General features: G+C 35.8%; 5 protein-coding genes, 1 long non-coding RNA gene and 1 other non-coding gene across 8 annotated transcripts; 3 read left to right on the forward strand and 4 right to left on the reverse strand.

Annotated features, from left to right (window-relative positions):
- Positions 1 to 19722: 19722 nt before the first annotated feature.
- TRNAL-UAA (transfer RNA leucine (anticodon UAA)) lies at positions 19723 to 19809 on the reverse strand. Its single transcript has one exon. It is a non-coding gene; the product is annotated as a tRNA-Leu (tRNA).
- A 7401-nt stretch (positions 19810 to 27210) lies between these two features.
- LOC138705155 (uncharacterized) lies at positions 27211 to 28544 on the reverse strand. Its single transcript, XR_011333645.1, has 2 exons — positions 27914 to 28544; positions 27211 to 27815 (listed from the first exon to the last, which is right to left on the reverse strand). It is a non-coding gene; the product is annotated as an uncharacterized lncRNA (long non-coding RNA).
- Positions 28545 to 87902: 59358 nt separating this feature from the next.
- Positions 87903 to 143400, forward strand: LOC138705156 (tetratricopeptide repeat protein 27). The gene is made up of 16 exons (XM_069833820.1): positions 87903 to 88109; positions 89734 to 89917; positions 93243 to 93525; positions 97781 to 98039; positions 100622 to 100746; positions 104307 to 104419; positions 113750 to 113816; positions 117776 to 117889; positions 121217 to 121435; positions 123114 to 123287; positions 127172 to 127324; positions 129420 to 129581; positions 131077 to 131229; positions 132832 to 133030; positions 142909 to 143009; positions 143196 to 143400. The coding sequence occupies exons 1-16, from the start codon at positions 88043 to 88045 to the stop codon at positions 143322 to 143324; spliced, it is 2502 nt and encodes an 833-aa protein (XP_069689921.1). The 5' UTR covers positions 87903 to 88042; the 3' UTR covers positions 143325 to 143400.
- A 10763-nt stretch (positions 143401 to 154163) lies between these two features.
- Positions 154164 to 224805, reverse strand: LOC138705157 (uncharacterized). 2 transcript variants are annotated; one of them, XM_069833821.1, is made up of 7 exons: positions 224751 to 224805; positions 186045 to 186116; positions 167403 to 169047; positions 164299 to 164385; positions 159816 to 159899; positions 157637 to 157708; positions 154164 to 154762 (listed from the first exon to the last, which is right to left on the reverse strand). In XM_069833821.1, exons 2-7 carry the CDS (start codon positions 186109 to 186111, stop codon positions 154714 to 154716), a joined length of 2004 nt encoding a protein of 667 aa, XP_069689922.1. In that variant the 5' UTR covers positions 186112 to 186116; positions 224751 to 224805; the 3' UTR covers positions 154164 to 154713. The 2 variants fall into 2 exon arrangements, with proteins under 2 accessions (XP_069689922.1, XP_069689923.1); XM_069833822.1 differs by lacking the exons at positions 154164 to 154762; positions 157637 to 157708; positions 159816 to 159899 and adding an exon at positions 159918 to 163459.
- Positions 224806 to 249999: 25194 nt separating this feature from the next.
- mad2 (mitotic arrest deficient 2) lies at positions 250000 to 257855 on the reverse strand. Its single transcript, XM_069833825.1, has 4 exons — positions 257573 to 257855; positions 256924 to 257070; positions 256602 to 256835; positions 250000 to 250271 (listed from the first exon to the last, which is right to left on the reverse strand). The coding sequence occupies exons 1-4, from the start codon at positions 257646 to 257648 to the stop codon at positions 250108 to 250110; spliced, it is 621 nt and encodes a 206-aa protein (XP_069689926.1). The 5' UTR covers positions 257649 to 257855; the 3' UTR covers positions 250000 to 250107.
- A 170-nt stretch (positions 257856 to 258025) lies between these two features.
- LOC138705158 (telomerase reverse transcriptase-like) lies at positions 258026 to 333807 on the forward strand. The gene is made up of 10 exons (XM_069833824.1): positions 258026 to 258185; positions 274098 to 274271; positions 282202 to 283868; positions 289522 to 289802; positions 301574 to 301824; positions 302975 to 303114; positions 305555 to 305808; positions 310190 to 310411; positions 320752 to 321011; positions 324574 to 333807. The coding sequence occupies exons 3-10, from the start codon at positions 282207 to 282209 to the stop codon at positions 324783 to 324785; spliced, it is 3282 nt and encodes a 1093-aa protein (XP_069689925.1). The 5' UTR covers positions 258026 to 258185; positions 274098 to 274271; positions 282202 to 282206; the 3' UTR covers positions 324786 to 333807.
- A 75855-nt stretch (positions 333808 to 409662) lies between these two features.
- Tsf1 (Transferrin 1) lies at positions 409663 to 510668 on the forward strand. Its single transcript, XM_069833826.1, has 14 exons — positions 409663 to 409729; positions 421276 to 421536; positions 432211 to 432444; positions 437041 to 437174; positions 444523 to 444667; positions 463151 to 463308; positions 467265 to 467574; positions 472531 to 472774; positions 480495 to 480649; positions 483495 to 483665; positions 484899 to 485027; positions 489769 to 489899; positions 495640 to 495783; positions 510274 to 510668. Exons 2-14 carry the CDS (start codon positions 421329 to 421331, stop codon positions 510385 to 510387), a joined length of 2277 nt encoding a protein of 758 aa, XP_069689927.1. The 5' UTR covers positions 409663 to 409729; positions 421276 to 421328; the 3' UTR covers positions 510388 to 510668.
- The last annotated feature ends 66048 nt before the right edge of the window (positions 510669 to 576716 follow it).

Consider the following 576716-nt stretch of genomic DNA (forward strand, 5'->3'; position numbering starts at 1 on the left):
TATTTTTACTAACATTTTTAATATTAACCTGGCTATACCTTTGGATTAATTATTGAGACCCGGAAACGCCGTTTGCTACCCCTTCCACGACTGGAGTTCGATGATACTGGCGTAAAATACAAACAGATCACTTTACTAGGTACAGGAGGGAAGAAAAGTAGTTCATCCATTTACGTAAAGTAGGAAATATCGCGATTTTGAGTGTGATAATTTTCATTAGGTTTTGTTTAACAAAATACAGTACAGTATTACCAGGAAGTGTTTTTACTCACGAACTGAGTTATCCATGCGAACGTATTCATTATGCAGTGTATATTATACTGTCTACATCACATTAGCGTACGATATAGAGAACGAAGTTAAAATTAAAAATAATCATAATATGGATATTTAAACACATTTTTTAAAATGGTGGCCGTTCATTTCGATACTGGTCTTTTGTGCCTATTATCGCACTATAAACTATTGCATCTAATTCCAATTACCAGTTTCGTCCTTCATACTTAGTAACTCATGTTGAAATAATTCCGTACCTATTCTGTAAAAGAGTACCTTACGTACTGTAAATTCAGTCTTCACTTCTGCCGAGCCGCACAGATAAAATTACTCAGACATGCTATCTTCTGTCGTCCAAGTGGTTATGTCGTAGGATCGTAGAAAGGGGGGGGGGAATCACGTGATAGTTAATTACTTAACGAGGCCCTTTTATTTAAGTTATTTTAAACAGTTGCATAATATTACGTAGACGTCCAATTAATTCCTAGCAGAAATTAATGTTTTCAGAAAAGAGCTAAGAAAGCCCAGCCACTAGTCTTTACAGTGAAGCGAGCAGAAGCAGGTGGGGGAAATCGGGATGCGACGTAGGCAAACGGACGACAGTACCTGTGCGAAAATATGATTCAATATTGGAAATTTTCGTCACTGGAAAACGCGAACATATTTCTGAAACGTACTATAATCACGAACTCAGTACTGCGGCCTTAGTTCTGTGTGAACAGTTGGAACTTGGTTAGTAGAAGGTGTGGGAGTGAAGTACATTAAAAACTCAGGTACAATAAAAGTTGAAGTAAAAATAAAATGATGTCCCTGTATAAGCGAGAATGTCCGAAAACATTTACAACGGAGACAATTGTGGCAATTTATGGCAGTATTTTTCCTCTGATGGTCGGAATATTGTTTGTAAGTTGTGTAGAACGAAAATAAGAGGTGGCTACAATAAATATATAGAACAACATCGCGACTAAGAAGCATAAAAACATGTTGAATTAAATAAACAGAGAGAGAGAGAGGGGGGGGGGGGGAAATATGCCTTCAACGTTTAACTTTAGTTCAGACAGACACAATAGCTTTTATCGTGATCTGTGCAACATGTTGGTGTACGCAAACATCCCGTTCTGGAAAATGGAAAATCACTATTTAAAACAGTTTCTAAAAAAATACACTGGTAAAATATTGCCATCCGAAACAACATTACATAAGGAATACTTGAAGCTGTGCTACTAACACGTACTACAGGATATTAGAAAAACCGTGCCAAACAGTAAAGTATGGGTTTCCTTAGACGAAACGACGGATTGTGGCGGGAGGAGTGTACCGCATGTAATTGTTGGTACACTGAGTGAAAACTAACCGGGGGAAAAGATTTTTATTAACATAAGAATTACTAGAAAGAGTAAACTATTTAACCATCTTAAACTTGTTTGAACGACTGAAAGCGAGTCAACCCCTTTCCTCTTGTTTACAATATACAGGTGGCGTATAACCCCGTCACCACTAACCTGTTGTAATGTTTTTGTGGCTAAACCCCCGGGACTTACTGATAACATGGTAAGATCTCGATACAACGAACAACGTCAACTATCCGATTATGAACTAAAACCCACTGAAGTAATTTGAGGCCTATAAAAAGAAATATACAAATTTCTTTCAATTAACAGGAATTCAAACTCAGACACTAAATTTGTGCGTTTTACCACTCATACACAATAGATCTATTGCCTATCGTGTTTGAACGAAATACACGGTTTTTCCCGTCGACCACGACTGCATGCCCTGTAGTTGCAGTGGAAGGTTTAAGGAACTATTACTAATATTTTATTAATATAATAATATTTCCTTCATATTAAATTTATATTTTTATCTAGATTTATTACGTGATGATGCAGATTATCTTTTCTTTTCCTTCCTTTGTTTATTAGAAGATTGCAGTTTCACCTCATCTCACTACATCTCGCCAAAAAATTGTAAAAAAAAAAAAAATAAAAAGAAAATTGTGATTGTAATCTTGCAAAATTTTGACTTGTTCCACATCTTAAAGCTTCATTGCTAATGTAATCCATGGAATACAATAAATGAAATGAGAAATGAAATCAGTTCTGTAACTAGAGTTCTTGGTGTAAAATTATTCATTGTACCTAACATAATTTCCTAATTATGAAACCACAGTTCATTAAAATCAGTAATAACTATTTGGAATACATTTTTTACATCAGCCGTTTTGAGAGTAAAATTACACTGAAATTAAAGAAACTCTCGCGAGTGAACACAGCCTACACGATGATCCCGAGCTGTTCCGAGGTGGAATTTGATCTCTGAATAGCGACCAGTATTTCCGCGTCAAAGAGTGTACAGTGATTCACAAAGTGACAGTTGTGCCACTACTTCAGTGGCGGTTATTCAAGTGAAGTACATGAAGGCCACCTTCACTCCTTTTTTCGTGCTTTAATAAAATATATTTTATCAATAAATTAAACTGAAATGAATTCTTCACTAAACCATATTTTGCTCTACTTCTTAATATCTTGTTCGGCTTAATCCGCTCAGTTAACGTTCACTGCAGTACTTCACATGAACCCCTCACCAGTCAGGCCACGTGGCTAGCGGACCAGCTGAAGGTCCGAATGAGACTTTCCTTTTCGCCTTCAGTACACACAACCGGTTGCCATGGCAACGAGTTGCTTACTATGAATTACCGGCCCTTTTTGCGAGGCTATTAGGAAGGTCTGGGGAGCAGGCATTCATCTCCTTTCTCTGTTCTTGAAAGACAAATTCTCTCTCTCGTCCAAACATTGGACCAAGGTGGCAAACTGTAATATTTTGCAACTAAATAAGAAAACATAAAATATTCTGTAAAGAAGTTAAATATTGTTTAAATTTAGTATATAACATATATATTTTGGTATTTTTATAACGTTAGCACCTCTTGAATATTATATTTTGTATAGATTTTGAAATAATTTGAGTACCCTGTAATAAAGAAAGTTGGCATAACATTTTAAACTACGTTGTACATTTGACCCGCGCTGACCAACAATTTCGCTTTTAGTCTATAGGCCTACGTATTCTTTGTTGTTTGTTCTGACAAGTGTAGCGAAGTGTGAAGGTGTTACTAATGTGATGAAAACATGAATCCGTTAAACGATTTAGTGTGTAATCTTTTGGAGGCACCGTTCTCTCGTTGGTGTGCAGAAGATAAGCAAGATATTTTAAAATACCGCAGAACAACACCTCACATTAATATAACTATGAAAAAAGTGAAAAGTGGTGGTCGGTCATACACTATTCAGTTTCAAGATTCGTGGTATGCCGATTACAACTGGTTATGTGGGAGTCACTATAACGAGAAGTTATATTGTTGGCCTTGTCTTCTTCTGGGGAACAAGAAACTCGCTTGGAATTCAACTGGATTTTGCGATTTCAAAAATGTCCATCGCGGTCTTCACAGCCATGCAGATTCAGCTGAACACGTTAAATGTATTTTGCAATTAAAGGCACTGCAGAAGAACATGAACACTATTGCGGATGCCCTAAAGGAAAGTTCCAGGTTATACGTAAGTCAATTGAATGAAAACGTACCTTTAAATAGACGTAATCCACACCGTAATCGATAGGTATTGTTTCTAAGCAAGCAGGAGTTGGCTTTTCGCTGTCATGATGAGAGTATTTCGTCACAGAACAGGGGGCATTTCAAAGAATTATTGGCTCTCATTTCATTGGCCCTCTGAAAATTAGAAATGACTATGAAAAAATTAGGCCGGTTTTTTCTGGGAAATCTAAAACGATTCAAAATGAAATAATTGATTGTATTTCTGAATGCATCAATGAACTTGTAAGAGATGAAATTACTAATGCCCCTTTCTTTTCCGTTCAAGTGTAAGTTTTCTGTTCAACAGAATACTGCTTTGATTTAATAGTAGCTACTTGATTTTACTGGATAGGCAAGCTTATATTGGAAGTTACATGTTCCGAAGTTGATTTAAAATATGAATACAGTTTACGATTATGATTGTGATTTTGAATTTTGTTATGGGTAATATTTCTTCTGTACTCTTTTAATTTGATGTGTTGTATAAAATGTGTTAGATTTTGTCTTTTTTTATGTCATTTGGACTTGTGGTTGTTTTATTATGTTGTGGTATGTATTGTGTGGAAGTTTTGTTGGGACAGTGAATTCTTTGGGGTTAAGGGGACGTAGCTTCCGAAAATGTTGAAAATTTGTTTATTTTATATGCTGTGCTTTTCATAAAACTTAAGAAAATGGTGAATATATTACATTAATTCAATATGGCCATCGTATAGGTTACAAAAGCATTCGCGACGTCATCAGCGACGTCACGGCTATATAACGATTCCAGGAAATTACCTAGAATTCTATTGACCTTCACATAATTTATCCGGCACGAGCCGCCACTGCACTACTTTCCAGTCGGAAATGCCGGAGAAGACAGTAGATGAGTAGAGGAAGCAGAAGAACATTTCAATATATACATATAATGTAATTAGAGTATGATCAATTCTAAAAAGGGGTATGCACAATACTGTATAATTTTATTGTTATAATCTCACCTTAATTTTGGTTTATAAATGTATCTTCTGTTATATGTATATTTAATAACTTGATAATTGTCGTTGTTGTTATCAGAAATGTGTGTCTCAAGTATGCTTACATAGGTGTGTGTGTGTGTGCTTTGTTTAGAGTAGCCTATATATTTCATCATGCACCATTACATAGGTTGTAACATTACATGTTTTCACATTTCTAGATAATTACAGTTTTAAAATTGCAAATTTACCAATTGCGTTATCAATAAATATCTGTGTGATAAGATATACAAGGAGAACAACATCATAGTTAAATACCATTCCAAATTATAAATCCCTACAACTTCCTAATTACAAATTTACCAATTGCATTAGCAATATTAATTCCAGATTATAAAATCCTACGTTTCCCTAGTTACAATTTCAATTACATTAGGAATAAATATATATAAATGATTTTATATCGATAGATCAAAAAGACAATAAGTGTGTGCGTTTGCGCACGTCCAAGGGCAGGTCTTTCACTGCAATCCCAGCAATTATATTTTCTGCCTTCCTCTTTGTATCCGCATATGACCATATACTGTATCTTAATGTCGTCTATCATTTGATATCATTTTTTGCCCCAAACTCTTTCCCGTTCACCATTCCTTCCAGTGCATCCTTCAGTAGGCAGTTTCTTCTCAGCCAGTGATCCAATCAATTCCTTGTTCTTTTCCTGATCAGTTCCAGCATCATTCTTTCTTCACCCACTCTTTCCAACACAGCTTTATTTCTTGTTCTGTCTGTTTATTTCACACGCTCCATTCTTCTCCATATCCACATTTCAAATGCTTCTAGTCACTTCTCTTCACTTAGTCGTAATGTCCATGTTTCTGCCTCATATAAAGCCACATTCCACATCAAGTACTTTACTAGTCTCTTCCTTAGTTCTTCTCCAGATGTCCGCAGAAGATGCTCCTTTTTATATTAGAAAGTTTCCTTGTCATTGCTATCCTCATTTTGATTTGCTGGCAGCAGCTCCTGTTACTGCTTATATAATTAAGCATGAAGACCATACTTTTTTATATTTGAAGCTTGTATTATTAATACCTTCAGAGGCGGTCGGTGATACGAAAGTTCAGTGACAGGCGATATTAGGCTGCAGTAGCGCCTGAATACGGCGACTTGACCTAACAACAATCTGGCCACCCAGTTTTTGCCAGTTAATTAATTAATTTTACTTCGATTGTTGTCATAACACGAGAGGCATTTGAAAAGATACAATGAAAATTAATCTATTCTTAATAGTAAGGTGAATATTTATAAACCGTGCAATAAAATATAATCATAAAAAACGAAATTAACCAGTATAATAAATTAAACTCTTTCCTAATAGTATACCAACCCTGAAATTCGTGGCCTGCTAGCAAGCATGGTTGTACAGAGCAGTAGCGGCCCGCGGTTATAAAGGTTGGCAGTTCTGCATGAAAAATAGTGTATTTAGCAAACGCATGCTGTTTATTGCATTTAAATCGGATAACGCGTGTAATTACAGTCCCTTCTCGAAGTTGTACTCCAACAATCCGTGCGCCCTGCCCACCCCGTGCGCTACACCTCTCCCACCTGGCACAACTAGTCACCTAGTGGAGATATGCCCCTCATGTTGATACCTGAATGAACAACCATCAGGAACTTTTTATCGTTCGAACGCTTTTAACTCCTACCGAATTTCTTTACGTCAACTTTTCTAGCGTACACCCGTACCGGCAGACGGAATTATAAAACAGAGAGCTGGGAGTTCCTACAGATTTGCAATAAAGTATCGTAACTTGACCAGTTTATGAACATGTTTGTTGCATTATTAAATTTAATTCCTTGGCAATAAATATGTTGTGGAACACAATACAAATTCTCCGTGTTTCCCACTCATTACGTTAGCCCCGCCATTAACCAGCACAATTAATTCATGTGATTCAATTATGACTGAATTTCCGTTAAGCCTAAATTCCGTTAAGATAGTTTGCACCAAACTTTCAGCGTCATGTCTTGGTGGCAGTGAAGAGAAATTTCCAATAATTTTATTGCTATCCAGCAATTAATTTTGAATTGTTTTCGTAGTTCCTTTCAATTGTGACGAGCCCTATAAATGATCTTTGGAAGTTTAATCTAAATGTGGAGTAAAATCAGTCAAACCCCGAAATATACCGCGGTTTGTTGAATCTCCTGATTCAGCAAGTCCTCGAATCGCTAATTCAAATGCGGCACAGAATTTCACACAGTTAATTTATTTTAGATAGACCATAGTTCTTTTTAGAAACATTTCCTTCTTGTTTCTGAATGTTAATCCAATACGCAGAATCAAGCTGTATTAGAATATTTTAATATCGTTAACAGTGACAAATCTGTTTGACTTGAAATGAGTTTTCGAATTTTCATGCTCTTATAGTTTTTTAAGTCAAATTAACTAAATCCTTCACTCCGGTCTTTGTCCATGTATTTTCTCCTCTAAACAGAATACACGGGTGGGGGAGAAAGCGTTTTCATGATCGCAGCAAAAAACCAATCGTTTCCATTACACATTTCGGTATTAAAATGACTAGTAGGCTACATGATTTCTTGGAATTTTTCCAGAAATTTCCAAATTTAAATTTGGTGTAGGATGTCCTAATTTCTTAAGTTAACGTGCAATTTCTCTTTTAATTTCGAAAAGGCTTGGTCGATTAGATTTGTCATTTAATTCATTTTTAATATAAAATATTTTCTTAGACACACTGACTAATCATCACACCACCCACAGTACTATAACACACTGGAACCGTAATGACATACAGTAGAGACTTCTTTCTTGGACGTGAAAGGAGCAAGACGTGTCCTGAGAACTTCTGATTGGCGCACCGGCGAAAGCAGCTACAGCGGACAACCAACCAGATTCCTCAGTTCTACAGCAGCAAGCGAGCGCAGCAGCCAAGCAGCTCTCGGCCAGGGAGGCTCGAGGCGCCGAGCATCGTACTTCTGTCGGCCAGGCGGCGGACACCTACGTAATCGGCACTTCTTAAAGAGCAGCCTATTGGTTCCATTGCCGCACCGGCGCTCAGCGCGAAGAAAGCCGCGCAGCCTACGGAGGGCTGTGCGCACTAACTTCCCTAGGCCAGGCGGATCCCGGTCGGGGATTGGGTCCTCTCTCGAGGAGACCCCTAGCCGTCCTCGGCCCCTAGGCAGGCTTCCTGCTAGGGAGAGACTCTGTGCCTTCGTGCCGGAGTGACTGCCCAAAGGCAGGGCCTTCGGGCTAATTTGCTTTCCGCCCTCCACTCTTCTACTATTGCCCGGCCCTTCTGAGGGCTACGCAAATTTTCGTCCGGCCCTTATCAGGGCCAACGAAATTAGCGAACCAAACCGACGGTCCCCGGCGGGCTCCGCAACGCTTGTTGCGATCGGCTAACCGGGCTAGGCTTCGGCGACCGGTCGGGCGTAACTGCTGGGCTTCCACCCTTAGTGGGAAAGGGGCCTAGCAGGTTCTTGCACTGCGGACAGAGTGCCGCTTAGGTCTCCCCCCCTGACAGGATCGAATCTGTAATTCGAATGGCTCCAGTTAAGAGCAACAAGGCCACGAGCCATCCTAATGCAGGTGGCGTACAGCGGTTGCTAGTTTGCACTAGCCAGACAGGGCCCACCACCTCCTACTTGCGCGTGTCGCGTCCCGCGCAGATTACTCCTCCGCCCAGGCGTCGGAACCTGAGATCGGCTGGTCCTGTACGGACGCCGCCTGTCCCGGTCCCCGTTGCGGAGATCCTTGAGCTTCGTCCCCCTACCACCATCCCAGTCCCTTCAGGACTCCCGAGAAAGCCCACCCCTCCCAAGATAGCTCCCAAGGTCACTGAGGTGACACGTATTGACTTGCCCGGTCTTAGCGGACTGAATAGCCGTGGTGTTACGGTCTTGGCTGATGAAGTGCCGCCGATTCCATCTGGGTCCGGCGCACTTCAGGTCATTAAGGCCAAAAAGAAGAAGAAGAAGGGCTCAGCTAAGACTCAGCAGGGCGGCATTCCTTCCGCTAGTGAGCTCACCAAGGAAGAGAGATCGGCTCTCTCTACCTTGGAGCAATTGGAGGCGGCGACTCTTCAAGTCGTGACCGAGGAGGCAGAACCCCCCGCCGAACCTGAGGCCCCACAGGAGACGGCTGCTGCCCCTGAGGTAGATGAGGCAGTTCCCCGCCCCCCTTCCCCAGCTCGTACTCACGTGTCGGAGAGTGAGGACGAGGAAGATGATGTTGAGACTGCCCTCACTAGGCGACGTGGTGATATCCCACCCGTTATTATTACGCCAGCCTTCACTGGCTCGCTGGGCCGACTGAACTTAGAGTTCAAGGCCGAATACGAACCGTTGGGCTTATGCTCGTACAGGGCGCGCGGCGGGACGGCCGTGAAAACTGTTTGCGAAAGGGACTACGCAAATCTTTGCAGGTTCCTGACCGAACGGGGAGTAGCGTACAACTTGCTGCGCCCCAAGAACGACAAGCCTCTGCGATTCGTTCTAAGAGGAATAGATATTCACACAGATGAGGAGGACATCCAGGGCGACCTGGAATTCCAAAGCATAATCGTCCGGCGAGTGACGAGGATGCACTCATCAAGGACAAAGGCCAAACTCCCAATGGTCATTGTCGATGTGGAGAATTCCCCCGAAACCCGGGATAGAATGAGAGCCTTGCGTCAGTGCTGCCTGATGAGGGTAACAGTTGAGGACTACGTCCCCAGCAAGCGCCCGCCTCTGTGCAGCAACTGCCAGTGGTACTACCACACGCAGGCTAGCTGCAAAGCGCAGCCTATGTGTCGAGCTTGTGCACGCCCCCATAAGACTAAAGATTGTCGCAAGCTGCACGATGTCCCCGCTACATGCGCTCTCTGTACTGGCGCTCACACCGCCAATTACGGAGGGTGTCCCGTGGCACTACAGGTTAGAGATGCCACGGAAGGAACGAGCAGGGCTGCCCGACGGAGGAGGGCAGAGCTCGAGGAACAGCGGACGCTCCAATACGAGTGGCTCCGGCAGCAGCGTGTGGAGCGAGCTGCGAGGCAGCAGCAGCTGTTCCGAGAACAGCAGCCGCAGCCACAGGCTCGCGCCCCTGTGCAGGGGCCCCGTGCGGAGCGACGCACGGAACTCGGGCCGGTCCGCCAACAGCAGCAGCAAACGCAGCAGCAGCAGGCGACCATCCCTTCGCTTTTGGAAGTGCCCGTTGCCGCGCCTCTGTGGTCCACCGTGGCAGCGACAGCCCCCCAAACTGCTGCCAATAATGTAGGACTCCTTTCTCAGCGCCCTAAGCGCAACAGGGGCAGCAGAAAAGCCACCAAGGCTACCACGGTAGAGTCCATCTCCGCCCCTGTCCCACCGGCCCAGCAGGAAGCTATTGCAAGCACCTCGAAAGGCCCGACCGGTCAAGGCGCGACCTTGGACCAAGTTCAGCACTTTACCGAGGCGTTGCAATTAGCAAACCCTAACCTCCCGCTCGCCCCAATCCTAGAAGGATTAACCAAAGTGATAGTTCTCCTTATGGAGAATCCTATGTCTGCCCTCCCGGAGATATTTAAGCTCCTAACCTCCCTCGTTTCTCTCAATGGCCAGACGAAGTGACGTAGTTGCTAGGATGTGTATATGGAACGCCAGGGGCCTTAGACATGATAGACATGAGTTCAGGGCTTTCCTAGACGCTAATAATATAGACGTTGCATTTATAACAGAAACGTTCCTGACACCCCAAGTAAATTTAAGATGCGCGGGGTTTAAAGTCTATAGACAAGATAGAGCGGGTAGAAGAGGCGGAGGTGTAGCGGTGTTCGTTCGTTCTACGATCGCGCACTGTGAGTATCTCCTTCCCCAGCTAGCGGCATTAGAGGCAGTGGCTATTAGAGCCTACATAGGCAGACTCCCCTTTCTGCTTATGGCTGCCTACTGTCCTCCGGGCATACTAGATGAACGCGATTTAGATATAGTGACAAGTCTATCCGATAGATTCGTAGTCGCCGGCGACCTCAATGCGAAGCACGCTAGCTGGAACTGTCAACGCCCCAATCGGCAGGGCGATAGGCTTTTTCTTAATTCTACAGGAAACGGATACGTCGTGATGGCCCCTAGGGAACCCACACACGTACCGGATGCTGCAAATCAACTGCCTGACATATTAGACATCGCTCTGGTGAAAGGTCTCACAACTAGAGCGAGACTAACAACCCTGGATGATCTTCCGTCCGACCACCTACCGGTGATAATGGAGATCATGCACCCAGTCGAACTCTCCCCAACCGCTGAGAAATTCAACTACAAGGCGGCAGACTGGGTGTTCTTTCAAGACCAGGTAGCCGCTACGCTTCCACCATTCCCCCCTGAAGTCACTCCGGCAGGGATAGATAGGTCAGTTAGCGACCTGACGGAGTGCATAAAGAAGGCAATGGTAGCTGCTATACCGAAACGGTCTTCACAACCGGGACGGATGCAGCTCCCAGCCTATATTAGAGACCTAAAGATCGCCCGCAATAGAGCAAGAACATTGTGGAAGCGTACTAGGTTAGATCAACATAGAATAGAAATGAACCGCTTACGCAGGCGGATCAGTGAGGCGGTCCACGAGACGGTCGTGGATGCTTGGAAATCCAAGGTTGAGACGATGGACAGCAGAAACATGTCAGATGTCTGGCGTGTATCTCGAGCTCTGTCCAATCCATCTCAATCTATTCACCCATTAGTAGTCGGTCCAGATGTCACGGCCTTTAGTCCTGAGGAGAAGGCTACCGCACTGGCAGACGTTCTAGAGACCACTTTTCAACCCGTGGAACAAAATTTAAACTTGCCCCATATCAGAGCTGTTGAGGAATCGGTTCGAGACCTCCTTAGCAGGAAGCCGGAAAATGGGATACGACCTACGAACACCCACGAGGTCGCCCATTTCATTCGTCGCCTCGGCCCTCATAAGGCTGCAGGAGCCGACGGTATCCAAGGAATTATATTGCAGCATCTCCCAAGGTCAGCTATGAAGCGCATAGCAGAGATAATTAATAACATCTTGGCTTCCGGTCACTATCCCATTCACTGGAAAGAAGCTCACGTAGTTCTCTTTCCAAAGCCCGGAAAGGATAAGACGAATCCAAGCAACTATAGGCCTATTAGTCTCCTCAGTTGTCTCAGCAAACTGGCGGAGCGGGTCATACATAGACGCCTCACTGAAGTAGTATTGCCCCAAATCAGGAACGAGCAATTCGGTTTTCACCCTGGTCGTTCCACTACACTCCAGGCACTCCGCATGACGGAGGACATTACCTGGGCTATGAGCACGAAGCGTGTAGTAGCTGCAGCTTACCTGGACATCGAGCGAGCATTCGACAAGGTTTGGCATGAGGGACTCCTCGTTAAGTTACTGGGCATGGGAGTCCCAGATGGAATGATACGCCTCATTTCTAACTACCTCCGAGGCCGTACATTCAAAACCCGTGTAGGCACTAGTTTCTCCACCCCCCGTGAAATTCACGCAGGAGTCCCACAGGGTTCCATTATCGGGCCCATACTTTTCAATATATTCATTAATGACCTCCCGTTTCGCTATATCCACGGCAGAAGTAGTCATCTGTATATGTATGCAGACGACACTGCCCTCTTGGCGATGGGCAAAACCTATAGATTAGCGTCCCGTAGATTACAGTCGATCTTAGATCACCTCCAGCCGTGGTTCCACGACTGGAGAATCAAGGTCAATGTAGAGAAATGTCAGGCCATACTCTTTTCACTAAGAGCGAGGCTCGAAGACATACCACCACCACCCACACTTTTCGGACGAGAAATGCCGTGGATGAACCAAATTAAATATTTAGGGATCATTATGGACTCTCATCTCAACTTCCGAGATCACATCCAATCCCTTCTTCGTAAGGCCAACGGGCTGATAGTTAGACACTATCCCATTCTGGTGGCCTTAACTCCTGACAACCTGAGGGTAGGACTTACCATGTATAAGGCCCTCATTCGCTCTGTCATTACCTATGCCGCACCCGCATGGGGGTTTGCGGCAGTGTCCCATCTCCGTAAACTCCAAGTTGTCCAAAACCAGGTGATTCGACTCATTACCCATCTCCCCCGAGTCGCCTCGAGAAGAAAGTTCCATGATGAACTAGAGTTGCCAACCATAGACGAGTTCATTGCTCGACTGGCAAGGAACCTGTATGCGGAAGCTCGTGCTATCCCCAACCCGCTCATATCTGGCTTCGGCCAGTATGTTCCTAGGTTACGGCGTAGACACCAGACAGGTCCATTAGCTATACTATTGAGACAGGAGGACAGGGAGGCTGGCGTTACTCCCAGGTTTTGGTAGCCACGACTCAACTCCATGAGACTCCTTGGATAGTGCAACCGCTGTAAAATGACCTTGTCTTAACTGGGCTAAACCAAATCTCTCCATAACATTATCTACTTTTGTTGATCGATGGAAATCTAATAGAGCCAATTGGCTAGTATATATCCATCGATTCATAGAGTCATTCAACCTAAGAGCCAACTGGCTAGTCTCTGATATTGAGACAACTCATCCTGCCTAAGGTTTTTCCGTGGTTTTCCTAAGGCGCTAAGACAAATGTCGGGATGAGCCCTAAAAGAAATGGGCCACGGACCTGCACTCATATCCCCATGAATCTCCCTAATTAACAATTACATCTCTCCCCACTCTTCGCAATTGAGCCATCATATAGCCAAATGGCTGGTCTCGAAATTGAGACAAATCAACAAGGCTCATGACCTCCTACATAATAGCCAAATTGGCTAGTCTCTTATATGAGACAACTCATCCTGCCTAAGGTATTCCGTGGTTTTCCTCAGGCGTAAGACAAATGTCGGGATGAGCCCTATAAGAAATGGGCCACGGACCTATATGCCCTTCCCCATATATATTCCACCTTTCTTATAAATTATGTATGCCCTAGTTCAGATAATATTAATAGTCTATTAAACATACGAGGTCACTCAATAAGTCGCAAATTGAAAGGACAGGGACCTCTCAAATTGCAGCTTAGATTTCACGGCGCTTCTTCCGACGGCCTTCACCTGCTTTGTCATCGAACAACAGATGACGGCGTCTTGCCATCCTAACGGCACACACCAGCCAACTCCTCCTCGCCCCGTTCCGTGATCAATTGATCAGTCTCAGCCCCCCTGGCGTATGTGGTACCTAAGAGGTTACGTCCAATTTCGGCTTCCCCTTCAAAATTTTCTAGAGCTCCTTCAGGGGAGCAGCGTAACCCGGAGTGAGACTAGTGGCCAACAGGCTTGGAGCTCACATATTTAGTTTTGTACAGCCCCCAACCCCTTGCAAGGACGCGTTTTGCGTACCTTTTAAATTTTCCTCCCAATTCTCCTTCGAGTTTTCGATTTTTTCGATTCGACATACAGTAGTCCAGAAGCCTATGTGTTCTAACGCAGGTCATAAAGAGATGAGGGTGTTGGCGGTTCTTTTGTATATTCGGAGAGAGCTGCTTCAGTTGCAGCTCTAATGCAGTCTTATGGGACGGTGAAGAAAACCAGTTTTCTGCTGCCGACTACCCTACGTTGAGCTTCAGGAACTGCCGAGCACAGATCCGAAAAGTACACTACAGATAAAATTCTCCAGCAGTTCAAGGTTCCTACAGACAGTAAAATCTCGAATCGAAGGAGAATGAATTGGAAAAATAAATGAAACAGTGAACTAGATTACATAAAAGCACATTTTCCATTTTTAATTTTACAGGTCCATTTAAATGGCGGTTCTGCAGCTCTGCAGTTCTTATTGTAGAGCCGCCACTGGACTACAGAGCTATCTGAAAGTTTGCGATGAATTGTCAGATTGTCGATCTGTGTCTTGTTTGTATACATAAGGACTCTCAGGCATTAATTTGATCTTATTTTAGATTAATTGCATTATTTTTGCGTTAGTCGTGAAAATATCGGCAAGCCGATCTCCTCATGAAGGTCAGGGTCTGTATATTGAGGGAGAATGTTGTCGTATGAATCGTGCTCTATCTTCAAGAGTCGGGCCAGTTTTTTTCGAGGACTTTAAAAATTATGGTTCATTTAAGGACACTCTCAACTGCAGAGGTTATATTAGCGTCGCCGGTGTGCCGGAATTTTTTCCCGCAGGAGTAGTGCTGCTTATGATTAGGTTTTCTCCGGAGCGGTTGTTTGCGCGCTTTCAATCGGAGACCTCCGGTTACCTCCGATTGATGCCGCGCAGGTTGTACATGTGCTGTGGCGCAGACATACACTTTCCGCTGAGCATTCCTTTAATCGGATCAGGTAGTGATTCGAGTCCGCTGACGTCCGCGTATCTTTTAAAATAAGTTGTAATTTCTTGTTTATGCTCTCTTTTATGCTAATCTCTCTCTCTTTCTTCGGCTCTTTTTTTTTCTTGTGTTGCTTAAAGTGCTACGTTAGCTGACAGATTTTTTTTTTCTAGTTTTAAAATTCATAGTATATGTGAAAAGACATTAGTTTTATGTCATTGATCAAATTAATAACATTCAATCTAACTGCAAAACTAACGCAGAAGTAAAGCTTTTCAGTAGCTAATGTAAACATTTATACTTTAATTCTCCTAGAAACTCTCGTTTAATCGCAAACAGGGTTTGTCAATTATTATTCTAATCGGTTTAGTTTTACATAAAATATATTAAGGCAGCTTCAGAATGGAACAAAAGAAACGTGGGCTATCAATGGGATAAAGTTTACTGTCCAACATAATTTATTCAGATTCTTCACCGGACAGGATTGTGATCATTGTGTTAAAGGATGTCAGCATTTGAACTGCCTCTTCTAAAACGCGCCACTCTTGCTCTGTAATAAAAATATAAGTGGATATCAACTTAAAGATAATTGTAATTATATTGTTACCACATGTTTCTTTAGTTTCATTCAGAAATATTTTAATCCAAACAGCGAAATATAACTCAAGTCGTCTTGTAAATATTTCATATGTTTTTATTGCCTCGAAAGTTACGTTTTAGAGAAATTTCAAGACTTTTTCCTAGACTGTGAGCCTTTGGGAACAATAGCACTAAAACAATTTAAAAAGAAATCGTATCAAATGTTTTGCGAAATTGTTTTCATCAAGTTCGCGATTGTGCGATCGCTTCACATGGTCTAACAAATTCGAAGTTCCACCACGCTTAGAGTAAATTCACCCACAAAGTTTACAGTGTGCGACTTTATTATTATCTTCAACAAAATTAAAGAATTTCCATGCGACGGATATCCGATTTGGTGCCATTTTATTCCACTCAACTACCGCCAGTCCGTATGCGCCGGTCGTCCTTGAGCTAACGTCGCTTCGCTCCGAACCACCGCATCCCTCCGTATGTCCCCTATTCCACCTACGATAGTACTGGAGATCACCAGTGGAGAGCTTTATTCGTAATCTCCGATTCCTCCGCGGTAGTAGTCACTCCGATGAGCAGCACTGCGCAGGAGTTTTCTACTTCCCTCTAAATCTACTGACATGACCTTGTCGCATTTAAGCATCCTTAAACGCCATCGACCTAGGCCGGGATCGAACCCGCAACCTCGAGCACAGAAGGCCAGCGCTATACCGACTACGCTACCGAGGCCGACTCGGGGACTGTTCATACTTACTAATTTATTATTTAGTAAACCTAGTTTGTATTGCCAGTATATCAATAACTTTGTTCTAAATCTTCTGACATCACGGGTAATTGAAGAAAATATGTATTGTTAGGATCTATGCAACTTCCGCAGCGTTGATAATGATAAGATATTTCTGCTTAACTAATCAATAATTATGATCAAATAGTTAATCAAACTGATTCAAAATTCATATCCATCTCTCGAACGATGAGATTTACATTTTCGCTAAATTTTATCATAATACAATAACAACACAAAATAGATGACAGGAGAATTTAGAAGTCAAACTGTCATGATCAGGCCTACTTAATCATGAAAATTTTATCATTGACCATCATCCGGTAACATACATCAAATTGGCTGCTATCAACTTGTCACCTTATAATTTTAGGTTCATTAGATTGGTCCATCTTCAGGTTTAAGAGAATATTTACTTCAGTAGTTGTTGAAATGTAAACCTTCAGTTCTACGTAAATATATGTTGACATTTAATTCTGAAATAACAATATGTTAATATCTCTGTGTATATTAGAAGGCAGTTTGTCGTGTATAATTTATTAAGTCATTGGTTGCCTCATGAGTGATGCCTTTTTGGTGTCATTTGTAGGGTTCACACCTGTCGGACAGTTTACTAAACAACAATGGGAACAATAACAATTCACATTATTTTCCAATTTAAGATATAATTTCCTTCTTGTCAAAATTATAAGATCATACTTATTTACTTATTTACAAATGGCTTTTAGGAACCCGGAGGTTCATTGCCGCCCTCACATAAGCCTGCCATCGGTCCCTATCCAGTGCAAGATTAATCCAGTCTCTATCATCATATCCCACCTCCCTCAAATCCATTTTAATATTATCCTCCCATGTACGTCTCGGCCTCCTCAAAGGTCTTTTTTCCTCCGGCCTCTCAACTAACACACTATATGCATTTCTGGATTCGCCCATACGTGCTACATGCCTTGCCCATCTCAAATGTCTGGATTTAATGTTCTTAATTACGTCAGGTGAGGAATACAATGCGTGCAGTTCTGCGTTGTGTAACTTTCTCCGTTCCCCTGTAACTTCATCCTTCTTATCCCCAAATATTTTCCTAATAATCTTATTCTCAAACACCCTTAATCTCTGTTCCTCTCTCAAAGTGAGAGTCCAATAAAGAATAACCGGTAATATAACTGTTTAATAAATTCGAACTTTCAGATTTTTTGATAGCAGACAGATGACAAAAGCTTCTCAATCGAATAATAACAGGCATTTCTCATATTTATTCTGCGTTTAATTTCCTCCCGAGTGTCATTTATATTCGTTACTGTTGCTCCAAAGTATAAGATCTAATGCTAAAATTTATTTGCATGATTCTGCAACCAGTAAGGTAAAGTACCCAAATAAGAGACAGGGCCCTAATAAGAGATACCTTGTTAACTTCTCTGGTATAATTTGCCATCTCTCGACAACTATGGTAAATCAATGTTTGTGCTTCTAAGACATCGTGTTCTTTGTCTAACCTCAGTTGAGAGTAAGCAACGAAGCTGAGAGCAAGCAAAGTAATTTTTCATACTTTGAACTTTTTGATGGTTTTTGTTGAGGAAGAAAACAGCAGGTAATTTAAGCTACAACAAATTTATTATGGAAAAATGTTGCATATAATAAGGTAGATTGCTAATAAGGAAGATAATAATTTATGACCTTGGGTAGCTATTTCATTTTTACTTACTCTGTTCCCTAATAAGAGATACCCAGGGGTCCTATTAAGAAATAGTGTCTCTTATTTAGAACCCTTATTTGGTATTATTATGATGCTCACCTTTGAAAGTTTACGAAAAGCCTTAATGCTTCCAGTCGTGTCAGTTTATCTGCCAGTAACTCCATAAGAACCAATGAAAGATTAATTATAAATTAGATCAATCATTAATTATCCATTGTCCTCAATTATTTATTACAAAAATTACTAATTGAAATGATTAAGTTATTATTATTAATGACTAACATTAATTATTCATTGAGATGACAATAATATCAATAGCTAGAGTCAATTAAAATTGGCCATTACGACAATATTTACCTTACATAAAGATCAACACATAAGTGCTTAATTCGTAAAATATTCTCTATACATTTCTAATAAAAATCTTGTGTAATTATCAAAACTATTACATTTAATTGTGATTACTGGTTTCAAAAATTTCGTTGGGCCTGTGTAAATGTCGCCACTACAACCAGTGCCAGCGTTTGTGGCGCGTGTACTTGAGTAAAAAGCCAGTCAGTGAGCACTTGTTGCCAGTGTAGCTGAGAACGGTAACACCCAACACGTCACGTAAGCAATTTGCCAATCACAGTTGTCATCTTTAATGCTCATAGGCTGTTGCAAAGATAAGTTATTCGCTCTCAACGTTCCCATTACTTTTTCACGCGCCAGAAATGGTGACTTTGGTTATACCATAGTTATAGCCTATGAAGGAGTAGTGCATATGTATATATTGAAATATATAGTGGAAAATATGTTATAATCGAGAAGGAGATTGATTGAAAAGCATGGAGTATTATAACGAGCATTATTTCAGCTTAGGTAATAACGTGAGTGCGATACGTTACAATATTTTTTTTTCTTTTGAAAAAAAAATATTCCATTCATTTCATTATTACTATTATACATTATTCCCATAAAGAATTAGGATGGGTTAGGATTCCCTCCAGTATCCCCAGGAAATATCACTTGTGATCCCGTTTAAGGTTAATTTGAAGGAAAAATAATTGTGTTTATATTACAAATAATAAATCAATGACAATGTACCACAAATAAAAAAATTTTTATTGTTTTGCATGTTATTACATTACTTTTTTCTCTGACGTTTCGACATTACTTAATTTTCTTTCTTTGGCTCTTCCTCCTTTACCTGAAAACATACAGAAAATTATCATATCATTAGTATTTAATAAGCAAGAAATCATAAGGAAAGATTTTTGTATATAGCACTCGAACCTATACATAATTTTTTCCCTTAACTAATTGTAATGTTATCTTCCTGCCTTTTTTTCCAAATAATTCTAACTATTTTTTTTAATATTTACCACATGCAGGATTCGAACCTGCGCCTCTTCATTACAGAGACCTGATCTTGAAACAGGCGCCTCAGACCGCTCGGCCAATGTGGCTCACTTCTAGAATTCCACTTCTTATGGGAAAAATTATGAACAATTTCACTCACTATTTCCTTTACAATTTCCATATATAAATAACTGTAACAATTAAAAAAAAAAATAAAAAATATTTACCACATGCAGGATTCGAACCTGCGCCTTTTCATTACAGAGACCTGATCTTAAGACAGGCGCCTTAGACCGCTCGGCCAATGTGGTTACCTTCAAAATTGTCACTTCTTATGCAAAAATTATAAACAATTTTACTCACCATCTCCTTCACCATTTTTTCATACACCTTGCAGTTCTCAGTGCATTCTCTGGACCACATTCCCATTTCTGCAATGGCCAGGTTTTCGCAATTTGTCGAGTGCTCGATGCCATCACAATATTCATGATGGTACAGGTCCTCATGGTCCCTCACTTTGTAATTTTCAGCTGTAAAATTTCCCTTCTTAGTAATGTAACACACCGTGGATTTGTTAAAACTTTCCTCTTGTTCAGGAGTTTTGGTTTTCTACTACCGTACAGTATTCTATCTATTCTTTTTACATCTTGCAACAAGGCCTGAATGAAATGAGCCGCAGCATTTTCATCAGTGGCGGTTCCTCGGGGGAGGGAAGGGAGAAACGTCCTCCTCACATTTTCTTCTTTTGAAAGTAAATACCAAATAAAATATGTGCCTTGAAATTCGAGGAAGATTCGATAATTTTTAAGTTCACAGCTATAAGAAAAACTCGGTTGATCGAGTTTTAAACGACGCGCGCTCATGTGCTGTAGAAAACTGTGAGAAAGATGCGAGCTTTTCTGTGTAGAGGAAAGGCACTCCATTCCTCCTCTACTGCAGTTAACACACATAAATAACAGCGCACTAGCGGCCAGAGAAAGAAGCAGAGTTTTAAAGCAAATAAATGAACGGAGAGGGAGGATATTCTCCTCTGAATCAGCGCACGGGCGGGAAATAGAAACCGACTGGTCTTGCAGCAAGCTCGCTACCGCTGCCAACTAACGATGTTGCATTCAACCGGACTATAGCACATCTAGGAGGAGACACAACAAAAACAGTTTTAACGCAACGCTATGAAAGACACCATGTAAACTTTTTTTAATTATAAGTCAAAAATATTATTCATTGCACTTTATATAGCCTACTATTCATGGTTTGAAACTTTCGTGGATATTTGAAAGTTAAAGTCGGGTTTATGTAAAACAAAGAGGAAGTAGTTCTACGTAGTTGGCCCCTGAAATTCACTTCTATTCATTGTTTACTAGACAGGGCAACAGCCAAGTTGTCAGTTTTGTACAAATATATTTGAAATTGAAAGTAGGTACTCCAAACTACATCATTTTTAACATAAAATATTAATCGGCCACCGGCAGCTTTGAACAATAATGATAGTATGACTTTACAAGAACTGACATTCTTCAGAAGCATGTGATACTGAACTTGTAAAATGTACATGTGGCAACACAGACCACGTGGGTGGGTGCAGTGTTCTCGCTTTCCTCAGATTATTTCCCATTCTCATTTTCATTTCCGTAAAACGGTTCCGGTTACAAGTTAGTAGCTAGTCTCTTCCAACACGTGTGATGCTGTAGTGTGCTCGAAAAATGCTGCGAGGTTGTGAATTTCCTTGTAATTGTTAATTTGCGCAATTATTCAACAATGAATAGAAGTGAAAACATAATATATTTTGGACAATTTAGCAGTGGCGAAGCCAGTATTTAAAGAGTGGGTAGGCAGAAAGTCTTACCTTAAATTTTTTTTGTACAGTAGTTCCAAACGGCGAGTTTTCTTGGTGGCAAAATTGTCAATGACACGATCCTTGAACATCTGGTCACTCATCAGTTCTTTCACTAGCTTTTTCTCAATGGCAATGGTACTACTCTTGGTTTCACAAGTAAAGAACCTTCGTTGCAGGGTTGGGTTCAGGAAGCCATAAATCTGACTGACACGCTCCCCCAATTAGTGAAATTGTGAACAAAGATACCGCCAGGAGACCGCCGAGAATGCTGTGTTGTGAATTTTCCATTTTTGAAAGAATCCAACCAGTTGCAAAAGAAAATACATTTAAAGAGTCCAGCCAAGAGCAAACGTGGCAACAGCTTCCCCTGACTGGCCTGTCAATCACTGTCATCTGTGCAGAAGTGGTGTGAGGCCAGGGTTCTTTACTTGTGGAGCCGAGAGTAAGCTGAATCTTTCATTGATCAAAATTACGTAAGTATGTTTTTATTCTTTTCAAAGTACTCATTCCTTTCAGAAGAAACTGTGGTCACAGGAAACATTAAAAACAAACGAACTAATTTGAACACTTCCACATACACACTTTCTAGGCCATATAGGACAACATAATCTAAAAGTCTTTGAGGGGACAAATACACCTAATTCTCACAAAATAATACAAAAATGATATTCACTCACTCATTATTTCGGGCACAATCTAGTAAACTCACACTTAATTCTAACAACAAAAATTATCTTGAGTAACTTTTGCGCTGACTAAATCAAAAGGAGCATTTCCCACTAAAGCAGTGTTGCCAACAGTGTTTGTGATAAAGTCCTTGAACAGCAGTAAAAATTCACTATAAATATGTTATCAATGGAGAAAATTTTTATTCCTGTCGCTAAGAGGGCTTTAAAATCTCGCTAAATTAACAAAAAAATAATACAATACAAAACTTTCATCAATATTGCTGCTGGAAATTAGTTAAAAATAGCTAGATGTAGCTACCATAAATTGGTAACACCAACTGCAAGCAAGAGAAAGTTGGAATCAGGGAAAGGATTTATATGTAAATACATATTTACTTATAAAGCTAATATAATTTATATTTTGCATTATCTTTATGTTTCACAATGTGTAGGGTTGAAAAATCCTACTTTTATTTTCCATATTTTTCCATATTTTAGAGTTTAGTACATATTTTCGTTAATTTCCATATATTTTCCATATTTCATATAAAACAGTCCATATTATATTAGGTTTAACAATAAAACAAAACAAAATTCCATTAACTTTTAAAAATACATTTCAACAATAGAGATTTAAACACATGTTCAGTAATCCCTTTAACATCAGAGTTATTTGAAAATTAGCAGTCCTATCAACAATGGGAAAGTAAGTTACAAAACTGTATTAATTTAATTTAAAATTTTTAACAGACTTCAGTTGTGCAGCTCAACAGTTAAATGCCAGTCAGAGTACACATAGGTTCAGTTTTGTAAATCATACTATAAAGACGGTAAATATGCCAAAAGTACGTCATTCAGTCAATTTAAAATCAAAACTAACAAGTTACATTTCAGAATTTAAAGAAGATGGTTTATCAACTGACAATAAAATATTATTTTGTAATTTGTGTCAGTGTGCAGTATCATCTACACAAAAGTTCCTGGTGCAACAACACATTACAACTAGTAAACATCAGGCCAACAAACAACTAAATTCCAAGCAGAGACAATTGTTTTTAACACAACCAACAACATCGAATGTAAGATCTGAGTTTAACATCGACCTGTGCCGTTCTCTCATCTCTGCTGATATTCCTCTCTACAAACTAAAGAATAAGGTCTTCAGGGAATTCCTTGAAAAATATACTCAACATACAATCCCGGATGAGTCAACACTTAGGAAGACGTATGCTCCATCCATCTACGATGAGACAATACAGAAGATAAGAGATGAAATTAAAGATAGTTCAATTTGGGTTTCCATTGATGAGACTCGCGACAAAGAAGGTAGACTTGTTGGTAATGTAGTTATCGGTTTGTTAAGTGAACAATATTCTGAACGAATTCTTTTACATTGTGATGTTCTAGAAAAGTGCAATAACAAAACTATAGTTAAACTGTTCAACGAAGCTATGGGTATCCTGTGGCCAAAGGGTATTATGTACGATAATGTGTTATTCTTTATTAACGATGCTGCCCCTTATATGGTCAAAGCTGGATAAGCATTATCTGTTGTATATCCTAAATTGACTCATTTTACTTGTGTGGCGCATGCATTTCATCGTGTGGCAGAAGTGGTCAGAGACAATTTCCCTAAAGTAGATTTGTTGATTTCATCAGTGAAAAAAGTATTTCTCAAAGCTCCCAGTAGAGTTAACGTGTTGAAAGAAATGTACCCTGAAATTCCATTGCCACCAAAGCCAATTTTAACTAGATGGGGTACATGGCTAGAAGCAGTTGAATATTATGCCGAACATATAGACTCTATTAACAATGTTCTCCTTGCATTGGACTCTGAAGATGCAGTCTCAATTGATACTGCGAAAACAGTTACCTGTGACATAAGTGTGAAGAATGACTTAGCTCACATTCAGCATACATTTTCATGCATCATAAAAACGCTCAAAAGTCTCCAAAATAGGCACCTTTCACTATCTGAAAGTTTTGAAATTATAAATAGTACTGTGGAACAACTGAATCGTGGTAGAGGTAAAGTTGCAGATGCAGTAAGAGCTAAGGTGGACACTGTACTTTCAAAAAACCCTGGATATGAAGAACTACAAAAGGTTGTTGCTGTGATGAGTGGTGAATCAACAGTGAAGATTAACTTGGACTTATCCCCAGCAGACATTGTGAAATTGAATTATGTACCAGTTACTTCTTGTGACGTCGAACGCTCTTTTAGTCAGTATAAATCTATCCTCAGAGACAATAGAAGAAGATTCACTTTTCAGCACTTGAAAGAAATGTTTGTAACCTATTGTTATGGTAACAGACAATAAAAATTGTGTTTTGTTGAAACTACATTGGAAGATAAGGTACGTCCATTATATTTTTTGTTTAGTTTGATTAAAATGTACCAATATTTAACGTACATAGTCATTTTTTTATAATTTTAAGTCCATATTTAATTCCATATTTTGGTAAAAATCCATATTTAATTCCATATTTTGGTAAAAATAACTACATATATATTTACATATTTCATATATTTTTAGTCCATATAAATCCGTTCCCTGGTTGGAATATTCTTTGTTGGTCACTGTGGTTGGTCGTGAGACATGCCTCCTTGAGACGTGGAGGGGGTTGCTAGAAATTCAAACAACCTCACGCTATTTTCCGTCCCCTTCAATCCCTATCTTAAAGCCAAAGCCTGTTGAAGTGGCAGAAGAGGCAAGAGAGAAATTGTCTCACCCGCAAATGCCCATCACCCTGGCCGAGCACAACAGACAGATTTTGTCATTGACATGTGCCACTATCTAGCGGCCGATGAGCGAAGAATCCTGTATAAACTGCTGATTTTCTCAATCACAATTATTAAGGTCGACAAATTTATGTTAGTAGGCTTATTTATAATTCTTCGCTATACTGGAGAATTAGCACGGTCACTTTGAACAGTGCCGTTACGTTTAGCACCAAATTTAAGTAAATACACAATGTCACCAACATAAGAACGTGACGTTGGTGTGTGGCGTAGTTGGCGGGAGAAATTGTTTCTCTCTCTGTCTACCTCCTTCGTTCTGAACATTATTGAGAGATAGCACCACTGTTAGCGACAATGTGTATTTGCGTAAATATTGCGAGTAAATTATGACGAGTGCCTTAGATGAGAGGCTCGGGACAGAAACAGTTTTGCTGTAGCGCATGCGCGGACCTCTCATGCAGTGGGAGCGTGATCCTTACTTGAATTTATTTTTGCGTGTACTTGCAGATTAAATGATTGAGATCCCTTCTTGCTCCGGTTACAGGCCTTGCATTTACGAAGGTTATGTTATGTTAGGTTAGCTTAGCTTAGCTTAGGTTAGGTTAGCTTAGGTTAGGTTAAATTAGCTTTGGTTAGGTTAGATTAGTTTTGGTTAGGTTAGCTTAGCTTTGGTTAGGTTAGGTTAGCTTTGGTTAGGTTAGGTTAGGTTAGGTTAGCTTAGGTTAGGTTAAATTAGCTTTGGTTAGGTTAGATTAGTTTTGGTTAGGTTAGCTTAGCTTTGGTTAGGTTAGGTTAGGTTAGCTTTGGTTAGGTTAGGTTAGCTTTGGTTAGGTTAGGTTAGCTTTGGTTAGGTTAGGTTAGGTTAGCTTGATTTGGTTCGTCCATGTAGTAGTTAAAATTATATAATATGACAGTTTTTGATTCGTAATATTGTTAAAAAATAATGGGCCTATAATGAAAGCGGTGAATAATTTCATGGTCCTTAAATTTTTTTTTTTCGTAAAAGTCTAGGTATTTTTCTATATGCCAGAAATAAAACAGCAACGCCGTCATAATTACGTACTTTACGCTTTGGCGAACATTAACCGGAAATTTATTTTCCATCATTTTAATTGTATTCCGTGAAACACATCTTTTTTCCTGTTAATTTCCTTGTGATAACCTAGTTTATTATCTTATTACATCTTCATTTTCATTTAATGCATTCAAAAAACCGCCGTTGTACTACATAAAACCTTGAACTTGACTAATGGAGTGAATTATTTAAGAATATAGTCGCGAATTTGACTACCACCATTTCGATTATATTTTGTTTGATACGGCTCGGTACGGCCCGGTGACTAGTGGCCAGCGAGTAGAGTCGACTATCGATATTGGTCTGCCGTGCGTATTATCCAGTTGTTCCTAATTCTTTATCTTGAGATTTTTTCTGGGTAGGCATTGCCTCAATTGCCTCCACGTAGCTTCGCCACTGCAATTTAGGAAACTAAGTTTACAAGAACAGATTATTGCTATACAGAAGGAAAGTCCAACCCCAACACTACCTGGTCTTACATGTATGCATGTAGGCTAATTTGTAGCATGTTTCATTCAACAAGGTGTCATTTCGTGCTGTTAACTTCTTTCCTCCTCTTAAGAAATATGCAGGCGCCGCCACTGATTTTCACCTCTAAATATCTTCAATTTGCTATACTCTTCTTGCGCGTCTTTCAGAAGGTAGCAGTAACTGAAGGGAACATGTTTCTGGTATCGAGCCGTCCAGCTGGAATTATTATCATTTTCACATCCGGAGATTGGTTCCAAATTCCATTCAAAATACGCATAGATAACGAATCGTAGTTTTTGACTGTGATGAAAATGATGAAATTTTATCATAGTTTCTTTTGGTATCTCGCACCTGATGGGTTTAAAATGCATGCATAACTCCTTATGCTCCCTTAATCTATCATCAGCTGACACATTGTTAAGACTAGAAAAGTAGGCAAAACAACGTTTACATACTCTAATTTGTCTGTGGCTAGCTGTCATCTGAGCACGGATAAACGCATCAAAATTTGATATGCACCAAAAATAAGTATCAGCATCATTATTTGTAACATACAACAAATCACGATGATCTTCTAATTCTACATCACAAACTTTTAAGGGTATAATTTCCTGTTTTTCATCTATTCCGAAAACGTTTATGGATATATTATTCCTACGTTCGAAATGTGATATATCTTTCAACTTTACAGGGAATTCTATACAACTCCAATCATATTTGCGATCTAAATCTGGTCTGTTTTGATATTTCGTCCAGCAGTCTTGATCAGAATCGATAAATTTTGACAGGATACAATACTTGAAGCAAAAATCATCATAATTTAGAATATTTACAATGGATTTCGAATACTTAAATTTTGAAGGCAATTGAAAATATCTTGAACCATGAAGCGGATTATTCTTATTTATTCTCAGCTCCAATCTATGAACGTTCAAATAAGACCAACCAGAACCTTTCAACGTGCTTTCTTCAAACTCATTTACGATCTTACGAACATGATCTTTTGCTGCTGTCATTACATCTGAGTCCCTGTAAAGAGCTTGATTTTTACTTTTAAAATGAAAAAAAATTGCTGTTTCAGCTTTCATGTTTATGAATTTACATTCTACAAATAAATTGAATTTCAACGATGTGAAATCGCATAGCCCCTGTTGCAATTTGGAAACTATTTCTTTCGTTATATTATTCAAACAAGTTTGTAAATCACCTCCCGCTAGATCATATGCTGCGAAAGTCCTAACTCGAGTCTTAAATGCACTTTCAATAGGAATGAGAACACCACTATATTCCTATTCCCTACTACCTTGAGGCAATGCATTATCCTCTGCACTCCGCGAAGTTCCAGCTGGTAAATCCAAAGGGACGGCGGAGGACGTGGACGCCAAAGGGACATCGTCTATCCTCCACGACGGTCCGGCGGAGGACGTGGACGGGATACTGATTCTTCTCTCCGGCAGTCCTCCGTGTGTTCACATCGAACTCTCGTCACCTGGATCATTTACAGGGACCACAGCATTTTCCATCTGGAAAAGAAATATTCAATATCATGAATATATATACTCATAAAACATCATTAACTTAACATTATCATTAAATATATTTTTTCATTTATATCGCTTACCTCATGACACGACTTCTCGTGACCCTTCAGGTACTGCATACTGTTGAAAGACGCATTGCACATCTTGCAATTATAATTTTCTCTATTATGAACTTCACGTCTGTGTCGACTTAAACTTGTCATACTTGTAAAAGACTTCTTACAAATTGTACACGTAAGTCTATCACCATTATCACTATGCCTGTCACGTATATTCTCCTCAAATATTTATTGAGGCTGTAGGAAGCGCCGCACACTTCGCACAAGAACTTTCTACCTTCCATTTCATTACGCTGCTCAAGATCAATTGCTTTCTTATTACTTCGGCGTCCTCTTAATATTGGTTTCAACAAGACAACATTTCAATTATATTAAATAGTGATATTAAATATATAACCGCTCCACACATGTTTAATAAAAAAATATTGCACGCGGTCACAAATGCGACTCAACTAGACAAGTATCCAAATTTCAAGTTATAACAAGCAGGCCCCTGTCGACAAGCTGCTATCAACGGAAGTAGCCATCTCCGGTTTTCCCCTGTTGACAAGTCGCTATCAGCGGAAGTAGCCATCTGTTGTTTCTGTCGAAATATTACAAATGGCCTCATTATGTCCTATATTAATTCTAGCGGTCACAATTTGAAGTAGCCGTCTGCTACTTGGTAACCTATATTAATTCTTGCGGTCACAAATTATGATTATGATAGATTATGTATGTCAGTTGACGTCATGTATTTCAAAAAATGGTGAGTAAATTGGCGGTACGACTCCGCCATCTTGTTTAACGCTTACATATTGTTCAACCCAACGAGCACAGAATACAATAGAGTAGACACTTAATACCATTGGACGGAGTGAAGCCGGTTTGATGGACCTGACGCCATCTTGTTGCTACCAAAACATTGCAAAATAGCTATTACGTTATAGAAGATCTTATGATAATAAGAATTCCATATGTCCCTAATTTCTTGTAGGACTCACACGTTCTTGTTTGTTTCGTAATACAGAATCGCTATGCACGTATTTTTAGCAAAAATTATGAAACTGTCATCGATAAATCACATATATACAGGTTATTTAAATTGGCAGCTCTTCAAATTGCAGTATGGTATTTAATAGATAATCTGGAAGGTTAAACAAACAATAATGATAAAAAAGGAAAATAACAGTTTGACCTTATTTTGCTACTAGTCCAATAAAAATGCTACCCTATAATAATTACTTTTATAGGTTGATCCATTTGCTTCGATTTAATAATGAAACTTGCTTCTTAACGCAAATTATCATTCTCTTCCTTTTGCCAGTATTTCGTATAGATGTCCCGATTTTGTTTAGAGAAAAAATGGAATGCTCTTAACCATATAATATTTGATAGGCTCTTCGTTTATAGTATATAATTACAAAGACGTTATAATAGTATACTAGACTCACACAGAGCGCTGGTGTGCTGTCCAAAATTGAAACCAGTCTGCGCATGTTTAAGCCGCCATGCTACTGGTAGAAATAGAGCGGTAAACACGATTGTCATACTTGTCCTTTGTTTTGTCTCGGGTGTTTTTAGTGAATAGTGTGAAAGTAATGGCAATATAATTTTGAAAGATGATATATTATCGCCGCGGACTCATGGTTAACATGTCGGCATCATACAATAACGTGCGGTGTGGTTTAAAAAAATAATTTTGCCGACCGATTGTTGCTCTGTAGATTTCACTCTAAGCGTCACGTTGTCACGTCTACTTTCTCGATAAGAATAAGCACTAGTTTGTTATATTGTTAAATGGCTATTATTATTATTATTATTATCATTATTATTATTATTATTATTATTATTATTATTATTATTATTATTATTATTATTATTTCATATACGAGTACGTTGGCTTTCTTAACTCTTAATAATAACTCTTTAATAATAATTTTTAATCACATACCTTAATGTTCGTCCTCAGCACAAGACATTGCAACCTCGGGTTTAGTCTACGTGGATTAGACAAGTAAGTGTCATTTAATAATAATTGAAGCAGCTTATTGGTTGCATTATTGAAATTGAGGCGAGTGATTGGAGCGGCGACACAAGAAATTGAAAACAATAATACAATTAAATTTCAAAGACCTGCCGAACGCATGAGGCCGCTCAAAGACCTGCCGAATGTTAACCATGAGAGCGCGGCGATAATACCATCCCTGTTTAATTTTCCAAGCTATTTGCAAAAGGTACGATATAATATTATCTCTGTTGTTACAATATCAATATCATTAAAAATCAATCAGTAGTTTACGACAATAAAGAATACTTAATTGTTAGTACAGGTATATCAGACTGTAGAGAAATCCCACTGAGTGAATTATTTAAACTTACACATCAGATGTTAAAACATTAGTGGAAAGATAACTTTTTGTTTTTATTATGTAAATGAATTTATCTGCAAGATAATAAACTTTCATTCAAGATCCATATATGGATAAATAAATATACAGATAATAAATAAATAAATAGCTATAAAAGCTAAGCCTCCTTTGTGAATTTATGATTCAGAGTTCACCTATAAATAACTCTTTTACGTTTTGCCGGATATATTTTATTAACAAAAGCAAGGAATGGCATCTTACTGATATTGCATATGTGCATAAAAATTATGTACCATCACTCCGCAAGCAATGATAATATATCTATTTTATTTATTTAAAATAAAAATACAATATGTAAAAAATCCACACATAAAAAGTATGTGTTTTTTTTTATCTTGCATAAAGTGATTGTTTAGTTTTTAGGTCTTCACGTTACCTATTGTTTGCAGTGTATTAGGTACCGATACTTTTTATAATTGATAGCATTCCCTTTATTAATTGAAGAATGAATTCAATGTAATTTGGCTACCTTCGCATATTATATTTTGCCAGATTACCTATGTCCTGTGGTCTAAAAGTACCGGTAATATAATTTATTTTTGATTCTCTAAAACTTAACAACAAGTCTATACTGATTATCGCATATTTATTTCACTTAGGAATTTGATTATAACAAGAACTTGTGTAATCAAGGTGCATATATTTATGTCTTGTGATCTAAGAGTTAATATGTTAATATAATTTTAGATTCTCTGAAACCTAACAATTTGCTGATTATCGTAAAATTATACAATCTATAATGTGTATTGTGTAGGCCTATTTATGGATGTAACAGTATGTTTTCTATAATTGCTGCATACGTATTTTCTTTTCTTTAATGTTCTAACACATATCAATGAAACTTTGAATATGTTTATTTCGTCCTAATTTTACGTTAAACGTCGAAAATGACCATAATATGTCAATTTTAGATCATCATAGCGTTTAATTGCGTGATTTACGCACTGCTATTATTTGTCTGCTCTCCAACAATATGGCGGCAAGCGCAGCGTTCAATTTGCCCCGGTTTCCTCGTTTCGCGCAGCCGAGACTGTAGGGGCTTGTATAATTAGATTATAACGGCGAACAAAAGTGAAGTTTTATTACCAAGTGGGTCAAGTCAGTTCACGACCGAGTTAATGAAGCTACTAAGTCTGTAAAGCATAAGTCTGATTTCGTGATTATAAAAATTAATTACAATAATATTAATACACTATTTCTTTTTCTTCATCAAACGAATACGTGCATTCGGTTTAAGAGAAACCTCGGTACACCAGTTTTCTATAGCACTCGACACAAACTTCCAACATGGGTTGTTAGGTTAGCTTCGCTCGTAAATGCTAAGTCTGCAAAGCATGTCTGATTTCGTGATTATAAAAATTAATTACAATAATATCAATACACTAATCCTTTCTCTTAATCAAACAAATACGTGAACAATACGAATCTAACCGACTAACTTAGGCTAAATCATTCATTACCGTATCTAGCCTACTGGTAATAAGTACATTTCACACATGCATATTTACCCGTGAAAAGTTATTCCAGGAATTTTTTTTGGAAACCTGTTTGTGCAGCCATACGCAGAACATGTAGGCATATTGAAATTAGTTAATTTATTAATTAAAACAACGATACAACATCACAATCAATTGCCCATGTGCTAACCGGGAGCGCAATGTTTTGGTAGCATTATAATGGCGACTGTCCACAAAAGCGGCTTCACCTCCAAGCTGTTTATATCTACTCTATGCATTCTGTGCTCGTTGGTTCAACCGACCTCTGCAAAAGTCATCGGTGCTGGCATCTAGTGGTACTTAAATTACCTACGGAGGAATCACCCGGCTTCACCGGATGTAATGACGTCACAAGACACGACCCCCCCAAGGCTTCTATACTCTCAATAGGTTATCTCGTTTTTCAATAGCCAATCAAATAGGAAGATGGCTGATGACGGGTGAAGAGTCCATGCTGATTGGTCCTTTATTTTCAATGATAAGCGTGCATTATAAACATAATCGCCTCAAATAAAAACATTACAAGGAATATGAACCAAGTGTGTACATGTCATGGAATGAAATAAATACGTTGAAAGTGTTTATACCGTGTATATAAAAGCTGTACTTACATTTGTCACTGCATTATTTTTCTGTATTTCTTAACAATTCGTCTGCTCTCAGTGTCTGACTTCCGTTTTCGTCTGCTAGTTTCCAGTCTTGTGTTCACAAACTAGAGTCGTATAAAGAACCTAATTTTGACCGTACAAGCAACAATAAAATTTCACGTGGAACGTTATGTACGAACATTGCCACATATTTTTTGCTTCTTTTTATAATATTCCACCAAGATGGTAGGGTTTTTGTTTAAATGTATGTTTATAAAAATTCTAACACTGATTGATTTTAATATCTCATTCTGAAGTTTGGAAAAAGGGGCATGTACCGGTAATGAAATGTCAACAACACGTTCATTTACAATCATTATAATTCAACAATGAATTGTCACTGAAGGCTATTATGATTAACGCACTGATTATGCCATAATGACAAAATGTCGTAAATCGTTAATATAAAATCAACATAATGAGATATATAGTGAAAAAAACATCACTAGTATCAGTCGTTAACCCTCCACCCCTTTGATTTGCGATTGTTAGTATAAGCAGGACGAATAGAAGAAATAGTGTACGCACTTCTATGCTTTCCCATTGTCGGTGGCGGACCTGATAACTAGTGGCGCTTCGATCGCTAGGAGCCATCTGTTGTCTGAAGTCAGATACCTCGAAAATACAGAGTGTTCCGCTTATAAGTATAACAAAAGAAATAGCTATAACTTCTGAATTAATACAAGTATATAGTTGAAACCAACTGCTACAAAGAATGAAAACTGGGAATTTTTGTTACCTTATGTTCCATAAACCTCAACATGGCTTCCATTGGTGGCACGGGAAATATCCAACCGGTATTCAACCTCGACCCAAGTGTTATGAAGCATCTGTGGTGTAACATTGTTGACAGCAGCATAAATTCTTTCTTGTAAGTCTGCCAAATCACGTACTGGCGTTCTGTAGACAACAAACCCCCACAGGAAAAAATCAGGTGGTGTTAGATCTGGTGATCTGGCAGGCCATGTGATGTACGGTGATCCTCTTCCGATCCATCTTCCAGGGAATTGTTCGTCTAAGAATGTGCGAACCATGTTGGCAAAGTGTGTCAGACACTTTACGCTTGGAATGTTTACCTGCATTAGACAACAAACTTCCTGTTTCTCTGAGCTGCCTATCCCATTTCATTATTGAGACGTACGTCGGTACAGCTTCCCTCGGTCTAAGATTGTACTGACGGCGAAACAAGCGCTGTACACGAATTATGGATCTATGTTCTGCTAATGACAGCACACAAAAGGCTTTCTGCTGTGGCGTCCACATGCTGACTGACTAAAGATACGATACGAATTCTCTTATTTAATGATCTGCGCATGCGTGAGTCTTCTAAAAATAAGTAACAACAATGGATTAAAACTTCCCAATTTCCTCTTTACAATGGTACCAATCTTAACCCATTTGCATGCATTGTTATGAAATTATAACTATTTCTTTTATTATACTTATAAGCGGAACACGGTGTATTTCTCGCGCGTTTAATGATGAAAGTTGCTAGGAGTTGTTAATGTGATTTGTTGTTGAGGGTTATGTAGATGTCTTCAATTTGTTGTGCTTTGAATTAACCAGTGTCAAAAGAATATTGCGTGGTAGTTTACAAAATAATTACAAAAATGCCGTACTGCTTTGTTCCGGGTTGTAGATCGGAATACAGTAGAAATAGTGTAACAAGACATATCTTTTCATCTCCCAAAGAAAAAGACGAGTTTGGAAAGTGGGCCAGAGCGATTCCGCGGAAAGATAGGCAGCTTTCGGTAAATAACCAATCAGACTGTTTTAATATAGAACGTCATAAGACAGATATACCGCGAGTGCGTTGAAAATTACAACCAAGAGTTGTTCCTCACATTTTCCCTAATTTACCTATGATGATGAAATATATGAAAATAAATTTTGCGGAGTGGTAATATTCGATGAGGTCAAATTCAGAGAAGAAATTCAATTTAATAATTATTCCCTTAAAGTGGAGTATTTGTTGATTTCGAAGATCTCACGTCTGATGTTCAAAAGAAACAATTAGCAAATCATGCATTAGTATTTATGCAAGATTGGATTCAACCAATTGCTATTTACGCTAGTAGAAACGCTACTCCAGGTGATATTCTCGCTAAAATTCTTATACAAGTTATATTACAATTAGAAGCAGTTGGGACGAGAGTAGTCGGTTTCACTTGTGATGGCAGTCAAACAAATAGAAAGGCCTGGAAGTCTTAGAAAACAATGGGAAACATTTCCAGCATAATACTATATTCATAATCCGTTCGACGACAAAAAGAAAGATAGGGGAATTCTCAGATTTTGTGCACATACTGAAATGCATAAGAAATTATTTCCATGATAAAATCGAACTCTCTTGCAAGGAGAAAAATATCAATTTTAGTTTTTATAGGAAAGTTTTTAAGGAAGACTTATCTGGATGCGCGAATGTGTAGGGTTTGTCCCAAGTTTGACAACAGCTCATTTATATCTCTCGTCCTTTAAGAGAATGGATGCCACCAGACACGCGTTCCAACTCCTTAGCAACAGGTCGCCAAAGGCCTCAAATTTTATCGAGAATTAGGGTCATCGAGTTCGAAGGCAGTGAGGGCACTGAAGAATTTACAAGGCATTTAAACTGTATTGCCGCCGCATTAAATTCACACGTTTCTGCTAAGGCTCTTTATGAAGACTCTTCTGATCACTAATTCCTTACTGATTTTCTTCAGTGTCTCACAACTACAATCAACACATTTGCGTCTGCTACAACAATGTTTAGTAGTAACCTTGCAGAGTACCTTAGAAATGAGCGAATGGCTCCGGAGCAAAGGATACAAAAATATCCTAACAGAGAAACTCGCCCAAGACCCCTTGGAACATCACTTCGGAATATTGTCTTCACTCAGTTCAGATGACCATCCTTCGACGATAGATTTCCTCCATATGCATTTACTACGAAGCAGATCCTTCTTAACATTGCTGGAAACTCTGAAACGAAAAGTGATGATGATCTACTCACATCGTTTGTGAACCAAATGCGAACATTAGCGGGAAATGTGGAATTACTCAACAAAACAGTTAGGAAGTCTGTAGAAACCTGTATAAAAGAAAAAAAGGTTATCCTTGAAAAAATACATGGTCAATACTGGGAAAGTGTTGTGCCCGAGTTGGTGAATACCACTCCTGCTGCGTTGATTGACATGTTTAGTGTATTATGTGACCGGTTATGTAGTAAATCATTCCTCTAAGTTTATTGCGTGTACACTCTGTGCCCTTCGAGAGGAATGTAATAGGTCTCATTGTGCAGCTCTCACCCAAATCAAAGACTACCGATCAGGTAGGAACGTCAGTTTTTTAAACCATCCCTCCCAAGCTGTATATGACGTACTTATTCAAACAGAATTGAAAATTAAAGAAAAGATTAGCTCAGCAAGTGCAATGTGGGGTGAGATCTATCTTGACGCTCTTTCGATCCAGTCTTCGGGAGCAGGTTGTTGCAGAAAACACATCATCAATATTATTCCGAAATTAGTCTACCACTATTTAAAGTGCCGATTCTTCTTCGGGACAAAGTAAATCCGAATATTTTTACAAGCTCGTAAATCCGTCAAGTCATCTCGCAAACTGTCAAAGGTAGCAGGCAACTAATCATGGTGAGTAATTTAATTCATTTATAGGCACGTAAAATATCATTCAACTCTTTATTTACTAGCATTTCGTAGGTTTTTCTGTCCCTGAATTCGCAACTTGTTACGAAAAGATTATTTAAATACTGAACGTATAATTGCTTTCACAACGTTTCAGATCCCATTGTATTTTCTGTTACGAACGTTCATAATAGTAATACCTGATAGAAGACTATTAATTATTAATAAGAGACTATAAAGGTATTTCTTCAGTTACGAATAGCCGGGTTAAATGGAATAAATTTGCTTTTAAAAAGAACTACATTCAGCGTAACATGTACTGTGAATTCCTTCCGAGTCCGCGCTTAGCTGGCGCTTAGCAGTAACAGCGCCGCGTTGCGCGGATCCGTGTAAACTCACAGAGTGCGTACACTATTTCTTCTATTCGTCCTGGTATAAGTAGCATGATCATTTTATTAATTGTAAGTTATGTAGGCTACGACCCAGCAGAGATTACAAAAGAGAGAAAATAATTTATAGATTAACATACATGAACCTAATCTAATCATACAAAGATGGTATTAACATAGGCTACTTATACAGGCCTATATGATTTATTTAAACTTACCTGTAGGCTTTAACATTCTCGGTCGTTTCGACTTTATTTTCATTAATGCTGCTCGAAAATCAGGAACAATATCGTCGTCTTTAAAATGATCAGAGCATACTCTGCTTGTATCAAGATTGAATTTATCCTGTCTTTTGCACGCAATTACCCATTTTTTTCTAATTCCTAAATCTTTAGGAATTGTATTTTTATCGTTAGAATTGTTGCATACTGCAACAGCACATCTTTGATCTAGCACAATGCATTCAAAACAACATAAAAAAGAAAAAACACGAGATACTGCTTTGAAGCATTTGAGCTTTGGCGCGCTTAGCTACCTTGTGACGTCAGAATCCCTCTCCTTTCCCCGTCAATCCCTCGCCAACAAGCTCGATAATAATGCAACCTGTGAGAAGTTTAGAAGCCTTGACGACCACCATCTTGTTTACCGCCTCCATTTTGCTAAACCTGTAGGGCTCTGAGTTCTGCAGTCACAACTGGCCTACGTCTATGTTCATGATACAACGGAGTGGGCTATGGAAATTCAGCTCTCCTTGGCAACGGTTTTGTTGTGAATTGTTTTTGTATCTTTCTGACGAGAAATAAAAACTGTTCTTGAGTTTCACTTAATCAGTATATTGTATTTTAGCTACAATATTGGTGACCCCGACGTGATATGAACACGCACGAAGAGCAAGAGTAGCATTGTCCCGTGGGAGAACTAAGAGAGTTGCTTTTGCTAATTGTTGTTTGCATAGCTCAAATGCTTCTTCAGCAGTATTGCCTGACAATGATTGATAGATTCACAAGATGGCCTGAAGCGGTCCCGATATCTGAAGTTTCTGCAGAGACTATTGTAGACGCATTCTTCAGGACTTGGATCGCAAGATTCGGCGCACCTGCCACTATTACAACAGACAGAGGCTCGCAATTTGAATCTGCTATTTTTCGAGCGTTTTGTAATCTCATTGGTTCTACAAAAATACGCACGACAGCCTTTCATCCCGCCTCAAACGGCATGATAGAGCGTTGGCATAGGTCACTGAAAGCCGCTATCATGTGTCACACGGGATCTAAATGTTGGATCGATATCTTACCGGCTGTCCTACTTGGATTGCGCTCCAGCATCAAAGAAGATTGTGACGCTTCGCCCGCAGAAATGGTTTACGGAGCGACACTAAGACTTCCAGGAGAGTTTTTCGTCGACGATCAAACCGAACTGTCGCAGCGAGCCTTCGCTGAAAAACACAGACAGTTAATGCGCACTGTCAGATCGACTCCCGCTGCTCACCACTGCAACAGAAGAGCTTTTCAGCATAAGACATTATATACGTGTACGCATGTCTTTGTTCGTATGGCAACTAAAGGATCCCTTGTACCACCGTATGAAGGACCGTATAGAATTCTTCGTAGGATATCTGACTACGTGTTCGAAGTCGATATTCACGGGAGCCCTAAAACCATTTCCACAGAAAGACTTAAGCCAGCTTTCTACGAAGTCTTCTCTGAAGATGATGGGAACAAGACCTCCGATCATCAACGACCAAGTTCTTCACATCCCCCACCATTCAGAACTTATCCTGGTGCAAGAAAAGTTTCGTGACTCAGCGTCACTGGGAGGGGAGTACATGTAGGGCTCTGAGTTCTGCAGTCACAACTGGCCTACGTCTATGTTCATGATACAACGGAGTGGGCTATGGAAATTCAGCTCTCCTTGGCAACGGTTTTGTTGTGAATTGTTTTTGTATCTTTCTGACGAGAAATAAAAACTGTTCTTGAGTTTCACTTAATCAGTATATTGTATTTTAGCTACAAACCGCTCATCGATGCTGCCATCTATTGCATTCTGAGTAAAATACATTGCTGCGAAAGTCATCGGTGCTGGCTTCTAGTGTTACCTAAATTACCTACGGCGGAATCACTCGGCTTCACCGGGTGTAATGACGTCACAAGACTCGGCGGAATCACCCTGCTTTACCGGATGTAATGACGTCTTAGCAGGATATTACTACGTCACAGCAAATGACACGATTCAAACGGCCCGCCAACAAGTCGCTGCATTAAGGTATGGGAATGACGTCACAGGAATCGCCGGAATCACCCGGAAGTGATGACGTCACCGGAAATGCCCCTCCCCCTTCAGCGTCAGACTGGAAGTTGTGTCGTCATCGGTACTGCGTCGTGATTGGCTGACCGGTACTTGTGTCATAGTCACGTGGCCGAATATGACGTCATCATTTGACGTCAGTCACTTCCGGCAAGCTGTCATCTATTACCTCACTTCCGGTCACGTGACCTTGACGTCACTTCCGGTCAGTTGATAATGCCGTCACGCCGGATGTGACGTCACTTCCGGGAGGGGCATTTCCGGTGACGTCATCACTTCCGGGTGATTCCTTGTGACGTCATTCCCATACTTTCTCTACTACACCCTCCTGGTCTTTTTTTTGCAGAACTCCTCAGTGACTCTGTCAAAGAAAGCAGAGTTGAATTTCATGTCTAAAATTAGATCTTTTTCAATTTACATCATTGCCAATAGAGCCAGACGTTCTCGCCCTTGAGAATTTCTCTGGAAGGTTTTTATACATTTCAAAGCCGAAAACGAACGCTCTACTGATTATGTCGTTGAAGGAATAGTCCTAAATAATTCACACAATTTATTAAGTTCCTGTAGACCGTTGTGAAGGCCGTTTGAAATTAAACACTGATGAATATCTCCCAAACCCTTTCCCTTGAAATGCTCAGAGTTATAAAGGCCTCTGAGTTCAGCTTTCAATCGCATGAAATCAAAAAAATTGCCGCACACTTTCTCTAACTGGGAAAATTGTTGCTCCGGGAAATTTTGTGAAAATTGTGAACAATCCATGAGCTCCAGAAAATATAATTCTGGCAGTGAAGCAAAACGTGATTGAAGCTGCAATGTTACCGTGTCATATATTTCACAATAAAGTCTCTTATATTCTTCTTGCACTGTTAACACACTGTCTGGCTTTCGTCTTTTCTTCGGTGGCTCACATGACTGCTGCGTTTCTTGTCAAATATTTTCAAAGCCGTTGTTACGTTTTGAAAGTAAAGTTTCCTTCAAGTTATGAATTTCCTTCGAACAATAGGTAATATCTAAACACTTCGATTGTAAAATATTGTATAGCACATCTGTAAATGAGTACATGTCTTTAAATAAGTTCAGAAAAAAATTAAATTTAAAATCACGTAACTTGGTTAGATATCCTTTTGCTTCCTTTAAAACAGCATTATCCCATTTTCCAGGGGCTTCTAGAATGGCCACAAATAATTCTTCTAGTTGATGACGATATTGGGAAAGAGTTTGTATTAATCGACTAGAATAGTTCCACCTCGTAGGAAAAAGTCGAGGGAATCGTTTTTGGAGGAATTCGTCCAACAAATTAGTTCTCTTTGTTGAAGAGCTAAAAAATGACGCAAAGCCGCTAATTGTAGCAAAAAAATATACGGCAAGCACTAATACAGGAAACAGACTGAGGCAACACTAAATACAACTTGAAGCGGTAGATCTTCGTTGGGCGCCAAAATATGAAGCGGTTGGACTTGGTTGGGGCGCCGGAATCTGCGACGGTCGGCGGTCGTCGTCGTTGTTGCCCACGACGCCTTTCCTTGCCCTCGGCTGCCAGCTCAGTCGTATATGGAAAGTATCTCGAGGAGGCACGTCGATGTCAATAATTAAAGATGTACACTAATTAATTTGGGCGCCAGCCTCCTCGAGATTACTCCGGTAGAGGTATGAGATTCCCAGGTCAGCTGCAAAAACGGTCGGGACATGGGGTTTGGGAGACGTGCTCGTAGGTTGAAATGATGTAGGCGCACACCAGAAGTTGTTGGTAAGAACTATGAAAACGTTTATTATTATTAAGTGTTCGTTTCAGATTATCAGAAATGCGCGTCCAAGTGTATAATATCTCGCTCTCACTTCCCGCAAGTTGGTAGACTAATTTCTGAGTTCACGTAATTATATATTTTGTACTATAAAACACCAGTAATATAACGGAGAGTTGATAACTTGATGGCAATTTATTCCGAATGTAATAATAATGACGAGAAAAGAATTCAGACTTATAATAATGATACAACACACGACTTCTTACTAAACCCACTAAAAAATTCTAAGTCCGTAAATTGTTATCCTTCAGAGTTAGGTTCGCCGAGATTATGTGGAGTGCAACCTCTCCGTACGCGTTCTATATGCCTTCTGTGTATCTGCCCAATCTATCCTCTACTTTCAACCACCAAACATACGATTTCGCCCTCCTATCTATATATCACGTGTCTCTATTAAGAATCCTGATTGGCCATGATTACACTTACGTCACTTAAGACGCGTTCTTCAAAAATTGTTCGTTAACTAGAACATCCCCTTACTTCCGGCGTCCTGACAATTCTCTGACATATACCAGATCATCTCTTTTGGAACCCGGTTTGGCGTCATCTTACTGACCACCCGCAGGCAAAGTCCATACATTCCCTCATCAGTCAACTCCACGCCTGGACACATGTTTCCTGTCCGCCTAGCTTGGCTTCGGCCTTCCTGTCCACCTGTTACTTCCGCCTCACATTCTGGAACTTCTTACACGTCCCACACTTACTGTCCATATAAGAATATTAACACGAAATACTAATCTAATGAATATCTCCTCATCCTATACGAGGAACCGTCTCAAACTTGTGTGCGTAACAGTGTATAAAAATTGCCTCAGGAATGATTTCCTTAACCCTAGCCTGTACTCCATTTAGTAGACCTGTCATAACCGCAGCTCCGTCATAAGTCTGGGCAATCAGTTTATCTCTACATTCAAATCTATCTGTAACTTCCATAACCAGAGTCGCTAGTTTTACTGCACTTCGATCAGAACTGACTTCACTGAACCCTAGAAACCTTTCCACAAGAACGTCGCCATGTATGTAACGCAACACTGTAGATAACTGAGATAAACTGGTAATATCTGAAGTCTCATCTACCATAATTGAAACGAATTTTGTTGTCTTAATTTGTGACTTGATTTCCTGAATCATAACTGCGCCAATGCTTTGAATTAAGTCATTTTGAATTGAAGGTGATGTTCCCGTGAAAACTGTTGAGGTTGCAAAATGATGTTTTAATTTACCGTCAAATTCGGCAAGTAAAATGTAAGAGTTCAACATAGCTGCCGCGATTGTTAGAGTCCTCGCTCTCATTGTCCGCGGAAAGCCAGTTCCTGTTTTCCTAAAAATGAAACTTTCTACACACATAAAACTTTTACTGTACCACTTGGAATTCTCACACCAACTGAGCTGGGGTTGCTTCTGCTGTTATTTGTCTATGGCTGGGGATTAGTCAGTTTTATTGCTTTAACGGTATTTCAACAATGGGTGAGGGTGGAAAAAAAGAATTATGTTCCCGTTCATCTAAACCTAAAGCAGATAGTTGTAGGTAGTTCACGATTAGCCCAATATGTGGCAGTTATTTTTGACAAACACAGTGACAAGTGCCTCTGTCTTCAGGACCATTACGAAATTACTACCTGCTGTCCCCGAATGCAGTTTTGGAATCGCATGCAGCAAACCTTTTCCCGCCCACATTTTACCAGTAGCTTCACAGAAACCAGTGTTTAGATGACGTCACTGAATGTAGCCACATAAGCCACACGTCTAAGTCTTGTTGAACTACAATTATCTCATGATTTGGGTGGGAATTAAAACTATGTTTATGTGTTATTTTACAATTTTCCTGTTAAAATATAAAATCAATCATCCCAACTGAAATCTAAGAGCATGCATTGCATGCCTTGCATTCATGGAGAAAACGGCACTGTCTTATGGGATTTCAGGCTTTTCATATTTCATATCATAATCATATATATTATTATTTTATTATTATTATTATTATTATTATTATTAACTGTAATTTATTTTAATTGTCATTATTGAGTGTAATTAGTTACCACTGCTACCGGGTATTTACTCATTTGCAGTGTGAATAAATACATACACATATAATTTATAAGTGTTATTTTGGCTTTCTAGAAATAAATATTAAATGTAATGTAGAACTGATCTATGTTCACAAATGAAAATATTAATCATCAGTTAGAAATCGTCCGTTCATTATCCAATTATCGTAACTACAAGATTCAATCGCATAACTATATTCAGATAATTTCAGAGGAGGTCTGTATAATTCAGGGAACAACAAGACGTACATTTCTGTCGAAATCTGGTAATGTTCGTTATTACTTTATTGAGCTGTACAGGAATTAGAAAATACAGTATGAACTGCAGTACTGGTTACTGATGTCCACGTGGGAGTAAAGGTAGAAACACATTATTGCCACGGCACGGCACGAAATGTGATTTCCTGTGGTATCACGTTCTGCATTCAATGTGTGGTATTCGTTTTCTCCATTTATTTACGTTGCTTAGAATCACACTGTTCCCACGCCACGGACGCCACGTCCTCTCCTGTGCAGCACTCGTGCCATCACGTTTAGATTTTCTGTCGCACCGGACATTGTCGGACGGTGGAGAGCACGTGCAGGTTCATTATGGAGGAATATATCATTGAAAAAGTAAGGCAATATGAATTTATGTATAATTTTAAGTCATCCAATTACAGCGACTTAAACATGAGAAAAGAAGCTTGGGAGGAAATAGGAAGAGAGATGAATATAAGCGGTGAGTACTGTATGTTAACTTATTTCCAAGAGCTATTCCATCTCAAATCGACCGAAATATAGAGAAAATTGACCTTAAAATTTCTAAATACAATGAAACTTTTTTGTACGTAGAGAACAGTGATACAATGAGTATAAAAAATGCGAAGTTTTTTACTGATCGATTTCATATGGAATAGCCCATAAGTAAATCATCAATTCAACTTAACCTCATTATTACTACTATTTTTATTATTATTATTATTATTATTATTATTATTATTATTATTATTATTATTATTATTATTATTATTATTATTTTAGGAGGTACATCAGTGTAGATGCGACCATACACATAAAAGTGCATTTTAACAATGACTACAACAGCTGTACTGTAGACATTAATCTTAATTTTGCGATCTACCTCGACGAACAACATTTAATTGCCAAGGCACTGAGCCTAGAGAATTAAAATATTCCTTCAAGGTTTCTCGCACTTGAAAAGACTCGCGTGTACTGTTTCTTCTCAAGTGGTCTAGGTTTCTTAGGGCACAGGTTGGTAGTGAAAGTGCTTGCACATCAGGCTCAAACATATTGTCTTTACATAGCATATTATGCAGGCAGCATGACGCAAGTACAATTCTATCGACCATGTTCGGTTGTACCTCCATATATCTTCGAAAAATTCTCCAACGAGCAGTCAAAATTCCGAATGCATTCTCGACCACATTTCTCGCTCGGGAAAGTCTATAGTTGAAAATCGTTTTTGTTTCGTCTCATCTAAATGGTGCCTGCCATATGGACGCAGAAGATATTTTTTAGTGGAAATGCTTCATCCCCAACAATTATGTGTGGTTGTGGCTCCCCATTTTCAACTAATTGAGCATTTTGTGGCACATTTAAAGTATTAGATTCCAGTTTTTTTTCCCAAAGCGTGAATTAGCAAAAACACACCCATCACTGTTTCTGCCGTAAGAGCCTACATCAATTGTAATAAATTTATAATCCGCACCAACCAGAGCATTTTCGATGTCTTCTTCAAACTCTGAAGAACTACTGGAACTACTAACCCATTCACCTTCCATCTCTGCTACAGAAAGCTACTGAATAAAATAGAGATTGAACAGATTGTAAGTTTAGTGTGAAGTGGCATGGCGTGGCGATAATGTGCACACGACGCGACACAGCACGTGCCTTCCAACTTATATGATCTCACAGGAGAACACATGCCGTGGCAATAATGTGTTTCCGGCTTAAGAGTGAGCCAACACAGGTCGTGGCCAGGGTTGCCATATGTACGACTGTAGTCCTACGCATACGACTATTTTGACTAATCGTACGAGGTACGAACGAACTCTATGTCGTTCGCAATTTTTTACGACTATTTTACTGAATAGACAAAATTATTTTCGAACTTATAATGTTGGTCTATAATTAATTAAAATTAAATTAACGGTTAATAAATTCGTCCTTTTTCTATACAACTTTCCTTCGTTCAGTATGTCATTGTCCAATATGAAAGAAACGTGCTTTAAAGGATAAAAGATGCTTAGAAAATCAATATGGTGACTATACTTGTCATGCAAGTCATAATTCGTTATCTTGAGCTCCAGATTTCATGTACAGTGCGGTTATATCAAAGTAATGTTGGTTCAGAAATGTGCTAACTTCATTGTATGTTCAACAATGGAAGTATTTTGTCAATGAAATAATACAGCAGTAGAATTAAGAAGTCTAAACGCGCCGAAATTTTAGCGATGTCGGGTTTGAGTCGACTGCAGGTGGATTACTTTGATGTAATCATCAGCTGGCACTTTGAATGATATAAAATATCTGCCGACACGCCGACCAAAGATAAAGTTTCTGCTGACTTCCAATATAATAATATCGTTTCCGACCAAGCGTCATCGCGCATGCTTTACGGAGATGACAGTATCGATGAAGAAACGGTAAATTGACTGCAAAATGTAATTGTGGATATCAACTATAATTAGTAATATTCTTGATTGGATGAAGAAATGGACGCTGATTTGTTTGAATGTTGAAAGTCATTGTGGATGTGAACTATACTGTATTTAGTAATATTCCTAATTGGAACTAAAATTTTGTGGTAGAATGTTTTATTATATGCCTATGAGGCACTTTTTTGGGGTATTATGTGAAACATATTTGCGCGCACTATCTATAAAAGTAGTCACATGATTAATGTACGACAATTTTTTTGCTAAAATACGACATTTTTATAAGTTGGTACGACAGTTGCGTTTCTTTTATCTGGCAACCCTGATCGTGGCAGAGTCATTTGTTCAATCCAGTAGTGTTCACCCATGCTCGGCCGTGGGTAGTATTAAGGCTGGTTCACAATAAACCTGGAACAAAAACGAGAACGAGAACGGAAATATTGTTAAAATAAATTCATTTAAATGTGAGTATTCACAATTAACTATTGTGAATGCTCACATGTAAATACATTCATTTTAACATTATTTCCGTTCTCGTTTTTGTTATCGTTTCTGTTTCCGGTTTATTGTGAACCAGCCTTTAATGTTTACCGTGCCCACGCGGGCCGGAAATATAACACGGATATTTCATTCAGCAGACAGGTGGAATTAATTACTTGAGGTTTTAAAAATCACAGTTACAGTTCCGTAATAGTGACAATTTTTGCACTGACATAGTAAATGAATAAATGTTGGTGAACGGTAGGCAGGGCTATTAAAATTCAAAATTAAATACCTACTACTTCTTGTGTAAAATAACTCTTAAAAAATTAAGTGGTTATTCAAAATATTTACGAACCAACAAAGCAAAGACACGAATTTAGAAGTCTTATGTACAAAAGTAACAAAAGAATGGACCTATATGTACACAGATGGCTCTTCGCAAAGTACAGATATTGGTCAGGAAGCAGGCATCAACGTGTTACTTGCTGTATTTCCACACAAGTGCCGACAAATGTAGACACCACGTGTTACAAAGTTCCATTCAAGCCCCTACAGTCTCGGCTGCGCGAAACGAGGAAACCGGGGCAAATTGAACGCTGCGCTTGCCGCCATATTGTTGGAGAGCAGACAAATAATAGCAGTGCGTAAATCACGCAATTTAACGCTGTGATAATCTAAAATTGACATATTATGGCCATTTTCGACGTTTAACGTAAAATTAGGACGAAATAAACATATTCAAAGTTTCATTGATATGTGTTAGATTACAGTGATGTCAAAGAAATAGCGCATAACGGACGTTCGATTCCTTCCCGTGCTTAAGTGCTGGAGTGGGATGCCGTAAACACAGATAAGAGCAATACACAGGGGCGGACAAAGTGAATTATTTTCACACGCCTAGACTTGAACGGAGCAGTATATACCGCACGCACTGGAGATAAGCGAGCGTTGGGCGTCACTTTATTCCTGTGTTTATGAAAACTTGTGATAAAGCTAGCCCAGCTATGCGCTATTAGACGAAACATCGCATGTTTTGTCTCCTGGCCTTGCTTGTCTCTGCTAGGTCCCGTCTCACAGTCAGCTGGTTAGTTCACGCGCGTACTATTTATTTTCTTTATTTGATATTTTCAATACTTTCTTTTCAACGGTGCACCAGTAAAAAATATGTTTATTTGTACTTTCAATGCGGAATCTAACCATATAATTTAAAAATATTTTTTCGTGGGCAAAGGCGTCTTAATGAAGAAAAATCTAAATTCCTCTATTTCCATAAAAAGTAAGAAAAACTGTTTACATGTCAATATAAACTTTAATTTCTCAGCATCAAAATAAACCATGATTTTGATCATTGGGTGAAAGGGTTTCGGAGCCACAACAGTTTAAAGTTACTTATTTTGTGAATATACGATAAATTAAAATATTTTTAATTTAAACACTATTAAGTTCTGATGCCTCAAACTTTGCACAAAGCATTGTATCACAGTTGTCAACGGACAGAAAAAGTTTCATTGTATTTAAAAAATGCAAGGTCAATTTTCTCTATATTTCTGTCGATTTGAGATGGAATAGCCCATACATTAAATTTGAACACTATTTATTTAGGCCTACACGACTGTCTTCAATTGAATACCTCTTTAATAACTGTACTTTATTTTTTTTATGTAGCCCTATACATCTGTCAATTCAGTTTACGTATTTGGAAATTAGAAGTTTATCACATTAGTATATACACTGAACTTTTGTAAACTTTGTGTTTACAGCACATGTTTATGAATCATTTGTTTTTAATTTGTTGTTTGTATTTCTTTATGTTGGTGTGCTTGTAATTGGGGATAACTCCCTGTAAGGACCCTCAATAAAGAAATAATAAATTAATTGATACATAGTAAATAATCTAGATATTTGCACTTACGGTAGTCTGTAATGTATGTAATAATTTTAATCGTTCTTCCCCCTCGAAATCTCTGTATGTTTGTTCATGGTATGTTGAATAATGTCGCTGTATGCTGCTTGTCTTATTAATCGTATGTTTACCACATATTAAACACTGTATATCTCCTTCCTGTTCCTTGCATAGGAACTGCAGTGCCCATTCGACCTGGAACTTGTTATACGATCTCTTCGCTGGTGCATGATTAATGCCAACTGTACATTGTACAACCCTCACTGCAGCTCGTATTCGTAGCTGGCGCGCTCTGCGTGCTCCAGTAGCGCAAGCGTTCTCGTAGCGCATATACGCTCTGATTGACATCACTGTTAGAACATTAAAGAAAAGAAAATACGTACGCAGCAATTTATAGAAAACATACTGATACATCCATAAATAGGCCTACACAATACACATTATAGATTGTATAATTTTACGATAATCAGCAAATTGTTAGGTTTCAGAGAATCTAAAATTATATTAACATATTAACTCTTAGATCACAAGACATAAATATATGCACCTTTATTACACAAGTTCTTGTTATAATCAAATTCCTAAGTGAAATAAATATGCGATAATCAGTACAGACTTGTTAAGTTTTAGAGAATCAAAAATTATATTACCGGTACTTTTAGACCACAGGACATAGGTAATCTGGCAAAATATAATGTGCGAAGGTAGCCGAATTACATTGAATTCATTCTTCAATTAATAAAGGGAATGCTATCAATTATAAAAAGTATCGGTACCGGTACCTAATAAATTGCAAACAATAGGTAACGTGAAGATCTAAAAACTAAACAGTCACTTCATGCAAGATAAAAAAAACCACATACTTTTTATGTGTGGATTTTTTACATATTGTATTGTTATTTTAAATAAATAAAATAGATATATTATCATTGCTTGCGGAGTGATGGTACATAATTTTTATGCACATATGCAATATCAATAAGATGCCATTCCTTGCTTTTGTTAATAAAATATATCCGACAAAATGTAAAAGAGTTATTTATAGGTGAACTCTGAATCATAAATTCACAAAGGAGGCTTAGCTATTATAGCTATTTATTTATTTATTATCTGTATATTTATTTATCCATATATGGATCTTGAATGAAAGTTTATTATCTTGCAGATAAATTCATTTACATAATAAAAACAAAAATTTATCTTTCCACTAATGCTTTAACATCTGATGTGTAAGTCTAAATAATTTACTCAGTGGGATTTCTCTACAGTCTGATATACCTGTACTAACAATTAAGTATTCTTTATTGTCGTAAACTACTGATTGATTTTTAATGATATTGATATTGTAACAACAGAGATAATATTATATCGTACCTTTTGCAAATAGCTTGGAAAATTAAACAGGGATGGTATTATCGCCGCGCTCTCATGGTTAACATTCGGCAGGTCTTTGAGCGGCCTCATGCGTTCGGCAGGTCTTTGAAATTTAATTGTATTATTGTTTTCAATTTCTTGTGTCGCCGCTCCAATCACTCGCCTCAATTTCAATAATGCAACCAATAAGCTGCTTCAATTATTATTAAATGACACTTACTTGTCTAATCCACGTAGATTAAACCCGAGGTTGCAATGTCTTGTGCTGAGGACGAACATTAAGGTATGTGATTAAAAATTATTATTAAAGAGTTATTATTAAGAGTTAAGAAAGCCAACGTACTCGTATATGAAATAATAATAATAATAATAATAATAATAATAATAATAATAATAATAAAAGGTAAAGGTATCCCCGTAACATGCCATGAAGGCACTTGGGGGGCATGGAGGTAGAGCCCCATGCTTTCCATGACCTCGGCACTAGAATGAGGTGGTGTGGTCGGCACCACGCTCTGACCGCCTTTTACCCCCGGGAAAGACCCGGTACTCAATTTTATAGGAGGCTGAGTGAACCTCGGGGCCGTTCTGAAAGTTTGGCAACGAGAAAAAAAATAATAATAATAATAGCCATTTAACAATATAACAAACTAGTGCTTATTCTTATCGAGAAAGTAGACGTGACAACGTGACGCTTAGAGTGAAACCTACAGAGCAACAATCGGTCGGCAAAATTATTTTTTTAAACCACACCGCACGTTATTGTATGATGCCGACATGTTAAGCATGAGTCCGTGGCGATAATATATCATCTTTCAAAATTATATTGCCATTACTTTCACACTATTCACTAAAAACACCCGAGACAAAACAAAGGACAAGTATGACAATCGTGTTTACCGCTCTATTTCTACCAGTAGCATGGCGGCGTAAACATGCGCAGACTGGTTTCAATTTTGGACAGCACACCAGCGCTCTGTGTGAGTCTAGTATACTATTATAACGTCTTTGGTTCCATTGTGCGTCCAAGACTATAGCCGTATCCCACGATTGTCGCTACTGTCGGTATGTTATGATATTATCAGTTTGTGGTTATAATAGCCTTGCCAACATTCCTTGCTTAATACGGAGTCATCTGCAATTATTCCACGCGTTTTTCCGCTATGACACGATAATCTCCAAGATTCTTAAGTTATTACATAAAAACGTTTTTAATGTTATGTTTCCGTACCATTGCCATTATTATTGTTATTGTTATTATTATTATTATTATTATTATTATTTGTTGTTTAGTCAATTGTTCAAAGACAGGTCTGAACCTCACAAGTGATACCAACAAAACATCACTTATGAGGCAACTAGGCCAGGCGATAATGGAATAGGTTGGCCAGTTCCTTTCCCCCACTATTCCATACATCGCCGACTAGCTACATATCATACTAATCAAACTTTAGATTTATACAAACAATTGTTCTTCCTATGACACATAGCATATCGTCAAGAGAGATATACTGCCTGATAATAAGATAGGGTAAATTAGGGTCTGTTGGGCAGTCGGGCATGTTGGACACGTTGTACTTTAACGTGTTACCTCGCCGCTTGTGGGGACCACATTCTGCTAGAAGTCAATGACGTAAGTAGCCACGTGTGGGTCTACTTCCGTCATTGACTTCCAGCAGAATATGGTGCCCACAAATGGCGAGGTAACACGTTAAAGCACAAAGTGTCCAACATGCCCGACTGTCCAACAGACCCTAATTTACCCTATACTGCCTGATAATAAAGTGCATAAGATTTGCTGATGATATGGTGTTGTTAGCAGAAGAGGAGACAATATACTAAGGGATATACTACTGGATAGGGTTACCTTGAGAAGAAATTCTATAGGAGGACATGGAATCTAAAATAAGAAAACATTGCCGAAAAAAAGAGGACTTTTAAAAAAATTGGTATGAACAAAATTAAAGATAAAAACAATGGCTCACTTTAGTCAGTTTTCTCATTGGTTGCTGGATCAATATTATATCTGTACCCTACTTATCGGTGGAGCACACTTTGTGCACAAGAACCTGAAGGGACCAACTTATATCTTGTAATAAATAACTATGGAACTCTTCAAAGGACATGTCCTTGAAATTATGTTTCACCATGATGATACCTCTGACTGTCTCCGTTAGCATGCGATTTCGTTCTTTTGTCCATTTAGCAGATATTAGGGAATCTGTTGTATTCTGCGTAGATTGAGTAGTTGTACGACAGAAACTCCAAGCATAACTATAGCAACAGAGACACGGACATGAAAATACTACACAATCAACCAAAAATCCATAAACTCAATACTCTAGAACAACAGGAAATATACAGACACACTAAAACACACCGACAACACATTTTCAACACTCAACTGCATATCATAACACACCCCACCACAACAAGACATCAGAAGATAACACTGGAACTCACTAGGATTCAGAGGATGCTGCAAACAACATCGAAACTAGTTAATCAGCTAACATAACACCAAAATTGTAAAATGTTAACACAGTGAAGTCGTTACTTATTTACTGAAATAACTTAACAGTATATTATTATTATTATTATTATTATTATTATTATTATTATTATTTTGGAGATTCGTAACAAGCTGATGGGTTGTTAGTCCTTCGCCCAACCCCCAAGCTGGATACATAACATTAAAAACGTTTATGTAATAACTTAAAAATCTTGGAGATTATCGTGTCATAGCGGAAAAACGCGTGGAATAATTGCAGATGACTCCGTATTAAGCAAGGAATGTTGGCAAGGCTGGATGACCACCCCTCATCGGCTCTCCGAGACTGCTTGTTCAACATAGTCGCCGCTACCCTCCTTATCCATACCTATTTTGTATATAAAGGTTAATATCGGAAAGGTCTAAAATGGTGATGAGGTTGAGAATAATAATGGTTGGAAATCAACTGACTAAACAACAACAAATAATAATAATAATAATAATAATAATAATAATAATAATAATAATAATGGCAATGGTACGGCTATTATAACCACAAACTGATAATATCATAACATACTGACAGTAGCGACCTTCGTGGGATACGGCTATTGTCTTGGACGCACAATGGAACTTTGTAACACGTGGTGTCTACATTTGTCGGCACTTGTGTGGAAATACAGCAAGTAACACATTGATGCCTGCTTCCGGACCAATATCTGTACTTTGCGAAGAGCCATCTGTGTACATATAGGTCCATTCTTTTGTTACTTTTGTACATAAGACTTCTAAATTCGTGTCTTTGCTTTGTTGGTTCATAAATATTTTGAATAACCACTTAATTTTTTAAGAGTTATTTTACACAAGAATTAGTAGGTATTTAATTTTGAATTTTAATGCCCTGCGTACCGTTCACCAACATTTATTCATTTACTATGTCAGTGCAAAAATTGTCACTATTACGGAACTGTAACTGTGATTTTTAAAACCTCAAGTAATTAATTCCGCCTGTCTGCTGAATGAAATATCCGTGTTATATTTCCGGCCCGCGTGGGCACGGTAAACATTAAAGGCTGGTTCACAATAAACCGGAAACGGAAACGATAACAAAAACGAGAACGGAAATAATGTTAAAATGAATGTATTTATATGTGAGCATTCACAATAGTTAAATGTGATAGCAACCTGAGGACGCGCTATGCGTGGTGACAGGGACCCAGAATATTTACACGACGCAGAACTGCAGGCATTGTATTCTTCACCTGACATAATTAGGAACATTAAATCCAGACGTTTGAGATAGACAGGGCATGTAGCACGTATTGGCCAATCCAGAAATGCGTATAAAGTGTTAGTTGGGAGACAGGAGGGAAAAAGACCTTTGGAGAGGCCGAGGCGTAGATGGGAGGATAATATTAAAATTGATTTGAGGGAGGTGGGATATGATTGTAGAGATTGATTTAATCTTGCTCAGGATAGGGACCGATGACTGGCTTATGTTAGGGCAGCAATGAACCTCCGGGGCTCCTTAAAAGCCATAAGTAATTATTATTATTATTATTATTATTATTATTATTATTATTATTATTATCATCATCATCATCATCATCGTTAAGGTTTAAGCCTCTAAAGGCTTGTTTCGCTATGTGTCAGAGGAAGAACAATTGTATAAATCTAAAGTCTGATTAGTATGTTATGTAGCTAGTCAGCGATGTATGGAATAGTGGGGGAAAGGAACTGGCCAACCTATTCCATTATCGCCTGGCCTAGTTGCCTCATAAGTGATGTTTTGTTGGTATCACTTGTGAGGTTCAGACCTGTCTTTGAACAATTACTTACATTGTCACAAATGTGGTAAAACTTAAGTCTGAAAAGATGTTTTCTTTTATTTTTAGATATTTGCATTACAGTTTTAGAATGCCGAAAACGTATATGGCGTACAATTTTGTTTTCCCTATATTCAACTGTTACATTAATTTATTTATCACATCTATTCCGTAAATTACCTTACTTTTCTAGCATGTTGTTTGCCTGGTTTCGGTTCCTGCTGCAGTAAACAACATTCATTTTCAAAGTTTCAAATGAAAATGACCACCGAGTGTCGAATAGTATAACCTTATGTTCGGAAAAACTGCGTTCAACATCGACTGAAACCAAGGACGCACATGTAAAATATTGCACATGTAAAATATTTCACATAATCCATTTCTACATCAATTTGATAAAAATCGCACTTGTCATATGACAAAACTCTTGCAATTTTGTATAATACATTGAAATCATCGGTTTTGTATTACTGTGTTCATTTTCGCACACACCTTTTTGCTTATATTACCTTGCAGACGATACACTGTTGAGGTGAGATTATTTACTATTGACGGAAACGATGCAGCTTCCATATTTGGCTTAAAGGGGATTTTTGCTCTTGTCAGTAAATTATTTATTTTTTGGGGGGAAGGAGTATTAGGATTTATATATTTTTATTGTTGGTTTAAGTGCATTTGTTTAAGTAAAGTTAATAGAAGATTTTAACTTCTCTCTTATGCTTTCAAAACATTGCCCAAACTCTTCCTGGTGACTCAAATATTAAAAAACAGTGTCAATATATTTCACCTAATTTTGGATTTATCCCCTCTAGGATCGAATGTCTCGAAAAGACTATTGTAAAATTAGTGGAGCAAATTTAGATAGTAAATGATTGAAATTGAATGTTGTGTATTGCAGCAAAAACCGAAACCAGGCGAACAACATGCAAGAAAATTAAGGTACGGATTAGATGTGATAAATAATTTAGTGTAACAGTTAAATATAGGGAAAGCCATATACGTTCTCGGCATTCAGAAACTATAATGCAAAACTCTAAATATTAAGGAAAACATCTTTTGAGACTTAAATTGTGAAACATAACTATGATTTCCAACAATTATTCCCAACCTCACCAGCATTTTAGACCTTTCCGATATTAAGGCCGGTGAGGCATTCTGGTGGTGGTGCCAAAAATGAAAAAAGGTTCTATGCAAATTACCCTAGTGAAAATGATAATCGCAGCTCACGTTTACATTATGTTAAATAAAAACACTTTAATTAAACCAGCTATTTTACCAGGTGTATAGTTAATAATGCATCTAGTAACAGTTACAATAACATTTCCGAAACTAATAACGAAATTTACAGATACAGATAATGCAAAACTTTCACAGTATTGTTAGTCAAATACAAATACATTTTATAACTAATAAAATTACTGGCAAAAACACACGAGTTAAACAGTGATATATATAATCAACGAACACGTTTGCATTTTATTTAACAGGCCGATGAATCCAAGGCAGCGGCCTGAATAACACATGTTCATGTCCTGCATAGATCTCATGTATCGTTAACAAAAGCATCAATACATAATATGAAAAAAATATATTTATCTTTCTAAAAAGAACCATGACTATCTCTGCATTCAATATAGTTAAACGGATAATACTTTACACATACAAATCCAAGTTATGTGCATTAGTTTTGAATTGGCAACATTACATTAACATTTGGCGCGGAACTTTAACTTGTGTTTTCGTGCAAGTCTGCGGTTGATGGTTCCCTTCCTAAAGTCTCCAACAACCCTGCCATCTAGCGAAATTTTGTATTACTGAGCTCTAGCGGGCGGAATATTAGCTACTGAGTCAAACTGAATTCGGCTCAAAATCTGCCATAAGAAACGTATATAAACTAGAATCAGTAGCTTTTGTACAGTGTTATATGGATGTAGGCAGTGCCACACAGAAGTGGCTCCAAAGTTCGGAAAAACGTTGCAAGAGTGCGTCCCGATCTGTGCGCGCGCTCGTTCAGATGAAATACGAATAAAATGTGTAGAAATAAACTATTACAACTGCTTTTTAGGATATTATTTTTTGTTTATTTCATTGGCGGTGCCATGGCACACTGGCACTACCTCAAAAGCCGCTTATATGCAATGATTGTATTGATTTGATTTAATAATACACAATAATCGTATACAAAACACGGAACGTGCTTGCTTAGGTGTGTGTCAAATTCGCTACCGCTGTCTGTACTTAAAACACGTCGACTACATTCTATCCGGCATCGTGTGTTCACCTTCAATCGACCCTCAAACTAATACACGGTCCTAGTTATAAGTTCTTGAAGACTTCATTATGAAGCTGTTTCTTGTGATCTCCGATGAATATTCCTTCTGCAAAAATAACTTCTAGTTAATTATGTACGGCACAAATTATAATCAATGACACATTTATAATTATTTAAAATCTAAAGAAGTAAATTTTTAATTTATAACTTACCGGTACCTTTATGAGTCTCCAATGGACAAAGTTCAAAATGTATGTATGTACCACATGTTGCAGTTATCCTGTTTGGCCAAAGAAGGACGCATTTACTTTTCCATTTTACAGTAGTTATTGTGTGATTAGTAGGAATTAGTAAAGTTTCACTAAGAAATTTTATGAAAGCGACAATTCAGAAATTTTCTGCGAACATGAACTAATTTAAATACCAAGGAAAATTACAAAAATAAGTTCAGCGATTAATAAAACTGCCATCCATGCATCATTCTTTGTTTCACCCGCTCGCCACGATGAGGCACAGGATATGAGCGGGGCCTGAAACAAAAGAAACAAAACAAAACCAAAAAATGGCATTAATGAATACACAGAATTTGCTTGATTTCTATTAATTCCAATTGAGTGCTATCTCCAATTTTCCTTCACTTACATTTACTCTTCCTCCAAAAATCAGAATCCTCGGTCTGGTGGCTTCTGAATTCTGCATATAAAGTAGTAAGAATTATATTACACGGGGAGGAAACCAAAAATAGTAACGCGTCCAATATCTCTAAATTAATAAAACAATATTAATTCGAAGTGAAAATGGGATAATTCAATAAATGAACAAAATATTATATTTCATTCGCAAATTATTAACACTATATGTAATGCTGCCACGATGGTCCAGTGGCTAAAGCGCTGGACACAGTTCTGTGGACCCAGGTTCGTTCTCCGGCGTACCACCAGCGTAAGCCTGCGGTCCAGGTAAGAGAGGGTTTCCTCCGAAAGCTCCGGTTCCTCTGTGGCATACCAAAAAATCTCTTACCATCTCATCTCAAAGCGGGTGAAGTGAAGACCAGTCTCCTATGGCGCCCCGTGGAGCGACTATACCCAACTTACTGAAACACTACTGATGGAAGCTCAACAATTTGATAGAATTCATTCACAAAGACCACTATTTACGGTAAGCTATATTAAGAAATTTTGAACTAATTTATGTTTCAAAGAAAGAAGTAAGTAAATACAGAAGAAGTCTTAACGAAAGAAACTTATTTTAAATATTCACAAGGTGTTAAAACATAAACCACTTTATCATCCAACATTCTCTTTGTTCAAAGTTTGTTGCTTAAACTAAGCAATTTTTACTCTGAAAGCCGTTTCAAGAATGTCACTTAAGTTCACTTCGTCTTGACGTTTTCAAGTCAAACGTTAGATCATACAAAGTAAAGTGTCGGATCCACAATCACAGACAATACTTACCCTGCCACAGATGAAATCATAAGTAGAAAGTGAATTTGGTGTTCCACGTCATCACAATGACGTAGTAGCAGCATACAGCGTCTCTATGTGAAAAGTTCGGAAATAATTAATTCACTTCTGGCTACGTTGCGTTTTCAAAAACATCCATTGAAATGGAACGAACAATAGACTAAAGTGCAAGCATACATCAAATAACTTGTTTATAAATAAAGACGCGGTGGAAAATAAGAAATCATGGTCGTTTATATCCCGCCAATAAAGAAGAAATTGCACGAAATTGAGAGCACAAATTGTAAGCAATACGAATAGATCTAATATTAATTACATGAACATTTAATTTACAATCTTAGCTTTATATTGACTGAAATATCTATAGGCCTATATAATTCGAATTGGTAATGAAAATTATGGAAAAACGGCTGAACGGATTTTAATAAATGACCCCTCATTTTGAAGCTTGGAACTCAAAATTCTTCAGAAAAATAGTAGTTTTCAGTGAAATGTCAATTTTCCTACATTATTTTCCTATTTTCCAAAATCCATCTTTCGTCAGTTTTAATTGCATTTCAGAATAAAACAAAACACACACTACAATAAACAATAGACTATTACACGAAGGCCATGACCTATAGGATTGCTGACATACTACTAAGATTCATTTCAAATCATCCGTCCTCAAGTGAGGTTGACCACTGGGATCCGGAATTAACAAACGTAAAAGATAAGGGGAAATGAAACGAGCAAGATAATGATTCGATTTGTACATTAAAACAAAAATTTACATGTTAACATATAGATGATCGTGTAGAATTTGAAGAGAGACCTTCAGAATTTCCATTACAATCTTCTGAACCTCATGAAAGGGAATTTGAAAGGATTTAAGAATATTACATGTAAATTTTGGTAAACAACCCCTCGCTCCAGATAGTAAGCCTGTAACATCCCAGTTGTAAAGCGAAATGCCATATTTTTCACTGATATTTAGCTCGCTTGTCATCATATTTATCTGCAGTGCTTGATTCGCGTCTCCTTCAAAGCAAATCGTAGGGCCTAAGACCATCGCTTTCTGGGTTCTTCTATTGATGGCAATTATATCGACTCTTCTATGAGAATCATCTTCAGACACTCAATGAATCTCCTCATGTACTTCCCATCCTCTGTTTCTTAGCATGTTAGCAATTGATTTACGGGTACGATGGTGTCTGCTGTTACGCAGTAGTTCTCCCTTCTTACAGAACCCCAGTACGTGGCCAGATGGCTCAGATTCTTTCACATCATAATTCCAATATGTCGATCTTCATTTGTATAATTTTTTGATAACGTATAAAAAATAATTTACAGGTCTGATTCTCTGGTCTGTAGTTTTCCAAGTACAGCTGTGTATTAGGTATTAAGAACTACAAAACTAAGAATGTTTGATGACATTATTACCATTAAATTGAAATATTATTATAGTTAATGCAAGAAAGAATATTTATATTAGATCTGCATTTTTATAATTTACTGTGTAACGGCTAAATATATGCTACTGAAAACTATAAAACTTACGTAAGGTAACAGTATTGTTATTGAAAATGAAATACTTTTATAGTTATTAGTCAAGTAGTGTGGGTCTTTTCCATATATTTAATGGCAGTGTGATGCAAATATTTATATGTCTGATTCTCTCATTTTCCTTGGTAGTAATTGAGTCATGTTTCCTATTTTAGCTGCGTCTTTAAACTACATCAAAATTAATTTCATATTTCTTTGGTTTAATCGATTAGATTTGAGATCGCTGCCAAGCATATTATGTTGTAGGGAAAATAGCATGCCATTTCACTTCTTGCAACAATGATGAGTAAGTTTATTTCCCGCAACCAGCAAAGAATGAAACCTGAAACTGCTAACGATTTATGTTGGACAATTTTATTCAGGGCGCATATAAGACATATCATTCGCCTCCTTTTCCGCATCTTAGCAATAGATTCCTCACAACAGCCTATATTACAGAAAATATACGGGGTAACATTCATTGTCACACAAATTAATTCAGCAGTATTTGGTAGATCAGTATTGTCTGGAGGAAGAGCAAAAATTACAATTCCTAAGAAAAGACCAAATGGTATTACTTACTGATAAAATAAGAGGCCTACAAGATTCTGTAGTCTCTTGATAATCTCAGTAAGATCTCTTAGTGGGAAAAAGTGATTCTGTACTCTACATTTCAGGTTAGTTCACGAAACATGCAGCAGCTATACCAAGATGCTAAGTCTTTTGTTCAAAGCATGACAAAACTCACATTTTCTTAACTTTCACCTACAATCCGCAATGACCTGAAACAGATACTGCGTGCGTCCACACGTGTGGCTAACAGTGAGCGCGTCTGGCCGCGAAACCAGGTGGCCCAGGTTCAATTCCCGGTGTGGGCAAGTTACCTGGTTGAGGTTTTTTCCGGGGTTTTCCCTCAACCCAATATGAGCAAATGCTGGGTAACTTTCGGTGCTGGACCCCGGACTCATTTCACCGGCATTATCACCTTCATCTCATTCAGACGCTAAATAACCGAAGATGTTGATAAAGCGTCGTAAAATAACCTACTAAAAAAACAACGCAGAACTGCACGCATTGTATTCTTCACCTGGCATAATTAGGAACATTAAATCCAGACGTTTGAGATGGGCAGGGCATGTAGCACGTATGGGCGAATCCAGAAATGCATATAGAGTGTTAGTTGGGCGACCGGAGGAAAAAAGACCTTTGGGGAGGCAGAGACGTAGATGGCAGAATAATATTAAAATGGATTTGAGTGAGGTGAGATATGATGATAGAGACTGGATTAATCTTGCACAGGATAGGGACCGATGGCGGGCTTATGTGAGGGCGGCAATGAACCTTAAAAGCCATTTGTAAGTAGGCCTAAGTAAGTAAAATAAACAGCTACTGCGTTACTCCCACATGAGAAAGTCGCTGACAGTCCTGACAATGTTACTTGCGATTGCGCATTGAAACTCAAGAAATGAAGACGGATAGGTTCAAGGAAAAGTATTTGGCATAAAAAAAACATTCAGAGGGAGTATGTTTCACTATTATGGAAGCACATAACTTTTAAAATGTCTGGTATTCTTCATTGAAAATAAATCTGAACAATTTTTATTTGAAATTCTTGAGGACTTAGTTTGGAGTATTTGCTGCACAAGCCACTAGTATTTATATAGAATTAAAAGCAAATTTTGTTCTAAGATGAAAATAATCGTACACTATTGTAGTTAATTATTTTGAAACTCAATAACGATATATAAACATTTAGGCTACAAGTCAACAAATGTTACAAAATATAATCCCACTTCGCCATTTATTTCAGGTGATCATGCATTGAATTTCAGATAATCACCATGATCATGATCATGATCATGATGAAGACAATAAAAGAAGTAGTAGAGCCCAGTAATACTAGGAAAAAAATTATTAATTAATAAACATATAAAAACGACCAATAAAATAAATTAAATTGAAATCAAAACCAAGAACACAAAAAGTGAAAACCGAATTTCTCCATACAACTTACCAACTCGATCTCATTTAATATATATGAGATGCGTAAGAATACAGTTACTTAGCAGTAGCATAGTATTAGTAGTACTAGTAGTAGTAGTGTAGTAGTAGTAGTAGTAGTAGTAGTAGTACTAGAAATAGTAGTGGCTGTGACGGTGGCTTTGTCCCTACGGTGGCCGTGGTAATAGTAGTAGTAGTAGTAGTAGTAGTAGTAGTAGTAGTAGTAGTAGTAGTAATAGTGGCGGTGGCGGGGGCGGAAGCAATGGTAGTAGTAGTAGTTGTAGTAGTAAGTAGTAGTAGTGGCGGTGGCGCGATGGCCTTGTGAATATTAGTAGTAGTAGTGGTGGGAGTAGTAGTGGCGTTGGCGGTGGCCTTGTTAATATTAGTAGTAGTAGTAGTAGTAGTAGTAGTGGCGGTGGCGTTGGCCTTGTTAATATTAGTAGTAGTAGTGGTAGTAGTGGTAGTAGTAGTAGTAATAGTAATAGTGGCGGAGGCGTTGGACGTGGCAGTAGTAGCCTAGTAGTAGTAATAGTAGTGGCAGTGACTGGCGGTGGCCGTGGTAGTAGTAGTAATAGTATCAGTGGCGGAGGCGTTGGCCGTGGTAGTAGTAGTAATAGTAGTAGCAGTGACTGGCGGTGTCCGTGGTAGTAGTAGTAATAGTAGCAGTGGCGGAGGCGTTGGCCGTGGTAGTAGTAGCCTAGTAGTAGTAATAGTAGTAGCAGTGACTGGCGGTGTCCGTGGCGGTGGCCGTGGTAGTAGTAGTAATAGTAGCAGTGGCGGAGGCGTTGGCCGTGGTAGTAGTAGCCTAGTAATAGTAATAGTAGTAGCAGTGACTGGCGGTGTCCGTGGCGGTGGCCGTGGTAGTAGTAGTAATAGTAACATTGGCGGAGGCGTTGGCCGTGGTAGTAGTAGTAGTAGTAGTAACTAGTACTGGTAGTGGTGTTGACGTTGGCCATTATAGTAGTAGTAGTAGTAGTAGTAGTAGTAGTAGTAGTAGAAGTGGGAGTTCAGTGGCGGTGGCCGTGGTAGTAGTAGAAAATTGTAGTAGTAGTATTAGTTGAAGTGGCGGTGGCCTTAGGGGTGGCCGTAGTAGTAGTAGTGGTAGTAGTAGTAGTAGTAGTAGTGGCGGTGGCGGTGGCCTTGTTAATATTAGTAGTAGTGGTAGTAGTAGTAGTGACGGTGGCAGTGGCCTTGTTAATATTAGTAGTAGTAGTAGTGGCGGTGGCGCGGTGGCCTTGTGAATATTAGTAGTAGTAGTGGTAGGAGTAGTAGTGGCGTTGGCGGTGGCCTTGTTAATATTAGTAGTAGTAGTAGTAGTAGTAGTGGCGGTGGCGTTGGCCTTGTTAATATTAGTAGTAGTAGTGGTAGTAGTGGTAGTAGTAGTAGTAATAGTAATAGTGGCGGAGGCGTTGGACGTGGCAGTAGTAGTAATAGTAGTAGCAGTGACTGGCGGTGTCCGTGGCGGTGTCCGTGGTAGTAGTAGTAATAGTAGCAGTGGCGGAGGCGTTGGCCGTGGTAGTAGTAGCCTAGTAGTAGTAATAGTAGTAGCAGTGACTGGCGGTGTCCGTGGCGGTGTCCGTGGTAGTAGTAGTAATAGTAGCAGTGGCGGAGGCGTTGGCCGTGGTAGTAGTAGCCTAGTAGTAGTAATAGTAGTAGCAGTGACTGGCGGTGTCCGTGGCGGTGGCCGTGGTAGTAGTAGTAATAGTAATATTGGCGGAGGCGTTGGCCGTGGTAGTAGTAGTAGTAGTAGTAACTAGTACTGGTAGTGGTGTTGACGTTGGCCATTATATTAGTAGTAGTAGTAGTAGTAGAAGTGGGAGTTCAGTGGCGGTGGCCGTGGTAGTAGTAGAAAATTGTAGTAGTAGTATTAGTTGAAGTGGCGGTGGCCTTAGGGGTGGCCGTAGTAGTAGTAGTAGTAGTAGTAGTAGTGGCGTTGGCTGTAGCCGTGGTAGAAGCAGTATTAGTAGTGTTAGTAGTAGTAGTAATAATAGTAATAGTGGCGTTGGCGGTGGCTGTGGCGATGTCAGTAGTGGTGGTATTAGTGGTAATAGTAGCGGTGGCGATGGCGTTGGTAGTAGTAGTAGTAGTAGTAGTAGAAATAGTAGTGGCGGTGGCGGTGATATTAGTAGCAATAGTAGTTATTAGTCAGATTATGGTGGGAATGAAGTCACGCGCAAATAATATGCATAAAATAAAATCTTATAAATTAATGTGAATTAAACTTCTAATCTTATATATATATATATATATATATATATATATATATATATATATATATATATATATATATAAAAGACAGAACTTGCTTTTCTGATAAAGGATGTTGACGATCACTATATGTTTGTTTGTACATCTATGATTTATGACATATCTTTCTTGAAGTAACTCCTGGCTTGATTCCAATTCTCTCCCTGTAACAAAAATTTCTACATTATTTTCCCTCACTGTACTGGAAATCAAAGTATTTTGAATAATTACACTGACTATTTCGTTTATATGACGTCATTCCACTTTCGGCCAATGAAGTGTAATGAAATTTTGAATTCCAACCAATCACAGTCAGACTTTGCGATAATTTCTGCAGCTAGATTTATCGCTATCAATTTATCGCATGGTCCTTCTTTTGTTTAGTCGTTGTCGCCAACTGTTTCCCCGTAAATTGATGCATCTTTACGGTTAAACTTTTCTTTCAACTTTAAAGCAATGAATGCAAGATTGATATTTAATATTAATTAATATATTTACGCAGTGAAGACCACGTTCAAAACGGCGCAGCATGTAGACACAAAATCTTTATGCATCTTAATTGAATGTACATTTTAAATTTGATTCTTTCAATATACTTCCCAGATTGCACGCATACGCGATTGGAATATTGAACTGTGCAGATGCAGCTTTAGTTCCGTTACACACTATAGCGAGAATGAGTTTGTCGAGCTATAAAAAATGCTTTCCTGTAGCACTCATTGTAAGTAACGGTCGAAACAAGGCACAGCTGACATTGGTCCTGCTTCCACAGGTAGGCCTAACGTAACCTATAAAATTGTAGCCTATAACATTTGTATTGAAATTAAACAATTAATAGACGTTCAAATTTATGTAACATCACCGCATGTCAAAATCAAAGACCCTGCATAGTAATAATGTCTTTGATCAAACTGCCTTTCGTATGGCATAATAAAATTCGTGTTTTAATTAGGCCTATCTTTACAGAGATGACTTCACTGTGTAGCAACATGTCTCGCTGTGAATACATAAGCATTGGTATATAGCTGTCCCCACTGTTACTGTTAAATTAAATTATGATTTCAGCAGATAATGAAAATGTATTTGTTATAATAATAAGAGAAAAGTGCAGTACATGTAATTAACATTGTTAAACCTGTATTTCGCTTTTCGCAATTGGCATTACTTAATAATAACATCGAATTTCTTTATTGCAATAATCGATATTCATCTACGAATATTTCAACTTCAAATGTCTGAATAGGTTAAGTATTCGTTAATATACATTTATTAATATTTTGTGATCAAATTTTAGGGATATATTATTAAAATTTTTATTTTATTCACGAAATAGTCCTAATAAATGTCACTCGAGGTCTGAGTTTCCCAGAAAATCCACTCGCTTCGCTCGTGGATTTATCGGGACATCTCAGACCTCTCGTGACATTACTACAGAAAATAATTATGTACTAAATAGCTCAATTCTTTGGAATTTAAGTGTCGCACAGTTTCTGTAAAAATTGCTCGTTATTAATCATGTAATGTAGGAAACAAAAGCACACGACAATAAAATAAATTGTAATAATGTAATACGAATTATTAAACTTACAATCTTAGTTATTGAAAATAAACACGGTATAGCTGCCCTTTGTGATTGTACTTTTCGAGGATCACTATACTTTAGGCAGCCGATTTAGGATTCATGCCATGTACTTCTTGAAGTAACGTGAGGCTACTTTGCAAATCACTTTGTAGGAAAACTTTCTTTACAAATCACATCGTAGAAACAATTTCTACATTGTAGTCCCTTACTTTTCTGAAAATCGAATTATATTGAAATATATACACTGAAAATAAATTTGTGCTAAATACGCCTTCCGCATTTAAGAATCGCACAAGTTCCCTAAGAATTGCGACATTATTATTCACATTAGGCTGGAAACAAAAATGTACGCACAAATATTATAATGAAAACTTATAGTTTAATGTGACACAAATTTCTAATATCAGTTACCCCTATGAAGTACAAAAGACAGAACTGGCATTTCTGATAAACCACTTCGATGATTGCAGACTGAGGATTCATGCTTGGCTTATTACAAATCACACTGTAGGAATATTTTCAACGTTGTTATCCCTTACTGTACTAAAAATCGATGTATTTGAAATATTTACACTAAAAATAATAAAATTAAGTACTAAATACTTCTTCGTAATATAAGTATCGCATAAGTTCTGTATCAATTGTCTCTTATTTAACCGCATTATTCTGAAAATATAACTGCACGCAAATAATATTCATAGATGCTAATGGAACTTATAATATTTTAAGATATTTGAAACGCAAAAGATTGACCCTGTCTTCTTATGAAGGATTTCTATGGTCATTACGAAATCGCATTGCAGGAAATGTTTCTACACTCGTGTAATTTCCTGTACGGAATATCAAAGTATTTTGAAATAAATACACTGAAAATGATTATTATGTAGGTCTAATAAATAAGCCTTCTGGATTTAAATATTGCAGAATTTGTATAAAAACAGCCACGTTATTTATAATTATAACGCTGGAAACAAAAGTACAGTACATGCAAATAATATGCATAGAATAAAACCTTATAAAATAATGGGAATTATATTTATAATATTAAATACGTGAAATAAGAAAGATAAACCTGGTCGTTCTGATGAAACGTTTAGATGATCACTATATGATAGGCTGCAGATCGAGGATTCATGCCATGTTTCTCTTGAAGTAACCGGAGGCTTCACTGCAAATCACATTGTACCAACAGTTTCTATGTCACTGTATTTTCACAATCTATAATGAAAATCAAAGTATTTTCAAATATTTACATTGAAAATAAATTTGTACCATATAATTCTTCAAATTCAAATAACGCACAAATTCTATAAGAATTGCCACGAAATTAATCATGTTATGCCGGAAACAAAAGTAGGTTACAAAAACTAATGCAAATTGAACTTCTAATCTTAGATATATAAAATTAAAAGATACAATTGGCCATTCTGAAGAAACGTTTGGATGACCACTTTATGTTAGGCTGCAGATTAAGGATTCATGTCACATCGTTTTTAAATAACGCGAGGCTTCTTTAAAAATCCATTGTAGGAAGAATGTCTACGTTACTCTACTGAAATCAAAGTATATTAAATTATTTACACTGAAAATACATTTCTACTAAATGCTCCTTTCGAAATTAAATATCGCATAATTTGTATAAGAATTGCCATGTTATTAATGATATTTTGCTGAAAATAAAAGTACACTCAAATAATACGCATAGAATAAAACCTTATAAATTAATGTGTATTGTATTTCTAATATTAATAATTGAAATAAGAAAGGTAAAACTGGCCTTTCTGATGACATATTTCGCTGATCACTGTATGCCAAGCTGTAGAGTGAGGATTTACGCCAGGCTTCATTACAAATCACATCAAATAGTTTGAAATATTTACATTTAAAATAGAAATTATACTAAATACTCCTTCCGAAATTAAACAGAGCATACGCGTAAGTTCTACAGGAATTACCACGTTATCTATGATATTGTGCTGGAAATAAAAGTACACGCTAATCATGTGCATAGAATAAAACCTTATAAAATAATGCGAATTATGTTTCTAATATTAAATACGTTAAATTAGAAAGATAAACCTGACCTTTCTGATGAAACGTTTGGATAATCACTATATGATAGGCTGTAGATCTAGGATTCTTGAAGTAACCGAACGCTTCACACATTGTAGTGAGAGTTTCTACGTTATTTTGTCTTATTTTAATATAATTACACTGAAAATAAATGTTCTATATCCCCCTTCCCTGCTGCCAGGAAGTCAAAAGGAGGACAGCAATGGCCAAGGAAGCTTTTGATAGAAAAAGGAGCATCTTCGATGGACCTCTGGAAAACGAACCAAGGAAGAGGCTAGTGAAGTGCTTTGTATGGAGTGTGGAATTGTATGGGGCAGAAACATGGACATTACGACGAAGTGAAGAGAAGCGAATAGAAGCATTTAAAATGTGGGTATGGAGAAGAATAGAACGTGTGAAGTAGACAAACAGAATAAGAAATGAAGCTGTGTTGGAAAGAGTAGGTGAAGAAAGACTGATGCTGACACTCATCAGGAAGGCGAAAAGGAATTGGTTGGGTTACTGGCTGAGAAGAAACTGCCTACTGAAGGCTGCACTGGAAGGAATGGTGAAAGGGAGAAGAGTTCGTGGTAGAAGAAGATATTAGATGGTAGACGACATTAAGATATATGGGTCATATGAGCAGGTAAAGAGGAAGACAGAAAATAGGAGAGATTGGAGAAAGCTGGATTTGCAGTGAAAGACCTGCTCTTGGGTAGAACACTAAATTTATTAAATTTCCCTTCCTAATTAAGTGCCCCACAAGTTCTATTAGAATTTCCATGTTATAAATCATATTGTGTTGTAAATAAAGTACACGGAAATCATATGCATAGGATAATAACCTCAAATAATAATGCGAAATAAACTTCTAACATTACATATATAAAATAAAAGAGATATTACTGATCTTTCTGATGAAACGTTTCGATGATCACTACATATATATACCTAATGGGCTGCATATTGATGATTCATGCCATGTCTTCCTTTAAGAAACAGAAGGATTCATTACAAATCGCATTGTAGAAAGTTTCTATGTTATTTTCCCTTATTGTACTGAAAATCGACTTATTTTGAAATACAATCAAAATAAATTTCTCTCTCCGCGTGTAAGTGTCGCAAAGTTCTATAAGAATTCACGTTAATATTCATAATATGCTGGAAACAAAGCACACGAAAATAATATGTATAGAATAGAAACTTATAATTTAATGCGAAATAAACACGAAAATAATATGTATAGAATAGAAACTTATAATTTAATGCGAAATAAACACGAAAAGAATATGTATAGAATAGAAACGTATAATTTAATGCGAAATAAACACGAAAATAATATGTATAGAATAGAAACTTATAATTTAATGCGAAATAAACTTCAATATTGGATATGTAAAATTAAAGAAGATAATCCGGCCTTTCTGATGAAACGTTTCGATGTTCACCGTCAGTCAAGTTGTAGAGTAAGGTTTCATATTAGGCTAATTATTTATTGATGTAATAAGAGGCTTCATTACAAATCACATTGTAGGAAGAGTTTCTATGTTACTGTCTCGTACTGTGCTCAAAAGTAAACTATTTTGAAATAGCTACTTACTCTGAAAATATATTTTAGCACTAAATACTCCTTCCGAGATTGTGTCGCATAAGTTCTATAAGAATTACTACGTTATTAATCACATTACGCTGTAAACAAAAATACACGAAAATAGTATGCATAGAATAAAGCTTTGTACGTTAATGCCATTGAATTTCTAATCATAAATACCGGTACATAAAATGAAAAAGATGGAACTGACCTTTCTGATGATCACTGTAATAGATTGCAGACTGAGTGTTCATGTCTTTCTTGTAGTAAAAATGGCTTCATTATAAGTTACATTTTCAAACAGTTTTATGTTATTGATCCTTATTGTATTGGAAATTAAAATAGACTGAAAATAGATTAGTAGGCCTACTAAATATTCCTTCCGAATGTAAGTATCGCACTAGTTCGATAAGAGTTGCCACTGGAAATAAAAGTACACGCAAATAATATACACAGAATAAAAAGCCTTATAATTCAATGTGAATTAAACTTCTAAACTTAGATATATAAAATAAAAAATATAAAACTGGTTTTTCTGATGAAAAGTTTCGATGATCATTATTATGTTATGCTGCAGACTGTGAATGCAAGCGATGTCTTGGAGTGATGGTAGGCTTCATTACAAATCACACTACGTCATAGCCTTGAAGTTAGCTCCATTAAAATTAGAAACTTGAGAACACAAACATCATCGTAAAATTAAGAAATCAGACCACCATTCACGATGGGAACATAAACATAACCGTGAAGATACTTGGTAACCATGGAAACAAAGCAACAACGTCAGTTCATCATTCTCTGTTGTCTACTTCAGCGTGTATTATGTTATAATCACGTAAACCAGTCTTCGAATGAAGTCTTAGAACATCCTGAATATCTATTCATCGAAGTCGGTGCAAGCAACAAAAAGTGCCTCCTTGGAGTTGTATACAAACCCCCTAAATCAGGATTTTTAAGTGACCTTGAAACACCTTTGCTTAATCTTGTGCCTCACTATGACCATACTGTTATTTTAGGCGATTTCAATACAAACTTATTAAATTCAAGTAATTACGCTACAGTTCAACTTAAGAACATGTTTGAGTCTTACAATATATCCATCCTTCCTTCCGCAGCTACCCACCACACCCAGGAATCGGAGACACTTCTTGACATTATTGCCACGACTAATCCTCAGCTAGTATTAACGAATGGACAACTACCAGCGCCGGGTATCTCAGCACACGACATAATCTTTTTAGAATATTCCTTGTATTGTCCAAAATATAAACCTCGCATCACATCATACCGGGACTTAAAGCATATTGAGCATGATGAATTAATCAATGACGCACTTAGCCTGCCTTGGACTGAAGTGTGGAACTTACCAGACATTGACGACAAAATCGAACAATTTAACGACCTAGTAATTCAGTTATACGATAAACACGCACCCTTGAAAACCAGACGAGTTGGTAGACACCCTGCGCCTTGGATGTGCGATGCCATAAAATTACTCATGACAGACAGAGACACTGCTTATCGTAAATACAGACGGAGCAAGGACGAATTAGATTTTAATACTTACAAAGTTTTAAGAAATAAATGTAGGCCTAATCAAGCAGTAAGAAATGCTAAATTACGCCATGCACATTCCCTTATTCTACCTTCGGTCAGTGCGAAAGAATTGTGGCGTAACCTTAATAAGCTGGGTCTAACAAAAGCAAAGCCTCGGGTAGATAACATCAACTTGTCACTCAATAGTCTAAATGAACATTTTGTCACTGCTGCACCTGAACCATTACATAAGCAAGAGACTCATGAATTTCTCAGATCTTACCCCCAACCTGTGTGGGATAAATTCTTCTTTAAATACATTAACCCGACTGACGTAATGAAGACGCTGCGACGTATGAAATCTAAAGCCCAAGGTATAGACAATATAAATATCACTCTCCTGTATAAAATAATAGATGTGATCCTGCCGACCGTCACCCATATATTCAATGCATCTATTATGACTGGGTCCTACCCCTCTCTCTGGAAAATGGCATTAGTGAAACCTTTACCTAAATCTAACACACCTTCTACAGTAAACCAATACAGACCGATATCAATTCTTCCCACTCTTTCAAAAGCATTAGAACATATTGTACATGGACAACTTATGAACTATCTCGACGAACACAAACTCCTTGATGACTATCAATCGGGTTTTAGACATGGACACAGCACTTCTACAGCTCTACTTAAAGTGACTGAGGACATCCGTGAAGCTATGGATAGGGGTGAAGTAACGGCACTAACTCTTCTCGATTTCAGCAATGCCTTTGGTTCTGTTGATATCGACTTGCTTCTTGCAAAGATGAAGGCTTTGCACCTGTCAGACAATACCTTGAGCTGGATGGACTCCTACCTACGTGACCGCCAACAGTGTGTTTCACTTGATAATCAATTCTCCCAATGGAGATGCACAAAGGCGGGAGTGCCGCAGGGCTCCGTATTAGGACCACTACTTTTCTCTATCTACATTAATGACGTATCAAAGAACTTACAGTATTGCCGATATCACCTCTATGCCTACGACCTACAACTTTACATACATTCCAGACCCAATACGATCAATGAATCGATTGACAAGTTAAATTGTGACCTAGCCACTGTCTCCACTTGGGCGGCCAATTTCGGACTCGCACTTAATCCAAGTAAGACTCAAGCCATTATTATTGGACATAAGCGTTTAGTTAACTCCCTTAATAACAGTAATCTTTCAGTTGTTACCCTTAACAACACGCTAATCCCTTATTCATCTGTCGTAAAAAATCTTGGCTTCTTTTTTGATAATAATCTAAGTTGGAATTTTCAAGTTAAAGAAACGATAAAAAAAATCTGTTCCTCCATTCACTGTTTGAGTCGCTTGAGAAACTTCTTGCCCCAGCAACTAAAACTTACCCTAGTGCAAACCCTAGTAACGCCGCACTTCGATTATTGTGACGTTTTGTTAAGTGACCTAAGTTCTGAATTGTCAGTCAAGTTACAGCGAGCTCAGAATATGTGCGTCAGATACGTATGCAACATCCGACGGTATGATCACATATCACCGTCCTTCGCAAGTCTCTCGTGGCTCCGACTTAAAGAACGTAGAACTTTACACTCTTTGGCTTTACTCTTTCGAATTCTGCACACTTCAACACCAAATTACCTTTCGTCTCGTTTCTCTTATCTATACTCTAACCACGACGTAAATACCAGATCACTTATCTGTGGCACGCTAAGTATACCTCTTCATAGAACATCTTGTTATTCATCATCTTTTACAATATCCACCTCGCGTCAATGGAATTCCTTGTCACAAAGTATTAGGGGCTGCAAGACAATAAACACCTTTAAGAACAGCTTAAAAGATAACCTTATTAACATTTCACTCCAATCATACTGATTTAAACTATCACTGACTACATTGTTACTTTTTTCTTTAGACATCATCCTGATTGTGCTGTATTTTAATTGTCTCGTAATAATCTCTTTCTTTTATCTAATATTATTTGAAATATATTAACATTCTATGTATTTTAGTTTAATTCTGCTACACAGTTTATTTCAGTGTTTAATTAATAGTTCATAGTATTTTGTTGTTTAATTTGTAAATAACTTTTGTATACATGTAACTCTCATCTAAATCAAATTGTTGGATTCTTTGTAAGTTCATGCATATGTATATACACTTTTTGCTGGTTGAGTGGAAGAGAAGGCCTTACGGCCTTAACTCTGCCAGCTAAAATAAATCATTATTATTATTATTATTATTATTATTATTATTATTATTATTATTATTATTATTATTATTATTATTATTATTATAAACGCACCGCCTTGTCGAACGCAACCGATGGCATAGTACAGTTATAATACAACCAAGCGAACTGGCGAATCGACTGAGGGCGCTTCGAGAAATTTTTTTGGCCTAGATAATCACAACATTGCGATACAATCTGGCTCACGTGACAACTGAAGCACCCAGAACGTCAGAACATTTTCCGTCTGCAAAAATATATCATGCGTCAGTAACATTTACGTATTGAATCCTATACCGTTTGTCTTACTATACGCAGTGATGTCAAAGCAAGCGCATTTTTCTGACCTTGCGCGGGCAGCAAGCGCTAAGTTGGAAAGAGGAAGGGTTGTGTATATGAATAAGCAACCTGTTGTATTAAGAAAACAGTGGTGCACAAACTTCAAACGGAACGTGAAATTTTATATCGTTATTTTTATATGGCTTCTTTCTGCTTAATATTATCTATATTGTCTGTAAAACAAAAGTGCTAACACTGATTTCTTTTTTTTTTTAGTAGGCTATTTTACGACGCTTTATCAACATCTTAGGTTATTTAGCGTCTGAATGAGATGATGGTGATAATGCCGGTGAAATGAGTCCGGGGTCCAACACCGAAAGTTACCCACCATTTGCTCATATTGGGTTGAGGGAAAACCCCGGAAAAAACCTCAACCAGGTAACTTGCCCCGACCGGGAATCGAACCCGGGCCACCTGGTTTCGCGGCTAGACGCGCTAGTCGTTACTCCACAGGTGTGGACCTGATTTTTTAATATTGCACTTGTGTTTTAAACCTTAATAACATAATAGAGAGTTAAGAAGGAATATTTACTTAAATTCCATAGTAGTATAATATGTATTATACTGTATTAAGTGGATGAAACACATCATTCATAAAGAAAGTGATATTCCAAAGAAAGAGATTGAGTATGACATGATAAGTTGGAATTTATGTTGATGGTATCTTTATCCTTACAAAAGTAATCAAGAAACTAATCAAAACAATATTACAGTACAAAGCAAAGTTACCTAGGTACTATATCTGTTTTAAGTGTAACTAATATTACATAACAAAACTCTTATCGCATTACGATTTTAAGGTGATATTTGTGAGCAACTTCCTATCATCAGAATATTAAATTATTTTCTCGAAATCTGCTGAAGCTATAGAGCTGACATTTTTACAACACATGGGCACGTATCTTTTGCTTATGATGCAACAGTAGTTGCTTTGTTAATTCATTTCCTTACAAACAATATCCATGCGAATATTTTCAATACACTATCTTCAGTAATACGGTATATTAGATTTACGAAAACATTCTGTAAGGCTACTAAATAAATAGGCCTATGCCTGAAAATTTCACTTTTCTATACGAAAAGTTGATAAAATATTTCTTTTGAATAAAAAAATCAAACTTGTGAAAAATGAGCATTAAAATTAAAACTTACATTCTTATAATGCACTTATACGTCTCAGGCAAATTTAAAAATTAACATGGATACAGTTTTAATAAGTTGTCTTCTCTTTATCTATTGAATCAGTGATGGCCATCCCTGAATATAGCTCGACCAAGCGTACCACCTCTTTCGTCTGTCTCCTTCCTTTCCGCTGTAAAGCGCTCAGGCTCTCCTGGGCTCTAAAGCGCGCGCTTGCTCCTGTGGGCATCAATTGACATGCCTGCTATACGTATTTATAGTGATACAACAACACCTTCTTCGTTCGCGCTGTCAGGTCAGCTGCCTGTTTCGCCCGCTGTTTCTGTTTCGCTATCGTTTCCAACATTAGCAGTAGCCTATCTGTTTCACTATCGCCGCCATCTTCAGCACTATGTATTTCACTGTCGTCACTATCACTATTATCTACAAAGTGTAATGGGTGTAAGTGCCATTATTTTAACTGATGTTTGTTCATGTCATGAGGAAGAAAAAATGTCCTTACAATAATTTTCTAATTGGAATATTTAATTAATTATTAAAGTTTACAATATTAGGCATTTGACACCGTTGCTGAATGAGGAGGAAAGAGTTTACAAGTACACGGTACAACTCAAGCGGATACAGACATGCCGGTACAAAACAGATGCTCTGTTCTAATGCAAAGGCGGACAGTTGTTTACATAAAACGAACAGCAAATACAAACTTTGAATCTCATTAATAGAAATTTATGGTAAATTTCCATTTTATTTAGCAATATTGGGAATATTGCTCCATTTTTTATTGTACGTCTAAAAAATAAACAATAGTGGTTTACTGCACAAAATCACACGAACTTTTTTTAAAATGAAACTTTTTAATCTCTCCCGCTTCCATAAAGCAGTACCATTTTTAAAGAAATTTCTGTTTATGCGATTTTCGAAACGATGTAAGAGACTCCTAGTTTCTAATAATCATTGAGAAACTGCTACAAAAGTTCGGCGATTAGGTAACCTTCATTGCGGAAAACATTGAAGGTACATCTTCTTGCCTCTCTTTAATTACAACGACTCTCTCCATAAATTAATAACATATTATATTCCTAAACTGTGAATGACATTGTAAATTATTTATCGAATACCTGGTATCGAAGTATCATCCGCTCGGCAGTAGGCCTACGGACAGGGAGCTTGAACTCAGCTGACATGTACGTACGTCTGTGCAGAGTACTGCCTGCTGAACACGTTGCCACGTCTCTCACGACAGAATGTTAAATGTTATGTTTTATTTAACGACGCTCGCAGAGGTTATATCAGCGTCGCCGGATGTGCCGGAATTTTGTCCCGCAGGAGTTCTTTTACATGCCAGTAAATCTACTGACATGAGCCTGTCGCATTTAAGCACACTTAAATGACATCGACCTGGCCCGGGATCGAACCCGCAACATTGGGCATAGAAGGCCAGTGCTATACCAACTCGCCAACCAGATCGACTCTCACGACAGAATATTAACAAATTTGAGAATTCAATTTTATTTAATTTCACGAAACATAATAGAACACACAAATATGTATTTAAACTAATATTAACTCTTTGCGAGAATTTAAGCTATATAATCACGAATAAAATCTACAAATCCCAAATATCAAATTCGAGGTTACCCACGTATTTCTGTCCAAAGATTCATGTTCGCGTCAAGAAATATATGTGCTTGTTAGTGTATCGTAAAAAGTGGAAAAATCGTCGTTTCTCGAGCTAAAAATGCGTTTTATCGTATATAGATCAATAAAACCTCCAAATTCCAACCGATTGTGCTAATTCTTCCAGACTGTGTTCAATATTAACAGTGAAGCAGTAATTTAAGACTCCTTTCGATTTTACACTCATAGGAAATATTTCTAAAAATTTAGTTTTTGCGAGATTTTAAGCTATGTAATAATGAATAAAATCTAAAGATCCCATCGGATTTCTCTAGTTTCTTAAAAAATATATCAAATTCGTGTGTACGCACGTATTTCTATCCAAAGATTCATGTTCGCGTCCTCAAATATATGTGTTTGTTTGTGTATCGTAAAAAGTGGAAAAATCGTCGTTTCTCGAGCTAAAAATGCATTTTATCGTATATACATCAATAAAACCTACAAATTCCAACCGATTGTGCCAATTATTTCAGAATGTGTTTAATATTAATAATGAAGCAGTATTTTATCACTCGTTTCGTTTTTCCACTCATACAAAATTTTCCAAAAATTTTGTTTTTGCCAGATTTTATGCTATATATTCATGAATAAAATCTACAAATCACATCGGATTTCTCTAGTTTCTTACAAAAATATCAGATTCATGTCTACGCCCGTATTTCTATGAAAAAGTTTCATATTCCCGTGCAGAAATATATGTGTTTGCTAGTGTATCGTAAAAAGTGGAAAAATAGTCGTTTTTTCGAGCAAAAATTCCGTTTTATCGTATGTACATTTATAAAACCTACAAATTCCATCCGATTGTGCTAATTCTTTCACAATGTGTTTAATAATAAAAATGAAACAGTATTTTATCACTCGTTTCGATTTGCGCTCATAAAAAATTTTTCTAAAATATTAGTGGTTGCGAGATTTTAAGTTATGTTATAATGAATAAAATCTACAAATCCCATCGGACTTCTCCAGTTTCTTAAAAAATATCAAACTTGTGTGTACGTACATATTTCTATCCAAAGATTCATGTTCGCGTCCAGAATTATGTGTTTGTTTCTGTATCGTAAAAAGTGGAAAAATCGTCGTTTCTCGAGCTAAAAAAGCGTTTTGTCGTATATACATTAATAAAACATACAAATTAAAATCTATTCTGCTATTTCTTTCAGAATATGTTTAATATTAATAGTGAAGGAGTAATTTATCACTTGTTTCGATTTTCCACTCTTAATAATTTTTTTAAAATTCTAGTTTTGCGAGATTTTAAGCTATGTAATAATGAATATAATATACAAATCCCATCGGATTTCTCTAGTTTCTTAAACAAATATCAAATTCGTGTGTACGTACGTATTTCTATCCAAAGTTTCATGTTCGCGTCCAGAAATATATGTGTTCGTTAGTGTATCGTAAAAAGTGCAAAAATGTCATCTCACGAGCTAAAAATGCGTTTTATCGTATATACATCAATAAAACCTCAAATTCCAACGGATTTTGCTAATTCTTTCAGAATGTGTTTAATATTAATAATGAAGCAGTACTTTATCATTCGTTTCGATTTGCCACTCATACAAAATTTTTCTAAAAATTTAGCTTTTTTTTTTCTCCAATTTAAGCTATATAACCGTGAATAAAATCTACAAATCCCATCGGATTCCTCTAGTTTCTTAAAAAAATATCAAATTCGAGGTTACCCACGTATTTCTGTCCAAATTTTCATGTTCGCGTCAACAAATATATGTGTTTGTTAGTGTATCGTAAAAAGTGGAAAAATCGTCTTTTCTCGAGTTAAATGCGTTTTATCGTATATACATTAATAAAACCTACAAATTCCAACCGATTGTCCTAATTCTTCCAGAATATGTTTAATATTAAAAATGAAACAGTATTTTATCACTCGTTTCGATTTGCACTCATAAAAAATGTTTCTAAAAATTTAGTTGTTCTGAGATTTTAAGTTATTATAATGAATTAAATCTACAAATCTCATTGGATTCCTCTAGTTTCTTAAAAAAAAATATCAAATTCGTCTGTACCCACGTATTTCTATCCAAAGATTCATGTTCGCGTCCAGAAATATGTGTTTGTTAGTGTATCGTAAAAAGTGGAAAAATCGTTGTTACTCGAGCTAAAAATTCGTTTTATCGTATATACTTTAATAAAACCTACAAATTCCAACCGATTGTGCTAATTGTTGCAGAATGTGTTTAATATTAATAATGAAGCAGTATTTTATCACTCCTTTTGATTTTTCACTCATACAAAATTTTTCTAAAAATTTAGATTTTTGCGAGATTTTAAGCTATATAATAATGAAGAAAATCTACAAAACCCATCGGATTTCTGTAGTTTCTTAAAAAAATATCAAATTCGTGTGTACGCACGTACTTTTATCGAAAGATTCATGTTCGCGTCCAGAATTATATGTGTTTCTTAGTGTATCGTAAAAAGTGGAAAAATCGTTAGTCGAGATAAAATTGCGTTTTATCGTATATACAATAATATAACCTGCAAATACCAACAGATTGTGCTAATTCTTTCAGAATGATTCCAACCGATTGTGCTAATTCTTTCAGAATGCGTTTAATATTAATAATGAAGCAGTATTTTATCACTCGTTTCGATTTTCCACTCATACAAAAGTTTTTTTAAAAATTTAGTTTTTGCGAGATTTTATGCTATATAATCATGAATAAAATCTACAAATCGCATCGAATTTTTCTAGTTTCTTACAAAAATATCAGAATTTCACATTTTTTAAGAAACCAGAGAGATCCCATGGGATTTGTAGATTTTATTCATGATTATATAGCTTAAAATGTCGCAAAAACCAAATTTTTAGATAAATTATATATGAGTGGAAAATCGAAACGAGTGATAAAATGCTGTTTCATTGTGAATATTAAACCCATTCAGAAAGAATTAGCACAATCGGTTTCAATTTGTAGGTTTTATTAATGTATATACGAAAAAACGCATTTCTAGCCTGAGAAAGGACGATTTTTCCACTTTTTACAATACACTAGCAAACGCATATATTTCTGGACGCGAACATCAATCTTAGAACAGAAATACGTGTGTACACACAAATTTGAAATTTTTTTTTTTTTAAGAAACTAGAGAAATCCGATGGGATTTGTGGATTTTATTAATGACTATATATCTTAAAATCTCGCAAAAACCAAATATTTAGAGAAATTTTGTATGAGTGGAAAATCGAAACGAGCGATAAAATGCGGTTTTATTGTGAATGTTAAACCCATTCAGAAAGAATTAGCACAATCGGTTTCAATTTATAAGTTTTATCAATGAATATACGAAAAAACGCATTTCTAGCCCGATAAACGACGATTTTTCCACTTTTTACAATAGCCTAGCAAACGCATACATTTCTGGACGCGAACATGAATCTTTGGAGAGAAATACGTTCGTACACACGAATTTGATATTTTTTTAAGAAACTAGAGCAATCGGATATGATTTGTATACATTATTCATGATTATATAGCTTAAAATCTCGCAAAAGCCAAATTTTTATAGAAATTTTGTAGGAGTGGAAAATCGAAACAAGTGATATAGTGAGGTTTCATTGTGAATGTTAAAGCCATTCAGCAAGAATTAGCACAATCGGTTGGAAATTGTATGTTTTATTTATGTACATACAAAAAAACGCATTTCTAACCCGAGAAACGACGATTTTTCCATTTTTCTGATACACTAGCAAACATATAGATATGTGGGCGCGACAAGAATTTTTGGACATAAATAAGTGTGTACACACGAATTTGACCCCTTTTTAAGAAACCAGAGAGATCCGATGGGATTTGTAGATTTTATTCATGACTATATAGCTTAAAATCTCGCAAAATCCAAGTTTTTAGAGAAATTTTATATGAGTGGAAAATCGAAACGAGTTATAAAATGCGGTTTCATTGTGAACGTTAAACCCATTCAGAAAGAATTAGCACAATCGGTTTCAATTTGTAGGTTTTATCAATGTACATAAGAAAAAACGCATTTCTTCCCCGAGAAACGACGATTTTTCTACTTTTTCAGATACACTAGCAAACATATAGATATCTGGACACGAACAAGAATCTTTGGATTGAAATACGTGTGTACACACGAATTTGCCATTTTTTAAGGAACTAGAGCAATCCGATGGCATGTGTAGATTCTATTCATATTTATATAGCTTAAAATCGAGGAAAAACCAAATTTTTAGAGAAATTTTGTATGAGTGGAAAATCGAAACGAGTGATAAAATGCGGTTTCATTGTGAATGTTAAAGCCATTCAGAAAGAATTAGCTCAATCGTTTGGAATTTGTAGGTTTTATTAATGTACATACAAAAAAAAACGCATTTCTAACCCGAGAAACGATGATTTTTCCACTTTTTCAGATACAATAGCAAACATATATATATCTTTACTCGAACATGAATCTTTGGATAGAAATATGTGTGTACACACGAATTTCACATTCATTTAATAAACTAGAGAAATCCGATGGGATTTGTAGATTTTATTTATGATTATATAGCTTAAAATCTCGCAAAAACCAAATTTTTAGAGAAATTTTATATGAGTGGAAAGTCGAAACGAGTGATAAAATGCTGTTTCATTGTGAATATTAAACCCATTCAGAAATAATTAGCACAATCTATTTCAATTTGTACGTTTTATTAAGTTATATAGGAAAAAACGCATTTCTAGCCTGAGAAACGACGATTTTTCCACTTTTTACAATACACTAGCAAACGCATATATTTCTGGACGCGAACATCAATCTTAGAATAGAAATACGTGTGTACACACAAATTTGACATTTTTTTAAAGAAACTAGATAAATGCGATAGGATTTGCAGATTTTATTCACGATTATATAGCTTAAAATGTCGCAAAAACCAAATTTTTTGAGAAATTTTGTATGAGTGGAAAATCGAAACGAGTGATAAAATGCGGTTTCATTGTGAATGTTAATGCCATTGAGAAAGAATTAGCACATTCGGTTTCAATTTGTAGGTTTTATTAATGTATATACAGAAAAAAACGCATTTCTAGCCCGAGAAACGACGATTTTTCCACTTTTTCAGATACACTAGCAAACATATAGATATCTGGACGCGAACAAGAATCTTTGGATTGAAATACGTGTGTGCACACGAATTTGCCATTTTTTTTTAGGAACTAGAGCAATCCGATGGCAGTTGTAGATTCTATTCATGTTTATATAGCTTAAAATCTAGCAAAAACCAAATTTTTAGAGAAATTTTGTTTGAGTGGAAAATCAAAGCTAGTGATAAAATGCGGTTTCATTGTGAATGTTAAAGCCATTCAGAAATAATTAGCACAATCTTTTGGAATTTGTAGGTTTTATGAATGTATATACAAAAAAACGCATTTCTAACCCGTGAAACGACGATTTTTCCACTTTTTACGATACATTAGCAAACGCATAGATATCTCGTCGCGAACAAGAATCTTTGGTTAGAAATGCGTGTATACACACGAATTTGACTTTTTTTTAAGAAACCAGAGAGATCCGATGGGATTTGTATATTTTATTCATGATTAGGGGAAACTAGCCTATATTGACATACTCGGATAAATTGACATACTGAGTGTTTCTAAGAAACGTCTCAAGTCTCGCTGCATTTCCGGGTTGTATTGTGTTGCTACATTGGGAATACGTAACCTTTATTGATGGTAGCATTCAAGACGCACTGTGTGTTACGTAGGAAGTTCATTTCCAAAATACAGATTGTTCAAACTTTTGAGGTAAGATTTGTTTCTTGTTTCTTATGTCATATCGCTTGTTTTAAATAGAGTTTGTATTGAATACTCTGTATACCAAATATTAAGGAATGCAGCAGTACTTTGGTTGACGTGATTGTGGAATTATAATGGCGGAATTTTTAAGTTATGTACAACAGATGGTGTCAGGCTAAAGTGACATACTACGAATCAGGGTAAAGTGACATAGTTATGTCACTTTGCCCGGGCAAATTAAAAGTTGCAGATATAATGGAATATCTGTATTTATAATGTGTTATGTTATAAATTAGCCTAATTATAAATACTGAAATAACCTCAAAAGTAGCTTTATTAATTTATAAATACAATTTTGAATGTTTTCAAAAATTGAAAATATTAAATTTGAGCCAAAAGATTATATATTAACTTCTTTACAGATTGTTGGGCAATACAAAAGGAAAACAAACTTTCAAAGTTGGGGTAAAGATTGCATGCAAAGAGCTAGACAGGCTGTTGAAAACAAAGAAATGGGATGGCTTAAAGCTGCAAAGCAATATGGTATGCCACAAGCAACTCTCAGAAGAAGAGTGTCAAATGGGAAAAACAAAACTTTACGTGGCACTGAGAAAGGTCTAGGTCGTTATAAATGCACTTTTGATAAAATCTAGAGAGGAAGCTCGTTGATCACATCATGCTGTTAGAATCTCGAATGTTTGGATTGACGGCTATTGAAGTAAGAATACTTGCATATCAGCTGGTCGAAATGACATAGAACACCGTTTCAATAAAGTCACTGGTATGGCAGGCTAGGACTGTCTAATTGGCTTTCGTGAACGTAATCCTGATATTTCTCTGAGAAAACCTGAACCTACAAGTGCTGCTCGTGATATCGGTTTCAATAAGCCAAGAGCTTTAAATTATTTTTAAACATATGAGAGAGTTATAACTGATAACAATATCAGTATGACGCGAATTTATAATGTTGATGAAAGTGCCTTATCAACGGTTCAAAAACCAAGCAAGATATTTGCTGCCAAGGGGAAAAAATAGTAGGATGCTTGAAAAGTGCTGAGAGAGGACAGCATGTTACAGTGGTGTGTTGCATGGGAACTACAGGACATTTTGTACCTCCTGCCCTAATCTTCCCACACGAATTGTTAGATGGCGCGACAGTAGGAACATTAGGACTTGTTCAGGAGAAAGTTTGGATGACGGGAGAGGTTTTCTTGCAGTGGTTGGAGCACTTTTGCCAGCATGTGAAGGCGAGCTTGGAAGATAAGGTTCTCTTGGTTTTGGACGGGCATTCTAGCCACAAAAATCTAGACGTGTTAGAATATGCTAAAACAAATGGAGTAATTATGATTTGTTTGCCTCCCCACTGTACCCATCGTATGCAACCTCTTGATGTTGCATTCTTTGGCCCCTTTAAGATTTTCTATGACCAGGAGATTACCAGATTGTTGAAGGCACATCCTGGTGGAGTCGTTACACAATACCAAATAAGTTCAATTCTTTCAGTTGTATTTGGTAAAGCTGCTAGTGTAAAAACAGCTCAAAGTGGCTTTGAGAAGACAGGGCTCTGCCCAGTGAATGCTGACATATTTGAGGATCATCAATTTGCACCAAGTGAGACAACATATCGTCCCAAGGAGCCAGCTAATGCAGAAGAATTTCCTTCTTCATCTACATCTTTGACTTATGCTGCCAAGGAATCCTCATCACCATCACCTGCTGCAGACACTAATTGTTCTTCAAATGAAAAACATTGAGATATGGCTGTAGCTTTGAAAGTTCCTATTTTAGAAATTTCACCTTTGCCTACGTCAGATAAAGTTACAGCGAAACGTAGAGCAACCCAAGGGCCAACTGAACTGACCAGTATCCCAAATATTAAAATGACAAAGCAAAAGGCAGAAGAAAAGAAATCCAGAGTTCAACGACAATCGAAAAGGATAGTGAAAAAAGAATTGGAATTCTCACAAGAAGAAGCTGATGATTCGTTTGATGATGATGATGATGATGATGATGATGATGATGATGATGATGATGAAGCTTGTTTGTGCTGTAACAACGTTTACAGTCAACCTAAGCCAAAAGAAACATGGTTTCAATGTATGAAATGTAAAATATAGGCTCATGCTGAATGCGCAGGTATTTCTTCACGAGCAAAGAAAATATGCGAAATATGCAAATAAGACTCTTAATTACGTGTTTTCTATTAACGTGTTTTCTTTAATGATAGGGGAGAAATTTATTGTGTAATTTTGTGTTTTTTTTTTTTTTTTTTTTTTTTGATAATGCACTTAGTTAAAGTAAAAATTGTATCACTATGTCATTTTAGGCACATATAAGCCTAAAGTGACATATTCCATGATTTTCATAATATGTTTTTTGAATATTTTTCATTCACGTGTATCATTTATTTCTTTATGTAGGATGAAGAATTACAATAATAGCTTATATTAAAAAAGTAATTCATATCAAAAATTTTAATTACTTTGATAATATTGAAGGAAAACAAAATGGTATGTCAATTTAGGCTGATCTCCCCTATATAGCTTCAAATCTCGCAAAAACCAAATTTTTAGAGAAATTTTATTTGAGTGGAAAATCGAAACGAGTGATAAAATGCTGTTTCTTTGTGAATGTTAAACCCATTCAGAAAGAATTAGCACAATCGGTTTCAATTTGTAGGTTTTGTTAATGTATATAGGAAAAAACGCATTTCTAGCCCGAGAAACGACTATTTTTCCACTTTTTACAATACACTAGCAAACGCATACATTTCTGGACGCGAACATGAATCTTTGGAGAGAAATGCGAGTGTACACACGAATTTGACATTTTTTTTAAGAAACCCGAGGGATCCTATGGGATTTGTAGATTTTATTCAGGATTATATAGCTTAAAATCTCGCAAAACCAAATTTTTAGAGAAATTTTATATGAGTGGAGTATCGAACGAGTGATAAAATGCTGTTTAATTGTGAATATTAAACCCATTCAGAAAGAATTAGCACAATCGGTTTGAATTTGTAGGTTTTATTAATGTATATACGAAAAAACGCATTTCTAGCCCGAGAAACGACGATTTTTCCACTTTTTACAATACACTAGCAAACGCATATATTTCTGGACGCGAACATGAATCTTGGGACAGACATACGTGTGTACACACAAATTTGACATTTTTTTAAGAAAATAGAGTAATCCGATGGGATTTGTAGATTTTATTCATGATTATATATCTTAAAATCTCGCAAAAACCAAATTTTTAGAGAAATTTTTTATGAGTGGAAAATCGAAACGACTGATAAAATGCGGTTTCATTGTGAATGTTAAACCCATTCAGAAATAATTAGCAGAATCGGTTGGAATTTCTAGGTTTTATTAATGTATATACAAAAAAACGCATTTCTAGACCGAGAAACGACCATTTTTCAACTTTTTACGATACACTAGCAAACGTATAAATATCTCACGCGAACAAGAATTTTTGGATAGAAATACGTGTGTACACACGAATTTGACATTTTATAAGAAACTAGAGAAATCCGATGGGATTTGTAGATTTTATTCACGATTATCATGCTTAAAATCTCGCAAAAACCAAATTTTTAGAAACATTTTATATGTGTGGAAAATCGAAACGAGTGATAAAATGCTGTTTCATCGTGAATGTTAAACCCATTCAGATAGAATTAGCACAATCGGTTTCAATTTGTAGGTTTTATTAATGTACATACGGATAAACGCATTTCTAGCCCGAGAAACGACGATTTTTCCACTTTTTACAATACACTAGCAAACGCATATATTTCTGGACGCGAACATGAATCTTTAAATAGAAATACGTGTGTACACACGAATTTGACATTTTTTTTAAAAACTAGAGAAATCCGATGGGATTTGTAGTTTTTATTCATGTTTATATAGCTTAAAATCTCGCAAAAACCAAATTTTTAGAGATATTTTGTTTGAGTGGAAAATCGAAACGAGTGATAAAATGCGGTTTCATTGTGAATGTTAATGCCATTCAGAAAGAATTAGCACAATCGGTTTCAATTTGTAGGTTTTATTAATGTATATACAAAAAAAAACGCATTTCTAGCCCGAGAAACAACGATTTTTCCACTTTTTCAGATACAATAGCAAACATATATATATGTGGACTCGAACATGAATCTTCAGATAGAAATACATGTGTACACACGAATTTGACATTTTTTTAAGTAACTAGAGATATCCGATGGGATATATAGATTTTATTCATGATTATATAGCTTAAAATCTCGCAGAAGCCAAATTTTTAGAGAAATTTTGTATGAGTGGAAAATCGAAACGAGTGATAAAATGCGTTTTCATTGTGAATGTTAAAGCCTTTCAGAAAGAATTAACACAATCGTTTGGAATTTGTAGGTTTTATTAATGTATATACGAAAAAACGCATTTCTAGCCCGAGAAACGACGATTTTTCCACTTATATCCATACACTAGCAAACGCACATATTTCTGGACGCGAACATGAATCTTTGGATAGAAATACGTGTCTACGCACGAATTTGATATTTTTTTAAATAAACTAGAGAAATCCGGTGGGATTTGTAGATTTTATCCATGATTATGTAGCTTAAAATCTCGCAAAAACCAAATTTTTAGAGAAATTTTTTATGAGTGGAAAATCGAAACGCGCGATAAAATGCGGTTTCATTGTGAATGTTAAAGCCATTCAGATAGAATTAGCACAATCGGTTGGAATTTGTAGGTTTTATTAATGTATATACGAAAAAACGCATTTCTAGCCCGAGAAAATGGTCGTGAATGTTGGCAAAAAAAAAGTGTTGAAATTGCGCGACTGTATAAATTAGGCTGTGGTTATATCACAGTCTAGTATACAGAGTGTTTAAAAATACAGGGCATAATTTCAGGTATGTATTTCCCACAAGTAGACAATCAAAATAGTTCATTACAACAAGTGTCCGGAAATGCTTCATTTCCGAGTTATGGCCTTCACAACATTGAAATTCACCGGAACGTTTTTCTTTCCGCAAGTCGTTGTCATCACAGAAGATGTTCAAAATGTCCACCTCCTGCTCGAATACAGACCTCACATCGATGTCTCATTGACCTGCGAACACGATCCCAAACTCCAGGAGTATTGCGTATGTCCTCAGAACATGCCACAATTCGATTCCGAAGGGATTCCAAATCAGGCACCGGAGACGAATAAACCAATGATTTTAAATGACCCCACAAGGAGAAATCGAGAGGGTTCAGATCAGGTGAGCGTGGAGGCCAAGCAATTGGGCCACCTCTACCTATCCATCGATCAGGAAACCTTCGATCCAAGTACCGGCGAGCCGTACGACTGAAGTGTGCAGAAGCGCCATCATGCAAGAAGTGAATGTGTTGACGATTGATCAGTGGAGTGTCTTCTAAAACATGAGGTATGGTGTTTTCCCGAAAGTTTGTGTACGCCTGCCCCGTAAGTCTGTTTACAAGTACATGGGGTCCAACTAATCGATCACCAATGGTACCGGCCCACATGTTGAGGGAGAACCGCACCTAGTGATGAGATGGACCTGTTGCACGTGGGTTTTCATACTCCCATACATGCTGATTGTGGAAATTTGTTATGCCATCTCGTGTGAACTGTACTTCATCTGTAAATAATACTAAGGCAAGAAAGTTTGGATTTACACCACACTGCTGCAAGAACCACTGACAGAACCTAACTCGTGCAGGGTAATCTGCTGGTGACAGGGCCTGTACACGTTGCAAATGATAAGGATACAATTGATACTCTTTCAACAGTCTGCAGACAGTCGTATGAGAAACATTGACTTGCAACGCTATCCTTCGTGTGCTGATAGAAGGAGTCATGTTCACAGCCTCCAGAATCTCCTCCTGTACTTCTGGAGTTGTAGATCTTGGTCGTCCCCTTCCCAAACCAGGAGAGTTAAATTTTCCATACTCGCACAGACGGTAATGGAGACGTACAAATGTCTTCCGATCTGGATATTGTCACTGTGGGTACCTCTCCTGGTACAAACGACGAGCCAGCGCAGCATTGCCGTCTCTGCCAGCTCTTGATTTGAATACATGTCGCACAGTCTAACGCCTACACAACACTGAATGTAACCTTCGCCTCGGAATGAACTGTCAGAGTGCCCTCTTAATATCTCCCTTGACGGCAACGACCTGCGGAAAGAAAAACGTTCCGTTGAATTTCAATGTTGTGAAGGCCATAACTCGGAAATAAAGCATTTCCGGACACATGTTGTAATGAACTATTTTGATTGTCTACATGTGGGAAATACATACCAGAAATTATGCTCTGTATTTTTGAAACACTCTGTATAGGCACGAACTCACTCTGTCTAATAGTGTTGCCAACGCGATTCTTAAAAACTCGCTATGAAACAGTGCAGAAACCGCTAAATTTTCATACAGTCAATGTAAAATGAAATTATTTTGCCGCTGTGAGTGCTAAAAATACCCGCTAAATCCCTACATTAAATATACAATTATCATAAATTTCACCCGCTAAACTAAGAAAAAAAATCCCCAGATCTAGCGGTAATACCGCTGTATTGGCGACACTGCTGTCCAAGACGTCGTCCCTTCCGGTGACAAAATATACCCATCGTAACACATTATCTTCACAGTCTACTATATACAGTTACGAAGCTTGAGTTTTGAGGGTGCTAGAAACAATAGACTTTGACGGTACTATTTTGAATTGCCTGTAATGAGGCGATATTAGCGATCCTGGTGGTGAGCAGCTACCTATTGTTTGCATATTTACTACGTATTGAGCTTTGCGACTGTATATACTAGACTGTGGTATCACAGTTATGTCTTTGACTGTGGTGGTATCTTCTTCTTCACCCAGCACTGGGCGGACCAAGCGACACTTTTCCTTCAACGGAACTCCTCTTTTGAATGATATATGCTGTAGGTGTGTTTTTCCATACTAAATAATTTTATTAATCGTTTAAACAAAACGTTACATGAGCGTGGCTGTCTGGTTTTTGACATTTCATGGATTTGAACTGTTACTTATTTGAATAGCCCGCTTATGTAGTTTTTTACAACTTTTGCGTTATGGCTAACCTGGTAGCAAGTTTGCTTGTAGATGTCTCTGCTGTGTAATTTTCCATAATCTTGAGTAACAGATTGAGAAATGAGAAGTTGTGGTTATACACGTGAGTGAATTGTATAAGGACTACAACTATAAATATTGTATATTGCAGTTTTACGGTATACCTACATATAAAGTGACAATGGAAGAAATTGAGAAATATGAGGACATTCTGCTGTCACTTTTGGATTACGAACTACGTAACTCAGGTTTGTTTCGTAAACCTAACCTCATTTATCTTTAATATATATGTAATATTTGCATTATGTACTCGTATTATAATGTACTGTACTGTAATGTAATTTAATATACAAAAGAACTTCAGAAGTCTTTTTTATGGTAAGAACAATAGAATTACCTTAATTTAATCATCTTCTGTCTTAGATAGTTTGTATTATGTACCAGTAGGCTTAATATAAATTCGAGAAAATCTGAAAAACTGGTACAGCTAAGCTCTTTACGAGGTGTCGAGTGGACGACGGAAACTGACCACTACACCGTCTTTCAGATTATGGGATAAAGAAACATAGGCCTATGTAGCTAGGTTTGCTGATCTTAAGAAAGTTTTTGATACATTCAACCATAGTAAAATGTCAATGCTGGACAGAGTAGGATATTTTAAGCAGTTTACAAAAAATTGGAGATTGTAAACTTGTCCTTGTTAAACACTGTAATAAGAATACTAGCGATAGCACATATAATTAGGTCTAAAGCTCTATAAGGATGACAAAGAAAAGGATAGGCCTAGGTAAAATTAAACTGTAGTAGAGCAATAGTCTAATCCGCAAAGTACTATTATTATATCAATTACCACAAATTCTTATTATAATTAGGGTCCTAGGAAAATTATTCTGAGTAAGGTTTAAACTTAAAGTAGTCCTCAACCTTCAACTACATATGGCATAAATACATGTACGTCTATTCACAATTGTCTAAGAATGTTTCCTTTCTTCCAAGGCATACCAAAAGTGTAACCTAAGCTAATCTAACCTGTCACTGATTCGGCCTTACAAAACTCGCTTTTTGTCTGTGATCATTGATCAGTAAAGAAACTCAAGGAAATTAGATGTATGTACTGCCTCTCTCTGCCATCTACCCTTCCACTTAGCTCGAATGATCCCGCCTGCCCGCACCTCTTTGCCAGCCACCACTTTCACAGCAACTTTTCAGCCTTAAGGTTCAACTTTTTTTTTTCAACTTTACGCATTCAAGCAATGTATGCAAGATTGATACCTATCTAATATTAATTAATATATATGTGTAGTGAAGACGATGTTCAAAATGACGCATCATGTAGACACAAAATCTTCATGCATCTTAATGGAATGCGTGTTTTAAACTTGATTCTTTCAATACTCTTCCCAGATTGCATGTATAGCACATGGAAAATTGAACCATGTATGTAGATGCATAGTACATACAGTCACGAAGCTCAATTCGTAGGGAATATGCATCCAATGACAGTTGAACTTTAGTTGCTAGCCACTAGGATCGCTACTATCGCACAGTCTATTGTTCCTAGTATTCTCAGTTGCTAACCACTTGGAGCATTGTATCGCGAGAAATGCAAAAAATCACCTCAAGCTTCATGACTGTATGTACTAACGAGACTGTGGTGCTAATTGATCCACACCTTATAGTATGCTTATTCGACACCTCGTGAAGAGCTTAGGTGCACCAGTCTTTCAGATTTTCCCGTATATTAATTAAATTCTGTTATCTTTTCTTAATATTTAGACTGTTGAAAATCAAAATTTAAGCAAATGGTGATAGCTGGTGTTTTTTTTATCACATACAGTTTTATCTGACTAAATAATTATTGTTTTGTTGTAGATGGTGAACTTCCATATGTGAATGACATACAGAGCGGAAGTTTTCTGAAGTTATTAAGGACTTCAAAATGCGAAGAGATATACAGTCGATATGCAAATATCTCATCCACTGATGATCCTTTGGATGCTGTGTTCGAGAACTCTGTAAAATCATATGTGGATCTTAATTGCTCAAATCCTAAAGAGTAAGTAATGTCTGAAATAGTTTACCGTTAAGAAACCAGTAAATATAGAAACATTCTTCATTTGAGAAAATTGACACCCATATTTGAATATTATCTTTTACTGCCCTCCCCCCTCCAGGAACTGTAAATTCTTGTTCCACGCTAAACTGAAAAATTATTACAGCTTTTCATGTTTTCAGTCTAACATTGCGCTATATATAAACTCTTTTGATACTTAACCAATTCAGAAGTAATGCAATGTTGTTAACCCACTGTCTGCCACTGCACTAAGAGTGAATTAAGATGCCACCCCAGAAGTCAACTGACAAATTTTCAGGCCAGTTTTATATATAAACAGAAACGCGCACAAGTTGTGCATATAACTAGCAAAAGTTGCTATTTCACTACTCAGTTACAATTTCACTACACTCTCAGTTTCACAGTTTAAGATCCGTGCAGGTCTCAATGATTTGGATAGTTTTTTGCATGGTGTGACATGGTAGCGGTCACAGTCGGGTTCACAAAGATCACACACGCATGTCTCATTCGGATCGTGGTAGGCCTTCACTTTACATACTTTGTGGTGGTAGCCGTGTGTTGACATAGAGTTCACAAAGTGGTGCAGGTCTTGATTAGTTTCCATCCATGTTCTATTTACCATTGCCTCGGTTGTATAAAATTCGGGCCAAATCTCTGTTCCTTTCTGTCTTTTTATTTCCATTTGCTTTTTCCAGTTCTCTGTAGGTGGCAGGCTGTACTTGATCCTGAGGTCTTCCATTAGAAAGGTTTCTCTGGCAAGAACATAGACGAGTCGTGAGCAGGTGTGTTTTGATACCTCAAGGACGGTCTTCAGAAATCATGCCTTCACAGCCTCCATGGTTGGTAGATCTTTTATTCCTAACTTTTCCCACATTATTTCTATTCCATACGTTAGGATGGGTATGATCTTAGTGTCGAAGAGTTTCAAGGCTGTTTGTAGAGATAGTCTAGATAAAGATGTTATGTCGAAGATTGCCTTTGTGGCTGCCACCGCTCTTGCTTTAATGTGGATGCTGAAAGATTTTACGGTTGTCTGGAGTGTCACGCCCAGGTATTTGAAGGAATTGACCATTTGGAGGGGTTCGCTCTTGTATCACAGGCCAGTTTTATCACGCCTATAATTTCTAAACTACATGACATTAAGTAAACAGCGATCGACAGACGAAGGATCAATATATCCAGCATGACCGTGAGTTTGGAGTGGGTAACTTCTTCTAGCAATACATAGAAGAGGGAAAGTTGAGGCACGAATTGGCAGATCGAAAATGTGATGCGATAGAACGTTTGCAGTGGTTACAGTCATTACAGTTCAGTCTTGTTTCGTATTTAGTGTTTGCTGGAGATAAGTTTTACTAAAGTGAACCTTGTTAATATAGTTGTTGTTGTTTTCTAATGCCAAGCGTTTGACAATAAAGTCATTTAACCTCTTGCACTCCAATATTTTTCAAAGATATTATCATGGTCCGCCACTGAGGCACAGATTTTGAGGTGTTCCAAATCCATTTCTTGGTTTGAGATGCACAGTGGACTGATATATTCCAATTCTATGCAGGTGTTTGGCCAAACAGTCATGACCTGTTGCCAATCTAAATGCAGCTACAGACGATTTTCGTGGTAAATCGGGAATTAACTGTGGATTTTGATGCAGAGACTTCCATTTTTTCCCTTGGGATTGAGTTATCAAATTTTGTTTGTTGAAGTCTAAGTATGTAGATTTAATAAATCTCTTCACAGAGTAATACGTAGATTTAGTAACAGGTCTGTAAGTAGCAGTGCTGCCCTTCTTTGCTAAAGCATCCACATTCTCGTTTTCCAGGATTCCACAATGGGATGGTATCCATTGGAATACAATTCTTTTATTGAGTGATAATAATTGAGAGAGCATTTCAGTTATTTCTGCTGTTTGAGATGAAGGTGTGTGTTTAGAGACGATTGATAGAATAGCTGCTTTGGAGTCTGACAATATAACTGCATTCCTAAATTTATTGATGTGGCATAGAAGATTCCTGAGACATTCACTTATTGCAATGATTTCACCATCAAAACTTGTTGTTCCATATCCAAGAGATCTATAAAGTGAGAAGAGACAGCACATAACACCTTGTTCTCTGGAGATCAAGGATCTGTTGGTGTATAAATGAAGCCAGTTTTGTGGAGGGTATCTAATATTAATTGTCTCTAAAGACAATTGTTTCAGCATTTCAGTGTTTACTTCTGATTTCAGTATTTCTTCTGTTAAATTTAGATTATATTCTATATTTAATAGAGTTAAAGGGTTTGGTTTAATTTGTAAGTTTTCTTTTAAATTCGGGATATTGATTTTCTGTTTGAATTTTTGAACCATGAATATGAAACTTTTTTGAGTTTTCAATCTACAGAGAGGACTGTATGAATGCCAATTGTTTCCTGATAGTCTGGTAAGTTTTCCGTATTGAATCAGTGCTTTTTCTTCTATTTTCATTTTGATGCTGTTAATATTAGTAAGGAATCTCATAGAATCTGTTGGAGTTGTTTTGACTCCACCAGTAATGAGCCTGAGAGCTTGGTTTTGATCATGTTCTATGTCGTTTATGAAATGTGAAGTAATTAAAATTTCTCCATAGTATGTCAGCACTGGCTGTATAAACATTTTGTATGTAGTGTTCAAAGTATTTCTAAAGCATCCCCATTTATTTCCTGCTAGTCTTTCAGAAGGGAGAATCTTTTACGAGCTTTTTCAGAAATGTATTTCAAATGGCTGCTCCATGTTAACTTACTGTCGAAAATAACTCCAAAATATATGGATCCATAAGTCCTAGGAAGGTATTGGCCATTGTATAGGATATTGAATTCTCTTTCTTTTTACCAAGTCAAACTATTTGGTAGTTAGGCCTACTTGTTAAAAGAATAAATCATTCACAAGTGAGGGAATTACTAATCGAGGGAAAGAATGTTTTCTTTTCATGACTAGATAAGGCATAGGCGAAAGCAGTAAATAAATTGTGTAGATATTCATACATTGGAAACAAAGGTCTTGCTTATATTATAATTCTTTCATAACAAGGAATATTGACGAGCACATAAGTGCGATACACACACTAAAGCATGGTCTGTAGGCTACTATTTTTATTGCCTATATTTTCGGAAAAGGAGAAACGAAAATAAATGAAAATATTTAGAAAACTAAAACATAAAAATGGCAGATTTTTTTTTCTTTTCTTTTTTTCAGGTGTATGCATTGTTATAGCACATCAAGCAGTGTTGACTCATCACTGCTTGACAGCTGTTAGAAGTTCGTACTTTTTACTTATCATTCGCATTCTTTCAGGCAGATGGAAGTAATGTGTATGGGTATTGCCAGTCTTCACGCATTTGTTCAGAGCAACTGGACAGGACCACCTCTTGAAACTTCTGATGGAAGCTCTGTATTGCCATGGTTCCAATCATGGTATGACAGACACAACCTCCGTCAAAGAGAGTTGGAAGAGGAGATTACAACATGCTTGTTGCTTGATGGGGAAAGTTGTTGTTCTGTTATGAAACACTCAGAACTTCTGCTGTTGGCTCGTGTGTGTCTGAGGGTCTGCCGTGATACAATGTCAACACTACCAGTTAGTAGAAAAAATTGGTCTTAGGAGCATACACGTTCCATTCTTAATTTTAAAATATATCAGTTGAACCTTTTTGACAAGTAGAATAATTTCTTAATAAAAATCTTATTATCTGTATTATTATAGAAAGTAAACCTCTTATTTTTGTTATCTTCAGCCTAGCTTCCACTTAAAACTGAATTATCATTTAAAGGGGTGAGAATGATGTAGTTCTAAGCCACACAGACAAAAAAATGTTACAGGATAGTGGATTAAAAGTTTAGAGTCCAATGCTATTAGGTGCAGTGTCATACTTTCTTTGGCGTATACTTACGTCATTAATTGTTGAGTAATTTTTTTACAATATTTTACTAGTAGCTTCCCCAAATGTGTAAGAAATGAATTCGCACAAAAAACCATTTTTGTTAAAAGTGTGGCTTTGGATTGTCTCATTCTCACTCCTTCATTTATCTAAAATTAAAAATTGAGTGATACAACAATACACTTGCTAGGTATAGGGCAGGGCTGGGCACATTACGTGATTCTGAGAAATGAGCACTGTTTACTTTGAAGAGCAATTCTCCCGAGCGGTGTGACGCTTGCATACTGTACGTCACTCGCTGTCATTGCAGTGGTTGACTCTGCAGTAGGATTGCGAACTTTGAAGGTGCACCCGCCTGAGAAGCTGTATCTCAGATGAAAACCTAAATTATATTTTGAGATTGAACATGGCTAATTTATATGTTCCAAACATTCAACGACTTCTGCAAATGAAACAACCTCATAAGTCTCAGAAAACAAACACATAGTTATTTTGGTTATTGAGTTTCAAAGAGTTTTGTTTCAATAGAAAATATTTATTGATTTCAGATTAATAGAAGTACGATTTTGTTACAATAGTTTATTCATGTAAAAAAAAAGTGTAAAAGAATGTTTATTATTAACCTTCTTCTTGTGTTTCTGATTGAAATCCTTTATTACATATTATTTTTATATTATTAATACCATTATGTAATTGTAAAGCACTGTTGCATATAGGTTGTGTAAATAAGCCTAATGATTTGTGTGTGTGTGTGTGTGTGTGTGTGTGTGTGTGTGTGTGTGTGTGTGTGTGCGCGTGTTTTTGTGTGTATGTGTAGAGCGAAGTTTATTTCATTAAATTAATAAGAGTGTTATAATGTCTGTACTGTACAATGGATTGATATAATATCCTTATAAACTATTATGTACTGACGGACTGAATGAATAGAACAACCTTGTTATATTAATGTTATATTAATGCAGGGAAGGTAGCTGTAATGTGAGTCTACCACTGCGTGAACGTTCTGCTCCGGCTTGGAATTGAAATGCCTTGCGGAGCGAGAGCAGCTCTGGCCGGCTATACAGAGCTGCTCTCATGCCCAGTGCTGGTATAGGGTGACCAGACGTCCTCTTTTATCCAGACATGTTCTCCTTTTTAGACCTTTGTCCGGAGTCTGGCCAGATTAAAAAAAAAAATCAAGAAATGTCCTCCTTTTCGTAACATGTATACCTGATATTTTGAAACTATCTGATTTGACACCTTTTTCAAGCAATTTGCCAGTAGGTGCCAGCAGCATCGACAGAATATACTCTTTGCCAACGTTCATAACTCTCTTTGCTCCTCTTTTTGATAATAATTATAGTTCCCTTGGCTTTCATATGTAGCTAACTGTAAAATAATTTTATATTATTTAGTTTTATCATAAGTATGTATAATAAAATAGATATTGACATAATTTTAAATATAATGTAGGCCTAAGCCTAAATATAAATATATATTTTCTGTCCTCTTTAATAATTATAGTTCCCTTGACTTTCATATGTAGCTAACTGTAAAATCATTATTAAGTTTTATCATATTGTAATAAAATAAATATTAACATACTTTTAAGTATGTTATAAGCCTAAATCTGTACTGTATATTGACGTAATTTAAAGTATTAATATAAGGCCTAAGCCTAAATCAAAGTACATATTTTCTGTCCTCTTTTTTTCGAACAATGTCCTCCTTTTTGAAACTTTGTGTTCTCTTTTTTATCGATGTAAATCTGGTCACCCTATAAAAATGCCATAATAATAATAATAATAATAATAATAATAATATCATCATCATCATCATCTTGGAGCCTACTGATATACCAAAGATCCTAAACACGCGATGTGACCACATATGTTAAAGCATGTATAAATAAACTTAACAAAATCAAGTAATAATAATATCATCATCAAGTCTTAGGTGTTTCAGCCTGTAGCATCTACATCTGGTCCACCCAGTGTCTTTTAAATCATTCTATAGTCCACACCCTGTGGAGTAATGGTTAGCACGTCTGGCCGCGAAACCAGGTGGCCCGGGTTCGAATCCCGGTCAGGGCAAGTTACCTGGTTGAGATTTTCTCTGAGGTTTGCTCTCAACCCAATACAAGCAAATGCTGGGTAACTTTCGGTGCTGGACCCCGGACTCATTTCACCGACATCACCTTCATTTCATTCAGACGCTAAATAACCTAGATGTTGATATAGCGTTGTAAAATAACCCAATAAAATAAAAAAAATAAAAAATCATCCTATACTTCTTAATTAAAAAAAAATTATGTGGAATTCTGTTAGATTTCATTCTACTTGTATGAGATATCCAGTTGTTTCTATAACAAGTCACTTTTTCATTTAACTTAAACATACTACTAGTTTTTTTTTCTGATTTATTCGTTGTTGTTGTTTAGTCAACTGTCCAAAAACAGGTTGGAATCTCATAAGTGACACCAATAAGGCATCACTGATGAGGCAACTAAGCCAGGAGATAATGGGCCAGTTCCGTTCCCCCCTCCATTTCGTACATTGCTGACTAGTAACATAGTTCGCTAATCAGACTTAAGTTGTATACAAACAATTAAATTGTTCTTCCCCTGACACATATCATTAAGTGAGATGTACTGCCGATAATTTTATGTAACCTGCTACACTCTAAATTAATTTCATTCCATTTTCTTTGTATAATCTTGTCTCTCTCCCTCATAGTCCATGTTTCACTTGCATCTAGAGTAAACTTGTTATCGGCATTACTTTATAAAACTTCAAAATTGTGTCCTTTCTTAATTTATTTTTTAAAGATTTTCTAGTGGCACCATTCAGTAATTAAACTTTCAGTTTCTTGATCAAGACTTTTAGTATATCGTAAGAAAAAGTACATTCCTAATCACTTGTTTCAAGATATTTTTCTTTATTATTACTTTTGATCTTATATTGTCTTTGCTATGTAATGCAGGTGTGCACCTCAAAAAGTGGCCAGGGGAATATCTTATTATTGACATTCTACATCAGAATTGCCAGACAGAAATTAATATGAAGGATTGATGCCGTAATATTTCAACGAAATTCATACTTCATTTTTCATCACTAGTCATGCAGTTTGTCCCATGCAGTAGCTTCGCGATTTGAAGCAGCATGCGAGATTAACAATACAGAATGAGTGCGAGTTTGAGTCATTATGAGGGAAAAAATGTTGTTATGAAATTTCAGCAAAGTGTGTGGAATCAGTGCATACCAGCATTGTGATCAGTGACTATTCAAATCCATTTTTGTAAGGTAGCCTGGGGAGGCGATTGTACTAACTACACGTGCCCCGTACTGGTTGGATGATCGTTCACCTCTCCGAGACATGTGAACACAGGGCCAGTAGTCGGCTGGTTAGCTTTGGTCCTCCATGGATGTCGCACCATGGATGAACTGACTGATATAGTTTTGTTTCGAATTAGGCCTACATTTTTTGCTCCATAACAACTGTTTTGTACTTAACTGTTAGTACATCAACTCACAGACACTGTGAGTTATGGCAGGGGAGGGTGATTGTCACATGAATTCTGGGAACTGCTAGTTGTTAGGGCAGTTGGAAGATGAGTTTACAGTTCATTGCAAAAATATATTGTTTATGTGTGGCACCATTCTCACAATGAGCATTGAGTTGAGTTATATAGGGTAGTATGTTTTGAATACTTGTAGTAGGTTGCAGAATGAATGTTTTGAACCAAACATAGCTCTTTCCTTGTCACACTTTGTCTGTCACCACATTTCAAGTAAGGATGGAAAGCTTCTATGCAAATAAGGCAACCTACTAATTATTATTAAGTGTACAAAAAATATAATAATAATAATAATAATAACATCATCATCCACTTCCTTTTCTATCCACCTATTGCTGCCTTACATTTGTGGGTTTGCCATGTTTCACAACAGAATTTTTTTTTTTTTTATTTCTCAGAGTAGTCAGTGGTGGCTCCTACGATGCCTGTTCATACATCAGCAAGTGTTGGATGAATTCTCGCCTACACTTCATGCAGTTATAACAACACTGTTACAAGATTTGGCAACATGTGAGCCCCTTATGAGCAGGGAACACAATCAGATCTGTTTCCATTTGGAGGCTGCTCAAATACATCTCTACTACAGACACGTCACCAAGTCTAATGAACATTGGAAAATGGCATTAAAGGCAGCAAACATGGATATTGAGCTTACAGGTAAATGTAATATCTTTGAGGCATACCAGAATATATTATGTGCACCTGTATGTATTTGTTACATTATTGTGTGAGGGAAAGCTTGATATTTGGAAAACAACATACAGGTTCGTAACTCAGGCTTTGAAATTATGTATTAATTCCGAAATTACATTCTACACACTAGCTGCAATTGTATTTGAGAAAATAATTATGTTAAGGTAGTAGGTACTGTTTTCTTTCGAAAGCAGTGTATTATACGTGAAATGAATTGCTTCTTGCAATTTATTTCCATTTTCAAGGATGGAACAATTTTATTATGTCTCCTGTACATTAATTCTGTTATTGTCTACAGTATTGGTTAAAATGATGGTGAAATTAGTTTCGTCAGTGAGGTTGAACCACTTCTTGAGTTTGTTTCTGAGGAAATTGTTTATTAAGCATTCTTATGGTACAGTAGAACCCCTATTTAATGTTTTTCTGTGGACACAAAATAATTAAGCTTAAATGGGAGTTGTCATTAAATAGGGGTTTGCTGTTTTTCTTTAAAACAATTTAATACGTTTGCTAAGGTTCAATTTATTTGCAAAAAATGCTGCGATAAGTAAATTATAGATAAAACTGTATAAAAAAAGACAATAAGGGGAAGCTGGGTGCCATTAAGTAAGTGATGGATAATACCGTAACAAAAAAGGAGAACAATAAGAGGAAGCTGGGTGCCAATCAAGTCCTCATCTTACCATCCAAATGTCAAGATCTCTCTTCGCATTTTAATTTGTTTTCAATTTCGTGAATTAAATTAACCTTTTCTGCAAGAGAAGGTGTTTTCATTTTCGTGGGAATTGTTTTCTTGTGAAACAATTCCGTCCCTTCATTGCTGCCAGGTAGTCAAAAGAAAGATAACAATTGCCAAGGAAGCTTTTAATAGAGAAAGGAACATCTTCTGTGGACGTCTGGAAAAAAAATTAAGGCAGAAGCTAGTGAAGTACTTCGCTTGGAGTGTGTCATTGTTTAAGGCAGAAACTTGGACATTACGACGAAGTGAAGAGAAAGAACTAGATGCATTTTAAGTGTGGATATGGAGAAGAATGGAGCGTGTGAAATGGAAGGACGGAGTAAGCAATGAAGCTGCGTTGGAAAGAGTGGTTGAAGAAAGAATGATGCTGAAACTGATCAGGAAGAGGGATAGGAATTTTTTAGTAGGTTATTTTACGACGCTTTATCAACAGCTTTGGTTATTTAGCGTCTGAATGAGATGAAGGTGATAATGCCAGTGAAATGAGTCCGGGGTCCAACTGTGTACGTTACCCAGCATTTGCTCATATTGGGTTGAGGGAAAACCCCGGAAAAAAACCTCAACCAGGTAACTTGTCCTAACCGGAAATCGAACCCGGGCCACCTGGTTTTGCAGTTAGACGTGCTAACCGTTACTCCACAGGCGTGGATGGAATAGGAATTGGTTGGATCACTGACTGAGAAGAAACTGCCTGCTGAAGGATGCACTGGAAGGAATGGTGAACGAGAGAAGAGTATGGGGCAGAAGAAAATATCGGATGATAGACGACATTAAGATATATGGATCATATGAGGAGACAAAGGAAAAGGCAGAAAATAGGAAAGATTGGAGAAAGCTGGGTTTTCAGTGAAAGACTTGCCCTTGAGCAGAACATTGAATGAAAGAATGACTGACTGTCTGTCTGTCTGTCGCACTGACACCATGCACCTCATCGAGAGCACAACAAAGACAAGAAGAGACTGATGCTGTCAGTTGTGAATTGTGATGGATGACGATCATTGAATGTGACTGGTTCTTGCAAAGGATGGGAATTAACAGGCAGTTTGTGTCCTGTTCTCCTGTGTCTTATTCTGCTCATGACTGGTTCTTGCTAAGAGCGGGAATTAGCAGATGAACAGGCACACAGCCTTGTTTTGACTTAGGGAAGAAGTGGGGATCATGTGACTCATTCCATTTTCATGTAACATGAGGCAACAGACTCTTTAAAAAATAGTAAAATGTGATTAATGTTAAATCGAATATTTTTTTAATCCATACGACCTCGAATATAATCATATGTAATAATTACTGGGATCGTACAAATTTAACATAAAATGCGGGAAAACGTTAAATAATAAAGGTCGCCTTTGTGTGTTTGAGGATTTAAGTTTCAATTTGATAAACTTCGCAAAATTGACCACCTGTTATGTGAAATCCGTGAAACAGGATTCTGTCCCATACTTGCTCTTTCTCTATATGTTTTAATTTAGTGCTTTTCTTCTCTATAAATGCAAATATTTTTATCATTATTGTATAATGTCCCTCTAGAAGCTGAATTTTGTCATTACTGTATCCATATCTTAAGAAAAAAAAATATATATATATATATATATTTTTTTTTTTTTTTAATTGAAGCTAGGTGTTTGAAATTTCTTTATAATAGGTACCAATTTCTTCTTTGGCTATTCCATAGGCAGTCTCATTACTAGCTATATTAAATTAACTTACTATCCACAGTTATTGTAATGTCAGTGTTTTTGTTAAAAGTAATATTTATACATTTATGTGTATTATGTCGTGGAACTATACATTGCTTTCAATCTTGCAGGTGCACTTGGAAAGAGAACAAAATTTCAAGTAAAAGAATTAGCACAACTTACAGTTAAGGTCTCTGTAGCTGAGAATGGCAGGATCACCAACTTTCCTACTGTGCAGTCAGAACATTTCCCCAAGGTAACATAAACGTCAGTCACTATCATGTTCAATGTGGAAAATTATTGTACTATGCATAATTTTCGCCTTCACATAATTTACGTGCTCCAATTTTTTATTATTTTTCTTCAATTTTTTTTGTTTTGCAATGTTCAGCTCTTGGTCAGTTATAATGGTAAAATACAATGACATCACAGCTCGCCGCATGCCTCAGCACCTCTCATGGCTCCCTTGAGTTACTTGACAAAGAGTTGCTTTTGCAGCCAATGTAATCACACACATAAAAATCATCCCTTCTATCCTGGCCGATCGCACTTCAAGCTTTGTGATAAATCCAACCTCTAGAGTAACAGTCAGGGCTGGGCAAAATACTGACATCCAACTATTTCAAATACAAATACAAAATACTTCAAAGAATAGTATTTGAATTACAAATACAAAGTACTTTTAAAAAATTAACAAAAATACATTTGTATTTCAAATACTCGATACAATATATAAATAAGTAAAAATATTACTGAAAATCTAAAATATAATAATAATAATAATAATAATAATAATAATAATAATGGCTTTATTTAACCTTGCAGAGTTAAGGCCGTAAGGCCTTCTCTTATACTCAACCAGGATTATATTAACATTAAAAGTATTTTTATCTCCAAGTTTTATATAAACACTGTAACTGAACATTTTTCCTTTTCCCAGTCAGCAATGAAATTATGCTACATATGAATAATTACTACTCGCTTAAAAAAAAAAAAAAAGTTTCTCAAAACGTTTATCAAATAAGGATCCCCTTGAATAAATCCTGCAAAATTGAACAGTCTTTCTACAGGCTCAGAGCAACACAAACTTGTATTATACTTTATAAAAGCTTGTTTTACTGTTGGGTAATCCTCCAGAGTGCACAGGGTTGTCCCTTTGCCATTGAAGAATTGTATGACCTCATACATCGCAGTAGACAAGTTCTTTTCTTTTTGCTTTTCAAAGTCTGTGTACTTGATTTGAAAACATAAAAATTGTTTTCAGTGTCTTCATTGTCTGATCTAACCAATGGTGTAGCGAGAACTGCTCAGCTGATTTCACACACATATTCTGTATCCTCTGATTATCATTTGGTGAGGCAGTGTCAGGTAGCCATCTCATCTTAAATGATGGGTGGAGCAAGCTGCCAAAATAGCTCAATTTGCTTCTGGGATCAGATCAAACATCGTTTTAAATCTTGATGAAAGCGAACTTATTAGGATCTAAGTTACTTGGAATAGATGGCGTAGATTACTAGATAACAGAATATGTAATCTGTTTTTGAGGGAAATTAATGTGGACAAAAGTTGGCCGTAATAGCACTTCTTCTCATTTTGCATAAAATCAAGGGCTACAACAGTGGGTTTCAGAACTGCACAATATTCTTCAACGTTCTGAAACTCGACCTCTTTGAAGGTTGCAATCCCAGTTTTTCATATATACTGTTTATATCATGTTTTAATTGCAGTATTTGAGAGATTGAGTCATAAAGTGAATTCCATCGAGTTGGGCAAGGAAACTTTAATGATTATTTCAAGATATCTGATATAATTTCTGAGGATTTGAATCTCCTAGACGCATTCCATAATGCTTAACATTTAGCAAGTGTTGGGTGATGGATCCTTGATGCTGTTGGAGATTTCTTTATGGCATTAAGGTAAACAGTTGTGGCAAGAAAACTAGGTGTATGGCTAGCACATCTGAAATGGGTAGGCAAATAAGACAAAAATTCATTCTTAAAATCCAAATCCAAAACTTGAAGGAGAAGAAGAGGAAGAAAGTATTTTGATTATTTGAAATACAAAATACATCAATTTTATGTATTTAAATACAAAATACTTTCCAAAATCCTTACAAATTACAAAATACAAAATACAAATGTATTTCCCTGGTAATAGTGCTTGTCCACTTCATAAAGTTTCATGTAGTTACATTACGATAATGAGAGATCAGATTTTATGTACATATTTATCATTTTTATAAGTATATATTACAAGTAATTATGATGATAGAGAGTGGATTAATCTTGCACAGGATAGGGACTGATGGCGAGCTTATGTGAGGGTGGTAATGAACCTTCGGGTTCCTTAAAAACCATTTGTAAGTAAGTAAGTATATATCGTTGTTGTTCCTGCAATAACTCCTATGTGACATATTTATCGATTTTCAGATTTTTGCGCTATTAAATAACTTAAATAGTGATAAAGTAAATAATAAAATCTCCTATATGTTATTATACTTCTTTGTTTCGAAAATGTAAGAATTCATAGTCTCCTATGTACGGCTGCCATAGGATGAATAAATGTGTTTTTCCTTCCTCCTGAAAGATTCTATATTTTGCACATAGGAGTTATTGCAGGAACAACGACGATATGTTATAGTAATATTAATTACTTTAGTGCAGAATATTATATTTGGGACTAAGAGGGATGAAGTTACAGGAGAATGGAGAAAGTTACACAACGCAGAATTGCACGCATTGTATTCTTCACCTGACATAATTAGGAACATTAAATCTAGACATTTGAGATGGGCAGAGCATGTAGTACATATGGGCGATTCCAGAAATGCATATAGAGTGTTAGTTGGGAGACCGGAGAGAAAAAGACCTTTGGGGAGGCCGAGACGTAAATTGGGGAATAATATTAAAATAGATTTGAGGGAGGTGGGATATGATGATACTGGATTAATCTTGCACAGGATAGGGACCAACGGGGGCTTATGTGAGGGCGGCAATGAACCTGCGGATTCCTTAAAAGCCACTTGTAAGTAAGTAAGTAAGTTAGTGCAGGATATTAATATGTGTATTTTTAATTTCTCACATAATTTACGCACCCCCATTTGAAGACGATTTTTTTATCCAAAAAAGTGCGAAAAATACGCGAGCAAATATGGTAAGCAGTCTTAAAATTGTCCCGTCTGATGTCAGAGCCTCCACATAAAATTGTTAGCAAGACATTATTGCTTATGTAAAATAGGAGTTTTCGGATCGCCAAAATGCACTCTTTGTAATTGTCACAACTCCATTATTAATAAGAAAGACCCCCAAATTTACAGACTAGAATAGCATTGTAACACTCGTTGATTTATGCTATGAATGAAGAAGGTGAATTGAAGCTCTTTGGAAGCCTATGCATTAGATACAACATATTTATACCAATAGTAGTTTACAATTCTTATAATATCTTATACTGATTTTTCTTCTGTTCTCAGTAGTATTTAGGGAATACAAAAATACCATTAAGGAATGAGTAATATATATATATATATATTTATAGCGTCGTTAAATAAAACATATCATTATTATATATATTTACAAAATCATGATTTTATATTGATGTCTAATTTTATCACAGACCTAGAAAAATGAACCGTTTTTCTTTTTCTAATAGTCAAATAATGGTTTTTGTTGTAAGGCTCATATACGTAATCCACAATTAAGTACTGAAGTCTAGGGTTTTCTATCTTTACACCCAGTGATATACATGGTATATATATATATATATATATATATATATCACTAACACAATATATAATTTTATACTTCATTGTTGCAGGACCTGAGGTTGGATGATGAAGTAAGGTTAAATAAGATAAAATTCTCAAATGATGCAGATGGCGAATTCCCAATCTTGCAGCCTCTGGAGCAAGCTGTGGTACTATCCACATTGTAAGTATGCAGTGAGATCAGTTTTTTGCACTTGTGGAAAAGTTAGAGATTGAACATCATATTTATGTGACTATTTCATTCATTGTCTACATAAAATCCTTTGTTTGTGTTTATATTAAGATCATGTGGCCTCTTGAAAAAATGAACTATTATTTAATCATAACTTGCTTCATTTCCACCTATATGCAATTTATTATCTCTCATTAACGTTAGGTCAGGGTTGCCAATTATTTTTGAAAAAAAAAATACGAGAGACTAAGTGGTTTATAATATTTCACATGGAAAATTGACAAATTATTCAATTCAGTTAGTGATACTAAAAACAACTTTATTCTACATTTTGGCAGTTAGGTTTAAATTAAGAATATTTTGAGATATTGTGGTTCATGTAACAGTTCCAAACAAATTGTAAAAATTCCCTACATGAGCAGTTGAAGTGGACTGTGATCTGCAGTTCTGATTTGATTAGATGTGTCGCACTTCTGTTTTGAAAATCTGTTCACTTACTGTTCATAAGAGAAAACACTATCTGCATGAGCTTTGCTTACAACACATCTCACTAGCTTTTTTTTTTTTTTTTAATTTGTAACTCTAACATTGTTTGATTTTAAACTAGTGAGCCCTGAAACTATTTCTGGCAAGTATTACCTTCTACACAGACTGCACATTTCAGAGAATCTCTGGAACAACAGAATACATAATATAAATCACTTTCAACCATGTAAAAATTAAATGTTTCAAATAAATTTTTACATAATATAAAATTAAGGGAGGAAAAGGTTCGAAGAGAAGGGAAATGCGATAGTCGGGAGACTGTTAAAAATTAGAGCTAAATACAGGAGATCCTGGAAAATACAGGAAGGTTGGCAATCCTACCTGTGACAATAACAATACCCAGGTGGTAATAATAATAATAATAATAATAATGATAATAATACAATAATTAATGTGTTCCTTCGGTTTTTTTTGTGCTTTTTCTGTTTTTTCATTAAGATGCACAAGATTTGTGACATCGTCCTTTGACCATGAAGTCTTCTTGGAAAAGTGCACGTTATTAAAAACAGAAAAACGCAAGTTTTCTCGTGACAGCCATATAATCATTTGTTCTCCTTACACACTTCTGGTTTAAATATTGACACTTTGTTGTTTATACACAATATTTAATTCTGACATGGGCCTGCCTAATTGTTTGACTTTCACTGTGTCCTCACAAGGTCATGTTAAAAATGGAGTCTTGAGGAGAGCTGAGTTCCAGCTCCAAATGAATTTTAGGTTAAAGATAGTTGGACAGTTCATTTTTAAAGGGCCTTACTTGGCATTTACAACCTCTATGTTTGTATCACTTGTAATGATTCACAGTGGACCAGAATCTCAATCTAGTTGGAAAAAAATTACATTTTTTTAGTCACTGAAGTTAGTGCTTCTACTCTATTAACACAAACCAGATGTCTGCACTTCAGAAATTCGCAAAGCAGAAAGGAATTCTGAAAGATTAACAATAGTAAATACTTAGCGAAAATTGACGATTGATAAACATCTGGGATGTCTGCACCCAGTTGTGCATTAGAGCGATGCAAGAGAATATCATTCTATGTTGTGCTTAAGCAAAATATCTTCCATCATTTCTTAAAATCATCCATAAGATAACAAATAGATTTCTTAATCCCCTTAAAAACGCTCTGTGAACACATTCCTATTTATAATTCAGTCAAAACATACTCATATGAAGATTCTAACGACGAGTTTTCCTTCTCGAGCATTAATTCAAATAGTTTATGAACCACCGAAGGCTGGTTTTACTAGCCATCACGTAAAATAAAAGAATTTATTTTGAAAAAAAGGTGCGCATTTGCCGTTAAACTCTAATATGAGATTTAAAGCCTGAATGTTGTTTTGTATTTTGGTCTAAAAAATTTCTTGTGAGTAAGTGCCCATTTCTTTAAACATCAGTATAAAAATGAACCTCATGACCGAGAATTCTATTTTCAATTCAGTAATTTCGAACATTATTATTACAGTATTAATATGGAATAAATTAATGAAACTTTATATAAACCAAAAGTACATACCTTTGGGCAGACTTTCTATGTGAAATTTAAAAAATATTTTGCTTAAGCACAACACACAACGACATTTCCTTGCATCACTCCAATACACAACTGGGTGCAGACGGGCCAGATGTTTATCAATCATCAACTTCCACTATGTATTTACTGTTGTTAATCTTTCGAATACCTTTCTGCATTGCAGATTTCTGAACTGCAGACATTTGGTTATTGTTTACAGTGTAGAAACACCAACTTAAGTGATTTTGAAAAATATAATTTTTTCCATCTAGATTTAGATTCTGGGCCACTGTGCTGTGTCCTATATTTGTTCATCACTTTATCTTGTAATCTAACTGCCCATTGTGCAACTCAAACCAAGAAATGGATTCGGAACACCTCAAAATCTGTGCTTCAGTGGCTGACCATGATAATATCTTTGAAAAATATTGGAGTGCAAGAGGTCAAATAACTTTATTGTCAAACGCCTGGCATTAGAAGACAACAGCATAATTTTACTAAAGATTAAAAATATTCAATTCTTTGGAATGCACTGGGCTTATAAGTCATGGGGCCCAAGTTCAAATCCCGCTCTGAATTTATAACTTGTATTGAGTAAGCCTGTAGTCCTGGCAACACAGGGGGTTTTCTCCACATGCTTTGGTTCCCTTGTGACACTCCAACAATTCTCCATCATCATCATTCATTACAAGTGTAATGTGGACCCACCATCTATGGTGTACTCTGGATAGTCCCTGATGAACTAAGTGGTCTACACTTACTGACGTGACGTCTATGAACCACTCACAGAGTCAGGGCAAATAACGACAAGTTAAGGGCCCTGCCATTAGACAAAAAATATATATAATCTAGTGTTGTGGGATTTAATCAATTAATCGATCAATTTGTGTTGTAAGATTAATCGATCAAAATATTTAATCAAACAATCGAGTCAATTAAAATTAATTGGTTGTAGTTGATATTAGTTATTATTTTGTTAATACAAACTCATACTAAAAATTCCAACAATATTCACCTCTCGGAAATTGCTTACTTAAAAGCACAATAGTACTGTTATTTTCTCAAAGCAGGTAGCATAGGGAAAATCTTTGCACAAACACTTCAGAAAGAGATGTTGATATGAGGAAGGTGACCTAGTCTACCTCTATTGGAAGTTGAAACACAATGCGAAACCCTTATTAAGTTTTATGGTTTTCCAAGAAACTTCCACCTTGATGTCAGCTCATCTTTCTAGCATATGAAATACATACTTTTCTGGGATTCGTCCTCCTCATCCCTTATAAAATAGCCATGTTTACACTGTGTGCAAGTGACAGCGTAACTACCTTCTTCTTTTTCTAAAATCTGGTAATTCGATTACAATAGGGGCCACTCTTCTGTTTTGACTGCAGTTGCAGTTTCTGTACTGCATTTGTATATGAAGGTTGTGTGTTTAGTTTGATAAAGAAAAAAATCAGTTTTCTGTGGTTTGTGAAAAGTGTAAACTCCATTATGTCATATGAGAATTTGAGAGGTAATCTCGGTGAAACGTTTGGATTTAAATTAAATGATCATGAAGAAGTGCTTGACAGAAAAAAAAGTTTTTTCGTGTTTAGTGATGCGGGAAACATTGTTACTAGACATAGAGCGGCACTTAATTTGGAGCATGTGAATGCACTCATATGTTTAAAATCAGTATTAACTAGGTGAGTCTTCATACTTTTTGTTATTTATGTTTGTCTAAAAAATTCCCGGAGAAATTGACACAATAAATTATAAGGCTCATAATAAATATGTTAGTAACTAATTAAAATAGTTGTTTTGTAATATAACGATACAATATGTACAGATATACATTTTATACTTATGCTTATCACCGAACACAAGTTAAATTTAACAGTAATTGTGTATTACAGTATATTAAAACATTTTTTCAACTCAATCAAAACTCGATTAATCTAAATTCAAACAGTTAATATAATATTTTGATCGGTCAACAGCACTAATATAATTATATATTCTATTCTTCACGAATTTCTATATTACTTTGTCAGTCATTCTGTATCCTAGTAGTGACAATCCTTTCTGCCATACCTTCAGTCAGTGTCCAGTATTCTGATCTATATAGAAAAGTGCAAAAGCTGAAACCTTACAATTTTATAAAGTTTCATGCTATTACTCTTCATTCTCTCCAATGCTGTCTTAATTGTGCCATACATACAGTGTAGAAGTGAAATAGCCTGGCAGATTTTCTGAGCAAATAGCTTGTGTTGTATGTAACAAAAAACTATAATATCATATTTGAGGCACTCAGAAGCAAAGTGATACAAGTGACATTTAAAAAAAAAAATTGAGATAAGTGTATATTCTAAATCTTTAACGCCACTTCTGTTCAGAGAAAAAGTAATATAAGTGCAGTTCCAGTCAGTGCTGCTCCATATTGGCCTTACTCTTGTATTAAAATGCATACAGAGTTTTGACTGAGAGGCAAACTAATACAAGTGCGTTGTTTACATATTGTTGTTGCGTTTCTTCTGTTTATGACTAATTCATTTGGCACAATGGAGAGAGGTAACATATTACATATTCGAAACATCTTCGTGGAAGGCCTCCACACATTGAGCTGGACCAACTATACAATAAGGATAACTTTTGCTAAGTGGAGCAACTTGCAATAGCTAAAGAAATTCATCCCACCCATACACTACTCTTTATTTGATTACCTGAAGCATGAAGGATGGGCCTATAATAAGGACTGCAGGACATGGAAGAGTGCGTGGAAGAGAAAGTTCAAGGAATACTCGCTGTAGGAGTCCTACAGATGCACTTCATGACAGAAACATAGATGTTGCAGCAGAGAGAGATGCGAGTTCTTCAGATGAGGCTAGTGACGTAATGAACAGCGACTAAGGCTGAATTACATTTAAAATTAAACATTTTCTTAACCCTCTTCCTTCGGAGAACTAAAAACGACATCAACTGTTGCCCTAGAAATTGAATGTAATATTCAACCTATCAGATACTATGTATTAAAAAAGGATCTAAAAATACATTTAAAATTGCAAGCCTCATCCAGATCTCAGATGTTATTCAAACTGTCAGATAATATCCTGTGTATTTTCTACAAAATAAACAAAGAAGAAATACCAGTCTATATCACAGACACACTCATTGTTAAAACTTCAGTTGTGAAATTCCTCCATGGAAATGGGTAATTCCAGAACATAGCATACAAATTCCAGGAAATCATTCCAAAAATTATCCTCTGTACATTCTTAAGTTAGATGCCATGGAACTACTCTGCAGCACATAAAGGATAATCTTCAAATTTATACAGATGGATCTCTAAACCCTGATGATGGGACATCAGGAGCAGGGTATTATATTCCAAAATATCTAGAAAGTTACTTCATACCATGTTCATCATCCTCCGTCTTGACACTGAATTGCTAGCTATTGATGCTTCTCTTCAGTGTGTTACTCAAATTTCTGAAAAGTTTATATGCAAACTTACCGACTACAAGGAAGCTATATTTAATATAGTTAAATATTTACCAAACCTATACACTCATAGAATTATTCGAATTCAGAAACAACTAATTAAACTGAAAAAAATTCCAAAAGGAAATAACATTTCAATGGCTACCTAGTCATTGTGGTACACCTGGAAACGAGAAAGTCAATAACGTTGCGAAATAGGCAACATATTTGCTACCAAGACCTCTTCGAGTGATATCTCTATCCATCGCCTTTGCTTCAGTAAAGTCTCATTTTATAAACTTATGGATCAACAATTGGTTCTCTTCTGAAAAAGGAAAAATTTTACAGTCTGTTCAAAAGAAACTAAATGACCTGGAAATGTACAAAAAAATTGCCCAGACATGTTCAAACATTTTTAACAAGATCCACAACAGGTCACATTGTCACACAATTGTACCTACACCGATTTCACCTTCCTGATACTCCTACTTGTCTGTGGTGTAATAATCATGATGAAGATCTGGAACACATTCTTCTATACTGTCCATTCATAAACCACAAAAGAAGTAAATTAAAATCATCAATACCAATTGCAGAAGACACAGCTCTGCAGTATATATTGACTACTCTGGCTACTAGCAACAGGCATCTATAATGAACACTGTTCAAAATACCTCTCACTTCACATGAAAAACAAAAAATGAATAGACTATAGTGGACTTTATATTGTCAGCAAACAGCTGGATGCATTAAGAAAATTGACTGAGGGATTCTTTCGGTTACACAGACACATTTTGTGTTATAATATGATAATCAAAAAGCTCAAATGCTGTTAAGACAGGAATGTTTGAATGTTGTAAGCAATGTTCTTGTTCTTGTTTTAAATAATATAGAAATACTGAAAACTGTTGCACTTATATTACTTCTCCACAAAAATATTTTCTTGGCAAAATAATACAAGTGTCTTTAGGACCCTATTTTACCTAAAATGTTTTAGAATAGATAATTTCTATTTAGAAGTTAAAAAAATATAGGTACCAACTACACAACTGTAAATTTACAGCAACATTGTTCTGTAACAGATTTTTTAATTTCCTTTTCAAGTTCAAAGTCATTTATCTCAAAACTTACTAAATGTCACTTGTATCACTTTGCTTCTGAGTGCCTCATTTGTCGAAAGTTAATAGTTTTTTCAGAAAAAAAAATGTTTTTTCTCAAATCTTTAACAACCTCTTATTCTGTAACTATTGCTAGTAGGATCGTGATTTTTGTCCATATTGATATTGATTAACTAATAAAAGTTGACTTGATTTATTTACTTATGGCATGTGTGTTGTAAGGTTAACTTACAAGTCCTACCAACAACATCGGTAAGGTTGTTAAAAAACACGATCGGCCAAAAACATAATTTAAACCACCGAATTATTGCTTAAGTAAGACTAAGAGAAATCATTATTACGTGATTTCAGAAATTTTAAAGCCCAAAATGTATAACAGTTGAATAAACAATTAGTATCTTATGCTAGTAATATTAAATTATCGGATACTTTTCCTCGACTGTGCAGATAAATTGGTGCCATGAGTCCTAACGCTTGCTGTAAATATCAATGAACAAAAGACAATCCTTCTCTCACACCGAGAGTGGAGAGAGGTGGAGTGGGACGTTATGATTTATCTTGAACTATTTATTGTTAAGTATTTATTAGAGGATGTGTGCTTAAAGAGTCCCGCACCGTGGCGTTGCGGTCTAAGGCATCCTGCCTAGGACTCACGTTACGGAATGCGCACTGCTTCGAGTCCTCATGGGGGAAGAAATTTTCTCATTAACTTTCTGCCAGTGTATAGGACTGGTGCCCACACATCATCGTGATGCACTTGGGGAGCTACGATAAGTAGCGAAATCCGGTTGCGAATGCCAGCTATAACGGCTGGGGAGGATCATCGTACTAACCACACAATACCTCCATTCTGGTTGGATGATCGTCCACCTCTGCTTCGACATGTGGGCATGAGGCCAGTAGCCGGCTGGTCGGTCTAGGCCCTTCACGGGCTGTAGCGCCACGGAATTTAATTTTTTTTTAATTTGTGTGCTTAAAGAAAAAAGAAACTACACATTTTTCATGATCAGTGAAAGCCACAGTGGGCACAGTAAAGAATGAGAACATATTGTATGAAAAAAAAATATATATTTTCTCTTAACCGGAGTTTCGGTTAACCAGGGTTCTACTGTGAGTGATATAGTAGCAGCAGCGGCAGTGGTGGTGGTGGTGGTGGTGGCGGCAGTGGCAGTGGTTCTGGTTTACCAAGATTCTACTGTGACAGCAAGAGTGATATAGTAGCAGCGGCGGCAGTAGTGGTGGTGGTGATGGTGGTGGTCTTTTTAGTAGGTTATTTTATGACGCATTATCGACATCTTAGGTTATTTAGCGTCTGAAAGAGATGAAAGTGATAATGCCAGTGAAATGAGTCCAGGGTCCAACACTGAAAGTTACCCAGCACTTGCTCATATTGGGTTGAGGGAAAACCCTGGAATCGAACCCGGGTTTCGCGGCCAGACGTGCAAACTGGTGGTGGTGGTGGTGGTGGTGGTGGTGGTGGTGGTGGCGGTGGCGGAGGCGGCGGGGGGGGAGCGGTGGCGGTGGTGGTTCATCAGAAGAATCCATACCTATTCGCGACTGCATCCCACTTTGGTATGTAGACAACAACGAATTTCGCAACGGTCGCAGAATTATAAGTTTCGCTGTCACTCCCACATACCGTGTTGGTCTGAGCAGACCTTAATAATAAACACTCATTTGACTCAAATTGAAACAAAAGAATATTAAACTTCCTAGCCAACATGTGTCAAGTTCTGCAATTTTTTGTAAATATTCTGAAAAGTAAGTTATATCGAATAATAATAATATTAATAATAATGATGATGATGATGATGATAATAATAATAATAATTTTTTTGTGCTAATGGTGGGTACTTGACTTTCCATCATTCACCCATATGAAGCCAGTTATGCAGACCAGTATATGGACAGAGTCATTGCCTAAAAGGTGCCCTTGGAGGCTGGTCTATGACACACACACAATGAAATGAGATGATGGAGGGTTGTTGGAATGCTACAGAGGAACCAGAGCTCCCAGAGAAAATCCCTATGTTACTTGGACCGACACAAGTTATAAATCAGGGTTCAAACCCGAATCCACGGTATAAGTCCAGTGCTGTACCATTATTATTATTATTATTATTATTATTATTATTATTATTATTATTATTATTATTATTACTATTACTATTACTACTACTATTATTATTATTATTATTATTATTATTATTATTATTATTATTATACAGGGTACAAATTGGTAATGCAAGTAACGAAAGTAACCAAAAAATAACTGATTTAAGCAGTTGATAACGTAAGTAATGGAATGTAACAAATTTAAAAGACTCGAATGGCCATAGGTAACAAAATTACGCATATTGGTCTGCTTCACTTATTTATCTTGGGGCACCACTGCCTGAGCTATGGTGTCGGTAGTCAGTGATTACATATGTGAGTCTGATGCAGTTTAGAGGACTGGGGAGAAGTTGTTGCGTGTCCATTGAAATGAAGATCAGAGAACTTAAGAAACAAGTCTGATGACAGATCATAAGATGACTGAAATGTAATTAGTGCTTTTTCATTGTGTTTATGAGTAATTATTAAGTTGTGGTAACTAAAAAGTAACTAATTTTCGGTAGACACCCTGTAATATTTATTGAAATGAATAATCACTAGCAGAATATGAACTAGCCATTTAACTCTTGCAGTGTACAGACGCAGAAATCTCAACCCAAAGACAAACTGGCAGATGAGGAGTTGATGCCATACTTAACAGTAAGTAAATCTGAGAATATTACGATTTTATAATTGACACTTCACCATAAAATCTTTTCACTTTGGGTGAAGCATAAACAAATATACTGCAAGTGTGATTAAAAATTTTTATACAGTTATATTTATGTAATGACTAGACGTACAATTCGTAATTATATATGCAGGTGTAAATATAAGGAAAATGTAGCCTTTTTTGCTCAACATCTTCTTGGTATATTTTTCTCATCAGAAGTGATTGCTAAATTACTATAAATTGGTTTTACTTGCTTTCAGTCATCTGACAACGTTCCCCACCGTATTTCTTTAATTTTACTTTGTTGGTATAGGTTGCAGATGACAAGAGGAAATACTGTGCTTCTGCTAAAGATTTATTTAGACATTTTCACACATACACGTGTTTCAGTACATTGTGTTGTGTGAAACTAGTGCGCTTCCCAATGCCCATGTTGTTGTTTGTTGTTTTCTAATGCCAGGCGTTTGACAGTAAAGTCATTTGACCTCTTGCACTCCAATATTTTTCAAAGATATTATCATGGCCAGCCACTGAAGCACAGATTTTGAGGTGTTCCGAATCCATTTCTTGGTTTGAGTTGCACAATGGGCAGTTAGGGGACTGATATATTCCAATTCTATGCAGGTGTTTGGCCAAACAATCATGGCCTGTTGCCAATCTAAATGCAGCTACAGACGATTTTCGTGGTAAATCGGGAATTAACTGTGGATTTTGATGCAGAGAGTTCCATTTTTTCCCTTGAGATTGTGTTATCAAATTTTGTTTGTTGAAGTCTGAGTATGTAGATTTAATAAATCTTTTCACAGAGTAATACGTAGATTTAGTAACAGGTCTGTAAGTAGCAGTGCTGCCCTTCTTTGCTAAAGCATCCGTATTCTCGTTTCCCAGGATTCCACAATGGGATGGTATCCATTGGAATATAATTCTTTTATTGAGTGATATTAATTGAGAGAGCATTTTAGTTATTTCTGCTGTTTGAGATGAAGGTGTGTGTTTAGAGACTATTAATAGAATAGCTGCTTTGGAGTCTGACAATATAACTGCATTTTTAAATTTACTGATGTGGCATAGAAGATTCCTGAGACTTTCACTTATTGCAATGATTTCTCCATCAAAACTTGTTGTTCCATACCCAAGAGATCTATAAAGTGAGAAGAGACAGCACATAACACCTGCACCGGCACCTTGTTCTCTGGAGATCAGGGATCCGTCAGTGTATAAATGAAGCCAGTTTTGTGGAGGGTACCTAATATTAATTGTGTCTAAAGACAATTGTTTTAGTATTTCAATGTTTACTTCTGATTTTAGTATTTCTTCTGTTAAATTTAGATTATATTCTATATTTAATAGAGTTAAAGGGTTTGGTTTAATTTGTAGGTTTTCTTTTAAATTCGGGATATTGATTTTCTGTTTTAATTCTTGAACAATGGATATGAAACCCAATGCCCATGTGCCATCTGAATGAGTACATCAATGCAATGTGGTTCAGCACAGCCCTAGTAGCATGCAACAAATTTCTACATGTCTCAATGATTATGAACACTGCATAATGGAAGACTCTACGTGTATGATGAACATTGCATAATGGAAGACTGTACATGTATGATGAACATTGCATAATGGAAGACTGTACCCATTTCACGTACATTGTGTTCAAAACCAGACATTGCCTACCATTCACGATTTTGTCGCTGGTTACATACCACTTATTGCCAATTGATTCCAGTAATACTGTTTGATACTATGTTCATCCGAAACAGAATTACTTAACATATCATTTACGGTCCACCAAATGCCAAAATCCACATGGTATTGTGGACACAAATTTTCAGCTTCATTTCTCGATCAGTGTGTGGTGTGGTATGATGGATGGCATGCTGATAGATCCCGTTATTTTAGACAGTTATATGGATGGGCCAAAGTACCAGCTTTTTTTTAGTCAGGACTATTGCAAGACGTTTCTTTTGATACATAGCGTCTTTCAGAATGACAGAGTTCTTCTCATTATTGCCATTGCATGAGGGCACATGTCAATACAGAAGTTATTTGGTGGATTGGTTGTGGTAGTACCATTTCCTATCCACCAAGATTACAGATCTCAACTCCTTGGGTTTTTATCATAGGCAGAGAGAGAAACGTTTCCTTGGGGAAGCAAAGCAAAACCATAGAATCCCAATATAACGGGGTTATGGGTGACATCATTTACCTCCACCCCCCTTATAGCTTGATTGTGGTATAGTATATCGGAATATAATCATTTAATAAAGGTATTTTCGGGAACATGTTACTTACAGTGTTACATCCATATCTGCAATGTTTCGGACCGAGTTGTATAGAGCTTGAACTGTAGGTCTACTACAAATTATAATAGGGCGTAACTTAAAACAATCTCTCTCTTTTTCTCTCTCGTACAGAAACACATGCATATATCAATAACACTACGTAAGAGTGCTAGCAGAAATTCTTTTATATGGAGTTTACCTTCCTGAAGATATCATATGAAATGTAAATTCTAATTAATTAATTTTATTTAATCTTGTCTTTAAGTTTATGCATTATACGGGGATCACTTTCCTTTTTCTGCATGTTTGTGCGGTATGTTATTCATATTTCTCCAAGTGGCGGCTTGAACACCTGCAGACTTCTAACACATGAGTACAGGCTTTTAGAAAAGAAACATTACAGTGCTTCCATTACTCAAATGAGGTATAGAAATTCTTATACATTCAGAAATTTAAAGTAAATATTATAGTCCAGACACATGATCTGAAGACATTAATTCATCAATTTAAGCATAGAAACTTAATCATAAACAAAAGCAAAAAAGATTTTTTGAATTCAATATTTTCTAACGTTAATAGAAAAAAAAAAGAGTTGAGACAAGTTTGGGGGGGGGGTGCAGTGCCCCCCATGTTCCCCAATAACTCCGCCTATGGTTTTTATTTATAGGTTGAATGAAAGGTGAAGTGTACAGAAGGAAAGTTAATATACAAGACGAACTGCTCACTCATAAATTATTGCCAGCATCAAGAAACCTCATGATTTTCAAGGAGCAACACGTCATCTTTTGCATGAGTTGAAAAATGTATCGAAGTGGATGGTAGAATTTTTATGAATATATTGCAAAACGTTTGACAAGACATAAATTAAATAATATAAAAAAAAACAAACAAAAAGGCTTTTTAAGCTTTTATATTCAAACAGTTCTGTCTCTATAACTGTTTGGTAGAGATCACAAACTCATATGAACTTTTCTGTCCAAAATGACTGATACTACAATCTTCCAGAATATTGACCTTTCCTCCTGGGACTCTATATAACAACATTGCAAAGAAAGCATCTAAAGTCAGTACTAACACTAAACAAAATTGTTCTCATGAGTCTATTAAAAGGATTATCGATAGAAAAATACGCCTCAACTGTTAGCACAAACTAACAAATAGAGATCGAAATTCAAACTGGAAACACTTATCAAACAGCTGCAGTTTAATCCTTGATCTACCCAGAAGTCAGCTGTGGCTATGTTTAGACTTGTTTCTGGTCACAGTTGTTTGGGTAAACATCTTCATAGGCTTCACCTGATAATCTCTCCTAATTGTCCACTATATGTCAAAGAGGAGCAAGTGAATACGAAACATCTGGTATCATGCGAATTCCTGAAGATTCATGAAGTCCTTACTTCTCAATATTGGAAAATACACAGGATAATAACTTCAATGTTGACTCCTAACCATTAGATATATACAGATATTCAGATTATCAGCTCATGAGAACTGAATAATCAAAGCTTCTTGTGCAGAAAGAAAAGTAACAGAAGCATAATCCTAATTTTTCGCTTTATCTTTTCAAAGTTAAAAGAACAGAGCTTCATACATTTTGTATATTGGAGTATAGAATCTCCTAATAAAACTTTACTAATTCGTCCATATTATTTTGTATTTTTCAGTGCCTGCTCTCCAACCCTCTAGTATGGAGTCTGCAGTTGTCAGCACTGCTACAGCGTTGTCGACTTGAGGGTCATCATTCTCGCACTGTGGAAAGAGCTATGATGCAGACAGAGGTACCTACTTAATGTTTAAATAGTTAAACTATGTTCAAAATTTCAGCATTGAGAAATATAAAATAATTGATTGATTTTATTCCCTCTAAAATAGATCCTTGTAGTGAAAAAATAACAATGTCATAATTATGTTATTAAAGACATAAGAAACATTGGGTAAAAATACAAATAAAATGCGATTAAAATTGTAAAATGTCACGTGACTCTAAAATACAATGTCATTGGTGTAACATCAAACATGATTTTAAAGTATATTCACTATCCTATAGTCTATATAAAACTAGAAAGGTATTGACAGTTCTCTCTCGCGACGTTGTGAAGTTGTGCAGTAGTACAGTGCAGCTCTTTGCACCGCCTGTCTGCCGTGTCGGAACTAAGCAGCTGACACGAAATCGTAAACTCATAAATTTGTATCATAAGGCGGTTTTTGGTCAGACTAATATAATAATAATAATAATAATAATAATAATAATAATAATAATAATAATATGAGGTGCATCCATAAAGTAACTTTCCCATTCGTCCCACAGCTAGTAAACCATAGGTTGCGTGAAGCGACTGCGAGTATGTGATAGAGTAATGTCCTAGCATGGTGCATGTGCTATCGGAACTTTTCGAGTGCTCTCAGTAGCTTTGTTGCATTGGTTGAAGATGGATGTTCCTATTCCAGCTCCCGCTGCATGAAGTGCGGTCAGTGAAAGTTTTTGAGCCGATTGAAATTTGATCATCAACTGTGCCAGGTCTGTGGGCCTAATGTCATGAGCAAGCAGATGGTGCATTGCTCCATAAAGTCATCTGTGATTATGGTTGGCCTCTCACTGTGCTCCTCGTCTTGCACATTTTGGTGTCCTGCTGAAAATTGTCTACAGCAGAAACGCACCATCTGCTTGCCCATAGACCTGGCACAGCTGACGATCAATTTCAATCGTCACTATGTCCTTTGCATTCAAAAACTTTCACACAGCGGAAGCTGGAATAGAAACGTCCATCTTCAACCAATGCAACGAAGCTACTGAGAGCATGTGGGAAGTTCCGCTAGCGCATGTGCCATGTCAAGACATTACTCTATCACGTACACGCAGTCACTTCACGCAAACTATGGTTTGCTAGCTGTGGGACGAGTGGGAAAGTTACTTTGTGGACGCGCCTCGTAATATGAATTCGAATATGGTACATAGTATATAAGTGATAAGTTCTCTCCATTAATACCTTACGACCATTGATTTTTTTGTACTTAAAACCTAAATTCTATAAGACAGTGTGCAGAGAAGAAACACTGCCATGGAAAAGATCTGCATCTCGAAGCAAAGTTTGCAGCTTTTTTAACATAGGATGCTCCTTCCATCGGTAATATAAATATACATGCTAGCGGATTGCATCCTCCTGAAAGGCATCTAAATTTGTCACTTGCTTTTTAACTTTCCTTTTCTTTCCCGGGGTTTCAAGTCAGGAAAGTCCATCCTCTTGTTCATTCAATTTAAATTTCTCCTTTCCTATTTTAATTATGGTTTTCTTTCCTATTTTGAGAGTCTCTGCAGTACTATTTACCACCTGTTGTACAGGAATAAGAGGCCCACCATTGTCTTTTCTTTCTCGAAACAGTCCCGCACATTACAAACCATTTCTCTCACCTGACTTGTTAGAGGAGCACCTTTACCATTACTTCTAGACCTCTTGCTGTCCCTTGTAGCACTCCTTTCTCCCTCTGAGCCTGTGGTTCATTTTGTGTCACAGGAGTGATGCCTTGCGACATTGTATAAGTGAAACACACAGGCACTATAAATCGCATTTCAAATGCACTCACAACTAAATTAAATTTAAACTCAAACTAATTCTGCCATCATCAACAACAAAATATCTACGAAAACAATAGCCATGACAGAACACCAGTACTTGCTGTAACACAATAACGAAGATTCAGCACTTCCGAACAAAGCAACTGGCTACTACGTGCTCGCTGCAAAATAGTCAGCAACATCAGCTTGTTGTCATGGTCTCTGATTAGCTAGTTTGAGCGGTTGCCATGGTGATGCTTTGAAACAGCTGAACTGTCAATACCTTTCTAGTTTTGTATAGACTGTAGTATACAGTTTGGAGGCTCCTTCGATCGCCCAGTTAACAGATTTACTACTTCCTACACAAACATCTCTGATCATCCCATCCCATCCCATTCTCCCATTTTCAAGCTCACAGTTGCCACATTCAGTGATATTCTCGTGCCAACTGACGGGATTCTTGGAATTCGGAAAAGATATGACAACTCTCCCTCCACACGGATAGGAAGGTAGCCTGTCAATTTTTCTAAATGCAGATTCTGATTGGCAGTAACAGGTGAAGACAAGATTTCCGTCACAGTAAGGAAGACATTTATTTATGACAACCAATTAGTCGGGGTCCCATAGAAGATCTGTCAGCAAAGTCCTTTCTTTAAAACTGAACTCCATGATATAAAATGAACTTTACAACAGCTGTTTTTGAGTCAACTGCAGTAGATCTTACTCTGTTCTTCCCCCTGCTATTTGCTCGTTCGTAATCCACTGTCGAAATGTACTATGACATGTATTCCTGCTCATAAGGTACACATGAAATCTTTGTGGTGTATTGTACCTTCTACAGAAACAAATTGGTTGTGGATGACAAAGTATTGCCAGTGATCATCAGTTATTAAAGTATTAGCATTGTGTGAGTCAATTTTTCAAGTGGTAGGGCTGTATTTTTCTAGTATTTATTTGCGTATTTATCCTGAATCAACATGAATTCAGTGGAATTAAGCCTAACTCATAAAGAAGGATCAGTGGAGCGGAGAAAAATTCTCTCCGGCACCGGGATTCTAACCCGGGTTTTCAGCTAAATTTTTCTCCACTCCACGAATCCATCATATTATAACGCAGAATTCATGCATGGAAATATCGTATTATATACTTCGGTACATCACTAACTCATGAAGCCAAAGGAGGACATAAAGTTGGATACAGTAGCTAGTTTATTGGCTGGGTCCCCACTGTAGTTTTTAGTCTTCATCATTTTAAAATTTTTATATTTCTACAAGGATTTATTAACAAATACACGTATAAAATAATAATAAAAAACACTTTTTTTTAATTCGATATTTTTCATGCTGGAATATATGAGAATCTTGAACATAAGCACTTGAAAGTTATTGGTGGTATCCATCAATGTACTTTAATCGTTTATTTCCCAAATTAGAGTATTAAAAATATACATTAAAATATATTCTTTAAATTATAAAATACGAATTCTACAAGTACATACATTATATAAGAACATGAATGCCTTTTAAATTCAATATTTTCTTGTCTATTACAGGAACTTGTACATTGCATTGACAAAGAGAAGCCTAATGCGAGAACAAGGCATCACTATATTTTCTGTTCACACCTGCCACCTCGATGGAAAGTTGAAACTGAACTTGCAAACCTTTTGATTTCCATTGGAGTGGTGAAAAGTGCATTGGACATCTTCCTACGACTGGAACTCTGGGAACAGGTCATTTCGTGCTATAACCTTCTACAACTTCGGCACAAGGTTAGATTGTGTTGCTATTTTAATTAAAGATTTTATTATACTCCTTCATGCAAATATGTCTGTATACGAATATATGAATTTTTAGTAATGTGGAAAATGTAGTTTTATAATATACTAGCTGTACCCGTGCGCTCCGCTGCACCTGTTAGAAATAAATATAAAGTAATTACATAATTAAAATAGGACATTTGATCCAGGGAACATTCGTGTTTGATAGAAGGATAAATCGTTTAATATGTTACTTAATTTAAATTGTATTTGGTCCAGAGACCACTTATTTGGTGCAGTGACAATTCCTTTAACATGTTTCTTAATTTTTATTACATGCAACCGTAGTTTAATGAAGATTGACATCATTTTGATTTAATGTATATACTTTATATTACTTGCTATATGTTTCCATTGAATTATGGTAATAACTTAATTTTACCCCTTGTTTTCTACGTCTTCAGTAAATGGCGCTTGGCCCACTATGGTTCTGAAACCTTCAAATAACTTAAATAGTGATAACAGCATATATAGTGATATGTAATTATATTTCTTTCTTTCGAAAATGTAAGAATTCACTATCTCCTATGCACCATTGCCATGGAATGAATAAATGTGTTTTTTCTTCCTACTCAAAAATTTTATATTTTCCACATAGGAGTTATTGCAGGAACAACAACGCTATAATCTGAGGCGACGGTGAAAATGTATTATATTGTTATTTTAAAAGTCTTGTATGCTATCCTTAAATATCAGTCCTATCAAAATTTTGCATAGATTAAAACTTTCGTTATGTAACATTTTTCACAAAAAGCAATAATAAGCGAGACATTTCGATTTATTTAATTATATTATATTATATTATATTATATTGTATTGTATTATATTATATTGTATTGTATTGTATTGTATTGTATTGTATTGTATATTATATTATATTATATTATATTATATTATATTATATTATATTATATTATATTATATTATATTATATTATATTATATTATATTATATTATATTATATTATATTATATTATATTATATTATATTATATTATATTATATTATATTATATTATATTATATTATATTATATTATATTATATTATATTATATTATATTATATTATATTATATTATATTATATTATATTATATTACATTATATTATATTATATTATATTATATTATATTATGCCTTTTAAGTGTAACACAGGAACTGAAACTTTCTCTTCTTTAGATAAACATAATAGTTATTTATGCAACAAGTGGATAATCTTGATAATTATGGCATGAGTGAAATTTTCACGAGTGTCATAATAAGATTATCCACGAGTTGTATACAACACTTTATGGCATCTTAGCATTAAAAATTGTATGAAATAAATTATGAAATAATTCGGCATGCATACCAGACAAAGTCTTCATATGTTCGTATTGATTAGTTGCACCTGGTATTGGTATTGAATAATGAGAAATGGATGGCCTTGCAGGTCCAAGTGTTCCAGTATTATGTCATAGCGAATACGTCATTGCTATTATTGGCACACATGCTATAATACGCCAATTACGCACGATATTGCATGTAATAACAACCTGTTTATGATGGTAGAATGGCATAAATTAATTTTATTTTTGTACGTTTTATGTATGCACATTTTGCTTCCTCTGTAATGAATAAATATATATTTCAGGCTGCTGAAGTGATTCAACAGGAGCTGAATAAGAAGGAGAGTGTGAAATTGTGGTGTCTGCTGGGAGATGCGACAGATGACCCCTCGTGCTATGAGAAGGCCTGGGAGTTGTCTGGTCACAAAAGTGGACGTGCACAGCGGCACTGGGCACATTACTACTTCAATAAGAAACAGGTGAGGCATATATTGACTTATTACATTGTGTTTCATCCCATGACTATGTATTCAACAGCTTTGGTGGATTATCTTGTATGTTTATTGTTGTTAAACTTAGTTAAAACAGACACTTTCCATCATTAGAACATTTTCAGTAATAGTAATGCTATTACTACAAATATGAAAAAAGGGGAGAAAATATTATCTTTTTTTTCTTTAATTTATTTATTGTCGCTTTAACTTATAACAAGTCATATTGTGACACAAACTTATTTTAACAATAACATAACATATAACAAGCTAATTCATTACTGTGAAGATTACATAATTTTATCAAATAATCAAGTTAATTTGAAAAACTTTATCACACTTGCAGTAAGAAGGTTCACCAAGAGTCTTGCTATATCGATAGGGATTTTTAGTTGTTGTCATAATGATTATATTGAGGACAGTCCTGGATGATGTGCTTTGCAGAAAGAGTTTCACTGCAAGTGTTACAAACTGGAGGAGGTTTCTTCTTTAGTAAATAACCATGTGTGAGCTTGGTATGTCCAATATGTAGTCGGTTGATGAGAACTTGATTCCTGCGTGATAGATGTTTAGTTGGATAGGATAAACTGGAAGCAGTTCTTATTTCCCTGAGTTTGCTAGTAGATGTTTGAAGGCAATTGGGGTACCATAGATCATTTAACTTTTTTTAAAGTGAGTGGCTATATCATTATTCGAAGTGTCAATGTCCATATCCTGTATAGGAAGACGAGTTGCTTCTTTTGCTGCCATATCGGCCTGTTCATATCCATGCAGACCTTGATGGGAAGGAATCCAGATTACGAGAATTTGCTTTGATTGATTGTAGATCTCAGTGTAATAATGTTGAATTTCGTTGATCAGTGGAGATTTAGAGAATGAGTTATGTAGGGCTTTTATAACAGATTGAGAATTGGTAAAGAGCAGATACCGATCGCCATCAGGATGTTTCACTACATTTTCAAAGGCCTTTTTAATTGCATAGAGTTCAGAATAGTAAACTGTATGAAATGTTGATAAGGTGTGCAGCATAATGTGAGTAGGATAAGCTGTTGCACATGCAGTTCCGTCCTCAGTTTTGAACCATCCGTATAAATATGAAAATAATTTGGATATTTTCCACAGATTTCATTGAACAGTAGTTGATAAATGTTTCTATTCGTTTCTTCTTTTGGATATTTGCATAATTCTGTATTTACATATGGTACTTTGATCCTTCAAGGTGATATATTTGTTTGTATTTCTCTAGAAGATATCCGAGGGATTTTTATATTTATTTCACTGAGATATTTCTTTAATCGTGCAGAAAATGGTATTGAATGTGTTACTTGTGGAAGAGCTTGATGATTAAAGGTGGTGGAGCTGGTTCTAAATGCTCCCAAAGCTATATGTAGAGCTGAAGTCTGTATTGTATCAAGCATTTTCAAAATAGGTTTTGCTGAATTATACACTATACCACCATAATCCAATTCGGTTCGAATAATGGACTTATACGTACACATTAATACATGGCTGTTTGCTCCCCAATTATTTGCAGACAGTATTTTGAGAATATTAATTCTCCAAAAGCAATCATCTTTGAGGGCCTTGAGTTGAGGTAACCATGTTAGTTTTTTATCAAATATAATTCCTAAGAATTGTAATGTTGTTACATTTGGAATTATTATGTCGCTCAAATGTAGATTAAGGGGAGGATAGTCAGCTTTTTTACTTGAAAATAGTGTACTTTTGCTTTTACTTGCAGATAATTTAAAACCAGTTTCTATTGACTATCTTAGGATTTTGTTAAGGCATGTTTGTAGAATTTCTTTTGTTGTAGATACATTTTTATCTCTGCAGAAGATGATAAGGTCGTCTGCGAAGAGGGAAGCTTTAAAAGTATTATCATTTACTGTGTTGGCTTTTGGCAAGAAAGAAAGACTTACTTAGTATTATGTGCTACAATTATGACAAATTTAAAGAACAGTAGGGGAAATCGGAACATGATTGAAATGACAAGACAGACCTTTAGAATTGAATTGATTGATTTATTGATTGGTTGAGTTGGGTCAGGTTGGATCTAGTCAGGTCAGGTCAGGTCAGGTCAGATCAGTTCGTCATTCACTACATGTTGAATTTTTCACATACAGTGTTGACTGAATTTTCACTTATGAGCTATTCGTAAATACTGCAATTTAAATTGATAAACTGAAACTCATTTTGCATTGCTGGTAGTATCTGTGCATGTAAATTCATATTCTTTCATATCTTGCTCTTAGTACACAGCATTAAAAAAATTGCTCTTTACTTTTACCTTGATTACTATGTGCCTTTCTTAATTGATTAATAAAAATTGTGTTAAAATGAAGTATACATGGAATAATTTAAGATTTATTACCTTATTTTCCAGAATATAGGATGCACTTTTCTTCTTTGGAAATAGGTCTGAAAAACAGGGTGCATCTTATATGCTAATACTGAGTTCGTGAATGGGTCAGAGCTTCATGGGATGCTGTGAAAACTGACACAGTGGTTAAATCTTTTAAGAAGTGTGGCATTAGTAATGCACTGGATGGTACAGAGGAGAATTTGTTGTATGAGGACTCAGATTCTGATTTAGAAGAGGTTCCAAGTGACTTTTCGTTTAGCTTTGGAGATGAATTTCTGGGTTTTGACGAAAAAGATTAGTATTCTTTCCTAGTTTAGGTATTTGATGGAAGTTGTTGTTTTGTTGTTGTTGTTTGCTAATGCTGAATTTCTGACGATGAAATCATTAATTCTCTCGCTCTCCAGTATTTTTCACTCAAGGACGCCAAGTTGATAGTGGCTGGGCAGTGTTGAAGATGATTTCGATCCATTTCCTCTTGAAGACCACACAAAGGGCAGAGTGGTGAAGATATTCCAATCCTGTGGAAATGCTTGGCCAAGCAGTCGTGGCCCATAAACAGTCTAAAAATTTAAATTGCATTCTTCCTTGTGTATCCAGGGACATTTTGAGTTGAGACAGATTTCCACCTTTTATTTTTCGAAATTTTGATATAGTGATTTGTTATAATTTTGTGGTATTGTGAAGTAATTATTCTTTTTGTTGCGTAGTAGGAAAATTGTGTAGCAGGTTTTTGAATAGTACCAGAGCCCTTTTTGGCAAGATAATCAGCAGTGTCGTTGCCAGTCAATCTCCAATGTGCTGGTATCCATTGAAAAATTATTTTTTTCATTAAGTTGTTAAGGTGAAATAGACATTTCCAGCACTGAAGAATTTGTTGACTTTTTGGTATTAAAGTGGATGTTATAGCTAAAATGGCTGCTTTTGAGTCAGAATGAATTACTGCTTGCTGGAATTGAGCTCTTCTGTATAGAAGATTTTGAAGTGTCGTACATATGGCCTCGACTTCTCCGTCAAAATTTGTAGTACTAAATCCAAGGGGTTTGTAAAAGGAGAACAGACGGCGTGTAGCTCCAGGACCTCCTCCAATTTGATTTGTTAGCAAAGAGTAGATAGAAGTAGACCTACGTATTACTTTTGTACTTGAAATACTGTAAATTCATTATAATATTCAGTGATAAAGTTTTTTTTTTCCTCAAAAAATATAAACAAGGAAGGGGTTGCGTCATAAACACAGGCAAATACGGTAATTTAAATTATAGTTTTTATTAATATAGCTCATAAATGAGATTCCATACTGTTATGTCAATTTTGTGAAGACACTGTTGTTTATGTAATTGTCTATGATTTTGATGGAAAAATAAAACTAATGTGATGAGTTATCTTGTATATTTGTTAGCCTTAATTACAAATGTACAAATGTAATAAATTTAATTTATTTAATTTCAGTCATTCTTCATGTACACAAAACATTAATGAAAATATTTTACTATTTTATCGCTTATTTCAGTATGCAGAAAGTATTCCTCACCTCCGAGAGTCTCTTGCCATCAATAGTCTTCAGGTCTCCCTGTGGTTCCGCCTAGGATATGCTGCATTAGATCAAGAAGACTGGGCCTTGTGTGCCACTGCTTATCAGCGATACTGTTCTCTAGATCCTGAGGTAACTAACTATCAGCAATTAGGAAGAATGCAAAGTAGGCGGAGTTTGAGGCAGATGCGGAAGGTGAAGATGGAGGTGGAGTTACGAATTCAGAGTGGATCGAGATTTCAACCCTAGCCCTCTGGCTTACATACCTAACACTCTAGCACTGAGTCACCATGGCAAACAATATGACATCATTTTTATAGTCTCAATAATACATTTTTAAGTACTACAGTTAAATTTACAATTTTCATATGCAAGCACACAATAATATTTCTACAAGCTTAATTTCAATATACTGTATTTATGGGTGCATAATATCAATCGCAATGTACTGATGTGACCATATCGTATACAGAAATCGACCACTGATGTTTGTAATAATTTCGAAATGTCGTTAAAACGGATTTATATTCTCTAAACTATTCAGATGCATTCCTTAGGAGCGGGATTTTCCTTAAATTGTGATTCCCTAAAAGCAGGAATGAATTTTACTGTGTTATGGTAATTCTTCCTGGATTATTGAAACCATTCCTTAAGAATGGAAATTTCTTAAATTCAGGAACTTTAAAACGAGATTTAACTGTAATTTTGTATGTCATCTTCTCATCGCCGGCCATCTGTCCCAGAAGTATCACAACTGGCTGAATATACTCCCCTCTACCAAGAGGAAAGAGCATTAGAGACAACTGCTGAAAAGTGTAAACGCATAATAGGAACAAATTCTAGTATCACTTTATTTGTATAATCATTAAAGTACAACAGACTAAAGTAATAAAACACAACTGATCGTGAACATTTAATAGTTTGAGTGTGTCCCATCCTTAACAGCTAGTGCTGAAGCAAACTGTGAGTGAGCATAATGACATTAAGTCCAAGCAATTCTCTTTGTAATTGCCATAAAATGTCAAGTTTGTATTCTAATAATGGTAATGTTTTAATAGTGAAAGAAGTTTATTGAAGTACATGGTTCGAATCCGAATGGTACATCAAAATTTGGTATATAGTAGAACCCCGATTTTAGTCGACCTACATTTAACGTTTTTCCGCATTTAACGTTGAAATTTCATGGTCCCAATAATTATTACATATGATTAATGTATTTTTATATTCGAATTATTTTTTATTTATTTTTTTTTTTTTTTGCAAAACCTGCATTTTACGTTAAAAATTGTTTTTAAATTATTTTTTTAATCTGGATTAAGACAAAAATAAATACATTTTCATTCAACATATAAAATACAATTTTTTTGAAGAATCAATGAATTGTTAATGCTGCTGCCTCATCGCCACATGATTCCTCCTCCCTCACCAAGTCTATATGAAGCAGCATTCCTGTTTGTCTGTTAATTCCTGCCCTTTGCAAGAACCAATCACAAACAGAAGAACACAGAACAGGACACAGTCTGCTAATTCCCGCTCTTTGAGAGAACCAATCACATTCAGTGATGGATGTAGCAGCCATCCATGACAATCGCTTCTTGTCTTTGTTGTGCTCGGTTAAGTGTGTGGTGTCAGTGCTAATACAGTGAAGATATGGAATTTTTCACTGTTACTGTATATATCACTACAAAACAGTGGCCATGAAAAGGAAAACACTTTCTCTCGCGGAAAAAGTTAATTTAAGTCGCAAAATGGAAAAAGAATCCAAATGCTAAGATATGCGAGATGGTAAAAAGACCTAGCTTTCCCTTATGTTTTCCATTTTTTGTACAGAATAGTCCATTATTTACTTTTTTTTGCAAATAAGTAGCATTTTTGCGAAAGTATTCAAACATTTTAAAATAAAAATAGCAAACTCCTATTTAGCGTCAACCCCCATTTAGGGTTAATTACTCCGTGTCCCCAGAAAAACATTGAATAGATGTTCTACTGTATTTTCGTGTGTTTATGTATTTATTTCTTTTTTCCGTTGTGTATTACTTGATGGTAGTTTATCCATGCCATAAAACCTTCTTGACTAGTGTTATTGATGTTATTACTTTTTTCCTTAAGATGAAAATTGTTGTGACAAAATAATAATTACTCACAATGAACATTTTTCATCAAAATGATCCCAAGAATATAGTCATGATTTGAGATCTTTTAATTTACTTGTTGAAAAATATTTCAGAGTTTCGAGGCCTGGAACAACTTGTCGAAAGCATATGTGAAGTTGAACCAGAAATTTCGAGCCTGGATGACACTTCAGGAATCTCTGAAGTGGAACTATGAGAACTGGCGAGTCTGGGATAATTACATGGTCGTGAGCACAGATGTTGGAAAATTCAATGAGGTACATACATTTTTAGGATAAATGCTAGAATAGCAATCCTTGCAGTGTAAGAATTATAACATATATTGTAAATATCGTCACTCAGGTAGTTAATACATTGCAGCTTTCTATGTTTACTACTCAGATTCAAATTCCAATGAGACCATTTGAAAATTTATGATGAACAAAAACCATTTTGTGTTTTGTTCGCAAAATCCAAACAAAATTTTTTTTATGTAATATTGTCACATTTTCAGTTTTCTTTTTTCTCTTCTTCGTGTATTAAAATCTATTTAAAATGTAAAAACTGAATATTGATGCTGAAAATGCTGCATAAAGCACCCTTATCGTGTTTAATATATTAAGCCAGACTTATAAAACTTGCATATACGTCTATATTTTTAAAATAACACTGCCAAATTGGCAATAACACCAAAATCTTGAAATTTTAAAACGAATTCTCCTAAAAAATAAAACCTCATGTCCACACCTGTGGAGTAACGGTTAGCACGCCTGGCCGCGAAACCAGGTGCCCCGGGTTCGATTCCCGGAAAGGGCAAGTTACCTGGTTGAGGTTTTTTCCGGGGTTTTTCCTCAACCCAATATGAGCAAATGATGGGTAACTTTTGGTGCTGGACCCCGGACTCATTTCACCGGCATTATCACCTTCATATCATTCAGATGCTAAATAACCTAAGATGTTGATAAAGCATCGTAAAATAACATACTAAAATAAAAATAAATAAATCCTCTTTCATGGGACTCTACATATGGTATGCCAAAAGCTACTTTTCGGTATGAGGGATGCTGAAAAGTGTATCTCCGTGAAAACATGGAAATAAATATTTTGTAGCATCACAAAACTTTCTCATGCTTCATATAATAAGAGAATAAAATATATCATCGGCTTAGAGTGTAAACCTGCTAACCGCCAAAAAGAAAATTTTACAAGGGAAGGAAAAAACTGAGTTCAAATTAACTCTGAAACTTTAGGATCAAATCCAAAGTACAGGTACAAATGCCACCTGTACTTTGGATTTGGTCCAAAAGTTTCAGAGTTAATTTAAACTCAGTTTTTTCCTTCCCTTGTAAAATTTTCTTTTTGGCGGTTAGCAAGTTTACACTCTAAGCCGACGATATTGAGCCTGAAATGTTTTACTGGATATTGTTCCCTATGAAAGATACATAACAATGAGTACATGCAGTCTTACTTCAATAAATTTATTATTGTTGGTTTATTTTATGACGCTTCATCAATTGTGATAGTTATCTAGCACCTAAGTGAAGTGAGGTGGGTTCAGGGTCCCATCTAGCATTTGCTCTTAATGGGTTGAGGGAAACCCCAGAAAAACCTCAACCAAGTAACTTGTCCCAACCAGGACTTGAACCCAGACCCACTCTTTTTATGGTCAGACATGCTAACGGTTACTCCACAGCAGTAGACTTACTTTAATGAAACATAACATTATTGCAGAGTATGAAAATGAACTGTGCTCCTTTGTGATTGCTATTTCAGGTAATACAGGCTTACAATAGAATTCTGGATTTGAAAGAAAAGCATGTGGATACAGAAGTGCTCAAGATACTGGTGGATTCCATCTGTATGTCTGAATCACCTGGAGACATCAAGAAGAAGGCAGAGCAGCTTTTCACCAGGCTTACTCAGCAGGTAGTTGAGCTAGTATCTCGTTTTCCTTTTTGTTTGTAATAAATTATATTTTAAATTGGACACTGTGTCTGTCTGCATTCTCGATAGATGTTCATGTAAATTCAGTCTTTATTCTACACTTACATGCCTATATGATTTTTAAATCTAACCTATTGTCTTGTAATGATTTGGGGAGAAAATGAAGGAGAGGTTAACAGAAGCTACATGGTGGGATACAATCACATTATTAATTATTTCAGTTGCAATTTTGCTCTGGATAGGGATCAATGATGGGCTTATATGAGGGCAGCAATGAACCTCTGGGTTCTCTAAAGCCATTTCTAAGTAGGTAGCCACAGTTTGAAAGGATTATTAATTATTAGAGCATGATTTATCAAAGAATTATAAAAAAAATGTATGAAACGTACTTTAGGCCTATCTTAAGACATGGAGCAGAAACGTGAATATTAAATAAAAAAATAAAATCAAAGTGGATTGCAGACAATGGACATGAAATTTTCCGAAACATACTAAATAAAACAACAAGAAACCAAATCAGGAACATAAGTATACGAGAAGAACTAGGAATATAGGATTTATTAAATGACATAAAAATGAAAAGAATAAAATGATTTGGTCACAGGAAAAGAATTAAAAATTGTAGAACTACAAGATTAGCTCTGGAACTAAAATTAAATGGAAAGAGACCAAGAGGAAGACCAAGATCAAGATGGACAGATCATATAAAACTGAAGACTGAAAGAAGGGAAGCAATAATGGAGGATCAAATCTGGAACAATAGGGAGAGATTGAAGTTCTCATACATCGACCTGAAGAACACTGAAATGATGCTAGATGATGATAATGACGACAACATCGACAATGATGATATCTTCATTTCTTTATAGGATCGTCCAATTGTCGAAGTAATTTTATTTCTGAGCCCTAGATCACCACCAGAACAGCCAATACCTTATAAAATTATGTTGTATCTCTTTTTTTAAGTGGTTGTGTTCCTATAATAAGTTGTATACATACTAATTTTCTGTATTTATTATCAATATCATGCATCTCCAACTTACATAATTAAAACTGGAAATTGCTCTATTGTTCTGTAAGGTGAGGTTTCTTAAATTCAAATGTAGAAATATTCTCAACTTTTAAATTTTAACCTAGATTTAAAAATTTCAAGAAACATATGGAACAATAAAATTATCAAATAAAGCAACAAAAAAGATAAAAAATTCTATAAACCAGTGGCAATACCAGTATTACTCTGCAGTTCTGAATCCTGAATACAGAAAGAAACAAGATGTAAGTATGATAACAGCAGCAAAAATGAAATTTTTACTTTCTGTTAAAGGCTGTACAAGAGATGACAGAATTGAAAACATAGAAATTAGGCAATACCTTGAAATATTTGCAATAATAAACAAAATAGAAACATCAACAAAACTATAAAGATCACGTAGACAGACTGAATGAAGAAAGATATCCTAAACAAATACTGTAATACAATACAAGCAAGAGAAAGATGAGATGTAGGCAGATGTAGGAACCTATGAACGAAAGTGATGATACATTTAAACTGCGCATTTATGTTAAAATAATCCTTTATTCCAGGTTAGAAGCAACACTGCACTGTGGCAGATGTTTGTGAAACTGATGTTGTCACATACAGACAGTGAAACATTGGAAACAATGGAGAAGACCATCTCCTATCTGCAGAAAGCCTTTTGGAGTGCAATACAGGATTCTCACTTTGAACGAGATACGAAAGAATGTTTAGACACCATGAAGATCACATCTCAACTAATGGATGGTGAGTACCTATGCTTATACACAGAATTTAAATTACAGAAGCATCAAATTTATATACATCTTCATCACCGTCACCATCACCGACAACAATATGTATTAATCATGGATCTGGTCTTTTCTGTATTGTACAGTAGAACCCCTTTTAACGAATCTCTGATGGATTGTTTTTTTTTTTTTTAAAAAGGTGGTTTACATAAAATGGGAAGGAAAGGCTAGAACTCTCATTGGCAAAAGTCAATGTAGGTGACGTCATATGAAATGCAGCCTAACTTGCAAGACGAGGGGTGGTAGAAAGCAGTAGGCTGGGGGGAGGAGAGGATTGAACCTTGTTCATATAGTCTGGAAATAACCAAATTACTGTATATGATTTCTTCACATCCTTCTGATGGATTTGAAATTACTCTTCAGCCTATCCCGATGTTTTAATTAGTGAAGTGAAATCTGGTTCTCCATCATAAGTTGCAATTTGTAATTACTCAAATAAATGTTGGTCCATCAATCGGGAGCACAATTTACATTTAACATGTTTCTTTTTTTTTTTTTCAAAAAAAAAAAAAAAAGCTCACATATTTATGTCGAGCCGAATATTGAAATAAACCTAGCACAAAATGACCTAAGGAGTGGATATTTTGAATTATAGTGAATTTTAGGGAGATTTTTAAATCTGAAAATATTTTCCCTTATTTAGGCTTCTTTGCAAAGTTTCAAAATTTTATAATATCAAAAAGTGATATTCAGCAATGCTTTTTTCTTAATCAGTATTTATATTATGGCAAAGTATACATGACAATGGATTTTTGTATAAGGGTGGATCGGAAAGTAATGCACAATAATTTTTTTATGTGTTGCTATTACAGCTGAGTTGTTGACATTTCATCGAGATATAGTTTTAAGTATTCACTACAGACACAATTTGTTTTGCATGTGCAGCTCTAGCAAGAGCTAGCAGCTTATGTCAGTAGTTCAACATTTCATATGGTGCGGTGTACGATATTGTGCATGACACATTGAAATTTCTTAAAGTTAGTGTCCACTGGGTGCCTAAGAACCTAACAGACGACCACGAGGACCAGCGAATGATGACATGCTTGGACCACTTAATGTGTTACACTGCAGAAGGTAGTACCACAATGGGAGAAATGCATTGAGAAACTTGGCGTCTATGTAGAAAGTAGCTAAAAGATGTAAGTTCATTTGTGTATTTTTTATTTTTGTTTACCTATTGAACTTTTTTTTTTATTATTATTATTATTATTATTATTATTATTATTATTATTATTATTATTATTGTGCGTTTCTTTCCAATTCACCCTCGTATAATGCCTCTTTATGGTGGTAATATGAAACCCTTTAAGTAGTTTCGAACATTACATTTTCTTCTTAGGTGCAACAGAATTTCTCTTCCCATTCTTCTACAATTATTCGTTTTGCTGCAATCTGTACGTTTAATATTTTTGAAACAGACGAGTGAGTGCAGGTGGGAGGATGGAGTAGTGAACCTTCCACTGAACTGTCCCTACATAAGTATGACATAAGGTGCCGCTTGCCGCATGAAATGCCGACCGCTGGGCTAAAATAACTAGTACTAGCATGTGTTATATACCAAATATAATTATTTAATTAGGCCTACAATTATTATTTGCAATACATTTCATTATAGTAATTTCTAACTCTTCATATGGTGAGACATGAATGTTTTTCTGTTTGGTTACCCGAACCACACTGAAATTCGACACTGAAAATTTCTTCTTTCTTCTTCATTATTCACCATAATGAAGTAGTTGGCAAACATACCTTTTTGCCATATGCGATAGTGTTATTAGAGAATTAACCTCTGGCCAATAATTAATTTCTTCCATTTAGTAGTCATTATAACCATGCAATAACAGCATAAACTAACAAAAAGAAACTTGGAAACAGGATCCACACAACACACGAGAACAAATCAAGTAAAGCAACCACTCTGTGAAAGCAACGTAAAGCAAGACCATAAAGAACTCTAAAAAAATAATGCTGCATTACTATCATTTGAGATGCACTGTCGAATTTGCTGCTAGTAGGCCTATTGATTATTGAAAGTCGATTGGACATTTTGGGCTTCATTATCACAAAATTGTTTAAAAAGTATTCCTTAAAAGCAGGATTTTCCTTAAACTAGTTTCCTTAAAAGTGGGAATTAATTACATTATTCTTATGGTAATTTGGCTGGGATTTAACAGATTATTGCTTAAAAACAGTAACATTAAAATGGGTTTTACTGTAGTTGATCATTCCACTTCTTTCATCCCTTGGTCTTTAGTTCTGGAGATTCTTCAGAATTCTACATACAGGCCATTCTTTTTTGTATTTATTTCTTTATTATTTCTACAATTACATTTGATATTCCTTTAGTTTGTTATAAGTAGGGGGCGGATGTTGATGAAGAATCATCTTCTTATTTTTTACATTACGACGATGCCTCTTAATATAGAAATCCTTTCTATGTTAATATCAATGTAAAAAAGTAATTACTTATATTGCATTTTTTGACGTTTTTGAACTAATACGTCATTTTTATATTTTTTTCGGCTTTTTTGGTCATTTTTTAATACTTTGAAGAACTTTTAGATCATCTGGAATGCATTTTACTTTCATCTTTACCGGTAGGTCTGTTAAATCATTTTCTAACCAAATAGGTCAGTAGTTAATTACCTACCGAATAAGTGAATAACAGTGAATTTTGAGTTTTATAGTTTGGAACAGACTCTAAAGTCCATCCCTCATGTCACTGAAGGCTTCACTTCACACAACAGAAGTACCTTAATATAAAATGCTTGACAGCAGCTTAGTTTAAGTGAAGACTTTGATCACTACTGTTCTTTTGTCGGTACGAGGGTGTCTTTAGAATTTATGTTTGGAAGGGGGGAAACTTTCACCATGTCCTGGACAGGATGTTGTGTCCTCAACATGGTTCAGAAGGGATGTCTACTATAGCAGACAGTATTTTTAACACAAAGATTGCAAGAATGCACACTGCACCCACAATTTGTTTTGTAATTCACAATGTCACATCTGGAAGATCTGGTAACAAAAGTGAAGTGCAGAAGGAGGAGGAGATGGAGAATTAAGGCACTGACATGGACCACGCCTGATTGAAACACATTGTAAACCCTCATTAAAATCTATAGTTTTCCCTCAAAACATTTTGTTGCATGTTCTTTTCCTTTATCTTAGCCAAATTCCAGGAAGTTGCCTCCTCTCTCCGAAATTTGTGGGGCAGTCTTTGAAACAAAGTGACTAATTTTTAAGAAGTTGTGTTGCGAGTACAGTGAATAATATTTAAATGTCATTTTCTTTTAATTTCATATCATTTTTCCATTAGTTTAAGGGCATTTTAATGATCATTTTAAGTAGACTTTTAGGTCATCAACATCTGCCCCCTAGTTATAAGCATTCTCCTTCTTTCTTACAAATGGCGCCTTCAAGAGTCAAAATCAGGTACTTCTACTTAGAAACCAGAAATGATTTCCAAAAAATGGACATGGAGAATTGAAAGTTTTCCTTAACCATGAAAGATAGCTTTCATATTAACGAACAACAGAACAAATCTTGAAGCTCTGAGGTCGCATTCTTACCACGAGACTGACAACATTAGGCTCATTGACCATCCTAATGACATCATAAAAAATGCATCATAAACATCAGAGATTATATTATGACGTATATATTATAATTACATGAGTGTACCATGTATTTATCATATTGACCCAAATCTATTAATAAAAGCTGCCTTGTGAAACCTTATATTTGTATTTTAATCGCACCTTAGCCCTTTTCAGTCGTAAAATAAATATACTTTATAGGAAGTGCAGACTGTGCCAGCTGATTATACTCTCAGTTTATTAATAAAAACCTTAAGCCAGTCTGCCACCAACTCCTCAGTCATCCAGTTCTCCTGCTCTGCTCGAAATATAAAATCACTGGATGCTTGCTTTTTATGAAAAGTTTAATACAGAATATAATGACTGGTTGTTTAATGGAGACTATGCTCTGACCCCAACAGACAAATTGAAAAAAACAAGTGTGTAGTTTTTGGCCCAGTGAATAATTACAACATGGAATAGAATGAACAGTGGGTCAATAATTGTGAAGGGTTTTAAAAAGTAGCTGTGTTTCTAAAAACATGGATGGCATTTTGTGAGACGATTGCTAGTCTGAAGAAGAATCCAGTTAGTTACAAGATGAAGTTTTTTTAATTCTATAGCATTTCCAAAATGTAGGGTTTTTTATTGAAATATTTTAATTTTTCTACATAGAACATTTGAAAACTTGGGGTCATATTATTATATTTGAGGTTGTACCACAGTCTACTATATACAGTCACGAAGCTTGGGATGATTTTTTGCATTTCTTACGATAGTTGCTAGCTGCTTGGAGCGCTGTGAGTACTAGGAACAATAGACTGTGTCACTGCCATCGTGATCTAATACAGGCCGTAAGGCAGACCATGTGACTCGCTTAACCCAATCATGAAGGATGGCGTTTCAACCATATAAATTAATTGGAATGCGTAAAGAGTAACATACATTTCTCTAAAATGTAGTGTAATTGCATTAATGAAATTTAAAACAATGATTAGGAGACACTTCAGACATGATTCCTTGCGAGTTAAGGTATAATATTATTTTTGGTGTGAAAATTACATTGTTCGTATGTGTAATGCCTGCCATTATTTCGATTAAATATTGCGAAATTCTTGTACATTCATTTATGCACTATTCAATAATTTTCAGTTGCACCGCACGAATATTTAGATATGTTGAAATTATTGGTTAAATGTTTATTGTACCAGTTGCCCCTTTCTCTCTAATTTTAGTGGTCTCCAATGCCCTGCCACTACATATGTATGTTATGTCATATGGAAATTATAGGTTATATTTTACTATATTTAATTTATATTCCTAAATTCGCAATCATACATTATAATTAAGCATAATGTCATGTATGATACCCCGGACATTCAATTTGTCTATATATTAATACTAAAATTGAATACTGAATTATTGTATTTATCTACTACTTAAGAGATGAAGTAACACAATTGTATGTGCAGTAATTTCATAGGAGTGGTATGGTAAACGTTTTGTCTAAAATTAAGGAAGGTAGATGTGCTAAATTGAAATCACAATATAAATTCTTTTTTATTAAACCTCAAAATAGCTTCCATTCTAAACTTGAAATGTTGACACGAACAGATTATGTTAACATGTAAAATTCTCTTCACATTAAAATAACACAGTTTTGTAATTATTTCTGCAACATATTATGCAACAAGAAGTAAACGGAACTTATAACACATTACACTAAATAAAGCTTAGCAATGATAAGCAATAAAGTTATAATATTTCACTGAACTCCATACAGTGAAATAGAAAACCCGAACAAACATTACGGCCTGGTCTAGATCGAAGAGGCATTGACTGTGCCGTATTTCACATTTTTGTGGAAAGCTATGTAAACTGTGAATTGTTCGTTATCAGTTGTAATAACTGTAAATAGCTAAAATACAATCATTTAAATAATAATATGGGACAAGAAGACATTTGTAGTACTACAAATTGTAAGAAAAATAGGTTAGAGTTATCCTTCTTCCGAAAGATCCAGGAAGGTGAGTTTATAGAATATAATACATATTTTATGAAAATAATATGTAAACCTTATGTATTTCATATTTCAATAGTGGAAGGAAGGTAGGTGTTACTTTTTTCAAAAGAACACGATATCGAAAGTACAATACATTTTATCGTCTGCTAGGGAAAGAGTCTGTGATGAGGTGATAGTAGCGATCCTGGTGGTGAGCAACTATCAATGTTTGCATATTTAGTAAGTATTGAGCTTCGTGACTGTATATACTAGACTGTGGTTGTACTAGATTCGGGTCAATACAATATAGCATATAATCTTGTAAAGTCAGAGCAATCAGTTAATACCCAGCTGGTGTCAGAGACGATGCTTTCCTTTGAAGAGATAAGATAAGAGTTTGTTTATTGATTACGCTTTTTCAAATACCACCCCAATCACAAAGTATCATATCTCGAGTTGATTGACGATGACAAAAAAGGTTAGTAATTTTAATTTCAGTTTTAATTGAAAGTCATCTTATTCTCCTGAGTTATGAGGCATTTGGTGTTTTATTTTTAAAGTTCAGTATAATTCTACACTTCAAGAAAAAAAGTCACTGACATGAGGAGAAATGCTGAAAAAATTCTGCAGGTTACAGTTAGGGCACAAATGCAGGTATATTATATTGCACATACCTACTTTTTAGATCTTAATCATGTATGAAGTATGGTTTAGTATACTATACTCTCAGGACTCTAAGCTTAAAATTTATTCACTGTGGAGAAAAAATGGGAGTATAAGGGTATAGTGGATCAGTTATTTATAGGTTTCACAAAGGCATATGACTCGGTTAAGAGAGAAGTTTTATATGATATTCTTATTGAATTTGGTATTCCCAAGAAACTAGTTCGATTAATTAAAATGTGTCTCAGTGAAACGTACAGCAGAGTCTGTATAGGTCAAATTTCTGTCAGATGCATTTCCAATTCACTGTGGGCTAAAGCAAGGAGATGCACTATCACCTTTACTTTTTAACTTTGCTCTAGAGTATGCCATTAGGAAAGTCCAGGATAACAGAGAGGGTTTGGAATTGAATGGGTTACATCAGCTGCTTGTCTATGCAAATGACGTGAATATATTAGGAGAAAATCCACAAACGATTAGGGAAAACAGGGGAATTTTACTTGAAGCAAGTAAAGCGATACATTTGGAAGTAAATCCCAAAAAGACAAAGTATATGATTTATGTCTCATGACGAGAATATTGTACGAAATGGAAATATAAAAATTGGAAATTTATCTTTTGAAGCTGTGGAAAAATTCAAATACCTGGGAGCAACAGTAAAAAATATAAATGATACTCAGGAGGAAATTAAACACAGAATAAATATGGGAAATGCCTGTTATTATTCGGTTGAGAAGCTTTTATCATTCAGTCTGCTGTCAAAAAATCTGAAAGTTAGAACTTATAAAACAGTTATATTACCGGTTCTTTATGGTTGTGAAACTTGGACTCTCACTTTGAGAGAGGAACATAGATTAAGGGTGTTTGAGAATAAGGTGCTTAGGAAAATATTTGGTTCTAAGAGGGATGAAGTTACAGGAGAATGGAGAAAGTTACACAACACAGAAGTGCACGCATTGTATTCTTCACCTGACATAATTAGAAACATTAAATCCAGACGTTTGAGATGGGCAGGGCATGTAGCACATATGGGCGAATCCAGAAATGCATATAGAGTGTTAGTTGGGGGGGCTGGAGGGAAAAAGACCTTTGGGGAGGCCGAGACGTAGATGGGAAGATAATATTAAAATGGATTTGAGGGAGGTGGGATATGATGATAAGACTGGATTAATCTTGCTCTGGATAGGAACCAATGGCGGGCTTATGTGAGGGCGGCAATGAATCTCCGGATTCCTTAAAAGCGAGTAAGTAAGTAAGTAAGTAAGTAAGAGAGTGTTCGTAGTAATCAGTGTATTGATGTTGGTATGAAAATAATTGTAACTAGAAATAATCTTTACAGCGAAATGTGACAACACTGCTTCACATTACAAGTTTACAAGTATTGATGCGTGCAGAAAGATATATACAATGCAAAGCCTGCTGCTAGGATATTAATTCAACAATTTTATTATACTTGGGTTAAGAGACAAGCACAGAAAGTAATAAACCATCAAAGACGACATATGGCAAGAGCTTAACATCTCAAAAAATATTTAAGTTACAGATACAGTAAGTTAATGCCTGTAACCCAGACTTTATATAGCCTATCAAACCTAGAAATTGCATATAAAGGCTATAGGTGATAGGCCATGTTTGAAATAAAATAATCTTCCTTTTGTATTTCACAATTTTTCTAGAAAATCTATATAATAGACATTTTATCAGTGACAGTTTCTGGCATAGCTACAGGTTTGCTCGACAACCAGTTTTACAACCATCTTTATTATTCCTTTTAATTGAATTGAGATTGAATTGTTACTTCTTTCAATAGCATTTTAATTAATTTCTTCTGAGCAGTGATTTGTTTGAAGCTCTGTACAACAGCAACACGCTCATTTCCATGTAGACCAGTGAGGTGTGGTAATAGCTCTACCACCCAACAGACATTCGAGATTCTCACTTGTTTCTTGTGTACGCACATCTAGCATATATATTCCACAAGTGGAGGTGTTAAACTGTGTATTGTAAGTGCTAGTTGCAGCTGGCTTGCAAACCTTTGTGGCTGTAAGGTGTAGATACGGTTGTTGCTATTAGTGGTGTGTATTTAAACTCGGCAGTGACTTAACTAATGTATTTTAAATATGAATTCAGTGTCCAATTTGCTTTTAAAACTCTTTAGTCTTCAATTTGTGGAAGAGAAATTGGAAATTAAAATTTTAGGACAACCCACTCTGACTCTAAACATAGATTAGACTATACAAAATACCTTGGGACAAGAGAGGCTTTCGGAATAGTAATGCTTTCAGTGCAGAAAAAAATATTGTTATGAACATTTCAAATCTCAAGCAGAAAATTATTGATAAGTTCGCTCATAACAAAGAACATAGAATAGACTGCATTTTCAAGTAGGACTCAGCGTTTTTAAGGAAGATATTTATTTAATCTTTTAATTAATTGGTTATTTTACGACGCTTTATCAACTGCTATGGTTATCTAGCGTCTGAATGAGATGAAGGTGATAATGCCGGCAAAATGAATCCAGGGTCCAGTGCTGAAAGTTACCCAATATTTGTTCCTAATGGGTTGAGGGAAAACCCCGGGAAAAACTTCAGTCAGGTAACTTGTCCCAGCCAGGATTTGAACCTGGGCCAGCTCATTTCATGGTTAGTCATGCTAACAGTTACTCCACAGCAGTGGAGGCGAAATTGTTTAATATATGTACAGACTTATTTGGTATTTTGTTCATATGACTTCAATAATGCTTAGTTATGTTTTATTCATAATTTAATTTAATTTTGAAAAGAAACCTCTTCCTCATATTTAGTTACTTATTTCTTCCTGTTGGGGTTAAATATATGTTCCATGGTTTGAAAGCCATTTCCAAAATGTAAAATTTATAGATATGTCAACCACAACCGCCACTGGATTTTATGCTAATTTACAGGTAATGTATGTAATCGTGATCATAGTTCAAATGTCAAATCAGTATTAGTGGAAGAACTCTGTAACTGTTCTCAGATTATAAATGAATCTCTCTATATTTGTTGAAATGAAATTCATTTATTCATTCATTCATAGTTTCCTGCCCAAAGGGAGGTCTTTCACTGCAAATCCAACATTCTCCAGTCTTTCCTATTTTCCCACCTTCCTCTTGTATGAAATTGAACATCCAAATTATTTTAACTTATTTCACTTTTTCTACTGTATGTACATTTATTACTATTATTATTATTATTATTATTATTATTATTTCGTCACTATCATTATCGTCTTTGTAATTATCATCATCTCATCATTTTCATCTTTATTGTTGAACTTTAGTGGAATTTTCTCTTTAAAATTCATAACTTGTTTTTGTGCACGAATGTTTCAAATTCATATTTATTCGTTACAGAATTTAAGGAAGAAAAAGTTCTTTGTAAAGTCTTTGCAGTAGCCAAAATAAAGACTTGATAACACTTTTAAAGTTTATAAATTTTCTGACTGTCTGTGAAGGTCAGTTCTCGTTATTAAGGCTCCAATAATAAGTACTAGCGATTAATTATAATTAAACCATTTATGTCACAATAATTGTAATATTCTTATCATTTTACGTCATATTGTTTGCTTCTGCAGCTACTCTGTTATGTTGTGAGAAATGTACAAGGCCTGAGAAGGCAGTGCAGATGTTGGCCTCTGCAAAACTGTGTCTGCAGACTCTTATTGCAAGAATCAAGGTAATTATCAGTTGTTATTTCTACCATCTTTCTGTGAAATATAGACTTTCATGCACTTTTAATTTCAATAAACTAGTTTCCAAATTGGTCATATGCATATTTATCAAATGACAGTCTTAGTCACAAAACAGTGTATTAAATTCTTGTAAGTATTAATTTATTTCTCATCTTTAATTTTTCTTTCAGAAATTCTATCCTAATATCTTGTCAGCTGAGGAATCACAAAACACAGAAATGTCTTCTCAACTTCAAGATCTCAATACCAAGTTACAAGAAATTGTTTCAGTATTGCAGCAGAAGAAGGGTAGTTTATGAGTGTCTGCATTCATTCCATAATGTCATTTGTTTCAGTTATGTGCAACATGTCTGTAAATATAATTGTATCAAATTATTGTTTGGTTACTTATTCTTTATACATCTCTCAATGAGGGCACCATAGGAAAGGAAGTAGGACAAGCTGTAAAGATACCACAACCAACCTTACATTTTATTACACATCCATAAGAAATGTTGTACCGAGCAGGATGACTTGGTGGTTGAAATCTCAGTTACAGCCAGTCTGATCAGGTTTTTTAGTGGTTTTCTCGATCATAAAAAAACTAGGAATCTAGTAATTTGAAAGGTAAATGCCGTGTTGTTTAATCAACTGTCCGAAGGCAGATCTGAACCTCACAAGTGATACCAAGAAGGGACCACTTATGAGGCAACCAGGCCAGGAGTTAATGGGGTAGAGTGGTCAGTTCCTTTCCCCCTCCATTGCATACATCACCAACTAGCTACATATGAGGCGTTCCGTAAGAGAAGGGTGAACCCACCAAATGTAAATTTAGAGATAATCGAGTTCAAAGTATTTTACCTGTAAATGAGGTAAGGGCGAAGCCGCCAAGAATACGTCTGTAAATAATGATAATTACTTTGTACACTGAAAAACGAATTGCTTTATTGAAAATTGCAATTAAATGTACAATTTAATATTCCAACTTAATAGTGATCATAGATGACATTATGAATTCATCAATATTATGGGAATAATTTGAAAACAGTGTATTAGAAAAAGCAAAGGGTGTAGAATGAACTTAATAGTGGCAGACATTAATAATAATAATAATAATAATAATAATAATAATAATAATAATAATAGTAGTAGTAAATAAAAACACTTAATCGCACTGTGATGTGATGTTTACAAAGTGTCTGAAATTAATAATAAACAAAAGTAAGTAAATGCATGTCATGTTATTATCCTTGCTATCAAAAGTGGTCTCACTTGTTCTGGGAACAGAGGTGCTAATAATCCATTACATCATCTTCATGAAGATGTTCCTCTGAGTCGGTCACTGCTAGTTGCACATTTTCTTTGCTGATCACGTCATCCAGAAACGTTCTGTGGCACATAGATAAGGAGAGATTTCAGATCCTTTACTTTATCAGAAGTGAGCTTTATTGGTGTGACATACCTCTTTGGCAAAACCAGCTGAGAGAGGTCGGCCTGTTCTTAATGCAACATCTGTTCACATCAACACTGGTTACGAGCTTAGAAATATAGGCATTCTAGAGGTCATAATCACCCATCTCCCAGAAATTACGAAATACAGATTGTATTTTCTCCATACCTAATGCGTTGAAGCACCCACAAGTACATGGCAGGCCTATACCGCGAGCTTGCACATGTTGAGATGTTTTCGTACTAATGTACGATTCACTTTTGTTTCTTTTAGTCTTTACTTGTACATTTATCCATTTTTCGACATGCCTCTGACGTGCTCTACAATAATCAGATATCCCTGGTTGATTATCACTGTCACTATTGGAGAGAGAAGAATCCAAAAAGGATAGCTGCCCTTGAAAAAGGGGTACCGAGCAGTAACAGCACCTAAATTAATTGTAGATCAACAATATTCTATTTTAAATATTAAGCTATTAGAATGTCCATAAATACATGTAATTCCTCACTACAGTTGTAGTCTGTGTGGCTACAACAACACTGAGACAATGAATGGCACTGCCTTCAGGCAGAGTGGTGTATTCGCCCTTCTCGTACGGAGTAATATGAATATTATGAACCTGTCACAGACTACGCAGTTTCTCCAACCTTACAAACAATGATAATTTCGATGTACAGACGTGGACAAATTATTAACAAAATTGACGATTTTTATGATAATTCTGTTTACAAAATTTGATTTTTCAATTTAGACTACAGTTGACAATTTTGCATATTTCTATCATTACAATAGACAGAAATATGCAAAAATGTCAACTGTAGTTTAAATTGAAGAATTAAATTTTGTAAAAATATATAATAAAAATCTTCAATTTTGTTAATAATTTGTAAATTAGCAAAAATGTCAACTACAGTCTAAATTGAAGAGTCAAATTTCGTAAAACTGTAAAATAAAAATCTTCAGTTTTGCTAATAAATTGGAAATATCCAAAATGTCAACTGTATTCCAAATTGAAGAATCGAATTTTGTAAAAATATATAATAAAAACCTTCAGTTTTGCTAATAATTTGTAAATATGCAAAAATATCAAATGTAGTCCAAATTGAAGAGTTAACTTTTCTAAAAATATACAATACAAATCTTCAATTTTGCTAATAATTTGGAAATACGCAAAATTGTCAACTGTAGTCTAAATTGAAGAATCATATTTTGTAAAAAATATATATATATATATAATAAAAATCTTCAATTTTGCTAATAATTTGTCCACGTCTGTAGTAAGGGAAAGCCCGCCAACATCTGCCAGGCTTAAGTTGCAAATATATGTCTTAAATATTCGGAGGAGTAAAAAAAAGATTGCTAATTCAACTGAGCGCCACTTTTTAGTAGTAATGGTGTATTAATAATTATTGATGCTAAATAATTATTAGATATTGTGTATAATTCTTCAATTATTGATTTTCTAATATTCTTAATGATGTTCCTACTATACCTGATCAAGTGATCAGGTACCAAAGGTGAAATATAAAGTTCCAATATCCTTATGATTAGGGAGCGGATTTTTATGTGCTAAAAAGTGTAAATGTATTTATTTTTTATGTGCTAAAAAGTACGAAAATATTTGCTAAAAATAAAAAAATATTTTTTTTTTTTTAATATGACAAAAATACCTTACTTAGTTTGGAAAAAAAAATTACTAGGTACTCACCAACCACACTTGAGTGCTAGTAGTTGGCCGAGAATTGCAGTGAACAACAAAGGTTATCTCCAAATTCTCCATCACAAATGCATGCCAATTATCTCTGAACAACGACTTATACTGTGAAAACAATCTTTCCACATCACAGGACGTCAGACGTGCATATTTAAAGAGAGGAATGTCACAAACACATACACTGTCAATTTCACCTACAGGCACACCCTCCAATACTTGAGAAAATTTACACATTTTTTTATATCCACTGTTTTTCCCAAACACATTCTGGAATTTGTCCCTTAGTACTTGTACTTCTGAACCTGATAGCGAGTCTAGTTTAATTTTCATGGCACGCACCTCTCTGTTTCAGACAACAGGTTTTTGGATGTTTCGAGTTTTTTTATGGTGTCACACAAAAAGCTTAGGTTTGCTAATAGGAAAGCCAAATCGTTTTTTAAACAACCATCTTTCAGTATATCTTGAAGGATATCGATTGACGAAGCCGATAACAGGGAATCACAACAAGACGTATTGCCTTACTTGATGGACATGAGCGAGAGGCGAGAGATTTCTTTAAATTAAATAATGTTCATACCCGAGCTCTTATCTGTTGTGTTTCACAAACAAAGCGTTGAATGAAATCATCTTCAGCAACAATAAACATTCCTAACTATGTGTTGCAAGATCTCTCCTCCTTGTCCATGTTAATTTATTCTCTAATAATAACACTGATATGTTGCCTAGCAGTTCTCAGAACTTGAGGTGATACTATTACGAAAATGGATCACAGATGCACTATCCGTGAAACACGAAGCAACCAAGAATTCTTAAAAAGATAATGTACTTCTGACTTACATAATTGATTTAGTTTTAAAATGTTTAAAAGTTCTTGTAAAAAATTATTTAAGTAAAAAAAACTCCAAAATTTATGTGTTTATAATAGATTTCCTGAAAATATGTATTTACATAATTTTTTTGTGAAAATATGTTTTTATGTGAAATAAAATTCGGGTTTTAAACTTGAAACTTCATGTTCGGAATTTTTAACTTCGTTAATTGTGTTTTATCATACACAAGAAAAATATTTAATTACATAGGAATCCGCTCCTTACTTATGATTTGTTGAAAATATTCATCGTTGCAAAGTTAGTAGAATGGCTGAGATTAAATAAACCTACAGATAGTGTTCCACAGGATATTAATCCCTGCTGATTGATTGTAGATGATGGATATGTCTGCAGATATATCTACCAGATGGCATAATAGCTCACAGACGTGTTGATAGATGGTAGAGTCACGTAATGACTTGGCAATTGTGACTATAAATAAAGAAATAATAATACTGTCTCCATAGGATGTATGATTCTATGAAGACATCTGGATCAGAAGAGTGAAGAAAGCGAGAGAGAGAGAGGGGGGGGGGAGGGGGGGGAGGTTGAGTGAGTGAGTGAGTGAGTGAGGAGATGAAACATGGTATGTGAGCTGCACAATAAGAGAAGTAATGGGCAGTTGTAAGGAGGGTTTGGTATGTATGGGAAATTGGTTGTTCCAATATCATTTTTTTCTTAAATAAATTGACTACATTCTGAAGTACAAATCATACATTGTTTCTTTGACTACACTCATAAATTTTCTTCTCTTGTTTGATGTGTTATTTATATAACGCATATTTTACTATGTCGTAATATACATTACAAAAATACAGCATTGCAACTAATTTAGGAGTGTAAAAACTAAATAGTCGAATCACTTTACTTTTGCCATTCAAAGTCACAGGTTTGCTCATCACTGCCAATCTCTTTTTCGTCGATGTCTTCACTGTCTGCGTCGTCATTTAAGTTTGCTGTGAACTACTCGTCATATTTCTGATAACTGATCCTGTTGCTATTACTCCTATTCAAATTTCTTGCAGTATTCACATTGAGAAAGGCAGTCTTTCTTGGTTTTCAATCCACAAGTTTCTTCCATAAACTGCATGACCATATCAATTGTGAATATTTGATACAGTAGATAGACAAAAACTGTGGAATATACAGAGTGTCCCAAAAGTAACGATTCATTTGAATTAAAAGCATGTTTAATATAGACGTGTGCAAATTATTAGACTCAGCACCACATTTTTTACATTTTCATAATTATCATGAATTACTGGCCACAAAATAATTCTATAGGATTCTATGCAACAGGACAGTACAAAAAAAGTTCTAGAAACCCGAATTTTTCCACAAATGAGAGACTGGTTCCCTGATGGTGAATGTGTCTTCATACAGGATGGAGCACCCTGTCAGAAAGCCAGATCAGTAATTAATTTTTTATGGCTGAAAATAATGTAGAAGTCCTTCCCTGGCCAGGTAACAGCCCAGATGCAAATCCAATTGAAAATCTTTGGTCTATCGTAAAGAGAGAAAAAAAAAACCCAACGATTACCACTAAAGTGGACCTCATAGAAGTGCTTACCCAAATATGGCACAGGGATGAAGACTTCAAGAAACAATGTGAAAATCTCTTGAACAGCATGCCAAACCGCATAAAATTGATGATAAAGAACAAAGGGTTTCATACTAAATATTAATTGTTGCAAACAGTGTGTAATAAATGAGTTTTGTAGAATAAATGTTACTTAAATCATATATATATATATATATATATATATATATATATTATCGTTTGAGTCTAATAATTTGCACACGTTTGTATAGTAAACGTATATATACATAGCAAGGGCATATGGCATTAGATATCAATCATGTTCAACATGGCTATCCTGCATGTCAACACACAGACCACCATTCCTCCAAAGCTGTGAACACTCTATGCAGTTGATCAGATGTGATGCTGTTGACTGCCTCCACAATCCTTTCACGCAGCTGATGCAGGCTTGTGATTTTAACCCTACACACAAGGGACTTGATGAAGAAATCTAAGAGGGTAAGGTCAGGTGACCTCGGAATCCAGATAAGCTGTGAACCTCTACCAATCCACTGTCCTGGGAACATGTGGTTGGATAAAAGTTGGGAGGAGCCCCTTCCTGCTGGAACACAACAGTATTCAGAATTCCATCAGACTCCAATTGTGTTTCCAGGGAAATGTGAAACATATCAAGTAATTTGTACCCATTACCGTTTACTCCGCAAACATGAATGGTCCATAAATCTTAGTCTTGGTCATCCCTGCCTACGTTCACCTTTGGGTTGTTTTTCTCCCAATCTAGCACCTGACGAGGATTGTTCTTGGCCCATATGGGCTGGATGATCTTCCTTCTCCAGGTGATGCATTACCTAGATGTGTTACGCCTTCTTCAGAGTAAAATGAAGAGTATGCCAAACATTGGTTCGTGGAATGTTCAACTCATGTCTCAGCCAACTAATGGAAGCACGTGGGCTCCTTTCAGTGGCCTCATGAATGTTCTGGACTATGTCGTCAGATATTGATAGTCATCCAAAATGTTTCTCATTAAACACACTACCTGTTCATCTAAGAAGCCTGACATTGGTTCTTATTGGTGGCTCATTTTCATATCTTCGACGGTACAGCTCATGCACCTCCTCGAATGTTTTAACATAAAGTTTCCAGAAAACATTGGCTATTCTTTCTTGTACAGAGAGCATCTCTTCAAACATGTGTGAAAGAAAACAAACATTACTGTTTTCATGAAAGTGAATTGTTACTTTTGGGACATCCGGTATTGCATGAGAAAGATATATTTCAACATCGGATAGATAACCTACAAAGCCTGTATTTTGGTACTAAATAAACTATGATTTTAGATTAGTAACAAGAGAAGTACGACAAGGATGCCTACTTTCACCTATTTCTATATTGACAAAGTCATTTCTGACTGATATATAAAATGGAAATGTTTTTGCAATGCGATCTTCCTACCCATAGTATTTTACTTGTTGACAACATGACAATTATAATATGGCAATATTGCTCACAAAAACAAAAGTAGTGAGATTTAGAAGTGATGTACATTTAACGACAAAAATAATAATACAAGATAAATTATTGGAACAAATTTCTGAATTTTGCTATGTAGGTTCTACAAAATTATGGCTCTTCCTATACTACCTCATAGAAGTGAACTGAGGACAAGAACGAAAAAACATTAAAGTAAAACACAGACTTCGGATATGATGTTTTTAAGAGGAGTTTAAAAATGTACAAAACTAAATTACATAAAAAACGAAGATATAAGAGAAGAATTAAATATTTTTAATATGAATTAGAAATTAAAAGGTTAAATGATGATGAGGACGACGACGACGCAGTGACAATGGCTATATATTTTTGTACAGTAGCCTTCATTAACCCTCATAAGAATTCAATGAGGCTTAAATCAGGATACTGCAGGGGTAAGCGTAATACTGATTGCCCTGTCTTGGCTAAAATACCGTCAGTCTTCAACATTTTATACTGTGTTCTATCGGCAATTTTTTCATGACTGCTTTTTGGGATGACAAAGTAAAAAAGAGTCAATCCATACATTGTGGCACAGCTACTAATACAGAATTTGAGGGAAGCTTTGGATACAGTCTTTGGTTAACTCATTTCTCGTAGTTGTGTAGTTTATGTCATCGTGGTAATGGCCCCTCTGTGTAAACATTAACAAAGCATTCGCAACAAATTCATTTTCAGTCCTGGTTTGAAATATAACGAGTCTTTTTCTTTTGAACCATGAATTTCTGTACTATTGTTCCTTCTTTCATGCATACATGTTCCAGAGTTCTGAGATATTTCAGCCTCAACTTTCGAATTTCACCTCTCTCTATCAGAAACTTTCGAATATTGACAGGTTTCCTGCATAGGAAGCCAAAACTTCATATGATTAAACAGAGAGTCCATGTTCTATCATTAAAATCAATTTTGTTCTGTAGATTGATAAGCAAAGAATTTACTGCTGACTGCTTCTTTTGTGTTAAATGAATATTTTTCGCAGTTTGCTTAACTATACACTTATTAAAGTTGTCTAAATTAGATCTGATTTTATGCGGCAATGAACCTCCGGGTTCCTTAGAAGCTATAAGGAAGGAAGGAAGGAAGTAATATTGTTTAGCACAGAGAAAAAAAATTCAATCGTAGGATCTCAAAAATAAGTGGCTATATGATCCATAGTGTTACCCATGATATAGTTAGTAGCCTGTGCCACCATACAAGGCTTATGGCATGTAATGCTAGCATGCTGTAGTGATGGTGAGAAAGAAGAGTAAAGTCAAATTACGATTGAGCAAAGTGTATATAAAGTAATAAAGTGTATGAAGTTGTTACTCGTAAATAATTGTAATACATATCACATTTTCTTTCTCCAAGTTTTAAGAACATAAAATTGGTTTCCGTGTTTTGTTAAATATGAACCCACTGTCGTTTTGGGACTTGTATTAATTTCTGTGGTATGTCTTAATTACACTTTCGCAATGGCTTGACTTTCCAGCTAGGATGCTGGTCTTATCAAATAAAATCTTGTATTCACAATTGATGCAGTACTCATCTATATCTGTTTTTTTAAGATGGGACATGACATAAGCGCTGCGACGGAAAAACAACTGAATGTCACATAGTGTGGTAGGCCTGTTGCCATGGTAATAATGGTTGAGTTGCCAAAGTTACGGTTCCCATGTGGTAGTGTTCAATAGCTCTCTTGACACCATTTATTGTGCACACAATATTAGCATTGATACGTTTTGTCTTTCATTCTTTGTCGATTTTTGTATTGTTTTTTTAATCTTGCGTAAATTGTCAATGAATGTTTTAATGTCAGCCATCTAACGTTAATCCCATCAGCTGACAGCGTGGTAGTCCATATTGGCAACATAGGATGTAGTTCCAAGCTCAGCTGCTTAACTGTCATGTCCCATCTTAAAAAAAAAAAACAGGTATAATGCAGACTTGTCTGATTGATATAACCTAATTTATCAAGCATGTTCTACTTTTCGTGTTTCAATACAACGAGCTGTTTGACATAAATAAACTTCCCCACATTTGCACAGAATTTGTTAAATTCCCGGAATTTTGCGTCCTATGCTGTCTTCACAGGTTTTAGGAAATTACTTAATTTCTTAGGTGGATTACAAATAGTTTTTTTTTTTTTTTTTTTTTTTTTTCGGCTAACCTTCTACTAATCCAATTTGTGGGATTTGATGTACAGAACTGTTACACACCGCAAGTTGACTCTACAAACTGCATGCTAGGAGAAGTCATCTTAAGACTGTCCCCTGTATCATTGCAGAGTTATTTCCATGCTTAGCATTGATGATACAATTAATCTAAAAAGTGCAATATCTTCCTAAAAATGTAGAGCATTGTTATGAATTTTTCTTTTTCATATTTTTAAAGTGACTGCAAGTTTACAATTTTAAGTTATTTCAAATATCAACCCCTTAAAATGGAATGATTTTTTAAAGACTGCTAATTACAGGAAACACCATATTAGGGGAGATATGGATTAATATTATTTCGTTTTCCACATTTAAAAAAATTATAGAGTTATATACTTATTTTAAACGTTCTAATTCACCCTAACTTAATATGCTTATAATGTGGAAACTGTCAGTGATAAATTACTTCTTTTTTTGCACGAAGCTTACTCTCACCATTCTCTCTAGCCTTCTACATCCAGCATCACCGAAGGTCATCTGTCACAGCGTTACCACAGTTTTTGATGATGTGAAATTATACAAATAAAATGAGAGGAAAGTATATGGAGAATGTTGATGTGATGTTTAAGACAATGGGAGAATATTGGGAAAACACCCATCCTCTGATCTAGTTCACTATAATTATCATTCCAGTCAATGGATCAAACCAAAGTTTGCAGATTAATAAGCCCATGCTCCCAGAGGGACTGTGACACCATTCTGTTGATGAATGAATCTCATTTGAGTAACAGCAGGAAGGGAACGTAGTTATGGTAATAATGAAAGCTACAGATGTATTTTTTGTAAATAAATGAAAAGAAATGACTAGAATCATTTGAAATGTGGATGTGGAGAAGAAATGGACATACAGAATAAGAAAGGAAAATGTGCTAGAAAGAGTGGGTGAAGAAAAAATAATGCTGAAACTGATCAGAAAGAGAAAAAGGAATTGGCTGGCCCACTGACTAAGAAGAAATTGCCTATTGAAGGATGCACTGGAAGGAATGATGAATGGAAGGAAAGTTCGAGACAGATAAAAATATCAGAATAGGCAACATTAAGACACATGGATCATATGCAGAAACTAACAAGCAAACATTCTGATGGGGGGCAGATAAAAAAAGTTACATTTTTTCCTTCCACCATGTTAATAATGTCAAAAGAAGTGCTTATAGAAATTTTGGCCACTCGACCGCAATTAAGAGGGCCGTAAAAAAATAAGTTCGCTAGGGAACGTTAACAGAAAGAAAACACAATTTCATTGGAAAAATTTATTCGGACAGACACAGCAATTGTTGAGCTATTTTTCAACATATTCCCAACCGGAATTGAGACATTTTTGTCATATCATGGGATCAACAGAAAGGTGCAGACGGCTGTAAACGCTGGTTCCGATCCTAGATGGCTGACTACGACACAAGGATACAAAAATTGATTCCATTGTATGATAAATTACTCAATTCCAGTGGGGGATATGTTGACAAATAGCCCAACAATTGCTCTATGAGTTTCAGTAAGTCTTTCCATGCAATTGTGCTTTTTTTTCTGTAAACTGCCCCAGGGAAAATCACTTTCTGGACGACCTCGTAGTTGCGGTTGAGTGGCCAAAATTTGTATAAGCACTTCTTTTGACATTATTAACATGGTGGAAGAAAAAAAATTAAGTTTTTTATCTGCCCCCCTCAGAATGTTTGCTTGTAAGAGGAAGGCGGAAAATAGGAGAATGCTGGGTTTCAGTGAAAAACTTACCCTTTGGCAGACATTTCATCTACACGGAGCTGGAGAACTGCTAAAAGAGTGGGAAGACGGTACAGAATGAAGAACATTTAGGGCACAGTAGACGGAGAGGTTGGACAGCATACTCAAGAAATCTCACCTCTCCAGTCGAGTTCTTGCTGTTGAGAGTTTACCCTCTGCATAATGCTCATCTATTACATCTTTCTTTTTTAGTTTCTTAGGCTAACACAAAACAGAAAGAATATTTTGATATGGGAAATTAAAATGAAAAACTTATTAAATACAAAAAATGAAACATTGAGAACTTTTGAACTGTATTGTGCTCGGAACTCTGCTCTACTCTGCTGGGGTGATTGCTCACAAGACTGACCCTGGCAGCTCTTGAGGTGATGTATTCTCCTGACGAACTGATCCAGTATCATGGTGCATTATATGGCAAGTATTAGGTCTAAAAAAGTCTGTATCACTGGCAGTGGCAGTGGCAGTGGTGATGACAAGTGGTCGTAATAATGACAGCAGCAGTGGTAATAATATTGGCTGTAGTGATGTGAGCGATGAATAAGATGATGACAGCAGTGATGAGGATGATGTTGAAGATGAAGGTATTGGTGTTCTGCTCTCTTCAATTAGTAAGACAATTATTAGGTAACGAAAAATTTTTATTTTACATTTTTCAACTGTCTTGCATATTGTTATTTCTCTTCTTCCATAGTGTAGTAATCAGACATACGGGAATATAAACTGTAACAAAGAGAGAGTATATTATTACCATCATTATCCCAGCTTCAATACAAAAGGGCTAAAAAAATTATTTAGTCCCACATCACACGTAAAACTCTTTTCAAGTGTGTTACGGGCCTAAAGAATATAGTATTTGAAAGAAGAAGAAGAGAAGATGATGACGGTGATGATGATGATGATGATGATGATGATGATGATGATGATGATGATGATGATGATGATATGGACGACAGCTGTTGTTATTATTTATAATTTACAATTCAATTTGAATTCTGTTGCGTTACAGTTTTCCTTGAATGTTTGTTGAGAGGAAATTGTACATTAAACATACTAATATTTTTGAAGGAGAGAGCCAAGCAATCCTATTTGCACTTAAACAACTACTACACGGACAGAATTTATTTGAAAAGGCAATTATTCCAGTGGATTCAAATGGGTGACCAGATCCCACCTCTCATTTTCAGTTGTTGTCCCCAGAGAATAAATGTTCCCGTTTTTGTCTCTTAAAAAACAATGTTGTCCCTTTATAACATTTACTTTTGCTGCATTAATATTTTATTTCTAGATAAGTATGTTGGCAGAACTGTTGCATTAATCCTGATTTCTGGACAGTGTTCCCTAATGGACCAGAAAAAATCAGTTCACCCTACATGTACTTTTTTTTAGTTGGTTAATATAAGGACACTGTATCAACTACTAGGTTATTTATCATTGATGTAATTGGTGATAACGAGATGCTATTTGGCAACATGAGAGCGAGGATTCGTCATAGATTACCTGATATTTGCCTTATGGTTGAGGAAAACCTCGGAGAAAACCCAACCAGATAATCAGACCAAGCAGGAATGAAACCCATGGCCGAGTGCAGCTTCGGATCAGAAGCGTCACTGTCGACTGAGCTACGCCAGTGGCCTCATACATGTTTATTGTTTATTGTTAGAAAAATAACATGTACAAAACTACAGTCTTAATTCTTCCTTGAAGGAGTAAAAACTTTTATGTCACATATCCTTTTCTGCTCAGATTTCTAATGCGTTGAACTGATTTGGTTCTAATGTTGTGTATTAGCCCATTTATATCTTAGTAGCTATGCTTTTTTTTTTCAGATAGTGTGTGTCTTAGAATATACTGTCTACAAACAATAGAAAGACTTGAAGGCACCACATTTGCACTAATCAAAACATTACAGAGAAAAAGTTATTGTATTGTAGGTAATATTTTGAGAGTTAATTCTCATGACTTCATGAATAGGATCTCTTTCCATTCTACAGGGCATCTGACGCAGGTCTGGGCCAATAAAGTGCATGCCTGTGTGGCGAGTGGCATAGTCCTGTGGTTCCGTCCTGTTGCAGGACCACAGCTTGTTGCAGTTGTGGCACCAGTCATTCACTAAGCATGTCCTGGTAGGCTGGCCCATTAACGGAACCTTGGAAGAAGAAAGGGCCGAAAATGTGTGTTGCATTCAGTCCAGCCCACACCATGACATGGGGTGCATTTCTTTCCACTTCTTTATAAACAAATGGATTTTCTTAACCCCAAAATGCATGCTCTGGTAGATAGCACATTTATCTGTGAAGAGAACATTATCATGGGAACATTGCATACAGAACATTTTAAGAAATGCTCCACATACCGTTCTACGTGCATTGATATCAGCATCGCTTAATTCATTGAGCTTTAAATCAACTTTCATGTGTTTCATCATAGTCAAATGAGGAATGCCAAGCTCTGCAGATCTTTTCCGAGTAGATTTCAGGGGAGACCTCAATTGCATGTCATGTTTCCCTCCTTGTCAGCCTTCCACTTCTGGAATGGTCTTTCACACTACCCATTGCGAATGCACGTTTTTCACACCCCAACATTGTTGCAGTTCCACACCAAAGCGGTTACGAAATTTCATCTTCACTGTTTCCACAGTGTCGCCAGTATGTCATCTTTCATGAAGCCAAACCGCTGTCACTAATCTTTGTTCAATAGTAAACACACTCTGGTCAGCCATATTTGTTTATAACTGCACGGTTATTATGGTAGCATGGTGCCAACGTAAACATGGGGGTACCAATATTCACATTCAGCATTCACAAAGTAAGTGAAATAAGAGGTAGGCCCACTTTGTGACCACTGTGTTTTTATGCAGCATTTTTAGATATTAATGAATTCTATAGCATTTAAATAATAACGAAAATGCAAAGTGAGAAACTTCGTGAAAATTTTGTTGTGAACAATATTAATTCAAATTATTATTTGTTGCTAAAACGCAACAGCTGAAGTGTCTTACTTTGGAAAGAAAGAATAAAAATCAAACCAAGAGAGAAAAAAATTAAGTCTTCTTCTTCTTCCTAACAAGTATTAGGCCGAGTGGCCTGTTACAGTCTCAAACTAGAATTTTCAGTCCATCTCTTCATCGGACGACCTAGAGATCTTTTGCCATGCGGATGGTAATGAAACAGTGCTTTTGGAATTCTGCATCGATCCATTCCTTCGAGATGACCCTTCCACTGAAGTTGATATGTGCTGATAAATTGCATAATGGGTTCTATTTGTAGTTCTTGCATTACGTCCTCATTTTTTTTATGATCCCAGCGAGTATATCCAGCTGTTGCTCTCATGAACCTCATCTCACTTGCTGTTATTCTACTGACATCTTTATTCTTCACAGTTCACGCTTCACTACCATAGCTTAATACTGGCTGTACTAAGGTTTTATACAAGCCTATTCTTGTGTGTCTTTGTACTAGTGAAGGTTTCATGATTTTATTAATGATCCCCATAAAAAACCAAAGTATTGAAACAAAATAAAACAGTAGAATAAGAAATGGCTATAATAATAACATACACAGTTGTCAGATCTTATCACCAAAATAGTGAACTTACCTATCATCATCCGACATGGTCTCCTTGTCTTTAATGGAACAATAGTATTTTACCTCTTCTTCAGATCTGCAACTGTTAAACATACTTCTGTGCATGAGGCTCTTCAGAAATATCAGTAAAATCTAATTGTTTATAATTAAGACTGATTGTAGCATTAAACAACGATAATCGAATTCTTCTTGATATGTCCCCACAGTGGAACTGAACTAATAAGTCAAAAAGACAATAAAATAAAATGTAATGGTCAGTTAAAATAGTGATAATTACAGAGAAATGTGCGTACTTAACTTCGGTTATAAACTGCTCACTAGTATAACAATAAATTGTGCAGTTCCTGTTAAAAATAAGATAAAGTACCTACAAAATGCTTTTTGAAGGTGTCACTATGCCTGTGATAGTTATGCAACAATAAAAATATTAATAGAGTAGCATAGACACTGACGTAGTAAGAGCTCGTGAACTCTGTTAAAATAGTTATAAAGGTATTAGCAAATGAATGAATATCAAACCATGTTAATACACATATTTAGAGTTTGTATATCATACTCAAATTGCTGTCAGAATAGGATATGAGTTATTTAAATGAGCTTTTATCAAGAAAAGAGTAAGGTAAGACTGTGTTCTTTTTCCACTTGCCATAATATATTACATGAAGAGAATAATACAGTTTAGAAACAAGGATGTCATGCAAGTTTTGATAAGTAGGGACTCTACGTTAGATGTTTTATGCTTCATTAATGAGAAGCTATCACAGTTAAATGAGAAGATGATCTTAAAATAACTGTCCACAAATTATAAATTACAGCTCACTTATGGAGTGAAACTATCTGGACAAAAATCTGAAGTACCAGTACATATTGTATTTTTTTTTTTAAATATCTGGTATGTACTAAAATATATACCGAAAAGTCAAGTATTTGGGATTTAATCTGTCACATAATGAAGAAGAAGAAGAAAATACAGCAATAAAAATATTTAAATTATATTGGCAGATGCTATGAAATAAAACGTTCAGAGCACATGGAAATGAAGTCTGGAATGTGAGAAAAGTAGATGGGACTTTACAGATGAAAGTTATGAAAGAAACGACTAGATTTACATTTTTAGACCACCATAGACATGGAAATAAGTACAACTGATTGCAGGGTATATCCAGAGGTACCTGTATACATGAAATAGGAGCGGTATCTACAAAGAATGGAATCAGAAACTTAGTCAGAAGAGACTATTTAGTATATTCCAAGAGTAGGAAATTCAGAACGCCTAATAGAAGATGGTGTGGTAATGTAACAGGACAATAAAGAATATAATGCTAAGAAGAAGAAGAAGAAGAAGAAGAAGAAGAAGAAGTGGATGACAGCTGTCATTATTTATAATTTGCAATTCAATTTGAATTTTGTTACGTTACAGTTTTCTTTGAATGTTTGTTAGGAGGAAATTGTACATAAAACATACTGATGTTTTTGAAAAAGAGAGCCAGGCAAACCTATTTGCACTTACACAACTACTACACGGACAGAATTTATTTGAAAAGGCAGTTATTCTAGTGGATTCAAAATCAGTAATACAAGGAATCTCTTTCAAGCAAAAACCAGAAACAAGTACAACACAAGAAATAAAAAAACTCTTTACTCAAATTTGTAAACTTAAACATATAGCAATACAGCGGATTCCAGCTCATGTAGGAATCCGGGAAAATGAAATTGCTGATACGCTAGCAATAAAAGGTACAACTCTTTCCAAAACCAACAAAATTCCGGATGCCCAAGAAATAGTCACTTCTTAGGAGAAAGGCTCTGCAAAATTACAACCCAGAATGACACCAAAGATAAACAGTCGGCTAAACTACAAGAAGACTGGACAGTCAATAAACAAAAACCACAGAAAGAAGCAGTAGCAACATTTAGGCTGAAGAAAGATCATGATTATCTAACAGCACATCTCTGCAAAATAAAGATCTTCACTTCTGAGGAGTTTATTGTCTGTCAACAGCCAAGGACAACAATGAATCCCGACCACCTTCTTACCTGCAGAAAACTTGTTGCTAAACAACAGTAGACAGCCGACTTAGCCAAATTGTACTGGACAGCAAGATTTCAAATGAACAAGAAGAAGAAGAAGAAGAAGATTTTTCTATCTGGATCAATCTATGTTTACCAAAAGTTACTATTGTTATTACCTGTCATAACCTGATGTCACAGAATTAGTAATAGTTTTACTGTCCTCCTCAGACACTAGTTGCAGGACCGGATCTTCATTCAAGCTGCATAGAAAATAAAATTACCAACTATTTATTAGCATCTCGAAAGTAATTTACGGTAGTAAAACCGTAATAATTGTTTTCGCTTATTCTATGCTTATATTAGAATTTTTATGCTGTAGTTTAGAAACTTCTGTCTAAAGTGTAAACCACAAAAATATACATGACTCGTCTCGTGTTCAGTCTGGGCTGCTGTTAGTAAGCCAGCATTTCTGCCCTAAATTTGAATTCTTGGGATTTCTTTCTGTTGGACACATTGGTGGTATATAGTTGAATGTCAGAATTTCATCTATTGTCTGTTCAACAGCTCTAGAGCCTTGCTTGGAACATGATTTACAGTCTTAAATGCAACAGAAAAAGTTATGTTTGGTTGAAAATAGTTATTCTATTATATACTACAACCTATTCAAAAGGAATTATTTTCTGTAACCTTCAGTAACTGTAAACTCATCCCCTACCACAACTAATGACATGCAGTTCTTAGAATTCATGTCAACCATCCCTCTATTTCCCTGTCATTCAGGGTTGCTGAGCTGCTACACAGAGTAGATGGTTATGTTGTTGTTTAATCAACTGTCCGAAAACAGGTTTGAACCTCGTAAGAGACACCAATAAGACATCACTCTTGAAGCAACTAAGCTAGGAGATAATGGCGTAGGGTAGTCAGTTTCTTCCCTCCCCCTAATTGCATGCATCGCTGATTAGTAACATATCACACCAATTAGACTTCAGATGTATACAAATAATTAGATGGTTATAACGGCTTGTATATTGGTTTGTGGATTGTAAAGTTACAGATTATTTTGAGGCGTTGCATCTTTGGTTAATATGTGCAAAAATATAGTAATATTAGAGATTGTATTTTGCTATACATATTTAAGGCCAGCACAGAGCAGATGCTATACTGTGCATCTATACTATAAAGATATACAGAGCATTCATTAAAAATTTTCCAGTTTTCCTGGATTGTTATTGTTGATTAGAACTGAAGAGAATAAAGCTACAAAGACTATTGAGCGTTTCATGTAATAGTTGTGTTTGTGTATTAAATTGTTTTACAATGGTGTATACCCTTCAAGAGAGAACAGAAATCATCCTTATTGATTAAATTTTGGAAATTACACAAAATAAACTGTGTTTTCATCCTACAATCAACTGACAATAACAACAATACAGGTTGCCAGGCAATTATAGAAAACAAAAGATGCGAAAACAAATGAACGAGATGTATAAACAATTGAATACTCTTTCAAATTTAAGTATCACAAGATAGGGGTGCCATTTGAAATTTCAAAGTGGAGGTGGCTGAAGGTGAGGGGGTGAAACTTAATAATCGATTAAGACTGGTTTTAAACTTCCCCTTCAATTTCTAAATTGACGTGTTTTTCGTTTAATTAAATTCAATACACTGGGAAGTTTTGAATGAACACTCTGTATAGCTAACATTAGTGCAGCATATAATTATATGTTAACCCAAACACTTTATAGTGCGTATGTGGCTCCTGGCTGTTTTTATAAAACATAACGAAGATTGGAGCATGCGCAAAATGCGAATGTGTCCACAAAATGTTCAGAATAGAGGTCTAGGAAACATTGTATGAGGCGTGTTCTTAAAGTAAGTTCCAAAAGGATGTAGTAAGTAAACGGGAAGATATTTACAAACCATTTTTGTTGTATTGTATTCCCTACACTTCAATTACTTCTCAACATAATCTCCACCATTATTGAGGCATTTATCGAGTCGTGGCACAAGTCTTTCTTCGAATATTAATGTTTGTTTTTTATTAACTACTCTGATTAATGTAGTTTAATTCAACATTTATTAACATATTTCTGCAGTACATTCATTTAACTACTTTTTAGAACTAATTTTTCAACTGCAGTAGCCTATATTTTTTTCTTGAAAAAACAATGGAAATTATGTAAAAATCCGACTGTTATGACCACACCTGACAGTATCTGTACTTATATTTCAGAATAGAACAATACTGTTTTCTTTTTTCTCGGGTATTTGCCGCATATTCCTCAGTTTGACCACGCCTACCTCTTTTATCTTCTGGCAGAGAACTTTGTTATTACCCATTGTAGTACAATACTTTCCAGACAAATGGCTAGTCTCTCATTGAAGATGGCTGATGATATGTCGAAGTGTGGTGATAAGGGGTTATAGGATGGAGTACATTTGGCTAGAGCAGTGCTGCCACCCAACTCGTGCTCTTTATGCAAGAGCACTTTTCATTGCACACGAGCTGTATGTGAAAGAATGCAATGCCAACATTGCTTGTTTTTGCTTGTCAGTGCGCATGTGTGCACACACTGCTTCGTTAGAGCAGCTGAGTTGGTCCTCATTGGTCTAGAGATACTTGGTTAAGGTCAGTATAGCCAGTCCTTGGAATTGCATGTGAATGTTAATGTTATGTTTTATTTAATGATGCTCGCAACTGCAGAGGTTATATCAGCGTCGCCGGATGTGCCGGAATTTTGTCCCGCAGGAGTTCTTTTACATGCCAGTAAATCTACTGACATGAGCCTGTCGCATTTAAGCACACTTAAATGCCATCGACCTGGCCCGGGATCGAACCCGCAACCTTGGGCATAGAAGGCCAGCGCTATACCAACTCGCCAACCAGGTCGACTGCACGTGAATCTCCCAAATACAAGGAGATATGCTAACCATGACATGATCGAGCTCAGTGGGTAATATTACATGATACTAATAAATTCTGTAATAACACTGACATTTTTCACATGTCCTGTCAATCTTCACGTGCATCCAAGATTGAAGGGCATAGCACCAAAATGAATGCTTAATCAGTTTTTCATTACTTAATGAATAGTACTTGTATTGGTGTCCTACTATTTTATAATATTTGGTCTGACAAATTGTATACAGTAAACAGATCAGACATCGATTGTGGTCAGATTCTGTGACTTGTTAGGAATAAGGTTGCAGGGCGTATTTCTCTTATTTTCTCTGTCATTCCCATTGTACCATTGATCTATTATCATTGTATTATTCCATCATTAGACATCAGATTTATATGTTTTGTTTGCTCTCATGAGCAAAGGTTGACCAAAATATGTTTCACATTCTTCTAAATCCGTATATGAAATTTTATCTTCATATTTCGACTGTTGTAGCTTAAACATGCATATTTTTAAGATAAATATGAATATATCATGTATATTTTAACACATTGTCTTTCTGTGACATTCAGTTTGTGAGATGTTAAAAAAATATAGAATGGATATTGCATTACCACTCTACCATGTATTGTTTGGATCAGCTTAGAAGCAAGCTATAAGCATGGGTGTAGACCTAAGCAAGATGAAGACTACTAATTCCAGTTGAAAATTGCCAGCTCAGGAATATATCCTGTATTAATTTAAATTTATATTAAATAAGCAACTGGCACACCATTTGAACAGGATGAAAATATTCCACATAGATACCTGTGTTGGCCCATTATTTGAACAGGATGAAAACATTCCACACGGACACTTGTATGTTATGCAACACAGATGTTGTAATGAATGCAGAACACTTACTTCATTGCAGCGCCCTAAGTAAAGACCAAGTGCACAAGATACAATCAGCCTCTATTGGAAAGCAAGAAGGAAAATTATGTAACTATCAAGATCTGGGTCACTGGAAATCATCTCTTATTTCTGTCTATAGGGTGGTTACAAAGTCCCATTACCCCCTACCAGTATCTATGTTATACATGTTTTTGTAGTCTTATGATGTTATGGTATGTCTAATGTGTGTTTCAGATAATACCAAACATGGCCGATACAAGTGATTACACCATCAAAGAGCGCATTATAGCAAGCAGTTGGGTTCACCCATATCATGGTATGGGGAGGATTCTGCTCCACCTTTTCATAAAAGTATGGATTGTTTTTACACCAAAACACCTAATTCTGGTATATGGCGCACTCATCACTAAATATCACCTTACTGCACTTTGGGATGGTGTCAAATGTTGTCAGAAGAGCTGTGCTAAGTCAGTATCTGATAATTCGTTCACACACATTGGTTGGTATGTGTGAATTTTAGGTCTGTTTTCATGTGCTTGAGCCTGACGTCTGAATGTCTGTTGGAAGTCTCACGCACCTCTTCTATCGTCTTTCCAATTCATGGCCTGTTGTGAACCCAACTGCTTGCCATAATGCGCTCTTTGATGGTGTAATCACTTGTATTGGCCTTGTTCGGTATTAATTATCTGAAACACACATTAGACATACCAATAAACATCTTAAGACTACAAAAACATGTATAAAATAGATACTGGTATGGATAATGGGACTTTGTAATCATTCTGTATCGTATTATCTCCTTCTACCGTGTTATGTAAAAAATAAAAGAAGACAGATCAAATTATCTGGTTGTTCATCTTACCTGTCCAGTTGTGGAGGAGTGTTTATTTTTGCTTCTTTAATACCATTAACTTTTGGAGTTACGACTATTGTTATATCCTCTTCTTTTCTGCAAAGATAACATAACTTTTCTTACTTTCTAGACACTTCTTATTTCATTGTTATACAGTAGGCCTAATGTATAGGATTTCCAATCTGGAGCAGTCTCAATTGTCATAATGAAACGCACTTTCACTATGAAATATGAAGAGATTTCTCATCAATCTTATGATTAAGGATGTAGGTAAATGCTATTGCAGTGTTTAATCTTTCTTTAAATTACAAAAAAAAAAAAAAAAAATGTTTTAAATGATGTCCATATATTTGTATGCAAGCTTTTCGTCGCTTCAATAAATTCCTGAACACTAGGACTAGTTCTTCTTATATATAATGTTGTGAAGAACATTACGAATGTCCAAGTAATCAGTAAGGTGTTTCAATAACGAATGTTTTGGGAACTTACATATCCCAATGAATATAGTCATGCTTTGTCAGTATAAAATATCAGTTCTGAATTCACGGTCGCATTATGTATAGACTGCAGTAAACAATTACAAACTGAATTCTTCCTTCGTTTTCGGGATTAGTTAGTGTTTGAATCACTGAAATCTTACACTGTATGTTTACAATTTCAGTAATTTTGTTGCTGTATATGTGACTCGACGTGAAACTGCACACTGTGCTGCTAGACAATTAAGAGATTTCATTATACTTCTTTCTAATGCTGTTCCAATTTCATTCAACATCTCTTCTATCAAAATAGTCCTTCTTCTGTTTGCTTTCTGAACCAGTACCAGCAGTGCAAAATAATCTTATATAAAACATTTGGAACATTTACGCTATGACATTTTTTTTTTTCAAATTTGAATCTATACTCACAATGTGATCTATAATTAGCCAAAGTACTTACTAATAATACGCACTGCTCCACAATGTACTTCATGTTTTAAAGTCTACCTGTATCAAATTGACTGGACTGCAATAAGAATAACTGATCGCCTGAGCACCAGGAATCTTGGATGAACTTCTCCATGTGGAGTTTCTGCGAGAGTGGGGGTGCTGGAGATTGGAAGTCAGTTACAGACAAATGTTTTCTCTGCATCATAATAATAATTATTGTACTACTTTTTTTTATTTAAAATTATTTTAAAACTATATTTTATACAACTGTTTCTTCCAAAAAAAAAGTTTTACTCTGCGGTTTCTCTTTTAACCTGCATGATTAACTTCTTATTTTCATAGGAACAGTACAAGTCAACTTGCATGTGTGTTCGCCAAGAAAGAAAAATAATATTAATAATAAAATTTCTCACGTCTTATTTATACTAATTTTTGCTTTCTCTTTGTACGAAATTTAGAGAACATCTTTTGCTGCTTAAAAAATATTTCGAGATTTCAAGCAAATACCATCTGTATGCACTTTCAGCATTGCTAATTCCGATTATTTTTCTTTTGTAGGGGACAGGATGAAATAGGTTTGTTCCAGCACGGTTCAGACTCGATTCTGAACTGCCTGCTCATGCACAGTATCTCAATGTGCGTTCCAACAAGACTTGAACTGATTCTGAACCGATTCTGAACTTCCAGTTCCCTGTTCCAACGTGCTTTGGAACTCGTTCGGAATGAGTAGTAGTAGTAGTAATAATAATAATAATAATAATAATAATAATAATAATAATAATAATAATGCTTTATTGCCAGAACAAAGATACATATTGCTTTTTTATATAAAAATACTCTAGCACCCCCAGAAAGAGTAAGTTACATATTTGTGGTGGTGGTATATCCATTAAGACTGAGTTGTCTAGAAAAGAAATTGGCCAGTACATAGAAGTTTCTATTTTAATATGTTTCATAGCAAGCTTGTTTATTTTAAGAGCTCTGGCTATGGAACAGCAGGATATTTAATGTGTTTTTCTTAGAAACAGTTCCACATTCTTTTATGCTACAGTACATATAGCCTATCATATATAATTTTTCTCTGTGTAGCCATTCCATAATTATAGGTAGGAAATTCTTACTCAGTTTTTTAACTTCAAATTGCTACATTACTTTAAATAATGCAGTGTAACCTTTCATGTTTGAATTCTTCAAATGAAGCATATTATCCTACATAATGCATGTTGTTTAAATTTTTTAAATTTTATTAATGTATTTGAAATAATAGCTTAATTTTAGAATTTGTTGTGTGTGGGACAAAAATTGAAAAAACATTTTTGTGTTAAATGTAAAATCAAATATTTTCTGTTCTTTTGTTATTGTCAGAATTTTAATATCGATATTAATGAAGAATTGGAGGTTTAAAAAATTGTAAATCATTTTTCCAAGACCCTTAATATATATATTCACCTAGCAAAATAACTAAATAAAGGTTGCTGGCAGTGTTACAGGTGAGAAAAAAAAGAGTAAAGTTTCATTTTGAATTTATTTTCCTCTTTTCATTTCAATAAAACTTACTTACAACACTTTAAATAGTGAATGACCTCTGTTATTATTAACAACTTTAGGTGCTGACAATATGGAGGTAACTGATCTCTATGCAACACGTAGTACACAACAATGTTGAAACCATGTGATATGTCATTGACACAAACTATTTAAATTTATACATCAAACAAAATTTCAAAATGCTGAAACCTCAGAACAATAATAATATGTTAATATATTAATTATATAGTAATGATATTATTATTATGATTATTATTATTATTATTATTATTATTATTATTATTATTATTAAAGTTACGAGTTTCAATTTGATTACTCATATATAAGGTTTTCCTTATCTTTAGGTAAAAATTCCCTTATTTTATGGAATGGCTGTGTGATAGTGTACAGAGTTTAATTGAAGAGACGAGGTGCAGCCCTGTTAAGATCTTTGCATGATTTGCAATGGGAAAACTAAAAACTAAGTAAGGGGGAGTTTTTCTGTCATACAAGTACATATAAAGAACTCTGAATAACCTCTTTGGTCTGGATGTTATTAAACACAAACAGACTAAATGTAAATAGATCAACATCTCATACAACATTATATTCCTCTTTCTGATCACTACAGCTTAATAAGTATTACTAGAGATTACATACCTGTCAACCTGTGCATTGCGCCTCTTCCTTTTCCACCGTATCGTGTACGTAATGATTGCTACTATTATAAAAAGTGCCAAAATAGCTACTGCTATTACAATGTACATAGTTTCAGAACTAAAAAGCTCAGACGAATCAGTTATTGTCGTACCGGTAGTTGGATTATTAGATGTAGTTGTAGGTAAGTCAGTGGTAGTGTTTTCTGTTGTAGACTCTGAAGTGTCTGTGGTATCATTTGTTGAATTATCAACCGTTGTGTCATTACCGGGCGAATCTGTTATAGGCAACGTTGTAGTAGAGTTGTTTGGATATGTCGTGTGTGGTGTTGTTATAGTAGAAGTAGTGGAATTTTCTGTAGTTGTGTTGGGACTGGAATTTGTCATGGGTGTTGTAGTTGAAGTGGAATCAAGCCATGTAGTAGTAGTACCAGTAGTAGTAGTATTGGCAGTAATAGTAGTAGTAGTATCAGTAGTAGTAGTAGCAGTAGTAGTATCAGCAGTAGTAGTAGCAGTAGTAGTAGTAGCAGTAGTAAAATCAGCAGTAGTAGTATCAGTACTAGTAGTAGCAGTAGTAGTATGAGCAGTAGTAGTAGCAGTAGTAGTATCAGTACTAGTAGTAGCAGTAGTAGTATCAGCAGTAGTAGTAGCAGTAGTAGTATCAGCAGTAGTAATAGCAGTAGTAGTATCAGTAGTAGTAGCAGTAGTAGTGTCAGCAGAAGTAGTAGCAGTAGTAGAATCAGCAGTAGTAGTATCAGTACTAGTAGTAGCAGTAGTAGTACCAGTAGTAGTAGTAGTAGTAGTAGTCTCAGTAGTAATAGTAGAATCATCAGTAGTAGTATCAGCAGTAGTAGGAGTATCAGCTACTATAGGAGTGGGATCTGTTAAGATATCTCTTATGTACTCTGTAGTAATAGTAGTTTTGTAGAGATTGGCATCTGCCTTGTGTGGTGTTACAGTGGCATATGCTGTGGACCATGTAGCAGTAGTTTCGCCTGGAATGGCATTTTCTGTGGGTTGTATTGAGACTGGGATTAGTCTTATGTTGTCTCTGAGTGGAATGAATTCTGTTGTTACAGACAATGTAGGAGTTGAATCTGTAGTAGAGTTGTTTGGAGGGGGATATACCGAGCATGGTGTTATGGTTGTAGTGGAAGAAGAGAATTTTGATGCATCTCTGTCGATATTGGATGCAGTGAATGATGTTTCAATCTCCTGTATATCACTGTCAACAGTGGATGGAATGATAAGTGATGATGCAGTGTCTGACATAATAGTGTCAGGTTGAGAAGATTCTGTTTTCTGTGATGTCGCAGCATAGTAGTGGTGGTTATATTTCTCAGTATCACTTGAAGTGTCATATATTATATTATTCTCTATACTTTCATTAATTAAAAACTTCCAGTTTAAATTGATATTTCCATTGTAATTTGGTGTAGTCCTTTCTGTTCCAGTTTTTATAGCATTCCACTGTCCACGTATTGAATTTTTTAATAAATTATAATTTATTGTTTGATACAGGTGTTCTTTATTGTCTGTGTTATTTTCATTTAATGTAGATTTGTGGTATTCTATAGCATTCTTCTGCTGGGGCTGAGTCTTAATCTGGAAACTGACTCTTCTTTGATCTTTTGATTCATTCCGTGAGCCTGGAAAAGAATGAACAAGATGAGATTGTTTCAAGTAAGATGTTATTCAAGCTACATAATTTGAATTTGAACAAATATTAAAATAAAGATCCCTTTGTAAAATATAATCTTACAGTATGATATTTATGTAAATTGCACTTAAGTTCTTAATCTAACTTAAAAAACAAATAGAGTTTGTATGGAAAATTATGAAATTAGATAATGTAAAGTTATCAAAATTTGTTATTAATTTTTTTCAACAAAGTAGGTAAATATAAATTATATTGAACAAACTGCCTCCGATTGGAGGTAGCCTCATAGGATTCGGTTCACTCACGTATTTTTTTAATTTACATACATAACAAATATTCAAATAAATTAGAAGTAATACAACATACTGTAAAGTGGGGCTATTCCGAAAGGTTTTTTTTATTTATCTTTTTGTTGTTGCTGTAAAACTATTTTCGTTCTGAGTATTTTGTTTTCAGTAATTTGAAATAGGATGGCCTTAAGATGCTGTTCATCAAAATATTTAGTTTTTTAAACTTTATAGTACAGTAGAACCCCGATTTTCCGTCACTTTATTAACCGATTGGAGGATTATCTGACTGTCTTTCTCTCTTGCTTTCTTTTTTTTCTGCAGAAAAAATATGAAATACTGTGCATTATATTAGTGCAAGTTTTTTTCTACAGAGTGTATTTTTACAAACCTTTACCCTTACAGAGTATGATCTACTCTTCGAGTGGCCGTACTATCTAACTTCTATGTAAAATGTCTTCCACAGTTGTCGAAAGAAAACGTGTTGTGCTACGAAAAAAAAAAAGTGCAAGTAGGCCTAATTGGGTGGTTTGGGAAAAGAGAAACTGTGGTTCATCTCACATCAGAATATGAGGTAGAATTATAACTGTGCGGAGTTTAATGAAAAACAAATATAAAATGTATACAGTACCGGTATATAAATCTACTACATGAGACCTGTACTATTCCTATCTTTCCAGCCAGCTGTCATAAGGAGTTTTCTTGGCCATTAAAAACCGATTGTTGAAAAGTTGAAAACCTGACTTAAATTAGTGAACTTCTGATTCACTATCTAGCATATTAAAAAAAAAAAAAAGATTACGGAAGAAATTACGAAACTGTATTATGCGCTCAATTTATGAAAACCTTTTATGATACAGATTATCCGATTTTCTCGATTAACCGTTTACTCCACCCCCTTCATTACCACGGATGATAGAGGTTCTACTGTATTTGAAAAAATAAATCAAAGGCATTTTCAGAAAAGGCCCGTGGTTGGGGCTATTCTGAAACTACATTGTTTTTAAAAACAGAATTTGTAGATGCAACCAGGGTCTATTCTGAAACTGTTTTCTCATAAATTATTTTATTCTGATTAATTTAATGTAGCCCACTACAGTTCAGCACTTTAGAAACCTGCATATACCCAACACTGCTGTATGGATGTCAGACATGGAGCTTGACAGAAGCACAAAAGCAGCTACAAATCTGTCAAAGGAAGATGGAGAGGAAATTTCTGGGAATAACACTCAAAGACAGAGTCCCAAACGCACAGATAAGAGAGATGGCGAAAACAGCGTGTGTATCACAATGGACAACTACCATGAAGTGGAAATGGGGAGGCTACGTAACAAGATTACAGCAAGGAAGATGAACACATGTCGCAATCTTGTGGGACCCCCGGAGGGGAAGAAGAAGAAGAGGGGGAAGACCTAGGACCATATGGACCGACCTCTTCAAGAACGTCATAGAAGTACACTGGACCACAACAGCGAGGGACCGGCAGACTTGGAGAGCACTACAAGAGCAGACGCTAACTGATTAGTCACACATCTCCACCCACATCAAACAACACAAGTGAAAGAAAAATACGAATAAGTTTGTATCCGGTGGGCCAGTGGTAGTAGACAGTGATCAAAATGGAGTGCCAAAGTATATGACTAGAATTATAGTGAAATGAAGTGAACAAAGTCTAGTGACAAAGTGTATGACTAGAATTATAGTGAAGACGAAATGAACAAAGCACGACTCGAGCACAACTATTAAAAGAGACAAAAGTCATATGGAATAGCTCCCCATATGAGTTCTAGGAATAGAAGCTACTCCATTCGGAAGCCATAGCCCTTAATGGGACACGTTTGGCTCCATTCATTCATTCATTCATTCATTCATTCATTCATTCATTAAATTTAATGTACAACAAGTCAGTGTTTTCCGTTTGCAGTAGGCCTAATAATGAAATTAAAAAAAGGTCATTTTTACAAAAGGTTTTCTTACAAACGTTTGTTTGCAAATATTAAGACAAAACTTGGAGTTGAACAGATGTACTATTACATAAAACAAAATTATAGATAAACATAATAGCTCTTAACTTCGCTTGAACTAATCATACTTGTTTATGTCACTGCAAATTAGGCACTTCAATGTCAAAAACAAATTTAATTTGTCATCTCCGCAATGCAAACTCTGGATTAGATAATATTTTGATGATGTCATCCCTATAAACTGTGTCAATATCATCACCTTGAGGGAACCAACTCATATCTTGAACAAAGGCCTAGTCACATTTAAGCGTGTAGTTGAAAAGGAACTAACTGTCAATAGGTTAAAATAGGTTGCATTAAAATGTTTTAAGTCTTGCTACACTTTATGCAAATCTGGCTTTCAGATAGTAGCTCCCTGTAAAGCAGGTTTGAATAATTTCAAGGAAAAATTGCTCCAGGGCTGGGTATCAATCCTGGGACCCTTCGCTTAGTGCACAAATGCTCTCCCAACTGAGCTACCCCAGGAACTATACATGACACAGTAGCTCAGTCGGGAGAGCATTCTTGCTACACTTTGTTTGGGTTATGTTATTTGTCGAAGTAGCCAAATCTTCCATTTCAGAATAGATCCATACCATATTTCAGGAAAGTTTCCACAAAACAATATTTCTGATCCATGGATTACAATAAAGCTAAAATTATATTACTTACATTATTTTTCACACAGAAGTATGTATTTACTCATTAACTTTCCAAAAAACAAAAATATCTGTATATTTATAACACACTTGAAAGTTTTTATAATGAGAATTTCAGCCGTCAACTTCTAAGTTAATTGGTGGGTGCATTCACTTGAAATTTCAACATCAACTGTCTTCTTATCCAGCATGTAAGAAATATGCTCCATAGAGGTTACATTCCATATAGATCGAAGGGAACGAAAAATTGGACCTGTTTTCAGAATAACCCCACTCTACAGTATATAAAAAATGACTAGCATTTCATTAAATGTCCAGTCAACAAGTAAAATGCCTAATATAAAGTAAGTTGTTTGTAGAACATCACATGCGATTTTTCAGAATTATTATATGAAATGTCTAATAATGTATAGCCAATATATCAATGGTGTTCGGATAAAGGGGTGAAGTCATTATTTGTGCAAAAGGAGTTTTGTTCTCCAGGGGAATACACAAGTTAAATTCTACAAGTGGAGTGCAAAAAACAAAAGAATACTAGCATTTGATGTGTTTTGTTTGTGTAGAAAATTATTTGCAATAAGGGTCTGATGTTTAATTATCATTTAACTCAAAACTCATTTTTATGATCATTTAACTCAAAACTCATTTTTATGACATATCTCCCTTTACCCAAACAGCATCGATATTTAATAACTTAGTCCCTTGCAATATATAAGAGTATATCACTTATATAGTCAGAGAAATATTATCGAGCATGGAAATTTTTTTCTAGACTCAACAATATACATAACTTTTTTTTTTTGTTGTGATATAACCACGACTTTTCTTGCCAAGCACTAGGCAATTTGTAATGTGAGGTAACTTAAGTTGCTATGACAAGTAGATTAACATTCGAATTGTATCGGTACCTGAAAGTGCTTTAAATGCTCAGATATACTGTTCACTGCCCTTTATTTCTCAAGAAACTCTCTTTATAAGGATAACGTCTGATACTATGGGTAATATTGAGTAGGGATCTACTTGAAACACGTCGATATATTTCAATATTCTTTAAAAAGCTTTATATAATCTTTGATAATTATATTGGTTTCATGCGACTTAGTTCATGGAGGGCATAGCTTTTTAGCTGTCCACAACAACACGAGCCATTTGCACTTGAAGCAACATTGCCTAGTTGTGTTGTTAAGACTCAGTCACTGTTAGTGGTGGTAATTGAAATGTTACATGCACCCAGACAAAATAATATAGCCACGAAGAAAGTGAGATTCATGAACTAAGTTGCTTGAAAAGCATTATAATGTTATACTAATTAATAAATGTATCATATTCCTAGGCAGACATATTTATTCCCCGATATTCTGTATTCATTTTAGTATACGAAATTAATTTGCTTTGATATCTTCACAATTTTCTCTCTCTTTTTTCCTCTCTCTCTTCCCCTCTCCCTCTCTCCCTTCCTCCCCTCGTTTTCCCTTTCCCCTATTATTCTCTTCTTTTCTTAGAGAATATCAGTGTTAGGAGTTTTATAAAATGACTTCTGCCCATCTCCTATCATGAATTAGGAATTGTGCCCTTTCTGTTCTCAAAGGAATCATCTGATTGTCTATTTCTAGGATAATATTTTGAAACTTCTTTTGGAATGATTGTCTTATTCACGCGTGTTAGATATTCCACTCAATTTTGTTTCGATCTCCATTTTTAACATGAGTGGGAAAGAATATCATGTGTAAATACAATAGATTATTGCATTTACACACTCAGTAACAGTTTCATTTCTGTTCTTTGAATTCTGTTTTTGTCTCTTAGGTTTATAGTCCATGTTTCTGAACTTTAAATTAATAGGCCTACTGTTCTCTTGAGATACATTACCCCCTATGTCTTTCATGTGATATGTTACAAACCAGACATCGAAAATGAGATACTTTCTTGATATTTGTAATAATCATCTTTTCACGGTATAGGATGTTTATCCTGTTCCGGCTCAATAGACCGTCATCATCTAGACCTTCCAGGTTCTCGTCTTCTATTGGTTTGCATTCATAGAGGACTTTTGGCATTCGTTTGTTCTCCATGCATTGAACATGGTCATCCAATTTCTTCTTGTATACTATTATTTTATCTAGGATAGGGGTAATTTAGTAGATGGCAAGGCAAAGAAAAATTCAAAACGATTTATAATAATAATAATAATAATAATAATAATAATAATAATAATAATAATAATAATAATAATAGTGTAGTATTAGAGTATTAGTAGTGGTGATGGTGGTGATGGTGGTAGTAGTAGTAGTAGTAGTAGTAGTAGAAATCATCATTATCATCATTCATATTTTTCTTTAAATTTTGTTGTTTTGATTTTCTTCAACACTATATTCATACTGCTGCCTTTACTTAAAAATAAAGTAATTGACGCAGTGACGCAATAACGTTTGAAGATTTGAGAAATATGAATAAGAACTTAATTCCAGATCAGGTGACCTGGCTGGCCAGACATTGTTACTGTTAATTCTTTTCTCAAAGACCTTTTCCATTTCTTATAAAGGCCTACCCACTGTATGAGCAGGTGCTAAGTCGTGTTGAAGTCAAGCAGACTGTTTTTTTTTCCTCTGTCAATCGCGGAATGAATCCAAATACCAATAACAAAATTGCATTTATATAGACATTACTGGTAACAGTTTGGTGAAAGAACATGGGCCCGATAATTGTATTCACATTTGTGACACACCAGGCACTCATTTTTTTGTGTATAAAATGTAGCCTACTGGTAGTAGTAAATAAATAAGGTAAGTCTGTTTTCTTTTCTTGCCATGGTTACGGGATTAAATTCAAATGGGGAGAGCGCTTTCTTGTGCTGAGGCAATGTACTTTTGTGAGTTGCTGCACAATGGGCCGTGTATGCCGGGTCAGTCAGTGACATCTTTTCCATCTGGCATTCCTGTTATATCCTTACATCACTCACACACTCACTTAGAAGTTTGGTACCAGGGGAGACACACATACTTGCAAGTTCGGTACCAGGGAAGACACACACTCAGAAGTTTGATATCAGGGGAGACACACACTTGGAAGTTTGATAGCGTGGGAGATAAATAGGTGCAACTTCGCTATCATGGAAGATATATATTCAAAACTTTGCTAGTATGCGAGATACACATTTAGGAACGAGTATTATTGACTTGCTTTCTTAGAATGTACCAGATTAGGAATAGAGATACAGGCCACTGTAGTTTGAGATTCGTCTGACGGTAATGTATAGACAGTTTGTACTTATTAAATTGATAGGAATACTCCTCTCGTTTATCTACTTGTTAGTTGAAGTGTTGTAATACAGTGCAGGCATATGTGTATGTTTTCTTTATTACGAGCCGAGTTGATATTGTATTCGCATAGGACACACTTGAATGCAATTTTAGGAAAGTGCTGTGTGTATCAGCCATTACACTGTTATTGTTATTCCAATTCATATTCTTCATATTGTTTCATTAATTACTACTGTTGTCTTATCTCATTTAATTATATTTGTACTTATTTGTAGTTCTCATTTAATTATATTTTATTATATAGCCTAGTGTTTAATATCCAGCCTTACTTTATTTCTACTTGCTTCCACTGTGCTCTGTTGTTCAAATCCATGTCACCTTCTACATCTGACTCAGTAGACGTAACCAATATTTTGTACGATGGTTTTTAGGGAATGGTTTTATTGATGCGAGCTGTGAACGTTTAAATGACCTTAGAGACTCTTTGCATAAGTATGAAGCGTATTTTTACACATTGACTAAAGCTATTATAGACTGCTGACAAGTGACACATCATGCCATAGAATGAATTGTGAATGTTAACGAAAGATTAGGGGAGCCAGATACAAGCAAGAGAAACTAACTTAATAAGAGGAATTAAAGACCGTTTCTTCATAGACAAATTAAGGAATTAATACAGTTAAAGTTAGAGTCTGTTTAACAAATAATAACTAAAAAATCGAAACAGTGAATCCAAACTGTCACCCGAAATTAACCCTTCGCTTTCAATTCCGTATAAAACTACGCTTGGAAAGTTCAAGCAATAGTTGATGGAGTTTGACTTGTAATAGGCCAAATACATTATTCCTGTCAGGAAGAAAGCTAAAACTGCTGTGCACTTTACCTAATATATCGAATCTATAAAATGTAGAGTGTCGTTTCAAATTGTATTAAATACATCCTCAGTCGAAATTTAGTTTGAAGCGGTTTCGCATAGCTGAGACGGTATTCTTTAAGACCCTGATCTCATATTGGAGCAATTCGTATTCTTTCCCGCCTTTTTTCTATGATGAAAATTATGTGTTGGATCAAATTGTATTATGTACAACTCCCATGATGTGTCGGATCAAATCGTATTATGTACAACTTCCATTAGTTAAAATCTTAAATGGACAGCGTTGGCCAGCTTGCTGTATCTTCCCGCCATTATTTTCCCGCTGTTTTATAACATTGTGATTACTGATTATCAAGGTATGTACAATAGCAAAATCTATTAAGAGTAGTAAGGGAATCAGAGAGAGGAGAGGTGGTGCCCGAAAGAGAGCACTATATGTAGCTAAGAAGAGGGAAATAGTGTAATTTATCTCTAAATTAAGAGCAAGTGGTCCACACTTGTGGAGTAACGGTGAGCACGTCTGGCTGCGAAACCAGGTGGCCCGGGTTTGATTCCCGTTCGGGACAAGTTACTTAGTTGAGGTTTTTTCCGGGGTTTTACCTCAACCCTACATGAGCAAATGCTGGATAACTATCGGTGCTGGACCCCGGACTCATTTCACCGGCATTATCACCTTTACTTCATTCAGACGCTAAATAACCTCAGATGTTGATAGAGCGTCGTAAAATAACCTACTATAAGAAAGAGCAAGGGAATCACATTACAATAGAAGTAGAAGTCAGAGACTTTATTTGGCTTCCGAATTAAATATTACAGAGCTCTTCAAAATGTACAATTAAAGTGTTAATACCCGACTTAAGAGTAAAAAGGTTTTTTTTTTCCAAATATTTCTCGGGACAGAATTCAATAGGCTATAGGATTTTGTACACCGACCAATGATGAATGCAGTTATTGCGCACCCATGCTGTTCCCAATAAGAAACTGCGATGATACACTGAAAAAGAGTAGGCTCTTAGTCGATTTAGACGCACATAAGCTTCGTGCCAATACGTTCCATAAAATTATGAGAACAGAACCTAATGAGACACAGTCATTTTGTTTCGACTTACAGCAACTGCAACCGCTCTCGAAACTCAGCATAAGTGAAGTTTATTATTCAAGACAATTAGCTTTCTATACCCTCTGTGTAACTGATAAAGCTTCACAGAGGCCAAATTTCTTTACATGAAATGAAGCACAGGCTGGGCGGGCGCTATTGAAGTGGAATCTTGTGTCACTACATTTAACAGTGAATTTAATTTCGACAGTTCACCAAATGTATTAGGCTGTTCGCCGATGAATGTGGTGGACAAAATAGCATGCATGTTGTACATGCTCTTGGTCTTTGGCTCCAAAGAAAACCACGTCCTCAGGTTTCTGAAAATCTGTTAGTTTTTTCCGGTAAGAGGCCATTCTTTTCTATCAGCTGACAGAGCTTTTGGGCTACTAGAAAAGGTTTTGCGTAAGAAGAATGAAATTCATACTCCTGAGGAGTATAAGGCGATATATGACACAGTGGGGACAGTAAAATATTTAGGCACAGATTGGCATGTCGGGGATTTCAAACTCTTGTCTAATGAATTTAACAACTTCAGTGGCATAAAAGAAATGAAAAGAATAATGCTAAAGAAATGCGAGAGGAATGGGAAAGTGAATGTCACTTTCAAAATGGAACCTACATACCGATGTGACGATCCATCTAAATCATGTGCTTGTCTGATGAAACGTGGTATGTTCATGGATCATGTCAAAGTACCTCCGAAAGTCACCAGCTTGAGATCAATCAGTAATGCCAAAAAATCTGATTTGCGAAACCTACTCAATAGTACATTTGGAGAAAATTGGAAAGAGGTTGATTCAGTGAAATTGTATGATATTTTTATTAATACAAATCAGATTAGTGAAAGTTAAAACAATGAGAATGAATCTGATTGTTTGCATGAAGAATCATGTGAAGGTAGAATTTAAAATGTTAATGAAATAGTGTGTGCAATCTAAAGCAATTAATTAATACAATTTCCAGTGTTCACGCCACATTTCATAAATTTGTTACAAAGCTTACTTACTTAAATATTGTAATACTGTATTTTAATACAAATCTTTACAACATATTTTTTATAATTTTATTATAAATCTTACAAAAATATGTAATATTGTAATTTTGTTATTAAAGCTTACTTAGATATTGCAGTAATTAATACAAGTGTTCACACCATATTTCATAATTTTGTCATAGAGCTTAATAAAATACTGATATACCGGTATAAGGATTGAAGAATAAAGTATACAGGGTGGGCAAAAAGTCCCATTACTCCATATTATTTTGTGTCATGAGAATAATGGGGAACATACTGACTCTTTAGATACTTAGGTATACACAGTTAGTGTACAGTGGTTATTTTGTTTGCATGTTTGAATTATGACCAGAATTACATCAATAGTGTGCATATTTGAGGTATTTCAGATATTTAAGGGGGTAACGGAACTTTGTGCTCATCCTGTAGATGCCATAATTATTTAAAATTTTTATTCAATGTGAGTTAGAGATCGACCCAGGTGTCCGCATGATCCAAAGTATGTCTCTTTAGGCAGCTCCGTTCGAAAGGTTGCAGGTAAGAAACTCGCCGTTCCTTATCATTATTTTCCAGCAGAAAGCAATAAAGCTATTGGTATATTGGCCTACGTAGTATGCTGCTGTAAGAACCACAGAAAAAACTGACAAATGACAGGGCACAATTTAGCGTGGTTTATAGATGCAAATCGTATTATGTGTCAAAATCGCTTCAAAACATATTAAATACACTGTGTCGGTGCAAAACATATTAAGTGCAAACTTCAATTGGCAATTTCATGCTTTAGATTAAACAATCAGTGTCAGTGTTTATTACATTTGGTGTCATTTCACAATGTCTAAAATATGACATTAAGATATTTAAAATTTTCCCATTATCTTAGCCGTGAAACGTTTTTTACGTTTCCTGTAAAATTTGTTTTTCTGCATTTAATACGATTTGAAATGACACTCCACAAATGCTTTATTATATAAATTGGCTTTTGACATACCGTAAGTTGGGGTAATTCCGATATAGTATTATAATACCGACCATTTTGCTTTTTCATTAAAAGATTGTAGCTCTTGTTGTATTATATCGTGAGGTATGTCGGACAATACGTTATTTACGAAGCTAATAATGTGGCTGATATGAACCAGCTGCGTGAAGGTTCGCAGCTGTATTAATTAAGTTTCATTTTCCATTGTTGATGCCAAGTCGTTTTCTGCTTGCTATAATATCCTTGTGTAACTTCAGTTCTACTGCTTCACTGGAAGGGTTTTGTGACGTAGGTGAGAGTTAAAATGTGTTGTATAATTAGTTACTTATATTGTTCGTAAGTTGGATAATTATTAGATCATACCTACTTGAAATTAAAACATTTAATATGGGAAATGGAAAAGTTCCAGGGTAACACCGATCATGGGTGGACCTATACAGAAAAAATCGGGACCATCATGGAGATGTGGTAGATACAATCCAATTCACTTGGATAATGCTGTTCGGGCAGTAAGGAATGGAAAATTGTCCATTCGGAGATTTCCCTTGAAGGAAGTGGGTGTAAGAGATGTTGTTCAGGACTACTTCAGCTGGAAATGAAAAGAGGAGAAAAGATTTACGAATAATCGTCCTGGAAATGAATGGTTTCTTGGATTCCTAACTAGGAATAAGGAGCTCTCAAGCAGAATGAGTGAAAAGAGAAGCGATCCAGAGCATTCATAACGAGAGACACAATGAATCAATTCTTTCCTAATTTAGAAGAGGCCTTGAATGAAGTTCAGCCTTCAAATTTGATAAACTACGAACAAACTAATTTTTGCGATGACCTTGGGCAGAGTAAGATCATAGTTAAACGAGGTTCGAAACATCCAGTAAAAATTTTGGACAGGTCTAAAACAAGTATTAGTGTTATGGTGGCGGCAGCTGCAGGTGGCCCTGTACCTCACTGTGTACAGAAGCACACGTCGCTATGATACCTGGACAGAAGGTGGAATTAATGGTGCAGAATATGGTCGCAATAAAAGCGGCTGGTTTGACCTAGGAACTTCTGAGAAATGGTTTTGTAAGATGCTTCTCCCCTATACAAAGAAATTACAAGGACCTAAAGTAACAATCGGCGTTAATTTATCTAGTTATCTGTCCATAAATATAATAAAACTATGTAAAGAAAACAATATAAGATACGGTATGTGTTCTTGCCACCTAATACAATTCACTTATGTCAGCCACTTGATGTGGCATTCTCTCATTCACTGAAGGCAGCATGGAGCAGTGGAAGAAAACAAATATGGGAGTAATGCCAAAATCGGATTTCCATGAATTCTGTAATTTGTATTCTTGAAAAATGATGAAATATAGCATGGTACATTGTTCTTTGTAAGCCCTAAGTTTAAAATAATTTTAAACATTTTTTTAAACTTAAAATACTGATCGGTATAACACCTTCATGCTCTAATAGTGATCATAAGGAAAATTTAATAGGTGATCGGTATTACCGCATTCTATCAGTTAACACTGATCACTGATTTTTCTTTAAATCTTCTTTAAAACATAAATTATTGATTGGTAAAACCCCTTCAACAGTTAGCGATCATGAGGGAAATTAAACAGGTGATCGGTATTACCCCATCATATGAGGTAACACCGATCACTGATTTTTTAAAAATAAAATGATAATTAAAATTAGTCAACAGGTACTTAAAGATTGGGAGATAATTAATTGCTTTATTACGCACATATTAAAGAAAATGCTAATGAACTACATACGAAAATGTATTAAAAGTGATCGGTATTAACCCATATTACGATACGTACATAAGTAATTGCAATAAAATATTTTGCATTACCAACATTATTTTTACAGTGTAATTATATTGCATGCAGTGGCGGCTCGTGAACTTTTGGATTGTGAGACCTGCAGTAGATTTTGGTACATACAAATTTCACTTCTTGATATCATTACTAATAAGTATAGGACAAAAATAAATGCACTACATATCGAAAAACCAAAACTTTCTGACTTGGTTGGGAGATGTCTGTGGCATCATTTGCTAATCGCTAAAAAAAACTAATACCATCGATTTCAGTCTGAATTTCTGATCGGCAGACAGTCAACTTGCAATCTACCAGTTCATTCTGAATTGTTTTAGAATTACCTTTAAACAGTGGCATGTTCCAAATGATTTTTGAGAGGCTCGTTTAGATTACTTACAGACTGTAGCAACCCACAAAATACACCAGAGTCCTTCGAATCGTGTTTTCATCATGTCCCCTAAGGAGTAGTTCATATTGGCCACAAAAGTTGATAACTTACAATCAATATTTTTTTTTAAATAATTTCACGATTTGTTCTCACTTCTTGATAATGTTTGAGAATGTTTGTTCTGTTCGTTTCACTTAATTGCGCAGCAATATTAGTTTTGCCTAACATTGCCAAGAAACAATATTTTTCAGGTGAGATTGCAAAGATTCGCGCTTTTTAATTTTTAGGGGCAAATGTCCTAAATCTGTCACACCACTCCTAGTCTATGCAGTATCACCACCGAAGAGGAGGCAATCACAAATGCTCAGAGTAAATTTCATTGTTATACTTCCTTACATTATATGCACTATTTTGGCTGGATGAAGTTTGAGTAAGATTTAAGTTGGGTAATGAACGACCCTTTAATTTCACTTCGTTACATCAATTTTCTCCGCAAGGGAAAGTTGAGAAAAATAAAATTAATATTCTGTAATTCACACACACTCATGCTTGCACATTTTTTCACTGGTTAAGTTACGGCACTAAAACGTCACACCAAAGCAACACTCAGATATACTGATGGTCAACAATTTTCTAACACTGGAAAAGAAGTCTCTTTCGTATTTTATGTGCTATATTAAAAGGATTCTACTCGTGCAATCATTTTGAGTTAAAGCAAATATCAGGTTCTGCTGGAGACTGGATATATACGTAATAATAAGACAAAAGAGAATATTAATTTCGTTATATTAACTCGATAAGATTCTACAACAATAAGTATGCGAAGAGAAAATAAAAATTTTGTCATTAAGTTGAAGGGAATAGAGAATCCATTTGACGTAGCATTACAATAGCGGTGTGGGAGGGGAGGAACGATCTTCCCTTGTCGCCTGACTCTGCAAGTCACTGCAGCGAAATATGGCTTTTAAACAGCGGCAGTTTCCCTCTGCTTCCCTTCACCTCTCTACCCCCTGACCTAGCAAGACACACACTCTATGATCAGTCCCTCCCTGCAGATCCCAGGACGACTTTGAATGCAGTGTCAATTCCAGTACAGTCGACGCGCAAGAAGATAATGCATAAGATAATAGTACACATTCCCGGCCAGATGAAATATAAAGCAATTTACCAATAAAAGCTGTAACAATTCTTCTACAAATTAAAATAAATATTATTTTTATTTTCCTGTCAAAGCAGGGAGTGCTGCAGCTCCGCAGCTCTTATGGACGGGTTGCCCCTGATTGCATATTATTATAAGAATAATGTTTGCATGATATTATTTTACAATAACAGCATACAGGCTCATAGATGTAGTAAATGTTTTTATCTATAAACATTTTGTGTTATGATATTAAGTTGGCAGCAGATTGCCGTTTGGTCCAGTCAAGTGAGGGTTACCCAAAAGGGTGATGTGATTACAGTTCATTTGTGATGGATAAACTCACTGTGGTAGAAGTTTTTCCTCATTTAAATATCTCCCATATTCCAAAAGAAACCTACTTATTATAAATCTTGATTACACACTTTTAACACTTTATATCACTTAGGAATATGGTTATATTAATCACTTTCATGTGTTAAAATAAAAACTAAGTTTTAAATTACCTAATTGACTGGTTTCAGCTTTGTGTCAGCCATCATCTTGAAACTAGTCAACAAAGTAATTTACAACTTAGTTGTTGTTTTGACACGTGAAAGTGTTTATTATAACTAAATTCTAAAGTGATATAAAGTGTTAAAAGTGTGTAATCAAGATGTATAATCAAGATGAGACAAATTATGTAATACACAAATAGAGATCTACACGAACTTATTATTGATGAAAAACTTATACTGGTATTGATATAATATAGCAGCTTTTATTCTATGAGAAAATAAAATAGGCCTACTGTATTTTTAAAAGACAGGAATAGCGGAAGTAATATTAAATTTGGTAACTGCTGGGAGTTGTAACAAGAAGTCTTTCCTCAGGGATTGTCACTATGAGGGAGTGATGTCAGGGACTGTTCTCTACTTGTGAATCGAAGAAAAAAGTAAGCACGTAGTAGGCCAGTTTCGATTGACAACTTTTTTTTTACACATAATATTCTTTTTCTATAACTGTATTCAAGATAGTGCACATATAGGCGAATCCAGAAATATATATATATATATATATATATAAAAGGTGTTAGTTGGGAGGCCAGAGGGAAAAATACCTTTTGGGGAGGCGAAGACATAGATGGGAGGATAATATTAAAATGGATTTTAGGGAGGTGGGTTATGATGCTAGAGACTGAATTAATCTTGCTTAGGATAGGGACTGATGGCAGGCTTATGTGAGGGCGGCAATGAACCTCCAAGGTTCTCTAAAAATCATTTTTAAGTAAGTATTCAAGGTAGTGTAAGGTATCATGTCATAATGCCTGAGACTCATGTTATGGAATATGCGCTGGTTCGAGTCCTCATGGGAAAGGAATTTTCTCATGAAATTTCAGCCAGTGTATGGTACCGGTGCCCACCCAGCATTATGATGAATTTTGGGGAGCTACACTAAATAGCGAAATTTGATCATTATGTTGACCACATGATACCCCCATACTGATGTTGAGTGATCGTTCACCTCTGCGTAGACATGTGGCTTGGGCTGTCATGCCAAGGTTTACTTTTTTTTTTTATTATAACTATAGGATTGGTAAAAGCATATGGTGTAATTTGGGCGATTCTCATCTATATCCTCTACTTGAACCATAGACAAATACATTGTAAGACTTCCAACTCAATATATAGGCTATGATTGAGGGACTATTGAAATATTATAAGTAAAATGTTATTGCCAGTGGCGGCAAAAATTGAAACTACAACTCATGTTATACATCCCAATCGGTTTGCAGGTATCCATTATACAAACAATATTATTATTAGTATTTGTTACATTACTTTCCAAAGGTAGCATGCGTAATGATTTAGCAGTTTAAATTAAAAGTTTTACCACATATGGGTTTTGGTTTAACATGTGCATAAGGATATAATGGTTAAACATTAAACTAAAAAACTGAACATTTGAACAAATGTGGCTAATATATATATTTTTATTGAGGACTTCCCTGTCCTCTATTGAATATTTTCTAATCACTGACTTTATGTAAATATGTAGTTATCACATAGATACTTATTAAAATATGTGCGTGCGTGTGTGTGTGTGTGTGTGTGTGTGTGTGTACACGCGCGTGCCACGTTATGCCTGATGTGTATCTGTGAAGAGTTATGTCGTGTACTAGGAGAGTGCATGCTAAGTGTTCGTGTAAGTATAGTGTAGGGAATGGGTGAGGATGATGATGAACGTCAGGAAGGGAGAAGGGGAAACCCGGTACCAGCACGTAGCCTACTCCTGTCAAATGGCACCAAGGGGTCGCCAGGCTTAACATCCCCATCCGACGGACGAATCACTATCAACAGTGACATATGGCTTCCCTTCATATGCACTGTGGAGAGATTTGGGATTTAACCCAGGCTCATTGGTGTACTATTTAGTGATTAGAATTTGTGCACCGCCATCTCTCCTAGTTCCGACCCCACTGGAAATCGAACCTGGCCCGGCTAGTCTGGGGGCAAACACGCTATCACAGAGCTAATTCGGCAACATAATTGTCTAAAATGCAGGTAGCAGGCCATTGATGATATGAAGGAGAAGAGTTCAGCCGGCACTGTGGATCGGATCCTGGCATAGCTGAGATGGTAAAAGCACTCAGCGCACCAAGCTGAGGGTCCTGATTCAATTCCTGGTGCCGGAACGAATTTTTCTCCTTTAATAAGTAAAGTGGCAATTATGACTACATTGTCTTCAATTGAAATTCTAAATCAGCTATACAAAAATACGTTTTTATTGTTTAATAATAATAATAATAATAATAATAATAATATCAATGTTATAAAATTGACAAATCCTGTAAATAATGAGTATTCATAATGTCTGTTTAAAATTGCCACACTAGCAACACTTATAACCAGTTTTCTTCCATCAGAACACAGGTAGTAACACTCCAGCTCCAACGCAGCAAACTAAGAAACTTCTATGATCATATATTTCCCATCATAAGAGTGAAGTCTTGCTGCTTGAACTGTTACTTTTCCTGCCTCTGTTTACCTCTTTACTGAAAATACAGTTGTTACAGCATTCATAACACTAGTATTTCATGGTCTCAAGACTTTTCATAAAAGTAACAGTCATTTCATTTTTATTTTAAAGATTGTAATCTTAGTTCTTAATGAAAAGGAAGCATTATTTCTTTTTTCCAAACACATAGAAATTAATTAACTGATTTGGCCCGAATAATAATAATAATAATAATAAATTAATTAACTGATTTTGCCCGAATAATAATAATAATAATAATAATAATAATAATAATAATAATAATAATAATAATAATAAGGGCCAAATCAGTTAATTAATTTCTATTATTATTATTATTATTATCCCAACAGCATAGAGAAACAATGTTCAAATATTCATAAATATGCTGCAAACGTTGTTCAGTATGGTATATAGCCTACATATAATATATGATAATATGCATTTGCATGTCACACCTGTCAATGTTGAAGGGGTAGTAACTTGAAGTAAAACAGCAACTAGCAGGCACAATTTCACTTCCATGAAACCTGCAACATATAATCAGTACATGTAGTTCTATTTTGACATATCAGAGTGTGATCTTCGAGAAAATAATTAAGTGAACCGTGTTATTCTGACTTCTATCCCACATTCATAAAAATACCCTTGGTTTCCTATCTGCACAGCTGTCAAAAGAAAAAGTGGCCGCTCTCTAGAAACTAAGTTCCCTTCGGGTATCTCCACTACAATTCGAAGATAAGCGATGTTACATGTAGTGATGGGTCGTTCGCGAACGAACTGACTCTTTTGAACGACTCCCTTCTTCGAGCTAGTAACGAGCTAGCTCGCTCGTTGAGAGCTGGTCGTTCGCGAGGCACTTCCAGCTCCTTCAGCTCGCGACTCTCAACCAGCTCACAGCTCTTTTCACGACTCCCGCTCTCGAATAACCAATGGCCTTCACTGTATGATCACGTGACATCTGTAGTTACTTTGAGAAAGACAGAGAAGACCGCGCCGGTAGCGGACGGATGTGGAACTAATATTACGCGGCTTTGTAACAGCTGTCAGCTGATGTGTGTGTAGAAAAATATACGTATAACATTATAACGTTTATGTTGCAGGCTTTGTTTTTTCATCTATTTTGTTTAACATAATACAATTGTCCCTTTTATCCTTCTGATTCCTAATGTCATAGATTAGACTATTATTGACAGTTTCGATATGTTACGCAACCAGCTCTTGAACGATGTCGTTCGCGAGCTGGTCTAGCCTCTCGTGAGCGAACGAGCTGGCAGCCAGCTCGCGAACGAAAGAGCTGGCAACCAGCTCGCGAACGAACTGACTCTTTTGAACGACTCTCTCTTGGGAGCGCGAGCTGACGAGCTAGCTCGCGCCTAAGAGCCGGTTGGACCCATCACTAGTTACATGTTGTTGGACCACGTTGCCTGATATCTATAGTTTTAATTAAAGTGTTCTCCGTGTTACAGTTATAGTATATTGGTAACAGTGGCGAAGCGTCCATAGACTTATTATAGACTGCTTATTATAGACTGCTGACAAGTGACACATCATGCCACAAGATTGACTGGTTTTTGTTGTTCAAAAACTAGCAACGACTGCTGTCAGCTCACTTGCGTCTCCTATTTATCACTAGACAGCATAGTTTCGAGAAAGTACGACGCTGGAAATTTCTACAGATGCCGAGAAGATTGCGCCTCTCGACTTCTCCGGATTTCTCCCCTCAGTCGCAGGCGCATTACTTCCCCCTCTCTGCGCGGAACAGCGTGCCGTCGTTCCCCTTACGTCTGTCCCCTCCAGACCCGAGCGGCCGCAGCCTTCTTCGCCGTCGCCGTCTTCTTCTTCGCCGTTGTGTCGCCGTCGCTCGTTTTCTCGTTCGCCCGACCTCTGTGGGACGCAGTAGCGGACGGTGGGTTTGAAAGTTGAGGAGGCCATGACGTGAATGATGAGAATATAAAAATATAAGGCCTGTGACGTACCTCATTACCAAGCGCAGAATTTATAGATTTTAAGAAATTAAAATTAGGTTTTCCAATTTATGTTTTAAGATTTTAAATCTTATGTTTAGGAATTTGTATGATTTTACCGGAAAAAAATAGAAATAAACAACATACTGTTAATATATTACAACGGCTTGGTAAAGATTGCCACTCTTTGGGACACTTTAAGTCCTAACCTACGAATTAGGTCTTTTTAGGTCATATTACATTTAAGAATGTTACTCTTTGCTACATAAAACGAAAAAGAAAAATAATATTTCGAGAGTAACGAGATAGCAAGAAAATTGATTCGAACCTAAGAATCCGGGGCTTGCTCATTGCTATTACATAGTCTAATTTTACAGCAAATTAACTGGGCGTTCTTCTTTCTTCGCAAACCGATCAAATAGGTCACAACATACTGAATAACTGCTACTAGAAGAAGCTAGAGACAAATCTGCATTTGTTTCTAAACTCTCGATATATTTAAAATACTGTATAAGTAAATACAGCTCGTAACACAAAAGAATAAAATAACTGAACACCCGCAAACAAGAAAAAATCTAACAACATACATGAAAACTTTTACGCAGGGAGAGAAAACTAACAACACATGACTCAGTTTTCTAAAACCAAGAAGAGAGAAAGAGAGAGAGAGCTTCCCAATATAGCCGAAACCAGCCGTGACTATAAGCAGTACAGCTGTCAGCGGTGGGTAGGACGTCTCCAAATCGGCTCCCTTCGCGCGTTCTAGTCAAGTTTAAACACTCTTCCAACCAGCTATCTTATTGGTTGAACTGTTGTTGTCATGGTTACCGGGGAGTAGCGTCATGTAGCCGACTCCTCTCTCCCGCTCACGCATAGACACAGCAGGCTGCTAGATGTCGACTATACAGGTTACAGCGCTATCTGTTATTTTTCAGTACGAATTATTTGCACTATCTACAGTATAGCGAGCGGGCATCACCAACTGAATGTGGTCGACTTTACGTAACTTACATCTTAGTCGTAGTGAATAGTAAAGTAAAAAGGAATAGTAAAAGGAAAAATGTTCGTCATTTGCTGTAACTTGTCTGTGATCTTAATTCAGCTGAAATTATTAGTCATATTGTGTTCTGGTAAAATATTAGGGGAGGCTCGGCCTCCCTTGCCTCCCCTGAAAATTCGCCGCTGCTGGGACGCTATCGATTCCCGGCTGTCACATTATTTAGATAATTTAGATGTCAACGTCTCAGGTTTAAATCCTCGTCAGTTTTTTTTCATTTGATTGTGTTATAGGATAGTAGGCCTATAATGTAGTAATATAAGAAGAAAAAACTAACACTAGTATTATACAACTATATTGTTTCAAATCTAACATTAAATTTATATTACTTATATCGCTAAAGAACGATGACAGAATATAAATGATAACTTGAATATTATTTATATCGCTAACGAACAATAACAAAATAAAATTATAACTTAAATATTACATTTTATAACGCTAAGTAACAATAACAGAATACAAATGATATCTTGAATATTATTTATAACACTCAAATGATAACAGAATATAAATGATAACTTGAATACGGTATTATTTATGTCACTAAAGAACGATAACAGAAAATAAATAATAACTTGAATATTATTTATATCGCTAAAGTACGATAACAAAATGAAGTGATAACTAGTGTAGTTTGCTCAGTGGCGGCTCGTGATAAAATATTACGTGTGTTCACAATTTTGTGTTCCAAAATCGAAGAGAATTTCAAATCGTACGTTTTTACCCTAATATGAAATATCATGATTGCAATGTTTCACTGTCGAAAAAACCGTATATAAATTCAAAACAGCATATAATAATAATAATAATAATAATAATAATAATAATAATAATAATAATAATAATAATAATAATAATGAAACCGAGTCTTTTTATTTCCAATTTTTCCTGGAAAGCCAGTTTACCCAGTTCTTTACTCTTCAAAATTACTTGAACAGAGTTCATTGTTTACGTTTGTTAAAAATGAATACATACAACAATTTACAAAAGCGTGTGTTCAGTAATATACAGTATTTTGATTCCCAACACACTGATACACTATAGCCTATACCATTACTGTAATCCCATTCGCATAGATTGATTACTATAAATACATGCCATTAAATATTATTATTAAATAATATACATCACCATACAGATATTTAAATTCATACCACCAACACATTCAGCCAGCACGTCTTTGAAAGCCAAACTATGCTATATGCCGACACTGAAGTTTAGTAATTCACAAGCTACACTCTTGTAGTAGCACTGTACATACATCCATATAAAGTAAACGTTCCGACAGTGAGATGCTGACACCTGCAGGCTAAAATACAGACTTATTAAATTTTCTCCTCGAGATATAGCACGTAAACGATAGGCATCGATGCATCTGACATCTGTAGGATAGATTCACTGTTCACTTAATGCTTTGTGCTCTTGACTAGTCATAAGCGACCAGCGAAAGACAATTTTCTTCCGCGCATGCGTGAAATTTCTGTAACCTTCTTGAAAAGAGCACGGCTTGTACGTGAACGGATGTTGCCAAGTTTACATATGAAGTTTAAGCAAGATTATGCGGGAAGTTTAAAATACTCGATCCAGATATTATACATCCCCACTACGCCAATACGGTATTAAATAATAAAACTAGTCGTGTATTGATGGAAACAAGGTGTTCACGTGCTCTTGTGCTCTTATTGACGCACCGCCACTGATGTTTGCTTGATCTGTTATTGTTCGTTCATTTTCTAAGTGTCAATTGCTATTTATATGTTGAGAATTAGATAACATTATAAACTGAGCTTGTATTGTAAAAGTGAAACGAATGTTAATTTGGTCACAAGATTTCACTGTCATTCTGGATATACTGACACCAGTTTTGATGAAGTCCGGAGGGACTAATTAGTCAAATTCATTCCCCTCACTCCATGTTGAGAGCCCATGGGAACTTTTAAGGTGCGAAAGCAAATGGAAGCTACACATTTTTTTTTCTAAGGAAAACTGCAATTTGCTAATGGTATGGTGTTGTCAGCAGAAGAGGAGATTATTATTAAGGGATATGCTAATGGAGTTAAATGACAGCTGTGAGCAGTGTGGAGATAAATGCAAACAAGATGAAGATCATAGTTATCGGAAGAAAAATAAAGAAATCAAACGTACGTATTCAAAATGAGCCATTGGAACAAGTGGATAGTTTCAAATACTTGGATTGTACTATAAGTAGCTAGTAACATGAGCTTCTACCGCTGTGAAGTAATGGTTGACCGAATCAAATCACGATCAATATCGTCGTTTTTGGACAGTTTTTTTTACACACTCTGTATTTCTTTGTCGGGGTTTCGAAACCTGACAAGTCTAGTGAAATTATTCTTTTCACTGTCGATAATGGTACTCCTGTCGCATTAACTGTCTCCGTTAGTGGTGATTGGTTTCCAGCATTTTCAAAATATGTGAAAACATTTTTAATAATATGCGCAGCTTGTTTGTGAACAGGCTTTCCCCTACCTATGGGGGATACATTTGATTGACACTCATTACTATTATTTACAACTATTTCACTTGACGGGTCTTCCCACGGACGCCACATGTTGCACCCACTTCGACTGTGTGCACCGACCGTTATATAGTATACTCACTATCACCACAAGACTGCACGTTGCAACGCCGCCTGCTCTGTTTACCACTGTGTTCTTGTTATGGAACGAACCTCCTAGTACAGAACCCGCTTCCATGTCTTGTTCGTACCCTTACTTGAAGCTGAAAAGGCTGTGCATGGAAATTTTATGTGCTAATCGTTATTCTACTTTGGTCAACCAAAAGCTACCGTATTTATTGGAATATAATAATCACTTCAATTTTTATATCTTAAAATTCAGAAAAGTTACTGGCGATTATAATATGCACCTATGTTAAAAACTACTGTACTCAAGATTAAAAATTTTATTGATACTGTTTATAAAGATATTTTAATCTCTAGCAATATAATATCACATCCATTCTCACTTGGAAATTCCAGTCAACAGTACTGTGTTGATGTCAGAAAGAACAATGATTGACAGGTGCTGATAGGTGGGTCATCCTGCATCAGCCCCTAATAGAGCTAGGTCCCGTTTCACGGACGAGTAGCCTGATAAGTCTCAGGTGCCGGAGCCCCAAGCTCTTCCTGTCATCGTCGACTGACAGATAGGCATCCTATCTGAGCCCTGATATAGCCAGGCATACGGGCTGATGAGCCCCAAACCCTTCCTATATCAGGATCGGAAGTCCGTAAGCTCTACTACCTCCATAACTTCACTCTATCTATTTTTTACTATTGCAGATGATATATGAGGGGAAGGTGGAGAGTGTTCGTGGAATGATAGAGGGAAACGGAGTACCCCGAGAAAAACCCTCTGTAATGTCTGGTTGAATCACAGTCGACATATCACACGTGTATTGTAGTACTGGCTGTTGCAATTTTTTAACTTGTAGTGGTGCATTGCGCATTGTGATTGTATTCAATGAGTGATATGGATGTAGAGAAAGTTGACGTTCAGGTGTTTGTGATCGAGAATGAGAAAAGGTCTTATATTTAGGACATTCAAAATGAAGAGTACAAGGACAGAAACAAAAAATGTTCAGCATGGTATGAAATTTGTTGTGCACTGTTTCTCACTTTCATGGAACATTCCGACGCACAAAGGAAATGTGTTAATAAATAGTCCTTGTCAAATATTTCTCGCATAAGCCTATACAATATTATATAAATTATTTTAATTTATTACATTTACTTTTTACTTCATTAATTTCTCTATGTAGGTCTACTTTTTAATAAAAAGTGATAACACTAAAAACATTTCAGTTTCTGAAAATAAAACAAACGGTAACCTTAATATTTCATTCCAGTAAACTCTATTTATTATTGATAATTCCTTCTAATTCCTCTCTCTTTACCTTCTACTGAAGTACCGGTAATGTACGTACAGTAATATATTTTCTCCAAAGTGAATTCGAAATTAAATGCACTTATTACTTATTACAGTTTCATTTCAACACTTAAATGCATACAACTATTGGTATTAATTTCCCATAAATGTTATAGAAAGCATTCTATTGGAGGTATAGCCAGTCTTACGTAATATATTCTTTCTGAAGGCATTTTTCAGAGTACGATACAATTCATCGAAGCTGGGAAATGTCATTTTGAAGTTAATTAAAATAAACTGATTCCTCCTTGCGCAACTAGTTAAACAACACATAAAAAGTTCCTTGTAATAAAGGACTGTTAACTGTTGGATGTACTCAATCTTTACTTTTCTTATCAATAATTGCATTTCGAAGTACACTAGTACTGCACGGTGATTAGCATATATGGCGACTGTCCACCTCAAATCCTTCCGTCCGTCTTTCATCCCCTCGTGTGGCCTCACAATGGTGCGGCTGCCGCACGGCTGCCGTTCCGCAGACATTCCGCTCGTGTGAACCGGGCCTTAGAGATGTTTTCGCTTAGAGTTTAGCCTCTATAGTTCAAACATTAGGTACAACTTCCGATTACCAGTTATTTCGGTTGATGATTAATTTTTTACTTGGATGGCATATATATATATATATATATATATATATATATATATATATAATTTTGGTTAAGTATAGACGACATTACAATAGTTTTTTCCCCTTCAGTTCGAAAAATGCTATTTATAGCCTACTAAGTTAAATTATTAGCACAAAGCTGGACTTTATTTCCAAGAATGATTGTGTTGTTGTTGTTGAAGTTGCTACTAATTAAATGTTTCCGGTACGTTCAACTTATCTTCTTTAAGGTAACAGCTTTTTAACGCTTCATTACTTATTACACAAAATGGTCTGTATAACAGAAAAAAGATTCAATCGAACATGTTTGAAAGAAACTTCAACTTATGGATTCATGCCTAAAACAATCAATTAAACATTCTTCAGTCTGTATTAGACATTTTTTTTACATGCTGACATTGCAAGTTTGTTCTTCATTCATTCATTTAATGTTCTGCCCAAGGGCAGGTCTTTCACTGCAAACCCAGCTTTCTTCAGTCTTTCCTATTTTCTACCTTCCTCTTCGTTTCCTCATATGATCCATATATCTTAATGTCGTTTATCATCTGATATTTTCTTCTAGCTCGAACTCTTCTCCAGTTCACCATTCCTTTCAGTGCATCCTTCAGTAGGCAGTTTTTTCTCATCCAGTGACCCAACCAATTCCTTTTCTTCTTCCTGATCAGTTTCAGCATCATTCTTTCTTCACCCACTCTTTCCAACACAGCTTCATTTCTTATTCCGTCTGTCCACTTCACACGTTCCATTCTTCTCCATATCTTCTATTCACTTCTCGTCTTCACTTCGTCGTAATGTCCATGTTTCTGCCCCATATGACACATCAATTCCCACCTTCCCAGTTGTTCCGTGTTATTATCAACGATCTTCAATCATGGCGCCAATATCTCCCCTCCTTTTTCTAAGTCATTCTCAATGATCTTACAGTTATTATGCTGACCGCTAGATCCAAGGTTCGCGAATTCAGATCCTGCCCAGAACAACTAAATTTAAAGGGCGATAGCATGTTTCCTCCAGGAAGGACGCAGAGCTAGATTTACGGCACGTCAAAAAAAACCCTGTCCCTTATAGAAGAATCCATGCAAAATTCGTCCGTCATTTCTTACGTTGAATTACGACGCCGAATAGCCTTTGCAGTTGAAAGCGTCATTAAACAAACTACTACTACTACTACTACTACTACTACTACTACTACTACTACTACTACTACTACTACTACTACTACTATACTACTACTCTACTTACTAATGTAACTACACTGACCGGCAAAAAACACGTAACATTTTTAATGTTTCCAGGTAACATTTAATTATGGAAATTTCATGAATTATTAATATAATTTATTATATAGGAACATCATTTTATTTTTACTAACATTTCTAATATTAACCTGGCTATATCTTTGGATCGACGGTTGAAAACCGGAAACACCGTTTCCTATCCCCTTCCACGACTGGAGTTCGATGATACTGGCGTAAAATACAAACAAATCACTTTACTAGGTACAGGAGAGAAGAAAAGTAGTTCATTCATTTACGTAAATGAGGAAATAGAGCGATTTTGAGTTTGATCATTTTCACTGGGTTTTTGTTTAATCAAAATACAGTACTGTATTAACAATAAGTGTTTTTACTCACGAACTGAGCTATCCACTCGCACGTATTCATTATGCAGTTATATTATACTCTATACTGTCTACAGCACATTAGCGTACAATATAGAGAATGAAGTTAAATTGAAAAATAATCATAATATGGATATTTAAACACATTTTTGAAAATGGTGACCGTTCATTTCGATACAGGCTTCAGTTCGTTTGTGCATATTGCCGCACTGTAGACTATTGTAACTAGTTTCAATTACCAGTTTCGTCCTTCGTACTAGTAACTCATGTTGAAATAATTCTGTACCTACTCTATAAAAGAGTACCTTACGTACTGTAAATTCAGTCTTCACTTCTGTCCGATCCGAAAAGATAAAATTACTCAGACATGCTATCTACTGTCTCTCCAAGTGGTTTTGTCGCAGGGTCGTAGAAAGGGGGGAAATCACGTGACAGTTAATTACTTAACGAGGCCTTTTTATTTAAGTTATTTTAAACAGTTGTATAATATTACGTAGACGTCAAATTCCTAACAGAAATTAATCTTTTTAGAAAAGAGTTAAGACAACCCAGCCACTAGACTAGACGGCAGTTCGGAAGGCGGTCGGCTGATATATGCGCCGTAGCATGTCTGGTATGTGACGTCAAAAGCTTGTACAGTAGAACCAATCGGAATCAGTTTATAACAAGTCCTTCCCGAGTTCGTTTGTTCAAGTGTAAGTGTTTCAATACATTGAATAAGTAAAACTAACATTTACTGTGTGTGTTTAAGATAAATAAATGGAAGAAGAGACTGTAAAAAGACAAGTATTGCACAGGTAGGCGCGGAAAATAGTGTTTAAGGTGTACTATTATTTTAAAAACGTTGACGAACAGAACGCTGCCGGCCATCTTGATGCTGGCTGCAACGTTGCCAACGTGCAAGAAACAACTATAGAAGCATGTGGTGTGGGATTAAGAACAGTGCAAAGAATATTGTTAGCGAAGGAAAGAGGGTTTGTTTGGTGTCATGCTTAGAGTAATCAACGTCTAAGGTCATTATTGTCTTTTGATAATTTAAATTCTCTCCTGCGCTATTTGTGTTGCACGTGCGCATGAAGTACGAAGTGGCAATGTTGTCCGCGCCTTGTTCTCGCTATCTGTCTCTCTCGACGCAAACGCTAGCAGACTACCGCCTTCCGAATTGCTGTCGACTTTAGCCTTTACAGAGGGGTGAGCAGAAGCCGGTGGGGGAAACCAGAATGCGACGTAGGCAAACGGACGATAGTACCTGTGCGAAAATATGATTCAATATTGAAAGCTCTTTTGTCATTGGAAAACGCAAACATATTTCTGGAATGTACTATACTCACTAACCCAGTACTGTTTACTATGACCGTAAGGCGACTTTGACTGCATAAACGGCCTTGGTTCTGTGTTAAGGACGGTTGGAAGTTTACTAGTAGAGAGGGTGGAGTGAAGTACATTCAGAAACTCAGGTACAATAAAAATTGAAGTAAAAATAAAGTGATGTCCCCGTATATAAAACATAAAAATTATTATTACATCTACAGTAGTTTATTACTGAGAAATAAGAAAAAAGTTAACTTGAATTTATTGGAAGCAAAGTCGTTATTGGATTATGCAACAAGGTAGGCGATGTTTGGATCCTGTGTCTCAACTCTTATATTCAATTATTATTGAGGAACTCTAGCGTGTGTTCGATTATACTACGCTCTAGCGTTTGAAAGAGGAACTAAACGCCGACTGAGCGTATGCGCACAGAAAAATAAAACAGCAAAATTCGCTCAGTGTCCATTCTATGTAATCCCTATTCGCTGGTCTCCTAGTGTACTGCTGAGTTTCCCAAAAGCGATACAGTGCCCTATGCACTGTAGAGGGGCTGCATTCAACGTCAGGCCAACGTGTCGAAGAATGGGGCCGTTTTTCACCAGTGCCACTGCAGTTACTACTTCATGAGATGAGAGAGGCATATTTGAAAAAAACACAAAATGGGTGTCTTATATAAAATGAAAAACGCAACAATGAACTCATAAATTTTGCGTTATTAATTTTTTTTCCTAGATATTCAATTTATTTAACATCTTCTACGCAGAAACAAAGTTTTTAATGTTATTAGGCATACGTAGCAGACATCGCTATCAAAGTTTAACTTAAAGTGTTTGTATTCTAGAAGTTCAAAATTGACGCAGATAAATTTTTACCATAACTGTTGATGAATATACAATTGATTTAGTTGCTACTAAAGATTTAAAAATGTTCCCCTTTTCTTCCGGCCAGTGTATTAGTATTACTACTACCCTTTTGCAGGTTGGATTTTTATCGTAGGCAACATACCATAATTAGATACTGTGAAAGAGAAACCATTTGGGAAATGGGACAAAAGAGTATTTTTTTTTCACCCCTCGAAACGAAGCTGCTTCATCTTCAGACAATTCTTGCACAGTCGAAGTTTTCGGCATAATGCAGAGCAGCAGAACAGACCTTCGTCTCGTCAACACAGACTGTGCAGGAAGAACAAAGTCAAGAGAGACTTCCTTGAAGATCTGAATTCGGGTTGGACCTTTTGGGAAACATGTAAGCTTACAGCATCATATTTTGTAACTGTCTGCAAAATACCAAAGCAAAAATCAATGCAGCAGGAGAAAATTTACGTCACGATTGTTTTGGAGTGAAATTTATTTTCAAAACGCAACATTTTTAACAATTGTAGAATTCAAACCTTTGAGCTAGGGCATGCAACACAAAAAGATTTATCTTAAGAAGCACAGACCCTAATAACTAGGTATCTATTGATATTGTTCATATAATACAATATAGGCTTACATCAATCAGAAATTTAAAAATTATCATGATATTCTTCATAACATGCAAATTTTAATATCTAACGCATTTAAAAATTAAAACATACTGTAAAAATAAATACCAATGTACATAGTACTATATAAGTTACATTAACAGCTTTTCTTCAGTCATTAAAAATGATAACAATCACCTATTGTTTGAAGGAAAATTACACCAACCTAGTCTTTTTTGCAGAACTCCTCAGTGATTTTGTCAAAGAAGGCAGGTTTGACTTTCATGTCTAAGAATATATATTTTTCAATTGACATCATTGCCAATTCAGTCAAACGTTCTTGCCCTTGAGAATTTCTCTAGAAGGTTTTTATACGTTTCAAAGCCGAAAACGAACCCTCTACTGATGATGTAGTTGAAGAAATAGTCCTAAATAATTCACACAATTTATTAAGTTCCTGCAGATCGTTGTGAAGGCTGTTTGAAATTAGACACTGGTGAATATCTCCCAAACCCTTTCCCTTGAAATGCTCAGAATTATAAAGGCCTCTGATTGCAGCTTTCAATCGCACGAAATCAAAAACTTTGCCGTACACTTTCTCTAACTGGGAAAATTGTTGCTACGGGAAAATTTTGAGCAATCGATGAGCTCCAGAAAATATAATTCTGGCAGTGAAGCAAAATGTGTTTGAAGGTGCAGTGTTACCGTGTTATAGATTTCACAATAAAGTCTCTTATATTCTTCTTGCCCTGTTAACAACACTGTCTTGCTTTCGTCTTTTCTTCGGTAGCTCACGTGACTGCTGCGTTTCTTGCCAAATATTTTCAAAGCCGTTGTTACGTTATGAAAGTAAAGTTTCCTTCAAGTTATGAATTTTCTTTGAACAGTAAGTAATATCTAAACACCTCGATTGTATAATATTGTATAGCACATCCGTAAAAGAGTACATGTCTTAAAATAAGTTCAGAAAAAAATTAAATTGAAAATCACGTAACTTGGTTAGATATCCATCTGCTTCCTTTAAAACAACATTATCCCAATCTCCAGGGAATTCTAGGATGGCCTCAAATAATTCTTCTAGTTGATCACGATATTGGGAAAGAATTTGTATTAATCAACTGAAATAGTTCTACTTCGTAGGGACAAGTCGAGGGAATCGTTTTTGGAGGAATTCGTCCAACAAGTTAGTTATCTTTGTTGAAGAGCTAAAAATGACACAAAGCCGCTAATTGTAGCAAAAAATATACGGCAAGCACTAATACAGCAAACAGATTGAGACAACACTAAATTCAACATGTATGCGTAACTGTATAAAAATTGCCACAGCAATGATTTTCTTAATCTTCGCCTTATTATAGTTGACCTGCCATAACAGCAGCTCCGTGACAAGCAGGCTTCGAGACTTCGGACCCGATAGAGCAGTTCAGAGGGAAATCCGCATAACGACGTTCTGAGTATAGTGGTAAAGCGTACAGTGGGAGGGGGTACTGTTGAACAGTGCTGCTCATCGGAGTGACTACTACCGCGGAGGAATCGGAGATTACGAATAAAGCTCTCCACTGGTGATCTGCGGTAGGGGAGATCGGGGCAAGTTCGGCACTAGGAGCAACTTCGTCATAGCATTTGTTTCGAAGACCTGAGCAAATAAGAGCTTGTTCAGAGGGTAGTGTATTGAGAAAACATGGCCTCTTGCTGTGAATAACCCTTGTGTGGTATGGAGAGATAGTTGTAGATCTGACAGGCAAATATATTTTTTTAACTCATGGCTTATTGTAATTATGATTTTGTATATCTTAAAGAACTCGTAATGATAACATTGACGATATTAGTGAGTGGCATCATTATTTAGAACGACTAAATCTGTATCAGACTATGAGCTTGGCAAGCTGGTTGCAAGCCTTTAGTAAGGGTACTGATTAATAATTTTTTTTGCCAATTGGGACAACTTCGGCAGTAAGCTGCCGATCTTGCCCCATGGAAAAGAGGAAGAGGATAGTGTTTCTGTATTGTTTGTTAACTATATAAAATAAGTAATTATAACATTTAAAGTAATTTAAAGCAATTATTCGAAGGTCACTCCAAAAGTAATGCACAATATTTGAAAATTACATTTTATCCTATAGCTAAACTATTTTCACAGAACGTACATACATCCTTTAGGAACAAAATGTCACTTTTCCACATAATCCCTGTTCCTTTCAACTGGCTTACTCCACATTGGAACAAGGGTCTGTATATCTACAAGACAAAAGTCTGAACCACCACGTTTGAGCCACTCTTTAGCACCGTGCACGAGGGAGTCGTCATCTTCAAAACTCGTTCCGCAAAGAGATTCCTTCAGTTTACCAAACAGATGGTAATCGCATGGTTCCAAATCAGAACTGTAAGGCGGCTGTTTCAGTGTTGCCCATCCAAGTTTTCTGATCTGGTATGTGATCTTGTGACTGACATGTGACCGTGCGTTGTCTTGCTATTAGCAGAACATTCTGCTTCTCCCGATGTGGTCGAACACGGCTCAGTCTTGAAGTTTCTTGACATTTGCCACATACACGTCAGAATTAATGGTGGTTCCGTGTGGCATGATGTCCACAAGCAAGAGCCCTTCTGAATTGTAAAACACAGTAGCCATAACTTTTTCTGCTGAAGGCGCAGTTTTGAATTTCTTTTTCTTTGGTGAATTAGCATGATGCCACTCCATTGTCTGCCTCTTTGTCTTCGGTTGAATATGGTGGAGCCATGTTTCATCTCCTTTCACAATTCTTGTAGGAAAGTCATCAACACAACATTCTCATACTTGTCTAAAAGTTCCCTGAACATTTTTTTTCGGGGTTCTTTGTGGGCTTCTGTCAACATCCTCGGAACCCACCTGGCACAAACCTTGGAGTGACAATTCTTTCACTGATACTCGTTTGTCAGCCACAACCATGTTGCCAAAACGCTGCACATTGTCAGGACTTCGTGCAGTGCAGGGTCTGCCGCTGCGAGGAGTATCCCGAATATTGGCTTGTCCACTTTCACCAGATAATCTGCTTGCCCATCGACTAACCGTACTGCAATCGACAGCTGCATCTCCATACACCTTTTTCAACCTCTTGTAAATTTTTCCCACAGTCTCGTTTTCACAGCACAGGAACTCGATAACAGCACGTTGCTTCTGACGAATGTCAAGTACAACAACCATCTTGAAGGAGTCCTATCATGGAGCCACTAACGAGAACGACTTAAATTAAAAATGAATACAAACGGGAAGGTGGTATCTATGGCCTCCATAAATTGCAAATGTGTAGAGTAAAAATAAATTAAAAAAATGTTGTGCATTACTTTTTGGAGTGACCCTGGTACATTTTAGTTGCCTATTTATTACCAGTTAAATGGTTTTAAATTACAAGTGGAAAACTGAAAACAAATATGACCAGGACGCACTCAAGAAAGCTCTATGTGAGCATAATAAGAGAAGATAAGCCTGACATCTGCCGAAAAAATTATGGAGTGCCATGAACTACACTTCAGTATTCGTTGAAAGTAGATCTTTCAGCATCAGGTGTATAAAATAAAGTCAGGTTTAAAAGAGTGCTTGCTTCAGATATGGCTGAAAATTTGAAGCAGCATGCAATCTATCTGCAGAAAATGTTTTTCGGAAAGTCTAGAGTGGAATTTCGAAGAATAGCCTTCGGATTCGCAGAAGATGGCTGGATCTGTCTGACTTGAGGCTTTCATGAAGTCAAAAAACTGTCTAAACAAAGATTAGCCACACATATGATGGGCATATTAACATGTACGGACATGAAAAATTTATTTGGGCACTTCATTTGTGATATGTTCAGATATTAAATTTAGTCCTATGAGAGTTTGTTATGTTGTAAATGAAATCTGAACTCGGAAATAAGCTATTTTGTTGAGGATACAAATACTGACGAAGTTGCCCCAGAGTGCGGGGCAACTTCGGCAAATGTAGCGTCTTTAATTTATTTTTGTTTTTAATTCAGTGCTTCACTTTTTTGTAAATTCTGATCCATATACATGATATAAATATATCAAGTGTATTTATCATTAAGATTTTGAAACATAAATTGTCTTTTTATTGTACTTATGTAAGCGTTTAGCTTAACGTGCCGAACTTGCCCCGACCTCCCGTACTACCGTAGGTGGAACAGGGGACATACGGAGGGATGCGGTGGTTCGGAGCAAAGCGACAGTTAGCTCAAGGACGACCGACGCGTACAAACTGACGGTAGTTGTGAGTGGAATAAAATGACACAAAATCGGATATCCGTCGCATGGAAATTCTTTAATTTAGTTGAATGTAATAATAAAGTCGCACATTGTAAACTTTGTGGGCGAATTTACTCTAAGAGTGGTGGAACTTCGAATGTGTTAGACCATTTGAAGCGATCGCACAAACGCGAACTTGATGCAAACAATTACGCAAACCATTTGATACGATTTCTTTTTAAATTGTTTAAGTGCTATTGTTCCCAAAGGCCCACAGTATAGGAAAAAGTCATGAAATTTCTCTAAAACGTAACTTTCGAGGCAATAAAAACGTATGGAATATTTAAAAGACGACGTGAGTTATATTTTGCTGTTTAGACAACTTGAGTTATATTTTACTGTCTGGATTAAAATATTGAGTTTCTGAATGGAACTAAAACATTTGGTAATAATATAATTAGAATTATTCTTAAGTTGATATCCGCTTATATTTTTATTACAGAGAAAAAGTGGCGCGTTTTAGAAGAGGCAGTTCAAATACTGACACCCTTTAACACAATAATCACAATCCTGTCCTGTGAAGAATCTGAATAAATTATGTTGGACAGTAAATTTTAACCCATTGATAGCCCACGTTTCTTTTGCTCTATTCTGAAGCTCCCTCAATATATTTTACGTTAAATTAAACCGATTATAATAATAATTGACAAACACTGTTTGCGATTAAACGAGAGTTTCTAGGAGAACTACAGTATACATGTTTACATTAGCTACTGAAAAGCTTTACTTCTGCGTTAGTTTTCCAGTTAGATTGAATGTTATTAATTTGATCAATAACATAAAACTAATACGCCTTTCCACATATACTATGAATTTTAAAACTAGAAAAAAATCTGTCAGCTAACGTAGCACTTCAAGCAAAACAAGAAAAAAAAAGAGCCGAAGAAAAAGAGAGAGATATTAACAAAAAAAGAGAGAATAAACAACAAATTACAACTTATTTTAAAAGATACGCAGACGTCAGCGGACTCGAATCACTACCTGATCCGATTAAAGGAATGCTCAGCGAAAAGTGTATGTCTGCGCCACAGCACATATACAACCTGCGCGGCATCAATCGGAGGTAATCCGGAGGTCTCCGATTGAAAGCGCGTAAACAACTGCTCTGGAGAAAACCTAATCATAAGCAGCACTACTGTAGAATGAATGCCAACAAATACGCAAAGGAAAACGTTCTGGATTTGAAGGTTCTGACGAATAATTTGGTTTTCATACAAACTGTGTCTGAAACTATTACACGGTTAGAAAAGTCAGAACAAGAGATGCCGGAAGCCCTCAAATTAATTTAGAAAATGATGCAGAGAATTAATGAGACATCAAGTACACCAGTTACCGAACGTGTAAAACAGAAGTGGAAATCAATTTTAAGTAAAAAAATAACGGATATGGAACATTGTGTAACATAAACAGCAAATTAGTGGACATAGAGTCAACCGAAAATAAAGGACTGTCTCTTAGAGACTGCAATGATGTTAGGTTTTTTTTCGTTTTGCTCCTATCACGTCATGCGACGTAGAGCGCAGCTTTTTACAGTACAAACTTTGGCAAATAACCGAAAAAGATTTACGTTTGAGACACTGAGAATGTATCTTGTAGTAGGTACATTGCAATTCGGTACTGTAACTGCACTTCCTAAAGATGACCAATAGGATAAATGAAAAAATTAAAATTGCTACATGCTTATTTCCACCATTAACACTGTGTGTAATTAAACACAAATGCTTATAAAAGACAGGAGAATAAATGCTTTTCGCATTCTTTTGACATTATCATTGTGTAATGTATATTTACTTTCAGAATGTACATATGTGTGTTTCCCCGTACTACTGTACTCTACTCTAAACAGCAACGTTGTTACCTCAACACATCTCTATCTACCTGCAGCGAGTCAACAACCTATAGTGCATGCACAGTAAACTTATTGTATCGGGTCCAAAGTCTCGAAGCCTGGTCATAAGGCTGGGCAATCAGTTTATCTCTACATTCAAATCTATCTAGAACGTCCATAACCAGATTCGCTAGTTTTGCTGTACTTCGATCAGAACTGACGTCACTGAACCCTAGAAATCTTTCCACAAGAACGTCACCTTACAGAATGTAACGCAACACTGTAGATAACTGAGATAAACTGGTAATACCTGAAGTCTCATCTACCATAATTGATACGAATTTTGTTGTCTTAATTTGTGACTTGATTTCCTGAATCATAACTGCGCCAATGCTTTGAATTAAGTCATTTTGAATTGAGTGATGTTCAAGTGAAAACTGTTGAGGTTGCAAAATGATGTTTTAATTTACCGTCAAATTCGGCAAGTAAATGTAAAAGTTCAACATAGTTGCCGCGATTCTTAGAGTCCTCGCTCTCATTGTGTCCGACAGGGTCAACAGAATAATTTACTTCAGAACCGCATAACCAGACAGTTTTATTATACAGATCGGGATTAAAATTTCGCATGCAAGTTTCGTTCTCTGATTTGAAGTTCGTGAGATGGAGAATTGGCCGTCCATTTTTCACTATAATAAATGTCTCATCTACAATTCGAGCATGGAAAGGCTTCTCAAATAAATTTATAATTTCTTTATCCGTAACTAATGAACATTAACTCTTCATAAATACAATAGGATAAATAAAAATATAACAGAACACTAATTATTTCAAAAAGGAACTTTCTACACACACAAAACTTTTACTGTACCACTTGGAATTCTCGTACCAATTGAGCTGGGGTTGCTTTTGCTGGGGATTAGTTACAAGTTTCAGTTTTATTGCTTTAACGGTATATCGACAATGGGTGAGGGTGGAAAAAAATAATTCATTCTGTTCCCGTTCATCTAAACCTAAAGCAAATAGTTGTACATAGTTCACGATTAGCCCAATAGGCTATGTGGCAGTTATTTTTGACAAACACAGTGACAAGTGCCTCTGTCTTCAGGACCATTATGAAATTACTACCTGCTAGAGTTGGGCAACACGATTCTTTTTCAGAAGTCGATTCCAACGATTCAATCACACATTACGAATCGATTCTAACGATTCGTTCACGATTCTTCTCAGTCTGCGATTCCAACTATTCTTTTGAATCGTCAACGAGTTCACGATTCTTCCCAGTCTGCGATTCCAACTATTCTTTTGAATCGTCGCAAGACACTTTCCTTTGCAAACAGTGTTGCCAGATCTTGAAAAAATATTTCCGGAGGTCGTAATGAAAAAAATCCGGAGATTTGTCCACAATTTCCGGAGGCACTTTTGAAAATCACATAAAATATTATTATAACCTTCTAACTATTACAATACATGAACCTATAATAAAAAGATTTCTACTTTAATTTTTCTACTCACCAATTTGATTTAGTAGTCACCACCTTCCTCTCATAGATGTTTCTCCAGACCAAATATGTTCGTTTTTATGCGTTACATATTTTATATTTAGGGAAGCATTAGTAGTCAAGTTATAAAATATTAACAAAACTTTAACTATATAATGTTCATCTACCAGTTTTAATGTATGCCAGAGATTGGTTTTTCTAAAAAAATAAATAATTTCCTACATTAAAAAATCCGGAGATTACAACTTTACTTCCTATTTTTCCGGGAAGTTAAAAAATTCCGAAGATTTCCGGAAATTTCCGGAGACCTGGCAACACTGTTTGCAAACCACGCGTAGAACAAAAACGTTCTACATCTCTCTCATAGATGGCATAAGAGGCAAGACATTGGATTGTCTCTTTCTCATTGGCTGGAACCATTCAGTATGAACTCCATTAGTCTACAAAATTACCCACGATAATGTCTCTAAATTATAATTTATCAACTGAACCTTATTATGAAGTACAATTTTTGCATTACATCTCTATTTAACTATGCAAATTTCAGGTTTGTGTTCATTATTTTCCATACTTAACAAATGCAGTACATATTTTGATTTCACTCTCGCTCGGGAGCATTCGACACGCTTCGGAAATGTCCGTTGACAGGTTACATCAAACAACGAATAGAATCGTGGGTTACGATACCATGTCGATTCCTTCATATTCTTTTGAATGACGATTCGTTACGATTCGTTTGAACGACGATTCGTTGATACCACCAATCGATTCTTACGATTCTTTATTATTAGTCGTTCGAATGAACGATTCGTTCACGAATCGACCCAACTCTACTACCTGCTGTCCTCGAATGCAGTTTTGGAATCGCATGCAGCAAGTCTTTTCCAGCCTACATTTTACCCATTAGCTTCACAGAAACCAGTGTTTAGATGACATGACGCCACACGTTTGAGTCTTATTGAATTACAAATATCTCATGCTTTGGGTGAGAATTTAAACTATTTGTAAGTGTTATTTCACAATTTTCCTGTTAAAATATAAAATCAATCATCCCAACTGTAATCTAAGAGCATGCATTGTATGCCTTCCATTCATGGAGAAAACGCCACTGATTCAATCTGGGATCCGCCAACACTTATCGCGGTTGGTAATATATATTTTGAAGTAAATAACCTAATTATAATACTACCGTTTTTCTAGACGCGATTGCACAGTACTATACTTGTGAAAGTTAGTACTGTACATCGGCAAAGGTAGATTAGATCTCACCCTTGCGTGAGCTGGCTTCTGAGCTGTTGCAAAAAAACATTACTTTTTTTTTTCTTCAGTCTATTGAAAATTTTTGTCTGCTTGGCGAGGGTCTTATCTGCTTGGTGTGTGTGTGTTTTTTTTATTAGAAACGTAATTAAACAACATGCTCCATTACACTTTGTAATATTACATGTTCTGGTTTACATCTATATTACCTGGGATACATATTAAGTTGAATTCCAGTTGTGTTAAGTTGATGATTGATAAGCTACCATATACCTGATGTTGACTAATTACAATATAAGCTTGTATTATGCCGCTATTTGTATGGAATGCCTGAGATTAGTAATGTTGTACTTTGTACAATTTGGCTTTTTCTTCTTAATAAATCCTATTCTGTCTTACCTAATCTACGTTTATGTATTTACACTATGTACAGATATATGCGTATTACTACTCTGTGTTCTATTGAATTAAAGTCAATTGAATTCACAAATTGGAAAAGTCTTTTAAGAATCTTTTTGTTGGGTCTCTTTTAACTGGTGGCCAAATTCCTCCCTTGGTTATTATGTTTCTCCGCAGTGTTTGTCTTTCAATGTTGTATTTGGAGCATTCGAGCAGAAGATGGTCGACGGTTTGATCTTCTCCTTCACAGGGGCAAGTTGCATCTGGTGTTATGTGGAATCTATAGAAGTAGGCCCTTATTCTTCCCTGTCCTGTGAGCATGGTTGTGAGTCCCGATGTAATTGGAATTTTCATAACTAGTCTCTCTGCGATGCTTGGAAAGTACTTCTTTGTTACTGCTCCGTTGTTTGTAGCTCGCCATTCTCGTTCCCAACTCCTCATGCTCTCTTCTCGTAGTGTCTTCAGCACTTCGGTCTTCGGCATCTTGTTGAAGGATACGGGCTCGTCACTTCTGGCAGATTGTTTAGCAAGGTGGTCTGCTAATTCATTTCCATATATACCGATGTGAGCCTTGACCCACGAGAATGCTACCGTCCAGTTGTTGCTTTTCAGATAGCTCAATGCCTACCTGATGTTTTCTATTAAGTTGTTATGATTACTGGTATTTTTAGCGAGTCTAGTGTAATTTTTCTTTCAGTATATAGAGCTAGAGAGAGAGAGAGAGAGAGTGTGTGTGTGTGTGTGTGTGCGCGTGCGTGTGTGTGTGTGTGCAGTTTTTTCTCTCGAGACCAACAGTGTAAGAATAAGTTTTTGTAAATGTGCTCGGAGACTTAAAGTCTTAATTGTAAAATAAATTTGATTGACAATGTTATTTAGTCAGCCATAAATTTTGACACGTATTTTTAAAAAGAAACGAATTTCGTCAATTGTAATGCACGCGTTCTGCTTCTACTTTTATTGTGAAGTCAGTTTTTATTCATTCAGTACGAGAAGGCTTATGTGAGGTGTTGGTGTTAAATTGTGTGTTAATGAACACGTGTCTTTGATTCCGAACATAATATTAATTTAATATTAGGAATAATTTTAATTTTCTATTATACACTTCGTCTCAATGGATTGGTGGCTAATAAACGACAATAAAATGACAGTTCTACAAATTTAGAAACCAGTCGATTACCTTGTTATGTATCACAACCAAGTGGTACTTACTTACTTAGCCTACTAGCTTTTAAGGAACCCGGAGGTTCATTGCCGCTCTCACATAAGCCCGCCATTGGTCCCTATCCCGAGCAAGATTAATCCAGTCTCTACCATCATATCCCACCTCCCTCAAATCCATTTTAATATTATTTTCCCATCTACGTCCAAGGGTCTTTTCCCTCCAGCCTCCCAACTAACACTCTATATACATTTCTGGATTCGCCCATACGTGCTACATGCCCTGCCCATCTCAAATGTCTGGATTTAATGTTCCTAATTATGTCAGGTGAAGAATACATTGCGTGCAGTTATGTGTTGTGTAACTTTCTCCATTTTCCTGCAACTTCATCCCTCTTAGCCCCAAATATTTTTCTAAGCACCTTATTCTCAAACACCCTTACCTATGTTCCTCTCTCAAAGTGAGAGTCAAAGTTTCAAAACCATAAAGAACAACTGGTAATATAACTGTTTTATAAACTCTAACTTTCAGATTTTTTGACAGCAGACTGGATGATAAAAGCTTCTCAACCGAATAATAACAGGCATTTCCCATATTTATTCTGCGTTTAATTTCCTCCCGAGTGTCATTGATATTTGTTACTGTTGCTCCCAGGTATTTGAATTTTTCAACCTCTTCAAAGGATAAATTTACAATTTTCATATTTCCATTTCGTACAATATTCTCGTCACAAGACATAATCATATACTTTGTCTTTTCGGGATTTACTTCCAAACCTATTTCTTTACTTGCTTCAAGTAAAATTCCCGTGTTTTCCCTAATCGTTTGTGGATTTTCTCCTAACATATTCACCTCATCCGCATAGACAAGTAGCTGATGTAACTCGTTCAATTCCAAACCCTGTCTGTTATCCTGAACTTTCCTAATGGCATACTCTAAAGCAAAGTTAAAAAGTAAAGTTAATAGTGCATCGCCTTGCTTTAGCCCACAGTGAATTGGAAACGCATCTAACAGAAACTGACCTATACGGACTCTGCTGTACGTTTCACTGAGACATTTTAATTGATCGAACTAGTTTCTTGGGAATACCAAATTCAATAAGAATATCATATAAAACTTCTCTCTTAACCGAGTCATATGCCTTTTTGAAATCTATAAATAATTGATGCACTGTACCCTTATACTCCCATTTTTTCTCCATTAGGGGATCTGTCGAATACAAAATATCTGATCAATAGTTGATCTATTACGTCTAAAACCACACTGATGATCCCCAATAATTTTATCTACACGTGAAGTTAATCTTCTCAAAGGAATATTGGACAAAATGTTGTATGAAAGTTACTGCAGTTAGTCTTGTCCCCCTTCTTAAAGATAAGTACGATTATGGACTCCTTCCCACAACCCAGTGGTGCTAATTTAAAAAGTGATGATTTAACCAAAAAAGGAAAATGTGATGAAACAGATATTTAGCGAACTTCCTGTCACCGAATTCTTGTGTAGCTTATTTCAGGAATATTCGGAAATTTCTAAATGTACAATAATGAAACTTCTCCCATTTCCAACAACATATCTGTACGAAGTAGGGTTTTCACGATATGCAGCAACAAAATCAAAATTCCGTCATTGCCTGGATGGCACATCATATATGAGAATTCAACTCTCTTCCATCTCCCCCACTTGAAAGAAATTTGTGAGGCTAGGAAACAACACCATTCTTTACATTAGCATCTTTATAATTATGCATGTAATTACTGAAAATAATATACGCAGTTTATAAATACTACTTCATGTGTATGAACTCATGACTATGCATGGTAATTAATACACGTAATTCTAGACATATTGTCGATGTTAAACACGTACAGAATATAAATATGGAGGCATATTAAATTTATATCTGTAGACCTATTAATCTAACGAATAAATTAATTTAATTTAGTTTAGCCTATAATTCAATTTAAGGATCCGTGAAAGTTTGGGAACCACTGTTTTAAAGAATTGTAGCAATGTGAAAGTATAATAAAAAAATCTTTATATTTTCGAGAAGTAACTAGTCACTATTGAGAGCTTAGAGCAGCATTTGCCAACATTTGGTACTCCAAAGTTGTAATTCATATAATCTAAACCAGTGATTCCTAATTAGGGGGATTTTTTCATAAAAACACGTCAAATATGATAGATGTATTAAGATTTATTCATAGTGACACTTATGGCGGAAAAGTTCACAGGACAGTTGGAGTTTTATTCTGAGTTTTCCCGTTTCTCCATAAAAGGCAGTTACATCATTCCGTCATCATTCCATAGCATTCCCCGAACGCCAGCTGGACGGGGTTGCCTACTCGAAACTAGGTACACAGCGAACCTTAGTGTGGTCAGCCGGTGTGGGTTGGAAATGTGCCTAAATAGCTTGAGGGTCAGCGCAATAGATCTAATAAGGTTGCAGTGATTTAAACTCCAATTGAATTCAAGTTCGGCGCTATATTTTAGCTTCACTGATCTGGCAATCCTGGCTGCGCGTTAGCCATTCTGTTCTATGCCGATCGCACACCTTCATTGAATTTTTTAGTTGGTTATTTGACGACACTGTATCAACTGCTGGGTTATTTAGCGTCGATGGAATTGGTGATAGTAAGATGGTATTTGGCGAGATGAGGTCAAGGATTCTCCATAGATTACCGTACAGTTGGGGAAAACCTCGGAAAAAATTCAACCAGGTAATCAGCCCAAGCGAGAATCGAACTCACGCCCGAGAGCAACTTCGAATCGGTACGCAAGCGCCTCAGCCGACTGATAATCTTGCCTCAGCCCCTTAAGAGCTAAAGCTGGTTCACAATAAACCGGGAACGGAAACGAGAACGAAAATGTTAAAATAAATAAATATTTAAATGTGAACATTCACAATAGTTAATTATTGTGAATGCTTACATTTAAGTACATTCATTTTAACAATACTGTATTTCCGTTTTCGTTCTCGTTGTCGTTTACGTTCCCGGTTTATTGTGAACCAGCCTTTAGTTCCATCCGCAGATGAGTAGCATGATAAGCTCCAAGTCCTTTCTACAGGGACATCATTTTATTTTTACTTCAATTTTTATTGTACCTGAGTTTTTTAATGTACTTCACTCCCACCCCTTCTACTAACGAAGTTCAACCGTCTTCCACACAGATCCAAAACCGCATATACAGTCATAGTAGCCACAGTACGTTCCAAAAATATGTTCGCGTTTTCCAGTGACGAAAGAGCTTTCAATATTGAATTATTTTCGCACAGGTACTGTCGTCCATTTGCCTACGCCGTATCTCGGTTTCCCCCATCAGCTTTTATTCGCCAGATAGTGGCTGGGCTGTCTTAGCTCTTTTCTGAGAACATTAATTTCTGTTAGGAATTGGACGTATACGTATAATATTATACAACTGTTTAAAATAACTTAAATAAAAGGGCTTCGTCAAGTAATTAACTGTCACGTGATTTCCCTCCTTTCTACGACCCTAAGACATAACCACTTGGACGGACAGTGGATAGTATGTCTGAGTAATTTTATCTTTTCGGATCGGGCAGAAGTGAAGATTGAATTTACAGTACGCAAGGTACTCTTTTATAGAGTAGGTACAGAGTTATTTCAACATGAGTTAGGCCCACTAGTACGAAGAACGAAACTGGTAATTGGGATTAGGTACAATAGTCTATAGTGCAATAATATGCACATTAGAACTGAACTCTGTATCGAAATGAACGGCCACCATATAAAAAAGTGTGTTTAAATATCCATATTATGATTATTTTTCAATTTAACTTCATTCTCTATATCGTACGCTAATGTGCTGTAGACAGTATAATATACACTGCATAATGAATACGTCCACATGGACAGCTCAGTTCGTGAGTAAAAACACTCATTGTTAATACTGTACTGTATTTTGATTAAACAAAAACCTAATGAAAATTATTAAACTCAAAAGCGCAATATTTCATAGTTTACGTAAATGGATGAACTAATTTTCTTCCCTCCTATACCTAGTAAAGTGATTTATATGTATATTACTCCAGTAGTGGAAGGGGATAGCAAACGGCGTTGATCCAGAGGTATAGGCAAGTTAATATTAAAAATGTTAGTAAAAATAAAATGATGTCCCTGTATATCAACATCGGAAATCCGTACTATCTCCAACACTTCACCTCAGCCTATTTTTACCCAACGACTGATTTTTCCACCACAAATTATATCACGACATAGCCTGTGGCCGAACTCGGGCTGCCTGGATGGAAGACCAGCTTGCTAGCGCTTGAGCCACAGACACGGCTATCCCTTCCGCGGGCTCTCACTATCAGTTGAGCTGCAAGCGGGCAGAGAAAAGAGATGGAGAATGTAAACACGATGCACGGAATCAAAGGTTGCCTAACGCCGCATAATAAAATCGCATATCGCATCAATTCAGAGGATGTCAGTGTATTATTGTAGTTCCTTTGTACTGAATGCGTAGTCAGAATGGAAGCACAAGATGTAGACAGGCGGACTTTATTTCTTTTTCTTCAAATGGGCCATTGTTGAAAATGCCTATTATGTGGGCATTCTGTCATAACATAAATAATAATAATAATAATAATAATAATAATAATAATAATAATAATAATAATAATAATAATGTGGAACGACGCAAAACGAACTCATTATGTCTTTTCGCATGACGATAACGTAGGAGATAAGCTTGTACGAGTACAATGATTGCGGATCTGAAGTAACACTTTGTTAGCAAGGTAGCCTAATTATTATTAATCTAATGAAAATTAGCAGTAGTTATAATAATAATAATAATAATAATAATAATAATAATAATAATAATGATAATAATAATAATAATTCTGAGCGCGAAAAATCATAGAGTACCGAGGACGACCATTCAACTGCTGGTCTCATGTCCACATACCCCAGCAGAGGTGAATGATCATCCAACCAGTATGGAGCACGATAATCCCCCACACCCATCGTTATAGTTGGCTCGCGAAATCAGATTTCCTTACATGACGTAGCTCCCCAGATTGTCATCACGATGCTGGATGGGCACTGGTCCCATACAGTGGCCGAAATTTCATAAGAAAATTTCTTTCCCATGAGTACTGGAACCAGCTTTTCCTCTGTAACGCGAGTCCAGCCATAACGCCTTAGAGCAGCGGTATCAGCACAGTGCACCTTCGGGCTGGCGTCTTTTACCCGCGGATAAAAGATGCCTCGCAGATATGCTTATTACACTCTCTCTCCTTTCTACACGACGGTGCATGTTGCGCTACACTGTTTATCCGTTACCCATTTCAGCGAATGCTGACGACCACTGCCTTAGAGTCTTAGACCATATGGTATGGGATTGGTAACTTGCAATACCGGTACATAAAAAATTGGATAAAAGGGGGTTGCAGTGCAATATGTGGCTAAATCACCAGAATGCAATACAAACAATATAATCTGATAGGTAGTGCGCAAATACGTACAGTACGATTATTTAGTCCTGACAGTCGCCAACGATGTGCGCCCAGGTCAGGCGAGTCCATTTAGTTACGCCAAGGGGTGTTTGAGTTATTCACTCGCTTGCCTTAGGAACGATCGCATATCATGCATGCGGTAGAGCGGTACGTTTCCAGTACAGTCAAGCTGTACTGCACTCCTTTACAAACGCTCGCCCTTATCTCTACTCCGGAACTCTCCCCACTACTTCTATTACTTCCTCTCTTTCGCGTCGCTGAGCTGTCAGGACTAAATAATCGGTCTGTACTACTGCTTTGACAAGTAAAGAGATAGGTTTAGAAGTAAATCCCGAAAAGACAAAGTATATGATTATGTCTCGTGACGAGAATATTGTACGAAATGGAAATATAAAAATAGGAAATTTATCTTTTGAAGAGGTGGAAAAAATCAAATACCTGGGAGCAACACTAACAAATATAAATGATACGGGAGGAAATTAAACACAGAATAAATATGGGAAATGCCTGTTATTATTCTGTTGAGAAGCTTTTATCATCCAGTCTGCTGTCAAAAAATCTGAAAGTTAAAATTTATAAAACAGTTATATTACCGGTTGTTCTTTATGGTTGTGAAACTTGGACTCTCACTTTGAGAGAGGAACATAGGTTAAGGGTGTTTGAGAATAAGGTGCTTAGGAAAATACTTGGGGCTAAGAGGGATGAAGTTACAGGAGAATGGAGAAAGTTACACAACACAGAACTGCACGCATTGTATTCTTCACCTGACATAATTAGGAACATTAAATCCAGACGTTTGAGATGGGCAGGGCATGTAGCACGTATGGGCGAATCCAGAAATGCATATAGAGTGTTAGTTTGGAGGCCGGAGGGAAAAATACCTTTGGGGAGGCCGAGACGTAGATGGGAAGTTAATATTAAAATGGATTTGACGGAGGTGGGATATGATGATAAGACTGGATTAATCATGCTCAGGACAGGGACCAATGGCGGGCCTATGTGAGGGCGGCAATGAACCTCCGGGTTCCTTAAAAGCCAGTAAGTAATTAAGTAAGTAAGTAAGTAAGAAAGTAAGTAAGTAAGTACTACTGCTTTGAACCCTGAATGTGGCTCAGCATTAGCATTCTGGTCTTCCATCCAGGCAGTCCGGGTTTGATCGCGGCGAAGTCGTGACGGAATTTGTAGTGCGCAAAACAGACGTTGCAGAAGGTTTTTGTCGGGGTACTTACGTTTATCTCTTTCATTCCTCCCTGAGAAAACCAGAGTAAATATCGTTTTGTTTACCACAAATTCTAGTTTGTCTCGTCGGGATACGAATCCGTGTCTCTGGTATTAAGTTCCGACACTAAGTATTGCGATAACAATTATGCATTCTATAAAACTTTAACTTTCGGCCTGCACACTTTAAATTTATGGCATTGACTGAAGTAGATAATAATCGATAACAATCGACTATCGATAAGTTGATAATCGATATAAGGAGAATTCCTTTTTCTTCACACATGCGTTGTTTAAAAAAACAGCAGAAGCTAGTGAAAATATAAATTCACAAATACTTACGTAGTTACTTACTTACTTACTTACTGGCTTTTAAGGAACCCGGAGGTTCATTGCCGCCCTCACATAAGCCCGCCATTGGTCCCTATCCTGAGCAAGATTAATCCATTCTCTATCATCATATCCCACCTCCCTCAAATCCATTTTAATATTATCTTCCCATCTACGTCTCGGCCTCCCCTAAGGTCTTTTTCCTCCGGCCTCCCAACTAACACTCTACATGCATTTCTGGATTCGCCCATACGTGGTACATGCCATACCCATCTCCAACGTCTGGATTTCATCATCATCATCATCATCATCATCATCATCATCATCATCATCAATAACTTCAAGGTTTAGGCCGATGGCCTGTTTCGCCTCCAGAATTTTATCCGTCAAACTGGTCTCTCCAACGCTACAACGTCTTTGATCCAATGTCTCTTTGGTCTTCCCACACATCTTCTTCGTCAGTAGCGATTTCTCTTAAGGAGCACAGGAGCAGTGCACCACCTCTTCAAATAACACATGTTTTTAAAGTTATATCAATGAGCTGCAATACACTATGTGAGCGACTTAATTCTTTTTTTTATAATACTATGTAAAAGTAACACTGCATGTGTACTGTTCTTGTTGACGCCTGGGACTTACGTTTACCGCTCGACACTTACGGCACACTGTTCCATTGGAGCATGCGCAGTAGTAGTGTTTCACTGACAGACTTTGGAGCATGGGAGGGAGCCAGTACAGTGTGCGTAGGAGGGATTAGGAGCACTTTCAGATGTGTTCTCAAGCTGTCTGCAGTAGTAGTTAGCTCGTTCTATCATAAATATTGCGATGAATAGTGTGCAAAATATTTTAAATATGTAATTTTCTGCAAGACCTTTACACGAAAAGATAAAAATAGAGAAGATGGGTAGACGTACACAGGAATTAAAATTATAAGTGACGAAGAACAGTCATAGAGAATTGACAAGAAAATTCAACATTCGGACTTACGAAAAATGGAGTATACGGCTGCAATATAAAAGACGCTGTATTTTGTTTAGCTTACCTATTGTTCGGTGGTGAACATTCATTGACAAAAACAAGTATGTTTGATGAATTGTATTTATTTTTCTGTTTGAATTTAGGACTGCGTAGTAACTAAATAATTTTGATTATCGTTCTGCAGGTATGATTGATTTGAAGCACATGAATGAAAGAATTAAAAAACGCGATTCTTCAGCTGCACACATCAACAATAATGTTAGATTAGCAGTGTTGGGTCAAATAAACATACAGACATAATTGGATTCAATTAGACTGTCGAACTTCACAATGATAAATTTACCAAGAACAGATATGTGAGTGCGGTTTTGTGGAGCTTTTGAGTTGGCTTTAAGAGGTAACGATGACGGAGACTCATCTTTAAATGCTAGTATTTTTCTTGACCTCATCAATTTTAGTTCTGAATTAGACGCACTATTAAGGAACATTTGGAAAGAGCAACAGTGTTTAAGGACACATCAAACACTATACAGAACGAAATCCTTCAAGCCATTTTGGATGTATGCCATGATGAGATTTCAAAGAATAAATAATGCTGCTGACTTTTTAGCAGTTAAGGCTGATGAGACGACAGACGTATCGAATGCTTGTGAACGTGTGAACTGTGTTATAAAACGCAATATAGTGAAAACAATATTATTTACGGTGTGCTGCAATAGAAATTGAACACTTTACTTTGCTATTACTGGACCTACATAGGAAACTGATTAAGTGCAATTTCTTGACTAACAAAATTATGTAAATCTATTACCTATATAACATAAATGTTAATAGTTATGTCGTAGTTAGTACCTATAATAATAATAATAATAATAATAATAATAATAATAATAACAATAGGGTGTAATAATAATATGATAATTATAATCATAATAAATATTTGTGCACCACCAGGATAATTTATCACCACATGCCACTGTTCTTCGTGTAGGTCTGTAACATCATGTTCTAAAAGGTATCCTGTCGTTGGGTATTCTTGTTATATGGTCGTACCAATTATTTCTATATTTTTCAATTATAGTTGTTATACTCTCGATATTCAGTTCTTGACATATATCTTCGTTTCTCTTATGGTCCTGTAGTCTAAGTCCTGCTAGTGGCGTAAGAGTCTCATCTCAGCGGCCTCAATTCTTCTCTGTTGGGCTCTAATCAGAATCCACGTTTCTGAACCATATAACAATGTTGGAATTGCCAGTGTCTTGTAAAATTTGAGCACAGTTTGTCTGTCGACTTTATTTATGAGTGTACGTTTAATTGCACCAATAAGTCTTAAAAATTTATTTAACTTGTTTTCTACGTCTGTGGAGGATATGTAAGAGAGATCACATCCAAGGTAAGTAAAAGAATTTATTTGTTCAATTATCTTATCCTCTATTACAATTTTAGTTCTTAGTGTATGTATTATTTTCGCAGAAACCAAATACTTTAGTTTTCCTGTTTGATATTTTTAGATTGTAGTTATTAGCAACAATTCTCAACAAATGGACTGCTCTCTGTAGGTTGTCTTCAGAATCAGCCAACACCAACTGGTCGTCTGCGAAAAGTAAGTAATCTAAAATGATATTATCTATAAAATAATGTGTTTTTAAATTGTTTTGCCATTCTCTTACGGCTTCGTCTAGGTACAAATTAAAAAGAGTAGGTGATAAGGGACACTCTTGTCTGACCCCTTGGTTAACTTCTCGTAAGTTGGTGGTAATTTTGTTTATATTCATTTTTATTTTTATATTTTTGTACATACTCTGTATCACCCTTATTAGATGCTCAGGAATTCCTTTCTTTCTTAATATCATCCACAATTTTGGTCTGCTAATCATATCAAATGCTTTCTCAAAGTCTATGAAAGCCATATATGTGGGAATATTAAATTCGACATGTTTTTCTATAATCTGCGTTGTGGGGAAGATATTATCAATACATGATCTGTTTTTTTCCGGAACCCACTCTGTTCTTCTGCTAATAGCACTTCTGCAATTTTGTTTAGTCTTTGAGAGATAATCTTGGCATATATTTTATAGCCTGAGTTAAGAAGGCTAATCCGTCTGTAATTTTCACAATTCTTCCTGTTCCCTTTTTTAAAAATGGGAGTAATTAGGGCTATATTCCATTCTTCTGGTATGTGACCAAACTTCCAACATATATTTAATGTTCCTAATTATGTCAGGTGAAGAATACAATGCGTGCAGATCTGTGTTGTGTAACTTTCTCCATTCTCCTGTAACTTCATCCCTCTTGGCCCCAAATAATTTTCTAAGCGCCTTATTCTCAAACACCCTTAACCTATGTTCCTCTCTCAAAGTGAGAGTCCAAGTTTCACAACCATAAAGAACAACCGGTAATATAATTGTTTTATAAATTCTAACTTTCAGATTTTTTGACAGCAGACTGGATGATAAAAGCTTCTCAACCGAATAATAACAGGCATTTCCCATATTTATTCTGTGTTTAATTTCCTCCCGAGTATCATTTATATTTATTACTGTTGCTCCAAGATATTTGAACTTCTCCACCTCTTCAAAAGATAAATTTCCTATTTTTATATTTCCATTTCGTACAATATTCTCGTCACGAGACATAATCATATACTTTGTCTTTTCGGGATTTACTCTTTACTTGCTTCCAGTAAAATTCCCGTGTTTTCCCTAATCGTTTGTGGATTTTCTCCTAACATATTCACCTTATCCGCATAGACAAGCAGCTGATGTAACCCGTTCAATTACAAACCCTCTCTGTTATCCTGGACTTTCCTATTGACATATTCTAGAGCAAAGTTAAAAAGTAAAGGTGATAGTGCATCTCCTTGCTTTAGCTCACAGTGAATTGGATACGAATCTGACAAAAACTGATCTATACGAACTCTGGTGTACGTTTCACTGACACACATTTTAATTAATCGAACTACTCTCTTGGGAATACCAAATTCAATAAGAATATCATATAAAACTTCTCTCTTAACCGAATCATATGCCTTTTTGAAATCTATAAATGACTGATGCACTGTACCCTTATACTCCCATTTTTTCTCCATTATCTGTCGAATACAAAATATCTGATCAATAGTTGATCTATTACGTCTAAAACCACACTGATGAATTCCAATAATTTTATCTACATGTGAAGTTAATTTTCTCAAAAGGATATTGGACAAAATTTTGTACGACGTCAACAAAAGTGATATTCCTCGAAAGTTACTACAGTTAGTCTTGTCCCCTTCTTAAAGATAGGTACGATTATGGACTCCTTCCAATGTTCTGGTACAATTTCCTTTCCTTTTCCCAAATAGCAAATACAAGCTTATAAATTTCGTTAGATAATGCGCTTCCACCCTCTCGCGTATGTATTAGTCTCAAAACCCATCATTTAATATACTGTAAATTTATTTCAACTCAACAATGTAACTTTTATTTAAAGCAACAATAATTCCTTTCTACAATTCACCTTAAACGCTCTCGTCAACAATGGGATTTGCTCTCCACACAGTAACACAGTATTCGTTAGTGCACTCCACAGACGACAACGACAATTTACTTGGACTATTACGAACAACAATGAAGTTTTAATCTTAACTAATATTTACAAAGCACTATTTACAACACAGAACTGTCAGTTCTCAGTTCACAGTTCTTCTAGCTCAGTCACTCGAGTTCACAGTATCTCGAACCACAGACCTTCAGAGACAGTCCACTGTACTCGAACTCAGGTCCCTCCAACTGCGGTCCACTGCACTCGAACTCAGGTCCCTCCAACTGCGGTCCACTGCACTCGAACTCAGGTCCCTCCAACTGCGGTCCACTGCACTCGAACTCAGGCCTTCGGATGCTGACACAGTTGCGGACGCACACTCAAGTCGAACTCCGGTACACAAGACTGGCTGGCTTGCTCTGTTCACAACGCTAGCTTACTGACTGGCTGAATAAATTGAAACTGCTCAAGTTCGCTCGCGTTTCTTCTTTTATAACCAAACTATCGTTGCGAGAAAGTACGAGTTCTGGATAGTTCGCGATCTCGAATAATCGATAGATGCCTAGAAGATTTCCACGGATGTCAGGATGGCATTCTCGAATAATCTCGCACGCTGCTGCTCCCCTCCTTCACCGCGCGTAGCCATGCCCAAGGAGGCAGATGCGCGCGCAACCCGCCCAAAACACGGCCGACTTTGCACTTCCTTCTGCTGGTCGTGAGTTCGAATCTCACGTCGCTGTCACAATACAATATACTTTTACAGAGTTTATATAGGCCTACATATTTATAACTGGACTTGAGGATTTTCAACTAGCTTTTTTTCAATTTTCTGTAGGCAACGTGCAAGAGTTAATTAATGAATCGCGTCAGTTTGATAATAATCCTAGAAAATGTTAAGGAACGTGACTTTCTGACCAGGTTAATAAACAAGTTACCGAACAGTTTCCGGTGTGAACACATTCTTGAGACACTTCAGCCAGGGTTGCCAGATGTCCCGATTTGGCGGGACATTTTCCGATTTTCATATAAAAATCCCGAGTCCCGCTTCGATTCGAGGCGGGACGTAGAAAGTCCCTTCTTCAGAAAATTAACATCACTTGTATGATTTTATCGTTATCTAGCAACTATTTTCTTCTAGGCCTAAATAATTACATTACATTTAAAATTATTTTTTTATCAATGTATGTATGTATTTATTCATACTGCAATGGGTAGTGGTAACTAATTACAGTCAATAATGACAATAATAAACTTATTAATTAAAAATATAATTAATAATAATACCAATAATTAATACTAATCTCTAGGTTTGCACATTGGAAAAAAAACGAATATTTTCGCAAGTGTTAAGGTTTGTAACAGCGAATTCAGTGGTGAATATGATATTTATAAATATTTAAAAAGAGACGTTCATCAGAAATGCATGATAGCCTACAGAAAATGGAAAAAAGCTAGTTGAAAATGCTCAAGTCCAGTGATAAATATGTAGGCCTATATAAACTATGTAAAAGTATACTGTATGTTAAATGATGGGTTTTGAGGCTAATACGCTAAGTCACAAAATACAAGATATGAATTTAGATATCAATAAATTTTATGTCATTGTAATCAATTAATAAACATGGAAATTTAAATATTTTGTCACACGTGATGTATCTGTTGGCATTATTTGTGCTTTACAGTTAATAATAAACAGCTGGGGAAAACTAAGAGACAGAGCTACTATTAAGCCATTAAGTTAATAATTTTGCGTAAACATATTATTGACACAAGCCTTCAGAAAGACGCCAGAGAAATGTGATGAAACTTACAGCCAGATAAATATTGTTTTGTACTTGGAAACCTGTACCTACAATTTTATTTTTATTAAAATTGCAATTATGAGATTCATATTAGTCACTAACTGCACATACGTAGAGGGATAATTTGTATTCCTTTTTTTTGTCTGTCTTTTAAGGCAAAAGTTAGTACTGTATTGTATGATGGGAAAAAGATGTACCTCTTTGGTATATATAAAATCTGGCAACCCTGACTTCAGCCTATTCCAGTTCCACTAAGACTAATAAAATGTTTAAATGTTTGTTTCAATGTTTCTGTCCGTTCTTTTGGACCTCCCATCGTTTTCTCTTGCCTATATTTGGTCCATAATACAATAATTTGTATAAGAACCTGAGTACCTAGTAAATAATTATTCTTCCCTGTTACTTATTTATGATTGTATAGCCTATACATAACAAAATTTAGACAGGTTTTCTCATCTAATGTCAATGCTCCTTCGTGATCCACTAGTGTATAAACCAGTGCGTACGCAAAATTTTGTTATGGGGAGGGTCATTTTTAAAATTGTTTACAATTTACATTACCGGTATTTAAAATTTTGTGTATTATTATTACTAATATTATTATTATTATTATTATTATTATTATTATTATTATTATCATTATCAGCCGAGTTTTCACAGGGGGATGTGAAACTAGTTCCTAGAAGAAGGTACGCGACATCATCATCCACGCTGCTGTTGCGAAGAAACATTTGCCAATGTGAAATTTTCATTAACCTCGCGAGAATCACTACACGACTTTTTGCTAAAAAAAAAACTGTAAAATTGAGCTTTGCGGTTGCTTAGACATATCAAACACTCGGAACAGTAATGTGAAGTTTATATTAAAAATATGAACTGTCAAATGCACAAAACGTTAAACGAATGTTTCACAATAGTGAGAACTCAAACTAACAAACGGGTGAATACCGCTCTTAAAATAAGTTTACAATCGACAATGCACAATATTTAACATTTGCACTGAAGAATTGTCAAAACAACCTTTTCAATATGTTTCACAATCAGTTCAATTTCATATTGTATCAGTCTCATTTTATTACTAAGTGGAAGCATTAATATAATAAATAATAAAGTTAGCATTGTTATAATTCGAAGCACAGAGATTATATTGGAGTGGTAGAAGGATTATGCTTTATGTCGATACAGATTTTGTTACTCTGACAATGAAAAATTAGAGAAGGGGAAACGATTAAGGATAAAAAAAAATACTCAAACCTATATGTATGCCATTTTTTCAAAAAGTTCAATGAGGTTTCCAACCCGGTAACTCCCCCGCCCTTTGCGTACGCCCCTGGTATCAATCATCTATAGACTTGAGAAGAGCTTTTCAGCAATAATAATCCTTTTTGTTTGTGTTGTTTAAATTCTAGGTTTCTGACTCATTTAATACATGGATTACGAGGAATTGAATCACTAAATACAAAAAGAGAATAAGTCACCTTTAGTTAGTTTTCAGAACAACACAAATAACTTCTATACACAACGAAATATAAACAAATTGCATCGAAAATATTTCGATGAACCAATCATGACTAAACAAGATATTTATGAAACAAAAAACATGTGTATTTCTTAATTTATCCTGGCCTATAGAAACAATTTTTGTGTGTGGACTTGTTTCCCTTTCATATCTAACGAAATAATTATATTGTAAAAAATGTAAACAAAATGTATAGTTATCTCTATTATTGAAATCAAAAGCTTTATTGTATGCCAATTTATGAACAATAGTAGTGTGTAGCACATAGAAACATTGAAAGTTGTTGGTTTTTACATAGACTCCTGACTTCAGGCATTTTAATTCGATTTTGCTTGTCGTGATCACTGTTTACAACACATTTCTTGCGTTTTGCAGAACTTGAAGAAGCACTACTTTCATCGTTTGACGCCATTTTACTCATGTTACATATTTTTTCTCTATATGACAGGAACAACAAACTTTAATTTCTTATGAGAAGGGAACAAGTCGTGGACTAAGCTTCTTTTCAAAGTAAACATCAAAACTAAAGTGTTGAAATCTAGACTAAGGAAAAGTGGGACCTGTTCTCTTTTCATGCAGAATGAAAGAGCATACTTAAATTAATATGATTACAGTCTTAACTCATTTTTGCCAAAACTGGGACTTATTCCCTTTTCATATTTAGTGATTCAATTATAATGTGAAGCTTGCCTTTCCTTTGGCTCCTTTCTATTCATTAACGAAGTCCTGAAAGCTTCAAGCGAAATAAATACACCATTACTCAGAATGCCAGTGTTGCCATATTTAGCGATAAGTCGCTAAATCTAGGGAATTTTGAATCAGTCTCGGCGACAAATTTTGTAAAATACGATTAGCGACTTTTCTGCTGATTTTTATATTCTTCCACTTTTTTCTTTCTTTTAAGTTAAAACATTCAACTGAAGTCATGTACTTCTTATTTTCAGGAAAGGCATGAGTGCATGACTGAGTAGTCTAATGATTCATACGTGAAATAATAAAACTTCTTTGCGTGAAAGCCCTGATCTCATAATATATTTGTGAGCAGTGATCAGGGGTCAAAGATGCTGATTAAATGATTCCCACGGGCTAGGTCTCTCTCTCAATGATACTGCTCCAACACCTATAAAAGGTGGCAACTTTGACTGACACGTGACGAGTGCAAACTGCAGCTGATGTAATCTTGATCCTTCCCAGCAACTCGGAGATTTTCCCCTCCGATCCGGCCCGAGACAATTGAGTTTTGTAATTTTGTGCCGAGAGTTCGTGTGAAGCAAATGAGACCATAGTTTTTGCTGGTTTTAATATATTTTAATATATATTTAAAAAGTGTTAGATTTCACACAAAAATTTGTGGTCAAACACTTGGGTGAAGATTTCTACACTTACAATTTGCCAGAAAGTGAGGTGTCAATGATTGGATCAAGTGCAGTGTATTCACAATCAGCTGTTCCCACATCTTCCACCTCAACATCACAGCTGTCAACAACACAACCAGACTCCGCAGAAGAGTGTGACGACGAGGAAATATTTTTCTCCGCATATGTATGTTTTTCTTATTTTTATTTAGTGGTATTTTATTATTAATTTTAGCGACATTTCTGGGGATTTTTTAACAAACTTTAGAGAGATTTAGCTACTTTTTGTTGATAAGTTAGCGAGATTATAGGGCGATATGTTGGCAACAGTGCAGAATGTGCTATGCATTCCATACGAGTTGAGAATTAAACAAAGCAAGATCTTTGGATGATAACAAAATCTGAACACAAATTACCAGTTTAAATAACTGAATTTGAACAAAATACCGTCTCCAATTTAGTCATATCATAACAGTCAGTGATAGAATTTTGTACTTGAACGATGCATTCAATTCATAAGTAGACCTAATTTACGCACAAGTAAACATGATAAAGTCTTGACTTACCAACTTCTGTCACCGAAGCTGTTCAGTTCAACACTGAGTGTCTGCCGAACTCAACTATCTCAATCAGATAAATCCATTATCGCATGCGATTACATTAATGTTTTCAGTTCTTCTATAGTCATATGTTTGTCTTATCAGTACTTTTTTATGTGAGAATGACAGCCGAAAGCGAGAATGAAAATATTAACAACAATGAGTCAATCTCGGCACGTCACTTCATATTTCGTGGCTTCAGAATTCATTTCATTTCATCGGACTCTACAGGAAACATTATTACTTTATACAGTGACATCAAAAACTTTTTCCTTACATTTTTTTGTACCTTGTTTTTTGACTATACCATGCAAGCTTTGCTTAATGGTAAGTTTTAGTTTCCATGGTAATATTTTACACTGCATGGGTACAATCAGGATATAGTTAAAAATGCAGGGAAAAAGTTTTTGATGTCGCTTTACTTGCCACTATTTATCTGTGCAGACTTGCAACACCACCGCACAACTTTTTTAAGGAGAGACTGCTGTATTCCAAATCCATTCAATATACGGTATACCGCTCACATAAACTCTTATTTTACGTCGTGTGTATTAAGAGTCGTGCACAACCGGTTACGAAAATTAGAAAATATGTACTATTGTACAAGCTTAGGATCCGAGAAAACTTAAGAATGAAGTGAAGTTACAGTGCAACGGAGTACAGATGGAGTGAGGTGGCGCATTGAATTTTGTTTGCCTGTGCGTTAGTGTACAATCCGGTTCGTGACCAGGGGTACAGTATTCTTCCGTTTCTCCATACGAAACGAACCAAGCCATCACAGTGCATTTTCAATTCATAGTGAACAGTTTTTTCGAACTAGTTTCAAGTATGTACATGCAGTACCATGCCGGATTTAGGCCTAGGCAACCTAGACAGTTGCCTAGGGTTTCGAGGGGGGCGGCATTCTCTCTCTCTCTATCTCTCCATCAACCAGGCATATCTGGTTATTGTAGAAAACGTCAGAGGCATGTCGAAAAATGGATAAACGTACAAGCAAAGATTAAAAGGAACAAAGGTGAATCGTACTTCAGTACGAAAACATCTCGACATATGCAAGCTCGCGGTATAGGCCTGCCGTATCTTTGTGGGTGCTTCAACGCATTAGGTATGGAGAAAATACAACCTGTATTTTGCAATTTCTGGGAGTTGAGTGATTATGACCTCCAGTATGCCTATATTTCTAAGCTCGTAACCATTGCTGATGTGAACAGATGTCGCATTAAGAATAGACCGACCTCGCTCAGCTGGTTTTGCCAAAGATGTACAATGTCACGCCAAGCTCACTTCTGATAAAGTAAAGGATCTGAAAGCTCTCCTCATCTATGTGCCACAGAACGTTTCCGGATGACATGATTACCAACCAAAAAGTGCAACTAGGAGTGACCGACTCAGAGGAACATCTTCATGAAGATGATGTACTGGATTATTAGCACCTCTGTTCCCGGAACAAGTAAGACCACTTTTGATAGCAAGGGTAATAACCAAAGCTCGGATCTTGGGGACTTGTGTGTCGTGTGCTTGAGTAAGGTTACAGGCATAACGTACACAAAGCTCACGCTGCAAGTGCTCAGGGACAGTCGTTTGTACTAAGAAAGTGGTCACATCGAATGGCAAGAAGACGAACGAATAAACTGTGTCATGTCGAAGCCAATGACATTAAGAGAATTACAGGTAAACGGTCTGTTTGAGGAATTAGAAAATACGTGTTATTCGAATGGGTGTTATGGAAGTTTGAAAATGCATTTCTTAAATTTTAGGTACAGAATTTCGTGGAGGAATTCTGAGGAGATACATTATTTTCTTCTAATGCAGAGTTTATATCTTGTAAGTTGTACCACACATAAACTAGAGCTGGAAACGGGCATTCATTGAAAGACATTGCAGTCCTTTAAATTGATGGAGAATTTGTGCATAGCCATGGATCAAGTCGTAGAGGGACCTTCCCTAGTAGTGATACACTAATTGAAAACTATTTGCGAGAAAAATTTAGGATATACTTATCTTTCTCAGATACGAGATCTGCTGAAAATCGAACAGGAAACAGTGACAGTGAAATATTCAGTATTTTATTTAGGCCCAAGACTTTATAATAAAATTTCAAACCATTTTCCAAATTTGAAATTTTTTAAAATTGAAACTTTTAAAAAAGAATTTTGTAAAATTATCCATGATATATAATAGTAACAAATGTACTTTTTTTACCTTTTATTTCTATCGACTATATTCATGTTTTTATTGAATATCACTGGCTTCTGTCGGATTGTCAATTTATATTAAATGTGTATTTTTCTCTCGTTTTCCCTTTCTTCTTTATTCTTGCTCTTGTGTTGTACTTATTGGTTTGAATTAAGTTAATTACTGTATTTAGTAAACTGTCCTTGTAAATTTTATGTTATATTATTCACTAAGACCACACCGTACACGAGCCTGACTCTTACGGTAGTGGCTAGAAACATTTTTATTTTATAAATGCAATTTGTACTCACTAGGTAGCTAGTTAAAATAAATAAAATAAAAAAATTAAAGTTTGCTTCCGTCACTTCATGTGACGTGGAAATAAGTTTCCTTCGTTTCAAATCATGTTTAACTAACAGACGAAGAATTTATGGGTTCGAAAATCTTCGAATGCATGTAGTCATACACTGTAATGAAATGTACAGAGCAGAACTGTAAATTTGATGTATTTTGCATGTTTATTTATATATATATATATGCTATAAAATTAGATGTTTCAACCTATCATAATATTATCATTATGTTGTTCCAGCCAGGAACCACTTTTATAGCAGACCTGACAGTACCTCCGTGCTGGAAGCGGGAGTTTGTTGACATTGAAGTCCGGTCGCTTAGCCACGTTCAAAGACACAAGTCCCCAACTTCCGAGCTTTGGTAATAACATGACAGGCATCTACTTATTTTTGTTTATTAATAATTTCAGACACTTTGTAAATGTCACATCACAGTGCAATTAAGTGTTTTATTTATTATTATTATTATTATTATTATTATTATTATTATTATTATTACTAATGTCTGCCACTATTGAGTTCATTCTATGCCCTTTGATTTTTCTAATATACTGTTTTCAAATTATTCCCATAATATTGATGAATTCATAATGTCATCAATGATCTCTATTAAGTTGGAATATTAAATTGAACATTTAATTGCAGTTTTCAATAAAGGTATTCGTTTTTTAGTGTACAAAGTAATTATCATTATTTACAGACGCGTCCTTGGCGGCTTCGCCCTTATATCGTTTACAGGTAAAATACTCTGAACATGGATTATCTCTAAAGGCGGGTTCGCCCTTCTTTTACGGAACGCCTTATATAAAATCTGGTGTGTAAAGAAATGCAAGAATAGAATAAATTACAATTGCTCACTAAATAGAAGAGAAAATAAGTATAATAGATACAGTACATTGTATTGTAATTTTTACACTTTAATCTCAAAATTCATACATCTAAAACAGTAGTTGTTAATGCCTTTTAATTACTCGTACTTTAAGCAGATGCATTACTTCATTAATAAATCATTTTTAAGAAGATATGTTTTGCTCTTGACGATACCAACTGTAATACATGAATGGATGAATGAATCAATCAATTAATTAATCAACTAATGAATGAATCAATTAATGAATGAATGAACCAATCAGTGAATCACTGAATCAGTCAATGAATGAATCAATGAATCCATGGATGAATGACTCAATGAGTCGATGGGTGGGTGGATGGATGGATCGATCGATTGATTGATTGATCGATTGATTGATTGTAGTGAGAGAAAAATAATTATCAATTGAATAGTAGGCCACACAATGATAATCGTGTTCTTGCAAGAGTTCTTAAAAAATTTAAATTAGGTTTATTTAAAGACGCTCGCAACTGCAGAGGTTATATCAGCGTCGCCGGTGTGCCAGAATTTTATCCCGCAGGAGTTCTTTTACATGCCAATAAATCTACTGACATGAGCCTGTCGCATTTAAACACACTTAAATGCCATCGACCTGGGCCGGGATCGAAACCGCAACCTCGAGCACAGAAGGCCAAGTGCTATACCGATTACGCTACCAGGCCGACTGCAAGGGCTCTTGGAACTCCTGCATGGCTCAACGTGTAACAAAGCCCGGCATACTTGTCGTGTGTACTACAGTACACCGCTTAAGCCTTGGTTTCTCTGAACCGACGCATGCGACGTGCGAGATGCGAGGCCGCCGCTGCGAACCATCTCCGCAATGACGCTGCGAGGCTTGTGGTTTCTCAGGCTGCGAGATCGCGTGGATCAGTCGCTGAGCGCATGGTGGATCTCGTCACCTGTTTGCTAATATTGAATGAAAGATGAAGATAATGATGAAGAGGAAATGATCCTGCATACTTTTTGGTGAAGACAGTGATATCTTCAAGAATAGGAAAAGCGAGGGTGCTTTACAATATTCTTTTAAACCGCCATCTTATTGATAGTGAAACAAAATTCAAAAGTTATTTTGGAGTCTCAAGGGACCTCTTCTATAGAATTTTGTATTTAATTAACCCATTAAAGCCCAAATTATTTTTATTTAAAAAACTAAAAGAATGTATCTATTTCATAAATTTAATCCATAAGATGTCAAGAATATTATATTTTGTTTCTTCTGCCGTACACCAAGTAGTTGAATATCACCCTGTCTATAAATAGACCGCTGGGCACTTATGATATCTGCGTATTCATTTGCAATAAAGTAAATATATTTTTTTGTATATTTAATGTTTTATAACCAGAAATATTTACACCAATATAAATAAATTTATTTATGACGGTTTTAGTATTTAATGCAACAATACAATGCTGCAGCAATAATGAAACACACTTATTTTAGTAATATCTGTCTTTACCGAGTGTGGTAAGGCTCAAAGCATCTTTGACACAGAGTTACATCACACTTCTTGCGAAATGTTACTGGTCTGCATTTACACCATTCCATCCGGCAATGTTTCTGAGAGGGTCGATTTGCCATGAAATGACCTCTATTATCAAACTTCATATCAAATTTCACTCCTCGAAGTGATGAAATAGGGCGCCCCATTCTCTTGCAGTTCGAAAAATCTTGAGATGTTGAACAGCCAAGTAGTATCATCGGATTCTAAGTAGGTCCAGGGAGTCTCGTCCATGTATTTCTCTGTAGATAATCCAACCACTTACTATATCCATAACCAACTTTCTGACCACTCTTTTCCACGGATTGAAGTGGCGTATTTGCCTGCTAACTAGTTATCATGCTCCAATCAACCCATGTACTTACTGTAGTTCTCTATGATCTGTGGTCCACACCTGTGGAGTAAAGGTTAGCGCGTCTGACAGCGAAACCAGGCCCAGATTCGATTCCCGGTCGGGACAAGTTACCTGGTTAAGGTTTTTCCGGGGTTTTCCCTCAACCAAATATGAGCAAATGCTGGGTAATTGTCGGTACTGGACCCCGGACTCATTTCACCGGCATTATCACCTTCATTCAGACGCTAAATAACCTAAGATATTGATAAAGAGCCGTAAAATAAACTAACCTACATCTTCCGGCTGCGAAACGAATCACGTGAAAGGGCGTTGTAATATTTTCTATTTAGCTTTAATATTGCTGTATGATAGCTCAACACACGTCAGGGAGGTTTAAACTCGGTTGCTTGATGGGGACATCTGAAAAGTTCGACCGAGTTTAAACCTTCCTGAGGTATGATTGCCGGTTTTTTTTACAAATTTTTTACAGATTTATGCTTCCCTATACTATTCAACAACCGGACCCACGCTCTCATTCTCTCCCGTTTGCTATAACATTGAACAACAAGAATTTTGCTCCGACTTAAAACAATGTGTCCCTTATGGTTTTATGTGCGCTGAATCCGAAAATGCATTCTCTTTCCTTCATATCGCATAAGGTTTTTGAGATATGATTACTATGATTTCACTTTTCGATAAGCCTTGTCCTAGGAAACATCTGGCGCGGGTTGTAGGTTGTAACCCAAAACTAAAGCTAATGCATTTTATGAGTTTATAACTTATTTCCGGTTCCTTATGGTTGTTGGAATTTTATTTTGTACTCCTCATAAATAAACAGATATTGGTCCCTTCTATTCAGTAAATTTCAGAACAGTTCAACGTGAGGTATACGCAATGAATAAACAAGGTTGTGGTTTTCAGTATTTAAAAGAAAAGTTTACCATTTAGAGTGAAAGCAAATTAAAAGAGGGCATTTTCATCGTCCACAAATTCACAAAGTTATGGCTGACTCTCTGTTTGAGGAAAAACTTTCAATTACAGAAAAATGGCATGACGCGCTTTCAAAGATGTATGCTGAAATTTCCTTGGAAATTCTATGGCAGACAACTACATAGAACTTGTTGTGGAAACCATCTCACGTGCATATGAGAAAATGGGGTGTAATATGTCTCTCAAAATACGCTTTTTCTCGTTTGAATTTCTTTTCTCCTAACCTTGGAGCGGTAAGCGACGAGCATGGGAAAAGAGTTCATCAAGAAATATCTCAAATGGAAAGACGATATAAAGGAAGATCATCATCCAGGATGCTTGGAAACTAGTGTTGGTTCGTTGTAAAAGACAGTATCGGATCTAGTTATAAACAGAAGTGATCCAGAAAATTCGTTTAATGTAAGTTCAAATTCCGAAATTTTTCTCATTATATGCATTAAATATTTTTATTTTTGTTCTGCTTTAAACTATATAACATCATGTTTGTATCCAGTACACATTTTTCAAGTATTATGAGGCGTTTTGAATCCCAAGTGTGTTGTCATTTTACCAGAAGCAGTGAAAAATTAAAAACAAGAAGTTTTTCATAAAAAAATTAATTAATTTTCCGCGGAAAATAGTACGTGATGGGGCAATTTCGATTTTAAATTCAGATTTAGGGTACACATATTAGTAATATTAACCTATTTTTGTTTCGGAGCAAGACAAAAAGTAAAAATTTATTGTTCAGTGTAACCACAGATTACACTGCCCCGGGGACCACGACGTGGACGTGAATGGAGGTTTTCTCTACTCAACATGTCTAAATTATAATAATTTTCTTTTCCTATATACTTCATTATTTTCTTCATTTATCTGTTTATGTGAACTCTCATATTGATCTTCAACTTCTCACTCTCCTTTTTTCCACCTATGACGAAGATAAAACCATTCACCGAAATGTTGTGAATTCATTTACAATTAAGCAATGTAAAAATAATCCAATCTACATCTCTCCTATACAACCCACCATTGTTTCTTCCCTCTAGATGCGCATCTCGCAGCTATAGAAACCACTCACTATCTCTACTGTAGTCCGGATTTGTGCGAGGCGGGCCTCGCATCTCGCACCTCGCATGCGTCGGTTCAGAAAAACCAACCCCGGCGCTGCGTACCATTTTCGCAATGACGCTGAGAAGCTTGTGGTTTCTCATGCTGCGAGTTCGCATGAATCAGTTGCTGAGCGCTTGTTATGTCCAATGGATTTCGCAGTCTTGCTAATTTTAAAAGAATAAGCCAAAATTATCCTGCATTGTTAGTGGAGAAGACAGTGATATCTTCATTAGACTATTTGTCAACGCTATATGTATCTAATTCTAATATTTTTCTTGTGACGAAATTGGATATAGATAAATAGAAGAACGAAGAGAAAGAAGAAAATTTGAAGCACGTTTTCAATAGAAAGCCACTAAATTAGAATCCACACCTGAAAATAATAATGAGTACTGGACTCATTTAAAAAGCTGTAAACCAGGGATGTCAAAGTGCCTGCACTGCCTGCTCTCAAGAACCCGCACAACATTTCCTTGAGAGCGATAATTGCACTTTATCTTGCTGAAAAGTGAATCTTGTTGGATTTGTATTGTTTGTAGTATAAGCACGTAATACAGGCGATTTAACATCCCTGCTGTAGACAGATAACAGATTGGTTGGGTCAGGCTGAGAAGAAGCTACCTACTGAAAGATGCACTGGAAGAAATTGTGAACGGGAAAAGAAGTTCGGAGCAGAAGTAATTACCAGATGATACACAACATAAGATATTTGAAACCTATGAGTAGACTAAGAGGAAGGCAGAAAATATGGAAGATTGAATAATGCTAGATTTGCAGTGAAAGATCTGCTATTGGGAAGAACACTGTCATTGAATGAATACGGTTTCACTGCTACATGCACAGTATTTGCGATCAGTAGACTGTCTTTTTCCACTCTACCTAGGCTATCTAATTTCAATTTTTTTCTGGATACGTTAGTATTTTCTTCATATATCCGTTCTTGTGAACCCTCAGGTTCGTTTTTCATTTCTTACGTATTTTATATTCCGCTCTTTGCAATCTATTGTTGGTTAGTCAAGTAGAACAGGTGTTTGTAACGACTCCGACATGTAGGCTACAATTCTCACCTCCTTTTCTCACCTGAATAGGGAGATAGAACCAATCATCGAAAAGTTGTGAATTCCTTTAAATTTAAGGAGTGAAAAAATGTGAACTTACAACTTTTCTTTACCACCCACCATTGTTTCGTCCCTCTAGATCCAAAGCCATTTTCTGAGGCCTCGCAGTTCACGCGTCGCACAAATCCGGCTGCGCGATTCGGTGCGAGACGACGCTGCGAGGCTTCTCTGCGAACCTCTGCAGATCGCGCACCTCGCAGCCATAGAAACCATTCACTATCTCTCATGTAGTCCAGATTTGTGCGAGGCGGGCCTCGCACCTCGCACGTCGCATGCGTAGGTTCAGAAAAACCAAGGCTTTAGCGGTGATTCAGCGCATCAACTTTCGACAATACAATCCGGCAATTTATATATTACATGTAATTTATTGGCTTACTAAATGCTGGAACTGTCGATTGCTAAAAATACAGCACGACAGTTTTTGTGCGATTTCTTCGTAATAATAAACTGCAGTATATAAATAAATTTAATGAAGATTCGCTGTTTTAATGTGTGTTGCATTGCCACGAATTAAATTGAACTATACTGAATGGAAGTCAGCTATATAGAAATTCTTTATCCTTGACATCCCATCAGCCTGTGTTATCTGTTCATTCTACGAAACATAAAACTTTCCCACGCTCCAGGGAAAACATACACTATATTTCCTCGGCAGTCGCGTTCAATCTATAACAGTAAAAGGCCGACGGCATTTACCTGAAGTAAACCTGTTTCCTGGCGAACGTTCTGTACAATAGTAAAAGTTATTAAACTGAGAAATATCTTTAGGCTTTTATCCATAAGTATGTGGTTGACGAGAGTTTGTCGTTTTAAAAGTCTGGGAAGCAATGGTTTGTGTCGATTTTGTGTGGAACTCCATTATGTAAAAGTAACGAATATGGATATTCGTATAGTGGTGCATCGTTATCCGGCCAGAGCGTCGGCTTTCCACGTTGATAATATGGGTTCCATTTGTGGTGGACAGAAGCAGTTCTCGCTAATATGTTTACACAGGATATTCCCTTTTCCCCTACCCGCATTCCATTATTGCTCCATTAATTATTATCTGGTGCTTTGTAAATCGCCTCCCATAGTGCACTAGGACAATGTTACGGCGGCAAAAAATATGTGGTTCTTCATTTTTATATACACTTTTAACACTTAATTTATACGAATATAGTCCACACCTGTGGAGTAAAGGTTAGCGCGTATGGCCGCAAAACCAGGTGGCCCGGGTTCGATTCCCGGTCGGGGCAAGTTACCTGGTTGAGGTTTTTTCCGGGGTTTTCCCTCATCCCAATATGAGCAAATGCTGGGTAACTTTCGGTGCTGGACCCCGGACTCATTTCACCGGCATTATCTCCTTCATCTCATTCAGACGTTAAGTAACCTTAGATGTTGATAAAGCGTCGTAAAATAACCTACTAATATACGAATATATCACTGATTAAATTTCAAACTTCTTTACCGTGTTAATATTTAATATTTACCTTGCTTGACTAGTTTCGAAGTCTTGTGCTTCATTGTCCAAAGCCTAGTGGAGATCCTGCGCTATCTTCTGGTTACCTGTTTTCGACACACCTAACCACAAAGGAAACCAGAAGATAACGCAGGATCTCCACTAAGCTTTGGACAATGAAGCACAAGACTTCGAAACTAGTCAAGCAAGGTAAATATTAAATATTAACACGGTGAAGAAGTTTGCAATAAATTTAATTAGTGTAAAAATATGCAATTACGCCGCCTACTAGAGGGGGAAGGAAACTTGGGTGAATGACGCAAGTCATGTATCCATCATTGAGAAAATACAATATGTACCTACATATGTTCGCTATACTGGAGAATTAGCACGGTCGCTTTGAACCGTGCCGTTACGTTTACCACCAAATTTAAGTAAATACACAATGTCACCAACATAAGAACATGACGTTGTTGTTTGGCGTAGTTGGCGGGAGGAATTTTTTCTTTCTCTGTCTACCTCCTTCGTTCTGAACATTATTGAGAGATAGCACCACTGTTAGCGACAATGTGTATTTGCGTAAATATTGCGAGTAAATTATGACGAGTGCCTTAGATGAGAGGCTCGGGACAGAAACAGTTTTGCTGTAGCGCATGCGCGAACCTCTCATGCAGTGGGAGCATGATCCTTACTTGAATTTATTTTTGCGTGTACTTGCAGATTAAATGATTGAGATCCCTTCTTGCTCCGGTTACAGGCCTTGCATTTACGAAGGTTATGTTATGTTAGGTTAGGTTAGCTTAGATTAGCTTAGCTTAGGTTAGGTTAGGTTAGGTTAGCTTTGGTTAGGTTAGATTAGCTTTGGTTAGGTTAGGTTAGTTTTGGTTAGGTTAGCTTAGCTTTGGTTAGGTTAGGTTAGCTTTGGTTAGGTTAGATTAGATTAGGTTAGCTTAGGTTAGGTTAGGTTAGCTTTGGTTAGGTTAGGTTAGCTTTGGTTAGGTTAGGTTAGCTTTGGTTAGGTTAGCTTGATTTCATTCGTCCATGTAGTAGTTAAAATTATATAATATGACAGTTTTTGATTCGTAATATTGTTAATAAATAATAGGCCTATAATGTAAGCGGTGAATAATTTCATGGTCCCTAAATTTTTTTTCGTAAAAGGCTAGGTATTTTTCTATAGGCCAGAAATAAAACAGCAACGCTGCCATAATTACGTACTTTACGCTTTGGCGAACATTAACCGGAAATTTACTTTCCGTCATTTTAATGGTATTCTGTGAAACACACCTTTTTTCCTGTTAATTTCCTTGTGATAACCTAGTTTATTGTCTTATTACATCTTCATGTTCTCTTAATGCATTCAAAAAACCGCCGTTGTACTACATAAAACCTTGAACTTGACTAATGGAGTGAATTATTTAAGAATATAGTCGCGAATTTGACTACCACCATTTCGATTATATTTTGTTTGATGCGGCTCGGTACGGCCCGGTGACTAGTGGCCAGCGAGTAGAGTCGACTATCGATGTTGGTCTGCCGTGCGTATTATCCAGTTGTTCCCATATGTTATATCACTTTGTGGTACGAGTACCTACATTAACTATTTTAATAGTTACTGTTTTATTTCGTATGCATAATTCTCGGATAAATTGACTAATGGCTATTGAACATAAATTGTCAATAGTGCAGGGCAGACATCTCGGAAAGATACACAGATGATATTCTAGAAACTACTCTTTCGTTTCCAATTAGGGATATCCTGAACTAGCACCAACAGATAGCGCACGTGTACTTTGGGGGATACGCTTTGCGTGTGCATTTGTTTTTCGGTATATAAACATTGAGGCTATACATAGTGTATTAGTATATTAAATACTCTTAAAAACAACTAAAAATGGCAAATTTTTGTTATGTTCCTATATGTAAAAACCAGGAAAACCTTTCTGTCTTCAATCGGGTCCCGAAATATTCTGAATATATGCTTTGAACCTTAAAAAGTATAAGTAATTAAATTGCGCCTCGAAAGTGCTAGCTATTAAATAAAAGTAACTACTTCAAGTAAGGAATTGTTGACTACAGTTTCATTTTGGAAGAGGAAAAAGAAAAATTAATGAAAACATATGCAAACTCGACAGCAAGCTATGTTAGCTTAGATTATATGCAGTAGTTGTAGGAGTTTCCGAAGTTTACGCCTGCAGTAAACTCTCGATAAACTGGGATGTTTATTATCCAGACGATCCGTAGCGAAATCCATTTCGTGAATAATGTTCTTAATGTACTGTACCGTAATTATTAAAACCATATTTTAACTTCAAATTTTCAAAATCATCCCACATAGGCCTAGTATTCAAAACTGCATGTCTTTAACCTACAAAACGCACGACTAATCGTGATACTACTGCGAACATATTATATCATCCTATTAAAAATTGCATTTGATCTTTCTGCAACTACAGAAAAAATACAAGGAATTCAATCTCGATAGTCCCTTCCCTATAAAAAAAAACACATTGGTGGCTGCATAACCTGTTTTTAGTGTACGATTCTTAAATACTAATGATTAAAGAGGGCAATATTCACCTTTGACATAGTTCCTATTTTTTTATTCGTGCATCTCGTTCTCAAAGTTCTCGTTTAGGTTCATGAACATTCGATTTACTCGTAACTATATTGTGCATACTGCAGATTTCCCGACCCATCTCGGGGAATTGCTCAATATTATACAGGTTTACGTTATTATTTATTGTAAATTAAATTAAATTATGAGGTAAGAAAATATTGAATTATATTAAATTATACTAGGTTATACAAAATAATTATAAATATAATTTTGACGCGCATAGAAAACCAACAAGCGGGAAACGTAATCAACTGTAGCATATAACATAACATAGCCCGACCACATGTTGCGCCGCATGGAACGCTCCTGCCATCTAGCGGTAAAACTTCGCATAAGATATCCCTAGTTTCCGCGAAAATTTCTGAACATATTTTTTCGCAGTACCATGATAGTTTTATAACTTGGTAAAAAAGTCGTAGTAAGCTGTATCGAAGTCACAGCCTCTAGTTCTGTGCGTTAATATGTCGCTAATACGACGGTTATTCATAAGTAACTTCCGTTTTCATACAGAAAACGACACGCAGTAATCAGCATAGCGACGCCGTCTTTGTAGTGAATATTGCATGACTCAGTTCGCTTCGAGCAGTGTACAGAGAGAATCGTGCAGCTTTTACTCGCAGTGATATGCATGTTCAAAATGTACTCTATTTGAGAATCCCGCCAGCTGTGAAATACGCTCGGTGATACGATTTCTTGTGGCGAAAACTGTAAAGCGGCTGAAATCCGTCATGTTGCGCTGTAGGGTGGTTGTTTGCACAACTCTCGCCCGCATACTGTGTCCGAACTGGAATATTTAAACTGGAAAGTATTTGGTCGTATTCCATACAGCCCTGATTTGGCGCCTAGTGATTGATTACCATCTTTTCATGCGTATGAAGAAGTGGCTTGCATCGTAGCACTTTAACTATGGCGAAGAGTTGTAGTCCAGCGCCATAGGTTGGCTTCAGTCACAGGCGGGAGATTTTAATGAGTGCGTTATTCAAAATCTCGTTAAACGCTATGATAAGTGTCTCAATTTAGCCGGAAACTACGTAGAAAAATAAATCAAAGTTTGTAATTTCAAACTGTTGTAAAGAAATCCCGTAACCACATTGCCATTTTTGTTACAGTAAACTGAAATAACTTTATGAATAGCCCTCGTAGAATTGCTATTATTTTTTTTCATTTATTTATTGAGTGATTGATTTATTGATATAGTTCACAAGTACAAAACTTAATAATATAACAAAAGGTCTATAAACAAATGTAGTTCTACATACTAAATATACAATTTCCTAGACTTATTATTTTAACGCAAATCTCAATAAGAATTGCTATTAAGGTAAACATCAACAGTGACAATCAACATCATAATATCTGTTCTTTCCAGATACTCTGAAAACCCAATATATCTCGCTGTTCTGATACTTCTGGGAATAGCCACTTTGTATGCGGTTGCTATTGCAACCATCGTCCTCTGTCGTTTGCTATCCGTTGCTTATACTCCCAATTCTATTAGCGCTGCATAGGCTATGTATCGACATTGTAAATTTTCTCTCTTCACTCAACTCCACTCGCGAATTTTTCCAATTTAACTTGTCGACTGCTGATTGTTGCTCAATTGAGATTGTAGCCTGGTTAGTTGCGAATCGTTTGACACCACTGCTTACTTTCTATCGCTTCGCGTTCTCGAATTACATTGCATCAGCTGCCAAGTGATCTCCTAATTCGTACCTCAACTTTTTCCTCCTGCATATAGCTATATGATATCATGTACTCCAACTCGAGATCACGTTGGATACATTAATCCTTCGTTTATCGATCGCTGTTTACTTCACCTCGTGTAATTTAGCAAAAGTGGTCTGAAAATTTGTCGATCCACTTTCTGGGATTGCACCATAGTACTGAACCGAACTTATAGACGTATGCAGTCAAAAAGCAACGCAAATTGATTTCCAGTTCCTTCAGCAGAATCAATCATGTAATGCCAGTCACAGCGCCATTGGCTTTTTGTAACATGTAGAATTAATTCAGAGTGACTTAAAATGTAATAGTACTAATACTTATTAGAGACATTAGAGGAAATAAGGTTCGAATTAACAGGTGGTAGGACTATTTATTTATTTATTTATTTATACTTTTGTCATTAGTTGGGACTGTGATGTGAGAAATAGAAAGTTTTTCGGTTTTAAGATAGTACTACAGTCTAGTATATACAGTTATATACAGTCACGAAGCTCAATACGTAGTAAATATGCATCCATAGATAGTTGCTAACCACTAGGATCGCTAATATCGCCTCATTGCAGACAATGCGAAATAGTACCGGCACAGTCTATTGTTCCTAGCACCCTCACAACTCAAGCTTCGTGACTATACAGTATATACTAGACTGTGATAGTAGCTACTAACCTGGTATAAGTCAGGAGACGAAACCTGGGAGCTGTGCGTAGGGGAAAGAATGAGCTATTAGAAAGAGAATCTGTTTCATCATGGTTAATATTATACGAATCTATCGATACGAAGTTCAATTCAGACTAAAACTGATCTCCCCCTTACATACCCATTGGTAATATAGCCACGGCACATAAGGTCACAGGACAGACCTTGCTTCCTCTACTGTACTTTCCTGTAAGTGCTGAGACATGTAGAGAAATCATAGCAGAATAACCGGTGTTTGGAGATCGAACCTGGACCTCCTGAATACTTAACTATCGAAATACTTGTAATTCTTGACTGACTGACACATACATGTTCTAATTAAGAAACATTTCTCTCCACAAAAGAGCCCATCTAGGTCTTGATGTTATATAATTAATATTTAATTACATTCCTATATTCGAAAGCGATGTTGAGTGAAGATGCAATGATTACTAAACCACTTGACGTTGATAATGTTATCTCAAACATCATCTTCAGAATGGCAAAAATATGTCTGAGGGCAATGGAAAAATATGTATGTATGTATATGTATGTATGTATGTATGTATGTATGTATGTTCGTTCACAATGCACTGCTCAAGGGCAGGTCTTTCACTGCAGAACCAGTAATTTCCAATCTTTCCTGTTTTCTGCCTTCCTCATAGTCTCCGCATATGATCCATATATCTTAATGTCGTCTGTCATCTGATATCTTCTTCTGCCCCGAACTTTTCTACCTTTCACCATTCCTTTCAGTCCATCCTCTTAGTAGGCAATGTTTTCTGGTGTTCGAATTCTTTTCGGATAGTTACGGTTTTTATTCGCTACAGAGCTCGTTTCACGTCATTCTGCCACTAAGTTTTGCATCGCAGCATTTGCTAGAGGTTTTGCCAAAACACGTCCAGTCTGAAACTCTTACTCAAACAGTTCCGCACACCTTTTCCATGAATTGTGCTTCGCATAATGAACACGCTTGTTTTATCGTGAGCACCAGTGGCGTAGCATGAAATTTTGAGCAGGGGAAGCTAATTCAAGTTGTCTTTCATGCAAGATGAGAAAACTTATTACAAAAATATAGTCTTAAAATAAATAGTAGTCAATGTCAAGTCAGCAGTTGAAGATTGGTTGGAATCTCGTAAGTAACACGAATAAGGCATGACCTAAAATGGTACGTAGTAAAATATGATTTCACGGTTTACACATATCTCTAACAAATAGACACGTATACGTATAACATTAGCTCACTCCCTGCCATAGTTAGAGGAATCACAATATTAACGGTCAATAGATACAGTACGTAAGTATGCGTCTGTCTTTTGGTTGTGTCCTTCATTGACAGCAAGGGAGTCGGTCATTTGTTTTTTAGATCACACTTTTGTTCGTAAGTCAGTCTTGATAATAGAATTGTCCTAAAAAAATTCAAGTAAATTGGTGTCAGGAACTGTTATTTCACTCATTATTTATTATATCAGCCACAATGCACACTAACACTTCAACTGAACATAACTGACGAAAAGGGATAACTCGGAAACTACTTATTTTCAATGTAAAAGCTAGCTTTTTGCTAGTTTAGTTATAAAGGGATGGAAAATCTGCGGGGTGGGTTATACAGAAGAATGAGTGTAAGAAACCAGTCTGCTTGGAAGCTGGTGCGTGCAGGCTTCTTGTTTACTGCTGCATCACAAATCATCCTGAGCTGCCGCATCGCAATATTTAACGCGTAAATGTAAGTTCTATTAAAATTAATAAATAATTTTTTTTCCATAGACTGAAGGTTTATTATGAAATTATTATTAACTGGGGAAGCTGAGCTTTTTAGCTTACATTGACGCTACGCCACTGGTGAGCACCATTCTGTGTTGCATTCAGCTGGCCACTAAACACGTCTGCTCCTCACTCACTCAAACATAATTACTAGGGCCGTGACATCGGTATATATGTGTTAATGTGAGTTCGATTGAAGGTGAACACCGACGACGGACAGAATGTAGTCGATGTGTTTCAAGTACAGGCAGCGGAAGCGAATTTGACAAACGCCTAAGCAAGCACGTTCCGTGTTTTGTATACAATTATTGCGTATTATAAGATCGAGACAATACAATATTTATGTATAAGGGTTAATATCGGAAAGGTCTAAAATGCTGGTGAGATTGAGAATAATTGTTGGAAATCATACTGAAATTGTCACAAATGTGATAAAACTAAGTCTGAAAAGATGTGTGTGTGTTTTTTTTTAAAATTAATTTAGAATTTTACAGTTTTAGAATGCCGAAAACGTATATGGCGTACACTTTTGTTTTCTCTATATTTAACTGTTACATTAATTTATTTATGACATCTATTCCGTACCTTACTTTTCTTGCATGTTGTTTGCGTTCTGAACTTCATGCGTTTCTGTGCCCAGGGCCGAAGCCTGGTAATTACACAGCGAAGCTCGGGACATAGCATGCGGGAGATGTTCATGCGCGGACATGTAACAGCTGTGTTCACATGTTTCGTACTATGTACATGTCTTTCGACATTACATGGGCTTTTAAGGGCTGATTTAATTGTGACACTGCAAAGTTTGCAGTGAAGCTCCTCATTCACAGCGCAAAATACATCTTCGCCATAAGCAGAAATTATTGTCTTTAATGTAAAGTATTTATACGTGTATGCCTGAGCCATGTTAAAGATCGCACTGTTATACTACACTGTGCAGTTTTTCCGCATACAAGGTTATACTATCCGACACTCGGCATTCATTTTCATTTGAAACTTTGAAAATGAAACAGGAAATGTCTGGTTAATTCCGAGAACGCACGGACGATAGTGTTGTGTTGGTTGAGTCACGTGAGTGATGGAGCGCGCCGTTACTTCGTGTCTCAACATGTAAACAGTCCGTCACAGTATGGCACAAAATATATTTCACTCTGTACAGATGCAGTATATACAGCACATTCCTAGTGTCGACAATAAATGTCTGCCATTAAAGTACTAACGTGAGTTTTAACCTTCAATCAGGTGTCTCTACACCGAAGTCTGTTACACGTACCGCAGCCAAGCAGCAATAGGCCTACACACAACGGTAATGCACATTACGGACCCTCCTGTGCTGTTACGGTCGGGTAACTGCACACGGTTCATGACGTCATTTATACTCCATGTACTCTAAACCTCATACTGGTTACTCTGTCCCTAGGACGAAGCCTGGTAATTACTAGGGCCGTGACATCGGTATATTTGTACTAGTCTGTAGACGATTCGTGAGCATACCGCACTGTGCATCGCCGTGCATCTCTGTTTACCACTCGCTTGTACAGTCGACGTCGGCTGAAACCAAAGGCGCATATGAATTGAAATCACCGTTCTTCTGTAGTACTGTGCTGCATGGCTAACTGCTTGAGTCTGACTGTGTTCATTTTCGGACACACCTTTTGCTTATATCGTCTTGCAGACCATTCATTCACTTTTGAGATGAGATTATTTACTGTCGAAATTTGCTCCACCAATTTCACACCAGTCTTTTCGAGACATTCGATTGTAGATGGGATAAATCCAAAATTATATAAAATATATTCACACTGTTTTTTAATATTTGGTCACCAAGAAGAGTTGAGCATTACTTATGGAATATTATTAACCCTTAAAAGCCCATGTAATGTCAGTTAAGGGCTGATTTAATTGTGACACTGCAAAGTTTGCAGTGAAGCTCCTCATTGACAGCACAAAATACATCTTGTGTACAAACTATATGTACGGTTCCATAAGAGGAATACCCCCTCTCCTAAATAACAGATTTTTATGAAAATTTGTACAGGAGTTACAGATATATTATATTTTTATGTACAAATTCTGATTACATTTTAAGACTGCAATTTAGCTGCTAATAACTCAAGTTTTAAGCATTACATAGTTTGTTTTTTTTTTCTTTTATTTTTTTGCATATGAATAGAGGAACTTATCAGGCTGGACATGGAAAATCCCTATAAGTTCTTCAGCCCAAGTAGGCATTTGTGCACTCGTGAAGGAATAAGTTGCTTTCTGATTGTGTGGCCAGATCAAGTCGGCTTATCACATTAAGCATTCCTCTCAGCCATCAAATCTATATACCATACTCCTGTTGTACAGAAGCTACGATGTTACCATTAAGGAGAGGTAGCACAGCCACTAAAAAGGGATCCCACCACAGCTAAGCTTTGCGAAGAAATGTATGTATTGCTGCGCAACTTCAAAGATTGACTTCCCAAATTGTACACTTATTCATTAAAAGAGCATGATGAGTTAGCAATTTTTCCAAGGAAGTCGGGGTTGTATCTCCTTATAGATAGTGGTAGGAAACAGGAGCTGTTTGGGCATATGAGAGCCAGGCAACTTTTCCTTTTTATATTTCACTGACATTCTCCACTTCCCCCTCATTTCATCTATCTTCTGTAATAGTAAAAATTGACTGTAATGGTGTTAGCACGGGTTTCCAATGCTGATCTAGGTTCTAAGAGTTTGGGGCTCTGGGATCGTCAGTAGATGTGAGATCTTACCTGTTGGACCCAGGATGGATGGCCCACCTGTCAGCGTCGGGTTCGCACCCGGGCCATCTGTCGCACTTACACAGTCATCACATATAGGGCATACAATGGGTCTAAACGGCCTAAGTGAAAGGATCCATTCCAGATAAACCCTTGTGAAATCAATCAACATGTATCTCTCAGATCTACAATGAATCGTAAGGTCAGGTAAGCAAGAACCTGAGGAGCTACGGTGCCTCTTATGCACATCTATGAAGCTTCATCTACATGATTCAATTTTCCATGTGCGTATGCATGCAATCTGGGAAGAACATTGAAAGAATCAAGATTGAAACGCGCGTTCAATTAAGATGCATGAAGATTTTGTGTCTACATGGCTGTTTTGAAAGTTATCTTCATTAGTATCTTGCATGCATTGCTTGAATACGTAAATTGAATCGTGTAGATGCACCTTAAGTCGTCTAGAAGAACCCATTATAACTGTCATCTACCAGTCTTTGAATAAGCTACGAGAAACATCCACCTTGGTGGATGATTGATCCGTGTCACGCAAACACAAGTGGTGTCTCACATTTAGAGCTGATAATGAAAGAGAAATTGTGGAGATTGTTGGTGGAATGTCTCCAAGAAAACCCCCTTACAACACTGGATTTGTCCACCGCAAGTACACAAATACAAATCCGTCATTGTCTAGATTTGAACTCATGTCCACGGTCGATAAAAGCCAGAGCTTGCAAACTGAGCTACCAAAGCGGCTTTGGTTTTTCTATACTTCGTTTTACATAATTAACTTCCAAATGAAATAAAATCGCTTATCCTATATCGCTTAGGATTCGAGACAACTTAAGAATGAAGTGAAGTTACAGTGGAACAGAGTACAGATGAAGTGAGGTGGCACAGTGAGTCTTGCTTAACTGTGCGTTAGTGTACAATACGGATCGTGATCAGAGGTACAGTATTTTTCCGTCTCTCCCTACGAAACGAACTCAGGCCATCACAGTGCATTTTCAATTTATAATGAACAGTATGTACATGGTTGTTCAATGTAACACTAATGCCTTCAACGTCGCCGAAGGACATGAAAACTTGTGAGGTATGTATCCTACTTCATTTTCTACCATCACACATTGTGCAATTTTCCCAGTCTAAATGGACAAAAATCAAATTTCGACTTGTTTAGTTAGGCATAGGTAAATATGAATTCATGTTCTTTAACATTTGAAGAATATTAGGAGAAATACCTAGCTTTTACTGTTTTATCAGTGGCAAGCTATATTTAGAAGGGTATGAACAATGAGTTCTTCCTAACACTTCTCGCTCCAGTTCAGTCGTAGACAGAGAGGCTTATTATGTTGGAGAAAAAAAGAGCCAATTCTTAGTGATTTATACTGTTGTGAGACATGAAATCTTTTCAGATAGGTACGTTCTTATTAATGTAACTTCAATTACAAGTTGTAGAGTATTATTCTTCTTACAGAAGGGTTTAAATATTACAATTGAAAAAAAAATATTATTTTAAAGTTCTCCAAATATAATGTGAGTTTTAAAATAGCCGGTCACGTCCGGTCACAACAATTCTTTTTCCATTTAATACAGCATCATTTAGAGTGTTGAATCCCTGTTTTAAAGTTTGTGCACTCTTGCGCATTTATCAGTAATTAATTTTTTTCAGTGGTGAAGCTCTGGTAACTGTTCCATATTTGGCTTAACAGCAGAAAAGAATCATAGAATCACTTGTGAGTGTTTTAAACCTGCAAAATTATTCACATGATATCGAACATGAGGTTAAAAATACATTGGACACATGAAGTAGCCACTAAAATGTTAAAATATGGTGTTCACTTAAATCGGCTACAACTTGCCATTTAACCTATCAATAGTCTGTAAACACACACCTTCATCTAAAACAGCAGAAATAATTAAAATGCTCTCTCAATTAATGAATTGTATTCCAATGGATACCATCCCATTGTGGAATCCTGGGAAACGAAATTGCGGATGCTTTAGCAAAGAAGGGCAACACTGCTACTTACAGATCTGTTACTAAATCTACGTATTACTCTGTGAAAAGATTTATTAAATCTACATACTTAGGCTTCAACAAACAAAATTTGATAACACATTCTCAAGGGAAAAAATGGAACTCTCTGCATCATAATCCACAGTTAATTCCCGATTTACCACGAAAATCGTCTGTAGCTGCATTTAGATTGGCAACAGGCCATGACTGTTTGGCCAAACACCTGCATAGAATTGGAATATATCAGTCCCCTAACTGCCCATTGTGCAAATCAAACCAAGCAATGGATTCGGAACACCTCAAAATCTGTGCTTCAGTGGCTGACCATGATAATATCTTTGAAAAATATTGGAATGCAAGAGGTCAAATGACTTTACTGTCAAACGTCTGGCATTAGAAAACAACAACAACAACATATTTCGTTACAAGGTCGTCAGCAGAATATTGTTGATATGTATTGCTTGATTACTGCTTTTGTAAATAAGCTTCAACTCTGGAATTAACATATCGAGGGAGATCAATTTCATTTTTTTTCCTGTTTGAACTCTCTCTCTCTCTCTCTCTCTCTCTCTCTCTCTCTCTCTCTCTCAGGTCCCAACATATAAACTCAAAACATATTGCGAAAATCTGAAAACTTTGAAATTGGAATTTGCAGAGAACAAATTTGCTGAGTTCCAGCATTTAGAGAATCGCATTGCTGTCTATAATGATCCATTTTCTATAGATGTAAGAAAAGCATCCATAGAGATGCAAGTTGAGCTAATAGAATTGCAAGCAGACATAGTAAGTAAGAAAAAATGTAGCAACCTTACAGGTATTTGTTTGTACAAAGTTTTGTATGAAAACAAATACCGAAAGATTCGATCTCTCGCCAGCTTTTTAGAAGCCATGTTTGGGACTACTTATATATGTGAGCAGTTCTTCTCACGAATGAAAACTGTGAAGTCAAAATGTAGGACCTGCATGACGGACGAACATCTTCATGACCAGTTACGGTTGGCAGTGTGTGATGTAACTCTGGATTTCAATGCAATATTGTTGAAACAAATATGTGAAACTCAAGAAGGCTAATTTCAGCAGAATGCTTTTCACTCCTTATTATACATAGACATAAATATTGGTTTATTTTTACATCAGACTAATGATGATTATGTATTTAATTTCAATTTACATGGGACTTGTAGTTCCTAATAATTGTTTATTTCCAAAGTGTTTTGAATCTATTTAATGGTTTATACTATGAGTAGTCATCATACTGTTCCAACGTCTACAGTTTGTTTATGTATTTATTTGTATTAATTAACAAATTGTGATTTTGCATCAAGTGAAAATACACAAACTACCTCAATAATGTCTAGCGTATAATAAACTCGCCACTGTTTTAGTTAACTCACCTGTCACTACCCACATCTTCAACCCTCCCAACCAAGGTCATGAGCTTACACAAGTAGCATCTTGCAAGTGATTCGGAGCAGACGATCCTTTTGGCCACCCATGGGCTATGTAATAGTAATGAGCAAGCCCCGGGTTCATAGGTTCGAACCTATTTTGTTGTTATCTCGTTACTCTCCAAATATTGCTTTTCTTATTTGTTTTATGTAGCAACGAATAACATTCTTAAATTGAATATGACATAAGAAGACCTAATTCGTAAGTTAGACTTAAAATGGTCTAAAGAGATCTAATTCATATTAGGAACATTATTTAAATGAGTGGTTTGCCAGTGTAATAATTTAATAAAGATACAGTGTTGTAGACTATAATAGACTATTAATATGTATTAATATTCGTAAATAGTTCCATAAAACATTCCATCACCACCACATGAATCATCAAGGCTACTTTTTAGATTTATAATGTTAGGCCTATAATAATGGATAGGCCTATTTGAATGTAACTCTAACAGTATTGTCATTTATTAACAATAAGCTGTTTGTTTTTATGTTTTTTTTTTTTCATAAATCCTATAAATTCCTAAATATAAGATTTAAAATCCTAAAACATAGGTTGCAAAACCTAATTTTAGTTTCTTGAAACCTAAAAATTTGGCGCTTGGTAATGAGGTATGTGACAGGCCCTATATTTTTTAATACATAAAATGCAAACTGTCATCAGTCACATCTTGGCCTCCTCAACTTTCAAATCCACTGTCCGCCACTGCAGTCATATTTAATTAATTGTACAGCATTTTATTTTGAATCCCCTATAAGAAGACCACCTCCTCCAGATGACAACTTTAATGAAAAAATCTCAGTGGTCAGCTTAAAGGCGTTTTACTGTATTTTACTGAATACTTCCTACCATTGTAGATTGCCTACAAAGACAAAGTATAAAATAATAAGGAATACAATTCTATATATGAGGAGATAACTTTCAAATCGTGTTTTGTCACATTTTTTAAAAATTTGGGATATTGGTACCAAAGGTTTCTTTGTCATCAATTACATCTTGTTCAATACTGTTTACTTAAGAAAAAATATTGTCCGATTTAAAAACAGTAAACAAAATCAGGGTTTCAAGCAAAAGAGGTTTTGTCCTCATCCTGTTTTTAGATCAAAGGGTGTTTTCTCCAACTGACCAATGAGAGTGCTTCTTTTTAGAGACACCTAGTATACAATCTAGTCAAGTGGCGTGATCAGTGTTCTCAGTATCTGATTGTTTGAAGATAGCTCTGCAATGAAGAAGTGTTACTCAACAAGTTAATTCAATTCTATTGATTAATAGTCAATTGATCATTGTGTTGTATTGTGATTTTGTGTTGAAATGGAAAAAACAGACGGTAGTGTGAATGTTGGCGAAAGTAGCAGAGGGAGCAGGAAAAGAATAAACCAAAGTTCTTCAAAGTCCAAAGCAAAAATATTACCGTAATCTCAGCCTAGGAAAGCTCTAGGTTTTAATCCATCTACATATATTAAGAAAAGGTTTTCTTGTATTAAATTTAAACCTAAACATTTAAAACATTTCAGTGAACAGTATTATAAGAAACCTGATAAAAACAAGACAAGGTAACATTATCGGCAACTTGATGCAGACTTACTTAATAAAGAGACATAGATGCAGGCCTGTTGGTTTGAATAAAAAGAAAAAGCTAGGTGGTGAGCATCGTTTTAATGTTTGTCACTTTTTACCAGTGGAAAATAATCATAAGGTTTCTGTTTTTTTAAATTTTTTTCTCCCAGTAACTAAGATCGGTAGATGAAAGACGTGAATTGCATATTTAAGTCAAGTTTATTTTGTAACATCTTTCTATGAATGGTTTTCACTTAAAATTAATATATTTTCAAGTTTATAATTTTTCATGAAGATATCATTTAAAATTTCAATATTAAACAATTTTGTGTGTGAGAAAAACACATTTTGCCCACAGTTTTTTTCATTCAAATCATGTTTTGTCCATTCAGTTCATTCAAAACACGTTTTGTCCAAATTCTAAATCAAAATTAACAACTTCTGATTTGAAAAATATTTTAAAACGTGATGTTATATGTGTTTTCATAAGATAATTTAGTAATTTTTGTGAATGTAGTTTGCAGAACAATGGAAATACATGTTTTTTGCCTACTCTGAAAAATATCATTATACTGTGACAAAGCAGGTTTTGAAAGCTACCTCCTTATATGTACATACAAATATTCGACAAATTTTCATGAAAATGAAAAGTAATGTTTAACCCATTGTACTTTTATGGTGAAGATCAGTTTAATAATAAGTATCAGACATTACTGCATACTGTAAAGATGTGCAGGTGCAGTGCAAGGTAAATTGAATAAAATATGAACAAAGAATGAAAAAAGAAGTTTATTAAAAATGGTAATTATAATAATGCATCATACCGACATCAAAACAACCTGAATTATATCACACAAGTACATAATACAATAGTCCTCTTCATTCCACCTTATAACTTACACAAGTTCTCATTTTATGAAGTGAAGTGGAGAAAGTTCGAAGTTGCAACTCTTGAGAATTTGCCATGAAACAGGGTTGCGTCTCATCCCATTCTTGAGGAATCTCACAGTCAGGAATTGTATAAACCAGGAGATCAAACGTACCTGTTAGAATGTTATCAAAGAAATTATACAACCAGCATCAGTCACCATGCTAATGGTGATAGTTTTTTTATATAAATAAGAGAAAGAGAAATACAAGAATAACAATGTATTTTGCTTTTTTTACATTAAAATATTGCTTTAATAAAAGTTATGTTTTATGCATTTTGCAAAAATACAGTCATCTAATCAATATTATTTATATTGGTAGTTTTATCTCTTTGACCATAACTGAAGATATACAAAAATGAAATTGTTTACGGTTTACACGAAGAAAGATGACCAATGTTCAATTTAAAAAAGTACAATTATTTTATAGTTTAAGTTGACGTCATTAAGTTTTTCAGACATTCACATAAAACATCTTTATATACTGCATTTTGGAATCACTTCTGATATTATTCTGTTGTTTATAGAAATCAGTACTGCACCTAAAATTTGTGGAAATAACTATTAATTTATAATGAGATGCTCAGATCACCTAGATGGCACTTACCCAATAATATTAGGCCTATTATGAAAAGGAATTAGACTATCTTTGCCCTTTATTCTTTCCATTATATTATGGATATTGAACCAGAGGTCCCTATATTACATGTGAATAACTATTTTTCAACTATCCTCTTAAGTAACTGACATTCTGATAATCCTATCTGATATTTATTGTATTGTATTGTATTGTATTTATTAACATTCCATGATATTCGTACATTGCATTACAGCTAAAATATGGAACAGGTCAAAAAACTTAATACTATTATAAAGTCTTAATTTAAAGCCACAGTCTAGATGAAATATATACAGACGAGATTTACAATATAGTCTACTAGTACAACAGATAGTTTTAGTATCAATTTCAGGAAGTGTTATTGAATGTCATGAATTCACCTACAGAACAGAAGGCGTGAGAAATTAGATACTTCTTTAATTTGGCCCTAAATAATCTTATGTTTTGAGTTTCATTTTTTATATCGATAGGGAGGCTATTAAGAATTTTTACTGCCATATAACGCACTCCTTTTTGATAGCATGATAGACTTGCTGATGGAGTATGAAAGTCATTTTTTTGACGTGTATTTATGCTGTTGAATTAGTTACAAAGTTTTCACGATTACATACGAGGAAGATTATTAATGAAAAGATATACTGACAAGCCATGGGCATTATTTGTAGTTTTTTTAAAATAGTCCTACATGATTCCCTAGATTTAGCACCTACTATTGTTCTAATTATTCTTCTTTGTAATAGAAATATACTGTTACTATCAGTGGAATTTCCCCAGAATATTATTCCAAAACTCATTACTGAGTGGAAGTATGCAAAGTATATTGTTTTTAAGGTATTGATATTTACTATCTTTTGCATAGATCTAATAGCAAAACAAGCTGAATTTAGTTTGGGGGTAATTTCTTTAATATGATTTTTCCGATTTAACACATTATCGATTTTTAAGCCAAGAAATTTGGTTGTTGTTGTTTCTAATAGGGATCTATTGTTAATTATTGTGCTAGAAATTTGCAAGGTTGAATTTGCACAGGATTTAAATTGAATTATGTTAGTTTTGTTACAATTTAATACCAATTTATTGACTGAGAACCAGTCACATATTTTGAAGAGAATTTCCTCTGTTGAAGATTGGAATGTGTTGGAGTTATTGGCTGTAATTACTATACGTGTGTCATCTGCAAATAATATGGGATGACCTACATCTCTTATTAGGGGGGCAAGCTCATTTATAAACACTAGAAAAAGTAGGGGGCCTAATATTGATCCTTGAGGAATTCCATTATTAATAGGAATTCCATTAAAATTATTAATGTTAAGAAAGAAATACAGGTCGACTGTACAAACATTTAGTCTTCAGAAAAATATAGTTTTTTTACAGAAAGATAGTATATTAATTTGTTCTATTTCTGTAACAGTTAAGTTAATGAAAATAAATTGAAGTGGTTGGACCAAAAAAAGGAAAACTTAAATCCAAGAGGAATGGAATGGACAACAATGATGAGTGAAAAATCTTGGGAGGATAAATATGTCTGGAGGAGGCTAAGTCGAATGGCTCATATAAACGGAAATGTCTAATAGAGGAGGAGGAGGAGGAGGAGGAGGAGGAGGAGGAGATATTCGTGTACATATCTTTCAACCATAACATTCTGATTTTAAGTAGTTTGCTTCAGTAAAAGTGTAATTCTGTAGATTTTTTTGCACAGAAATAAAGTTTTTTTTATCTTCCATAAAGGCTAGATAGGTTAATTTGCAAAGCAATTCGTTTAGGTACTTTAAAACCTGAATTTCCTGTCTAAAGTTTTCAATAATGTTAAATGTCACTAATATTAAGGAATTTGGGGACTAGTGTATTCTTCATTTCGAATTCATTATTATCAGTTAAAATGATTTGTAAACACTGAATGTGAACAATACATTCAACGGAGAACTGGCTGTCCACAGTAGGGTTGCCAACTTTTTTTAAGAAAATATGGGAGATTAAGAAATCGACAAAATTTCACATAGAAAATTGGCAAATTATTCAGTTCAGTTACTAAAAGGAACTTTATTCTACACTTCGACAGCTAGGCTTAAATTAAGAGTATTTTGAAATAGATCTTGTCTCGTGTAATAGTTGAAGTCAATTGCAATTTGCAGCTCTGATTTGATTAGATGTGTCGTACTCCTGCTTAGAACATCTGTCCAATTACTGTTCATGAGATAAAACATCCTCCTTGTATGTGCTTTACTAGTTGGTATGCGGGATAGAACAAAATTAGCCAGTTTTTCCAAAATTTATAATAATATTATTTGATTTTAAACAGGTGAGCACTAAAACCCATTTCCGGCAAGCATTATCTTCCGAAAAGATTGCACATTTCAATGCATTTCTTGAACAACAAAATTCATCTTATAAACAAACAGTCATTATTCATGGCAAAATCAAATGTTTAGAATAATGATTTTTACATTGCAAAAATGAGGAAAATGCTGGAAAAAAAAGAAAAAGAAAAATACGAGAACCAGGAGAATATTAAAAATTAGGGGCAAATACAGGACATGCCGGGAAATACGGGAAAGTTGGCAACCCTAGTCCACAGCCAGATGACATGCTAAAGATCATTTAAAAAATCTATACTGTTGTACTTTCGTGAAAAATCTCTGAATCAAAGTTTTGCAGAATCACAATCTATTTCTATATACTTCATATAATGAGAAAGTAAGGATTGGGGCTATACATTTTATTCAGAAACATTTACCAATTTATCACAAAGATAAATTTTCCTCTCTGAAGCTGAAATTTGAGGTCAAGTAGACCTCAGTGATTTACGAAATCACAGTTTTTTTTCATTTTACTATCTTTTTTTTTTTATATATAGAAACATTTTCAGGCAATGTATTCGATTAAATAAACTTTAGCTCATAAACTGTAGTATGTGCACTGTCAGCATATGTGGGTTACCATTTCTTGAAACATGATGTAACAGTATTATTTACGCAAATATACATACATACATACATACATACATACATACATACATACATACATACATACATACATACATACATACATACATACATACATACAATGGGAGTCTCTGGACATACGAGGGTGAGTCAAAAAGTAACCTTAATATTATTGTTTTATTAATTGAATATGTACAATAAGACTACAAACACTTCATCACTTGGAACACTTGTATGAACATAGTGGGGACTATGTTGAAAAGTGATGAAGTGTTTGTAGTCCCATTGTACATATTCAATTAATAAAACAATCATTAATGTTATTTTTGACTCTCCCTCGTATATATACACAGATGGCTCTCTCTCATGGATGCTGAGGAACGAGCTGGAGCAGGTGATACTTATGAATTTTTTTCCTTCTATAAGAAAGTGGGGAAAAATACCACTATAAGAATGTGGGCATACCAGAAATGTTGATGGAGAAGTTGAAGCTATTTTCTGAACACTCAACCATGCAGATTTATCCATAGCCATAGTTTATTATGCTTATACAGAGGAAACCGTAAGTAGTGACATTAATTTTAGGGGGTTATTCTTTGAGATATTTCAACAAAAAAGTTTAATACAATTTTGCTCGTTTTTGCTTCCTTTTCGAGATAAAAATTGTTTTATACGAAACATTTCATAGCTTGTTTTGGGAAAGCCATTGATTTAATTCCCAATAATGCTCAGTCAATTTAAGAGAGCAGTATGTTATGATAATAAATGAATGGAAGAATTTTAGTTTTGTCCTTTAAATGTGCATAAATTTGATCTGAACAAATGTAATATTGTAAAAATTCTTTTGTTGAACGAAAAGTTACATTTGTTTGGATCAAATTTCTGCACATTTAAGTTAAAGAATAAAACTAAAATTCTTTCAATAATTTATTATTATAATACACAGCTTTCTTAAATTGACTGAGCATATTTGTAGTTAAATAAATGGCTTTCCCAAAACACGCAATGGAACGTTTCATATAAAACAATTTTTATCTTGAAAAGAAAGCAAGAAGGAACAAAATTGTATTAAATTTTTGGTTTGAAATATCTGAAAGAATAACTGCTTGAAATTAATTACATTACTTGCGGTTCATCCCATATGCTAATAATATACAAAGTAAGTTAAAAAAAAAAGTGTTAGAGGTAAACTTAGTATTTATCAAACCAAGAAAAAAACATAGATCCTAAAATTAATATCTTTTGAAGAAACATGTAATATGAAATTGGTACTGTAACAGCAGCATAGGCCCTCCTTCTAATGTGAGCTCGTTGCTTGTTTCTTATTACAATGCACTAAACGAAAGAGTAAAACGCAGATATGACATACCAAAAAAGAAATCAGTAAAGACCTCGCCTTAGGAGATACATTATTACGCTGTTGTTACAGTACCAATTTGAGAGTAGCAGTTTGAGGAAGGAAGTGTAAGATAAAGTTTTTGAAGTTAACTGGAAAACGTAATTATCCAGTCTCAGAGTTTATAAACAAGTACCAGCTGCAGTGGAAAAATCATGTCCAACAAATGAATCGGAAAAGACTACCAAAAGCCATGTTTCAACATCATCCCCAAGAGAAGAGATCTTTAGGTCATCCAAAAAAAAAAAAGTGGACCAAGAATGACTCACTGAGAATGTAACAGGCCTTGGGCCTTATATTTGTTTGGATGATGATGATGCAGTAATTATCCTTACGGATTTGTTTGTGGTGTTTGTGGAAAGATGTCAGCTATTACGAAAAAATACGTGGTTTGGTTGTTGCAAGTTTTATATTCAACAGAATATTACATTGATTTATGTGTAGCTGCTTAGTTTAGTGCATACTGGAATTCGCGGGTTCTAAAGATGATTTAAATATTAATATAGTTTGTAATTATGACTGTGATTTTGAATTTTGTTAGGAGTATCCTATAATAAAAGAAACCCAATTTTTCTTTATTTCTTGTATGTTCTTTTAACTGTTTTTTTGTTGTTGTGTAATATGGATGGTCGTGACTTTATTGTTGACATCGCAAATGTTTTTTGTAACCTATATGGTGGCCATATTAAATTAACGTAATATAGTCGCTATTTTCGTAAGAAATATTATGAAAGTCGCAGGATTTTTGGATTTTTCTGTTGTATGTTTATTTCTTATGTTGTGGTACATGAGTTTTACAAGTTTTGTTGCTGCAGTAGGCTATAATTATTGGGGTTATAAATTTATATATTTTATATCCTGTGTTTTCATAAAATTTCTTATGAAAATGGAGACTATAGGTATTAAATTATCCAATGTGGCCACCATATAGGTCATAAATGCGTCCGTGACGTCATCAATGCTATCCCAACCCTTATATCGATTCTTTAAAATTACCGAAAAAAGTTATGTCAACTATTCGGTCAAGAAATAACCTTAGGGAATAATACCTTTACTTTCACCCTATCACTGGCCAAGTGAACTGTTGATAATTTTTGTCAATTTGGTTTCACTTTTCATGAAATCTTTGTATTTCTAAGTTTCTAAGTAATGTTAACTACTAAACCGAACAAATGATAAGCACGGTACCGCAATTTTGTAGCACTTGTAGGATTACTTAAACCGTTTTACTACAAATTTGGTCCACGGCAAAACATACACACCTTTACATAATTTACATTGTATTTTTTGTCCAGGGTAAATATTCGTATAAAAAGACACGTGTTTTCATAAAAGAAGAGTATTCTTCTGAACCAAAAGTATAGCCTAATACAAATGGCGGTGCTGTGCCTCATCATTTACCTTTACATGTAGACCTATTCGAAATGCAATTATAATGCCCCCTCTAAGTATTCATTAAATACAGAACAAAAATTGACACTTACATTTGCAGTCCAATAATGGTAGAAAGCTTATAGTTCCTGATATCTGTCTTAAAACATCACGTATTTCTTTCTGAATAATGGCTAAGTCTTTTTTTCCAACTTCTACACCGTTTTCTACTGCATTTCCAGCACCTTCATATTCAACATTAAAATCCCATCGCTCCAATACTTCTTTGGTGTTTGAATTTGATATTACAAGTGAGATCTTCTGCATCTTCTTTTGAACTAGCCACTCTGAAACATAAAATTAAAATGAAAAGCCCACAGTTTATTTACCGGTAACAATGATTAAATTTATGTCTACATGAAAGCTCATACAAACCTTTAATTTGCTGCAAAACAGAATTCAAAAAAGACTTAATTTCCAAATTAGTAGACATGAAGATTGTAAGTCCAAAATGTTCTTCTTGTATGAATGTTTCTGCAGGATAAATTCCACGTTGATATAAGATACTGTTTATGCCATAATCTGAAAAGGGACAAAAAATTGCAATGTACAGATTCACCAGGCTGTGGTCATTCCACCGTGTTCTGGAACGTGACATTTCCAATGTTTTGGAACAACATACAGGTTCCATCATCAGGGCAGATAGGCCCAGACATGTTCCTACTCTGTTGGGCTCGTTACGTCCGGCTACTCAGTCACCTGTAGTAGCCAGCCAGACGCAATGAGCCCAACGAAGTAGGCGAACTGTCAAGTAGCCACCCAAATGTAACGACCCCAACAGAGTAGGGACCTGTCTGTCCTGATGATGAAACCTGTAATTCTGAAACATTAGAAATGTCAAATTCTACGATATTATGGAACATTCAGAATCCTAATCACACATTTATGTGAAAGCCTTAAAAGCATAGGCCTATGATGTACAAATTATTTATCATTATAAGGAGTGAAATTATAGCTTCATGAGTAATATTACCAATCAGTACGCTGAAAGAAAAGGTCCACTATATTTTATTTTTAAGAATACCTAAATAATCCTTAACAAGTTCAGATGATCCCTTCAATGTGATGGAACTTTTCGTTTGTTGATGTGTACTTGCCATGATACTCAGACTTTTATAATCACAATTTCTTTGTATTTTCAATAGCCGCCAGTCTCGTTTTGTTCCTTCCCGCGGTTTTCGAAGTATGTGATCAGTGTCACCACCTAAGTAATAGGAATCCACTACAAAACAGTGTAGAAATAGTTAAATTAATACATTATCAAAGTAAGAAGACATTATTTTGTCGCCAAGATGGTTAGGAAAACTCTCTATATTCAATATGAATAATAAAATTTTGATAAGTTGTACCCTCTGAACAGGAACATAACAAATCTAATGAGGAAACTCTTGCATTGGCTACACTGGAAGTATTAAACAGTAGACAGTACAATAAATAATCGATATTCCACAAGTGATTATCGAAAATTGCTCGCGTAAATCGATTTTGCAAAATGGCGCGCCAACATATTTAGTTTGGATGATAATCTCTAATTTTCTATTGTTTTTGAGCATTATCTTTCACTTTATTACAGTACTTTAGGCCTACGTGTGAATTACTTGGTTTCTGGGAAGTGATTTTCATAAAGTTTTTTTTTTGTAAGTATTTTTATGGTTATGTTGATAACGGGAGGATATTTTTAAATGGACTACTGGAAAAGAGAGCCTACAGATAACTAGTAATGACAATGGAGTTAGGTTAGTCAACTTTGCCACATCAAAAAATTTAATTGTCAGAAGTACAACATTCCCCCATAAGGATATACATAAATATACTTGGACTACTCCAGACGGATTGACACATAACCAGATAGATCACATCTTGATAGATAAAAGAAGACATACTAGTATAGTAGACATTCTAACCTTCAGGGGGGCAGACTGTTAATTCTGACCATTATTTGGTAATTGGAGAACTTAGAGAAAGACTATCAGTAGCCAAGCGAGTAGAGCAACAAGTTAATATTAGAAGATTCAGTATTCCGAAATTGAAGGACGAGGAAACTAAGCAACATTATCAGGTCGAAATTTCAAATAGGTTTGCCGTATTAGCAAGTTCCGACGAAGATGAGGAAGAGTTAGATGTTAATAGCATTTGGGAAAATATCCGAGATAATATCAAAATTGCAGCTGAACAGAGCATAGGTTATTATGAAACTAAGAAAAAGAAACCGTGGTTTGATAAAGATTGTTGCATGGTAGTAGAAAGAAAGAAACAGGCAAAATTCAAATTCTTACGGGATCCAGTTGAGGCGAATAGAGATAATTACTTCAATAAAAGCCGGGAAGCAAATCGTAGGCTTAGGAATAAAAAGAGAGATTACTTGAAGGAAAAACTTAATGATGTAGAAACAAATAATAAAAATAAAAACATTAGAGATTTATATAAGGGCATAAAGGAATTCAAGAATGGATATCAGGCAAAGGTAAATGTGATCAAGGATGAGAATGGTGACTTGTTTGCAGACGCTCATTCAATCCTGAAGAGATGGAAAAACTATTTTGGACAACTACTAAATATACATAGACCAAATAGAAATGATCGGAACGAAATTGAAATACAAACTGCTGAGCCATTTATACCCGAACCCACACTTTCTGAAGTCGAAATTGCGATAGAAAATCTGAAAAATTATGTCTCGAGGTATCGATCAAATTCCAGCATAATTAATACAAGAGGGCGGAAGCGCATTATCTAACGAAATTTATAAGCTTGTACTTGCTATTTGGGAAAAGAAAATTGTACCAGAACAATGGAAGGGGTCCATAATCGTACCTATCTTTAAGAAGGGGGACAAGACTAACTGTAGTAACTTTCGAGGAATATCACTTTTGTTGACGTCGTACAAAATTGTATCCAATATTCTTTTGAGAAGATTAACGCCTTATGTAGATGAAATTATTGGGGATCATCAGTGTGGTTTTAGGCGTAATAGATCAACTATTGACCAGATATTTTGTATTCGACAGATAATGGTGAAAAAATGGGAGTGTAAGGGTACAGTGGATCAGTTATTCATAGATTTCAAAAAGGCATATGACTCGGTTAAGAGAAAAGTTTTATATGATATTCTTATTGAATTTGGTATTCCCAAGAAACTAGTTCGATTAATTAAAATGTGTCTCAGTGAAATGCACAGCAGAGTTTGTATAGGTCAGTTTTTGTCAGATGCGTCCAGGATAACAGGCAAGGTTTGGAATTGAACGGGTTACATCAGCTGCTTGTCTATGTGGATGACGTGAATATGTTAGGAGAAAATCCACAAACACGAGAATTTTACTGGGAGCAAGTAAAGAGATAGCTAGGTTTGGAAGTAAATCCCGAAAAAACAAAGTAGACCTATATGATTATGTCTCGTGACGAGAATATTGTACGAAATGGAAATATAAAAATTGGAAATTTATCTTTTGAAGAGGTGGAGAAGTTCAAATATCTTGGAGCAACAGTAACAAATATAAATGATACTCGGGAGGAAATTAAACACAGAATAAATATGGGAAATGCCTGTTATTATTCGGTTGAGAAGCTTTTATCATCCAATCTGCTGTCAAAAAATCTGAAAGTCAGAATTTATAAAACAGTTATATTAGGCTACTGATTGTTCTCTATGGTTGTGAAACTTGGACTCTCTCACTTTGAGAGAGGAACATAAGTTAAGGGTGTTTGAGAATAAGGAAAATATTTGGGGCTAAGAGGGATGAAGTTACAGGAGAATGGAGAAAGTTACACAACACAGAACTGCACGCATTGTATTCTTCACCTGACATAATTAGGAACATTAAATCCAGACGTTAGAGATGGACAAGACTTTGTGTTTTTTGTTTTTACTCGAGTGATTTGGGTTCTGCATATTGCGGATAGATGACAGGGTTGCCATTTTCAAGTTGCACACATGTTCGGCAGGATACACTGTGCATGATGTGTATCTGTGGAGAGTTATGTCAGGTCGGCCCATGTTCGATTTCTGGCGGGGTCAGAAAGTTCTGTGTAAAATTTTTACCTCGGAACTAACAGAGGTGGCAGGGCACTACTTCCAATCACTAGATTGTGCACCAATGCCTGGGAAATCCCAAAACTCTCCGCAACATATATGAAGAGAAGGCATGTCACTGTTGATAGTGAGTCATCCATCACACAGGGGACGTTAAGCCTGCCGGTCCCCTTAATGCTATTAGACAGGAGTAGGCTAGTTTCCCCCTTGTCCCTTCCTCATCATCATCATCATCGCTCATTCCCTACACTAGACCTAGACTTACAGTTTACACGAACACTTGCACATACACTCGCCCTATTACAAGACATGCTGTGACAACAGAGATTATGTTATTATGTATAATATGAATAAATATGCTGGTTTATCCTACCTTAAGCACTAAGGCTACATACTGTACTTATTTCGATAACATCTTTAAACAAAGCCCTTTGGGGACGAATACTTAATAAGTCATCAGTTTAAAAAGAATAGACTACAGTAGGCTTATTTCTGTACAAGGGCGCTACCAAAGGTACCGGTAGGTAGAAGTTACCTGCTTGGCTTCTAATACAGCATACATGCGAACAAATTTGAATTTAAATTAACAAATAAATTGTAGTAGTGGGCATAGGATTGCTACCATAGACCAATATTGCTAATGGCAGCATGTTCTTATGAAGAGGGCTTGGGTTGGTAGTAGAAAAGTTTTCCGGGCTATGAGGCCGTGGTCTGTTGGTTGTGAGACCAAACGTTTCGTTCACTGCTGCGGTGAACATCTTCATTGGTGTCTATTGCTGGTGCGGCTGGTTCTACTGCGTGTGCCGATTACAGTCTGCGCTGGCTGCATCGTTGTATATATAGTGCGGGAGGAGGGGGGGCTTGCTGTTGTCGCCTCGGTCCGCACATGTGCTTCGCGGGCGGGTTTGCTGTTTTCCACGCGCTCCGCATCCGGGGTTGTGTTGTTTAATTGTGCTACGCGGGCGGGTTTGATGTTGGTTTTCCTTAATGCCGGATACATAGGGACGATGCAGCGGAGCTTCAAGACTCGGATCTCCGAACATAGAAGAAACTGCCGCCTTGGCTACGTAGATAAGTCGGCTGTAGCTGAACATGCTTATCTGGAAGGCGAACATAAAATTAGGTTCGAAGACACCGATACACTCAGCGACACACCACATTTCTACGCGAGGCTACACCGAGAGGCGATTGAAATATATAAACATAAGAACAATTTCAATCGAAAAGAAGAAGGCCTCAAGGTTAACAAGGCCTGGTATCCGGCATTAAGGAAAACCAACATCAAACCCGCCCGCGTAGCACAATTAAACAACACAACCCTGGACGCGAAGCGCGTGGAAAACAGCAAACCCGCCCGTGAAGCACATTCGAGCGCGGACCGAGGCGACAACAGCAAGCCCCCCTCCTCCCGCACTATATATACAACGATGCAGCCAGCGCAGACTGTAATCGGCACACGCAGTAGAACCAGCCGCACCAGCAATAGACACCACTGAAGATGTTCACCGCAGCAGTGAACGAAACGTTTGGTCTCACAACCAACAGACCACGGCCTCATAGCCCGGAAAACTTTTCTACTATTGACGCCGGCCGTGAAAGCCTACACTCCAATATAAGGGCTTGGGTTGTTAATAACTTTTTAATAATATCTCTGAATAAAATTAATGTGTGTAGTACTGTAAACTGTAGTAACAACAAACTAAAATCTCTTCGAGTCTGTAGTTATTCAGATTCCCTAAAGATCAAGAGAGGTCATAAAGTCATAAATCATAATCATAACCAACACAGTAGTAGGCTATTATGTTCTTAAATGTTATGGTTTATTTAACGACGCTCGCAACTGCAGAGGTTATATCAGCGTCGCCAGATGTGCTGGAATTTTGTCCCGCAGGAGTTCTTTTACATGCCAGTAAATCTACTGACATGAGCCTGTCGCATTTAAGCACACTTAAATGCCATCGACCTGGCCCGGGATCGAACCCACAACCTTGGGCATAGAAGGTCAGTGCTAATACCAACTCACCAACCAGGTCGACTATTATGTTCTATAAAACACTTAGTGGTTATCAGTTACCTATTCGTATGCCAGAAAGAATAGTTTAAATACATGTGGAAAAAGACGTACAATTGGTGTAATATTATTTTAAAGTATTTACAGGTTATTCGCCTTTAGGCCTACTTGTCCACCTCATGTCTTGTATTTTTTTTCTTTCAGGAGTAGAAAGTACTGATAAGTTTTAGAAGATAGATTTAATGAACAGAAGTTTCGATTATTTTTATTTGTAAGCCTATAATAATAACACATTGTGTTAACTTCATTTTGAAGAGTGTAGACCTATGTTAATGGATGCTGAAAGCAAGAAACTTCTGTGGAATGTTACACCTACGTTACTTGGCATCCCCATTACTGGGTGTAAAAGTCTTGTAGGTTTCTAAAATAAAATTAATAAGAGCCATAACTTATACAGTTACTATATGGCATAAAAATATCAAATAAACTACTCGGTATCATTTCTCTGCTGTGTTATCATTAGGGCCCGGATTTTTCGAAAATGCATATGTGCATATGCAAATGCATATTTTGATGTTTAGTGCATATTTTGAAGGTTAGTGCATGTTTAGACATTTATTTAGTTTATGTATGATCAATTATCTGACCTTTCTGAACGAACTGTAAATCTAGTAATGAATTTATATGTTGGAAATCCCTTGGCACCACAATAACCTTCCTATTTCAAGTGAAATGTTAATGGGACCATACTTCCAGTCTCACAATACATGCAGGTAGATGGACGTTGCAGACCTTTTTCACAAAAGGAATTTCTTACATTTCTTTCTCAATGCAGTATCCTCTCAAAGTTTGTGTCGATAGTACCACAGGTATTCATCTGTTGACTTGTCTTTCATCTACTAATAGTTTATGTGGTATTCTGCCAGATTAAACTAAAAATGCCTAAAGATAAGTCCACTAAATCCTTTTTATTTAAACAGTGGATTTCAGGCAATAGTGACTATTCAAGTGACGGCGATATAGTGTATTGTCAAGTATGTGAGAAGACTGTGAAATGCGAGAAAAAGTTTTAACTAGAACAGCATTCGAAAACAACTGAACATCTCTGGTCAAAACAAAAGGGTAAGAACACGCAATAGGTACTTTTAACTCAGGTGAAATCACAGTCTGAAGTTAGTACATTTTCCGCTGACCTTTGTAAAGCTTTTGTATGCAGAACATTCCGCTGCATAAATTAAATAATCCACATCTACGATCATTTCTTCAAAAATATTGTCTTAATGAGAGTATATGGGATGAATCCAACGATCTGACATAGGAGGAAAGTGCGCATGGATTTTGGTTGATGAATCAACAGATTCGTGTGGCAGATACATAGCGAACTTCATAGTGAGTAAATTATGTCCAAAAGAACCCAGCAAACCTCATTTACTTTCATGCAAAGTGTTGGAAAAAACCAACCACAATACCGTACAGTTGCAAGATTTGGTTAGTGCATATTTTCAACATTTTTAGTGCATATTTGCATGCATATTTTAGATATTTTTAGTGCATATCTATCTGGGCCCTAGTTATCATATGTACTCTACACATATCGAACTTACCTGCCACTGAAGTGCTATTGTCGCACCAGTTGTCAAATGTTGGCATTTTTTATACATATGAGTTGCCTAACTGTATGGGCTATTCCATATGAAATCGATCAGTAAAAATCCTCGCATTTTTTTAATACTCTAATTTTTTCCCAATTTATACAAGGTGCTGAGGACAGTGCATTTGCAAAAGTATACTATCGAAAGTCAAACGGTTTTCGTACTATTGAGCGACAAATTTAGCGTATTTTATAAAAACAAGCCTCTTTCAGCACTCAGAACTCTGGAACCATTTACTGCAGAACATTGAATGGGAGCTCATTGTGAAGCTGACATTTGGTAGGTTATGATAAGAAGTAATCCTTATTTTTATTGTATACAGAGAGACAGATAATCTGATTTTACTTACTTTTAGGCTTTTTCATTTTTAAAAATGTAAAAAATATCGAGAAAAAACCTTGCATTATTAAGAGGGACTTCGGCATTGTTTGCTTAATGGCTCAGCAATAAGTTTCGAGGGTATTAAATAAATTATTTTCACACGCCTGGACTTGAATGGTGCAGTACCGCATGCACTGGCCGAGAGATGAAGATAAGCGAGCGCTGGGCGTCATTTTACTCCTGTGTTTATGAAAACTTGTGATAAAGCTAGCCCAGCTATGTGCTACTAGACGAAACATCACGTGTTTGTCTCCTGGCCTTGCTTGTCTCGGCTAGCTCCTGCCTCAGAGTCAGCTGGTTACTTCACGTGCGTACTACTTATTTTCTTTATTTGATATTTTCAATACTTTCTTATCAACAGTGCACCAGCAAAAAATATGTGTTTATTTGTACTTTCAATGCAGAATCTAACCATATATTTTAAAAATATTTCTTCGTAGTCAAAGGCATCTTAATGAAGAAAAATCTAAATTTCTCCATTTCCATAAAAAGCAAGAAGAACTGTTTACATGTCAATATATACTTTAATTTCACAGCATCAAAATAAACCATGATTTTGATCATTGGGTGAAAGGGTTTCGAAGCCACAACAGTTTAAAATTGCTAATTTTATGAAAATACGATAAATTTAAATATTTTTAATTTAAACACTCTGAAGTTCTGATGCCTCAAACTTTGCACAAAGCATTGTATCACAGTTGTCAACGAACAGAAAAAGTTTCATTGTAGGCTATTTAAAAATTGCAAGGTCAATTTTCTCTATATTCGGTCGATTTGAGATGGAATAGCTCGTATGTATTAGACTGTGATAATACTGAATATAGAATCTGTATATGAAATGAGCATAATAATAATAATAATAATATTGAGAAACAATCTCGCTTCAGTGTTAAAAAATGCACTTTTTAATTTTGTATTTGGAGCTTGATACCACAGTCTAAAGAACTTTTTTCTTTTTCCCCCCTATAAAGCAATAAAATTCTCCACAACTAAATTTAAGATTCTGGTTTAGTACAAAATTGAACTTTTACTATTTCCACAGTTAAATGATTCCTCCCATAATTTCACAAGATATTCATGATACCGAGCATGCTCCACAAAAGAATTGCTTGCAGTAACAGCAAACACGTGTTGAGTTACCATTCTTATTTGTAGAGATATCTCTGAGGCATCCCATCCCTATCCTGAAAATATTTGCACTATTTTATAAAACTTGTCAAATGTGGATCTTTCACAAAGGAAGAATTCGCGACATTTAACAAGCACAGTTCATCATAGAGTATACCTTCATCTAGTTGCAGCCTTAGTTTTTGTCTAATACTTAAAATTTCTTCTACGTACTTTTGGTGTAAAGTCATCAAGTGTTTAGACTGAAGAATACCTACTTGAAAATTCCCATATTTTTTTCAACTGCTCTTAGTTAAAGGTTAAAATTTCTCACGAAATGGAGAAAAATCCCTTTTAGCATATGATGAAAGCTGTTATCACAAGTTCTCAAACTCATTTCATGAAATTACTGGGCACAAGTTGGGCCGATAAGGAGTTGAGGAGTTGATACTGGCCACCAGTCTCATGTTGAGATCCACCAAAATTTCCGGTTGTGCCAGTGAAATACTGGCTAGTTGGCAATACTATGGTCATCTAACATCAAATATTGTACTACAATAATACTTAATCTTCTTGCACTTCAATATTTATCACAGATGGTTTCTTTGTTAGCAATGAGTAGGCCTATTTATTCATCAAGTTCACAGAATAAAAATATTGGACATTGGACAATTTATGCAGATAATTTATAATTCAATTTCATCTATGTTTAGTTTAAATGTTGTCATAGCCAATTTTCATGTTAGCGTACTGTAGTTAACTTGGGTTATGATGTGTGTTTAAGATGTTACACATACTTATTTTTGCGTTTGTAACATTGCATGTCCATTTCTTTATAGCTTTCTGAAGGTCGTTTGTGAAATTTTAATGGGCAGATGATGGATCTAAAGATCATGGCAAGATCTTGCATACTATCCACAAAACTTTTCTTGATCCTTAAGCTGAATTGGTAGTGCTTAGTTATCTTTGTTGACAAGGAGTGACAACCTCTAATCACTAAAATTGAATCGCATACACTGTGACATCTGATGGGGTAATTGCAAAATCTTGAATATTGTGGTTACTTATTTTTGTTTAATAGAGAAATAGGCAGTAATTTAAAGTAATAAGCAGGGAACGGATTTATATGGACTAAAAATATATGAAATATGTAAATATATATGTAGTTATTTTTACCAAAATATGGAATTAAATATGGATTTTTACCAAAATATGGAATTAAATATGGACTTAAAATTATAAAAAAATGACTATGTACGTTAAATATTGGTACATTTTAATCAAACTAAACAAAAAATATAATGGACGTACCTTATCTTCCAATGTAGTTTCAACAAAACACAATTTTTATTGTCTGTTACCATAACAATAGGTTACAAACATTTCTTTCAAGTGCTGAAAAGTGAATCTTCTTCTATTGTCTCTGAGGATAGATTTATACTGACTAAAAGAGCGTTCGACGTCACAAGAAGTAACTGGTACATAATTCAATTTCACAATGTCTGCTGGGGATAAGTCCAAGTTAATCTTCACTGTTGATTCACCACTCATCACAGCAACAACCTTTTGTAGTTCTTCATATCCAGGGTTTTTTGAAAGTACAGTGTCCACCTTAGCTCTTACTGCATCTGCAACTTTACCTCTACCACGATTCAGTTGTTCCACAGTACTATTTATAATTTCAAAACTTTCAGATAGTGAAAGGTGCCTATTTTGGAGACTTTTGAGCGTTTTTATGATGCATGAAAATGTATGCTGAATGTGAGCTAAGTCATTCTTCACACTTATGTCACAGGTAACTGTTTTCGCAGTATCAATTGAGACTGCATCTTCAGAGTCCAATGCAAGGAGAACATTGTTAATAGAGTCTATATGTTCGGCATAATATTCAACTGCTTCTAGCCATGTACCCTATCTAGTTAAAATTGGCTTTGGTGGCAATGGAATTTCAGGGTACATTTCTTTCAACACGTTAACTCTACTGGGAGCTTTGAGAAATACTTTTTTCACTGATGAAATCAACAAATCTACTTTAGGGAAATTGTCTCTGACCACTTCTGCCACACGATGAAATGCATGCGCCACACAAGTAAAATGAGTCAATTTAGGATATACAACAGATAATGCTTGTCCAGCTTTGACCATATAAGGGGCAGCATCGCTAATAAAGAATAACACATTATCGTACATAATACCCTTTGGCCACAGGATACCCATAGCTTCGTTGAACAGTTTAACTATAGTTTTATTGCACTTTTCTAGAACATCACAATGTAAAAGAATTCGTTCAGAATATTGTTCACTTAACAAACCGATAACTACATTACCAACAAGTCTACCTTCTTTGTCGGGAGTCTCATCAATGGAAACCCAAATTGAACTATCTTTAATTTCATCTCTTATCTTCTGTATTGTCTCATCGTAGATGGATGGAGCATACGTCTTCCTAAGTGTTGACTCATCCGGGATTGTATGCTGAGTATATTTTTCAAGGAATTCCCTGAAGACCTTATTCTTTAGTTTGTAGAGAGGAATATCAGCAGAGATGAGAGAACGGCACAGGTCGATGTTAAACTCAGATCTTACATTCGATGTTGTTGGTTGTGTTAAAAACAATTGTCTCTGCTTGGAATTTAGTTGTTTGTTGGCCTGATGTTTACTAGTTGTAATGTGTTGTTGCACCAGGAACTTTTGTGTAGATGATACTGCACACTGACACAAATTACAAAATAATATTTTATTGTCAGTTGATAAACCATCTTCTTTAAATTCTGAAATGTAACTTGTTAGTTTTGATTTTAAATTGACTGAATGACGTACTTTTGGCATATTTACCGTCTTTATAGTATGATTTACAAAACAACCTATGTGTACTCTGACTGGCATTTAACTGTTGAGCTGCACAACTGAAGTCTGTTAAAAATTTTAAATTAAATTAATACAGTTTTGTAACTTACTTTCCCATTGTTGATAGGACTGCTAATTTTCAAATAACTCTGATGTTAAAGGGATTACTGAACATGTGTTTAAATCTCTATTGTTGAAATGTATTTTTAAAAGTTAATGGAATTTTGTTTTGTTTTATTGTTAAACCTAATATAATATGGACTGTTTTATATGAAATATGGAAAATATATGGAAATTAACGAAAATATGTACTAAACTCTAAAATATGGAAAAATATGGAAAATAAAAGTAGGATTTTTCAACCCTACACATTGTGAAACATAAAGATAATGCAAAATATAAATTATATTAGCTTTATAAGTAAATATGTATTTACATATAAATCCTTTCCCTGGTAATAAGTTCTGAAAATTGAATTATTTTTGTTTTCGAACATATACTTTATCACAATGGCTGAGGAAATGCCAGGAAACATCACAGAAATGCCTCCTCAGAAGATAATTATAATTATTATAATAATTATTCATAATGGAGGACAGAGAAATAATTGCTAATATCGTCGGTTTACAAGCATTAAGTCAAAAATAGGCCTGTTGCTTCTGAGAAAGGTGTATACAGGTTGGAAGTGAAATAATCTTGCAACTTGCTACATGATAGGGTACATGTAAATGAATAGAAAACATATATTACGTTTTGTGATTAATTGCACGATTAATTAGAAAATTAAGTTAGAAGTTTGAGCAGCCTGGCAACGTTATCACTAATGCACTGTCCTCATGATATGGAATGTTAAATGTCATGTTTTATTTAATGACGCTTGCAACTGCAGAGGTTATATCAGCATCGCCGGATGTGCCGGAATTTTGTCCTGCAGGAGTTCTTTTACATGCCAGTAAATCTAGTAGTAGTAGTAGTAGTAGTAGTAGTAGTAGTAGTAGTAGTAGTAGTAGGTTTATTTTGCCTGGCAGAGTTAAGGCCATGAGGCCTTCTCTTCTACTCAACCAGGTTTCAATAATATACATGAGATACAAAATTTGATTACAAAACAACACAAATCTACTGACATAAACCTGTCGCATTTAAGCACACGCATTGGGATCGAACCCGCAACCGTGGGCATAGAAGCCCAGCGCTATACCAACTCGCCAACCAGGTCAACTCGTGATATGGATGTAAGAGGTCAACGAATTCTGTGAAATAATGAACTGTTTTCTGGCGCTGTGTTGCAACCAACTCGCACCATGCAGTGACTTGAATTTAGGGGTTTTTAAAATTAAATTTACACGAAAACCGTTCACACTATTGAAATACGTCAGAGGGATAAATTACTCTTTATTAAATTTCCTATTGATGTGTACAAAAATCACGATCCTACTCCCAATAGTTACCGAATAAGAGATTGTTAAACATTTTTTCTGAAAAAAACAGAACTTTCCACTAATATGATATAGTTTTTTGTTACATATAACATGAGCTATTCGCTCTGGAAATCTGCAAGACTATTTCACTTCTACCCTGTATAATGTACATAATGTTTATATATAAACTTAGAATTGAAAAATGAAATACACATAAAGAAAAACAGGCTAAATATCTATAAGTACTGGTTTTGTCTTTACGAGAAAAAAACATTTCAAAACCCCCGATTTTGCCCCAAAAATTAAAACATTGTGAAAAAAATGAGCGGAAAGCTTTAAAATTTCGAAAAACTTAAAGAACAAAAAAAAAAAATCTGAAAACTCCCACTTTTCGCAAGTAAATTCAAAATATTAAAAACTCACAAAAACAAAAAACAAAGAACTTTAATTGAATCACCCCATGCAGAAAGGGCTTCAGTCCATTGGACCTAGTTTTCAGAAAACTAAGAAAAAAATTCTGTACACTATATTCCTTTCTGCATAGAACTCTGAGCCTGACCCTTCAGTTTCAATCTTTCCAAGCAATGGACTGAATACCCATAAAGATATGATTTCCATCGATGTCGTTTTTCCAAAATTTGTGACTGAAGCCCTTTCTGCATGGGGCAATTCAAATATTAACAACTTCAAAGCTACATTTCAATTTATAATAACGATCAACTTAACATTCCTAAGCTAATATAATCTAATCTAATCTAACCTATGTCAACGACGAACTAAATAGCAAACTACGATCACTTACCTCAGATTATGAAGATGTGGATAAATTTCTCTACTTCCATGAAAAAATAATGCATGTGTTCACGATGATCTGGGTATGTTCTCTTAAACATGAACTTTGCTAAATATCTGGCATCTGTAAATACAATATTGACACAAACCATCACGAGACGTAGAATTACACGCTCCTTCCATTATCAGAACTAATGTCAAAGTGACAGAGACAAAATAAAAACAGTCGAATATCGACTTATACACGTCCTACTCGTGACAGGATCTTGCACGGACTTGTTAATAAAAACCTAAATTAACCAAACCTAACCTTCGTATAATATGCAAGATGTGTAACAAGAGCACGAAGGGAACTGCTTGATTTATCTGGAATGAACATGCGAAAATATATTCATGTAAAAATCACGGCACTGGCACTCCATGACAGGTCAGCGCATGTACCACAGCAAAACAGTTTCTCTCCTGTTATAAACATCAAAGAGAAAATGGCTGTCCATCACTTCCAATCGGCCAATACCCATAAGTACATAAATATAATAAATCTAAACTACGATTGTTTTAGTGTTTCAACATTAAGAATAATAACAGAATTTTAAAATATTAATTTCATAAAAAACCAAAACCAGTACTTACAGAAAATTACCGTAATATTTTTGACTTAATGTGTATTGATTGTAAGCCAGCAATATATAGATGTATTATATCTCTGCCAGTGACTGAGTCTTGAATTTCAAGTGGCTTATCTTTGTTATGGCGTCAGAGTACTAAAAAGGAAAACAAAAGATATTTGATTGCCTTTATTCCTTTGCTTTTGTCACTGCATGTCTGAGTGTAAGCTAAGAGTTTAGACTTTTTCTCACAGATTAGTATAACCTTTTGCTATATCTCTTCCTCCTCACCATAAACATTGACATTGAATGTTGCACAGTGGCAGAGATATAATACAAAGTCAGTAACTATGATATTAAAAAGACAACCAGCTGCTCTTGTTTCTAAATAAATTGGCAGAATGAGTTGCTCCTTATACAGGAAAATCTATTACGACAATTAAAATGATTAAAAAATATTCCACACCTCACCCAAAGGAATCTCTAAGAACACCCGGTAAAAAAAAATAGGGCTGCTTAATTATTAACAGTAGGTTTCCATGTGGAAGTTAGTCCAATTTTCATAACATTTTTCCCCCTCTTTTTATTAGTACTAGAACTTGGTGGAAGATAGAGGAATAGATTGATGATTTTGATGACATGATGAGTGAATCATAAGAGACACTATCAAAAAATTCTGTACCATGCAGAAAGTAGGAGTGCCTACAGTGAAAAGCCTGATGCCTGTGCTGCGAGAAAAGATAAATTGGAAATGGAGCATAACTTCCCTTTGAAGAATTAAAAAGAAGTGTGGACTTTATTTGGAAGAAGGTGTAAAACATGTTTTATTGTTAACACAGGCAGACACTGTTGACTGGCGGGCGCATTTCCTTATAAAAATTAAACATTTTAGAGAAGGAGGCAAAGAAGCGAGGCTATCAAATGCAAAACTCGCCTTATCCAGGTAAAGTGATTTGTCAGAAAACAGGAAAAACCGTTATGGATATGGACAATTTTGCATTTGATAGTAGTTTTCTGAGCTCTATGGAAGAGGAATTAGACAAGATTTGCACAAACCGACTATATCAGTAGATAGAGAGGTGCAAGAAGTGCAACATCCCATATGTAACTAATTTTTTTTTAATTTTGGATAAGGCGAGTTTTGCACTTGACAGCCTCGTGTTTTGCTTGGACAATTCTTGGATAGACGGTAATTTAACTGTGAAAAAATGCTGGCAGAAAGAGAGAGATGCCATTGGCGTTATTGCAAGGGGAAAGTCTTCAAAAAGACTTATTAGGTATTGCTAGTGTCGGATCCATAAAAGGACTTGTGTATTAAGGAAACACAATATTTGAAGCAAAAACTTCACAGTGCAATGAGCCAATTGCTATGGCCAAATGAACTCTGTTAATTTTGAGAAACGGTTCAAAACATGTGTGCTCCCTAATCTGCCTCTAGTATCTGTTATAGTTATGAATAATGAACAATACCACTCTCGACAAGTTGTTAGAACACCGAGTTATGACACAAGAGTGACTTTAATGGTTATGGGGGAGAGATATTGTTTGTGACACTAACCAAAGAAAAGAAGCCCTCTATAAATTTGTAGAAGAGGATAAACCACCTCAAAAAATTTATGCTGTCCACGTAATGACTGCTGAAAATCACACACCTTACTTCTCCTTCCCCATAAATTGTGCTTTGAACATAGCTTTACAAGGAACATGTCATCTGCAAATTTATGGAGACTAACTATCGAGACATTCTCTTCTATCACTGCCGCAGATTGGGAGGGGTATTGCAAGAAGGTCCAAGAGTTAAAGAAGAATATTGGTGGCACGATGCTGTAATGGAAATTGTCATGGATGATATTGTTATTAACACTTATGCAGATACCAACGATGAAAGTGAAAGTAGTGCCTCACTGTCTCTGAAGAGTCGCAGTTGGAACTGGTGGTGCCTCTTTATACTTTTATGCATGAGACAATAAAATGTGAGCTTAAAATTTTTTATTATATTCAGAATGTTTAGAAACAGGTTCATACTGATGTTACTAATCTGTTTATTGTTTGTTTAGTTTAATGTTGAGTTCCGTTTAGTTGGCAGTTCTATTATAAGTGAGGCAATAGTAGTTCCCTCCAGCCCTCTCATCCCGTTGTAAGAAGGATCAAGAAAAGTTTCATGTGTAGTACAGGAACCTAAAGAGATTTGATTCATTAAATTTCCACTGTCTTGTTCTATTTCTGTTCCACGATAGGGTTATATTAATTTGTGTTAAGATACCAATTTTGGCAACAGTGATGACATTGGAGGAAAAATTATGGAGAAACTAAAATACAGGAAGTTCAGGTGATTGTATTATGTTTTTGGTCCAGGAAAAATACTCTTTTACGAAAATACTACTGTGGCTCACATAAGTATAGCACCTTAAATATTAAATTCCCTCATAATTCCTTTATAAATTCGACTATTTTTACTTCCAAAATCATCTGAACTTCCTATGCACTAATTTAGCCAAAATTATTAGAAGTGATGAATAAATTTAAATTAGCTTGTAGTAATCTACTTCTAGAATTGCAATACTTGTCATCCTAAATTCAGCTACTATTTGTAAGCCAATAAAACATATTTTTACATTAGGTATTTAATTATTCATTTTAAATTTGTGGTGGGTTGTATTGAAATATCTTCATAAGTCTTTATATTTTAAAATTTTATTGAAGGCTATAAACAAAGTGAATGGGAGGCTGGACCAACTGTAAGGGAGATTGCTGGGGAGTAGACCTACTGAAGAATATGATACAACTATGTAAGAACCAACTGATGAAGAAACAAAGATGGCGCCAATGACGTAATATTATATTCCTACTAATGAAAAACACTATGGGATCAAAGTGGTAAGTAGAGGTTTTGTGTGAGTACATTTCAAAGTAAAAAAATTAACATTTAGTATCGTAAAATATTGTAGAGTTCTACTGCTTAACTGTAGAATACAATATAAAGAATGATAATTTTTAAAACATAATTATCACTTGCAGGGCTTGAGCTAATAAGCCCATTCTGTCCTCAAATTTCCTCAATCGAGTTCTTGGTCTTTCAAGCACATAGAGGCCCATGTTCAGGGTAACAGGAGGAAAGACCTTAGTGACGTTATAACATGGCAAAAGAGGCAGCCCTTCATGAAGGTTGGTACACATGAGAGTTGTTCAGGAGTTCTGAGGAGACAGTCCCTTCACCGAGTTTACCCAACATAGGACTACTAAGCTTAATCCTATTTGGGGAGCTTTCAATTGCTCGAATGCCTCAAAGAAATAGCTGGACTGATTTTTCGAAACATTGTAGGCCCTATTATAAAATACAGTAGAGCTCTATTGCTCATCTTTAGAATACAATACGAAAGAATATAACATAAACAGATATTCATGGTTGAATCTTAAGGTAGGTACCTACTGCTGATTGGACTGTTACTAAGTTCTCGAGTTCATGCTTTGTGTTAAAGTGGCACTATACTGAAAGAAATTTGGCAGATTCTGGTTGCTTTCAATGATGGAAACCTTTTACATACAAGCAATTATGGACACTGATGATATAGTTGTAACTTATGCACATTCATCCTTAAAGTAACCTCCCTGACTACAGTGTGCCCTGTCAGAGTTGGTTTAATTACTGAGAACAGTCCTGTAAATGTTTTTCGAAATTGACTAAATACAGTAGAACCTCTATTATCCGTGGTAATGGAGGGGATGAAAACTGTTAATCAAAACAATCTGATAATCTGTAACATAAAATATTTTCATAAATTAAGTGCATAATACATATATAGTTTCGTAATTTCCTGCATGATGTTTTGTTTAACATGCTAGTCTGGTTGTTAACGATGGGTTTTTAAGGGCCAAGGAAATTCGTTGTGATGGCTATATGCAGAAAGATAGGAATAGTACAGGTCTCATGTTGTGGATTTACATACTTTATACACTTTGAAATAATTCTTCTCGGGTTCTCAGCCAGGTGAGTTGGATTGTTGCTTCCAAGCTTTCGATGACTAGCTCTGCCATCTTCTTCAGGGACTGAAGAAGATGGCAGAGCTATTCATCGATATAAGTTACACAGTACTGCCACTGGAACAGTAGGACAAGGACTGAATGGTGCATAGGATTGCTGTAAATTGTGCGAAAGTTCTTGGTGTCATTACTTTGAAAGCAGATAGTGACTATTTTATAAGTTGGGAAAACACCCATAGTTGTTTCTATTGACAGTAGTGGCAGCAATACTATGTAAGGGTAAAAGTTACTCTAGAAAAAATATATACTAATGTAAGATACTGTACAGTACTACATTATTTTTTTTTCAGCAAAAAAAAAAAAAAAAGAATAAAAGAAAAACAATTGGGTAATTACCGATCAGTTAATAGAGTGATGGATAATTGGGGCTCTACTGTAGCTTGCTTTTCAGCTGCTTTAGCTTCTACTCAGTGCTAGATTAACACCAGACATTGTATGGTGCAGGCCCCACTGGGTTTGAGGGCTCTCAATATAAAGTAAAAAAAATTAAATAAATAAATTGAAAAGTAAACAAAAAATACAGACTCTTGTAAGCTGTCTGATGAAAATGCATCCCAGGGTATTCTAATAATCTGACAACTTTATTATTTACATGTTGAGAGAATTGTATGTATGTATGTATGTGTGTGTGCACACTGCAATAGGGTATACACTCGGTGTCAGTGATATATAATATACAATAACACAACAATAATTACAGCAATAAAATAACATAGATAAAATTAATTTTTAGATTTTTCCTGCAATTTTTTATGCCTCTAAGAAAGAATTATACATTTTCAGTGTTTGAACTCAGGAAAGAATGCCGTCACTGAGTCCAAACTACAGACTGTAATTTCGCGGAAGTTGAACATTGCGGTACATGTTTTTTTTTTTTACTTTTTCTGTAATTTTTTTATACCTATAATAATGAATTATATATTTTCGGGGCTCGAACTCGGCCTTAATTGGTTCCTATATTGGCGGTTCCATAGATGAACCGTCTCTACTACAAACACAATCTTTGTAATAAGACAGCAGTCTTTTATACTCTTTGCTCGTCTTGTACTCTCTGCTCGACTTGCACTGGGTTTTTATCGAGAGGAAGATTGGCATAAGTAACAACTTTCGTTACAGTGGAGGCAGATGAGTTAAGATTGGTAACACAAAAAGCGCAAGAAGTATGTTGGCACTCCTTCAGATGTTATAGCATAGCGAGACATATACTGCAGTTGAGCCATTAATTCTAACTATAAATAAATAAATGCAATAAACCTAGGACTTAAATAAAAACTATTGCTATAAATAACGCCTACTATAAGCAAAAATAAACCTAACTTACAAGTATTTCTATTAAACCCAACTATTGTCAACTTAAGTAATTACAAGTCACCTTAATTACATAACTTAATTAATTACATGACACAACTTAGATAATTACACTGCACATACATTACTATTAATTCTCAGCCTAATCTTCTCAACCTTTCCTTAAATGTATTGGTTTTGAGAGGACCACCCTGAAAGATTGCCACAGGTAAGCTATTCCATTCTGCTATTGTGCAGTTTACAAAGGAAAATTTTGCCACATCTGTTCCATGTTTTCTGCATTTAAACTTCATAATATGATCAGCCCTGCCTAAGTATGATGGTGTTACAAATCTAGCATTGATGTCATTCCATGCTTTGTGTCCCATTTGTGCCTTAAACAATGCGGTCAGCCTGGCTTTTCGTCGTGGTTCCATATTGTGGGTTACATGTTTGTGTTTACTCCTTGCTATGTCATGTGCAGTTGTTGTGTCTTCATTGGTTTTGCAAACTCCAAGGTTTAATTTATATATCCCAATTGAAATTAGTTTTAACAAGCATTAATGAGAGCCTTTTAAGAGTACAATTCCTAATTGGTGGTTGTGTGATTCATATGTGCTCATAGTCACAATCACATAAATTTGTAGTTGTTCACTAGTATTTGTTGATACCACTATTTAGTTTTTCTAACATAAACTGTGTACATATAATCTTAGCTTGCGGTTTGGAAAATTATATATCTATCTTTTTATAAGGTGAATAGTGTATTTGGATTCCTTCATAATTTACAGTCATTTACACCTGAAGAGAGTGTAAATAGTAATCAAATTTTATGATATTATATCCAGAATGTCTGGTGAAGAATTGGTACCATTTACTGAACTAGGCCTACTGAAAACTGATCTTGCTTCTTTTGATGCTATACAAGACCTTGTATTGTTTGATAACTGACAGTTTTTTAGAGTCTCGTCTTGGTTACCAATTGCAGTGGAGAACACTAATTTTAAAAATTGAAAAGGATTAAAAATGAACAAAGGAACACATGAGTTAAAGTAGATTGAATAATCTCACTCTAATCTCTAATGAGCACTGAACATGAACTTGTGCTTAAAATAGACATTTCCAATATCATTAACAAATTTTCTTATCCTATATTTAGAAAAGTTAATTTTCAAATTGTAGTTTTGTTACTTTTGATATTTGGTATTGATACTTTATATAAATACTTACATGTAGTAACAGGAGCGGTTCTAGAGACTTTAAAACTTTTTATAATGACTACTTAATTTTTTGTGGACATTTCTATAGGGTAATAAATTTGAACTTGAATTGGAAAAAATTTTGTTTTCACTATGGTACTTTATTCATTACACGCAGATACTTATTATTTTTGTCAAAATCACACCAGACTAGAACTACCTCCAATGAAATGACATTTAACTGGCTGTAAAGCAAATGAAATGTATTGAATTATTTTATGTTCAACTGATGGGAGCTAGAAATTGACTTTAGATGGTTTATGTCAAGACGTTTATTGACAATTGACGCAAAGGTAAAAAAAAAATACAAAAACCGACAGAGAATGAAAGACGAAATGTATCAATGCTAATATTGTGTGGACAATAAATGTCTCCAAGAGAGCTATTGAGCATTCACCATGTGGGAACTGTAACTTTGGCAAATTAACCGTTGTTACCATAGCAATAGACTTACCATGCTATGTGACATTCAGTTGTTTTTCCGATCACAGTAGTAACGTCATGTCCCATCTTTAAAAAAAACAGGTATCTGTTCGAATATTCACTGAAAATGAGAGTTTGTGCGAACTTCCTTATGTGGCAAAACTGACGGCCCAGACTGTTTCAGTATGGTAGATTTAAACTTATTCTTTTTGGCCCAGTCAAAAGTGCCATTGTTTTGGTATTGCCAGTTATGTGGGTGCCGGTTACAAGGGATTTTACTGTGAAATGTTGCCACACTGGAGTATTTTGGGAATTTTGACTATTTTTTTCTAACTTGTGGCAGAACTTGATATTTGCATGCTATTCAATGTCATGAACTTAAACACAATTAGCCTGCTATAAAATACATCATCTAGGCTAACATTGCCGATGTAAATATCTGCTTGAGAAATGGTTCCTCTGGTAGCGCTATCTAGAATATTGGCTTATCATTCTGTAGACGTAGGTCCGTTGTTCGATCTTTAATATTCACTGAAATTATTATTATTTTTTTTAATATGCTTTATTTATAGTTGTTTTAACAACTACAATAATAATAATAATAATAATAATAATAATAATAATAATAATAATAATAATAGCTTTATTTTCCCTGGCAGAGTTAAGGCCATCAGGCCTTCTCTTCCATTCAGCCAGGATCAAATCACATACAGAAAAATACATACCGGTATACAAATATTAACTTAAAAATAATAATAAACAGAATAAAGTAAAAAGAGAGATTGAATACATATACACAATCAGTATTAACTTTAAAATAATAATAATAATAATAAAATATATATATATATATATATATATATATATATATATAATAAAAAAAAAGACTGAATACATAATCACAAACAGGAAAATATATTCTAGTATACAAATATTAACTTAAAAAAAAAAGAATTAATACATATGAAAATAATCTCTCAACTAAAGGAATAGTATAATTAGTATGATCAGCACAGCACGTGTTACATTAAGACAGTGACAATTACCTAGATATTAGTGTTAATGGAAAAATAAAGTAATGACTGTGTAAAATAATAATAATAATAAATAAAAATTATACTTAAAAAAACTAATTCTGTGCATTTAAAATATTTCTAAACATCCTAATTTTAAATGACTGAGGACTAAGACTACCCCTGATTTCCAGCAGCAACGAATTCCATGAGCGGGCCATGGCTATTGAGAAAGAACTTGAGTACAATGGTGATGTCGTGACTTTACTATGGAAGTGATATCATTTTTGTCTGAAGTCGGGCATTCTCTATTCTCTCTAACCCAGAGACATCTGACACCCCGACCTGGAGTGCTCTCTTACCGTCACAACATCCACAGCACTGGCTGAACACTTAAACCCCCATCAAAGCACTATCTATGTCTGAGCCGGACATTTAAACTCTCTCTTGACAAACACTATCTTGTTTACAATGTTGCAACTATTACGATGGTGGATTACTGAAATATACTACTGTCGGAGGGTTATGGATCTGATTTCGTGGAACTTGAGTACCAACCCGGCATTTGCCTTTATTACTGGAAATATATACGAGGGTTGGAGCAACTATATTTTTTTTGTGAGAATTCGAGCATGGGTGAAAAATGTGAAATATACAGATGAAAGAACAAGGAATGAATGAAATGTACGGACATTAACAACATGCCAACATTTTGCTCCTCATGTTTATTATGGTCGTTGCCATAACATTACAGGGTTCCTGTGCCAGAATCATTGCAACACACATACCTGTTCTATAGGTCCTCAAAATAGCTACCCTCCTCGTGACTGTCCGGTATGGAAGGGCATTCCCGACAGCTTCTACCAACTCTGTGGCATTCTCTGGCATTCCTTTCACAGAGAACCACTATTTTGATATACGAGCATTGTTCAACACGGGTTACATCCATCCTGTATGGCGCTACACTGACAACTGATTTAACATTACTCTCTGTTCTATTACAGACAAGCACAGAGTCATGTTGTGTTGTGGACACACACTATGACTGCACAACTTCCTTGCGACATATGATATTTTGCGATATCAACCCTTATCTTTGAAAAAAAATAGTTGTCGTGACTTTTGCGCCAGTCCTCATAATATAATACAGATTAAGGGAACCACGAAAAAATCTCAATCAGGTTGATCGGCTCCAAGGCTTGAACCCAGCATCTCCTAAATATGAGTCTCAAACACAAGCGCCTGAGCTAACACACCCAGTGAAATAATTCTTGCAGTGAAAAAGATCAGGGGATTACTGTTTTTCTCAGAGTCTTCTCGATTACCTCAACTTCACAAATTTCTCTCCATCAACCATCTCTATTTCACCTTACCTTTTTGTCTATAATATCATGTAACCTCATTAAAAAGCATGGTGCAGTGTAGTATATGAGCTTTAGTAATGATAATGGAAAATGGTACGTCATTCACATCTTTCAATGTAATGCCCAAATTGGTGGATTGATGCAGATCAGGAGCATCTGGAGGAGACTTGACTTGTCTCTCTGGAGTTGATCTTTCGATCTAATGGTTATTAAAAACTGCATTATAGTGTAGCAGTATATCGGTATTAGTTCCACTCATTGAGATTACTCATCTCATTTTTTCGTCTCAGTGGGTCAGCACACTAGGTAAATATGAGGTTGCAGTGCTGAAGGAACACTATCCACCCTCTCCAAAATTAAAATAAAATCCACATAAAGTAATCACTTGTCATCAAACAAGACATAGGCTGTGTGGTACTACAGTAAAACTTGTTCAAAGCAGAATCACAAGGACCAAATTTATTTTATAAATTGGATAAGTTTCCACATTATACACAATTGCACAAGTTTTAAGAACATTGTATGAAATTATTAAGTTTTGTTTATAAGTGATGTTTAGTAATGCTGGCTGAAGTACGTGATACTGATATACATATATAATAATAATTACTACTATTGCTGCTGCAATAATAATAATAATAATAATAATAATAATAATAATAATAATAATAATAATAATAATAATAATTATTATTATTATTATTATTATTATTATTATTATTGCACACCATTTCAATAAACTACATATTTGCACATTTAAAATGTTCCATTGTGGGTATATTGCATATTTTGAGTCACCAATGATGTGTAGTTTCTGTACTTGCTTCTTAATTTTCTTTTACCATTTTCTGAGAAAACACAGGAAAGTCATGCCCAGTGTTGTTATCAGAAGGAATACAATCGACAATTTCCATATCTGCCCTTCTCTCAATACAATATAGAGGTAGATACTATACCTTGTTCTTTGTTTTCTTGTGGTGGGAATGTATTTGCCAGCACAGTGACTCTCTGACTGAGATTAATTGTCAGAGCAAACACAAAATGTAAGCTTTATAAAAATACAGTACCGGTACATTAATTTTTAATATTTTTTTCTGCATTAGACTATATAGGCCTATATAACTTTTCATAAAGGCCTAAAATATTGCTTTCCATTTCCACGTTGGATATGTTTTGCATTGTACAAAATAAATAACACTAGGTCTGTAATACCTATTCTATCCGCCAGGACTAGAGAATTTGTTCTCATTGTACAAGTTTCTGCCTTGCACAAGTTTTACTATAATTGCATACACTGTGTATTGTGGGTTACAATGCATAGTAGCATTTAATGGTTTCTGGTCCATGAAATAATTGTTTCTATCATAAAACAAAAATCCATTTTGTGACTTACACAAACAATATTTTTTATGTTTTACAGGAGACATGGCGGCCATGGAAATATCACAGTTCGCTATGAAACCATTGTTGACATTTTTGGAGGCACAAATACCACATGTTACGGAAAATCAAAAGGAAACAATTAAAAAATGTGGAAATTTGGTTGTTTGTTACGTCCCTCAAGATGTACAAAATTTGAAGCACAGGACTTTATCATGGCAAGACATTAAGGATATTGTGGAAGCTAATAAATTGAAGAATGGTTTGCATATTAATGAGGATGATAAAATCATGCAGTTACTTCGGAAAGATGAGTGGCACAGACTTTATAAAATAATTGGTTCCTCATTGATTTTGTTCCTGTTTCAGAAGGCTGTATTATGTGAAGTTGATTTACAAAATGTCTTGCAGCCATTAGATCAAAATAGAATGCTTTCCCTTTTTAGGAAAACTCGATACATTAAACGTGAGCAGAGTAAGACTAAAGATAATTTTTCTAATGTACTTGCTTCAAAATGTGTTTTGCATGAAGAGGAACATGATAAAACATCAGAGTCTGATAAACCACAAAAGAAAACTAGAAGAGGCAAGAAGAAAAAAAGAACAATTGACACAGTCAACCGTACAGGTCATAAGAGAGGTTATAGGGAGACACTAACCTTTAACACACAACGAATGCTGTTTTCACGCACTACTAATGAGAAGTGGCCTTCCTCTCATGTACTCGCCACTACTCCTGCAACTGCAGAGGGAACAAATAAATTGTTGACAGCAATTCTTTCAACAGATGTTGGTAAGAAAGTACCTGTGGAAACACATAAGTTGGCAGATTTGAAGCTTTTGCTGCTTCAGTTTTTAAAAAATCACAGGAAACATTCATCTTACTCCTATTTATTGAATCATCATATCAATGTAAGTTTTGACAACACAAAACCTGTAAAGAAATCATTCAAAAAGCAGTCACAAAGCCATAGAAGTGATGACACAATTATTTTAAGTTCATCTAGTGACGAAATCGAGGTTGTAGATTTAACAGAAGACTCTCCACCATTTCAGACCGGAATGAAGAGGAAGATAATGAATTTTGAAGGAAATCAAGATAGAAAAAGATGTAAATTTGATAAAAAATGTGACAATTCAAAATTGCATTGTGTTCAGGGAGAACATTCAACAGCGATAAATATTGAATCAGAAAATTCAACTGGTCAGGCAGAATATCCAACAGTGATAGATATTGAATCAGAAAATTCAACTAGGCCTGTGTGCATTGAAAGTAAAGATTCAGAAACTGTAAACAACCAATCTCTGCATGAGACATCATACAACATGCCTGAAAATGTCAGTGTTCAGGCTGGTTGTTCCAAGGATATGAGAGTTCAATTGCATTGTAAGAAATCAGCAAAAAATCAACCAGAAACTTCTAATTTATTAAAGACAGACAGGCAGAAGAAGAGCAAAAACAACTCTGTGGATCACGTAGTAGTAGCACATTTCGTCAAGAAGATTGTGAGAATGGTGTTTCCCTTAGAATTGTTTGGTTGTAAGAGGAATGCAAGAGTGATTGCTAAGTGGTGCTGTCGGCTTGTTGGTAGTGGAAGAAACCAGTTCTTCAGACTTGGTTCTCTGATGCAGGGCATCAAGACAAATACAATCAAATGGTTGAGGCCAGTATCTAGTCACGAAGTGAAGGAAAATATCTTGGCTAAGGTAAGAGTGCTACATTTATGGAAGAATTTAATAAAATGTCTTATAGTATTGCTGAATTCCTTACCTTAACCAGTCTATTTTACTTTTCTTCACCTTACCTTTCCTCACCACATCATATTTCACTTCATCCAGCCTCAGCACACTTCACTTCTCCTTACTTTATCTCATCTCGTTTCATCTCTCATTTTTACCTCATTTCTCCTTGCCCCACCTCATCATGCCTTATTCTACCTCAACTCCACTTCACCTTACCTCACTTGAATCACCTTATCTCATATCTTATTTAATTTTACATCATCTCGCCTCTATCTCATTTCTCATATCGTACAACACCTATCTCATCTGATCTGATCTTATACCTCATCTTCTCTCGTCAGCTCTTTTCTATCTACCCATCCCTTCACCTCGGTTCAACTGACCTCATAAAATGGTTCTTTTGAATGTTAGGCATGTTATTTATTAAGCATAGATCGCAACTTTAAGTGTTACCAATATATGATCATATATAAAGTTTGTTCAGTTTCTTTATTCACAGAAAAGACTTTGCCAACTGACCCTCTATCACCTCTTATTAATTGGTTGTCATAAATAAGTAAATTTCTTTTGTATATCTATTACCAGGCAGTACATCTCACTTGACGGTATGTGTCAGAGGAAGAACAAATTGTTTGTATGCATTTGAAGTCTGATTAGTGTAATATATAGCTGGTTGGCGATGTTTGCAATGAAGGAGGAAAGGAACTGGCCACACTACGCCATTATCTCTTGGCTTAGTTGCCTCATAAGTGTGCCTTGTTGGTAGCACTTGTGAGGTTCAGACCTTTCTTCAGATAGTTGACTAAACAACAACTGTGACAGAAATCTTGTCTTTGCCTGTTAATAACCAATCACAACTCTCGTTCAGAAAAACTGACATCTTCCCTTCACCTCCACATGGAGGGCTAGTTGTCACATCTATGAATAAACTGAAGTAGCAGTCATTGAGTAGTTGAGGATCGTTAGGAATGAGGCAACCATGCTGCATGTGAATGGGAGGATGGTCAGAGCTGTTTGTGTAGTAAATCATAAAACTGTTTAGTGGGCATTCAAAGAAGTTACCGAACTGTACACGAGAAAATTGTACGAACTATATTACTTTCTTACTACTTAAAGTACAGTATAGAGAGACAGTATTGTGATGCTTCAAAAGAAATAGATACCGGTAGAAGTTTTTACGAAAATGAATATTTAAGAGAATAAAGGCTGGTTCACAATAAACCGGGAACGGAAACAAGGAGAACGGAAATAATGTTAAAACAAATGTATTTAAATGAGAGCATTCACAATTAACTATTTAAATACATTTATTTTAACATTATTTCCGTTCCCGTTCTCCTTGTCGTTTCCATTCCCGGTTTATTGTGAACCAGCCTTAACATAAAATAGTTATACAGGGTGAAACATAAGTAATGTCATTAATTTCAGGGGGTTTTCTTTGAGATATTTCAAACAGAAAAGGTTAATACAATTTATTTTGCTCGGTTTTGCTTCCTTTTTGAGATAAAAATGGTTTTATACGAAACATTTCATAGCATGTTTTGGGAAGCCATTGATTAAATTCCGAATATGTTCAGTCAATTTAAGAGAGCAGTGTATTGTGATAATAAATGATTGAAAGAATTTTAGTTTTGTCCTTTAAATGTGCAGAAATTTGATCCAAACAAAATGTAACATTGTAAAATTTCTTTGCAGAACAAAAAGTTCTATTTGTTTGGATAAAATTTCTGCACATTTAAAGGACAAAATTAAAATTCTTTCAATCATTTATTATCACAATATACTGCTCTCGTAAATTGACTGTGCATATTCGGAATTTAATCAGTGGCTTTCCCAAAACACACTTTGAAATATTTCATACAAAACAATTTTTATCTCGAAAAGTAAGCATAAATGAGCGAAATTGTATTAAACTTTTTTATTTGAGATATTTCAAAGAATAACCCCCTGAAATTAATGACGTTACTTAGGGTTCACTCTATATCAGCGATCGCGAGCTGGCACTCAATGAGTGCATAAAGTTACGTCCGTTACCCCTTCTACCACTCTCTCAAACTCACCCCACTATGTGCACTTTTACGTAACATTACATAGTTTTGAAGCAATCAGTGATGTACTACGTTACCTAAGGAGTATGGGACAGCCAAAGAGAAAATATTCTTTCCATAAGGAATGGAAATTAGATTATTTTTGTGTTGAAAAAAAAAATGAAAAAGCATTTTGTTTGATATACTGTGTATCAATTCGCTTTATTGCACATTTTAATATCAGATGACACTTCAATACAAAGCATACCAAGAAGTATGGAAAAAATATAATTTCAGGTATTATTTATGAAATGTAATTTCTGTAGAATTATTGTAACTCTAATACAATAAACATGTAATAAATTACGGAATTAATTTATCAGTTAATATTTAGCTGTGTCAAATGATTGTTTACTAATAATTCAATGATTAGCGTAATGTAATTCTATACAATTTTGTATCAACATAATTTATCTATTATAAGGGACGAGAAAAAGTAGTTGTTAGAAAGTGTAAAAAGGAAAAACACTGAAAAATTGCATAAGATAGTGAACAAATCACAGCACAAAAATTGGTTCTTGCCAGCTATCTCATTTCAAAATATATTGCAGATAGAATGAAACCATTTGCAATAGGGGAGAATGTTAGACTGTTTAGTTTTAGCTGCAAAAGATGTTTGCCCTAACACAGTCAAACAGTTCAAGTGCATCAGTCTGTCACCTTACCAGAATAGTTGTACTTAATTCTGATGTCGAGGCACAATTATGAATAAAGTACGAACTATGAAGTGGTACTCCTTGGCCCTAGATGAAAGTACGGATAATAAAGATATTGTTCCATTAGCCGTATTTAATGTCATTAACTTTTCAGATAATAATGCTAAGCCACTGATGCAGACTGTGACTGTATTGAAGTCGAGCAGACGTTCATTGACTTAGTGTTGTGTACACGAACAAAAAAGTGGAGTAAGATTACCACTATGTTTCCCCTTCAATATAAGCTCCCAACCCCTGCTGTATACAGGGTGTTTAAAAAATACGGGGCATAATTTCAGGTATGTATTTCCAACATGTAGACAATCAAAATAGTTCATTACAACATGTGTCCGGAAATGCTTCATTTCCCGAATTATGGCTTCACAACATTGAAATTCACTGGAACGTTTTTCTTTCCGCAGGTCGTCATTACAGAAGATGTTCAAAATGTCCACCTCCTGCTTGAATACAGACCTCACATCGATGTCTCATTGACCTGCGAACACGATCCCAAACTCCACGAGTATTGCGTATGTCCTCAGAACATGCCACAATTCGATTCCGAAGGGATTCCAAATCAGGTACCGGAGACGAATAAACCAATGATTTTAAATGGCCCCACAAGTAGAAATCGAGAGGGTTCAGATCAGGTGAGCGTGGAGGCCAAGCAATTGGGCCACCTCTACCTATCCATCGATCAGGAAACCTTCGATCCAAGTACCTGCGAGCCGTACGACAAGTGTGCAGGAGCGCCATCATGCAAGAAGTGAATGTGTTGACGATTGATCAGTGGAGTGTCTTCTAAAACATGAGGTATGGTGTTTTCCAGGAAGTTTGTGTATGCCTGCCCTGTAAGTCTGTTTACAAGTACATGGGGTCCAACTAATCAATCACCAATGATACCGGCCCACATGTTGAGGGAGAACCGCACCTGGTGATAAGATGGAACAGTTGCACGTGGGTTTTCATACGCCCATACATGCTGATTGTGGAAATTTGTTATGCCATCTCGTGTGAACTGTGCTTCATCTGTAAATAATACTAAGGCAGGAAAGTTCGGATTTACACCACACTGCTGCAAGAACCACTGACAGAACCTAACTCGAGCAGGGTAATCTGCTGGTGACAGGGCCTGTACACGTTGCAAATGATAAGGATACAATTGATACTCTTTCAACAGTCTCCAGACAGTCGTATGAGGAACATTGACTTGCAACGCTACCCTTCGTGTGCTGATAGATGGAGTCATGTTCACAGCCTCCAGAATCTCCTCCTGTACTTCAGGAGTTGTAGATCTTGGTCGTCCCCTTCCCAAACCAGGAGAGTTAAATTTTCCATACTCGCACAGACGGTAATGGAGACGTACAAATGTCTTCCGATCTGGACATTGTTGCTGTGGGTACCTCTGCTGGTACAAACGACGAGCCAGCGCAGCATTGCCATCCGCCTTACCGTGCATGAAGTGTATCTCTGCCAGCTCTTGATTTGAATACTTGAATACATGTCGCACAGTCTAACGCCTACACAACACTGAATGTAACCTTCGTCTCGGAATGAACTGTCAGAGTGCCCTCTTAATGTCTCCTTTGACGGCAACGACCTGCAGAAAGAAAAACGTTCCGGTGAATTTCAATGTTGTGAAGGCCATAACTCGGAAATAAAGCATTTCCGGACACATGTTGTAATGAACTATTTTGATTGTCTACATGTGGGAAATACATACCTGAAATTATGCCCCGTATTTTTTAAACACCCTGTATAATCAGAATTGGTGATAAAGATTTTTTATTTACAATTTTGTTTCTTGCATAAGACGAAGTGATAAATGAAATAGTATACACAAAGCATCTCCAAAACTGTTTGTGTCAGAGAAATTAATTATTACTTACACACGAATTTTATGGTTAAAATTTATTTTTGACTTGTTTTGAAAACTCGTATTATTTGATAATACTTTCAATTGACACTGAAAACACTTCGCTATGAATTAGATTCGCATTACTGATTACTTCACATTGTTTAAATGCCACTAAAAAAAATACAAGGGTTTCTCAATTATAAAAAGCGTTTTTGAGGAAGAGGAATTTTATTCTGCAATTAAGGACTATTTTTTTTAACAAATAAGTGAATAAATAAATAAAATAAATAAATAAATCATAAGATTAAAGAAAGAACACTGAAAATACGAGTAAGATCCTGAAGGTTCCAAATATTGAATTAGGATTTCTTACCACATAAATTTAAAATGAAGTCTTGTTTGAATGTATAAATTTGAGATATTTTGTTCATCAATGCGTGAAAGGTTCGAGGGTACTATTAGAGGAATCAAATAGATTGAACCTAAGAATCCGGGACAGAAGAAGTGTTGCAGCTAGAAATAATGTGAAGTCAAATAATACAAAGACCATGCAAATATAAACACTTTAATTGTTACATGCAATTGTACCTGTAATTAGTTAGTCCAACTGCATAGTAAGAGTGTAGACCTCGCTTCCCCATGCGGTGGCAGGAGGTAAAATAATAACCTCAACATAACCCACGCATTTTGTAAGAGGCATCTAAAATGAGCACCTGGTGCCCAGAGATATAACTGGGATACTTTGTATCCATGAGATATTGTATAGAGGGCTGGTTCTAAAGATTAGCATAGGTTGACAATGAGTGACTTCCAGTCTTCACCCGTTATATTGTAAAATCGAATCCCAAGGCTAAGCTGAGAATATGCAGTCAATTTAACTATGTCATCTATCTGATTTAAAAATAACTATTATACTTCATTTATATGAGTGACATCTTACTCTAATGTTAATGAGATTGTATTTTCTCTTATTTCAGGTGCTGCTGTGGATAATAAATGAATTTGTGATGGTGCTTGTTAGAACCTACTTCTATGTAACAGATATCTCACGTGAAAGAAAAAAGATAGTGTTTTATCACAAACGTGTGTACCACAGATCACATGAAAAAGCTCTTTCAGACATGGTGCGTGATGGAAAGATAAAAAAGATCAGTGAAACATCCGCAGAAATATTAATGAAATCTCGAAACTTCCCAGGGGTTGGAGTGTTGAGATTTTTACCCAAAAAAGATTCAGCCAGACCAATAATAATGTTCAAGTATGTATTTATTTATTTATTTATTTTAGGCCCGATTGTATAAACCATTTAATCTTAGATCAGAGGTTAAATTGATCCTTGTTTCAGCTGAACTTGGAATTTTGTGTTGTATAAAGTCTAATCTGAGATTAATTTGTCTCAAACTAAAGTCAACTTTGACTGAAGAAATTTCTCCGATTAAGTTAGATGATCCAAGTTCAGTTATTTCTTTTCTGTTTGAAATATACGAGTGACAGATTGTGCAAATAAAATATCCATTATTATTAATATTAATAGATATGATAGGTACATTTATATATATTTCTTTCAATTTCTTGCCTTAATACACAAACAATCTTATATTTTATAAGGCTCTATCGTGTTCAGCCGTATCAAATAACATAACCTATAATTATATTATGTTTATAACAAGCATTAATTATTAATGGATATGGTAGGTACATTCATAAATTTTCAATTAACTGTATTACTAAACGAAAATTATAAAGCTTTATTATGTTTAGCAGTATCAAACACCATAACATGATAACAACTTGGAGAACAGTCAACCTTCTTCTTATTGTCCGCCATTATTTACATTGCACAAAAAACCAGTGTCTCCAACAGAGTGTAATACGGAAAGTCGCCAAAAAGTAGTTGTAAAGTCGCTAGATTTCTCATTATCAACAAAGAAAGATTAAATTTTGTCACTATGGGGTGCTAAAAAGGTCACTAAATCCCTATTTAAGCAATATAAAAGTTAAAAGAAATTGTTGTTGAAAAAGAGTTAAAGTCGCTAGATTGGCAACATTGAACAAACCTGTCCTCGCATCACGTATTTCACCTGTTTATGCGATGTTGCCAAATCCTTTTCACGTGAACTTAGATTGCATTTGAACCAAGGTAATTTGATCGCAGAAAAGTTTTATACAATAGAAGAAGTGTCTGAACTCGGTTCACTTTTCGATCTTCGATCAAAGTTGATCTTTAGTCAGGGAGTTTTATACAATTGGGCCTTAGTAGATTATTTTACGACGCTTTATCAACATCATAGGTTATTTAGCGTCTGAATGAGATGAAGGTGATAATGCCTGTGAAATGAGTCCGGGGTCCAACACCGAAAGTTACCCAGCATTTGCTCATATTGGGTTGAGGAAAAACCCCGGAAAAAACCTCAACCAAGTAACTTGCCCTGACCGGGAATCGAACCCGGGCCACTTGGTATCGCGGCCAGACACTCTAACCATTACTCCACAGGTGTGGACTTAAGTATGTATATAGAATGAATCTTTCTAAAGTCTTGTCTAGTGTCTGTGGTTTGTAATATTTGTGCTATGCAGGGATGGGCAGAAGTGGCTATAACCAACTATCTTTTATCTCCTTCATCGGTTCTGCACCCAGTCAAAACTACTCTCTCTATATCTCTCTCTATTGTCCATATGGAGTGTGCTATTAGGTGGGGACAACACTGCAGGTAAGTAGTGGGTGGTTTCGAGAGTAGATGGGGAGGGTAGTTGGTAGAAGGTGAGTATACTCCGGCTGCACTGCAGAATAGAAAGATCTGGGTTAGGTACAGTAGAATCCCTCTTATCCGGCACCAATGAGACCAGGCAAGTTCCGGATACGAGATTTTACCGGATAATTGAACAAATATTAAAAAAAAAATGACCTGTTCCTATTTTATGATGCCAACTTGTTGAAACTGCAGTCATATGAAGCTTATTTCTCAGTCACTTAATCATAACTAAATAACATACAACTGTGTGTATTTTCTTTATTAAAACATATTACTTAACACAAAAATACACTAATTTTCGGTTCAAATATTCACTGACATTAAATTCGTGCGAACTTCCTAATGTGGCAACACTGACAGCCCAGGCTGTGGTAGTCCATCCATGCATTCTTTTGTGCCTGATAATGGACAGGGAGATTCTTTACGTTTTTGAAGCACCTTGGATTTCGGAATTATGTCAATGTCACTTTGTGTGTACGTGCAGCGTTTACGCATACCATAACAGTTACATGATCATTGTTTTGTTTGAAGTCCTTAGGCGAGGTGTCTGTCATACATGCTAGTGCTGTTGTAGGAAGACACCTCCATAATAAACCAGTCTCTTCGGTGTTATATATTTGTTCTACACTAACATTACTCTCAGACAATTTTCTGGAACTGATTAATAAATGACACTTTGTCGGCACTCCTTTGTTCACCAGACACGTCTAGTTTTCAGATTCCATATCTCTCTTTGAATCTGTTAAGGCACCTAATGAAAAATCCACACTCACCTTGCAGTTTCATTTTCTGGTGCAATTTCTTGACTTTTTCTTGTATCATCAGCCCAGAAATGCACATTCCCTCAGATCTTTTAATTGCAAACCATTCATATAGAACACGATTCAATTTTTCACAGTGGGACTAATGTGCAGTTTTCCGATTTTCCGCAACTTTCGTAGATTCATTGTTACTTATGAATCACCGAAATTAACTGCTTTGTTGAACTTTCAACTTTATGTTCGTCCATTAATTTGGATCTACTAACTCCTCTCTATTTTCTCGAATAATTCAAGCTTTTGCTTCAGTGTGAGGATGTTTCTCTTGCGCTTAGCAGTAGTAGCCATGATGGTATTTATCACATGAATGAAACTTTTACATGATATAGGAACAGAGAATTTCACATTTTCCTATTTAGATTCGTCCAACACCCCCTCAAAACGGGCGAGTTCAAGTAGTAAATTTAAAGACATTGTCTCTGTGCATTGTTTGTAAGACCCAAGCAGCAACTTACCGACACTACCAATCTACCCCAGGGACATAACGGGATTTTCTGTCTATGTTTTCACGTGTATATAATGTAAAGAGCAAACACAATATGCGGCATGTGCGATCCACAAAAACCACTCATATATTCCTCTGACTCTTCCCTTTCGCATGAATGACTATTTTCTTTTGCTGTTGTTTTGGTATTGCCAGTTATTTGGGTGCTGGATACGAGGGATTTTACTGTATAATTGTCCGCTGTTTTTGTTCTTTCATTGCCTGTTGCAGCTAGCAGATGAGAACGATATTTCCTGCTCCATTAAGCATTTATCATGTCGTAGCTCCTATGATAGTTAATCACACTGTAATTTTTATGATTGTTAGGTCAGTGTCTAAGAAAAGAATTCGAAATCAAATTTTTTTTTAAAGTGAGAAAAAATATTAACTTCGAAGTGATCTGTTCAAAATTGACATTTACACAAGCATATAGGAAATGATTAGTATGGACACTGCGCATCAGTAACTGCAATGTAGCAAGGACTTATTTCAGTGACCTTCAAACCAACTGTATCTGCATGATTGTGAGGTTCTGCCTTTTTTCCCTAGGGTTAGCTCTATTATCCCACCAGTAATTGACAGCAGAAATACTTTTTAGCAGACTTGCCAGCGAATAGAAATTGCTGTTCCATCGTTTGTGGATGCTCGATTATACTGACCTGAAATTTGAAAATGGACACTAACCTAGCACATACAAAAAAAAAACAGAGATGGAAATTTTGCTTTTCACTGACCATTTTCAGTTTGTGAGGGTGATATTTCATATGCAGAGTGGCTCAATTTATTTTTTTTTTTTGACAAATATCTTATTTTTTGTTTTCTCAGTGATCATGATAATTTTTAATACAACATTTTTGTAGAGTAGTAGACCTACTTGTATTTTTAAGTAAAATGTTAGTTATCACTGTCCATTATAGAGAATTGCCTCTATTAAATGAACTTTTTATTTCTTTCATCTCTAATTGGTTATTTATAAAATACAGATAAATATGAAATACAAATAAAATATTAATGCCTACAAGAAAGAAATGGAGGATATAATAATTTTTAATAAATTTGAGGACTGAATGAGCAGTGCTCATATTTGGTCGCAGTTCATATATATATTATTTATTACAAGATGAATATAGAAATGAACTAGAATAGGCTAATTGATTTATATGCATATAAATTTACTTAATCAAATTGAAGACATTTTTTATTTTCTTATTAGCCTATATTTCATATTAAAAGTTCTGTGTGTAATTTGGTTACAGGATTATATAACCGAAAGAAGAACTGTGGTTTTTTATAGAAATCTTCGCACATATTTCAAATCTGTTTACAGAATGTTTCCATTGCTTAAGATTTTTGAGTTTTGAAATTTCATTAAAATATTTCTATTATGTAAATAACACAAATGCTGATCAAACACTGTGACATACTTACAACATGCCTTTTAAATTTATTTACTTACTGGCTTTTAAGGAACCCGGAGGTCATTGCCGCCCTCACATAAGCCCGCCATCGGTCCCTATCCTGAGCAAGATTAATCCAGTCTCTATCATCATATCCCACCTCCCTCAAATCCATTTTAATATTATCCTCCCATCTACGTCTCGGCCTTCCCAAAGGTCTTTTTCCCTCCAGCTTCCCAACTAACAATCTGTGACATACTGTACTTTGAAATTCAGAACAATGAAAAGAGTTTTAGTTATGTTTAAATTTAATATTACTGATATTACTGTCACTATTATTATTATTATTATTATTATTATTATTATTATTATTGTCATTATTATCATCATTATTATTATTATCATTATCATAATAATAATAATAATTATTATTATTATTATTATTATTATTATCAACCACATGGGAGAAGAGAAATTGGAAGACCGATGAAGAGAGACATAAGGCTGGAACAGGAGAAATCTCCTAATCCATGAAGAGATGATGATGATGATTATTATTATTATTGTTATTTTATGGAATTGAGTAGAATAAATTTCTACAATTGGGTGTTAGATAATATTGATAATGGCTCTACTGATCCACATTTAATTTTTTTCACAGATAAAGCATGATTTTATTTACATGGTCATGTAGTGACATAGAACAGATGCTGGAGTGCAGAAGAACACTATCTTGTACACGAAATGTCATTACATGACAAAAAATTGGTGTATGGTGCACAGCGAATGCTTACAAAATTATAAGGCCTTTATATATTTTTTTAAATAGGTGTATTGTGAATGCGCAGGAGTACAAGAATAACATAATCACACCATAACTAATCCCCATTTCAGTTTGGTTGAGAGGCTTTCCCCTCTACTCACACTCTCTACCATCAGTGAAGGGGAAGGTGCTACAGTCCGTCGTAAAAACGTTCGACTAATTGACTTACAACACAAAGTGTCAAAATCTACATTTCGAAAGTCTATACCAAGAAGTCAATTCTATTTTTATTACTGTCTATATCAATAATTTGCATATTAAAAATATTTAATGAGTTCAATATACGACAGTTACTTGTAACGTAAGAAGAAATAAATACTAAAACAGGCGTACGACTGACATATTAAATTTAAGTATTTCGATCTTAATAAGCATAGGTTTACTAAACCAGTAGTACGGTAATGCGTTTCTACGTTCAGCTACACAAATTATAGTACTATGCAGTGAATTTAAGTGGAATTATGAATAATAACATTATAATACAAAGCCTGTATTATGACATGCATTATAATAAAATTAGAACTAGAAATATTTTTATAGACTTTCATAATCTGTTTTGTGCGGAAATCAACAATTAATTTAAATTAACATACCTCTTTACGTCTTATCTTATCACTATTATCTTCATCACCGTTCACCGCACCTAATATTTTGTCTAAAGTTGGCAGTTCTTGACGAAAAAAGAATTGGTGAACTTTAGATCTTATTGCTGATTTTGTGAATTCGTCGTATTTTTCTAATAATGGAACAGTTTTGCGAAATTTCTTCGGACTCTTTAATTTATTGTCATTCATCTTCGCCTCTCTTCTGATGCGATAAACACTTGCTTTTCCCACTCCCGTCAGTTTCCCCGTCATCTCAGCCACCTTTTCTAAACTGTAAGTTGGATTCTCAGCACATAACGTTTGAAATAAATTCAACACACATCTCTGCTGACCACTTCGCATTGGTTTACCTTTTTTATGTTTTATAACACTGCTGGAAGCCATAATGTTCGTTAAATAATTTACAAACTACGATAAAATACGGTCCTAATCCTAAATAAAAAAAAACTATGTACTTATATAAGAAATTAACACTATACTATGTACACTATTTCCTATACTGATATTCACAAAACACTACGAAGTAAACTGTAAGGACGAAACAAATCTCAAACCACTCAGGGCAAAAGATAAATGTTTTCTCCACCGTTAGTTGCTACACTGCGACATACACACTAGGACAATCTGCACTGTGTCGCTCCCCAACATTCAAACCAACATTCGTTAATTTTATTAGTAGCCAGTTGAAAATATTATAACAATGACACTAAAATATACTGAAACAAGTCATTGTCAAACATCTGTATGGCTGCATTTTATATCCCCCAGTGTACTTTAGTAAATATTTTATTTTGTTCTGTGTACAGTGTAGGGGGTGCAGGTATAAGAAGTAACAGCTACTGCTCGGTTGCTAACGGTGTCTGTGGAATAGGGAGGGGGAAAAGAATGTCTTCGCGCCCTCTCAACTTGCAAGAAATGCCATTTAGAATTATCTGATGTTGAATGTACACAGGAACTTTTTCAAAAAGATTCTGCTACAGTGCATACAGTTCATCTCTCATTAGCATTAACTGTGGAAATTTTTGAAGATAGGATTCAGTAAGACAATATGCCAAGACAATCCCCAGATTTTGCTGTGTTTGATTTCTATTTGTGAGGAAACTTAAAAGTAAAGCTTATGGGAATAACCTACATACATTGAAAGAACTAGAAGACAATATAGGCAGGGAAATTGCAGCAATTTCAGAAAAAGAACAAATACATGCTAATGCAAATTTTCTTAAAAGGTGTGAGAGATGTGTGGTGGCACAAGGACATCATTTTAAAACTCGTGATTAACTCAAAAACATTGGGTAATGGAAACATTTTGTAAACAGGTTTGAAACGAGAATGAAGATTTCTACCTATGCATTTGACTTAAGGGACTATGAATATCCGACTCTGCTGGCAAGCAACATGCTTCCAGCCACCACTTGCAGCTGCATACTCATGGATGTATGTGTATTTGAAGGCTTGGTATTCTTTAAACTTAATCTGATAACTTAAAAAACCTTGGACATTCCAAAAATTTAGTAAAATTTGAAATCAGCATAAAACAATGTGTAGGATTAAACCTTTCCTTTTTTATTTTAACAGAAAAAATTTATAATGAGCATAATGTTTTATGTAATAGAAATATTTAAATTAAATTAAAAAATCATTATTAGGTCAAAAACCTTGGATGATGGGAACATTTTGTAAACAAATTTTAAATCAGCATGAAGATTTCTATAAGAAACCATCATTCTTTCTCTTTTAACAGACAAAAGGTTTTGAGTCTTGAGTCCTCCACTAAGCGAAAATACAAATTTGTTTAACTTGCTGTAACTTGGAAACCAGGTAAGATTTTGAGTAGCAACAACTTTTAAAAATAAATTTCATTCTTTATCAACATCATACATAAGGTCTACATCATCTGTATAATCAGAAGGAAATATATTATTATATTTCCCTTGCTTTGACCCCCCCCCCCCATCTAAAGTGAAATACAGTGAAACCTCTCCTTAAGGACACCCCCAAGATACGGACACTCCTCATATACAGACAGATTTTTATGTCCCAACTGAAATAATATAGAAACAATGATAAATTAAACTCTCGTTTACGGACACTCTCAGACACGGACACGGACAGCTGTTTCATGGTCCTAAAGCTTGCTTTAACTCACGACTGTGGACAGAACTTCGATTTCAAGACCTAATGTATTACAAAAATGGAAAATTTAGTACAGAAATTCCTTAACATGAAAGAAGACAATAAGGGTCTCGTAGGCTACCACTAGTCCAGCCGGCTACTCCTTGTTAGCTGGAAGCAGGTGGATAAACAAAGTCATAAAATTTAACCTGTCTTATGGGTCCAAGGTTTCCGTGATCGTGAAATTGTATTCGACACATGATAGGGTTAGTAGGATTATTCTCTTCACTGCAATCAGTTGTTCTGTTTCGAGAGACATGACACCTGAACATGAAGGTTAAGTTGAAAACTATAAATTACAGTACTGCATAACTGTAGACCTAGAATAAAATTGCATGGCACAGTACTGTATTTTCCTTTTTCGGTCTTATCAACTGTAGTTCAAAGTTGGAAAGAATTTACTGTAGTATACTGTATTTAGAATTAAATTACAGTAATATATTTCATTTAAAGCGTGAAGGGATACATAATGCATATTATAAATTTACTGTTAGATTGGTGAGCCTCCCTCCCAACAAAGGACACCTCCCAGATGCGGACAGATTGTTACGCCCCTTCGATGTCCGTAAATGAGAGGTTTCACTGTATAGAAAAATTTGCTGCTTACCAACCTTTGAAGGTGTAAATGCCCTTTTTGAACAAATCACTTCGAAGTTAGTATTTTTTTCTCACTTTTCAAAAACATATTTTGATTTCGAATTTTTTCTATGCTTTCTGCTTGTAAATGGCCGAGATCATCAGCTCCTTCTTACAAATGTGCCTGTTGGATAGATGAAATTTACTAACACAACGGATTCTCTTGATACATGCCTGGTGACTTGCTGGGTGGATTAGGTAGATAGGAGGCAATGCAACTGGCTACATCTCCCTCCCTGTGGTGGAAACTGACCTTTCGGGTAACTTGGTGGGTTACATGGTGACTCAACCCTCCAGGAATAGAGCTTGCACTGCGGCCATAGCTTTAGGGGCAACAAGTTCTATATTATGTTCTAGAAATGATCTGTTCAAATGTTCTCTGTTGGCTGTTGGACGTGCACTCATCTAGAAAGTTTTTGTAAACTATCATGTGAATACATGTGAATACAGCGAGAGGTTAATAAATGCTCACAACAGAAATTTATTTTTTTCATTGGCAGTTGGCAAAGAAAAGGATAAAGTTTACTTAGGTGTAGAGAGGTAACTATTTTCCTCTGCCATCCACCACTTATGCTTAGCCTTACTATAATGGATAAAATATTGATTTACATGTATAATAGTTGCTCAGCTATGGACAGACTAACTTCTTTTTCTTCTACTGTGTATCTACTAACGAATGACTGCAGTCACTTCTTTAATCTGTTTCTATTCTATTGCAAGTAATGTCTCTGTCCAGTTAATTGTCAGTAGTAGCCCCCATTCTCTTTTTATTCTGAGCAGAACGTCTCATTCGTGATGCAGTCAGATCATAGAATTTTTAATTAGAGAAAGTCACTTTTTATTAATTCTGGATTAATGAGAAATGTTCTATGAAGCAGGATTTAGAAAAAAACTGAGTCTTATGCTACATGTTTGAATTTAATTTCTTCAATGTTTGAAAATATACACAGGTTTTTGTCATCAGACTCAGCAGGGTATTACAGTAAAAGAGCTGAAGGGCCACATACTTTGTTACCCCGATAATGGGACTCGTAAGTAGTTTGGGAACATTGGGAAGATTAAGTCCACTCAGTGTGAAACCCAATTTTTTTCTATATACGTATTTACTGTGAAAGTCTGTCAGAAGCTTAGTTGTTTTATTTGTTTCATTTATGTTAATACGATTGGATGGAAATCACCACCTCAACTGCATGGGTCTGGACCAACATTATTGGCATGAAGGAAATTTAGCAAAACTATATTGGGACAACAACATGTTAATACAATAGTCTTACAACAACAACAACAACAACATTCAACTCTCAATTATTTGCCTCTCGTATTTAAGTACTACGAGGATCATACTGAAAGTCATAAGCAATAATTTTTTGTAAATCACAACCTATTAATTACGAAAAGAACCAAGCACATTGCCATAATCTGTAGCCTATAAATGAGACAACTGATACAAAATGGCTGCAATTGATATTTCGTTCCATCAGAGTGCTGTCATTGAATTTCTCGTTAAAGAAGGAATCTTCACTGCAGAATTCACCAGAGACTAAACCATGCATGTAGAGATGTGTGCATGGGTGCCAGCAGTGTCAGTAGATGGGTAAAACATTTTGAAGATAGGAAAAGAGGCATTGAAAAAGTTATGGGTAGCATTTTCTGGGATGCAGCTGGTGTGCCTGGAGAAATTTCTTGAACCTGGGCAGACCATTAATGTTGCTCGGTATGTCATGACACTTCATAAGCATGATAAACGTTCTGCAAAAAGTACCAACCTCCAGCACAAAATTGCAAGGCCCCACACTGCCATGAAGAGAGTTCGGAAAATGGGATGGAAAGTTCTTCCGCATCCCACCTACAGCCTTGACTGGAGGACATCAAGAAAGCAGTGATTCAATATTGTCGCAGTGCTGGAAAAACTATGTGGAAAAATAAAGAAAACTCTGAAAAATAAGGTGATGTACCTTTGGTGTAGAGATTTTGTTGAGAGCCTACCATGCCATCCTATCCTGTGCTTGGGTCTTCACTCAATTCCAATATATTCCTCTCTCATGTAATGCAGCCTTGATGTTGTATTCCCAATTAAGTCTTTGTCGTCCTCTTGGTTTCTTGTCATCATAGCGTGCCTCCCAAGCCATCCTTGGATATCTTTTCTCTGGCATTTGCACCACGTCTCCAAACCATCGAAGCTGCTTCTATTCTATACTTGCATTGAGGGTTTTTTCATTCAGGGTGGTCTGGATGGTCTGGTTCCTTACCATATCTCACCTAGTCTTTCCACTTTTTACAGATACCTTATCTTGATTGCTTGTAGGCACTTTGATGTCTACTGGACAATGTTCAGGATTCCGCACTAGGAAGGTACATTGTTTTATACACAGTCATCTTGGTCTTCTTGCTGATCCCATGTTTTCCCATAACCTCTGGCTGATGGCATGAAACAGTCTCCCCACTGCTGGCTTTCGGTTATTGAGTTCTGGGTCATTCATACCATCCTGGTAATCCCCAGACACTTAGAAGGAGTCGACCTGCTCTAAAGCTTGTTCTCATAATCGAACAGTATGTTTATACGGGTGTCATGAGATCACCATAGACTTGGTCTTCATGATGCTTAATCACCATGTTCCTGGCACTCATTTCTTCATCCCAGATCTTCAGGTTGTATTGAAACTTCCTCGTGTTCTTTGCTAATAGTGCAGTGTCATCAGCAAAGACAGGCACCGAGATGACAATGAGTTTTATCCTCCAGTTCCCTACATTGAAGTTCTTACAGCTCTTAATGTCGTCCATCAATATGATGAAAAGGTAAGGGAACAAGATGTCTTCCCTGCCTCACACCATTATTTATATTGAACTTTGCTGACATCACTTCAGCTGTACATACCTGAGTTTTGCAATTATGATAAAAGCTCTTGATAGCGCTGATAAGACTGTCTTCCACATTTCATTTTTGTAACACTCTCCATAGTTCTCACCATGGAACTCTATCAAATGCCTTCTTCAGATCTAGATAGCAGATGTGGGCCTATCCACCATGTTCAATAACCTTCTTGCTGATTTGTCTTATGGTGAAGATGAGATCATGGGTGCTGTCTGTTTCTAAACCCACATTGAGCTTCTTTCAGTTGGTGTTCTATTTGTGCTCTAAGAATGTCTCCAGGGTCCACGAAAAAAATTTTCCTGGTATACTAAACAGCAGCAATATTTTGCGGTGATTAGCACACTATGTGTTTTTCCAAGAGTAAATTAATCTGATTTATAAAAAAATTGTTGCTCATGACTTTCAGTATTACCTTCGTATAATCATAAAACAGTCTGTATTTGTATTCTGGAGCAGGTATTTATTACAGGTACAGACCGGAGTTTGAACAGCTGTTCACATATGCGAGAACATATCTGCTACAAATGGAAAGACTTCACCATCACACTATCCGACCCACAGTCACCAAAGAATTGCACACAACATGGTGCAATTTTTGGGAAAAGTGGAATAGAAATGGTCGAAAACCACTTTTCTTCATTCGTACAGATATATCTGATGCATATGGTTCTATACTGATTAAGAAGTTGAATGCCATATTGAAAGAAGTCATTCCAAAAGGTAATATGAAGATTATGTATAATTGTGTGTTTGTGTGGCTGGTGTGAGAACGTGTACTTTCTCATTGTACAAGTATAAAGAGAAAATATTCTGATACTGCAAAAAGTCGATTTCGATGTTTTCGAAGAAATACACGCTTTCAGCATTTCTGATATTGAAAAAATTGTGCTGGGCATGCTGTTGTGTTTGTGTCTGTGGACAGAGATTTCTTCTAAATTATTGAACGAAATTTGTTCGTATTCCATTTTTATAACTCAATTTATTGGGAATGATGCACTTGTAGTATATGTAATAAAATATTACTCAGTCTTTATATTGGATAAAAACATGATTACAGTTTAGAACAGTGGTCATCAGCACAGTGCACCCTCGGGTTAGCATTTCTTACCCGCAGATAAGAGACTGCACTATGGTGCAGCCATAGCTTCTGGTGGGTATGCTCTCTCCCTCTCTGCCTGCTGCACGATGGGGCATATGATGTTGCACAGAATACCCTTTACCCATTTCAGTGAGTGCTGACGACCACTGCTTTAGAAGGTACTATACCTTCGTGATGAGTTTCAACATGGTGTGCGCCATTTTCAAACAGTGACAAGAGTTTAGAACCTACTAAATTTTTAACTGTTAACACATCATTAAAAGTTGCTAGTTTAACAAGATTTAATGCATCATATTTAATCATCTTTCAGAATTCTAAAGTAGAGTCTCTTGCTTAATTGACAGTTTTGATAAATTTCTTTATCTTGATTAAAAAACTGAATACAAAGTTTGTTGATTTAAATGATTTCATTTAGATGTGTCTTTTGAATATTATGGTTGTTCAAGGAAATAAATTGTAAATAATAGTATTGACAAAGTTATGAACTGAATTATTCCTAAACATGTAAGATTTATTATGTGTCAACTTCTTGAAACACTTTGATTGTCCCAATTAGGTCTTAGCAACACTTATAACCCAGAACCAGTTGATTGTAACTTAAAATTTGTAAGATTAAAATAATCAGTAGACCTAACCTGTGGTGGTGGTGGTGGTGGTGGTGGTGGCGGCAGTGGTAACAGCGGCGGCAGCAGCAGTGGCGGTGGTGGTAGCGGTGGCGGTAGTGAAGAGAATACCTTAAGCATTGACACATTATTTTTACTTCTGTTGCAGATGGCAATCTTACACTCAAGGAGTTTCTCTGTGTTACAATACTAGAAGGAAATCTTAATATAACACATCGAACAGGCTTTGCTAATGTGCCTGTTGTGATTCCTGACAATTCTGCCTTCATTGACAATCGACATCACCAAGTAAGTACTTTTCTTTTACTTCAGTTCGTATAAATCCTGTTGCAGTTTATCCTTCTTACTATTTATAATGAGGTGGATTGTGTTTCTGTGTATGGAGATGTGTGTATGCACATGCTCGCCTTTTTTTTATTGAGGATGTCTGTTAAGGAACTCTCTTATATTCTCAATAGAATATGATTGAGTTCTTTGAACTTCAGTATGTTTCATTATTGCCCTGTCTTTTAGTGTTGATGTTACTTCAGAGTTTTGAGTTGTAACTTGTTAGGTTGTTATGATGATGTAAATTTACAGCTCTGGTAATAAAATGTAGAGGTTACTTTTGAAAAAAATTACTTGAGTTGTGTGCTGTTATTGTGTCATTATTTTTGTCCATTTGAGAAGCACTGTACTGATTTATTAATTACTGTTTTTTAATGATGTGCATTGTTTCTTGTAAGCAACTCCAGCTTGCACTGGCTTGAACTTCAGAATTTAGGATAGTTTGACTGATTTGTTGGTTGCATAGTTCACATGATTATTACAGGTTAATTTTGGATGACAGGTTATTTATAAGTATTTTATTTTTGATGTTTACTGCAGTTCAATTCTATTGTACGAAGGTCGTTCCGAAAGCAATGCCTCCTATTTATTTTCACAGAGAACATAATAAGACAGTTAAATAGAGCAAGATTTCAGCTGCATACAGTTATTTTTGCACATAGTCACCGCCATTCTTTATACACTTTTGCCAGCAATGAACGAGAGCCTGTATGTCATGCTCATAAAAATTTGAATTAGGAGAGGCAAGCCACTTTGTTACAGCTGCAATGACAGCAGCCTTGTCTGCAAAATGTTGTCCACGTAGTAGAGATGGAAATCTAATGTCTCTAAATCCGGACTATATGGTGGATGTGGTAGGACAGTCCAGTCAAATTTTGCTATATGCTCTGTGTGCCTGGCCTTATCATGTTCCAAGCGAAAGGTTTTTTTCTCTAGCCTGACTGGAAATTCAGGCTTTCAGCTTAGTCAGCATCTGCTTGCAGCATTCAGAATTGACTTCCTCCAGGCTCGAAGACATCCAAAAGAATCACACCCTGCCTATCCCAAAGGACTGTCATTTTTGTCACTGTTGAAACACACTACCCACCGCCTCAGTGTGCTCGCATCCATTGTATCGTCTGCATACACCTTTAACAAGCGTTGATGGATGTCAATGGGTGCAATTTGTTCGGCAGTGAGAAATTCAATAACACATCTCTGTTTCTTACATACCTCTATGTCAGATGCCATTTTGGTAGATTGGCCTGCTGTCACTATTTGTCGCACTATAACCAAGCTAACAAAATATTAGCGTGAAGGTTAAACCTTTACTACAACGCCAGTAGTATCCAGCTCAGATATTATAAGTCAACACAAAAAAATAGGAAGCATTACTTGCGGAATGACCCTCGTATATCCATGTTCTTTACTACAATAATAAGTAGACTATTTTAATGCTGTAAACATCGTGATTTTCACCAAGATAAGTGTCTTCAGCAGGAATGCAGAACCAGGTGCCAGTTGTGGCATACATCACAAGCCAGATTATATCATTCCTTTCTCCCTTCAACCCCACAAGTCATTCACATAATAAGATGGAGGGCATTTGTATTCACTGTCTAGTGCTGAAATTCAGTGCAATATCATTCAGAAAATACCAGTTTAAAGAGCAGTGGGAAAATGAATAATTCTGTATTCAAGACAATCACAAAGCACATGAGGCTTCGCTGTACATGAGTTCTGTGTTTTGTTCTACATAGCCTATGTATGTGAGCAAACATTCTCGAAAATGAACTTCATTAAGAGCGACGATCTCTCTAAATTGACAGACATACATCTGATTTCCATCCATCTTCACCAGTTTGGTTATATGAGGCTCTATAATTATTGTGGTCGGAAATACTTTCATCATTTTGTTCACGAGCATCAGTTTGTTGTAATCCTCCACATGGTTGTGGACAGATCACGGAGACATCATTCAACGTCCTTGGACTGTGGAAGGAGAACCAATTGAAAATTGATTTGGTCATGCTGTCTGTTAGAGAAGTGCACGGGCAACTGCTGGCTTGCAACCGACTACCTGTAAATCAGTAAGCCCACGAAGCCTATGTGCTGTCCTCAGTGATCCCTTCATTCATATTTTAAATTCGAGGCAGTGAATTCTGAGCCTGACAAAAGTGCATGAGCAGTCTGCAGCTAACTACATGGCTTCTTTGGAGGACTTGTCAGAAGTTTTCTTATTATTACTATTTCTATTGTATAAAAGAATGCTAAGTAACCCACAAGTATATACTAAAGCACTACAATTTCAAAGAGTTTGTGAGATTTTGAAAAGAATTACAGATACTTGGTATGTTAGCTTTGTGACAAGACTTGAATTTTTTCTTTCTCAGTATTAACAGTCAGCTATTATTTGTTGCAGAAAATTCCAGGTAACCGGTTGTTGACATTTCTTTCCAATTTGCTAAAATTGCAAATGGTGAAATCAGGAAAACGGACATACATATTGAAGACTGGTATACCACAAGGAGGCCGCCTTTCATGTGTGCTTTGTAATTTATATTACTCCCATATGGACAAGACTCACCTCTCAGAATTTATTTCTGATGAAAATTTGTTACTTCGAGCTGTGGATGACTACTTGTTCATCACACCAGACTTAACTACAGCCAACAGGTATTCTTAATCTTTTGTCTAACTTCATACTGTTTTTACACAAAGCTTTTGTTGCTATTGGTGACAGGGTAGTAATTTGTAAATGCTATTAGAGATAATTATTTCAATGAAAGACAGGAAGCAAGTCGTACACTTAGGAATAAAAAGAGAGGTTACTTGAAGGAAAAATTGAATGAGATAAAAACAAATAGTAAGAATAAAAACATTCGAGATTTATATAAAGGTATAAAGGAATTTAAGAACGGATATCAGGCAAGGGTAAGTGTGATCAAGGATGAGAATGGTGACTTGCTTGCAGACTTTTATTCAATCCTGAACAGATGGAAAAACTATTTTGGGCAACTACTAAATGTGCATAGGCCAAATAGAAATGATTGGGACGAAATTCAAATACAAACTGCTGAGCCATTTATACCCCAACCCACACTTTCAGAAGTCGAAATTGCGGTAGAAAATCTGAAAAAGTACAAGTCTCCAGGTATCGATCAAATTCCAGCAGAATTAATACAAGAGGGTGGAAGCGCATTATCTAGCAAAATTTATAACCGTGTACTTGCTATTGGGAAAAAGGAAATTGTACCAGAACAATGGAAGGAGTCCATAATTGTACCTATTTTTAAGAAGGGGGACAAGACTAACTGTGATAACTTTCGAGGAATATCACTTTTGTTGACGTCGTACAAAATTTTGTCCAATATTCTTTTGAGAGATTAACTCCGTACATAGATGAAATTATTGGGGATCATCAGTGCAGTTTTAGGTGTAATAGATCGACTGCTGATCAGAGTCTGAAACGTTAATGTCTGAGCTATCTTGCTCTGTTATAGCAGTTTTAATTAACGAGCTCTTATTGAAATTCATATGTGTTGGTCTTAAGCATCTAGTAATGTAAAAGCTGTAAATAGTGTAAGAACGAGACTGCTGGCCTGAATACAGAAATGTGAAGGGCCAGCAGGACCGGAGACATTAATGTGAGAATAAGCCATATCATACCAAATCATATTGAAATTCATGAACTGGCTGTTCTGGAAGTGTTGCGTGCATGGACGAAATTTGCACTCAGATATTTTATATTTTATCTTAGCAAGTTCTATCGCCATGTTAATTTTTTACATCTGAAATCATTACAGTAGAATTTTGCTTAGTGATTAAACAAAACAAAAAGATAAAAATCCGAAACTTAACTACGTTAAGAACACACTCCAAGCACATAAGCCAGTATACCTACACTAAAATATGTATGTATGTATTTTTTTAGAGAAAGTGAAAAAATGCAATTCTGGGTTTCCTTCTTTGTTGTATCTGCAATTTAAAGCCTGAACAATATGGTCCCTTCGAAACCCTCATTCTTCTAATAAATATTTCGCTTTTGTATCATCACCATAACTTAGTTTCCCAGTAGTGTTAGTTATTTGCCACTTGGATCGCTAGCTGTATGCTCACACATGTTTGTCTGGCAGAAAAAGTGACGAAGTTTCCTAACTGTATGAATACCTATACTGTGCTAATACTATCAGCTACCTTTGCATCACGCTACTACAACTGCTGTCTAGATGGCAGCACCAGTCCGGGAAATTCTGAATATCACCTTATTTATTGTAAATAAAATATATGTACACTTTTACATTTTTCAATCATGAAAGCAGGCTACAATTTACCAGTAATTTACTATAGGAGAGAGTAATCATGTGAAGTGACTTTTCAACTACTAATGAGATAGGACTATTAACAATTTAAGTTTGGAGGTATTTAAATATCAAGCATACCCCTGTATTGGCTCTTTTAAATGCCCCCACTACGAAAAATTTTTGTGAGGTGGCAGTATTTGATATAGGGACATTATTTTTTATCATGAATATTAGATGAAATGGAGTGTCGAATGGTTAAGAATTTACATCGATAATATAGTTGGTTTTCTTGATAGAAAATTGCAAATTTGAACATACATGTGGGATGCCGGTGTACTAGAGTACCATAGAGTTCTTGGTAATTTAAATGCCAGGCCTATTGGCACTACCACTACCAGGGTTAAAGTACAGTCGACTCTCGATGAGTCACAGTATTTAATGCACGAATTTCCGCGAAATGTCGAAAATTGCGAATTATCCGCAAAAATAAAAGTCCAGTAAAAGTTACTCTGATATGTTTAATTACTAAAATACGCTTCAAAATTAAGTGCAAAATGTGAAACAATGCAAAACATTTTGAAACATAATATTATATAGTAAGTACTGCAATGGGATAGAATCTTAAAACAAGAAACACAAGTTTTACAAAATGTCATAAGACACTAGTTTAACAAAAATAATCTGTCATTTTTTTTTTTGTTTCTTAGAGGACTGTTCAAATTTCTTAAGAGGGAAGGAGAGAGCGTAAATCGAGTAGAAACAGAAATGATGTTACTTCGCCCCACTCTCTGCACCCCAAAAAAAGAATCGCGAATTTCCCGCAAAGCAAATTAACCACACGTGAATTATCTGGAATAGACTGTATTAAAATACATACAAATAGTATGTTTCTTGGCTTGTTTGTCGAGTAGTAAACTATTTCAATTATATCCAAAGATAATGGAGACAATTATTGAACAGAGTGTGTACTGTCTTGCATTGTTAATTTATTGCAAGATTCAGTAATGTATCATAAACTTCATTAATTCATTATATACTATATCCCATGGAAAGAAGCCATCTTTACTCATTTGGAATCAGTCTATCAGTATCAACAGTAGTAACTGGTACATACACACCGGGAAGGAGGTGGAGGTGATTCTGAATCATAATATGCATTAATGGAGAAAGTGCCAATGCCTGAAAATCTTTACCTTGTCGTACTCCGGTCTCCGTGGTCGTTCCTCTCCGACGTGTTGTCGAGGTGGGGAGGGGAAACGGGAGTGACGTGACAAGATGGCTGTCGCTTGTGGGTGGGGTGATAATAAGGAACTGTGGTGAAGTTTAAAGGAAAGACTGTTTTAAAGTAACATTTGTTTATTACAGAAATAGCTAACAAAGAAAGTATAACTGTGGTTCCCTCCTAGTCCTGTGGTAGGGGTAACGGGAGAGTCGTGATAGAAATTGATAGTTTAGAAATTCGTCCTGAGGCTTCGATGCGAGGAGAGTTATGAGGGGTGATAGTAAAGTACGACTTGAATGAGAGGGAGGTAGGGGTAACGGGAGTGCCTGGGGAAAATCGGCTTGCTCTCAGGTGTGTTGTGGGGGGGTAGGATAACGAGAGAGATGGAATGAGGTAGGAGGTTAGTTCTCTAGTTCGAAGGATCAACACAGCATGCTGTGCGACTTACCGACTTCGAGAACAAGCTCCTGGCATCGGAGGATCAACACAGCGTACTGTGCGACTTACCGACTTCAGGAGCGGGGAAGGGTGACCTCTATCATCGACGGATCAACAGAGCGCACTCGCGACTTACCGACTCTAGAGGGGAGGCTGAGGAGATGGTTGTGTTTAATCGAACAAGCCGGGATAAGAGCTGGGAGTCGAAGTCAGGATGGTGAGAGATAAGGGTGATCAGGGGAGAGAAGTTTGCGGGTTGGAGGTGGTGGTGATGAGGCTTGTAGCGAGACTAGAATAAAATAAGTTTAGAATACGTAAGAAGTGAGGCTAGTGTAGGAAAGAATACAGGAGACAGGGGCGCAGCTTGGCTCCCTGTTCCCGGAGTGGTGGCCGTGTGCAGACATGTCCGAACAAAAGACAACCATAGCGTAAGCCTGGTTGGGAGACTGGTGCCAGTGACGGAGGTCACGCTAGAGCTACCTCTTTGCCATCTGACAAACGAGTGACTGAAGTTACGGAGATGCGTTATATTTATACCCCTCGGAACAATGGTGGTTGAGGACGCCATTGACGTCACAGTGCCTGGGGGTATTTCTATTGCCAACGTGACTCGTCGCCGCGCGATCTTTGCTTTCTCCCTCACAAGAGGGAAAAAAGCGAGCCAACCTGCTTTCTGAGAGAGAGAAAGCAGCGACTCTAGTTTGCGCGGGTAGGTTTGAACCGTTTAAAGTAGGACGCACGGGCATCGAGAATTGATATACACAACAACCTTTCACTAAAACTGCAATATAATCCTTTATTTTTCACTTTTCACTCACTGCATAGTAATCCTTTGTGTCTCACTTTAAACTGTTTTAGTATTAAAAGTTGAATTTCTCGATTATTTTACTCAGTTTCAAATTTCCTATGCATGGTAATATAAAATGTTACCAATTAATTTAATTAAACTTTCCTTATTGGAGTGTAGTGTAATTCCATTAGAATGTGTTACCATGTTCAAGTGAAATAATGAATTGTCATACTCGTATATTCACACAGCAGACAAAAGAAAGTTTTATGGAAAGTAATTATTATTAATTGCTAATGCATACAGGTTCTTTGAGAGAATGAAAGCAGGATTTCCTGACTACGGATGCAAAATCAACATCAAGAAAACACAAAGTAACCTACCTAACCAGGAATCAATGAGGACAAATGTGGAATTTTGTGGAAACGTGTTGGACTCGACTTTGCAGATTCAAGGAGATTACACACGCTATGAGAACCAAAATATTGCTCACTCATTGACATTGAGAGTAAATAAGAGTCCTGGAAGGTGAGTTTGTATTAATATGACAATAGTATTGTAAAGGATTTAGTGTAACTTATGTCTTTTTTTAAATATGTTTCCCCTCTCCCATACATGGATGTACTGTACTCTGTGATTAGTTCAGGGGCATATGCAGGGGTTTAATGGGTTTGAACCTCCCCTTTGAAGTTTTTGAAAAAAATGACATATTTAGATTTGAGTATTTTTTTTATCTATAATCGTTTCCCCATCTCTAATGTTTCACAAAATCTACATCGACATAAGGCATAGTCCTCCTACCCCTCCTTTAATATCTCTGTGTTTGCTGCTGCAGCACATTCGAATTATAACAATGATATCTTTATTATAGAGAGACCTACCGCCTAGTAACGACCTTATAAGAAAATGAAGCTGACACAATATGGAATTTAACTTGTGAAACATGTTGGAAAGGTTGCTTTGACAGTTCTGCAGTGTAGGTGTTGTTAAATATTCTGCATTGTCGATTTTAAACTCATTTTAAGAGCGGTATTCACCCGTTTGTTAGTTTTTACAATTATCTAGCAAAATGTCGTGTAGTGATTCTCACAAATAATAATAATAATAATTAGTGCTGTTGATCGATCAAAATATTCAATCGATTAATCGATAGATGAATCGAATTTTGATGGATTTGAAAAAATGTTTTAATATACTGTAATACACAATTATTGTTAAATTTAACTTGTGTTCAGTGATAAGCATAAGTATTAAATGTTGTATGTGTATATACCGTATCGTTATATTACAAATCAACTATTTTAATTATTTACTAACATATTTATTATGAGGCCTATAATTTATTGTGTCAATTTTTCTGGGAATTTTTGAGACAAACATACTTACTTCCTGGCTTTTAAAGAACCCGGAGGTTCATTGCCATCCTCACATAAGCCCGCCTAAGCAAGATTAATCCAGTCTCTATCATCGTATTCCACCTCCCTCAAATCCATTTTAATGTTATCTTCCCAGCTACGTCTCGGCCTCCCCAAAGGTCTTTTTCCCTCTGGCCTCCCAACTAACGCACTATATGCATTTTTGGATTCGCCCATATGTGCTACATGCCCTGCCCATCTCAGAGGTCTGGATTTAATGTTCCTAATTATGTCAGGTGAAGAATACAATGCGTGCAGTTCTGTGTTGTGTAACTTTCTCCATTCTCCTGTAACTTCATCCTTGTAACTTCACTTTGAGACAAATATAAATAACAAAATGTATGAAGAGACACCTAGTTAATACTGCTTCATCTATGATTTTAAACATGTGAATGCATTCACATGTTCCGAATTAAGTGCCGTTCTACATTTAGTAACAATGTTTCCTGCATTTCTAAACACGAAAAAACTTTTTTTTCTCTCAAGCACTTCTCCATGATCGTTCAATTTAAATCCAAACATTTCACCGAGTTTACCTCCCAGATTCTTATATGATATAGTGGAGATTACACTTTTCACAGACCACAGAAAACTGATTTTTTTTTCTTTATCAAACTAAATATATAACCTTCATACAAATTCAGTACAGAAACTGCAACTGCAAAAGTACAGCGGTCAAAACAGAAGACTGGTCCCTATTGTAAACGAATTGCCAGATTTTAGAAAGAGAAGAAGATAGTTACTCTCTTCACTTGCACTCAGTGTAGACATGGCTATTTTATAAGGGATGAGAGGGACGAATCCCAGAAAAGTATGTATTTCATATGCTAGGAAGATGAGCTGACAACAAGGTGGAAGTTTTCTTGGAAAACTATAAAACTTAATAAGAGTTTTGCATTGTGTTTCAAATTTCAATAGAGGTAGACTAGGTCACTGTCCTCATATCTCCATCTCTTTCTGAAGTGTTTGTGCAAAGATTTTCCCTATGCTACCTGCTTTGCAGTTAGAAAATAACAGTACTATTGTGCTTTTTAAGTAAGCAATTTCCGAGAGTGAATATTGTCGGAATTTTTAGTATGAGTTTGTATTAACAAAATAATAATTAATGTCAACTACAACCAATTAATTTAAATTGATCGATTAGTCGATTAAATTCCACAACACTAATAATAATAATAATAATAATAATAATATTGCACAACATTTTAAATACCAATAATATAAATTGTAAACAGTTTTAATAATGAACCCCTTCTGTGTACACCACTGAATAAGTTGATGGAATCACATATGCTTCAAGGTACCACACAGTTCACAAGTGTGTAGCTAGGTGCATTGATGTAGAAAGTGATTTTTTTTCATCTGCTGTAAACACAATTTGAATCAGGAAGAAGAATCTGTACTAGATACAAACATATAATCAATCATTTATAAAGGTCGCATTATTTTTTGTGCTCTGTGAAACGAAATAGCAAAAATTCTTTTCCAAGCTATTATAAACAAAAATCTTCTGCTTCTTCAAGAATATGACTTCTAACATTCTGCATTGTACACTTTGTGGCAAGAAGATTGGGCTGCTAACAATTTATAAGTTCCATATGCATATTACTCTGCATTTTCATCTCGTCAAAACTGCCATTCCCCAGATAACACATAATTAAATCATTTTGCTTTTCTGTATTTTGTTTGAGTCTGAAATATGTTGTAAAATCGAATGAAGGGTTGATTTTAGATACATCAGAGTCTCTGAAGAGAGAAATAATATTGAAATTGATAAATACAAAATCATTCGAAGCAAATGTGAACAGGAAAATCACATATTATGCCAATCTGGTATTATCAATTTCAGTAGTGTAGAATGTTATGACACAATGAGGGAATGGTTAAGTCAATTTCCCACAATTACTCACCCCGAGATCACTAAAAAGTACTTTATTTTGAAAATTGACCTAAAATAAATTTCGCGTGTTTACAGTACACTCGGTAGACTGAACTTCGAGAAGTGACACCCTGAAAAACTGTTAACATACGTCCATGTCAAGCTGTTATCTAATATTAATATCATCGTACTTCAACTTGATTGTTAATGCTAGTAAACTTTGCAACACTTGATATAATAGTCAAACAATGTACCATCTAACAAAGCTATCTAATTATTTCTAACTTGTTTCATCACAACATGTAAACAAAAACGAACGACGAAAATGACATCTGTTCTATAAAGAATTATATCAAGTGTCAACTTTTAATGTTTTTAATGTTTTTATTGTTTTATAGGTCTGTTTTACTCAATTATTGTGTTGTGTTTTAACATATTATGAAATAATGACATTGTCCAATTAACAGCTGATTGAGGACACATTAATCACAAGTTCTCCTATAAAACTAGTGTAATTATGATTGTTATTTATATATTGCATTTAACCAGTGTGGCATAATATTAAGTATGTATAAAAGATAACTTTTCAAGATCTGATGATGGCATAGTATGCTGAAAACATTCATCAATAAAATGTAACATAGTTAGTAACACTATATTGTATGATAAGCAATTGACTGTCCCATTCATTCCATACCCAAAATGAACATTGTTTTCAAACTCCTGAATTACTGTACTAGAAAGAACTAGTGATAGTACCAGTACTACAACCAATGCAATCAGCGGCTACACATAATCACTGATACCTTATGGGATCACTTTATTTTTAATCTTTCTCCTTAAAATAGAGAATTAATAAAAATAACTCTGTGAAATAAATACATGGTGAAAGGAGATAGGTGAAAGAATTTGAATGAAATAAGGTTGGCCTATTTATCATATATGAAAAAAAGGGGCCTCATAAAGAAAATTAAGCTCCGGGCCTTTGAAATTGTAAATCAGGCTCTGCCACAGATGATGGGCAATCATATTTTTACAAGACAGCATAATGAGGTGTATTAATAAATGTCATTAAACATTTAAAATAAATAAATTAAAAGTAAAATAAAAAAATGATTTTACTGTACTGGAAGACAAACTTACAACTTATGGTATTGAAAGCAGACACATTTACCCCTACGCAACACACACCTCATGAGGTTCACTGCATTGTATAATCTTTTTGCTGTAATATAATGTATAATAAGTTTTAATTAAACCATCTATGCTTATGTTATAATTGTGAATTTTTACATTTATTAATTTTTCGCTGTAAGAAAAATCCTAATGTAAATAATAGCACGTGACTGAAGTGAGGCTTCATTGGCCACTGTTTGGTGCCATAGATTCTCAGTACGTGTTCCCGCCTACTGTTGTACATTCTGTTTCATGTTAAACATTTCCCGTTACTCGTCAAGTAGGTCTAACCTCACTACTATGCATTCGTTTACGAAACATTTATTTTATAATTACTGTAATTAAATTATTTTTAAGTCTTACGTCTTACAATGGACAGTTGAGGATGCAAAAGCCATACTTCAGTACCACGTGCTTACGTGAACAACTACCAGCTCAAGTGACACCAGCTTGTTACAAGAACAGACTACCTTGGTATTACTGTTGGTATTCATCTGCGTTCATAGTGCATAACAAAATATAAAAGTAGCTTTTCTTTTACATAGCATTTTACATATAAGTAAAGTTAAATGTTTCATCGTATTTAACAACTAGAATTCAATGTTTTATTTTCAAATAATACAAGATTGTGGTTTCCAAATACAAACTATATTTTCTTGCGTCATGTGAGTGTTTCGACTGGGAGCCAATCACGGGTATGATAGCAATGTGCTCATGTTTATATTAGGATTTTTCTTACAGCGAAAACAGTATAGACAGATGACTTTCAATGAACAAACATAGCAGTGTCAAGTACAGTTTGTTTAGATGTGTGAGCCACACGGTAGAACTTTGCATTTCTAACGACCAAGAGTTGGCCCATTCTTTTTGCTGCGAAGTGTATGTGTGTGGGTGTACTTTTAATATAACAGTGATAGTGAAGTCTCTCCTTCTCTTCTCTCCCAGCTGAAAAAACTAGCTAATCATGCTCCTTTTCTTGAGATTCAGATTTTTATAACATTGTAATTAATGAGAAACAGATCTATGCTCACATAATTATTTTATTATTATTATTATTATTATTATTATTATTATTATTATCATCATCATCATCATTCTTTTTACTAAAAGTGAAAAGTAAGAATAATCTTCATAAGTTCCAGTATGACTCCGTGAATCAAGCGAGGTAACTCTATGGTTAAACACTATTTCGTTCAGGAAGCCCCAGGTTTAAATTCCAGGATGTTAGCCAGTCTGATTGGAGTTTTTAGTGGTTTCCTTGATTATGAATAACCAGGAATTTAGTTATCTCAAAAAACAAATGCTGGTTGATTCCCGCTTCCACTACAATAAAGGTACAAATTCACGAGATCTGAATCCATAGTTGTACATGATGGCTAGTAGATGGCAGAAAAATGGAAACCTAATTGTGTATCAACAGTGTCATTCCCAACAGACAGTCGCAATATGACCCCACAGTTAAAGTGACAGTGAAAAGAATTCATTAATCACCCTATGTGTGGATATGTATGTGTTATTTTCATCTACGAAAAGAGAAGTATGTAGCTAATATATTATTGTTTAATAAGTGGAATTAATTCTGTAAAACAATTAAAAAATATGAACATTTCTTCCTTCAATGTGTCTGGAGTAGGATAGGTTTATCTGCTGCATCTATTTCATGAGTAATATGGTAGTCTGTACCCTTGCATTGTAGATTTGTTTCAAATTTTAAATAATATTTTAAAGTGTGACAGTTGGAATTGTTATTGCATACTGTGAAAGTTGACATAGGCTAATTAATGGCTTGCCCTAAGATTGGCGCCATCTTGCTTTCTGGTCTTAGGAATTGGAGTCTCTCGTCATCAATGTTTGTGGAATCATGTGATATATCTATCTCTTTTCCGTTTTTTACATAAATTTGTTGTCTTTTTTATCATTTAAAAATATTTCGTAACAGTAGGTTGTGAAATAATCTTCATCCCTGATAAACCAAAAATTTCAATAATGTTATTCCTCACTAAGAGGAATTCCCAGGAGAAGAGACATATTCTAAAAGGTTTAGTATTGCCACCGTCTGCCTAGAATAATTCTGATTAGATGAAAAAAACGTGTGAATGAACTGCAGATTTGTAACTAAAATTGGCAAGGTCCGGTTGTCCTTACCTGCTTCTGAAATAGGATGTGACTGATGAGCTGCAAAATATATTAGTAGCGTTATTAAGCACAGATGACCTATCTCCACAAAAAATTGCAACTGCTAGTGTTAAAATAGAGCTCCGATTTTACGTAATTACATAATCTATTCTTATATATATGTAGTTAAGAGGAAAGCAAAAATGTCAGCTAATCACACTAGAAAGGTCCTTATTATGAAGTTTTAAGTTACACATTTCGATGTATATACTTTGATGTATGTTAAATATTTTACCTATTTTGATGTACTGTATGTTATGTACAGTCTTAGAAGAAAGTTTTGTCGCACAGATACTTTTTAAGTCCTTCAAAGGAGGCAGTGCGCATGATCAGAGGACAAGTGACCTGTTTCACAAGAGAACAACTAGTTGAGGTAATAAAATTAGTTTGGTTCCGTTGTATGTCTGATCATGTGCAATGTCTCCTTTCTGGAACTTATAAACTATCTGTGTGACAAAAACGTTTTTTAAGACTGTACATATTTTTAAAAAATAAAAAAAAAAAAATTTATTAAATAATGTTTTTGTAAGGAACAAATCCCAATGCAAATCGTGGTTTCATTGTATTGTTTGGTCTATTGTCTGCTACTTAAAATAATTATTAATTGTGCCTTCAAAGAATCAACTGACAATTGATGTATCATAATAAAATGTGCATGTTTATTCTTGTCCTGTTCCTTTCACTATTCACCCCCATTTTGTAGACATACAGTTTTGTTTCCTTTTTCTTGCATGTCAATGGATATGTTACTAATGTAGGGACAGATAGGAAAACAGTATAATAAAGATTACAGTGAAATAAATGTGACAATCAATATGTCTCACAAAATCAGATGTAGCTCTCTTTTCTTACTTCAGAATCAGTGTAAAATAAATCCATCTAATAAAGCTTTGATTTTTGTTACCACATTTTTTTATGTATTACATAATTTATCTACATCTTTTGCCAATACATATTCGTATTATTTTTCAACTTCATATTACATAAAATCCAGGCTCTCCTATAGAGTTCTTTTGTTATGGGACTAATCAAAAGGATGGAAAAAGCCGAATAAAGTAAAATTCTCAAACACAGACACAGTCAGTTTTGAAGTTGTGTTGAGTACCGGTATTGAGAAATTGTTGTATCAACCAATTTCTAGAGATTTATAATTTTGTTGCATTTATTCTACCTGATTATGAAGATTAAACATTTTAGTGGTTTGTTTTTTTATTTTTATTTTTTTTTTTTCATCTTGAAAATGAAATGTATGATGACTAGGGCTAGGATTTTTATGTAATATCAAAACGTGAAATATGTACATATTTATGTAAGAAATATAGGCAATAATGTATTGAAATACGTAATATTAGAAAAATATGCAATATTGAAAACAGACAGGTTTACATTAGGTTGGTATTGAAGCGCTTAATACATGCCAGACATTGTCTTCTTCAATTTTTGTGCTTGCAAAAATGATTAAATCGGCTTAGAGACTGTGGACTTATTTTTCTCACATTATTTTGTTGCGCAGTGTCGTATCAAGTATTTTTCGAGATTCTCGAGATCATTGAATGTCACTGATAAGATAGTATCAGTTTATAAGCTGGAAATGACCTCTACGTCGCAGGGTGTTGGAGGTGCAAATTTCAAGAGTTGGAACTTTCCTGGAATGATATCCGCAGGAGGATCTTGTTCTTCTCCATTCAGGATCTTGTAGACTGCGATGAAAGTTGAATATCCTGGATTTCTTTCCATAATTGCATGGCACTTATTCTGCACCTTTTGTCTGATCAATACAGCTCGACCAAGTTAAGTCTGCTAGCCGAGAGGGGAAGTTGGAGGCAATTCTGTAGTGAAAGGAGGCAGTAACGAGAGGAGACCAGTACAGTCTCATATGACAGTAAAGTTTTCCTACTGCTCTTCAGTTCATAGAGCGGTAACAATTTAAGATGCTTTGAAATAGGCAGTACTTCTACTTCTGCTTGACAGTGAGGTTTGGCGTTCTGATTGGCAAGCATGGAGAAAGTTGCATGAGGGTGAGGCTGGGAGACAGTGTAACTGTTGCCTTTATCTGAAGACAAGGACAAAAAATGCGTGCGCTCCATAGTGTATTTTAAACGATGTGCACACGTTGAAATCTGAGCGTCAAGTGACCTATGTGGCAACTGTGTTTTGCCTCTATGTTCCATCCTGATATCCCCACTCACAGACTTAACTTGGGCAAGCTGTAAGACTATAGCTACTAATTTACTGAAACTAGACGAAATGACAAAACTCTATTGCAGTTTTAAGAATGGATATTGGAAGGGGCGAAATTGGTTAAAAGCAACATATCTCTCTTGTTCAAAGGATTAAGAAACAGTACTGTTAGGTTCCATTGAGCTTTAGTTAGAGAACACCTCTCTCTCACTGTTAGGCTGTATATTGTTAGAGGGGTGGCGGAGAGAAAGAATGAGTGCAAGTTTGCAAGTGTCATTATGACTGCCTTTCCTTTCCAAGAAAAGTCAGTTCTGCCAACTTAAATATTGCGGATATTTTACTTGAAGAAGTAAAGATGATCAAGAACCCCAAATATGTAGTTTGTGTAAAATCAAGCAATAATGCTGTATGTAATATGGGGAAAATATGTAAAATGATATTTCAAAATATATCAGTCCTAGTAACATAATTCGTAAAGGTTTGTAATTTATAGATTGGCAGGTTCAAGGGATTAGAATATGTCATTACTAGGAATCGGATTTGTAGGTTTTTACCTTTTTTTTTCCTTGCTTTTGAACTCCTAATTTCTTCAATACTCTTCCGAATCATGAGTGTAGGAGTCGTATGTGTGAATTCTGTTGAACCTAAAAGAACCTAAATCATTGTTTATAAGCGTTATCCTGTATTTACTGCATTATAAATTGATTTTTTTTTATTTTGAGAGAAATATAAATACATTTCGAGAGAGAGAGATAGGAGAGAACACTCTCAATGTGCCTCAATCTGTAAGGCAAAATCTATACTTAACAGTATGGCTCTCTTGCTTTTCTCAAGACATATATCAGTGACCTAAAATATATTGATTACTTGGAGTTTTCGTCGCTACAACTGAATGATGCAATTGGTGTCATTGACTCGTTTCTACAGAAACAAGTACCAGGATTTGTGGGTGAAGCCATCACATTAAAACTGAAGAAAGTATTGCAGGGGAATCCAGGGTTTGAAAAAATTAAAAATGTGTGCTCCATTCTCCAGAGGGAAAGCTTCAATTGTCAGTTACCGTGGGTACCTGGTGCAGTGGCAGTGATGAAATTTGCACCTATGATATCATGTGCTGTCAAAAGAACCTTTCTGTCCTTCAAATGTATTTTGAGAGACAATAGAAAAAACTTCTCAGTCGAGAATCTTGAAAAGTACCGTATTTGATCATATATTGCAACCAGGAACAGTACCAGTAAATAATGTTGTTTTGTTTGTGTGTTTGTTACTTTTTAAAATAATTCTTTATCAAGTTTGAACAAATGTTATTCAAAAGTTGTGTGTGTACTATACTTTTTATTTATTAAAAATTGAAATAATTATGTAGTTATATCAAGGCAAATTATATTAGATAAAATGTTAATTGTTACAATAATTTATTCAAACTATAAGTAATATTAAAAGGGAAGGAGCAAAAATTTCGAATCTTATAAATTTTGATAAATAGTTTGGTGGTCCAAGTTGCCTTAATAAATAAATATTTATTTTTTAAGAATAACTGTAAGGATACATTGTTAACGATCGGGCAGTTTTTGCGACACCTTTCACAGGTTGGACATAAAACCTAAAAAAACCTATTTCACCTATTCCAAAAACCTAAAATGATCTTTTTAAAAACTTAAAAATCTGGTCCCTAGTTATTACATGCAAATCCAGACCAAATGGTGACGTATAAATGCTCCAAAGTTATAACAGTCAGCAAAAATGCACAATTATGATTATTGTTTACATTTCTTAAATGCTAAATATTTAGTTGCATATTTAAAGGATTTTTCCTAAATATGTATATTTTTCTTAGTGATTATACATAAAATTTCAAACTGGTTTCGCTGTCGTCACCATTAACTTTTTATTTTCCCTTTTCTTCTTTTTAAGGTATGAATTCACTAGAAATTTATGTAATTTTCTATCTTTGAGGACATTCAGTGCCCCTCTTCTTGATAGATTTGTAAGCCATAAGTCCTTGACTTTGGTGTTCATAATTAATGTGCTTTATATTTCAGCTTCCTTCACTATCGGTTGGGCTTATTGTCTTCATTGAAGCTGCATGCATTCTATCTTGATGAGCTGTACAATTCACGCAGAACAGTCCTTACGAACGTATTCCATGCAGCTCTCTTACAAGCATACAGGTTCCATAGCATTATAAAGAATGTGTTTGATCAACGAAACTTGAATCAGAAGTTTCTAGCAGGAGAAGTGAGTTTCTCTGCAGAGAAAATAGCCAAACGAGTCATCAGAGTATCACGATACTCTTGTACAGGTAAGATTGAGTTTCTTGTTGACTTTTAGACACTTGACTAAAGTAATATATTGAAAGGAAAATTTGTGTGTGTTGAGGTTTTTCATTTTCAGATGTTCCAAATTTTTAATTCAAGTTGCAATTAATTGAATATGGTGAATTTTCTAGCTTAAATGTTTGAATTAAACATTTCCATAATGAGTTTTGAGATAGCTGCTTAAATAATTGCAAGAGATATTTCCTGTCTCACAGCAGTGATTCTCCATTAATGCATTTGAATCACCAAATGACCTATATTTTTAATACAAATATTTTTTCAAAGTTAATGCATTAATTGTATTATCGTTCATAATAAAATATGATTTTTAACCCACCAGAGGCTAAGCACGGTTTTTTCGACCTGGCATATACATTTTGGTGAATTACACGATGTTTCTCTTCAATTGGTTATTGCAGTCTTTAGTACCTCTCCCCTACCTTTCTCAGAGTGTGAAACAATAAAAATAAGCACCATTATTGACATGGGTTTGACGTAAATTCTTGTTGAATAAAAGCCTGGCCATTTCCACTGTGTGCAACCTTTGACCTTTTATTAAAACATGTTTTAAATTTGATTATACTTTCTTTCCCATTATTGTGGCTTATTCTGTGACTTAGCAAGCTAATACACTTATCGAAAACTTATCTCCTTGCACTCGCTCTCAGCTGCTTGAAACTTATACATTTAGCGGTACTCGCAGGCTATGATGTGTTTTCAGAGAGTGAGATCTAGTGCATCCAAGAATGTTATGTTTGGCCAGAACCGTAACTGATTCATTATTGAATTGGATTTAATTTAATGGAGGGGGGCACTATGACCTGTTAAGATCTATTGTGCGGACCCTCTGGTGACATATTCCCAAACCCACACCGGCTGACCACACTAAGGTTCTCTGTGTGCCCAGGTTTCGAGCAGGCATCCCCGCTCGTCCTAGGCCAGCACCCTCCATGTGTTGCCAGCCGGCGTTCGGGGAATGCTACGAAATGAAGAAATGGTGACGGAATGATGTAAATGCCTAATTTGGAGAAAAACAAGAGAATCCTGGTACTGATTCATTAAGTGTTGTCCATTTTTTTCGTGTCAGGTAGTGTTCTCAATATAATGGTGGAATTTATTTGATTTTCTTCACTTGCTTGAAGTAAGATGTGTTGGTATGTGTTGTTCCTTTCTTTGCATGCTATTTCGATTTTTGATGCCAGGTCATCAGTAAGGAGCGGATTCCTATGTAATTAAATATTCTTTTTGCATGTGATAAAACACAATTAACAAAGTTACAAATCCCGAACATGAAGTTTCAAGTTTAAAACCCGAATTTTATTTCACATAAAAACAAATATTTTCACAAAAAAATTATGTAAATACATATTTTCAGGAAATCTATTATAAACACATAAATTTGGAGTTTTTTACTTAAATATTTTTTTTACAAGAACTTTTAAATATTTTAAAACTAAATCAACTATATCACTCAGAAGTACGTTATCTTTTTTAAGAATTCTTGGTTGCTTCATGTTTCTATGCACTGTGTGGTGTATCCGTGATCCATTTTCGTAATAGTATCGCCTCAAGTTCTGAGAACTGGTAGGAAGCATTTCAATGTTATTATTAGAGAATAAATTAACATGGACAAGGAGGAGAGATCTTGCAACACACAATTAGGAATGTTTATTGTTCCTGAAGATGATTTCATTCCACACTTTGTTTGTGAAACACAACAGATAAGAGCTCGGGTATGAACATTATTTAATTTAAACAAATCTCTCGTCTCTCGCTCATATCTATCAAGTAAGGCAATATATCTTGTTGTGATTTCCTGTTATCGGGCTTCGTCAATCTTGTCTTTCCTATCAGCAAATCTAAGCTTTTTGTGTGACACCATAAAAAAACTCGAAACATCCACAAACACGTTGTCTGAAACAGTTAGGGAGGTTCGTGCCGTGGGAATTAAACTAGACTCACTACCAGGTTCAGAAATACAAGTACTAAGGGACAAATTCCGGAATGTGTTTGGTAAAAACAGTGAATATAAAAAAATGTGTAAAGTTGCTCAAGTATTGGAGGATGTGCCTGTAGGTGAAATTACCGGTATATGTGTTTGTGACATTACTCTCTTTAAATATGCACGTTTGGCGTCCTGTGATGAGGAAAGATAGTTTTCACAGTATAAGTTGTTGTTCAGAGATAATCGGCATGCATTTGGAGATGACCTTTGTTGTTCACTGCAATTCTCGGCCAACTACTAGCACTCAAGTGTGGTTGGTGAGTACCTAGTAACATTTTTTTTCCCATGCTGAGTAAGGTATTTTTGTCATATTAAAAAAATAAATTTTTTTAATTTTTAGCAAATATTTTCGTACTTTTTAGCACATAAAAAATAAATAAGTTTAAATTTTTTAGCACATAAAAATCCGCTCCCTAATCATCAGTTATAGTGTGGTCTTGAAGTTAGTTCTTGGTATTTCTGTGATTATAATTATTATTCTGATGTATGCAGTTTCTCTGTTAATAATTAATCAAATGTATTTTCTCCATTTGTTTTCTAATATTCCAGTAAACATCTATGATGTTATTGACACTTTTGTCTGAAATGATGATAGCTTTGCAATCTATTATGTGATGCAAGTTGGTGATGTATGAATTCCAATTCAGAAAAGTTGTGCTGCCAAACTGTCATGTCCAGTTACTAGTCTGAAGATAGTAACTGGTCTTGTTCTTGGAAAATTAGGAGTCAAATTTTTATTTTCACTAACTTTTTTTTAAATGTAATTTAATATTGTGCGTTTCTGAATAATATGAAATTTTGTTGGATTGTGGTTCCTTTCTTTGCCAAAAGGTCTGCAATTTTATTTCCTTCGAATTTGCAATGAGAAGTTACTCATTGTAAAACAATCATTAATTTTGGTATAGATTTCTTTCATTCTCTTGCCTTCTAATATTAATGAAACGATAGCCTGAATTGCAGATTTTGAATCACAAAATATGGCTACTTTGATAAATGAATTTATTCTGTAAATTAATTGTTGTAGTCCGGTATTAATAGCTTCTAGTTCACCATCATGATATGTAGTGTTCTCCTAGTGTAAGGTAAAGGCAAAAAGAAATACCTATTCCAGCATTATTTCAGTATTTTGTTGCAGAGCTCTCTCTGTGTAAATGTGTAACCATTCTGATTTTGGATATAATGTATCGTAGTTCCTAATGCTAGTAATTTCATTATTTCTGTATTTGTGTTCTTTTTATTTTTCCAAAAGTTGAATACAGTATACTGTATGTCTGTGTAGAAGAAACTAGGAATCAGGAAAAAACTAACCTCTCAAAATCTGTAATTTTAGTTCATTTCTTTTTATTATTTAAAGGGACTGTTGTGAATGAATGAATGAATGAACATCTTAACTGTCTGGTAAATACGTTATGTTTCTGCACATTGAGGTGATATTTTTACTTCCACCCCAAAAATTGAGAGAGATTATGTTTTTCTGTACAATGTATCATCTCGTATTATCATAGTACATGTAGTGAAAGGTTACTTCATACTTATTTCAGGAGGAACTACGTTGGATTTCAACTCAGTTTTGTACATAGTGTACAGAGCTTACAAATTGCGGTTGTCTCGACGAGGAAGTCAATACCCTGGTGTATTGAGAGCCATCAAGTGGGTCCTCAAATCTCTGTCTTATAGGATAAAAAAAGAAGTTCTTCAGGAATTGGAAGAAACTACAAGCAAACTGCCAGTCATGTTCAAGACAGTGAAGTGATAGAGGACAGAGGTAATGAATGGGTGCTATGGTGATGGAAAGTGATAATAGGACAGAGGTGATAAGTAGATGATGTGGTGTTGGGTCTCGTATTATTTTCACATTCAACATACAGTATTATAAATGCTAGTCTTGTTCAGGAATTTGTTTACAATTGAAGTACGCCCCCGAACAACGCTGTATAGCACATTTTTTAAGAATTTGAGTTTTTAATGGAACATCAATGTATAGAACACCCTACACATGGAAAACACACTGGAATGTCGAATATCCATCCACAAGTGGCAGTAATAGACATTTGAACCACTTCAGTGGAACAATGATGTATAGGAAACAAGATGGCGGACGCAGGCAGTATGCATGTTTCACCAAGCGATCTGAAACATCTCAATAAGTCGAGAAAACGCAAAATTAACATGTCTGAGTGGAATGATATCAAACGGAAGAAGCTACGGGACTTCGGAAAGCCATACAAAAGCCAGAAAGGCAAAGAGGTGCCTGGAAAAATCCTTCCAAATAAGGTGAGTGGAACAACGCTGTATAGTGTTATTCATATTGCAGTAGGTCGCCTGATCGCTGTTTATGATATTCATGTTCCTATAAATTTATGTGGTATTTTTAAGTTCTTTTCAAATATTATAACTGATACTAAATGTACTATGAAGGATGGATCATAATTTTAATATTCGTATAATGGATCAGCAGTATGTGGGCTATATAGAAATGATCTAAACCTATTTCATTAATAGTTATTTTAAAGTTAATTATTTGCAATTTTAATAGAATACCATATTATTTTATTCTCAGCCTAGGGTTTGTGGCCCAGAAAAATTCAGAAAAAAAGAGTGTTATATTATGACACTGGAAATAAAAGTTGCATTATATGAGGAATATCACAGATTTACTTATAATGAACAGTCAGTGAAAGAATAAAATATAAACACAAGAATACAAAAAATACATCACACTAACATACGAAAACAAAAACACACACAAAATAGCAACCTCATTCAAGAAATTAAATTACAACATCGCATACAGAACAAATAATACTCTACAAAAACATCTCAACACACAAACAACACAAACAAACAAATACAACCACACAGGCATATACAAACTCAAATGCAACACCTGCAACAACTTCTACATAGGACAGACAGGCAGAACATTTCAAACACGTTATAAAGAACACATTACAGCCATAACAAAATTACAAAACACTTCCAAATATGCAGAACACATCACAAATGCTAACTACACCTACAGAGACATCAACACAGACATGGAAATTCTACACATCGAACCAAAAAGCCAGAAACTAAACACACTAGAACAACACGAAATATGCACACACAAAAACACATCCAAACGAAATTCTTAACACACACTCTTTGACTCCCCATTACACTACACAAACACACCCCCCACAGGAAACACAAACAAAAGGTGCCAAGACCAGCAACAACCAGTTCTGAAGATGGCCAATAGCAGGCTGAAACATGTTAACAAGGTAATATAAAATTTAACACAAGAAAGACAAATAATACGTTTTCCGAAGTGATATAGTGTTAAAGGTTGTGTAATCAAGATGTAAAAAGTAATTACGGTACTTACATGCTACAGAACCTTACAGTATTATATGCATTATGTTACTTTCGTGCCTTTTCTTTGTTTTTATTGTTTATAAGATCACAAATCCATGTCTTATTAGTAAGTGTTCATCAGAAAACATGCGGGCTATTCCATCTCAAATCGACTGTAATATGAGGAGGATCCAGGAAATAACGACCGTTTTGTTGTAATAATTAAAAAAAATATATATATTTATTTGAAAAAACAAAGTCTGTTACATAACTGAAGCTTCCTTTACTTCTCTACATAATCACCACCTACATTTAAACATTTGTCGTATCTGTTCACTAGCTTTAGAATTCCCGTGTTATACTCCTCTGCCGCCAGTTCATTAAGCCAGGTGTTCACTGTCTTCTTCAACTCTTCATCACTTCCAAAACGCGTACCACCCAGAAAGTCTTTCAGCTTAGTGAAAAGGTGAAAATCGCTAGGAGCAAGGTCTGGACTATAGGGCGGATGATCAAAGATTTCCCAACCGAATTGATCCAGCAATTCTCAAGTTGAAGCAGCAGTGTGCGGGCGGGCGTTGTCGTGAAGAAGCACAACTCCTCTCGAAAGCATTCCTCGCCTCTTGTTTTGGATGGCTCGCCGTAGTTTTCGTAAAGTCTCACAATAACGATTTGCATTGATCGTAGTGCCTTTTGGCATGAAATCCAGCAAAAGAACACCTTTGCGATCCCAAAAGACAGTAGCCATGACTTTTTGTGTTGAGAGAGTCTGTTTGAATTTTCTCGGTTTCTTGGGTGATGAGGGATGATGCCACTGACGTGATTGGTGCTTGGTCTCTGGGGTGTTGTGAGACACCCAGGTCTCATCATCAGTCACAATTTGATCAAGAAAGGTGTCTCCATCTGTGTGATATCGCATCAAGAATGTCAATACTGAGGCCATTCTCTGAGTTTTGTGTTGGTCACTCAGTTGCCGTGGAACCCATCGTGCACAGATTTTGTGGTAGCCAAGATGTTGCGACACATTTTCACCAAGCAAAGAACGAGAAATGTCAGGAAAGGCAATATGCAATTTGTCGAGTGATGTGCGCCTGTCTTGCAAGATTCTGTCGTTCACTTTAGTCTTCAGGTCTTCTGTGAAGAGTGATGGGCGTCCGGGTCGAGTTTCATCGTGGACATTTGTTCGCCCATTGTTGAACATTTCGCACCATTTTCTCACATTTCTTTCATTCATTACAGTATCACCATACACTTCTTTCAATTGCCGGTAAATTTCTGCAGGTTTCAAATGTCGGGCATTCAAAAATCGAATCACACTCCTCACCTCACAGTCGGTGGGATTATCAATCACGTCGTTCATTTTGAAGTAACACAAAATGCACAATGGCGACTTGTTGCAACCAGTACTCACAACATTATGAGAACACATGTTAAGGAAGCCAGTTGACCTTCAAACAAGGAAGGGGAGTCAGCTGCGCGGCGGGTATGCGCGAACGGTCGTTATTTCCTGGATCCCCCTCGTATAGAGAAAATTGACCTTGCAATTTTTAAATACAATGAAACTTTTTCTGTCCGTAGACAACTGTGATACAGTGCTTTGTGCAAAGTTTGAGGCATCATAACTTCATAGTGTTTAAATTAAAAATATTTAAATTTATCGTATTTTCATAAAATTAGCAACTTTAAACTGTTGTAGCTCCGAAACCCTTTCACCTAATGATCAAAATCGTAGTTTATTTTGATACAGAGAATTTAAAGTTTATATTCACATATAAACAGTTTTTCTTACTTTTTATGGAAATGGAGAAATTTAGATTTTTCTTCATTAAGATGCCTTTGCCCATGGAAAAATATTTTTAAAATATATGGTTAGATTCTGCATTGAAAGTACAAATAAACGCATATTTTTTACTGGTGGCACGTTGATAAAGTATTGAAAATATCAAATAAAGAAAATAGTACGCGCGTGAACTAAGCAGCTGACTGTGAGGTGGGAGCTAGCCGAGGCAAGCAAGGCCAGGAGACATAACATGAGAAGTATCGTCTAGCAGCGCATGACTGTGCTAGCATTATCACAAGTTTTCATAAACACAGGAGTAAAATGACGAAAGAAAGATGACTGCATCCAAACATTTACTCACCAAATGGTGTTATTTGTTGCAGAGGACTTTCACGCCCCCTTCTGCAGAAGAATATGTTTTTGTCACAAGTTTTGACTTGGAGACAGGAATGCAGGTATGAGTCGACAAAGTCCCTTGTATTGTGCATGTGTGTTCGAATCTTGGCACCAGCTCCTTAGCCTCCCTTGCATAATCCTCTTTGCTGACATAGCGGAATGTTATTATGGTAAAATTCGCTGCTGCCCACTGAAATAATTCAAATGGAGTGGTAATTTGGTTATGAATTGAACGTTGGAGACTGGCTCTGGCTGCCTGTCACTTTATTGTTCCTCCAGTTCCGTCACACGATCCCTTTCCATGAGAAGTAGCTAAGAAGTGCCACTCTGCCTTTATGCCAAACTCTTCTTCATGGTAGCACAGATTGATAAAGTTCTTTCTGTTTTCATATTGAGAAGGAGCACCGTCACTGAAATAGAATATTTTCTCCACCTTGTCATACTTCTGTTTCAAAAAATTAATTGTTTTTGAAAGAGGTGGACTGCAACGGTATCATTTTCAGGCAATCGGATATAACTACGAAAGAGTCACATTTCTCAGTGTCATTGTTCCTATGATAAACAACAAACGGATGTACTGTTGCCTGATTGTTGTTCCAATGGAAACCAGGTACTTCATTTTGAATAATGAAAGCATAATTTTCAGAGAAGTCTAGTGTCACTAGGAATTCCCAATGAATTAGATTAATTTTTGTTTCTTCATAAAACATTCTTTGTTGCCTCGCAATAAATGAATGTTTTTTTAGTGCATCTAACTTTCCAATTAACACATTTATAAATTCATCTGTAGATTTTTCCAGGCTTTCTAATGTTGTTTTGTCTGTAGCTACCCGCTGTTTGCATGAACTTGAGTCTATGAAAGCTTCATCAAACACAGTTTGTAATTGTGTTTCTAAATCCAATATTCCGGGACTCTCAGCACACTTATCAAAATAACATGCCAGTTGTGGTGTATTGCAAATGATTCTTGCAATACAGTCTTTGTAGGATTTTATAGGTACGCCTAATTCTCCACTTTTGGTTAGTTCTGGGAGTTTTGCAATATCTATCATTAACTTTACATTCTGATGCAGCATGCAATCGCAAACAGTATGTGTATCACACAAACCGGCTAAAATATAATGCTGTGGCCTTAATTCGGCGAATTTAGAAAATCCAATTTTAACACGAGGATGTTTGTCCTTGAAGTTTCTGTAGAGTTTCGAAAGATTACAAAGCACCAATTGTTCTTGTACCAGCTTCTTTTTGCCATGTTCTCTAACTGTTACAAAATCCTTTTTTCCAGGCATAGTTGTACTAAATTCTTCTGATTCGTAAAACTTTTGAACTAATTTTGTTGTCATAACTGGAAGTCCGTGACCTTTTCTGCTTTCTGGAGTACACATAATTAGACCTCTTATGTTAAAGTCCTTTGCGATGGAAATCATATGTCTGGCTGCTGTGAAGTTACTCTGGAGCTTCTTAACGGACCACGAAGAAGGGAGAACGGTGAGGATTTGAATTTTGGTTTTTCTGTCCTGGGCCAGGCAGAACGCTGTTCTAAGGTTCTCCAGGATTTCATTAACTGGTTCGTTTGTAGAATCACTACTTGTATCACATTGATGGAAAACCTTTTCTTTCAGTGACGTCTCGTATCTGTTTTAGTTTAGTTTGGCGATACTTTTTCTGATATTAAATGAATCCTAAAAATAAATGAGTCATCAGATGACTGAAAGCAAGTAATGGTCTCTTAAACCAAATTATAGTAATTTAGCAATTACTTCTGATGAGAAAATTTTCTTCTTTTTCACCGGACTCACGCCAATCACAGTGAGTGTTTCGTTTAAAGTAGTGAGGGTTGCCTTGTCAACACATTCCGTTTCACTCTTGCCCGATTCTTCATTATTACTGTTGCTGTTATTACCACTACTCTCGACTTGAACACTTTGAACACTACAAGTTGGCTGAACATTTTCTTCTATGACTTCTCTTTCTGTTTTAAGCCCAAATTTATTTAATATAATGTTACATGACTTACCTGATGTCCCACCTGAGGTAAAAATAAGTATTTATGCAGATGATGTTACAGTATGGGCTACGAACAAAGATCCAAACTAATCATTAAGAGTTATACAAACAGCTGTAAATAATATCAGTAATTGGGCATCCAAATGGAATCTATCTATCTCACAGTCAAAAACTGAAGATACTATCTTCACAAGAAGATATAGTTTAAAAAACTATAAACCTCACATTTATTTGAATAATCAAGAAATTCAGTACAATCCAACTCCTAAGATCCTAGGATTAATTTTTTATGAAAAACTTTTATGGAAAACACTTTTAACCAATGTTGCTTCGCGGTGTCTACCACGATTAAATCTCTTGAAGATCATAGCTAATAGAAAATGGGGTTAAGATATCACGACAATGCGTCTGTTTTATAATGCTTATATACGATCAAAATTGACCTATGGATGTGAAATATGGGGAGGAGCATCAGCAACTCATCTAAAAAAATTTCTGTTCTTCAAAACTTAGCCTTAAGATTATGCCTAGGAATGCCAAAAAACCACATCAACTGCTGCCCTAGAAATTGAATGTAATATTCAATCAATCAGACACTATATATTACAAAAGGATCTAAAAATACATTTAAAATTGCAAGCCTCCTCCAGATCTCAGATGTTCTTCGAATTGTCAGATGATATCCTGTGTAATTTCTATAAAATAAAAAAAGAAGAAATACCAATCTATATCACAGACACACTCATTGCTAAAACTCCAGTTGTGAACGAAATTCCTCCATGGAAATGGGTGATTCCTGAACATAGCATACAAATTCCAGGAAATCATTCCAAAAATGATCCTCCATACATTCTTAAGTTAGATGCCATGGAACTACTCTGCAGCACATATAAGGATCACCTTCAAATTTATACAGATGGATCTCTAAATCCTAATAATGGGACATCAGGAGCAGGGTATTATATTCCAAAATATCAAGAAAGTTATTTCATACCATGTTCATCTTCCTCTAGTCTTGACACTGAATTGCTAGCTATTGCTGCTGCTCTTCAGTGTGGTACTCAAATTTCTGAAAAATCTATTTGCATACTTACCGACTCCAAGGGGGCTATATTTAATATAATTAAATATGTACCAAATCTATATGCACATAGAATTATTCCACTTCAGAAACAACTAAGTAAACCAAAAGAACTCCAAAAGGAAATAACATTTCAATGGATATCTAGTCATTGTGGTATACCTGGAAACGAGAAAGTCGATAATATTGCAAAACAGGCAACATATTTGCAACCAAGACCTCTTCAAGTGATATCTCTATTCAATGCTTTTGCTTCAGTAAAGTCTCATTTTACAAACCTATGGATCAACAATTGGCTCTCTTCTGACAAAGGAAAAATTTTACAGTCTGTACAAAAGAAACCAAATGACCTGAAAATGTACAAAAACTTGCCCAGACATGTTCAAACATTTTTAACAAGAGCCAGAACAGGTCACATTGTCACTCAATTGTACCTACACCGATTTCACATTTCTGCTAATCCTACTTGTCTGTGGTGTAATAATCATGATGAAGATCTGGAACACATTCTTCTATACTGTCCATCCATAAAACACAAAAGAAGTAAATTAAACTCATCAATACCGGTTGCAGAAGACACAGCCCTGCAATATATATTGACTACATCCCAACTCTGGCTACTAGCTACAGGCATCTATAATGAACACCGATCAAAATACCCCTCATTTCTCGTGAAAAACAACAACTGAATAGACTACAGTGGACTTTATGTTGTCAGCAAACAGCTGGATACATTAAGAAGATTGATTGATTCTCTTGATTGAACTGAGTTACCTAAAGAATGTGATTTATTTACTTTGAATCTGCAATATGTATATAATCGAATTATATTTTGGTACTTTTCAGCTACGCCAAATTTTTCTGCAATTGAACGGGATACTTTCCAAAGCCCTTTAACATTGACCCTTTTGTGACGCGTATGTTGAAGGGGATTGAAGCAGCGGTCACCTGACTAAGATTTGTCCTCCATTTTAAGCAGGCTGTGAAATAAATTTTGTTATAATGTAGAAAATGTTTATATTATGGAAGCGCTTACGAAAGACACCCATTTGACTCAATAATTTGATTGATATTGTTTTGAAATACTTTATTTTACCATAGGGAATGTTTTCACAAATATGCCTTAACAACAACTTATAATAATAAATATAAACTTGAAAAATACTGAGTCACAACACTTGCACTTATAAAATACACACGCAACTTGGCTACTTTTGCATACTGGAGACTAAACATGTCACACCGTTGTTTCAGGGGTGGCATGACTCCTCCTCCAAATGCTCGCTTATCTTCATCTCTCGGCCAGTGCGTGCAGTACTGCGCCGTTCAAGTCTAGGCATGTGACAATAATTTATTTAATACCCTCAAAACCTATTGCCATGCCACTAAGCAAACAATGCCGAATCCCTTTTAATAATGCAAGGTTTTTTTCTCAATATTTTTTTACATTTTTACAAATGGGCAAAAAGCCTAAAAGTAAGTAAAATCAGATTATCTGTCTCTCTGTATACAATAAAAATAAATCTTACTTCTTAACATAACCTACCAAATGCCAGCTTCAAAATGAGCTCCCGTTCAATGTTCTGCAGTAAATGATTCCAGAGTTCTGAGCACTGAAAGAGGCTTGTTTTTCTAAAATATGCTAAATTTGTCGCTCAACAATACGAAAACCCTTTGACTTTCGATAGTATATTTTTGCAAATGCACTCTTCTCAGCACCTTGTATAAATAGGAAAAAAATTAGAGTATAAAAAATGCGAGGTTTTTTACTGATTGATTTCATATGGAATAGCCCATACAGCATTGTTCCACTAAGTAACATACATCATTGTTCCACTGATATTCCTTATAAAACTACTTCAATTTTAAAACATTCACTAGTAGACAGCTGATTAAAAGTTCATATGTATTGTGATGTTGTAATGTGCTTGTTACCTTGATATACGGATTAAATCATTGTTTATTTTTATGATAGTATTGTTTTATGTCTCTACTGTAAAAAAACGGAAAATGTTCTATACAGCATTGTTCGGGGGCTTACTTCAATTGTCATTTTTCCTTAATTAATCTATATTTTTGTATCATTTTGCTTTGAGAGGCTCTTCAGTTAAATGAGAGAAAATGGTTGTGTGTACAGATTTTTTGTCAATAAAGCATAGGTATAAAGAATAAAACCAAGAATTAACTAGATTTTTTGTTATTGATAAACTAAATTTTTATGAATGCCTTGCCAAATGTTGTCAATAATGATTGTTGTTTTCGTAAACATTTTTTTATTTTTTCATTAGTATTTTCACTTTGAGCTTGTGGATAGATTACTGTTAAGTTATTTAATGTGTAATATTTTGTATCTTTGTTCTGTGTGTAATTTGTGGTAGTTTCAGTAATATATACAGGAGAATCTGTATTATCCGTGGTAATGAAGCGGATGGCCTGAACTGCTCGAAGAAATGGGATAATCCGTACCATAAAAGATTTTCGTAAATTTAGTGAATAATATTTACACTTTCGTTATTTCCTCCATAGTCCTGTATTTAACACTCTAGGTAGAGGATCAGAAGTTCACTAATTTAAGTCTGGTTGTCAACAAAAGGTTTTTAAGGGTAAAGGAAACTCCTTGTAATGGCTCTCCAGGGAAATATATGAATAGTGGAGGTCTTGTGTTATAGATTTATATACTTTATACACTCCAATCTCATATTCTGCGAGATGAGCCACAGTTTCTTTTTCCCGAAACCACTCAATTATTTACACCTTTGTTTTTTGATACTTAGCAAACAAGATTTCTTTTGAAACCCGTAGAAGACATTTATGTAGAAGTTATACAGTTTTACAGTACGACAATTCGAACACTAGACCATACTGTCTGAGGAAAAAGATTGGTAATAGCACTCTCTAGAAAAATAACGTGCTAATACAATGCACAGTACTTCATATACAGTATTTCTGCAGAAAAAAAAAAAAAGAAAGACAGACGGATAATCTGCCAATCGGTTAATAGAGTGATGGATAATTGGTGTTCTATTGTAATTTGTTAGCATATTTTCCTCGATAAAGAGACAGTGTCTGCTTAAGGAAAGAGTTGTAAATATGTTCTGTAAAAAAAAAAAGGGTTCACACCTGTGGAGCAGCGGTTAGCGCGCCTGGCCGCGAAACCAGGTGGCCCGGGTTCGAATCCCAGTCAGGACAAGTTACCTGGTTGAGGTTTTTTCCGGGGTTTTCCCTCAACCCAATATGAGCAAATGCTGGGTAACTTTAGATGCTGGACCCTGGAATCATTTCACCGGCATTATCACCTTCATCTCATTCAGATGCTAAATAACCTAAGATGTTGATAAAGCATCGTAAAATAACCTACTAAAATAAAATAAAAAGTGAAAAAAAAAAGAGTTCTTTGGTAAGTTGCTGTATGCTATATCAGCATTAATCTTCGTAATCACTGGACACCGCAGTAAGTGGTCTTTATTCACGATGGAATTCGCATCCAAGCAGAGAGTACAGTGTGGTGAAGGAAATGTACCGATTCTATGCAGGTGTGAGGCCAAGCAGTCATGACAGTAGTGAGGCGAAACAGTGCCACAGATTTCTTCCAGGGTAGATCAGGAGTGATAGATTTGTCCTTCAACAATATGCTCCACGATTTGTTCTCGCTGTCTTCAGAATGTCTTGTCCTGCAGGCTTGATAGACTTTGTGTTTGATCCAGATTTTAGCATTATGGAAGGATAATTTAGGATTAGTAGTTTGTTTAATGGTTGTTCCTTTTTTTTTTTTTGCAAGAAGGTCAGCTGCTTCATTTCCTGCAATTTGGCAATGTGTTGGTATCCATTGGATTACAATTTCCTTATGTAATGCTGGACTTAATTTTGCAAGGGTGTGTATTTCTCTTATTTTTTTAGTAAGTAAATATATGGATTTATAAAAATCAGTCATGATATTTTTGCATTACACGCACGCACACACACACACACACACTCACTCACTCACTCTCTCTCTCTCTCTCTCTCTCTCTCTCTCTCTCTCTCTCTCTCTCTAACCTATGTAGACTAATTGGGATTGAATTAGAAATTTAGACAAAATTATGTCCAGTCAAAAATAAGTGGTAATAACCGTACACGATAATTTGCATGTTACAATTATTACAGGACGAGTTGTCATATCCAAAGTTCCTTCTGTCTTTGTTTTCATGGCAGGTACCTTATTTTTATAGCTCATTTACATGAATTTTCTGTTTTTCTTAGTTTTCTAGATATGAAAATGTTACTTCTAATGCTTGCTCCTACCATTTTCGTACTTCGTTTATGTGGGAGGGTACACATATTCATACTTCCCTCTATGACGAGAAATGTTATGTCACACTTAAGTTGCTATTCTCGTCTAATGTTATTATATTAATTTGCTTCTTCGAACTGTGTTCATATTTGTCGTACTAAATGTTCGTAAATTAATATTTACTTATATCTGCTGACGGCCTGGTTGGTGGAGCTGGTATAGCCCTGTCCTTCTCTGCCCGAGATTGCAGGTTTGATCCCGGGCCAGGTTGATGGCATTTAAATGTGCTCAAATGGGACAGGCTCATGTCAGTAGATTTACTGGCATGTAAAAAAAAAACTCCAAAATTCTGGCACACCAGTGACGCTGATATAACCTCGACAGTTGTGAGCGTCGTTAAATGAAACATAACATTTAACTTATATCTGCTATATGAGCCTGTACTAGTAGAGGGTATTTAATTCTATGCAGCAAACTTCAGATTGTCAGTAGATATAGTGAATTATTCCAAAGTGCTAATAGGTATACAGTGAATGCTGTCAACTGGTATTGTAGTGCAGTTCCTACGAGAAACTGATATTGTAGTACAATTTCTACGAGCAACTGGTATTGTAGTGCAATTCCTACGAGAAACTGACACTGTAGTACATTTCCCACAAGAAACTGATATTGTAGTGCAATTCCTACGAGGAACTGGTGTTATAGTGCAATTCCTACAAGAAACTGATACTGTAGTACATTTCCTACGGGAAACTGGTATTGTAGTGCAATTCCTACGAGGAACTGGTGTTATAGTGCAATTCCTACGAGAAAACTGATACTGTAGTACATTTCCTACGGGAAACTGGTATTGTAGTGCAATTCCTACGAGGAACTGGTGTTATAGTGCAATTCCTACGAGAAACTGACACTGTAGTACATTTCCCACAAGAAACTGATATTGTAGTGCAATTCCTACGAGGAACTGGTGTTATAGTGCAATTCCTACGAGAAACTGACACTGTAGTACATTTCCCACAAGAAACTGATATTGTAGTGCAATTCCTACGAGGAACTGGTGTTATAGTGCAATTCCTACGAGAAACTGATACTGTAGTACATTTCCTACGGGAAACTGGTATTGTAGTGCAATTCCTACGAGGAACTGGTGTTATAGTGCAATTCCTACGAGAAACTGATACTGTAGCACATTTCCTACAGGAAACTGGTATTGTAGTGCAATTCCTACGAGGAACTGGTGTTATAGTGCAATTCCTACGAGAAACTGACACTGTAGTACATTTCCCACAAGAAACTGATATTGTAGTGCAATTCCTACGAGGAACTGGTGTTATAGTGCAATTCCTACGAGAAACTGATACTGCAGTACATTTCCCACAAGAAACTGATATTGTAGTACAATTCCTACGAGAAACTGATACTGTAGTACATTTCCCACAAGAAACTGATATTGTAGTGCAATTCCTACGAGGAACTGGTGTTATAGTGCAGTTCCTACGAGAAACTGACACTAGTACATTTCCCACAAGAAACTGATATTGTAGTGCAATTCCTACGAGGAACTGGTGTTATAGTGCAGTTCCTACGAGAAACTGATACTGTAGTACATTTCCTATGGGAAACTGGTATTGTAGTGCAATTCCTACGAGAAACTGGTATTGTAAATGAGTGTGTACTTCTTAGGTGCAGAACAGCTGGCGATGAACATACTAAGTGCTGTGAACATTGATTCTCACGCTCGTTTATGTGGTATTGCCAGAGTTGCTGACGTTAGTCGAAGTACATTGTTGCAGATACTACAAAGACACAGATTTCATCTGTATCCCATTTCACTGTTCCAGAAGATACATGGTATTGATTTCGCTAGCCGAGTGAAATTTTGCTGATTGGTTCAGGAAGAAGTCATTCAGGGTAGGGATCCTATTTTACGGTGAATATAATCTTGTGAATTTCGGTATAAAATGTGGTTAATTATATGAATGATCCGCATGCAAGGAGGATAGTACAATACTGCTTATCTGAAATCACGTGAAATATGGGGGAAATACCAGATACCTGTACTTCTGGCACATCCACAGTATGGAAGCTGCTTTTCATTATTGCCTTGTGAATTTGTGTCAACATTTTTCCATATATTTTAAAAGATATGCATACCAGATATCACATGAAAATTTTATTGGGGGATTTCAATGCTAAAGTAGGACTGAGGGATATTTTTAAACCGACTATTGGAAAATAGCACTACACGTGACTAATAATGATAATGGCATTAGGTTAGTCAACTTTGTCACATCAAACAATTTAATTGTCAAAAGTACATTTCCCCATAAGGACATACATAAATATACTTGAACTTCTCCAGATGGATGGACACACAACCAAATAGATCACATCTTAACAGATAATCGGAGACATACTGGTATAGTAGACATTCGAACCTTCAGAAAGCAGACTGTAATTCTGACCATTATTTGGTAATTGGAGAATTAAGAAAAAGACTATCAGTAGCCAAGGGAGTAGAGCAACAAGTTAATATTAGGAGATTTAATATTCCGAAATTGAAGGACGAGGAAACTAAGCAACATTATCAGATCGAAATTTCAAATAGGTTTGCCGCTTTAGGAAGTTCCGACGAAGTTGAGAAAGAATTAGATGTTAATAGCATGTGGGAAAATATCAGAGATATCAAAATTGCAGCTGAGCAGAGCATAGGTTATTATGAAACTTAAAAAAAAAGAAACCATAGTTTGATGAAGACTGTTGCACGGTAGTAGAAAGAAAGAAACAGGCAAAATTGAAATTATTACAGGATCTAGTTGAAGCAAATAAAGATATTTGTTTCAATGAAAGACAGGAAGCATTTCGTACACTTAGGAATAAAAAGAGAGATTACTTGAAAGAGAAACTCAATGAGGTAGAAACAAATAATAAGAATAAATCTGCAGTGCTTGGGAAAAGTGACATAAGTCAGTTTTCCCGAACCTTTTTTGATAATTTATTGACAACTTACACTGGTTTATGTCGATTTGATTTTTTTCTGTATGAATTATTGTAATGGGAGGAATACCTATGTATTTTTTTCCAAGCGAACAGATGTTCCGTAAGTTGTCAATAAATTATCAAAAAAAGGTTTGTGGAAACTGATTTGTGTCACTTTTCCCGAGCACTACAGAAATATATTTGAGATTTATGTAAAAGCATAAAGGAATTGAAGAATGGATATCAGGCAAGGGTAAATGTGGTCAAGGATGAGAATGGTGACTTGCTTACAGATCCTCATTCAATCCTGAACAGATGGAAAAACTATTTTGGGCAACTACTAAATGTACGTAGGCCAAATAGAAATGATCGAGACGAAATTCAAATACAAACTGCTGAACCATTTATACCTGAACCCACACTTTCGAAATTGCGATAGAAGAGCTGAAAAAGTACAAGTCTCCAGGTATCGATCAAATTCCAGCAGAATTAATACAAGAGAGTGAAAGCGCATTATCTAGCAAAATTTATAAGCTTGTACAGTATAATCTCTATTATCCATAGTAATGAAGGGGACGGACTAAATGGTCAATCGAAAAAATCGGATAATCCATTGTATAAAATATTTTCATAAATTAAGTGCATAATACAGTTTCGTAATTTCCTCCGTGGTCTTTTGTTTTAACACGCTAGGTAGTGAATCAGAAGTTCACTAATTGAAGTCTGGTTTTCAAAGACGAGTTTGTAATGACCAAAGAAATTCCTTGTGATGGCCTTCTGCAGAAAGATAGTAATAGTAGATGTCTCGTATTGTAGATTTACATACGTTGTACACTATATTCTTGTTTTTATTAAATTGCATACAGTTGTAACTCCAATCTTGTATTCTGATGCGAGATGAGCTACGGTTCCTCTTTTCCCATACCGCTCAATTATTTTCTTATTTATTTCGATACTGTACTTAGCAAAACACTTTTGACACCTGTGGAAGACATTTTACATAGAAGTTATGAAGTATAGCCACCCGAACAATAGGACAAGCACTGAATGATGCATGGGTTTGCTATAGATTGTGTGGAAGTTCTTTGGGCCATATCTTTGAAAGCAGGTAGTGACTATTTTACAAGCTGGGGAAAAACAGCCATAAGTAACTGTTCCTGGTTGCAGGCAGCAGGAACAGTACTGTGTAAGGGTAAAGGCTTGTAGAAACACACTCTAGAAGAAATTAGTACTAATATAACGTGCAGTTGTACCTATTTTTTCTGCAACATAAAAGAAAGAAAAAAAGAGGAAAGGAAAGACAGTTGGATAATCCACCGATCGGTTAATAGGGTGACGGATAATCGGGGTTTTACTGTACTTACTGTCTGGGAAAAGGAAATTGTACCAGAACAATGGAAGGAATCCATAATTGTACCTATCTTTAAAAAGGGGGACAAGACTATCTGTAGAACTTCCGAGGAATATCACTTTTGTTGACGTCGTACAAAATTTTGTCCAATATTCTTTTGCGAAGATTGACTCCATATGTAGATAAAATTATTGGGGATCATCAGTGTGGTTTTAGGCGTAATAGATCGACTAATGGTCAGATTTTTTGTATTTGACAAATATTCTAGAAAAAATCTGAATATAAGAGTACAGTATATAAGTTATTCATAGATTTTAAAAAGGCTTATGTCTCGGTTAGGAGAGAAGTTTTATATAGTATTCTTATTGAATTTGGTATTCCCAAGAAACTAGTTCGACTAATTAAAATGTGTCTCAGTGAAATGTACAGCATAGTCTGTATAGGCCAGTTTCTGTCGGATGCTTTTCCAATTCACTGTGGACTAAAGCAAGGTGATGCACTATCACCTTTACTTTTTAACTTTGCTCTAGAATATGCCATTAGGAAAGTCCAGGATAACAGAGAGGGTTATATCAGCTCCTTGTTTATGTGGATGACGGACTATGTTAGGAGAAAATCCATAAACTACTAGGGAAAACACAGGAATTTTACTTGAAGCAAGTAAAGAGATAGATTTGGAAGTAAATCCCGAAAAAACAAGGTATATGATTATGTTTCGTAACCAGAATATTGTACGAAATGGAAATATAAAATTTGGAGATTTATTCTTTGAAGAAGTAAAAAAATTCAAATGTCTTGGAGCAACAGTAACAAATATAAATGATACTTGGGAGGAAATTAAACGCAGAATAAATATGGGAAGTGCCTGCTATTATTCGGTTGAGAAGCTTTTATCTTCCAGTCTGCTCTCAAAAAAGCTGAAATTTAGAATTTATAAAACAATTATGTATATTACCAGTTCTTCTGTATGGTTGTGAAACTTGGACTCTCACTTTGAGAGAGGAACAGAGGTTAAGGGTGCTTGAGAATAAGGTGCTTAGGAAAATATTTGGGGCTAAGAGGGATGAAGTTACAGGAGAGTGGAGAAAGTTACACAATGCAGAACTGCATGGTATATTATTCTTCACCTGACATAATTAGGAACATTAAATCCAGAGGTTTGAGAGGCATGTAGCACGTATGGGTGAATTCAGAACTGCATATAGTGTGTTAGCTGGAAGGCCAGAGGGACTAATACCTTTGGGAAGGCCAAGAGGCAGATGGGAGGATAATATTAAAATGGATTTGAGGGAGGTGAGATATGATGGTAAAGACTGGATTAGTCTTGCTCAGGATAGGGACCGATGGCAGGCTTATGTGAGGGTGGCAATGAACCTCCAGGTTCCTTGAAAGCCATAAATAAGTAAGTATGCATACCAGTACTAAAATTAATAATGTCAATAAGTGTTAGTTGAGCATTTGAGCCGTCCAGAGCAAAAGTGGTGTAAGTCAAAATTGGGTAATGAGGTTTAAAGTAAAAATTCTGTAAAATAGACGCAAAGTAGCAATTAATATGTCCTTCTTGCTATTCACTGACTACTAATAGTTTTAATAAATTGAATATTAATTGCTACTTTGTGCTGTGTTTTACAGAATGTATAGTTTAACTCTCATTACCCATTTTTGACTTACACCACTTCTGCTCTGAACTGCTCATTTATTGATGTAATATTGGAATGCAACTTTATTCACTGAATTATAATGTTCTCATCTTTTATTTCATGAAAATATGACAAGAAAGAGAAAAAGCAGTTCAAAACCACAAATGCTTAAATGGAAGAAATAAAAAATGAAAAGTTTAGAATGGAAGAGGAAGCTTATCTTGTATACAAGGGATTGAAAGCTGGAAAAGTGACACATAATACAGAAGGAGAGGCAAGGAAGCAGGGGTCATAGTATAGTTACCAAAATACGAAAGTAAAGGACTGCAATTTAATTTCTAATGAGATAAGAGAAAAACATTTCAGGCTTTCTGGAAAACTTTTGTGATTTGGGAACAGAGAAAATTTTATTAGACCTTGTGGCTTTCATTCTTATGAAAGGACCAGGTAATTCTGAGTCGAGAAGAAAGGAATACTTGTCTGCAATCTCAAAGTTGATGATAAAAAAATCCAGATTTGCAACAAGATGTTCCTGTACACACTGGGAATTACGGAATGGACTGTGCTGTATTGGCACACTTTCGATACCGGGAGCTTGTTCCAGGAACTGAATCTCGTTGTCTTAGGACCAAGAAAGATCTGTTTGTTACAGTTATAAAGTAGAATATACGGAAGAAGAAGTAGAATGGAAAACTGAAAACTCATAATGAAATGAAAGAATTGGCAAGAAAAAAGATCAGGGTATCTACTGGTAATGAAAGTAACGAAATGTAATGAATTTTAAAGATTGGAATGATTGTGGGTAACGAAATTACGCAGATTGTTTTTCTTCACCTATTTAATGTTGGCACTGCTGCCTGAGCTATCTATTGTGATCACTGATCAGTAGTCAGAAAATTACATATCGATGGACTAGATCTAATACCATGTAACAAACCTCCTCCATCTATATTAAGTATTAAATTACATAATTCTGATTGTTGTCTTATACAGTGTAAATGTCCGATTATTAAAGAGTCCTCTGAAGTTAAGTATTTAGGCATAATTTTCGATAATCATTTAAAATGGAACCAACACATTAATTACCTTTGTAATAAATTACGTAAAATAGTATATTATTTTGTTTTATTGAGGAATTACTTGTCAATAAGTTTATTACATACAATATATTTAACTTTATTTCAATCGGTAATTATGTATGGAGTCGACCTGGTTGGCGAGTTGGTATAGCGCTGGCCTTCTATGCCCAAGGTTCCGGGTTCAATCCCAGGCCAGGTCAGTGGCATTTAAGTGTGCTTAAATGCGACAGGCTCATGTCAGTAGATTTACTGGCATGTAAAAGAACTCCTGCAGGACAAAATTCTGGCACATCCGGCGACACTGATATAACCTCTGCAGTTGTGAGCGTCGTTAAATAAAACATAACATGGTAACAATTATGTATGGAATTATAGGATGGGGTAGCTCATTTAAATCCAATTTTAATCCACTTTATTTATTACAGAAGAAAATAATTAAAATATGTCTTCATAAACCTATTGATTTTCCATCTCAGAATTTGTTTCTAGACTTTAATGTACTTAACGTAAGACAAATTTATTATATTGTATTAATAAAATTCATACATAAAAATCGAAATAATTTTGAATTGTATTCTCATAGTTATGAAACAAAAGATATGAATTCTTTAAGATTGTTTGAACCAAAATGCAACACTGTTACAGTATTTAATCATAGTAGTAATTTAGGCCCAAGAATATATAACAAATTTATATTTAAATATCCTAATCTTGTCAATTCGAATAGTTCTAGTATTAAATTTAAAAAGTTATGTATGGATTTTATAAAAATTGAAAAATTGTAAATTTAAATTTACATACTATAATTGAAAATTGTATTGTATAATTTTTAATTATAATTGTATTGTATAATTATTAATTTCAATTCAGGAATCCGCCCCTGAGCACGAGTTCTATTCTTTCAGGGGCGAGCTAAAGTTTCTCTGTATATTTTATATTTTAATTATTAGCAAAATAATAAATAAATAAATGTATGTGATTTTTTTCAAAATCTTCCGGAGAGACATAAATCTGTTTATTATTTATACATTCTATCTATTTGAACCACTGAAAAGCACAATAATCAGTAAGAATACTACATTCTTACTGATTATTGTTTTTCAATGGTTCGAATAGATAGAATGTATAAATTTTGAAAAAATCACCTATGTGGTATTAGATCTAGATCATCAATATGCAAGTCTAATACAGTCTAAAAGGCTGGAGGAAAAGTTGGATGCACGTACATTAAACTGAAGATCAGACAACTTAAGAAACAAGTCTGATGACAGATTGTAAGATAACTGAAATGTGATTTTGTCTTTCCATCATTCTTATAACTAATTTTTGTTTCACGTTTTCGGTAGACACTCTGAAAAAATATAGAAAAAGAAAATGGGGATCAAACTGTAGAGTTCATAAAATGGATTTCCAAGCAGTTAAGGTGGCACCATATGTAAGCTAGTAACATGTATTACAAGACAAAATTAGCTGTTAAACTACATCATTTTGTAGTACATCCTAGAAAGCAGTATGCTGCTGGCTCAGTGGGACAGAGGCTGATCTGATGATGTCAACTTCTGTATTGTGTGTTATAGATAGGTATATTGACCAGAAAAATGAAAGATTGTCTAGCCTCAATCACTCTGTAGTCTGATTGTAGGCCTAACTACCAGAATAGAAATGTAATTATGGCAAATGTGTTATTAATAGATATCCTTGAAATTTGCAAGTTGAGATAACACAAATTGTTCTAATTTTGCCAATTTTTTGCACCATTTCTTTGTGATTTTTCTCATAATACCTAGAAATGCACACTTGAATCGCAAAATAAAACGAATTTTTATAATTACGCGAAAAAGCATAACTCAAGTTTTTTAATTAATTCCAGCAATATTTGTTTTATTCGCATGATCATAACATGTATTTTAAGTAATATTTTCATAATTCCAGTTGTAGGTTTTTTATAGCACATTTCATTCCGCCATTTTGTCAAAAGTTGAATGCAGCCATGTATTAAAATCTATACAAAATATAAAAACTGAAAATGTATGCCCAAAATGCTGCATATCATCACTGCACCTCCAAAATTCGTGTTTTTTTTTAAAAGATTTTGCAGGAGAAAGAAAAAAAGCATTGTCACTTTTAATTCCCTTGACATTCAAAGCTACTTTCCCTATATTTTCATCATTTATGATGTAATGATTGAAATTATACTGAAAGTAGGAAGGATCGCAAACACTGTGTGATCCAGTTGCAATAATTTCACCTCTTGAGTGGAGTCTCTTCTTACATTATGTGTAAATGCTGTAATTTTCGATTCTTTATTCAGCATGTTCCGTTCAGTGATGAATGCTTATTCTTTCTGGATTGGCATGCTCATACACAAAATGCACGATGCTTATCCAAAGAAAACCCAAGGTGGATGTGTGAAGCTAACACACACATATCAGAAATTGCTTTACAGCACTGTAATGGAGTTCCTGTATGATTTGCCACTGAACAAACGGATAAGACTGTAGTTTCAATAAGATGGGGCCACGGCACATTATGCTCTAACAGTTTGTCAGAAACTAAATTAGATGTTCGATGTGTACTGGTTTGGACGAGATGGACCTCAGTCATGGCCTCCATGGTCAGACCCCTTGATTTCTTTCTATGGGAATTTGTGAAATAGCTCGTTTTTCAGGCAGAGCATACATCTATAGATATCTTGAAACAAAGAATCACCCATATTATCCAGCACTTTTCATCTACAACACTCTTAAGCATGGCAGAAGAATGTCAGGATGAGTGAGGCACTGTCTTCAAGTAAATGGAGCACATTTTGAACATTTACTGTAGTGAACATACTGTATACAATCGTATTTCCAATTGGAGTAATGTTTTCCATTTGTCAACTGATTTCTGTGTCACATGATATTACTTATATTTATTATTAACTCAGGCCATTTGTTATCTCGTGGAACCTACTTGTGCTTAAGGGAAAGAGAAAGTGGACTGAGATGCTTCCTCCCTCACTATGTTTCCACTTGTATCTAGCTAGCTCACTTACCCCTACCATGAGGTTCTTACTATGAACTATACCACACGTATCCATTTGAAGAGTCCACTGCAAAAAGGGAGAATGTCGTAAATTTGTGAAAAATGAGATGAAGGTTCACTTTATTGCACTGCAAGAAAGATGATGGTTCCAGATCTACATCGTGTTGACAAATTGGTATACCACACAAAGAGTGGGAATGTCAAAGTTTAAATTGCATTTCCTGCAAAATGAAATAAATTCGACATTCCCCCTGTTTGCAGTGGACTCTTCATTTGATTTCACAAGATAACAAATAACCTATATTTATTTTGTCCTATTTATATTATTTTAGAAAAATGAATCAAATAAAATACTTGAAGAGCAAAACTTTAACTTATGAAAACAGGATGTTAGCTAAGAAATTATGCCCACCAAGACCAGAACTTTGCATTAATCAAGTGTGTAAAGATAAAATAGAACATACAATAGAAATTTCAATAAAACATTATACGAAAGGTGAATTGGATGCATGAGTGTCCTTTGGATAATTCATTGTTTTGCTTTCCATGCAGTTTATTCAGTGAGAAAGATACTTGAACTAAAACAGACGTCAAAGATTTAAAACATTTGCCTGAAAAAGTAAGAAACATGGTATGTCAGAATGCCATTTTGATAATGAAATGAGTTTTGGAAAATCGATATCAGAGTGCAACTTGATGGTTATAGAGTACCTGTTCGTAAATGTAATAAACTTGTGGACAAAAATAGGTACAGTTTGTCACGCATCATTGATGCAATTAAGTTGTATGGGGAATTCGAATTTGCCCTGAAAACGAAGACTCAGACAACCCAGGCATTTTAGAGGTCTCATTAATTACACTGCAGGCCTTGATAATGCATCAAAAGACCATTAAGAAAATTCATGTGTTTTCAAAGATATCTCATCGAAAATTCAAAATGAACTTTTAGATGCTATTTTGTCGAATTGTCAAGAACTTTTTTTATCTGAAATTATTGAAGTGGACTTTCTATCTGTTCAGGCAGATAAAACAATAGACAATTCATAGAAAACCCTATTGTCGCTTATTTTGAGATATCGAGGAAAAAATAACTAAAAAAATTCGGGTCTGTTTTGAAGTGTCTAACAGAAGTGCAGCAGAGATAGCAACAATAATTCTAAATCAATTACGCGAAATTGGAATTGAGAGGAAGTCATCTACGAAACATATTGCGGAGCTTCAGTTATGAGTGGGCAGAAAGGTGGGATGCAGTGGTTAATCAAAGAAATATTGTAATGTTAATTTTATTATGTTCATTGGTATGCGCATCAGGGAAATCATACTATTCAAAATGCTACATCTTCCTCCATCAAAAGCAAAATTTTTTCCTCAAGATTATAAAGTATAGACACATTCTTTTCGAGTTCAACAGAAAGAATGGTTTATCTAATTGTGTTCGTAGAGACCCAGAAACAAAATTTGAACCACCTGAATTTTCCAACTTCCAGTAAGCACTGAGCATACACAGTATGCTGCAACTGGAACTTGGAAAGTACAGGTGACCCAAATTTCGTTTCTGGGTCTGTACAAAAGAAGCTTGGTTCTATCGTGTAGACAAGGTCGTATTTTCAACACATGGCTGTTATACTTCATCATCATCATCTACTTGAAGGTGGACCAATTCCAGTCCGTTCCGACTCAGAAGTCATCTTCCCATAGTAGTTGTGGTCGACCAATACTTTGTTTTCCTTTTGGTTTATATTCATAAAGACATCTTGCTGATCTTATAGTGTTATTCTTTGTATATGTTGGAACCATTTTTTTTTTCTCGAATCATACTAATTAAGTCAGTTATATTGTCCACCTCTGTGGAATAATGGTTAGCGCGTCTGGCTGTGAAACCAGGTGGTCTGGGTTCGATTCCTTGTCAGGACAAGTTACCTGGTTGGAGTTTTTTTCCGTGGTTTTCCCTCAACCCAATATGAGCAAATGCTGGGTAACTTTCGGTGCTGGATCCCGGACTCATTTCACCGGCATTATCACCTTCATTTCATTCAGATGCTAACATTGAATAGGATAAAAACATTTGCCAGAAGTTCCATGGGAATTGAGAGACTGAACGCAACTAACAATGCTATCTGTTCAGAAGAAAATGGTGCACTCTATTTCAAACTTCAAATAAGCGAGTAATAGAGAAATTTGCTTCAGCCAAAAGTAGGAGGATAGAATTGATCTACAAGAAATGAAATGACAAGATACAGTAAGCTTTGGATAAGCATGACTTAGTTTTAAGGTATATTTCTGGTGTGCACTACTTCTTTTTAACCCCATTAGTCACCACTGATTGCATGTTTAACATTCAAATCATGCCAAGCAAGTAATTTTTAAGAGAAGTTAAAATTGTGTACAAACAAAAAATGCACTGCGGAAAAATCCGTTGAAAGGTTTAGACTTTAGACAAATACTAAAAACTCCATTTTCTACTACATGCCATTTTTCCCCACTGACAAACATTAAAATCCCTTAAATCTAGCAAAAATTCCTCTTAAGTTGGCTCAACAATACCCACTCTCAACATGAGATCAGACATGAGTCGTTCATAGCTGATATATGTGCATATGCAAGTGTGTATGCACATATGCATGTGTGAATCATGCTTGTGGTTCAGAGCTCTCCTTCCACTGAGAAATTCAGTACAGTATATGTGAGCATTGATGGTAACATTCTGACTAATGGCAAAAGATATACAGGGTGAGTCAGGATCTCTACGCCAAACTCTGGGGATTGAAAGATCTCGCAATGAGGATCATTTTTCGTTAAACAACCAATGTTCTCCAATGTCTCGATTAGGAGCTATACAGCATCTAAAAAAAGAAGACATGTTTTAGTCACATTTACAATTAATTATTAAATGAATTATTCATATTTTATTTATTCAAGTACACTTGGGGACAGATTACAAGTTTCCTATCATTTTGCTGCCCCATTTGAATGGAGCACCCTTCAGAATATGCTTCTGCTGCTCATGGAGGATGTACCCTTCACGATGTGTGGGGATATGTGATTCCAACATAACGTCGCAACGCACTTCAGCTTGGTTGTACGAGCTTATCTGAACATCTACGCAGAGCAAAGAATAGGGAGAGCGAGACCTGTTGTGTGGCCAGCGTGTTCACCCGACTGCATGCCCCTAATCGTTTTTTTCTTTGGAGACATTTGAAGTGTACACCACCACTCGAATTGACACTAAAGAGGAACTGACTGTGCGAATATTCACTGCTTTTGATCAAATTCGACAAATCCAGTAATGTTTGACGGAGTCCGATAATCACTGCTACTATGGTGTAATGAATGTAATCAGATTCAGGGTAGACACTTTGAATACTTGTAACTTGTTAGAAAACATACCTGAAAATATTTCATTTCATTATTGCCACTACAACTTTTTTTTTTTTTTTTTCGATGTCGCATAACTTCTAAACAAAGCTTTGGAGAACATGGGCTGTTTCACGAAAAATGATCCTCACTGCGAGATGTACCAATTCCCAGAATTTGTCGCAGAGGTCCTAAATCACCCTGTATAGTAATACTTATAAAAACATAATACTGGCAATGAATTAAGTTTAAAAAAAAATAACAAAAAATTATTGACTCGGTGATTCAATCCGAGTTTTTAAATAATATGCTTTTAATGTGTTATAGACTTTACGATACTTTATAAACTGTGATGGTTATCTAGCATCCAAGTGAAATGAAGATGATAATGCCAACGAAATGAGTCCAGGATCCAACGCCGAAAGTTACCCAGTATTTGCTCTTAATGGGTTGAGGGAAAACCTCGGATAAAACCTCAATCAAGTAACTTGTCCCAACCAGGATTTGAACCTGGGCCTGCTCGCTACACGGTCAGACATGCTAACTGTTACTCCACAGTACAGCAGTGAACTGCTAAACTGTTCAATGAAGAACCACCGTTGCCTTGCATAATGCAGATGATCAGATTATAATGTTGGAAGATGAGGATAATTTAAGCTAAGGGGTAAGGAAACTTCAAGAATAGTATCAGAAGACTGACTTGAAGATGAACAGGAACAAGTGCGAGTACTTGGCAGTGGGAATTGACAGGACTGTGAATTTGGTAATGGACAGTGTAGAAATTACAGGAATAGGGAAGGTATTAAAATATCTTGGAGTAATTTGTAATAACAGGGGGTCAATATGATAATAAATACAAGTCATTATAACAGTATATTATTTATTATCTTATTGGACCATAGCATTTCTAAATATTGCAACAGGGGATAAGTTATAAATAATGAGATATGAACAGAAAGAATAAAAGACAAGATTCTGAATTCAGTTTTATGGAACAAGAGGGTAAGAACAGAGAATCTATAGAACTTTTGTCCAAAGAGCCGTCCTGTATGATTCGGAAGCATGGGATGATCCATGCCTGGATAGGATAACAAATGATGCCGTGTGGGAAGAGATGCAGATCTGACAGAAACAGCTTGAGTTGAACATGTCGACAGAATGAACGAAGAGGGACTTCTGAATCAGCTGTTATGATGAATCCCATACCAGTGAAGAAAGTGAGGTCACCCAAAGTACATTCATTAGTGAAGTGATGTAGGTGAGGAACCTAACCACTGAGGACTCTAGACTGAGAACAATGGCAACAGGGGGCGGAGAGGCAGCAACAATCATAGGAAATAATAATATGTCATTGAGAACAAAACAGATTATTCTCATCATCCATCTAAATCAAATTGCTGTATATATTGATGATTCATTCTTTGGCCTCTGTACGTTGTCAAAACGTGCTTCATTGGTTGCATAGAGACAGCATTATGGCTGGCATAACAAAACAGAATAATAAAAAAGTATGTAATTTACACTTGAGGAATCGAATAGCAATATAAACAGGCATCATCAGTTCAGTCTTTCAAGGAAACAAGTGCTGGAATTTCCATTGGATCATTACATCATGATGACCTGTTATGTTGGTATATCATTTCAGGGTTATCAGATTCATTGCGTAGCTCTCTAATGTTTTCCTTAATAGACTTATTTTGGGAATTCCATAACATCCTCCTAGGAGTCTTCATGTTCTTTCCTGCGTTAAGTTCAACATATGATTAAATTATTACATAACAAAGTGACGATATAGCAGCGATATGTAATGTAGAAGTGAATATTTCGTAGATAAGATTATGTGTACTTTGAACTATCTTAAACAACTTTATGTGGAAAAGAATTGCAGCTGTTAGTGCAGTAATCTCTACATCTATTCTGCAGTAATAAAATAACATATTTCGATTTCTTGAGCATTCAGTGACACTTTGAATGTCTTGAGTTATGATTTTTCAAATTATCATTTTTAATAAATTTGGGTTTAATTCCCGCAGATATTGTGCAATTTGTGATTATGTGACAGAGGAGCAATATATCTTAAAGTAATATGGTGTTTAGTGAAACCATTTCATGGGAGATCCATTTTTAATTTCGAAGGCTTATTGTGCCGACCATCATTACTTATTTGTTTTCTGATTTGTTTGTGGTGGTGTACAGGATTTTTTGTGTGTTGTAATTACTATATGACACAGGATCGATGATCCGGAGTTGCACTCGGCCGTGGGTTCCATTCCCGCTTGGGCTGATTACCTGGTCTGGTTTTTCCGAGGTTTTCCCCAACCGTAAGGCAAATGTTAGGTAGTCTACGGCGAATTCTCGGCCTCATCTCGTCAAATACCAACTCGCTGTCATCAATCTCATCAACGCTCAAAACCTAGTAGTTGATAGATACAGCGTCGTTAAATAACCAATTAAAAACACAGGATCGATAGCCTTATTTTCCTTTTAAAAATCTTATACACCAAGGTAAATTCAGACATAGGAATGACTGCAATCCGTTTTTGTTTTTCAGTCAGCAGTCACATTTTCATCGATGATGAAGTACATTGTTAAAGAAAAACATTTAATGAAGTTCAGCCTTTCTCACAGTGTAGCAAGAAATTTTGATAAAAGGTAGCAAGATGTAAGTTTATGTATGTATGTATGTATGTATGTATGTATGTATGTAATATATGTATGTATGTATGTACAGAGCATTCACTTATATAATGGCTGCACCTTGAACTTTTTAGGGGTCAGTGGACCCTTATGTTTCCACTCCATACTTTGAATTTTCGTTTCAGGATCATAATGGTGAACCCATAATTATCAAGAATTCTTTTTTACTTGCTCTAAAATTTCTCGCAAAGCACTGCTCTTTTGTCGTTTTTGCGACGAAGTTAACATTCGAGGCACCCACCTTGCAGTTATTTGTTTCATGTCCAATTCGTTAAAAAAAATATTATGCACACTATAGTATGAGATGCTTGTTTCCTCTACTATATACCTGATAGTGACTCGTCGCTCTTCCGGCACTAAATCATGCACTTTATTGATGTTTTCTGGTGTGACAGTTCTCGAAGGGCCGCCATCATCATCTTCACACGATATTCTCCCACATTTAAACATTCGACACACCCTTTTTACTACAACATAAATTACAATAGATTCTCCCAAGGTACCTGTCATATCTTGGTGAATTTGAGATGGAGTTATTCCCTTCTTTTGCACGTATTTGATCACAACTCTTTGCTCGACAGGCTAATTTCTCTACTGATACAGGACCTCTGGCCACCCGAACATCTGCTACGAGCCAACGCGGACATGTACAGACTTGCAACTTGGCATGTAGCCATAACACATTTCAGTCATTTGTGTACTACAAAACATACATTTTGGTTTGATTAGAAATAGGTTAGGGCTACAGCATAGGGATTTGTACTCGTAACGTAGCAACAGGTAACACCAGTGCACTCGAACGTCGACATCCCACGCCAGTGGAACCGTGCTCAACTTCTACGAGTATGATCGAATACGAATGTGAATTAATGCCGGCGGATAGCGGAGTATTGAAAGATCTCGCTCAAGAAAATATACAGAGCAAACGGTACAGTTTGTCGATCTGAACGAAACAGGAATGATATGGAGCTTAAGACTGAATACAAAAACAACGACGCGCGAGCCTCTGCAGTAAAACGTAAACCTCATTAAGAAAATTGAAGGTTAGGTTCAGCGCCAAAATAAATGTAATACTATTAAGCCTAAGTACTGTTTCTCTTGGCGGCTGGGCATGTCGCAGTCTGCCTCACTCGTACTTTAACTCTGCTACTTAAAATGTGTATAAAATCGTATCTTATAGATGATGTTGAAAATGTCTTTATCCCTCGGCTAAACAGGCGTTGTATCGGAAAAACATATTCTGATTGACAGGATTAAGTTCGGCCACTGTAATGTTTCTGATTTCATTTGTTTTACCGGTATATACGATAGGCTATTTAACCTCACAATAATTAAAATGCTCAATTTAAGAACAATGAAGAGTAGACAAAGTAGCCTATGTGTTTTTTTTTTTTCATCCGCGACTGAAGGTTTAATCTATCTACAGCTCGTGTACTTTTCCTTTGAGGCGTAATTATACCTGATTGGTCGTGTAAACAATCAGAACACTCGCTACTGACGTTCTGAAAATTCACATCGTGTACCAGAAATCCCTCTTCATGATAGAAAAGTTGGAGTTTGGTGTGTTGTTAGTACAAGATAATAATCAGTCCAATTTTTTACGAGTAGAACACTTTGTCTACTGTTCACTGTTCTTACATTGTGCACTTTAATTATTTTGAGGTTAAATATCGTATATATAGGCTACAGGTAGAACAAATGAAATCAGGAACGTTACAATGGCCGAACTTGATCGTATCAATCAGAATATGTTTTTCCGATACAACGCCTTTTAGCCGTGGGAGGACGATATTTCCAGTACTTTCTATAAGGTACGATTTTATATACGTTTTAAGTAGCAGGGTTAACGTACGAGTGCTGACGGCTGCGACATGCCCAGCCGTCGAGAAGCAAACACCGCGCCAGCGGTCAGTACATATTATAATAGAAGCCCTGCTCTTTATTCTACTAATTCATTCCTTATCTTCATAACACTATATCCAAGTGAGTAGATCGAATCTGAAAACTTCAATAATATAAATTTGATTTACGGTACCCACCACAACACGTGTAAGTTGTGCGACACTTTCGTGACTCACCGGTACATTAAATATTCCACAGAAAAAAAAATTCATTTTTTCCTCTCTATTTCCGGTGCGGCTGGACTTTAGATAATTTGTTCAGAGTAATTCATGTAGATATCATGAATCCTCAAAATCTTTGTCGTGACAAGTCTTAGATTGGAGACATAACTTAATTACGTACCTATGTTGTTTAGTCAACTGTGCGAAGATAGGTCCGAACTTCACAAGTGATACTAACAAGACACCACTTATGAGGCAGCTAGGCCATGATATAATGGGGTAGGATGGCCAGTTCCTTCCCTCCATTGCATACATCGTTGACTAATTACTGTACATATTACACTAATCAAACTTCAGATGTATACACACAATTATTGTTCTTCCTCTGACACATATCGTCATTGAGATGTACTGCCCGATAATAGATGTAGGACTACTGTACATATCAGACAACCTCAATCACAGGATGACGTACCTATGTAATAAATAACTAATATTAATTTCTCTTGAACTGTAGCTTTTGGAGACATATGTTGTATAACGTTTCATGTGCCATTTCATCTTATGTAAGACGGAAATTTTTATGACCTAATTTGAGTAAGTACTCATTTTCGCGTTATTATTTTTTCAAATAAAGACCTATTAATTTTTAGTAAAAAAACAACAAAAGGATTAGGAAACGTTGGTTGTAGGTTTGAAGTTAAATTAATAAATGCATTAAATTCGTCGCGTCTTAGAATCCACTTACGGATCTTCTTCTGTTTATTGTACGGGAAAGAGTTTGATGTATTTCTAGCTCAGTCGAAATGTCTGCGACAGCTCCATTACCCCAGTGTATAGGGAATTGTAAGTATGGACACTGCGCGTTGGTACCTTTGATGTAGTAATGCCTTATTTCAGTGACCTTTAAACCAGTTCTATCTGCATCAGCGTGAGGTTCTGCATTTGAGTTGGCGTTGATATTGCACCAGCAGTCGACAGCAGACTTGCCAGCGAACCAGGATTGCCGTTCCATCATTCGCGGGTGCTACAGTGACTATAGCGGGTGCTCGATTACACTGACCTCTAGCATTTGAAAGTGAAATTATACGTAATGGAGCGCATGCGCGCAGAAAAACAAACCAGGGAAATTCTCTCAGTGGGCATTCTTCATAATTCCTATTCGCTGGGTACCCTGCAGGATCAGATCCGCCATTTTTAAACCGATCCTATTGGCGATATTGTGTCAATCACGTCTAATATCTTTTAATGCGACTTAATTCTCGGAGTGCGCGGCTTTTTAACCAGCCAGAACAATAGGCCTACGAGCCATTTGCTCTTAAGCAACGTTGGTAGTTTTATTGTTAAGACTCAGTCGCTGTTAGTGGTGGTGATTTTTTTACTTGTTATTTAACGACGCTGTATCAACTATGAGGTTATTTAGCGTCGATGGAATTGGTGATAGCGAGATTATATTTGGCAAGATGAGGCCGAGAATTCGTCATATATTACCTGACATTTGCCTAACGGTTGGGGAAAACCTCAGAAAAACTCAATCAGGAATCGAACCCGCGCCCGAGCGCAACTCCTGATCGTAGGCAAGCGAATTAGCCGACTGAGCTACGCCGGTGCTGTGGTGGTGATTTAAATATTATATGCACCCAGACAAAATATTGTAGCCACGAAGGAGATGAGATTTATGAACTAAAAGCATTAAGTGTGCTCGTCTGAGCTGGCTCCTACTGTAAGTGTGTAGGCCTACTCGGTCCGATTATCAACGCGGCTTAATTAATAGGTACGCCATCACGAGTCCTTGCAAGGGAATTTGAGGCTGTGAGGAAGAATCTATATGAGCTCGAAGCCTGTTGACCACTTGTCTCACTCCATCTTTTACAGTTCAGTTGAAGGAACTTAAGAGAGTTCTCCGCTTAGCAGGACAACATTCGAATATTATCATGGGGAAGTAACAGCCCGCTTAGCAGTGATTCAGCGCGTTAGCTTTAGGCAATAAAATCTCGCGACGTACACATTACATTACAGATGTAAATTACTGACTTGCCTTACTATAATAAGTGGTGGAACTTGCGTTAATCCTCTCTTATGCACAGTTCACATCGTTTTAAAATATTTCTACAGAAACATACTGGATTTCGTCTCTATCGCTAGAATTAAAACCTTCATAAATGAATGTTTTCTTAATAGGCTAAGTTTTAGTTTTAACAATTTCATCTCTTTCCAAGCTGATGTCTTGGATACACCTACCTGTTGAGCTATCTTTCTTAACAATTTCGTAGGAGACTATTCTAGTGTATAGTCTGTATCAGCGAGGCTTTCTTCAGCTTGAACGCAGTTTAAGCTCTTTTTTTTTTATAAAAAATGAGGCGATTTAACACATTTTTTCTCACTAAATTTTGAATTGTTCAATCAGATGATTGTTGAATGACAGGATATTTTTTTATAGAAATATAGCACGTCATTTCTTGTACCACTTGTTCGTGATATATGTATCATAAATAAAGATCCTCTATTCTAATGTGTACTTCATTTAAACTGAACTGAATTGAAGTCAGCTGTATACTAACCTTGACGTCTCTTCAGCCTATGTCCTCTGTCCATACGATGCTACACCAAACCTTTCCACGCTCGATCCAGAGTAAATATACACATTATTTGCTCGACAGTCTCGTTCGATCCATAAGCAGTAAAAGGTCGACGACATTATTTTACTTAAGCGTAACGCTTTTTCTGGGAAACGCTGCGTATAAAGCAAATATTAAGTTATTGTTTTATGAAAATAATGAATTGTGGTACTACTTATTACAGCGAACTCAGAAGTGAATATTTGTGAAGATCATTGCTTAAGTGAAAACCGTATAATTTTCGTGTAGACAAGGCTGGCTGGATTTACCGAGACGGGTCCGTACATTTAGGCACGTTTGACTCATTGTGCGTCCATACGTGCGATGATTGTCCAAGTACGACTGGTAGCCTGGATGGCATTTCGAGAATCCGACGCTCAAAGGTGAACCATCCTGCCACAGCCCTTGATAGAGTGATAAGCACCAGGGACCCGGAGCCCCAAGCCCTTCCTGATCAGCCGACGCCGACAGGTGGGCCATCCTGCCTCAGCCTCTGATAGAGCCAGGGCCCGTCTGCATACGAGTAGCCTGCGAAGTCCCATGGGCCCGGAGCTCCAATCCCTTTTTATGTCAGCCTCGGAACCCGTACTACCCCCAAAACTTCACTACTCTACTATTGCAGATGATAGATAGGCCTAAATGAGGGGGGTGGAATGATAGAGGGAAACGGGAGTACTCCGAGAAAAACCCTCTGCAACGTTTGCTTTGTCCACCACAAATTCTATTAGAGTCTAGCCAGGGATCGAACATCGGGCCGTCTGCCTGGAAGACCAGTGCGCTAGGACTTGAACCACAAACGCCTTGTAGACATAGAAAAGGAAGCATTAAATGGGTCAGAATTTTTTCTTATTATAATGATGTGTTACTATGCAAATTTTGAAAGTTGCTGAAGTCGTAATCCAACCAAATAGCTTAAGAAATAGCCTTCAAATAGACTTTCGACCGTGAGTGTGGTTCCGTGCGTGGTGGCTGAAAGCACGTAGAGTCAAAAAATGGTCACAGCAAGTCAAGCGCAGCAAGCCTTTGTCGTAGATGATAATGGAAATGATATCCTTGTACCTCCCCACTTCTCTCACACCTTTTAAGAAAATTTGCATTGACACGTATTAGTGCTTCTGAAATTGCTGAAATTTCCCTTCTTAGGCCAACAGCACACTGCATCGGACATTCTCTCTCGGACAGAATGGTTTTATCTCGTACCGTTCTATGTGACGATGATTACATGTGTTTTTATGAGGCTGCAGCATACTGTATCGAGACATTCGTAAAATAGGTAACATCTTTGAATTGTGCTGGCCATATTTCCTTACTGACAACTTTATCTTAAAAAAGTCTGCAATTAATGCTAACGAGAGATCAACTTCATACGCTGTAGCGGAATCTTGTTGAAAAACACGCCTGTGTACATTCAATGTCAGATGATTCTTCTAGAAATTGTGTGATTATTTTATCCCTGTACCTCTGCGCATTTACAGTATATATATATATATATATATATATATATATAGGGACATCATTTTATTTTTACTTCAATTTTTATTGTACCTGAGTTTTTAAATGTACTTCACTCCCACCCCTTCTACTAGTAAACTTCCAACACAACCAAGGCCGCGTACATGCAGTCAAGCAGTACTGAGTAGCCTATAGTACGTTCCAGAAATATGTTCGCGTTTTCTAGTGACGAAACAGCTTTCAATATTGAATCATATTTTCGCACAGGTGCTGTCGTCCGTTTGCCTAAGTCGCATCCCGATTTTCCCCACCTGCTTCTGCTCACGCCGCTGAAAAGGCTAGTGGCTGGGCTGTCTTAGTCTTTTCTGAAAACATTAATTTCTGTTAGGAATTGGACGTCTACGTAATATTATGCAACTGTTTAAAATAACTTAAATAAAAGGGCCTCGTTAAATAATTAATTGTCACGTGATTTCCCACCTTTCTACGATCCTCCGACATAACTACTTGGACGGACAGTAGATAGCATGTCTGAGTAATTTTATTTCTTCGGATCGGACAGAAGTGAAGATTGAATTTACAGTACGTAAGGTACGTTTTTACAGAGTAGGTACAGAATTATTTCAACATGAGTTATTAGTACGAAGGACGAAACTGGTAATTGGAATTAGGTAAAATAGTGCGATAATATGCACAAAAGGACTGAACCCTGTATCGAAATGAACGGTCACCATTTTCAAAAATGTGTTTAAATATCCATATTATGATTATTTTACAATTTAACTTCATTCCTTATATTGTACGCTAATGTGCTGTAGACAGTATAATATACACTGCAGAATGAATACGTTCGCATGGACAACTCAGTTCGTGAGTAAAAACACTTATTGTTAATACTGTACTGTATTTTGATTACACAAAAACTTAATGAAAATTATCAAACTCGAGATTGCGATATTTCCTAGTTTACGTAAATGGATTAACTACTTTTCTTCCCTCCTGTACCTAGTAAAGTGATTTGTTTTTATTTTACGCAGTATTATCGAACTCCAGTCGTGGGAAGGAGTAGCAAAAGGTATAGCCAGGTTAATATTAAAAATGTTAGTAAAAATAAAATGAAGTCCCTGTATGTATATATATATATATATATATATATATATATATATATATATATATATATTAAAATACTGTAAGCATTCACTGCTCACCATACACCAGTTTTTCGGTCATGCAATGGCGTTTCGTGTACAAGATCGGCTTTTTCTGGATTTCATTATCTGTTGTTCTGTGTTGCTACATGAACATATAAATAAAACCATGCTTCATCCGTGAAAAAAATTAAATGTGGATCAATAGAACTTAACTAGCCTATGTAGAAATATTGTTTTTTTGCACGAACGTGTTTTTTATTTTATTTACAACTATTGTTGTTAGGCCTTGAAAGTTAGAATTCTCACACAGAGACTTGTTGCTAGGGAAACCATTGTTCATAACATAAATCTATACTGAAATAGACCCATTACAGTGCACTTATTGTAACTTAGTTACCATTACAGTGCAGTTTTGCGAAGGCTTGGGAATAATATTGGTCTAAATTTTCAATGTAAAATATACTGTATTTGCAATTTAAAAAAAACAAATATGATCGTGCAAAAAATTTTATGCAGTACACGATTGTGAAGTGCATTACAAAATGTCGGAAATTGAAAAACTCGCTCTGCTCGTTTTTCAGACTTTTCCTCGATTTTGTAAAAATCACTTCCCAACCTTGTATCGTAATATACTATTTTGTACACAAACAAATAAATTAATTACGTGGCTGTAACCAGACGGTACTCCTTGTTATAGGGCAGCTATTCCTTTCTACATTTGCTCTAACATTATCCAATACCCAATTGCAGAAATTTACTATACTATGGTAATCACATGGCTGCAATTTCCGAACAAATAAAGTGGTACATGACTATTTTTTTAAACACATTAATTTCGAGATCTTAAAGTGGATATTCTTGTAATATCATATGCACTTTATATTTTCAGGGAAACTTAAAAAAAAAATAATAATAAATTATAGTGTATCGGAATAATCCGCATACGTTGGAAGAACTAAAAGACAATAGCCTATAAGAAAGAAAATTGCAGCAATTTCAGAAGAAAAACAAATGCGTGCTAATGTAAATTTTCTTAAAATGCGTGGCGACACAAGGGACATCATTTCCAACATCTTCTATGACAAAATATGTGGTTGTTGTAATTTTCATGAGCAATTTATGCGCTTGACTTACGGGGATATGAATATCCGACTATGTCGGCAAATATGTGCTTTTAGCCGCACACTCTCGAATAAACGTCTATTTGAAGATTTTGTATAAGCGTGGATGGAGGGTAGTATATCATACGTTCAACAAGCGAGGGGTTGCTTTCATTTTGGTTTAGTAATGACAGACTGGGAGGTAAGAGACAAAAACATAGCTATGTTGTATGCGCCATGTCGAGTCAGTGCACACCTAATTAAATATGTTAGTTTGTTTTTGTAGGCCGCCACCGATGATACTTCTAAAATTAACGAGTCGTACTTCTAGGGAGGCCGAATAATATTAATCTAAATTACTAATTCAAATTGAAATAAAGTAATCGTCTAGTCTAAGACGTGAACGACCATTGGAGCAAACAATGATGTAGCGATTCAATACATTTTTACATACAAGTATATCCTTTACGGCAAGCATGTAAATTTTCTTAAACTAATGTACTATGAAAAGAACGATGTGTCACATTACAAATAATGAATAGCAGGAACGTTTCCTTCAGAAGACATGTTGTTTCTAGCTTCTCCCGGCCCAAAGGAGAAGGAAAGAGCTCGTGCATTGAACTTGCTGCAGGCGGAACACGTCGAGCAGTCATTGTAATTGCAAGGTGCAAGTCTTGTTTTGATTTCAGTGACGAATGTCCCATGTTTGCCGGCTTCATAAGTAAAATTCAAGGCTAAGCTGTTGCACATAACGTCCGATTTCACTGAGTGTGTTGGCAGACACATCGCTTCTTTCTTTCTTTCTTTCTTTCTTTCTTTCTTTCTTTCTTTCTTTCTTTCTTTCTTTCTTTCTTTCTTTCCTTCATTCTTTCTCTCCTTTCTTTCCTTCTTACTTTTTTCCTTCCTTCTTTCTTTTCTTTCTTCATTCTTTCCTTCATTATTTCTCTCCTTTCTTTCTTTCTTTCCTTAATTCTTTCTCTCCTTCCTTTCTTTCTTTCTTTTCTTTCTTCTTTCTTTCCTTCATTCTTTCTATCCTTTCTTTCTTTCTTTCCTTCTTTTTTCCTTCCATCTTTCTTTCCTTTCTTCTTTTTTCCTTCATTCTTTCTCTCCTTTCTTCCTTTCCTTCTTTATTTTTCCTTCTTTCTCTCCTTTCTTTCTTTCTTTTCTTTCTTCTTTCTATCCTTCACTCTTTCTCTCCTTTCTTTCTTTCTTTCCTTTTTTCTTCCTTCTTTCTTTCCTTTCTTCTTTCCTTCTTTCTTTCCTTCCTTCATTCTTTGTCTCCTTTCTTTCTTTTCATCTTTCTTTTTCCTTCCTTCTTTCTTTTCTTTCTTCTTTCTTTCCTTCATTATTTCTCGCCTTTCTTTCTTTCCTTCATTCTTTCTCTCCTTTCTTTCTTTCTTTCTTTCTTTCTTTCTTTTCTTTCTTCTTTCTTTCCTTCATTCTTTATCTCCTTTCTTTCTTTCCTTCTTTCTTTTTTCCTTCCTTCTTTCTTTCCTTTCTTCTTTCTTTCCTTCATTCTTTCTCCCCTTCCTTTCTGTCCTTCTCTCTTTCTGTCTATCTTTCTTTCTTTCGTTCATTCTATATATCATTCATTTAGTCACTCTGTTTCTTTCCTTAGTTTTCTTGTTTCATTCCATTTATTTATACAGTCAAACCTCGATACAACAATTTTCTGGGGACTGTGAAAATTGTATCGTTGTTTAGTCAACTGTCCGAAGACAGATCTGAATCTTACAAGTGATACCAACAAGGCACCATTTTTTAGGCAACTAGGCCAGGAAATAATGGGATAGGGTGGCCAGTTCCTTTCCCCCTCCATTACATACATCGCCGATTAGCTACATATTACACTAATCAGACTTCAGATGCATACAAAAAATTGTTCTCCCTCCGACATATATCGTCAAGTGAAATGTACTGCCTGATAATAGATTTACATACAGTATGTGCCAGAACCTCACTCAGAGGCAAATGTATCGTTATATCAAGTTTATTGTTGTATTGAGGGGTTACATTTTGACCCATGTTCTGAAAAATAATACATTAAAAATAAATATAAAACAATATTACGTACTATGAAACAGCATTTAATCATTATTTAATTACCATACTTCAAGTAAAAATTAATTTAACATTCTGACATATTTTTAATCACTAATACGTATATTGTACTCTGTCTTTTGGTTTTAAGATTATCAGTAGCAAGTGTGTTTATTATTGTTTCGAGCACAATCAGATGGTCCGGTAGTATAGACACATTAAACCACATCAAAGTAGCAATGTCAACGTCTTCTGCTGCCGAAGTCTGTAACGCTTACGTTCTGATTTAATTTACCACTTGCGACGCTGTCCTCTATTTCCTTGCGTTTATATGTGAATGTTGTGAGTGTTGACTACGCAAGCATTTATCTTTTAGCCACAGTCCCCTATCTAAATCACTAAATGCAATTAATTTAGTCTCAAAACTGATTTCTTTCCGTGTTAGTTACATGTACCATCATTAACAAGTAACACTCGAATGTGAAAGGCGTCAGGCGGTAGGAAGACAGTGTCAGGAATCATAAAGACAAATCCTGTTAAAAATCACGCACTCTTGAAGCATGTATAGTTTGGTATTCCCAAGAAACTAGTTCGATTAATTAAAATGTGTCTCAAACAAAACTTATAGCAGAGTCCGTATAGGCGAGCTTCTGTATGATGCTTTTTCAATTCACTGCGGGCTAAAGCAAGGAGACGCACCATCACTTTCACTTTTTAACTTCGCTCTAGAACAGGGCTGGGCAGCAAGAGCGGATTCTACTCTCTCACGGGGAGCCATATGATTTCTCTTCATCCCCATTCTTCCCCGCCGAACACCGCGCAGCGTTGAATCAGTGACGGATGAATATTAAGCGTCCCCATTTAGAGACTGGTTCCGCTCCCGATGCCCAGCCCTGCTTTAGAATATGCTATTAGGATAGTTCAGGATAACACAAAGGATTTGGAATTGAACGGGTTACATCAGCTTCTTTTCTATGCGAATGACGTGACTATGTTAGGAGAAAATCCACAAACGATTAGAGAAAACACGGAAATTTTACTTGAAGCAAGTAAGGCAATAGGTTTGGAAGTAAACCCCGAAAAGACGAAGTATATGATTATGTCTTGTGACCAGAATATTGTACGAAATGGAAATATAAAAATTGGAGATTTATCTTTCGGAGAGGTGGAAAAATTCAAATATCTTGCAGCAACAGTAACAAATATAAAAGACACTCGGGAGGAAATTAAACGCAGAATAAATATGGGAAATGCCTGTTAATATTCGGTTGAGAAGCTCTTGTCTCTAATCTGCTGTCAAAAATCTGAACGTTAGAATTTATAAAACAGTTATATTACCGGTTGTTCTGTATGGCTGTAAAACTTTGACTCTCACTTTGACAAAGAAACAAAGATTGAGGGTGTTTGAGAATAAGGTTCTTAGAAAAATATTTGGGGCTAAAAGAGGGATGAAGTTACAGGAGAATGGAGAAAGTTACACAATGCAGAACTGCATGCATTGTATTCTTCACCTGGCATAATTAGGAGCATTAAATCCAGACGTTTGAGATGGGCAGGGCATGTAGGACGTATGGGCGAATCCAGAAATGAATATAGAGTGTTAGTTGGGAGGTCGGAAGGAAAAATACCTTTGGGGAGGCCGAGACGTAGATGGGAAGATAATATTAAAATGGATTCGAGGGAGGTGGGATATGGTGATAGAGATGGATTAATTTTGCTGGCTTATGTGAGGACGGCAATGAACCTGCGGGTTCCATAAAAGCCATTTGTAAGTAAGTAACATGGTAATTACAGTAGTGAAAGCTCTCAAATGTACAATATCATAGAAGTTCTTCTGTGACTTCAAGGTTTCCGTTAGATCTCCGAATAAAGATAGTACACAATTGGACAATATAACCGATATCGGTACTTTTAATAAGGGCGATCGAATAACATACTAACCCATTATCCTTTTCTTGTAGCTGACGTTTGAGATCTTGGACCATATCTTCAATACTACAAGATATAGTTTGGTTGGATAAACTTATTGACTCGAACGAATGTAATTCTTTTGGACAAAGAATGCATCTTAATGCAGTCAATAGTTCTTTGAAAAATTCACCTTCATAATACGGTTTGCTTGCCTTTGTAATCCTTAGTTCTAAGTAGCTTGCTATATCTTACGAAAAATTGAAAAGTTATTATTATTATTATTATTATTATTATTATTATTATTATTATTATTATTATTATTATTATTATTATTATTATTATTATTAGACTTAGTGGAATTGCCACGAGAATCGTAAGGTTTACTACGCACGCGGTATTGACTGTATGAGAAAGGGACGTGCAATGGATGGAATATGCCTCTGATGTAAACACTGAGCTGTATACTACGGTTACAATAAAACCTGTATCCTGCATTCAAGAAATATAATGAATGATTATTGAAGTAGGAAACGTCTAAACATTTATTTTGTAGTGAGATATATTAACTCTTAAAATGTAATGTAATATACTCACATCATCCTTGAATATGTGCAAAGTAGTGAAGAGTTACGTTACATTTTGAGCGACTGCAAAGTAATCTCCTCCGATGGTCACGGAAGGTCACTACTTTTTAGTACACCAACTTCAGACGTCTTGTCGTGACCTGATAGTACATAATTTATAATACGAAGTTGTGAATAGGCAGAATTTTTAGCAATAATGTTTCTCAACTTACATTTCACTTTTTCTGAAAATTAGTGAATTGTTATTTTGGATAACGGTTGTGATACTTTATACACTATATTAAGGGCTTCTGAGAGTTGTAGATTAGACGATTCTAACAGGGTGATGCTTTTGGACACGATTTTAAAATTAGAATGAATGAACAGAATGTCTTCCAATAGCAGTTCAGAAGGCAATGATTTTACAGCTGCAACAGCAGAACTGTCTGTGCTATCCAATTCATCAATTACCTCCATTATTTTGCCGTAATATTTTGCATAATAATTAACAGCATCCAACCACGTTTTCTAACGGGTCAAGACTGGCTGCGGGGGTAAGGGTATTCCAGGGGCAATTGTTTGGAACAGCAACACACTCATTGCAGTATGTTTGATTGAATTTTTGTCTGCACTGAACAAATGTTAAGCTTCGACCACAGTAATGCAAAAACAAGTGCTTACATAGCTATACATTAGCTGTAGCTGCTCTATCTATTTGGACCGGTCACATCTCTTAACATGAACTGCTTATACTACGAGACCGGGAGGTCGATCACCTCTTCTATACTAGCGTACATCGGCAACCTTATTGCATGCTGCGTGTGGCAATTCAACGAAGTCTAATTATTATTATTAATATTATTATTATTATTATTATTATTATTATTATTAAGTATTATTATTATTATCATCATCATCATCATTATCATTATAAATAACACGGTTATAAGAACTATGCACTAAACGAGTAGGTTCAGAAGGTATTCGGGAGGTTCAGGCTTCAAACCCAATGGCCGGCCAATATTACTGGGGTTTTTCATGATTTTCCTTAGTCACAAAGACAAATGTCGGATTGGAAATTTACATGCCATGATTCATCATTACATATATCACCAATATAAACGTTACTAAAAAATCTAAAATCAATTCCATGAACATAAGCTATCTATAACACATTACAAATTTTATCACCTCTCCCTAGCATTTGTATGTTTTTATCACTTCCCTAGCAGTTCGTTTTTATCACTGTTCTAGCATTTGATTCTTTGTTTTCTAACATTTCAAAATGTAAATTCTTTACGGTGCTATAAAACATGCTTTGCCTTCATCATTTGTTTCCCGCATAGATAGTCAACTGAAAATAACGGCTCCGTTCAAACGTTTTGGTGAAGCTAACATTAGAGAGATAGAATTTTAGTAAGTCAATTAATATTTTATTGTATCAGAGTACTTTATTTCTTTTAAACTTTATATTACTTTTTCCTAATCGTGCAATAGTCAATTAAATCACACTCGAGTTTTGATTTTCTCTAGCTAAATCAAAACCTCTAGTGAGCTTATTGTTGACTACATCATACTACTTTTACTACGTCATACTACTTTTGACCAATAAAACGGTAAGAAAGGACGTCTTTAAACCAATCATAGGTGCTTTCGCACAATTTTATCATTTCCCTGCATTTGTTTAATTTTTTTATCGTTTCCCTAACATTCGTTTGTTTTATCACTTAACTAGCATTTGTTTCTTTGCCAACATTTCAAACTGCAAATTTTTTACGGTATTATAAAACATGCTTTGCGATCGTCATTTGTTTCCCGCGTAGATAGTCGACTAAAAATGGCGACTCCGTTCAAACGTTTTGGTGAAAGTAACATTAGTGAAATAGAATTTTAGTAAGTCAATTAATGTCTATTTTATTGTATTAGAGTACTTTATTTCTTCTAATCGTTTTATACTTTCTTCTGTTTTTATCAGCTCCCTATCATTTGTTTCTTTGTTTGCCAACATTTCAAACTACAAATTCTTTACATTACTATAAAACATGCTTTGCGATCGTTATTTGTTTACCGCATAGACAGTTAACTGAAAATGGCGGCTCCGTTTAAACGTTTTGGTGAAGCTAACAGTGAAGTAGAATTTTAGTAAGTCAATATATTATTGTATTAGAGTACAGTACTTTATTTCTTCTAATCTTTGTATACTTTCTTCTAATCATGTAATAGTCAATTAAATCCCATTCGAGTTTTGATTTTATCTAGACAATTCAAAACCTCTAGTGAGATTACTGTTGATAAAATAAGAAATTGTTACGAAGCCCGTAAGTCGCAAAATGAAAAAGTATGTGTAGGCCTACTCATTCATAGTGCAGAGAAGAATCGTAGACGAATCATACATTGTACTCTTTTGCACATACTACCTCCATCGAAGCATATGTGGGATGTGGCAGCGTTTTGTCATCACAGCTCCGAACTGTGACAGCTCCGAAAAAGTCGCTGTGGTAGATAATAGCGATTTTGTCACAGTGTAATTTTTCTGTTCGGATGATTTTTGGCGATTATGGGGCTCTGTTTTCTGTCAGTACATTTCCAAGTCGTCTAGATCCTGAGTCCGTGGATACCCAGAGTAGCGCAACCGGCCGCCATTGTTATTCCATTTCAACATGCTTGAGATAGGAACATTTAAAGTAAAACTCAATTTAGGCCAGTTTCCGTGGACATTCAAATTGAAAATATTTGACTCTGATTTAGGCTGCATTCATTCCCTACACAACTGTATACGGCAAATACCGTGCGCTGGAATAACAATGGTTGATTTGTCGGCATTTCCGGCGCAAAGGATTGCGGTACTCTGAATATCCACGGACTCTGCCTAGAACTCAATATCACTGCCATCTACTTATCTCTGAACAAAACACGAGGAATACCCATGTTACTCATCACGAGCCGACAGATATTTATGTTTATCGCTCTTCTGCGAATTGGATTTATATTCCGGTGCCATGTCTTATATCAACAATTATGATTAGCGTAGCGTGCATATTGAAAACAAAACACACTCTCAGCTGTTATTGTTTACGAATGATGAAGTGAATCATTCGAGGAAGAATATAGTGAGAGCATAGCTCCAGTATCAAAGAGTTTTCGTCGTTAACCTTTTGAGTGGGACGAAATTCAATTAGATCCCAGACCCAGTATTGCCAACTGGACGGAAATTCCGTCAAAACTGACGGAATTTCAACGTAGCGGACGGGAAAAGACTGGCTTTGACGGGTGACGGATTTTCTGGCGGAATTTACGATTTACATCTTCTTTTGATTTCTTAACTGCTGTCATTCTAATTGTTTAATGTTTTTCTTGAACAGCCCTTGTCTGTGCCGTTCTATATTGAAGAATTCCTGTTTCAGATTTCCTCGTAATCAAGTCAAAGGTTGACGAATTATTATTTTAATCAAAATTAGTAAGTAAGTTTTGTTAAAATTTGCTTTTTTTTGTTTTATTTGTATACAGATATATTGAGGGATTTTTTTCTTTAATTTTGACGGATTCTGACGGATTTCCAGGTGTTAGACTGACGGGGATACAATTTTTGTGTTGGCAACACTGAATTCCCAGTTATGTTGTCCTTCAAGTTACTCTTCTGACTTGCAGTTGTATGGACCTGGAGTTGTCACAATCAGTGTTGCCAACTGGACGGAAATTCCGTCAAAACTGACGGAATTTCAACGTAGCGGACGGGAAAAAAATGACTTTGACGGGTGACGGATTTTCTGGCGGAAATTACTATTTACATAGTCTTTTGAGATTTTTAGCTGCTGTCAATTTTAATTGTTCAATTTTTGGGAGATTTCACTTTTTATTTGAACAGCCCTGCCTGTTTCGTACTATGTTCAAGAATCCCCTGTTTCAGATTTCCTCGTAATCAAGTCAGATGTTGACGAATTATTATTTTACTCAGGATTGGTAAGTTAGTTTTGTTAAATATATATATATATATATATATATATATATATATATATATATTGGGTCTTATTTTTTTATTTTGACGGGTTCTGACGGATTTCCAGGTGTTATACTGACGGGGATACAATTTATGTGTTGGCAACACTGGTCACAATATATACATACATCAGTCGCCAACGCTGTGAGTCACATATCGGGCAGAGAAAGCGATTTTTCGGAGCTTTGATTTTGGAACTGTAGTCACAGTTGGAACCAGTGACAAACCTATCACAGGTCTTCAAATTATACCCTATCAGTAGCACGTACCATGAAAGATGACAATCTTGAGTTCCTGAGGTCCCAAAATGAGTTGTTTCTTGCAGTTGGAGTTTTATTCCAGATTAATTTCAGTGTGCTGTAGTGCTGTATTAGACCATTCACACAGAAGAGGAGTGAGAGTTGTTTTGAATGTAAACATTCGAAGACCGTTGAAAGGTTAGCGAGGAGTAGAGCTTACATTGTTGAAGCGGGAAGGGAAGTAGCCTTGTAGAACTCAGTATATTCTTTTTCTGTCGTATAACTCAAAATAATAATTTTATAGTATTTTTTTTTTAAGGAAACACGTTGATATCAACGTAATCAGGTAGTATAATTGTGGCGATATGACATTTATTATCCTCTAGTGTTGGGTTGCGGCAGTGAGTGCCATGAGTTCCACTCCAGCTGCACGCGTCTGCAGGTGGCTTGACCTTACTCTCGGCGTTTGCATGCGAGTCTGCTTCGATGCCGCGGGGATCCTTGTAATTACATAATCATTATTCACGTGGGTTCGACGCCCGATGTCATGGGAGCGATGGACGTTTTGTTCGTATTCTCTCTAGATTTGAACCCAGCAATTTCTCTCTAGTATCAAGGACACTAGCTTCCCCCTTTAGTAACGTACAGCTAGTAATTCTTCTTACTAAATGTAGCCTATTCATTCTTCTGAGGCAGTTTATTATGTTACATTTATTCATAGACGGAGTTATGAGGTCTTTTTTTCTATTAATGTTAGAAATTATTGAATTGAAAATATTTTTCTTGCTTTTGTTTATGATTAATATCTGTGCTTAAATTGAGGAATCAATGTCTTCAGATCATGTGTCTGGACTATAATATTTATTTTAAATTTCTGAATATATAATAATTTCTATACCTCATTTTAAGGAATGAGAGCACTGTAATGTTTTTGTAACAGCCTGTATAGGTCTCGCAAGCACGGAATACCGACGGAAGGTATGCGAATGAAACACTGCGATAAGGAAGAGCGGGCGACAGAAAAGGTCACGAGATAGCTTGAATGATATTCAAGAGTACAGTCGGAAGAGAAATGACATCGATAGAATCAGTCTTGCATTGTGATAATTACATTACGACTTTAGTTTGTTGCATTGCTTGTGAATACGTGTCTTGTATCGCACGGTATTATTATTTCATTCGCAAACATATGTTGCGCGTTTAATTAGCTTCGAAATTTTCTCTTGCTACGTTCTTTATTTCCACAGCGATGTCATCATTTGTTCATATTCTTGGAAGAGACAGTACTTCCATCGGCCCGCACCTCTCCTCGCTCGGCGTGCCTACATACATACACACTTCAAAACAGACAGCAACGCCACCATTGCTTTTTCGGTAATCGTTCCTTGCGCGAGCTGTACTGATGTGTTAGAACTCTGCAGGTGTTCCAAGCAGCCACTTGGATAAAATGAATAACATACTGCACAACAATGCAGAGAAAAGAATAGTGATCCCGGTATAATGTGTAAACTTAAGACGAGATTAAATAAAATAATTAGAATTTACATTTCTTATATCTTGCTTTTTAAATAAACAGATAAAGTAGACTAAATGTAAAATTGGTCAACCGCTGTGGAATAATAGTTAGCACGCCTGACCATGAAGCAAGCGGGCTCAGGCTCAAATCCTGGTTGGGACAAGTTACTTGGTTGGGGTTTTCCTCAACCAATTGAAGCAGAATTGCTGGGTCATTTTCGGTGTTGGACCTCGGACTCATTTCGCCATCATTAATTCACATATAATCACCCATACGATAGCTCGGGTTAAGTTCATGGTGCGGCGTGCTGTACTTGTACAAGAGCGCGGCCGTTCGGCTACCCAGTCATTCACAGAATAGGAGTGGTAAGCACAATAAGCCTCAAGCTATAGTGTAAGCCTTCGGGTCCCTCCTCCGTACAAGAGGAAAAAAAGTAAAAAGTCTGTATATTTTGTTACAATTTTACTTTATTTTACAATATCTTTATTAAATGATCATATTCCGATATACTGTACCAAGAACAAGCTATAACGGGGAAAAGAGATAAATGATGTCCCCCATAATCTCGTTATATCGATATTCTATGGTTTTGCTTGTCCCCCCCCCTCCCCCAAGGAAACGGTTCTCTCTCCGCCTATGCTGTTATTACTAGTAGAAAGCCGTCATGTGGGTTCATTACTTCAAATACTTTATTGTTAGAGATAATAGTGATGAAATAAGTATGAATATGTGCTTTAAGTATTATGAATATGTGCTTTAAGTATTTCAGTTTTTAATTAATAAAGTGACTTTTATTGGCTTTGAACTTGGCGTAAAGTGAAAAATGAAGCAAAAATCTAAACTTATATATATATATATATATATATATATATATATCTGTGATATAAACCCAAAAAAATAAGATTACACTAGTTAACGGCCTACCTCTGATTGAGGTCTGTCTGATATGTACAGTCTTAAGAAAAAAATCTTGTCGCACAGATACTTTGTTAAAGTCTCAGAAAGGAGGTAATGCGCATGAACGGAGGACCTGCGACCTGGTTCACAAGAGAAGGGCTAGTTGAGGTAATAAAAATAGTTTTGCTTCGTTGTATATCTTATATGATCATGCTCACTGCGTCCTTTCTGGGACTTCGATAATGTATCTGTGCGATACAAGTTTTTTCTAAGACTGTACATCTATAATCAGGCAGTACACCCAGTATATTTCACTTGACGATGTCAGAGGAAGAACACTATTGTTTGTATACATCTGATGTCTGATTCTTGTTCTTGTTAGGAGGGAGGGAGGGAGGGAGGGAGGGAACATCCCACGCACTACGACCTGAGGTCTATTGTACACCCACCTATATGGGATGAGTTGCGTTCCCACCGATCCTCTACGCGCACCGACCTAACCACTTGACACACTTAACGACCGGTCCCTACAGCCAACAGAGTCCATGTACCACTCCTGCTTCGGCAACTCCCCCCCCCCTCCTCCCAAGGCTCCGTTAACGGTCCGAGGCGGAAGTCCTCTCTCGAGAAGGTCTGCCCCGGGTTCCGTTGCAGAAGCTATCCGTCATCACATGAACACAATACTCGGAGGCCGGTTGAGTGAGCCAGCAGCTTCGGAGGGCTGCCTGTAGAGCGATCTGAAAACCAGAAGAAGTAACGAGATGATGAATGAAAGGATGATAGGAGAGGAAAGGAAGTGGCGAAGATGATTGGGGTTCCAATCGCCTGATAAAGTTACATATTCATCATAGGAGTGAAGGAAAAACCCCGAAAAAACCTTACCTAGGCAACTCGTCCCGACGGGGGGAAGTCTGATTAGTGTAATATGTATCTAGTCGGCGATGTATGCGATGGAGGGGAAAGAAACTGGCCACCATACCCCTTTATCTCCTGGCTTAGTTGCCTCATAAGTGATGCCTTGTTGGTATCAGTTGTGAGGTTCAGACATTCTTCGGGCAGTTGTATTTATTATGTATTTATTTTATTGCTTCCTCAAATTTTGAGGTTGCCCGTAGACAAAGCATACCAGATAATAATAAAACAAAAGTCAACAGCCATTTTGTAACCTAAATGAAAATATATAATCTTAATGATTTTGTACGCTAAATTCAAATATATCATAAAAATTCTCTATCGAGCTCTGTTTTGAAGTTGCAAGCTATATATGAATGAAATAAACATAAAAATCAGACTTTTCGAACACATTACTTAGTCTCAAAAACCGCCAATGATCGCTGTAAAAATAATTTTGTCTTTCGGTGAACACTTGTACATTGTTCTATGAATAAATGCCGAGGTTCAAAACCCCTGATGAATATAGGCTAGAGAATAATGGTATGTGAGCGATCCTTAAACCTAGGTCTATATCCTATCGTTTCAGTCAAGCAGTTGTAAAGAAAATGTGATTGAGTTAACAAGTGCGAGTTTTGTCTAGTAAAGTATGTTATTGTGATGATGCATACGTCTTTGAATTAATTTTTAACGAATTTAAATACGACTGAAAACAAATGATAGTGTAGAGTTTTACAGTAAGTAAAGACACGACATACTGTCAAGTTATAAAGTTCGCAGGTGTGTAAACTATCAGGACAATTTTTATTACATGTCTTGTTAAAAATTCACTCCGAAATCGCAATAGAAAAATACTATTACAAAAGCTTACAAACTCTACTTTGTCTGTCCTCTAGGTGGCCAGAATAAGCTTTTGGCGCCCAAGATATGTTGTTGTTCTTGCTTCGTCATTTTATTCGAGTGCCAGGAAGGGAAGAAGAGAGCTATGTCTTTTGCATTTTCATTGATTTGGCGAGAACCTAAAGATTATGTGACCGAAAGCTACTTTTGCTTGACGAAAATTGTAGTACTTAATGAACACCCTGCAAACGTTCCATCGCCGTTTACATCCTGGTACCCCATGTGTCTGCCCGATTTTAAACACGTATTCACGAGATCTTTCGTCTGGCACCAAAATCAGCGTGCTGGCACATCGAAGTCGCGAGATATACTGTCCGACAATTTTCGTCCACGCCCAAAATTGTCGGACAGTATATCTCCGGGCCTCCATCCACGCCTCGCACATGAACGGCGCCAATTCAAGATCATGCTCGCATCGTAGTCATATACCCGATCGAAAGAGATGTTGCATTGATCTGGTCATGATTTTCTATAGGCTCATATTTAATATCTTCATGAAGTGTTTGAGAGTTTTCTAGTGCTTATTTTTCTTGAAGTGGAAGTGATTATCTCTTCAGTTAATGTTAGAAGTGGAAACATACTGACAGTACTGCACATGAGGAAGTGTTAGTGAATTTATCTGAAGTACAATGTTTGGGAGTGGCTTTGTGCCATAGCATGAAATAGTGACGTCACTAGATATCAGATTTGGTTAATTATTTAGCTTATTGGAGTGACATTGCTTATCTAAGAGGACAAGTGTGGCAGTTATTTTCCATTTAACCACAGAAAACATTAATATTATCTAATATTTATTTATTATTTACTATATGTTTTATTAATTTTAATTTTGCCGCTATATCTGTTTATTTTCCATAGAAACAGTTTGTTGTTGTCATGAGTTACTCTGTTTCTTCCTATTACTGCTATGATGCCTTTTGATTAACAATAAATATGTCTAAGGATCAAGCAAGATTGGAACTCTCTTGTTGCCCTACTTCTAAAGATGAAACTTGCTCAGAACTCTCAAGCTCCAAATTTGAAAATGAGGAAGAGAGACAGAGGATTGAAATGAATGATATTGATGATTCATCATTACGACAAAATAAAATTGAATTTATTTATTGCGAAACGTTTTATGATAAAAGGGGTTTTCATAAGCATATGAAAGCGGCTCATGGTATACAGTCAACCGCACTTAATATCTGTCCGCATTGTAATAAATTTTTGAAAAGTAATAAGCAGCATATTGCTAAAGCTGATCCGGAAAAATTTCGTACTTATCTATGTTCTAGTTATAATTCTAATAATCAGAATGTTTTCCTTAATGTACCGGAGATACCGCCCCCTAATCTCGAGAATGAGAATGTTTCAGACAAAAATGATATTTATGGGTTTCAACGAAATTTGGATGAATGGATTCAAATTTTTCAGCGTAATATGGACGAGGAAAACTTGCAAAAATATACGGAAGATTAAAAAATTTTTCTTGGTTCTGCTCACCATTTTCTCCCAGGTCCTAAACACCCTGTCACGCAGTATTATCTGGCACGCAGCCAGATGACTTCAAAAATAATAATAGACACTATATTGAAACCACAAATCCACAAAGGAAATCCAAACGAGAAAAGCAAGTGAGACTAGAAAAATATAATTACCAGGTGACAAAATTCCTATATTATAACCAAAGAAAGAAAGCAGTTCGTCGAATATTTGAACCTAATAAATGTCCTTTAAATATTCCGACAGATGAAGTTGAAACTACAATTAATAATAAATTTAATAATGTAAACCATCATCATTTGGATAGTTATCAGAACCATTTTCTGAAGTTGACAGAGATGATATTAACAATAAATTTCTAGTAGTGTTAGTAAGGAAGAAATTCTTAAAGCTATGCAAGGTATTTATATTGACACTTCTGTAGGACCAGATAAAATATTGATGCGAACTATGAAATGTGAAAAAGTTGCAATAATTTTAGCATTAATAGGAACTAAAATGTTATCACACAATTGGGTACCTAATTTTTTTTTCGGAAAGCTAGAACTGTTCTTATATATTATAAAAGTGGAGAAAAAAAGGGACCCAAATAATTATCGACCTATAACCATTTGTTCAGTAATTCGAAGAGTTTTGGAGAGGTGTCTTTGTTCAAGAATCCAACAATATCTAGAATTTAATGAAAACCAATGAGGATTTGTGTCTACTGCTGATGCACAGATTAATGCCTCTATATTAAATTCAGTTCTTCGTAAGACCTAAACCGAAAAAGAAGATATTACCATCTTGTTTCTTGACATGCATAAAGCTTATGATACTGTTGGACATCGGCATTTGGAATCTGTCATTCACAATTCTGCCCTTCTCCAAAAATTACAGGATTTAATTATAAATTTTCAAGTGGAAATGAAACCCAGATAGAGGTTGGAATCCATAAAACAAAGTCCATACCGTTTAAACAAGGGGTTATGCAAGATGCTCTTCTTTCCTCAATGCTTTTTAATCTCAGCATAAACCACATTTTTATGAATTTGGATGTGACCTTGTATCGGATTTAAATAATGTAGTAACATTAGGATTTGCAGATGATATAGCACTTGTTGCTAAAAGTACAATTGCTGCATCTGAAATATTTACCATGATAAAACGGTCATTACAGCAAATCGGATTAAGTCTAAATGAATCTAAAACTCAAGTCAACATCGTCATTGAGAAAGGAAAATTAATTAGTACTACATTGAATCTTGGAGGATCAATTGTTAATAGTATTGATGCAGATGAACGTATCAAATACCTTGGGGTTAATTTTTATGATGAAATTAAGTTTGACAGTGCTAAAGTAATTAATAATTTAAATAATAGATCCAAGCTTTAACATCTATCTACCTTCTGAAACCACAACAAAAACTCAATGTTTTAAATACGTATATTTGGCCTATACTTGTTCATCCACTTCAAAATGCTCCCCTTCACCAGCTTTCTGACCGGTTTCTTGAAGATGTGGATAAATTAATTAAACGTTTGGTGAAGGAAATTTTATGTTTGCCAGGAGACACGCCCGACGCGATGTTGTACACAGAACGTAATATAAAGGTCTCAGTCTTTTCAAAGCTCAATGGGAAGCATATTTACAGCATCTCAATATTTGCAACATATTATTGAGGACCTCGAATCCTCTTGTCGTATCTACAAGGAACATCGTAGCAGAATAGAAAGCCTGTTCAAGGAAGTTAAAAATTCCACCTGAAGATCTGGATATAAGTAACATCAATATCCATAAACTATGACAACATCTTAGGAAACAAGAGTACGATAAATGGTGTGCGCTTCCTCATAAAGGAAGAGCTGTTATTTTATTTCAAGAATATACTCCTGGTAATAAATGGATTTTTTTTTTCTAAGGAGGATCTGTCTTCTTCTTAATGGCGGGACTCAATTAAGATGAATACTAACGTAGCATCAGTGAGAAGTCTTCATTGGAGATCCTTGGGCGGTTTTCGTTGCAGATACTGCAACGAGATTGAAACCTTAGCACACGTCCTGGGAACCTGTCAACATGGAGAACTCCTGAGAAATTCACGCCATCATAACATCCGAAAACTAATAGCACAGGCCCTTAGAAAAAGATCCTTCGAGGCCATAAAGAGGTGCACTGCGTTGCGTCCGAAGACTGCGGAATTAGAAGAATGGACATCGTGGCTCTAGACAAGACTAATAGTAAAGGCTTTATACTGAACCCAACTGTTAGATGTGAGATGAGTCAGACCTAACCATCTGAGGTCAACAAAGGGAAACAACAAATTTATGAACCTAGTATTCCGTATTTTCGTGAAAAATACCAGATAGAAGACACCTGGGAAGTCCATGGTTTAATGATCAGAGCGAGGGGCACCATCCCAAAATTAACTGCAAACACTATCGAAACATTTGAAATCCATGATATTATTCCTAAAATAATCACTTCAAGAATTAAAGGGTCTGTGGCCACTCTGAAAAATCATTTATATGGAATATTATAATTCCATCCCTTTTCTTTTCGTTAGTGTGCGATTGTTATAAATATGTGTATAATTTATATTATTTCTAAAATTAAAGTTCTAAGTTCAAATTTAATTTGACTCATCTATTCACTGTAATCCGTTATTATTCTTGTATGTGTAATATTATTCTGTGTTTTTTGGCAACTCAGGATGCGTGGGCAGACGATTTCTTGGAAATAATTATATATCGGCATCCTGCAAACGTTACATCGCCTTTTCTGTCCCTCTACCCCATGATTTTAAAGACATATTCACGTAAAAACGCTACCAAGGACGTTGGGATGCAGCTGTGATGGAGACCAATAGAACAGCGGTCATGAGCACAGTGCACCCTCAGGCTAGCGTCGCTTACCCGCGGATAAGACATTGCCCTGTCGTGTATCCGTGACTGCTGGCCGGGTATGCTTTCTACCTTTCCCTTCTGCACGAGGGTTCATACTTCAATGCACTGCTTACTCGTTATCCATTTCAGCGAATGCTGACGACCACTGCAGTAGAATCACTGCTGGTTTCTCTCTTCGACCTACAAACGAAGGTCAACAAATTATACTTCTGATTCAAAGTATGAACTCTTATAGTTTATTAGAAAATCTTTATATGCCTTATAAGTTAATTTCATATTTAGTTTGTTGTATTTTATTAATCTGTGCGATAAGAGCTAATTCTTAGGGATAATAACTGTATACCGGCATGGGTATTTTAATTATACCGATAACTCAGAAATACGACCCGATAGAGCAATTTGGATGCGTTTATCGAGGTTATTGAAAAAAAGTTAAAATTTGTTGAGTAGTGTTATTTTTCTGTCATGTAAGTCTCAAGCCTGGATATTTTTCTTGAAGGATAACAGGTCTTCCATGGCCACATTATTCGCAATATGCAGTGAAATAAAGGCGTGTCGTGTGCAAATTAAATTTATAAATTTTTTCCAAGCGGACTGCAAAATCTGTTTGAACTAACATTAGTGTATACAGAATGTTTTAGTAGTTTTATTACAAGCTTTCAGGTGTGGTATAGGGAATCAGTATTAACAATGTTTATATAGGAGACCATATCCGCAAACATTTTCTTTGGTAATTGCATCATTAATGTTCGTAATCAAGTTTCCTTCTGTATCGTATTGGTAAACCATAGCTGTCCATCTGAAACTATAAGGTTTATAATGTGGCCATGTAAATAATTTTGTTTTCTTTAATTACTGTAAGCATTCATCTTGCCGTGGTAATGTTTGTATTAAATGTTACAAAGTTCATGAAAATGCTACATAGAACTTCGTTTACAGCGTATATTGCGAAGCCAGGAGGCATCGAAGATCACCTCAGTTTAAATGCAGCTGTCTGTCTTATATCATAACATTCGGCTTATTTGGGTTAAGCATTACGTACAGACAATAACTTTGGTTTCTTAGATTATTGTTATCACTAGGGGGCGGATTCATATGCACTAAAAACGGCAAAATATGCATGCACGTATGCACTAAAAACAGCATTTATGCACAAAAAATAACAAAATATGCACTGTTAAAATTGAGAAAAAATATATATATACAGTACATATAAAATTATATATTTTAAGCAAATGAATTATTATTGATGGTTTTCCTGTTATACATAGGAATACTGAGACATAACTTTATTTATTTCTGCTGGAGTTGCATAGTTTTCTAAATTTTCAGGCAACAAGTTTTTTCTATTGCCTACAAAAAAAACAATCCATGGCGCTAGAGTCTTTAAAGGGCCCAGACCGACCAGCTGGCTGTGCTGGCTTCACGTCCACAAGCGCAATAATTAAAAATAGGTCCCTATTAGAAACAACAACAACCAAATTTCTTGGTTTAAAAATCGATAATGTGTTAAATTGGAAAAATTATATTAAAGAAATTATCCCCAAACTAAATTCAGCATGTTTTGCTATTAGATCTATGCAAAAGATAGTAAATATAAATACCTTAAAAACAATATAATTTGCATACTTCCACTCAGTAATGAGTTTTGGAATAATGTTCTGGGGAAATTCCACAGATAGTAACAATATATTCCTACTATAAAAGGAGTAATTAGAATAATAGTAGGTGCCAAATCTAGGGAATCCTGTAGGACTATTAAAAAACTACAAATAATGCCCATGGCTTGTCAGTATAGTTTTTCATTAATAATCTTCCTCGTATGTAATCGTGAAAACTTTGTAACTAATTCAACAGTTCACAACATAAACACGCGTCAAAAATGACTTCCATCCACCAACGGCAAGTCTATCGCGCTATCAAAAAGGAGTGCGTTATATGGCAGTAAAATTTTTAATAGCCTTCCTATCGATATAAAAAAATGAAACTCAAAACATAAGATGATTTAGGGCCAAATTAAAGAAGTACCTAATTTCTCACGTCTTCTGTTCTGTAGGTGAATTCATGACATTCAACAACGCTTCATGAAATTGATACTAAAACCACAGCGTATATACAGTCACGAAGCTTGAGTTTATGAGGATATTAGGAACAATAGACTGTGCAAGTAATATTTCGCATTGTCTATAATGAGGCGATAGTAGCGATCCTAATGGTTAGCAACTACCTATGGATGCATATTTACTACGTATTGACCTTCGTGACTGTATATACTAGACTGTGCTAATACTTTGTGATGTACTAGTAGACTATATTGTAAACCTCTTCTGTATATATTTCAACTAGACTATGACTATAAATTAAGACTTTATAGTAGTATTGTTTTTTTTTACTTGTTCCATATTCTAGCTGTGAAGCAGTGTATGAATACCATGAAATGTTAATAAAAAAGTAAAAAGCAATGTAAAAGCCGAAGCGCAGGTGCGCGATCATTCAACCAGAATGGAGATATCGTGTGAATAGTACGATGATCCCACAGCCATTATAGCTGGCTTTCGTAACCGGATTTCGCTACGTATCGTAGCTCCCCAAGTGCATTATGATACCGTGAAGGCACCGGTTCCATACACTGACCGAAATTTCATGATAAAATTTCTCCCCCATGAAGACGCGAATCAGTGCGCATTCCGTAACGCGAGTGCTAGGCGTGATGCCTTATAAAATTGTCCACAAGAATCTTTTTAATCGATGAGAAGCTTCTTTCAACATCATAGGATCAGCAATACATTTAATTATAGGGTGCTTCGTTGATTGTCGCGAAATTGCCCACAATGATTCGCCGACAACAATGCACTATCTGGATGTTGTGAGATTGCAATAAATAAAATGTAACTCTAATTTGTTCCAATGTTAGCGTTTCTTCTGTATTCCATTTTTTAAATGTTTTTTTTTTTAAATCTCGGTTTAAGCACTAGAATGGTGAAAAAACAACAAAATATGCTTTTATATGCGTTAAAAGCTGAAATATTCATATTGTTGTTTAGTCAACTGTCCGAAGGTACTGAACCTCACAAGTGATACTTACTTACAAATGGCTTTTAAGGAATCCGAAGGTTCATTGCCGCCCTCACATAAGCCCGCCAGGTCCACGCCTGTGGAGTAACGGTTAGCACGTCTAGCCGCGAAACCAGGTGGCCCGGGTTCAATTCCCGGTCGGGACAAGTTACCTGGTTGAGGCTTTTTCCGGGGTTTTCCCTCAACCCAATATGAGCAAATGCTGGGTAACTTAAGGTGTTGGACCCCGGACTCATTTCACCGGCATTATCACCTTCATCTCATTCAGACGCTAAATAACCAAAGCTGTTGATAAAGCGTCGTAAAATAACCTACTAAAAAAAAATAAGCCCGCCATCGGTCCCTATCCTGTGCAAGATTAATCCACTCTCTATCATCATATCCCATCTCCCTCAAATCAATTTTAATATTATCCTCCCATCTACGTCTCGGCCTCACCAAAGGTCTTTTTCCCTCCGGCCTTCCAACTAACACTCTATATGCATACCAACATGATATCATTTATGAGGCAACTAGACCAAGAGATAATGGGGTAAGGTGGCCATTTACTTTCCCCCTAAATGTGCACATATATTGACTATAAAAGCTTGACCTTTGGTTGCGAATAATTTGAAACCCATTTGCATAATGGTGGCATATGATTTCCAACATATTTTTACCAATTATGTTGTTGGTGTGTTTTCTAAACGACACGCGGCAAGATGCGAGGCGTGGTGCGCACCGAAGTGAACTCTCCAGCATGTTTTTACAATGTCCTGTATGAGACTGATGCCCATCCAGCATCGTGATGAATTTGGAGTAGCGAAGTTCAATTTCTAAAGCCAACTAATTGTTGCGGGGATATTCGTCCTGATCACACCTTACCCCCGCACTGTCTGGGTGATCGTTCACATGTGAACGGAAGGCCAGCAGTCGGCTAGTCTGTCTTGGCCCGTCGTGGACTATTGTGTCTCGGACAACTGTATGGACGAAGTCTTGACGATAGATAGCTCGACCAGGTAACTGATTTGCTTCTAAATTAGAAGATTATCATCTAGTCCTGTTAAATCTGTAAGTCTTATAGGATTTGTGACAAATGTAACGCCTGCGGAACATTTGTTTTGAAGTTGAATACATGTACGTCTTTCTTGGCATCGAGTATGACCACCCGTTCTGGGATGTATGCTGGAAGAAAAAAAAAGGGCAAAATTTCAAGTGCTTACTGTAACAAACTATGAGCTACAGTCAATGCTAATGTTAATAATAGTTAGGCCATGGAGGAATGCAGTACAGCTAAACTGTGCTGGAAACAAACAGCTCTACCTCACGCACAGGGCTGGACAAAATACTGACATCCAAGTATTTCAAATACAAATACAAAATACTTCATAAAATTGTATTTGAAATACAAATACAAAATACTTTTAAAAAATTAATCAAAATACATTTGTATTTCAAATACTCAAAATACAATTGTATTTCAAATACTCGATACAATATATAGGCCTAAGGAAATAAGAATATAGCTGAAAATCTAAAATATCATACTAGCATTAAAGGTATTTTTATCTCGAAGTTTTATATAAACACTGTAACTGAACATTCTTCCTTTACCCAGTCAGCAATGAAATTATGCTACATATGAATAATTACTGCTGCCTTTCAAAAAAACCAGTTTCTGAAGAAGTTTATCAGATAAGGACCCCCTTGCTTGTGAATGAATAAATCCTGCAAAACAGAACAGTCTTTCTACAGGCGCAGAGGAACACAAACTTGTATTATACTTTATAAAAGCTTGTTTCACTGTTGGGTAATTCTCTGGAGTGCACAGGGTTGTCCCTTTGCCATTGAAGAATTGTATGAGCTCATACTCCACAGCAGACAAGTTCTTTTCTTTTTGCTTTTCAAAGTCTGTTGTACTTGAGTTGAAAACATAAAAATTGTTTTCATCGTCTGAACTGACCAAAGGTGTAGCAGAGAACTGCTCAGCTGATTTCACGCTCATATACTGTATTCTCTTCTTATCATTTGATGAGGCAGTGTCAGGCAGCCATCTCATCTTCAATGATGGGTGGAAGCAAGCTGCCAAAATAGCTCAATTTGCTTCTGGGGGTCAGATCAAACATCGCTTTAAATCTTGACGAAAGCGAACTTATTAGGATTGGAGTTACTTGGAATAGATGGCGTAGATTGCTAGATAACAGAATATGTAGTCTGTTTTTGAGGGAAATTAATGTGGACAAAAGTTGGGTATAATAGCACTTCTTCTCATTTTGCATTAAATCAAGGGCTACGGCAGTGGATTTCAAAACTGCACAATATTCTTCAAGGTACTGAAACTCAACAGCTTTGAAGGTTGGCAATCCCAGTTTTTAACATATACTGTTTACATCATGTTTGAATTGCAGTATTTGAGAGATTGATTCATAAAGAGAATTCCATCGAGTTGGGCAAGGAAACTTTAATGAATATTTCAATACATCTGATCTAATTTCTGAGGATTTGGGTCCCCTAGACGCATTTCATAATGCTGAACATTTAGCGAGTGTTGGGTGATGGATCCTCGATGCTGTTGGAGATTTCTTTATGGCATTAAGGAAATCAGTTGTGGCAAGAAAACTAAGTGTATGGCTAGTACATCTGAAATGGGTAGGCAAATAAGACAAAAGTTCATTCTTCAAATCCAAATCCAAAACTTGAAGGACAAGAAGAAGAAAAAAGTATTTTGAGTATTTGAAATACATAATACATCAATGTTATGTATTTAAATACAAAATACAAAATACTTTCGAAAATCCTTACAAATTACAAAATACAAAATACAAATGTATTTCAATTTCGTATTTCAAATACTGCCCAGTCCTGCTCACGCATGACATCCGATCGCTCTGAAGTCAAGCGACTAACTAACCCAAACACCTCTTGCGTAACTAAATGGACTCGCCTGATCCAGGAGCACATTGCCAACGATTGTCAGGACTAAATAATCGTATTGTAACTTGTGTGACCACGTCCAATGATGCCACTTCCTCTCGCAATGGGCATGACGGCGCCGAATTTGTGTTTAAAATTAGCCTGCAGTGCTGTCTCTCTCAGTAATATCTCGGGATAGAGAGCAGCTACAGACCTGTGCGAACACTTGTTTGATTTCTAATCGCGTGTTCTGCAATATTAAGCTGATAATAGATAGACGGTAGACTTTGAGTGATCCACAATGAAACATTTGTTGTGAGCGGGTACTTATCTGTAAGATTGTCGCTTCAGATGAAGTGAAAATAAATTGCATACCCTTTATTAATTAATTATTTATTTTATCATGGACTCATACTCTCCATTTGTAAACCGAAACAAAAACAAAATATTCGAACCAATGCAGTTTCATTTCTGAAATTGAAATGACGTATTCCACGTGCCAGTGTATCCTTGGTACAGCTCAGAATTTTTTTTTTCGAGTATTTCTGTTGCTCCATTATTGCCATATCATTTCATCGCCTCTCATTAGTCTCAGCAATTGAAAATTTACTTCAAATATCGTTATCCTTCCTTGCAAGAACATACGTAATAAATATGAAATATGTACATATAACTGACGCAGAGCTATTTTGTACTCACGTTTATTAGACTGTAAGGCGAACATGTTAGGTGCTGTATACAAATTAGTAACAGTGAAGTTTTGTCCCGTTTACTGTTGGCCAAACATAAATGAAGCTGGGTGAATGCATCTTTCAATAGCTACCGGGTCAGCTGAACCGGTGTGAGGCAGTTTAGCACATCCTAAGGCAGAGAATGGCTGTTTTTTGGAGTCAAAGCTGGTCTTTGTATTGTGATCTGCTTGAAACCTTTGTGGAAGGTATTACTTTGAAGTTCTTGTGTTCCGTGGTTTTTTCTCTAAGCTGGATTTCTCTATTAATTATTATTTATTTATTATTTCTTTCGTTTCGATACTTATTTGTTTTAATTAATATTAGCCGGGCAAAGTGAAGGTGGTTAGCTGACGGTTTCTCACGAAATGAACTGGTACTTGGTAAATGCAGTAAAATCTATGGCAGAAAAAGCGACTATTTTATTTCACTAGTTTTGAGCTGAAATCGCAGTGGGAAGGAAAATAATGTAAAGGAAACAAAACATGTACAGGAGAGAAAGAAAACAAAGAATGGGAAAGAGATAATTACAGATATAAATATGATTACAGGAATAGAAAGAAGCAGAAAACTGAATAAAAGTAAGGAAGTGCGAAAAGCAAACAGAAATGAACAGAGGAATATACAAAGTTAGAAAAATAAGGAAGAGATTTATAAAGAAAGAGGAGATTAGAGAGAAAATAAATAACGAATAGAGAAAAAAACTAGAGATGTGTGGTTTCATTGGCATAGTGGTCCGATAAGCAGGTGCAATGAAATAAAATAAAATAAAATAAAATAATTTATATATGGTTCCGTCAATTGCTTATCTTTAATAAAATAAGTAAAAAAAGACTTAATTATACAATCTCAAAATAGGACCCCGGTGGGGGTGAGGACAAACGTTTTCGTCATAAATGGCATCTTCAAGTCCTTTGTTAGGTGGTAAACACTAAATGAACACCTTAGCATATCTGGTTATCTTGGAAATACCTACACATATACATGCAGGTTCTGCACATTGAAAACACTTATAAATATATACAAACTATAAAACATTATTCATACTACGAGTAACATATATTTTACAATTAACCTCTCAAAAACATGACTACTCTATGTAATGAGATATTGTCCGGAGCCCACCAGGTTCGTTCTTGTCTGATGGCGACATGACGACTCTGTGAGGCAAAGCAGACCACCAGAGGCATGGTATACAGATTTAGTAGTGGAAGAGGAATGCATAGGGCATCGGATAATGTAACTGGCTTAGTCTGGTAGCGCAATCGGCACTCAACTCATATTCCATCACGGGTGTACAAAAAACGTACTTGAACTGAAGTGCTTAGGATTGCTCCGTGTTTCGATCGATAAGCATGTATTACATAAAAATAAAGAAATGAGATTAGAAATGTTTGAATAAAATGAAATAGAACAAGACGAGACTCGAAATTTTACATAAAAATTAAAAGATGAAGACGGAATAAGAAAGGAAGAACGGTAAAAACAAATAAAGAGTTGACTAAAGAAGGAAATAAAAAAGAGAGTAAGAATATTTTAAAATTAAAATAGGATTAGGCTATGTTAAGAAGAATATCAAAATAAACGAAATTGAGGGGAAAGCAAGGGAAAGAAACGAAGTGAGAAAGGAATGTATGAAAAAGAAGAAGGAAAAAAATAACTTTCAAAATTGGATTGATGGCTTTGTACTTCATGTTTCTCTGAGTATGTGTCCTGCATATTTAACTTCATGCGATTTTAGTATGCCTCTGTTGTCCAAGGTAGCCTACTAGACATGGTTACATCAACGAGATTGCGTCCGGGAAAGGTCGCAAAGGACGAATGCGACAAACAGATGAGTCAGAGTGAAGTAGTTCGCCCCTTGCAGACTCCACCCGCAGGAGTTGCCTAACAATGTTGCCGTAACATAATTATGAATCGACGAGGATCATTATTTTCATTGCCTGCTTACATTTTAGATTTTCGCACTTTGAAAATCAATTATGATACAGAAGTGAATGTGATAGAAACATCGCAAGACATGCATTTTTTTCATCATCATACATTCAAACTTCAAAGGACTTTGGTAGCAATTAGGAATAAATCTCTAAATATTTATTAAACATTTCATTTTGTTAACGACTCGTATGCAATGACATTTCATGATGCCATTATAGATAAAATTGAAAAATTGGAATGTATGTTCTGTACTATGTAGACGGTACTAAAATTTGTACGAAAATGCACATTTGAACTTGTGAAGCGATTATGGTACCCTGGGCGCTGGAGGAAAGCGAAACGTGGAAAACCAGTACATACATCCAAAATGAGATTTGGAAGACCTGTAAAAGAAACAGAAGACAGAAATGAATGTGCTGGGTAAGTAGAAACCACAACACGGTATTCTGTCTCTTCACCGAGTCTCTCGCAGTCTCCTGCAGACACTACTGTCGGTGATGCACAGTGTAGTAGCGGTAATTTGACACACCACAAACTATCATAATCATCTTCAGCGATTGTGCTTATTAGCCGTTCCGTCCTCAGATTTCCTCCATCGAATTCTTGTCTTCCATGGTGACGTCTTCCTGCAGACAAGTAACCTAATATTTGATATGGAAATCTTTCTGTGGCATTCTCTGTACGTGGTGGTACCAATCTAACTTATTTTCTTTTATTTGTTACTACAGCCTTTCTATTTGGAGATCTCTTATTTTTACATTTCTTTTCTGTCGAGTGATGTACAGCCTGCAACAGATACCAGCAATTTCATTTCGGCTGCATCCAGCTTCCTTTCGTCTGTCCTGAGCGACCACGTTTCACTTCCGTACATTAAGCAGGACAATACCATCGTTATATAAAAGCCACAGACTACCAATATAAAGTATTACGACATAGAAACAGTTAAAACATCATTTAATCTGTGCCTCCTTGCTTCAAATGTTTGTCACGGTGGTTAAGAAATGGAGCAACACTCATCTTAGTCCCGTTGAGAAATGGAGTATTTTTCCGAATACTTACTATTTTTTGATCAGCTGGGAATTTTTCTTGAGAACACGAGCGGCTTCTGTAGGGATATACGAATCGTAAATAAACACCCGACGTTGAATAGAATAATTAGGTCTATTACTTGCCATTTATTCTTAACAACTGTACACGTGTAGTTGCTTGCACTGTTCAAACAACACTAACTGGTTCGCGTGAGGTCAAAACCATTAACACCGCTCATCCACTTTCCCGTCCGGCCGTAGGCTGAGGCAGTTTCCGCCACAGCTGTGGTCAGAAGATAATTGGATGACCCAGTATACACACATTTCAACATCATTCTATTTTGGGACATTCTTCAGCAAAACTCTTTTTTGTATTTTCGAAGAATAGAGAATCTAATAGGCGTTCCAACAAGACCTATTGGGACACCGGGACGGAATGTCTAAAAACGGGAGTCTGACCACATTATCTAATATTCTGTTGCGTGTTGTATCAGGGTGCTTATTCCATGTCGTAGAAATGACTGAATAGTCCGTAGCGTTATTCGAAATGACTGCGACTCCATTTTTGCAGAAGGCACAAGGTTTCATTTTTTTTGTTATACGAATTTTCAGCGGCAAGTAGGATGAGTGGGACGTTTTTTAACATAGTATTTATTTACATTAAACATAGGAGAGATATTTTACGTGTGGTGCACGCTGTTAAAAATGTAAAATACTGCTCCCAAGATGAGAGAAATAAACCTACAGGATTCGAATTGAACCTATATTTGTATTCTATAATTCTGAAATATATATATAGTCCTACTTTTCACGTGTGATATTATTCTTCTCTAGTGTTAATATTATATTATATAATTCCATTGCCGCTGTAATTTAAATTTTAGTTCCTATTTTATTTTACTTATTTATTTTTATTATTATTATTTGTTATTTTCTATATTTCTCTTATAGTAATATTGTATTATATAATTTCTGTAACTGTAATTTTAATTCTATTTCCTATTTTATTTTATTTTATATTCTCTTATAGGCCTATTAATATTATATCTGAACTGCGACCGAACACGAGCGCTGCTCATTCGGTCTCAAATTTTGTTAATACTACTGTATCTCCTGTTTTATATTGTTTGTATTATTTTATTTCTGTTTCTCTTGTTTGTTTGTAATTATATTCTTTATTCTGTATATTTAAATTTAAATAAATAAATAAATAACAATGTAACTTAGCGAGAGAAAATGTGATTTCTCCATGGTATTATTCAGTAATTACACTAATTACTTTGGGAATACCTCACTCACTAGTGAGCTAGGATGTTATGAAGGTTGTAGGTGGGCAGCGGATTGTAATTTCGGATATGCTGCAAGTGGATGCGATCGGAAAGGAAACGGACGTGACTTGTTTGTTATCTAATGGGAGTGAGTCATGTGTTTCTCGTAAAAACAGAGCAATTCGAAACATTTATAGAGCAGTAAAAGATTAACATTTCTGAGAAGTGACTTATCTCCTTTCCGCATCGCATTAGCTAATATATTCAAATAATCGACATAGCTAATTATTGTTCATACAAGTTGTAGGTAGTTACAATAAGATGTTTGTCAAATTCGGAATATCGATTTGCTGTTTTGTTTGCCAGCCGAACGTAGTGTACGCCAATAGTTAAGGCGAAACATTAAGTTGGCGTGGAAATCAAAATTCGGATCTTGACATAGGCATGAATATTTGTTCGTTGTCAATGTGATGTCTGTGTTGTCTTCCTACTTGAAGGCTTGAATCGTCCCTAGCCCACATTACGCGCGTACATGCAACCGTAGAACTGTACATACATACATACATACATACATACATACATACATACATACATACATACATACATACAGTCCACACCTCGGAGTAACGGTCAGTGTGTCTGGCCGCGAAACCAGGTGGCCCGGGATCGAATCTCGGTCGGGGCAAGTTACCTGGTTGAGTTTTTTTTTTCCGGAGTTTTCCCTCAATCCAATACGAGCAAATGCTGGCTAACTTTCAGTGCTGGACCCCGGACTCATTTCACCGGTATTATCACCTTCATTTCATCCAGACGCTAAATAACCTAGATGTTGATACAGCGTCGTAAAATAACCCAATAAAATAAAAAAAATACATTATATATATATATATATATATATATATATATATATGTACTTAGACCTACACACATTACTATTTCGGTATGCTTTCATCATCCAGTCTGTTGTCAAAAAATCTGAAAGTTAGAATTTATAAAACAGTTATATTACGGTACCAGTTGTTCTATATGGTTGTGAAACTTGGACTCTCAATATGAGAGAGGAACATAGGTTAAGGGTGTTTGAGAATAAGGTGCTTAGGAAAATATTCGGGGCTAAGAGGGATGAAGTTACAGGAGAATGGAGAAAGTTACACAACACAGAACTGCACGCATTGTATTCTTCACCTGACATAATTAGGAACATTAAATCCAGACGTTTGAGATGGGCAGGGCATGTAGCACGTATCACGTATGGGCGAATCCAGAAATGCATATAGAGTGTTAGTTGGGAGGCCGGAGGGAATAAGACTTTTGGGGAGGCCGAGACGTAGTTGGGAAGATAATATTAAAATGTATTTGAGGGAGTTGGGATATGATAATAGAGACTGGATTAATGTTGCTCAGGACAGGGACCAATGGCGGGCTTATGTGAGGGCAGCAATGAACCTCCGGGTTCCTTAAAAGCCAGTAAATAAGTAATTATTATTATGATCATCATCATCATCATCATCATCATCATCATCTGCTTTACGGTTTAGGCCTTTGGTCTGTTCCGTCTTCAGGGAAGTTCATCTTTCCACCTTGTTCTAGGTCGTCCAATATCTCGGCATCCTTGTGGTTTGTAATTTAGTACTATTTTCGGTAGCCTATTATTATACATCCTTAAAATATGCTGGTACCAGTTGTGTTTTTGTTGCGCAATAGTTTCTTCTAAATTATATATATTTAGCTGTTCTTGCGGATGTCTGAATTCTGTTCATATCTGAACGGATAACACCGGCTACTGCACTCAAAAGTTTCATTTCTGTAGTTTCTATTCTTTTTTCTTCATCATTTTTCTTTATTGTCCAGTTCTCACAGCTATACATCAGCATCAGAATTGCTAAGACTATAGAATCTCATTTGTGTACTTCTTTGTATTGTTTGTTTTAAAGACTTTCTAATAGTCTCACAAATTCTTTCAAATTGTTTAGTTTAATACCTATATCTTCAGTGCAGTCTTATGATATTGTGAATTTTATTAGTAACAACAATGTAATTTATTCGCCACAATAATTCCTTTCTACAATCCACCTTAAATGCTCTCGTCAACAATTGGATCTTCACTCAACACAGTATTCGTTATAGCACTCCACCGACGACAATGACAACTTACTTGGACTATTACGCACAACAATGAACTGTTAATCTTAACTAATATTTACACAGTACTATTTACAAATCAGAACTACCAGTTCTCAGTTCACAGTTCTTCTATCTCAGTCACTCGAGTTCACAGTATCTCGAACCACAGACCTTCAGAGACAGTTCACTGTACTCGAACTCGGGTCCCTCCAACTGCGGTCCACTGCACTCGAACTCAGGTCCCTCCAACTGCGGTCCACTGCACTCGAACTCAGGCCTTCGGATGCTGACGCAGATGCGGACGCACACTCGAGTCGAACTCCGGCACACAAGTCTGGCTTGCTTGCTCTGGCTTACTCACTGACTGAATAACTGAAAACTCTCGAGTTCGCTGGCGCTTCTTCTTTTATAGCAAAATCATAGTTGCGAGAATTTTCTACAGGTGTGTAGAGAATTATCTCGATATCTCCACTTCGACGGACTTCTGGAATAGTCGGGAAGGTCGTTCCACATTCACTGCGTTAAGTAGCAGCTGCGCGCGCAGCCTCCCCTCGCGTGTAGGCCCCTTTCCCCTTTCCCCGTGAAGCCCGCGCGATATGCTCTCTCGCGGGACGCTGGTCGTGAGTTCGAATCTCACGTCGCTGTCACAATATATTGGAGCCTAAATAGTTAAAATTCTAAACCTGTTCAATTGACTTATCATTAATAATCAATTTTCATCTGATAAGAGTTTTTCTATTATTATTATTATTATTATTATTATTATTATTATTATTATTATTATTATTATTATTATTAATCATATAGTTCGCGAAACAAATAAAGAAACCCGGTGAGGTTTAGATCTACAAGTTCACTCCCTTTCATCGATCCCCCATCAGTGACAGCAGCTTCAGTCAGTTTCATCTAATGCCACTAGAAATTACAAAAAGTTACTCAGTAAGACCCATTATTATTGTTCGTCTAACAAATAGAGGGAACATTTGAGAGCATAGGTCGCGTGTTACAGATACTGTCTCATAAATATTGGCGGTTTTGGAGCAAAATTTTAGTTTTGATATGTTCTGACAAGAAATTAATTAATCTAAGGCCATTATATTCTGTGGTCTTCTGTGGTCCGTAAGATCTCTTTTAGTCATACGCCTTCTGACGCCATCTATGCATTGTTCTCTCAATTTTCCTCTTGGTTTCCTACCCTCCGTGTCCTCTCCAGCATCATCTTGGATATGCTTCCCTTTTTTTCATCCTCTTCACGTGTTTTAATCTTCCTTCTTCAATCTGGCATCTTCACTAATGTTCTTTTCTACTTCCACTTCTTTGATTTCTAATTTTTTTCCTTCATTTTCTCGCTGCTATTCTCCAGATGTACATTTCAGTAGCCAATAAATTTATTTTCTTGTATTCTTTCTCCGTAACACTTTATATCAATGACTTATAAATGAGGATTTTTTTAAGTTATTGCAAATAACTGTGTTCAACATTAATATACTCTTTCTTTTACTTACCCTTTCCTTCAATTTCATCTACCTTCTTCCCATCAGTCCACACCTGTGGAGTAACGGTTAGCGCGTCTGGCCGCGAAACCAGGTGGCCCGGGTTCGATTCTCGGTCGGGGCAAGTTACCTGGTTGAGATTTTTTCCGGGGTTTTCCCTCAACCCAATTTGAGCAAATGCTGGGTAACTTTCGGTGTTGGACCCCGGACTCATTTCACCCGCATTATCACCTTCACCTCATTCAGACGCTAAATAACCTTAGATGTTGATAAAGCGTCGTAAAATAACCTACTAAAATTTTAAAAAAAATCTTCCCATCAGCTTCTAAAATTGATCCCAAATATTTAAATTTATTGACCATTTTAATTTCTTCTTTTTCAGTATTTAGCTTTACTCCACCTTCCATCTCCAAGGTTACATAATCGAATTTCCTATAATTTATGTTTATAATAATAATAATAATAATAATAATAATAATAATAATAATAATAATGAATATTATTATTATTATTGCTATTATTATTATTATTATTATTATTATTATCATTATTTTATTACAAGGATTGGTCCTTTGAGCTTTCCGTCATCTCTTCTGAATATTTTGAACTATGATTAAACATTAAGATATAGTAGACTTTCCCGCTCATACGATTATTAATAAGTATGACACTAGCCACTGCTGAAAGAAAACAACAAAAGGACCATACACCTCTACTAATGCTAAAGAGATAAATCAGTATTTCCCTAGAGGGAACTGAACTCGGGTCAGCAGAGTTTGTAGTGGAAAACGCCAACACTTGATTCACAGCGGGATATTTAATGGTACATAACAAGATTGTGTTGTGTGTAAGGTCATACTTCATGTGCTCAATGTCGTGTTTCCTGGCAGATCGTTCGGTCGGAGCAGATTAGGAGTGACATAAAAATGCGAAGGATGCCTCAAGTGGGGAACCCCCAGATAGCTAATTTACATACGTAGGCCGTTCTTTGTCCTCTGTTCCAAGAAGCAAATAAGGAAAAGGGACTATAAAGATGTTAGAACTGGTTCACTTATGCACTTCGTTTGATCTCTGTGTTTTTTTATCTAGATCATCTAACGGAGGTCAGGCAAGAGGATAAGTTTACAACTCGTTCGTTTTTTCGGTGCACTTTAATCTTGCTTATCGCTGTGATTTCCACAGGACATGACATTGGAATAATAATGATTAATTCACATTAATGTTGCACTTACGGAGATTATTATTGGGGTTATTAAATAAAAATGTCCATGTGAACATGAATTCGATTCTCAATAATTTAATGCTGCAACAACGAAAGACCACCGGCGTAGCTCTGTCGGCTAAGGCGCTTCCTGCCGATCCGAAGTTGCGTTTGGGCGCGGGTTCGATTCCGGCTTGGGCTGATTACCTGGTTGGGTTTTTTCCGAGGTTTTCCCCAGCCATAAGGCAAATGTCAGGTAATCTATGGCGACTCCTAGGCCTCATCTCGCCAAATATAATCTCGCTATCACCAATACTATCGACGCTAAATGACCTCGTAGTTGATACAGCGTCGTTAAATAACCAAGTAAATTAAAAAAAATTATAAACAACGAAAGAAGTAGTACTGTACTTGTATCAACTCTGAAATAAAATAAAAATACAAGTACAAAAATTGTCTAAGAAATGTTTATTTAAATCACAAGTATAATCAGGTCTTCTAACTTTATACCCCAAGAATCAAATCTAACCATTTTTTCACTATTACTACATATGAAGAGTCCACTGCAAGAATGATGGATGTCATTTGGAATACATTTTGCAGGAGAAGCAATTGAAAGTTTGAAATGCTTGGCGTTTAAAGCTTAACTGTGATTTTACGATCATTACTGGACAATGACTATCAGTGTTAATGCCATATAACTCTGTATGGACATCCATCATTCTTGCAGTGGACTTTTCATATGCTAATGGATTATAGTGATTTTCTAGTTGTCAGGTTGAATTTTCTTTTGCCAGCCTTGTTTCGAATTTCGGTATTGATAAATACAGCTGAGAGTTACTTTCTAACAGTTATTTTGACAGCATTGTTTGCTCTTGAAGAAGCTGCCAAGGTTGAAAAAGAAGCGTTACTAGCGAGTGTTATTTGAAATTTGGACGTAATTAATAATAATAATATCACCATCATCATCCAAAACATGTATTAGATCAGGTGGTCTGTTGCGGTCTCACATCAGTCCATCTCTTAGCCGGGCGACCAACGGCTCTTCTTCCACGAGGAGCATATTGAAGGATTTATTTCGAAATGCGTATTCTATCCATTCTTCTGACATGATTCTCTTAATTTTTCCTTTGATTGTTTACAAATTGTAATATCATCTCGGCAGTGGTTATTCTTGAGGAGTCAGGTGTTTTTATGGTCCAAGCCTCGCATCCGTAAGGTAAAACTGGTTGGGCAAGAGTCTTATAAATTTTGATTCGTGTAGTGTAGGCTATTTCTCTGAACCAATGATGGTTTCAAAAGTGAATTTATTGTGCATAATGTTTTTATAAATTTAGTAATTTTATTTTGTATCAGATCATGAGTAAATGATAACGAATATACAAGGTAGTTAGAGTTGTTCACTCTTTCTAATATAATTTGTTATTGAGACATGTTTTGCTGGGTACAGGATCTTCTCCTTTAAATGCAAACACTTTGGTTTTATCATACGAAATTTCCATGTTATAATTATTTTTGTTCTTTTTTTCTCTAAATTATGTAGTGATATTTGGAGGCCATCTTCAGTCAGCAAATAATACTTGGTCGTCTGCATACAGCATAGTGCTTAAATTGAGTCTGCGTGTAACTGATACATTGCCATGAGGTAGCTGTCTCCGTTCTTTAATTATGGTATTCATGTAAATTATGAAAAAGAAAGGGGATAGTCCACATCCTTGTCGGACTCCTCGGTTAATTGGTTTTCAGGCTGAGAGATCTTTGTTTACTTTAACAGATATGAAGTTGTTTCTGTATAAGTTAGATACGCTGTTGATAATTTGTTTCTGTACGTAGAATTGTAAGTAATTTTTCTCTGTTAACTCTATCGAATGCCTTTATGTAATTTATGAATGCAATATGTGTATCCATGCTAAATTCTCTCTGTTTTTCGATTAGAATTTTAAGAGTAAAGAACCCATCAGTACATATTCTACCCTTCCGAAAATCAATCTGTTCTTCTCCCAGACTGTTCGAATAATATTCATTGATAATTTATTTTTTAATACATTAGCAAACATTTTATACCCAGAGTTCAAAAGCTTATTTCCCTAAAGTTTTCACAATTTTTAATATTTCCCTTTTCACGAATTCGTATTACAACTGCATTTTGCCAACTTCTAGAAGGTTCGCCTCCATGCCGTATTTTGTTTAGGAAGGAGAGAAATCTGACATTAAAATATTGTCCAGCATATTTGAAGAGTTCCAGACTTAAATTATCTTCTCTTGGTGCTTTGTTTTGTCTGAATTTTTTCAATACAGCCTCCAATTCTTCTAGCGTGATATCGTCTAAGGTGGTGTCAGCTATTAAAATTTGTTCATTTACGAGCATATTTGAATCAATCGAGAATGGCCACAAATCTACAAAATACTGCAGCCATGTATCTTTTGGAATTGGGTTTATTCTTACGGTGTGTCAGATTATTTTCATTATTTAGATGCTTTAAGATCTTGTATATGTGAAGTTGCGATCATTATAAAAATGTTTATAACTGTGAAACATATTCGTGTCATCCCTGTCTCTAAATTTCCCTAACTTCTCTTCTGGCTATGGCACGTTTAAGTTTGTAATCTACTTTATCTTCTAACTTATTTGTTGATCAATATTTCTGGTAAGCCTGTCTTTTTTCATCACTTATTTAATTTCATCATTCAATTTTTTAAGTTCTTTTTGTTTTTCCATTTTATTTTTGTACCTAAACGTTCAAATGCAGCTTGGTGTAGCATGGAACGTATACTTTCACATTCTTCCTCTATATCTTCTAGTACATCGGTTGAGTTTACAATATCAGAGAGTCTGCGTTGGTATAACCATCTAATACTTGTATCTTGTAACAACCGAACTTTAAAGGCCTTTTCAATGGTGTTAGGCAAAATTTTTCTTTTATATCATCTAGGCCACTGTTTTATTTTACGTCCTTGAAATACCCGAACATCTAATATTTGTACAGCTAATTTTCCATTACAGATGATGTAGTTAATAACATACTAATAATAATGATAATAATTATTATTGCTATTATTATTAAATAATACAGCAATATTTAATTTTATAAATACATTAACAGTATATCCTTTAAAGTGGTAGGTATTCGGGTTTTGGAGTTCGTAATAATAATTTCATGTGATCAAACGACATACCTGGGGGGAGGGGATATTCTTTAGGTGCCTTATCTCAGATAAAGGGCTCATGGCAAAAATTGCCTACTATTTCTATTCACTCTGAATTTTATCACCATCATAATCATCATCATCATCATCATCATCATCATCATCATCATCACCATCATCATCATCAGCAGCAACAACAGCAGCATCATCATCAATCGAGGTTGTTTAGACGTATTGGTTTCTTCCGGTTCCATTGTTCATCCAGAATCTTCTAAGAGAGCGACCTTGATTTCATTTCCCTGTTGGTTGGATTTAAAATTTAGTTAGGTAACATAGGTACATCCTTTCGTCTCGTTTCTCTTATCTATACTGTAACCACGACGTAAATACCAGATCACTTATCTGTGGCACGCTAAGTATACCTCTTCATAGAACATCTTGTTATTCATCATCTTTTACAATATCCACCTCGCGTCAATGGAATTCCTTGTCACAAAGTATTAGGGGCTGCAAGACAATAAACACCTTTAAGAACAGCTTAAAAGGTAACCTTATTAGCATTTCACTCCAATCATACTGATTTAAACTATCACTGACTACATTGTTACTTTTTTCTTTAGACATCATCCTGATTGTGCTGTATTTTAATTGTTTCGTAATAATCTCTTTCTATTATCTAATATTATTTGAAATATATTAACATTCTATGTATTTTAGTTTAATTCTGCTACACAGTTTATTTCAGTGTTTAATTAATAGTTCATAGTATTTTGTTGTTTAATTTCTAAATAACTTTTGTATACATGTAACTCTCATCTAAATCAAATTGTTGGATTCTTTGTAAGTTCATGCATATGTATATACACTTTTTGCTGGTTGAGTGGAAGAGAAGGCCTTACGGCCTTAACTCTGCCAGCTAAAATAAATCATTATTATTATTATTATTATATTCCTCGTCATTCTTTCAACAGTCTCCCCTTTATTCCCCTACTAGTGGATTTCTTTTCAAGAACAGGCTTGACTTTAAGCTCTGACAACACTGAACGAGCGGATTATCTATGAAACGTGACTGCGACATGGAGTTCATGGGACGCGGAGCGTATGCTTTCGGTCGGCCGGCAACAAGATTTTGCGGTTAAACTCGCAGCACTGGAGTGACCAACAAAATGCTACTTATTTTTACTTTTAAAAAAGTTATGTGCTTATTCATATTGTGCAAGAAGATCTGGAACTCTTTATCTTCAATTTCCACGCATATCTTACTTATTAACATAGCCATGTAAGTGGAATCAAGGTTCGAAAACAAAATGAGATTAGGATCAATTTCTCCTCATGCACTTTAACGAAAATTCATTCACAAAATCTACTTCTAAGTACTGGATCACCCGGTGTAATTTCTTACTTCACAGTAACGTTATAGCCAGACAGACAGACAGACAGACAGACAGACAGACAGACAGACAGACAGACAGGCAGATAGGCAGGCAGGCAGGCAGGCAGGCAGGCAGGCAGGCAGGCAGGCAGGCAGGCAGGCAGGCAGACAGACAGACAGACAGACAGACAGACAGACAGACAGACAGACAGACAGACAGATAGATAGATAGATAGATAGATAGATAGATAGATAGATAGATAACGAAAGAAAGAAATAAAGAGAGAAAGAAATGAAGAAGTAAATATCTATACTAATAATAAATCTGTAGCCAAAATTTTTCTGGTTATTTTCGATTTTCCAAAAATAATTGGTCCTAACATATATAATTAACCACCTTGAAACCGAAAATCGCATTTTTGAAATGTTTGTTTGTATGTCTGTCTGTATGTTTGTTACCTTTTCACGCGATAATGGCTGAACCGATTTATATGAAAATTGGAATATAAATTAAGTTCGTTGTAACTTAGATTTTAGGCTATATGGCATTCAAAATACATTATTTAAAAGGGGGGTTATAAGGGGGCCTGAATTAAATAAATCAAAATATCTCGCTTATTATTGATTTTTGTGAAAAATGTTACATAACAAAAGTTTCTTTAAAAATGATTTCCGATAAGTTGTATCCTTTACAAAATTTTGATAGGACTGATATTTAATGAGATAAATGAGTTTTAAAACTAAAACAACGCCATCTGAGACGTGCAATGAATAAAGGACAAATGACTTCGTCTATAAGGGGCCTTGGACAACAACAATCGAAACAGGGGCCTTGGACATCAACAATCGAAAGCTATTAAACATAGCCTACAGAGAATGTTTCTGTGTTTGTATGAAGTAATATCAGAAGCTAAATTAACCGATTTGTATAATTAATTATTATTTCACCATTGGAAAGTGTAGTTTCTCTAGATGGACATAATGCTATAATGTTATTACAGTAACGTCTGAGTAAATCGAGGACAGGTAAGATTAAAATAGCTTCTTATGCACAGAAAATAATATTTATGTACAGTCATTTTAATCTCAGAGAATTAACAATTATTGATTTAGTGTGCAGTAATAGTACGTTAGCTTAGCAATCCATTATTTTATAATTCAAGTTTTAACTATGCTCAATTGAATCATGTTAAAATACATGAAATATATATGCAATAAATGCAATGCAAAAAAATTGGGTAATGAGCGAAACAGATTATCTTGCGCTGTTGTAAAAGTTGTTCCCTGGATCAAACGTCTTATTTTAATTATGTAATTACTTTATATTTATTTCTAATAGGTGCAGCGGAGCGCACGGGTACGGCTAGTAATATAATATAATATAATATAATATAATATAATATAATATAATATAATATAATATAATATAATATGTTATATAATATAATTTAAGTTATTTGAAGGGTTCAGAACCATAGTCGGCCAAGTGCCATTTACTGAATACGTAGAAAACAAGGGTTAAAATTAAGTTATTACCATAATTCAATGGAAACCTATAACAAGTAAAATAAAATATACACATTAAATCTAAATTATGTCAATCTTCATTAAACTATGGTTGCATGTAATAAAAATTAAGAAACATGTTAAAGGAATTGTCATTGCACCAAATGAGTGTCTCTGGACCAAAATGATCGCATTTTAATTATTTGGATGCAATTTAAATTAAGTAACATATTAAACGATTTATCCTTCTATCAAACACGAATGTTTCCTGGATCAAATATCCTATTTTAATTATGTAATTACTTTATATTTATTTCTAACGGGTGCAGCGGAACGCACGGGTACGGCTAGTATAAATAATAAAGAAATAAAGGAAGGAATAAAGAAAGAAAAAATAAAAAAGGAATAAAACGCAGCGATAAATAAAGAAATAAAGAATCAAACAAACAATAAATAAATAAGTAAAGGAGAAATAAGTACCGGTAACTAAATAAGTAACTGAGCTGCTTGGTTACGCTAGATTTGAATGCGCGACACTGTTTGCAGTTACCAACAGGTTTCCAACGTCCGCCCACCTAGTGCATCGGGCGCCCACAGTGCAATATGCTCGCCGTGAGCACGTTTGGATTAGATCTATGGAGAGAATCCATCATCCCATCGAGGATCGAACCCACGACCTTCCGGCTTTGCAGCGTTACAACTTAACCGCAACTCTACCACACGTCCGATATTTACTATGGAGATACCGGTACTTAAAATGTTCGATGCCTAAGGTGGTACGTTTATAGAAAATGTTAAGAAACACTGATCCAAACCACAACCGCATGGTCTACTTTGAGAGGTTAAGTTGCTCTCAGGCCATAGAGCGGCCGGAAAGATTAGATTAATTGGAAAACTCCAGTGACGCCCCTTGGAAACGAAGTCTCGACCTACGATGCTGTAGAACAGTGACAGGCAGGATTTCTATTACGGGTCAAGAGCGGCTTACTACCGTAAGAGCACAGCCTATGGGCTGACATCTGTGACGTCAAGCACTTGGTTGCTACAAGAGTTCAAGAAAAGTGTACGTTAATTTTCCAAAGAAGTGCAAGAATTTCTTTCGGTTTTAAAGTTTGTAAAACGTTTGCTGTGGTAAATCTGTAAATAAAAATTTAAATTACGGTTTATTTAACGACGCTCGCAACTGCAGAGGCTATATCAGCGTCGCCGGTGTGCCGGAATTTTGTCCCTCAGGAGTTCTTTTACATGCCAGTAAATCTACTGACATGAGGCAGTCGCATTTAAATACACTTAAATGCCATTGACCTGGGCCGGGATCGAACCCGCTACCTCGAGTACAGAAGGCTAACGCTATACCGACTATGCTACCGAGGCCGACATATCTGTAAATATCATTTAATATTGTTACCAACGTAGATTCTTTCTTTTGATGATTAATGGGGGTGATGGGTGAAATTTATATTTTCTACATCTTGTAAGTTAGAGCTTTCATATTTTGTGTAATTCATTTCCTTGCTCTAAATATTCTTGCTTATGTTTTGTTATGATCGGATGAATGGTTTTTGGGTCACTCAAATTAAAAAAAATACATCTCTGATATAGTTAGAAAAGAACAAAATATCAAGAATTTTAAATTCTCGTTTAAGTTACAACTACAATGTTTTAAAATGTACAACTTAAAAATTTAAATACTTAGTGTCCAATAAATAAATGAATAAATAAATAAATAAATAAATAAATAAATAAATAAATAAATAAATAAATAAATAAATAAATAAATAAATAAATAAATAATTTTTTTTTTAATTTCGAAAGTAGCTTATTTAGTTTATAACAAAAATGCTACTCTGCTACTGTGTTTTGTTAACCACAATATAGCCTATGAGACATGGAATAGGAGTTTCATGTTCAAATTAAAGGGTGCAGCCATTTAAATGTGACGTCATTTGTATGCTTCCAACCACCATAGGGCATTGAAACTTGCTCAACATTATGTAGTATAAATAAGAGATTACCGATTTGTTTTTCACACACACGCGCGCGCGTACTCACATAGACACACACACACCGAGCACGCAAAATGAAAATGCGATTTTTGAATGAAAATGACCAGAATGTCACCCGTCTCCTCCATTAATTTCTATCAATATCAGATTTATAAAAGAGAATATTTTTTTTCAAGAATAGTGTAACGTTAATTTTCCAAAATATGTGTAAGAATTTGTCTCAGTTTTTCAATTTGTAAAATGTTTCCTGTACGAAATCTGTAAATATCGTTTAGTATTGTTACCAATTTATGTTCGTTCTTCTTTGATTATTTACGAATTAATATATTAAGGTCCTTCATCATCAATAACATAATTCACGCTACTGGCACAGTACGTCACTGAGGCATCGAAGTTAAAGCGAGAGCCCTGTGTACACCTCACGCTGCGGAAAGAGTGTGAGCAGACTCGCAAGGACAAAGTCTGGGTCACTGCTGTAGAAGGATATTAATCGCGGGCATGTTGTATCCTCTGACAGGGGATCTAGAGATCTGCTTACAGAATCGCATGCAGGCATACGATTAAAAGAGATTCTAGGGCACTTACAGTCTTACACCTCGCTTAAAAGCTAGAAATGCCCGCTCTTGAAATATCTTACTTACTTACTTACAAATAGCTTGTAAGGAACCCGCAGGTTCATTGCTGCCCTCACATAAACCTGCCATCGGTCTCTATCCTGTGCAATATTAATCCAGTCTCTGTCATCATATTTCACCTCCCTCAAATCCATTTTAATATCCTCCCATCTACGTCTCGGCCTCCCGAAAAGTCTTTTTCACTCTGGCTTCCCAACTAACACTTTATATGCATTTCTCGATTCGCCCATACGTGCTACATGCCCTGCTCATCTCAAAAGCCTGGATTTAATGTTCCTAATTATGTCAGTTGAAGAATACAATGCGCACAGTTCTGCGTTGTGTAACTTTCTCCATTCTCCCGTAACTTCATCCCTCTTAGCCCCAAATATTTTCCTAAAAAACTCAAACACCCTCAATATCTGTTTCTCTCGCAAAGTGAGAGTCCAAGTTTCACAACCATAGAGAACAACAGGTAATATTACTGTTTTATAAATTCTAACTTTGAGATTTTTTGACAGCAGACTAGATGGCGAAAGCTTCTCAACCGAATAATAAGAGGCATTTCCCATATTTATTCTGCGTTTAATTTCCTCCCGAGTGTCATTTATATTTGTTACTGTAGCTCCAAGATATTTGAATTTTTTCACCTCTTGAAATATAAATCTCCAATTTTTATATTTCCATTTCGTACAATATCTGGTAGAACTTAACCGCTACGCTATCGTGCGCCTCAAAATACAGATAATGTAATGTAAACATAATTATTCCAATTTATTATATTTCGAAAAGCACGCTGTGAGTCGTCAGATTATATTTTTTCTAGAATTTACGTCCCACTGACTGCATTAAAAAGGCCTACTGTTAAATACGCAAACAGAATAAAGTAGCTACGGCTTTATGTGGAACCATAGATACAGTCTGTTGGTTTCTTTTGTATACAAGCAAGGTCGTTATTAGAAACATTGTCGACTGCTTTTTTCCCCTTTGGAATAAGAAAGCAGATTCCCCACTTAAGCAAATTAATAGTTCCATATAGTTTCGAACTAACACAAGTCGCTGGTACTGCATTTCCTGGAGATATAATTTCAATAATTCTTAGAAGTGCAGTGCTTGAAGGAGTAGCAATTGTGGTAGTAATCGCATGCGTGACGTTTACTTTGGCTTCACGTGAGGAAGCCACTTGCATTTTATGTGGGTCAGCACGATGTGGACCACGAGGATCAATTACACCCATTGTACAAAGTAGTGGGTTATCTGGTAGCCTACCGGAATAAGCGAGTGGAGAAGATAATGTAGGCCTACAGTTAGGGGGCAAATTGGAGTGTGTAACTTATTAAAAAAATATGTCGACCGACGTATTGAGGAGTGAAACAAGTGGATAATAAATTGGGGAAGAAGAAATGGTTAAGCGAATGAGAGTGGATATCTGATTCAGGAATATAAAAAACGGTTGACCGAGTGAGAATGGGTGACGTGTTGAGGAATGAAACAAGTGGGTAATAAATTGGGGAAGAAGAAATGGTTAAGCGAGTGAGAGTGGGTATCTGATTCAGGAATATAAAAAACGGTTGACCGAGTGAGAGTGGGTGACGTGTTGAGGAGTGAAACAAGTGGGTAATAAATTGGGGAAGAAGAGATGGTTAAGCGAGTGAGAGTGGATATCTGATCCAGGGATATAAAAAACGGTTGACCGAGTGAGAATGGGTGACGTGTTGAGGAATGAAACAAGTGGGTAATAAATTGGGGAAGAAGAAATGGTTAAGCGAGTGAGAGTGGGTATCTGATTCAGGAATATAAAAAACGGTTGACCGAGTGAGAGTGGGTAACGTGTTGAGGAATGAAACAAGTGGGTAATAAATTGGGGAAGAACAAATGATTAAGCGAGTGAGAGTGGGTATCTGATTCAGGAATATAAAAAACGGTTGACCGAGTGAGAGTGGGTGATGTGTTGACGAATGAAACAAGTGGGTAATAAATTGGGGAAGAAGAAATGGTTAAGCGAGTGAGAGTGGGTATCTGATTCAGGAATATAAAAACGGTTGACCGAGTGAGAATGGGTGACGTGTTGAGGAATGAAACAAATGGGTAATAAATTGGGGAAGAACAAATGGTTAAGCGAGTGAGAGTGGGTATCTGATTCAGAAATATAAAAAACGGTTGACCGAGTGAGAATGGGTGACGTGTTGAGGAATGAAACAAGTGGGTAATAAATTGGGGAAGAACAAATGGTTAAGCGAGTGAGAGTGGGTATCTGATTCAGGAATATAAAAACGGTTGACCGAGTGAGAGTGGGTAACGTGTTGTGGAATGAAACAAGTAGGTAATAAATTGGGAAGAACAAATGGTTAAGCGAGTGAGAGTGGGTATCTGATTCAGGAATATAAAAAACGGTTGACCGAGTGAGAGTGGGTGACGTGTTGACGAATGAAACAAGTGGGTAATAAATTGGGGAAGAACAAATGGTTAAGCGAGTGAGAGTGGGTATCTGATTCAAGAATATAAAAACGGTTGACCGAGTGAGAGTGAGTAACGTGTTGAGGAATGAAACAAGTGGGTAATAAATTGGGGAAGAACAAATGGTTAAGCGAGTGAGAGTGGGTATCTGATTCAGGAATATAAAAAACGGTTGACCGAGAGGATGGGTAACGTGTTGAGGAATGAAACGAATGAGAGTGAGTAATAGGTTGAGAAAACAAAAGAATGATCGAATGAGAATTGGTAACTGTTTGAGAAAAATGAGTTGACTGGCCGAATGAGAATGGATAACTAGTGACTGAGCACGGAAACAAACAAGTGGTTGAGTTAGTGAGAGTGTCTAGCTATTGTTTAAAAACGAAGTGGATAACCAAGCTTATAATTGGTTGAGGGAAAAACAAATGAAAGTGGGTAATAGATTGAAGAAACAAGTAAGATTGGAAATGGGTAAATAATTGGGACATGGAACAGGTGGTTTAGTGAATGAGAGTGGGTAACTTATTGAGGATATAAGCAACTGGTTTAGTGAGTGAGAGTCGTAATTGATTGAGGAAGCGAGCAAGTGTTGAACGAGTGGAGGTGGGTAGTTGATGACGAAGGAAGGAATTGGCTGATCGAGTTAGGATCAGTGGCTGATTGAGAAAGGAACGTATGGTTGAGCGAGTGAGGTTAACTTAATGAAGTACAGTAGAGCGTCTCGTTTAGGCATAGTGAAAACGTAAACAAAGTGCAGGTAACGTGTGGGGAGGGGGAGGACGAGTCGTACGATAAACACGAGGGATTCACAAGGTTTTGGTTACAACATTTATGGAGGAGCATTAATTGAAATTATATTTTCCAAAAACACACAAATTGCATAACGTTACCATTAGGGCAGTGACATCGGTATATTTGTATTAGTTTGAAGTGAACATACGACGCCCCGGACAGAATGTAGTCGACGTGTTTCAAGTACAGGCAGAGGAAGCGAATTTGACATATGCCTAAGCAAGCACGTTCCGTGTTATGTATACGATTATTGCGTATTATAAAATCAAGACAATACAATTATTGCATAATAAGGGTTAATATCGGAAAGGTCTAAAATGCTGGAAATCATACTTAAATTGTCACAAATGTGGTAAAACATAAGTCTGGAAAGATGTTTTTTTTTTTTTTATTTAGAGTTCTACATTACAGTTTTAGAATGCCGAAAACGTATATGACGTACAATTTTGCTTTTTCTGTATTTAACTGTTACATTAATTTATTTATCATATCAATTTCGTCCCTTACTTTTCTTGCATGTTGTTCGCTTAGTTTCGGTTCATGCTGCAAGAAACAACAATATTCATTTTTAAAGTTTCAAATGAAAATGACCGCCGAGTGTCGGATAGTATAACCTTGTATGCGGAAAAACTGCGTTCTACTTCGGCTGAAATCAAGGGCGCATATGTAAAATATTTCATACTATCAATTTAATTTCTACATCACACAGTAATAAAAAAAACGGTGGTTTCAATTCATTATGCAAAATTGCAAAAATTTTATCAGATGATAAGTGCAATTGTTATAAACTTGATGTAGAAATGAAATTGATGATGTGAAATATTTTGTATATGCGTCCTTGGTTTCACCCAATGTTGAACATTTGGTTGAACGCAGTTTTTCCGCATATAAGGTTATACTATCCGACACTCGGCGGTCATTTTCATTTCAAACTTTGAAAATGAATGTTGTTTATTGCAGCAGCAACCGAAATCAGGCAAACAACATGCAAGAAAAGTAAGATACGAAATAGATGTAATAAATAAATTAATGTAACAGTTAAATACAGGGAAAGCAAAATTGTACGCCATATACGTTTTCGGCATTCTAAAACTGTAATGCAAAACTCTAAATATAAAGAAAACATCTTTTCAGACTTGTCTTTTACCACATTTGTAACAATTTAAGTATGATTTCCAACATTTATTCTCAACCTCACCAGCATTTTAGACCTTTCCGATATTAACTCTTATATACAATGATTGTATGTCTTGATTTTATAATACGCAATAATCGTATACAAAACACGGAACGTGCTCGCTTAGGCGTGTGTCAAATTCTCTTCCGCTGGCTGTACTTGAAACACCGACCACATTCTGACCGGCGTCGTATGTTCACCTCAGACTAATACAAATATACCGATATCATGGCCCTAGTTATCATTTACACATTTTAACAAACAAGCAATTGTGACGTTGAACTAATTCAATATAGCAAATCAAATTTTACTACTTACATGATGTTGCTTTCAAGAAGCATTTTTTTACGGTAATGAATGTCATTTTCTGTATGACTAACATAATATCATCGTCTTCTGTGGCCGAATTAACAAAACTGCAGTGTATTTGTCTGAACTGTATGTGAATAAATTGAACTTTGAGAAGGGATAATTATGTTTAGGAAATAGTGTTGTCACTTTAGATCAATATATTGTAGTTTTGTTAATTCGGCCACAAAAGACGGTGATATTGTGTTAGTCATACAGAAAATGAAATTCATGACCGTAAAAATTCTGCTTGAAAGCAACATCATATAAGTAGCAAAATTTGATTTGTTATATTGAATTATTTCAACGTTACAATTTTATTGCTTGTTTGTTAAAATGTGTATATGATAACCAGGGAAAGGATTTATATGTAAATACATATTTACTTATAAAGCTAATATAATTTATATTTTGCATTATCTTTATGTTTCACAATGTGTAGGGTTGAAAAATCCTACTTTTATTTTCCATATTTTTCCATATTTTAGAGTTTAGTACATATTTTCGTTAATTTCCATATATTTTCCATATTTCATATAAAACAGTCCATATTATATTAGGTTTAACAATAAAACAAAACAAAATTCCATTAACTTTTAAAAATACATTTCAACAATAGAGATTTAAACACATGTTCAGTAATCCCTTTAACATCAGAGTTATTTGAAAATTAGCAGTCCTATCAACAATGGGAAAGTAAGTTACAAAACTGTATTAATTTAATTTAAAATTTTTAACAGACTTCAGTTGTGCAGCTCAACAGTTAAATGCCAGTCAGAGTACACATAGGTTCAGTTTTGTAAATCATACTATAAAGACGGTAAATATGCCAAAAGTACGTCATTCAGTCAATTTAAAATCAAAACTAACAAGTTACATTTCAGAATTTAAAGAAGATGGTTTATCAACTGACAATAAAATATTATTTTGTAATTTGTGTCAGTGTGCAGTATCATCTACACAAAAGTTCCTGGTGCAACAACACATTACAACTAGTAAACATCAGGCCAACAAACAACTAAATTCCAAGCAGAGACAATTGTTTTTAACACAACCAACAACATCGAATGTAAGATCTGAGTTTAACATCGACCTGTGCCGTTCTCTCATCTCTGCTGATATTCCTCTCTACAAACTAAAGAATAAGGTCTTCAGGGAATTCCTTGAAAAATATACTCAACATACAATCCCGGATGAGTCAACACTTAGGAAGACGTATGCTCCATCCATCTACGATGAGACAATACAGAAGATAAGAGATGAAATTAAAGATAGTTCAATTTGGGTTTCCATTGATGAGACTCCCGACAAAGAAGGTAGACTTGTTGGTAATGTAGTTATCGGTTTGTTAAGTGAACAATATTCTGAACGAATTCTTTTACATTGTGATGTTCTAGAAAAGTGCAATAACAAAACTATAGTTAAACTGTTCAACGAAGCTATGGGTATCCTGTGGCCAAAGGGTATTATGTACGATAATGTGTTATTCTTTATTAGCGATGCTGCCCCTTATATGGTCAAAGCTGGACAAGCATTATCTGTTGTATATCCTAAATTGACTCATTTTACTTGTGTGGCGCATGCATTTCATCGTGTGGCAGAAGTGGTCAGAGACAATTTCCCTAAAGTAGATTTGTTGATTTCATCAGTGAAAAAAGTATTTCTCAAAGCTCCCAGTAGAGTTAACGTGTTGAAAGAAATGTACCCTGAAATTCCATTGCCACCAAAGCCAATTTTAACTAGATGGGGTACATGGCTAGAAGCAGTTGAATATTATGCCGAACATATAGACTCTATTAACAATGTTCTCCTTGCAGTGGACTCTGAAGATGCAGTCTCAATTGATACTGCGAAAACAGTTACCTGTGACATAAGTGTGAAGAATGACTTAGCTCACATTCAGCATACATTTTCATGCATCATAAAAACGCTCAAAAGTCTCCAAAATAGGCACCTTTCACTATCTGAAAGTTTTGAAATTATAAATAGTACTGTGGAACAACTGAATCGTGGTAGAGGTAAAGTTGCAGATGCAGTAAGAGCTAAGGTGGACACTGTACTTTCAAAAAACCCTGGATATGAAGAACTACAAAAGGTTGTTGCTGTGATGAGTGGTGAATCAACAGTGAAGATTAACTTGGACTTATCCCCAGCAGACATTGTGAAATTGAATTATGTACCAGTTACTTCTTGTGACGTCGAACGCTCTTTTAGTCAGTATAAATCTATCCTCAGAGACAATAGAAGAAGATTCACTTTTCAGCACTTGAAAGAAATGTTTGTAACCTATTGTTATGGTAACAGACAATAAAAATTGTGTTTTGTTGAAACTACATTGGAAGATAAGGTACGTCCATTATATTTTTTGTTTAGTTTGATTAAAATGTACCAATATTTAACGTACATAGTCATTTTTTTATAATTTTAAGTCCATATTTAATTCCATATTTTGGTAAAAATCCATATTTAATTCCATATTTTGGTAAAAATAACTACATATATATTTACATATTTCATATATTTTTAGTCCATATAAATCCGTTCCCTGATGATAACGTTATGCAATTTGTGTTCTTTTGTTTTGTGTTTTTTTGGAAAATGTAATTTCTATTAATGCTCCGTCATAAATGTTGTAACTAAAATCTTGTGCTTCCCTAGTGCTTATCGTACGGCTCGTCCTCCCCCCCCCACACGTTACCTGCACTTTGTTTACGTTTTCACTGTGCCTAAACGAGACGCTCTTCTGTAACAAGTAAGGGACTGAGCAGATAATAAAATGGGTATTGTGATGTTATGGAACGAATAAGTGATTCATCAAGAAAAGATGTGTAAGAATGGTAAGGAATACGAGACTCATTAATTGTATGTTTTAGTAACTTCAATATAGAAAAAGTGAATAGTGATTGAGGATGAACAAAATAATCTAGAGAGCGAATTGATTCTCAAGTTGTGTTTTGTTTGAAATTGCTGCTGTTAGAGACTGCAGCTGCCAAGAATCGATTCAGCATTAATTTGTATTCGTCTCATTCTATTACCTTTCATAAGTCTACATTAATGTATTCTAAGTACGTTATGTGCCATGTTGTAGGCGTGGCTAGCGAGTGAGTGATTAGTAAGTCTATTAATGTTCTCGTCCTTGCAGCCTACAATAAAGTTTTCCTGGAATATAAGAGAACTCACGAAACAGTTGTTACCATCCCTCAAAGATTATAAGTTTGGCCAGGATTTATATGCACAAACAAAGTCTGATATATGCTTAAAAATAAATACATATACAAAAACATGCAAAATACAATTTTTGTATGGTTTGCTATATTTATAAGAAACAAAATATGAATGATATGTTAGGTAGATATAGGCCTATATGTTTCTTTTTTATTTTAAAATGTACAATATGTAAAATTTATTTCTCTGCTTACCTTATTTTTTGTTGCAAAACACAACTAACATATTTCTCTGTTATCACATTTAATCTGTTATCTACAATGATATCTTTGAATGCTGAAAATGATCGTTCAGCATCACATGAGGTTACTCAACAACAACTTAGTGTACAAATTGTGAGTTTTTAAGATTTAGGTTAAAGCAAGCCACACTTTCTTGGCACAAGACCTTCTCTACTTTGAGAACAGTGCTATAACCAAGATTTTTTGATAGCACCCAAGTCTAGTTTTACCTGAACAGCCTCACCAATGGCTCTTGTGCGTGGAAAATATGTTCTGTTAGGGATTCTACTTACTTACTGGCTTTTAAGGAACCCGGAGGTTCATTGCCGCCCTCGCATAAGCCCCCCATTGGTCCCTATCCTGAGCAAGATTAATCCAGTCTCTACCATCATATCCCACCTCCCTCAAATCCATTTTAATATTATCTTTCCACCTATGTCTCGGTCTCCCCAAAGGTCTTTTTCCCTCCGGCCTCCCAACTAACACTCTATATGCATTTCTAGAATCGCCCATACGTGCTACATGTCCTGCCCATCTCAAACGTCTGGATTTTATGTTCCTAATTATGTCAGGTGAAGTATGCAATGCGTGCAGCTCTGCGTTGTGTAACTTTCTCCATTCTCCTGTAACTTCATCCCTCTTAGCCCCAAATATTTTCCTAAGAACCTTATTCTCAAGCACCCTTAACCTCTCTTCCTCTCTCAAAGTGAGAGTCCAAGTTTCACAACCATACAGAACAACCGGTAATATAACTGTTTTATAAATTCTAACTTCCAGATTTTTTGACAGCAGACTGGATGATAAAAGCTTCTCAACCGAATAATAACACGCATTTCCCATATTTGTTTTGCGTTTAATTTCCTCCCGAGTGTCATTTATATTTGTTACTGTTGCTCCAAGATATTTGAATTTTTCCACCTCTTCGAAGGATAAATCTCCAATTTTTATAGTTCCATTTCGTAGAATATTCTCGTCACGAGACATAATCATATACTTAGTCTTTTCGGGATTTACTTCCAACCCTATCACTTTACTTGCTTTAACTAGAATTTACGCGTTTTCCCTAATCGTTCGTGAATTTTCTCCTAACATATTCACGTCATCCGCATAGACAAGAAGCTGGTGTAACCCGTTCAATTTCAAACCCTCTGTGTTATCCTGAACTTTCCTAATGGCATATTCTAGAGCGAAGTTAAAAAGTAAAGGTGATAGTGCATCTCCCTGCTTTAGCCCGCAGTGAATTGGAAAAGCATCAGATAGAAACTGGCCTATACGGACTCTGCTGTAAGCTTCACTAAGACACATTTTAATTAATCGAACTAGTTTCTTGGGAATATCAAATGCAATAAAAATATTATATAAAGCTTCTCTCTTAACCGAGTCATACGCCTTTTTGAAATCTATGAATAACTGATGTACTGTACCCTTATACTCCCATTTTTTCTCCAATATCTGTCGAATACAAAAAATCTTATCAATAGTCGATCTATTACGCCTAAAACCACACTGATGATCCCCAATAATTTCATCTACATATGGAGTTAATCTTCTCAAAAGGATATTCGACAAAATTTTGTACGACGTCAACAAAAGTGATATTCCTCGAAAGTTACTATAGTTAGTCTTGTCCCCCTTCTTAAAAATAGGTACGATTATGGACTCCTTCCATTGTTCTGGTACAATTTCCTTTCCCCCAATTGCAAGTAGAAGTTTATAAATTTCGCTAGATAATGCCTTTCCACCCTCTTGTATTAATTCTGCTGGAATTTGATCAATGCCTGGAGACTTGTACTTTATCAGATTTTCTATCGCAATTTCGACTTCTGAAAGTGTGGGTTCCGGTATCAGCAGTTTGTATTTGAATTTCGTCCCGATCATTTCTATTCTACTACTTTCTATAATTTTGTCGGAGGTGTCACGAACACAAACCGCACACAAAACATAACAAAATCACGAGCTTGGCACCCGGACTGTTGGAGCGCCAACTGAAAATAAGTGGAATAGAGAAAAGGAGGGTAGTTGATATTAGAGTCGAGTAGGTAAGGATGTTCGGGAATGCTTCTTGTTGTCAATGGAACGAAAGCAGGGTGTGGTTGTTCTGGTTTTTTCACATCGTCCCTTTATATGCAAGAATTTTCCAGTCGTCCAGGAAATATTATGTGCGCAAGTGCTGACAAAGATACAATCCAGGGTGGAAGTGAAATAGCACTGAAGATTGAAATGGACGATAGGGTACATTTAATGAATAGAAAAGCTATATCATGTTTTGTGATTAAATGCACAGTTGATTAGATAATTTGGAAGTTTCAGCAGTCTGGCAACATCGCCGCTAACACACTGCTCTTTATTCTCGTAATACAGATGTAATTCGCATCATTCATTGCTTTGAAATTAATGGTTTTTAAAATAATGAAATCTACACGAAAACCGTCAACGCTATGGAAATACGTCAGAGAAATAAATGATTCAAATAAGATTTTCTATCGATATGGACAAAAATCACGACCCCACTCGCAATAGTTACAGAATAAGAGGGTGTTAAACTTGTAAACTATGAAATTTTCACCAATATGATATTACATTATTTTTCCTACATATAACATGAGTTATTCGCTCTGAAAATCTGTAGGGTTGTTTCACTTCTACTCTATATATATATATATATATATATATATATATATATATATATATATATATATATATATATGTAATTAAATTATATTTTATTTAACGACGCTCGCAACTGCCGAGGTTATATCAGCGTCGCCGGTGTGCCGGAGTTTCGTCCCGCAGGAGTTTTTTTACATACCAGTAAATGTACTGACATGACCCTGTCGCATTTAAGCACACTTCGTCTGAGGTCTTATTACTATCTTAATATTGGTTTTGAAATTTTCTATTTCATTGACGTGTACCGTTCTATTTCTTCTATACTGTTTTATCTTCTCCATGGATTCCAGTAATGGAATATGGTGCTGCATGTTGGGATCCTTACAGATTAGAACATATTAAGACACTGGGAAAGATTAAAAAACGGGCTCTTAAGTGTTGTCGGAAAAATTCACCATTAAAATGGGACACACTCACGGACAGGAGAACGCGAATTCGATTATGCGCACTGTTCAAAACATACAGAGGTGAGCCTGCCTGGAAAGAAATAAAAAATAGGTTGCAGCCGCCAAATTACTCTTCAAGGAACGACCACTCATATAAATTGAGGGAAAGAAGGCAGAGGACGGACACTGGAAAGTTTTCTTTTCTCAATCGTACTATCAGGGACTGGAATGCTTTACCTGCAGACTTACTAAAGGCTTTACCAACAACCAAAAATGTATTTAAAAATAGGCTTAAGGACCTTACTAATAGACGGTAATTATACACAGTACTTAAAGGGTGTAAATGATATGTTGTTATTGAAGTGTTGTATCAGTGAAGAATTATGTTGTGTCAGTGAAGTGTATTGTATCAGTGAAGAAGTATGTCGTGTCAGTGAAGTGTGCTGTGTAAGTGAAACGTGTTCCTGTCAGCGAAGCTGTATAGGTTATAGTGGCAGTGCAAAGTATTTGAACAGTGAAATGTTTTTGAAGTGTTAGTGAAATCAGGATAGAACCAGTGAAATGTGTCGTAGTTCCAGTGCAGTGAGTGAGTTGACAGCGAAATGAGTGTAATGTTGAAAGGTACTTGTGCAGATATGAACATATACTCGTGGGTTTTAGTTCGATCTTAGTTTTAAGATACAAATTAGAATATTTCAAATGTTATTTTAAGTGATCGTTTCATTTAATTTAGTATATTCCCTGTTATTATTATTATTATTATTATTATTATTATTATTAGTATTAATTATTAGTATTATCATTAATTGTATTTTTAATTAATAAGTTTATTATTGTCATTATTGAGTGTAATTAGTTACCACTGCCACCGGGTATATACCCATTGCAGTGTGAATAAATAAATACATACATACATACATTAATTTCAATGCATAAGCTCCTGTCTGATGTTTTCATTATATTTCTTCGTTAGAACATATGTTACCAGCTACACTCCTGCTTTTATTTGTTCATATCGAGGGCATCACACCAGAAGGGCGTATCAACAAATGCAGCGTTATTGAAATATTTTAATGGAAGCAATTGATATTTGAAAACAATCGTTTGAGAATTACAATGGGTATTAGGAAGAATCAAAGAAAGTACCCTTTTAAGTAGACAAAGATAGAAAAAATATTCTATATTTAAATGGCTCTGATGTAGACTTGCAATTTTGTTGATACGCCCTTCTGGCATGATGCCCTCGATATATATTATTTTGTGTTATGATTTAGTATTAAAATTCGAATATAGGAAAAGAAGTCGTATTTGATTGTAGAAATTTGAGCCTTTGTCCCGATATTTTGTTTACAATTATTATCTTGAAGAAGAGCGAATCCTTACGATAGGTCTACCCAAGTAAATTATTACGCCGTTCCCAGTTACGCGCATTCCCAACCTACATCAACTAACTACGCTAAAGTTCGCTAAGTATCCAGCTTTCTAGAAGGCGACCACGCTTCTCCCTAGCGAGCATCGCCAGCCGCCGATTGAGAAATTCTATGGAATGAGGATGGACTAGGGATCGGACAGAATGATATTTATGCTTATCGTGGGGAAACGGGAGAACCCGGAGAAAAACTCGTCTGTAATTTTGTCCGTCACAAGTGGTCACGATGACTGTTCAATAAAACATCGCAAGCTTATCTGCGATCGGGAAATGCTATAGATATAGAAAACTGGATATTGGACGGAATAATTGCGATGACTAACGTGGGGAAACGGGAGAACCTCGACAAAAATCTCACCTGCGATTTGGTCTGTCACAAGTTTCACTATGGGTTTTTCAGTTAAAAAAATTCCTAGGCAGTCGGCAATCGGGGAATGCTATACAGAAATAATGGAATGGGCATCGGATGGAATGATATTGATGTCTAATGTGGAGAAACGGGAGAATCCTGAGAAAAACCACAACTACGACTTCGTTCGCCACAAGTGGCACTATGGACTTTTCAGTGAAAAATTCCAGGCTTGTCAGGGACTCGAAGTCTCAACGTTTGCCTGACAGCCTGATGGTTTAGACCAGTAGCCACAGCAGAGATCTGTAGAATTTTAAAATTATTGTTCTGTATAAATAACTAAATTATTTATCGTTCATACAAGAACACATACAGACACACTTAATGTGAAATATCTTCCAATAAGAGTGTCACACTTTTAAAATGAAATAAACTGAATAAACGAAAGAGGTTTATTTATTTAATTACTATTATTATGAAGCACTCTTAATACCATTACGTATGGAAGAGAACGTCAGTTAAATGCCGCCGCGGCTTCGTTGGGTTGCAATTTTCAATAACAGACAAATATAAACCAGGCTCAATTTCACGAATAACGCAAGTGGTATTATTCCTTAGGTGATTAACTATTTCTGGCTTTGTTGGCATAAACACTTGATTTAACATAACCCTATAAGAAGTAATCCAGCGGCGTTAAATCACATGATCTCGGGTGCCAATTAACATCACCACAACGCGAAATGACAAAGTCTTTGAACTCTCCCTCAAAAGGTCGACTGTTTTGTGAGCAGTATGACATGTGGCGTCATCTTGCCGAAACGAGACGTTTCTGAGACCCATACCTTGCGATTGAGACCAAAAATAATCCCTTTTCATAGCCAGGTATATTACACACACCGTATACTTCACGTAATGCACGGAATGCTTGGCGAACGGATGACTTTTTTTTTTTAAATAATAAATTTTAATGATTTCTACGCGCCGTGGAATGGTGTAACGTTCCATAATTATTTGTCAACGACTGTAACCATGGGGAAAATATGACTGCTAGAGCTTCATGAACACGGCAGCTGTTATACAGGGTGATTCACGAGGATTTACCATCCTTTACGGAGCTTATTTTGAACAAAAAGTGTCATATAAACATAGTTCCTATTCTCAATATTTACAGAGTTACATTAATTTAAAGTTGTTTGTAAAATATGTTTTTTCTTTAGTTTGAAGTTAAAAGAATAATACAATAGAGAATGAGCCATTTAAAAGTATCATTTCTTTAATTAGCAAGTATTATGAAGTTAAAAATGTGCTGCCAACTCCTTAGTTGCTTCGTGCAGGTTTTTTTTCTATTTTTAAATAGAAAATTACATTATTCTTACGCACTTATCACAACAATTATTACAAATCACACCAATTAATTATTTGCAGTTCAATTTTGCATCCTAATTTACAGTCTTGGAGAGTTTACAACACATTTTAAAAAATGTCGCAGTCCGCTTGAGTACACTTGGCCGCACGCTTGTGAACGGCACTCGTCGCGCTACGTGACTACATACGGCTACCTTTGAATTCCGTAGCGCTCGCGCTGGCTGCTGACTGCACGCTGATCAAGATCGCACGTTCACAGCAATGCGTTCCAATAACGAAACGTAACTCTGTAAATATTGAGATTAGGACACATGTTTATATGACATTTTTTGCTCAGAATGTCTTTGGAAATAAGCTCCGTAAAGGACGGTAAATCCTAGTAAATCACCTTGTATGTTAAAAGTAGGACACTCTTATTGGAAGATTCTTTATATACATAATAATTGTACAGGGTGATTAATATGAAACGGATGGTTTTTAAAATCTTCCTATTTCTCTTAAAAGAAGATACAAATCTTTTATTATATATCTGCCACTGTGCAGCGTCATAGTTAGTGGTGAGTGGGAAGAGAGATAGCAAAAAGCTGTCTTGCTTTTTAATATTCTAACGTCCATTACCAAATTTAATGGTAACTCACTGGCAGAGATATAATGTAACATTTGTATGAGGACACAATTCTTTCTAAATGATAAGTATCTGTGAAAGAATTGCTTACATTCACAACAGATATTGAAAATGACCTCCTCCTTCCTGTACACACATCCGCACCCGTCGCTTTATGTTTCTTGCAGTTCGTTGCAACATTTTCTCGTTAATTTTATTGATTTCGGTAATTATATTGTCCTTCAAATCGTTGATTGTTCGTGATCGATTCTTATTTGCCTGTATACCTACCCTATTCTTTAGATAACCCCGCAAGAAATAATTAGATGATATTAGGTCAGGTGATCTGGGTGGCCACACATTTTCATAAATTGATCTGTCATCAAAGCAACTTGTACTCATCTGCAGCAATCTCCTCAGAAATCGTTACATCGTTTGCCTCAAGAGGAGAGGCACTCTTATTCCACTTGTCAGAGCGGCAAAGGCAGCAAAATAGCGGTCATACAAAAATAGTGTGTTCACAAGTTGTGAGAGCCGGATCATGAGAAGCGACTTCATTTCTGCGCATGGTTCCTAGGTTTAATTATGCGGCCATCCGGCATCCTAAACATGAGGTGGTTCTTTCAACGAGATCAAAAGTTACTTTGATGAGCAGGGAACGGATTTATATGGACTAAAAATATATGAAATATGTAAATATATATGTAGTTATTTTTACCAAAATATGGAATTAAATATGGATTTTTACCAAAATATGGAATTAAATATGGACTTAAAATTATAAAAAAATGACTATGTACGTTAAATATTGGTACATTTTAATCAAACTAAACAAAAAATATAATGGACGTACCTTATCTTCCAATGTAGTTTCAACAAAACACAATTTTTATTGTCTGTTACCATAACAATAGGTTACAAACATTTCTTTCAAGTGCTGAAAAGTGAATCTTCTTCTATTGTCTCTGAGGATAGATTTATACTGACTAAAAGAGCGTTCGACGTCACAAGAAGTAACTGGTACATAATTCAATTTCACAATGTCTGCTGGGGATAAGTCCAAGTTAATCTTCACTGTTGATTCACCACTCATCACAGCAACAACCTTTTGTAGTTCTTCATATCCAGGGTTTTTTGAAAGTACAGTGTCCACCTTAGCTCTTACTGCATCTGCAACTTTACCTCTACCACGATTCAGTTGTTCCACAGTACTATTTATAATTTCAAAACTTTCAGATAGTGAAAGGTGCCTATTTTGGAGACTTTTGAGCGTTTTTATGATGCATGAAAATGTATGCTGAATGTGAGCTAAGTCATTCTTCACACTTATGTCACAGGTAACTGTTTTCGCAGTATCAATTGAGACTGCATCTTCAGAGTCCAATGCAAGGAGAACATTGTTAATAGAGTCTATATGTTCGGCATAATATTCAACTGCTTCTAGCCATGTACCCCATCTAGTTAAAATTGGCTTTGGTGGCAATGGAATTTCAGGGTACATTTCTTTCAACACGTTAACTCTACTGGGAGCTTTGAGAAATACTTTTTTCACTGATGAAATCAACAAATCTACTTTAGGGAAATTGTCTCTGACCACTTCTGCCACACGATGAAATGCATGCGCCACACAAGTAAAATGAGTCAATTTAGGATATACAACAGATAATGCTTGTCCAGCTTTGACCATATAAGGGGCAGCATCGCTAATAAAGAATAACACATTATCGTACATAATACCCTTTGGCCACAGGATACCCATAGCTTCGTTGAACAGTTTAACTATAGTTTTGTTATTGCACTTTTCTAGAACATCACAATGTAAAAGAATTCGTTCAGAATATTGTTCACTTAACAAACCGATAACTACATTACCAACAAGTCTACCTTCTTTGTCGGGAGTCTCATCAATGGAAACCCAAATTGAACTATCTTTAATTTCATCTCTTATCTTCTGTATTGTCTCATCGTAGATGGATGGAGCATACGTCTTCCTAAGTGTTGACTCATCCGGGATTGTATGTTGAGTATATTTTTCAAGGAATTCCCTGAAGACCTTATTCTTTAGTTTGTAGAGAGGAATATCAGCAGAGATGAGAGAACGGCACAGGTCGATGTTAAACTCAGATCTTACATTCGATGTTGTTGGTTGTGTTAAAAACAATTGTCTCTGCTTGGAATTTAGTTGTTTGTTGGCCTGATGTTTACTAGTTGTAATGTGTTGTTGCACCAGGAACTTTTGTGTAGATGATACTGCACACTGACACAAATTACAAAATAATATTTTATTGTCAGTTGATAAACCATCTTCTTTAAATTCTGAAATGTAACTTGTTAGTTTTGATTTTAAATTGACTGAATGACGTACTTTTGGCATATTTACCGTCTTTATAGTATGATTTACAAAACTGAACCTATGTGTACTCTGACTGGCATTTAACTGTTGAGCTGCACAACTGAAGTCTGTTAAAAATTTTAAATTAAATTAATACAGTTTTGTAACTTACTTTCCCATTGTTGATAGGACTGCTAATTTTCAAATAACTCTGATGTTAAAGGGATTACTGAACATGTGTTTAAATCTCTATTGTTGAAATGTATTTTTAAAAGTTAATGGAATTTTGTTTTGTTTTATTGTTAAACCTAATATAATATGGACTGTTTTATATGAAATATGGAAAATATATGGAAATTAACGAAAATATGTACTAAACTCTAAAATATGGAAAAATATGGAAAATAAAAGTAGGATTTTTCAACCCTACACATTGTGAAACATAAAGATAATGCAAAATATAAATTATATTAGCTTTATAAGTAAATATGTATTTACATATAAATCCTTTCCCTGTTGATGAGTAATTTCTAAAAAATTGTAGCTACCCAGATCACCTGACCTAACATCACAGGATTATTTCTTGTGAGGTTATATTATAAATAGAGTTTATAAGAATCGACCACGAACAATTAACTATTTGAAGAAGAAGAATACAATTACAGAAATAAATGGAATTAATGAGGAAATATTGCAGCGAACTGCGAGAAACATGAAGCGACGGATGGGGATATGTATATAGGAAGGAAGAGGTAATTTTCAACATCTACTGTTGTTGTTTAGTCAACATCTACTGTGAAGGTAAGCATTTCTACTTTTAGAAAGAAGTTGCACCTTTGTTGCTTCTATGAACAGAAATGGAAAGATTTAAAAAACTATCCGTTTTGTGTGAAGTACTCTGCATAATTATACTAACGTCGCTCATATTGACGTGTAGCCATTTGCGACTTTTTGGCGATTATGATGATGAATTCTGTTCCGATACTGGGGCACCCATTAGATCGGATTCTTTTAGCCATGGCATATACAGTAGAGTCTCGTTAATCCGAACCAATTCGGACCAATACCTATTCGGATTATAAGATTTTCGGATTAACCGAAAAATTTCCTGTAATGCAATGCATGCTATTTACGAGCGCTGAGAGATGGTGGTAGGAATATCCTGTAACCAACAGGTTCACTTCATTACGACAACAGAAAATTACTGATTTTATGAGCATGAAAGATGTGTAAATTATGTACAGAAAACACTAATTGTTGTAACTACCCTTGAATGTGCTATTTTCATAATCTTTTAAAGTAAAAGAAATTGAGTGAATTTATAATTTTTTTTTCTCTACTTTGTACTATTACAATAAATGTGGTTTTTTCTTACAATAATTTTTTCGGATTAACCAGACTTTAGGATTAGCGTAATTGGGATTAACGAGACTCTACTGTAGTCTAAGTATGTATGATGGTTGAAAAGAAGGTGATAATGACGGCAAAATTAACCCAGGGTCCAGCGCCGAAAGTTAGCCAGCATTTATTCTTAGTGGGTTGAGAAAAAGCTCCGGAAAATATCTTAACCAGACAAATAAAGTTGTCCTCACCAGGATTTGATTCCGGGCTCACTAGTTTCATTGTCGGACACGCTGACCACTACTCCAGAACGGTGGATATTTTAATCGAGGAAAATTAGATTATTATTTATTTGAGACAGAGATATACTGAAAACCATTTTTTCGTTATCAGTGATGTTGATCTCTAGTAATGTAAGTTATTTATTTTGATAAAATAGGAGTACCTTTCTTTTTTTGTAGACTAGGACAGAGGATTAACATGGGCCCCATCACCCAGGGCGGTGATTGATGGGATGTGGAACACAGTTCGTGAAGAGTTGTGCGATGAAAAACAAAAGAAGAGGACGCGCGAACTGTGGAGGGGCAGCGCTGTCACGACTATAAAGCTGCGCTCTGCCGCCGGACGATCAGTCTCAGCTCTCGTCATGTCTAAGCTGTCGCTTCTCCTGCTGCTGCAGCTGCCGGCGGCCCTCCTCCTCGCCATCCCTACGCCACACGTCTGTGAGTACCGCTCAGTATGAAGCAACAATTTGAATGGATTATTTGAGAAAACTACACATGTCCTTAGCTACAAATTTTGAGAAAACTGCCTGCAGTTTATCAATATTGGATATACATTCTTATCTTCTCAGAGTGAATTTTTCATATGAATTGCAATATTTATAGATATTTTATAGAAACGTTTAATTATATTTGAGAGCGCTAGGTTGCCCTAAAATTCGTGGTCATGTGTTGTTTCTCAAATACCCAAAATGTTTTCAGTAAAAAATTTGTCATGATATCATCACTTAAAATAAGACGTACTTGTCTACTTTCTCCTGCAGACGTGCAAATACATGCATTAATGTCAAAAACACAATAAACTCGTTTTTGATAAAAAATGGACTTGTCTGGTTTCTGAAATAACCGATTCGTTATTTTTCTGTTTTAAATTTCATTATGCATACGCATTACATGTTTTATTCTACTCGATATTGTCTGTATTTACTATCAGGATTCCTTTTTGTTTTGAAATATTGTTCATAATCATTCTTCAATGTATTTTAGATCATTGGCGTGTTAGGCATGAGTCTATCGTTTCTTTGGTTGTACATAACTTATTTTTCACTTTGATATGTATGTTAAACATTTGTTTACGAACGTCTTCGTTCTGTTTTTTAATTTAATTTGTAATTTTAAATATTCTCAAAATTGATTTAATACAAATTCCGTTTATGATTATTTTCATATATCTGTCAAATTTCGTTGTCACTCTTTGTTGATCAGACGGTTTTGGTTGTGGTCTTATTGATGTTTTGTAGCTGTGAAGCCGAGTCACATAAATCACTGACTTCTAAAATACCGTACTTATAAACTCTGATATTTTAGTTAGCATTTGGTTAATCTTTTGACATGTAACGCCTATATTCGACCTACACTAATAGAAAAAATTAAAGAATTATGTAGAACGGAAATTCTAAATTTGTTTTCACAGAAATGCTTAGGCCACATCCTATAAAATTACAATGTGAATAATCCATTTCTATATACAAAGGAAGTCCGCATATATATACATAACCTATTTGAAAGGGTTTATTATAATCCATGAGGAGGTAGCAGTATATTAAAAAAAATAATTGTATTCCGCGTGCACAATGCATGCGTAACTATTGAAATTTTAAAGTTATTTTTTGGCGCACGAGTTACAATAACGAAATTTAATAGTGCATTTTTAAAACACTCCTTATTTCAGATTATGTTCTTAAGAATATAACATCAACCATGTTAAATTTCCTGTTAATATGTTAAGGAACCATTCGTATGGGTGATACTAACATGTATTGTATATGTTGTAAAATGTTAATGTTTTAAATTAATTTTTTTATATTTTAATAAAACTTTGTCTTTACGTTAGAGTAAATTAAATAAAAATAAAAATGTCTATATAATATTTCTTTCAATTTATCTGTTTATTAACTACAGTATGCTGTGTACCATTGAGCAATCTTTAATTTAAAGACAGCTTTATTATTGCCAATGTTGGCGTTACATACAGATGAATAAAATATAACAGTAACAATATTCTTATGTGCGTATACAGTGTTCTGTTGGTCTGTACAAGTTAATTTTTAATTGCATATGGTTCAAAAACAGTTCTTTGCTTACTGTCTTAATAGCACATTCTTTTTAATGCATAATAATAATAATAATAATAATAATAATAATAATAATAATAATAATAATAATAATAATTCATAATTATCATTATCACCATTTGAGGACTGACTTATTTCATTCCATTCATTAGGCAACCCTACAGCAAATTGTATTTATGTATCGTGTTTACATTACCCTAATTCGTATATACACATTTCTCAAATTCCCTGTCACTTTTACAGTGTATTAGACTTACATTTGAAATAATTGAAATTATTGATTTATTAAAGACTAGTTGTTAAAGTAGATATTATTTCTCATGTTGTCTGCTCCAAGAAAAGTCGTAACTACTGATTTTATCGATAGTTGTCATTTCCTGTTCATTAAAATTAACACGCTGAAGTTACAGGGTCATTCTGACAGTATAGCTCATGCATTATGTCCAGACACTCCCCCACTCTTCCTACAGAGCTGCGCACGAGTCTTCTTACGAATTGTAGGGGAATGGGTTAGCCTTTGCCTTGAACTCGGTAGACACGCGCCCTACCTTCCCTTCTACTCCTACCCTCTCCAAGAAACGTTGTTCCCCTACTGCGCATCGCGAGTATCTTGAGAAAGTGCATGAGATGTAGTCGACTTAAAATAGTGTTAATTAAACGAAACTCTTTTTCTAGAAATATGGAGATAAACTTTTGAATCAATTCAATATGATTTTATAAACTTTTATTGCCAACATATAATTTCTGCTCATCAAGAAAGTGAAAGGCCCTAATTGTAAACATGCTTCTATAACAGGAGCGAAGCTGTCAGAGGGCATATCCTATCCTTGCCCTAATACTATGAGCTACCAGATGTATCTAGTGAACTTATTTATTTCTGTTCTATTCATCGCTTTGAAATTTTTATTTTCAGTAGCTAATAGATTGATCTAAATAAATAAAACTCATTATTTTAGGTGTAATTTTGGTATTACCATTAATGTTATTACATAACAATCAAGTTTCATTAACTTCTTCAGCGTTCTCCCTTTGTGAAGAGTGGACGAGGGAAAGTTGCTCGTCTTTCAGGAAAAGGAAGTTTTGCGGTAGGTCATGGTTCTGATATCTGATTGTAATTACAGCTTGCTGTTTTATTCTGTACCTAATGCGAATACAAGTTCCTAAAGAGCATGCTTGCTGCTGTTTGTATGCAGTCGAGAGCAATTCATTGGTTGGTTTTTAGGTTACGCAAAAAAGAAGGATGACTCTCAAGGTAGGCAAAAACCAGTGCTCTGGTCGTGAATCGAACACTGAAACAACAAGATCTCAGACTATGTAATTACCGCAAGAACATCTGCTTAAGTTGAGGGAAAGTTCAATACCTCGAGGACTGGAGAGCTGAACAAGGTCAGCTGCGAATGATTACCTTCGTCGCAGCTGTCTTCTTACTCTTCGTCGTTTTCCTTGTTCTTTTTGTTTTCATTTTTCTTCCTTATAGTTTTCCTTCTGCTCTCCCGCTTTTACTTCTTCCTCCTGTTCCCCTTATTCATAAGTTTATTTCCCGTCTTTTTCCCTACCTCATTATCTTTTTCTCTTCCTTCTCTTTCCCATCCTCTCCTGCCTCCTATTTCTAATTTTTTTCCTTGTTTCCTCTTTCATCTTCTCTTTCATCTGGTCTTTTCTTTATCTTCTTTGTTTCTCTTCTTTTCTCTGTCCTTTCCTTTGTTCTCTTATTGCTGTTTGTTTTCTTTCTTCTATTTTTTCTATTCTTTTCATCTCTCTTTTTATTCCTCTACTTTCTTACATTCTTACCTTCTCATTACTTCTCTTATCTCTTCGTAATTTCTTCCCTCCTTTTATTTATCATCTTTCTTACCTTGCTATCCCTTTCTTCATCTTTATTTCCTTTTATTTATCATCTTTCTTACCTCCTCCCCTCCCAGATTTTCTTTTTATGAATTATCTGCTTATCTCTTTCTTCTTTCTTCTCTTCTTTCATTTATCATCTTTCTTACGTTGTTATCCTTTCCTTCTTTCTTCTCTTCTTTTATTTCTCATATTTCTTACCTTCTCACTTCTCAGTTTTCCTTGTTCTATAAATTTTCTTCCTTCTTTCTCCTCTCCTTTTATCTTTCCTCTTTCTTACCTTCTCTCTTCCAGAATTTTCTTCCTTCTAGTACTTCTCTGAATGCCTTATTCTTCTCTCCTTTTATTTCTCCCCTTTCTTAGCTCTTCTCTTCTCGGGTTTGCATTGTTCTAGACTTCTCTAGTTGTATTTTTCTTCTCTCTTTCTTTCCTTCTCTCTTCTCGAATTTTCTTTGTTCTATTACTTTCTGGTTGTCTCTTTCCCTCTCCTTTTATTTTTCCTATTTCTTACCTTCTTCATTCTCGGATTTTCTTTGTTCTTGCACTTCTCTGGTTTTCTTTTTTCTCTCCTTTTATTTCTCCTCTTTCTTACCTTCTCTCTTCTCGAATTTTCTTTGTTCTAGTACTTCTCTGGTTGTCTTTTTTTCTCTCCTTTCATTTCTCCTCTTTCTTACCTTCTCTCTTCTCAAATTTTCTTTGTTCTAGTACTTCTCTGGTTGTCTTTTTTCTCTCCTTTCATTTCTCCTCTTTCCTACTTTCTCTCTTCTTGAATTTTCTTTGTTCTAATACTTCCCTGGTTTTCTTTTTTCTCCCTTTTATTTCTTCTCTTTCTTACCTTCTCTCTTCTCAAATTTTCTTTGTTCTAGTACTTCTCTGGTTATCTTTTTTCTCTCCTTTCATTTCTCCTCTTTCTTACCTTCTCTCTTCTCAAATTTTCTTTGTTCTACTACTTCTCTGGTTGTCTTTTTTCTCTCCTTTCATTTCTCCTCTTTCCTACTTTCTCTCTTCTTGAATTTTCTTTGTTCTAATACTTCTCTGGTTGTCTTTTTTCTCTCCTTTTATTTCTCCTCTTTCTTACCTTCTCTCTTCTCGAATTTTCTTTGTTCTAGTACTTCTCTGGTTGTCTTTTTTCTCTCCTTTCATTTCTCCTCTTTCCTACTTTCTCTCTTCTTGAATTTTCTTTGTTCTAATACTTCTCTGGTTGTATTTTTTCTCTCCTTTTATTTCTCCTCTTTCTTACCTTCTCTCTTCTCGAATTTTCTTTGTTCTAGTACTTCTCTGGTTGTCTTTTTTCTCTCCTTTCATTTCTCCTCTTTCCTACTTTCTCTCTTCTTGAATTTTGTTTGTTCTAATACTTCCCTGGTTGTCTTTTTTCTCTCCTTTTATTTCTCCTCTTTCTTACATTCTCTCTTCTCGAATTTTCTTTGTTCTAGTACTTCGCTGGTTGTCTTTTTTCTCTCCTTTTATTTCTCTTCTTTCTTACCTTCTCTCTTCTCCAATTTTCTTTGTTCTAGTACTTCTCTGGTTGTCTTTTTTCTCTCCTTTTATTTCTTCTCTTTCTTATCTTCTCTCTTCTCGAATTTTCTTTGTTCTAGTACTTCGCTGGTTGTCTTTTTTCTCTCCTTTTATTTCTCTTCTTTCTTACCTTCTCTCTTCTCCAATTTTCTTTGTTCTAGTACTTCTCTGGTTGTCCTTTTCTCTTTTCTTTTATTTCTCCTCTTTCTTTCCTTCTCTCTTCTCAAATTTTCTTTGTTCTTGTACCCTCTGGTTGTATTTTTCTTCTCTCGTTCAATTTATCGCCTTTTTTACATTCTTTTTTCTTTGTTCTAGTACTGCTCTGGTTGTATTTTTCTTCTCTCCTTTTATTCATCGACTTTCTTACCTTCTATTTTCTTTTTTCTAGTACTTCTCTGGTTGTCTTTTTCTTCTCTCCTTTTATTTCTCCTCTTTCTTACCTTCTCTCTTCGCGGATTTTCTTTGTGTTTTTACTTCTTCTTTCGTTGTCTTTTTCTTCTCTCATTTTATTCCATATCTTTTTTACCGTCTCTCTTCTTAAATTTTCTTTGTTCTTATACTTCTCTGGTTGTCTTTTTTCTCTCCTTTTATTCTTCTCTTTCTTACCTTTTCTCTTCCCGCTTTCAGAATGTGAATTCCTAAAGAATAAACACTGCATACGATGCATAAAATATGGATGTACCGATTATATTTTCGATTTTAACACTAAATTAAGAAATAAGAGTATCTCCTCCTGGCGAAATTGTGAAATTATGGAACTTTTATTCTGGAATGCATTTCCTTTCAACTGTCACTTTCACTATCATCACTAGCTGAAGAACTAGCTGTTGGTAATATTACCGTTAATAATTTCTCATGTTAGATGCGCAGTGTTGTCAGATTGAGAAGAAGACTCATACGAGGGGTGGGGCATAAGTCATGACAATTTTTTTTTGTGAGAATGCGGGCGCGGTTCGAAAATTTGAAATATGCAAATAAAAATGGGGTATGTGTACTATTAGGGTAGGGTAGGATAGCGATCAAACACAGCGTCATGCAAGAGCAGGATACGTGTATGTGCTACATGAAAGGGCAGTATGTGTACTAGTGGGGTAGGATAGGGTAGGGTATAGGCCAGCCGAGTTCCAATTACCGACGACAGAAGTCCGAACTACTGAGCTTGTTGCATGTTTCCTGTTTGTAGCGATAGCAGCGACCTCATCTCCAATCGGTAATAAGTTGGTGGGTCTATAGCGATAAAACATCCATAAATGACACAGTATCACGCTCCTCATGTTTACACGATAGTTGGAATGGCGTTACTTTACATATACTCACCCAAAAAAAAACCCAGCGGATCACATCCATTTAACAAAGCTTTCCTCACAACTGCATTACGCATTACATCGCCCTGTGCGATAACCATATCACACTGCCATCTCCGTAATGACCACATACTCGTACCATGGATGCATAACACGGCGGTCGACCGACAGCTGAATTCACATTGTTTTCTGTGCGATAGCCATACATCACACGGTCGTCTAGTGATGAGACCACGTACTATGGATGCCTTATAACATGCGACATATCGTCATATCATCGCTTGACTTAAAATAAAAGAAAGTTATAGTTGCCATGGCGTATACTCGAACTCTCATAGTATATTAATTGGTTAGACGACGCTTTTCATCGAGGCAACCGGCATTCGATCCCTGGAAGTGCCAATGTAATTTGTGGCGGATAAAGCTGATTTGGGGCAGGTTTTACCCGAGTACTTCTGTTTGTCTTGTCAGTTCATTCCAAATGCTCATTGAAATTCATATATCACCACCCCTAGGGGTGTGCGACAACAGCCCTCACAGATTAGCCTCATTATTGGTCCATAGAAGGGGCTTCGTACCTGATCGGCTGCAAATGTTAAAAATAAGATTGAAAAAAAAAAGACAGTATCGAATGAAAATTGTATTTTGATGAATATGAATTAGATCTACTGTAAAACTTGTAATTTCCTTAATGCATTTATTAATAATTCTTCCACCAACTCGGTGGCAGACTAAATTTGATGTTAATCTCTCGTAACAGGTAATAGACCCGCAAAAGTAATCGCAATGATCGAAATAATCTTGTGAAATTAATGATGATGAAGATGATGATGATGATGATGATGATGATAATAATAATAATAATAATAATAATAATAATTTTGCTACAATTTATAAGACATAAACAGCGGTTCCATTTCTTTTCTTATGCCTTGTTCGTTGATTGCTTCGGAAGTTTCCTACGTACGTCAGAACTCACATGTATTGGAGTCTGTCAAGTTGAATGATGTCAGGAGGACTTGTTCTCTTCAGCTGGCCTTGTTTAGATCTCTGCGCGACTTTCCCTCAAATTTAAGAGCAGGTTCTTTTTTCAAATACTATTAGCAGCACAGTTTCATACAGATGAATTAATTGAACATATACGAAACGCAACTGCCAGTAGATTTATCAATAATTCAAGTAATTGAATTAGTCATTTAAGTATATCAATATTATCCAACCGGTGTTTCCTTGATAATTGAAATAACCTTCACATATCAAGAAGCCATTTTCCAAAAACTGACTTCAAATGTTATATTAATTAATTTTATTATGCGATTATCATTCGCCCACTCATTCACTAACCGCCCATCCAGTCATTCATCCATCAGCTCATACATTCCAGTCTATCATACATTAATTCATCCATCTACCCATATATTAATTAATCCATTTACCGATGTATTCATTCAACCATCCATACATCTATACATTGATTCATTCATTCACTCATTAATCAATTACACATTCATTCACTCATTCATTCATTCATTCATTCATCCGGATATTCATGAATCTCCATGTGTTTATTCATCCATTCACCCACCCATATATCCATTAATTCACTGGCCTGTGTATTCATTCATCCATCCATCAATTCATCCACACATCTACTTATTCATCAGTCCAAGATCTACTCATTTATCTACCTACACATCTATTCATCGATCCATTCCATCCACTCATCTATTCATTCATCTAACAACATAACTATTCATTCGTCCCTCCACACATCTATTCACTCACTTACTGACTAATTAATTAATTCATTCATTCATTCATTCATTCGTCCGTCTATCGATTTTCAATTCCATCGAACCTTTCAAGCTTCGATCCATTCACCCACCCATATATTGTACCTGTCTATTCATCCATTCATTCATCTTTCCTTCCATCAATTTTATTTCTATCGATCCTTTGAATAATTTTATTGATACATTCATCCCTATTTTCGTGCATTTATAAATTCGATCCTTACATTCATCCATCCATCCATCCATCCATCCATCCATCCATCCATCAATTTATTCTTCCGTCTATCGATGCATCATCTAGATAACTCAACCACCCATCCGGCCGATGAGATTTTTGCATCTATCCATCCATTATTCATCTGTCTTTCCTTCCTTTCATCAACCAACCCTAGCACTCACTCACTCACTCACTCACTCACTCACTCACTCACTCACTCACTCACTCACTCACTCACTCACTCACTCACTCACTCACTCACTCATCCACCGACCTATATGGAAGTGTAGAGGTGCTTATCGGGCGGAACATGGGCCATCCTTATGCACTACATCTCCTAAGAGGTTTTTTGTGCACCAGAGTGCTGCATTGGAGTTAAATCGCTCGCTTGAACTCGGTCGAGTGTCGCACCCTCGAGTGAGATACGATCGGTCGTGATACGCTAGTAATAAATAGAAGCACAGTACAAGGTCATCTCACCGACATGTCTTATCTTGTATGGAAGGCGACAGATAAGATACACATATGTTTTTCTCACACGGTAAAAATAAGGCTTTATTTTCTGCGTTTATGACAAACGTCTAATGGAACAGTCAATGCAACGTACCAAAACAGGAATATGAAGTTATAAATAAAATAGTATGAAAAACTTCGATATACAGTTATTATTGCTAATTAATAATTATTCAATATTTGATTTACCACATATATAGGTCCATACATAGTGTTCCGCCTATATACTGCGACAATGTAGAAACATTTTACAAAATATTATTGATATAGCAGTAGATTAATAACAATATTAGTACAGAGATAACGTCACAGAAAATATAATAAAACGAATAATCATGCTGCTCAACTGTTACAGACGCAAAGATTGATATACTAATTATTATTATTATTATTATTATTATTATTATTATTATTATTATTATTATTATTACTAGAAAACTTGATACAGTTCTTGCATTATCGTGATTGTGTTCTCCGTTTATAATAATTACATTTACATCCAGTAACATCTATCAGATGTGGCAAAAACAAGATCACTCCTGTGTGTGTGGGGGGGGGGGGAACATTTACCTACAACATTTATATTACATTTTAAAGCAAGTTTTGTAGTTGTACTATGTAGAGGTTAGTTAAACACGGCAAAGTTTTGAAATGATAAACATCTATGATGTTACTACACAGTTCATCACTGTAACAAGAACGAATGTCTAACGCTCGGCTTGGAGGATTTATCGCTCGTGACAATTTTACCCATCATGCATGTGCGCTACCTATCGGATTATGCTATGAACTACTTGGCGCTCGAGCGAAAACGTCCGATGCAGACCTCTGTTGTGCACCCGTATTGAAATAAGTTGGCGAGTCGACTGTGCTGTCAGGCTAAGCCGGCTCATCATTCATCACATTACTCCTTCCTCTCCAGCCATCAAATCCATATACCATACCTCTAATGTGATTTGTCTTTCTTCGTTTATCTGTAACTTATAATATGAAGAAGTCATCATATGCCCATCAGACAACCATGAAATTTGTGGGGAGGGCTTCGGTGTCTCATACAGATCTATTGTCGACTATTGCCATCTACCAATCTTGGAAGAAACCGCGAGAATTATCTGTTGTTGGGGATGGCGGCTTTGATGTCACACAAACACAGGAGACGCTCTATTTTTTCGAGAGGGAAATGATATTGAAAGAGGAATTATTAGAGATTGTGGAGAATGTTAGTGGAATGACGAAGGAAGAACGAAAGAATTCCGAGAAGAAACCCATAGCCTTGGCTTTGTCCGCCACAAATACAACTCCGTCGTCCCCTAGATTTGCACCTAGGTCCGCGATTGTCTTAAGCCAACTGAGCTTCCAAGACGGCTTATTGATCTGTAGTAATTATCTTCCTCCAGTTATCCAAATTCCACACATCCTCTCATTAATTAATTAAGTTCAATCATTCATTCATTCATTCATTCATTCATTCATTCATTCATTCATTCATTCAATCGTCCATGAATCCATCCATCCATCCATTCATTCATCCATCCGTCCATGAATTCATTCATCCATCCGTCCATGAATTCATTCATCCATCCGTCCATGAATTCATTCATCCATCCATTAATCTAGTCGTCCATCCATTCTTCCTTTCATCCATCAATCAAACCATTCATTCATTAAACAATTTCGTTATATATCTGTGGACTTCGAAGTCGTAAAGGACATAAAATACAGTAAGTGGAGTTTATTAACTCATTGCGAACTATCCGATTAAATAGTACGAGGTGTGCAGGAAGTGGAATGAAGATCATAAAGTCTTCTATCAGATAACAGATCTCTTCATGCATGTTTTCTATTTATTGCAGACAAGGTGTGTGTACCGGATGGCGCTCTGAATGACTGCGAGCAGATGGCATCTGAGACCGCACTGCACATGCATTGTGTCCCAGCACGCGACCGCACGGCCTGTCTAGACAAGATCCAGCATCACGACGCCGACTTCGTGCCCGTCGACCCAGAGGATATCTTCCTGGCGTCCAAGATAACCAACCAGTCCTTCATCGTGTTCAAAGAGATCCGAACCAAAGAAGAGCCTGACGGTGAGTACATTGACGTTGTTTGTCTCGCTGCATAAATTAAGATTACTAACTCTCTCTAGGTTCATTAACTGATACAAGGTGAGGTTGCTGTGTACTGACGTTGGCTGTGAAATGCGTTACGGGTAGAGCAAGACCAGTCAGTGTAGCAAATTCTTACAATTAAGCCTGATATGCATATAATACACTTAAATACAATTTTCTAAGCTATAAGCTAGAAAGCATGAAACTGTTTACTGTACAGAGCGATTCAAAATGTTATTCTCAAAACTGAAGCTTACAGAGAGGTTAGAATATAACAATTTTGCAGAGCGATCCAAAAGTCGCGCACATTAAAATTATAGTGTTTATATTGAATAGTGCAGTAAGTATAAGACCCATTTGTTTAATAATTTTATCACTACTCAAGGAAGAAACGCTACCAGTATTAAATAAACACTCAAAGAAGCTTCTCTGAAGTTGCAATACCGCCACTGGACACGAGACATCTGATTTGCACGAATACCTTCTGACACAACAGAGACAGAAGACGTTTGAGAACCAAATTTTTCCTGGTCTCGTTGTGTGTCCATATGTCGATCCTCTCTTGACTCTTTCTCTGAAATGAATTTTCGAACACTCCAGTTCTTGGGGCATTCCCGAGGAAAATGATCGGCCTGCTTACAACTAAAACACTTACCTAATGGTATCCTATGATTTTTATTACTCTGAGGGACATCCACCTGAGGAGTCTGCGAACGCTCTCGTAATAACGCTTGACTACGAGCACACAAAGAGTCCAATTGGGCAAAAGTCTGAATGGGAGTAGCGACCAAAAATTGCGCGCGGATCTCCGCATCTATAGGGGCCTCCGACAAGGAGGATTTGAAAATGGCGCAAACCATTTTAAGTTTCTGCAAGTATCCTGCCTAAATGTGTTTTTGAGTCTTTCACCGATGTCTCCAAAACGATACATCCTCAGAAGAAGTAATCAAGAGGAGTCAAATCAGGGGAACGGTCTGGCCATTCAATCGAACTTCCCCTTCCGATCCATCGCCCGGGATATAGGGGATTTAGAAAATCTTGTGTAGTAAAAAAACGTGTTCTTGTGCTCCGTCCTGTTGCATGGTTTTGAACGTTCTGGGATCTGTATGGTGTCTACTCGGATATTGTCCTAGGTACAGGCGTTCAGTTTCGTGTGAACTTTCATCGTGTGCACAAAATGCATGTCTTGGACTTCTGAAAACGTGATTATTTCCATTTAACTTATCTCAAGAGGTTACGAAGTATAGACACCATTATCTCCAATTCAATACTGTAATGCACACAACCCACTGGTCTCTGCGCGCACAAGTAAAAGCAGATACGAAAGAAAATGAGTCACAAGTATTAGTGTATGACAACAGACTGAAAATCTCCACCAACACAAGTCTCGCAAAATATGATTATATCCGGAAATTGTTCCTGTCATTACGGGCTTGTAATAATTGAGAATTACTTTAGAGACCAATAAAAGGTTCCTATTAGAAACATATTACATTTCGACTCCTCTGTAAACTGCTTCAGTTTGAGTACAATCTTTTGAATCATGCAGTATAGCTATATACAGAGTGTTTCCGAGGTGGTGTTACAAACTTTCAGGGATAATGGCGAAGGGCACATGTATTAATTTGAGGTAAGGAACCATGGTCCGGAAATGACTGAGTCGAAAGTTATAAGCAAAAATAGTTGTGTGGAAATGGAATTGTAATTTGGCACCACGTGCCCCTCTTCCCTTAACTTTTTGAACAGTCGTGGAAAAATGATATGGGCCGGATGTCTCCTACGTGGATACTTGCCCCGATACAATCTGTGAGATTGTCTACTGTTCCCATTGGTGGTTATTCTTTGAGGTATTTCAAACAAAAAAGTTTAATACAATTTTGATCGTTTTTCTTTTCTTTCCGATATAAAAATTGTTTTATATGAAACATTCCAGTGAGTATTTTGGGAAAATCATTGTTACATTTATTCGGATTAAATTTCTGCATATTTAAAGGACGAAACTAAAATTCTTCCAATCATTTATTATCATAATACACTGCTCTCTTAACCCTAGAATCTTATCGTCATTGAGTAGTACTGTATTGCTATTGATAGGCCTACATACAAATGACGTAATGGGCGAAAAGAGTGTTTTTGGGCTCTATAGGCCTACTTGTTTCGGAATATAATTTTTATTTATTTCTTTGTAGTTTTATTTATTTGAGTTTCGTTTTTGTTTCTAATTTTTATTTTCATGAAACTAAACATATATGAAATATAAAATCATATATTTATGAATATCATTTTTATTTCATTTGTTTAGTTTTATGTGTCTTTTGTTTTTAAATTCTGTTTATATCAAAATAAATTTACAGGAAACAAAAAAACCATATAAATTTAACTATAAGAAAATATTTCAGAATACAATTTATTCTTTTCTTTTCTTCGGCAGCGGAATACATGCTGAGTTTCTCGTTTCCTGTTTTCTTGCTTCTTTTTCTTCTTTCTTCATTCCCTTCTTTTCTACAATAATTATTCTCAATCTCTCCTACTGTATCGTCCATTAATTTTTTCTCCTTGCGCTGCAACTTCATCCCGGTATGTATTTTGGATCCTTGTCACTGTCGCAAGCTTCATATTCAACCTCTATATTGTCTTCAGCATCATCATCATCTGAACTTTCATCTATAATTTACAGAGTAGTGTCAGGATCATCACGTAAGTTTTCACCCAAAGTCACTTAGGCAGATAAAATTCACTTATAAGGAAATAAATAAGCTGCACTGACAGAAAATCTTCTATTAATACCATTTACACGTAAATCTAACGTACACTTCCAAATATATCTTATAATAACTTGGCCAAGCGTGTAAGTTACAACCTGCTGTCACGACTGCTAGTCAGCAACTGACAGAATGATGGAGGCATAGCTAGAAGAGCTAGGGGCTCGCTTGGCGGGAAAAATAGTGAGGATCTATTATACATATTTTGATGTACAGATGCCTCAAACTAGCAAGCTGTCTCGTTCGCGCAGGCGCATAGAGCACTTCTCCCCTACCACTGTCCGCCTACTACTGTGCACTGTGGACTAGAACGGTACAGCTCAGTTCTGATAACAGTTGAGAAGGCTGCATAGGGAGGGTACATCTTGAATACATTGTTAAGCGGTCAACTTTTCAGATAATATGACTATACTTGGGTATCGGAGCCTAGGTGGGGCCCCCTCCGTTAGCTCTACTACTTCCCCTCTCCAGGCAGCTTCCTAGTTTGAGGCATCTGTACCTACGATAGCATTCTAGGGTTAAATTCACTGAGAATATTGAGAATGAAATCAATGCCTTTCCGAAAAACACTATGCAGTGTTTCATATAAAGAAATTTTTATCTCGAAAAGGAAGGAAAAACAAGCAAAATTGTATTAAACTTTTCGTTTGAATTATCTCAGAGAATAACCCCGTGGAATTAATGACATTACTTTCGGTTCATTCTGTATCTACTCTACATCAGCTGTCTGCTAATGTCGTACATTTAGTATAAGTCGAACGCGACTTCTCAACCCCCACCCTCTGGTTCACCTGCAGTGGCGGGTTTAGACTGTGAGGTGAATGAGCTAGGCAGGTTTGCCGCGGTCACCCTAGAACGGCTGAAGGTATAAAATGCCGACCACTGCTCTATATAACGTACTCTATTCTCTCATTTATGTCTGCACAGACTAAAACGTTCGCAAGGAGGTAATTCGTTGTGCAAAAGAAAACGTAATCTTACAAGTAAATTGATTTGACTTCTAGGTTTCTACCTTCCCACTGAAATTGTGCATGTACATAGATTTCATTTAATGTAATTTTATACATTTCCATCACCGAAGAAGAAAGCGTACACATGCAGTTATTTCATCGTAACTTCACAGATTTCGATACTGGTATGCGCAGAATTAACCTATATTCAAATTTAGCAATAACTTTATATTTTCCTATTGATATAGATGAAAATATGCCTTTTCTGTTAATTCAATTGTGTATTCATAGTTTTTTACGTTCCAAACTTTTTACGTCCCAGTAACAATGGATTATAAAAGGACAACCTTAACCCTAGAGATTATGCTATCAAAAGAAATCGTTCACAGTGGCCTGACGTAAGAGTCGTAAACTTTTAACTGTTTTCTAATTCCAGACAGTTACGTGTGTTCATGTCAGAACTAGTGATTCAGTTGTATGACACATAGATTGCATAGCTCGTAAATATGTAAGTTGAAGTAAACTTAAGGAAAATAAAGCCACTATAATGAAGTACTTAAGATATATAAATGTTCCTCTACAAAAATTTGCTTTTACTTTTCCAAAATATATCGTATTTAACATCGAAAAAATAGACGCTTTATTTATTACAAAGAGTCGGTAGAACGCTGGATTACTTTCAGTTTTACCGCCAGGAACACTAGATGTTTGATTTCTTTTAATTGACTTCATACATTCGTATAACTCCAAAAGCTGCATAATAATATGAGAATTTAAGGCAGTATAATTTATTGCATCTCAATAGGAATCTCTGGCGGACATTTTCCAATCATTAATGTTCGTTGTTTCGTTTATCTTTCCAGAGGAGTTCCGGTACGAGGCTGTGGCTGTTATTCATAAGAATCAAAACATCACCAGTGTGCAGGGTCTACGAGGTCTCAAATCTTGCCACACTGGTGTCGGCAGAAATGTGGGTTACAAGATCCCCATCACGAAGGTAACCAATTTTTATAATAGTGCTACCAAATACACTGACTTAGAGACTGTTACAAGTGAAAGAGGTTATCTATAGAAACAGCTAAGTTGCATATACCTTATTCTGATATCCACGGTAAATTAGAGGCATGGAAGAAGGTAATGATAGAATTTGACTGCAGTAGTAGTAGATGAAAATCGAAACAAAGTTTCAAATACACAAACTGTAAATAGACGGGAAATAACAGGTTTTGCTTAGTACGACGTCGTTCGAAAAATGATATGTGGCACGTAAAGGCTGGTTCACAATGAACCGGAAACGAGAAACTAGGACGAGAACGGAAATATTGTTAAAATATATATACAGGATGTGTATTTTAGGAGGTGATAGTATGCATCAAAATAAGAAAAAAAAGAGTCTAATAAACATGGGTCCTACAACACAAACTTTCTGAGATCTGAACACTTGTTAATAGGAGGTGCTCAATGTGACGTCCATTTATGGCAATGCATTTCTCTGCCCTACAATACAGCAGACTGCCAGATAATCATACCGTAGTTGACACTCCTGGCATGGAATACTGATACGTCGTAAGGAATACTGAAAACAAAAGTCTGGTTGCGGATATGGGCGGGGTTCAGCAGAGATGGTGTTGTGAATTTTCGTAATCAGCATGTGTGGGCTGATGAAAATCCCCATGCAGTTGAAGAAGCAAGGCATCAGCACCGATTATCAATCAACTTATGGGCAGGCGTTCTTGGTGATAGATTAAGGGCCATATGTGCTACCACTGAGATTAACTGAGGTTCCTTATCAGGACTTTCGTATTAACGTATTGCCTGACTTGCTGTAGTATGTGCCATGTCAGCAATGACTACAGATGTGGTTCATGCATGATGGCACACTAGCACATTTTTTTCCGCAATGAGCATGAACACCTGACGGTGACATGTCAAAGAGTGTGTGATTCCTTACGCCGAAGGGCAGAGGAATGCACTACTATGAATGGACGTCACATCGAGCACCTGCTATGAACAAGTTTTCAGATCTCAGAAAGTATGTGATGTAGGACCCACGTTTTTAGACATTATTTTCTTGTTTTGATGCATACTAGCACCTCCTAAAATATTGGATACTTTTTTTTAACACTCTGTATTTAAATGTGAGCATTCACCTATTAACGAGGATCTTGCCGGAGCCCGGGAACGGGAACGTGAGGTTGCCCAAGTTTTAACTTCTCGGTTCTCGATTCCGATCACAGCCTACTAGATTTATTCTGTTGTCATGATAAAGCTATTTGATTGTCGTATATTTTGTACCAAGGAGTACATGACATAATTTCTTCTTCATGCATCGATTCTAACTAACTCGGAAATTCAGTATAATCACTTTCAATATATGCTACGTGTAGCCTATTCGTGACCAGATTACCACGTGAATTGAATTCTTAAATATTCCTTGTCATAAATTCAGAAGTTGGTTAACCTACGTTTATGTTGGCTGGTTTGTTTTCATGAGAGAACGAAATTAGTCAATTCTACACACATAACATCAGAATGCGTAATATCAACCTTACATATTGCTATTGACATACATTTCGATATTCATAGCCGTTTCCAATTCTCGTTTTGATTCTCGTTCCCGGTTTATCTTGGACCAGCCTTAACATACAGTCCGCTTAGCAGTGATTCAGCGCGTTAGCTATAGGCAATAAAATATCGCGACTTATACATTACTTTACAGATGTAATTTATTGTCTTGCCTTGTAATAACCAGGGAACGGATTTATATGGACTGAAAATATATGAAATATGTAAATATATATGTAGTTATTTTTACCAAAATATGGAATTAAATATGGATTTTTATCAAAATATGGAATTAAATATGGACTTAAAATTATAAAAAAATGACTATGTACGTTAAATATTGGTACATTTTAATCAAACTAAACAAAAAATATAATGGACGTACCTTATCTTCCAATGTAGTTTCAACAAAACACAATTTTTATTGTCTGTTACCATAACAATAGGTTACAAACATTTCTTTCAAGTGCTGAAAAGTGAATCTTCTTCTATTGTCTCTGAGGATAGATTTATACTGACTAAAAGAGCGTTCGACGTCACAAGAAGTAACTGGTACATAATTCAATTTCACAATGTCTGCTGGGGATAAGTCCAAGTTAATCTTCACTGTTGATTCACCACTCATCACAGCAACAACCTTTTGTAGTTCTTCATATCCAGGGTTTTTTGAAAGTACAGTGTCCACCTTAGCTCTTACTGCATCTGCAACTTTACCTCTACCACGATTCAGTTGTTCCACAGTACTATTTATAATTTCAAAACTTTCAGATAGTGAAAGGTGCCTATTTTGGAGACTTTTGAGCGTTTTTATGATGCATGAAAATGTATGCTGAATGTGAGCTAAGTCATTCTTCACACTTATGTCACAGGTAACTGTTTTCGCAGTATCAATTGAGACTGCATCTTCAGAGTCCAATGCAAGGAGAACATTGTTAATAGAGTCTATATGTTCGGCATAATATTCAACTGCTTCTAGCCATGTACCCCATCTAGTTAAAATTGGCTTTGGTGGCAATGGAATTTCAGGGTACATTTCTTTCAACACGTTAACTCTACTGGGAGCTTTGAGAAATACTTTTTTCACTGATGAAATCAACAAATCTACTTTAGGGAAATTGTCTCTGACCACTTCTGCCACACGATGAAATGCATGCGCCACACAAGTAAAATGAGTCAATTTAGGATATACAACAGATAATGCTTGTCCAGCTTTGACCATATAAGGGGCAGCATCGCTAATAAAGAATAACACATTATCGTACATAATACCCTTTGGCCACAGGATACCCATAGCTTCGTTGAACAGTTTAACTATAGTTTTGTTATTGCACTTTTCTAGAACATCACAATGTAAAAGAATTCGTTCAGAATATTGTTCACTTAACAAACCGATAACTACATTACCAACAAGTCTACCTTCTTTGTCGGGAGTCTCATCAATGGAAACCCAAATTGAACTATCTTTAATTTCATCTCTTATCTTCTGTATTGTCTCATCGTAGATGGATGGAGCATACGTCTTCCTAAGTGTTGACTCATCCGGGATTGTATGTTGAGTATATTTTTCAAGGAATTCCCTGAAGACCTTATTCTTTAGTTTGTAGAGAGGAATATCAGCAGAGATGAGAGAACGGCACAGGTCGATGTTAAACTCAGATCTTACATTCGATGTTGTTGGTTGTGTTAAAAACAATTGTCTCTGCTTGGAATTTAGTTGTTTGTTGGCCTGATGTTTACTAGTTGTAATGTGTTGTTGCACCAGGAACTTTTGTGTAGATGATACTGCACACTGACACAAATTACAAAATAATATTTTATTGTCAGTTGATAAACCATCTTCTTTAAATTCTGAAATGTAACTTGTTAGTTTTGATTTTAAATTGACTGAATGACGTACTTTTGGCATATTTACCGTCTTTATAGTATGATTTACAAAACTGAACCTATGTGTACTCTAACTGGCATTTAACTGTTGAGCTGCACAACTGAAGTCTGTTAAAAATTTTAAATTAAATTAATACAGTTTTGTAACTTACTTTCCCATTGTTGATAGGACTGCTAATTTTCAAATAACTCTGATGTTAAAGGGATTACTGAACATGTGTTTAAATCTCTATTGTTGAAATGTATTTTTAAAAGTTAATGGAATTTTGTTTTGTTTTATTGTTAAACCTAATATAATATGGACTGTTTTATATGAAATATGGAAAATATATGGAAATTAACGAAAATATGTACTAAACTCTAAAATATGGAAAAATATGGAAAATAAAAGTAGGATTTTTCAACCCTACACATTGTGAAACATAAAGATAATGCAAAATATAAATTATATTAGCTTTATAAGTAAATATGTATTTACATATAAATCCTTTCCCTGGTAATAACTGTTGGAGCACTTCCTCTAATAAAAATGTCACATCCTTTGAAAATATTTCCAGATACACGCTGCATTTGGTCCCCATCGACAGAATTGAGTCCTGTTTCATTCACTTTTTGAACGACTGTTGGTTTAAAAACTTCTAGTTTTATCAATTTCGTTTTCCAAGCTATTGTTTTGGACATATCTGCTTTTTTGGGTAACTTTCTTAACGATTTCGTGAAAGACTATCCTAGCCTATAGCGACGTCGTCAAGTTTTTCTTCAGTTAGAAGGCGCATTTAACACCAGGATATTTCCGTAGATATTCCTATAAGACGACACGTTTGTACGGCTTCTTTGTAATGTACGTACCATAAATAAAAATCCACTGTTTTAATATACGAGTCCTTTAGATTCAAAACCCCCTAAATTCCATTTTTTTCATAATTGAGTTATGCCTACATATTACTTGCTGAGAATGAATTCTAATGATTTCTATAGTTTGAATTCAAAAAGCCCCTAAATTTAATGCAAAATGTTTATATGTAAAGATTAATTTTTGGTCCTACAGAGTTTATCTGTTATGGCAACAATTTGTTTTTAGAGGAGAAAAATTCGCTCCGGTGCCGGGGATCGAACCCGGGTACTTGATTATACGTACCAAACCCTCTAACCACTGAGCTACGCACCGGATCGAATTCCACTTCTGTAGTGTTTTTCCCTTTGTGACCTTACACCATGTTCTACATGTATGTTGACATATTATATATTAAGTCAACTGCCATTATACAAGGAGCGCACTTAATTGAGGAGGGGGATTCGATCCGGTGCGGTGGATTGAGCTTCGGCGTAGCTCAGTGGTTAGAGGGCTTGGTACGTAGAACCAAGGACCCGGGTTCGATACCCTGAGCGAATTTTTCTCCTCTAATAGCAAAATGTTTGTTAAAAGTTACTGTTAGGTTGAAAATTCCCTCTATTTGCCACCAGTTGCTGTCAAAATCCTTCAATTTGTGAAAGTGGATGTAGGGGATTTTGAATCTATAGGATTCATATACTGTTATCATGAATTAATCTGAACTGCACTGAATTAAATTTAGCTGTAGGTATAGTATCTATCTTAACGTACCTTCAGTCTGGGTTGTCTGTGCATACTACGAGACATAAAAACCTTTCCACGCTCGATCTATTGAAAATATGAACACTATTTCCTCGGATGTTGCGTTCGATATATAACAGTAGAAGGCCTTCGGCATTATCTGATCGAAACCTGTTTTTTGGCGAACGCTCTTTACTGTTATAGAATAAATATTTTAATGAAAAATATTTAAATTACAATAAATGGAGCATTTTAAAGTGATTACCCTACCCAAAGGTCCATTCTTATGAGCCTATTTTATCAACATTTTACATTTTGGTATCCTGGTCTAAGGTATCCTGCCTAGGACTCGCGTTACGGAATGCTCGCTAGTTTGAGTCATCATGGGGAAAGAAACTTTTTATTGAAATTGCGGCCAGTGTATGGAACTGGTGTCCACCCAGCTTCGTGATGTATTTGGGGAGTTACGATAGGCAGCGAAATCCGTTTATGAAAACTAGCTGTAACGACTGGGAGGATCATCGTGATAATCATACGATACCTCCATTCTGGTTGGATGATCGTCCACCTCTGTTTCGAGAAGTGGGCGTGAGACCAGCAGCCATCTGGTCGGTCTGGGCCCTCAAAGGCTGTAGTGCCACGGATTATTATATATATATATATATATATATATATATATATATATATATATATATATATATATATATATATATATATTACAATTTGGTACAAGTAAAGAGGAAAAGTAAGTTATGTGTGCATTCTTATAAGTTGTCACATTATAGTCTAGATATAGGCCTAAACCAGTAGTTATATAAATAATTATCCATTTTATTGATTCATATTCCTAATGAGTATTTTATTTCATAAATATTCCGCTACTTCTGATAACTTATAATTTTTTGACATTTCTGTTGAAAAAGTTCGAGAAGAACGTATTTTAAAATTCATATGTATTTTTTCGTATCTTAAAACGCTTTTCTTGTTATGTTTCTTGTTGTTTAGTCAACTGTCCAAGCAGATTTGAACCTCATAAGTGACGCATAAGGAAACTAAGCTAGGAAATAACGTAGTAGGGTGGCCAGTTCCTTTCCCTCTCCATTGCATATTCGATCATGTAACACCATCACTAGAATTGTTGTTTTGGAGTCCACTTAAAGAAAGAAGATTCTTCAACTCTCTCTTATTACTATTTAAAATCATCCACACCTCCACACCTTACCTAGCATCTCGTTTTGTTTACCTTTCACTACCTCGAACCCGGAACATGTACCTTCTCTCTATTCCTCTGCACAGAACATCCTTCTACTCATCATCTTTCAGCATATCTATTCCACGCCCCTGGAATGCTCTCCCTGACCACGTCAGAGACTGTCGGACAATATCAAAATTCAAATTTAAATTAAAAAATCACATTCTAGTTCGTGGAATTGCTTGTGGAACACATGTCAGGTTGCGCAACATCACCTTAACCCATGACATATAGTAAATATTGTAACTATGCTGTTGTAAAATTGAAAATTAATATGTAATGTATTTATTATTATTATTATTACTACTACTACTACTACTACTACTACTACTACTACTACTACTACTACTACTACTACTACTACTATTATTATTATTATTATTATTATTATTATTATTATTATTATTATTATTATTATTATTATTGTCAGTTATCAATATCATCATTGCTATCTCAGTTTTCTTTCTTTTTGTTGTATTAGCTCGATGAGAGCACTATAATGTACTTTTGACTCTGTTGACCCTCTATAGGGCTTTAACTTAATTTGTATCATTTTCATCAGTGTTTGTATTTCTTTTTTGCATTTATATGTGCTATCTGGTAGGATGGAAGAGAAGGCCTTATGGCCTTAATCCTGTCAGATTAAATAAATTATTATTATTATATCGCAGACTAGTAACATATTACACTAACCAGACTTCAGATGTATACAAATTGTTTCTTAATACTATTAAAATATGAAACTTTCTTAAACAGAGAAGCGGGATGTGCCAGGAGGAAAAAATGTAAAGCTTTAACCTGAATTTAAAATTCACATTATTTTTTTACATATAGATATATACAAATTAAATAGAAAAAAACTTATCTGCTTCCAACTAACGAATTATTTATCTTCGGAGGAGGAAGAAGGGGAGTACAGAATAAAAAAAAAATGTAACTTTGCAAGTGAAACATTGTGAACATAACATAACATGAATATTTTGAAACAATGGACATTTCTCATGTTACTGCTAAAATTGTTAATATGTATTAATAATTTTAAATTGTTTTAAATGACCAATTGTTCCACAGCTGAGGAAGATGGGCGTTCTGACCAATCTGAACGACCCGGACATGACGCCACGAGAGAACGAACTACACGCCCTCTCACAACTGTTCAGTAAAGCGTGTCTCGTCGGCAAGTGGGCCCCAGATCCGGCTCAGAATCAAGCTCTCAGTAAGTTATGCCTGCGTTTAGGATGTATGTTGCATCATTTATTACTCGACTCATGTCTTCTGTTTGCTTTACAGAATATCAGTCTCCATAAAAATAGGCTACATCATCCAACATTTTGAATTATTCAAAAGAGGTTTTGATTGGACTTTTTCTATTGGTGTTGGAATAAAAAGTAGAAATACCGAAAAGTTAGCAACGTATAGAAGGATGTATGTACCTTTATTTTCAGATGGAAAATGCGAGTTAGAGCAAAAATTTATCATACTCGTTGGAGTCGTATTATTGACTAAATTCACGTGACTGAGCTCATTTAGTCACCTGTAATAACCAAAATGAGTAAGGCACATTTTTCTTATCATTCTGCTAACCTCTGAAACGTTTTGAAATGCATCTTGTTTTATCCAGTAGAAATGGAAAAATGTCCATCAAAATCTCTTCAGGTTTCACCAGGGTTTCACTTGAAGCGATTAGGTTCCGAAAGTATTGTTACATTCTCAAGCACTCAAATGTAAATTTTGTAAATAAACTGTTAGGAACATCATATTAGATCCATGTCTAGGGAAACAACAAAATCAAGTTACGAATATATTCGAAATGTTTATTTCTGTTACTCCCAAGTATGATCAACTAAGAAGTAAGCATTCTAATGGGGGCAGATAATTTTTTTCCCTTTCAACATGTTAACAATGTCAAAACAAGCACTTGTACAAATTTTGGTCACTCGAACGCAATTACAAGGGCCGTAAAAAAAAGTTTCCTTGAAAGAAAGAAAACGCAATTTCATTGAACAAATTTATTGGAACAGATACAACAACTGTTGAGTTATTTTTCAACATATTCCCCAGTGTAACTGAGAGAATTGCCATATAGTAGGATCAGAGGTGCACACGGCTGTTATATACACGTTGGTTCCGATCTCAGGCAGCAGACTTCTACGACACAAGGCTACAAAATTTGATCCCACGGTATGACAAATGTCTCAGTTCCGGTGGAAATATGTTGAAAAATATCACAACAACTGCTGTATCTGTTTCATTAAATCTTTCCATGAAATTTTGTTTTCTTTCTGTAAACGATCCCAGGGAAACTTGTTTTTACAGCCCAACATTTGTATAAAAACATGTTTTGACATTGTTAACATGGTGAAAGAAAAAAATAACTTTTTTATCTGCCCCCATCAGAATGTTTGCTTGTAAGATTTTCCTGTACTAAGTTCTTTGTTGGGAAAAGACAGGTAAATATTAGGCTTATTCTTGTTAAAAATCAAGATTTATATCATACTCATAATTGTAATATACTTAATAATTTAGCTTCTAGAGCTACGCTTGATTTCCGGTTGGGCTGATTACCTTGTTGGGTTTTTCCGAAGTTTTCCCCAACTGTAAGACGAATGTCAGGTAATCACGTGGAGAATCCTGAGCCTCATCACCAAGTACGAGCTCTCTATCACCAATTTCTATTTCGCTATCATAAATTCTATCGACGTTAAATAATTTACTAGTTGGTACATACATATACACAAGTGTTCTGCCCCAGAGCAGGTCTCACACTGCAAACCCAGCATTCTCCTATCTTTCCTATTTTCTGCCTTCCTCTTAGTCTCCGCATATGATCCATATATCTTAATGTCGTATATCATCTGATATCTTTTGCCCCGAACTCTTCTCTCGTTCACCATTCCTTCCAGTGCATCCTTCAGTAGGCAGTTTCTTCTCAGTCAGTGACCCAACCAATTCCTTTTTCTCTTTCTGATTAGTTTCAGCATTATTCTTTCTTCAAACACTCTTTCCAACACAGCTTCATTTCTTATTCTGTCTGTCCATTTCACACGCTCCATTCTTCTCCGTATCCACATTTCAAGTGCTTCTAGTCATTTTTATTCACTTCGTCGTAATGTCCATGTCTCTGCTCCCTTATAAGACCACATTCCACACAAAGCACTTCACTAGTCTATTTTTTAGTTCTTTTTCCAGAGTTCCGCAGAAGATTCTCCTTTTTATATTAAAAGCTTCCTTTGCCATTGCTATTCTCCTTTTGACTTCCTGACAGCAGCTCATGTTACTGCTTACAGTAGCCTACACCCCAAGTATTTGAAGGTGTTCACTTGCTCTACTGTCTCATTTAGTATTCGCAAGTTTACCTTCTTTACTTTTCTTCCTATGGCCATGGTTTTCGTCTTTTTTGCATTTGTCTTCATCCCATACTGCTCACATCTGTGATTTAACTCCAGTAGCATATCCCTTAGTATCATCTACTCTTCTGCTAACAACACCATGTCATCAGCAAATCTTATGCACTTTATTCATCTTCCTCCTACTATCACTCCAGTTTTGAAAACAGTTTTTCACCAGATCCTCCAAGTTGGTGTTGATAAAGGGCATCCTTGACGTACTACTCCCTATTTCACTTCCTTCAGACGTTTCTTCTCCTATCCTGACTTTGACTCATTTCATATAAAGATTACTGAACAGCCTCCTCTCTTTCAAATCCATACCTATTTTCTTCAGCTGTCCATCAGTTTGTTCCATTTCACTCTGTCAAACGCCTTTTCTATGTCTACAAATACTATATAAAATTCTTTATTCTTCTCTAGGTATCTTTCGCCGATTGTTCATAGCAGTCCAATTTCATTCCTCGTACCTTTTCCTTCCTAAAGCCAAACTGCTCTTCTTCCAACTGTTCTTTTATCTTAGAATATAAACGTCGATTCAGTATTCGCAGGAGAATCTTCGCCGAGTGTGATATCAGGTAGATAGTTCTGAACTCGTTACATTTCGGTATTGGAATCAACACTGTCTCCGTAAAATCTTCAGTCCATTCGCCCTTTTTCATATATTTCGTTGCATAATGATAGAATGTCCTTCTTTTCTTCCTCCAAGCATTCACTAACTCAATGGCGTCATTAAATAACTATAAAAATTCATACTTTACGCCACAAGATCTGCTCTAGCTTAGTAGCCATAAATTCCTAGTCAATGTTATGCTGTTGTCGGATACATCTTTATATTAAATTAAGACAAATTTTACATTATAGAATTTAAACTTTGGGGTGCTATTCATAGACATTTCGCAGCACGCGCTACGAGCTTACTAAGCTAGCCCCGGCTATCCACTGGTTACTAGTACAGAATTCAAATCATATCCTATCGCTAACACTGGTTTATGAATACGAAAAATGCTGATCATCCGCCGGAAGCCCACGCTAAAAATGTCTATGAATACGGCCCAAGATGTCTGTCACTAATAAAATTCTCTCAGTCAAAGGAATTTCGTGTGTATCTTTTGTGCATAACTTTTTTAACCGGCTAGGCTTTTTTCTTCGGTCTGGTTTACGTTGCAGCATGCTTTGTGCAATACAGATTTCGTTTACATGCCCTAATAAATGATACATGACTTCTTCTGAAGGAAACCATGCTAAGAACTTAATTGTAATTATAAATTTATTATCGTCCTCGACTGGATTTGATTCCGCGTACGTCGTATCTGGTAGCGAGCAGGTTAACCTCTAAACATATGGGGACTTCCGAGTGAGGCACTGTAACTTTCAAATGTTATTGAAGTGAAAGATTCAGAATATTTTCGTAGTTACTGTAATGGTTATACACTCAAGGAAATATACGTAAAAATTACACAGCACACCTACGTTACAATTGTTTTTGCTGTTTTTCAATGCCTTACATTATTGTAATTTAAGATCAGTAGCGGCTCGTGAAGTTCATTCATGAACTAGCTCACTTATAAAAAAAAGTCAGCATTTAGATAAGGATGTTGCGATTTTAGAATGGAAAATCGTACATAGTTACGAATTCGCTTCTTACTCATTTCAGCTGACACTTTGCACAGTTCTGTTATTTTCCGTAAGGCTATTACGTAGGATCTCTGCTTCATTTCCATTTCGAAGTAAGCCACGATAAGAATGTTTTATTTTTTGTCGGGTTACAACCAGCGAATGCATTTAATTGCAAGTATGGTAATTACTCAACCATTGACTACTTCCATTTCAGCTATAATTTTGTTATGTTTTAAACTTGTAGTGAACGCGAGTTCATTCTGACCCTATGTTCAAGGAAGTAGATAACAAAAACGGGTCATACATATTGCATTTATCCTCAGTAACCTATAAAGAATAACCTACTGTACTCTGTTGTGTGTATTATGCCAACCATTACCTTAGAATAGACATCGTGTTAATCAATTTACTTCATTTATTGTGGTTTCAGTATATAACGAAACTTGTTCTGAGATGCAAATTAAGCTTTCAGGAATAACTCCCTGTAAAGTTAATTTGAATAATTTCGAGGGGAAAATTGTTCCGGGGCCGGGTATCTGAGATGTTAATTGAAGGGCTGGGTGCAAGAAGGGCATTTTAGAGGATGTGCCGTTTTTTAGTAAAACGCTTTATTGTGTTCTTTAACGTTATGCATATGATCACCAAGTTGTAGTTCAGTACTGCGATCATAGAGGTCAGGAGTAACCAAAATGTAAAGGTGTGCATAGATCACATTATTGCGGTTTGAATTTTCAACATCAATTTTCTCAAAACTTGTATTTGAGAGAAGTGCCTTTCTTGCTCCCAACCCCTCAATTATTCTTTTATGTTTGTTGCTAAAAAGAGTTTTATGTAGTGCAAATGTCCTTCCTACACCATAAGTCATATCCGGTATCCGCACATTACAGAAAAAGATAAGAGCAAGGTTGCTAAATTTGTATAAACATTAAAAGTCATAACTATAAAACAAAATGCTAATTTGTTAATAAATTAGACCCGAGTAGTAATTACTAAAAATGATAATTTTTGTTGCACAAATAGGAAAATATGGAGTATTTATTTTATTTTGTCGAAATGTGATTTATATGCACAGCAGAATACATACAAAATTGTGGACAAAAATATAATTGTTAATGAATATTACTTTTGTACACACTGAAAAATATTATATGAAACACACATTTCGTATATAAAATGAAACAATTTCTATTAGCTTTTTTGAAAAAAAGAAAGCTACTTACTACGATTTCATCAAATATTTACACAATTACTTATCTCAGAAATCAGAAAGAAGTAAGTTCAAAATCTCCATTTTGAGATATAATGAGATGAATGTTTCACTTTGGATGTAGCTTTATAAATTACTTTCTTTGAATATCGAAATATATACGCAACTATCCATCCCTGCAATTCTGGAGTAGCCTACCGCACCAAAACAAGCATAAAATACTAACCTATATACGAATCCATATTTTGGCGCTTATTTCCTTTTGTATTTTGACGCAAGAGTAGTAAGTACGATAAACTGCTCAACACTTCTGAAATTTTTCGAATGTGAGAATCACTGTTAGGAATTCTTAAAAAAAAAAAAAAAAAAAAAAAAAAAAAACCGTACAATCACAGAGCTGTTGCAACACACTTTATAAACTCAGACAAAGTACTTCCAATTATATTCATACAATTTCACTTAAAGAATTTATTATTACAATATTATATACAGGTTTTACTAAAAGTTTAAGGACACCCCTCCATAAGTGATATTTCACTCCTGTCCTTATATTTTGTATTAAATCTCTTGGGGTGCTATTCACAGACATTTCGCTAGCCCCCGCTGCGAGCGTGCTAAACTAGCCCCGGCTATCGACTGATTACTTCTACAGGATTCATATCATATCATATCGCTAACACCGGTTTATAAATACGAAAAACGTTAGTTCGCTGATCATCCACCGGAAGCCCGCGCTAAGAATGTCTATGAATATGGCCCTTGATGTTTATACAGGGACCAAATGTCTGAAAAGTGAAGTTTTTACTGCAAACCCAATCTGTCTATCTTTGAAACTGTGGATTATATAGGCCTAACAATATTTGTCTGTTATGAAACTTATTGAAAAATTACATATTGTATAGAAAAAAAATTAATTATTCCAAATGGATTGACTTAGATCAGTGAATTTTGTAATGGACTTAGGCATATCTGAAAGAATTGTTGTGCAATTATTGTTTTCTGTCTAAAAAAATTTGTGTCAGTTCGTGCAGGCATTGTACTCCAGATTGTTTCTTTTCCATCAGGAAAAATGGCCATTTTCTAAAATTCTCTTCAGCTTGAAATTCGCGGCAAATACACCCGGGTCCGCCACTGCCATTTACAACATTACATTGTGAGTTGGTAACATTGGTCAATCAGCTTATTCCCTCCATTTTTAGTAATCAGCTGTGGAGTTTGTTACAAGTGTGGAAAGATTGGATTTCTTCCTTGAAAAAAATGAAAATAGGTCGAAATTCAGTGAGTATGGACGTGAAGTCGCAGATTATTGGGATGTGGAAGAATGACTGGAGATAATATCTAACTCCATTCCAAAATTCATTGATCTAAGTCAACACATTCTGGAATAATTAATTTTATTCCTACATAATATGTAATTTTTCAATAAGTTTCATGACACAAAAATTGTTGTATAGTCCATAGTTGGAAGACAGATTGCGTTTGCAGTAAAACCTTCACTTTCATAGGCATTTGGTCCCTGTATAAACATCAGGGGGTTTCACATAGGTATAAGGACAGAGTGAAACATCACCTATGGAGGGGTGTCCTTAAACGTTTGGTAAAACCTGTAACTTGAATAAATTAACATTTTTGTTATGTGAAAAACCTAGTTCTACATCGCAGCACATGATGGCTATCAGTAATTCGCGGTCCATAATTTTGGAAACGCTAGCGTATTTACATAGAACGTTGCAGAATATCTCACTGAATAATCGAATGGCTTTACACTGGAAGGACATGGGTTCGATTCTCGGCAGATGCAAGAAAGAACAGCAATTAACTTATGTTGTGGAGAAAGTATTACAATTAGTTCCATTGTTCCAGTATAATCATAATGGTAAACGACTAATATAATGTTGATACGGTATTGTTAATCTAAGAAGCAATTGTGACCACTGTCATGAGACTGAATGGAAAACCTGTTGCCCTTGGTTGGTATTGAACTCTCGACCTTCCCGCCTGTAGCCAGTGTATGCAAATGAGGCTTGGAAGAAGCTGTTAACCGTGAGCAGGACGGCGGGCAAATACTGCGTGACTTATTCCGAGAAGCTGCCCGGCTGGAATATCAAATCCATGCAGCGACCTTGCATAGCTGGCTCATAGTCACGAGTGCTAGCAAATATAAGATTTTAGATATTTATTCCAGTTGGAGAAAGTTGGTGAACCACCTGTCGTTCTGTCTCCGTCTTTCACTCACTCCTCCACTCTCTCTCTCTCTGTCTCTCTCTCTCTCTCGTTTTTAATTTGTATCTCTTTCTCTGACTTTCCATCTCTCTCACTTTGTCTTTCTGTTTCTTATTTTTCTCTACTTAAGTCTCTCAGGCTTCGTATTATCTGCCATTTCTCTTCTCTGTGTTCTTATGTCTCCATTATTGTTCTGCCAATGTCAAGTTCTCTCCCTCTATCGTTCTCCCCCCCCCCCGGCTCTTATTCCCTTTGCCCTACAGTTTCCCTTTGTCTTGCATTCTTTTATCATCTTTCTCGTTCTTTGTTTTTCAGTACCTCAGTCGTTCCTGCTCTCTCCTCTGCTTTATTCCCTTTCTTTATCCTGCGTTTCACCTTCTTTTATTTTTTGTTGTCCTGCATATTTTATCTTTACTTTTTATTCTTTCTGTAATTCTCGGTCTCTTTGCCACTGGTTCTCTCTGAATAGTGTAGCCTATACTGATGTAATTTCTGTCTTTTTGTTTATATATCCGTACCAGAAATTCCTCGTTTCTGTCACATAGAAGGAATAGTTATCCTAAAATTAATAACATGTCTTATATCAAATACCTATACTTACTTACTTACAAATGGTTTTTAAGGAACCCGAAGGTTCATTGCCGCCCTCACATAAGCCCGCCATCGGTCCCTATCCTGTGCAAGATTAATCCAGTCTCTATCATCATATCCCACCTCCCTCAAATCCATTTTAATATTATCCTCCCATCTATGTCTCGGCCTCCCCAAAGGTCTTTTTCCCTCCGGTCTCCCAACTAACACTCTATATGCATTTCTGGATTCGCCCATACGTGCTACATGCCCTGCCCATCTCAAACATCTGGATTTAATGTTCCTAATTATGTCAGGTGAAGAATACAATGCGTGCAGTTCTGCGTTGTGTAACTTTCTCCATTCTCCTGTAACTTCATCCCTCTTAGCCCCAAATATTTTCCTAAGCACCTTATTCTCAAACACCCTTAACCTCTGTTCCTCTCTCAGAGTGAGAGTCCAAGTTTCACAACCATAAAGAACAACCGGTAATATAACTGTTTTATAAATTCTAACTTTCAGATTTTTTGACAGCAGACTAGATGATAAAAGCTTCTCAACCGAATAATAACACGCATTTCCCATATTTATTCTGTGTTTAATTTCCTCCCGAGTGTCATTTATATTTGTTACTGTTGCTCTAAGATATTTGAATTTTTCCACCCCTTCGAAGGATAAATCTCCAATTTCTATATTTTCATTTCGTACAATATTCTGGTCACGAGACATAATCATATACTTTGTCTTTTCGGGATTTACTTCCAAACCGATCGCTTTACTTGCTTCAAGTAAAATTTCCGTGTTTTCCCTAATCGTTTGTGGATTTTCTCCTAACATATTCACGTCATCCGCATACACAAGAAGCTGATGTAACCCGTTCAATTCCAAACCCTGCCTATTATCCTGAACTTTCCTAATGGCATATTCTAAAGCGAAGTTAAAAAGTAAAGGTGATAGTGCATCTCCCTGCTTTAGCCCGCAGTGAATTGGAAAAGCATCAGATAGAAACTGACCTATACGGACTCTGCTGTATGTTTCACTGAGACACATTTTAATTAATCGAACTAGTTTCTTGGGAATACCAAATTCAATAAGAATATCATATAATACTTCCCTCTTAACCGAGTTATATGCCTTTTTGAAATATATGAATAACTGATGTACTGTACCCTTATACTCCCATTTTTTCTCCATTATTTGTCGAATACAAAAAATCTGATCAATAGTCGATCTATTACGCCTAAAACCGTACTGATGATCACCAATAATTTCATCTACGTACGGAGCTAATCTTCTCAAAAGAATATTGGACAAAATATTGTACGACGTCAACAAAAGTGATATTCCTCGAAAGTTACCACAGTTGGTTTTGTCCCCCTTCTTAAAAATAGGTACAATTATGGACTCCTTCCATTGTTCTGGTACAATTTCCTTTTCCCAAATAGCAAGTACAAGTTTATAAATTTCGCTATATAATGCACTTCCACCCTCTTGTATTAATTCTGCTGGAATTTGATCGATACCTGGAGACTTGTACTTTTTCAGATTTTCTATCGCAATTTCGACTTCTGAAAGCGTGGGTTCGGGTATAAATGGCTCAGCAGTTTGTATTTCAATTTCGTCCCGATCATTTCTATTTGGCCTATGTACATTTAGTAGTTGCGAAAAATAGATTTTCCATCTGTTTAGGACTGATGGAGAGTCTGCAAGCAAGTCACCATTCTCATCCTTGATCACGTTTACCCTTGGCTGATATCAAATACCTATTGTTCAGTAAAAGTCAGTCAACAAAATATACGCGTATAGATGCATAAAAACATACCAATAGACTAAGTTATAACACAGTCTAGTATATACAGTCACGAAGCTTTGAGTTGTGAGGGTGCTAGGAACAATAGACTGTGCCGGTACTATTTCGCATTGTCTGTAATGAGGCGATATTAGCGATCGTAATGGTTAGCAACTATCTATGGATGCATATTTACTACGTATTGGGCTTCGTGACTGCATGTACTAGACTGTGGTTATAATATCTATGCTCTCATTTTCTAATTCATGCTAAGATTCCGACAGCATTTTATAGTATCGTTACTGACTTAATAAATTAGAGAGAAAAATATAATTTACATTGTATCAATGCAATTGAAAATTTTGCCTTATTCTTTTTCGTTTTCTTTTTGACGTGAATCGTCCATAACAGACTTATAAATTGGGAACATGTGTAACATTTTTGTATAAGATGAAGTTCCTAAAGTTAATTATAAAGATGTTGATAAGATAATAGTCAGCCGTGCAAGTGCAAGCTAGACTAGTCCACCTATACAAGGGAGGCTGGGTACTCAAAATGAATAAATGAAAAAAATCATTATATACAGTATTTATATCTAAAGGTTGAAATTGATAAGTCGCAAGAAGAATATATGCGTGCATAATGCAATCTAAAAACAGAAGATAATGAAAGTAAAAATGGTGAACCGATAAACCCAAAACTTGCCTAAAAGAGTGGAAAAAAACGTGCGAAAGAACGTAGACAATGCGAAAAGAAACGATAAACAATTTCACAAGATGTACTAGCTATATAATAATGCCTCCACATCAACTGTAAATGTGAAAACAATAAATGTGATCAATGTTAAAGGAAGATAATCTTATAAAAATTGTATGAACAGTAATTTGTAGATCACTAATATGTGTGGCAGTCCGTAGTACAAGCAATACCTAAAGTATTTGAACTTACTAGTAATTACTTACTTATGGCTTTTAAGGAACCCGGAGGTTCATTGCCGAACTCGCATAAGCCCGTCATTGGTCCCTATACTGTGCAAGATTAATCCAGTCTCTGTCATCATAATTACATACCAAAAATAAAAACGTACCTGCAATCTAAGGAATTGCGTAAATTCCTTGTCATTCTTTAAATTTGCAACTACTCTACTCTGCAGAAAACGAGATCTGCATTAAGATGTACACTTAATACACGTTTGAGACAGTTTTATTATGAATTGTTTACAGGAAAAGATTAATAGGGTATAGCCTAACGTACAATTAGAAAACTTACGACTGCAAGAGTTTAACTTTACTTCTGTAAATTCGAGTCCATTTTATGCCTGCCTCCAGAACGGAACCACTCTCTGAAGGGTTTTGGTGTAGTTTAGGTACTAATGTAGAATAATGAGAAAGCTGATAAGTTATTACAGTATTTTAATTTCTTTCCATCCTTCTCTTTCTTAGTATAAGTGCATATTTATTATGAATATAATATAGTTTACTAGTTTCCTTTAATTTACACCTATGACAGGCTTAATGATGGATTATTATCAGTGGTGTATTTCTGAACAAAAAGTGCCCTGGATCTGGGATTTCGGTAGTTCCGATTATAGTTTGCGTCATCATCATCATCATCATTATCATCATCATCATCATCATCATCATCATCACTACCATTTCCGCAGGAATAGGCCTACTACTTATGGAATATCAGACGCAAATACACGGGTTCAAATCTAGTTATAGAGGTTGTTGGGTCTGCGGAGTAGATCTCACTATGAAATTGTTTAAATATGAGTAAAACATGGCGTTTATAACTGCAAAATTTGAAGATAATATGAAAATCATAAAAGTACGTACCTTAGCGTCGCCAGGCCTCGAAAAATTGTACCTTGACACAACTAAGGAATGCCTGGCCTGAAATACACGCCTAGTTATTACAGACAATTGATGAAAATGACCGGAATGAAAACGGGATTCTCTTTGCCATAAACGGCAATGTAGTCTCTGACTGCAATTTGATGAACCTCGTTCTTCGGAATGAAAAACCATTAAAATGCTATTTTTTGTAAAATTGCCAAGAGAAGAAATTACTTCCTGTATTCCGTCTTACAAAGGTGCATCAACACGGTTCAACTTTTCTTTCAATTTTACACATTCAAGCAGTGCATGCAAGATTGATATTAATTTAATGTTAAATTAATATATTCGTGTATACGTAGTGAAAATGACGTACAAAACGACGCACCATGCAGAGACGCAAACTTCATGCATCTTAATTCAACGTGCGTTTTAAACTCGATTCTTTCAATATTCTTCCCGGATTGCATGCGTACGCGCATGGAAAATTGAACCGTGTAGATGCAGCTTTATATGTTTGAACACGTTATTCGCACAAGAATGTTGACAAAACGAGACAAAGTGTTCAAATAATATTCTATCAGTCCATATACTCGTAAATAGGTGATATACGTATGTTACGTTCATACCACTAGATGGCAGACGTAGGGCCTACTCATTTCAAACATATCGCTTCTACAATAAAATAACTTCAAAGAGATTTTAAATGTACGAAACCTATACAGCTCGATACAGCCATAGAGTCCGGCGAAGTATGTAAAATCTTCGCCACTAGATGGCAGGAAAGTTGAATACTTTGCAGAACTCGAGAGTCCGTAAATAATAATTTTATTATAGACCAAAAGCATGGTGTGCGCAAGATTTTACTTAACAGTCGAGTAAAAGGAAAGGGTGGTGCCAATTGGCTAATTTATTATGATTGGTCACACAAAAAAGATCATTGCTTATTTCATTGTTTCTTATTACAGGAGAGAAAAAACCGCAACATTGTGTTCTTCCGTTTTGTAATAAAGCAGAGTACGTAATTTAAAAGTCATCTGTGAATTAATTTTACGATTAGATATAGTATGATTATAGTAAGCAATGGTTTTTTATCCAAGCAATCACAGTTGATTCGCTATATGTCTCAACTTTCAGAAAATAGGGGCTCCAGTACTGTCTTCTTCCTATCACCCAAATGGTTGTGTATTTGAATACTTCGTTCTGTATATACAGTATGTTTGAAAAAAGAAAGAAATTGTTGATACTGCCTCTGATGTCGATCAGTCAATTTATCTTATCTGGCATAATGATTTCTCATTACTTACTTAAATGGCTTTTAAAGAACCCGGACGTTCATTGCCGCCCTCACACATGCCATCGGTCCCTATCCTGAGCAAGATTAATCCAGTCCCTACTATCATATCACACCTTTCTCAAATCCATTTTAATATTATCCTCCCATCTACGTCTTGGTCTTCCCAAAAGTCTTTTTGCCTCAGGTCTTACAACTAACACTCTATATACATTTCTAGATTCATCCATACATGCTACATATTCTACCCATCTCGAACGTCTGGATTTAATGTTCCTAATTATGTCAGGTGAAGAATACAATGCAATGCAGTTTTGCGTTGCATAACTTTCTCCATTCTCCTGTAACTTCATCCCGCTTAGCCCCAAATATTTTTCTAAGCACTGTATTCTCGAACATCCTTAACATCCATTCCTCTCTCAAAATGTGAGTCCAAGTTTCACAACCATACAGAACAACAGGTAATAATTACTATTTTATAAATTCTAACTTTGTTTTTTTTTTAGAGCAGACTGAATGTCAAAATCTTCTCAACCGAATAACAACAGACAGTTTCCATATTTATTCTGCGTTTAATTTTATCTCGAGTGTCATTTGTATTTCTTACTGTTGCTCCGAGATATTTGAATTTTTCCACCTATTCAAAGGATAAATTTCCAATTTTCATATTTCCATTTCATACTATGTTTTGATCACGAGATACAATCATATACTTTGATATGCTTTCTCATTAGATGTTAGAAAATATAATGAGGAAAAAGTATTGCGATATTGCAAGAAAAAGTAGAATTTGGGATTTCCAGGGGAAATAAAAGTATTCAGCATTGTTGAATACAGAAAGGTGGTTTATTGCATGACATTGTTCTCTCCATGTACCTATGTATAACATGTTCTAAAGACTGATGAGTGGATTTTGTTCATGCGCAATGTTTCCGAATTTACCCAAGTTGTAGGCTCTTGTCATGCAATGTAATAATTTTTACTGCGAGAGCTAAAGGAAGATAATCGGAAAGCTAGATTAACATTGCATAAAAAAGTAAGAACTGTTATCCAAAAGACGCGCATGATTCGAAAACAGCTGCAATCGCCAAAATAAAACTTCTTGGTGAAACATAAAAAACGAGATATTTTGACAGATGCATTATTAAAATATGATACAGGAGTTATTTCTCGATTAGATTATATAAAACGAGCAGCCTATCACTCTAAATCTTTTTAATTAAAACAGTTACATGATTTTAATTTTGACTAACATTTTTAACCATACCAGCAAAATAATTTTGACCACCATTTTTAACCACACCAGCAAAATCAATGCCGTCAGTCCTAAGTCTGTTGAAAATGGAAAGGAAAATGTGTCAAATTATTTGTGCTCAACGCGAATGAACGATTTCAGATTGCTTTTGCTCTACTCGAATAAGAAATAAGGGTTGTTCAGGTATATTGTGCTCAATTCGTATGCACCCAATAGAAAGTATAATAATTTATCGGTCTGTGTTACATTTCTGTGCATTAAACATTTATTTGAGTATAAATACTTTGTATAGAATGTGTGCATCTGAATAAGTGGTGTTATTGACGGTCTTCTAAGGTTGCGGAATCATAACCATATTTATAATGGGAAGTTGCAATCAGCCTTAATGCATTTCCATTCAAATATGAAGGAAGCATGCTTAATAAAGTTTTTGAAGCAAGGAGCACTGATTATTATGATGTACCGAAGTATATATGATATTTCCGTGCAGGAATTCTGCGTTACCGTATGGTGAAGGATGGATAGAACAGAGAAAAATTCTCTCCGGCACCGGGACTCGAACCCGGGTTTTCAGCTCTACGTGCTGACGCTTTATCCACTAAGCCACACCGGATTCCAGTTCCGATGCCGGATCGATTCCCCTCAGTTTAAGTTATATCTCTCAGTTTAAGCGTCATCACGTAGAGTTGAAAACCCGGGTTCGAGTCCCGGTGCCGGAGAGAATTTTTCTCTGTTCTATCCATCCTTCATCGTAATTATGGTAACGCAGAATTCCTACCAGAAATATCACATGTACTTCGGTACATCATAATAATATGATATGCGTAAGTAATCACTTAGTGATTCAAGACGGCGCTTATCCCGTCGGATCCCGGCCACTTAGTCACTTGTAATTAGTGCACCTCTGTACATAGTGCGTAGGACATTGTGCCACTGTCACATATTCTGTAACACAATATAGGTCACCAAAGGGAAAACTGAGAGATAGAACTTAAACTGAGGGGATTCAATCCGTCATCGAAACTGGAATCCGGCGTGGCTTAGTGAATAAAGCATCAGCACGTAGAGCTGAAAACCCCGGTTCGGGTCCCGGTGCCGGAGAGAATTTTTCTCTGTTCTATCCATCCTTCATCATAAAGAGCAATGAATTGAGAATGAGAAAAACCTGACGTGAGGATGAATAAAATTGTTGTAAATTAGTGGCAGTGCATGTGTATGACAAATTTCATGAAATTCTTTACATTATGAGGAACTAATACTAAAATAGCTATTCAAGCGAATCCTGACAACGCTTTTCTTCTCATCGCTGCTCTCTTAATGGGACGCGCTACGGAATTTTTGTCAAAGTTGGTCATTTTCTTCAATTTATTTAAAATGGTGCCAAAAGTCTACGGTTTCTTGAAGAAATGCCGTAGTGAACATTTCAAAGCGATATCTTTGTTATAAATTAGATATTCAGTTTATTCCATGTATGTGGTTATTATATTCAGAATGCATATTACTCTTTTAAACTTTAAAGTGATTTTACCCCAAACCAAATTTTTTGTATTTTAACTGACTAGAAATCCAAAGATATCTCCTGAATGGCTACAGCTGCAGTAATGAAACTTTGCACACTTATTCACAAGTCTGTGCATTAAATGCTGTATTATGTGTATATTATGAAGAAAGCTGTAATTTTTATGTGAAACAGTGAAGTTCGAAAAAAAAATCAAACGTTCAAAGCAAAATTTTTTACTAATTAAGCATATTGACCAAGTAAAAACAATCCTCTACTTCATTATAGGGAGTCTTGGCTTCATTTTAAAATCTTAGGAAATTGATTATCTCACTAAAAACATAAATTATTTAAAAATAAAAATATAAAAACAGTTATCTAGGCTAATTTTTAAAATACAAAAAATTGAAAAAAAATCATGTGTATATTCAACAATATCTAACTCCTGTAAACTTTTGAAGAAAATACAATGAAAATTATAAAAATCAGTAGGCTAGTGCGTCGCCTTAAAATAACAATTATGGACATTTATTATTTTACATGCTGTATTTGTATCAAATCCACTTCGCTCAAAATTGAAACTCGAAACACAATATTTCGAAGTTCGCATAGATTTATTATGAGTTGCAGTCAAGTCGGAAGAAATTTAATCTTAAGAATAATAAAACGAATGCTTCTGATTGAGGTTGTGGCTGATATGTACAGTACATCTATTATCAGACAGTACATCTTACTTGATGATATGTATCGGAGGAAGAATAATTTATTGTTTGTATGCATCTGAAGTTTGATTAGTGTAATATGTAGATAATCGGCGATGTATGCAATGGAGGGGTAAAGGAACTGACCACTCTACCCCATTATCTCCAGGCCTAGTTGTCTCATAAGTGGTGCCTTGTTGGTATCACTTGTAAGATTAAGACCTGTCTTCGGATAGTTGACTAAACAACAACTGTATAATCTAGGCAATAACTTTCTGACTTCGATATAGAATTGTAACAAGGCTTTCACAGCTTGTTGCGGGACTTTCTTGGGTTAAGAAAGATGTTGAATACTGTGCATCAGAGTAGGACAAGTCGTCGTCTTGGTGGTCCTACGGGTGTGATCATTTCCGCCGCGGGTCTGTCTCTGCATATTAGATTACTCATTAAACACTTCAAGAAATTTTAAACACAGTTTCGTTACGACGCTATCTTAGCGCTGTAGATATGCTTTAATATCGATCGGGGAAAATTATTGTAGTACTACAAAATATTTACGGTTTTTTGGTAAGTTATTTAACGACACTGTATCAATTGCTAGGTTAATTAGTGTGATAGGTTTGGTGATATCGTGATGGTATTTGGCGAGATTAGGCCGAAGATTCGATTTTATAAATAAAACAAACGTCGATTTCATCAAAATCAACAGTAAATATATTTTTTCTCTTTTCCTCTTACGTACATAATACGAAATGACAAACAAAATCTATATATGTCTGGACAGGAAGTTCTCTGAAATATTTGCATTGGAGAACTGTACTTCTATATCCAGAATTATGTTTCTAACTGAATACTTTTCAGACAAAATCTTTGGAGTTCAAGTTAACATAACCTTGGCCTTGCTCTAAGGTTTTCCTTGAAAGTGAGTCTTTGGGGTTCAAGTTAACATAACCTTGGCCTTGCTCTAAGGTTTTCCTTGAGAGTGAGTCTTTGGGGTTCAAGTTAACATAACCTTGGCCTTGCTCTAAGGTTTTCCTTGAAAGTGAGTCTTTGGGGTTCAAGTTAACATAACCTTGGCCTTGCTCTTAGGTTTTCCTTGAGAGTGAGTCTTTGGGGTTCAAGTTAACATAACCTTGGCCTTGCTCTTAGGTTTTCCTTGAGAGTGAGTCTTTGGGGTTCAAGTTAACATAACCTTGGCCTTGCTCTTAGGTTTTCCTTGAGAGTGAGTCTTTGGGGTTCAAGTTAACATAACCTTGGCCTTGCTCTAAGGTTTTCCTTGAAAGTGAGTCTTTGGGGTTCAAGTTAACATAACCTTGGCCTTGCTCTAAGATTTTCCTTGAAAGTGAGTCTTTGGGGTTCAAGTTAACATAACCTTGGCCTTGCTCTAAGGTTTTCCTTGAAAGTGAGTCTTTGGGGTTCAAGTTAACATAACCTTGGCCTTGCTCTAAGGTTTTCCTTGAAAGTGAGTCTTTCAAGTTAACATAACCTTGGCCTTGCTCTAAGGTTTTCCTTGAGAGTGAGTCTTTGGGGTTCAAGTTAACATAACCTTGGCCTTGCTCTAAGGTTTTCCTTGAAAGTGAGTCTTTGGGGTTCAAGTTAACATAACCTTGGCCTTGCTCTAAGGTTTTGCTTGAAAGTGAGTCTTTGGGGTTCAAGTTAACATAACCTTGGCCTTGCTCTAAGGTTTTCCTTGAAAGTGAGTCTTTGGGGTTCAAGTAAACATAACCTTGGCCTTGCTCTAAGGTTTTCCTTGAAAGTGAGTCTTTGGGGTTCAAGTTAACATAACCTTGGCCTTGCTCTAAGGTTGTCCTTGAAAGTGAGTCTTTGTGGCTCAAGTTAACATAAGCTTGGCCTTGCTCTAAGATTGTCCTTGAGAGTGAGTTCAAATCTCACTTGAGCTGGTTGGGTTTCGTCCGAAGTTTTTCCCAACTATAAAGAGAATGTCGGGTAATTCCATGACGAATCCTCGGACTCATCTCGCTATCACAATTCCATTGATGCTCAATAACCTCGTAGTTGATACAACGTGTTTAAATAACCAAGTAAAAAGAAAATACATCACGGCTTACGTCATTATGACTGTTCCGTCTCCACATCAGCAAACGCTGAGACTCAAAACTGAGCCTCTTCCTTCTTGATCGTCGAACATTTTGCCTTTCTTTTGGTTTGTATTTTGTAAAATATTTGCGTGACGAAGTGAAGACATTATTTTATATGTAATAAATCCAAGCATTTCTGAAGTTGTTCATTATCGGTACTTCTCGTCTCTGTTGTTCTCTCTATGGGAAAGTAATGCTGTTCTGTAACTTGCATTACAGAGGAGCGCTATCCCAATCTGTGTGCTCTGTGCGAGCACCCCGAGCAGTGTGACTACCCTGACAAGTACTCCGGCTACGACGGCGCCCTGAGATGTCTCGCTGAGAACGGCGGAGAAGTAGCTTGGACCAAGGTCTACTACGTCAAGAAGCACTTCGGAGTGAGTACACTGAGTTTTACACTAGTTTAGAAGGATGGCATATGAAAGTTTGACAATCATGCAACCAGTATTGTCACAAAAACAGTGCAGGCACTTGTCGAATCTCTGAGACTATTCAAATGCAATCAGTGTCTTTCTACAGCCCAGCAGAATGTTTTTCTTCTGCTTCCACCCGGAACACCTAATTATAGCGTACATATTTATTTTTTTTCCTCAAAATGTCATAATCAGACAGCGGATTTTCGGTCTCGAACTGAACGTTCGATGTACGAAAGTCATTGAACTCATTGTCACGCTTCATCTGTACGCCAAGGGACGTGACGCCTTGTTGCTGTGTAGGGATCGAAAATCCGCTGTCTGATTATAATACAACACGGTGATAATAATAATAATAATAATAATAATAATAATAATAATAATAATAATAATAATAATAATAATAATGAATTTAAAACCGCTTGCTGCCTTCCAATCTCCATCTTCATAGTTTTGTTCAACGGATCATTTCGTCCAATGTTTATCATTTTTCTTGGTATTCTTCTACTTTTCTCCATTTTTTCGATTCATTTCTCTTTTGGATAGTCCCATCTTCCTTCATTCACAGTAGTTCTTTCCTTTAGTTTGATAGAAATCGTCTGTTTTCACTAGACCTATCTCTAATTACTTCACTTGTCTTTAATCGTCTCAGTATAACCTACCTGCTTATCTTCTGCAATAATCCATTTTATGACTAATAATAATAATAATAATAATAATAATAATAATACTTACGGTTTCTAGGGAACCCAGAGGTTCATTGCCGCCCTCACATAAGACCGCCATCGGTCCCTATCCTGAACAAGATTAATCCAATCTCTACCATCATATCCCTTACTTACTTACTTATTTACAAATGGCTTTCAAGGAACCCGCAGGTTCATTGCCGCCCTCACATAAGCCCGCCATCGGTCCCTATCCTGAACAAGATTAATCCAGTCTCTACCATCATATCCCACCTTCCTCTAATGCATTTTAATGTTATCCTCCCACCTACGTCTCGGCATCCCCAAAGGTCTTTTTCCGCTCCGGCCTCCAACAAATACTCTACGAAACCCCAACATAATAATAATAATAATAATAATAATAATAATAATAATAATAATAATAATAGTAATAATAATAATAATAATAGTAATAATAATACTAACAAGAAGAAGAAGAAGAAGAAGAAGAAGAAGAAGAAAAATAATATCGTTAATGTTTTATAGATTGTAATATGTACACATCACCCGTCGCTCTCATTATTTACTAAATAAGATAAGTCGTAACATAGTGGTTGCACCGGAAAGTGTGGCCAGGATGGTGTTTATGTAATACAGATTAAATCTTTATAGTTAAGAATTTCAACAATCTTACTGTTTGAAGTTTAATTAGGAGAATTGCTCATTAAAACAGTGACAAGAGATTCATAGGATCCCTGTAATCGCGTGAAATGATTTTGCCTTCGTTGAGTGTTTTTGTTATATTTCGATTTTTAAGGAATTGGTTCTTATTTATAAGGACTGTGAATATTATTCAGAGTGAAATAAATTTAATGCAATTTGTGTGTTGTGTCATTAATTATTATTTTTCCTTTTATTTCTTTACTTAATATAATTTATATCATATATATTTGGAAGCATTTACAATGAAATTAACGTGTATAATCTGAATTGGTTTGTTGCAGTGTATTTAGCATGGGTCTGTGTTGAGAGAAATAAGAAATATAGGCTAATTCATGCAAAGAAAAAAAGAATTAAGTCTATTCTTCTAGCAAACACCGTATCAATCCAAAAATCTGATCCATTTCTAAACAAATGACATTAGAACAGTCTTTAACTCATTGCCGTTGTTAAGCAAGTGACGTCAGAGTTGAAACTTCCGTAACGATTTCTTCATTTGATCCTTGAGCTTATACTTCTCACATTAAAGTGTACGGACTTGATATTTCAAATAATTCTATACAGTTATCATAGAAAGAGAGAAATTAAAATAATACCAAATCAAACATACACTCACGAATGGTTTAATTTCTGTTTCCGAAAATAATTTTCGAATTTAGAAATGATTTCTAAAGAAACAAATAGCAAATTGAATGTGCAAAATTACAACTTACTATAGAAAATATTAAATTTGGAAACATACTATTCAATTAGAAGAATTCTCTATAGGAATGACAACCTGGATCTCTTTTTGGTTTTCAGAAACCTCCTCTATGCCCAAGCAGTTAATTTTTAAGACTAACATTCTGTGCTGATCATCTGATCCCCGATATACGTAATGTAACCAACACACATGTAAAACATAGGTACAGTACATAGTCGTGGACACAATATGTTGAAAGAAAACTACATAGGTAATATAATAAAAAGGAAAAAAGTTTGACTTCTCAGTAGGTGCGGTTGCCCCTCCTAGCATACCTACAGGTGCCCATGATAACCATTACCATTACCACCATCACTATCGTCATCGCCATCACGTATCAACTTTGAATAGCTTTATAGTTTAACGGAATTGAAATAATGCAGCAATTACTGTGCAAGCAAGCCTCGGAACTTATCACCGTCGTTATTCCAAAACCTTGTAAATCTAATGATCGCTGAAATCGAAGTTTCAGGCTTAATGGTTGCAAAATATCGTTTCTCAATGGTTTATGAACGCTTATAGAAGAATGAACAATACATTTTTCCGCCAATAATTACATAAAACAAAACCACATTTGAATGATAATGTTAATACAAAGCTTCGTGTAGTTAATGTTTGATATGAGCCATTCAGAGCAGAAGTGGTGTAATTCAAGAATGGGTAATGAGGGTTGAAGTAAACATTCTATAAAATACAGCGCAAAGTAGCAATTAATAATAATAATAATAATAATAATAATAATAATAATAATAATAATAATAATAATAATGATTTATTTAACCTGGCAGAGTTAAGGCCATACGGCCTTCTCGAACACTCAACCAGAAGTAAAATTGCGTTACAAAAAACACTACAAATTTACAAAGTACACTACAATTTTATACACATAACTGAATAAGATAATAATAATAAAATGTAAACAACAAGTAAGTAGAAATCAGACATAATATATAACATACAGAAAGAAAGTAAAAAGCATAATAGAACGTGAAGAGAAAGTCAAAATAAATGAGACATACAAAGTATAAAAAATAAGACAATTAATAATAATAATAATAATAATAATAATAATAATAATAATAATAATGATAAAAAATAAGAATAGTAGTAATAATAATAATAATAATAATAATAATAATAGTATTAATAAAATAGTGCAGTACAAAGCATACAATTAATACAGTCTTTTTAGGTATACACGGTAAGGAAAATTATGATTATATATAGCTCAACTTATCACATTATAGATATACCATTATCGGAAAATATGAAAACAAAAATATAAAATAACTTAAATATCACTAGAACATAAAAAAATGTGAATACGTGGAAACATGCAATACAACACTTGTCATAATAGTAAGTTAGTTTGGCAATTCGTCTTAAGATAATTTTCTAACTTGGATTTGAAAGATTTCAATGTTCGGCAGAAATTAATATTCACTTTATTTAAACTAGTAGTAATCAGTGGATAGCAAGAACGACATATTAATTGCTACTTTGCACTGTATTTTACATAATTTTTACTTTAAACCTCATTATCCAATATTGACTTACACCACTTTTGCTCTGAACGGCTTATATAGGCCTTTACGAGTTTTTGATGCTTTATTTTGTTAACGCAAAATCTAGTTAATGGTCAATGCGAGGTTTTGGTATTTATATTTTGTGAAAGAACCTGCTAGCGCTACACATTAATAGGCTTATTTTTGTTCTTACAGAAAAATATTGTTTTCTGGAGTTACGAGGTTTTGTAGCACCAGTGCCGTTATGTCGATTACTGTTGTTTGCAGCTACCTATCGGGGCAGGCGAAGCGGTGCCGACAGGGGAGGACCCCGACAACTACGCTTTCCTGTGCCCCGACGGCACGAAGAAGCCCATCACCGGCCGGCCCTGCATCTGGGCGGCGCGTCCCTGGCAGGGATACATCACGAACACAGACGTGGAAGACATGAGTGAGCTGCGCTCTCAGATCTCGCTGGCCGACAACATCGGTGAGACTGAGCACGCCGCCTGGCTCAGCAAAGTGCTGGACCTCAACAACAAGACCGTGGCCGTTGACAACGGGGGCCCCTTCTCGCCCCAGCAGTACCTCGACAAGGGTGAGTCTGACGCGCGCAAAATAACACATTTTGATTGTATATTTACCAGTACATTTATAAAAACTTAGGTTATAAATAAATCAGTTCTAAAGCAAATAAAATTAATTTTGGAAATATCCAGAAAAATGAACAGTGGTATTAATTTATGAGTCACACATCGAAGTTTTGACGTCGCGCAGTGCCTCGTTCTGTAGCTTCAAGACGAGACTATCAGAGAATGAAAGTACAATTTGTCTCAGGCTCGGCTTCTTCAACCTTTGTTAAATTATAATAGTGTGTTATTTCATTTTAACTGTAAACTTAACAGTTGAAGCATTTCCTCAACTACTCTTAGTACTAACAGGCTGTTAAAACCCATGTTAATTTAACTGCTCAATTTGATGCAGTTAAATCATTTAACTCTCTATTAGCATAGAAGTATTCAATATGGCTGGTGCATTAGATGTTGAACTTCTGTATCTTGATTGTATAGAAAATGATATCCATGAATAGGCCTACATAAAGAGAGCGGATGATTTCGATTATTTGTCAGAACAGAAGTTTTTACAAAGATATAAACTATTTTCTGCCAAGCCTCATTTTTCGCTTTCAACTTAGATCCGTTTGTTTGTTTATTCTCAATGATTGGTTTATACTGCGAAATTATTTCCAGCAAAAGGCTTCTCTCGAACGAAAAGAAATTAGTCCCACGATTTCATTTTGTTCCAGTGTTTTCCATTTCAAAACAGCAATACCAATACGGCAATACGCCGCTCCAAGATACAGACGATGGAAAGAAGTATAAATCATACCTGAGAGAATAGAAAGACTTCTATCCTCTCTGAATCAAACAACGGAAACAAGCGAGAATCGCACCTATTAGGTTACGTCCTTTTCCGGCTTCTTCCCTTCAAAATTCTCTAAGTTCCTTCAATGGAATGGTGAAAAATGGAGTGAGACAAGTAACCGGCTTGGAGCTCACATAGTTTTTCTCACAGTCTCAAATTCCTCTGAAAGTACGTGCGATCATGTACCTTCTAATTGTTTCTCCTCTCACTTCCTTCTCTATTTAATTCATTCGTTCGTTCGTTCGTTCGTTCGTTCATTTAATTTATTCAGGTGTGAAGTTCATTATTTGGTAATATGTTTACTCATACCAATATTCCTTTATCTTGTACGTTCTACGTCAGTTTTAACTCCGAATCATACTATTTTATAAACAAAATAAATGGTGACAAAAAGATGACATATCTCGTACGTTTTGTAGAAGATAGGATGACAACCTAAGAGAAAAAGTCCGCAAGAATATAAAAGTGAACCGTAAGTAATGTCATTAAATTCAGGGGATTATTCTTTGAGTTATTTCAAACAAAACAGTTTAATATAGTTTTTCTCGTTTTTGCTTCCTTTTCGAGATAAAAATTGTTTTATGTGAAACATTTCATAGCGTGTTTTGGGAAAGAATTGATTTAATTTTCGATATGCTCAGTTAGTTTAAGAAACCAGTGTATCGTGATAGTAAATGATTGAAAGAATTTTAGTTTCATCCTTTAAATGTGCAGAAATTTGATCCGAACAAATGTAACTTTTCGTTCGGAAAAGAAATTTTTAAAACGTAATGCGCTCTGACAACGCTATAAAGGTACTCTCTGGAGAGAGGAACTTCGCATAAGCGAGGGATGGGTGAGACAACGAGAAATGTAAACATAACACACACAAATGATTTTAAAGACGTCTCGGGAAATGTGGTTTCTTTCATGTAAGTCTACAGGATACTACTTAAAAAATTAAAGTTGGACGGAACTATTTCTAATTGACTAAAGAAAATGCTTGTAGTACGAAAAACAGAGAAATCATTAATTAGATATTTAACGAAAAATAAGCTTTTCTTATTACTTATGTTCACCGAATTTTTAATTTAAATTAAATCGAAGAATTTAGAAATAATATTTTTAATTTTGTTCGTTTAACGTAAAATAAGCATATCATAACTTATTTTAGCGTTTTCCTTTAGAGTTTAAAATATTTTAAAATTCTGTTTTTATAACGTGAAATAAGCATAATTATTGCTTTGTTCTCCATAATATTCAATTGAAATTGAAGTGTAGAAATATTTCTTAATCTTTTAACTTATTTTGAAATAAACGTATCTTACTATTTGTGTTTTCTGAATATTTAATTAAAATTAATTTGTGAATTTCCCAAGATTTTGTTTACCGTGCAATGAGCAGTGTTCATTCTCCGCTCTCTAACGCAGTTTAAACGCAAAAATTAATGATATGTTTTTGTATTTTTTTTTCTTACGAGTATAAAAGCAATGTACATGGCAATGACCTTCCACTAAACTATTCAGAACAAGCCAAGTGAAGGAGTTGTTGAAAGCAACACAACGTGATGTGAACTCCCTTCTGATTACAACGTTGCAAAATTTCATAATTCACGTATTTTAAAATACACTTTTTTTTTCTGGAAAACTATTCAAAATATAGTAAAATGGTATTTGACTTTTTTGTTGCTCTTTACTAAAGGAATCCACTATACTCCAATGTAACTCCCAGTGATTTTCTCTCTGGGGAACTTCAAAAGATAAAATGTATAACATTTAACCAAATACGAGTAACACAGAACTGTAATATATGGTTGTTTCCGATCTCTGATAATGAATTTGAATGACATCATGTGCGTCAGGAATCACACCGACAGCTGAATTGCGGCGAGAGGTGACAGACTAGTAGTGAGTGGTTTCATAATCAGAGTGCACGGTGTATCACAGTAGCAATGCCCAAGAAAATCGAGCCTTTTAGGGAGGGGTACATAACAACCCTTTTCGATACCAAGTACAGTTACGTGAAAATCATAGGAGCCTGCAAAAAACGTGGTTTCGTTATTCCCAAGAAAGGCATCTTGTGTGTACCTAATAAGGCTGGCAAAGCTCGGATGGAATTAATTCCAGAGTGGAAAAAGCAAGCAAATCTACCTCCTGTCACAAGTCGCCGCACCCCACGAGATGATACAAATTAATTCCATTCGAGCTTTACCAATCTTATTAAGTACACAGAAGATGCCTTTCTTGGAAATAACGAAACATAGATTATTGCAGGCTTCTTCTATTTTCGCTTAACTGTACTTGGCATCGGAAAGGGTTGTTATGTACCACTCCCAAAAAGGCTCGATTTTCTAGGGAATTTCTGCTGAGAGTAGCCGTGCACTCTATGAGATCAGTCACTAGGCCTACTGGTCTGTCACTTCGCGTCACAGTTCAGCTGTCGTGTGACTCCTGACGCACATGATGTCATTCATATTCGTTATGAGAGATCGGAAACAACCCTGTATAGCAGCGTTTCTCAAACTTTTTTAAGTCAGAACAGTTCCGCAGTTCCGTTACTCTTGTTTCTTTCGAAAGCAAATTTATCATTTTTGTAGCATATTTTAATACCAGTATATTTATATTTTAAAACAGAATTAATTAATTAAAATTAATTTAATTTAATTTTATATTAGTATTAACTAATTAAGTTAATGTTAATGCGAAAAAAATCATTTTTGTTTTTTAATAAATCATGGCTATTAGAGTTTGGATAATCTTGAACTCATTAACTAAACAAAATAAATAAATGTTGTTACTCACATTAATGAGATGGATAAGCCTGCCGATTCTTGCACAGTTGTTCTATATTTGGATGTATGCTCGTAAGCTTAAGTCGGAGATCGTCACATACATCGAGTCGATTTCGGTACTTTGTTTTTATTGGAGTTAGTTATGAAAACCCTTCCTCATACAGATACGTAAAGGCAAACTGAATATTATAATCTATAAAGCATCATTGTACAGTTCACTATATTCCCTTTTCACTTGTAATGAGGTCCAGAAATTAACCATACATTCCGCTTGGAATTTCATTTTAAGTCCGGTGTCATTCGAGAGTTCAATTAATTGTTCTCTTTCACTCAATGAAAGTTTGTTATTTTCAATTCGCAATGAAAGAGATCACCAACCCATGAAAATTCGTCATATTTACGTGAAAAATAAGTTTAAAATTGTGACCTCAGAGTTTCGAGGTACGAACATATGTCATTGCATAATTCTTTACCAATAACGAAATCATTTTCAACCAAAAAAAGACTCTAGGGATGGAAATAATGAAAAAATCCTCTATTTTACGGAACTGACCCACAAACCAAGTTTCCTCTCGAACACTATTTTCTCATGCGCATTGAGAACAGTCAAACAGTTCGTTTAGTTTTGAGAATACATCTGGAAGATATGCCAATGTACTTAGCCACATGTCATCAGCTGATGTGCAGGGAAAAGATGACGAGAAATGCCATGTTCATAGTGCTTTAAATCCCTCTTTTGTTGCTGAGAGTAGAGTGGGAAGTCAGTAGACAGGTAGGGTAATAAATTTCATAAAATGTCAGTACTTAAAGAAAAAGTGAAAGCCGATTGCCATGTGTAATTTCCAAACTCTGAGATTTTGAGCTATAGTGTGATACGCAATTCTTTTGAATTTTATTTTTTCTTCTGTCCTTTTTGAAGGACCACAAGGGCAGACCTCTGGGACCACAGGTGGTCCGCGGACCATAGTTTGAGAAACGCTGCTGTGTAGCATGCAGGAAAATATTGTCCCTAATTTTGAAGGGAACTACAGCGAGCAGGTTCTAAAATATTTGGAACAAAAATACAGATATGTGCATTATTTCGATATTAATCCACTTGTAGGTACTGAATCTGAAGAAATTATTCGAATAATATATGAACAATAGTTGCAAGGAAGTAGGAAGGCTGAACGTCATTTTCTCGACAGTAGGTTGATGAAAATGTGAATGTGTGTGAAAAATAAAAATAAAATTATTTCTGCAGATCGCAATCCTTTCTGTACTTAGTTTAGTTTAATGGAAATGGGAGATAACGGATAAATAACTGTATATGTTTTTTAGCCTGTAACATTGAATAACGTTGGATAACGGGTGTTACAGCAAACTACACGGACGTGATTGAGCGGGACACTGGCGATCCACACCGTCCTGTGCGCTTCTGTGTGACGTCGGACACGGAGCTGGAGAAGTGCCACGTGCTGCGTCGCGCCGCCTTCTCCAGGGACATTCGCCCTGCCTTCGACTGCGTGCAGGAAAGCACCAATCAGGACTGTATGGCCACCGTGCGTGACAACGGCGCTGACGTGATTACGCTCGACGGCGGCGACGTCTTCACAGCCATGAGGTAACGTACAGCACAAAATGCTGCTGCTTTTCGGATATTAATTTCAGTTGTAGTTCTACAGTGCATACATTGTATCTTTTCATACTCGAGGAAGTAGGGTTGAAGCGGCAGTGCACAGCGCAGGTGCCCACACGCGGTCCCCAATGAGCGTCGGTTATGGATTAAGAACATGTGAAATAAACCGCAGAACGGATTTTTTTTTTTTTTATATAATTTGAAATTGTGAAAGTACTGAAAATGTTTACCTTTCCAAAGACGATATTGAAAGCATGGGAAAATAAAATGTAGGCCTATACACTGTATTATGCATTAGTTAATTTCTCAAGCCAACCGTTTTCACTCTTACACTTCTAACTACCGCGAATGCCTTGCTTACAAGTGTATCCCGTAGGCTTATAAGATTTACAACGTAGATCAATGTTTCTCAATTTTTTTTTTATGACGAGATCCCCTTTTCTTCACATTACTTCAGTGCGGCCTCCCTGGTCTATGATGTAGAATAGAACAGTGATGTCCACATCTGTGGAGTAACGGTCAGCGCGTCTGGCCGCGAAACCAGGTGACCCGGGTTCGATTCCCGGTCGGGGCAAGTTACCCAATATGAGCAAATGCTGGGTAACTTTCGGATTCATTTCACCGGCATTATCACCTTCATCTCATTCAGACGCTAAATAACCGAAGATGTTGATAAAGCGTCGTAAAATTACGTACTAAAAAAAGAACGGGGGGGGGGCTGCTGCCCTCTGGGGGGGTGGAGGCTAAAAAGCAGGGAAGGGATAAAATGGGTAAAATGTGTATATTATACATTTTTACAACTATAAATTTAATTTTTGCTATATAGCATCCTCTTGTTATTAGTATTATTTTCTCCAAGATTCATTATTATCAACAGTAATCTCACTAGAGGTTTTGATTTATCTAGAAAAAATCAAAACTCGAGTGGGATGTAATTGACTATTACACGATTAGAAGAAAGTAGATAAAGATTAGAAGTAACGAAGTACTCTAATACAATAAAATATTGACTTACGAAAATACTGAACTGTCTTCAAATTTATTATTGTACCATTGTATTCCGCTAGATGGCAATAGTGTGTTATGATTAGCTGTTTTCTTGTTATCAGTTGTGCCAACTATAAAATCTTCATTGAACTCTATGGAGGTTACTAGTCAAGAAGGCTTTGTTGATTCCGTTTCATTTTTATTAAAACAGTTGCATTCCACTTCAATTATCCGATCCCAGTAATCAACCTCACTTGACAGATGATTTTCAATAAATCTTAGCATTAAACAATCTCTGATACGTGACTATCCATAATATCACACAGCAGAAGCTATAACATAACCTAAATATAATATACAAGTGTTTGAAAAGTTATAATTAGGAATGATGAAATAAGAAAAGTTTTAATTAAGGATGATGAAATAAAAAATAAACATGAATAATTTTAAAAGGAACAATTATTGAAAGTACAATTTTCAAATTTGAATGTTTTAGTAGTTGGTGGTTCAGTTGATGTTATATTGGACGTGTGCGTAAAATAAGTAGAACTCGTTGATGTACATGGTGTATTCCTCAACTTATTCAGGATTACCGAATGGTGCTCTTTATTTATTTGTAAATAGGATTTCAGGGAAGATGCATAGCTATGACCAGAGATCTTTATTAATTATTGTTCTTGAATGTCAATGCGAGTCATATTTGAAAGTGCTGTGTATTACAGCACAATATAGTATTTGAATGTGGGTATATGCAGAAAAAATAATAGTGTGGAAAAATGACTAAAAATGTCTATTTTCAGTCACGAGAACCTGTTTATTATTGTGAAGTGTAACTGAAGTATGCATTTTGACGACGATTACGTTGACAAAATTTGCTAACATGTAAATGAAAGGAAAATGTTTATTTTTTCTGCAAAATTCGAAATTGGGTGTTTTTTCTCGAAAAATGGCTAAAATTTCATCCAGCAGATTAAAACGCAAACTGAAAGGAATACATATGAGTGGCGTTCTAAAAGTAAGTTTAATAATTACAAGATTGTTACAATCAGCATTCACATTAACTTAAACATCACCTTCTTACAGAAAACTGAATTTAAAATTAAGCAGTTAAAATATATTGATTACAAATAATAAAATATTGTTATGAACATTCTCCTTAATTATGCTTTTCTACAAATCATTGTAATGACATTTGAGCCCGTTGCAATCATAATAGTACATTATGCAACGAGCCTATAATGATAGTAATTAAGAAGCGAATATGGATGTTTATGAAACGAGCGCAAGCGAGTTTCATAATTTTCATACGAGCTTCTTAATTACCATTATAGGCCAGTTTCATAAGACTTTTTATGCTCGACCATATTTCTAACTTGAAATTATTCAGATGTATACATTTTGTTTGTATCTGACAAGATCGGAAGTGACCTTGTTCTAGGTCGTGAATTGTGAGATGTGCGCAGACGCGAAAGTATTGATTTTTTCCGAGGAACAATAATGTCATTGACCTTGATGTAATCCCGTTAAACTTGGTATAACCTTGATTATTGAATTCGACATTGAAAAACGAGATGACAAATTGAATTTATTTGAATAGTATTTACAATTTACGCTAATTATTATAGCAACAGAACATAACCTTCTACTACAGTATTGGATTTTCAGCCTCCGTGACTTTTCGCTAATTCTCTTTCGATTGCATATCCGAGAATAATCGATACTTGCGGTTTTATAACGGTACAAAGCCGACTTGTCATTGGCTGAACACCTGTAAGCTGAGTTGTCATTGGCTGAAAACACCTGTACTTTAATGAGTAGGTGTACTTTAATGACATGCATTAAAGGACTGCTATCAGGTGTATAATTACTACATTTCGGCATGGTCGAGCATAAAATTATATTATTAATGTCCCAAAACTACACAAATATATGTATTTAATTATTATCTGAGTGGAAGGCATTGCATTAATACAGAAAACAATTACATATCTTTAGTAACTGACATAAAATTTATGTTAAGATTACAAGATTACAACAGTTGACAGTTATAAGAGCTAGGAAGAAAGCCAATTGAATTATTTTCTTTTAGAAGATGAAAAACCTGTTTATGTTATGTTGAATAGATTGACTTGCAACTATTGAAGGCAAGGGTGTAACTTTACAACAACCATTCCCGAAATGGAATGAGAATGGCTTCTGTAGTGAGGAAGGAGAAACTCAGGGAGTTCCTGTTCATATCAGCTGTGTTGGAACAATGGGCTCGACCTGGTTCAGGTGTCGCTGTTATGTTGTATTGTGTTTCCTCGAGCCTCATTACAAGTTTTAACAATTCTCCATTGAAGCTTCAATGGGAATTTTGACACATTGAAGACATTACGTCATAAACATTGTGACGCACGTTTGTCGAACGGTCATAGCGTCTGTTTTCTACGTCAGAGGTCTGACTGAATGACTCAGCGAGGCAAATTAAATTTTGCTATGAAATATAGTGAAAGATAGGACAGCGCTTTTGCAAACTATTTGCATTTTCTTTACAAGAATTTCACCATTACTCCATAATTTACCACCACCCTTAATGATTTTATGAACAGTAATCTCACTAGAGGTTTAGATTTATCTAGAGAAAATCAAAACTGGAGTGGGATTTAATTGACTATTACACGATTAGAAGAAATTAGAAAAATAAAGTACATACTCTAATACATAAAAATATTAATTGACTTACTGAAATTCTATTTCACTAATATTAGCTTCACCAAAACGTTTGAACGAAGCCGCCATTTTCAGTTGAATGTCTATGCTGTAAACAAATGACGATCGCAAAGTATGTTTTATAGTACCGTAAAGAATTTGCAGTTTGAAATGTTGGCAAACAAAGAAACAAATGGTAGGGAGATGATAAAAACAGAAGGAAGTATATAAAGTTTAGAAGAAATAAAGTATCTAATAGAATAAAATAGATATTAATTTACTTATTAAAATTCTATTTCACTGATGTTACCTTCACCGAAAAGTTTGAACGGAGCCGCCATTTTCAGTCGACTATCTATGCGGGAAACAAATTACGATCGCAAAGCATGTTTTATAATACCATAAAGAATTTTCAGTTTGAATTGTTGGCAAACAAAGAAACAAATGCTGGGGTAGTGATAAAAACAAACAAATGCTAGGGAAGCGATAAAATTAAACAAATGCTATGGTAGCGATAAAATTGTGCGATAAGCGGCCATGATTGGTTGAAAGACGTCCTTTCGTATCGTTTTATTGGTCAAAAGTAGTATGACGTAGTAAAAGTGTAATAGTCAGTCAAACATTGATCCATTCAGCATATTTGTAGGGGATCAATTCTGTAGGATCCCTACAGAATAAGAAACACAGAACAAATGGGTGTCAACTAATGACCCACACTTTTTAATTATACAGATTAAAAATTGATTAAAATAACTACCACCGGCTTAGCTCAGGCATTAGACGGATTTGCCTAGTGATCCGGAGCTGCGTTCGGATGGGGGTTCGATTACCACTTCGGCTAGTTACCTGGTTCGGCGTTTTTTCAACTGTAATACGACTGTCAGGTGATATTTACTCCTCGGCACTTTGATCCCGAACAATTCTAGCCCATTCTTTTCTAGTCTCTGCTCTATTCCTCCATCTTTTAATTCTCATATTCTTCAACTCTTCATCTATCAGAGATGTCAAAACGCCTGCACTGCGTGCTCATACTACAAGCAATACAAATCCAACAATATTCACTTTATTGCAAGATAACGTACCGGTACAATCCTCGTTCCTAAGAAAATGTTGTGCAGGTTCTTGAGCGCACGCAGTGCAGGCACTTTGATATCCCTGCTCTGTATCCTCCAACCACCTTTTCTTAGGTTTTCCCCTAAGTCGTCGGCCTCCTGGTTTTCCTTTAAAAACTTTCTTAACCATTCTCTCGTCTGGCATTCTTATCTCATGTCCCAGGCATCTCAGTCTACTAGTTTTTATTTCAGTTACAATATCTGGCTCATTGTATAGCTCCTGAAGCTCTGTATTCCTTCTTATCCTCCACATTTCTCCTTCTTTCACTGGAACAAAGATTCTCCTCAAGACTTTTCTTTCTCATCTCCTTAAATTCTCCTCCTCTCTAACTGTCATCGTCCAGATCTCCGCACCATAGGTCACCACTGGTTTCATTATTCTGTTATATATAACCAGTTTTGAGTTCCGACTGATCGTATGTGATTTGAAGACTTTCGAGAGAGAGATAGATAACTTCTATTACCAGCTACTATTCGAGATCTTATTTCTGTCCCTATATTATTATCCCCTATGATCACTGATCCCAAATATTTAAATTGTTGACACTTTCCGTACCTCTTCCCATTAAGTTGTACTTCATTCATATTTCTTGAACCTCTCCAAGATGAATGCATATACTGTGTTTTACTATTATTTACTTTCAATCCCATTTCTTCTGCATGTGATTACAATATTATTAAGCTCTCCTCTAAATCTTGTCTTCTTTGGAATTTGAGGTTAATGTCATATGCATATACTAGATATTAAGACATTCTATTCATTAATGTCCCTCTAGGATTATTCGAATATCAGGTGATCACATGGTGATATCTCGACATTTGCTCGCTATCACTAATTTCATCTACGCTAAATAACCTAGTATTTGATACAGCACTGTTAAATTACCGACAAAAATTAAAATAATTACTATTTTAGTAGAATCTTTCTTACATATTTTCGTTTCCAGAGTTACAAATTCTCAACTGTCGTACCTGTTTCAGCATCTATCACAAGAACATACAATTATTATCCACCCCAAAGCTCAGTTTACCCTCAGCCAGTGACCGAGCCTTCAAGAACTTTTTTTTAATCGACAAATGAATAAGAAACAATGCATGTACATTGCACAGTACAATGAAACACAAGATGTTCTGCCAGTACTACGGCATTTTTTGCTTTCTCTCTGTGATAGTTGACTTTATTTTCATTTTTCGGAGCAATTCATGCAGTTCTCGTTAAAAAGAGGTGTTTTGATAGGAGGAACAATTTCACAGATATTAATGTCTCTGATGCGAACACATGTGCAAACATTATATTGTTTCATTTCTCACTATCTTGTGTAAGACAATAATTAGTTATTATGTACATAGTTCTCACATCCACTGACGAGTAAATACCTGAGGGATAAAATCATGCAATAGTTTTTTTTAAGTCATTGTGCATATAGACTAACAGAATGCTAAAATTTGGTAGGCTGTTACAATATATTTTCTTGAACATTTTCAAAATAAACGCCCTTACAATATCTTAATAATTTATATAATGAAAACCTAAAATGACGAGAGCAATCAAAGAGGGTTGCAGTTAACGTTGACGTGCGAATTATTAGGATGACACTAGTCAGGAGTCGAAATTTCTTTAATAATTATGCCATTTTAACTAGAATCTTTTCAGACGTAATCAGACTAGAATGCGGTGACGATGGAAAATTTTAGAATGAGACTGGCAAGGAAGATCAAATCTTAGAGAAATCCCGTCCTACGATCTTGTTTTTTACAGTAAAATTCACGTAACTCGTCCGGAATCGAATTTTGAGCCTATTGGGTGAAAAGTCGCTATCTGGGTGAACTACGTCTATTTCTGGCAAGGAAGTACGTCTCACGTTAGTGGTACTCATTTCTTTCAGTTTCGACATTTAATGACATTAATTATTTTATTCATTGAATTACATATACTTCTATAATTTATTATTTTGTTTGTAATGGAATGATTTATTATTCCGAAAAATTTCAAAGCATAGCTCTAATATATGAGAAAATGTATTTTCGAAAATTTAAATTCTAGACATTAATTCTTTCAAGAAACAATTCACGGAATACCTTAAACAAGCATCCATAACAAAAGCGAATAAAGACTGTTCTGAAATGGAGGAATATTCATAGTCTCTTTATATAAATTTGTCCAGAATCGATTTCTTTAAGTATACAAACACAAGAGAAAATAAGGAAGATGTAATGTAAAAAAATCTTCATTGTATAGGCTACCTATGCACTAAATGTAGAATCTGTTTTATTACAAGAGTAATTCAGTAATTTATTTTACTCTACGAGGGGTATTTTTTATTTTTACAACTCTTAAAAATCTCCTAAATTAATGTTTTAGGTAGGATTTGTATTCACTCTGAAACACTAGCGAATTCATCGCCACCATAGTAATGCCTATTCTTACGAGGGATGAAAGTTATCAAGTTAGATTATATATTTAAAACAAGTACAAGATAGTTCCAGTAGAATTTTTATATAAGTTACTGAGTTTTATGGAAGAAAGCAAATATCTTTTTACCAATTTTTCTTTCTACATACCTACCTCTTTTTAGGAAACGTCCTAGATGACTCTGTCCTGCCACTGCAGAACCTCGCTCCTGGTAGAATTCTACGAGGTAATAGGTTACGTCTGTCTTCCGGCTTATCCTCTTCAAAATTTGTCTAGGTTCCTAGAGTGGAAAGGCGACACACGAATTGAGACAAGTGTCCTACCAGCTTAGAGCTCATATAATTTCTTTCACGCAACACCAAATTTCTTGTTTTTCCGCCTTCGTATCATCATCATCATCATCGTCACCATCATCATTATCATTAACAAACCAAACTCCTTTTGAACACGATTTGCATGCAGTGAGAAATATGACATAATATTCATTTTCGTCCTTTCGCAGGGAGTACAACCTGAAGCCGATAATCGCAGAGCAGTACGGCGAGCACGGCAGTATGTATTATGCGGTGGCCGTGGTGAAGAAATCCTCATCGTACCAGTCCATAGCTGATCTCCGGGGTGCAAAGTCTTGTCACACCGGTTATGGACGCACTGCCGGTGAGTACGGCTCCCCATTTCTTATTCTCCGTTAATTCCTATAGCTTTTTCATAATATGTCTTGTTTTTCACATTAATTTAAGCGTATGCATATTTAGTCAACAGTCAGAAGGCTGGTTGGAACCTTACAAGTGTCACCAGTAAGGTATCACTCGTGAGGCAACTAAGCCAGGAGATAATGAGATAGGATGGCCAGTTCCTTTTCCCCTCTATTGCATACATCGCTTACTACACAGTAATATATTACAGTAATCAGACTTTAGATGCATACAAACAAAATTATTCTTCCTCTGACACTTATCGTTAAGTGAGATGTACTGCATGATAATAGACGTATCAGCCAGAACCTCAATCAGAGGTAAATTTCAGTGTTGAGTAAATAATAGGTCAGTATTTATATTCTTATATTGCAGTAACAGCACTATTAGAACGATTAGGCCTGCTTTTGCTTTTCTCTTTTACCTAGAAAATGGATTTGCCTAACAAACCTAACCTAGTTTAACCTTCTCTTATATGAAGGAAGAAGAGAGGAGAGGTTGTAGTGAATTGAACTTCTCTTTTCTCCTCTATTATCTTTCCTTTTAGCCTCTCTTCTATCTCCCTTCTCTCCTCTTCCCTCTCCAGTTTCCTTTCACCTTCCTGTCGCTTCTTTCCTTTCTAGTTTAATTAGTTAAGCACATTTGTCAATTGTTTCCATCTGTGTTAACTTTATACTTGGAGTTAATTTAAATCTCTCTACCCACACGTTTAATCTGATGTGTACTTGAACCGTTGTTATAGTATCATAGGATTAAATTAACATTTTTCATTTTAAAGTAAAATCACAGTCTAGTATGTACAGTCACTAAGCTCAATGCATAGGGAATATGCATCCATAGATAGTTGCTAACCACTAGGATCGCTACTATCGCCTCATCACAGACAATCCGAAATAGTACCGGCACAGTACTCTCAACAACTCAAGCTTCGTGACTGTATATACTAGACTGTGGTAAAAGCATAAAAAAATTCAAGCGTGTGAAAAGCTGATTATGGTTCATTGCTAAAATGACTGCTTCTTACGACCATTAGACAAATAATTCAAATTGTCAGTATTATTTCTGTAAGAATAAATTATGCTTTCACTGTTAATAATATGTCTAGCGATCGATTAGCTTGGATGGTAGAGCAACTGACTGCAGATTGGAAGTTACCAAGTACAATTCCAGGTGGTGACGGAATCTTTCTCGTTGTCTAAATGCCCAGAAAGGCGGCGGGGTTAATCAGCCGCCTGTCAAATTGAGTGTCGGGTCTTCCCCGAGAGTATAAGGCGACGGAGCTTGGTGCCGACCACACAACTCGTTCTAATGCCGTGGTCATGAAAGCAAGGAACTCTACCTCCATGCTCACCATGCGATTTCATGTCTTGTAAATGAGATATATTTCATCATCATTATTATCAGCAGTACAGCCCTGTTCGAGCCTCGGCTTCACTCAAGATCTTCTTCCAGGACTCCCTATCCCTGGCAACCATCTACTATTTTTTAACTCCAATCATACTCAGATCTTCCACTACTTCATTCAACAATTTTAGCCTTGGTCGTCCTACACTTCTTCCCTCTGGCTTGCATTTCAAATCCTTCTGGGTAGTTCAGTTTCTCCCATTCTTTTCACATGTATAGCCCACCTCAGTCTTGACACTTTAACTCTTACAATATCACGTGATTTGTAAAGTTGGTATAATTCATGATTATATCTTAATATCCGTTGAGATGTCATTAAATACAATGATCAAACTAAAGGTCTGAGATACACAAATCGATGTACTCCTTAACATTTATAATTACTGATTTAACATTTGACAGCTGACATTTGATGTTTATTATTTACTATGGGGTATATTTCTCTTTGCAAATGCAGAGCGTTCGAGCCAAGATGTCCATTCAGTACTGGTGGCCGCGCGGCCTCCAAATGCTATACGAGTCTCCCGTCTCCCGTCAATCGGTGACAGTAATTTGCTGCAAAATAAAACTCATAATACAAAAAATAAAAGTAATTGCTGGAAATAGTGACCTTCGGCATTCAAGCATGTTTCACATCGCTACAGTGCATTTCTGGACACTTTCTGTAGTTGATTTTACTTGTGTGATGCACTACACGGATTTTTGTACGGTTTTAACTTCAACAATTTAGTGGCGTGTTGAACTGAGGTTTTTGAGACTCCTACTTCCTGGGCTAATCTGCGCAAAGATTTGTGAGGTCTTCGTTCTAATCGAAAATATATTTCATCTAATGTTTCCTCAGTTAAGGCCCGTTTATTCACTGGACGCTTCTTATTTTGAACTGAATCTGTCTCGTTAAATTTCTTTATGAGTCTGTATATTGTTTTCTTATTAGGCACAGGACCATCGGGGAAACGACGTCTGAATTTTCGGCAACACAGTCTCTACGTATATTTCACGAAAGTCTTGCATATTAAAATGAGTTGTTCTGTACTGTACAACACAACACAAACGAGCACAACAGAGACGCTGTGGGAATCTGCCGTACTAGCGAGAGGCATAACGCCGGGACTCGCATCATCCCCGCCCGCCAACCAGTATCTGCGGTAGTAGGGAACATCTTGGCTCGAACGCTCTGTATGTCTGAACCTACACTTCATTTACCTTTATTTAACTTGCAATAACGTTATTAAAATATAAACTAACCTAAGTCTACTCAAAAATGGTGAAGAATTTTTATTCTACTAGTATTTCCTTTCATTATTTCTATTGGATCTGTTGGTAGTGGCCGAGTATTAATAGTATATTCTCTGTGTTGCTGTAACACAAGTTGACAGCTAACTAATGAACTTGTTCTCTCACAGGCTGGAACGTGCCGCTGTATTTGCTGCTGAACCAGTCCCTCATCAGCAGGACTTCCTGTCCCTACTCAGAAGCGGTTTCCACGTTCTTCTCTGGCGGCAGTTGCGTTCCCGGCGTCCCACATGGTCCCGAGTTACTATGTAGTCTTTGCGCCGGGAACCTGGATACTGGAGGTGAGTTACTCTTTGGTATTTCCTCATCCTGCAAAGAGTGATTCACTGAGTTATACTGAAACGTATGGAATATATTCCTGAGATAATTCTGACTTTTCTGCCTGCTCAACAGCACCAAAACATTACTGTCTCAGTCGGGGAAGGGTGGAATGGGGAGTTAAGTAGTAGTAGTAGTAGTAGTAGTAGTAGTAGTAGCAGTAGCAGTAGCAGTAGCAGTAGCAGCAGCAGCAGTAGTTTTATTTTGCCTGGCAGAGTTAAGGCCATGAGGCCTTCTCTTCCACTCAACCAGGTTTCAATAATATACGTGAAATACAAAATTAGATTATAAAACAACACAAAAGAAAATACCTTAGAAATTACATAAAATATAGTAGAAAATTACAATAGTCAAGATCAGTTACATAATATAAAATTACGAATAGTCAAGATCGGTTACATAATCTATAAAATAAAGTAGAAAATTACACATAATCTAAATCAGTTACATAACATAAGGGGAATATACACACTCACACACACACATACACATACACAATTTATAAGACCTAAAATGCTCGAGATAAATTCGACGATTAATTCACTTGAGATATATTATACAATTAATATACTAAAAGGAGAATACATGTGGGTTACAAGACATAAAATGTTGATTAGCAAAGTCGTACTAAATGGCATACAAATACAAATGATGTAGTATATATCAAGATAATAAAAAAAAGAGAAGAAAAAAAAAGAAGAAGGGTTGGGGTCTGTAGTGATACAATCGAGTTAATAATTCCCAGGCCTGGAATAGAGGTATTGAAATCGTCATCATCTTGTAGATCAGCGGTCGTCAGTACAGAGCACGCTCGGACTAGCGTCTCTTACCCGCGGATAAGAGACTACACTATGTTGCACCGTAGCTGCTGGTGGGTATGCTCTATCCCTCTCTGCCTGCTGCACGACTGTGCATTTGATGTTGCTCCGGATACTCTTTACCCAGAGAGCTCCAGCAAAGTAATTTATGATTTTCAGATCAATCAAAGCAATTTATGTTTTTCAGATATTTAATAAAATAACACAGTTTTCTTGCAAACCACAAACCAGCCACAATTCAAGTACTAACTGTCGATCCTGGCAGGTATTTGAGAATTGATATCTATACTCAAGGAACAATAATTTCAAATTGTTGGCGGGAGGAATCCAGCAACTACCTCAATGAACTTTAAATTTGTAATATTTCTCTGCTTCCAGATCGCACATACGCATGCTCCGCCAGCAACAACGAGTCTTTCTTCGGCTACACAGGCGCTTTCCGGTGCCTGGCGTCCGGTGCTGGAGACGTCGCCTTTGTGAAACACACTACCGTCGCCGAGAACACAGGTGCGTGTGGAAACGTGACACTTCACACATCGGCGCTAATTAATTCGGTTACCTGTGAGCAAAACATTATTTTACTCAAAGATACTGATTGTAAGCCCAGTTTAACTGATGAGCTCTCACTGAAGAAAACTGTGTTCGATTTTTCTTTCTTCCGGTATTTTCTGCTGTACTTTTCTTTTGGTGTCTCTCGCATCTGTAGAGCATTTTAATTCTTGGTTTGGCATCGGGCTTCAATTTTTTCATGTTCTTTAAAATGCATCTCTTATAAGATTTTGGCCGTTATGTTTCACATCGTTTTTACAGTAATCATTTTTGTTCATACCTATTTGATTTTCGCGTGTTAATACTCGTACTTTAGTGTTTTAAAATGTTACAATCTGTTGAGATGGAGTTTCCCTCGTTAATTAATAACCACCTTCCTCACAATATTGTTCAAATTGACGTACATGAAGCTTTTCCTCAACACATTTTGAACTGCGTCAGCTACATAGAAGAAAAACTTTGAAAAAATCCGGCTAATATAATAGATGCATTAGAGAAATGTAATCTCATGAACATATAGTAGTTTAACTACTATACAGAGTGTCCCAAATTGATATATTCAAATTCTGAAACACTATTTCTCAGCAACGAGATGAGACAGAAATACGATTTTTGCGGTTTTGTATTCCTTAAGCCCGTACATTTTCAAAATGGTCCCCTTCCGCCACAGTACACTCCCAACAACGACGTAAAACAGAGCGACATACCAACTGGATTGTTGCTATGGAATATCATTACAGGCATGTTCAATCTGAACTCTCAGTTCCTCCAGTGTTTGTGGTTTTGTGGCGTAAACTGTGTCCTTTAGAGCTCCTCATAGTTAGAATTCTGAAGGGGTTAAATCCGGAGGTCGAGGCGGGAACTCCGCAGAATTTCCTCTTCGTTCTATCCATCTCTGATTGAGTGTGCGATCGAAAAAATTCCTCACATTGACATGAAAGTGAGCTGGAGCCCTGTCTGGTTGAAAGTAAAACCCATTTTCATTCTCAGAGAAGGTCATTAAGACGTTGAATCGTGGTTTGCAACATTTGCACGTATTTCTCACCCGTGACAGTCCCTTCGAAAAAGTACGGCCCAATTGTTCCTCTAGAAGACAGACCACACCATACTGTTACTCCTGAAAGATTGACGGCCTTTTCTTGAAAGATGTGTGGGTTTTCGTTAGCCCAGCGTACACAATTGTGCCATTAAGTTTAAATGTGGCTTCATCTGACCAAACAATTAAGTCTTGGAAATCCTCCCTTTCATCATACGTGTTCAAGAACCACTCACAAAATTCCAGTCGCCTATCTGGGTCGTCCTCATTTAGTGCGTGGACAAGTCTCGGAATGTAAGGCTTCCATTTTTGAGGTTGCAAAATTCGATGAACACTGGATTTGCTGATACCAATCTCACGAGAACATTGCCTCATTGACTTCTTTGGGGATTGTGCAAAAGCCTGCATGACTGCATCAACACTGTCGTTATCGGTGGAACTACTCTTTCTTCTGCACCGCCTTTTCAACACATCTTGCACCGATCCGTCGACTTCAAGCTTACCTCGAATTCTTGTGATAGTTAACCTTGTTGGTGGTTGTGTTCGAAATTCAACCATCCAGCCTCGTTGAATTTCAACAACATTCTCCACTTTCCAATAACATTTCAGTATCCGCTTACGTTCATCGAACGTAATTGCACCGTCATGTTTGTTTTTAAACAGATGAACATGTTTACATGCTTTCCACTGCCTTCTGAATCATAAACCGTAAAAATCGCATTTCTATCTGATTTCTTTCCTGTGAAATAGTATTTCAAAGAGTGTATACATCAATTTGGGACACACTGTATTTAGGTACAACGTGAGCTAGGCAACAACAATATTTCTTCCAGTATTCCGTGGCTTTGCCTTTCGAATTATTTAATCTATGTCTTTATTTAATTCTCGGTGTAATCTTTTTTAACATATGTCTGCTGTAGAGGTTAATTTAAAACATATATCAATAACTAAAAATAATTCAGCACGTAGGCTATATTTTCATTGCACACCGACTCTTACGCCTCTTCAGTAAATATATAGTAGTAACGATGTGATATATATATATATATATATATATATATATATATATATATATATATATATATATATAGCTATAAATACTTAAAAGTATCACGGCTGTGACCAGTGGCGCCAACTTTTGGAAAACATTGGGTGGGCTCAACACTTGAGTTATAAGTTAAAATAAATGAATCTCATAAATATTAATGACACGACAAATTATTGGGTGGGCTCGGACCCCACTGGCCTGAATACGTTGGCGCCACTGGCTGTGATTAGTTTATATTAAACAATTTTTACACATTATTCATCTACATAAAATTAGTAAAACAGTTTCCTCATATAGCCTATATTTTTACAAGTTTTGACAAAAAATGAAATTAAAAAATTGTAATACAATTTAGCTTAAAGCTTTCCATTAGACGAAAATCACATGTTCAGATCGGGGATTTACGAAAGCCTCGCAAACTGTTTAATGAATGATTGGCAATATACAATGGAGGCACTATTACAAATGTATACGTAATTTTGTATCATTATTTTTATCCATCAGTATGGAAAATTGGTATCGTGTTTTCCAAGTTTGTCTATTTAAAAATAGATTATGAGCACTGATTGCATATTATTCTCAGATTTTTTTTTTCAATTTTTAGAGAAACTTTCAATAACTTATATTTCACAAGAGAACTTCCAGCGGAATTTTTTGCAACATATTCTCCATGGTGAATGTTTCACAAATAAAAATTAATTATTGGAAACTATGCCTCAGTTTCAAAACACGAATATACGATTATGCGTCGAATGCATTCGGTCTTCCAAACAGTGCTAAGTGCCTAATTGCTATCGACGTGACAGTCGAGGTTATTTCCTGAATTTCTATAATCTCTGTAGTGTCTTCTTTTATTTTTTTCAAAGCAGATAATTTGTTGCGTGGTTTTGATCACTCACCTCCTCATGCTGAAAACACTGCAATGTTAGTATTTTGCACCTCTAGGCGTCTGTGAAAATTACTTCGATTTAATGGGTTATACTGCAGTGGCGGCTGATTGACTGAGGCAAGTGAGGCCGGGCCTCAGTCATTTGGCTTAACAGAAATCAAATTTTGTGTTTTTATATAATGTATTAGTTATTTGAATGAAGAATCGCTGTAGAAGCATTTTAAAACTTTGTGATGTATATAGACCTGTTTTGCAGTAAAATTTACTCCTGAGGCCAGAATCGCTCGTGCAGGGTTTGGCTTGTGATGTATATAGACCTGTTTTGCAGTAAAATTTGTTCCTGAGGCCTGAATCGTTCGTGCCGGGTCTGTCTTCTGAATTTCCTGTATTTTCGCTGGGTGTGAGCTTGCGCTTAAAACGTTGTAGCCGAGGCACAATTCGTCTGGCCTCGTGGCCTGGTCAGGTTTCACTCCTCACATCCATGGGCCGAACTCAAGGGTAGAGTGGGGTGGGAATAGCAATGGTGACTTGTTTTCCTAAATAGGTCATAAATAACACAAATTCCAGCTCTTTGGCAGGCAGAGACGCACACTATTCCCTCCCCTTATGTCTCAGTTTATGACTTAAGCGAGGGTGTTGTACTATTGTAATTCGTAGTAAAGTAGTGAATCTGGGCCAATGTTGTTATGTATTTCGGGAAAATATAAACAGAAACAAATGCGAGAAATAATGCTGGTGTAGTTAATTCATTGTTAAAGTGTCCTTTTTTCAAGAAGAAATAATATTGAAAGAAAGGAAGTTTTAAATAAAGAGAGAGTCTACCGAGATACCTACGACATCGCTGACAATTTTTCTGACAGATAATCTTGAAACGCGAGTTTCTATTGCATCCTGGTATGGGCAACATAAATGGTTAAGTGGTAATGTGGTGTAAAATAAACTTCTCTGTTGGCCTTGTTCGTTGCTGTCAAGGGAAAAAAAATAAAAAGAACAGAAAGGAGGGGATTTTCAACACATAATGTGGGTTGCTTCATCACACTGAAACAGTCACTGAAACTCACAGCATAACAGCTTATTTGGTGAGTGACATTATTTTTCATCAATAGTAGGCTAATAATAATAGACTAATAATAATACTAATATTAATAATAATACAGTAATCATGATATTAATAATATAACAATAATTAATATCATAAATAAACATTTCCTATCGGAGGCACTTAAACTAGTTGCATCTGGCCTCACCGAGGATTTCGATCACCGGCCGCTACTGTTATACTGGTTATAGCAACACTCGTATAGAACATTAGTCTAATAACAATGGCAAAAAGAGTAAAACTACCCTAGGGAAACAATTACTGGCAGCATCTTTATTTACTTGGGAGTCTTTGGAATTTCAAACTTGGTGTCCCATTATGTCCCTGATGCTTCAATTTCGACGTAAAATGAAATTTATGTGGAGAATTACGCCCAATTCAGAATGTAAATTTTAATAAAAATATTTCGTTTTTATTGTAATAATAATAATAATAATAATAATAATAATAATAATAATAATAATAATAATAATATTCAATAACTAGCCATTTTTGCACCTGCTTTAGCCGTGGAGGTTTCATATCAACACTATATATTCACAAGTATTAATAGGAAAGTTGGAAATGCAAACTGCAACATAGCACTGAGAGTATGAGAGAAGTAAATGTAATGGCTTTTGTTTACAGATGGTAACAATACAGCGGCATGGGCTGCCGATCTTCACTCCAGCGACTTCGAACTGCTGTGTCCCAATGGCGGTCGTGCCCCTGTGGAGCAATACAGCCGCTGTCACCTAGCTGAGGTGCCCCCGCACATGGTGAGGAGAATGCCTCTAGTTAAAACATCATCCTAATCATTACGTCATCAACTACTTCTAGCCACTAATAAACCTAACCATAGCTATAACATTGAAAGTATTATATACTGTATAAGTAACGAAAACAGTAGAAAGAACGATATACACCAAGATAATAGACTACGGATAAGGACGAATGCGGCTTTATAGCAAAAAATAGCGACGACGATAACAATGGCGGCAGTTATTTTCAAACGACTTATTTTGTAAAATAAATTTGTAATCGAACACGTAATATTATGTAATGACCAGGGAACGGATTTATATGGACTAAAAATATATGAAATATGTAAATATATATGTAGTTATTTTTACCAAAATATGGAATTAAATATGGATTTTTACCAAAATATGGAATTAAATATGGACTTAAAATTATAAAAAAATGACTATGTACGTTAAATATTGGTACATTTTAATCAAACTAAACAAAAAATATAATGGACGTACCTTATCTTCCAATGTAGTTTCAACAAAACACAATTTTTATTGTCTGTTACCATAACAATAGGTTACAAACATTTCTTTCAAGTGCTGAAAAGTGAATCTTCTTCTATTGTCTCTGAGGATAGATTTATACTGACTAAAAGAGCGTTCGACGTCACAAGAAGTAACTGGTACATAATTCAATTTCACAATGTCTGCTGGGGATAAGTCCAAGTTAATCTTCACTGTTGATTCACCACTCATCACAGCAACAACCTTTTGTAGTTCTTCATATCCAGGGTTTTTTGAAAGTACAGTGTCCACCTTAGCTCTTACTGCATCTGCAACTTTACCTCTACCACGATTCAGTTGTTCCACAGTACTATTTATAATTTCAAAACTTTCAGATAGTGAAAGGTGCCTATTTTGGAGACTTTTGAGCGTTTTTATGATGCATGAAAATGTATGCTGAATGTGAGCTAAGTCATTCTTCACACTTATGTCACAGGTAACTGTTTTCGCAGTATCAATTGAGACTGCATCTTCAGAGTCCAATGCAAGGAGAACATTGTTAATAGAGTCTATATGTTCGGCGTAATATTCAACTGCTTCTAGCCATGTACCCCATCTAGTTAAAATTGGCTTTGGTGGCAATGGAATTTCAGGGTACATTTCTTTCAACACGTTAACTCTACTGGGAGCTTTGAGAAATACTTTTTTCACTGATGAAATCAACAAATCTACTTTAGGGAAATTGTCTCTGACCACTTCTGCCACACGATGAAATGCATGCGCCACACAAGTAAAATGAGTCAATTTAGGATATACAACAGATAATGCTTGTCCAGCTTTGACCATATAAGGGGCAGCATCGCTAATAAAGAATAACACATTATCGTACATAATACCCTTTGGCCACAGGATACCCATAGCTTCGTTGAACAGTTTAACTATAGTTTTGTTATTGCACTTTTCTAGAACATCACAATGTAAAAGAATTCGTTCAGAATATTGTTCACTTAACAAACCGATAACTACATTACCAACAAGTCTACCTTCTTTGTCGGGAGTCTCATCAATGGAAACCCAAATTGAACTATCTTTAATTTCATCTCTTATCTTCTGTATTGTCTCATCGTAGATGGATGGAGCATACGTCTTCCTAAGTGTTGACTCATCCGGGATTGTATGTTGAGTATATTTTTCAAGGAATTCCCTGAAGACCTTATTCTTTAGTTTGTAGAGAGGAATATCAGCAGAGATGAGAGAACGGCACAGGTCGATGTTAAACTCAGATCTTACATTCGATGTTGTTGGTTGTGTTAAAAACAATTGTCTCTGCTTGGAATTTAGTTGTTTGTTGGCCTGATGTTTACTAGTTGTAATGTGTTGTTGCACCAGGAACTTTTGTGTAGATGATACTGCACACTGACACAAATTACAAAATAATATTTTATTGTCAGTTGATAAACCATCTTCTTTAAATTCTGAAATGTAACTTGTTAGTTTTGATTTTAAATTGACTGAATGACGTACTTTTGGCATATTTACCGTCTTTATAGTATGATTTACAAAACTGAACCTATGTGTACTCTGACTGGCATTTAACTGTTGAGCTGCACAACTGAAGTCTGTTAAAAATTTTAAATTAAATTAATACAGTTTTGTAACTTACTTTCCCATTGTTGATAGGACTGCTAATTTTCAAATAACTCTGATGTTAAAGGGATTACTGAACATGTGTTTAAATCTCTATTGTTGAAATGTATTTTTAAAAGTTAATGGAATTTTGTTTTGTTTTATTGTTAAACCTAATATAATATGGACTGTTTTATATGAAATATGGAAAATATATGGAAATTAACGAAAATATGTACTAAACTCTAAAATATGGAAAAATATGGAAAATAAAAGTAGGATTTTTCAACCCTACACATTGTGAAACATAAAGATAATGCAAAATATAAATTATATTAGCTTTATAAGTAAATATGTATTTACATATAAATCCTTAATGACACATCACTAATTCAAACATAGACACACAAACATGAGTATACTAATTTAATCTTAAACTTCATGACCAAACGCTGTTCAAATACAAATTGCACTATGTTGCTTGCTTTTCGAAAACTATGTGAAGCGACTTTTTGTATCAGCCTATTGAGTTTCACATTCCTACCTGTTGAACCCATACGATGAAAACAAATATGTCTAACAGCATAACAGTAGGAGAAATAAAATCAATTTTAATGGCAACTGCAACAGCAAATAAAGATAACAATAATAACGACAACAACAATGACGATGATAAGAGTAACAATTTAGGTGTACAACACTGACAAAAATAACGACAATAATAAAGTTATCACATAATGACAATAATGATATCAGTAATAAAGACTACACAGTCAGGATAATAATGAGAATCGACTACAACGACAGTAATGACTACAATGATAGGAACAATGACAGTAATAGCGATTAACAACAATGACAATTATATAAACAATATCAGCGAAGATAACCATAAGAACAATAGTAACTGTAGCGATAATATAAAAAAACGCTACTATGGTAATAACGATAACAAAATAGTCTGCAACAAAAATGACGATAATAGCATTAACATTTTATAACGACTACAACTATGGAGATAATAGCTGTAACATGAATAACATCTACAAAAATAACGATAACTTTAACAGAAGCGACTGCAATAAAATTACGATAATAAAGATAACGACAATAATAACAGTAATAATAATGACTATAAGGACGGATAATAACGGTAACAAAATGACGATAATTAAGATATCAATAATGACTACATCAACAACGATGATAATAATATTGACTACAGCATTGACGGTAAAAACAAAATCATGAATGTCGACTAGAAAAATAATAAATAAAAACGATAAATACAATAACGACTACAAAATCAATTACGATAATAACGATAAAAATAAGAACGATTACAACGATAATAACTATAACAAAAACAGCGACTATATCAACAATGGCAACGATAACAAGAATAACGACTGCAACACTGATGGTAATAACGTTAACATTAATATCGACTACAACTATATTATGATTAAAACAATAACGATAATAATAATGACTATAAGAGCGGTAATAAGAAGAATAATGACTACAAAACCAACAATAATAACGTTAACAACAATAGTACAACGAAAACAGTCCACCGCTGTGTAGTAACGGTTAGCATGCCTGACAGTGAAACGAGCGGGCTCGGGTTCTAATCCTGGTTGGGACAAGTTACCTGGTTGAGGTTTTTTTTCGGGTTTTTCCCTCAATCCATTAAGAGCAAATACTGGGTAAATTTCGGCGCTGAGCCCCGGACTCATTTCACTGGCGTTATCACCTTCATCTCACTCAGACGCTAGATATTCATAGCAGTTGATAAAGCAAACAACGATAACATCAATATCGACTACAACAACAACTTTAACGATAAAAACAATGACTACATAAATAATACAATAACGGTAACAATAATAACTACTATCTTAATAACGATAATAAATATAACGACTACAAACTACAAAGATAACGACAATAATAACGCAATAACGACTACATCAGTAATGAATGACGATAACTAATAATAATAATAATAATAATAATAATAATAATAATAATAATAATAATAATAATAATGATAATGATAACGATAATGATAATGATGATAATAATAATGATAATGATAATGATAATGATAATGATAATAATAATAATAATAATAATAATAATAATAATAGTTTTATTTTCCCTGGCAGAGTTAAGGCCATCAGGCCTTCTCTTCCACTCAACCAGGATCAAATCACATACAAAAAAATACATACCGGTATACAAATATGAACTTAAAAATAATAATAAACATAATTAAGTAAAAAAGAGAGATTGAATACATATACACAATAAGTATTAACTTTAAAATAACAATAATAAAATATATATATATATATAATAAAAAAGAGACTGAATACATAATCACAAACAGGAAAATACATCTAGTATACAGTATTAACTTAAAAAAAAGAATTAATACATATTAATATAATCTCACAACTAAAGGAATAGTAGAATTAGTATGATCAGCACAGCACGTGTTACATTGAGACAATGACAATTACCTAGATATAAGTGTTAATGGAAAAATAAAGTAATGACTGTGTAAAATAATAATAATAATAATAATAATAATAATAATAATAATAATAATAATAATCATCATCATCATCATCATCATCCTTCACGAATTAGGCCTCTGTAGACCTGTTTCGGCCCCATCTAGCAGTCTTCTTAAAGGAATAATAATAATAATAATAATAATAATAATAATAATAATAATAATAATATTAATAATAAATAAAAATGATACCTAAAAAACTAATTGCATATTTGCATTTAAAATATATCTAAACAACTGAGGACTAAGACTACCCCTGATTTCGAGCAGCAGCGAATTCCATGAGCGGGCCATGGCTATTGAGAAAGAACTTGAGTACAGAGATGTCTGATGACGTGGTATTGATAGCAACAGATTGTGCTGTGAGAATTATTTCGATTATGATGTGAAGCTAGGAGAGTAAACCGAGAGGCAAGGTAGTTGGGTGTGGAATCATGTATAATTCGGTATAGATGGTTCCACACCCAACTACCTATATATAACTAACTATATAACTAAAGAATGCAACATTATCAGAAATAAGACAGATTACAGTATCGATGTCAGTAATATTATAATAACAACTACAACATCGAATTTCACAACAACAGTAATAATAATAATAATAATAATAATAATAATAATAATAATAATAATAATAATAATAACAAGGATTACTACAACAGTAACGACAGAAATAAAGATAAGTACGGCTGCAGCTGCAATACCGATATTTAAAATATTTCCAGTTGCAATAGCAATAGCTACGACGTACAAATAATTAAGCAGAAGACCTACGCCTATTCTCGGAGCGTGTTCTTTGACTTGATCAGTCCATTACCGGTATATTTAAAAGCATTTCCGTCCGATGAGCGTATAGTCAGCCAATATCATTGCAGTCTCATCCAGCGACTCTTTGAAGTTCAATACACTTTCATCCGATAAAACATTGTTATTATCGTATGACTAAGTAGATTCTAGAAATATCTCGCAATTTGCTTTGGGTTTATTTTCTATCGTTTGTCTGTTTAATCACGCAAATGGAAAGCGTATTTGACATTGTTTTCTTTGCAGGTGGTCACAAGTAACGACAAATCGGACAATGTACTTAACGAAATTCGACACGCAGTGCTGGCGGCCGGAGACTTGTACAGTCGGCGACCCGACCTCTTCAAGCTGTTCGGTGACTTCGATGGAACAAAGGACTTGCTCTTCAAGGTAACATCATCTGTATATGTGTACATATAGTCTGGAAAGAGTTTGAGTCAATTAGTTTTTAATTGAACAAAGTGAATTACACAATAATAATAATAATAATAATAATAATAATAATAATAATAATAATAATAATAATAATAAACTTACTTTAGATAAGTAATTAGGTTCGTTCCATTCTCACTTCTGTAAGGAATTTAAAGCAACATTTGGAACCAAAATTACAATCATAAATGAATAGGAGACCATCGCTTTTTAACACAGAACGAACAATGGACGGTAACCTTTTAGTGGAAGTAAACATAATCTTACCGATTGATACCTATTATTGGAGAAAAATTCGTTACGGCACCGTTATCGAACCCAGGACCTCTCAGCTCTGCGCTCTGAACGCCCTTTCCATCTGAGCTATACCGGGACCCGAATATATATACATGCTCCTGCATACATGGCTTGTATGTCTGAAATGCAGGTAGTAGACTATTGATGATACAACAGAAGAGTTCGGCCAGCGCCGTGAATCGGGTCCCGATATAGCTCAGATGCAAAGAGCGCTCAGCTGAGAGGTCCTGGGTTCGATTCCCGATGCCGGAACGAATTTTTCTCCAATAATAGATATCTACAGTATGACTACTTATAGTCATTGGTTATTGAATGAGGACGGCGATGCCACATATATGAATATAAGTATATTTACCTATGGATATTTTCTTGAATTAGAATCAGGAACAGACATGCCTCATTCATTATACGGATTGCTACGGTTTTAGGCCAACAAATGCCTTACGAATTCTGTCTCCGAATAACAAATTTAAGTTGTTAGTTCTGAGTGGGATATAGGCCTAAATGTGTTTCAGCAAGAAATTTTAATTTTAAGATTTAAAATAAGTAAGAAATGTTACCTGAGTCATGAAGCAAATAGGTTCACATATTCTATATATGACTGTTCCCTCACACAGCAAGTTCAGCGGAATTTTCTGTTATACACTTCGGATAGTTCTGCCTGTTCAGCTGGGAAATATTGATATAAATATAAAAAAAGAATACGAAATAATGCATCTTACCTGTGCCACAAGAGATGTTTAAAGTGTTTTCGTGCTGCCTATATATTATTGACATCTCCGAAGCAGGGGCGTATTTTGCGGGCTACCGGGGCTACCGGCGGTAGCCCAAGGAAATTACAAAAGAAAAAGTTTATAATATAACATAATGTAATAATTTTGTATTATTAGTTTTACCATAGTAATTAAAATTAAAGTAATTGTTAGATATATTTTGTATAATAATAGGGTCAGCGGTAGCCCAAACCCTTTAACCAGTATACGCCACTGCTCCGAAGATTGTTTTGAAATATTCATTTTTCTGTTTTTGTAAAATGTTCGAAATGACTTGCCGGATATTGTGTGCCATTTTTTCTTAACTGAAACATAAAAAATCGCTACAATATGCTGTACACCATATGCATCATACTCAATCAATTAAAACATAAGAAGAAAAAGGAATCGTTTGCATTAACTACACGAATAAGTAATCCCTTCAGTGTTCTCAAGCGATTAGAAAAAAAAAACAATAGCTTGCACTACACTACGCACAGATGAGTAATCCCTTCATTAGCTCATAATAAACTGAGATGAACTGCACGTAAGCAACGCCCCTATAGAAGCGTTTGAACTTTGATGTGTGCGACCGGCGCATTGTGGGAGGCAATGTTTCTGTAGCCCTACGTCTAGTAATGTCAAATATGGGGAACTCTATATTACTGAAGGACACTGTTATTGAAATGATATGGAAAGTCTTAATTAAACGTACAAGCATTGAATTTCTCATTTCGTAAATTGTCTACGTAGGAGGAAAGAATTGTGAATCAAATAAAATTGATGATTTATAACTATAATATTGCAATCATAGATAGCTTGAATTGGTTGAAATTGAACGGATTCTTATACCTCATTCCTGAATAGGTAGGAACACGAGTGAAATAGTGATCATAATCCTTAAAAAAATGTTAGGTACTGGTAGTTAATCCTTTCCAAATAAATATGGTGCATTAAACGTTTCAGAGGTGCTCCTAATCTTCTTTTCGTTCGAGTTCGATTGTAAATTTGTAGAGCTGACCTGTGTTGAATCGTGTACATATTACACATTATTAGGATTATTTTTTATCCGTTATATATTTAACGATACTACATCAAGCTGTATTAATTGCGCGGTTATCTATTCGTATAGTAATTTCGATGAAATTGGTGAAAGCGAGATGGTATTTTGGCGAGATTAATCCGAGAATTTGCCATTGGATTATCTGAAAGTTGCTTACAGTTGGTAAAAATCTTTGAAATTACCCAACTAAGCAACCAGCTCAACCGGGAATCAACCCAGCCTGAGCGCTGCCCCGGAATACAAGTGCAACTCGCTACCCCTGTACAACATCGATACCATGATTACGTTATTAGAATGCGATAATGCAAGTTTTATATATCCTACCAGTACATTACAAGAACGAAAAGGACAAAGTTGTTAAATTTAACTAGCTGTCAGGTACTGATAGCTTACGAATTTTTTTCGGTAGTCATTTTCGTAAATTTAGGATTGAAAATTAATAAGAACGGGGGAATTAAAATGGAAAGTCAAAATAGAAATGTAAAGAAAGAAAGGCTATTGTCATTATTAAATAGTGTTTTGTAAAATAAGGACATAACTAAAAGGAAATAACAGTTTATTTACAATGGAGCTGGCCTTCTATGCCCAAGGTTGCGAGTTCGATCCCGGGCCAGGTCGATGGCATTTAAGTGTGCTTAAATGCGACAGGCTCATGTCAGTAGATTTACTGGCATGTAAAAGAACTCCTGCGGGACAAAATTCCGGTACATCCGGCGACGCTGATATAACTTCTGCAGTTGCGAGCGTCGTTAAATAAAACATAACATTTTACAATGGAATTGTTAAAAAATTTATAGAATGTGGCTCTGAAATTTGGCCAATAAAAAAACACAATAAAGAAAAAGCTTTTGGCAACTGAAATGGATTTTTGGAGACGGCCGGACAGAACATCAAGAATAGAGAGAGTTAGAAACGAAAAAAAAAAAAAAAAACGAAGAAATGGAGGTAAACCAAACAAGAATGCTCATTATAAGACTTCCAAAGAAACTATGTGATTGGAACCTCCTGAAAGGAAGAAACTCGTCAGGCCAAGAAGAACTGGTAGAATAGGATAATGAAGAAATGGAGGGGAATGAATATTATACCCTATGATTTATGGAAGGATCGAGATGCCTGTTGGTCTGAGTGGCGCGGTCGGTATAGTGCTGGCCTTCTGTGCGCGACGTTGCGGGTTCGATCCCGGCCCAGGTCGATGGCATTTAAGTGTGCTTAAATGCGACAGACTCATGTCAGATTTACTGGCATGTAAGAACTTCTGCGGGACAAAATTCTGGTACACCGGAGAACGCTGATATAATCTCGATAGTTGCGAGCGTCGTTAAATAAAACATAATTTAAATTTTACATTTTTTTTTTTTTTTGGAGATGCCTGGGATTGGAAATTGGGAAGACGTAGTCATATGTCCAAGAACCGATGCAATGTATGCAGAACATATATAATCGTTCCGTAAACGAAAATATTACCAATTCTTAATTATTTATCTAAATACTAACAGGACATATCAATAAAATATTAATTCAAAATATTCCTTTATCGAAATTGGTAGGCCTATAGACAGAGTTGAATGTATTTCAAATATTTGGCTAAGGAATCTAATAATAAAAATATATCAGTCTCAAGCCTACATAAGTTCCAAAATTCATTCGTTTTATAATTTATTACATAAATCCGTATTACCATTTTATTAGAAATTAGCCATACCTGAGTGCTTTGCTGCACTTGTTAGAAATAAATATTGACTTAAATCTAAATACAGTTTTGTAATTACTTATTGAATAATAGCTTTTGTATGTTATAAGTCGTTTGCTCCTGAATTATTTTGTACGAGTAACTTCTATTTAAAACTACGAATTTAACTGTTATTATAATGCAATACCTTCTGGAGTTGTTCAGTCAATTCTACTTTTAAGATTGATATTATATTAGACCTAATAGACAATTGGTAAGCGTCTGAAATAAAATATACTTGTAAGAACTGAGGGCTCTTACTCACAGCTGGAAGAAGATTTCCAATTAAATGATAAACCTATGCTTGAACTTTAAATGATGACATAGAATTGACTTTAAGTATTTCTTTTGCATCAAATGATGCCACTTGTAATAAGGTGTTATAAGTTTCATATTATTATTTAAAAAGTGTGCTGATAACGGGTGTAGGGTAAAGTTGCATATTTCCGTGATACCCCTAATCCCGTCATACTTTTTTTAAATCGAACGTCAGTCAAAGCTTTGCCGTTCGACCATAGCTCCAGACATCTTTCTCGAAAGAGTGCATCTTTCCCCAACTTTTGAGACATCGACGAACTTCCTAGCAAGATACCCAACCCCGTGACTTCAGTGAAAAAACCTATCACGGAATTAGGAGTATCACGGAATTAGGCAACTTTACCCTACTACGATAAGTAAGGCTTCATTTGGTTCTGGGAGCTCTTGAATCTCTGGAGGAACAACTTTTACAACAGAACAAATAATCCGTTTGGCTCATTACCTCATTTTTTGCATTGCATTTATTGCATAGTTTATTCATTTTACCTATTTTAACTCAATTAAAATGAGCATAGTTAATATTTCGATTATAAAATAATGGAATACTAAGCTAACGTACTATTACTGCATACTAAATCAATACACACTCGTTGTTCGTTAATTCTCTGAGATGAAAATGAATGTGGTACATAAATATTATTTTAAGAACCAAGGAGACAATATGGGTAAATTATGAGCATAGGAACACTATTTCGTGACACTTTGTAAAATAACTCAGATCCAGTGAGCTCAACGGTAAAATAATAATTTTTACTCAATATGTGCTGCATTTTTGGTCCCAGGAAAAAACACTTATACATGTTATGTTCAGTGGACAAAAAGAAACTGAAATGTATAAAATTAGAGTATTTTATGTGGACCAAATAAAGGTTAAATAATCAAGCAATATAATATTGCGACAGGATATCAAGTTTCCTGTGCGTAAGAATTTATTTTAATCTTATCTGTCCTCGATTCACTCAGGAGTTACCATAATAGCATATAGCATTATGTCCATCTAGAAACCACACTTTCAAATGGTGAAATAATAATTATACAAATCGGATAAATATCTTCTGAGATTACTTCATACAAACACAAACATTCTCTGTACGTTAATATTGATAAACATTTTTTATATATTCCCATCATGCAATAAGTATATAGGTATAAAATAGTATTAAATGATTAAGTTCCGTTTGTTGTGCAAGGCCCCTTACAGACGAAGTCATTTGTTTTGATTTCATTATAGCTATTAGTCTGAGATGGCGATGATAAAACGTATTGTTGTTTTAAAACTCGTGTATCTCGTTAAATATCAGTCCTATCAAAATTTTGAACAGAATACAAATTATCGGGGATCATTTTCAAAGAAACTTTTGTTATTAATATTTTTCATAAAAATCAATAATAAGCGAGATATTACGATTTATTTATTTCAGGCTCACTTAGAACCCCTTTCATATAAAATATTTTAAGTGTCATATAGCCTAAATCTAAGTTAGAACAAACTTAATTTATATTCCAATTTTCATATAAATCGGCTTAGCCATTATCGCGTGAAAAGGTAACAAATATCGAGACAGACAGAGAGACATTATACATGTTGACACCAATTATTTTTGAAAAAGCGAAAATTACCAGAAACATTTTGGTTACAGATTTATTATTAGTATAGATGAACATCGTATGTCATATTGTCACCAATACATTTTCAACTGCTAAAGACACGGGACTTTTACAATCAGACATATTTGGTCTGAAGACGACGTAACCTCGCGTGATATGTAGTCACATGACGTGCACAAATAAGGCGCAGAACGTGCTCATGCGATAATGAGCTCGGACGTATAATGACAATTATCGCATTGCCGATGTCAGGGGTTAATGAAGCAGTGCTTTCGGATTCCTGACATTTCTACTGCGCACTACGACCCGTGGTTCAAAGGCGCCCTAATTGGAGGCTTGTTGGAGAATGCAGTTGGTCTTAGGTGTACCTCCTACCGGCCTAATTGAACACTCGCTCTACAGTTCTCTGTGCGACTTCATGTTCCATAGTTGACTTTTCTTCGGTAGGAAGATGTTTCGGTTTTGGTAGAAACCTCGGTGTTCAAAACCATGTTTGCCATTAGGTCTGAGGTTTGCGAGTTCACATCCGCCAAGAGAGAGATAAGAATCTTTAACATGATTAAGGGGCGTCATTACTACCCAACACTGCAACCAGTATTGATTTGTTGTCCTAACTTCAGCTAACTCATCCACACTGACTGCGCTAAGGATCGCTGTGTATCCAGGAATCTATGCAGGCAACCCCACATGCTTGCCACGAAAAAATAGTCATATAGCCTATACTCTGCCATAGAGTTATGACATAACATATAATGTAACCCTTGAATGAATGGATTCCAATAAAAGCTTACAGACTGTTTCCAGCATACGTCTAAATTTAAAGGGGCGGATGCCGAGAAATTAATATTTTTCATTTTTGTTGAGTGGACTTTTCAACGTAGAACTGCACGCATTGCATTCTTCACTTCACATAATTAGGAACATTATATCTAGACGTTTGAGATAGGCAGGGCATGTAGCACGTATGGGCGAATCCATAAATGCATACAGAGTGTTTTTGGGAGGCCGGAGGGGAAAAAGACCTTTGGGGAGGCTGAGACGTAGATGGGAGGATAATATGAAAATGGATTTGAGGGAGGTGGAATATGATGGTAGAGACTGGATTAATGTTGCTGAGGATAGGGATCGATGGCAGACTTATGTGAGGGCGGCAATGAACCTCCGGGTTCCTTAAAATCCATTTGTAAGTAAGTAAGGACTTTCCTCAATAGTATGGTGAAAAAAAAATGTTTAAATATCTGTAATACTTTTCGATTTGTGACCTGAAACGTGAGACTTTTGTCAGTTGACTTGGCCATTTAAATATGGACAAAACTTATCATCTTCGATAAGCTTATCCCTCATTTTCCGTAATTTACGTTTTCAAAGTACGTTTTTCTCATAACTTCCATATATTTTTTAGATAAATCCATGAAATTTTTCATGTAAATATATTTCATACTGGATAACAAACCTTTCCTTTAGCACTGTTTATCGTTTTAAATTTTTTCATTAATTAATCTTTATGTAAAATAATACAACTCATGGCAAAAAGTAGCAAAATAATATTATTTATAGGTTATATTCATTGGTGGAATTTTTTAACACACTCATTATGAATAAAATGGCGAAGAAACATTTACTTACTTACTTACAAATGGCTTTTAAGGAACCCGGAGGTTCATTGCCGTCCTCACATAAGCCCGCCATCGATCCCCATCCTGTGCAAGATTAATCCAGTCTCTAACATCATGTCCCACCTCCCTCAAATCCATTTTAATATTATCCTTCCGTCTACGTCTCGGCCTCCCCAAAGGTCTTTTTCTCTCCGGCTTCCCTAGCAATCTATATGCATTTCTAGATTCGCCCATACGTGCTACATTCCCTGCCTATCTCAAACGTCTGGATTTAATGTTCCTAATTATGTCAGGTGAAGAAAATATTAACAATAATATTAAAAATTGTAGAAGATATCAACGAAACCAATTTTCCTTGCACAAATTGAATCACACTTCAATTAATAATTATAATTACCTTTAACAGAGAATAATTTTGGATTCTAAAAATTGATTATAAATCTGAAAGTATTGTCTAATCCACTACACCAATTTACAGCGCAAAATTAGTTCAGGATATGTAGAAATCAAATTTTTAATTTTACTAAATTTATACTAATGAAAAGTGTTACATACCCCCTTTATTCATCCTCACTAATAGTATAATAATGCGTAATAAATTTTCCTTGCTAATAAACTATCCCAGAAAAGGAATTCTTCTCGTTATCAGACTAGCACAACACAGGCAAGTTTGAATGACCAAATGTTAAGGTATTAATAGTCAATTAACCTGCCAATTACTCATCCAAATAATCACTTGTTAAACCACCCGCTCAACTAAAAAACAAATCAGTCTACTAGACATCAACCACTACAGTAAACAACCAATCTCTCGACAAGACAACCAACCATTCAATTACATACCAACCACTTGACTAAACAACGAACCTCTCGAGTATATACCAACGACTCTAAAAAAATAGCCAACTACACGACTAGACACTAACCTCTCTACTCGACTGCACAAGCAACCAGTCCACGCCTGTGGAGTAACGGCTAGCGCTTCTGGCCGCGAAACCAGGTGGCCCGGGTTCGATTCCCGGTCGGGGCAAGTTATCTGGTTGAGGTTTTTTCCGGAGTTTTCCCTCAACCCAATACGAGCAAATGCTGGGTAACTTTCGGTGCTGGAACCCGGACTCATTTCACCGGCATTATCATCTTCATCTCATTCAGACGCTAAATAACCTATGTTGATAAAGCGTCGTAAAATAACCTACTTAAATAAACAACCAATCACGCTACAAAACAGTCAATCTCTCGACTAAACAACAACTAATCGACTAGACACCAACCTCTCTACTCGAATGCACAACCATCCACTCTATAAAAAGTCAATCTCTCGACTAAACAACAACTAATCGACTAGACACCAACCTCTCTACTCGAATGCACAACCATCCACTCTATAAAAAGTCAATCCCTCGACTGCACAACCAACCACTCTACAAAACAGTGAATCTCTCGACTAAACAACCAACTGCTTGACTAGACACCAACTTCTCTACTGCACAACCACCCACACTGCAAAACGACAAATCTCTCGACTAAACAACCAACTTCTCGACCATCTAGACTAAACAACTAACCTCTCTACTAGACACTAACTTCTCTACTAAACTCCAACCTCTCTATTAAACATCAATCTCTCTACTAGACACCAACATCTCTACTAGACACTAACATCTCTACTAAACACCGATTTCTCTACTAGATATTAAACTCTCTACTAAACACTAACCCCTTTATTAGACACCAAACTCTCAATTAGACAGCAACCTTTCGACTAGACATCAATCTCTCGATCAAACCAACCATTCGACTAGACACTAACCGCTCGATTAAACAACCAGTCACTTGACCAATCAACCAACCAACCACCTGACCAAACGAGCAACTACTCGGCCAAACAAGCAATCATTCGATCAAACAAGCAATCACTTAATCAAACAACCAACCTTTCGATGAAATAACCAACCACTAGGCCTGACACTAACCACTCTACTAGACACCAATCACTCGGCTAAATAAGAAAACACTTGACAAAACAACCAACCGCTCATATCAATCACAATTAAATAAACCAAACTGTTAATCAGTCCTTCAAATAATTACCCAGCTATGCCTATTACTTAAATTTAATCAATCAACCGAATACCTTCCCTTACTACTGTTCGGTGAACGACTAAAGCGATTATTTTTCACGCCGAAAACGGAAATTATAATCCCGGCGAGATAATATAAAGTCTTTGACTTAATTTTTTAACATTATATTATTTAAAAATATATCTTGGGACGTTGATGATAGGAAAATAATTAAGCAACGGTGAGAATAGAATGTTAAAGGAAACTTAGTATGCTAAAGGTTGTACCACAGCCGTTTTTATATTGTTATTTAACGACTCTATATGAACTTCTAGGTTATTTAGCGTAAATGGAATGGGTGATAGCGAGGTGGACGGAGGATTCGCTATGAATTAACTGATATTCGCTTTAAACTTGGAGGAAATCTCAGAAATAACCCAACCAACTAACCAGCCCAAGTCGGTGTGGAATCAACACCAGAGCACTGACACGGGTTAGCAATCAAACGCCCTTACCGCTTGAGCTGTGCCGGTGGCTACCACATCCTTTTTATCCATTACAGATCTGAAAGAATACAGGATTCCATAAGCAGCTGCTGAGCTGTGGGTAGGCCGACTGAGAGCCCTCGGAGATTAATTGCTGTACAATCGCTTAGTCAAACATAAATCTCACATGATCTTCCCCGGGTTCAAACTGCGGGGCTCTTTGTTGAAAAGCTGTCAGCTGGCTGGACCAGCGGCATCGAAGCATCTCTAGCCCACACTCGAGGGGAGAGCGCTGCGCACATAATAAACGCCGACCGACCTTCCAGAGCAATGACGTCTTCAATTTAGGAAGGCGATTCCAATGTTTACATGTGTTTTTATGTTTGGATGAGAATTTACAGCTTTCTCGCTTGAGATCACTTCTGTTCGTTTATTTGGCCGTGAACTACTTCAACACGATGCCGCCTCGATTTCTCTTTCATTCGCTATCAAAAGTAGTTGATGGAGCATTATAACTGGCCAGTATCTTCTACGGAATGGTTGTAACTGTGTCAGTAAGCAAACTTTGAGTGTCTACTACGAAAATACGAAACTTGTACAATTTACATTAGCCTACCTCTATGGCGCTTGCGACCCCAGAAAAGTCTTGGCTTAAGCCCAAATCTAAGTTTTCTTTTGTCGCTATGACCCGGACACGTATTGGGATTCTTGTGATATGGGGTAAGCACTACGCCGAGTGTTCACCTAAGACGTAGTCACCTTGGTACTACAGTTTAAAGACAGCCGCAGGCCCGAGCTCAAATCTTGGCAATGACGGAGTTATTTTTTATGGTGGAGAAAATAAAGTTTGTGAGGGTTTTCCCCAGGATTGTTCCGTTTTCCCTCATCATTCCAAGAATACAATCTACAATTCCTCTTTCATTATTATCTCAGTTTCCAAAAATAGGACAAAACTTGTGTTTGCGTGACGCCGAATCTATCATCCGCAATTGTAGATGACAGTAGTGATGGATTCTGAACGATTCATAGAATTGCATAACAGGCATCTGAGACCCACAAGTTCTTCCTTTCTTGACGTGGTAATACTACTCATGTCGATCTGTAAGGTATGGAAGACGATCACCAAAGATATAATATAAGGATTTTATGGCTGGAGGGGAATGCGTGGTGTGCGAATGGTGGAGCCAGCTTAGCCGGCAGCACAATCGGCACTCAACTCATTCCTAGGGTCCGGATTTTTATGCACTATAAGCTAAAAATAACATCTAATACATCTGGGTAAGTGTGATGTACATTACGGTTGAGAAAGTATGGTTTACAACAATACAAAGTTTAAATCTTCAAGTCTTATACAATAATGCCTAAAAGAGGCAAGTAGTCATCTATTGAACAGCGCGCCGAGCGTATTACACGTGCAAGTTTCCGTTCTTTTATTGCTTATATCTCTGCCAGTGAGTGACCGGTAAAATTTGGTCGTGGGCGTCAGAGCATTGAAAAGCATAGAAAACGTCTGTTCTCTCTCTTCACCCTCACTGCAAACTGTGACGTTGCACAGAGGCAGAGAAGTTATATGAGATCTGTACCGTTACGGCAGTTATCAAGAAATACTGCGTTTAATTGTTTTGTATTATTTAAAGGTTTCTGTGATTGGAAAAAAATATGCATTTTTCCCGCAAACAGCCAAGTATCCAGAAATATCTATATCAGACGCGTAAGGGGGTATAGTTAAATATATACGAAATAGCAATACTAAGTATTACTTTATAGTGAATATGAATTCGGCCCCTACGTCATTCCTTTATGAGTGCAAAAATACCTACTTAGGCTAATGTGCTTAGGGATGTTCCACGTCCCTTCCGAAAAGCGTCTCTACTCTATCGTATATTATTTCACAGGACCCCACTTCGAGAAACATCTATATGTCTGTGGTTCTGAGTAGCCAACTATAAAAGTGAAGTTTGAGTTTGAACCATTGTGCACGATAAGGCCAAAATAATGTATTTTGTTAGAGGCAGTCGAATGTAAGAAACCGTAATGATTGGTTACTGTGTAGTTTTATTGTGAAATAGAGACGATTTTACTGCACTTTCCTAGGAATACGAACTACAGCATGCGGAAATTTAAGCCTCGCTTCGCATGATTACCCTAATTGAAGCCTGGACATAAAAAGACTGTAAGTGCCAATATCGTTCAAAATTAATAAAAAAAAAAAAAGAATCTGTCCCTGTGACCTTGGCTGAATCCACTAAGAAACAAAGTAAATCCCATTATAATTTTATTTAGTCCCTTTCTTCTCCCATAGATGTGCAAAATATATGATATTATATTACCAGTTGCACAAGAAAGCTCTGTTTTCTACGGTTTGTCTCTTTAGAATTTACAGCCTTTTTATGTCCAGTCTTCAATATTTATTTCAGAATTTTTTATTATTATTTTTATTTCCTTAGAAATCCTGACAGGATGAAACGGTATCCGGATGCAGCTCGACGGTGTATTATAGTATCAGCTTATATATAAATAAATCTATTTCGGGGCCGATGGGGGCCATGGCATTGCAAAACCTGTTGATATGTGTACAGGGTTGGTCTGCAAAGTCTGGTAAATTTAGGTAACAGTACGAGCCTTCCTGCATAGTATCTCCGGACTATTGAGTTCCTACATTTTATTCTTTGTTCTCAGGAGATGAATACACATAATAAATATTTATCTCGGTACACATTGTCTTTAATCAGCTCCTCCGTACATAATACATGTATGTCTCCTACTAATATCGTGCATTACAGGCGCTATGTTCGATTCAAGTTTGTCGAGTATGGCGAAGTTCTATATTCACCGATGTTCGCTCTGGAGAAGGAGACCTGTCGTGTTTGTTATAAAAATATTCGCTAGCCTCAACCCCCACCCTTTCATGTTTTAAACACATAAGAATTTTAGCACAGATCCTTCGATTAGTTTTTCATATAAAATAAGACTAAATTTGTAATGTCTTGGTTGCCTCTCCCTGTTCGAACATTGCAAGATACTATCTCCTACTCCTACTAGAGCAGGGTTGAAAAACTGTGCTACAATTGTGAAACACGTCACAAGCCGAAACACGTGACTCATCCCTTCCTTCCACCCCACACGTCATTAGATATGGTAGGGGGAGAGGAAATATGTATTCAGTGCGCTTGCGGACGTCACAGATATGTAATTGAAGGCCGGGGGATTGTGGACGGGTAACAAACTCTTTCCCCACGCTTCCATCTCTCTCTTCCCCAGTTCTGCATTCCTGGTCTAGAGTAATTTTCAGTTTCGTGTGCCTTCTATACTAAATTTGATGTTGTAGATTTTTTTTTACTGTCCACAAATAGACTCTCAGAAGTAGAGTTCTTTAAAGAAATTAAAATACAATTATATAATCTGATAATAATATAATACTGTTTTGAAACACATAAATAGCTCTATGAAACTATTTAATGGTAGTCCCATTAAATTCCTGTTTCTCAGGTAATCTACTCACTCTAACTCTTACATACAAGTCGATTTTTGTAATCTCTATTAAATCTAAAAATATATTTTATTACCCTAACTAGTCATTAGTATTAATTACAAAAAAGAATCGGGGTAGGCTGTATCCGAAAGACAGCCGCAAACTTTATGCATAAATATCTTTCTCGAGATTATATGTTGAATGTAATTCAATGTAAGGTATCCGTTGCTTACACACCCGCTCTCATTTGCACTGATATGTCTCGACATTGAAATTTCTCTCTTCACTCGCGAATTATTACAATTTAACTTACGGGCTGTCTTTTGTTGCTCAATTGAGATTGTAACCTGTTTTGTTACCAATTGTTTGACCCCACTTCGAACATTCTATCGCTTTATATTTTCGAGTTACACCGCCTCGGCTGCCTCGCGACCCGCCTCAACTTTCCCGCCCTCCCGCGTATCGCTAGATGACGTCACCCGCTCCAACTCAAGCTTGTTGGATACGTTGATCCTTCGTCTGTCGATCACCGCTTATTTCATTGGAATATATTGTGTAGTGCGACAACACTCGCCAGAAAATATGTCGATAGACTTTCTGGGATGATACTTCAGTACTGGGCCGAACTTATATACATATTCATATTAAAAAGAACTTCTAATATTTTACTTAAAACCGACAGCAATCCTGAGTATATAATTAGACTGTCTTTTCCCGTCTCACCTTAACTATAAATAGGAATTTAACTTTTTTTTTTAAGTCACTTTATCTTGCAGTCCGCATAATTTATTATATGGTATCATATTATTTAATTTTAACATTTTCTGTTCTATAAATAATTTTCTTAAATTTTGGGTTCCCGGACATAATAACATGTGTATCGCATCTTCATTTTCTATACAGAAGGGGTAAACATCGAATTGAAATAATAGGCCTTTATCATAAACATTTAACTTGAGCTGACTGAAATGAATAAAACTTTCTGGTGTTGAAGGAATGTTATTGTGTTACGAATGAGAGCGAGAAATTTTCTTTTTCCTGTTGCAGAATTCCGCCACGGGTCTCCGGGCGGTGGACACAGGAACCCCTGTAATGCAGCATTATACGGAGATGCTAGACGTGATCCGCACATGCGAGAACCAGACGCCAGCGCAGGAGTAGCTGGTCCTCATTCAATCCATCCTCGCTCATCAGTCAATATGAAAAGGGGGTTGATGACTCCCACTCATTATTTTCCAGTGTTGTTATACATGTTTCATGTGTGTGTGTATTCTCTCGAGCATCAGGTTCGAGCGTGGATGTATAAAATTTTTCCATTGTCCATTACACCATCAAATATGTCTGTTTTTATAAAGGTAGTTTTATATTCAGTGAAAAGTCTGTAGCCACAAGCAGTAATATATTTTAATGAATGAAAATAAAAATTAATTACATTTCTGTAATGTGTTCGTTAGTTAATTTATGTGTTAATATTTTTTTCATTATGAAACTGCTGCCGAAGTGAAGAAAAACTAAGCATAGTTCAAGATTTTAATATAAAATATATGTGCTTTTGAAGTATTCTGGACATATATTTTGCTATTTCTGAATAATGATTTTGTGAATACAACAAAACAAATAGGGTAAGGAAAGGTATATTAGTGATAATTTTTGCAAAAGCTTTCAAGAACATGCCTACTGTAGAAAATAGTTCTAGCGTCTGCTAGTAATACTGCATTGTTTCACGGATGGCGACACATAATTGATTCCTTGCTGGCCATGACAGAAAGTTGTATTTTGCGCTGCGTATTCTCTTAAGAATTTCGGTAGTTTTTGAATTGTTTGTAGTGTTGCAGTGATTATTGAGCACATATTTAAAGTAAGAAGTCTAGACTTGTGCTATACTGTAGTACTTGAGTTCCTCTAACTATACATATATTTAGATTATATTACTGATGAGTAATTTCGAGGGAAAATTGTTCCGGGGCCAGGTATCGAACCCGGGACCTTTGGTTAAACGTACCAACGCTCTCCCACTGAGCTACCCGGGAACTCTACCCGACATCGATCCAATTTTTCCCTCTATATCCACAGACCTCAAACTGGGCTGACAACAGTCAAGCAACCAACATTTGAGTGCACACTAACTCTGTGTGACTTTAAATTGTGGTTTTCTGTTACGTACAATGACGTGTATTATGCAAATTAAGCTTTCAGGAATAACTCCCTGTAAAGTCAATTTGAATAATTTCGAGGGATGTTAATGATGTTAATGGCGTCAATTAAAGCTTAGGAAATAGATGCGATTTCTTAACTTTCTTCTCGTAAAAATCATGGCTGCCGAACAAGCCTCAGTATTTCGGCCCATAGCAAGGTTTCTGTACCTTTGCCAGAAAAACTTATTTTAAGAAAATTATTACCCATAAAACGTACTTCAATTCTATCTATTTTTTATTACTTTAGTGCCTATCACGAAATTATCTACCCTATTGTGATTTTAGGTCTAACATGGGAAAATAGAGAATTAAATACAGGAAATATGGTGCAATCAACTTATTGCAGCCGCCAAAATGGTGAGGGAGCAGAAAGTATCTAACTAAAAAGAGAATGTCATGGAGTTCACTCAAAGATTTCATGAGCAGAAATGATGGTAATGGAAATTAGACTCCTAAATTAGGAAGGTTTTTTGCTCTTACGTGCGATCTGGAAGTACGCCTGTATATTAATTATACGAGGGTGGATCGGAAAGTAACGTTACAATAATTAAGAGAAAACGTTTAATAGATAAACAAAAATAAAAAAAATACCCAAATGAACTCAAGTCTTTCAGCTACTTTTCTACATAGGCGCCAAGTTTCTCAACACATTTTTTGTCATCGTGGTACCAGTTTCAGTATATCTTGTTCATAGAAGTCCGTTCGGTTGGAGAATAACCATCTGCGGACAGTTGATTGCACTTCTGTACTGGTCACAAAGCGATGGTCGGCCAGGAATTTCTTCATGGGACCAAAAAGATTAAAGTTCAACGGTGCATGCTTTGGACTGTATAGTGAATGCTGGAGCATCTCCCAACGAAACGTGATTTTCTCACGAACAGAAGCAGCAACATGGGGGCGAGCATTGTCATGAAGAAGTTTGACATCGTCAGCATTAATATTACGGCGTTTGTCACGAAGGGCACGACGCAATTTTACCAACGTTTGAATGTAGGCTGCAGCATTCACAGTGGTCCAATGTTTAGCCAAGTCCACCAACAAAACACCATGCATATCCCATTATACTGTCACAAGCACTTTCTTTGCAGGTTGCGTCGCTTTTAATTTTTTTTTTACTGGGGAAGCAGCATGTTTTCACTCAATAGAGGCCTGTTTGGTCCGGGCGTGTAGTGGTACGCCCAGGACTCATCACCAGTAACAATTGCTTCCAGGAAGTCATGCCCTTCTGCAGCGTAACGCCTTAAGTGGTCCAAGCACATCAACATTCGCTGGCCTTTGTGGTCGTCTGTCAGGTTCTTAGGCACCCAGCGGGCATTAACCTTTCAATGTGTCATGCACGATATCGTACACCACACTGTATGAAATGTTGAACTGCTGAGATAAGGTTCGCAGTTGGATCCGCCGGTCGTCCAAAATTGCCACCTCAATGTCTATGACATTCCGCTGGGTTGCAGCTGTTACCGGCCACCCGGAACGTGGCGAATCACAAAGGTTTTCACGGCCGTCTGGGAATAATTCGCACCACCTGGAGCTATTGCTACAGTCCACACAGTCTTCCCCGTAGAGCCACACATGTCCCTGTGAATTTCACTCGTGTTATGTCCTTTAGCCAACAAAAATCGCAAAACACTACGCTGCTCTTCACAAGTTGACGACAGTAACATGTACGCTATCTTTGTTGCGTAGTTCACGCACACGCTTCTCTTCCTAGAGCTGCACATGCAAAACAAATTGTGTCTGTATAGAAACTTCAAACTATATCTCGGTGAAATGTCAACATCCCAGCCGCAATACCAACACAGAAAAAAAATATTGTGCGTTACTTTGCGATCCACCCGAGTGGCGAGGTGTGTCGGGCGAGAATATTTGTTGAATGCAGATAGGAAAAGTGCCAATAAATGTTGGTGGTTTCATTTTACACAGAGATACAGTCTCACAATAAGGGCTCTTAAAAATCTTGCTGCCAAGAACTCAAGAACTCAAGAACTCACAAGAGTCGCAAATGTGTTTGTTTCATGTTTTATTTTTTGTTTAATGTTTTTAACTTTATTAGTCCTAAGATGTTTGAGAGGCTATTGTCCGGACGATATCCTATTTTTACATCAACAGTCCCTGCAAAATGTTCAACTATCTCTTATTTTTACATCAAAAGTCCCTGTAAAATATTCAAATTAATCAAAATAGGCCTATCTCTACATAATAGTCATAAGTATGTTTATGTTTCATATTTTATTCTTTGTTTCATGTGTTGTTCTTTATTGAGCCAAATATATTTCAAAGACAGTAGTCTAGAAGATTTTTTTATGAACAATTCTATGAACTGTTAAAACTGGTGAAATATTCTATATCATTGAAATACATTTATAGGCTTGCATAAATAAGAGGTCATCAAATAGTTTAGTGTTTAAAAACACTATTGTGAATTTATATAAATATACAGTATTCCTAATATGAAATAACTATATATTGGTTTCACTCACGAAATTGCCTTACCACTATCACGAAATTAGATATCCCTATCACGAAATTACCTACCAAACACGCACATTTTTAATCCTATTTTCTATTAATAATTAAGAAAAAAATAGAAAATGTACCTCTCTCTCTTATATATATATATATATATATATATATCGTTACAATAATGCCATAGAAATAGAAAAATACAGTATCATTCCCAAAATGGGGAAAAACTAGCCATAATATTAAAAATATCACGAACTTACCTTTTCTTACCCTACATAAAAATTAGAAATATTCTTCGTAGTAATAGTAAACATTTAAGTAGGGAAAGATGATAGACATCCATTGCTGTTCTGACGTAGAGTTGGGGTGTGACAGAGTTTTGTCGTCACAGCTCCGAACTGTGACAGCTCCGGAAAAAAAAACACTGTGATAGATAATAGTGATTTTGTCACAGTGTGACTTATGTGTCCGGATGATTCTTTGCGATTGTGGGACTCTATTTTCTGTCTGTAGATTTCCAAGTCGTCTAGAAATCAATGTCGCTGTTATTTATCTCTGAGCAAATCACGAGGAATACTAATATTTCTCATCACGCGTCAACAAATGTTTGTTTATCGCTCTTCTGCGAATTGAGTTGATATACCGATGTCATGTCTTACATCAACAATAATTGTGATTTGCACTGCTATTATACTGAAAACAAAACAAGCTCTAACCTCTAAGCTGTGTTATCGTTTTGTGTGGGCGTGCATATTCGCCCAAGAATGTTTACGAATGGTTAAATGAGTCATCCATGAAAGAATATAGCGAGTACATACTGTGCGTTACTCAGGAGAAGACGAGCGGAAAGAATGTGACCTTCTTGACTATCGCTGTTGATTATTATAAACATCGCTCAGATAAGCATCCCAGTAGCCAGGTTATTACTCGTGCAGGAAACATGAGTAACAATGCATATGGAAATTAAAGCTGAGTTGAACAGGAGACCTAATGTTTCCGCTTACTGCAGTACAAATATTGGACGTGTTTTCTTACGTTATCTGTTCACATCCCTTCCTCCTCAGTCCGCTCTCGTCTTCCCCTGAGTCACCGACAGTAGCTTCAGTATCAAAGAGTTGCGCACATTAACCTTTTGAGAGTGACTAAAATTAATTAGATTCGATATATGTTGTGACATTGTTGTCCTTCAAGTTAATCTTCTGACTTGTAATTAATTTTGGACGCTGCAGCTATCACATATACGTACATCAGTCATCTTCGTTTTGAGTCGCATATTGGGCAGAGATGATTTCTTGGAACTGTGATTTGATTTTAGAACTGTAGTCACAGTCTGAATCAGTTAGAAACTTATCACAGCGACACAATCACACGTCTTCAAATCACACCCCATCACTATTCTGAGGCACATGAAGTATCGTCAGTGCTATCAAAAACATGCCCCATACTTCTCGGTAGTTCATTATCTGTGCTTATTTGTATTCAAGACAGGTTCATTATCGCATTGGTTTTACCCAAGGTGTTTAGTTCGCAACAAGCCTTCGTTTTCACTCACATGGTTCATGTCATTAAAAAGCACTTCTGTCTTATCTTAGTAACAGATGAGCCTAAAATTTAATTGCCAGGAGAAATTAAGTAACGGTACCAATACTTCAAATATTTGAAAGACATTTTGAGATACGTATCAGTGTAGGGAATATTCACTTCTGTTCCTCCAACATTGTGTGTGTAGTAGGACTATGTATGCGTGAGTGCGTACGTGTGTATATGCTCATCGTACCATTATTCTTCAAGGATTAAGTTCACTCGACCTTTTTGACTAACTCTTGCGAGAATTTCAAACCTAAATATTTGAAAGACATTTTGAGATACGTATCAGTGTAGAGAATATTCACTTCTGTTCTTCCAACATTGTGTGTGTAGTAGGACTATGTATGCGTGAGTGCGTACGTGTGTATATGCTCATCATTACCATTATTCTTCAAGGATTAAGTTCTCTCGACCTTTTTGACTAACTCTTGCGAGAATTTCAAACCAACTGTAGACATTGACATACAGTGGAAGTCGTCATGGGGTTAGTAGTACAGTATGAATAGATAAGAGATGCGATCATCGCTGCCTGCTAACCGCCGGCGGTCGAGCACGCTGTGGCACAGCTACTGTACTGTGTGTGCTAGAGATGGAAGAAGAAATCACTAGCAGCGATTTTTCACCGGTGATTAAAAAATCACTTTCACTCCAGTGAGTGAACTCTTCGTTAAGCAGTGAAACAGTGATCAAGCGGTGATTTACTAATTGCACCAGAAACAACTGTAACGAATCACTATTTCCTCAGTGATTTCAACATACAATGTCTTACATTGCAGTCCTCTGCCACCTGTTGAGCAATTTTTGAACTGCTTGACATTACATGGATTTTTGTTCTTTGTAAGCTTGTATGATTTGTGATGAAAGAAAATATACTGTACTACTGCAATTTCAGTGCCGAGTTGAACAACTTAGTGATGTGGCATAACGTTCTTTAGTAAATTTTTAAGAACTAGGTTACTTTCAACTTTCGACGTGGTTGGCGAGTTGGTATAGCGCTGGCCTTCTATGTCCAAGGTTGCGGGTTCCATCCCGGGCCAGGTCGATGACATTTAAGTGTGTTTAAACGCGACGGGCTCATGTCAGTAGATTTACTGGCATGTAAAAGAACTCCTGCGGGACAAAATTCCGGCACATCCGGCGACGCTGATATAACCTCTGCAGTTGCGAGCGTCATTAAATAAAACATAACATAACATAAAAATAGTTCTATAGTTAGCTATATATTCTACTGCACTGTTATAGCCCTTCTGCCCCCTACTTGTTTCAAATATAACACTCTAGAGGTCCATGACGCAATTCTAGAGAAATGACCATTTCTCTATTAATTCGTCCTGGACCTCTCTCATGTTTTCTTGGTAATTAGCGGGGCTTTAAAAATGTTATAGTGGCTCACCAGTGAGGCAAAAATTTCACTAGTCAGCTTGGTGAAATTACAGAAGCACAAATAAAAAATCGGATTTTTTTTTTCATTCAAGAAAAAATTAATCAGCCCTAGTAACAAGAAAATGGTCACCGGCGTAGCTCAAGCAGTAGCGCATTTGCTTGCTGGTTCGGAGTTGCGCTCGGGTGTGAGTTCGATTCCCGCTTGGACTGATTCCCAGATTTTTCAACCGTAAGGTGAATGTCAGGTAACCTATGGCAAATCCTCGAACTCATCTCGCCAAATACCATCTCATCACCAATTCCATCGACACTAAATAACCAAATAGTTGATACGGCGTCGTTATATAACCAAAAGAAGGGGGGCTACAACACAACAGTGTAGTATAATATACTGACAAGCATACAACGATTTATATTTTGAAAGTATTTGGTATTTGTACCTGCAAACTGAAGTCACTTGTTTATCATTATATATAGACCTATATCATGGAAGCCAGTTAAGCTATAGAAAATTTTGCCTTCGTAGATTCCTGGAGAATTACCACTAATATTTACCGTATATTGTAGTAGTTTAACCATACTATAACTGTGGAATGTGTGAATAAAAAGAAGGGAGAGGCTAGAATTATGCAGGCCTACAAATAACACTTAGTTCAACCACACTTATCAGTTTATCACCTTTATTATACATGCAGCCAAATGAAAATTACATAATGCCGGTATTAAAGTTAAATATTCTTATTTTTAAAATCCGCAAATAATCTCAACTATGTGTCCGATTTCATCATAATAAATAGTTCTGTTTTTTCTCTGCACTGTCAATGCACCTAGAATATCTTATTCCTTTCATTATTTTAACACTACTGCATCTACGATCATAATCACATTCACCAATAATTCAAAACAGTTGATTGCTCGCACTTAGTAGTGAGAAATCATTTCCAATCGCCCCCACTCACTAGATCACTGCTCTACTAGTGATCAGCTGATCCGGTCTCTCGTCGTCATCACTGGCAACTGGAAATCACCTCTAATCACTGGATCACTGGTTAAAATCCGTGATCGAAAATGAGCTGTCACTACTTCACCGGTGAGTGAAAAATCACGTTTTACCCCATCTCTAGTATATGCTATGCGTAGCAAGCTCCAGGCAAATTGACGAGAAATAAAGCCTATTGTTAAACGTACTTACTTCTTACAGATGAAGGCAGTGGCGGCCGGTGAGGCATTGTGGTGGTGGTGCCAGAAATGAAAATAGGTTGTACGCAAATGACCCTAGTGAAAATGATAATCACAGCTCACGTTTACATTATGTTAAATAAAACACATTAATTAAACCAGCTATTTTACCAGGTGTGCAGTTAATAATGCATCTAGTTACAGTTACAATAACATTTCCGAAACTAATAACGAAATTTACAGATACAGATAATGCAAAACTTTCACAGTATTGTTAGTCAAATACAAATAACTTTTATAACTAGTAAAATTACTGGCAAAAAAACACGATATAAACAGTGATATAGATAATAAACGAACACGTTTGCATTTTATTTAACAGGCAGATGAATCCAAGGCAGCAGCCTGTATAACACATGTTCATGTCCTGCACAGATCTCATGTACCGTTAATAAAAGCATCAATACTAGCAACAGTGTAGCAATATTTAGTTGCCGCAAAATAAAACAAATATTACACAACATTAACAAATGGTGTTACGTAATATGAAAAAAATATTTATCTTTCTAAAAAGAACCATGACCAGCTCTGCATTTAATATAGTTAAATGAAAAATAATTTACACATTCCAATCCTAGTTGTGTGCATTAGTTTTGAATTGGCAACATTACATTAAAATTTGGCGCGGAACTTTAAGTTTTAGTGCAAGTCTGTGCTTGATGGTTCCCTGCCTAACGTCTCCAACAACCCTGCCATCTAACGAAATTTCTCCCTTGCTGCGTTCTAACGGGCGGAATGTTAACTAATGAATAAAATTGAATTCGGCTCAAAGTCTGCCATAATAAACGCATATAAACTAGAATCAGTACAGCCTTTTGTACAGTGTTACATGGACGCAGACAGTGCCACACCGAAATGGCTCCAACGTTCGGAGAAACGCTGCAAGAGTGCGTCCCGATCTGTGCGCGCGCTCGTTCAGGTGAAATACGAATAAAATGTGTATAAATAAATTAGTACAACTACTTTTTAGGATATTATTTTCTGTTTCTTTCATTGGTGGTGCCATGGCACATTGGCACTACCCCAAAAGCCGCCCCTGGATGAAGGTGTTCGAAGTGTTGTCACTTGGTTGAGACCTGCGCATAAAGTTTCGGTAGATTCGGCGCAGTTCGCCTTCAAAATTGAAAAAATAATGACGTGTTTGCATGGTCAAAATATTTTCTCCTTAAAATTCATTTGTACCCAGGTACTTGTAAGTTTTGAACCTGTATCTTATGCGTCGAAATTGGACTGTTTAGCCCGCCAATGTGCCATAAAACATTAAATAGTACGCTATATTGATCTCAGTGGATCAGAAAACCGCACTATTTATAAATAGAAGTTCCTGCCGTGAAATTAACTTGTCAAGTTGTCAATTGTATTTTAGCACAACATACCAACAGACGAGATTACTCGTCCTGGATTTCTAGTTACAATCTGAAAATGTCGTGTGTTTCATAGACCATCAACATCATGAACTGTGTGTAATTATAACACATGAGTCGCTTAGAATCAAATTGCACTTCATTCAAAAATCTGATTTTACAGAAAAGACAAACTAGTGCATTTACACTCCAAACGGTGATTTTACTACTAAAGTTAAGGCAGATAAATTCCAGATTGACTCCAAACGAGCAGTTTATCGCATTTCCTGCAAAATTATGCACTGAAACACACCTTAATCCCACATTTCAAAATTTGGAGAAAGTGCAGTTTGATAATAAGCGACTCGCATGTTCTGCTCCTAGGTGTCAAAATAGATGCTCAACTTCATTCAGTTGTTTCGATCACATCTGATCTCGGCGTCCGCTTGTAATATTTAATGGACTGTTAAATTTGGGAATCCCTACCTCTTTAACTTTATCTGTTATATAACGATGTCTTATCAACTGCGCATTTGTCGAGCGTTAGTGATAGCGAGTTATTTTGACGAGATGAATTTAAAAATTCGCTATGGGAGTATCTGATATTCGCCTTACAACTGAGAAACCTCGGAAATAGCCAACCTGGTAATCAGCCCAACGGGATTCGATCCAAAATTCGAAAGCAGCCACGGAGTACGAGCCCCGGTCATTATTGCTAAACTATGGCGGTGGCATAGCTTATCCATTATATCGGTTTCTTCTAATGTTCACATCTGGTAGTCTGCTATGGTCCTAGGAAGCGCAAATGTGAAGTTTAAAGTTTTTGAGAATTTATTATATTTAAATTCCAAATTGTCTGCTGTGTAACCCAGTTAGTAGAACAATTATCTACGGACTGAGAGGTCCCGGAATTTTCTCGTTGCCAAAATTTTACAAAGGCGCGGCCCCACTCAGCCTCCTGTCAAATTGAGCCTAAATAGCTTTTAAAATGGAGTGCCGGAGATCCATTGAAGTGTTACCACTTCGTACGATAATTATCGTATTGTACGATAGTTTTGACTCTCTTACGAAGTACGATGACGTCTATAGGATAATCCCTTATTATATGATAATTAGACTTCCCTCATGCATATGCTACACTCGAACGAGAATTTTCTTATAGTAACTTGACGAAAATAGAACTTCACTACAATCTAGTTACTGACACCATGAATACCTTCTTACTACAGATGGTTTTAAAAGAATACTTTATGAAAATATCAACCGAAAAGACAAAAGTAATGGCAGTTTCTAGCAAAAACCTTATACGAGCAAAAATAGTGGTTGATAACAAAATAATAGAACAAGTGTAGATTTTGTATATTTAGGAAGTCATATTTTTGTAAAATTGTCAAAAAGGCATAAATAAAAATATATTGAAATATAATCAATTAAATGGCATCTTGAGAAGGAACTTTGGAAAACAAATGCGAAAAAAGGTCCAAATCCGATTTCACAACATAATATCAAAACCAGCTCTGTTATATGGCAGTGAATGTTGGACATTGCGGCAAAAGGAAATAAATAGAATCAACGCATCACAAATGAGATTTCTACGATCACTGACAGGAGTTACCTTGCGGGACCGCATTACGAGCGAAGACATAAGAAATCAGTGGGAAGGTGAGGAGATGACCGCAGACGTCCAATATTATCAACGTAAACCACCTTCTTAGAATGCCTGAAAATCGTTTACCAAAGAGACTATTGTATTACCATCCACGAGGACGAAGAGATTTAGGCGGACCTCACCGACGTTGGACAGACCAATTGCATTTGTAGTTCACAGACGGGAAACAACCCAAAACTGTGTATTGGCAGAAGAAGAAGAAGAAGAAGATAAATAATGGACTTTATCCTTTAAAAAAGAGGAAGATATAGAAATAGTCAAGTCCAGAAACAAGCACCGAGGCAGAGGAAATGAAGTGATCTTTGAAGAGAAGTTTTTAATATCATGTAACATTTAATAAGAACAATTTTTGTTAAAATACTGTATCCAATGAATAAGAACAATTTATCTGTCTTAGTGTTTTCTGTTGTGTGTGTGTGACATAAACAGAGATTCCGAATATATTTGTGATGATTAGGGCTAGGATTTTGATGAAATTGCATCTTTCTTCTAGTAAACCAGAAACATAGCTGCTTTAGTATTTATATGTGATGTGATGAACTGAGTGTTTTAAGACATATTTGTTACGGAATTTTTTCGCATTTTAGCCTGTTTCAACTCATAAGAGCATCTTTTGTTTTATTCGGTCATTTTTTAGGCATTTTCATTTAATTTTGGTCATATATCCCCATTATTAATTTAAAATAATGTTTATTTCCTTTGATATTTTCTTTACATATTTTGTCCATTAATACCCATTATTTTGTATAATATTTTAATCGTTTTCCTACACAAATATTGTCATTTTAACGTAGTACACCCCATGTAATGGATCAGTCCAACCATCCCTTCAATATAGACTCCTCCATACCTGCTAATTTCGGATATGAGTGACCTTGTGGTAGACTACATGGAAACTAAAAGTAAAGTAAATCCATGGTGCTGCAGCCCATGAAGGGCTAAGACCGACCTGCTGACTACTGACCTCACGTCCACATGCTGAATCAGAGGTGAACGATCACACATGGAAACTACATCAGGTAAAATAATTAATTAAACTGTACTGCTTAGAAAAATTTATGTAAAATTTAATTTAATTACTAGTCTAAATATTAAGTAGTACAAAACATCTTTTCCTATGTATGTATGTATTGCGAGTAATTTTACGGCTGTCGCCGTCTCCCGCTTCTCAACTTCCAGGTACTCCGGTTTTGCCAATCGCCCATTTGTAGACCCCTGCAGACCATATCCTCCTGAACCTCCTTGCTCCAGTTTTTCATTGGCCTTCCTCTTCCCTTTTTTCCCGGGGGAGTCCAGTTGAAGACTTTATTAGGCCAGCGGTCGTCTGACATTCTTTGGAGATGCCCATACCATATCAGGCGTTTAGTTTCCACTGATTGTAAGATATCTCCTGATACCTGCATTATATTACGGACATCCTGATTCCTAATGTGGTCCATCCTCGAAATTTGACAACTACGGCGCCAGTAATCCATTTCTAAAGCCAACAATTTCTTCTTCATCCTGTCTCTCATTTCCCAAGTTTCAGAGCCATAGGTACATATACTTTCTATTATAGTTTTATATATACTTGTCTTGGTTTTCCTTGTTACCTTGTCATTCCACAGGAGTGTATTTAATTGTCTTATGGCCCGCTTTCCTTGACCAATCTTATTATTCATATCTTCATCACTTTTGGCCTGACTGTTGAGGGTAACACCCAAATATTTGAATGACTCAGAGTTTTCTATTTGTGTATCCCCAGTATCTAAATTTACCTTGCTGCGACTACCCACAACCATGTATTTTGTTTTCTTGAAATTAATTGATAGGCCCCCTTCCTTATAAGCCTCACTCAATTTACGAAACATATAGCTGGAATCTTCTTCATCTGCCGCTATCAGCACTTGATCATCAGCGAAATGTGGGCTATATAAAGTATCTTCCCCGACTGATACACCCATCTGACCACATTTCTTCCTCCACTGTTCCAAAATTGCTTGGAGATAAATCTTGAAAAGAGTTGGAGCAAGTGAGCATCCTTGGCGTAGGCCTTTTGTAACTGCGAAGTCTTCTGATAAGTGGCTTCCTACCTTTACAACACTACTACATCCACAATATAATTTTTTAACCGCCCGTATATAGGTTTTCTTTATGTTCATTGCTTCCAAAGTTTCCCAAAGTTTACCTAAAGGTACAGTATCATACGCTTTCTGCAGATCTATAAATGTAAAATGGACCTCTCTGTCCCTCTCTACCTTCTCATCCATCAATTGTTTCAACGTGAATATCCCATCAATGCACGATCTCCCAGGTCTAAAGCCATTTTGTTCTTCTAAGTCTGTATATTCTCCTTCTATTCTTTTCTTAATCTTTTCCTACTAAGCCAATTATGTAAGAATTTTTAGGACATTTTTGAAAGATTTTTAGGTCATAAATGCTTTGTTTTAGGACATTTTTTTCATGATTTATAGGTCATCAAAATCCTAGCTCTAGTGATAAGTAAGTATGATAATCCCCACTACTTCTAAGAGAGCGAACAAATCGTTTCTTAACGCAAATATTTTTGAAAAGGAGATGGGACAACATAAAAATTGAGAGTCGCTCTACGATCAAATACGGTGTTTTCTGCTCCGTCCGTCCCAAAATCTTATTAAACGATACATCGTATTGTTGTCCATTTCCACCTTCCTACGCGCTACGACATATTTAAATACATCCACAGATTCTGAATTCGGCCACGCATCGACGCGTACCGAGCAGATACCAATATCTCTGAGCGATCAGCCATCACTTGACACACACACTTCCTTACTAAAGCGTCTCCATTGAAATTAATGGCACAGGCCTGTAATGGAAGCAAAATTCCGTAGCTCTGATAGGATTAGGTTCAGATAAAGGGTACGTAGGTTAGTTAGTGGATAGATGGGGGTGGAATCCCTCTCCATGGACTGCAACCTTGACGTGGTGAGAGGGCTTGCGTGCCTCTTTTAACAGAGAGGCCAGACTAATGGCAGTCCGATAAAAATTGAACTTCAAAACTTAAGAAGTAACAGCAAAATTTAAACACCCCTATACAGTAATTTAAATAATACAATAAAATTGAAATGAATTCAAAGTTTCTTCGTGACAAAAGGAGAATACTGCTGAGGAAGATAATTATATCAGTTATTCCTGAAATTAAATAACGAAAGTCGGCTCTTTAAACGTAGGCTAAGCAAAGTTTACTTAGACGTTTTCACAATCATATCTCGTGAAAGTGAAAAATTCCGAAGGTTTTATTCAGTCTTGAAACGTCAAAATATTATTCCAATTCATTAGAAATGCATGGAATTGAGTTTAATTGATATTAATTATATTTACGATTTAAAAAATAATATTTCTGATATGTTTGCGAAACTTTTAACATCGTTTCCATAGAAATGGATGTATATTGTTCAGGCTGCATTATTGCGTTCGCTGATTGCTTCATTGACTCAAATTTTCTGCTGTTCCGAATGAAATGTTCGAAGAATATTGCTCTTAATGTGGTTTTGTCTAACTACAGACGAATCAAAAATAGGAAATATAAATAGGATATGACTAGTAACCCATTTACTAATATGATTCTAGTATCTAGTTTAACCGGAGTTGCAACTCCAGAAAATACAGATGTCAATTTAATGATGAGTTTGAACATTCAGTGAAATGTGTGTATTAAAGACGGTGTTTTCATCTACACTGGGCTAAAATGTCACGAAATTTTCCGTAGACATTGAGGAAAACTACGAAAAATTTAATCTAATGTAGCCAATATGGAGAATCTAGTGCGGAACAGACGTAATATTTTTGCACAATTTGTTTTCAAATGTAATATTACTCGGTGGCCTAACTTCACTCGAGAGATTCGAACCTTGAGGAACACAACCTATAGATTTTAATTTGGTGGTTGATACTGTATTTCCTACACGAAAAATTTGAAAAGTTTTCAAGTGGGGCGGGGAGAAACAGCTGTAACTCATGCGCACTGCGTTGTGTTAACGGAATCGCTCGAGTTACACAGGAGACACTAGAATTCTCGATGGTAATTTGTCATGTTACACTAAATCAGGAATTATTCAAGGGCATTCCATATAATAGTGAATTAAAGAGACGGATAAAATAATGTTTTTAGTAGATATTTGGGACTCTTTAATTTGAAACATTAAATGCAGATGTTTAAGATAGGCAGGACATGTAGCACGCATAAACGAATTCAGAAATGCATATAGTGTGTTAATTGGAAGGCCAGAGGGAAAAAGACCTTTGGAGGGTGCCGATACGTAGATGGGAGTATAATATAAAAATGGATTTGAGGGAGGTTGGATATGATTGTAAAGACTGGATTAATCTTGCTCAGGATAGGGACCGGTGGTGGGCTTATGTGAGTGCGGAAATGAACCTTCGGGTTCCTTAAAAGCCATAAGCAGCAGCAGTAGTTGTAGTGGTAGTCTGACGTTTAAAAATATATGTAAGCAATTTGTTATAAGTAATTATTAATGTTTAGATCTTATTTTATTGCAATTTATGTATGTACGTACCTTCATTAAGTATCGAATCCTCCCCTGAGCACGAGATCACTCTCTTTCAAAGAAGTGTTAGAATTTTGTAAATTTACAATTTCTTTGTGTTGTAATTTTCTGGCACTACAAAATATTATTATTATTATTATTATTGTTATCGTTATTATTATGCCACTCTTACTCCGCTCTATCTGTTTGTAGCTCAAGCACTAGCACTGATTTTCTATCCAGGCGGCCCTGGTTCAAACCCGGCCAGGTCGTGATGGAATTTGTGGCGGAAGTTGCAGAGGTTTTTCTCGTAGTACTCCCGTTTTACTCTATCATTCCACCAAGTCTCTACCTCCCACATTTCATCTATCATCGGCATTAGTTAAAAATTGGCTGGGGTGAAGTCTTTGGGTTAGTGTGTGTTTCCGATGCTGATAGAAGAAGGGCTCGAGCCTCTCGGCCCAGGGACTTACCAGGTATTCGTTTCAGGAGTAAGGCATGATTACCCACCTGTCAGTATCGGATTCACGAATGCCACGTGTCGGGCTTGGATAATACGGTACATATGGTGTACTATGGACCAATGTATTGTAAGTCTAAGTGAAAGGATTCGTCCTGGTCAGGCCCTCGTAGAGCCAAGCCAAACTTCATTACGTCATAGTCCATAGGTAAATTGTCGCCTAATCGGCAACCATTAAACGTGGTTATATTTTATTAAGATTGTTATATACAATTCTTTCTGCTTACTTACAAACAGATGTAGAGAGGGCCTCAAAAATTATTCTTCCAAAGGAAATAAAAATTCAAGTATGGTATAAAAACTGACAAGATTACGTGTAACGTCTATGCAGAAAACAGGGTAATGGAATTAAGACAAACTCATATTTGACTGTCTGTGAACGAAATGAAAGAAGCTATGAATAACAGTCAATCCTGTAATAATAATAATAATAATAATAATAATAATGCATTAAAACGAAATATACTGTTTCTTGGGAATAACTAAAAAACAGTTTTGTGTCTCAGGAAATAAAATAAACAATGAATTGTTATACAATACACACACACACACACACACACATATATATATATATATATATATCAACATAAAGGAATATCCCGTAAATATTTTTTTAAATGCGGGTACTTGTCTGTTCGTTATTAATTCATATGCAGCCAGTTGTGTAGTGCTTAGACCAAATTTTACATCTAGTATCTACATACTTCGTTTCATAATATATTTTTCATCCAAAGTGTAAAAACCAGTGTTGATTATTTTTCTCCTATTTACAGAGTTTTGAATATTTAAATTGCACATTTTAAAATAAATACACATATTTTATCAAAGTGAAAACGAGTTCAGAAGTGCAAATAATATGACAAGTTATTGAAAGAATTGAAATTTGAATATTCACAGTTGAAAATGAGTTAATATTTAAATATAAAAAAATTTCAACTTTCGTTCATTTAGAAATGTTTGTAGGTTTTTTGTCTCATATATTACATACCGATTATAGTGCCAGATTGTAGAAATTAATTATGGATACTTGTTTTGTAACTGGACAAACCCTATGTATGTACATATCTACGGATAAATAAATGGTGGAAATTACAATAATACAATAAATTACAGTAAAAACAAAATTATTTACACCGAATACTTGCTTCTTGTTTTGTTTCGACACGATGACTGCCTTACTCACTAAAGGCAGACCTTAACTGTGTCTGTGATACTGATTTATACCCCATATGCAACTATACTGTTTCGAGTTGCTTGGTAACTCTAGGTAATCAAACACAGGACTCTAGCGGTAAGTATAGATAGGAAGTTCGTACTAAAGCAGTAGATTGCGGTTGAGTACAGCGAGGAGTATAGATGTCATCCGCGCCTCCCCCTGTTCTCGTCCGATACAGATTATACACAGTATGTTCACATAAACAATGCATAGTGGCATTCTGTGAAGCTATGTAGAATCTTGAATAGTTTGAAGAATATTGTTAATTTATATTAATATTTTAGCTTCTGAACAAAGTATGCTATTGTGTTAGTACTGCATTATTTACGTAATGTGAATATTATGCATGATTCCATAAAAGTAAACTCATCTGTTATTAAATAATCATGCAAACAGGAGTGTATAACACGTTAATTTTTTTCCTCAATTATTCTTCGTTAAATGTTGACATCTCGTGCTGCTATGCATTTGGTTGCGTTACAGTCCAAATTCAACATTGGAAGTACGACACGAACTTCCTAGCTGTCATTACAATAGAAACAAATCTTTTTTTAAGAAACAATTATGGGTTTAATATTATATGCCGCATACAAGACACACTATTAGATTCACAGACTAGTTGTTCATCTGATGATAGTACAACATGCTGTATCATATTTCGGATTTGCTCCAGTAAGTCTTTTGACGTAGAACGAATATTTTCAGAATACAAATATTGTTTTATTTTTTCCTGAACCTAAAAGGAGTATTTCTTTTGGTAAAATGAAAATGTTCATTGTTATTTATTATAATGAGGCTAGAATCATAATTGTACACTTTATATGTTATTTTTACATGCATGGGTAAATTAATATAGATTGGAATTTACGGCTCCCTTGACGCTACTCAACAGGAGTAGGCTACGTGCCGGCACCGGGTTTTTCCTTCTCCCTTCCTCACCTTCATTATCATCCTCACCCATTCCATGCAATACACTTACACTAACACTTACATATACATTCACCTAAAACACGACATAACTCTTCACAAATACATGTCATGCATGACGTGGCTCGCCGAAGTCGTGTGTAACTTGAAAATGGGTCAGAGTCCTGCTATCGTCCACACCTGTGGAGTGACGGTCAGCGCGTCTGGCCGCGAAACCAGGTGGCCCGGGTTCGATTCCCGGTCGGGGCAAGTTACCTGGTTGAGGTTTTTTCCGGGGTTTTCCCTCAATCCAATATGAGCAAATGCTGGGTAACTTTCGGTGTTGGACCCCCGGACTCATTTCACCGTCATTATGACCTTCATCTCATTCAGACGCTAAATAACCTAGATGTTGATAAAGCGTCGTAAAATAACCTACTAAAATAAATAAAAAAGTCCTGCTATCATACCCAGTATGCGGAACCCGAATCACAGACACAAACAGAATTACATATTATTGCTTTTTATATTATTTTCTTGTTCTAATTGTAAGTCTGTGGACGATTGGAGCACATGTTTGGTTACCACCCGGCTGTACGTTAGTCGTCCTGGTTCACTGACATTGAGAGACGCTCTATTACTTTTCACTCGGTATAGATATAGTCGATGCTCACACAACTTAACAGTTTTGGTACCAACTTCCTAGCTCTAGTGATAAGTATAACAATCCCCACTACTTGTAAGAGATCGAACAAAATAGTTTCTTAACGCAAATATTTTTAAAAAGGAGATGGGACAACATAAAAATTGAGAATCGCTCTTCAACTAAATACGGTGTTTTCTGCTCCGTCCGTCCCAAAATCTTATTAAACGATACATCGTATTGTTGTCCATTTCCACCTTCCTACGCGCTACGACATATTTAAATACATCCACAGATTCTAAATTCGGCCACGCATCGACGCGTACCGAGCAGATACCAATATCTCTGAGCGATCAGCCATCACTTGACACACACACTTCCTTACTAAAGCGTCTCCATTGAAATTAATGGCACAGGCCTGTAATGGAAGCAAAATTCCGTAGCTCTGATAGGATTAGGTTCAGATAAAGGGTACGTAGGTTAGTTAGTGGATAGATGGGGGTGGAATCCCTCTCCATGGACTGCAACCTTGACGTGGTGAGAGGGCTTGCGTGCCTCTTTTAACAGAGAGGCCAGACTAATGGCAGTCCGATAAAAATTGAACTTCAAAACTTAAGAAGTAACAGCAAAATTTAAACACCCCTATACAGTAATTTAAATAATACAATAAAATGGAAATGAATTCAAAGTTTCTTCGTGACAAAAGGAGAATACTGCTGAGGAAGATAATTATATCAATTATTCCTGAAATTAAATAACGAAAGTCGGCTCTTTAAACGTAGGCTAAGCAAAGTTTACTTAGGCGTTTTCACAATCATATCTCGTGAAAGTATAAAATTCCGAAGGTTTTATTCAGTCTTGAAACGTCAAAATATTATTCCAATTCGTAAGAAATGCATGGAATTGAGTTTAATTGATATTAATTATATTTACGATTTAAAAAATAATATTTCTGATATGTTTGTGAAACTTTTAACATCGTTTCCATAGAAATGGATGAATATTGTTCAGGCTGCATGCATTATTGCGTTCGCTGATTGCTTCATTGACTCAAATTTTCTGCTGTTCCGAATGAAATGTTCGAAGAATATTGCTCTTAATGTGGTTTTGTCTAACTACAGACGAATCAAAAATAGGAAATATAAATAGGATATGACTAGTAACTCATTTACTAATATGATTCTAGTATCTAGTTTAACCGGACTTGCACTCCAGAAAATATAGAGGTCAATATAATGATGAGTTTGAACATTCAGTGAAATGTGTATATTAAAGACGGTGTTTTCATCTACACTGGGCTACAATGTCACGAAATTGTCCGTAGAAATTGAGGAAAACTACGAAAATTTTAATACAATGTAGCCAATATGGAGAATCTAATGCGGAACAGACGTATTATTCTTGCACAATTTGTTGGTGTTTAAATTTAATGTTACTCGGCGGCCTAACTTCACTCGAATGATTCCAATCTTGAGGAACACAACCTATAGATTTTAATTTGGTGATTGATACTGTATTTCCCACACGAAAAATTTGAAACATTATCAGGTGGGGGGGGGGGGGAGGGGAAAGAAACAGCTGTAACTCATTGGCACTGCGCTGTGGTCAACGGAATCGCTCGAGTGACACAGGAGACAGTAGAATTCTCGATGGTAATTTCTCATGTTACACCAAATTAGGAATTATTCAAGGGCATTTCATACCAGAGTGAATTAAAGATACGGATAACCTTTTCAGTGGATAATTTGGAAGTAGCCTCATGATAATGAGATTAGTTACAAGGATCAGGATTTGTATTTCCAAAATAGCAGGACAAGTGCCTACGGGGCAGATTTTCTACGTGTAGCTACTTCCATTTCTTTGACATTAAAAAAAAAAAAAAATATATATATATATATATATATAACCAATTTGTTATGAGTAAATTTTAATTGATGTTATTTTATTAAAATTTATGCATGTAACTTTATTATGTATTGAATTCTCCACTGAGCATGAGATCACTCTCTTTCAGGGGAGTGTTAGAGTTTTGTAACTTCATAATTTCATTCTATTGTATTTTTCTGGCAATAAACAATATTATTATTATTATTATTACACCACTCTTACTCCGCTCTAGCTCTTTGTAGCTCAAATACTAACACTGCTTTTCTATCCAGGCGGCCCTGGTTCAAACCCGGCCGGTCGTGATGGAATTTGTGGTGGATGTTGCAGAATTTTTGCTCGTGGTACTCCCATTTCCCTTTATCATTCCACCAACAGTCTCTACCTCCCACATTTCATCCATCATCTGCAGTAGTTAAAAATTGGCTGGGGTGAAGTCTTTGGGTTAGTGTGTGTTTCCGATGCTGATATAACAAGGCTTGAGCTTCTCTGCTCAGGAACTCACCGGGTACTCGTCTCAGGATTAAGGCATGATACCCACCTGTCAGTATTGGATTCACGAAGGATTCTAAGTGAAAGGATTCGTCCTGGGTCAGGCCCTCGTAGAGCTAAGTCAAACGTCACTACGTCATACCCATAGGTAAATTGTCCCCTTATCGGCAACCATTAACGTTGGTTGTATTTTATTAAGCTTGTTAAATATAATTCTTTCTGCTTACTTACGAACAGATGTAGAGAGAGTCTCAAAAATTATTTTTCAAAGAAAATAAAAACTCAAGTATGGTATAAAAACTGACAGGATTACGTGTAACTTCTATGCAGAAAATAGGGTAATCGAATTTTAATAGCTATGAATAACAGTCAATCCTGCAATAATAATAATAATAATAATAATAATAATAATAATAATAATAATAATAATAATAATAATGCATTAAAACGAAATATACTGTTCCTTGAGGATAACTAAAGAAGAGTTTTTGAGTCTCAGGCAATAAAATAAACAATGAATTGTTATACAATATAGTATAAACACAAATGAATATCCCATAAATATTTTTTTCTAATGGCGGGTACTTGACTGTTCGGTATTCACCCATATGAAGCGAGTTATGTAGTGTTAGAGACTAAATTACGAATCTAATATCTAGATTCTTTCTGTTTCATAATATGTTTTAATCCAAAAATTAAAAAAAGAGTGTTGATTATTTTTCTCCTATTTACTGAGTTTCCAATAATAAATAAATAAATAAATATATAAATAAATTTTATCAAAGCGAAATTGAGTTTAGAAGTAAATATATGACACGCTATTGAAAGGATTGAAATTTGAATATTCACAATTGAAAATGAGTTAATATTTAAATATAAAAATTTCAACTTTCATTCATTTAGAAATGTTTGTAGGTTTTTTGTCTCATATATTACCGTTTCTAATGCCAGATTGTAGAAATTAATTATGGATACTTGTTTTACATGCGAACGTTGTAGCTGGACACATCCATTGTATGTACCCTACACATCTATAAATAAATAAATGGTGGTAATTACAACAGTACAATAAATCACAGTAAAACAAAATTATTTACACCGACTACTTGCTTGTTTTGTTTCGGCGTGTTGACTGCCTTACTTACTAAAGACAGACCTGAACTGTGTCTGGGGTGTTCAGTGATACTGATCTATACCCCATATGCAGCTACACTGTTCTGAGTTGCTTGGTGACTCTAGCGATAAGCATAGATAGGAAGTTCGTACTAAGGCAGTACATTTTAGTTGAGTACAGCGAGGAGTATAGATGTCACCCGCGCCTCGCCCTGTTCCCATCGCTACAGATGATACGCAGTATGTTCACATAAACAACGCATAGTGGCATTCTGTGTAGCTGTGTAGAGTCGTGAATAGTTTGAAGAATATTGTTAATTTTTATTAATATTTTAGGTTCTGAACAAAGTGAGCTATTCTGTTATTATTGTATTATTTACGTAATGTTAATATTATGCATGATTCCAAAAAAGTAAACTCATCTGTTATTAAATAATATGCAAACAGAAGTGTATAACACATTTATTTTTTTCCTCAATTATTCTTCGTTAAATATAGAGTGTTAGTTGGGAGGCCAGAGGGGAAGATAATATTAAAATGGATTTGAGGGAGGTGGGATATGATGGTAGAGACTGGATTAATCTTGCTCAGGATAGGGACCAATGGCGGGCTTATGTGAGGGCGGCAATGAACCTCCGGGTTCCTTAAAAGCCAGTAAGTAAGTAAGTAAGTATTCTTCGTTAAATGTTGACGTCTCGTGCTGCTATGCATTTGGCTGCGTTACAGTCCTAATTCAACATTGGAATTATGATACGAACTTCCTAGCTGCCATTACAATAGAAACAAACCTTTTTTTAAGAAACAATTACGGGTTTAATACTATGTGCCGCATACAAGACACACTATTATATTCACAAAATAGGTGTTCATCTGATGATAGTACGAGTACAACATATTCAGAAATGGCCATAGCACTTCTACTGCTTTGTTGAATGTTACTGAGGACATACGCGCAGCCATGGATAAACGACAGGCTACTGTACTAGTTTTATTGGACTATAGCAAAGCCTTTGATTCTGTTGACTTCGATCTACTATTGACTAAACTACAAACGCTACACCTTTCTGATAGTGCTATCACCTGGATGTACTCCTACCTTACTGGCCGCCAGCAGCGTGTCATATCTAATAATCGTTTCTCATCCTGGCGTACTGTAGATACAGGAGTTCCTCAGGGATCAGTATTAGGCCCCTTGCTCTTCTCTATTTATATAAATGGAATTTCTAAATCATTTAAGCACTGCAGATATCATATATATGCAGACGACGTTCAATTGTATATTTCAGCGCGCCCTGATGCACTAAATGATAGCATTAATAGTTTTAATGAAGATCTTGATTCCATCTCTTCCTGGTCTCAACAATTTGGGCTTAACCTAAATGCATGTAAATCACAGGCTATTCTGTTCGCGAACCGTAGATTAATTCCTGAAGTCAACGACCTGAATATTCCACCTGTGAAACTGGATAAAACAATCATCCCGTTTAGCTTTATCGTAAAAAATCTCGGAGTGAATTTCGAATCTAATCTTAGTTGGGATACGCATATTAAATATACATGTAAGAAGGCATTCTCTATTCTCCATTGACTAAAAAGATTGTATCATTATCCATCTAAATTAAAACAGACGCTGGTACAGACACTCATTCTACCTCACTTCGATTATTGCGACGTTTTGTTCAGTGATCTCAGGATTGATTCCGCCCAGAAACTACAGCGTGTTCATAACGCGTGCGTCCGCTTCATTTGTAATGTTCGATACTATGATTATATCTCACCTTCTTTCGAGAAGTTATCATGGCTTAGGTTACATGAGAGGAGAAATCTGCACTCACTTTCTCTCCTATATCGAATTATGCACACTTCATCCCCCTATTATTTATTCGCTCGTTTTCATACTCTCTCTCGCTATCATAATATTAATACTCGATCACAACGCGATAACACGCTAGAAATTCCACTTCACACATCATCTCTGTATTCCTCATCTTTCACTGTTGCTACCTCTCGTCACTGGAACTCTCTGCCGCCTGAAGTCAAGGGCTGCCGAACATTGAAATCTTTCAAATCCAAGTTGGAAAATTATCTTATGACGAGTTGCCAAACTAACTTACTATTATGACAAGTGTTGTATTGCATGTTTCCACGTATTCACATTTTTTTTATGTTCTAGTGATATTTAACTTATTTTATATTTTTGTTTTCATATTTTCCGATAATGGTATATCTCTAATGTGATAAGTTGAGCTATATATAAACATAATTTTCCTTACTGTGTATACTTAAAAATATTGTATTCATTGTATGCTTTGTACTGCACTATTGTATTACTACTATTAGTATTATTATTACTATTAGGCCTGTTATTATTATTTTATTTATTATTATTAATATTATTATTATCATTATTATTATCATTACTATTCTTATTTATTATTATTATTATTATTATTATTATTATTATTATTATTATTATTATTATTATCAATAATTTTCTTATTTTTTTATACTTTGTAGGCCTCATTTATTTTTGACCTGCTGTTCACATTTTATTATGCTTTTTTCTTTCTTTCTGTATGTTATATATTATGTCTGATTTGTTCTTACTTGTTGTTTACATTTTATTATTATTATCTTATTCAGTTTTGTGTGTACTTTGTAAATTTGTAGTGTTTCTATAACGCAGTTTTTACTCCTGGTTGAGTGTTAGAGAAGGCCGTATGGCCTTAACTCTGCCAGGTTAAATAAATCATTATTATTATTATTATTATTATTATTATTATTATTATTATTATATTTCAGATTCGCTCCAGTAAGTCTTTTGACGTAGAACGAATATTTTCAGAATACAAATATTGTTTTATTTTTTTCTGAACCTAAAAGGAGTATTTCTTTTGATAAAATGAAAATGTTCATTGTTATTTGTTATAATGAGGCTAGAATCATAATTGTACACTTTATATGTTATTTTTATATGCCTGGGTAAATTAATTTAGATTGGGATTTACGGCTCCCTTGACGCTATTTGACAGCAGTAGGCTACGTGCCGGCACCGGGCTTCCCCTTCTCCCTTCCTCACCTTCATCATCATCCTCACCCATTTCATACAATACCTTACACATACACTCACGAATACGACATAACTCTTCACAAATACACATCATGCATAACGTGGCCCGCCGAAGTCGTGTGCAACTTTAAAAATGGGTCACAGTCCTGCTATCTATCCTCAGTATGTGGAACCCGAATCACGTTAAGTGAAGTGGGTAGGCATTGGACACACACACACACACACACACACACACACACACACAAAATTACAAATTATTGTTTTTTATATTATTTTCTTGTTCTCAGTCTGTGGACGATTGGAGCACATATTTGGTTACCATCCGGCTGTACGTTAGTCGTTCTGGTTCACTGACATTGACAGTCGCTCTATTATTTTCCACTCGGTACAGATATAGCCCAAGCTCTCACAACGTAACTGTTTTGGTACCAACTTCCTAGCTCTAGTGATAAGTAGGATTTTGATGAAATTGCATCTTTTTCCTAATAAGCCAGAAACGTAGCTGCTTTAGTATTTATATGTGATGTGATGAACTGAGTGTTATATGACATATTTGTTAGGGCATTTTTTGCATTTTTTGTCTATTTCAACTCATAAGAGCATCTTTTGTTTTATTCGGTCATTTTTAGGCATTTTCATTTAATTTTGGTCATATATATCCCCATTATTAATTTAAAATAATATTTATTTCCTTTGATATTTTGTTTACATATTTTGTCCATTAATACCCATTATTTTGTATAATATTTTAACCTTTTTTCTACACAAATATTGTCATTTTAACGTTGTACACCCCATGTAATGGATCAGTCCAACCATCCCTTCAATTTAGACTCCTCCATACCTGCTAATTCCGGATAAGAGTGTCTTGTGGTAGACTACATGGAAACTAAAAGTAAAGTAAATCCATGTCGCTACAGCTCATGAAAGGCGAAGACCGACCAACTGACTGCTGACCTCACGTCCACATGCTGAATAAGAGGTGGACGACATACATGGAAACTACATAATTAAAGTGTACTACTTAGAAAAAATTATGTAAAATTTAATTTAATTACTAGTCTAAATATTAAGTAGTACAAAATCTCTTTTCCTACTATGCCAATTATGTAAGATAAATTTTTAGGGAATTTTTTTTAAAGATTTTTAGGTCATAAATGCTTTGTTTTTAGGACATTTTTTCATGATTTATAGGTCATCAAAGTCTTAGCCCTAGTGATGATTCAAGACCAGCAGTATTCTAATGTTTTGGTGTAAAACAGTCCAGCAGCCGGCATGGTGAATCAGTTTAATCTTATTTTGTCCTCTCTGTCTATAAAAATTATTATTATTATTATTATTATTATTATTATTATTATTATTATTATTATTATTATTATTATTATTATTATTGATAGTGATTAGTAGCAGCAGCAATTCTAAATATAAAGGAATTCATATTTCAATTGGTATTTTACTAAGTACGAAATAAAATACTGTTTTAAAGTACTGCAAAATTAACCAAAACTTAATATTATTAAGTGTGTACAATATTTAAAATTCTCTAGAAAGAAAAGAATTAGTAATGTACTCGTACGTTGAAAAAAACGATAAATTTTTCTTCTGTCTGCACGATAATTTTTTGCAAACGGGGTGGCAACGCTGGTATTGACCACATAATCGTCCACACCTGTGGAGTAACGGTCAGCGCGTCTGGCTGCGAAACCAGGTGGCCCGGGTTCGATTCCCGGTTGGGGCAAGTTACCTGGTTGAGGCTTTTTCCGGGGTTTTTCCTCAACCCAATATGAGCAAATGCTGGGTAACTTTCGGTGTTGAACCCCGGACTCATTTCACCGGCATTATCATCTTCAACTCATTCAGACGCTAAATAACCTTAGAGGTTGATAAAGCGTCGTAAAATAACCTACTAAAATAAAAAAAAAACACATAATCTCATTCTAGTGTCGAGATTATGAAAACATGGAACCCTACTTGATGCCCCTATAAGCCTTCATGGCATCTAAATGGTTTTTATCTAGAAACCAAATTACATTCCCATATCGATGTACAACAGTAATTTCGTGTCAAACTGTCAGTTTTTGCCTAAATAGTTTAACACATTCACTTTATTATATGTTTGTAATTTGAGACCTGGAATCCAAAAGGGACCGAACTCCATTCGCTATCGATATCGAGTTAGATAACGATTGCATTGATTTCGTTACTGGGCAACTGTATACCTAAAATAGAGGCCTAACTCCAACATTTAACCATGCCAGATTGACGTGGAATATCTATCGGAACCAAAGAGAGACCCAACTCCAGGCACTTGGGCGTCTCTTGTACTCCATTAGGCATTTGCCGAATTTTGTCACTAGATGACAGCAGGAGCGTTGTGCATCAGTTCAAATACCTTACTATAATCTAGGGAAAACCCTGATACTGAAATGTTATGTTTTAATTTCATGCAAAACATTCCATACCCACATCTCCCTATTGGGCAAATATTTTATTTGAGGCAGTTTTAGCTACACAACTTTTCTGTTTACAGTGGAAAGCTAGGTAAATCAACTATGTTTATGTGGCCTGAAACAGAGGCTAAAAAGGGGGGCAAATGAATAGTAAGCTGTCTGAATGAATATATTAATGCAAAGGTAGATGGAGAGGTTAAAAAACAACTTTACATATTTAGTGATGGGGGCTCCAGTACAAAATAAGAATCATTGCATGGTTGCATTTTTTCTACACTGATCAAAATGAAGCGTTTTGAAAAGATTGTACATTACTTTCCCATCACGGCACAGTTTCTTGCCCGGTGATAGATATTTTGGTGTGATTGAGAAGATGAAAAGAAAAGAGGAGGAAATTCAGCATTATATGGAATGGGTAGATCTTGTTCGTAAAAAGTTTGATGTTAGAGTCATGTCAGGGCAAGAATTACGGGATTGTAAGAATCACTTCCTTCACTATTTCAAAAAGACAGCAACAAAAAATGGAGAAAAATTAAAATATCTGAATATAAAGTTTTTACCTACAGTAAAACTCAAGAGAATGAGATTGCAATTTCACGAACAATGTCAAATGTTGTGTTTAATTACTTCAGATTAATTAAGCCAAATTTTAAGCTGGATCTCCCCAATGTACACAAAACCCTGCCCAGTGAAGGCTGCCAAAATTCGAGACTTAAACACAATAAAATATCATCTAAGACATGATATAGTCTCTTATATAGAATCACTGCAGTCAGCAGAAAACTTGTCCGATTCTGAGGGCGATTAACATGTTAATGTGTACTGTATAACAAATAAAAGTATATTGTAAATCAAAGTGATTACTTGTAATTTACATTATTGTCTGTAAATACCCACACATTAACCTTCAAAACCACTCAATATGGCTGCAAACTTCTATGTAAAGGCTCCGGAATCCAAGAGGGGTCCAATATTTAATCACTTTAAAAATTTATTTCTCATGCAAAATAATTAGTAGAAGCTTGTTGCCATGGTTATGAAACGATGTAATGGAGATGTACTTACGAAAAAAAAAACATTGATTGTCAGATGCATTTTGTAGCAACAGCAAACATTTTTTCAATTTCCCAAAAGTTTGATGTAATGGACTTGGGCCACTCTTGGATTCCGGGTCTCTGTTAAAGCTACGTCTGTAATGAGAAATTGTGGTTCCAAACATCTAACACAAATAATTTGGTCAACTATCTTCTTCTTTTCCACACAACTTCCACATAGAACTATCAGTGGCATCCTGACTTGTACTTTCACCATCCGACAATGACTTGTCAATATTCCTGTCACCATATTTAAACTCTTTTGTAGGCCTATATACTAATAGAAACTTACTGAAGTCGGATTGTCAGCTCTCAATGAGAAACACAGTCTGTATCATAGCTAATACTTGAATCCAAACTCGTTTAATGTGAAACTTATGTGCTCGAGAATCAATGAATAAAATGTTACTGGCGTCATTTAGCAACGGATAAGATTCTTACATAGTTATGGTTTTTGCATGAATTATAGTATTTCTTTCATCAAAGACTCATATTAACGGAAACCAATTCAACGAAACGCAGTTAATCCGTTGTAAATACTTGTACAGATATATGGTACTGTACATAGAGTGAAACGAAAGAAATGAGCAAAACTTTAGGTATGGATTCCTCACATGTGTAGAAGAAAAAATGGTTATAAGAACATGGGTCCGGAAATACATTATTCACAGGAAACGAGTACACCAAAGACTGGAAGTGCCTCTAGAGAAAGAAGTACAATGGGTTGAGGTCTGGTGAGCGTGGAGGCCAAGCATGTTCGAATCTCGATGAGACGACGAGCTGCGACCTGTATTCAGGCAGGAGGTCGATAGTTTGAACAGTTCATCTAAGGAAAAGTAAACAAAATGCATCATAATAATTCAAGCAAACGAACCATTTTTCTATTTATATGAGGAATCCAGTAATCATAAGCAGAGAGCTCTGTAGGATAAATTCGAACCATATACTGTAGGTAATCGACTATAAATTTTTATGCCTGTTAGTACTGCAATAATTATATTGCTGATGCAATGTATGCTCATCTGATATGATATGATATATTTACTGCACCAGCTTACATCGGTCGTGTTGGGCCTTCACATTTCCGCATAAAATGCCATCACTCCCTTTGATACATAATATTCTGCTTACGCTTTTTAAAACATCCGGCTATTACATATAAATGACCCTGATCACTTTTCTATCACGTCACTCACCTCTGTTTCCCTCCCTTATTTTTCTATTTACCCTTCCTTTTCCTAGTTATCTATCTTATTCTTACTAATCTCATTTAACTAAACAATCACTTTTCTCAATTCCTTATTAATTGTTCACAATATTATTGTTTACATTAAGTTGAACTCTTCCATAGTTGTCAACTTATTTATTCACTTGAATCACTAACGTCCACTGACCACTTATTCCGATTAATCTAATCTGTATATTTTCAGACGAAGTAGTTTCTAGTTTCATTACATTTCCATTCCCACTTTCTTTATTATATTTGTATCACTACTTACTTAATATCACTCTCTGGTTATTACTTGTATCTTGTCCCTTTTCACTATGATTCCTTTGCCTTACCGTCTTTTATGACACCATCACTCTTTTCACTTATCACTTTCCTAAGTTTTGTCACTCATGCATACTATTTTCACTTTATCACTTTCCTAAGTTTTATCACTCAAGCATACTATTTTCACTTTGTCACTTTCCAAAGTTTTGTCACTCATGCACCAACCTAAATTATAACTTTTCTGTCCCTTACTTCTTCCCACGTATGCTCATCTATTTCTATAGTAAATATATTGTGTGCTCAAGCATTTCCCACTTTTTTGTTACACCTGTATATTCAAGTAAAGAAATGTAGGGAAAATAATCAATCTCACAAAACATATTATAAAAAAGAACCAGTTTCTTAAACACACAATAATAACGACAATAACACACAACCGAAAGTATAAACGCTTCACGCAATTACAAGGATCGTATAAATCCCCTGTAATTTTAATTTGTGTCGGCTTTGCAGGGAATGTCTCGTATCCAAACTGGATTTCCCTCGACATGAAGTGAATGTCAGTTGTGGTGACAACGTCACAACTCACCTTGAGAACGCAAGTATGACGTCCACACACAATCTTGTGTGTTTACTTGTGGCAGCAAGGGGGTGAGTAAAAACCACGATCGTTTTCGCCGGAACGTCTGCCTTATAAAGAAGGTCAGGGTTTCGAAACCAGGTCTCTACATTATGGTATTGATCTGTGAACATTACCGCGGATCAGAAAAACAGCCTGAAAATAGCCCTAGTTGTAACTCATTCGTTTCTATTTTTATTTTTAAGGAGCAGTTATGAGTTCAAGAACCAAGTTTAGCTAGGCTAACATTATATGGGAAGGACCTTACAGTTTAACCATAGAGGGATTCAGTTATAGAAATGAACTGTCAAATAAAGAGGCTATAATTTTTCAATGTTAAATGAAGCAAAGTGAGAACTTGAGGTCACCTCACTTATTGAAATAAGTAACAGAGAGAAAAAGATGCAACTAAGACCACATCCCAACATTTTCTTGAAGTAGGCGTAACTGAATACAATCTTTCTTTTTATCCTCTTCCTCCTCCAGCTCCTCTTCGGTTATATAGAAATACGTTCGGTGGCTTCAAACCTCCAATATTATCGAGTTTCATAGGAAATTGGATGCAATAACTATCATAAATAGTAATACTCCATACAATAAAACTCAAAATAGAAAAAATGTTCCTAGTCGGTATAAGCAGTTTCGTAATATTAACTTACAACTTCGAAAATTTGCATAGGATAATACTATTAGTGGTAGTAGTATGAGCAGCAGTAGCAGTAGGCACAAGTAGTAGTAGCAATAGCAGCAGCAGTAGCAGTAGTAGTAGTACAGTAGGAGTAATAGTAAAATAGTAGTAGGGTCATTCCATACAAAATTTTAAGAATATGACAGCGATGTCATGAATTTTTTTGGGCTTTTAATATAATAATGTTATTATGAAAATAAATTAAACTGCCAACTATGACCGCAATATCATTAATATTTTAGTCATACGGATGACTGAAAAATGGGTGGCAGTTACATGTTATCCATAATTTAAATAATCTAGACTATAATTAATTGATGAACTAGTGGACTTACTCGTGTTAAATATGTAATATTTGTCCGGCTTACAGCTTTTTCAGTGCTTCACGCACCATTATCAGAGCCTACTAGATCGCGGCGTCATCTCGAACTTCTCTGCCTGTTAAGAGGGTATGTTTTATTGTTGGAAGGTGTTGAAGTGTGGAGTCGAATAGTGTGTGTGTACTGAAATTGATCTGTGTGTTGAGGATTTGATCGGGGTGTGTTTTAGTGTGTTTGTATATTTCGTATTGTTCTAGTGTGTTGAGTTTTTGGTTCTTGGGTTGTGTGTGTAGGATTTCCATGTCTGTATTTATGTTATTATATGTATGGTTAGTATTGGTTATGTGATCGGCGTATGTAGGTGTATTAAAGCTATAACCGGAGGACACAATACATCTACATACGCCGATCACATAACCAATACTAGTTCATCAATTAATTATATTCAAGTGTTAGAAGTGGTGTACGCAAGATTCAAAATGGATAATCTAGACACCCTATATGAAGTATCATCGAAACTACACAAGCGCCATTGTAAACTTGAATAACTATATTTTAATACCTGTAATATTAATCCGAATAATATTAAGACATGCTCATAAAAACACCTCATTGAAAAAAATAAATGGTTTTATATTCGAATGCAACAAATTAAATTCATGCGAATTTAATTCGTATTAAAGAAAATCTTATTCCTAATCCATCTCCCAAGTGTTATGACTATCTCAAAAAACCTGTGAATAATTATTAATTTTTGTTCCGACGGTTGAAAATCGCTTGCTATGTGTGGCGGTCGCAGCGTTCGCGAGACTTCATAACGATGAGTAATCTCAAACGTCTGTCTCCTTGACCTTGATCGCGCAACATTCTGTACGACGGGAGAGCCTACCTGCTGAGCTCTTTTGTTCCGGTGAGTTATTTTTATTAAAAACTGACATGATATTTAAGTCAGCATTCTGAAATTTTCACAGTGGAATCAATATACCCTAAAGAATTAAACACATGTTTTTTTTTCGTCTGTAAAAATGAATTGCATTTTGTGTTCTACATTTTTTAAATTGTTTTACGGTGGGTAACTATTTAAAAAATTATATGTTTTTTTTTTTTCATTTTAAGGCTCTCCTTTTTCGAATTGCATTGAAATCATTTTTCCATCTTTCTTTACATAGTAAGAAAACTTCAATGAATGATACCGTGTTCTTTTTAAACCAATATTTTAAATTCTAATTGCTGCCAAACTATAAAAGATATAAACATAGTATTGCTTGAAATTCATATTTAGAACATACAAAATAACCTTCTACAATATTTTTAACTTTTGATACATCATGGTTCAAAAACATACTGTTTTGCATCGAATGACCCAGTAGTGGCAATAGCAGTAAAAGTAGTAATAGTTGTGGTAGCAGTAGCAGTAGTAGCAATAATAATAGTAGGCCTAATAGCAACAGTAGCAATAGGAGTAGCTGTAGTAAGAGTAGTAGTAGTGGTAGTATTAGTAGCAGTAGTAGTAGACCCTAGTAACAGCGATAGCAGTAATAACAGTAGCAGCAGTAGCATCGGTAATAGCCAGACATCGGATTCTAGGGCAAATGCCTATTTTGTTTCTTGAGGAGAAAAGTAAAAATAATTATTAATATTTGTGTTTCATGGAAATTGAAAGGTATTCAAAGACTTTTATAGTGCCCTAAAATGCCCTAAAACGGTTGTTAGAGCCTAATTTGTTAATATTCGCCTAAAAATGCCTAACTCACTGTAAAGTTTCGCATTTTACTCTTACTTTTTATAATTTATACATGCATTCACTGCGAAATTTAAGGCATTTAAAAAGTGGAATGTTTGCTTCACACCGGCCATGAAACCATTGATAAAGGAAACAAAATGTTTTGAATCTCACGATACTCGCAATAGATTTCACCGAATTTAACATGTTTGGAGGCATAAATGCCGACAAAAAACCAACCTTAGTTTTGAAGCAGGCAACAATCACAACATGTGCTGCTACCGATTCAGAGATATACTATACTATAAAAATGACTGTTTTCGGTCTGAAACCGATTAGCTGTACTGCCCTTCAGAGTGTCATAAAATCACAATTTTTGGAAAAAGAGCGTTTTTGAAATAATTATGAAAAGTCGTAAATCTGCGAATTAGTAGGGTAAACCGTTACAAAATATTTAAAAGAATGGCCCTCCTAGTGTTAACACTACCAGGAAATGCAACAATAAGTGGAACTTTGTATTTTTGTCCAATTGAATCTCAATAACAACGGTTCATTTGAATGCTCGTTAACAGTTGCTCTTTCCCTCACCTTATTTGTGTTGAGAAGTTTTGAGCGGTAGGACGTTTTCCTGTGAAGTTTATCGCGATAATGCCGAAAAATATAAGTGCAAAATCTACATTGATCCGGCAATGGCTAACAGAATATTCAGAATTCACTTATGATGGAAAAATAATATTCTGCAAGATTTGTAGCAAACAGGTATGTAACAATAGTTGAAATATATAAATTCTATTAATTTTAATGAGTAGGCCTATAATATTTATACATTGACTGAGGTATAATTCTTTTTAAGACCACTACACTTTAACCTTTTAAATTCCGATAGTTAAAGTATTTGCAGGTCATTAAAATTTTGATTGTTCGAACCCACTAACTTTGTGATAGAAATACGGCAATACAACAATTAGGATTTTATTTTAATTCAGTTTACTTTACATTTTTAGATTTCGCAAGAAAAGAAGTGCCACCTAAAGCTGCATGTGCAAGGAGCGGCTCATAAGGCTAAAGCTCAGCAGAAAAATCAACTGCAACAAACTTTACTAACACAGCCTACTTCATCCAATCTCGGCAGCAATTTCTATGCTGATTTAACCAGAGCGTTTGTTGCTGCTAACATTCCCTGGAATGCAATTGAAAATCCGGTTTTAAGACAGTTTTTACAAAAATACTGGAAACAAAATATCCCATCTGAGTCGACCCTAAGAAAAAATTACTTAGACAGAATATACAATGAAACTTTAGCTTCCATTCGGGAGGATATAGGTGATTCTTACATATGGGTCTCTGTGGATGAAACCTCAGATCCTATGAATAGGTATATAGCAAATATGGTAGTAGGAAAACTTAGTCCTGATGGACCTTCGATTCCACACCTCGTATGTGTTAAGGAACTTTCGAAAGTGAATAGCCAAGCCATTGCTTATTTTGTAAATAAAGGCCTACAGTCTTTATACTCAGGTAATATAGACGATTCTAAAGTTCTGTTGTTTTGTACTGATGCTGCCTCATACATGGTTGCTGCAGCTCCACTTCTTAAAACATTTTATCCTAACCTCACGCATGTAACCTGTCTAGCACATGGCCTTCACAGGGTTTCTGAAACAATCCGGAATGAATTTCCTCTTGTCAATTCGTTTATTTCTAACACAAAAAAATGTTTTTGTAAAGCCCCATCCAGGATTTCAATATTTAGAGAGAATTTCCAGATATCCCACTCCCACCTCAGCCGGTTGTTACACGATGGGGAACCTGGATTCAGTCAGTGGTGTATTATTCTAAGTATTTTAAAGAAGTGGTCACAGTTATTGATAAATTACCTGAAACTGATAGTGCAGCGTGTGTGAAAGCAGTGAAAGATTGTCTGAATGACTCACGAGTGAAAAACGATATTGCCTACATAACATCAAACTTTTCTTTCATACCTGCAAGCATTGAACAATTAGAACGTGAAAAACAATCTCTTTGTAGCCAAATAGCAATAGTAAAGGAAGCTCAAGTGAACATACATTCTGCTTTGGGCGAAACTGGGAAAAAAGTTAAAAGTAAGTGGGACAACGTATTAAATAAGAATGTAGGATTTTCATTGTTGGAAAAAGTATCAAGAGTGATATCGGGGGAAAGTGTAAATGTTCCAGTAAGTATTGATGTTTCTATTGTACCTAATTTAAAATTTGCGCCTCTCACATCAGTTTCGGTTGAAAGAAGTTTTTCTGCTTTCAAAATGATTCTCAGTGTCAAAAGGCAAAGGTTAACTGTGGAGAATTTAGAAAAAATTCTGGTGGTGTACTGTGCAGATAATTATAATAAAGTCTGAGCATGGAACTGAATTTCAATAACTTAAATGAGTAATCTTGATATCAATAATCATTATTCCATTAGTTTCAATATATTAAATTTGTGCAGCTCTGTTTATAAATATAATATAGTATTCTTTTTTAATGTCTAAACATACTTTTTTGTGCGTATTTTAGTGTATAACTAAAAATTTCAGTGAAAGAAATAAGTATGATTCCTTGATGTGCCTAAAATGCCTATTTTCATTAAAATAGAGCCTAATTTTACAAATTTTGAGCTTATTTTAGGCGCCTAAAACTGCAATTTTTAGTGCCTAAAAATCCGATGTCTAGTAATTACCACTCTCACCGGATATTTACCCATTTGCAGTGTGAATACATACATACATACATACATACATACATACATACATACATACATACATACATACATACATACAAACATACGGGCTGTACCAGCTCAAATCGACCGAAATATAGAGAAAATTCACCTTGCAATTTTTAAATACAATGAAACTTTTTCTGTCCGTTGACAACTGTGATACAATGCTTTATGCAAAGTTTGAGGCATCAGAACTTCATAGTGTTTAAATTAAAAATATTTAAATTTATCGCATTTTCATAAAATTAGCAACTTTAAACCGTTGTGGCTTCGAAATCCTTTCACCCAATGATTAAAATCATGGTTTATTTTGATGCTGAGAAATTGAAGTTTATATTGATATGTAAACAGTTTTTCTTACTTTTTATGGAAATGGAGAAATTTAGATTTTTCTTCATTAAGACGCCTTTGCCCACGAAAAATTATTTCTAAAATATATGGTTAGATTCCGCATTGAAAGTACAAATAAACACATAATTTTTACTTGTGCACCGTTAATAAGAAAGTATTGAAAATATAAAATAAAGAAAATAAATAGTACGCGCGTGAACTAACCAGCTGACTATGAGGCGGGAGCTAGCCGAGGCAAGTAAAAATTTGTTGTTCAATGTAATAGTAGCACTAGTAGTAGTAGTAGTAGTAGTAGTAGTAGTAGTAGTAGTAGTAGTAGTAGTAGTAGTAGTAATGATAGTACTAGAAATAGGATGTCAATGTAACGAAATATAACATGGATCGTTATGCATGTAATAGAAAAGTCTAAAACTGACATTTACATTTATACATCAAACTGTAATAAATATTAATGTGAAAATGGTTTTGACTTTACATACTTAAGCACTGCACAGAAGAGAATGTTGAACTACCATGGATATTAGTCTGTCATCACTAGGCTTCGAGACTTCGGAACCAATAGAGCAGTTTAGTGGGAAATCCGCATAACGGCGTACTGAGTATTGTGGTAAAGCGTACAGTGAATGACAACAAATACGCAAAGAAAAACGCTCTGGATTTGAAGGTTCTGACGAATAATTTGGTTTTCATACAAACCTATTTTCAGACTGTCTGAAACTATTACAGGGTTAGAAATGTCAGAGCAAGAGATGCCGGAAGCCCTCACATTAACTGAGGAAATGACATACAGAATTAATGAGACACCAAGTACACAGGTTACTGAACGTGTAAAACAGAAGTGGAAATCAATTTTATGTAAAAATAACGGATATGGAACATTGTGAAATATAAACAGCAAATTAGTAGACACAGACCCAACCGAGAATAAAGGACTGTCTCTTGGAGACTGCAATGATGTCAGGTTTTTTTGTTTTGCTTCTAACACGTCATGCGATGTAGAGCGCAGCTTTTCACAATACAAACTGTGTTTGGCAGACAACCGAAAAACACGTCATGCGATGTAGAGCGCAGCTTTTCACAGTACAAACTGTGTTTGGCAGACAACCGAAAAAGATTTAAGTTTGAGACACTGAAAATGTATCTTGTAGTAAATTGCAATTCGGTACTGTAACTACACTTCCTAAAGACGACCAATAAATGCGAAAGACTGGTTTTACAACCGCCAGCATGGTTTTAGGGAAGGCTTCTCATGTGATAGTCAAATTACGTCGCTGGTTCAGGATCTAGCTGAAGAGGTAGATAGAGGCGGAAGAATTGATGCAGTTATGATTGATTTTTCGAAAGCATTTGATTTGGTGCCACATGACATATTAATAGATAAGTTAAGTAGGCTAGGAATAGATAAAAGAGTGGTGCTATGGATCCAAGAATTCTTAAACGGTAGAACCCAGAGAGTTAGAGTAGGTCATGAAATATCGGAAATTGGAAATATAAGTTCAGGGGTGCCACAGGGCAGCGTTCTGGGTCCATTACTCTTTATAATATACGTAAATGACCTATGCCAGAATATTACATCAAATATGAGGCTATTTGCAGACGACTGCATTATCTATAGAAAGATTAGAAATAATTCAGATGTAGATGCTATTCAAACAGACTTGAATAAAATTTATAACTGGGCGTTAAAGCATAGGATGAAAATAAATGGTTCTAAAAGTAAATCTATAACATTTTGTAAAAACCCGAGAGGAAACTAGTCTTAATTACGAATTCAGTGGTGTTGTAATTCCGCAAGAACAATGTTGTAAATACCTAGGAGTGTATTTAAACTCCAAACTTTCTTGGGGAGAGCATGTTGATAATGTTACGGGTAAAGCATGGAGGGCACTTCACTTTATTATGAGAATCTTGAGAAAGGCTAGCCCCAAATCGAGGGAAATAGCATATCTAACGTTAGTGCGACCGTTAATGGAATACGGAACTACATGTTGGGATCCCTATAGAATATACCAGATAAATTCCTTAGAAAGAATCCAGTATAGGGCAGCTAAATTTGTTAAAGGTAAAAGAGAAGATGGAAACGATACGATAAAAGAACTTAAATGGGAAACTTTGGAAAACAGATGTAGGAAAACTAGAATAACATCATTGTATAGAGCACATCTAGGTCAGAAAGCATGAGTAGACATAACGGCTCGGTTAGAAAAGCCAACGTACTATGGTAGGAACGATCATGATTTTAAAATCAAATGTAGGAAACAGAAAACGGATGTAGGTAAATTCTCATTTTTAAATAGAACTATAAATGATTGGAATGACCTACCTGCAGCGGTCTTTGAGGGCTGTCCTTCCTTAAGGAGATTCAAGAATAATTTAAAAAGTTGTATATAAAGTGAAAATTAAAATTAAGGTGACATTCAACATTTAATTTTTTTAAAGTGACATGTATTTATCTAGGCTGACGAGTTTACTTCCTTGGTTTGAATTGTAAATTATTTAAAACTAGCGTGTAAGAGGGCCTTAGACTAGAAATGTTTAGTTTAAATGTAGTTCTGTTTATAAGTATGCATAAGGGTGTAATTATTTGACTTATTTGAACTGTTATATCAGTGAAGCGAGGTGAGTCAGTGAAGTTATGGTTTTACAGTGCAGTGAACAGTTCCGATCAGTGATAATTTATAGCGTCGATGAAATGTGTTCTATAGTGTCAGTGAAATGTGTTACAGAGAGTCAGTGAAATGTGTGCTAAAGTGTCAGTGAAATGCGTCATAGTGCCACTACAGGGAATGAGATGAGAGTAAAGTGAAAGACTATTGAAACTTATATAGGCCTAGGACCTATAGATAATTATGTAGGTTGTATTGTAAAATTAGGTATTTTATTTTATGTTTTATTATTATTGTGTTAAATTGTATTGTGTATTATTATTGTATTGTGTGTAAAATTGTATATGTGTTGTAAAATTGTATTGTGTATTGGTTATCATTTTATTGTGTATTGTTAATATTGTATATACCACTGCCACCGGGTGCTTGCCCACTTGCAGTGTAAATAAATACATACATACAATAGGATAAATGAAGAAACTAAAATTGATACATGTTTATTTCCACTATTAACAATGTGTATAATTAAACACAAATGCTTATAAAGGACAGGAGAATAAATGCTTTTCATATTCTCTTGACATTGTCATTGTGCAATGTATATTTACTTTCAGAATGTACATATGTGTGTGTTTCCCCATACTACCGTACTCTACTCTAAATAGCAACGTTGTTACCTCAACACATCTCTACCTTTCACTATCTGCAGCGAGTCAACAACCTATAGTACATGCACAGTAAACTTATTGTATCGGGTCCAAAGTCTCGAAGCCTGGTCATCACTTAAGTCACATTTTGTAGTTCATAGCTCGCAGTAAGTTAAATTCAATTTGATTGCATGTCTACGTAAGAAGTGGTGTATTCTACATAAGAAGTGGTGTATTCTAGATCAGTTTTCAGCTTAAAGAGATATAACGAGTTACCAGCTGATATTAAATATGTTCCTTAAATGTTTGTATTAGTCAGTCGTCACTTACGCTACTTCTTTTTGTAGTTGTTAGCTTAGGATCCGTAAGAGATCCATCCATTTATGGACTCATTAACCAATTATGCTCTAAAATCTGATTAATGTAATATGTTACTAGTCAACGATGTATACAATGAAGGGGAAAGGAACTGGCCACCCTACTCCATTATCTCCTAGCTTAGTTGCCTCATGAGTGATTTCTTATTGGTGTCACTTATGAGGTTCAAACTTGTTTTCGACAGTTGATTAAACAACAAACAACCTACTGTGCGCCTTCTTTATACAATTATTGTTCCACGTTCGACGGGTGGTACGGTTGGCATTCGTGAATCCGTTGCTGATAGGCACCCCAAAATTTCATCCAAGCCTGCTTTTAACTGATGCACGTAGTAATAGAAATGAAGGGATGGTGGAGAATGTTATTCAAACGAAAGAGGGGAAATGGAAATATCCCTAGAAAACTTTCTGTAATAGGTTTGTTTACCATGAATTCCATCACAACCAGGACGACTATCGCAGCCGGGCCGTGTGACAAGGAAACCAGACCTCATAAGCGACAATCGCATCTAGAAACGGTACACTGACGTTCAAAGATATACGACCTATGATTTTATGATCGTGTAAGCTAACATCCTACCCTTGAGATGTCAGAACCAAAGATACAAAAAACTGTCAAACTTGAAACTGTTTCGCTAGTCCTCAATAGGTGGCACCAATACTGGGGCTGCTAAAAAAGTGTCGGCGAAAATGATGATATAGATTAAGCAAAAATTTATTCTCATAACTGACAATATCATCGGTTTCTCGCTAAGCCCAGTGTTGTTTTACAATCAGCAGAGGGGGATGAAATATTGATTTCTGTAATGCGGGTATATTTATGTACGATTGACAACACTGACTATTATCTTCGCCATCTAGTAATATACCTGTTTTTTTAAAGATGGGACATGACAGTTAAGCGGCCGAGCTTGGAACTACTCGTACAGTGCTATGTTGCCAAGAAGCACTACCACGCTGCCAGCTGATGGAAGCTAGATGGCTGACATTAAAACATTCATTGACAATAGACGGGAAGGTAAGAAAACAATACAGAAATCAACAGAGAATCAAAGACGAAATGTACCAATGTTAACATTGTCTGCACAATAAAAGTCGTCAAGAGAGCTATTAAGCACTTGTCACGTGGGAATGGTAAGTTTGGCAACTCAACAACTGTTATCATAGCAACAGTTGTTTTTCCCATTGCAACGCTCCTGTCACGTCCCATCTTTAAAAAACAATAGGTATAGAAGAAATAATAACTAAAGAAACCACACTTACAGCAATAAATTATCGATCACTATCGATTAGTAGGGTCAAGTATCTTTGAACGTCAGTGTACCTATCGCCTATTTTAGTGGGAAGGACGTGTTTTGTTTTCGTAGGTGGAACAGTTAAGTTTGATATAAAGGCAGCAATTTGATCACAATTTTAATATGCCACAAATCAACTCAAGGGAAGTAAAGGAACGATGATTTAAATATGAACATTACTAATCTATTTAATACCAAAGAATAGAAGGTATATTTAAATGGCTACGCCATTCTTTAATATCTGTCAGAGAACAAGTGTTGGCAAACCTGAAAATTTGACAAATGAAATTTTATCACCGTGATCTGATGTCGGTCAATGTTATGAGTGATATGCAGAAAATTTATTTACGATTGAAGCTAATAAATATCAGTGAAATTAATTATTAATTATCATGTTATAATGGTAACTTTTTGCGTGTGTTTGGGGCCGAATTTTGAGTATTGTGTTCTCATCATGTGAAAGGTAAGAGATATGGACACAATCTTCTTGATAGCGTGATTACTTACCTACGCTAAACTGAAGAATTAGCACGGTAGCTTTGAACTGTGCCGTTACGTTTACCACCAAATTTAACTAAATACACAATGTCGCCAAAAATTTGTTTTTTTTTCTCTACTTCCTTCGTTTTGAATATTACTGAGAGATAGCACCACTGTTAGCGACAAGGTGTATTTGCGTAAATATTGCGAGTAGATTATGTGGCTTAGATGAGAGGATTAGCACAGAAACAGTTTCGCTGTAGCTCATGCGCGGACCTCTCATGCAGTGGGAGCGTGATCCTCACTTGAATTTATTTTCCCGTGTACATTGAAGATCAATACACATACTCCTTCCGCAGTTTATTTTTTACTGTTCTATAAAACTGGAACATTAAAAAATTAATGTGTTATTTCTGAGATATTGTTTATGTGATGGATGAATTTTATAATATATTTTCAAACTTTAAAGAGAAATTGATTCTTATCGAGATGTTTTTGATGTAGGCCTACTTGATATAAGAAAACTCGAACTTAAAGATGAAAATAATTTTTATTTATTTCGGAATACTCATCTTCATAATTGTTGTCTGAAGGCAGATCTGAACCCCACAACTGATACAAACAAGGCATCACTTATGAGGCAACTAGGCCAGGAGATAATGGGATAGGGTGACCAGTTCCTTTCCTCCTCCATTGCATGCATCTCCGACTAGCTATATATTCCACTAATCAGACTTCAGATGTATACAAATAAATTATTCTTCCTCTGACATTTCGTCAAGTGAGATGTAATGCCCAATAATAGATGTACAGTCTTAGAAAAAGTTTTGTCGCTCAGATGCTTTATAAGTCCCAGAAGTCCACACCTGTGGAGTAACGGTTAGCGCGTCTGGGCGCGAAACCAGGCGACCCGGGTTGGAATCCCGGTCGTGGCAATTTACCTGGTTGAGGTTTTTCCGGGGTTTTCCCTCAACCCAATATAAGCAACTATCGGTGCTGGACCCCGGACTCATTTCACCGGCATTATCACCTTCATCTCATTCAGACGCTAAATAACCTGAGATGTTGATACAGCGTCGTAAATTAACATACTAAAAAATTCCCAGAAAGGAGTCAGGGCGCATGATCAGACATACAAAGAAACTAAACTAATTTTATTACCTCAGTTAGTTATTCTCTTGTGAATCAGGTCACTTGTTCTCTGATCATGGGTACTGCCTCCTCTCTTGGACTTAAGAAGTAGGCTATCTGTGCGATACAAAGTATCTGTACATATCAACCAGAACCTCAAATTATGCTACACATATTCTGTAAGAATTCTCACTTCATTAGCCTTGTCGTGATATTCCTCATGTGTTGGATGTACTTTACACAAAGCGTCGACTTTAAGATAGAATTAATTTTGTCGGGTCGAGATAATGAGTAGATTACTCAGAAATTTGAATCACCGCTAAGAAAGTAATTCGATTCCGCGACAGGATGTGGGGACGATTTGAGTCACTATCATATCTCTGTGGCGGCAGCAAACAAGCGACTTGTCACCCTTTTATATAGTCAGATGAGCAGCTTCCTCACATATTAGCACAACAACATGACGACTTCCGAGAGTCCGCCTGGTTGTTACGCTTGTTCCTTGAGGAGCACAAACATAATTGCTAGGGTTTGAAAAACCAGAGAATTGACTGCGAAAGTCATATTGTATTTTGTCCACCTTTGTGGAATAACGGTTAGCATAATTGAATTTACACAAGTAAGGTCAAATTCAACAGTGTTCATAAATGAGATATTAAGCGTACAGAGAAATAATTTATTACAGTTATATGAACACTTTTTGATAATTAAATTAAAATTAATATAATCAGTTAAAAACCAGATATGTTTCGGAGGAATGCTCCTCCATCTTCATTGGCAATAGCACGACTGCAAAAAGAAAATGAGTATGTAAAAAATCGTAAATAATACTGAATTACAAAAATTATATGTTTAAATATCAATAATTGTTAAAAATAAAATGACATAAGTATTATTCAATATAAAAAGTGTAACTAAAAGAAATTGAATTAAAATGAATAAAATTGATATTTAAAAGTTGTCAAAAGTATACTATCTAATAATAAAGAACTTGTATATAAATAAGTACAAGTATTTCTGCTTAACTCATGCTTTTGGAAGCTTTACATAGATGTAAAAATGGGCCTGTATACAAATTTTGGATACGAAATTCCTGTTCGAGCCGAAACCCTTCCCTTGTGAGATCTGCACACCATGTGACAACTTTTTGTGGGGTTATATCAGAGACAGGGTATTTGTCCTGCCCGTGCCGCATAATATCGCGGGGTTATATCAGAGACAGGGTATTTGTCCTGCCCGTGCCGCATAATATCGCAGACCTATGGGAGAGCATCATCGCAGTGGTACACATATTGGACACTACTACTACTACTACTACTACTACTACTACTACTACTACTACTACTACTACTACTACTACTACTACTACTACTACGTGGGTTTTAGTTCGAACTTAGGTTTAAGATACAAATTAGATTTACTTTAAATGTTATTTTGAGTGATTCTGCTTCATTTAATTTAGAATGGTCCGTGTTAATACTATAGGCCTCGCAAGCAGGGATTACCGACGACAGGAATGCGAACGAAACAATTCGAAAAGGAAGAGCGGGCGACAGGAAAGGTCACGAGATAACTTGAATGATATTCAAGAGTACAGTCGGAAGAGAAACGACACCGATTAAAAATCAGGCTTGTATTGTGATAGTTACATTACTGTTTTAGTTTCAGTTCCACTGAATGTCAATACGTGTCTTGTTCCAAGTGCGTTTATTTTATTGTGTAGTGATGGAACGTTCTCCTCGCAGAATATAATTATTTTATTCGTAAACATAATGTTGCGCGTTTAATTCGCTTCGCATTTTTCTCTTGCTAAGCTCTTCATTTCCACAGGCGAAGTCCCCATCTGTTCTTCTTGGAAGAGGCGGTACTTCCATCGGCCAGCACGTTTCGGCGTGCCTACATACACTCTTCAAAAACAGACAGTAACGCCGTCACTGTTTTTCGGAATCGTTCCTTGCGCGAGCTATATTATACTATTATTATTATTATTATTATTACTATTAGTAATATTATTAATTTATTAATAATTGTATTTCTTATTAATTGTGTTTCTTATTAATTGTCATTATTGAGTGTAATTACCACTCTCACCGGGTATTTACCCATTTGCAGTGTGAATACATACATACATACATACATACATACATACATACATACATACATACATACATACATACATACATACATACATACGGGCTGTACCAGCTCAAACCGACCGAAATATAGAGAAAATTCACCTTGCAATTTTTAAATACAATGAAACTTTTTCTGTCCGTTGACAACTGTGATACAATGCTTTATGCAAAGTTTGAGGCATCAGAACTTCATAGTGTTTAAATTAAAAATATTTAAATTTATCGCATTTTCATAAAATTAGCAACTTTAAACTGTTGTGGCTTCGAAATCCTTTCACCCAATGATTAAAATCATGGTTTATTTTGATGCTCAGAAATTGAAGTTTATATTGATATGTAAACAGTTTTTCTTACTTTTTATGGAAATGGAGAAATTTAGATTTTTCTTCATTAAGACGCCTTTGCCCACGAAAAAATATTTTTAAAATATATGGTTAGATTCCGCATTGAGAGTACAAATAAACACATAATTTTTACTTGTGCACCGTTAATAAGAAAGTATTGAAAATATAAAATAAAGAAAATAAATAGTATGCGCGTGAACTAACCAGCTGACTATGAGGCGGGAGCTAGCCGAGGCAAGCAAGGCCAGGAGACATAAACACGTGATGTTTCGTCTAGTAGCGCATATCTGGGCTAGCTTTAACATCAGTTTTCATAAACACAGGAGTAAAATGACGCCCAACGCTCGCTTATCTTAAGCTCTCGGCCAGTGCGTGCGGTACTGCACGGTTCAAGTCTAGGCGTGTGAAAATAATTTATTTAATACCCTCGAAACTTACTGCCGAGCCACTAAGCAAACAATACCGAATCCCTCTTAATAATGCAAGGTTTTTTCTCGATATTTTTTACATTTTTACAAATGGGCAAAAAGCCTAAAAGTAAGTAAAATCAGATTATCTGTCTCTCTGTATACAATAAAAATAAGGATTACTTCTTATCATAACCTACCAAATGTCAACTTCAAAATGAGCTCCCGTTCAATGTTCTGCAGTAAACGGCTCCAGAGTTCTGAGCGCTGAAAGAAGCTTGTTTTTATAAAATACGCTAAATTTGTCGCTCAATAGTACGAAAACCGTTTGACTTTCGATAGTATATTTTTGAAAATGCACTCTACTCAGCACCTTGTATAAATAGGGAAAAAATTAGAGTATAAAAAATGTAAGGTTTTTTTACTGATCGATTTCATATGGAATAGCCCATACATACATACATACATACATACATACATACATACATACATACATACATACTACTACTACTACTACTACTACTACTACTACTACTACTATTGTTATTATTATTCTTATTTCTTCTTAATTATTTTGTCCACCATAAATTTCACAGCACCCGATCGAGATGAAAGAGCAGTTCTTCTTGGTACAAGGCTGTCAGTTGACCGAGTTTTGTGATCCTATTCAATTTTCTTTATACCCATTTATACTGAAACGCTCAGTAAACAAGCCATTCAGCTGAATAGGCCTAAACTAATATACAGAAGTGCAGGATTAGGCATCCGGTCAATGACGGCATAGTCGGCGCCGTTCTTCTAACAGGAATTTCAAAGAAGAAATGACGGCAGAATGGGGATCATTTTCACTCGAAAGTCATGTTCAAAGTTCTCTCTTACGTCACAAATTTTCTCATAGAAAATGCAGTTTGTTCTTGTCACATATTTGTCAGTTGTTTTCAACCCTTCTTTCAACATTATGTAGGACTTGTAATGAACAAAGCAATTTCATTTCATTCATTGTATTCCATTGACCTTACATCAGCCGTGGCGAAAAGGCGACTCACGAGCACATTGTGGCTCGCAGTGCATTTCCCTTGCTTCCTACCTACAACCCCCACCTTCTCATTCACTGGAGTAAACTCCGTTCCATTTGTATTTGTCTCTGACCTGCGAGTGGCGTATCGTCGCAATGTCTCTCTCGAAACCATGTAGAGTACCTCTATAAAAACGAAAGTTTCAAGTAGGATGGGAGGATGCATTTTTTTTTGCTGACAATATGATGACAATATTAAGTGTATGATTTGTTCACAAGTATTACGAGGAAAACGGTTGTATAACATAAAACGGCATTATAAGTTACTACATGTTACTGATGAAACATTAAAAGGTTAAGTGTTATTATTATTATTATTATTATTATTATTATTATTATTATTATTATCTCTGTACGTCGATCCTTTTTCAGCAGATGTACGAATAATGCGGTTAGATCTTCAATTTAAACTCACAGCACAGATTTACTATGTGATGTTAAATGAAAGCTAGATGTAAGGACTTGGCAAATGTTGAACTTTTCAAATCTTTGGCAAAAAAATAAATATTTGAAGCTTCGTTCTTTCGCTTGCTTTGTTGAAGCCATGTTCGCTACAACTTACGTTTGTGAAAAATTATTTTCGACAATGAAAATAGTAAAAATCAAATTTAGATCATGACTTCGTGATCAACTACGACTGGCAGTAAGTGACATAATTCCTGATTTTGAAACTCTGTCGCAGAGACATTCTGAAGACAATTAATTGTGATAATGTGTCCTATGTTTTCTTGTTCATTTCTTTCTTCGTTACACGTACTAAACATTAGTTTGTAGCCTTGTACTGTATATAATTTTATTTAAGTGCTTGACGTAAGAAAAATGAAAATCCGTTAATAAGTCAGACAGTTGTTCTATTTCCCCTTCGGGTGTCCGCCTCCCTCCATAGGTGCTATGCACGTTGCAGCTTACACAGTGGCTCGGCGCACGATGGCATTTTCGACACGTCTGCCTTACATAATCATTGTAGTTTTGAGAGTCGTAGTAAGTAAAATATTACACCAAAATATATTGGGCGATTCAGTAAAATTAAGCAAAAATTAAACAGTAAATAGGGGATGCTCTACAGAACATTCTGAGAAAGAGAACTTGGAGTCTTTGAAATCAGATTTAGGAGATATTAGCTTAAACATGTCTATCGTTATCGCTTAATGTTTTCTATTATATATTTTTTCACACTTATTATTTACATTTGTTTATAATTATTACTTACATTTATTTACACTTATTTATATTTATCTACATGTTTAAATTATTTTCTTATAATTTTCAAATCCGAGTTAACAACGTACTGTAGCTACGTACTGTGATTAACTCTTCAGATGGTATGAAAGGATCTGTCGTTCACTCATATCATGTTTTATAATGTTACACTATAAATACGATAGAACTACCTTATGGATGATAGCATATACTCTCTAACGTTAATACTGGAAAGCTTTCCTGTTTAGCATTGCAAGCGGCGGAACGGTTCTGAATGAAGATGGCATACACTGAGTACAATATTTTAAATAACAAAATCAGAGTATAAATGTGTAACCCTTCTTTGAAATCTCGCCGCAACAAACAAACAATGAGTAGTTATGTTGGGCGCCTATATATTATGGAATAGTACGACTAATGGTAAGGAACATAATTCATAGTCACATCTTGTTTCGTAATATCTCTAATTGTTATAGGTGTTACATGCGCAAATGTTTAAAAAATATATTTAAAAATTCATAAATTTTATTAGTGCTGTTATTTAAAGACGGAAATATGTAGCAACTTTATATACCTATTTCTGCTAGAGGCCACGATGTGGGGAGAAAATTCCCATCGAGTACATTTAAAATAAATATAAAAGTATAAATAGAAAAACAAAATCAGAGTTTAAGTGGATCACTTAGGAAACATTTAAAAATAAACATGGGCGCGAGTGTTCAACTGCGGTTAATGACTACCTCCCAATGACCACGTTACAAGAAAGATTGTTCGGACTGGAAGTTTTGTCTATTGAGAATATATCTTCAAATGTAGGCTATTAAGAAGGCATGTGTGAATTCAGGACCAGGGAATGGAATTTAATATATTTTAGGAGTGAAATTATTAAAAAATATTAGTCAATATTTATTGTTATTATTATTATTATTATTATTATTATTATTATTATTATTATTATTATTATTGAAAGTGACTGAATTAAAATTTATTATTGCTACTGTTTTCAAACTACGCCTGCAAGATCAATGCTCTTTTCTACACATAAATCCCTATAACGAACAATCTAAAGGAAATTTATACTATATAACATACTCTTCTATAACAACATTGTTGTTGACATAAAACTCAGAAGGTTAGAGTATGGAGAAGAAGATTATGTTTTCTGATCGTGATTCCTCAGTCTAACGATAATGAAGATTTGTAGCACACTGTACAGTCTCTATTATTCCATATTGTCTTCTTCGAAGAAATATGAACCTATGTTGGATTGCGAATGGCTTTCAAATCATGTAGATCTTGTTGAATGAAAGCTGGGGGTCATTTTCAGACCAAATTGTGCAATTACGTCTGTAAACTCAACAATTAAGAAAGAAGCGTGCTGCATACGTTCAGAAATTTTTTCCCAGCCAATGATTATTAAGTCGAACCTCTGCTAGCGCAAGTAAAATAAATTAATATACTTTCTTTGAGTGCGAACACTGGCTTTTAGTTTATAATTATGGGTATAGAATGACATGCTTCCTTATAATTCTTTAAACTCATTTGAAGGTGCCTTGACACATCAGTAACAATACTAATTCCATAATAATTATTTCTACTTGTTTCATTATTTGTCTGAAGTACCTCAGCAATAGTGATGTCATTGATTACCTTTGATCTTCCAGATTTCTTCTTATCAGCAACAGAGACAGTTTGATCAAACCTATTGATTAAATCCTCGTAATTAGGATTGAAACATGGACCTTCTCTTGAATTGTTAAGTGTTCTAAATTTCTTTTATTTTGAGGAAAAGTCATATTGTTTTCGTAATGTCATTAGACCAACTAATATTATAGGCCTAATGGAAATAATTTAATGCAGAAAAAACTTCTCGACTAATGCAGGGTGATGGAACCAAAGCTTGAAACTTCAAAATTCTTAGCAGCGATACTAATAAAATAATTAAATGTGTTAATCAACAAACTAGTAACTATTGGAATGCAAAACGTAATAAATGTAAAACCCATTATTTGCCCAACACAGTGACTTTTTCTTTTCCCTACTTCAAATATTTTAATGTTTTAAATTTGGAAGTGGTTTTTTTAATTACCTTATATTTGTAGGGTTTAGTCGTTTCCGTAACGATCAGATTCGTGACCGGTATAATTCGTCACGGTAGGTTTTGTAACAATGTCATGTTTTGTCACAGAATATATTTTGTCACACTTTTTTGTGACAACTCGTTCCGTCACAGCCTCGATTTTCGTGTTTTCAAATAATAATTACTAGCAGTGAAACAAAACATGGAGACGAGTAAATTTTTATTTGCCAGTCTGTTGCTACATAGTGAGTCATATCCAAAGTATCAGAATACGTCAATGAACTTTATACGAAGTGCTCAGCCGAACTATGTTCAATGGTTCTCAGGTAATTGTTTCAATTGCCGATCACCTGCGAATGTAACAACTTTTCTTAAGTGCAAGATCATAGTGTAAAAGCCATCGGTCACCGATTGTTTTGTTATATCTCTCTAATATCTTCTAGGCCGTCGATGCTTCACGACTCAGGTGGTAAATTTTCTCTTCTAACTACACGTACTCTTCTTTACATTGTTACCAGCTTTGGCAGCTACAAGTTGATTTCGGACAAGGGCTGAAGGTTCTACCAAAGTTTCAGTTGCCTGCCTCATTGAACGAATTCAGCAGCGTGAACTCTTTCTCAGTCTGGGTCATGTCCTGTATGCTCTGTGGGATCCTTGATACTGAACCTTCTGTCGTGAGATATTGTTATTGTAGAATTGTAACTGTTCCGCTAGTCACACCTCCAGACAACACCACCTGCTTGCACTCTATGCATGGTGAACAAGTGGGGAGTTCATTTTCAAAACGACCCTTGTCCATTCCCATAACTTTGTGGGAAATCACGAAAAACGTTGTTAGGTCTAAAATTTCTAACCAACTAAGCAAGAGAGATTATGAAAGCAAAGGGGTTGGTTACATATTTTAGAATCAAATGGGAGCATTAGACGCTTTGATTTCAGAGCTGGAATTAATGTTTTGTCGCAATTTTGCTGTGGACAAGAGTCAGTTTCATTCAAGATTCTGGTGGTTTAGAGGACGTTCTAAAGCCAAATCATGACAGTTGTATGGAGTTACAATTTAAGAATGCATAGATACAGGAAGTTCTATTTCGCCATCAGGTGGACAAGAGACACTTTGAAAATGAGATCCTCATGTAACCATCGTGGATTATTTTTTCCTTTCCCGTTTAGATTTTGAAAAACGTATGTTGTCTGACATAACTGTAAATTTTGCGACGGGAAGGGAATGAGTTAGTAATGGTGTTAAATGTTATATTTTATTTCACGACGCTCGCAACTGCAGAGGTTATATCAGTGCCGGAATTTTGTCTCGCAGGAGTTCTTTTACATGCCAGTAAATCTACTGACATGAGACTGTCGCATTTAACCACACTTAAATGCCATCGACCTGGCCCGGGATCGAACCCGCAACCTTGGTATAGAAGGCCAGCACTATACCAACTCGCCAAGGTAATGGTATCTATGGAAATAAGTCAACAATAAATGAACAACCTTCGTCTATGTCGAAATCTAATAAGTGACACAGAACAGCGTTGTTGTTCCTGCAATAACTCCTATGTGATCTATTTATCGATTTTCAGATTTTTGCTCTATTAAATAGGTAACTTAAAAAGAGATACAGCAAGTAATAAAATCTCCTATATGTAACTATATTTCTTTGTTTCGAAAATGTAAGAATTCACAGTCTTCTATGTACGATTGCCATGACTAAATGTGTTTTTTCTTCCTACTGAAAAAAATTATGTTTTGCACATAGGTGTTATTGCAGGAACAACGACAATATGTTCCTTACGAATTTGTGTACTGTGAAAAAACGTAGTGTGGCTAAAATGTAAAGTGTGACGAAACATACTTATGGCGAAAAAAAATGTGGTGAAAAGGCCGGATACTTACTTATTTACTTACGTACTTACTTACTTACTTACTTACTTATGGCTTTTAAGGAACCCGGAAGTTCATTGCCACCCTCACATAAGCCCGCCATCGGTCCCTATCCTGTGCAAGATTGATCCAGTCTCTATCATCATATCATCCCACCTCCCTCAAATCCATTTTAAATTATCCTCCGATCTACGTCTCGGCCTCCCCAAAGGTCTTTTCCTCTCCGGCCTCCCAACTAACACTCTATATGCATTTCTGGATTCGCCCATACGTGCTACATGCCCTGCCCATCTCAAACGTCTGGATTTAATGTTCCTAATTATGTCAGGTGAAGAATACAATGCGTGCAGTTCTGCGTTGTGTAACTTTCTCCATTCTCCTGTAACTTCATCCCTCTTAACCCCAAATATTTTCCTAAGAACCTTATTCTCAAACACCCTTAATCTCTGTTCATCTCTCAAAGTGAGAGTCCAAGTTTCACAACCATACAGAACAACCGGCAATATAACTGCTTTATAAATTCTAACTTTAAGTTTTTTTGACAGCAGACTAGATGACAAAAGCTTCTCAACCGAATAATAACAGGCATTTCCAATATTTATTCTGCGTTTAATTTTTTCCCGAGGATTCCATATTTGTAAATCAAATTTTTCTCAATTCGCAATGATCCCTGCATGTCAGGAAACAAGCGGGTGTTCAGTTGTTAGGTAATGATCCTTGTTTTTAAAATCACTTAATATAACCATTTCTCCAAGAGTGTTAACGCCGACTATCCACATTAATAATAACGCAACAATAAGCGGAGAGCCGGTTAATTTAACCAGTTACCGTATTTACTCGAATATAAGACCTCTCTATTTTTAAGTATTATTTTATAAAAATCTTTTGTATCCGAATATTAGACCCCAAAAGAAAATATCGGTAATAAAATTCTAGTGTCGTATTCTAAGTGAGATAGAAACTGTTTCAGAAAATCGTTGTCAAGAGAACACAATACATCCCTAAGTTAATAGAGAACGGTACGTGGAATACCGTTAGGTTCAGTCCAAGGACAAACTTCACCCTCTTTCACTAACTTTTAGCAAAAACAATGAGATCGCAGGAGTGTGGAAGCTGGCCGTTTCATTTAGGCCCGATTGTATAAACCATTTAATCTTAGATCAGAGGTTAAATTGATCCTTGTTTCAGCTGAACTTGGAATTTTGTGTTGTATAAAGTCTAATCTGAGATTAATTTGTCTCAAACTAAAGTCAACTTTGACTGAAGAAATTTCTCCGATTAAGTTAGATGATCCAAGTTCAGTTATTTCTTTTCTGTTTGAAATATACGAGTGACAGATTGTGCAAATAAAATATCCATTATTATTAATATTAATAGATATGATAGGTACATTTATATATATATATATATATATATATATATATATATATATATATTTCAATTTCTTTCCTTAATACACAAACATTCTTATATTTTATAAGGCTCTATCTTGTTCAACAGTATCAAATAACATAACCTATAATTATATTATGTTTATAACAACCATTAATTATTAATGGCTATGATAGGTACATTCATAAATTTTCAATTAACTGTATTACTAAACGAAAATTGTGGTTTTATAAAGCTTTATTATGTTTAGCAGTATCAAACACCATAACATGATAACTCGGAGAACAGTCAACCTTCTTCTTATTGTCCGCCATTATTTACATTGCACAAAAAACCAGTGTCTCCAACAGAGTGTACGGAAAGTCGCCAAAAAGTAGTTGTAAAGTCGCTAGATTTCTCATTATCAACAAAGAAAGATTAAATTTTGTCACTATGGGGTGCTAAAAAGGTCACTAAATCCCTATTTAAGCAATATAAAAGTTAAAAGAAATTGTTGTTGAAAAAGAGTTAAAGTCGCTAGATTGGCAACACTGAACAAACCTGTCCGCGCATCACGTATTTCACCTGTTTATGCGATGTTGCCAAATCCTTTTCACGTGAACTTAGATTGCATTTGAACCAAGGTAATTTGATCGCAGAAAAGTTTTATACAATAGAAGAAGTGTCTGAACTCGGTTCACTTTTCGATCTTCGATCAAAGTTGATCTTTAGTCAGGGAGTTTTATACAATTGGGCCTTAGCCTTTCTTTATGATAGGGCTGAAAAGAATATTGGTTATAGGCTAAGGTCTGTGTTTACAAAATGCTTGTGTGCACTCTCGACTAGTTACAGCAGCGGCTGTTTGCACAGTCCGCTCCGTATGAATGAACTCATAATAAAATTTACATTTACAGGGTTACTTGTGTTTCAAATAAATTAACTCGGAACAAATATTAAATTCACAAAAAAATATCATTCTTATCAATTAAGTCAAACACATTTTCCCCATGTTCTGAATTCAGTCGCCTTATTATCTGTTCTTTGTTGGATTTTTGTTTCGGCATTCTGATACATCCTCACTTCTCTTAAGCAGGTCTACTTTTGAGGAGTGTTGAATGTTCACTCTCTCTGCTCCTTGTAAGAGACGCCCGGCAACGGGATGCATTTTGTAAACAATGTATATAGAAATTATTTACTACCCTGATACCAATACTTTTCTTCAGCCCTACTGATAATGGTTTTCAGTATTACAGCTCATAAAATTATCATCAGAAACATCTAAATATCTTTACATTTAGTATGTATTATTACAATACAATAATCTTTACTTACGATCTAAGTCCTTATTTTCGAGTACATACGTAATACACATAAATATGATTTAAAAATTAATTTCGACTATAAATGTTACATTAAAAAATTATTTTGGGATTTTACATAAATTCTTCCGTCACAAAGCTAATATCTTTCGCGTCCTTTGGGAGTTGGGAGTTGATGATAAGAAATGCAATAGCTACTGGTAAAATGAATAAAAAAATACGAGTAATTCCTCATAATTTCCTTTGTTACGAAGTACGATGATTATATCTAATATCAAATGCTACGCATGCGTAGAACTCTCTTCCGGGCCGCATTCCTCAGTCTCTGCCTTATCAGTACAGCTATCACGGCACATTTTCCATGAATTATGATGTTTAGTTTAAGTCTCATCTGTAAGCTATTCTACGCTAGTTAAGACAGTCGAGGATCGCAGCTGCGCAAACAATGCACAACAGGCGGCTTCTGTTAACTGCATAATTTTCCATATAACGAAGCTGGAGAGCAAGGCCACATACTTTACCGTCATGCTTATTTTTTAAGCAACATAATTTGTGCAGAAGTAACCACAAATATTTATCTTGCGTTTCGTAAATGGAAATTTTTGTTTAAACAATGGAAGAGATTTATTTTCGTCCACTAGACTGGATACTTCTTTCTTGTATGACGTCCAGCGTTGGCCCTCTGCCGGATTGACCACACGACCAAGGAGGCTGCTATGTGCACTTGTCTGTCTGGTCCAAGAGAATACAAATCTCGACACCGAAAGCAGATAAAAGAGATAAGAGAAGAAAATATACAGAGTGGAAGTGAAATAACCTTGCACATTTTCAGAGCGAATACCTCATGTTGTATGTAACAAAGTTCATAGTTTTTTCAGAAAAAAATTCCTAAATATTTATTCGGTAACTATTGCGAGTAGGATCGTGATTTTTGTCCATATCGATAGGCAATCTAATAAAGTATAATTTATCCCTCTGGTGTACTTCAATAGCGTTTACGGTTTTCGTGTAAATTTAATTTTAAAAACATTTAATATCAAGTCACTGCAAGATGCGAGCGATGAGTACTGCTGAAACTTCAAACTTAATTTTCTAATTAACCGTGCATTTAATCACGAAACGTAATAATATAGGTTTTCTATTCCTTCAAGTGTACCCTATCGTTCCTTTCAATTTGCATGGTTATTTCACTTCCACTTTGTATAAGAGAGATAAGAAGAAAGAAAGAAGAGTCGCCCTCGGTAGCGCAGTTGGCATAGCGCTGGCCTTCTATGCTCGAGGTTATGGGTTCGATCCCGGCCGAGGTCGATGGCATTTAAGTGTGTTTAAATGCGACAGGCTCATGTCAGTAGATTTACTGGCATGTAAAATAACTCCGGCGGGACGAAAATTCTGGCACACCGGCGACGCTGATATAATCTCTGCAGTTACGAGCGTCGTTAAATAAACCATAATTTAAAAAGAAATAAGAAAAGAAAAAAGAAAGGAAGTAGTTTTACATGATTTTATGAACGCACTAAGATAAATACTGTAAATCGGGCTACTAATGTACCTAAGGTCGTAGCGAGTTAGAATCTTGATCTGAGCGTATTTAGGATATGGCAATGATATTTAATTTCATACAGGATGTGTCATACTGACATACGGCTAACTGGGTAATACGTCCAAGTAGCATAACCATACTCAATATCAGAAGTTCTATATCTGGCGTGCAGACATTACATCCATGAGCTCCTTTTGGAGGAAGCATGAAATGTCTGCATCACAAAGGGACTATCAACTGGACCGGAGATCTTATTGTTTAAGCGGTTTGAAAAGTTCCGGCCCAACATCATGCACAGTTTGCTCACTGATTACAAGCCTGGGGTAGAAGTACCATATATTGCAGCCGAACTAAAGGACGTTTCCGCAGATGTGAAAAATTATGTGGTTAGTCTACTTGAAGTAACCCATCCACGTAATGATTACCGAGAAGTATGGGAATTGTTCTTAGAAGAAGTCCCTCCGCAAGGTGTAGGCCTATCAGGTGCGATCGATCAAGGACGGTTCATGGCAAGATTGATCTATATATTAAAAATATTCTTGTTTAGAGATAAGGATTTCAAGTTGACCAACGCAGAGAAATGAGATATTTGTGGACTTAAGTGTCTTTGGCGTTAGACTCTACGTCAAAGCCAGGTTCCTCTCCCTGCTGTCAACTTTAGCTCCCGCCAGTGATTTGGGTCTGTTGAAAATACTTGTGGCACAAACATCACCAGCAGCCAAGGGTGCTCTGAAGAAGGCGTGTGGACATCTGTGGTATCTAAGCGAAGAGTTGGTAGTACTTGCATTCTTTGGCGGAGACGTTGACTCATCAGAGAAGAGGGCGATACTGAAAAGACTGTCAACGACACCGCGGAACGAGGGGTCACTCTCATGCAGGAATACAATGTTTTGTTTACGAAAGACGAGGAATAGACTCAGTTCATCTTGCAAGTCTTCTAGCATACCGCAAGTGATATCCCGATTCAAAGAAGTCTACACTCCTCCAGAGTCTTTCGTCACCCTCTGTTATCGAATAGACGCCAGATGTATTGTGCTGGAATGTGAACTAAGTAATTTCCCTTATAACTACATAAAATTACAGTTTATTTTGTTATTAACGAACGGGTTCGACGGCTCGTAGTGTTTTTGTATACTTTCAATATCCCTCTTCAGGTTTCTATGTGGAAATGTCGCTGTTTCAATTGTTCCATGTCTTTACCTACAATAATGAAAGAACGATACATCGATTGACTGGTTGATTAATTGATTTAGTAATTAAAACATGGTTTAACAGATCCCCGTAATATGCAGAATAACCGCTCAGTGAGGGGAAATTTCACTTGGATTGGGCATATCTTAAATATTAACCTATTGGATTAGAATTTCACCCACGTTAGTTATAAGTCAGCGAGAATCATTTGGATTGTTAATTTTTGAAATGGCATACTAAAGGAAGTTTGAATCCTCATTACTGATGGGAAATAAAAATAAGCCTAAATTGAAGATTTAAAATGTAGTAGGTCCATAGATTGAAATTATGATCACTTTAATTAAATAAAAGTTAAAATTTATGCATTTAATACAAAAATATAGACATTTAGGCACATTTTCAATAATATGTAATATATTTTTTTCATTCTGTGCACTTATTTTAGTTTAGTAAGGATTGAAACAGTAAATGTTATTGCTTTTACAGGATGTTCACGTTAATGCCTTGATTTTTCTAAGCGCACTTGTCTAAACTGCACCTCCTTTTGTGAAATATTCATTGAATTCGTTGAGTATGCTTGGAGCAGTAGGATAGCCTGCTCTTCTTGCTAATCTGGTTAAGAGAATAAAAATGATCCCAAGTTAGATTCTTCGTGGCGCCATGTTCCTTGAATTATTTCCACCACATCCGTGTCTTCTACGTCAAATGTTGCTACTAGATTCTATACATACGCGAGTGGAAATCTCTTCTCATGAAATTGTGCAAATGTAAACAAGCCAGCGTCACGTTTGTTGCTGTGTGAGGTTGCAGAAACATTGATTTTCTCTAAATAATGAAGAAAATATTCCAAATTCATTTTCTACTATTCTTCTTCTCCTACTGAAGCGGTAATAGCTTATTATTTTTTTACCCTTTTTAATGAAAACCAGAAAATAGTTTCATTATGTGTGTTGACAAGGGAAATTAGTCTTTAGTTAAAAAATATATGGCCGGTCAGACAAATAAGTCTTTTCTTAGATATTATGGAACTAAATTTCGTATACGGCCTCCAACTGCTGGAACACTACCATCTTTCACTAAATCGCCCAAACTGTCTGGACTACTATAGACCTATATTCCTCTGGGAAGTAAACTTGGGCGTATCCAGAATCTACGTCTTCGACTTTTCTATTTTTACGGATAAGTACGCAAAAGCAACATCAAACATTTTCTAACCGACTAAAATTTAATAAACTGCTACACGAGAAAAAGCTAGTTCGGTGGGACAGGGTCTTTCTTCTCCGAGATAGGCCGCAGGGTTCTTGGTAGTCATGCCGGAGATGTCGCCGACCTACGCTCCGGTGGAGCCCCTTCTTAATGATTATTTCGCCACTTACCATATCGCTATTTTTACTTGGTTATTTAACAACGCTATATGAACTACTGCATGGAAAATCTAAAAGTTAGAATTTATAAAACAGTTATATTACCGGTTGTTCTGTATGGTTGTGAAACTTGGACTCTCACTCTGAGAGAGGAACATAGGTTAAGGGTGTTTGAGAATAAGGTGCTTAGGAAAATATTGGGGGCTAAGAGGGATGAAGTTACAGGAGAATGGAGAAAGTTACACAACACAGAACTGCACGCATTGTATTCTTCAGCTGACATAATTAGGAACATTAAATCCAGACGTTTGAGATGGGCAGGGCATGTAGCACGTATGGGCGAATCCAGAAATGCATATAGAGTGTTAGTTGGGAGGCCGGAGGGAAAAAGACCTTTAGGGAGGCCGAGACGTAGATGGGAAGATAATATTAAAGTGGATTTGAGGGAGGTGGGATATGATGATAGAGAATGGATTAATCTTGCTCAGGATAGGGACCAATGGCGGGCTTATGTGAGGGCGGCAAGAATTTCCGGGTTCCTTAAAAGCCAGTAAGTAAGTAAGTATGAACTACCAGGTTATTTAGCATCGATAGAATTGGTTATATCGAGTTGGTATTTGCTGAGATAAAGCAGAGGATCCGACACGTAATTACCTTGCACTCCCCTTACAGTTGGGAAAAATCTCGGATTAAAACCAATCGGGTAATCAGCTCAAGAGGGAATCGAACCGATCCTTGAGCATAACTGATCAGAAAGTGACTGCGGATTCATCGAATCCATATATTGCGTGAAACGTTCATGCTGTTTGTAATATGACACCATTGAGTTCTTTGAAAAATTGTAATTAATAATAATAATAATAATAATAATAATAATGATAATAACAATAATAATATAAATGATTGATTAAATGGCAAACTTACTAGTGTTAATTATATAAGCACGTGTAATAATAATAATAATAATAATAATAATAATAATAATAATAATAACATTAATAATAGTCTACCGCTCTGGAGTAACGGTTAGGATGTCTGACTGTGCAATGAGCGGGTCAGGTTATGCATCGATAACGGGACAACATAATCCGACTACGCATGCAAAGGTCATGAGCGTTTTCGTCCGAGGGCTGAATGGGAAGCTCTAGCCTATATTATAAGTGGTTAGACTTTAGAATATTATCAGTAAGCTTCGGATAAAGTAGTTGTATCAGGATAGGTTATATAGCTCTATAGGATAGGGCCTTGACTTGTTTCAGACTAAGTAAACACTACCTCCTTCCACTAACTAAAACTCTATCTGCTAGGAAGAGCGCTCCCTATCTCCTAGCTAAAACATCAGTGAATGGACAGTACAGCCGATAGGAAATGAAAATACGTCGTCACTACTGTCGGCTGGGGGACACGAGACAACTAGTTAATGTTTGTAAACAAAACCCACGGACCAAGGATACCTATCCTGATACAGCTATTTTATTGGAACCTTATTGATAAGAATGTCGCAAAATCACCGTTTAAGAGGATTCGGTGTTAAATTTTTCTCAATTCATGATCCATTTTATCAATGTCTTCTGTGTGAAGAAGCCTGAACCTCTTTTCTGAGAAGTTCTAACAGAATTTCGCTATTTGTTGTTTCAACAATAATGTTTTGTAATTTTAATGATGTTACGTGAAATATAATTTTTTAAAATTAAATACCGCAAATTAATAAGATTAAGTTTATATATACAGACGTGAAACGTTTATGTTCGAGCTATAAGAGAATAATTGTAACGTTTTGACATGAAAGGTTTACTCTAACGTCACTCGTGGTATTATGGAAACGGAAGTGTAAGATGAACTTCGTGCCTTGTGGTCCGTCTCGCTCCATTCTCTGTTTAATGTGCCTCGAGGTTTTTCAATCGCTCTCATGAAGTAGTTATTAGATTACGTCTATTTTCGGCTTTTCTCCTTCCAAATTCTCTTATGTTCTTTCAAACGGAAAGGTGAAAATATGACTGAGACAAGTGACTAACAGACTTGGAGCTGACATAGACACTTCTTCTCAGCCCAAATTTCCTTGCAAGGATGTGCGATCGCGTGCCTTTTAATTGTATCGCCTTCAATGTCCCTTTCTTTCCTTGTTACTGTCATTGTCATTGAGGTTTTCCACACAATAGTCATGGAAATATAGGATAAAGCCTAAGGGTTATGTATGTATACACCACATGTGAATATTCAATAAAATAGACTACAGTGTTGAAGAAAGTACACGTTGTATTTTATTACTTTAGTTCGAATATAGACCTGTCACTTAACCATTGGGATTTCCTTAAATACTCGATCAATTTTTTTATATTGAGTATATGAAACACCCCTATATTGAAACTGATTTATAATGCTATTTTAGGTAGAGATTAACATATTGTGTGTTTAATGACAAAGAAATAGCACAAATATTATTAAATGTCGTCACAATTTATTAATTCAGCCACTGGAATTAAAAATTTTCTCTCTTGCATTGAACGATTATTATTATTATTATTATTATTATTATTATTATTATTATTATTTACGTAAAGATTAATTTTTTGGTCCTACAGAATTATCTGTTATGGTTACCATTGGTTATTAATGAAGAAAAATTCGCTCCGACACCAGGGATCGAACCCGGGACTCCCAGTTCTACCCAATGGGCGCTCTAACCACTGAGATACGCCGAGGCTCAATCCCCAGCAACGGATCGAATCTTTCTATAATAATAATAATAATAATAATAATAATAATAATAATAATAATAATAATAACCAATGGTAACCATAACAGATAATTTTGTACAACCAAAAAATTAACTTTACGTAGATCATTCTCCCAACAGTGCATCATATATATTGTGGAGTCCCGGCCACCAAGTCTTCAAATGAGTGCGCTCCTTGTGTTATGTCTGTTTGCTTAATATATTTATGTCAGTATACGGTATATGTCAAACATTGAGTAAGGTCACTAAGGGAAAGTACCAAAGAAGAAATATTCGATCTGGCTCTGAGGGTTACGCCTCGGCGTAACTGAGTGGTTAGAGCGCCCAGTGCTTAGAACTGGGGGTCCCAGGTTCGATCTCCGGCGCAGGAGTGAATTTTTCTTCGTCAGTAACCAATTATTATTATTATTATTATTATTATTATTATTATTATTATTATTATTATTATTATTTATCTTTATAAAACAAGACTACGGCGTCCATCCCGTCGTAATTTCGAATGTGAAAAATAACGTTGTTGGCGGAGAAAACAGTGCGGATCGAATACGTGACCCTGCCTTTTATATTATAGAATTAGCCGACAGTACCATAACCAGAGGAGAAAGTTGTTACTTTTTTTTATTTTTCTTGTGGTCTACTCTTAAGTGTGAAAATGTGTTTGATAAATTTTTCGATCACTTGGAAATGTGCTTCATCTTCTATACTCAATGGTTATTAGAGGAGAAAAATTCGTTCCGGCGTCGGGAATCGAACCCGGGTCCTTGGTTCTACGTACCAGTGCTCTAACCACTGAGCTACACCGAAGTTTTTCTCCTCTAATAACCATTGTTACTTTAACAGATATATTCCGTAGGACCAAATAATTAATCTTTACATACAATTTTCGGCAGCAGTGCATACTATTGTGGAATCCCGGCCACCAAAGTCATTCAATTGAGTGCGCTCTTGTACAGTGGCAGTTGACTTAATATATGTCGACATATGAGTCGTTCAGAGCAGAAGTGGTGTAAGTCAAAAATGGGTAATGAGGGTTAAAGTAAACATTCTGTAAAATACAGCGCAAAGTAATATTGAATTTATTTAAACTATTAGTAGTCAGTGGATAGCACGAAGGACATTCATTGCTACTTTGCGCTATATTTTACATAATTTTTACTTTAAACCTCATTACCCAATTTTGACCTAACACCACTTCTGCTCTGAATGGCTCATTTGTCGAACTTGGAGTCAGGCCACAAAGGAGAAACACTAGAGGAGAGGTATTCGATCCGGTACTGTGGATTTAACTTCGGCGTAGCTCAGTGGTTAGAGCACTTGGTACGTAGAACCAAGGACACGGGTTGGATCCCCGGCGCCGGGACGAATTTTTCTCCTCTAATAACCATTGTTACCACAATAGATATATTCTGTAGGACCAAAAAATTAATCTTTACGTAGATTCTATACTCAAGCTGAAATATTTTAGGGGTTTCAAAAGGAATTATATGATGACACTCTATTTCAAGTTCAGGCATTCAGCCACCAGAATTGGACATCTAGTTTCCGGAAATTTACATATTATTTATAGGCCTATAGATAACCCAAAAGTATAATACACAATATAGTGTAAAGGCGCATAAAAAACAAGTATGAAGTAGAAGTAATGAAATACAATTTAAAAATAAACGTTGCATACAGTATATTTAAACAAGCAAAAATGATGCCTTTATCTTCAGTGTGTATCAGTAATAAGTTCATGGTTTTCCATTAGTCAGAGATGAGAGTTTTGCGTAACCTTGGCGACAGAGGATGAAGTCATGGTATGACAATACCACACTCTGCACGCGTGGTAGTGTTTAGCCGGAACCTCAAAGAATACAAATCCATTTCACTTTGAACAAGTTTTTGCATTTGTTCTTCCCCCGAGTACATAAAACTTCAACTAAACAGCGGCGTTTAATTGTTTGCTTTATAACAACAGTTTCCTCTTAAGGTACACGGTGTTTCAGAAATGTCTTCCTACTCTTTTATTAGTGTAATACGATAAGGAATTCTGACTTCTCGCTTATAGATAAACTAAGCGTGTATCTGTATACGAATGTAAGGGAAGAAGTCATAGTTGTGAACTTTCCATGCCTTAGTAATATAAAGAATGTCAGAAAATAAAGATCGAGGCTTGATGAGAAATGCTAAACAGATTAACACGTCATAATATTCATCTGTGAATTTCATAAACTCAAAAGGGTTCACCGAAACATGTACTTGATATGGCATTAGAAGAACATGGTAGCCACCGGCGTGGCTCAGTCGGTTAAGGCGCTTGCCTGCCGGTCTGAAGTTGCGTTCTGGCGCGGGTTCGATCCCCGCTTGGGCTGATTACCTGGTTGGGTTTTTCCGAGGTTTTCTCCAACCGTAAGGTGAATGCCAGGTCAGGTAATCTATGGCGAATCCTCGTCCTCATCTCGCCAAATATCATCTCGCTATCACTAATCTCATCGACCCTAAATAACCTAGAAGTTGATACGGCGTCGTTAAATAACCAACTTAAAAAAAAAAACATGGTGGGTCTCCTGTTACTGTACATAGGATCAGGCTTCAACCTGAGACAACACAAAATATCACATGGACAACAGACAAACATTCAAACCCTAGGCGAGAGTCGAACTGAAGTCTGTTATTCACATGCAAAATTATATGTTCGCATTGTAACTGTTGTCTTCACCGTGGCCGTTCTCCAATCTATAACAACCAGTAAATTTAATCTCGGCCATAGTTTCCTCTCTTGTGAGGTATTACTTCATATTATGTTGGTGTACACTTGGTCAAAATGAAAGTGGCCGTTCTCTTGAGCAGCGAAAATTTTCCAAGTTCCTTCGGGTGAGCGCGCAGTTTATTACCGTAAACCTCCGTGCGCCGCTTTAGTTAACTCCAAAATACAAGGCGCTGATTTGGGCTACCTCCACAGCATGCTTCGAATTTCCGCATTGAATTTTTTGTTTTGTCCTTTGTTTAATTTTTTACAACTTCTTTTAGTCATATTCCTTGTAGCACAACTTGCAAATTAATTATTGTCAATCATTTAACCGTCAACATATTTAGTGAATGTTTCTTGGGCAATAGAGTGTAAAACAGCAGGGATTAATCAAATAATCAACACAGCATTTTAATATAAAAGCCCCTAATTTTCGTCTTTAGTGTTACATCCATTTAGCGTCAAAAGTTTCTATTAACACGAAAATAAATAATAAAACGAAAAGTATTCTAAGGATAAAAAAAATGATGAAAACCTGTTATATTTTCACTGATGCATTTAAAAGGCAACAAAAATACGTTGAGTAACTCACCGAAGATTTGAATTTATAATCTCACTAACTCTTGGCTATCGCTCTATAAACTACGCCAAGAGTTTTACTGGAATCAGAATGGAATTGAAACGAGCAATGGTCACACTCCACTTGAGAACCTGTTATACAGTAATATAGTATTTGTGTTACAATATTCACTGTTTAAACACTCTGAACGATCTGTCTGTTTTAAATGTCGTAGGTATATGAATTATTTTCTCGGAAGATTTTAGTGATTAATAGTTGTGTTCCCCATTATAACTACTAGAAGAATATACGCAATCTTTTGAACAAAGCCTGGCTGTCCCGAGCGCTCACAGAAATACCCGATTCGAACTTAGTCTCTCAGACGCCGGCCACTTTCATTTTGACCAAGTGTACATGCAGGATGCATATTGGGATGCGACAAATGTAATATATCCAAATATAATATTCTTTCAATAGAATGAGGATTAAGGACTGAAATTGGTATAATATTGGGAAAAGCTCAATATAAATAAAGTATTGCGTACACATTAAAATTATTTGACAAAATAATCACACAACTGTCGGAAGGGTTTCTCATCAACTGATACAAAATTGTTGCTTCGAGAGTTGTTAGATTGAAAGCAAACTTCAGCTCAAGTTACTTCAAATAGCCTATTTCTTGCAATTGATAAGTTAAAAGAACAGATCAGAAAATGATCCACAATAAGTTAACGTATACATCTTATCTTCAAGTACTACATACAAAATACTTCACTACAGTCGTCCTAGATTGTCTAGTGGCTATCTGGCGAGTTTCGCGGGTTCAAACCTGGCAGAGGGAGCAGGGTCTTAAAGGACGATAAAATCATAAACATGGTTTTCTCCGGGGGAGAAGTAAAGATTTACAGCATATGAAAGTATCGTTTTCCTTGCAGATGACTCCAAGCAAAATTCTTTCCCATGTCGAAATTTGGAGATAGCACAATGGAGCCATAAAAGTGGCCTAAGTGCTGGAAAAGTCTAGCTATTAGGTAGGACTGAACAGTGTTTAAGCTGGAAAGATCACTGAACACAATATTCGCTTTAGTATTTTTGTAATTCATAATGAGAGGTCACTAATCTGGACTTTTGTTGAAATTCGTTTCAAAGTGTGGGAACACGTATAGTCATATTGTCTTGATTTCAACATTCCGGAACCTTATTCTTCTATACTCAAAATTTCCCCTTCATAACCTTCCCTTCAAATTGCTCTTGTAGGTTCTAAAATATCTGCAACTATTTTTGGTAGAAAGGACTTTTTTCAATAT

The sequence above is a fragment of the Periplaneta americana genome, chromosome 8, assembly GCF_040183065.1.
Source record: "Periplaneta americana isolate PAMFEO1 chromosome 8, P.americana_PAMFEO1_priV1, whole genome shotgun sequence".
Classification (NCBI taxonomy): domain Eukaryota; kingdom Metazoa; phylum Arthropoda; class Insecta; order Blattodea; family Blattidae; genus Periplaneta; species Periplaneta americana.

Coding starts and splice junctions, on each gene's coding strand:
- LOC138705156 (XM_069833820.1), top strand. CDS start 88,043: ATGGAAGAAATTGAGAAATATGAGGACATTCTGCTGTCACTTTTGGAT. Junction 100,747..104,306: donor AGTCAGAACATTTCCCCAAG/GTAACATAAACG, acceptor TCATTGTTGCAG/GACCTGAGGTTGGATGATGA. Junction 104,420..113,749: donor GCTGTGGTACTATCCACATT/GTAAGTATGCAG, acceptor TAACTCTTGCAG/TGTACAGACGCAGAAATCTC.
- LOC138705157 (XM_069833821.1), bottom strand. CDS start 186,111: ATGGAAGTGAAATTGTGCCTGCTAGTTGCTGTTTTACTTCAAGTTACT. Junction 164,386..167,402: donor CGCAATGCACAGGTTGACAG/GTATGTAATCTC, acceptor TTATCTTTGCAG/AAAAGAAGAGGATATAACAA. Junction 159,900..164,298: donor ACTCCTCCACAACTGGACAG/GTAAGATGAACA, acceptor TTTTCTATGCAG/CTTGAATGAAGATCCGGTCC.
- mad2 (XM_069833825.1), bottom strand. CDS start 257,648: ATGGCAAGTACACATCAACAAACGAAAAGTTCCATCACATTGAAGGGA. Junction 256,836..256,923: donor TGTTTTGCAGCAAATTAAAG/GTTTGTATGAGC, acceptor TTTATGTTTCAG/AGTGGCTAGTTCAAAAGAAG. Junction 250,272..256,601: donor ACCATTATTGGACTGCAAAT/GTAAGTGTCAAT, acceptor ACATTCTAACAG/GTACGTTTGATCTCCTGGTT.
- LOC138705158 (XM_069833824.1), top strand. CDS start 282,207: ATGGCGGCCATGGAAATATCACAGTTCGCTATGAAACCATTGTTGACA. Junction 283,869..289,521: donor AGGAAAATATCTTGGCTAAG/GTAAGAGTGCTA, acceptor CTCTTATTTCAG/GTGCTGCTGTGGATAATAAA. Junction 305,809..310,189: donor GACTTAACTACAGCCAACAG/GTATTCTTAATC, acceptor TAATGCATACAG/GTTCTTTGAGAGAATGAAAG.
- Tsf1 (XM_069833826.1), top strand. CDS start 421,329: ATGTGGAACACAGTTCGTGAAGAGTTGTGCGATGAAAAACAAAAGAAG. Junction 485,028..489,768: donor TACCGTCGCCGAGAACACAG/GTGCGTGTGGAA, acceptor TTTTGTTTACAG/ATGGTAACAATACAGCGGCA. Junction 495,784..510,273: donor CAAAGGACTTGCTCTTCAAG/GTAACATCATCT, acceptor TTCCTGTTGCAG/AATTCCGCCACGGGTCTCCG.